The sequence below is a fragment of the Astyanax mexicanus genome, chromosome 21 (genome assembly GCF_023375975.1).
Source record: "Astyanax mexicanus isolate ESR-SI-001 chromosome 21, AstMex3_surface, whole genome shotgun sequence".
NCBI classification, from domain to species: Eukaryota; Metazoa; Chordata; class Actinopteri; order Characiformes; family Acestrorhamphidae; genus Astyanax; species Astyanax mexicanus.
In genome coordinates this window covers 29,856,687-30,410,576 of record NC_064428.1, presented here as the reverse complement: position 1 = coordinate 30,410,576, position 553,890 = coordinate 29,856,687, and the positions used below count along the sequence as shown (strand labels likewise).

Here is a 553,890-nt window from a genome sequence, read left to right as displayed (position 1 = left end):
TATTTAAATACATTTTATTTTACAAGTATTAGGTTATTTCTATACTTTTTAATACAACATATTATATCAAAATTATGTTTTTCAGGTACAAATGTCTGTTAAACAGCAGAATTCCTGGTTCCATCTTTTATAGCAAGTTGTCCAGATCCATCATACTACCACCATCATGGTCAGCAGTGTTTTTTTTTGCCTTGAAACTCCTCCATGGAAAGAAGTTTTAGCCAGTGTCAAACACTGACTTTAACTGAGGTGAGTGATGCCTGCAGTTGTTTAAATGATTAAATGTTGTTCTGGGTTATTTTGTGACCTCCTGGATGAGTGGTCCATGCCCTTTTGGAGTAATTTTGGCCAGCTGGCCGGTCACTCCTGGGAAGGTTCACCAGTGTTCCATGTTTTCTCCACTTGTGAATAATAATAGCTCTCTCACTGTGGTTCTCTGGAGTCCCAAAGCTTTAGAAATGACTCTTTAACCTTTTCCAGACTGATAGACGATCGATGACTTTGTTTTTTTTATCTGTTTTTGAATGTCTTAAGATTAAGGCATAAAGTGTTGCTTTTTGAGATCTTTTATCTGCTTCATGTTGTCAAACAGGTTCTATTTAAGTGATTTCTAGTAAAACTAGGTTAACACACCTTTCCAAAAAGTGTGATGAATCACAGTTAATTTATTGGGGGGGAGGGGCAAACACTTTTTCACACAGGGCTAGATTGATTTGGATAGTTTTATTCCCTTAATAAATAAGGTTTATGACTGTTCATGCTGTATGACTATGTTTATGTATGTATCTGTCTATCCATCTGTCCATCCTTTCGTCCATATCTAGCACTATGATAAATAATGCCGCTTTACCTATATTGGCCAAAATAAAGGAGCTACAGAGGGTTCTTTAAACGATGCCATTTTTTGGACAGGGTCATGGTTGGACCAGAAACTACAGGAGTTGGACAATGAAGCTGAAACACCTGGTTTTAGAGCACAATAATTCATTGTGGTTACGGACAGCACATTGAATTCTGCTTTGATTTTTTCAGCCGTGGTTTTATATTTTTTGGATACAATCCGGGTTAGCACCCGAACATCCCTTTCAGACAGCTTCCTCTTACAGCGTCCACAGTTAATCCTGTTGGATGTGGTTGGTCCTTCTTGGTGGTATGCTGACATTACCCTGGATACCGTGGCTCTTGATACATCACAAAGACTTGCTGTCTTGGTCACAGATGTGCCAGCAAGACATGCACCAACAATTTGTCCTCTTTTGAACTCTGGTATGTCACCCATAATGTTGTGTGCATTGCAATATTTTGAGCAAAACTGTGCTCTTACCCTGATAATTGAACCTTCACACTCTACTCTTACTGGTGCAATGTGCAATTAATGAAGATTGGCCACCAGGCTGCTCCAATCTCTTCTTTGTCCAACCCCTGTATCTGTAGGCAGTTGAGAATGGCCAGTTTATCTATACTGGTAAAACTGTATACTGGTGCTAAAAAGAGTTCTTTAAGTAAAGCCATAGAAGAAGAACCATGTCTTACTTTTTTTTTTTTTTTTACAAAAATGGTTATTCTCTATGGAACCAAAAATGGTTATTTTCTATGGCATCACTCTCTTTGTAGCACCTCTGTTTTGAAGAGTCTACCATGTGTGTTTTTGGAAGTTGGGAGGAAACCCGTGCAGAATTCCTCAAAGACAGTGACCGGAGCGAGGACTGAACCCACCACACCAGACCCCTGGAGCCCGGCAACACCTAATCAACACGTGAGGATGGAAAACAGAGAAAGGAGCTTCTGAAGAACCTTGAGTCAGAAGGTCAGTCTAGGAGCAGGATCTGCTCGGTGAGGATACAGAAATGTGACAGGGTTTATTTTCCATCAGTCAAACTGAACGGAGGGAGCTGATTGGACTGTTGATTTTGGCTGTGGCTCGTTCACTTCTCTGATTGGATTTCCAACAGCTTGTGTACACTATGCTCTGAGAAAACAGTGGAGAAATGAAAAAGACAAGTGTGGAGAAGACAGGAATGTATATTTATTGTCTTGGATTACTGGGTTTTCCTGGTAGGTTGGACAGCGACTTCTGAAAATCATTTCCAGCTACTTACAATTTTTCAGTGTTAATTGGAGGGCAACTCGATACAGGTGTCAGTCAAGCAGTTCTAAAGGAAATAATTGGAAATGTAATAGCTGAAGTGTACACGATAATCTGAAAACCATACCAGGCCTAGGCATGTGGTTTAATTTATTTTGCCTTCTTTCAGAATTTTTTATTTCTTAATTTTACCATAAAAAATAGTTTTAGTTTTTTATAATTAAGTTGATACAATGACACTGAGAAAGCTTTCTTTTTGTTATGCCAGTTTGGTCCGCCTAATTTTAAATTTTGGTCGCAGAAACTTTAAGTTTTCTTAATATTTTACAGAACATTTTGTAAGATTACCCAAAAATGTTTCTATTTCCAATTTTGTCTTAAACTAATTTGCAGCAAGAATTTCACGATCTACGAATGCTTCTATGAACCTTGCAGTATCATAAGTCCTTCCAGTTTTCTTAACATTGCTAAAATCACTTAAATTCCCAGAGTTTAGAATTTGAAATGTTCCCTCAACAGAAATTTCTTTGGTTTTCTTAATGTTTTTAGAAAGTTTTAAGTAAATGCTCACAGAACATCACCTCAACCTTATTTGCAACAACAATCTAATGTTGATCTCGGAACATTATTTAGGAAGATTCTGAAATTATTTGTTTGTATCCAATTATTATTCCCAAAAAAATTCCAGAATGTTTTTATTAAGTTACGTTTACATTTTTAGAATGTCAATATAAAAAACCTGATTTTCACATTCTCAGAATGTTTTCTTGGAATATAATCTGTCATAATCTTTCATATAACATTCCCCAAATGTCACCTCAGCATTAACATTCCCAGGACATTGTCTTGAAATGTACCCTCAACGTAAAACTGTCCTACTTTTCTAGTTCTTCTGATGTGTGAATGTTATATAAACATTTACAATACAGTTACAATACAATACATATTAAAATATTCCCTAATTGTACATCTGTCTAGTTCTTCTTAAGGCGGTACTTAACGTCATGTCAACCTGATTTGTCTTGAAATTTTACCCTCAAGATGATACCCACTTTTTTATGTTCTCAAAACATCTTCCTGAAATTCCCAGCATGAAACTAAAAAATTCTCAAATATTATGTTCTCAAAATGTTCTTTTAATATGTAGACCTACTTGTCTTATTTCAGTTGCTGTTGCAGCCTATTGTTTTCTTAGTGTGATTTATTATTTTATTTATTACAATTAACTACCATATTTGCTGGCGGATTTTGAAATAGTTCAAGCAGTATTTCTTTACTATTTGCTGTAACTAAACCACCTTGTAATTTAAAGAATTTGTTTATCCCTCATCAGTAGTGATGCCACAACACAAGGAGGGTAAAGAATAGCACATGCCTCCTCCAATACATGTGAAGTCAGACTCCGCCTCTTTTTGAACTGCTGCTGATGCAGCATTACCAAGTAGCATCACAGTGCTAACACTCGGAGGAAAGCGCAGCGACTTGGTTCTTATAGATCAGCTCACAGACGCAACCTTGTGCTGATCGACATCACCTTAAGAATGATGAATAGGGGCAAAGAGCACCATCTACCCATCCAGAGAGAGCAAGGCCAATTACGCTCTCTCAGGGCTCTGGCAGCTAATGGCAAGCTGCATGACCGGGATTCGAACAAACAATCTCCTGATCATAGTGGCAGCACTTTAGACCAGTGGACCCCTCGGTGCACCACCAACACCTCATAATTTATCAAGTGCAATGGAATTCAGGTTTATTCAGGTTATTTGACTTTGGATCATTTTTGTACCAAATGTAGTATTGAAATAGCAATGAAAACCAGCTTTAACAACAACTTAGCTGTTAATAATGGTGGTAATAATGGAAAACTACAACACAGCAACACATATTTCTGTGTTTTGATTCCTGTGTTTGACTAGCCAACTATCTTGTATGGATACAAGGCATTCTACCCTGTTTATCATGAGTCTGTATTCATATTTTAGCTATAGTATATAGCTTTTATTATTGTGGCTAAATCTTCAAAACTGAAAAATCCATTAAAGCAGCACAGCTAGCTCTGCTGTGGGAGTGCAGCCATAGCCAGGTTGCTAGCAGAGCTAGTGAAGTGTGATGCTAATGTAAAGCCTGAGGCTAGCTCACGCCTCACTGCTCTAACACCTGCCCTCAACCCTCAGACACAGCACTAATGAAGGGGAAAATACTACAACCCCACAGCTACGCTGGGTGTGTGAGTGTGCGAGTGTGTGTGAGCGAGTACCTGCGGCTAATCTGCTGCTGCGTTAGCGCTAGATTTAAGGGTAGGCACTCATTGATTTGATCTGAGAGAGAGTCTGCTTGGTCTTCATTGGTTTTGATGGTGTGTACACTCTGTGTGTGTGTATGTGGTGTGTAATAGGCCTCCAGATGGCTAGTACTGTAGAAGCTGAGTATGTGTAGCTGGCAACACTCGCTAACTCATTCACACACACACGCAGTTGCACACAGATATATGCACACGTCGCTGACCCATTTAAATCCTCATTTCAGCGAACAGACCACCTGCTTTCTCACTCTTTTTCACAGCAAAACCCACCTAAAATACAGGATTCAAAATAAAGGTTCCTGAATGGCTTTTGAGTCCTAAATTTGTATAAAAATCTTCATTACACATTTATATTAAGTCAGGGGTGTCCAAACTTTTTTTGTTGGGGGCCAGAAGGAGAAATATATTTGAAGTCACGGGCCACAGACTCTGTAATAAAACAAATAATGAAATATACCACTTTAAATAATACTTTTTCCTGATTATTTCATTTACACACCATTTTACTTGACTTACTATCTTTATCTATCTTTGACAGTGTTGTGTAAACTAAGATTTTTCAAATTGATGTTTAATTTCATGATGTCTCTTAATATTAAACTCCTTAATTACGGCAACTTTTAGACTCTTTGGCCCGTTTATCTGCACTAGAAATGCGCACTCTCTCCTCTTTTAGACTCTTTGGCCCGTCTTTCTGCGCTAGAAATGCACACCCTCTCTGCTTTTAGACTCTTTGGCCCGTTTTTCTACACTAGAAATGCGCACCCTCTCCGCTTTTAGACTCTTTGGCCCGTTTTTCTGCACTAAAACTTCAATCTCGCCGCTTGTAGACTCTTTGGCCTGTTTCTGACACCTAGCGTTCAAACTTTGAATCTCACATTATAAAAACCTGCTTAACAGCGGGCCAACTTTCATTCTATTTCTAAAATACCTCGCGGGCCGCTCCAAAAAAGGAAACGGGCCGCAAATGGCCCGCGGGCCGTAGTTTGGACACCCCTCTATTAAGTTCTTTAAACTTGTTCAAATAAGTATTTAGTATGCAGTTCCTATAGGGGATATAAAAGTGGTTCTTATGCCACTGATGTCAAAAATATAGCTGGAAAAAAGGTTCTAGTAAATTTTAAACTCCTATTATTAACTGAGACTAGATAATTGAGCCACTCTCAATAAATCAAACTGAGTAAAATTAATACAAAATAACAGGAAAACTCTGTAGACAGTCAAACTCTGTAGCAGAACCAATCAGAATCTGTATTTCAGCTAGAGGTGGGACAACAGCAAGTCAAACTCAAAAGTAGAACCAATTAAAATCTCAATTTAAAAGAAAATTCAGAAAGTACAGAATCAAACAAGAGGTAAAACCCATCAAAATCTTCATTTAAGAGAAATTTCAGGACAGTAGAGAGTCAAACAAAAAGTTAGAATCAATCAAAATCTTTATTTTAAAGGCAATTTGGGAAAGCAGAGAGTCAAACTAAGAGATAAAACCAATCAAAATCTTCATTTCAGAGAAAAATTGGGACAGTAGAGAGTCAAACAAAGAGGTAAAACCATCATAAACTTAATTTTAAAGAAAATTCAGGACAGCAGAAAGTCAAACTAATAGTTAGAATCAATCAAAATCTTAATTTCAAAGACAATTTGGAAAAGTAGTGAGTCACAAGGGGAGGTAAAACAAATCAAAATCTTCATTTCAGCAGAAATTTGGAAAAAAAAACAGAGAGTCAAACTCAGAGGCAGAATCAAAATTTTCATTGCAAGGAGGGATGGGACTTTTAAACAGTGAACTCAATGTTGAATCAATGTACCAGTTACATTTGGTCCTATTTTGTGTTTCAAATAGTTAAAATGTAATAAATGTCAGTGACGGCATTGTGTTTTTTTATCTGGACTGGCTGTAGAAACTTGTGACTGGGATTCCCGCCATCTTCTTTTCAATCCACTGAGTTGGCTGTAATGTTGTGTAAACTCGTTGGTACAGGTAGTGTCTTCATATGAGGCCAAATAATTACCATTTAAAAAAAATCAGTATCATGATGAAGAGAAACAGAAATGCAATGTTCCCATATGATACAATCTTTCCAAAGCCATCTTTCTCTCTCTTTCCTTTTTTCCACTAATGAGAGCTACACAGAAGATCATTAACTAGTGGAGGCCAAATGGCAACACACTCCGAGGACTTATTGGACACTTGAAAGAGAGATGACGAGAGACAAGAAGAAAAGATAATGTTTTTTAATAAATCTGTGGGTGAAACAGTCTGATCTACAGTGTCGCTGCCCCCTGGCTCGATATGAATAAAACATCACAGAACTGAGATGCTGGAATGCACTGTAACTGTGTACTATAATGCTTTTAGAACTCTATAATATATGAACCAATCTGATCTGATCTTAGATCAGCAGTTAAACCCAAAGAAGAGCTAGTCAAGGCTGTGTGTGTGTTGGTGTGTGTGTGTGTTGGTGTGTGTGTGTGTGTGTGTTGGTGTGTGTTAGTGTGTATGTGTGTGTAAGTGTGAGATTGATAAAGCTTCAACTGCACAAACATGGCAGCTGTCATTTCATATTTACTGTATGTAGCTGGTGGGGATAGGTTGGGGAGGGTTGTAGTGGTGGGTGAGGGATTTTACAGAATTTCAGCCAATCATTTGGTGCACAGTAAAGGTTGCCATGGTGATGTAGGAGGGATGTTTGTGTATGGGGCTGAAGCCCAACACCCCTCCCAAGTTCACATATGTGTTAAATACTGTATATAGTCAAGTCCATAAGTATATGGACAGTGATGCAATTTGTGCATGTTCGTGTTTTTTCTCCGTTCACCATATTAATGGATATAAAATATGGAATGTCATTTTTGAATCAATGAAATGCATGAAAAAGAACTGTTTTGTATCAACTGAATCAATTGAATGACTCTTACAAGCATCTGAATCAATTAAACAATTCAGACATTAATTTTGTATGAACTGATTCAAAGACTAATTTTGTAGAACCCATTTAAAGATCATTTCTGAATCAATAAAAATGCTACACAAAGATACCTTTTCTCAATCAGCTGATTCAGAAACCATTTCTAAATTAATTTGGTTCAGTGGCCGTTTCCATATCAACAGATGCCATTTCTGAATAAGTCTTGTTAGTCTAATTCAGTGAACAAATTAAGTGCTTCTAGTCAGTGATCATTTTTGTGTATCAACTGATTCATATACCATATCTGAATGAATCAAATGACTCTAATAAGAGATCAAATCTAAGTCTAAATCTATCAAGTGATTCCATTCAGTGAATCTCTCTGAATTAATCCTGTAACCCTTTCTAAATCTGTGACCTTTCCTATAGTAATTAATTTACTTTAATTCAGTGATCACATTTGAATTAATTTAGTGAGTTTTTTTAGAGAACAATTTTTTTCTTACTCAGATGACTTTGACCAACTATATACCAACATATTTGACACAATTTCTGAATCATTCAAATGCGTTTGACTCACTTTGTGTTAACTGATTCAGAGACTCTTTTTTGAATCAATCAATAGACTCTATTCAGAGACCCTTTCTGGGACTATATTCAGATATTCTGAATCAGTAAAGAGACTACATTTAAATTAATTAAGTAACTAAGTTCAGAGAACATTTCTGAATTCTTGAAGTGATTCTGATTTTGTGAATATTTCTGTATCACTTGATTCTAAGAACATTTTTGAATCAATCAAATGATTCTTGTTAGAGACCCTTACTAAATCAGTCAAGTGACTCTGATTCAGTGACAATTTCTGTATCAGTTGATTTAAGTAACATTTCCAAATCAATCAAGTGGCTCTATTTAGAGAGCCTTTTTTGAATCAATCAAGTGACTCTGATTCAGTGTCCATTTCTGTATCAGTTGATTCAAAGACTGTTTCTGAATCATTCAAGTGACTCTGATTCAGTGTCCATTTCTGTATAAGTTGAATTAGAGAACGATTTTTTATTTAATCAAGTGACTCTGTTTAGAGAGCCTTTTTTTGAATCAATCAAGTGACTCTGATTCAGTGTCTATTTCTGTCTCTGTTGATTCAAAGACTGTTTCTGAATCAATCCAGTGACTCTGATTTAGTGACCATTTCTGTATCAGTTGATTCATAGGACATTTCTGAATCAATCAAGTGATTCTACTCAGGGATTCTAAATTAGTAAAGAGACTACATTTTTTTCCAGCCATTCTGAAACAATTAAATAACTTTTACACAGACCATTTCTGAATAATTTCAGAAATACTTTCTGAATCAATTAAGTGACTCTCTTCAGAGAAACTTTCTGAATCAACTGACTCTGAGAGCAGTCCTTAATTAACCAATTTCAGTAAAGATTCTGCATAGATTTAATTAATAGAGCATTTTGAATCAATAAAGTGACTCTATTAATAGACCCTTTCTGAATCAATTAAGCGACTCTATTCAGATACCATTTTTGAATCATTCCAATGAATCTACTCAGTGTGAAACAGGCCGGATCCAAATCAATTAAGTGATTAGTTCAGTCAATTAAATCTGTCAGTACATGTTCAGCTCACACTGCATGAAGAGAACAATCCTGAAATCCTGTAAAGCAGTGAAATCAGGTAATCTGTTCAGAACTCAGACCTGTACTGAACCCCTGAGCTCTGTCTTCTATTTTGTCGGTTTGGCGTCTTGCGAATTCTCAGATAACGCATTTTTCTGTGTTGCGCTACTCCCCTGGCTTGGAACGGGCGTCTTCCTGCCAAACTGCTCTTTGAGATCACCCCCCGCACATACTCCCATACACACACACACACACACACACACACACACACATAGTCTGCAGGGGGTGAGGGTGTGTGTGTGTGTGAGGGAGTACTTCCTTGTTTGCAGTATTTCCCACAGCCTCCATTTTCCTGTTGTGCTTCACAATCAATAACAGTCTAGTTTCGCTTACACACACACACACACACACAAAACACACACACACACACACACACACACACACACACACACACACACACACACACACACACACACAGACAGGCTGTGTGAGTTTTTGTACATATGTGTACATATGTGTGTGAAAAAAGAATGTGTGTGTTTGTGAGAGAGTGTGTATCCTGATTATGGTTTTGGAAATTGACTGGTTGGTAGTTGAGAAAAATTCCTCCCACAGCCCGGTGAGGATTGATGAAGGACTGCCAGCATCCTCTGGTAATTCACTCCAGAAACCCGAGTGGACAGACATCATTTATTGGAAACGTATTTACCGAAACCCCGTCAGATTTATTTGACTTTAGCCGTAGGGTGTGCGGTTTACGCTGCTTTTGACTGGACCACACCGCACACACACATTCCCAAACACACACACACACACATACTTGTTTTAATTCAATGTCAGGACATGACGTCACACTGGGCTTGTAGGTACGTTAAGTATGTGAGGACGTACAGTATATATTATAGAAAATAATATATATTTAGACCAGAACTAAAGAAATCTTGAAAATCCCCCTTTTTAGAATGAAAAGAATGAATGTGTTCATGATAATAACGTCGCTGTCCAACATAAATACAATGTCCATTTTTTTTGTTTACTCCATCATTTGAATGCAGGAGCTGTCCTTTACATTCAAAATTGTGTCATCATGAATTGATTAATATAAATCTTTGTTTTTTTCTTATGGTACTTGTTATACTTTAATAATATAAAATAGTACAAAAGTCTTACTTAAATTGTGTTAAGTGCACTAAAATGTACTAAAATTGAACTTTTTAAATATTATATATTATATATTTTAAATATAATTAAGTAACATTTAAACATTTGAAACTACTTAATGTATGTAATTTTAAATATGCTTACAGTAAAATTATTAATAATACATTTAATGAGTATTACAACTGTATCAGTTTTATACATCAGGTATATTACAAATGTCAATGCTTTAATTAGAAATTGATGTTAAATATGTGATCTATTAACATTAGAGCACAAATATCTTTTGTGAGTAGCACACATAATATACTTCGTTGGGTATAAAAATATATTTTAATATACTGTATTACAATTTTTAGCATGTTACAAATTTACTTAAATTTGCTTTAATGAGTAGTAGTGATTTAATTCACATTCTAAAAAGTTACATGATACATTGTGCTTTAAGTGAACTACTGTAACAGTTGTTTTCAACACACTTTGCTAAAAATGTACAAAAATATATTTGTAAATAAGTATTTTAGAAGTATATTGAATTACATTAAACTAAAAGTGTACTTCATATTAGATTATTTATTTAAAATACACTATATTGTACTTTTTAAAAGTATGATTAAAGTTTACTTTCAAACATTTGATGCAAGCATAATATTAATGTACTTTTAATGTATTTTAGGTAAGTACATAAATCTGTTTTTTACAGCATACTTAGACTCAATTTCTTAATATGTTTTAAGTACAATTAAGTATATTTTTTTCACCAGGGTACAATGCATAAAATGTATACATTCCACTATTTTCTTTAATATTTTCATCGTAAACAATGGATTTATTAATCAGAACTAAAGAACCATTGAACATCCCCTTTAAGCTGCACGACTAATAATAATGTTCTCTTAAGCATCTAAAGGGTTTTAATAATGTTACAGGTCAAAAAATATTTTATATACGGTTCTATTAGTCTTGATATTGTATGTTAGCTGTGTTTTCCTTTTTTTGTCTGGAAAATGTACAAAAACAAGCACACACAAACACACACTGCCACGTCGTTTGGGGTCCGCTCCCCGGCCCCCTCGCAGCCCCCAGCACACAGCGGGAAAATGGGAGACAGCCCTCTCTCTGTGGCGGAGCGAATACTCGGACGATGAGAACATGTGGTGGAGAGAAATGAGGGAGGGAGGGAGAGTGCTGAGTGGCCTGTGGAAAAAGAGAGAGTAATCAAGAGAGAGAGAGAGAGAGAGAGAGAGAGAGAGAGAGAGAAACATGATTCAGAGGAAAAATAGTCCGTTTTACAACCTTGTTCACATTTAAAGTGCCTTCGTTCAGAGGGGAGGCATGTAAAAGTAGGCTAGACTTTAAATCTGGAACACTTTTGTGTGGTTACGTGTGTCAGGACCTCAGAAGTAGGTAAACTAACAACTGATAATAACGTATGAGCAAATAAAGCACTGTAGATATGCTGTTTTCTCTGAATTATCAGTAATAAACACATATATGTACAAATATATATATATGTATACAAGTGAACCAGATGGCTGTAGGCTTTATTGATGCCCATCTGCCAAGATCACAGGAAGTGAGCATACAGGAAGTGATAAATTGCGATAAAAGAGATCTCAAAAGAAGAGAATAGATTTCAAGAGAAGAGAAGAGACCTCAAATGAAGAGACATCAAAAGAAGAGACCTAAAGAGAAGAGCCCTCAAGAGAGCAGAAGAGGTCTCAAGAGATGAGAGGAGACCTCAAAAGAAGAGAAAGACACCTTCTGAGAAGAGACCTAAAGAAAAGAGACATCAAAAGAAGAGAACTAAAGAGAAGAGACCTCAAGAGACGGGAAGAGATCTCAAGAGATGAGAGGAGACCTCAAAAGAAGAGAAAGACACCTTCTGAGAAGAGACCTAAAGAAAAGAGACATCAAAAGAAGAGAACTAAAGAGAAGAGACCTCAAGAGACGGGAAGAGATCTCAAGAGATGAGAGGAGACCTCAAAAGAAGAGAAAGACACCTTCTGAGAAGAGACCTAAAGAAAATAGACATCAAAAGAAGAGAACTAAAGAGAAGAGACCTCAAGAGACGGGAAGAGATCTCAAGAGACGGGAAGAGATCTCAAGAGAAGAGAAGAAGACCTTGAGAGAAGAGACCTAAAGAAAAGGGACATTAAAAGAAGAGGCCTAAAGAGAAGGAAAGAGATCTCAAGAGAAGAGATCTCAAGAGAAGAGAAGATACCTCAAGAGAAGATACCTTAAAAGAAGAGACCTCAAGAGAAGAGAAGAGACCTCAAGAGAAGAGACGTCAAGAGAGGAGGCTAGTCCACAAGAGAAGAAAATTCCTCAAAAGAGGAAAATATGAAAAGTAAAGGTAAAAGTAAAGACCTCAAGAGAAGAGAAGATAAGTGAAGAAGAAAGTATACAACTCAAGAGGAGAGAAAAGAAGAGACTTGAAAAGAAGAGAAGAGAACCCAAAGGGAAAGGCACAGAAGAGATGTCTAGAGGAAAGAAAAGTAGAGACCTAAAAATAAGAAAAAAGGAGGGAAGAGACCTGAAGAAAAGAGAAAAGAAGGCGATGCCAGACTGGAGAAGCCGTCTGTGTGACAGAACGGATGGAGGAGCTGGAGTGTTAAAAGGAGGGGGAAGAGTGATAAATAAAGGGTTGGCTGGGAGTGTGAGTGTTATGTGGAGGAGAAGAGCGAGCGAGTGAAGGATAGAGAGAGAGAGAGAGAGAGAGAGCTTGGCGAGGGCTGGGGTTCCTGGCTCAGGTCTCGGCCCTGTCTCAGAGTGTCTCTGTTCGGATGGAGAGAGCGCGCTGTTTTTCATGGCGAGAGAGGAATATGAGCTCACTCTCGCTCCAACCTCAACATTCCGACACACACTCGCCACAGCTGAGCCCGTGGCCTGCCATGCTGCATTACTGCACTGCTGCATAACTGCACTGCATTACTACTGTATTACTGCACTGCTGCATTACTGCACTGCTACATTACTGCTGTATTACTGCACTGCTGCATTACTGCGCTTCTGTATTACTGCACTGCATTACTGCATTATTATAGCTCGGCATTTCTGCACTGCATTACTGCTGTGTTACTGTACTGTATTACTGCACTGTATTACTGCACTGCATTAATGATGTATTACTGCATTGTATTACTGCACTGCATTACTGCTGTATTACTGCATTTCTACATTACTGCACTGCTGCATTACTGAATTGCATTACTGTCATGCTGCATTACTGCACTTCTGTGTTACTGCACTGCATTACTGCATTATTACTGCTCTGCATTACTGCACTGCATTACTGCTTCGTTACTGCACTGCATTACTGATATATCACTGCATTGTATTACTGAACTGCATTACTGCTGTATTACTGCACTGCATTACTGCACTGTTGCACTACATTACTGCTGTATTACTGCACTGCTGCATTATTGCACTGCATTAATGCACTACTGCATTAATGCACTACTGCATTACTGCACTGCTGTATTATGGCACTGCTGCATTACTGTTGCATTACTGCACTGCATTACTCCACTGCTGCACTACATTACTGCATTACTGCGCTACATTACTGCTGTATTACTGCACTGCATTAGTGCACTATATTACTGTTGTACTACTGCACGGTTGTACTACTGCACTGCTGTATTACTGCACTACATTACTGTTGTATTACTGCACTGCATTACTGCTGTATTACTGCACTGTTGCACTATATTACTGCTGTATTACTGCACTGCTGCATTTGTGCACCGCATTAATGCACTACTGCATTGCTGCATTACTGCTGTATTACTGCACTGCATTTCCACACTGCTGCACTACATTACTGCTGTATTACTGCACTGCATTAGTGCACTATATTACTGTTGTACTACTGCACGGTTGTACTACTGCACTGCTGTATTACTGCACTACATTACTGTTGTATTACTGCACTGCATTACTGCTGTATTACTGCACTGTTGCACTATATTACTGCTGTATTACTGCACTGCTGCATTTGTGCACCGCATTAATGCACTACTGCATTGCTGCATTACTGCTGTATTACTGCACTGCATTTCCACACTGCTGCACTACATTACTGCTGTATTACTGCACTGCATTAGTGCACTATATTACTGTTGTACTACTGCACGGTTGTATTACTACACTGCTGTTTTACTATTTATCAGTTCTTTTTTAACATTTTGAAGATACATTTAAAAATAGAAAATTAGGTGTACAACCTATTTTTTTATGTGCTGTAGTAAAGAAGAAATGGGTTTTCATATATTTTCATATATTTTTTTACATTTTCTTGATGCCCCTCCCAATTAAACTTTTAGGGAATAAAAAACATCTTATTACCAAATTCTTGAATTTTTCTATTCTTGCACCAAGAGAAATAGATAATCAGGGTCAAACATTTTTTTAAGGTTTCAAGAAAATAAATTGTGAGAGAAAGTAAAGGAAAACCATAAAACTGGATTAACAAATAATAAAAATATATAATTACTTCTTTAGTACACCAAATAGAAAGAAATTAAATAAGATTTACATTCAGTTTTATGTTTTCTTTACTCTCATATGATCAGAAAATCTATCTGATAAATGTTAAAAAGTATTAGGACACCTGCTTATTCATTGTTTTCCAGAATCAACGGCATAAAAAAAATTTTCATTTTCTTTTTCTTTTTCTTTTTCTATTTTTTGAGACTTTCTCCTGGATTGTGGAAGAGCACTGCTGTGAGGAACATTTCCTCACCTCATTCCCAACTCATCACAAACTTCCAAACGAATTGTTTTAACAGCCATTAATGGTTCAAAGTAATGTAAGTAAAAAAAAATATATATATATATATATATATTTTTTTTTTTTTGGATGCAGTTGATTCAACCCAGAAAGTTAGTCTGGAGTTTTAAGTCTGAAGTTCTACTACTGAAGCTCTAACCAATAGAAAAGCTTGTTGTGACACTTAGTTTTTTATATAGCGATTAACAGATTTATTCCAATTGTTGCCAAATAGAACTTTAAGAAAGTAAATGAAACACAACATCTAAAAACAAGAATTTGAACAAGAATATGTTTTTTATTAAATACATTATACTGATTAATGTACTAAACTAAATGTACTCAAAAGTGATTAGACATTCTCTTAAGATGTAGAAGATACTGGTGACTCTCCACGATTACCGATGCACGACTTTGTTAAATAAAGATTATTCTTTGAGAAATTAATTACTTAATTACTTTCATCACCATGATCACTATAGTGCTTTTCATACTCTCCAAATACCATCCTTTTTTTTAAATTTTCTGAATTACAGTCAACTCAAACACGGCTCTGCGGTAAAGCACACGGTAAACTGGACTGTCCTCCAAAACTATGAGCTCATACTACGTCTCTGACAGACGTGATGAGGAAACTATTCTCCTGTAAATACAAATCATTCTCCTCTTTCACAGCTCAATAAATCACACGCTCTCTAAATACCGTTTAAAGCTGAAAAAGTCCACGGAGCCTCAGGATAGTCACAAAATAAAGTTCAAGGATTTATAACATAGAAGGACCATATCTGCTGTCAGGTCTTTTGTCTGTCTGGTTCTCATGTCTGTGTTATTCTCAGGTCTGTGTTTCATTCCCAGTGTTTTTCCACTCACCTGTGTTCATTTGTAGCTCCGCCCCTTCGTCCCAGGTGTTTCCTGTTTCCTGTGTGTGTGCACCTCTATTTAAGGTCCGTGTTCCATTTCCCCGGTGTCGATCCTTGTACGTTTATCGTCTGTCAGTGCTCCATGTTTTCCCCAGTTTCCTCAGTCCAGTTTTCAGTAAATCCCTGTGTATTTTGTATCTGTTTTCGTTAATAAATCCCTTTTTGTTTGCATTTGCGTCCGCCTCCGCGTCCTCCCTGCACCCACACCTGACATCTGCTGCTGTAACCATTCCTTAAATAAATATATATGGGTTTAAATATATTATTTAAACTATAATTATTTGAACCATAATTAATTACAGCTTCAGACTTTTCTTAAAAGTGTCAAATAAAAGCAACAACAGCATAGATAAGTCACAATATTAAAAGCTATTTTAAAACGTGTTTAAAATGTTTTTTTATGTAGTTTCATTATCAAGAGGTTCATTTTTTCCTGTTTGTTCTGTATTTCAAATTTAAGAAAAATAGAAAAAACAATATCTTTGCAATAATGTGATTTAAAATGTGATAACATCATGATAAATGGCTTACTTGGACTTTAAAAATGCCATTTCTGCTTTAACTATTTATATGGATACCTACTAGGGGTTCAGGGTCATTGTCATGCTGCATGACCCATGTACAATTCAGAATTTACAGGATCATCTATAACAGGGGTGTCCAAACTTTTTTTGTTGGGGGCCAGAAGGAGAAATATATTTGAAGTCACGGGCCACAGACTCTGTAATAAAACAAATAATGAAATCTACCACTTTAAATAATACATTTTCCTGATTACTTTCATTTACACACCATTTTACTTGACTTACTATCTTTATCTATCTTTTACAGTGTTGTGTAAACTAAGATTTTTCAAATTAATGTTTAATTTCATGTCTCTTAATGTTAAACTCCTTTATTACGACAACTTTTAGACACTTTTGCCCTTTTTCTGAGCTACAACTGAGCACTCTCTCCGCTTTTAGACTCTTTGGCCCTTTTTCTGTGCTACAACTGAACACTCTCACCACTTTTAAACTCTTTTGCCCTTTTTCTGAGCTACAACTGCGCACCCTCTCTACTTTTAGACTCTTTGGCCTGTTTTTCTGCGCTACAACTGAGCACTCTCTCCGCTTTTAGACTCTTTGGCCCGTTTTTCTGCACTACAACTGAGCACTCTCTCCGCTTTTAAATGATTTGGTCCGCTTTTCTGCGCTACAACTGAGCACTCTCTCCGCTTTTAGACTATTTGGCCCGATTTTCTGAGCTACAACTTAACCCTCTCCACTTTTAGACTCTTTGGCCCGATTTTCTGAGCTACAACTGAGCACTCTCTCCGCTTTTAGACTCTTTGGCCCGTTTTTCTGCGCTACAACTTCACTCTCGCCACTCTTTGGCACGTTTCTGACACCTAGCGTTCAAACTTAACAGCGGGGAAACTTTCAATATATTTCGTAGTTTAGACACCCCTAATCTATAAAGGCACCATAAACACAAAGTATATGGAAAACAGCCTTAAACTTAAATACTACCACCCCCATGCTTTACAGTTGGAGGTAGAATGTAGTGTTTGAGTTTTTTTTTTTTTTTACCAGATGTAACACTCAATTAAAAATTCTACTTGGAGACTCCAGAGGTGAGTATATGAAAGAAGGACTTTTAATGTTTGAATTAAATTTGATTGGAAACCATATCTGAAGTACACATCTTTAATTGAAGTAAAAATCTTTGTATCGAAGGTCTTGTCATCAGCCCAGGGCTTGTTTCATTGGGTGGGACCAATGTGGTGGTGGTGGGGTTAAAAAATGAATCAGCTGCTTTAAAAAGCAGGAAGAAAGGTGTTGTTGGAGTTATTTTAAAGACAGATGAAAGCTGGTGATTGGTCAAAGTAAGGTGATGTTGAATTAGAGTCTCCTGGCAGAACTTTACTGAGCTTATTTTATTTCTGTTTTAGACTAATTTATTTGGTCAAGAAACCTGATAAAATAGTCACTACAATTTTGGTAAATTGTATTTTTGACATAGTAGGCTTTTGGATGACTCATGTCTTAAGCTAACTTCAGAAGAAGAACATGGAAAGAAGGTTTTCTTTTTCCTCTGCTCACCTAATGGTGGGCTCATGAACACGATGTAAAAGGGGCCCAAAGGGTCCTCAAATTTTACCCTGGGGTTCTTTGTGACTTCTCGTAATATTATTCACCAAGCCCTTGAAGTGCAGGTTTTTACTGGATGACCACTCCCTCTGAGAGTAACTGTGGTGCTCAGTTTCCACGTGTGTACGTCATCAGCCTCACAGTAGCTCACAGAAGATTGCTGGAGGCCAAAATCTTCTGAGATGCTTAAAAAGCTCATGTAGTATTCGACAGGCTTTAGGTTACATGGCAAATGTTGTTTTCAACTATAACATTTATCAAGATAATCTCTTCTCTCTAGTCCTTAAGTGCGCCCCTAAATTGCATACTAGTAACTAATACTATTTTTTGGCTAAGTATGTACTAGGTAGTATAGACAAAAGATTCAAAGTTGAGTATATAAAAATATCCACTATATATACTCAGAACTGGTCAGATTTGAGGGTGGTAATGATGGACACTATTATGCCATAGTGCCATAAGAGCTACTTACGCCTGAAACAATATTAGAAACAAATTGCAGACGATGATGCAACAGTTTAGCAACATATACATTAATACACGTAATACATTATTCTCATCATATACAGCTATTTATAGGTATAACGTATATTTGCAGAAAATGAGAAATGTCTGAAATAACAAAAAAGATGCAGAACTGTCAAACCTTAAAAAATGCAAAGAAAACAAGTTTATATTAATGAAGTTTTAAGAAATCAACATTTGGTGGAAATATCTTTGATTTTTAATCACAGTTTTTATGCATCTTAGCATGTTCTCCTCCACCAGTCTTACACACTGCTTTTGGATAATTTTATGCCTGCACTCCTGGTGCAGAAATTCAAGCAGTTCAGTTTGGTTTAATGGCTTGTGGTCATCCATCTTCCTCTTGATTATATTCCAGAGGTTTTCAATTTGGTAAAATCAAAGAAACTCCTCATTTTTAAGTAGTCTCTTATTTATTTCCAGAGCTGTATATAAGAGAATATGATATATGGAGGAAAATAAACTAATTTTATGCTTCCTGTAAGTACAAAACTGTGGTGGGTTTCCCAAAAGGTTCTTAGCACTAAGAAGATTCTTAAATGGTCAAGCGAGCTTCACAATGACTACTTTTTTTAGTGTTTTTAGGAAACTGGGAGCAGCTTAGTATGATAATATTTTGGTTACTCACCTTCCAGACCTGCAATATGAAGGTTGTTTGTAGGCACGAGGCCGCAGGTTATAGCACGAACCTCGAGTGTATTATTATACCACAGTTCCATCATCACTGTTTATTAAAAGATTTTGAGTTAAAGAGGCTGAAAAACGATCTGTTTGGTTATAAACACTCCGCATGTTAAAATAGTTCCATTGCTGCTCTGTTTGTTGATGCGCTGTTTGGCTGGTAAGCCCTGCATTGTTGCTATGGTAACAGAGCATTACCGGCTGGTAATGGCACTCGTAGAATGCCTCTCAGCCAATCACTTTTCAGGGTCGGAACTAACTGTGGTATAATATATAGTATATACCTTGTAGTATCAGTGTGTAGTACAAAATTGGAAAACAGCCCTTGTCTTCCTCATCTCTCTTTTATCATTTCAAATTAAAAGTCCACTTTTATAATGTTCTATAAAATTATTAAAAATATATATTTTGCAAAACAATTATGTAGCAAAAACAGCTCCTGTAGAAGTTCTGACATGGAAAACATCACACACACACACACACACATATGCGCAAGGGAGGATACGCGGATACGCAAGCTGCTTCTTCTAACAGGCTGAGTTCCGGATCTCTCTCCCCTACAGATTCCACAACAGGGAATCACGATGGCAACGTCTGTCACTGTCTCTCCTGGGGTCTTTCTGAGGACACACTTACACACACCTACACACACACCTACACACACACACAAATGATCTAACATTGTTCCACTTTACATAAATCGGCGTGGGCTCCATTACTCATTAGACTAATATTTATATGACAAGGCTGTATTTGAGTCATTATTAGAATACTGTGCCTTTTGGCCCTCGTAACTTAAAAAAACATGACTTAAGATTTTTAATTCTTTAGACTATTCATCATATTGATAGTCAGTAGATACTGTTTTTTCAGATTACGCAGAATTCATATTTTCCCAATATTCCAGCTTAATCACTTTGTTTTTCTTATATTTTATTTCCTGTCTTGTATTCATAGCCCCCCTCCAGTCCCCCAGAACCCACCAGACAAAATGTGAAAAATGTGGTTTACCTTCATTGAAAAATTATAACTTCACAAAGTAAACTTAACATGTTTAGCAGGCAACTTGCTCTCATAGCCTACAACACTGAGGATTAGAAGCTACACAATATATAAAATACAAATGCCCACCCCAGGAGAAATCTGCTTTAGGGGACCGACTACACACTGACGTTAAGCAAGAACATATATATAAGGATAAATATAATTTGTATCACATTTTCTCCTAGTTTACACGACCAATTACCCAATTACCCATTCACTAGTGATGCTCTAACACAAGGAGGGTGAAGACTAGCATATGCCCCCTTCAATACATGTGAAGTAACACTCCGCCTCTTTTTTCGAACTGCCAAGTTGTCAGCACTCTCGAAGGAAAGCACAGCGACTCATTTTTGATACATCAGCTCACAGACGTCTCGTGCTGATCGACATCACCCTAGGAGTAATGAAGAAGAAAGGGCGCCATCTAACCACCCAGAGAGAACAAGGCCAATTGTGCTCTCTCAGGGCTCTGGTAGCTGGTGGCAAGCTACATGAACAGGATTCGAACCGGCGTATATGAGAAATATTAAGTGAACTGCAGACATGGTAAAAAAAAACCCACCCTGCCTAAAAAACTGTATGAAATATACAAAAGTTTTTTTTAAAGTGAAGGTTAACATTTGCCTATATTCGTAACCATGTGTTCTTTCAGAGTAAATCTTAAAAAATATATATTGTTACTCGACTATGCTACAGAAACAAAAGGTATGTTGTATTGATATTAAGCCAATCGAATAGTTTGTAAGTGAGTGGTTGTTACAGTAATACGTGATTAACGGTGAACAACAGACTCAACAGAATAGTTTTCGTTAAACGTTACTGCGTCTGAATCACGCACTTCTATACCCGTCCAGAGCTTTGCGCTTGTCATCGCATATTTCTCGGATTAGATTATGCCAAGCGCAGGGGTGGGTGTGGCCCCAGAGAGTGGTAATGGGGTGTGTATGCATGCGGATGTGTGTGTGTGTGTGTGTGAGTGTGCATGTTAAAGAGACCAGAGTTTGCCCTTGGCTAGAGTAACACAGCTGGCTTCCTCTCTCCTGCTGTTGTTCTCTGGTGCCAGGTCAGGACAAAGCTGCAGTGTTTCGGAACCCCGTTCCTGCTGTTCCTGCAGTACACACACACACACACCACTGCTTCTGCGGACACAGATGACACACATACACTCATGCACACTATAAACCCATACGTTGTTTGAACTCAAATGATTTAAGTCTGTTTTACATAAAATTGGATATTTCTAAACAATACTCAACTATTTTGAGTTAGTTAAACATTTGTGAGCACATAAACATTTAAACTGAGATCTTTGAGTTGAACCAACTTATAATAACTGAGTTTAGTCTGTTTTGCCATTAACAGCTTCTTTTCTATTGGCTTCTGTCACAATCTATTTGCATACTGGGTGTGTCCAACAGTTTCTGACTAACACTCAGCATCAGTGTGTAGTGATTCTCCCAGAGCTACCTTAGAAATAAATCAACTTCCCCTTTAGTTGTGATAACTTGATATTTTAATTTATGCTAACTCAAGTTTTCATTCCCCATTACTTTTAAGGTTCCTCCAATTTTTTAAGTAAATTCAACTCAAAAATTTGAGCAAACCGGCTGCCCTAAAAAGTTAAGTAAACTCAACTTATCCGGTCTTACAGTATAACAAAAATAAAATAAAAAAGTTAAATCAACTTCCCCTTTAGCTGTAATAACTTGGTGTTCTAAGTTATGCTAACTTAAATTTTCATTACCCATTACATTACAGTGCATATATACAAAAGGATATTCTGTATTGACTTTTTACACAAGTTCTATAGAAAGTTCTTTGGTTACATTTAGGCCCAATCCCATTTCTCTTTAGTACCCCTACCCCTTGATTTCAAGTGTAACCCTTCCCCTTGGAACAAAGTTAAGAGAAGTGGATTAAATCCTCCCCCTCAGAAGTGGGACAACCCTTCAAGGTCTCGATACAGATATAGCTATAGCAGTGAAGGGCTAAAGTTCAGCAACCTAGCTGCTGCTTAACTATTTAATAAATAGATGGATGGATAACTTTATTGATCCCAGAGGGAAATTCTAGACAATCAGTAGCAGATATACACAAAACATAAAGGTTACAAAAGAAGAATAAGATACAAGAATGATACAAGTAAAGATAATGATACAATCAAAAATAAAGTATAAAAAGTATAAAAGTAGAGTCCTCTTTGTTGGAGAGCTGAAATTAGCTTGTAATTTATTTTATTTTCCTGTTACACCTTAAATGCTACAGCCTTTTCCATCTGTTGTACCATTTAAGGTGCAATATTAAAGCTAGCTAGCTAACTAGCTAACGAGCAAGAGATAAAAGAAACACAAAAATGTATGTTTTTTTCCTTGTTAGAAATGATAAAAATCATTATATTACCATAGTTTAATCTATAGTTCCAATGTTTTATGGCCCTTGTCGTAATAACCAGCATTCATTAGTATTCGCTAGTAGTTATTATTAGCATTATAAGCATTATTAATGCTTGTTAGCTGTGACTTTGAAACTGTTCTGAATGTTGTTTTGTATCAGCCTTATATGACATTTTATGACAGCCAAGAAATGCAGCACACCTTGGCTGTAGCCTAGGTTTTAGGATGCAGCTACTGTTTTTTCAATTCTTCTTCTTCAAGTACGTGGCACACAGGTTGTGTGTATTTGGCCAAACAGCTCCACCAGTGGACATAAACTGTAGTGTAAAATATGTACAAAACAACGAAAATAATAGTTTTTTGATCCATACTTTTAGTACTTATATGTACGAATTGCAGCCACAGTTTTAACAATTTCTCTGCATTTCTAATAACTGAAAAACTACAAAAAAATAAAAAATAAAAAAAGGAAAGTAAAGTAAACTAAAAAAAAACCTTCATACTCCAAACGTTTCTTGACTGATTGAGTACATTTGGAGTAAAAGGGAAATGGTGTAAATTATCTTCTTGCTGAACCTCTCCTTACAATTCAAGTCAAGAGCAGACAGACGGAATAAAAATACTGGATGATAAATTGTGATAAAAACGATCCTCTGAGCTCCCTTAGCGTTATTGGCAGCAGTGAGGGAATGGAAATGGAAGAGTGAGATAGAGAGAGAGAGACAGAGGGAGAGAGAGAGAGAGAGATTGAGGGAAAGAGAGAGAGAGAGAGAAAGATTGAGAGAGAGATAGATACTGCTCCTGTAAATCTGTATACAGTATGCAGCTAGCCAGCAGTTCTGAGCAGATGTTTATTTTGTTGGCAGTGGCCTCAGACTTCATTGTTTACTGACCGAATGCTTCTGACGCAAGTCCACGGCGCTCATTCACGTAAACGCAGTGGTTTATTTATTCGGACATCGATATTCATTTTGTCACTGGACTCTTACATGCAACTGAATGCACGAATCCCTCTTTGCTAGAAAACCACAGGCCTGAAAACAATGTCGGGGATTGTTTTGTGTGACGAAGCTCCTAAACACCTTTAATAAATATGGCCGACTTCAAGACTCCAATACTCCAATACCTCAGTCATTTACAGTAACCAGTACTATGGATTCCTTTAGTCTGAGAACACAAGAACAATACCTCTATTGTCTTGTATTGTTTCTTAATCACACTATAAAGGTGTGAAGAAAGTTGTTGGAATGGAAGACTGGTTCATTTAAACCAGAGTGCTTCAGAGTTAATGAGCATGGCTAAACATACAATTCCCTTGCTGTACACTCTACGCTGCTCTACACAGATTATAGATCAGGGGTCAGCATTAGGCGATGATGAAATGAAACATCTGGCCTGTGAGTCTGTTTGAACTATAATGAATGAACAATAATGAAAAAAAATAATAATTAAATGCTTCTCTGTTGAGCTTTTATTTACATTCCTCCCCCTGTATCTCTCTGTCGAGCTCGGCATGACTTAGTTTCCACCCGTTCTCATTTTTCTGCCCATTCTTGGGCTCCCTATCTCCCTAGAAGGGATTTTTTTCTTGGCTGTTTCCCAATTCTCTAGCTGGGCAGCGGTAGTTTATTGGACCACGACCCCGACGACACAGGTTTGATCCTGCGTGAGGAGCAATGTGTTTATTTATTTATTTTTTCTATTTTTCTTGGTTTTATCTGCTTTGAGATCAACTGTTCCGCAACTGGGTTCAACAACCCTCTGGGCTGGAGAGCTACTAGTGTGTAGCACTCTATCCCATTACACTTCATTTTACAAAACAGAATTTTTTTTCCGGCCTGCAGCCAAACTTAATTAGAGACCCCTGTTATAAATGCTAGGTTGTTTACAGTAGCAGAGAAACACAATGGGCCCTGTTTTAGCAATCTCTATGTGTCAGTGTGTCTTTGCTATCATAACAACGAGAAACGTACACTTACTGCTGCTCTAAATGTGAAAAAGCAGGGCTGTCAAGCCAGTGATGGGAATAACGGCGTTGAAATACTAATGCTGTTTCGTATTTTTAGTAACGAGTTATCTAACTAGTTACTCATCTGGGGACGAGTAGCACAAAAGTAATGCAATAGTTACTTTTACTGGTAACTAGTTACTTTTATGGTGGAGTAACTCAGTTAGTAACTCAGTTACTTTTTTGGAGAAGTAACTAGTAACTATTTACTTTTTCAAAAGTAGCGTGCCCAACACTGGTCAACGTTGAAGCGGCAACCCAGGCAATTCATTTGGAATCAGGAACACGGTATTATTTTTTTAATGCAAGTTAATTACACCACCAAGTTTGACCCCAACTTCCGCTATAATATGCCCTGCCCCCACCCAGATTTTTTTTTCTGAAGTGGTTCGCTTGTGGTGAGAGCGTGATCCGGTCTTGATCCAACCCCGCTATCAAATATACTTCTTTTAATTGAGCTAAACTGCTGATAAAGTTGCAGTTTATTCTGATATATTGGCCAGATAATATACTGCTATGAACAAACGCTGTCTCTGCTGCTCCATGCTGTTTACATACTATGTGCAGTGTTCACTGCTCGCAGCTGCAACACTCTGTTTAATACATCTTTTCAGCGTTCTGTGTTAAAGCAGCTTTACACTGCATATAGATATACGTGCCAGAACTCATCTTCTTGCTATACTTCCTTGTTTGTCCCCTCAACAAGCAGGGTTTTTTTTGTACATTGGGCACCCTCGTCGTAATTGTGTTGCTAAGATAGCAATAAGTGTCAGCAATAGCAATGTTAGCGATAGCAATGTTGGCATCTCCAGTCTTGGTTATTTTCAGTCACTGGTGCACCTGTGTTTCCTGTTGCAAAGATAGCAATACGACAGAAATTTCCTGAACACACCTCACTCCCAGACCACCACTCCCATCAGCTTAGATATATTCATAAGCACTGTTGCTATTTAAACTATGCAGACATAAAAAATAGTGTGAGAATAGACTATTGGCAGAGTGTAAGGTAGCAATGAGCATCACAATGTGCCTTGTGTAGCGTAAATAGACATATGTACACATTGCTATAAAATAAAGTGCAGGGTGCAGAGTGCATAGGTGTTCTTAATATCTGAAATAGGGTTTTAATGGGGTTGGAAAAAGGTGTTTTACGTTAGCAAAGTTAGCATCACAGATGTTTAGGCTTTTTTAATGAAGAGAACAGAGAAGCTATGATCTTAGCCTCTGGCAGAAGCACTGGCAGAAACTAAACATACCTGAATACGAATGCTACATGGATATTTTTCCACATCGAGTGTTATTTTGCTGTGAGGGTGAGAGCGGCACCTGTTACAGCAATTAGCAAAAAGGCCAGGTCTCTCAAGTGTCTCCCCACAGTGCTGTGAGATGACAGCACACCTGAGAGAGAGAAAGAGAGAAAGAGAGAGAGAGAGAGAGAGAGATGGATGTTATTTTTGTGGTGAGAGATCTCTCTCAGAGCAGAAAAGCAGAGCTTTAAACCGCACTGCGTAAATAGCAGTTTGACCTCAGTCTGTATTCGTCTACACAGCCGTTGACCTTTTAATTTAAACATGTTTCTGTGTTTGAGCTCGAACGAAGCGTGCACATTTACAACCACATCAAATCAACACCCACCACTGAGCGCACGAGTATTCATATAAACTACTGATTACTTTGATGATTAAATGAGTAATAACTTGTAAATGTAAATATTTAAATAAAATTATAAAATGCAATGCTATACTATAGCATTTATTACTATTGTGTAATTGACATGTTACTACAATATTATTCGTTCTGTGCTATCATAATTATTATAATTGTAATGTTTTTCTACTATTACAATGTTATTACAAAAAAAAAATTCTTACATTACCATATTACAACCCTATTATACTTGGGTTACTGCCATGCTAGTATTACTGTGCCATGTTGTGACCACGTTTTTTCAATGTTAATATTATTGTGTTATTGTATTAATACTAATATTACGATATTATTGTATTGTTATCACATATTGAAATGTAGAATATTATTGCTATTACATTATTACAAAGTTATTACAACAGTGTTATTTTAATCGTTTTACTAAAGTGTTATTACACTTTATCATGTTAATGCTATTTGTTCATAATACTCCATGCTGCAACAGGAAAGGTGCTTTATTCACTCCTCTCATACTAAGATTCATGTTGCTGCTACTTTTTCTATTTTTGTTCCTCTCTATTCTATTTCTGCTTGAGATAAGACTTAAAAATTATGAGTTTCTTTGATTTTACCAAATTGAAAACCTCTGGAATATAATCAAGAGAAATATGAATGAACACAAGCCATCAAACCAAGCTGAACTGCTTGGATTTTTGCACCAGTGGCATAAAGCTATCCAAAAGCAGTGTGTAAGACTGGTGGAGGAGAACATGCCAAGATGCATGAAAACTGTGATAAAAAAACAGGGTTATTCCACCAAATATTGATTTCTTAAAACTTGTTTTCTTTGAATTATTTAAGGTCGGAAAGCTCTGCATCTTTATGTTATATAGCCATTTCTAATTTTCTTTAAATTAATGCTCTAAATGACAATATTATATTTGTTAATAATTTTTATATATTTGTAATTTGGGAGAAATGTTGTCTGTAGTTTATAGAATAAAACAACAATTTTATTTTTACTCAAACATATACCTATTAAATTGCAAAATCAGAGAAACTGAAGTGGTCTCTTAATTTTTTCCAGAACTGTATTTTATTCTTTATTTTACATTTTATTTTATTTTACTTTATTCTAAGTGAACCACATTTGATATGAATCATTGCATTGAATCCTTGAATGTTACTGCAGTGTTATTACTACTGTCATGTATTATTATTCCCATAATATTACCACATTAATTCAAAGGTATTTCTACTGTGTTGAGAATCTCTAAATCTTTTTCACTGATTAGTCGTAACACTCGTAACCCATACGCTACACTGCAAAATAGTAATGCATCTCTTTTTCTGGTATTGCTATCTTTATTTTAAAGGCTGTTTGAGTTAGCAACTAGTATGCAGCAGCAATGTGCTAAAAAAAACTGAAGGTGAAAGGTTCATGCAGTGTTCACTAGTCTAAGATCAGCTTCCCTATTTCAGTTTTAGTGAAGCCAGGACTCAGATCTGGTCTGAGATCAGTATTAAAGAGATCAGACAGACGCATGTCTGTCACCAGCAGACTGCAGCAGAAATGTTTGCATACAATGAGGAAATGGTTAGCACCTAGCGAGTCGAATATGGGACATGAGTTTGTGTTCACGCATCACTGTGTGTGTGTGTGTAGGTGTGTGCACGGGTGTACAAGTGTGTGTGTGTGTGTTTGTGATTATCAGACAGCGGGCTAGTCACACAGGAAACCAGTGGGCAGACAGTCTTGCGTTTCGCTCCAGCTCTGGTTACAGAACTTCCTGTCGCTGGGTGAAGCGCTTCCTGTTCTTGCTCCAGCTGCTGAAAACTGATCACAGACAAGTTAAGGCCTTGTTCACAGATTGCGTTTCATCTAGCCGTAGTTATCTAGGGTAACGATTCACCCAAAATACAGAATAATCCCAGAATAATTCAGAATAATTTTGACAATATACACAGAAAATAATTACAATATTAGAGCAAAAATTTTGATTTTCGTTAATTAAAACTGTACAATTTACTTTGTAGTTTGTAGTACTCCAATAAGTTCTTTGTAAAGGCATGTCTACCAGTCAGTGATCTCTCACCAGGAGGTACACTACCCAAAAGCATCCTCTGAAAGCCTTTTTATAGAGGAAAGGGGGAAGTATTTTTACACACTCTTGTGGCAAGACCCAGTGTTTGACATATATTACAGATTAACTAAAATAAAAGAGCCAGAAAGTAACATAGACATGAGGGCTCCCTAAAACTCTGGCATTCCTCTGCTTTCCGTTCCCAAACCAAAGTAATCAAGTGCAAGACAGAATATACAGCTCTGAAAAAATTAAATAAATAAGAGACCACTTAAAAATGATGAGTTTCTTTGCTTTTAACAAATTGAAAACCTCTGGAATATAATCAAGAGGAAGATGGATGATCACAAGCCATCAAACCAAACTGAACTGCTTGATTTTTTGCACCAGGAGTAGCATAAACACAATCAAGCTAGTTTAACCTTAAATGCTGTGCAAAATTAATGCAATTGCACTAGTTCCACCATAAATGCTCACACTACATTGCTGTAATCTCACTAGCTCCACCTTTAATGCTGCCACTATATTTACACAAGCACACTAGTTCCACCTTAAATGTTGCCTCCATATTTACGCATTCACCCTAGTTCCACCTTAAATTATGCCTCTAAATTAAAACAATTTCATTAGTTACAACTTAAATTCTGCTGCTATATTAACACAATCACGCTAGTTCCAAATAAAAACCTCTGGAATATAATCAAGAGGAAGATGGATGATCACAAACCATCAAACCAAACTGAACTGCTTGAATTTTTGCACCAGAAATGAGTAGCATAAAGTTATCCAAAAGCAGTGTGTAAGACTGGTGGAGGAGAACATGATGCCAAGATGCATGAAAACTGTGATTAAAAACCAGGGTTATTCCACCAAATATTGATTTCTGAACTCTTAAAACTTTATGAATATGAACTTGTTTTCTTTGCATTATTTGAGGTCTGAAAGCTCTGCAGCTTTTTTGTTATTTCAGCAAATAAATGCTCTAAATGACAATATTTTTATTTGGAATTTGGGAGAAATGTTGCCTGTAGTTATAGAATAAAACAATATTCAATTTACTCAAACACATACCTATAAATAGTAAAATCAGACAAACTGATTCAGAAACTGAAATGGTTTCTTAATTTTTTTCAGAGTTGTATGTATGTGATCACGATATTAGCTTTGTTGAGGCATGTCTAGCAGTCAATGATCTCTTACCAAGAGGAACACTACCCAAAAGCAATCTCTGAACGCTGTAAATATAATAGAAAAAGGGGAAGTATTTTTACACAACTTTGTGGCAAGATCTAGTGTCTTTTATTTATTACAGCTTAACTAAAAGAAAAAAGCCAGAATGTAACATAGACATGATGAAACCCTGAAACCCTGGGTGATCAAGGGCAAGTGGCAGGATGACAGCACCTTCACCGACAGTACCCTTCCCTGTATCTGAACCCAGTATTCAGTATTCTGATCATTTTATTCCTGTCTGGATATACATCTCTGTGATTTTCCAAGCAGATGTCACCTCAAGCTGCAGAAAATAAATGTTTTTGGCTGTATTAAGTCTCTGAGCGCACGTATCTGTCCGAGATCCTCTGCTAGATAGTAAACACTTTCCGAATCGCCAAACGCAAATGAAATTTAATTGCTCTTGGAACTTTACTTCACCCCAAACTAAAATTAGAGCCAATGTATCTTCCTAATCCAGTGACCGTCTGACTGTTTGAACCTCTAGTTGAGAACAGAGCAATTTCACTAGAAAACTAAATAATAGGTACCATTCAGTCATAAGATTAGTACCATCTGCCTAAAATATACCAATTAAGTCATTGACTTCGCAAGACCAAGACTAAGGTTAAATAAGTTTAAAATAAGCTGTATTTTTACTTTACCTGTTACTAATGTTATGGCAGGCTGGTGTAAATATTTACTAAACTAAACCGTAAGTCAATGGGTTTTTGCATGCTCATTACACACACTGCATTCTCATGCTCATTACACACACTGAGTTCCACAAATTAAAGTACCACCTTAAATATAACCCTATATTCAAACAATCACACTGGTTCCACCTTAAAAGCTGCCTCTACTCACGTGATCTCATTAGTTTAACCTTAAATTATGCAACTACATTCACTCAACAATGATTGTTCCACCTTAAATGCTGCCTCCATAGTAGCCCAATCACACCAGTTCCACCGTAAAAGCTGCAGCTACATTAACACAATCATGCTAGTTCCACATTAAATTCAGCGCAATGTTAATGCAATTGCACTAGTTCCACCTTAAATGCTCACACTACATTTACACAATCACATTAGATCCATCTTAAATTCTGCCGCTATTTTTTACACAATCTCACTAGCTCCACCTTAAAAGTTGCTTCCATATTTACACAATCACCCTAGTTTCTCCTTAAATTATGCCTCTATGTTCACACAACCTCACTAGTTCTACCCTAAATGCTGCTGCTATATTGACACAATCTCACTAGTTGCACCTTAAATGCTGCCGTATCATTAACGCAAGCACAATAGTTCCACCTTAAACGTTGCCTCTATGTTTACACAATCTCATTGGTTCCACCTTAAATTATGCCTCTAAATGTACACAATCTCACTAGTTCCACCTTAAATTATGCCTCTAAATTTACACAATCTCACTAGTTCCACCTTAAATTATGCATCTAAATGTAAACAATCTCACTAGTTCTACCTTAAATGCTGCCGCTATATTGACACAATCTCACTAGTTGCACCTTAAATGCTGCCGTATCATTAACGCAAGCACAATAGTTCCACCTTAAACGTTGCCTCTATGTTTACACAATCTCATTGGTTCCACCTTAAATTATGCCTCTAAATGTACACAATCTCACTAGTTCCACCTTAAATTATGCCTCTAAATTTACACAATCTCACTAGTTCCACCTTAAATTATGCATCTAAATGTAAACAATCTCACTAGTTCTACCTTAAATGCTGCCGCTATATTGACACAATCTCACTAGTTGCACCTTAAATGCTTCCGCTTTATTAACGCAAGCACACTAGTTCCACCTTAAACGTTGCCTCTATATTTACACTATCTCACTAGTTCTACCTTAAATGCTGCCGCTATATTGACACTAAACTGATTGCTAAACGTACACAATCTCACTATTTCCACTAGCTCCACCTTAAAAGTTGCCTCTATGTTCACGCAATTGCACAAGCTCAGATTAATTTCTTTTACTCAATCATGTTAGGACCACCTTAAATGCTGCCGCTATACTCACACAATCTCACTAGTTGCACCTTAAATGTTGCCACTTTATTTACGCAAGCAGGTGTGTCCGAAGTGGCTTCCTAATAACTAATTAGGGAACTAATGAGTATGTCAGACATTTTTTCTGAGTGTCTGAAATGTAAGGAGGAATTTAAACGTGATTTTGGGGGCACTATAAACTCCAATAATGCATCATCATTTATAGTAAACATAGCTGCTTACTACGCGAGCTGAATGTGTCCCATAATGCACTGCGAGTCTCACTACTAGGCAACAGACTAGCCACCAGGGTTGCCAGATTGTTACAGTGAACTTCAGATAACCCAAGTCACTCTGTGAAAAACTGTTTAAAATCAAAATGAAGAGAAAACTGCCCAAACACTAAACAGGTGATGATTAGCATATCAACAGTATTACAGGTTTATTCCAACATGATCTTAAATTTAAGATACCTTTAGTATTTTAAATAAAATACCTTACCTTAAATATCACTAAATTGAAAAAAAAAAACGACATTTAAAACGATTTTATCTCTGGTGCGTGTTATATTAAATAAATAAATAGTTTTTTAGATTAAAAATGTTTATACAGATTTATGTGTGTTTTGTGTCAAAATGTTTATATTTATGAGGAATAACAGTGTCCAGTGATCATTACTTTAATATTAATAAAATATTCATAATAAGCGGGGACCAGCAAATACTGTTCAATTAAATTAATTGATTACTGCACTTTATAAGAGAAATAAGTGTTCATTGCTAATAATGCATTTTATGCTTTAAGTATGACTAATTGATTTCTTGATTTTACTTGATTTTTCATTTTACTAAAAACACCAGCACAAAATAAAACTTACCACTGCTGCAGGTGTTGGGCCTGTGGTGGACATGGCCCAAGTGCCTTATTTTAATTTCTAAAATAATTACAGTACATAAAAACAAACTTTACAAGCAATTAAAGAAGTAAATACTTATAATATATATTTATTATATTATTTATATTACATATATCATATTATTTAAATTTACATCAGCAGGACTGAAAGACTTGATAAGGACGTGTCCGAATTCACTCGTGCTTCATCACTACTTAGTGAACTACATAGTGTCTCCCTATATAGTGCAACACTAATGAGGGAGTAGTGAGACAATTTGGTCACAGCCTTCATACATGGCTGAGCTTCAGTCCCCACTGAATAGAATGGATTTGTGCGCGAGCGTTTGGCTCCATCGTGTGTTTACCTGCAACACTACACCTGAAGTCCCCATATAGACCTTATCACTAGAGGGCGTGACCTGCGTCTTAAAACCTCTTCCTCGCGCTGGCGGCAGCATCAGACCTCACCTGCTGTCCTGTCCTAAACTTCCAGTTTAACTTAGTTACATAATATCCCTAAACTTTTCAGCAGCACTGTTTTTTTTTCTTAATCGCGTTTTTCGTGTTTTCGCGCACTTTTCTGGCACTTTGGAGAGCACAGGTGTGAAGCGCGTGAGGGCGCGTGGCGGCAAACTTAAGGTGTAACAGGAGGTTTGTAGGTGAGGACCGCTTCAGCCTGAGAGGTGAGCGCCTGAGGAAAACACTGAGAACACTGATAATAACATCTTAATTCATTGGTTTTGCAGACTAAATAAGTGCTTGAGTACTTAACTCCTGCAACATTTAAGGTGGAACTGGAGGTTTAAGGTAGCTTACAGTGTTTAAACTCTACAGAAACTACAGGAAAGAGGTGTTTTGGGGATGGAGTGGAGGGAGCAGTCAACGCTCAGCTGTGAGGAGGCCTTCACTGAGGCTCAACGTTGGGTGGAGGTAAGATTGCTGTTTGTTTAAGTGTATTTTTGGTAGTTTCTCAGGTCATTTAGCTCCTACAGAGCATTTAAAGTAACTGTATTTGGACTGAAAAGCATTAAAATAGTTCAGAACAGTTGCTTTCTTCATTGTTGACACTATGTTGTCAAATTTCTTTACATCTCTTGGCTAAACTAGCTACATTTTTGGTGGTTCCTTAGTCGGGTCAAGCCTAGTTTGAGGCCATTTATCTACCATGGTAATTAAGCTTTTCCAGAGCTAGTGTATTACATGTGCTGTGGCTAACAAAAGCTTTAAAATGGTTTACAACATTTGCTTTCTTCTTTGCTAACTCAAATGTTGTCAATTGTCTCAAGTTCTGTTGGCTAAACTAGCTACATTTCAGTGGTTCCTCAGTTCAGTCCAGTTTAGTCTGATCTGAGCCCATCTATCATGATAATTTATATCCTCAAGAGCTTTTAACTACCTTTGCTGTGGCTAAAAAAGCATTAAAATTGTTCAGAACAGTAAATCCCTCCGCTTCTTGACTCCAGTGTTGTCCACTTGTGTGTTTTTTGACCTTTTCTGTTGTTTTGTTAGCTAAACTAGTAGCTACGTTTTTTTGGTGGGTCCTCAGACCAGTCCAGTCTAGTATGAGACCATCTACCGTGCTTATTTAGCTCCTCTAATGCTTCTAAATGACCTGTACTGTGTCTAAAATAATTTTCTCCGTTGCTAACTTAATGATATCAAATTTTATGTGTTTTTACCTGGCGTGATAATGTTTCTCAAGTTCTGTTTGCTAAACTAGTAGCTACATTTTTGGTGGTTCCTTAGTCCGGTCCAGTCCAGTCTAGCCTGAGACCATATACCATGGTAATACAAGCTTCTATATTACCTGTGGTGTGGCTGAAATACACTGAAATGGTTAAGAACAGTAGCTTTCTTCGTTGTTGACTCCAACGTTCTCCAATTTCCTAAGTTTTGTTGGCTAAACTAGCTATATTTTTGGTGGTTCTTCAGTCCAGTCAAACCTAATCTCAGACCATCTATCTACCATGCTAATTGAGAGCTTTTATATGACCTGTCCTTTGACTAAAAAGCATTAAAATGGTTTAGAATAGTAGCTTCCTCCATTGCTGACATGTTTTCAAATTTGATGTGTTTTGACTTGGTGTGCTGTTGTTTCTTAAGTTCTAATTTAGCTCCTCCAGAGCTTCTATATTACCTGTATGTTGTTTTAAAAGAACACAAACAATGTTCCAAAACAGTTTTGAGAACAGTAAATTCTTGCACTGTTGAGTTAATATTGTCAAATTTGATGTATTTTGACCTGGAGTGGTGTTTTGTTAGGTAAACTAGTAGCTTTTGGTGGTTCCCTAGTCCAGTCTAGTCCAGTATGAGCCCATCTACCATGCTAATTTAGCTTCTTTTTTTAGCCACCTGTACTGTGGTAGAAGTTTTAGAACAGGAGATAATCTAGTAAGCTTGTTTAACTCTTCCAAAGCTTACTAAGCAGAAGACATTGCCTTTTTTCCCCAGAATAATGGGTTAATTTCACTTTTCCTATCAGATCTTGTGTTGTTACTTGGTGGTCGACAAATCAGATGTTCCACCAATTTTGATCCAGTCCAGACTAGTTTGAGACCATCAGTAATATTAAGTTAGCTTGATCCAGAGCTATAAACCTTGAAGTGAGCCTCTATAGTTCACTTGATGTAGTCAAATCTGATGCATGTGGCTCTGGTTTTCTGTTGATACCCATGTAGAACAGTATGAGCATACAGAGGAAGCAGAGGTAAAGCATGACGTCTTTTTCAAAGTGATGAATGTGGTCCTCTTTTGGTTACCAGTATCTCATAGAACGGTTTGCCTAGTGGTTTATAATTGTTATACCACAGCATTGCTGGGTAAATACATTCACTGAGGACTGCAGTGTTTTATGAATTTACAGCCGTGTGGTGTCTCTAATCGTTTTGAATAATGATGTGATGCATTGACTTAAGTAAAGTCTTCTGTTTCCTGTATAAACAGACGTCTGTTCTGTACTGTTTGAAGTGTTTTGTGGCTCGTTTAATCAGATTATCGTGGTCATATTTTAAATATGCTTCAATTTAAGGGAAATTTTGTACCAAATGGTCGCTTGTTTTCTAGATTAACTAGAACTACTTTGGTTGAAGTGTTGCTTCGACCTAAACCACCATTTCCTGTTGAAGTGATGCTGTTTCCTTTTTCTCTCTCCCTTCAGTTATTTTAGGCTTGTGTTGTAGCCTTAGTTTGTGGTGTAAACCTCAATGATCATTGCAACTTAAATTATTAATTTTAAGTGGACAGTTACGCAGATTGTAAATGATGGCAGTGATTCCATGTCTTCTTATACAATATATGGACAAGTGCATTGGAATACCTGTTTATTTGTTTTTTTGCTATCAGAGTATATTCTGCTTTTGTTGTAGTAACTGTCTCTAATCTCCAGCTTTCTATGTTTAAAAAGCATTGTTGCATTCAACAACAAAATAATTTGTTTGGTCAAGACGTTGAGTAATCCCCACCCCACCTCATAGGCCTGTCACGATTAGAATTTTTTGTGGACGATGTATTGTCCCAGAAATTATTGCGATAGACAGTATTTTTGTGATTTTAAGACTATTAAATACCACTGACATAAGTCCACATTGCTTTAGTCCACATTGTGTGTATGGAGTCAGTTATTGAAGAATAACTGGCTAAAACACTGTTCACTGTTATATGTGTGAACAAACATACAAATAAACACAATAGACATAGATATCATGATTACCAAAAATGATTGAGGTCATGTTTATTTATTGTACGATAAATCGATATTGCAATTATTGTGACAGGCCTACACCTCATTTTACCCAACTCATCCCCAGTGAATTGGATGAAGCTCCATCATTCCAGAAAACACAGCTCCACAGCTCAGTACTGCAGGGTTTTATATTCCTCTGTCCAATAGATGCATGTGTATCTCCTCCATAGTATACTATTTAAGCAAGACGTCTAACACTACATGTCTATAGTCTTTGCCAAGATTGAGCATCAGTAAAACCTGGGTGCCTGGAGATCACCTCCATGAATCCAGGCCTTGTAATCATGACCTTGCTTGTTCCAGTATCTAAAAATTAAAGCTTAAATGCAGCAGGTTATGAAGTATGAAAGGCACACCAGATTATAAGGTGCCTTAAGTGACACTAGTATCGATGCCTACATTGAAGTGAGCAAAGGTGTCTGCTTGTTTCCCTTCTAATGCAGAAGCTGGGGAAAACATCCTAGTAAACAAAACTGTAATTCCTTAAAAAATTAATAATTTTCAAAGTCAAACGAGCGCTGGATGTACTCTACACAGATTTCTTTTCTGAAAACTGTTTATTTTGGTGAGTAAATTGCTTCCGTTATTATACAGTGCTTATATTATTCAGTGAAGTTTCTCCAGCACTAAGGCTGGATGCAGCAACATTAGCATTAGCTGCTAACCACAGAGATAGCGGGACGTAAATGTCACCTGATGGCACTAGACTGAGGGACCTTAAGTGTTCTGGTAACCCAGTGTGCTATCAAACACGCAGACTACAGTCCAATATACTCACCTATATATACGCACCCAGCCTTAGTGCTTTCACCCTAGTCACCCTTATAACGCTGCATTTTAGCGGAGTGGCTTTACTGGTCTTTAATACCTGTCTGGTAAAATTCATACATAAGGCGCACTAAAAGATAAATAGATGTATAGTCCAAAAAATATGGTATCGTATCGGTATAATTTTTTTTAAAACTATACCCAGCCCTACACACTACCCTTGTAAACATGAGTGTCAGGCTCTTATTCTCTGATATAGTTCACTGTCCTTTCATTATTTTTCCCCCAATCTTTTGTTCTTGTTTACGTCATAACTCCTCTTTGAGCTTGACCACCTCCTGCTTGTGCAGAACTGGTTATTAACAGAGCTGCATTCCATGTGTTCAAACAGACTGACGAGAGGGGGCCCAGATTCTGGGCAAGAGCTGGGCATAAATGCTGCGGTGCCCCTCAATCTGCGAGTACAAAGGCCCCTCGAGCTCCTTGTATGTCCGGCTAATGCCCAGTCCAGCGTGTGACTGGAGGTCAGCTGCTCGTTTGCTTGGGTACCTCATTCTTCAGCCAGTTGCGGGGGAGGCTGGGGGGTTGTTTGCATGTTCTGGTGAATTGAGGGCATTCGTGGTCTTTATCTGGAGGTTCAGTATGAATTTCAACAGAGTTTGAATGGTGGGAGGAATAAAACGGTCTGTATTCAGTGCAGTGTGTAGCACTGGATCTCAGTGGGCATCGTCTTATTGTTGCTGCTTCCGTTCCAGATCAGTTAGAGAGGAATGAATGAGAGGCTGAGTGGATTTGAAGTCTCTGCTGCTGTTGTAAAAGTGTAGGGGTGCTATGATGCCGTGTCTGGAGCTGGTGAGGTTCTTATTGTACATAAAGTTCTCCAGATCTCCGAACTTAGAGTGAGATAACGAGGAGCTGTAGCGTTAAAATAAAAAACATCATTTGAGGAAAGGAGTGGAGAGTCAGACCTGGCAGTACTGGGACAGAACAGGAGGACTGAAGTATCTAAATACTGGTACATGAGAAGATTGAGAGAACAGAAAGGAATAAAAAACAAAGAGGTTAGGATAGTGCTCTCAAACACTGGTGAGTTCATACAGCTCAAACTTTCTTGAAGGGCCTGCTCTAGGGAAGGCAAGCACCGGCACCCAACCCTAAATGGACTTGCTAACTATCTATTGGTACATTTATCATGAAATTTGGACACTATGTTAAAAACCACTGCCTGATTTCAGTGTCATAACAATTATGTGTTATAAGTAACAAAAATACCTTGGAAGTCATATTTCCATCCAAATGTTTCACTAACATTATGCATAATTTCAAAGTTTCACCAGAAATTAAGAGAACATGTTATCTACTGCAGTTATGGGAGCAAATTTTAGAACATACTACTGTGAGTAGAGTTGGCATTTAAACAAGCAGAATGGAGAAATTTAACTTTTTTTTTTTTTAAATTTACTGTTACAGACAGTTTTTTTCCAAACCACACCAGACAGTTCTGGAAGAGCAGTGCAGTCATAGTCGAATCATCTGTAGGGCCAATCGTTTCCCCATCACCAGCCATGTATCAACTCCTTATTGCTGTACGAAAGCTGTACACATTTGTTAAGTAAAAGGGAAATGTCTGGCCTGGTTGTATGGATGTTTTATGCATAGCGATAAGAATAAAACAAATAATCTGGATTTAGTAATCATCTAAACTTTCCATCTTATAGCATAAAAAAATGCCAACAGTAACTGATTTTTTTTATTTTAAAAAAATAGTAAAACAGTTTTTTTGACTGTTCATTTTTTCCCCCGCTTGTGGTTCCTCTTATATCCTAATAAAAACACCTAAGAACACTGTTACAGATTTGCTTATTATTTGCAGTGTTGAAATATAGAAATGTATCTACATAACATGTTTTGTGTGTTTTTGGAACCTCACTGCAATAACTTTTTTTCTTGAATTCTTTCTTTTTAAAACAGGAAGTCACAAGGAAAAGATTTGGGAGTAGTAATTTCCGATCTGCTTTGGAGAATGGAGTCTTGTTATGCGAGTGAGTATATATTTAAGATAAATTTTAAATCTTTAGTATAGATGGGCAAATTATTTTATTGTTATTGTTAGGGGTGTAATGAGATGTGATAAGGCTTCTATGCAGACCTGGCAACCTATGACTAAATCTCTATGGTTTATACATCTGTGTTGTCAGGGCATTGCCTCCATGTGTGTGTGAGCAAATATTTTTTGCTTACCTGTTCATAAGTCTTGTGAGACACATTTTTAACATCTGGTGAGAAATATTGTTCCACCGTGGCATAAAATCTTGTCTCATCACACATAATGCCAGTAAACTGTTTTAATACATGTTGTGGATATGTGTATATGTTTTCATTAAAGGATTTGGATTTCCTGTAGCACACCATGTAATGTAATATTTAACCCAGTTTACTGTAGCTTTTGTGTCTGTTTCAGTGTTTCAAAACCTAGAAAAATCAAGTTCTATCGCACATGTTACTACTGTATTTGCTTTATGTGAATGTTAATATTTCTCTTCTGTTCATCATTTCTGTACAGTTTGCTCAACAAGCTCAAACCCGGGATTATCAAAAGGGTCAACCGGCTTTCCACACCCATCGCAGGCTTGGTGAGCATACTCTGTTTGTTTGTTTACTCATTCATTTATTTATTTATTTTTAATAAGTTGCTGTGTAAGATTATCCGGTCAAAGCAAACAAAACTGAGGTTTATCTGCTCTTATTTGACATCTAATCTGTAAAACTGGTATATTTATCATTTTTGCTGACCTCAAGCGTTTTTGATAAAAGTTTGTATAAGAATGAACTTCCCAGGGAGCTCAGAGTGGACCAGCAGTCTAGAGCACTGGCACTATGATCAGGAGATCGCTGTTTCGAATCCCGTTCCTGCAGCTTGCCATTATCTACCAGAGCCCTGAAAGAGCACAATTGGCCTTGCTCTCTGTCTGAGTGGGTAGATGGCACTCTTTCACCACATCAATCCCAGGGTGATGTTGATCAGCACAAGGCGTCTGTGAGCTGATGTATCAAAACAGAGTCGCTGCACTTTCCTCAAAGTGCACTGTGATGCTACTCGGAAATGCTGCATCACCAGCAGTTAGAAAAGAGGCTGAGTCTGGCTTCACGGAGGAGGCATGTGCTGGTCTTCACTCTCCTGGTGTTGGGGCATCACTAGTGATGGGAGGTGTCCTTATAAGTGGATTGGGTAATTGTCCTTGTAAATTGGTGAGAATATGGGATAAAATGAAAAAAAAAAAATGATTATATTTATTATTATATTTATTATTATTATTATTCAGCCTTCAGCCACATATATTTTATATTTTGTTTAATTTCTGTCAAAAATTAATTTTGCCACCTTTCCACCACACACTGTGTCTTCTTTCATATTCTCAGGCTGAACTGTGATCAGCTGTGTAACCTGATCTTTTGTGCTGTTGCTCTGAGTGAGTGAGGATCTGCTTTAACTGCTGCTGATTTTGTCTCTGCAGGATAACGTGAACGTGTTTCTGAAAGCTTGTGGGAAACTTGGACTGAATGACGCTCAGCTCTTCCATCCAGGAGACCTGCAGGACGTGTCCACTCGCGTCACAGTCAGGTAAGATGAAAACATGTACAGGAACACACTGAAATGAGTTGGAATTTCATGGGCCTTTTTTGTTGTTGTGTGCGTGTGAGTTTTTTTGTTTTGTTTGTGTCCTTATTTTTACCTTTTAATGATTATTTTCAAAAGCACAAAACAAGTTATTTGTGACAGACTGATTATAACACAAATATAATGTAACTGTTTGCTTTGTTGAGGTGTGGGAATACTTGTTTGACTGTTTTTTAAATGTTTTATCAGTCTACCTTTATTTTTGCTTGGGAATACATTGAGAGTAACCCTCATTTTCAATGTAACCAAGCATTTACAACCTACAGGGACTGGAAAAGTATTTAATCAGGTTAAGCTAAAATAAGGAACTCCATAAAAAAGCCAATACAATTAAATGGGAAAATCATTAAAAAAAACAAACTATTTCAGATTTATTTAAGAAAGAGTTTAATAATTTAAAGTAAAAGGAAAAGTGGACAGGCAAAATTTTAAATTTAAAGCAGTCAAATAAAGAAAAATAATTGAAATAATAATTTATAGAGGAATAAAAAATTAAGAAGCTAAAGCAACATTTAGATTATAAAGAAAGTAAATAGTAGAAATAAAATATAAAGGTAAAACAGAGAAATAGAATAAATAAGAGGATGATATAAATAAAATAAATACAAATATAAATCATACAAAAGCCTCTACAAACATGTATACAATTACAAGATCCTTAATTTTCAATGAAAGATAATGAAAGACTTTATTTCTTTAGTCATTTTGAAGCATTTCTTTTGGTCCATTCATTATGAAATGATAAAACACACACACACACATATTATATTAAATTATATTATAAGTAACAACTGCCAGGTTAATAATTGTCAGAAAGTGGAGATGCAAAGCTTTTTCGTGACACTGAAAATATATAATATAATATATATTATGTATATAATATATAATTTTGGTTGTAAGCAGGTGTTCAGATGTAAACAGCAAAGTTGATTATTATAAATTCCATCACAATCGTGGTTTTAAATGTGGCATAAACTTTAAAAACACCACAAGTAGCTCCATGCAAACCATTGTTCTTCAGCCAAACCCAAAGAACAATAAACCTACCGCTATACCTCTGTTTTAAAGAAGTGAACACAGAAAGTGTGGATCACTCCAGGACTGTTAGGATATTATGGATGTCAGTAAGTGTTATAGGTTGGCCGTGTGCCCTGTGACCTGCAGTTAAACTGCTCAGCATCTCTAACTCACTTCTAACAACTGTTCTGACCTCCGAAATACGATCCTGATTTAAACTGAAGAATTACTTTCAACTGCTTCTGGCTCCGCCCCCACAATGCTTTAGATGTGGACAGGTGGAGCTCTGAGGGTTTAAGCCCAGTCAGCAGGTCTTTAATTCAGCGCTACCAAAGAGGAGGACCAACTTTCTGAGAATGAATGAGGATGGGCTTTTCTAAGCATTTCTTTAAAAAAAAAACACTTATTCCTCTCAGCATCATAGTACTCAAGTGTGTAATGGTTCACCCAATTCACAGTTCAGTTTGGTGATTAAGTTCAAGGTGAAATGTTATTATTAACTTCTTTATTTATTGATATATATTTTTAACAGTAAGATATACAGCTCTAGGGAAATAAATAAGAGATTTTTAGCTTTTGAATCAGTTTGTCTGATTTTGCTATTTATAGGTTTATGTTTGAGTAAAATGAACATTGTTGTTTTATTCTATAAACTACGGACAACATTTCTCCCAAATTCCAAATAAAAATATTGCCATTTTTAGCATTTATTCGCAGAAAATGAGAAATGGCTGAAATAACAAAAAAGATGCAGAGCTTTCAGACCTCAAATAATGCAATGAAAACAAGTTCATATTCATAAAGTTTTAAGAGTTCAGAAATTAATATTTGGTGGAATAACCCTGGTTTTTAATCACAGTTTTTATGCATCTTGGCATCATGTTCTCCTCCACCAGTCTTACACACTGCTTTTAGATAACTTCATGCTACTCACTCCTGGTGCAAAAATTCAAGCAGTTCAGTTTGGTTTGATGGCTTGTGATCATCCATCGTCCTCTTGATAATATTATATATTATAATTTTTAATTGGTCTTTTATTTTTTTCCAGAGCTGTATAATATTTTTAATAAATTTCCTTTTTAACCTTATTTTTTATATTAAATGATTTTAAAAAATTGTACGTTTAATAATACTATGATTTGACTGCCAGACTCGTAGGATGCTAGGTTTTACTACTTTCTTATACATCCAGATAAATTAAAGATTCCTGGTTTGGTACCAGCATTGGAGGTCTTGAGTATTTTTTCAGCTCACAACTAGGGTTGCAGCGGTAACCGGTTTCACGGTATACCGTGGTATTAAAATGCACGGTTATCATACCGTGTGTGTTTGCTTATTACCGGTAAAACGCAAGCCAGCGGAGAAAGTCACCCGCGCATGCGCAACTCTGCTCCGCTTCAGCTACTCAGCACACAGTGGTGAGAACGGCAGAAAGTGCATCAGACTAGAGCTTAGATTCTCTGCCCGAACCAGACCTGACCCGAGGACCGACCCGAAATCGGGTCCGTTCGGGCCGAGATTTCCCACCACATTCCTCGGGCCGGGTCGGGTTGGGCTCCAGAAAATAGTCTGAGATGTAGGCATCTGTTTTTTAATTATATATTTTATTTTTAAATAAAGCTCTGGTGTGATAGTCACAATGTTAATGCTAAGTAACCAATTATTATTGTTAATGAAAACGAACCAAATAACGAAAACTGAAAGTGAAACTTAACTAACTTATTTATAAGCGCTGTTTTCACTCCCGCAGTTCTACAGCGGGAGGTGTTGTGCCGATTCTGTCCGCGAAGCGGGAGTCGGATTGAGCAGGGAGTCGGATTCGGCATAACAGCGGCAGCGCGGCTGCACCTCGCGGTCCGCGGTGTTAGTTGTAAGCGCTCGCGCTAGCCGCAAAACACGACAGAAAACACTGAGAAACTGCAGAATTATGAATTGGACTAAAATGAGCACGAGGAGATAAAAGAGAACCTTTACCTGTGAGTAGCTCACATCAGAACACGCAAATCTCTCTCTCTCTGTGTGTCTCTCTCTCTCGCACGTGAACTTCTCCGCACTGTGTTTAGCTGTTCTTAAAAATCATTTTTATTAAATAATAGTTCTATGCTTCTATGTTAGTGTTAATTAACATAATTCTGATCATATTTCGCTCATTCAAACAGCCTGAAAACAGACTTGTAATCTTGTAATCAACAAGCTTGTAATCAATGTGGCCGTAGTCACAGCTAAAGGAGGAAATACATCAAACCTGTTCTCCCATCTCCGAGAACACCACCCCGCTGTGCAGCGCAAAGTATGTGTTCAGTTTATAATTTTACCTAAATAACCTAAATAAAACTTCTTTGTAGTCGTGCACAACCCATGCGGTAAGCGCCCGCAAAAGCGCTGAGTTATCCGAAATTTGGGCACGCAGGTACAGGCGTGAAGTGCGTGCTACGATGGATTCACGTGTCCGTGTAAAGGTCCTGGCCGGACTGGATGTGAAAGACGCCATTCATTTACATGCGTTAATTTTCAAATTCTGACGTGCCTGTTTTTCATATGTTGAAGGTTTTAAGGTGTGAAAGCCTTAAAATAGAAATCTCTATTGTGAGGATCATGTCAGAAATAAATCCCCTCTTTCTGCAGTATCTGGTTATATACCAACTTTTTTTATATATATATACACTCTTAATGCCCTTAGGAGTAGTGGAAAAACATGGTTTCCTTCACCTGATGGTGTAGTTTCTACAATAAATAGTTAATTGAACAAAAAAACTTTGTTGTAATTTCTTTAAGGGTCAGTTTAATAATATATGTAACAAACTGTGATACCGTGATAACCGTGATACCGCGGTATTTTCCGAGACGGTTATCATACCGTGAAAATCTCATACCGTTGCAACCCTACTCACAACACAAAACTTACTAATGCCGATAATTTTTTTCAGTAACGAGTAATATAACTAATTACTCTCCATTTCCCACTCCCCGTTACTGCACGTTACTTTAGCCGGTCAATGAACTTTTTTTTTTTTTTACTTCGCGCATACAGACAAAGGTGCAAGTGTGTGTGAGTCACACGTGAGGGGAGGATGAGACCCATAGTTACTTTTACTGGTAACTAGTTACTTTTACTTTTAAACTCAGTTGAAGAAGTAACTAGTAACTATAACTAACTACTTTTTCAAAGTAACGTGCCCAACAAACCTGGAAATCAGGTCCTACTATTAAGTCTAAATTGTCTTCTGTGTGTTTGGCTGTATTGGACAGCTTGTGTACATATGTTAGTGTGTTTGTTAGACTGGGATGGAGGGGGATCAGCATGACTTCCAAATTTAGCCTGGATCGGTCACTCCTTAAGGCTGCATGCTATAGTTGATCCGTCTATGTGGACTGGCTATTTTTAACTCACTTTCACTTACAGCTTTATGACTGTATAACTCAACTGTATGCAGCTTGTGAGCTCGTGTTTCTGTTCAGTGTGTGACTGTGTTTGTGTGATAATAATTTCAGTAAAAATGAATGGGGTCCTCAGTATTGCTATTTTTTTACATGTTTATTTATTTTAATACTGAAAGAATGTAATCCTTTTTGCGCAATGTCTTCAGTGGGTTATTTACGATCGGCTGGTCCTCAGAAACAAACCTGTGGCTCGTGAGTGATGTGTCCAGTGCTGATGTTTGTGATAATATATTGTGTAATATAGTGTGTTTGTGTAGGATTTGTACCACTACCATTTACTAGTGCTGCTGCTGCTGCTGTTGGTATTGGTGTAATAGTGTGAGTGTAGTCCATTTAAAGTGATGACGGACAGCCTGTGGCATTGGGAGGGTTCAGTTACTGTAATCTGCAGTACAGTAAGCTGATTTGCCTGTGTGAGTAGACCTGGAGGACTGATCTCACTTCTTTCCTTACCTGCAGGCGTGAAGAGACGACACGAAGACTGAAAAATGTAAGTTTTTTTTTTTTTAAGCCTTAATAATAATAGGCTTATCATTTTGTTATTTTTCATGTTTTGACATAAGCTGTTCTTAACATCAGGGGTTCTCCACTGGTCTCAGCCCGGGACCCACATTTTCTCATGGTCATTAAGTCCTGATCCACTTTTGTCGAATACAAACCAAACAAATTACATTTTTAAAAAATTGTCTGCAAAAAATGCATGGAAAATTAATTTAAAAGCAGTTTATTTAATAAACTGAGGAGGAACATGACAACTACATGTATATAAGTTACTACAGTAAAATTAAATAACAAAACTGCACAAAATAAATGAGGCCACAAAATTAGATTAAATTTCACCTCTCTGCATAGTAAGAAACATTTATTTAGCATTATTTATTTTTCATATTTTAATTAAAAAAAAAATGTTTTTATCTTGCCCAGAACGTGTCTGCGACCCACTTTTGGGTCCCGACCCACCATTGAGAATTACGGCTTAACATCATTTAAATAATTTAATGAAGAATAGACCAATAGAAATGCTTAAAATGACTTTGAATCAGATCTTTTTACATTGACTTCCACTACATTTCATTTTTTTTTCTCCTTTTCTCTTTGTATAAAGTTGTCTTTAGAAAAGCTGAATGTTGTGTTACATTGAGTGCATTGTGGTGCATTCCATAAACTAGCTGATAATGTTTTGCAGAAATCTGATTATTGTCAGTAATCTGATCAACATATTTATGTAAGCTAATACTAAAGTAATCAGACAATAGGGAAACTATTTTTTTCTCATGTATAGATCAATAATCTATGCAACCAGCCAATAAACTCTTAGAATAAAAAAAAAAAACAAATTTCATTCTGCAGGTTTTTTTTTTTTTTTTTTTCATACCTCAAGCTGCAATTTGAACACACATCAGTAAACAGATGATTATTAAAATCCTTCGGTTCCAGCGTGACTCCTAAAGTGTTGTGGGTGCTGTGCTAATTACTGCTCGCTTATTTACTGCACTAGGGTCTGTTTTCACTGATGCACAGACTGAGACATCCCAAACCTTTTTGTTGAATAGCCCACCTCCCTTCATCCCCAGCATTCTCAAATGCAGCTCTTTTAGCTGATGCTCCCAACAGGCTTACAATACTAGTGATCGAGGCATTTTTACACCATTAACAAGCTCAAAGTAGCTCCACAGTATACTAAATAGTATCCCTATACTACAGGGGTGTCCAAACTTTTTTGTTGGGGGCCAGAAGGAGAAATATATGTGAAGTCACGGGCCACAGACTCTGTAATAAAACAAATAATGAAATCTACCACTTTAAATAATACTTAATAATTCTTGATTTCGTTTCACAATGTCTCTTACTATAATACTACTAATTAGGCAACTGATTCCTCACAAATTAAACATACACACTTCCCTCTGAACTCAGTTAAAAAATAGCAATTTTTTTCAACATGCCTGAAATTTTCTGCATTTCTTGTCCATTTTTCATTTCTTTGAAGTTGTTAGACTACTTGGCTCGTTTTCTGAGCCACAACTGAGCACTCTCTGCTTTTAGACTCTTTGGCTCGTTTTGTGTGCTACAACAGCGCATTCTCGTCGCTTTTAGACTCTATGGCCTGTTTTCTGCGCTACAACTGCGCACTCTCGCTACTTTTAGACTCTCTGGCTCGTTTTCTGCGCTACAACGGCGCATTCTCGTCACTTTTACACTCTTTGGCTCGTTTTCTGCGCTACAACGGCGCATTCTCGTCACTTTTACACTCTTTGGCCCATTTTTTGCCCTACAACTGCGCATTCTCGCCGCTTTTAGACTCTATGGACCGTTGTCTGCGCTACAACTGCGCATCCTCGCTGCTTTTAGACTCTTGGCACGTTTTCTGACACATAACCTTTAAACTTTGAATCTCACATTATAAAAACCTGCAGGCCAACTTTCATTTTATTATACGGGCCACTTCAAAAAAGGAAATGGGCCGTAACTGGCCCGCGGGCCGTAGTTTGGACACCCCTCCTATACTATGATGTACATATATCATATTGAGAAGGTGTTGCTAATGCATATTCCTAAACATCAGTTGATATATCATTATTATCAATATCGGTATTATTCTTATTCAATTCCGTTTTAATAATTATTCTATGTTTAAAGTGCTATTCATTAGTGGACAAGGCTTGTTCTTGTCTTTCTGCTTCTGCTCATCGTAACATAGCAGTTTCAGTAGCCTGAGTTTGAATGTTAGATTGATAAAATTCAAATGTTCGTCCAAATACAGCTGTGAGCAGCTCTTACACAGGCTGTAAAAGGAGATCATGTGCAAGCTGATGCTTTGCATGTGGGATTTCAATGGCTTTTAGTGGCTTAATCGCATAAGTGGTTGTTTTAGCAACAACACACATTGTTGCTATTTATTCTTTGTGTTTTGGCTTGCAGTATTTCTCCCAGTAATGTCTGCACTGCAAAAAAAATTTATATTAATATTAAAAAATTTTCCCAGTAAGATTTAGTCTTACTAAGAATTTAATTCCTTAATCAGTTTTTCAAGTCAAGTAGTTTGTCAGTACTGTATATGTACAGGACATACAGAGAATTGAAATTACATCACTCTCCTAAACAAAAATTACAGCAAGTACAGAAAAAGATTATAAATATAAAAGAATGGGAGACACTACATGTACAATACAACAAGGACACAATAGACATACGTGAGCCAGAAGACAAAAGTGCATTTTTTTCACCTCATTTTAAATACCGTATTTTTCGGACTATAAGGCGCACTTAAAAACTTTTAATTTTCACAAAAATTGACAGTGCGTCTTATAATACGGTGCGCCTTTTGTATGGATTTTACTCGTCAGGTTGTAAGGAGCAGTAAACACACACTCCGTGCAGCGTTATAGAGAGTTTCAGTGCTATACAGAGTCCAGAGCCGTGCAGCTCCGAGGCTGGAGCAGCAAATAGCATTAGCTAGCTTATTCACTGTTCAGAGATCAGTATTATCTAAATTTTACCCGTCAGGTGTAAGGAGCAGTAAACACACACTCCGTGCAGAGCAGCAATAGCATTAGCTAGATGCTAACCGCTTAGCTAGCTAGCTTTTTCACTGTTCAGAGATCAGTATTTTCTAAATTTAGCACTTTTAATACTGCTGGAGCAGTATTATTAGAGTTAGATGCTAATCGCTAAGCGTTCACCGTTCAGAGGTGAGTTGTCGGCCTGTAAGTCTGTGCTGCTTTGCCTGGCTAGCATTAGCTAGATGCTAAGCGCTAACTCTCTCAGAGGTGAGTTTTATCAGCCTGTAATCTGCATGTTTACAGTGTTAAAACAAGCTACGGGGGACGAATCGCTAGCTAATATCTCACTGTCTTACCAGAACACGCAGGATTACTCAGTGTAACGCTGTCGTTTAAGTTTGGGTTAACTTTACTAGTTTAGGTGACTAGCTAGCGTGCTAGTGGATAGCTATGCTAACGCTGGTGCAGCAAGCCTTAGTGGACATCTGGAAATCTAAGCTTACTGTAAATAAACTGAAGCACGTTACTCACCCAAATAAACAGTTTTCAGGAGAGGAATCTGTGTAGATTAATATCCAGCACTCGTTTGACTTTGAAAGAGCTAGATTTATATATACTGAGACGCTCCACCGGCAAGCGACCACCCCCGGTGGGGGAAGGGAAACATGGCGCCACCCCTGTTCACTTTGATATAGGCACCCTTTCTAGTGTCACTTAACGCGCCTTATAATGCGATGCGCCCTATGTATGGAAAAATAGCAGAAAATAGGCGTTCTTTGATAGTGCGTCTTATAATACGGTGCGCCTTATAGTCCGAAAAATACGGTAATTTGACTCAAAATAAGTCACCAGTCAAGTTATTCTGATACTTTCCATGTCTAAGCCACAAAAGCAATAATTTTTGTTTGATTTAAGTCTTCCTTGACTCATTTTCCCAAGCATATACATTTCAATGTACATATATTTTGTCTATTTTTTGCTTGTGCATCTGTGTGTGTGTGTTTGTGTGTATGCGTTGTTTGTGCTTGTGTGTGTGTGTGTGTGTGTGTGTGTGTGTTTGAGTGAGCTCAATAAGGGTCAGAGTTTTCTGGATGAGAGGACACAAAAGGGACAGTGGGACACAGAGCCATTCATACACTCACACACACTCTGCACTCACAAAGTGCTGCAGGAGAGCTAGAGATCGGGTTTAGCTGCAGATTTAAATCTGTGTATAAATGACTGCAGGGGTCGGGAAATTTATTAAAATTTTATATGAAAACTGATTGAATAGAAGAGTCAAATGTGGATTATATAAATGCGATTATTGATTATAGGTGAGTATATTTGATTTTATATCGGTCCATTTTTTAATTGATTTGCTAATATTGCGCAGCGACTTGGTGTGTGCAATAATATCGCTGACATTCTGACACTATAAACAAAACTTTTTTTTTAAGCTGTCTGTTTTGTTACTGTATTTGCTTTAAGTTGTTTGTTTGCAGTTTACTTGCACTAAATATGATGTACTTTAGTATTGTGGTAGATTTTTGTTGAATTGATTATTTTGTACAAAATAAGGATTTTTTTCTGAAAGTTACAGTTACTGTTTATGAAAAACAAATTTTTAGATTTTTTTTATTTTCTACTGAAAATACTAAAATACTAAAAACTCTTATATTTACACTACGTAAAAATGTATTTTATATTTAAAAAAAAAAGATGTAAAAATGTTTTGTCATCGCAAAGATTTTTTTTGTTACACTGATTCTTTTATACAAAATCAGGATTTTGGTTACTGTTTACGAAATAAACATACATTTTTAATTTTTTTTTATTTCCTACTGAATGTATAAATTCTTATATTTACACTATGTAAAATGTATTATTTATTATTTAAAATATATAAATAACAATGTTTTTTCACGTCATTGACAATACAGTCTTTACAAAAATACTCAAATATCATCATTATAATTTTGGGCCATATCGCCCACCCCTAGAAGTAACCGTTGATAATGTTTTTGTGCTTGCTTTGAACTGGACTAGGGCCGGCTGCTTTTTTTCACCCACTTGATTAATACTTTAAAACGTATTTTGATGGATTATTAAATGTAATAGATTTAATAGATAAAAGACATTTCTTTGTGTGTTTTAGGTTCTGATAACGATTTATTGGCTGGGAAGAAAAGCCCAGGCAGATTCCTCCTACAGTGGACCACAGCTCAACTTTAAAGCTTTCGAAGGTCTTCTGGGTGTCGCCTTATCTAAGGTAGAGTATTTGCACTATATGGAAAAGGTATTGGCATATTTACTTATTGATTAGTTGTTTTTCTGAAATGAAAAGGGTATTTTTTTCTGCTTTTGTTGGAGTAACTGTCTCTACTGTCCAGAAAAGAAGGCTTTCTGCTATATTTTGGAGAATTGCTTTAAGGGTTTGAACTCATTCAGCAACTAAAAGAGAGCTAGTGTGGATAGGATATTGAACAGGAAGATCATTGAATGGATGAGCACTGTGTAGAACAGCACTGGTATAGCTCGCTAGCTAACACTAGCCAGTTAGCACAACAAGCTAATACACTAAACTAATGAAAGTGCTTCTTTGTGGAGTCAATGCTATACTTCCTGGAGAAAAAAAAGAGAACAGCACTTTATCTAAGGAGCTCCTGTTGCTGTTCCTTGCAATATAATAGAATTGTTTTTATCAGAGAGAAATAAAAAAACAACAGCAAACAAAAGTTATTCGCTCAGAAAACAGACGAATGGAATTATTGAATCGATCTACATCTCAGAGAAAGTTTTTCTAATCCCTGAGGCTAGCCCAGAATTGGTCCTGTAGAGAGTTCTAGAGATTCTTATTCGTTAGGAGAATGCCTCTACAGTGATTAGACAAGGTGAAGCTTTGCAAACGTAGATGAAGGCCGATTTCATTAAAAGAGGTGTCCACAAATATATGGGCATATACTAATTTGGGGAAAAAAGGAAAGAAAAAAGCCATGCAGCTGATTAAAATGCTGTGTATACAATACCAGTCAAATGTTTGAACACCCCTTGAATTGGTTGGTATTTCATGATTTAATTTATTTTTTTGCATTGTAAATGAATACTAAACTCATCCTAACTATAAAGGAAAAACAGACGGAATTATTTAGTAAACAAGAAAATGGTAAACAAATCAATGTTTTATATTTTAGATTCTTAGATTATTATATTTTAAAAGGAAGAGCAAGAGTTTCCTTTGCAAAGGATAAGTTAATCGGAGTTACCAGCCTCAGAAACTGCTTAAAGTTAACAGATCCCCTTGATAATAGCATCTAAATGCTTCTTCACAGAGTATTTTGGTTTGAAAAACAATTTTGGTTTAACACTTGATTCACTTGTTACTACATGATTCGTTGTGTGTTCCTTCATAGTCTGGATCACTTCAGTATTTATTTACAATCTAGGAAAAGCCTGAATTTTGCCAAAAAATTTTTGCGAAAAATCTGAAATGATGACTATGCTAAAGATGGAAACGAGGGACAGAAAAAAGTGACGTTTTGGTTGGGTTTGCCATAAAAGCTGATGGATTAAGTAACATTTATTGGAATGTTTAACTTAAATTGCATTAACTCCAACTTTCATCTACTTGGCCTCTTAGTAGCCTCGTAATTTAGCATTAAGCGCTAAGCCAGTGTACTGCAATTACACACAACATGTGTAAGGAGATCATTGCAGTGCTGAATGAGGAGACACTGATAGCTGATCTGAAATTTGAGTGGTGTGACTCAGTGTCCAGATGTAGCACAGCTGTCTTCATGTACTCCTATATGAAATTCCTGTGTTAGCTTCCATGCCGCCAGAGCTTATGTTAGCAATGCTGTGCATGCCTGTTATTTGGCACCGTGGTGTTGCGCTGAATTGAGTGCCGCAGTGCTATGGATGACCTCTGTTAGGTGTCGTTGCTCGTGTGTTTGTCACTAATGCTGTCCTCCTGCTCTTGTTGTTTTTGTAGGCGCTGGAGGAGTCGGCGTGCCCGAAGCCCAGTGCGAGGGACAGCGGGTACGTGGAGAACTGGTACCCCGAGAGGGAGGAGGTGTTCAGCAACCAGCAGCTGAGCTACAGGAGGGAGGATTCAGTGGAGAGTGTCGACTCTGTGGAGTCGCGGACACTGAGCGTCGCGTCCGACTGTACGCTGATAGCGGGGAGTGAAGGTGAGTACAGAAGTACAGTGAAGGATATGTGTGTTTGTTTAGTTCACCTTGATTAGATAGATCATATTTAGTGTACATGTACCAGGAAGTTCATTTAGTCAATGGATCAACATTTAATGGTGTTAAGTGTTTGTTTTTCTCAGCACAGCTTGACCATACATGGGATCTGCCCTCTGGTGAGAAATTGTTTGAATTGCAGTTTGAGAACTTTAATTTATTTATTTAATTTATTGTTTTTCATTTAAGATGTGCAAGAAGTTTATTTTATTTTATAAAATACTTTTTTTAAGACTTCAAATATCATTTTGATCACTTAAACAAAAGAAAAACACAATTGAACACAAACAGGAAAAAAAAAGCTTTAAATACAGTCATCAGTTATCTCTATGAACTGTCTAGTAATCTGTATCTCATTGCAAATGTACACATTTAAAAGAAGGTCTGAATATTGTGTGGAAGGTTTGAGACTCTTTGACATAAACCTCCTAGCAACAACACAGCAACCACTGATCAGCACCTGTAGCATCCATCAAATAACCTGTTAACACCACAGCAACCACCTAGCAACACTGTAGCATCTATCAATTAACCTCTTAATGCCACTTAGTAACACCTGTAGCAACCACCTAGCAACCATTCATAAATTAACCTGTTAACACTGTAGCAACCACACAGCAACACTCTAGCATCCTCTTAATACCACAGCAACCCCCTAGCAACATTGTAGCAACCACCTAGCAACACTATAGCATCCATCAATTAACCTGTTAACACTGTAGCAACCACTTACGGACACTGTAGCAACCACACAGCAACTCAGCAAAAAAAATAAAATAAATAAAAGATTTCGGTGCCACAAAATCAAACAAAGTAATTAACAATTATACAAAAAAATCCATTATTTATATTAAAGTGATACAGATTTTTTTTAAGTCACTATTTTTACTGTATCGCAATATATTGTGTATGATACGATATGACACACCCCTATAATAAATGCATCACATCAGCTGCGATAATGCTGTAAATATCAATAGTGCAATTATAGCTGAAAAAAGTGTAGAAATAAAACTTAAAAAGGCTTAATTAAATTTACCGTGTTATCACAGGATGTCACACACACACACACACTGCTCTTTTTTTATTGTCCATATTTTGCCATATGTTGTTGTTGTTGTTCTTTGGTTTACGTTCCCTGTGTAATCCTTCAACCATCAAACACATGCTAATGAAAGTTCAGCACCACATGCCCATCTCGTCATTCTCACTGTTCACGTAAGTGTGACATTCTGTGCTCCATCATTCCAGAGTGTGTGGTAATGCACAGTCCAGCCAGTCAACAGAGGAGTGTGTGAGACTCTGGACTCTGGTTTCTGGGCCTCTTCTGGTGTTAACATCATCTTATTCAGGTGTTCTTTTCTCGGTTTCCTCCTCTCAGGGTTTGGAAGTGACGCGGAGGCGGAGCACTGCTTCAGGATGTCTGAGGGCAGCAGGAGCGAGACCCACGCTGGACCCGTTCGAGAGAAGACGAGCATCTCCATCTCTCTGAGGAGGAAACAAGGTGGACGGTACCAGGAGGGCGGCAGGAGTCATGTGAGCCAACTGCCCAGGTACTGCTGCTTTAGATATGCTAAAGGGGTTTAATGGGTTTTTTCCAGGTTTATAGTGATCTGAACTGCAGTTTTAGGTCATGAATTGCTTCGCATGAGATTTTTGTAGGGATGTAATGTAGGGATCTCTCGTTTTAAACGTGTAGCTCGTGATGTGACTAATATTAATTCATTGTCTTGTACGAGCTGTCTTGGTTTCGTCTCAGACTCGACCTTGTTTAGAATCAGTCTGGTCTCGGTCTCGGGATGAGGTAGACTCTGAGACTGTGGACGGGACCGGCCGAGTCCGAATCCTCTGTCAAAAGGTGAAGTTCATTAGAAACTGAACTTTCTGAACTTTACTGAACATCAACAATTCATTCAAACAAACCCAATCAGTCCTTTCTCTGTGTCTAAAATCTGCACAGAGATTGGCTAACAGCTCAAACACAAGCTGTTCCCGTTTTTATTCAGTATCCAATCAATATTACCGGCAAGAGAACTAAAGCTAGCGACAACTAGCTAACCTTAGCATTGAGCTAGCTAACCTTTGCGATGAGCTAGCTATAATACTAAAGTTACCAGGAAGAGAACTAAGGCTAGCGACAAGCTAGCTTACCTTAACAACAAGCTAGCTAACCTTAGCAAAGAGCTAGATAAAATATTAATGTTGCCAGGGAGAGAACTGTTGTTAGTGACAAGCTGGCTAACCTTAGCAGCCAGCTAGGTAACCTTAGCGATGAGCTAATATAAAACTATTTTCACGTTTTATATTAAAAAAGGAATAGAATTTGATTCAGTTGTATTCATATGGTGATTTCTGAATAAGTTTTAGAAGCGACATTAGCATTAATTTAATTAATTTAATAAATAGAGAAAGTCCTTTTTATTTTTAAATCTTAATCTGGTTTCGGTCTTGGACTTTCCACGGTCTCGCTGTTGACTGGGACTCTACTATTAAAAAGTTCTGTGTGTGGTGTGTGGTGTGTGTGGTGTGTGTGTGGTGTGTGTGTACTTAATGGCACAATTTTTCCCTTATATTACTTTTACTTTTATGCTTCAAGTAGTATTGAAACCAGTATTGTTACACTTAATAGAGTAAATAGTTTGAGTTGATACTTCAACTTTTACTGAAGTATTTTTAAGCCCTAGTATCTATACTTCCACCTGAGAAATGAATAGGAATATATTTGATACCTTTGTGTGTTTTTGATATCAGGTTTTATTGCCTAAATTTCCTTCGGGATAAATAAAGTATCTATCTATCTATCTATTGTGTGAAGTGTTAAAACATATCACAAAACTTCTATTTCTTAAGAGATGTTGTATTTGACTGCCGTCAGCATGCGCAAACGATCCTGAAATATCACTGTGGTGTTCTGACCTGCTTCCCATTTTGCTTTTGGCTGCTGGTAGTGAAAATGGGCGGGGCTTATTTGCACCCCACCTTGAACTCCCTCCAGCCTCTGCCTTCCACCAACGAGCGCATTCTTACCAGAGCGACTCTGATTCTGACTCTGACCGGCCAGAGCCTGACCTCGTGCAGGATGACCTCGCGAGTCGGCGGTTTCGCTCCACGACCTGCAGCGCTCCTACCAACTTTGCTGTTCCCCGGAACCCCAGGAGCCCAAGGCCGTTCCCCACTGTGACCCCGAGAGCTCAGAGGTCATGGGTGGACATGTCTGACGCCTCGCGGATTGCTGTAGTCCCTCACAGAAGTTCAGAGCAGAGGTCAGAGTTCGGAGTGACCTAACCTTCTGTGTGGCATCCTAACACTTGTGTTTCTGCACGTATGCAGACGTGTGGTGTTCCTTTTGGGGCATTAATACGTTCATTGCTTGATGTGTGAAGTGTTTTTGCTTTTTTACCCCTTGGTTTAAAGAGAGAATGTCCATCTTCTGGACTTGTTTTTGGAATCATTTTTGGCGACTGGCTTGGTTCTGGCTAACCTTTAAACGCAGTGGTTGATCACTAACCTGCATTTATCCTTTACCATATTTACCAGGAGTGGGAATCTCTAGGTACCTTATGATTCTGTTTGATTACGATATCTTCTTTGTTAAGTTCTGCAATGCGATTATACGATTTATCGATCTATCATCTTGAAGCATCACTTCTATACAGGATTTCTTTAATTTTTTTATTTTTTAATTCTGTAATTTTAAGGCAAGCTTCACTTACAATATTAAAACCAGCTACAAGTATGGTTTATATTGTGGTGGCTGAACCAGTGTAATGTATATTTAGAGCTGGTTTAATATGTGTCTGATCGGTGTTTAATCTGTGTAAGAAAAAAATATATTATGCAAAATATATAATAAATTTAGTTTATTTATTTTTTATTTGTATTTTATTTTTTTTATACTATATTAACTTGAGACCCTTCATCCTTATATAGGGACATTACATTCCTGCTTTTTTGCACCATGATGCTTTTAATCATTTTCATTTTTTTTTTTTTTTTAATGTTGACCCTTTGGTCTCATATGGACACACTATTCATACCATCTAGTCACATGATATGATATTACACTCAGTTGTTAAAAAACTAAATGGTGGGAATCCCATTTCTACAGCCAGTCCAAACAGAAGCATGTGCCAGGTAATTAAATTTTTATACTTGTTGGGTCCTGTTAGTCCTAAATAGCTAGGAGAAATAAAAAAAATGCACACAGAAGAAAAGTCTGGGTCTCAGAATGTTATAATATCTCAGGGTTGTTTTGATGCATGTTAAGTTAGAATGTGTTAACGTGCTGAGTTTAACGTCACGCAAGTGCGTGAGGGTCTTAAACACAGTGACCCAGTTGGCGACAGTTTGGAGGAAAATGAAGTGTGGATATTAGTAACTGATGGCTCAACAGGTAGCTTGCTAGATTAGCCTTTGTGCTAACCGGACATATATCAGCATCGATAAACAAAGGGAGCGGCTCAAGCACACTCGCAACAGACAAACCTGGCACATCGTGGTGAAACAAGAGATCAAACAATATGCATATTTTTAGTACATGGACTCGTCCTGTATCAGTTTCTGTGTATACTTTATTATTATCCTCCTTTACCTTGTTCTTCAATGATCAGGACCCTACAGTATAGACCACTCCAGAGCATTGATGGTATAAGTGGATGAGATGCAGCAGTGCTGCTGGAGTTTTTGAACGCCTAGGTTTGTTTCTACTGAACTGAGAATAGTCCACCAACAGTGTCCTGTGGGCAGCGTTCTGTGAGCACTAATGAAGGACTAGAGGATGATCAACACTGGAAACTGTGCAGCAAGAGATTCAGAACTTCTGTCTCTGGCTTTACTTTTTCTACAAGGTGGAGCAGCTGTAGGAAGTAGTGTCTCATAGAGTGATAGAAAGGTTTAAAAACTCCAGCAGCACTGCTGCAATGTCTGATCCACTCTCATACATATACAGCACAGCACACACTATCACGCTAACAAACATCTGGCATGTTGCATACCCCATACTGAACCCAAACCCCTTCGTCCGTTGCCCTGGTAACCCTTATCTTCCTTCCGAATAGCATGGCAATCTAACTCTTCCCTCCGATACTACTATTTGTTTTGAGCTGTTGCCGATTCTTCGTACAGTCTTTGAAATCTTTGCACCTCATGTCGGCAGCTCTATCCAGGAAAGCAGAACGCCCCTCCCACCTTGTAGCACAAACAGACAAGACGTCTACGACAGGGTTTCCTTAGAAGACGAGTTCCTGCTGCGAGCTTTGACCGAGGACTCGAGCGAATCGGACGAGGGCAGAGCCTACGCCGACCCCGTACAGGACGACCTCTACGCCCGCAGAGTGCTTCAGACTGCCCATCAGACCTCCTCCAATACAGACTCCGACAAATTCATGCCCAAATTCTGGACGCCGGAGGAGGACGCTCACGTGAGGAAGATCAGACAGGGATCCCAGAGAAGACCCTGGTATAAGAAGATGCAGGGCTTCAGGTTGGTCCACATGACAGGATGGTTGCGCCACTTGCGCCACAGCCTAATAACTTGAACTGTGGAGATTCCAGGAGCTTCTAATAATAATGGACCCATCCCATCTAACACAGTTATATCCCACTGTTCCACATCTCAATGCTAGAGGACTTCATATACATACTAATGCATCTCAAAACATTAGAATATCATTTTAAAAGTTTATTTCAGTTCAAAATGTGAAACTTATACTCTAATATTGCGATCAGAAAATTTCAATATTGGATAAGACCAGTTGGTACTTTTGGCAAAGTGGGCAGTGTGTGGGCACTGCCCACCCTGCCAAAAGTACCAGTTGGTCTTATATAATATTGATTTTTGGGTTTTTGTTGGCTGTAAGCCATAATCATCAACATTAAAATAAATAAACGCTTAAAATAGATCACTCTGTGTTTAATACATCTATATAATATATAGAGTTCACTTTTCTATAATATGACATTAGGTAGGCCTGGTGCCAATAGTTTTGTGTTTTTATGTGCTCCAGAGTGTCCTATTCTATTGGCAGCACATTTCTACAGGGAATAGACAAGCTGTATGTGTGCCTTTTGCCCATCTGTGTCAGCAATGGGTTAAACTGGCTGAATGTGTTTACATATGAATTGGTCTTAGGTCCACAATGGTTAATTTTCCTTGCTAAATCTGCCCATGTCAACCCACAGCAACAAACAATTTTGTATGTCAAATTTTCCTCTTCTTAACAAAATTCATAATCTAAACTGAACCAGACTGAGCTAAAAATTAAATAGACTTGATTTGATTCATAGACAAACTAAAGCTTGGGTAAACGTAAGCCAAAATCTTATTGGACAAGCTGTGAGAAATATGAACCTGAGCCGAACCCAGATGATTTATGAAATTACCTCCAAACCAGACATGAGTAATCCTCTCCCATTGGGTTCAGACCCGTATTTCAAGTTCTATTGCCGTATTCAGACCTTCCAGGATCAGATCTGGACCTGTGCACTGTAATCTACTGTTTCCCTGACCTTCTAAATTCTTCTCTTTTATTCCTTTTCCTCTCTTTTTCTCTTTTCCCCTTTCTCCCTCTCTTTCTCTCCTGGCTCTAGCCGAAAGACGCCTGGCTCGTCTGAGGAAGACTCTGACTATGACGTCACTCCCTGGCTCGGCCCACCTGCTCGCAATTTCTCACCCGCTTCCAAACCCCCCCACGCCCTCTGAGACTCGAGCACTCCTCCCGTCTCCTGCTTCCTTTCTTCCTTTTAGTGCCTTACACTAGACTTTCTGCTGGTGTAGTTCTGAACACACCTGAAATATATGGACTGGAATATATGGACTAGCTTGGAGACTTGGAATCTTTGCCTTGTAGGTGGATTATAAACCATATATATGTTAAAGCTAATATTTGCTTTAGTTTGTTGGTGAATAGGAACTCATCCAAAACTCAGATCAGATTTTAAAGATCTCATTCGATTGTTTTTTTCAATCATTTTGAAATGTCTAGTTCTGGTCTCTAGTATGAATGAATTCCATGTGAGCCGCAAAGGACAAAATGTTTTTTTTTTCAGAGATACAGCCTTAGTTATAAAGATATAGAAGTGAGTGCTAGATAAAGTTAACCCCTAAACTTTGCTTAATGTCAGACCCTGCAGCCGTGCGACTCCCTTTCCCTTGTGTACTAAGGTAAAAACGCAGAATCAACCGGAGATCCGATTTAAACCTACAGTAATTTACACAAGCTAGCTAACAGTAACTAGCTGGTGTACAAAGATCTGTAAGCTCTTTAGCTGACGAAACAGTGTCTGCTCTGCTACAGCCCTGGTTCAGCACTGTTTGTGGGCGATCCCAAGCCAAAGTGGGCGAGGCCATGAATCCTATTTTACTGGTTGACGTAGACATGGTGCTTTTTCTGATCGACTCCTTTTTCTGAGGCTTTCTTTTCTTAGCTTTTCTTAGGTCTAGTTATAGAGACCTATTATATTTCACAAAGAATAAGAAAAAGTGGATTTTGGCAGAAGGAGACCTTTTTTAGAAGCTAGATCCTGCATTTAAGGTAGCTAGACTGGAATGCCCTTGAATACCAACATGATTTGGAGTCTCTGTCCAATGGAAAACTCCATGGTCCTGCATGTGGAATAATCTAGATAGCTCCAGATACTAAAGGAGAAGATGGTGAGCAGGGCAGAGTGTGATCCATGGGATTTTTGACGAATCTTGTAATATTAGGGTGTAATAATTCACAAATTGGTTTACACTGCAGTTTCAACCTTATAGTTCATTGTGATTAAGGTGGAAAATACATTTCTTTTCATTTAGTTTGTACAAACATTTGTGCAAATTGTTTGTGTGTACCATCTAGTCATATAGCCCCCCTGATGTAGTTCATACCTCCTGTAGTGTGTTAATTAAGCGGGAAAGTGTAACCATCAACATTTTTAGTGTTCTAAAATACAAAAACACTGAAATACACTGACATGGGTTTGAGCCCATTTATGAAAATATACTAGTGCATCCCAAAAAAAATTAAATATCGAATATAAAGTTACTTTATTTCAGTATTTCAATTTAAAATGTGAAACTCATATATTCTATAGATGTATTTCATCTATTTAAGTGTTTCCAAATCAGTGAAGGTTTGGAGAGTCATGTCTGTCATCTGCTGGTGTTGATCCACTGTGTTTTATTATCAAGTCTAAAGTCAGTGCAGTTTTGTTTTCCCACAAAATCTTACAGCACTTCATGCTTCCCTCTGCTGCTGACAACTTTTATGGAGATATATACAGATTTCGTTTTCCAGCAGGACTTGGCACACTGCCCACACTGCCAAAAGTACCAGTTGGTCTTATATAATATTCTAATTTTCTGAGACACTGATTTTTGGGTTTTCATTGGCTGTAAGCCAAAATCATCAACAATAAAAGAAACAAACTCTTAAAATAGATCACTGTGTGTTTGATACATCTATATAATATGAGTTTCACTAGTATGATGTTACCCCTCTACATCTTAGGCCCCTCTAGACAGGCTTTTGGATCCCATGCTCTGGAGTATCTGAACATCATTCTCCCAGTTTGTGAAGCTTTGTTGAAATAGATGTAAGTGAGCTTTGCTCTTCATGTTCTTGGGAATAATAGCCATAATTGCTTGGTTCTATATTTTATATATTCTAAGTAAAATGTTCTGTTGCTCATGTAAAACGTGCTATAGTTCTACAGCAAATGTCCAAACCTAAATAAGTGTTCAATCATGTCAACAGGTATTCTACAGACTCTAAGGAATAAATAAATAAATAAATAAATAATAGTAATTTGATGTATGTGTTGGAGTTGCCTCTCTGATGGAAGCTTACTGACCTCTGCTGGTTGTTTCACACAGACATGAAATTAAATGGTGCTTTTTAAAGCCTTTTGAACTGTATATAATTTAATAAAATAACCTAAAACCATAAATTACTGGCCGATCTTCTGCTGATCTTCAGTGTTTCATTTCGTCTCAGTAAGGAATACATTGTTGGATATGACAAGATCATTCCTTTATCATAATCTCTGTACTGATGCTGGAAGCTGGTAGTATATCACAGTTTTGTGTGTGTTTTTTTGAAAAAGGCTAAAAATGGAAGGGGTAGTTTTGAAGGGGCACTGGGTGATGTATGGGTTTAGAAGCGGGGCAGAAGGGAGGGCTGAGTTGAACCTGAGCGGGCGCTGCAGAGACGGAAATTAAAACATGTAAAGATTAGGAATTGTTTAAAAATTCTAAGCAGGACTTGTTTGTTTCATTACTTGAAAGTAACACAATTTAGCTATTAATTTTAAAAATATGGTTTAGGGTTTAGTGGCTTTTTTAAGAAAATAAACCTTTCTGGGGGGAAAAAAAAGTATATTACTATTTTTGTTACTGTTTTTGGCAACACAGTGCTAAACATTTGTGCTGTTTCTTAAGTGGCTAAATTAAACCCCATTACATTTTGTTCTGTGCTATTAATGTTTTATACCACAATATTTTATTATTATATATATGTAGTATATAAGAAAACATGGTGTACCATGTGAAATGTCATACCATGTCAACATCCAGTGTTTTTTTTTTTTAATGCCAGCATATCAAAGTTATTAATATATCATGGATCCTACAAAGGCCTCTATTCTATCGTCACTAAAGTCTATTTATAATTATAAAATTGAGCATAACTTGGTTGGATTTGTCATTATCTTCCTCATCTCCTAGAGTGGCAGCGAGACGTTCTCGCCGTGGTGGGTAAGTTAGTGTGTACTGCTGTTGTTTTTTGCTTGCAATTCTGCTTTATGGGCTTTATCTACCTGTTAGTCCACCTGTCTTAGGTCATTTAATTTTGTGCTGCTTTTGCTATTATTGTTGCAGTTTTTTTATGTTTTTTATTTTTTATTTATCAAATATGGTGTTTTTGCAAACTCAAGTTGGGGAGATAAAAATTTGTTGACCTAGATATGGCTCTAAAATAATATCACAACATTTCTTGGCATTTTCGCGATAACCATACTCTTGGCAGCATGACAGAACACTGAAGAAAAAAATATATATTTCAGGAATACATTATTGCATCTAAATAAAAATGAAATTGTATTATTGCATACTATATGATATGGCACACCCCTAACTGAGATATTAAAAAATACAAGAATTTTATCAGATTTGTAACAGAAGTCAATGATCCAGAATATCATGATACTAATAATAATGCACTCCAAATATCTCCATATATCCAGGATTAAAGTAAAACAAATGATACTGGACAGATATAATCTGTCTCTAGTAGATATATAATGGGAAATGTAAACCGTGTAAATTTTTCTTTTGCTAAAAACAGCAAAAAAAAGAAAAGTAGGACCCTCATATGGGGTGGGTGATATGGCACAATATTTCAGGGTATAATATCATTCACGATGTTTAGAAATGTTGGTGATATTCATGTGCCATATCAAATCGTACGCAAAAACCCTTATTTACTTTGCGTTATTCTCCCTGAAGATGGCATTTGTTCAGCAGGATTAAAGGAAATCCTAAACCTGCTTGTTTTTGTTTGTGTGCGCTTTTCTGTGTACAGGTGCTGGTCAACGAATTAGAATAATTTGAAATAGTGCAATCATGAAATTCTTTGAATGCATTTTTTGTGCAGAAAGCAAATCAGGTGTTCACCGCACCTGTCCTACTCGTTAGACTAATCACAGAACTCGTTACCTGGAAAAAAATTTGCTCAGCTGAGCTTTCCAAAAGGCCCATTTAGGCCATTTAACTGTGACACTGTTGTTTTATTGAATTAGAATAATGGAGAAACCGTTTCATTGAATTAGAATAAATGCTCGAATTTTTGTTTTCTGTGAAGTGTTCACTGTGCAGTATAAAGTCAGGGTTGAGTAGAATTTCTAAGTTGTAAAATCAATCATGGGTAAGCAGCGCGACCTCTCAACCGGAATAGTGGCTCAAATTCAAGCCCTTCGCCAACAAGGCTTGACCCAAACTAAAATTGCTGAGCAGCTCGGCATCAGCCAGTCTTCCGTCTGCAAAGCTCTCAAGAAAAACTGCAGCAAGCGCACCAACTGTTCCGGCGTCCGAAAAACTTCTGCTCGCGACAACAAGCAGCTGAGAAAGATCGCAGTCAGCAACCGGTTCAAGTCCACTTCCGAGCTCACCGACTAGTGGAACAAGCAGACCGGCGCTGACGTCTCCAGATCAACCACTTACCGTCGTCTGCGCGAACTCGGCTTCAAATCTCGCGTTCCAGCAGTAAAACCGATGCTGAACAAGAAACAAATGGAGAAACGGCTGAAGTGGGCCAAAGAACACGGCGAGTGGACTGCTGAAGACTGGCAGAAAGTGGTCTTCAGTGACGAATCACGCTTCTGCATCTCCTTCGGTGAGCAAGGTCCTCGTGTCTGGCGTCGTGGTGGCGAAACCTACAACCACGAGTGCGTGAAAAGATCCGTCAAGTTTCCCTAGAGCGTTATGGTCTGGGGATGCATGTCCGCTCGAGGTGTAGGGAAACTCTGCTTTCTCAAGAAGACTGTCAATGCTGCCGTATATCAAGATGTTCTGGAAACGTTCCTGATTCCGACTGTTGAGGAACAGTTCGGCGAAGAAGACTTCATATTTCAACAGGATCTTGCACCAGCTCATGCGGCAAAGTCGACCAAAGATTGGTTCATTAAAAAATAGCTTGAAGTTTTGGCATGGCCGGCCAACCTCGCCTGACCTCAATGTCATTGAAAACCTTTGGGCCATCGTCAAGCGGAAAATTCGCGACAGAAAGCCTACTACGCTGGACCAACTGAAGCAGAACATCGCCACTGCCTGGGAAGCTGTGAGTGCGGAAACTTGCGACAAGCTGGTCAAATCGATGCCGCGGAGACTTCAGGCAGTCATACAAGCCAAGGGGGCAGCCACAAAATACTGAGAAAGTGATGATTGTAATTATAATAAAAATTATTCTAATTCAATGAAACGGTTTCTCCATTATTCTAATTCAATAAAACAACAGTGTCACAGTTAAATGGCCTAAATGGGCCTTTTGGAAAGCTCAGCTGAGCAAATTTTTTTCCAGGTAACGAGTTCTGTGATTAGTCTAACGAGTAGGACAGGTGCGGTGAACACCTGATTTGCTTTCTGCACAAAAAATGCATTCAAAGAATTTCATGATTGCACTATTTCAAATTATTCTAATTCGTTGACCAGCACCTGTACTTGCCCCTCTTTTGCCCTTTGCTTTAATTTATCAGACCTTTTACTTGACCTTTATTTACACATTTCCAGCCTAAAGGCTCGTGTGAATGCTTGGGAAAGGTGGGTATTATAAAGAAAAGCTGATGCAATAGAAGGAATTTGTGAGCTGCAAGCTTCAGGCTGTTAAAACGTTGCAATTCAAAGTAGGGCTGGATGTTTGTGGCCAAAATTGATCTCGATATACACATATGTTTGAAGAAATTGTTACAAAAAACACCCAGTTGCACCCAGAAGGAAGTGTCTGTCTGCAGTACTATTCAAAAGGAAGCTAAATGTTACCAGGAACAATAACTGATATTGAAAGACTTAGTGGTTCCTAATGGCGTCCTGTGATGTGATATTCAATATTATTCAGTCTTAATATTCACACAGTAGTTCCTGCAGATGTTGTGGTAGGAGTGTTGAGTGTTAATGGTGCATTTAATAGCATCTCAAAAATATACAATAGAAATATCATAAAAAAAAAAAAAAAACTTTATTTCAGTAATTCACATTTAGAATGTGAAACTCATATTATATACAGTAAAAAAAAGCATTTGAACACCCGTGACTTTGCATGTTAGAAATTATGGAGGTGTCTGAAATGTTAATCCTAGATGCATGTCCACTGTGAGAGATGTAATCTAAAAAAAAAAATCTGGAAATCAATTCCTCCAAAGATTTTCTATAGAGTTTAGGTCTGGAGACTGGCTCAGCCACTCCAGAACCTTGATATTCTTCTTAACCAAGGAGCCACTCCTTGGTTATCCTGGCTGTGTGCTTTGGGTCATTGTCATGTTGGAAGACCCAGCCACGACCCACCTTTAATGCTCTAACTGAGGGAAGTCTCACAATACATGACTTCTGTTATCCTCTCCTTAATATAGTGCAGTCGTCCTGTCCTATGTGCAGAACAAAAAAAAACTTAAAGCATGATGCTTCCACCCCTCCACTCCTCGTTCTTCGTCCTCTCGTCTGAACACAGAAATTTGTCCTATGACTCCTCTGGCTTTAATTTACAGGACTTGATAATTGTGAGCATTATAAGGGTTTTGCAAGCTGCAAGCTTTTGGCTTCTAAGTGTTGCAGATCAATGCATTGCTACACTAAACTGTTGACATTATCACTGTCGATTAATTTCATTAACAAATCAGTTTATTTCTGTTCCTTAACAGAAGCAAGTCCATGAGTGACCTCGCTCTGGAGTCCATCCCACAGGAGTCTGAGAGCGGCGTGGCCTTCGACTCCTCCAGATCGTGGCAGAGTCAGCAGAGAGAAGCTGGAGATCAGGAGCAGCTGGAGCAGATCCAGCTCATTCAGACCAGAGTGAAGGACAGCGAGGCCCGGTGGCAGGATGTGAGTACTGCAATACTACTCAAAACTTACTCTAACATACTCTTCTTATTCACTCCAACTGATTAGAGGAGGAACCCAATATAAATTGTACTGACTGAACAGCTGTGTTTCATGAGTCTTGCCCACAGAGGGCGTCAGTGAACTATACAGAGAAAACTGTACTTCTTATTCCATCTTGATCAATAGCAATCTAGTAGAAGCCTACTAAAGACATGTTATTAACATCTAGAGCTGCATGATCTGAGCAAAACCTTGGCATTACTGTTATAATGGTTAAAAATGATTATTTGCTGTAGGATCTGAACAAATGGAAGAGTCGCAGAATGACTGCCAACCTGGACCTGCGAAGGAAGAAAGAGGAGAGAGAGCAACTGGAGCTGTTCACCGGGAGGGGAGGGGCTGACGGCGTCAGGACTGCTGTCCTTACAGGGGTGCAGGAGGAGAGGTAACACTGATAATGGTTTTAAGTAAAAGGTTTAAACAAAACTCAGGTTAAAATTACTTTTGAGAATTTAGTATGTCCGTGCTTCACAAATTTTTTGGACAATGTTTCTCCAATGACCAACTAAAACTTCCAAGTACCTCCTTCAACCATTTCATAGGAATGCATGTACCAGACACATGCTTATTTCTGCACAGTAAGCTAGACATTTAATGCACACATATAGTTTTAGCAAATTTGTGCAGAAAAGTCAGTGCAGTGTTTTTCTGCAAAATCTTACAGCACTTAATGCATCGGTCTGCTGACATTTTATTTGGAGATGTGGATTTCATTTTCCAGCAGGACTTGTCACACTGCCCACACTGCCAATAGTATGATTTGGTCTAATATAATTTCCAAGTTTTTTAAGACACCGATTATTTTTTTTTTTATGAACTGAATTACTGAAATAAAGTAACTTTTAGCTCAATGGTATTCTAAAGTTTTGAGATGCACCTGTATCTGCTTAAGTTCGAAGCTGGTATACACATTTATAACTCACTGAGAGGCTAGACACCCGGCATAACTTTATAACTTTGAAATTTATAAGCCATTTTAATATTTTTCCCTACTAATTAGGAATACTTCTCCGTTCTGCAATTTAAAAGAAAAAAAATAGAAACTGCTGCTTTTAATTAGTTTAGTCTTTTAATTTAAATATTTTTAGGCTATTTAATGTATATAGTTTTTTTTTTTTAATTGGCAAATTATTGGAAGCCTTTTCTTAGTTCTTAAACTGAGAAAACTGGGCAATAAAATGTTTAAAATGTGCTGTACATTGGAGGAGTGCCCCAGGACTCGCATCAGGGATCTTGATCTGTTTCTTACCCAGTTCTGAAACTGTGACCTTGTTTTGTTTGGGTTGGGTTGTGTTGGTGTGATATTTGATAGTCCCATCTGTTCTCCTCTCTTTTTTGTTTTCCCCTCCTCCATCATAGTGATCAGTGTGTCCTGCAGTTTCCTCCACACAGCCAATCCCAGGCAACCAGACCCCTGGACCCGTCCTGTGCCCAGGAACCCTCTGCTAGACACCTTCCACCCTCCCAGCCTCCTCCTCTTCCTGCAGCCCTGAAGGAGAACCCCCAGCTGGCCTCACTGGCCTCAGACCAGCCCTTCCCAGCTTCTGAGGCTGAATCTCCACTAACCCCCAGCTGCAGCATGCCTGGAGCCCTGGACTCAACTCTAATGGACCCATTACCCACCCCTGGGGGACTGTCCAAAAACGGAGCATGTTCTCTCAGTGATGATGCTAATGGAGGTGATTCTCTAGTGACTGAACACAGCCAGGTGTCTACAAGTGTCTTCTTCAGCCCACCAGAGTCCACTTCTACAGGACCAGAGCGAAGCCGGCAGGACGCAGCACCCATCCAGCGAGCCAAGTCCCTGGAGGGTATTTTTTCTGGGGGAGCGCGGATGTCCGCCACCCTGCCCAGAGGCTTCCGCAGGTCAGAGGGAGGCTCCCGACTCTCCACAGGGGTCACGCCAAGACCTTTCGGTAGTAAGACCTCCAAGGTATCATCTTTGCCCAGGTTCTGTTCTGTGAGTACTCAGCAGCTGGTGACATTTTATGTTATTTTAACTTATTTTACTGTTTTTTGTGTTTGTGTGTTATCACTTATTAGGCCTTTCACCACAGCTATGTACTTTACATTTATTGTATTAGACATTGTCCCAGATATAACTGCAATAAATACTAATTAAAATTAGTTGTGAAGTTATCCAAAAGCAGTGTGTAAGACTGGTGGAGGAGAACATGCCAAGCTGCATGAAAACTGTGATTAAAAAACAGGGTAATTCCATCAAATATTGATTTCTGAACTCTTAAAACTTTATGAATATGAACTTGTTTTCTTTGCATTATTTGAGTTCTGAAAGCCCTGCATCTTTTTTTTTTTTTATTTCAGCCATTTCTCATTTTCTGCAAAAACTTTTTTCCCCATACTTACTGTTTTTTTTTTAAACCCACATTGTCATATTGGCTGATTCGTTATAAAAAAAAACGACCGGCAATGTTGAGTTCGGCAAAATTATTAAGGTCATTAATTTTAAGTCGATAATCATCAGTGCAGTAATTACAGTGACAGGCCTACCAATAATTAAGGGTGTAATTAATAGTTTAATTGCAGTTTTTAGGAAACAATTTACTACAACGTGAAATAAAAAAAAATACAGATTTTTTTTTACTATTAAAAAAAATAGCTTAAATTTTTGTTTTAAATTCTAAAAAAAATATTAAAACAAATCTTACCACAGTTAATAAATACAAACAATTCAGTTTGAAGGTTCAGACTTATTTTGTTTTTGATGTATCGCTAATAAAATAAAACAAAATAAAAATATACCAAAAAAAAGTGGACCAAAAAGAATACAGAAAAAAAACAGCAATATCAAAAAATAAAAGTAAAAAATTATGTATATTATAAAATGTGTAATTATAATATTATAAAATATGTTCAATATTAAATATGTTAATACACTCTTTGCTAGTTGCAATTTGATTGCATCATCAAAAAGGTCATTGTTCTGTATATATTATTTGGTCATTTTATTATTTTGGCCAAACACTTAAGGTTTTTTTTGTTTGTTTGTTTTGTTTGGTTTTTTTTTTCCCCTCCCCCGTCCTCTGGTTGCGGAATACTTGGTTCATCCTTAGTTTACATTTCTACCTGTGTCGGGTTCACATCCTCATTAAAGAGCATCACATGGGTGTTTCTTTCTTTCTTTACCCATCTCTGTTAACTGTGTACAAACTTATTATATAGTGCAGTTCTATAGGGAAGTTACTGCATCTCATTTTCTTTTTTTTTACCTCTGTTTTCTGTCTTTTGCTTCTTTTCTTTAATACATATCAATATTTAATATTTGATCTTCACAGTAAGAAGCTGCAGTTGCTTGATTCCTGACTCTACTGGTCAGTAAAGCACAGAATTGGTTGGTTTTGTTGTTGTAGCTTGTTCTCTCTTATGTCTGCTACTCTGCAACTTTTATCCCCCTGTTTTATTCACAAGGTGTGTGTGTCTGTGTGTGTGTGTGTGTGTGTGTGTGTGTGTGTGTCTGTGTCTGTGTGTGTGTGTGTGTGTGTGTGTGTGTGTCTGTGTGTGTGTGTGTGTCTGTCTGTGTGTGTGTGTGTGTGTGTGTGTGTGTGTGTGTGTTTGTGTGTGTGTGTGTGTGTGTGTGTGTGTGTGTGTGTGTGTGTGTGTGTGTGTGTGTGTGTGTGTGTGTGTGTGTGTGTGTGTGTGTGTGTGTGTGTGTGTGTGCTTTATCAGGATGTGTGCACAATGTTCTACCTGGGAAGTTTAGTGTTACTCCTCTCCGCCTGATCGTCTTGCGAATCACGTATAAATAATAGAGCACGGCTGCCATGCCACTTCATTCTCCTGGCACATAATGAAACCTGAGCTTCTGTCCTACTGCCCTTTATCTCTCTCCCCGTCTCTTCCTGTCACCAGTTTCTTTTTTTTTTTTTTTTTTTTTTTGGGTGTAAGAAAATATCGATGTGTCAAAGTATCACAATATTATGTTTTACAATATGTATTGATTTAAAAAAAAGTACATTATGAGTAATATTTAATTAATATTTGCATTAGTGGTGGGAATCAAAGGGCATCTCATGAGATCACAATACTTAACCCATGATAACGATCATATCACAATACTGTGATTCTATGAAATTCAATACAGGGTTCAAAAGGTCATGAAAGACCTGAAAAAGTCATGGAATTTAAAAGTAGCAATTTCCAGGCCTGGATAAGTTTTGGAAAAATAAAAATAGCCAGAAAGTTTTGGAAAAGTAATGGAAATGTGCTCTACAATTCTTTGTGTTTCTGTTTTATCAAGTTTTGGGTTAACAAATACGTCAGTTCAGGGTTAACTCAGTAATTTATCACTACATAATGTAGCTCTCAGGATCTGACACACATTTTATTATTAAAGATATTATATTTTGTGTCAACCTTTTATCAGATTTATTTTAGGCCTACTATGATAATTTTTTATCGTTTTAGTTAATTTTTGGTTTTATTTTCCATGTCTGCACTGATGTTTTAAAAATCGTTTAATCATGAAAAATTTCCTTAAAGGCATGGAAAAGTCATGAAAATATAATGGAAATGTGTTGGTTTAAAATGTATGAAACCTGTTAATTTATTACAAGATAATTCTCTACGATACTTTACAGCCCTTGTATTACTAAAAAATTAGTTAAGTTACTCCAAAATGAACAAATTACAGGAATTATGGATTTATTGGTGTCAGTTTCACAGAACCTCATTACCCTGTTCATTTGATTAGCACCACTATGTGCAGTAATGAAGCAGTAACTTTTAAGTTAGTAAATTGAGGGTGAATCTTTAGAGGGAGTTTAGAGAGCAAATGTTTCAATCTAAGTATTGATATTTTTTTACCCTAATTATTGATAATGTATTGCAAACAAAAACACTGATGTTTTGCGATATGCTAATTTTGGCTCACCTCTATTCAGAACTATAGAAAACAAGTACAGTTACATTTTTAGAATTTTGATATTGACTTTGTACCAAAGTATAAAATCTTATAGCTAGGGGTGGGACAAAATATCTAAATATATTGCGATATATTGTTTTAAATGTATTGTTTGTCATGTAATCAAATGAGTAGGGTAAACCTGCGGTGAAGAATATTGGTTGTAAAATTCTGTGAAGCTGACACCAATAAATGAATAATTTCTTGGTATTTGATTATTTAGTAAGATAAATATGTATTTTTGATTATGGATGCCTTAAGTAGACCTTGTGAATCACAATCCAACTCTGCGATAGTCGATACTGAAGAGGGTAAAATACTCCTAAATTGCACCCCTTTTATTATAATACATATTATTTCGCAGGGTTCTTGCATTTGATAAACAGCCTTAGCCTTAACATCTCATAAATAGTTGTAGTTTTTTTTAAAAACCTTGCACTGGATTCAGACAGACTTAAACTTCGTCCTACAGGCTTATAAAACAGGGTTATTAAACCTTTTTTGAACGTCTGCTTACCTTCCTGCAGATGGACGACTCCCATACCAGCCTCATTAAAGGTCAGAGAGAGCGACCCCAGCTCCCTGCATCCTTCACCTGCCCTCAACAAGAGGGGCAGAACGACTCCATCAAACCCAACGGCAGTCTCCTGAAGAGTGAGAATGAAGAGGGGGTTAGAGAGGAGGAGGAGAAGAACCACTCGGCTCCCAGAGTTCATTCCTTCATGTCTGCTAGCATGGTGGCTACCTCGCTAAAGCAGAGATCCGTATCTGAGAGCGAGCAGACCAAGGTAAGAGGCGTGTTCTTCAGTGTCTTGATGCAGCATCTCCTCCAGTAGATATAGTATGTAAAGGGTTACAGGCATGGTTTGATTAGAGGCAGGGTCTTGCCACTAGAGGGCATAAAAGTGCTTTCCCTGCTGCTTTTGGGTAGTGTACCTCTTGGTGAGAGACTCTTCACTGCTAGATTTGCCTTTATGGGTAATTGGCCTTCCGAATTGGGGTGAAAATGGAATTAAAATGATAAAAGCATTTATTGGACCTTCTGTAACATCTGTGGGTAAACCAGTTGCAGGATGCCAAACTGCCATGTATTCCCAACTGTATCTCATCTTGTATCCAGGCTAGACGTGGCGCAACAGGGTACTTGAGACTGCTCTGGATTATAAAGTGCACTTACAGTAAACATATATTTTCTGGTCTATTTTCATACATAAGGTGCATTGGGTAGTAAGGCACACTACAGTATGCGACACTAGTAAAGAAGGGGGGTGTCGCTGTGTTTCCCTTCTAATTTAGCAAAGCTAAGCCAAGTAAACAAAACTGTAATTCTTAAAGTCAAACATGCACTGGATGTTAATCTAGACAGATTTCTCTCCTGAAAACCGTTTATTTGGATGAATAAAGTGCTTTAATTTATTTATAGTAAGCGTAGATTCCCAGATTTTCACTAAGGCCGGGTGCAGCAATAATATCATAAGCGGCTAATGCTAATACTGCTCCAACACTGCTAACCGGAGTTAGCAGCAGGCTACAGCCTGATAATACTTATTACTGAACGGCAAAAAAGCTAGCGTTTAGCACAGGTAGTGGGTAATGCTTATACTGCTCCAGCAGTGCTTGCCGGAGTTAGCAGCAGTCTGCAGGTCGATAATACTCACCTCTGAACGGCGAAAAAGCTAGCACTTAGCATGGTTAGCGGCTAATGCTAATACTACTCCAGACTCTCAGTGCTAGAGAACTAAACTGAAACTCCTGTATAACTCTGTACTTCAGCAGAGTGGCTTTACTGCTCCTTACAACCTGACTGGTAAAATTCATACATAAGGTGCACCAGATTATAAGGCGCACTGATGATTTTTAGGTAAATGAAAGGATTTTAAGTGTGTTTTATAGTGCGAGAAGGATTAAGTGAGTGTGTTAATCTGGCTGTAATGATACACTGCTGCTCATGTCTCGTGAGCGTAGATTAAATGATGCGTGTTTGTGAGGTTCAGAGCAGAAAGCGCTGCATCAGTATGTCAAGGTACTCCGGTTTCTCAGCAGGATACAGGTGATACAGAAGACTCAGGTGACGTGTGTGTGTGTGTGTGTGTGTGTGTGTGTGTGTGTGTGTGTGTGTTTCAGGTGGCTCATGCTGATATGCGAGTCAGTCTAAATCAGAAGCCGGGTGGTAGAAGGGACTTTGGCTTTCAGGCTCATTGGGATTCTACTGGAGCTCGTATCAAGTCTGTCCAACCAGGTGAGAGACCCAATCTGTCCCTGTTATTCTGCCTAATTTTACCTTATTTTCAAACCCCTGAAAATATATCAGTGTACTTCTTTCAGTGTGTCTCATTTAACTTAAGGCCTGTTTGGTTGAAAATGTGTTTAAATACCCAATACATTAGTTTAGTGTGTGTTCATCATTATTGACATGTTCAATATATCGTATCATGATATGTGATGTTTTGTTTTCCTTCGCAAAATATCATCCAATGTTGATATTTGACCCCCCCATACCAAAAAAAAAAGACTTACTAAAGTCACTGCTTCATTACTCCACATTGTGGCGCTAATCAAACCTGTAGAGGAGAAATATTGAAATAGTGAAATTCTGTGAAACTCTTGACAAAAATTAATCCATAATTCCTGCTATTTAATTATTTATACATGTTTAATCCTCTTAAGTAACACAGATGCTGTGAATCTGCAGTATTGTAATATCATCGCTATCGTGGCAAATGTATCGTAATTATATTGTATCGAGAAATGCCATGAGATTCCCACCCCAAAAGAATATTTTGTATTTTCTACTGGTTCTGCATAGCAAGTCATAAAATAAAGGCTTTAAACTCTGCAATGATTTATTAATTGATTGATTTATTAATATGGAATTGTGTTGCATCAGAAAGTCTGTGTGAAATGGCTCTAAAGGAATATATATATATATATATATATATATATATATATTTTTTTTTTTTTTTTTTTTAGGTGTATTATTGAATTATTAATCCTAATGCAGAAACAGTTGTGAAGCATTTTGTTGACCATTTTTGGCTTAGCATCTCTTGTGGAGTCCCTCAGGGTTCTATTCTAGGGTCTATGAAGTTGATATAGTTTTTTTATAGTTATTTACAAATAGTACAGTTTCAAAAATTACTATGTAGAAGAAAAAAACCTGCATGTCTATTTTTGTCAATTTTCTTTTTTGACATAAAAATCTGGCAGTTTTTTAAATTTATGAGAATTGACCAACAGAAATGTCTTACAATTACTTTTGAAGAAAATATGAAAAGGCCTTTTTCATTCTTCTGTAAATTAGCTTTTGTAAGATGCTTTGTGATTTCTGTGATGCAGAGAGCTTGGACTAAATTGTGGAACCAAAACCAAAAGTCTGAATAGGGAACAAAAACTGGAAAGTAGGGCAAAAACAGATTTAGGACAAAATAAAGCTAATTTCCTACAGCAATACCTTTTTATTAAAATGTTTATTAAATGTTGTAAAAATTAAAAAGTATTTTTTTTTTTTAAGTTTCCAGATTGAAATGACCCGTTTGTGGCTGGATCTTCGTACAGAGACGAGCATGAATGATTGATGGTGAACAGTGAAGGTGTTGCTTACTGTGCATGGGGCTGATTAGTTATGCATGCTGGAGAGGTCAGGGTGGTTAGTGTGCTGTACACATGAATGAGCATGACTTTGGCTTTGTTCAGTGTTTGAATATGTGTACACACACATGAAGGCAGCCATACGTAGTGCAGAGCGTTAATAGGGTCTGTTTTCTTCCATCTGAGGTGTGGGATGTTTGTGTCATTATTTAGTGGATTTTTTTCAGTGCTTTTTAATCCATTTGTCTAAATTGTTTTGTTTACCCAATAGCATGTACCATGATCCCTTACTGTGAAGGGTTACAATCTGTAGACATACTGTTGCACTACAATGTTCACATTATCTGCAAGTGTTCTTTACACTCACTAATCTCATGTACAGAAATGTTCCAGCTAGAAATGGTTGTTTAGGAGATGGTAATCCTCTGACTTCATTCATACATGAACATTGATACTGGCATCGGGCCTGATACCTTGCTCACGTACTAGTACTTGTACTTGCTGTTGATGCTCCGATACCAGCATCCAAAACCTAGTGCACATTGCTGCGCTAACGAACAGACAACGTCATAGCTCGAATCTGAATTTGATCTGTTCAATCACAGATCCACAGCACGGTAGACGGCACGAGAGAGAGAGAGAGAGCGTGCAAGAGAGAGCGAGGCTGAGAGAGAGGGAGAGAAAGAGCGTGTGAGAGAGTCAGGGAGAGAGAGAGCGTGTGAGACAGAGAGAAAGAGCATGAGAGAGAGAGCATGCAAGAGACAGAGAGAATAAGCAAGTGAGAGAGAGAGTATGTGAGAGAGGGCAGAGAGCATGAGCGAGAGAGCGCATGTGAGAGACAGAGAAAGAAGCGTGCAAGAGATGGAGAAAGAGTGTGCGGGAGACGAAGAAAAAAAAGAGAAAAAGCGTGCAAGAGAGAGTGAAAGAAAGCATGAGAGAGACGGAGAGAGAGAGAGTGTGCAAGAGAGAGCAAAAGAGTGACGGAGAGAAAGAACATGCGAGAGATGAAAAAGAAAGGGCGTGCAAGAGAGCGCATGAGAGAGAGATCATGAGAAAGATGGAGAGAGAAGGAACGTTGGTAATGCCCTGGCTTAGTGGAACACTCAGGGTTTCTCAGTGTAGCGCTGTTGGGCAGCATTTACCTTCTGCTAGCGCTGCGGTTAGCGGCTAATGCTAATGCTGCTGCACCTAGCCTTAGTGCTGGGGAAACTTTACTGAAAACTCACCCTTAGAAAAAATATTGGAAATCTAAGCTTACTGCAAATAAAAAGAAATACTTTACTCACCCAAATAAACAGTTTTCAGTAAAGAGATCTGTGTAGATTAATATCTAGTACTCGTTTGACTTTAAAAGAAAAAGTTTTTTTAAGAATTATTTATTATTATTTTTTTTACTTAGGTGCTTCCCCAGTTTTACCCTTAGGCGACAGCCTTGCTCAATTTAATGTAGGCATCCCTACTAGTGTCGCTTAATGCGCCTTATAATAATAATAATTTTGGTAATGTTTACTGTAAATGTAACAATTACTGAGGGGAACAGTGAGCTATAGTAGAGTAGGTGTTAACAGTGTCTATGTGCTTGGCTCTGGTCCTCAGGCAGCCCGGCTCAGCTGTGCCACCTGCAGGCGGGAGATGAGATTGTGGCTGTGGGCGGGCAGCGCGTGGCCGAGATGAGCTACGAACAGTGGAAGGCCAATATGGACGCTGCGCTGAAGGAGGGCAGCCTGCTGATGGACATTCGCCGCCACGGCCAGAACGGTGAGGCAGAGAGGACTGAGCACGATCTGTTCTACTTTTATGCTGTTTTATGTAGGAAAACACTAAATAATAAGATTTAAAATATAAATGTTGCTTAAATCTTGTTGCTTTGCAAACAAAAAGTATTAAGGAAACTACGGTATTGAAATACAGTGTTGGGAAGGTTACTTTTAAAATGTAATCCCTTACAGATTACTGATTACATCACTCAAAATGTAATTTGTAACGTAATCAGTTACATTACTTCAAGTGAGTAACGTAATCTGATTACTTTGGATTACTTTAAATATTGTCATTTTTTTAAGCCTGAATGAATGTAACAAATAGATAAACAAATAAAACAGCCTTTTCAATCACTCTATAAAAATACTTATGAAACCATTTCATCAAACAATTTTATAAAACACTTCTATAAATTGATGATAAAACCATTTAAAACCAAACAATGTAACAACAACCGTAAGCTATCTATTTGCAGGTTTGCTTCCAGTGTTAATTTTGACAACAAATTGTGATTTAGTCTTAGTCATAGTCTTGTGACGAAAATAGTATTTAGTTTTAGTCACAATTTAGTCATCTGAAATGTTTTTAGTTTTAGTCTACTTAATGTCATAAGAATATAGTCGACTAAAATTACAGTAAATTTAGTCGACTAAAATGTAAAGGGTGTAAATGTAAATGCTTGTTCATCAGTTCCCTTGAATTATTAACTATACACTTATACGAAATGAAACGTTTAATAACCACTTGAGTAATATTGTTAATGTTTGAAAGTGAAATATATTTATATATGATTTAATGTATATTATTATTATTATTATTATTACTATTATTATTGTAGGTGTGTGACTATACATATTTTACATTTAAAATTTTGCTCTAGAAATCAGGTCATAAAACATCTGAATAGTTAAATTATAGTTTGAACAGAGCTGTAGATGCAAAAACTTTTAAAGGATCTAGTTTTATCTCCAGCACTAACAGCACACCTACTGTAGCTACAGTCTATAAATGAACACACATTCACACACTGTGCTGTAGAGATGCTCTCAGGATGTACTGAGAGACTTCATGAGTTAAAGTGAGAAACTTATGAGAAAGTGCTGTAAGGAACTTTACACAGACTTTTGGGTTCATAGATTCACTTATTTTATTGTTTTATTTTCGTTATATTATTGAGTTCCTTTCTGACCTGCTGCTGATTTATCACTAGCTATATCTTTCCCACTGTGAGACTAAACAGATGATCTGATCTTAATGAGTTAGGGTTCTGTATCAGTTCTGTGTTTTAGTGCACTGCCGAGTTAAACACATCAGCTCATGAAATAACATCAGTATTAAAACGCGGATCTCTGCATGGAGATCTGTGTGACTCTGGTCTGCAGAAGCTGAAAGATTAGTGGTGTTTTTACCGGTAATGGAGTCGCTCCACGCGGTTTACACGTTATCTTGTTTTTCGCGACGTCAAAAGAGAAATATATCGGCCCTCCCTCTCTCCCTGCTGAACACTGTGGAGTTAACTTCCAGTCGAGCTCCGTAACGACAGGTTAATTCCGCGCGGCGCTGCTGCAGGAGAGGCGGGTACTCCACCTTCGCTAAAGTAGCAGTGATTGGATCTCTTCCTAACTGGTCCCTACCTTTCACAGACCTAAATCAGTTCTGATTGGATTTCGTCCCTGCCAAACATTTTCGTCTCGTTTTTATTCGTTGACCAAAATGTCAGTTAATTTCGTCTCGTTGTGTGAGCGTGGAGCCGCTGTGAGCCGCTGCCCCTCCTTCCCTGTCATATCAGAGCGTATTCACCGCAAAATGTTATTTGCGTTTTGTCAGTGTTGGATTGGAAGAGCAAAAATAGGAAAGTACCGCAATGTAACCCTTTTATTTTAGCAGAGTAACTGTAATCTGATTACCACTTACTGAAGCAGTAACTGTAACGGATTACAGTTACTTATAATTTGTAATCTGATTACGTAACGCCGTTACATGTAATCCGTTACTTCCCAACACTGTTGAAATATTTATTGCAAACCTAAAAACTTTAAAACAAGCCTTGCTGCTGGGCTCTAAGTGGTCCAGCGGGATAAGTGCTGCCACTATTATTAGGAGATCACCGGTTCGAATCCTGTTTATGCAGCTTGCCATTAGCTACCGTAGCACAATTGGCCTTGCTCTCTCTGGGTGGGTAGATGGCACTCTCTCCCCTGATCTCATTCCTAAGGGTGATGTCGCTCAGCAAAGGGCATCTGTGAGCTGATTTATCAGAACCGAGTCGCTGCGCTTTCCTCCGAGCGTGCCGTGATGCTACTTGGCAATACTGCATCAGCAGCAGTTTAAAAAGAGGTGGTTCACCCTCCTGGTGTTGGTGCATCACTAGTGATAGGGGAAGTCCTAATGAGTGGGTTGGGTAATTGGCCTTGTAAATTGGGGAGAAAATGGGATAAAAAATAAAAATAAAATTATATGTATAAAAAAATCAATTATTGTAATCCAGTATGTTGAGTAAAACATACTGTTGTTTGGAAATACATGGAGAGAGTTATGATCCATGTGCTCATTGTCTGTGTCCATTGTCTGTAAACTGATGATGCTGTTGTCTTGTCTTTGTGTCATGGTGGGGAAGTTGGTGGTCTCTTTCGCTTGCTGCTCTGTGTCCACTGCTCTATTCAGTTTAATTCCACTTTACTGTCAGCTGGCCGTGCTACATTAAAGCTGTTTGTGCTGCTCATAAAGTCATCTAGAATCTGAACAGATAAAGAATCTGGGATTCTGGTTCTGTGGATGTCTCTGTCTGTCTCTGTCTCCACACTGGACTCAGCCTGGGACAGCGGCCACCCACCCCTACCATTTAAAAGCCATAAGACCATCAATCTGACCGGTATGGGTTCAACACTTGTAGGTCATCCTGAGCACTGTGTGACGGTCAGCAGCAGCTCCACCTCGCCTGTGGAGAAGGTGACTGAAGTGAAGGTTAACGGCCATGCTGGAAATGTAAGTTGCACATGAAGTTTGTATTTATCAGTAGGTGTTGATCTTTATCTACATTTTCAGTCAAATTTTGGACACACCTTCTAATTCAGTGTTTTTGGTCATTTGTCCTACATTGTAAATGAATACTGAAGTGATCCAGAATATGAAGAAACACGTAAGAAATCATGTAATAATGTAAAAGTGTTTAACAAATCAAAATACTTTAGGTGCTCTTATGTAGGGTAATGATAACTTGCTGATTCTGAGGCTAGTAACTCTGATGGACGTATCATGTGCAACAGAGAAAAGCCTTGATCTTTCTTGGTCGTTTCCTGGGGTGGTCATGATGAGAGCCAGTTTCGTAATCATGTCTTTGATGGTCTTTGCTAAGGCTGAATGATTAATCCGTTTTTTTGTTTTGTTTTGTTTTTTTTGTTTTTTATCGAAATCATGTTTTTTAATTTTTAAATGGACACTATTTTTCTGTGGAAAAATTGCAATTAGATATTTTGTCCAAATCATGCAGCCCTAGACTGTAGACTTTTTTTATATATTTTTTTTGTTTGACTGACCTTTATTTCTTAAAGATATGAAGTTTTATTAGTTAGTAGTTAAAGTAGTTAGTTAAGAAGTTCCTGCCATAATATGGATTAGAACATTACTCAAATAGAACTATTCACTGTATACCTGTAACTCTACCAAGAAATTCAGTTCAGCACAGCTGTTAACTGAAAGCCTGAATTCCAGGTGACTCTACCTCTTAAAGCTGACTGAGAAAATCCAGCCAAGATGTGCAAAACTGTCAATCAAGAGATGCTACTTAGAAGAATGTAACATATATGAAAAACATATTCAGATTTTTTTTAAAACACTTTTTGTTTACTAAGTAATTCGGCATGTGTTCCTGTTTAGCTTTAATGTCTTCAATATTAATATAGATCAAATTATAAAAAAGAAACCTATTGAATGAGAATTAGCGATGTATTCAAACTTTTGACTGGTACTGTATGTATGTAGTGTTGAGCTTTTTTGTATGTGTTTTAAATGTAATAATGCATTTTTGCAATATCTGTATTAACATTGGCTTAGGGTTTGCCAGCGAAAGCTGTGAACAGAAACTTCCGGGACGTTCCGGCTGCACAGAAAAACAACGGTAAGCATAGCGAAGCATGTTAGCTGTATTGTATTAACCTTGATTTAAATGTGACCTTTCTAATGTCAGTTGGACTCTTATAAGTAAAGCAAATGAAATTAGATTTTTGTGTGTATATTTACTTACACACAGTTTCCCACCTTTCTTACTGTGTAGAGTATGAGCGCATTATTGTGAACAATCGCAAACGGAGGTTAGAATTTTTCATGCAGAAAGGTAAAATGACACTCACGCCCTTTATTAGTGCTCCCAGCTCTGCTCCAAAGTCTGTATTAAGGTTAATTGTGCTGTGGGCTTCCAGGACCAGGGTGGAGGTCACCGTCATCCTATCAGCATCGAATTGCTTGTGCTTTGTGGGTTATTAACTGCTTCCGTGCTGAATGTGGTTTAATAGGGAAGTGTTTAATTCATGGGTTTCGATTTGAGTTTGTTTTGTATGTATGTATGTTTGTTGTATATTGTTCCTGTTTTGTGTAATACCCCCTATTGAAGCAGAGGAACTTCAATCAGTCAGGCACTAGGTGTAGACCAAATTTCCATTTCTCTGATTTTGCAATTTATAGGCATATGTTTGAGTAAAATGAAACAGATTCCAAACATAAATATTGTTATTTAGAGCATTTATTTGCAGAAAATGAGAAATGGCTGAAATAACAAAAAATATGCAGAGCTTTCAGACCTTAAATAATGCAAAGAAAACAAGTTCATATTTATAAGTTTTAAGAGTTCAGAAATCAATATTTGGTGGAATAACCCTGGTTTTAATCAGTTTTTATGTATCTTGGCATGTTCTTCTCCACCAGTCTTACACACTGCTTTTGGATAACTTTATGCCTTTACTCCTGGTGCAAAAACTCAAGCAGTTTAGTTTAATGGCTTCTGTTCATCCATCTTCCTCTTAATTATATTCCAGAGGTTTTTAATTTGGTAAAATCAAAGAAACTCATCTTTAGCCACCATAGCATGTGGCAAAAATCATGGGATTTTATTTTACAGTATCTTCTGCTCCATGACGTGGTCATGTTTAGTGTAGTCTGGGCCTGTAATCATTTTGAACAGGATAACTAATCTACATACAACATCAAATGATCTCAGTCAGTATGCGTTTCTTAGATATATATGTATATATACTCCTCCAGGTTCCTCTGGTTCCACAGTGGACTCTTGGGTCTACCTTTGTGGTAAATAATGAAAGCTCTGTGTGCTGTGCTGTTTATTTTCCTTTTCTTTTTTAATATATTTGTTCTGTTGATCGTTCCTAATGTGTGTGGCTTTCAGATTAATCAATATAAATGAATTAAATAGCAGATTAATGATGTGTGGATGCTGTGGTGTGTTCAGTACTGCTGGGTGCTGTGGTGTAAAATTATTGTAGTATTTCCAATATTAGTCTGATAACTTGGGATTCTGCTTTCTCTCTTCTATCAGGAGGCTCAGAATCTGCCATTTCAGATGTAAGTCAATAATGTTGATAATCTTTTTCCATATTTATTTTAAAAAGTTTTTAAAATCTTAACTTTTAACTCTACAATCTTCTGTTCTAATTTCATAGCTGCAGGTTCCCTCCATCAGTGCTTCATCTTCACGCTGGTCATGGGACACAGAGGAGGAAAGGAGGAGGCAGGAGAAATGGCAAATGGAGCAGGAGCGCCTCCTGCAGGTAGGCTGAAGCAGTGACAAACGTTTAAAATTTCATATTTTTACATTCATAAAAACTATAAGTATGTCTAAAAGACTCAATTTGAGGTTTGTTATAATGTATTTAATGTAGTTTTAGGTGTTTTAATGTGTTTGACTCATTATGATTAGTGTAAACTAACAGTCAAATCTGTACACAAACATTAAATTTAGTGTTTTTTCATTATTTTAAAATGTTCTGCATTGTATATTAATACTAAAGGCATCCAAACTATGAATAAAATATATGTATTTAAACACATGGAATTATTAAGTACAAAAAAGTGTTAAACAAGACAGAATATGTTTTATATTTTAGATTCTTCAAAGTAGACACCAATTGCTTAGATAGAGACAGTTTTGCACATCTCTGCTGGATTTTCTCTGTCAGCTTTATGAGGTAGAGTCACCTGGAAATTCAGGCTTTGAGTTAACAGCTTTGCAGAACTCGTCAAGAGTTAAGTACGTGAATTTCTTGCCTTTAATGTGTTTAAAGAGTATCAGTTGTACTTTGAAAGCATCTTTAAGTGCAGTCGCAATGACCATCAAAAACGTTATGATGAAACTGGCTCTCATCAGAACCACCCCAGGGAAGAAAGAGCAAAAGTTACCAGTCTCAGAAAGCTCTGAAAGTTAACAGCACCCCAGATAAAAGCACCTAAATGCTTATTTACAGAGTATTTTGGTTTAACACATTTTTAAGTTACTACATGATTCCTTATCTGTTTCTTCGTAGTCTGGATGACATAAATATTCATTTACAATGTAGGAAAAAATCTAAAACATTAAATGAGGAGGTGTGTCTAAACATTTAACTGGTAGTGTACATGTGAATGCAACTAGTGCTAGTTAATCATATTTTTATTATACAGTATATGCATTTTAGATCGTCCCTGTCATTTAAAAAACTTGGACTAGGGGTGTGCAATATTGCCCTAAAATAATATCACAATATTACATGGTATTTTCACAATAATGATACTCTTGGCGGTATGACAAAACACTGAATTAAAAAAAAAATCAATAATACACCACTGCAACAAAATGATAAACATTTTGTTATTACGTACGATATGGTATTGCACACCCCTAACCGAGATATAAAAAAAATACAAGAATTTTATCAGATTTGTAACAGAAGTTAATGATCCAGAATGTCATGATACTAATAATAATGCACTCCAAATATCTCCATATATCCAGGATTAAAGTAAAATAAATGATACTGGACAGATATACAACCCCTGGCAAAAAGTATGGAATCACCAGTCTTGGATGAGCACTCCTTCAGACATTTCATTCTGTAAAACAAACTCTGATCAAAAACATGATACAATAATAAGGTCATTCCAAAGTACAACTTGTTGGCTTTCAGGAACACTCAAAGAAATGAAGAAAAAACATTGTGGAAGTCAGTGAATGTTACTTTTATTGACCAACCACAGGGAAAAAAATATGGAATCACTCAATTCTGAGGAAAAAAGTATGGAATCACTCAAATTGAAGGTAGAAAATAAGGACACACCCAGTCAATTTCCTTTCCCTAAATGGACACCTGCCTCATATTAGATCTGCTCGTTAGTCTGCAGTTAAAAACACCTGCAGTCATGACACCTTGGAGGGCTGCTGGACGAATTAGAGTGGCAAGAACCATGGCTCCAACAAGAGCAATGTCTCTTGAAACAAAAGAGAGGATTGTGAAACTTCTTGAAGAAGGTAACTCTTCACGCATGGTTGCTAAAGATGTGGGCTGTTCACAGTCAGCTGTATCCAAGATATGGACCAAATACAAACAGCATGGAATGGTTGTTAAAGCCAAGCGTACTGGTAGACCGAGAAAGACATCAAAGCGTCAAGACAAACAACTTAAGGCCATTTGTCTTGAAAACCGAAAAAGTACAACTAAACAGATGAAGCATAAATGGGAAGAAGCTGGAGCCAATGTATGTGACCGAACCGTAAGAAATCGCCTAAAGGAAATGGGATTTCAATACAGGAAAGCTAAAAGAAAACCATCATTGACACCTAAACATAAAAGAACAAGACTGCAGTGGGCTAAGGAGAGGCAATCATGGACTGTGGATGACTGGATGAAAGTTATCTTCAGTGATGAGTCAAGAATCTGCATTGGACAAGGTGATGATGCTGGAACTTTTGTTTGGTGCCATTCCAGTGAGACTTATGAAGAGGCCTGCCTGAAGAAAACAACCAAATTTCCACAGTCCTTGATGATATGGGGCTGCATGTCAGGCAAAGGCACTGGGGAGATGACTGTGGTTAATTCTTCTATCAATGCACAAGTTTACATTGACATTTTGGACAGTTTTCTCATCCCTTCAATTGAACAGATGTTTGGAGATAATGAAATAATTTTCCAAGATGACAATGCATCGTGCCATAGGGCAAAAACAGTGAAGGCATTCCTTGGAGAAAGACACATTCAGTCGATGTCATGGCCTGCAGATAGTCCAGATCTCAACCCAATTGAAAACCTGTGGTGGAAATTGAAAAAAATGGTCCACAAGAAGGCTCCGACCTGCAAAGCTGATCTGGCAACTGCTATCAAAGAGAGTTGGCACCAAATTGATGCAGAATACTGTTTGTCACTCATCAAGTCCATGCCTCAGAGACTGAAAGCCGTTATAAAAGCCAAAGGTGGTGCAACTAAATACTAGTGATGTATTTTGAATCATCTTTTGTTTATCTGTTTTTCATGATTCCATACTTTTTTCCTCAGAATTGAGTGATTCTATAGTTTTTTCCCTGTGGTTGGTCAATAAAAGTAACATTCACTGACTTCCACAATGTTTTTTTCTTCATTTCTTTGAGTGGTCCTGAAAGCCAACAAGTTGCACTTTGGAATGACCTTATTATTGTATCATGTTTTTGATCAGAGTTTGTTTTACAGAATGAAATGTCTGAAGGAGTGCTCATCCAAGACTGGTGATTCCATACTTTTTGCCAGGGGTTGTAATCTGTCTCTAGTAGATATATAATTGGAAATAATAATTTTTTTTCTTTTTCTAAAAACAGTAAAAAAGTAGAACACTGATGTGATAATTAGGGGTGGTGATATGGCATGATATTTCAGGGTATAAATATCGTTTGGTTAGAGCTTGGCGATTTGGCCCAAAAAAAAAATCTTCGATTAAAAAAAAAAAATTCTGATTTTCGCACTGAAGACACTTTTATATTTATATTTCTGCTCTGTAAATACGGGGCGGGGTCAGTCAGCACGCACAGTGTGTTTGTGGAGCGGTGTGTGAGTGTGCTGAGTGTGTGAGATGCGGAGGTCAGTAACTGAAGAGCGTGTGTTCATCTCAGAGTCTGCCAAAAGTCTCCAATAACACCGCAAAAAATCCCTCGCTAGATTTGTCGCTAGTCGCTTTTTTTTTTGTCGCTAGAGGGTCTGAAAAGTAGCTAAATATAGCGACAAAGTTAGCAACACTGCTCCGCCGCCATGTTGTGTGTGTGTGTGGGGGGAGGGGGGGTTGAGAGGGGCGGGGCTAAAATCAGGGGAGCGTCGGTGGTGAAAATTAAAACGATTTTCATAAAAACACATCGTCCTTAACTGTAAATTCGACTTAATCTATAAAATCGATTAATCGCCCAGCTCTACGTTTGGTATATTTAAAAATGTTGGCGATATTATTGCATATGATAAGATACAATATGGCACACCCCTAGTTTGGACACAATTTAGGTAACTACTGTCAAAAAGTACAAATAAAAAATGGATTAACATTTTTTTTTGATCATGTATAATAGTACCAACAGCCAAATACATTACATTTTAAGTCCATATGTGTATATTTACTGTGTGTACTGCATCACATCCACATACCAGCCTGTATCATACAGACTACAAGTCTATCCTGCATTGTAAACAAGGAATTTGCTATAGGATTAATATAAAAATGCTGTGTGCGTGTCTGTCTGTGTGTGTGTTTCAGGAGAAGTACAGGCGTGATCAGGAGAGACTGGAGGAGGAATGGAGGAGAGCTCAGCTGGCAGCAGCAGGAGAGGAGTACTGTGGCCCTGAGGTCAGACAGCCACATCTCTCACTTGTCACACTGCAGTCTTACTATAGTGTGGGGTTCCTCACAAACAACCCAGTCTGAGTTTAAAACAATACACGCATGGCAACCTGTACAAACACTGATACACACTGCGGAATTATCTGAAGTGCTTTAGTTGCTCAGTGAAGAGCCCTTTATATTTTAGAAGTTCTCAGTAAAGTCTGTACTGACCAAAATCACCTGTTTCTACTGCATATAAAATGTACAAAATGTACAAAAGCGAATCTTGGGACCACCTTATTTGATTCTGTCTATTTTATATAAATATTTATATATCAAATGCTATCCAAATGGTAGCCGAAGGATAATCTGTTATTACTTTAATTTAATAAATTAATGAGTGAATGAATTAATAAATGTTGTTTATTACAGGGAGCTTTTAATTCTAAACCATTTATTCATTTAGTCACAAAAAAAAATGCTGTAAATACTGTATATCTCAACCATACTCTATTTTCATAGTTTTATGTGCCTTTATTAATTATTTGCTAATGTTTGATAACAGATGGACAACACTGTGCTGGTTAGATTAGTTAGATTCTGTGGTTTGATATGATATGTGGATTATGGCTATATTTTACTCAAAACTTTAGTTATTGACCTCAGAACATGAGAATGCAGCTAGCTAACAGCCAAACTTAGCAGTAAGCCCAGATGCTGACTGTATTTTGTATTCTGATTAGGGCTGGCCCGAATAGCGTTTTTTGAGCTCCGGATATTCGGCACTGATTCGAAGCGAATATTCGAATATTCGTTTTTAAAAAAAGAGGTAAAAAAAAAAAAAAGCAAATCACGGCCCCTTTAATCCACTGAAAAATGTTCAATTTGCTCTGACCGACGAGACATATTCACCCCGGATTTTTGGTGTTTTTATCCCCCATATTTTTGTGTTTTCACCCCATATTTTTTCTGTGTTTTTAGCCCAGATTTCTTTGTGTTTTCATCCCGGAATTTCTGCTGCCCCACACGCGGCTTATCCCCTGCGTAAGCAGGCTAGGAGGCTGCTGCACGGCTTCTCCGCTGCGCAAGCCAGCCCAGTAAATTGCTGTTTGTGTTTTCACACTTAGGCTATTTGCTTAAAAAAACAAACAAAAAAAAACGTTTGTTCAGGAAGTATTTTATATTCTTAAACATTGTTGATTATATTAGAGGACAGTCATTGTAAACTGTACTTGGTCTATTTCGGTTTAAGCATTGTGCAGGGCATAGCCGTATTACTGATTTTGTATTTTTGCACTTGGGCTATAAGCTCAATATTAAATATTTCGTTTGCTTAGAAATTATTTTATATTTTTAAACCATTTTAAATTATATTAGATAAGAGGAAATTCGTTCAGACATCATTTTTGTAGGCCAGGCTTTTGTAACCGATTTAGCCCCTACTGTTGCCACATTACCCCTTACGTTTTATTATATAAATCAGTTTCGAAGAGCCTGCATTTTTTTTTTATCATGTATAATAGAGGTCTGCGCGAGACAGATTTTTAAACCCACTCTTCCACGCTCCCGCGTTTCTGTCTCGTTACCGCTCCGCAAAAAAATTGCTTCTTTTAATCCCGCGCCCGCCCGCCACATACACATTTCTGCCGCTCCCGCCCCACGTTCCTAATATAAATTAAATAAACTACATTTAATGCTTCAAATTTACTTATATATTTATTAAAACAGCAGCGCTGAATAGTGCGGTCCCGTTCCTTACCCCAGTCCAAACACCATCGGTGTGTGCGTGTGTGTGTCGGTCCATCCTGCGCGTTGAGAGTTTTCTTTAGGTTTTTTTTTTTTTTTTTACAATTATTACAGTTTTCTTAACTATTTATTAATTTGCTCCTGCATCGTCTGGATTAAACTCCCGCTCCAGCCAATAACAGTTCAGTTCTGTCCCGCGCGCAAGATATTCTGACGGGACCCGCGAAAACAAAGGTCACCAAGCAAGGCAATTAATCAGTATTATTTTTCCTGTGATTAATTTATCAAAATGAATTTGACAAGGGTAATTTGTAATATAATTGATGGATGACCTTAAATTGGATTTAGTGATCTATTACACTGTATATGCTCCCTATTAACTGTAATCATCTCCCTTTAACTTCCATCTCCTTTTGCAACAGAGACCTCTTTCCATGTCGAATGGAAACACTATTCAGTACACTCAGCCCCACTTCCAGTACCAGCCAGCTTCCTCCACTCTTACCAGTCAGTGTGCTACAGATGCTGCACCACTGCAGAGCAGGCAGGTCACCATGCAAATATCACCAGACCATCAGACCAAGGAGGAGTGGGGGTCTTCCACAAAGACCAGCCAATGGTGAGAAGTGGAACCATTGGGTCACCTGCTTATTCATTAATAGCTTCTTCTAAAATCATAAAAAACAACAACTTTATTCTAGATTTAGGATCATTGCTGTTATGATTTAGTTGCATTCAGGGGTAACAGCAAGTGTATGCAGTCTGGCTGTTGGGTCATCACTGTCCAACCTTATTTAGGCTTGCTTTGAGTTGGGGTTGTTTTGGTGGGCTGGTTTATGGTTTGATGGTTTTAGGTTTGGTTGGTTGGGCTTGGTTTGAGTTAGGGTTTGGTTAGTGGGTTGGTTTGTGGTTTGTTGGATTTGGGTTGGATGGGCTTGGATTGAGTTGGGCTTGGTTTGATGGGTTGACTTGTGGTTTGTTGGGGTTTGGGTTGGTTAGGCTTGGAATGAGTTGGCTTTGGTTTGAGTTGGGGTTGTCTTGGTGAGTTGGGCTTGTTGAGGTTGGTTTGTTGGACTTAGGTTGGGTTTGGGTTGCTTAGGCTTGGATTGAGGTGGGTTTGTTTGGGGTTTGCTTGGTTTGAGTTGGGGTTGGTTTGGGTTGGGGTTGGTTGGTTGGGCTTGGTTTGACTTGGGGTTGTCTTGGTGAGTTGGGGTTAGTTTTTGGTTCGTTGGGTTTGTATTAACTTGGGCTCGGTTTAAGTTGGGGTTTGTTTGGGGTTGGTTGGACTTGAGTTGGGTTGGTTGGGCTTGGTTTGAGTTTTGGGTGTTTTGGTGGGTTGGTTTGGTGGGTTGGATTAAGTTAGGGTTTGTTTGTTGTGTTTGTATGAGTTGGGGTTGGTTTGGGGTTGGTTGGATTTGGGTTGGAGTGGTTTGTTGGGGTTGGGCTATTTGGACTTGGTTTGAGTTGGATGAGGTTGAGGTTTGGACTTGATCGGTTGGTCCTGTGTATTTGTTGTATAATTATAATAATACTTTTGCCATGTTTTAATATTCTGCACATATTGCTGTTTTGTTGTGTCTGCTTGCTGCTTGCTGTGGCTGCGCTGTATATCAGGCCTAGAGAATCGTGTGGATTTGCCAAGCTAACCTCCACAGACAGGTAAGTGAGCTTCTGCTTTGTGGCTGCATTGTTTACTGTTAGTGTCCATTGTGTTGCTAGGTGTTACTAAGGGTGACTGACTACCACATGCATCTTCCCTGATGATCATAACATCATTATATAGCAAAGGCAGGATTGAAGCACTTAATACATGGCCTCCATACTTGAACCTGATTGTCTTTAGATCCCAAACAGAACTACATTCATCTCAAATGATGATAGGGTTCCAGTCTCTAGCTGACCAGGTTTCTCATTTACGTCACCACTGCAAACAAAGGTAATTCTCAGTCCAATCATGTGAACCCCTCTCATAGTCTGGCAACTAGGAAAACTTCTAGTCTTCTAGTGCATGTCGGCACTCTCACCAAGAGGTACACTACCCAAAAGTGTAGCAGACCTCAGCTGTAGTCATTTACAAATCTTGTATGCATACAGCTCTTAATGCATACAGACCACATAAAAATGATGAGTTTTTTTAGATTTTACCTCTGGAATATGATCTAGAAGAAGGTGTTTAATCACAAGCCTTCAAACCAAGCTGAACTGCTTGAATTTTTGCACCAGGAGTAAAGCAGCATAAAGTTATCCAAAAGCAGTGTGTAAGACTGGTGGAGGAGAACATGATGCCAAGATGCAGGAAAACTGTGATTAAAAACCAGGGTTGATCCACCAAATATTGATTTCTAAATTCTTAAACCTTTATGAATATTATCTTGTTTTTGTTTTCTTTGCATTATTTGAGGTCTGAAAGCTCTGCATCTTTATTGTTATTTCAGACATTTCTTATTTTCTGCAAATAAAGGCTCTAAATGACAATATTTTTATTTGGAATTTGGGAGAAATGTTGTCTGTAGTTTATAGAATAAAGCAACAATGTTCATTTTATTCAAACATAAACCTACAAATAGCAAAATCAGCGAAACTGATTCAGAAACTGAAGTGGTTTTTAATTTTTTTTACAGAGCTATAGATATGTATTTTTATATATTATGTTTTTACACTTTAGATGTCATCCTCTCCCTTTCCCTAACTTTCCTAACTGCTTGTTTTTTTTGTTTTTTTTTTTTTACAGGCAAAAGTCAAAATCAACACCTGCCCTTGACAGCAGTCACAAGCAAGACTCAAGAGGTCTGACTTGTTCCTGACAGTTTACATTCATATATTTCCTATTGTCCTTAATAGTCCTCCTGTTCATTGACAGCATTGCCTTTATGCGTTCCCCGTAGTGAGCGTTAAAAGGAGAGGACGGCCGTCTCAGGCAGAGAAGGATCGTCAGCAGATCCTGGAGGAGATGAGGAAAAGAACTCCGCTCCACACTGACAGCAGCTGGATCCGACAGCGCAGTACCTGCACCATCTACAAGGAGCCCATCAACGTGGCACCAATGAGGAGGTCTGTCCTGACAGTCACGCAAAAACCTCTGACTCTGCTGCTGCTGCAAGGCATGAACTTGCAGTTCAAGCAGGAATTCAACAGATAAAAAAAGCTTGTTAGGGCTGTCTGATCTGTGTAGTTCCTTCTTATGAATATTGCTCATGTACAGCTGCATCTCAAAAAAATAGAACATCATTGAAACGTTACTTTATTTCAGTAATTAAGCTGAAAATGTGAAAACTCATATATTATATAGATGTATTACACACAGAGTGATCTATTTTAAGAGTTTATTATTGATGATCGTCTTAATAAAAACCCAAAAATCAGTGTCTCACAAAGTCAAATATTATATAGGATCAATTGGTACTTTTGGCAGTGTGGGCAGTGTGCCAAGTCCTGCTAGAAAATAAAATCTGTATCTCCATAAAAGCATGAAGTGCTGTAAGATTTTGTGGGAAAACAAAACTGAACTGACTTTAGACTTGATAATAAAACACAGTGGATCAACACCAGCAGATGACATGTCTCTCCAAACCATCACTGATTGGTGGAAACTTCACTCTAGACCTCAAGCAGATTGGACTGTGTGTCTCTCCACTCTTCCTCCAGTCTCTTCAGTAATGGTTTGGAGAGGATTTCATTTTCCAGCAGGACTTGGCACACACTTGCCCACACTGCAAAAAGTATCCATTGGTCATATATAATCTTATTTTCTGTCTGAACACTAATTCTTGGTTTTTTTGATTGGCTGTAAGCCAACAAAAAATAATAAATGCTTAAAATAGATCACTCTATATAATGATGAATTACTGAAATAAAGTAACTTTTTAATGAGTTTGTAAACCATGTTACTAATCATTGAACAGTCCTGCTTTCTCCACTTTTAATTACAGATATGAGTCTCTGGATAACCTCCACAGCAGCAGCAACTCTCTTTCCAGGCAGTTTTCCACCATGTCCAACCCAGCCCGCCCTCACTCCGCCCTGGACAACATCACACCTTACAGAGGTTACTCCGGTCGCTGCAGCCTCGGCCCTGGAGCCGCCATATTCTCCAACACTTCCAAACAGAGCTCCTGGTCTCGGCCTTCTTCCACCTCCTCCACGCCTCCAATCACACCTGGGGCTGAGGACATGCGACCCAGCTCACAGCAGCATACCGGGTATGACCAAATCTTAAGCTTGGATTGAATTTTTTCTGATATTTGTAGGTTAAAAGGAGTTACAAAGGAGTGTTAACATGGTTCAAATCTACATTTATTTATTTTGCTATTTATTTTACATATTTAATTAAAATAAAAAGTTCAAGTAACCAACATATCTACTACTCTTTGTTTTCAGCACCTACCATTTGTGAGCAATACAGCAGCAGCAGTAGTAGCAAAGCCTGTGCAAATGTTACAGTTAATCCCACCTATGTTGCAGGTTGTAACCATCCACTCCAACAGGGGTTGGAAAGTGAAGCTACTTTGTCTCTTATGCCCTCTGTTGGTTGGCTCCAGTAAAACTTTTAACCCCGCCTATTTCTATTTATTTGAATGGGAGAAGATGGATTTACAGATATACAGCTCTGGAAATTTTTTTTTTTAGTTATTTACATCTTTTATTTGCAGAAAATGAGAAATGGCTGAAATAACAAAATGATGCAGAGCTTTCAGATCTTAAATAATGCAAAGAAAACAAGTTCATATTCATAAAGTTTTAAGAGTCTATGTTTGGTGGAATAACCCTGATTTTTAATCACAGTTTTCATGCATCTTGGCATCATGATCTCCTCCACCAGTCTTGCACACTGCTTTTGGATAACTTTATGCTGCTTTACTCCTGGTGCAGAAATTCAAGCAGTTCAGTTTGGTTTGATGGCTTGTGATCATCTATCTTCCTCTTGATTATATTCTAGAGGTTTTTAATTTGATAAATAATTTTTAAGTGGTCTCTTATTGTTTTCCCAGAGCTGTACTTTAGGATTAGTTTAATCTTTTATAGTTTTGTAAAAGCCTTTTTTAAAGCAATACAGCAATACATTCAGGCTATTTTTAAATTATGTAGTGGTAAAAAAAGTTAAAACATTGATGTAAACCAATGAAAAACCATGGATGTATTTAATATTCTGCATTTGGACAAATGCTTTGACACATTTCACTGCATCACTAAAATGCACACAATCATAAAGCTTAAAGATTCAAGATTGAGCTTCACTAAACCAACCTACACTGGAACCTGTTCAGAACTACAGTCATTTTTCACATGGCCAGTCCAGATCAAGCGAACCTTGTTCAGCCTAACTGTGCCGTTGCCGTGTCCCGTAGGCTGGTGAGTGGCAGGCGGCTCTGCTCGCGCTGTGAGCAGCCGCTGGGTAAGGGAGCAGCCATGGTCATCGACACTCTGGACCTCTGCTTTCACATTGGGTGCTTTAAGGTGAGCCAGGAGGTCACCTGATACCAGAGACACCTGCTGACCTGCCACATGTCTCCTACAAAAGTGGGCTGGCTGATTAATCTAAACCCTCTAGGAGAAGAGCACGTAGTGGGCTGATACTAATACTAATAACAGCAGATCCCTGCTTTGTGTTGGGTTTGGCATCAGATCACATGCTGCTTTTTTATGGGCTACAACCTTCAAAACAGAAGATGTTGAGAAAGTGTGGAAAAACGCAATCAAGTGGGGAAAAACTGAGTGTTTCTTACATTCACTTTGACTTTGACTATTTGATTGCAGACAGTATGAACCTGAGATACATTTCATGTTTTATATGCTCAACTTTATTTCATTTATTAATATAGAGCAGATCCATTACTGCATCTTTCTAAATAAAGTTAGGATGTTGGAGCATTTAATACTTAAAAATAATGTAATATTGCCATTCCTTTTAACAACACTTAATACACTTTTAAATGCTGAGAAAACCAAGCGACAAAGTGTTTCAGGTGTTATTTTGACCTATTCTTCTTGCATACACCGCTTAAAGAAAATAGCTGTTGTAAAATGGACTTGTTTTGTAGTGAAACATAACAATTTTTTACAAGTACATAACAAGTACAATTTTTTGTTGAATATCCTAACTCTATTCTCCCCCAGCATTCTGAAAAACAGCGCTTTTAGCTGATTCTCTCAACAGGCTTCCAATGCTAGTGATAGGGGCATAAGTTTGCCATGGCAAAGAATGGCTATTTTTAGACTATTAAAAAGCTCAAAAAGTTACTTCACTTCCAATTGCTTGAATCCTGACATTTAAAACAAGGCACTGAGAACTTTGGAAGTGCACAGAGAGTTTATTAAAAACACTGTTTTTATACACACACACACACACACACACACACACACACACACACACACACACACAAGAAGTCAACTGACAAGTCACAGAGTAGGAAAACCAAATTTATCTGGCCAATCGTCCCACCCATTCTGCTGCTTCCCAGGCCAGCTTGGGGGCATAGGCAATTGATTGGTTTGCTTGCCTTGTTGCAACGGGGCTAAATTTCCACATAATTAATTTTGCCTGCTGTTCTTCTGTTCTACCTATTCGTTTGTGCTTCTCAGTCGAATTTCAAGATGGTGGCACCCAAAGAACTAACTGAAGGTCCTGTGTGTGTATAAACAGTGTTTTTAATTAACTATCTGTGCACTTTAATGTTAATATAAATGAAGTGTGGAGCTTTTTTTAAGTTTATTAATGGTGTAAAAATAGTTTTTAATTTCTTTGCATGGGTAACTCTATGCCTCTATCATTAGCATTATAAGCGGGTTGGGAGCATCAGCTAAAAACAGTGTTTCAGAATGCTGGAGGTGAACAGAGGTGGGCTATATATGGGTTGTCTTGATTCATTTCAAAATTCTCCACACAGTCTCTATTGGGTACAGATTCAGAATACAGCTAGACCGGTTCAATACCGTACCCTCCTTTTTAACAGCCATGCTTTTGTAAAGTTTGCAGCATTTTATTTTTTGTATTGTCTTGTTCAAATGGAACAAGGAATGAGAGTGGAACAACAAAAATGGAAATGGAATGAAAACTGAAATCCCTCTCAATTTCTTGAATCATTTATTCATTATCTGCACTGTACAGGGAGAGGTATGCCCTTTCCTTTCAGTGTTTTGATTTAATTAATATTGTTTTAAGTATTTCATACTGTCTACAATAAAATAAGTCATAAGTTTGTTCTTGTCCCCTGTTTTCCATACTGACCTGACTCTTTATGTTCATTTCAGCAGTTTCTAAGTAGTAAATCTTTTTAAACAGGCTATCATGCATAGCTAAACGCCCTGATTCCAAATATTCAGAATTCAGATGAAAATAAATGTTGTTATTAAGAGAAAATCTTCTTATTTTTGCTCAGTTTTAGCTCTGATATGCTGCATGTGATTTGGCTGCCTCTGTGACAGATCCCCTCCTCCCCTCCCCCCACCCACCCTTTATCTCTGTAGGTTTAGAACAGCAAATCAATGGCTCACCTTTCTATTCCTGGGAAAGTAAATTACAGATCATGCTGCTGTTCACTAAGCTGTATTTCCTCGGGTTGCCTAATCTTGTCTTCACGGTGGTTCTAATATTGCACAGAGCTTTTAGACTCTCATGGTAGCTTCTGTCTCTTGCTGGGATGTGTTCTCATAATCTTACTAAATAGCAGATATATGTTATTATTTTTTATTAATATTTTTAGTAATCTCTGACTGTATGTGTGCGGCTGCACCGGGCTTCATCACATCTCGCAGGCTCTCTCTGGGTCTGTGTGCTCATGAAGTGTTGGGTTGGGTCTTGGTGGAGGGTCTATTTCCTCTGACCTCGCATTAGCCGAGTTCACTTTGCTTATGGTTTCTAATCAATAACTGTTCTTCTCGACTGATTTTGGATCAGTATCAATCACTCAGTATTTATTAGGGCTGCTGTGTTAGATTAATATTGATGATTATTATGATTTAAGTTAACAAACCATTATCCTTCATTGATTATTGTAAATTGTTAGTTTCAGCAGTTATTTACACTCATTATCAAACATCAAAAGTTGTTAATTGCACCCAGAAGGAATCAACTGATAGGAGTGAAACTTGGTGGGTAGTCGTGCCAGACTGTCATAGAGTGATTCTGAATGGTAGCAGGTCATCTTCAGTGAAGAGTCTCGCTTTTGTCTTGGTGAAGACAACCAATGAATCTGTGTGTGGAGTAGGGGTGGGCGATATGGTTCTACAATAGTATCACAATAATGTTGGATATATTTGCGATAACGATATTCTTGGCAATATGACTTGGGCTGGGTAGCGCTCTGACTAACTCACTCTGTCTCTCCCTCTCTCTCACTCGTGCTGTCTCTTCTTCTTTCTCACTCGCTTTCTCTCACTAACTTATGCTGTCTTTCTCTCACTTGTGCTGTCTCTTCCTCTTTCTCACTCGCTCTGTCTCTTCCTCTCACTCTCTCACTAATTTGCACTGTCTCTCGCTAATTCGCTCTCTCTCTCCCCTCTCTCTCTCTCTCTCTCTCTCTCACACTTAATAACTCGCACTGTTTCTCCCTCTCTCTCACTCGTGCTCTCTCTCTCTCTCTCTCACACTCTTACTAACTCGCACTGTTTCTCCCTCTCTCTCACTCGTGCTGTCTCTCTTCCTCTCTCTCTCTCTCTCTCTCTCTCTCTCTCACACTCTTAATAACTCGCACTGTTTCTCCCTCTCTCTCACTCATGCTGTCTCTCTCCCTCTCTCTCCCTCTCTCTCTCACTCTTACTAACTCACGCTTTCTCTCTCTAATTCGCTCTGTCTCCCTCTCTCTCACTCGTGCTGTCTCTCTTCCTCTCTCTCTCTCTCACACTCTTAATAACTCTCACTGTTTCTCCCTCTCTCTCACTCATGCTGTCTCTCTTCCTCTCACTCTCTCTCTCACTCTTACTAACTCACGCTTTCTCTCTCTAATTCGCTCTGTCTCCCTCTCTCTCACTCGTGCTGTCTCTCTCCCTCTCTCTCACTCTTACTAACTCGCGCTTTCTCTCTCTAATTCGCTGTCTCACTCTCTCTCACTCGTGCTGTCTCTCTCCCACTCTCTCACTCTTACTAACTCGCGCTTTCTCTCCCTCTCTCTCACTCATGCTGTCTCTCTTTCTCTCACTCTCTCTCTCACTCTTACTAACTTGCGCTTTCTCTCTCTAATTCGCTCTGTCTCCCTCTCTCTCACTCAGGTTGTCTCTTTCTCTCCCTCTCTCTCACTCAATAACTCGCTCTGTCTCTCGCTAATTCGCTCTCTCCCTCTCTCTCTCACTCTTGCTGTCTTTCTTCTTTGCTCTGTCCCTTGCTAACTCATGCTGTCTGTCTCTCCCTCTTTTTCAGTCACTCAGTCTCTCGCTAACTCACGCTGACTTACTCTCACTCACTGTCTCCCTCTCTCTCCCTCTTTCTTCCTCGCTCTGTCTCTTTCTAACTCGTGCTGTCTCTCACTTGCTCGCTCGCCCTCCCTCCCTCTCTCTCACTCCTGCTGTCTTTCTCCTTTACTCTGTCTCTCGCTAACTCACGTTGTCTTACTTTTACTCACTCTGTCTCTCCCTTTCTTACTCGCTCTGTCTCTCCCTCTTCCTCAATCACTCTCTCTCTTGCTAACTTGTGCTTTCTTACTCTCACTCACTCTCTCTTCCTCTCTCTCCCTCTCTCTCACTCGCTGTCTCATTCATTCGCCCTCTCTCCTTCTCTCTCTCACTTACTGTTTCTCCCTCTCTTTCACTCATGCTTGCTCTCACTCCCTCTGTCTCTCCCTCTTTCTCACTTGTTCTTTCTCTCACTCAAAAAGATCCATCCTTTTATTACAATATAGAGAAATGTGTTGCTTGGGTATCGGTACTGAATTCAAAGTATCGTATTGTTACTGGTACCGAACATTTTAAAATGATACCCAGCCCTAGATGTGTCAAAACATTAAAATTGTAAAAACAATTTCAAGAATGTCCTACAGCATCAAAATAAATATTACATTTTATTTGGTGATACTATTGAATACGATATGATAATGGCACACATCAGTTTTGGTCTTTATTACAGTCCACTTCAAGGCCCTGCAATCAGTTACTGTACCTTTTCTATATGCACACTCCAGTGGCCTATTCCTACAGGACAGTGCTCGTCCACATACTGCTGCCATATCAAAAGCTTTCCATGGCCAGCCACATCAGCATACTGATCATTTACTGATTCTCTCTTTCAAACAGCTTTGCAATCCCACACTTCCTTCTGGGTGCAACTATGTTTTGCTGCTGTTTCTTTGATGATGAGTGTATGTATTTATTTATGCTTTATGTAAGAGGTTTAGTTTAGTGTTAAACTGATCCAGAATCGGTATGTCAGGCTTCCCTGGTTTCCCACTGTGTGTCTCACTGTGTTTCTCTGCTCTGCAGTGTGTTAGCTGCAGGAGTGACCTCGGCCGAGGCTCCCAGTCCAGAGCTCAGGTGCGAATCCGACACAGACAGCTCTTCTGTGACACTTGCTACAGCAGACTTAGAGGTAAGCCTGTAGTAAGCCTTAGTAATTCAGAATGTTAAACTCATGAAATTGAAATTCGCATCTCCATAAAAGTTGTCAACAGAGAGAAACAGATACTGAAATATACTGATTTTTGGGTTTTCATTGGCTGTAAGCCATAATTAAACCGTTTTAAACCACTGACCACAAGTGAGTAGTAACTAAGTAAGTAGTGAGTAAGTGAAATTGGCAAAATTGTGCCCAAAGTGTCAATATTTTGTGTGGCCGCCATTATTTTGGACATGAAATTCACTAGAGCTTCATAGTTTTCCACTGGAATACTCTGGAGTATGCTCTTCCATGATGACATCACAGAGCTGGTGGATGTTAGAAAGAACATGTGCTCCTCTAACTTTCATTTGAGGACGCCCCAAAGTAGTGCAGATTTTCACGATTAATTTGAATTACGGTTTTAATGCGATTTTCAAAAATGGTTATCGCCATTTTTCAACTTTGCATATAGACTGTTTTTTTTATCTAAAAAATGTGGAAATGCTACTCATTTCTTACGTGTTTGTCCGTTTTACCCTGGTTACCGGTGCCTCCCACAGACAAGCGTGCATATTTTCTACACAAAGAAACAAGCCAAACACTCCAAAAAACAGAGCCGAGGACTGAGCTTGTACTGATTAAATAGTATTTTCCCTCACTATTTAAAATGGTATGGTCTGCAATTGAATCTCAAAGGACAGATTTAAGTGAAACCAAAATAAAGGTAAACAAAGTTTTGAACCATTTCTTTGTCATCTGTAAAAGGAAAAAAATTTATCAAAATTGAAAATATTTTTAATAATCACGATTTTTTTTTTTTTGCCATAATTGCTCAGCTCTACCCCAAAGGTGCTCAATAGGATTAAGATAAGATACGGTAACTGATAACTAAGGTATATTTTTAGTGTACCAGTATGTAAAATGTTTGGAACAGCATTATTGTGAGTAATGTGATGTTCGTCACACTTGTGCATTGCTATGGTATCCGTGGTGGTTGCTAAGGCGTTGCTATGGTATCCATGGTAGTTGCTAAGGTGTTGCTAAGCAGTTGCTAGGTGGGCGCTAAGGTGTTTCTAGGCGGTTGCTAAGGCGTTGCTATGGTGTCCATGGTGGTTGCTATGGTGTTGCTAAGCAGTTGCTAGGTGATTGCTAAGGTGTTGCTAGGTGGTTTCTAAGGTGTTGCTATGATGTCTGTGGTGGTTGCTGTGATGTTGCTCAACAGTTGCTAATGTGGTTGCTATGGTGTTGCTCTGGTGTTAAGTGATTGCTAATGATTTGCATAAATCGGGTTATATAGTGTTTGCACGTTGCTGCTAAAGCAATGCGCAACAATAATAACAATAATAACAATAATAATAATAATAATAATAATAATAATAATTGACAAGTGTGTTTCTCTCTCTCTTTCTACAGTCCGCCCCGGGATCCCCAAGTGATTACTGCACATTCCAGGAGATCTCAGAAGACACTTCTGCTGAAGATGCTTCTGAAATGATGGAGGACAGTACAGCCTAATACACACTGATCCTTACAACAGCCACGGCCATCTGCTTCCTACCTTTAACTTTCCTCCTGAAATAAACCTTAATATTGATGTTTGTGTAGGTCATTCTCTTCTGTCAGCTTTCTCTGGGAATTTAGACCATATCTTTCCTTTGTATTTTTAATTTCTTTTGAGTTAACGGAGTTTAATTAGCAATCTATTATCTGGTTTTCTACACTTTAATACTCATTCTATTTCTCTCTGTCTGTAGTAACCGTTAGCTGACAGAACCATGACAGCTGATATTCAAGAAGTCTTTTATTATTAATATATGATGATTATGTTGTCTTTGTTATTTAGATAAATATATAAATATATATTCTGAATAGAGCATTGCTGCTTGGAACGTGGGCATCGTTTTGATTTTGATTTAGCTTTTCTTCTCACAGATTGATTTAAAATATTTATATTATTTGTATAGACTATTCATACAAGTAAACATAAGTAAGCACGGGATGTGTATGCACTTTTGATTTCTGTCCTAAAATGCACATGTAGGTTTATTATTTCGGGGTAAATTTAAGTGTGGGGGAGTAATTTAAGTCTTATTTTGTGTTGGGAGAAGTAGCAGTGTATCTATCTATCTATTAAATGAACTGCCTAATGTTTGTAAATAAAAGGATCCAATATGCATTTTATTAATTTATGGTTAGTTTTACTGATGTTTTACTGAGCTTCCACTAGCTGGCACTGTAGGTTGTGTTTCTGTCGTCTGTGATGTGTGTTAATTTAGGACTTTGGTCCATGGTCTAAAATGACAGTATTAATACTAATAAAAAAAATCAAGTCAGTAATATTAGAGGTACAGATCTATACATCCATTCTAACTAGTCATACTACAAAGAAGTATCCTTAATGTAATTCTTGCCCTGAAAATTAAAATTGTAATAATAATAATTTTAAAAAAATGATATATATATATATGATATATAAAACACACACATATATATATATATATATATATATATATATATATATATATATATATATATATATATATATATATATATATATATATATATATAATTTTATCTTCAAAGTTGTATACATCGTTGTATTGATTCACTGCATAACTAATTAATACAGTTTACTGTAGAACTACTCAAATGAGCAGCTAATTCCTCACTACTGAGCCACCAGTGTATAAAGCTTTAAGTTTATTGTTCACATTTTCCCTTCCACCTTAAAAAAGTGCTTATGTTACATTGAGCATGTAGTACATGTTCCACCTTAAAAGCTGAAGGTGATTTTTTTTTTTTTTTTTGTTGTTTTTTTACTTCAAGGGGAAAAGATGATTTAGCGTTTAGTTGCGCCTAAAACGCACCTTTAGCCTGAAGACTGTGTCTTAAAGTTAAGGTGGAATGGTAAATTAGCAGCATTTTAAGGTGGAATGGAAATTCAGAAGCATTTAAAGTGGAATGATATAGCAGCAATAATTAATGTGGAACGATAAATTTGCAGCCTTTAAGGAGGAACGGAACATTAGAAGCATTTAATGTGGAATAATAAATAAGCGGATTTTAGGGAGAAATGGCAAATTTGCAGCATTTAAGGTGGAATGGAAAATCGGCACCATTTAAGGTCAAATGGTAAATCAGCACGATTTAAGGTGGAATGAAAAATTAGAAGCATTTAAGATGAAATAGCAAATCAGCAGCATTTTAAGATGGAATGAAAAATTAGAAGCATTTATGGTGGAATAGAATATCAGCAACATTTAAGGTGGAATTGAAAATTGGAAGCATTTAGGGTGAAATGGAAAATCAACAGCATTTAATGTAGAATGGTAAATTGGAAGCATTTAAGGTGGAATGGAAAATTAGAAGAGTTTAAAGATGTAATGGTAAATCAGCAGCATATAAGGTGGAATGGTAAATCAGCAGCATTTAAGATGGAATTGAAATTTAGCAGCACTTATGGTGGAATGGTATATCAGTAGCATTTAAGGTGGAAGTAGATGCTAAACGTGCATACCATCTATACTAAGTAGTGATCAGTGCATCTTTAGCTGAACTATGTAATCTTATTGGGTATGCTACATATCTACAGTAACCATACTTTGGTTAGCTTTTTTTAATCAGAGAACGCTGAGGTTACTCCGACATTCAACATGGTTGAGATTTGTGGTTAATGGTCTTCAAGGAGGTTATTTTTTTATGCTTGAATTTTCTGTATTTTCCTTTTATTATAAACCTTTTATCATAAAATTTAATCAGAGATGAGCTCTGATAAGAACAACAAGCTATTCACTAGGCTGGAAAAATATATTGGACACCATTTTGGTGGCTGACCAGCAAAGATTGTGCCCAGAGCAAGGTGTATAATAGTCCTATGAGATCATAAATTAACCCGATGTGACTTCTAAGCAAATGAAGACCTTTTTCCCATTGGCTAATCTATGCCCAATCCTGCTAATACTCCTTACTCTTTAGATTGTGTGCATAAAACTCTCATTTTAATGTGCTTATCTGCTTCCAGTGAACAATATCCATGAATATCCTCCCCACAGACAGTCATCAGTTACATCAGTACACAGACATAAAAATGATATGTCACTCCTTATTATTCTCCCCCCTAAAAAATGCTTGTAATTTGATCTGCTGCTGATGTAACTTGTTTGCTCATCATTTGTGTTCCTACGCCCCTAAATCCTGTAGAATTCTTATGTAAGTAGACTGAAATGTAACTTCAGTGTAATGAGGATCAGCTGTGGGTGTAAGGCTATACAGCACAATACACTGAGTCTCTTTCTGTGTCTCGTCCCCTCAGCTTTTATCTTATTTAGCCTGTTAGCGTGTTCGGGTTTTTTAAGCTAATAAAGGGGAACCATAATGTCCTCTATCTTCATTTGTACAGTGAAGGAGTTGCTGCAGAGCTTAACGTGACATTTCGGACCTTGTGATGTTAATTCACGGAAACAATCATCTCTGTCTTGTCTTTTTTTTTTTTTTTTTTTTTTTTTATCTTTTTCTGGGTATAGCGCAGGCTGGTCAATGTACGTCTTTGTGGGCTGAGTCAGAGACTGCTGTAATGACTTTTACCTGCATCTTCATTTTCCTGTCTGGTTTCTGTCTTGCTTGTCTGAAGCAGTACTCTGCTTTTTTCCTAGATCCAGTCTGTCTTTCTCAGTTCCTCTCCTTAAAAGGTCCTGAAAAGGACGAGACGAGATTAAAGTAGACTGCTGGGTTTCCTCAGCTTGGTCCAGACAACTCGCAGATTGTTTTGTGTGAAATAACTGAAGATAAAGTAGGTTTCTGTAAGCGGTTAAATGGATAACAGTGCTCTGCTCATTCTTTCTCAATTCCTGCCATTCCCTGCTTCCTCCCCCTCCAGAGAATAACACTTCCGCTCTTCCCATAGTCTTCCCCAAGACTTCCCAGAATGACCTTTGGTGCTCCTTGACCAAGAGATTTAGAGAAAGAACATCCCAGCTGACAATTTGATTAGTAGAACATTCTCTAATCTCGTACTTAAAATATATTGAGAAATGTCTAAGTATGCTGTAAATATACAATAAATAGATTTATGTACTTACTTAAAATATATTAAAAAGTACATTAAAATTATGCTTTCATCAAATGTTTGAAAATGAACTTTGATAATACTTTTAAAAAAGTATAATATAGTGTATTTTAAATAAAAATAATAAAAACTACTTTTAGTGTTGATGCAACATTACTTGTGTCAATGTTCGAATTTTTAGTTTTAGGAGTGTTACCTGTGATGCCACCACACAAGGAGGGTAAAGACTAGCACATGCCTCCTCCGATACATGTGAAGTCAGACTCTTTTTCAACTGCTGCTGATGTAGCATCACAGTGCACTCACAGACGCCTTGGAGTGATGAGAGGAAAGAGCACAGTCTACCCACCCAGAGAGAGCGAGGCCAATTGTGCTCTCTCAGGGCTCCAACAGCTGATGGCAAGCTGCATGATCAGGATTCGATCCAAGAAACATTCTAATAACATTGTGATGAAAACCATTATTACGTCACACTTTTTACAGAACATTACAGGCTTACCTTCCTGGAACTTTTTTTTTTTTTTTTTAAACGTTATCAAACACTACAATTCAACTTTCAGACAGAAGTATTAATAGTATTAAAAGTCTTTAAGTATGTAAGTTTGTATGGCAGGACTCTGTTATTGCAGATCATAAGCAGCGCATAGTAAGTACTTAAAAGGGTTGGACAATGAAACTGAAACACCTGTCATTTTAGTGTGGGAGGTTTCATCATGGCTAAATTGGAGCAGCCTGGTGGCCAATCTTCATTAATTGCACATTGCACAAGTAAGAGCAGTAAGAGTGTGAAGGTTCAATTAGCAGGGTAAGAGCACAGTCTTACTCAAAATATTGCAATGCACACAAAATTATGGTTGACATAACAGAGTTCAAAAGAGGACAAATTGTTGGTGCATGTCTTGCTGATGCATCTGTGACCAAGACAGCATGTCTTTGTGATGCATCAAGAGCCACGGTATCCAGGGTAATATCAGCATACCACCAAGAAGGACCAACCACATCCAACAGGATTAACTGTGGACGCTGTAAGAGGAAGCTGTCTGAAAGGGATGTTCGGGTGCTAACCTGGATTGTATCCAAAAAACATAAAACCACGGCTGATCAAATCACGGCAGAATTCAATGTGCACCTTAACTCTCTTGTTTCCACCAGAACAATAAATTATTGTGGTCTAAAACCAGGTGTTTCAGTTTCATTGTCCAAACCCTGTACTTCATAAACACTTACTTTACATTTAATCAGAAACTCAAGACTACACCTTCAGCCTTTGCAGACAAACAAGGCCCAGCAGACCCAGACCGACCCAGAGCTCAGGAACAGAACAGTCCAAATATGGAATAATAATCCAGCATCTATGTTTAGTTTATGATTGCTCAGTATAAACGTAATCAGGGGTCAGCTGATGCTCAGACCGGAAAACCAGACCAATTAAATCAAGGCTTCTTGTCTGTGGATCCTGCCTGAGGCTGCAAGCTTCACGTTCCCCATCACTGCCAGGTGTCTTCAGACCGGTACCCTTTTCATCTTCGCTTTCTTTACGCTTTATCCGCTGGCATTTAATCTCCTCTTTTATCTACGACTCGCTCAGCTTTCCCTGCATTTTTATGTATTTTTTTGGGCCTAATTTGCTGCACATGGCCTTTCCTAAGGGCACATGTAGTACTGTTCTACCTCCTGCTGTACAGCATGAGCAACATGAAGGTCACATTTTCATTTATTTAACCTCTTCTACCCTTCCTAGCAGGAATCCAGGTCATTCCAGGTCCAGGCCTTAAAGATACACCAACTGGGTATGTTGTCTAGATTTTTTTTGCGCCTATTTATTTATTTTTTAATGTTTTTTTTTCTTTATTTTGAATCATATATCAACATGACATATATATATATATATATATATATATATATATATATATATATATATATATATATATATATATGTGTATACAGCATTTTGGATAACTGTACTATGTGATTTAGCCTTCTACATTGGTATACCAAGAAAGAAAATAAGAAATTACATAGAAAAAACCCTAAATAGAACATGTAGTGCAGTTGAAAGTTATACAAAGAAAGGGCTTTTCTGGGAAATATACTTTTTTCACTTTTTTTTCACCACATTCGGCTTATTTATTTTTGTTACAAACTTTTCGCTAACTTTTTCCTTTTTATTGCACATTAACCTTGATTGAAAAAAATGTTAAAAATCAACATTTTAACCATACTGTTTTGTTACAGGTCAAATTGACCCACTTTAAGATTTGAACATCTAGGAAATATATATATATATATATATATATATATATATATATATATATATATATATATATATATATATTTTTTTTTTTTTTTTTGTAGTATTTTTTTAAAAATGAAACTTTTTCTGCTTACCTTAAATAGTGTAAATTAAGAGACCACTTCAGTTTCTGAATCCGTTTCTCTGATTTTGCCATTTATATCTATATGTTTAATTAAAATGAATGTTGTTGTTTTATTCTATAAACTGCAGACAACATTTCTCCCACATTCCAAATAAAAATATTGTCATTTAGAGCATTAATTTGCAGAACAAAAGAAAACAAGTTCATATTCATAAGGTTTTAAGAGTTCAGAAATCAATATTTGGTGGAATAACCCTGTTTTTTTTTCATTACAGTTTTCATGCATCTTGGTATGTTCTCCTCCACCAGTCTTACACACTGCTTTGGATAAATTTATGCCTTTACTCCTGGTGCAAAACTTCAAGCAGTTCAGTTTGGTTTGATGGCTTGTGATCATCCATCTTCCTCTTGATTATATTCCAGAGGTTTTACATTTGGTAAAATCATTTTTAAGTGCTCTCTTTTTTTTCAGAGCTGTATATCATCCTGACAATCAACAGCTATTCCAGGTAAGCCTGGAAGCCTGGTGAACACTGTCTCATTTTCATTATCTGATATGTGTACGTTCTTATTTTCTATGTTTTTTTTTCTTTCTGAACATTTTGCAGCTATTTTGGGATTGGGGTTGTATCTTCTGCATTATTTTCTGCTCCGTTATTGTGGTTCGTTTATGAATTGTGAGAAAACTGAAGCTATGTGGATGTGGCGTGTACAGTGGGGAATATTACACAGCATGTAAACACTGGCTGGCCTTCAGAAACGCTGCTGTTCTGAGGTAGCTCAGCTCAGCTCGTATAAAAGTAATGGTTCTCAGGAGTGAATGAAATGTGGAGGCCTTATTTGTCAAGGGAGTTTCCCCTCCTTTCAGCCTTGAAGCGAAATAAAAATACGCCGGGAGTATTTTGGTAACTCTGTGTAAACTGTGCGTACATTGCACTGTCAAAACAAGCTCAAGTGCACATTGCTGGCTTTCCCATGGGGGAAACGGCGCTGTGGCAAAAGCCTTGGCTTGAGTCATGCAGACTGTTGGGCAGCTACTGTGAGACGGTGTCCAAAATACTTGTGGGAAAAAAAATAAAAAAAAAAAAAAAAAATTAACCTCAGGAAATTCATTCAAACTCATTGAATGTATAGGTTTATACACATATACTGTATATTTAGTTACGCATTGGGAAATATACTTTAAATGTACATTTATCTGGTGCTTTTATCCAGGTTGTACCAATGTAGTGTTAGAAGTCTTGCCCAAAGACTCTTATTGGTGTAGAGCAGCACAGTCACCCAGGTTGGGAATTGAACCCCAGTCTCCCACATGATGTGGTAGCTCCCTGGCACCACACTGGTGTTATCCACTGCACCACACCAACCACTACTGATACTTCTAGATGTAATCTAGATGATACTTAGCATTAGCAGCTAGATTACATTAGAATCTTTTTTTCGTTTAAATAAATAAATAAGAGACCACTACAGTTTCTGAATCCGTTTCTCTGATTTTGCTATTTATAGGTTTATGTTTGAGTAAAATTAACATTTTGTTTTATTCTATAAACTACAGACAGCATTTTCCCCAAATTCCAAATACAAATATTGTACAAGTTCATATTCATAAAGTTTCAAGAGTTCAGAAATCAATCAACGTTTAGTGGGATAATGCTGGTTATTAATCACAGTTTTCAAGCATCTCAGCATGTTCTCCTCCGCCAGTCTTATACACTGCTTTTTGGTAACTTTATGCCTTTACTCCTGGTGCAAAGATTCAAGCAGTTCATCTTGGTTTGATGGCTTGTCATCATCCATCTTTCTCTTGATTATATTCCAGAGGTTTTCAATTTGGTAAAATCAAAGAAATTCATCATTTTTAAGTGGTGTCTTTTTTTCACTATTTTAAAAATAGTGAGAGTAGTCTGATAGGACCCAGGATTCTTTCTAGCCCCCATCTTTCCAGTGATTCAGCAATAAAGTTTGGCCACGGGCCAGTTATTTTCTAAGCCATTATGTGGTGGGCCACAAAAAAAGAAATTTGTGTTTTGTAAAATTAAGTGTAATGGGATGGAGTGCTACAGACTAGTAGCTCTCCAGCCCAGAGGGTTGCTGAACCCAATTGCAGAACAGTTGATCTCAAAGCAGGTAAACCCAAGAAAAATGGAAAAATTAAATAAATAAACATGCTGCTCCTCACGCTGGATCGAACCCGTGTTTTCAGGGTCGTAGTGCAATATTCTACAGTTTCCCAGGCTAATGAATTGGGACACGGCTGGGAAACAACGCCCTTATAAAGAGATAGGGTGCCCAAGAATGAGCGGAAAATGAAAAGAGGCAGAAAGTACAGTGACGCCGAGCGCGACAGAGAGAGAGACAGGGGAGGAATGTAAACAAAAGCTCACCAGAGAAGCATTTTATTATATATATATATATATATATATATATATATATATATATATATATATATATATATATATATATATTTATTATTTTTTTTTTTTTTTCAATATTGAACTGAAGAACTAGTATTCTTGGTGGAAATGCGCTGAACCGGTTCAAGATTAGGTTTGCGAACCAGAATGGTGCCGGTTCCACTTTGGTGAAAAAAGACTCTACTTGAGCCAAAAACTTGCAGACTTTTGCTTTAAAAATATTCCTTTTGACTTATTTTTCTTTTTCCTGTGGGAGCAATGGGTGCAATCCGGACGCACTATAGTGCATAATGATTTTTGGCCTAGCTGTACAGCTCTTTTTCTCAGAACCGTCCATCCAGGCCAAGAAGCCTTTATGAATATTTGCTTTTCAGAGCGGCCATTGTTTGCGAAAGAAAGGCCCCGTAAGCTGGATCTCAATCAGTATTGATCCGGCTGGATCTCTTTGTGAATATTGGCCGGCGTGGTCTTCATGGGCATTGATTCTGGGGCGGATTAGCTCTAAACCAAATGATTTACAAGCCTCATCTCCACCATCAAAGAAAACAAGCAATCTCGTCTGCTCGGAGAAAAGTGTCAGAAGACACCAGAGCCAATAATAGCAGTCGTTTCTTTCGGCACCTACTCCCCCCCCCTCTGATCTACATTTAAAGACATCTTTGACAAGCCATCATCAGAACAACCAGTTATTACTGGCCTGTCTTGTCTGTGCGGACGTGTGAAAGAGAGAGAGTGTTTTTTTGTTTTTTCTTTCTTCGGATCACTGTGTTCTGATTATTCTCTCAACAGGTGGTTCACTGCCATTACCATTATTTCTCTCTTTTACTGTTTTTCCTCTCGAAAGCCCTTCACATTGTTAACCTTGAAAGCATCCAGTCTTTGAATGCTCTGCTGTTGATATGCAGATTGGGAAAAGCTAAATGTCAAGGAGAAGGTTTTCCGGAAATATATTCAAATATACGGTGTATTTTTATCATTTTTAGACTTATTATTATGCTTTCATTCAGGTTAATAGATGCACTTATTAATAATTCAGCATAACGTGATAATACTCTTTATCCAAAGACGTATTGCTTGACCTCTCTGGAGCTTAAAAGCTGGAATAAACGTTTGAATGTAATCTGAATGTATTATGTAATTTTTTTTTTAAATGTTACAGAACATGCCAATTTCATTTCTATGTTAAATAACCATGATTTGTAGTCATAAGGTACAATGACATGACCAAAACCAAATGTTAACATTTAAACACATGCTAAGAAGGAAAGATAAGTACAGATTTGTATCTAAGGTACAAAGCTTGTCGCTGGGGCTGTACCTTATATTGAGGTACAAAAAGTTTTTTGTACCCATGTTTTTTGTGCCAGTAAAGTTTATAAATATTATGAACATTATCATCAAATAAATATGGCTCAAAAACTTGATGATCCAAAATTGTCTGGCTTTTAAATGAAAAATGTGCAAATAAAGTATATATTGTTTATTAGTACAGTGATACAGAATACTGAATGTACCTTTTGGCTGCTAAAATGGTACAAATTTGTACTTATTGCTGTTAGGAAAGACTTTGTACTTCAAAGGGAACAAATCTGACCCTGTAAAGACCAATATTATACCTTTAAGGGTACAATTATGAAGAGTGTACCTTTGAGTACAAAAAAGTACTTATATCATACCTCTGTTTTTTAGAGTGCAACCTAATATTCTAACATCATTACCCTGCGTTCACACTGGAACGCGACGAGTCGCTTGTGTCACCCAGCGTTTGTCGCTTGTGGGCGTGTCAAGCTCAACGCCCGCGTTTATCATGGTCCAGCCTCCGACAAGAAAAAAGGCACAAAAAAGGAATCACTTGGCCACTTTATTCTCCAGCTATAACTCCCAAACTTGCTGGACTCTTGTGCGTTTCTGTGATTTAACTGCGCTGGAAACGCAGCCGTTCCCACAGACTGATGTGGGTCCACCCCGTTCAACAGAAAGAACCGGGAAAGAAACTAGAAATTCAGAGGACGTCGAACCTCCTTGTTTGTGATTGGTCCAAAGAAAAGCTAGGAGCCAATCGGGTTAGAATGTCGCTTCACCGCGTCATAACTCATTTGCATAGAGTTGAGAAAAATTCATCTCCGTGTCGCTCTGTCGCTTTGTCGCCTCTCGCGTGTCGCGGAGACAAATCGCGCCCTGCCATAGGAAATGAATGGTCGCCTGTCGCTTTGTCGCTTTCCAGTGTGAACGCAGGGTTAGATGTTGAAATATGGTTGGTTGAAGTTGTGATGCTAGTAGCCAGAATCCAGCATCTTCCAATCATCACATTCCAACATCATATGGACGTTAAGTAGGCGTGCTGACTTTTAGTCATGAGAAACCCAACATCTGGTAAAAAAAAAAAAAAAAAAAAAAATCCAACATCTTCCAAACATGTCATTTAAAAGTGACAATGATATAAAACATCAACATTCCCAAATGTTACAAATGTAAAATCGTATTGACACTGAAAAATGACCAAAATTATGTCTGGCCAGCATTGTAACTTATTTTTATTTATTTTTTTAATTTTTCCCATTTTTCTCCCCAATTTACATGGCCAATTACCCAACCCACTCATTAGGACTCCCCCTATCACTAGTGATGCCCCAACACACCAGGAGGGTGAAGACTAGCACATGTTTCCTCCGATACATGTGAAGCCAGCCACCGCTTCTTTCGAGCTGCTGCAGCATTACCGAGCAGCATCACAGCATGCTTGGAGGAAAGCACAGCGGCTCGGCTCCGGTACATCAGCTCACAGACGCCCTGTGCTGCAGACATTACCCTAGGAGTGATGTGGGAAGAGCGCCATCTACCTGCCCAGAGGGAGCAGCGCCAATTTTGCTCCCTCTGACACCGGCAGCTTGATGGCAAAGCTGCATGAGCGGGGGTTCGAACCTGCGACCTCCTGCTCATAGTGGCAGCGCCTTAGACCGCTGGACTACTCGGCATTGTAACTTTAACATAAATTTGGTGAGATATTCTAACATTCTTAGATGTTCCAACTAGGGGTGGGACTTGATTAAAATTTTTAATCGAATTAACTACAGGCTTTAAAATTAATTAATCGAAATTAATCGCATATAAATATTTGGCTTGAAAACAGTGAGAAGTAATTTTTTCCACATGGATTTTGAATGACAATACATAAGCTTAATCAACAAAATATTGTTTATTTATTTCAAAACCAAGATCAACAGGCCATTGCCTGTAAACTTCAGAAATTCAGGTAGCTTCATAGGCATAGGTAGACCTTTTTTGTTAAACACAATCCTTTCAAGTACATTCAGAACAATGTAACCCCTAACTATTAGAAAACATGTCTGTTGCTTCAGAGGCTATTACAGACTTTGTGGGTTTATCAACAGTTGAAATTATTTAAAAAAATAGACATAATCAATTTCAGTCCAACTCTTTTTATCATCGTTTTTCTGCATGGCAGCTCATACATAGTGTCAGACAACGCAATCTGAAGTACCCTTTCAGCCCCTTATCTTCTACCACTGCAATGGGTCTGCAGTCGAGAGCAGCCCAGTAGTAAGCCAGCGCGTCATTTTCTCCGTTGTGGTCTTGCTTACCCTGCCCAGCCGCACTAGCTGCTACATGTTTTGCATTGAGGTGATATTTGAGGCTTGATACGCTGCGGTGATACGCAAATTCTTTGTTGCATAATCTGCACACAACCACGCTCTTGTCGACACTCTGTTTTAAAACAAAACTTCCCCTGCACGGGGCCAACTAAAGCGTTCTCATCAGCTTCTTCGCCCATGTCGCTAATGTTTACTGTGGTTCTTCTTCTTCTGTTTCCCTCCGGCTGATTCTGCCAGGCATTAGTGCTGCCCCCACAGGTGAAATCCCTAATGACTTCTTCTGAGTTTCCAGCAGGCTGTGTACAACACCATCAGATGTAATGCCACTCTCCACTGCTCTAATCCAGAATTACGTATCTATTTTATAGTTTGCCGTTACAATGCGTTATTTTTTTTAACGCATGGGTATTTGCGTAGTTAATTAATCGAAATTAACGCACTAAAGTCCCAGCCCTAGTTCCAACATATACTAGTGCATTTAAAAAAATAGAATATAATTGAAAAGTTACTTTATTTCAGTAATTCAGTTCAAAACTTTTAACTCATATATTATATAGATATATTTCATACAGAGTGATCTATTTTAAGCATTTATCTCTTTTATTGTTGATTGTTGATTATGGCGTACAGCCAATGAAAACCCAACATTCAGTGTCTCAGAAAATTTGAATATTATATGACACCAAATGATACTTTTGTCAGTGTGGGCAGTGTGCCAAGTCCTGCTGGAAAATGAAATCCACATCTCCATAAATGTTGTCAGTAGCAGAGGGAAGCATGAAGTGCTGTAAGATTTTGTGGGAAAACAAAACTGCGCTGACTTTAGACTTGATAATAAAACACAGTGGATCAACACCAGCAGATGACAAGTCTCTCCAAACCATCACGGATTGGTGGAAACTTCACACTAGACCTCAAGCAGTTCGAACTGTGTGTCTCTTCACTCTTCCTCCAGACTCTGCTCCCTTGATTTACAAATAAAATGTAAAATTTACTGATGATCAGTGATGGTTCCCTCTGCTGACAACTTGAGGGTGTGGATTTCATTTTCCAGCAGGACTTGGCACACTGCCCACACTGCCCAAACTTTCTAAGATAATGATTTTTGGGTTTTCATTGGCTGTAAGCCATAATCATCAACAATAATAGAAATAAACGCTTAAAATAGATCACTCTGTGTTCACATATAAAAACGCTGAGTTCAAAAACAGGTAAACGAGTAGAAACTGTATCCCCAGATGATGGAAGAACACGGAAACATAAAAACGAAGCCATTTTTTGTCCATTTTATGGGATTGACTTGTCCACTGGCTGAACAGAGAACAGAACACTAGCTTCGTTTTTATGTCAGGAACATACAACAGGCTCTTTATTGAGACGCTTCATCAGTGGGAGAGCGCCGTTGGGACAGCTCAGGCCGAATGTCATTTAAGGGTTGTTAAATGGTCAGTGACCGCAGGGGGAGAGGAGCGAGAGAGAGAGAGAGAGATGGGGAGTGATTGCATTGAGAGAGAGAGAGAGAGAGAGAGAGAAGGTCAGATAGACCTGTGAAGTGCACCCAGGAAGACACTAGAAGAAAATCGAGGAGTGACTTTAATTACACTCATCATCCAAAAAGAAATAGTGTCAGACTGCACTTCTATTGGGAAGGAAGATAAAGGTTACCAGGAGCAATAAATGACTCAAATTTAGACTGATAACTGCAATACTTTTGGAGCTACACATACAGAAGTAAAGTGTAACGCATGCTGTGGTTGAGGTTCCTAATGTTTTGATGTGCTGTCCAGTCATATCCAGAGTTGCCAGGTTCGTAGTTTTCCCACCAAATTGGGCCTGTTTGAAAAATCGTGTTGCAGATAAAAATTCTAGGGTGGCGCGGTCGGTTTTTTGGGGCTTTTTTAAAAAATTACAGCAGCCGCCAAAAAAAAAGAGAAAAAAATGTGGGTGTTGCCTTGGATGTTAAATGATCATTGATAATTATGTTACTATTAAATGTTTATTTATTTATTTTTTATAACTATATTTCAGATTTTTCCCTATTTTCTCCCCATTTGGCTATCCAATTGTCCCAACCCTTTGTGCGTCCCCATCACCGGTGACGCCCGTGACCCTTGGAGGATGCGGACGAGCACACGCCTCCTCCGACACGTGTGAAGTCAATCACCCTTTTTTTCGAGCTGCTGCGGATGAATCATTGCCTGAGCAGCTAGCGCGCTCGGAGGAAAGCACAGCGGCTAGGTTCCGATTCATCCGCTCACAGACGCCTCGTGCCGCTCGACGCATGATGGGGAGAGAGCGCCATCTACCCACCCCAGAGGGAGCAGGGCCAATTTTGCTCCCTCTGAGCGCCGGCAGCTTGATGGCAAAGCAAAGCTGCATGAGCGGGGGTTCGAACCTGCGAGTTTTTGACTAGGATATAAAACTGTTATAAAATAACTAATAAAATGCTAGTGGTAAAATATTATTAATGATAAATCCATTATAAACAAAATACTAAGTGGTACACTCATAGTTGTTTTGTCAACTATGTTTCAAACGTGTGACTTTTATTAAGTTTAAGCTTCTGAAGGGCGAGATTTTGGCCCAATCCCATTTCACCCCTTGGCCCTGACACTTACCCTTTCCCCTCCGAACAGAGTTACAAGGGGAAGAGGTGAAATCCTCCACCCTAAGAATTAGGACAACCTTTCAAGCACCTATTATGTCATCAGGAGCGCTAAAGTTCAGTAACCTAACTGCTGCTGCTGGATAACTAGTTAACTTTAGCGCATTATTGTATGCCTTCAGAAAGGGGGCAGGTGGTGCAAAAATGAATTATTTTTGTCCATTCCTTAATTCCTCTGTGAAATTTCTGTGAAATTAGCTATAATTAGCTTTTATTTTATTTTCCATTTTTAAGGTGGAACGGCAAAGTTAGATAGCTAGCTAGCTACTGAGGTAAACTACTAGCGACCTTTTTTAATGTTTGTGTATTTCGTTTTCTTTATTTTTGCAGGTTCAGTTAGTTGTCTTTGTTTGTTAGTTGGTTTATTTGTTATTTTGGCCTATGCTCACTCCTGAAGTCATATTCCCTTATTTTTATCAATAAATTCATCCTGTTTTAATTCAGTTTTCAGTGTCTGGTGTTTGCTCTGGCAGAGGGTCTGGGGAGAGAGCCTGACCCTAGACTGGGTCGTAACACTTGTTATGAAGAATTCAACCATAAAATATTGAAACTACACATTACCAGTGATTCTCATACCCCTTAGTTTGAAGTGTGCCTCTGAAAAATCTCAGTTTGAGAGGCTAACAAGCCCTAACCCTTCCCCTAACCTACCCCTCCCGCCTAACAAGAATATGGACACCTCTACCCTTGTCATGCACACGCACAACAGAGGGGTAGGGCCAAGGGGTGAAATGGGATTGGGCCTTAGTCTCAGTAGCTAGCTAGCTAGCAAGCTAACTTTCCCGTTCCACCTTAAATGGTGCAACAGATTTTTTAATGCAACATGCATAAAAAAAGATCGCTAGTAGTTTACCTCAGTTGCTAGCTAGCTATCTAACTTTACCATTCCACCTTAAAAAATTGTGCAACAGACGTCAGAAGTTGCTGCATTTCAGGCGGAACAGAAAAATACAATAAAATTAAAGCTAATTAAAGCTAATTCCTGCTCTCTATCACAGAGAAATTAATTACTGAAAATAATAATTCATTTTTGCACCACTTTGCACTCTTTCTTTAGACCTACAATAAAGACCTAAAGTTAACTAGTTAACCAGCAGCAGCTAGGTTACTGAACTTTAGTACTCCTGATGATGTATTAGGTGCTAAAAGAGTTGTCCCAATACTCTCCTATTTCGAAAAGAAGGGCTAGCGGTAAGTGGTAGGGCAAAGGGGTGAAATGGGATTGGGCCTTAGACTGACTTTGGGCTGGATATTTTTGTTGGACCTGGCAACCCTGGTCATATATACTGGCCCAATACTCTCCTGTCCAAGGGGAAGGGGTACACTCGAAAAGAAGGCTAGGGGTAAGCGGTAGGGCCAAGGGGTGAAATGGGATTGGGCCTTAGTCTCAGTAGCTAGCTAGCTAACTAGCTTTCCTGTTCCACCTCAAATGGTGCAACAGATGGCAGAAGCTTCAGCATTTAAGATGGAATGGAAAAATAAAATAAAATTTAAGCTAATTAAAGCTAATTTCAGCTCCCCATCACAGAGGAATTAAGGAATGGACAGTAATAATTAATTTCTACCCATTTTCCTCCTTTCTGAAGACATACAGTAAACCCTTAAAGTTAACTAGTAAACCAGCAGCAGCAGTTAGGTTACTGAACTTTAGTACTCTTGATGACATATCGGGTGCTAAAAGGGTTGTCCCAATACTCTCCTATCCAAGGGGAAGGGGTACACTCGAAAAGGAGGGCTAGGGGTAAGTGGTAGGGCCAAGGGGTGAAATGGGATTGGGCCTTAGACTGACTTTGGGCTGGATATTTTTGTTGGACCTGGCAACCCTGGTCATATGTCAAACATTTTCAATCAGGGATAGTCCTGGTGATGCTGCTGGCCATGGTATAGTATCTTAAAGCATGTGGACGAGTATTGTCCTGCTGGAATAGCGTATCAGAGCGTGCATTCAGAAAAGGTTGGGTCACTTGTTGCAGGACCTCATTAACATATCATTGATCTGTCAAAGTGTGTGTAATGAAGAATAAAGGTAATGACCAATGATTATCCATATATTATATGAGCCACCACAGAGGCCCTGAACGTATGTTATGTAAATATCAAGAAATTGATTTAAAAAGGCATTTGCATCGCTGAACGTTTGTTAATGATCTGACCTTTCTTACTGACCCTTCAACATTTCAGCAGAATTGAGGTCAAGACTCTATTAAAGCCAACAATTGTTTGGTATTGATGTTTTGGCTTTGGGTACATATCCTCATATTCTCATATTCTGCTGTATAAAAAATTCCCCAATCTATTTAGGCTGTCCGGAGGCAATGCCACAGCCCCCCCGCCACCATGCTTTCCAGCTGAGACAGGGTTTTGATGTAGGTCTGTGGTATTTTAGATGATATTGCTTACATTTTTGCCTTATCTGTCTCTCTGAAGAACAGTGTTCCTAGTATTTGTTTATCAAACTTGAGAGAGGTCTGTTTTTGGTTTTGTTTTGTTTTGGAATGCTTGCTCATATGGAGGAGAGCAACAGTTTAGGGCAAAATGTCTAGTAATCTTAATAGGAACCTTTCTTCAGGAAATAATCTTCCTAAAACTTTAAATTCTTAAGTTAAAATATTCAGGTTATGCACGATTACAAACCTTTGGCAGGAAAAATAGGTAAAATACTGAAATAATAATTGCTGTTTCCATCCACTACACCCTCCACTACTATGCTCTCCAAACATCTGGGAGCACAAATGCACTAGACAGTTCTGGGAGAGCGGTGCAGAGCCATTTTTAAGATGATCTTTGGATTCAGCAGTTCAGAATGTTGAAAGCAACCTTTGAAAAACATTTGGACCTACAACTCTGAAAACAACCAAGAGATCACGTCAGTTTCTGAATCAGTTTCTCTGATTTTGCTATTTATAGGTTTATGTTTAAGTAACAGACAACATTTCTCCAAAATTCCTAATAAAAATACTGTAATTTAGAGCATATATTTGCATAAAATGAGAAATGGCTGAAATAACATGAGTTCAGTAATCAATATTTGGTTTTAATCACAGTTTTCATGCATCTTGGCATGTTCTCCTCCACCAGTCTTACACACTGCTTTTGGATAACTTTATGCCTGCACTCCTGGTGCATAAATTCAAGCAGTTCAGCTTGGTTTGATGGCTTGTGATCATCCATCTTCCTCTTGATTATATTCCAGAGGTTTTCAATTCGGTAAAATTAAAGAAACTCATCATTTTTAAGTGGTCTTATATATTTTTTTCCAGAGCTGTATGCTGCGAATTACGATTGCTATATACATTGGTTGCTAGATATGGTAGTAGTATATGGTAGTATAGGGTAATATATTGGAGCATAGTGTAATATACAGCATGATAAAATATTCACCAAAAACTCAGTCGCTCTCTTATCATCTTGTAAAACACAGAATAACATTCTACAGCTGTGCTTTCCTCTTCAGGGACGTCACAAATGGCTTATCCTGAAGTTAAACTTCTCCCTCTCAGCTTGATGGATAGGAGAGTCAAAAGTTGACCGCAACCATTAATATAGACAAGAGCTCTGTTTACATCCCAGTGGTCATATCAGTGATCCTTCAAAAAAAATCAGCTCAATGAAAAGGTCTAATTTTACAATAACTCTCCACGTAATGAAAACTCTGCCCGTGTTCTTATCCACACTATATGCCAGGATAAGTTGAATTTACTTAAAAAAAAATGAGGAAACCGGTTACCTTAGAAAAGTTAAGTAATGGGTAATGAAAACTCAAGTTAGAACAAATTAAAACATCAAGTTATTACAACTAAAGGGGAAGTTGATTTTTTTCTAAGGTAGCTCAGGGGGAATCACTATCATCACACTGATGGTGAGTGTTAGTCAGAAACTGTTGGACACACCCAGTATGCAAATAGATCGTGACAGAAGCCAATGGAAAAGAAGCTGTTAATGGCAAAACAGACTAAACTCTGTTATTATAAGTTGGTTCAACTCAAAAGATCTCAGTTTAAATAGTACAGTATATGTGCCCACAACTCAGTTCAACTAACTCAAAATAGTTGAGTATTGTTTAGAAATATCCAATCTTATGTAAATCAGACTTAAATCATTTGAGTTTAAACAACGTATGGGTTTATAGTGTAGACATCAAAGGATCCAGCTGTGGTTTAAAGGCCTCTTGCATGAGATGTTGAATAAAGTACACAAGGCCTCATGTGACTGAAAATAAAAGAAAAATAACATTTAAACTGGACTGGTTTGATTCCATGCTGAAAGCAGCTGATGCTGGAAGTTAGTTCTAGTGTGACTCAACACACTGCTGGATGAATGGCCTGGGAATAGCTGTTTCCGTCTTGCTATGTCGGTCATAAAGTCTGGGGCTTTCCTCTTTTCCCCCTCTTTGATGTTTTTTTTTTCTGAGTTGCATGCTTTGTGAGTTTGTCACGATGTATTAAATATATATTTGAGGCTGACCTTTTGACTGTTTTCTTAGAAGTCTTTGTTTTAGGAAAATGCTAACAGTGCTGATTCTGTTGATTAGATGGGTGGATGGATGGATGGATAGATAGATACTTTATTTATACCAAAAGAAAATTTAGGCATGTATTAAATATATGTTTGAGGCTGACCTTTTGACTGTTTTCCTAGAAGTATTTGTTTTAGGATAAATGCTAACAGTGCTGATTCTGTTGGATTGATGGATGGATGGATGGATGGGTGGGTGGATGGATGGGTGAGTGGATGGATGGATGAGTGGATTGATCGGTGGGTGGGTAGATGGGTGGGTGGGTGAGTGCCATGGATGGGTGGGTGTCGTGGGTGGGTGGGTGTCGTGGGTGGGTGGGTGGGTGTCGTGGGTGGGTGGGTGGGTGGGTGTCGTGGGTGGGTGGGTGGGTGGTTGTAATGGATTGGTGGGTGGGTGTAATGGGTGGGTGGATGCATGGATGGATGGATAGATACTGTATTTATCCCAAAGCCTAAATAGGCATCCAGCAGCAACAACACAATACAATAAGAAACATATTTAAACATAATTTAAAACAAAGAATAATAGAACATATATAAGGCTGTAAAAAACTTACTATACAAGGTAAAGATCTATCTTTGTATTAATTGAGAAAGTAGACTACTAGTGCATCTAAAAAAAAATTATATCTTTGAAAAGTTACTTTATTTCAGTAATTCAGTTGTGACAAAAATGTGAAACTTATGTACAGTATTATATAGATGTATTACACACAGAGTGATCTATTTTTTTTTCTTTTATTGTTGATGATTGTGGCTTACAGCCAATGAAAACCCAAAAATCAGTGTCTCAGAAAATATTAGAAGAATATTATATAAGACCAATTGGTACTTTTGTCAGTGTGGGCAGTGTGCCAAATCCTGCTGGAAAATAAAATCCACATCTCCATAAAAGTTGTCAGCAGAGTGAAGCATGTAAGAAGTGCTGTAAGACTTTTTTTAGACTTGACAGAACACAGTGGATCAACACCAGCAGATGACATGTCTCTCCAAACCATCACTTCCTTGATTGTGGAAACTTTACACTATACCTCAAGCAGATCAGTGATGGTTTCAGGTACAGACTTGAACCAAAGACTCGATCAGTGCAATTCAAACCACAATTCTATAACCATCAGTCCACTGTGCCACCTGTCTACTTTCCTGACCACATTCTTCTGGAGCTCAGGGACTTTTTCTTCACTGGAAATCGTTTTTTACGTCTCCAAATATCTTGATATTCAGAGCCAGATTGTGTTAAGCCTTCTTCTCACCCTCACATAACAGCCTCTCTAATTTCATGAACGGACTGTGTGGGTATTGTGCTCAGAAGGAGAATGGTACACAGTGTGAGGCCTTTTGTGAGGCGAAACGCAGCCAAGCCGTGTACCCCCCTCTCGCTGGCGCTAATAGCTTATTTCTTTTCTTCTCGTTGCTGTTTAACAGTGGTGACACTTCGGTGGGTCTTATTCAGAAATCCATCAACACGCAATCTGGTCTATTCATAGAGCGAGAGAAAGAGACGGAGATGGAGAAAGACTGGATGGGGGAGGGGAGAGCAATTGAAAGAGGTGGAGAATTGTGCATGTCTTCAAACCTGAACCACCCTGAACCACGACCCTCTTCAGTCAGGGCCATCACACTGCCTAAGCTTCTCCTTCAGCTTTGACACCTTTAGGTGGGAGAAAAGAAGAAGAAGAGAAGAAGGAGAAGAAGAAAGCTCGTTTAGAAGGTATTATGTCAAGTCTCTTAAGACTTAGGTTCAATCCCATTTCTCATTTGTAGCCCTAACCCTTGTTTTCAAGCGGTGGTTGAAATCATTCCCATGAGATATGGGACCAGTCCTTCAAGAAAGCAATATGTCATCTAAGTATATTAATAAAATTCCTTCTGTGATGGAGTGTCTTGTTTAATATTTCCCCGTTCCACCTTAAATGAAGTAGCAGCCTCAGGTGACAGAATGCAATTGCTGTACCATTTAAGGTGGAACAAGAACATTTTTTGAATATCATTGTAAAGTTATTTTATACATCTCGATAAATGTTGAGAGTGAGAGCAGATGGCACAGCGCTCTCCAAACCATCACTGATCATCAGTAAATTTTACATTTCATTTAGAAAAATCAAGTGACCAGAGTCTGGAGTCCAGAGTCCAAGCTGCTTGAGGTCTAGTGTGAAGTTTCCACCAATCATGGAAGTGATGGTTTGGAGAGACATGTCATCTGCTGGTGTTGATCCACTGTGTTCTATCACGTCCAAAGTCAGTGGAGTGTTTTCCCACAAAATCTTTTATGGAGATGCGGATTTCATTTTCCAGCAGGACTTGGCACACTGTCGAAACTGCTAAATGTACCAATTGGTCTAATTTTCTAAAACACTGACTTTTAGGTTTTCACTGGCTGTAAGCCATAATCATCAACAATAAAATAAATAAACGCTTAAAAGTACATAAACTAAGACTTTTAACATCCTTCAGTTGGAGTGTTCCTCAGAAAAATGTCCATTTTGAACACATCACCCTACACTTCTATCCCAACAAGAATTGGGACACCCTACTCTTAGGTGTGAACATGCAAAACTAAGGGATGGAGCTAAATGGTAGGGGCAAGGTTGTAAATGGGATTGGCCTTTGACTCCTTCACACATCCACAGATGCCTTGATTCCATTCAATGAACATGGCTGGATGGATAACAAAAAAAATAAAAAGAATAAATCCTTAGATCCGATGAACAAGCCGAGCAGATTCGCCTGGCTTTTGGAAGCATGTCCATTTGGATGGTTTTCCAGGAATAACACACAGTACTTGGCCCTCACTCCCTTGTTCTTCTTGGCATGCTGCCTAGAAGATGCCTTGGCAAGCGACGAGCAACTCTGATTTCCACCAATCAGAATGTGATTCATGAGTTTCGTGGGAATATACGTTTTTGCTGAAGTAAACAGAAGCTGCGTTCTGTGGTTTGACAGATTGACCCATAGAGTTCCATGTGTTCCATGTCTTTGAACATGCATTGTAGTTCTGGGTAGCATTATAGAGTTTAATGTTTAAACTCATGGTATAAATACTCAAAATGCCACTTTTACGTCTGATAGTCTGACAGTTGCATAACTATGGAGCCATAGTTATATTTTAAATGGCCCTAGAATGGAGAATTATGGAGAGTTTTTATCTTGGCATAGTTGGCTAATGAGAATTCAGTACTTGGAACCAACAAACTGTACCCTAAGTGTGGTTCGATTGACTTAGATGTGATCAAAACTTGCTAATTACCACAGCTATTAACAAACACTTTCTCTGCTGTTCCATGCTGTTTACACTCGCAGTCTGTGCTGCATTTAGCCCTTAATCAAAGCCCGGCTCTAAACGAGCCAGTATACTGAAAAGTCATGGAAAGTGGGTGCTATCTTGTGAGCATAGCTGAATACTGGGCAGAGTGCTCATGTCAAGGCAACATGAATTACAGTATATGAGTTAGAGTAAGGGCTGATAGTGGGAGCCAGATGGATGGGATATTCTATTTCTAAAGTTTACAGGAGAGAGAAAAAAAAAACTTATAAATTTTAATTGGAAGTCAATGTAAAAAGAGTTTATTTCAGGTCAGTTTTAGGAGTTTCTATTGGACAGTTTGTCTGTTCAAATTATGTAGTAAAATAAAAATTGACAAAATAGAGATACTTGTTTTTCATAGAACAGTAACAATATATCGTAGAAGAATCGTGACCGGTGGTGTCTGGCTTAAATTGTCCATACGAACAGATAAGCGACTCTGGCAGATAAGCGCCTCCCCCACACACACACACATCCCAAGTCAATTCAGTGTTCGTTAGCTTCCATTGGACATGGCAAAAGTCATGGGCCAAGATACCAGTCTCCATTATGACACAGTATGTAGCAGACCTTTCTCTGCAAGAATGTTACTTAACAATAAACTTTTTTTTTTATTGTTTCCATGTGTTTCCAGTATTTTACCAATGCATGAGGCAAAATCAGCAGTGGTTTCCGCAGGAGGTCAAAATAAGAGTATCAATTTTCTTTGACACCTAATCATTTTGGTTAAGAACCCATCCCTCATGGTCATGGCAATATCTTAGTTTGTAAATTTCGCTGCGGTTTGTTCTATAATTGTAGAGGCTGCTGGTGCTCTTTCAAACCACTTAATTACGAAACCTCAAACTGGGCCTATAGGCCGCTCTGGCATTCTGCAGGAACTCTTTGGGTTCAGGCTTGTAAATACATGTTATTTATGTTGGTTTACTCAAAAGAAAAGTGAAACAGCAGCAATTCAGCCCAGCAATCGACCTGGATCCCAGTTTCATGTTTATTTAAAAATATATTCTGTATATAAAGCTACAGACCCTCATCAGGTGACAGTGGTTAGTGGCTGGAAACAAGGCCGAATACCATACGCCAGGTCAGATTTTGGCCCAAAAGCTAGGCTTACATCTGTACCAAGTGCTGCATGTGCCAACTTCAAGTACCACAATACGATACGACGATCAGGCTAAGCCAACACTCAAGTTGCCAAGTATTACACTACATTACATTACATTTGGCAGATGCTTTTGTCCAAAGCGACTAACAATAATGATGTACATAGGGTAATAGAAGTTTAAGATAAAAAAAACAAAACATTTTAAACAGGGCCTAAAGGAGGTCAAATGGAAATAGTGGGATAGGGGAGGAATGGAGGTGAAGAAGGAAATAAGGTTAGAAGTAGTTAGTATGGCCTGATCCACATGTGTCAACACTCCAATTGCCGAGTATAATAAGTAGTTGGCCTGAGCCCCATGTGTCAACACTCCGGTTGCCAAGTATAATAGGTAATTGGCCTGAACCACATGCACCAGTACTCCTGTTGCCAAGTATAATAGGTATCTGGCCCGAGCCACATGCGCCAGTACTCCTGTTGCCAAGTATAATAGGTATCTGGCCCGAGCCACATGCGCCAGTACTCCTGTTGCCAAGTACAATAGGTATCTGACCCGAGCCGCATGTGCCAGTACTCCGGTTGCCAAGTATAATAGATAACTGGTGCAAGCTGCATGTGCCAACACTCTAGTTGCCAAGTATAATAGGCAATTGGCCTGAGCCGCATGTGTCAACATTCCGGTTGCCGAGTATAAGTAATTGGCCTGAGCCGCAGGTTCCAACACTCCAGTTGCCAGGTAAAAAAAAATAAAAAATTTTCTCGAGCCGCATGTTCCAACACTCCAGTTGCCAGGTATGATAAAAAAAAAGGCCTGAGCCACAGGTGTCAACACTCTGGTTGCCAGGTATAATAGGTAACTGGCCCAAGCCGCATGTGCCAACACTCTGGTTGCCAGGTATTATAGGTAATTGGCCCGAACCACATGTGCCAACACTCTGGTTGCCAGATATTATAGGTTATTGGCCTGAACCGCATATGCCAACACTCTGGTTGCCAGTACTCCACATGTGCCAGTACTCCAGTTGGCAAGTATAATAGGTAACTGGCCCAAGCCGCATGTGCCAACACTCCGGTTGCCGAGTATAATAAGTAATTGGTCCGAGCTGCATGTACCAACACTCTGGTTGCCAGGTTTAATAAGGAATTGCTCAAGACACATGTGCCAGTACTCCGGTTGCCAAGTATGAAAGGTAACTGGTACATGCTGCATGTCTCAACATTCCGGTTGCCAAGTATAATAAGTAATTGGCCCGAGCCGCATGTTCCAACACTCCAGTTGCCAGGTATAATTAAAAAAAATTGTCTTGAGCCACATGTGTCAACACCCCAGTTGCTGAGTATAATAGATAATTGGCCTGAGCCACATGTGCCAACACTCCGGTTGCCAGGTATAACAGATAACCAAACAAAAAACTCAAACTCAAAGCTTTCTCAGTCAAAATCAAAGAACAGAGGCTTGAATACAGTGTTAATCCAAGTTGTTAAATTGTGCTAGGCTAAAAGCTAATACTAGGGAACTGGCTTTTAGTATTTCTTCTCTTTAATGTTTCACTACTTTACAAACAAACTGATCTACCTCAGCTAAGTACAAAACTTCAGCCTGGGTCTTCAGGCCATGCTCCGATCTGCAGGCACTCCTCGGGTCCAGGCTTGTTCAGGCACAGTTCTCCTGCAGGGCTGCCAGGAATGAAAGGGAAGTGAAACAGCACCAGTTAGGCCTAGTAAATGACCCGGATCCTCTTTTCCACATTAGTGTTTAAGCGGTCCAGAGTGTGGCCAGTTGGGTTTGGGGTTGACTCTGGGTCAGTGCCCCGACTAACCACTGCCTCTTAGGCGGTCGCCATAGAAACAGCGGCTATGGCAGCAGATACGAGTCAGCGACAGGGAAGCTGATGTCAATGAGTACGGTATGTTGATGAGTCACCAGAATAGAGAGTGTGTGTGTGTGTGTTGGTCCATGTATACCTTTGGGATCTTTGTTATCGACCTTTCCACTGAAGATTACGCCATGTGTCCTTTTGCTGTTTGTCTAAGAAGGTAGAAGCTGGAGGCATCAGAAAATATGTGCCGTTCTCCATTAACCAAGACTTGCCGAATGTCCAGAAGAATAAAAGGAAACTATTTTTGTATTTAGTGCATTGACAGTTCTACCAAGACTCATTTACAGTGACCTGTTGCAGAGTAATATTCAATATGGAGGAAATTGCTTCAAGAAATGCTTTTCTTGAAGCTGATGAAATCTAATGCAATTCTGCACAAGGTGACTGTCCATTGTGCTGTAGTTGCACTGTCTGTTGGAAAACTTATCTCTTTTATTTTTACGCAATTTTCTCAACCAGAAATTAGGTCTACCCATATCATCTGCAATGCTCCCAACCCTAAAAAGGTCAGAACAGAACTAACTGCCGCCAATGCAGCATTTAAACCACTCTTGCCCAGGTCTAGCCTTTGCCATCAGCAGCCAGAGTCCGAGAGAGCATGGCAATCGTGCTCTCTCGGACTCTGGCTGCTGATGGCAAAGGCTAGACCTGGGCTAGAGTGGTATAAACTACAGAATTGAGCTGTAGAGAATTTGCCATCAGTGGCCAGAGTGCGAGAGAGAACAAATGCCATGCTCTCTCGGACTCTGGCTGCTGATGGCAAAGGCTAGACCTTTGCTAGAGCAGTATAAACTACAGAATTGAGCTGTAGAGCATTTGCCATCAGCAGCCAGAGTCTGAGAGGGCATGGCAATCGTGCTCTCTTGTACTCTGGCTGCTGATGGCAAAGGCTAGACCTGGGCTAAAGTGGTATAAACCCAGAAATTGAGCTGTGTAGAGCAGTCAACTGTGTTCACTGGAATGATGGTGCTCTTTACAATACTTTTGAGATGATTTGATTGATTTGGAAGTTATGGATCATCCAACATCCTAACCTCACTAGACCACTTGCCGTTGAGTGTGATCAAGAACTCATACAAAATCTAATAGAAAGCTTTCTCCCCTGGAACATAGAAATGGTTACTTCAACAAAAACATGAAAACCTTGATGTTAACCTTTGGAGGAAACCCCAATACTTTTCTTCATACAGTGAATCAGACTATGGTAAGAGTTGGATTACTGTACTCTATTATATGCAGTATGTTTTCTGTTCTGACAGTGTGGGCTGGACACTGTATACCCGTGGGTGGTGAGGGAGGAAAATCCCCTCTATTCTGGGAATTAAGTCACCATTGTAGGGAGTCTGTGACCTTCATGACCTCTTCCTCCTCTGAGACTAACTGGCCTAATTCCAGTTCCAGAGTCATGGTGACCATGACCACATTGGGCAAACCATCTGATTTAAACAATTTTACACTGATGACTGCCTACCAGGAGGAGTTAAACTTGAGGAGATAGGATTGAGTAATTTCATGCCAGCTTCATGAAAGGAAATGCTGACCTCAAAACCTCAATCTGTGAAAGACTTTAGGCACTTCCCAGAGCTGTGGGCGTTCCATGAGCCTTTCTTCTGTAAGAGGTTGATGATTGCTTTGGCTGAACTGATCTACCTGAGAGTGAGGTCTACTTTGGTTTCCAATAAACCCTAAACAGGTATTTTGCCCAAACATCGTCATTATGCAGTGGAAGAAGAATAATAAAGTACACATAGAAACAAAACAAATGGTCTACAGTCTGTACTTTTAGAACTACAGAACTATAGAAATAATCTATATGGTCAGTGATGCTGAACAAATGGACAGTTACTGCAGAAACAAGGAGGAGTTGGTGTTAATGAAGTGGCTGGAGCAGTTTTTAGCATTAGCCACTAACCATGCTAAGCGCTAGCTCTTTCGCTGTTCAGAGATTAGTATTTTAGGCATGTAGCCTGCTGCTAACCCCAGCTAGCACTGCTAGAGCAGCATTAGCAGTAGAAGGAAAACATTGCAACACTTACTAGTCCTTACTAGTGTCGCATAATGTGCATTATAATCCATACACTTAAAAGCTAGTACGCCTCATGTATGGAAATACACCAGAAAATTGATGTTTATTGATAGTGTGCCTTAGAATCTGGTGCACCTTATAGTGCAAACAATCTGGTATAACCACTGTATTGCCATAGTAAATTGTGTACTTCCAATGTTTTATGGCAATTGTCTTCATAACAAGCAACAGCATCACAGCATTTAAGGTGGAACAGAAAAAAAAATAAAATAAAAAAAGGTAATAAAAGCTGATTTCATCTCCTTATTACAGAGGAATTAAGGAATGGAGTCTTTGAGTCTTTAATGACTCAAAAAGAAGGGGTAGAGGTACACAAGAGAAATCGGATTGGCTTTAGATAACTATGGCATCAAACCAGGGATCAAAGCGATGATTTCTCACATTATGTAAGCATGACTTGGGCAAGACTCCTAACCATACATTGGCCTAACTCACCTGTAATACAAGTAAGCTTATAAATACCCTCTAGATAAGATAATCAGCTCAAACACCATAAGTGTAAATGTACTGACAATGTACTGACAATGTACAGTATGTAAGGCTTAATACAGTTTATTGTGTAAAGCAAAAACTAGCACAAATCTCTATAAGGCCATTTCTGTCTGTTCCATATCTGTCAGAGCATTTACAGTTGGCTGAAAGCTGTTAGCGGTTTCTGCTCGCTTGTCACTTTCAGCCGCTGATGTTCCTTTTTTTAAGAGGGAAGAAAATTGAGCGAGAGAGATTTTAGTTTAGATTACAGTTTGGTTGCCTTAGAAACTCTCCAGCAACACCGCAATAACTTCGAATGTGACTCTGAATAGATTCGGGGGTTTCAGACGAGCTCCGCTCTGGAAAGTCAAATCATTATAACCCTGCCAGCTTCCTGATTCCGCTACTCGCTGCTAGCACCTGTGCCAAGTCACATAGCAACCGAAAGGTGCTGAATATTTATGGACCGCTTCCTGTTCTGCATCCCAGCAGATTAGATTATTGTATGCAAACACATGGAGGGCAGAACAGAGGAAACTGGGGTAAAAGCTCAGCTCTGCTCTGCATGGAGGGATTCGGTAACAGTAAGTGAGAGAGAGAAGGGAAGTAATGGGCTGGATTTGCAATTTTATTCATTCATGAAAATTTAGACATATAAATGGGCAATAATGATTGAAATACACATAGGGAATATGGCTTGTCTAAGCCCTATCCAGATGGGATCAGTTTTCTTATTTAGGGGGAGCCCTCTGTGATTTTATTCCCGTCTAGAACACTGTATGTGTTTTTCTCAGACATCCTCCAGTCTGAATTACCTACTGTTTTTTTGCTGAACTCTGTAGTCCTCCGGTAATTTAGGCCTGTCCGGACGCACATCTCTGAGTTTCGTCACCTCGCAATTAATAAATAAAACACCATTTGTCCACTGCTATGCACCGTAATTACACTTTGGCGTGCATTTCCACTGAGATCCACGTAAAAAAACAGCAGCGAGTGGAAATAGAGAAGCTACTGAAAATGATGGTATGTAACTGAGAAAGCCTAAAAAAAAAACTTACTGGTCCTCCTGTTTTTTTTTTTTTTTTTTTTTTTTTTTTTTTGCAGTCCGGATGCGAGAGTTTTATCACTGATCAGAGTAAAAGTGTTAATTTTATTATTATTTTTTTTTTTTTCAGACAACCCCCTGAGAAACTAATCTTGTCCAGATAGGGCTCTAGGCATAGGGCCCTATCGTACACCCCAGTCTATTTTCACGCCATTAAAATAGTGTCCAACTTTTGGAATAAATATACACTGTCTGTCTGGTGTGGTGGTCTGAAAGTGAGGTGTATTCAGGTAAATTTCTGGCGTGTTGCTATTTTACATTTTAAACACAAGTGCACCACTGACTTATTAAAACCTAGACAACAGTCAGTCGTCAGAGTCCATTTTTATAGGTGGGCCCAGCGTGCAAACACCCCTGCTCGTTAAACACACACTTACTCACAGAAGCACTGCAGAGGGCGAACCAAACTTTAAATCAACAATAAACAGAATAAAGAATAACATTTTTAAACATTGCTGTTCCCTGAAATGAGCTGCTGGTGTATCTTCACAGCGTGAACGTGCAGGTCAGTATCCTCTGCTGAGACACACAAAAGCACCGCGCTGTTAAGATACGAATGTGCCAGAGCTCATCTGGCTCCTAAAGGAAATGGCAAGTGATACACTGATTTATTGGTTTATTTCACATTAAGCCCAAAACACACCCATGGTTAATTAAGAGAATTAGTACAAGCCCTTTGCGCATTTCGAGCTGCTTAGTATGAAACTGCACCCCACACCATAACACCCTGACACCAGACCTTCTGGATGTGTGGCCAAGAATCCAAGGCAGTATAACTGGCCTCACTCTCTGTGGGTGGGCAGGGCGGCCCTCCGTTTCCCCGCTCCATCACTCAGAATGATGCTAGCCAGTACAGGCCTTGGTTTGCTGACAGAGAATTGGACAGATAGCTGTCCAGTGATGTTGTGTTAGTGGCAGTTTGAAAAGATGCAGTTGGCTTTCTTCATGTGTATGAGAGGAAACATGTGCCTGCCTTTACCCTTTAAGCGCTGGTGGCATAGCGTGATTAGACTTAAAATTAAGTCACTAAACGTTTTCAGGATTAGTTCATTTGATAAGCTTAGACACTATTAAGCATTTATGAGATTGGTTAAAAAAAAGGTTAAAATAGTTAAAACTTTTTTTATCTTGTTTATTGTCACTATTATTATTAATATTACATCTGTTTCAACATATTTCCAGACACTGGTAGCATTCATACTCGAATAGAGGTTCTGGATAAGTGTAATAGTGAATGATCCAACCAACAATGGTGTTTCTAAAACACTCCTAAAACAGTGCTTCAAATATGTCTCTACAGGTCAGAGTTTTTGAGCTACAGCTTAAAAATTGTACATTTTCCCCAACCAATTTTTGCATTTATTTTGTTGATTATAGCAACACCTTATAAACCAATAGCAATGCAATAGCAAAACCTTAGCAGCCACCTAGCAATATCTTAACAGCCAACAACACTACCACAGCAGCACCTTAGCAACCACCAAGAAACACCTTATCAACAACACCAATACTATGGCAAAATCTTATCAACCAACAGCAATACTACAGCAAATCAAAGCAGCCACCAAGCAACACCTTATCAACCAACATCAATACTATAGCAAAACCTTAGCAACCACCAAGAAACCCCTTATTAACCAACAGCAATACTATGCCAAACCGTAGCAGCCACCAAGCAACACCTTTTTTAAACAACACCAATACTATTGAAAACTGTAGCAGCCCACATCAACACCTTTATCAAAGAATGCCAATACTCTAGCAAAACCATAGCAACCACCAAGAAACACCTTATTAACCACCAATACTATAGCAACATTTTAGCAACCACCAAGAAACACCTTATTAACCAACACCAATATTATAGCAATACCTTAACAGCCACCTAGCAATACCTTAACAGCCAACACCAATACTATAGCCAAACCCTAACAACTACCAAGAAACACCTTATCAACCAAAACAAAATTATAGCAAAATCTTATCAACCAACAACAATACTACAGCAAACAATAGCAGAGCACCAAGCAAGACCTTATCAACCAACAGCAATACTATATAGCAAAACCTTAGCAACCACCAAGAAACACCTTATTAACCAACAGCAATACTATGCCAAACCATAGCAGCCACCAAGCAACACCTTTTTTAAACAACACAAATACTATTGAAAACTGTAGCAGCCCACATCAACACCTTTATCAATGAATGCCAATACTCTAGCAAAACCATAGCAACCACCAAGAAACACCTTATTACCACCAATACTATAGCAACATTTTAGCACCCACCAAGAAACACCTTATCAACCAACACCAATACTATAGCAATACCTTAACAGCCACCTAGCAATACCTTAACAGCCAACACCAATACTATAGCCAAACCCTAACAACTACCAAGAAACACCTTATCAACCAAAACAAAATTATAGCAAAATCTTATCAACCAACAGCAATACTACAGCAAACCATAGCAGAGCACCAAGCAAGACCTTATCAACCAACAGCAATACTATATAGCAAAACCTTAGCAACCACCAAGAAACACCTTATTAACCAACAGCAATACTATGCCAAACCATAGCAGCCACCAAGCAACACCTTTTTTAAACAACACCAATACTATTGAAAACTGTAACAGCCCACATCAACATCTTTATCAAAGAATGCCAATACTCTAGCAAATTATTGTTTTGCCATTATTGTTTACATCCCGCCGGGCGCTCAGCCTACGTACGCGTGTGACGTCATTCAGGAGGCAGTGGCGAATGTACAGTCCGCCCACCCTGATTCCTGTATTATTATATCGGGTGATTTTAATCATGTGGACATGAGCACTCATTTAGGGGGATTCACACAGTATGTCATCTGCCCCACCAGATATAACAACACGTTAGATCTGTGTTTTATCAATGTTAAAGATGCCTATAAAGCACTGGCTATGCCACCTTTGGGTAAATCAGACCACAATATGATTTATCTTAAGCCACATTATAAACCTTGTGTAATGAGACTACCTCCCACCTGTCGATCTTTCCGTAAATGGACTCCTGAGGTCTTCGAAGCTCTACAGGATTGTTTTGAATCAACTGACTGGGACACACTTATTGTCTCACAAGAGGCTGATAATGACATAGATGGGATGGTGGACCGTGTTACTGATTATGTGAACTTCTGTACTGATGTGGTGGTACCCATGAGAACAGTCCACTCTTTTGCAAACAATAAGCCATGGATCACTAGCAACATTAAGAGCCTCCTGAATCTAAAAAAAGAGGCATTCAAATCTGGGGACCGTGAGAGGGTTAGGAGTGTGCAACATGAGTTGAGGAAGAGTTTAAGGGCGGCCAGAAGAGACTTTGGAAGGGGTCTGCAATGGAATATGCGGGGTAACAGTACAAGGGAGGTGTGGAAGGGTATGAAGACCATTACTGGCTACAAAAGTAAAGTTAGCGAGACAGTGGGCGATGTGGACAAGGCCAATGAATTTAACCACTTTTATAGTAGGTTCAGTTCAGCCAGTGGGCCCCTCACCTCCTCTGCTGGAACCACCTGCTCTGCTCCATCCAGCAGCTGTACCACCTCCTCTGCTGTGACCACCTGCTCTGCTCCACCCGGCAGCTGTACCACCTCCTCTGCCGCGACCACCTGCTCTGCTCCACCCGGCAGCTGTACCACCTCCTCTGCTGGGACCACCTGCTCTGCTCCACCCAGCAGCTGTACCACCTCCTCTGCTGGGACCACCTGCTCTGCTCCACCCGGCAGCTGTACCACCTCCTCTGCTGGGACCACCTGCTCTGCTGTGACCACCTGCGCTGCTCCACCCGGCAGCTGTACCACCTCCTCTGCTGTGACCACCTGCTCTGCTCCACCCGGCAGCTGTACCACCTCCTCTGCTGGGACCACCTGCTCTGCTCCACCCAGCAGCTGTACCACCTCCTCTGCTGGGACCACCTGCTCTGCTCCACTCGGCAGCTGTACCATCTCCTCTGCTGGGACCACCTGCTCTGCTCCACCCGGCAGCTGTACCATCTCCTCTGCTGGGACCACCTGCTCTGCTCCATCCGGCAGCTGTACCACCTCCTCTGCTGTGACCACCTGCTCTGCTCCACCCGGCAGCTGTACCATCTCCTCTGCTGGGACTACCTGCTCTGCTCCACCCGGCAAGTGTACCACCTCCTCTGCTCCACCCGGCAGCTGTACCACCTCCTCTGCTGGGACCACCTGCTCTGCTCCATCCGGCAGCTGTACCACCCCCTCTGCTGGGACCACCTGCTCTGCTCCACCCGGCAGCTGTACCACCTCCTCTGCTGGGATCACCTGCTCTGCTCCACCCGGCAGCTGTACCATCTCCTCTGCTGGGACCACCTGCTCTGCTCCATCCGGCAGCTGTACCACCTCCTCTGCTGTGACCACCTGCTCTGCTCCACCCGGCAGCTGTACCACCTCCTCTGCTGTGACCACCTGCTCTGCTCCACCCGGCAGCTGTACCACCTCCTCTGTGGGGACCACTTGCTCTACTCCATCCGGCAGTTGTACCACCCCCTCTGCTGTGACCACCTGCACTGCTCCACCCGGCAGCTGTTCCAGATGTACTGCTGTGACCCCACATAGCTTTTCCATAGATGAGGTTTATGCTGAACTACGTAGGCTGCGTCCAGGGAAAGCTGCGGGTCCTGATGGCGTATCGCCTCGGCTTCTAAGAGAATGTGCATCAGGACTGGCGATGCCTCTACAATCAATTTTCAACCTGAGTCTGCGCACAGGACAAGTGCCTGTCCAGTGGAAAACATCATGCCTCGTGCCGGTCCCTAAAGTAGGGAGGCCGGTAGGGGTGAAGGACCACAGACCAGTGGCCCTGACTTCAGTGATCATGAAGACATTGGAGAGGCTTTTGCTGCGGGTTCTCAAGCCTCAGGTGCAGCAGGCTGTGGACCCCTTACAGTTTGCATATCAGGAGAACATGGGTGTGGAGGATGCAGTAATATATATGACCCACAAGATACTTTCGTTTCTGGACGGGACAGGGGGATACACAAGGATCATGTTTTTTGATTTTACAAGTGCCTTTAACACTATCAGGCCGCAGTTTCTGAGGGAACAGCTGGAGATGATAGGTGTGGATGCTATGTTAGTCACATGGATTTACAGCTATCTCACAGAGCGTCCGCAGTATGTCAGTTTGGGTGGTTGCAGGTCTGAGACGGTGGTAACCAACATTGGGGCTCCTCAGGGTACAGTATTGTCACCATTTCTCTTCACTCTTTACACTGCTGATTTTAAACATATGTCTGAACTTTGCCACATTCAGAAATATTCAGACGACACAGCTGTGGTGGCATGTATAAGAGGTGGGGATGAAAGAGAGTACAGAGATCTTGTTGCTGCCTTTACAGCCTGGAGTAGAAGAAAAGGTCTTCTCCTCAATGCACTGAAGACCAAGGAGATGATCGTGGATTTCCGGAGACTGAAACATTCCCATCAGCCTGTTATCATCGATGGACAGATCATTGAGAATGTTCAGTCATATAAGTATCTCGGAGTCCACCTGGACAACAAACTGGACTGGTCAGTGCAGACGAGTGCAGCATATAAAAAAGGACAGAGCAGGCTTTACTTCCTCAGGAAGCTTAAATCATTTGATGTGTGTAAAGAGTTTCTGCACACATTCTATCATTCGGTTGTGTCGAGTGCTGTCTTCTTTGGTGTTGCCTGCTGGGGAAGCAGCATTACTGTTAGGGACAGGAACAGACTGGATAAGCTTGTAAGGAAGTGTGTGTCAGTTATGGGCGGGAAAGTGGACTCTGTGGGTCAGTTAGTGGAGAAGAGGATGAGGTGTTTAATGGAGGGTATCCTCAGTAATAGCAGTCACCCTCTGCATGGGATCCTGGCAGCTCAGAGGAGCAGGCGCAGTGATAGACTCCTCTCTCTCTGCTGTAGGACTGAGAGGTTCCGCAGGTCATTTGTTCCTGCTGGAATTAGACTACTTAACACCTGATGTGTGTACTTAATAAGCACCATTTAGCACTTTTTTTTTTTTTTTTTTGGTACCTGGGTGTGGACTCTGTCGTGTATGTTTTTTGTGTGTTTTTTTTTTTTTTGTGTGTGCTGTTGGACAAATGAATTTCCCCATTGGGGATTAATAAAGTATCTATCTATCTATCTATCTAAAACCATAGCAACCACCAAGAAACACCTTATTAACCACCAATACTATAGCAACATTTTAGCACCCACCAAGAAACACCTTATCAACCGATAGCAATACAATAGCAGCACCTTATTGACCAACCGCAATGCTACAGCAAACCTTAGCAGCCGGCCAGCAATACCTTAACAGCCAACACCAATACTACAGTAACACCTTAACAGGCCAACAGCAATACTACAGCAAACCATAGCAGCCACCAAGCAACACCTTATCAACCAACACCAATACTATAGCAAAACCTTAGCAACCACCAAGAAACACCTTATCAACCAACACCAATACTATAAAAAAACCCTTAGCAACCACCAAGAAACACCTTATTAACCCACACCAATACTATAGCAACCCCTTATCAACCAACAGCAATGCTATAGCAAAACCTTAGCAGCCACCTAGCAATACCTTAACAGCCAACAGCAATACAATAGCAAAATCTTAACAACCATCTAGAAACTGCTGAGCTGCAATTGCTACAATTTCCTACAAGAAATGCATTTTCTATTTTTATTTTAATCCTTTATTTCGAACCTTTGCTCCACCCACCAAACGAAATTAACCAAAATCTCTGAAATGAACTAACATTTTAAAACTCTCTTTCTCCACATCTCTCTGCTTCGTGGTCTTGCATCATTCTTGATGTGTGGTATCGGTGACTAAGTTGCCATTTCTGCTCCACTCCAGCAACTGGGGTGTCTGGGGATTGACGCTGTTGACAGATGGAGGGCCACAGCTGTCATTTACTCTTGCCCTGAGACACACACACATATTCTTACACACACACACACGCACACACACACACACACTGGCCAGAGGGCCTAAACTCTGAACCCTTATGTCTTGGACCCAAACATGTCATGTCTGATATGCCCACAGTGCTGTAAATACACTGATTAGTGTTCTGCTTCTTCCTGAACATCAGAAGCGATTCTCTTAAAGGGATAAATATAGTTGCAGCAGTACGGGGGTGGAGAGAGTCTCTTAAAGGAATAGTTTGGCACCTCTGAATCAAGACTGAATCAAGTTTGTGAGGCTTATATGGATTTTGATTGTATGGCACCTATCTATAAAAGTGGGATTTAGGGATGCATTGGGCTACAGTGCAACTGAAAGTTCGGTAGATCCTTCAGCTTGTAAAATGCACGTGAAAAGCATGTCCTTTGGTGTGTGTCCTCATTACACACATGGTTTGTTGTAAAGCATTTTGATGCATTTTAATTTTCCGAAATGAAACTAAAATGGGAAGCACTCCAAAGTTGGCCCTCTAGGGGCATTAGACCTTAGCCTTGTCTCAGTCTCGTGTCTTCCTTTTCTTTTTTTTTCTCCTGTCCTCTGTAAGCAGGTCGGCCAACTGTGTGTAAACCCTGGTCCTTAGTTGCCGTCTACCCACAACCATTTTCTCAGCCCCATTTCCACACCCCGGGCTGCCAGGTACAGACAACAGCATTTAAACAGTGTGCTGAAACCATGGAAACAGACGAGCTGGCTGTGTTTCTGCTGAACAGGTAATCACTGAACTTCAGTAAGGTTGCTAACTATAACTAAGTAACTAGCGTAGTAGAGGTGGGAATTTTTGACATGGGGTGTGATGACTTGATGATGACATGGGGTGTGATGACTTTAACGTCAGAGCGAGCGACAGAGAGAGCACGTCAGAGCGAGCAGCTAGCTTAGCCAAACTCAAGGCTGACTAGCCAAACTGTTTTAGTATTATTTATCTAATTTTATTGACCTTTAGTTTCACTTTATTTTACATATTTTATTTACGTTTTAGTTTTATTTATTTTTAACCTACCGGATTATTTTAAAGTCATGGCTCCGCTCAGCTCTCCCTCCGGATGCAATAGCTGCTTGTGGTTGAGTCAGAAGATTGCGGAACTCGAGGGGAGAATCTCTGTACTACACCAGATTAAAGACGATGAGGATCTCCTCGACTCCATGCTGGCGACTTCACAGGTGATCAGCGCGGGGTTAGACGGCAGTCTACCTCGAGCGGCTGCTCCAGCTGCCCAGGAAAAGGAGCATTTGGCCTCGGCTCAGAGCTAAGCCCAAGACCGCGAAGGTGTGTTCCTCCACGCCGCGTCAGGCTGAGCCGTGGTCCGTTGTAGGTGGAGGTTGGCGTGGTGGTAGGCGCTCCGCCCGCCACCCGGTGACTCGGAATATCGGTGTGAGCAACAAGTTCTCCGTGCTGGAGGATCTGGATGAAGCCACTCCAACAGAATCCATCAGAGTGAGCTCTCCAGACCTCTGCTTCACCCATGCTCCACCCGAAAACCCCACCGTGCAGCGGGCATGGCACGCCACCACACAGCTGACTGCGGCTGGGCAACCATCGCACGGCTTAGCTCCACGGGTCACCCCCGCCTCCAGAAGACCGGCAGGCCAAGCTCCCTCACATACCCAGAACGGTCAGCCTGGACGCCGCACCCAACCCCCCCCCCCCCCCCATGAGAATCTGCCCGTCGACCCCGCGGTTCTCCGCTGATCACCGAGCCGCGACCTCATCGTCTACCCCCGACGCAGACCTCAACCCACCACCCTCGTTATTGGGGACTCTATCGTCAGGAACATTCATCACCACACAACTACTGTTCACTCTGTTTCTGGCGCAAAGGTTTCGGACATTACCCTACAGCTACCCAGTCTTCTAAAGGAACACCAGTCTGTGGAGAGGATTATAATCCACGTTGGATGTAATGACATCAGAAACCAGAGCACAGAACTGTTAAAAAAGGACTTCACACGCCTGCTATCCTCCATTCAAGACTGCAGTAAATCTGTTTTTATTTCTGGACCAATCCCTTCACTAGGAAGAGGCTCAGGACATTTTAGCAGACTTTTAAATCTTCATACCTGGCTCCAAAATACTTGCCTCTCCTAAGATTTGCATTTTTTAGATAATTTTAACCTCTTCTGGAATCGTCCCTCTTTTTACAGATTTGATGGGATTCATCCCAGATTTTAGGACACAACATGTTTTACTCTGTTTTTAATTCTACATGACTAAATACCTCCAGTTTAGGAACAGATATCTCAGTAGTTATTGGCAGAAGACCTAGGACCAGCATTTCTGTAAAAAAGGTCAATAATGCACACAATTTTAATCCAGATAATGTAATATACATAAAGCCATCTCTATCTTCCCTAAACAGCCAAGTGAAATCTAATGATTATTTATTTACTGATTTTAAAAGTTTTAAAAAAAGAAAAGGTTTAGGAATTATACACTTAAATATTAGAAGCCTTCTACAAAAAGACAAAGTGGACCATCTTGAAGTCTTGATTACGAAGTCTGATCCTGATATATTAATTTTAACAGAGACTTGGCTTAGACATAGTGTAAAAGATGAAGAGGTGGCACAGAATAATTTTATTTTACATAGAAAAGACAGAGATTCTCGGGGAGGTGGAGTTGCTATTTATACTCGCTCAAACATCCAAACCACTCTTTTATCAGCGATATCAAAAGAAAATGTTTTGAGTTCCTAGCGCTTAAAATTACACTTGGGAAAAATAACTATTTTGTTTTAATTGGGATCTACAGGCCTCCCTCTTCCCCACCCTCTGCAATTGATGAAATAGGTGACCTTTTATCAAATTTTAGTAACTCTGAAATGCTGGTCCTAGGGGATTTTAATTTCAACTGGCTTTCTGATGCATCCGATTATTTTAAGGAAATATGTGGCAATCTTACCCTTACACAGATAATAAATGAACCAACACGCCCAAACTTGAAAGATTCAACCAAATCAACATTGATAGATTTAATTCTTTCTAATAAAATGGACAAAATTACTGCCTCAGGAGTTTTCGAACTTGGCATCAGTGATCACTGCCCAATCAGATGCATTAGAACCAGTTGTAAGAATAAAACGGGCTCTCGGATGGTGGTTAGAAGAAATTTAAAAAAATTTAATGATCAAGCTTTTCTTTCTGACTTGGCAATGAGTGACGTACACCTTACACTTGAAATCACAGATGTTGACCTAGCATTAAACCATTTTAAGAATTCTTTTTTAACAGCGGTAAACAAACATGCCCCCCACAAAAAGTCAAGAATTAAAGACAGGTCAAGTCCCTGGATTACTGGCGATGTTTCCTCAGCTGTTTTTATTGATTTAACGAAAGATTTTGATACAGTTGATCACACTCTTCTTTTAAGAAATTTAAAAAAGATTGGCTTTGATGCAAAAGCTCTTAAATGGTCCCAAAACTACCTCACAGACAGACAACAATGCACAGCATTCAATAATTATAAATCATTGTAAATCAATTTCCTAGCTATTTCTAAGGGCGTCCCCCAAGGTTCCATTCTGGGTCCAGTTTTATTTAATATATACATTAATGATATTGCTGCCTCTGTTTCTTCCTTAGATTGCAAAATACACCTTTATGCAGATGACACAATCTTATATTGCTCAGCTGATTCTATACATGCTGCAGTAATAAAACTACAGAACTCTTTTAATGCTCTACAGATTGCGCTAAATAATCACAAACTAGTTTTAAATGCTAAGAAAACTAAGTTAATGCTGTTTTCCAGATCTCTTAATAGTTATGTTAATTGTGTAAATGTTACTACCCTGGCAGGATCCACCATTGAAAGAGTTACAGAATATAAATATCTCGGCATATGGCTGGATGAGAAACTCACGTTTAAACCTCACATTAATAAACTAGTCAGTAAATGTAGACAGAAGCTGGGTTATTTATATAGAAATAAAGCTTGTTTCCCCATGCACGCTAGGAAAACAATTGTTGAGGCAACCCTCTTATCTGTTCTAGACTATGGTGATGTCATTTATAAATATGCCTCCGCCAGTTCCCTCAAATTATTGGATCCAGTATATCACTCTGCTCTAAGGTTCATCACTGGCGACCCTTATAGAACTCATCACTGTGATCTGTACAGAAAAGTTGGTTGCCCTCCAATTAATTTTAATTTTAATTTATAAAACACTCTCCGGTCATATGCCAGAATACATCACTTCATTGATACATTTTAATAACAGTAATTATCAGACTCGCTCCAGTGGTTGGATCAGCTGCCAGGTACCGAGAGTTTTTACTGAACTGGGAAAATCTGCTTTTAGCTACAGTGCACCGGCGAGCTGGAACTCACTACAGGAAACACTAAAACTCAGCTCACTGGTGTCACTCAATCATTTTAAACTTTTAATATTTAACCACCTTCAGACACCTTCAGACTTCATGTTTTAGTTCTCTTTTTTTAATATATATATATTTATATTCCTTTTATTTATTTTATATAATTTATTTATTTATATATTTATTTATTTTTATTTATTTTATTATTTTTGTTTTTGTATTTACTTTCTTATAATTATTTTATTTTAATATTTTATTTTATTTTTTATTTTTTTATTTTATGTTTTATCAGTAATACTGTTATTATATATTTTTTATTTTTTAATTTTTTTAATTTTATTCTTATTACTAAATAGTTTTATTTTTTAGTTTCAGGTTTATTCTTCTGTTTCATAAATATTAAATATTTGCTTTTATTTTGCTTTTTCAATCACTATTGTATTTGCTCGGCTACATTGAAAATGAGGGTCACCCTCAATGTACTTCCCAGTTTAAAATAAAGGTTGATTGATTGATTGATTGATTGACATTGCAAACGTGTATACACGTGTATATATATTCACTGATTAGCTACAAAGTGTTTAAGGGTAAACAAAAAAAAAAAGAGTGAATGATTTGCAATTTGTGCTCACGATTTCTTTAATTCATGCTTACGATTTCTTTAATTCGAGCCAATTATTTTTTTTGAGCACTAAGAAACAATGCCCAGAGGGAAAGGAGCATTTTCCGTTCTTGATCTGTTTCAGGGCTGCTGTGATCATAATCAGTTATTTACATTTATAACCTGCTGATTATTAAAGCGTTAGTGTTACAGTTAGATAATACAGTGTTCAGATCGTGTTGTAGTGGAGGCGTCTCCACAACGCATGGGGTACAGCTGGGGTGTCGGCTCCCCTGTTGCAAGACTCCTGCTGTATGGAAAGAATGTGAGCAGTCCTTCGTGGAGCTTATTGACCAACAATATAGACAAATACAGTCAATTACAGTCATGAATAAAGGAAATTCATGAAAATTTTACTGATGCAGGATGACTGTATGTGTGATTATATAAACCATATCAAGTCAAAGGTGACCTGTAACAGGTCAAGAGTGGAAAATGCTCCTTTCCCTCCGAGCTTCTGTTCTTAGTGCGCATAAAAATCGTTTGCTTGAATTAAAAAAATTGTTCGTTCAAATTAAATAAATCGTGAGCACACCTGGGGCATTCATTCACATGTTTTGGGAATGTCCAAATGTAGCGAATGTATGGATTCTTACGGTAGGTGTACTATCTAAATTACTTGATGTAAGCATACCACTCACCCCACAGTTATGATGATTCAGACCTTCAGTTATCTTTAATAAAAGATAAATCTTTAATAAAAAGAAACAGGTTTGATCAGGTTTAACAGCCACCAAGAAAACGATCCTGCAACTTTGGATTTCTCCTCAGCTTTCAGTTATGAATTTCTGGATCTCTAGCTTACAACATATAGTTAGAATGGAATATTTAACAGCTAAAATTAACAAAGCAAAATTCTCTACAGTTAGTAACTGGGAGAATTTTAACTGGGAGAGAGTCTATCCAGGATTGTGTAGCTCTTTGAGTTATTTGTTTCACATCTTCTTATTTGATGGCTCTTTAGTAGTACTTTCATCTTGGATTTTTATAGTGTCTGTGTTAAATTTACTGTATGTGGTTATCTGCTCCCCTTTCCCTCACCCTTTCCCCACCCCTTTTATTAAAAATGTTTGTATAACAAATAAAAAGTGGATCACAAAAAAAGAAAAAAAGAAAAGAAATTGTGAGCACAAATTGCAAATCGTTCACTCAAAAAAAAAAAAAAAAAAACGTGAGCAGGAACTGCTATATCATTCACTCAATTTAATAATTTTTTTTATCCTTGGTACCTCTTGGGCTCCATATAAGAGAGTTGGCCCCTGTGGGCGTCTTATTTGGCCCATTTTCCAGCGGAAATATCTCATGGCTAAAAATAGGACACTTTTTTACATTTACTTTTTAACTTATTTTACTGACTTATGGTTATAAAAATGTCTTCATTTTATTCAGAATGTATTTCTTTAAAATTGTCTCTATTGTCCTGGAAACAAGAATAAAAATGTCCTGTGGACTGTCAGGAAGCCAGTGTGAATGCAACATGCTAAATATGCTATGACAGCGTGCTAACATTAGCTTACAGTGTGCTCCAGGAATACCCAGCACTGGCTTTCGTCAACAGAGAATGATCACATCGGCTCTTGATGAGGGTGGGCAAGGCTGCTGCTCGTTATCGTCCACAAAATCGGATTTCGGCCTGCAGACAAACAGTCCCTCAACGCGGATCGGCGCTGGTGAGAGACTAGCGAACAAAAGCAGCTCGCGAGCCGCTAATTAACGCTGATATCAATCGATCTCGTGATTATGCAGACAGTCGCTGGGTTGAATCTCGCACCAGGTCGTAGGGCGGCGGCTTCCTCGCTTTCGTAGTGTCGGCCGTCCTCATCTGATGGAGGGACGCTTTCATCCGAGAAGCAAAAGGAGTCGTGTCACTTATCAGTTCCAGCTGGAGGATTCATCTCTGCTGTGACGAGCGTCTGCAGAATGTCTGGCAGAGCTGAGTCCAGAGCTGAGAGCAGGATAACACAGTCCAGAACCGGGGGACTGGAAAGAGACAGGCTGAATCCCAAATGACCCCCAATTTGACATGTAGTGTCACTGTTTAGTGCACTCATTCTTTGCCTTCTGTTAGAAGGCATTGGGTTCAGCCAAAGACTGTCAAAATATGATGACTTGAGGTACCACCAATGTTCTTTAATTGGTCATTATCAAAATACTGTGCCATTTGGCATCTTTTAACTTTCAAAAAAATCTAAATTTTCCGGCTTAATCACTTCTAATGTCGAATTTTATGTTCCTGTCATGCATGTGCCCACTCTGAAACAGCAAGCTGCATAACAGGGTGGAAAATTTTGGCTGTGTTTATACTGAACAGGTAATCACTGAGCTTCAGCAAGGCTTTCTAACCATAGGTAGCTTTTTTTTTTTTTATCACCACCACAAGCGTAGTTGAGACATGATTTTTTTGACACAGGAAACAAAAACGATGCAGAGCTTTCAGACCTCAAATAATGCAAAGAAAACAAATTCATATTCATAAAGTTTCAAGAGTTCAGAAATCAATATTTGGTGGAATAACCCTGTTTTTTAATCAAAGTTTTCTTTCATCTCGGCATGTTCTCCTCCACCAGTCTTACACACTGCTTTTGAATAACTTTTTGTCTTTACTCCTGGTGCAGAAATTCAAGCAGTTCAGCTTGGTTTGATGGCTTGTGATCATCCATCTTCCTCTTGATTATATTCCAGAGGTTTTTAATTTGGTAAAATCAAAGAAACTCATCATTTTTAGTTGTTCTCTTATTTTTTTTTTTTTTAGGGCTGTATATTCACTGATCAGCTACAGAGTAAGTCTCGTTGCTTGCCACTGTGTGTCAATCTGGCAACCTGTGTGTGCCTTGCTTCTGGGGAGGAGTGGATGTGGCAGAAAAATCTATCCAATCCCCATTTTACACTATCGCTCAGATTTATTACTGATTGTTCTTTTAAGCTTTAAGCTTTTTTTTAACCCTTTACTGACGTGACAGGATCAGAAAATATCTAAAGTCCCTCCTAAAGCATCTGAAATGATATTTTTACCCATAAATCCATTTGTCTGGCTCATGAGGCACTAATCCTCTAATCGCCTCTATCGTCTTTTCATGTTATCCCGGTACTCTGTACTGTGTGCGTGCTCTAAGTATGTATTAGCGATGTGCAGAAGCTCATATTATATATCGGCCCATTTTCTGCATGCATCTCTACGTTTCCTGCCGATGTGCTGGATAAGCATCTGTAGCCCTCGATTTCCCAGTGACTTTCCTGTGTGATGATCTGTGTGAACAGATAATGCATTTTGAAACAGATATTTAAATGCAGATACTATTAGCTGGCAATCTAATATTTTCTCTCTTTTTTTTTAGTTTAGCTTGTTTGTTTGTGGGTCTATAGAGGCACAGTCATTTTTTTGCTTGTAGGAAACAACTGCCAGCCCATTACATTGTATATGTTTTACATGGATGCTGCACATGAAACTATTCCTCAACCTCCATTGTCTGCAGTAGATAGTAAAAATATATTCAGAAAAATGAGTCGTTCAAGAAAAGCACCCGTGTAAACGTCAACCCGTGAATTAGAATTCATGGCCACACCCACCTCAGGTCTCGACCATCTTGTCAGATAGAAGCTAACAGTGTTAGGTACAATATGGCAGTTTGTTCCTGTGTTATTTGTGCAAATAACACACCAGTGTTATATGCTTTGCCCAGTAATTTAAAGACAAAGAACAAATGCTAGCTAGCTATCTTGTGTAAGCAGAGGTGGGTAGTCCAGATCCAGAAAGTAAATATCCACCCTGGCCCACAAAAACCCTGGTGTGGATTTTTACTTTCTGGACCTGAACTACCCACCTCTTTGTGTAAGTAACTATAGGTTTACATAGGATCTCCGGTGGATTTCATGTTTTACAGATACTCTAAGACTAGGTCAGTGGCTGAACTGAACTTAGCAGGGCATTATTACACATGTTGTAAAGTAACATATGACATTGCAAAGACTGTTATTAGTATAAAAAATGTCATTATTTTAAACCATTTCTAACTGTTGTCCATCTCACTGCCTGAAAGTGCTGTTAGCCAATCAGAGGCGATATGTCAGAGCCGAAATCCTATCATTTTTTTCCTGCTCACTCCTCCACTAGACTAAAGCAGCATTATACACGATCACCGGAGAACTCTTTTTCACAAAAAAAAAAAAAAACATGGCATTTATTCATACTAGAGACCAGAACTAGACATTTTAAAATGAATGAAAAAATGATGGTATGACATTTTTAAACTCTGCATGTCCCAACTAAGCTAAAGAATTTGAGACTAAACTATGGGATATGTTGGTGGATCCACCTACATTGAATTGTGGATATAATTTCTCAGTCGTTTATCTGTTCACATGGACAATTCTAGCCAGAAGCCGCCGGTCATGATCATTACCACCCATTACCACTGCACTGCCCACAAACAAAGCTCTAGCATAAAGACCCTGGACTGTCAAGATGATGCAGAAGATCTGAACTGTAAACAGGGTTTCCAGCACTGGGTTGAGTTAGGACAAGATGTTCTAAGGCAAGGCCTTCATTTTTACAGAGGTCAGGGCAATTCACTTCATCTTTTGGCCCTGAAATGTTATTTTGTGTTGGACTGGGATGAAAAATGCCTGTGAAAATTAGTGCTAGCTGATCACAGCAATGCTTTAGAGTGGACGGTGCAGCAAAACCTGGGCCTAGAGCTAGTCTGAAGTTTTTGTCTTCTCAAAAGCCTTGTGATGTCCACAAATCAGATTTTTTTGCTCAGGTCTGATTTTTTTCATTGCTGTGTGAACGTGCCAAATCAGATTGTTTCGATTCAGATTTGAGTCACTTTCATATGTGGTCCTTAATCGGATACGAATCCCATTAATGGACATGCAACATTAATGTCCATTAATGGTCAAATCGGCATCCATGCACCTTTTTGCTTTTAGCTTTAGCGCTATGTGCTTCTCTCTCGTACCCACACTCTATCTCATGGTGCAGCTATGCAGCTATAGCTGCAAAAACAGCAAAAGCAAACCACTTGTCCTTTTTTCACCTCCTCGACCTGATCATGAACTTCAGACCAGCTGTTTACTCTCCACTCCAGCAAAAGATGCTCCACATATGAGCTGCTAACTCATCCATTTCCCTTTATAAAGCTATGAGTCGTCTCTCTAATATGAGGTTTTTTGTTGTAGGTGAGGAAGGCGACTTTTACACAGGTATCAATGTGCACATGTGTGGCATTTCAGGAACAGATTCTTTCACATTACACACAGATACAGATCACTTACATTTGTAAATTGTAAATGTGAATCGGCAATATAGCGTAATCCAATCTGAGCAAAAAAAAATGTGGATTTGAGCAATGTGGCTTGTATTGTAAACGTAGCCTAAGTAGGCGGCAGAGGGAAAAGTGCAAGAATGGGCGAGGATGAAGAATAGAAGTTGTCCTTTGTACTGTCAAATCTAGCAGGAGAACCTATGTAGATCATTGGAGAGCTTGTGATCATCTAGAAGATACTGTACTTTCTGATTTAGGGTGTATTTTACTTGTGTTTACACCAGTTCTTTTTCTTCTTCTATTGTTTATTGGGTTACAGGTTTACAACAGCCTTCCTTGACTTCTTGTCATTGATCTTTGTCAAACAAGGTCAGTGTGAAAATACCCTTAATCCCTGAAACTACCTCCTTTGGACCATTGATAGTTGTTGCTGTAATTGACTCATGCCTCATTTGAAGTGCAATTGTCCTGACAGAAGGTGATGCATGACTTCACAATATCGGTGTAGTCATCCAGTCCTTTTGTTGCCTTTTCAAAAACAGTCCCATCTGTTTCTCCACTGGTTCACTGGGTCTTCACTCTTGTGGAAACAGGCTTGTTAGTTTTGAGAGATTGTGGTCTGAAGGCCCAAGACTTGACTGTGTGCCAGAGTGATAGTCATCTTTAATAGCAGTGTTGTGGTGGTCCAGAATGTTTCTTTCCCTTGTTTCTAGAGTCCTGATTCTCTCGTTCTACTTTTATTATCTGATCTGCCAGCAGTTTCAGTGCCTTGCACACTCTTGCATACTCCTGGGACAGGTTGTAAACTCCAGCCAGAATGAAAGAACAGAAATCCCTGGGGAAGAAGAACGTCTTGTGTGGAATACAAAGTGCTTCAACTTGTGTATTCCTTCTTTTTTGCTCTGGTGTACGTCACTTTTAGGTAAAGAATTCCATGTTCGGTTCCTTGGCAGTAGTTATTTAATATTGTTGTGTAGAGTTGGTAAGGAATTGAAATTGAAAAAGAAAGGAAAATGTAGATAATCTGAGGCGCACTTCAACCTATGCCTTCAAAACCAGGTTGAGGAGGGCCAAAGAGAAGTAGGAAGTTCTTATTGTAGGTGGTTTTACTGTTATTACTACTGTAAGAACTTTAAAATGAGGGATGGTTTTGCAGTTAGCAACATTAGCAAGCAAGTGCACACATTGAGGCAGCCACCATGGACGTTTTCCCCGCGAAAAAACACAAATATAAGTCTTTCTTTACATTATGACTTATGATAACCATTACATTAGTAGTACATCTCAATAGATAGTTAAATTAATTCCCTTTGCCACCTTAAATAGTGCATCAGTTACAATCTGCCACCATAGGCTGCTGTATCAGCTAAGGTGGAAGTAGGAAATAGCTAACTTCAACTTCTTGTCAACAAGGAATTACAGTAGGGGTGGACTGTTGTCCTGGCTTTTTTAATACAGTGGCACACCTGTGTTTTCCATTGCCAAGATAGCAATATGTTAGAAATTAGCTTGAACACATTTTGAACACATTTTATGATACCCATGCCCATTGGTCCATAGATATATTCACAAGCGCTGTTGCTGTTTAAACAATGCAGGTGGAAGGTGTAAACATAGACTGTCGGCAGGGTGTAAGATAGCAATGAGCATTGCAACTAACCTTGCACAGGGTGTAAGATAGAGCCCAGTGCCTTAAATGTAACTAGGTTGCTGAACTTGGACATGGTGGCCTACAGAGCACCACTAGTGGCTGCTAATAATGGGTTCTTGAAGTGTTGTCCCATTTCTTAGGGGAAATGGCACTCGAAACAAGGGTTAAGGCTACAAATAGGAAATTGGTTTGGGACTAAATGTTAGACCCAAGTGGATTCTGTGGAGGGCGTTTTTTTACACCTGTAGTTCATTTCTCTGGTCCGAATCACTTGATGAGTTCGTTTAGTTGGAGCGTTTTCTCATGCTGTTTGGTTTGGTATCACACAGACATAAATGTGAACGCACCAAAATGCACACCAATAAACCACGCGAGCACATTGTCTCCTTTGACTGGTCACAGCTTTCTGGCATGGGAGTAAATATAAATGTACGAAAAAAGTTAAAATAGCGAGAAGATTCTGTGTTTCCAGCGTGTATATCTGTGCTTTAACACTGAACGCTGAAATGTTGCCCTTTCAAACACAGTGTTTGGACTTGCAGTGCAGATATGCACGTAGTAAATCGAGTCACGCGACTGTGAGCTGTGAACGCAGCACAGACCATGTGTGCATGGACACAGCGTTTGTTCATAGCTGTGGTAATTAGCATTATCTGGCTAATATATCAGTTAAACTGCGTCTTATCAGCAGTTTAGCTCAAATAAATGGACTATATTTAATAGCTGGGTCAGATCGAGACCGGGTTACGTTCACACCACAAGTGAACCGCTCCAGAGTTCGTTTGGTGATCTAGGTGGTCTCGGTCCGGTTCTTTTGATTCGCACCAGAGTGCGATTACTATTTCCCACCTGCTCAATCGAATCTCACTAAACACTAAAGTTACAAACAGACCAGAGTTCATTTTAACAAGACCAAACAGTGCCGGTGTGAAAATGCCCACAACTCTGTCGCTTTCAACACTCAGCCAGCCCACTCAGCCAGAGCCTCTTACTTTAGGCCTGTAGTGTAGGTCATCGATGACTATTGATGACTGCATTTGTGTGTTCAACATCCTCATCTCCGAGACGATGGATTCCCCATGCTTCCTCACTCCTCGGTTCTTTCCTGGCCTTTTCTGTGCACAGCCGGAGCCGTTTTCCCTCTAAAAAGGCCCTGTTGTTGGGGCCGGCGGGGTGCCAGGATGCAGGAGGTGTGCTTCTGCACCCCAGCTTTTGTTCCCCGCCTCTGACTGGTGCTGGCAGCCTTTTGCACCCTCGGAACAAGCAGCGTGAGGCATGCCGGACCGCCGCTGTGCGGAAGCCCAGCTTGGCAAAGAGAGCAGCGAGAGGGAGAGCTGCCGCGACATTTACAGAGAACAACGGCTCGCAGCGGGAGAGCAGTCTGCCCTTTACCGCCGATCCCCGATCAGCTCTCCGCACCCATCGATTCAATTACCTTTATCAGCACGGGAGCCCAACTGGCCTTAGATCAGCGTAACCATGGCATCTCCACATCCAGCCAACATCTTGGCACTCTGTCAGACAGGTTTACACCCTACTGCGATCCCTGCAGGAGCAGAAGGGGAATTGGAGTAAGTAAAAAAGGAGCCTATAGGACAGATCTTTCTTCCTAGGGGGGTTTCGTAGGCTTATCAGTTTAATTTAATTAGTAGAACCACGATTACTAGAACGCCTTTTTGTCACACGTCCAAATGGCTTGGTGTCAATGTTGTGGGGTTCAGTTTGGTACACAATTTGTGCCAGATCACCTCTGGCTTTTTATTACAGGCACTTTGATAGCCCAATGTTATGTTCAACAGGTCCTGAAACCAGTGGCCCTACCGTTTCTGAATGCACCAGACCTATTGCCGATGCCAAAAATGTGAAGGATGCTGTGATTGGATGTGCTTTCAACACTCTTAACATCCCAATACTGCAGGACCTGCAGAAACTGTGTGAGAATACAGTATTTGAGCTACATACTCTTGCTAAGATGACAGTTTTGCACAACTTGGCTGGATTTTTTCAGACACTTTTTTATGAGGGAGAGTCACCTGGAATTCAGGCTTTCAGTTAACAGCTGTGTTGAACCAAGAGTTAAGAGTTAATTACTTAACTTTCTTGCTTCTTGATGTGTTTCAGAGCATCAGCTGCAAAGTTGTGAAGAGGTAGAGTTGGTATACTCAAGTGCAGTCGCAACAACAATCAAAAACGGTATGATGAAACTGGCTCTCATCAGGATCGCCCCTGGAAAGGAAGAGCAAGTGCTTCATCAGAGTTACCAGCCTCAGAAACCGCTAAAAGTTAACAGAACCCCAGATAAGGGTATTTTTAAGTTACTACATAATTCCGTATGTATTCCTTAACAGTGTGGATGACTTCAGCATTCATTTATAATGTAGGAAAAAAGAAAAACATAGAATGAGAATGTGTGTCCAAACTTTTGACTGATACTGTAGATAAAACTTTTGCTTCTACCATTTGACATTTTAGATGGGGGACATGAATCGACATGAATGACAAAAATGACAATTACGTTCTGTGACTATTGCTTAACTGATTTGGAGTAGTGTTGCCAACTCCTCAGTAAGGAAAGTAGCTATTGGCTGTCCTAAAAGTTGCTAGAAGTCGTTAAATGACATCATCATCTATAATTTATAAATAATCTATCATCATCTAATTTGCATAATGCATGTTTTTGAAGCTGTAACGGGTTAAGGTTGTGGGAGAAAAAAAAGAGTAAAAACAATCTAAATATGTTAGAAATGTTACAAATGAACAACTTCTATTGCTTTTTAAATGGGCCTTTTTTTTACAATAACTTCATTTTACATAAATGTTGTTAAATATTATTATAAGAGCATTACATAAATTAGTTTTTTGCCATGTTGTTAAATGTTATGATAAGAGCAGCAGTTAACTGGAACTGTTATTCTACGTTTTTTTAGTGTTTTTTTGTTTGTTTGTTTGTTTGTTTGTTTTATTTTTTTAATGTTTTCTTTATTTTTAAACCTATTATAGACAAATTGTTCAATGGTTTAATATATATTTAGCTTTTTATAAAGAGTCAGGCACTGTGGAGGAGGTGAGTGACAGGCTATGTGGTGAATGAGGTGAGTGACTGACTGAGACTGTGTGAGTTCAATTAAGTGATTTCTTTTCGTGTCACACTAAAGACACATTTATATTTACATCCTGCTCTGTAAATACGTGGGCGGGGTCAGTCAGTGGTGGCTTTGGTCATGCGCAATTTATTTACAGTGTGTTCGTGGAGTGGTGTGGGTGAGACTGCACTGTGAGTGTTGAGGGCGGGGCTCACCGCAGCACCCGCTGCGGACAGTGACTGAAGAGCAAGTGTGTTTTATCTCAGAGTCGCCAAAAGTCTCCAATAACACCACGAAAACTCGCTAGATTTGTCGCTAGTTGCTTTTTTACAAAAGAAGTCGCTAGAGGGTCTGAAAAGTCGCTAAATAAAGCGACAAAGTCGCCAGGTTAGCAACACTGATTTGGAGAGGCAGGTCCTCTGACTCTTGACCACGCCCACTTAACAAACTGTGACCCAAGCTCATTCTGTTAGGTTATGCTCTCATGTGCTTTAATCTCATGCACGTTTTTTATTCAGTGGCTTAGATATTTAAGCAATGACTAAGTCCATTGCTAGTCATCTATAGCATCTAATTGTAGCTAAGAGCTTTAAAACTAAACTCCTACAATTTTTGGTCTGAATCTTTGCATCATTCAGTTTGGTTGAAACCGAAATAGCAGGTGTGAAAAGTGCCTTGAACCACAGTCTGGACAAAAGGACCCAATTTGGTTAGACTAAAAGAGGTGGTCGTGGTTTGGCTTCATTTGCAGCGTGAAAATACATATTAGATGGCTTGGACTTTTAGACCACTAACAGGAAATTGCAGCAGATCACTCAGATCACAGATTTATTGCTTAAATAAGGCCAATATACAATATTCTTATTTAATGTACCGTAAATAACTTGTCGGAGAATCCTGGGAGTCACAGGAGAGGTGGGATGTCCGATTCACTTCTAGGCTCAAGAAGAGTTTCTTCTTCAGCCTTGGAATCTAACATTAGACTTGGTCTATTTTTTCTTTCCTTTTTTTAGTGGAGGATATACAGTATTTAATTGTAAATAATTGTGATAAAATTACTATGTCCACTATAATGATAAAATGTTTAATGTCCTTTAAAAGACCCACAAAACAAATTAACAAATAATATAAATAAAATCTACTGGACATACTGGCTCATTCATATCAATGGTCTTTTCTTACCAACTAAACATAAAAACATGATGGCCAATATTGGGGAAAAAACAAACAATGTAACATGCATATAGACCAGTTCACTCAAAATCTACTAAACAACCTCTAATTCTGGTCTTGGATCAGTCATCATAATTTTAATGAATCCTTTCCAATCTCAAGACAAGACCACCTCTGACACTGGTCTCAGCTGAGCTATATAAATACCCCCAGCCATCAAAATGAGACAGTGTGTTCACGAAATGAGCAAAGCTGCTGAAGCTGGGTTATTAAGCTCCTGGGAATGGAAGGTGATAACGGGAGGTTGATCTGACACATGGTTTCCTTGCGCTTGATCAGTGTGCAGAGGAACTTTATTAAAAAAGTAATTTTGCTGTGTTTCTGTGGGAAGGCTTTGGCCATGGTTTAGTCTGGACTTGCTGTAGCTCGTCCAAACTGTCTGGAGGGAAGGGTGAGTCTCAGGTCAGGTCAGGTTAAGGGAAGACTTTACCCCAAAAAAATCCAATTTTCAATTCTCCACAAAAATGTACATATTAGGTTGTTTACTGGACCTGAAGTCAATAAAACTGAAAGGTTATTCTTATAAAGGATATTCTGAATAATAGTGAATACATGGACTCATGATAGTCCATATACTCTGGGTAATATCAGAATATATGTTATATGTAATGGTATCACATATTTACAGTACATAAAAAACAAAATACAAATCTTCACAAGCCAGGGGCCCTAAGTGGTCCAGCAGTCTAAAGTGCTGCCACTATGATCAGGAGATCACTGGTTCGAATCCCAGTCATGCAGCTTGCCATCAGCTGCCGGAGCCCTGTGAGAGCACAATCGGCCTTGCTCTCTCTGGGTGGGTAGATGGCGCTCTTTCCCCTCATCATTTCTAGGGTGATATCGATCAGCACAAGGCTGCGTCTGTGAGCTGATGTATGGGAATCAAGTCGCTGCGCTTTCCTCCGAGTGCGCTGTGATGCTATTCGGCAATTCTGCATCAGCAGCAGTTAGAAAAGAGGCGGTGGCTGACTTCACATTGAAAATTGGGAGAAAAAAAAGGTGAAAATTTGAAATAAATCTTAAAAAAAAACCTTCACAGGCCAGATAAATTCACTCCGCTTTTCTCTGGATTCACGGTTGGTACAACAACAGCCAGGCTAACTGGATGGTTGTGTCCCAGAGTCTAGGCTTTAAGCAAATCTCAAAATGATCCATTTGTCCTTTGCTTTGTCAAGTATAGCTTTTAGATGTCTAAAAGCAGATAAGACGTAGGAGATATATATGTCTGATCTCTGTGCCAAAACACACACTTGTTTGCCTTGTGTAAAATGACTTTTTTAAGTTTTAAAGCTGCCATAAATGCATAGGATATTGAGAATATTGAGTCGTTTGATGTTTTAATAGAAGTACAAGACTTTGGTTTGGTAACAAAAGCTCAGATGTCATTTAAAAAGTCTAATTTACCACCCCACAATGATAAACTCTGCTTTTATTGGTTTGGTACGGCACAGCAATTGCTCACAGATGCCACATTTTAACATCGTAACAAGAAGTTGATCCTGTGGGAGTGAGTGAAGACTAAGCTAAAAGCTAATCTGGCTGCTGTCTGTTTAGCTTGTAATGAGAAAACAGAAACATTACCTTTTTTTTTTTTTTTTTTTTTGTTACAACTTTAAAATGAGGCATCTGTGAACAATCTCTGTGCCATAAACCAACCAATAAAAGCAGAGTGTATCATTGTTGAGTGGTAAATCTTACAATTAGTTACCAAACCAAGTCAAAGACAATAATAAAAAAACCACTGAATTTGAGATGTGTCTGAACTGTATATGTAGAATTATGAGGTCTTAACTTTGATTGGTTTGTACACAGTATTTCTACATTTATCGTATGCATATATGGGCAATAGTCATGTCAAAAATTAACCCTTTCGTGCGCTAGGTTAGACATAGAATAAGAAAAATACATTTGTTGTTCATGGAAGGCCTTGCCCACTTCTGTGCTGACTTATACTACATTCGCGTCTAACAACTAGCTGTTGTTTTGACGTTTATGTTAAAAGGGTCACTATCATTTTCATCCATTTCTCTCTGTGTACTGTATGTGCCTATGATTGAGTCTGTATGCATCTATATTTTTTATATGTCTAAGAGACACAGACAGAGAGAAATGGCTTGAGGGATCCTGTTGAGCCTCAACACCATTCATGGAACAGTCTGTTCCATTTCCTTTCACAGGGGTCATCAGAGTTATCAGTCCCTCTTCCATATCCTATATTCCATATTCCATAGTCCACATACTCCATCAGATCCAGAGATCATTCATGCCCCTTCTCCAGTTCCATTTCCTGTGAAGCCTAATCAGAGATCACCAGTCAAAGATTCAGTTCAATCTGCTGTTCATAACCACTGCTCTGGAATCCCCCTGTGAAACGATTACTTTGATGCTGAACAAAAAAAACATCCTAGCTAGCTTAAGCTTGTTACGTTGGTCAAGCTGGTTGACCTGTTGGTCCAGTTTAGGTACATGTTTGAGTTTGACTTGGATGGTTTAGCTGGTTTACAAGCAGAACCAAACTGACCAACCTTTGGTTTGGCAACAAGCAAAGCAACAAAGATAAGATTACTCAATAGGTACTAGTATAGATACTAGAGGGTTTAAAAACACTTCTGTAGAAGTTAAAGTTTCAACTCAAGCGTTTACTCTTTAAGTAAAAGTGTAAAAGTACTGGTTTCTAAACTAATTAAGGTATAAAAGTAAAACTAATGTAAAATAGGGGAAAAATGCCATTAAGGACAAAAGCTTAGGACATGCCACACATTTTTCTAAAAGCCAATAATGACTATAATGTTATATTAAATTGTTCATTGGGATGCACTAAACTCCCAGTTTCAGCCACAGATATACCTCTGGAAACAACTGCTCAGATATCAATTAACATGTCTATTTACAACCCTGTTATTTTGCCACAGAATAAAATAAGATATTTTTCTTACTCATGAATAAAGCAATGGTATTTAAGGACATCTTTGAACACATAAATCAACCTGTGTGGCACTAGGCAAGCAAGGTAAAATTACGTTTTGAAACGTACGGCCTGAAAGGGTTAATATCTGTGTGGTAACCCAAAAAAAAAAAAAAAAAACTGTTCTTATTTTTCATGAGGCCAATTAAAAAATCGACACAATATAATTCATTTTACTGCGATCTTGGATACATACCATTGACTGAATCTGGTCACTAACTTTTGATCTTTTTGAATTTGACGATATATATTGCAGAAGGACAATTTTTTTTTTTATCCAACTTCCATGTCTGGCCCATTGAACAAATCAATGGTACGATTTGTTTTTTCTTGACATTAGCATCAAGTGTATAATTTTATCAAAACGACAAAAATGTTGAAATACTTTGACTTGACTTAAAAATAATTACTATTTCATTTGGTGTGTCCCAATTCAGGGACAATTCAGATTTTGATTCTAGTTTTGCTTCAGATCACAAAATACCAAATTAATGAATTCCAGGTTGATTAACTGTGCAGTTACTTAAATGTTTTAAATGTGAATGGGTGGAACTGGACGTAAACAAATAAAAGGGCGTTTGCAATGAAGTTGGAAAAAAGAGAATAAATTAGAATAAAGTATTATTTATAATATCTATAAGTATTTATATATCTATATACTACATAATACAGCCGACTCCTCTGCTGGCACCGCCCATTTCGCGCTGAAATAAGCCGGCACGCAATGAATCTTGGGATACTGTAGGCTGTGAAGGATACACCTGGTGGATCCTTCGTTTCTGAGGAAAAGTAGGCTGCATTCGTCGGCCGCATTCGAAGGAGTCTTCTAAATGGGACAGTCTAGTCGCACCGCGGTGACGTAATCGGCCTTCAAATGAGTCCTTCGAAGGATGCAGCCCCTGAATTGGGACACAGACACATGAGTAGCCTGATTAAAAAATTAGCCCAGAAATTATTCCAATGGTAAAAAAGCAGAACCACAGACATGCAGAGAAATGAACAAGAACAACATCACCACAAGAATCCTAATGACTGCCACATGCTTTTTACGTTTTACAGCCCCTACTGCAGTTACAGATTATCAGTCTGTAAACACACTTATTAGATAGCCCTTCTGTTATCGTGTACATGACGTCAAGACTTGGCAACCTTCTGAAGAGCCTCAATCTGGACCTGGTCGTTTAGAACATGATGATAAACAGATTTAGGCCTGTTTTGTAAAAATATGGGGGGCCATTCTGGGGTTTTATACTGGGCAACCCAAGCGTGCGGCGTTTTAGCTGCCGCACGGCTGTGGTCAGAGTTCACTAATGTAAACCTCCAGAGCCTGAGGTCAGTCGTTTGATTGAATTGCTGGACTGGCGTAGCTATGGAGCTGGTTTACACAAGGGCAATGGCTTTATGACCATCACAAACAGAGGCAGAGTGTATTTGCTTCTGTTTTAATGACATGTCGGCCTGCTCGGCCCTCCCCGGCCCGTCTGCTGCTCCTCATACAAATATTATGTGCAAATACTTGTGACAGAGAAGCTTTGTCTTTTTCTACTAACAGGAATAAAGACGTTTTTTTCTTTCTTAACCACATGATTACAACTTTTCTGTGGCCTTATATGACACAATGAAGTGCCAGGCTTTTAAAATGCAGACAGACTTTCAAGACCTATTCACACCAAGCATGGTGTGATTATGATTTCTTTTGTATGGCAAAAACAGCTGTAATTTGGGTGAATTTAGTGGAACGTTAAAAAAAAAGTCTGACAAATGTGAGCCTACTATGACCTATACACTAAGATTAAAGGCCCTATTTTAGTGATCTATAGCCAAACTTTAAAACAACAAATACAAAACAGCTACATAAACACGCTGTAATTCTCCTGCTGTTTCCATCTCTCCACTATACAGCTCTGAGAAAAAAATCAGAGACCTACAAATGATGAGTTTCTTAGATTTTACCAAATTAAAAACATTTGGAATGTAATCAAGAGGAAGATGGATGATCACAAGCCATCAAACCAAACTGAACTGCTCGAATTTTTGCACCAGAAGTAACAGCATAAAGTTATCCAAAAGCAGTGAGTAAGACTGGTGGAGGAGAACATGCCAACAAGCTATGATTAAAAACCAGGGTTATTCCACCAAATATTGATTTCTGAACTCTTAAATCTTTATGAATATGAACTTGTTTTCTTTGCATTATTTGAGGTCTGAAAGCTCTTTTTTGTTATTTCAGCCATTTCTCATTTTTTTGCAAATAAATGCTCTAAATTACAATATTTTTATTTAGAATTTGGGAGAAATGTCTTTAGTTTATAGAATAAAACAACAATGTTAGTTCAACAATGTTAACATAAACCTATAAATAGCAAAATCAGAGAAACTGCTTCGGAAACTGAAGTGGTCTCTTATTTTTTCCAGAGCTGTGTATATATTTTTTTATATATTTATTTGCATGTGAGTGATAATAATCATGACCGGTGGCATCAGGCTCAAATTTTTTCATAGGAACAGATAAGCAACTCTAGCAGAAATCAAATTCACATTCAGAGGGCATCTCACAATATGATATAAATACATTGCCCATGATAATGATGATATCACGATATGTGATTCTGTGATAGTCAATATACTGTATATCACAAGACAATTCTCTATAATACTTCAAATATCAGTAATTGTGTATTTTTAGTGTCAGATTTATAGAATTTAACAACCAATATTCCTTGCCGCAAATTCATCCTATTCATCCTAATGAAGCAGTAACTTTAGTAAGCCAAACTGGGGGGGAAAAAGGGTCCTAGGGAGTTTAGATCACCTATATTTCAGTAAATATATCCATATTTGATGCCACATATTAATAAGGTAAAACGACGCAGTATATCACAATATCAATATTTTGACATTTCCAGTTTCTTGATCCCGGTTTGGGTCCTGTGTATATATTCTAATGGTGGGTGTATTCACAGTGCTTGACTATTTCCCCCCCATTTTTCCTCACAATGACGGAACTTCAGCACAGCTTTAATGAAATATTCATGCTCTTACCATTCATTACCATTCACCGTTTCACTTCCTCTTAAAAGCTTTCTCACACAGGAGCTCCATTATTATGCACATCTCATAAGAGCACCCTTGACCATACTGATAGCTTTAATAAGCACTGGAGCTATCTTTACATATGGCATATGTAGTGACTCAGCCAGGCATTTATGTTTTTTTATGCGTAATTACTTTTTAAATGTTGCAATTCGCTTTAACTTTGCTTTAGACTTCACTTTTCAGATACACATCCACTGGACAAACCTTTATTAATGTCTGCCCATTACTATTCCATGTGGGGCACGTATAGAAATGAACGTTTAAATAGTCTAATGCATGTCTGGCTCCATTACTTGCTTATACATAGGGGGACCCAACTCAGTTTGTTGCCAATAGATGATTGACACACATGAGAAAATGCATACAGGGCCCATATGGAACCAATGGACAAATTTTTAGTGGCCCTAACTGAGTTAGCCAAAGAGGGCCCAATTGGCAACTCATATTTATTTAATGTGGGCATATATACAAATTAATATTTAGCCCTTAAATGGGGGCCAGTAGATTATTGCACAAATGAGCCCCATTTGCAGCCCAGTTTGGCTCTATTAGTGGCTCACGTTGCCAAAGGCATACAGAATCCATATGGAGCTAATTTCAAAATCTATATTGGCAGCCCATCTTTAAAGGAGAACTCTGGTGTAAAATTTATTTTGCGGTAGTAAAATATGATAAAGAGTACTAACCTTTGTTGAATAGCTCACCTCCGCTCTCCAACAGCTTTCCGAGATCCAGTAATTTTGTGCTTTTTGCCCAGAACTCTTTACAACAGGCGTGGATTTTAATAAACTTTTTGTGCACTTTTAAAGTTATCAATTCCTCGATTTTAATGGCAGGGCTCTTCGAATTCCTCCAACGAAATGTGGGGCTACATTGAGCCTGGATAATGGTGTAAAAAGCAATATATCTGCAGGGGAAAATGGACACCCCGAAGTGGCCGTTGTAAAGATTGCTGGGCAAAATGCACAAATTTACTGGATCTCGGAATCCTGCAGGAGAGCGGAGGTGAGCTATTCAACAAAGGTTAGTACTCTTTATCATATTTTACTACCACAAAATAAATTTTACACCACAGTTCTCCTTTAACTTACATGGGGCCCACTTATAAAAGTGCTGACTGGTAAAAAAAAAAGACTGCATTTTCTGCATTTTATGTTAGAGCATAGTTTCGAAGATGTTTTATACTGTAATTATGTATACTGAATTACTCATTTTACTTTTTTCATAGCAATATCAAACTAATGCAAGCGGTTAATCTGTAAGCTTCAACACATTATTATTATTATTTTTACAACAAATTCACCTTTTTATCAAATTTGAGCCTAGTGACGTTTAAAATAAACACTGCGACACTACTGTCAAATTTATTCATTTTAAAATATGGATTAAATCTCATAACTTCTCACACCTTCTCATTGTTTTCTTAATACTTTTCAAGGGACTGAAGACACTTACTGCATGTTTAGCAATTCATTCATATTAATTTCACTTAAAATTTATCATATTGTCTTTATACATAGCTGAGGTAAAGCTTATGCTGTCCACCCTGTCATGGTAAAATCTAAAACTACTTCAAGCATCAGTCTTTAAGATTTTTTCTTTTTAATTAAAAGCAGTAGTGTTGCTGAGAGGGCAAAATATTATAATAAATGGCATCAGTGTGCTTTTGCTATCATTCCCCGAAGCCACATATACTCATTTTAAAATCAGAATGGTCTGGTAGGTCTCACACAAAAATTTATGGATTGTCACTTTAAATTAAAAATAAGTTTAGAAAATCCAAATGTATCTTTGAACCAGAACAAGTGGTCAACATAAAGAATGTTAAATGTTTGCAGCTCTATTCCATCCTGTCATGGCAAGCTGCACAACAAAAATGCCATGTATTGAAAACATGGTTGATCTAGAGTATATGATGGAAAAATAAGATTTCTGTGTAATCTCTGTGTCATTTGTTAAGTTTTGTGGGCCAAATGTCACAGTATTCTAATAATAAATTACAAAATTGAACGTATGAATGAAAATAATGGAGCCTTTTCTGAAGGTACAATAGAACCATTGGGCTTGTCTTCAGTGTTTCCTCCATTATGGTCAGAAGAGCAATTGATTGTGCTAGAAAAAGTGAAGAAGAAGAAGAAGATTCTGAGAGTCAGACGCTTCATTTTTCTGTCTGCAGATAAATCGCAGCTTTGTTTGGCTTCCTGGCAACAGAAACCCAACTTACAGTATCTGGACGTTGAGGACTGAGGAGGACTGAGAGGACAGTTCAGTCCTGCACATGTTTGAAGTCTGCTGACACTCTCCAGCGCAGCACATTCATGAAACGTCCTTTCTTTGCCGCCTGAATTCACCACTGGCTATTTTCTAAAGGGTGTCAAGATAGTCGCAGTGTTGCTCTGTATGCGGGCAGAAACTGCGGCCTGTAACTCTTGAGCCACACAATAAACTCTCAGAAACGAGCTGAACACAAAGTTTTCCTTTTATGCTGAAATGTAATCACTCAGCCTAGCCTGTATGGCGTCTTAACTTTTTCCAGATAAAATGATTTGCTACTCAGCAGGACAATAAATAGCTTAGATTCATTTCAGAAAGCAGAAAAACTCATTAAAAGAAAATATGGAATCACAAGGCTTCAGCTAATTAGTGTTCTTCTGAGTTTAACATTTAAAGTCCAAGAACTGAAGACATTGGGCCTTATTCACCAATAAAGTAGTTAGCACGTCCATCTCCCAGTGCCGGGGTCCTCGGTTCAAGTCCTTACCTGGGTGGAACTTCCATATTCTTCCACTATTCCTATCTGAACTATGGTTTCCCTCCCATAGTCCATAAACAGTAATATCAGGCAAACTGGATACACTAAGTCTACGTTCACATTACAAGCCACATTGCTCAAATTCGATTTTTTACTCAGATCAGATTTGGCACATCTTGACGGTTCACATTAACAAATGTAAGTGATCTGTATCTGTGTGTAATGTGAATGAATCTGTCCCTGAAAAGCCTCACATGCTGCACATTGATACCTGTATAAACATCTCCTTCTTCACCAACAGCAAAAAATGTCATATAGCTTCATAAAGAGAAATGGATGCATCAGCAGCTCATATGTGGAGCATCTTTTGCTGGAGTGGAGAGTAAACAGCTGGTCTGAAGTTCATGCTCAGGTCGAGGAGGAGAAAAAAGGCCAGGTGGTTTGCTTTTGCTGTTTTTGCAGCTATAGCTGCACAGCTGCACCAAGGGATGGGTGTGTGGGTACGAGAGAGAAGCACGTAGCGCTAATGCTAATGCGTAAAAGTAAAAAGACGCATGAATTCCAATTTGACTGTTCACATTCATGTCTCATGTCCATGGTTTAGATACGTATCTGATTAAGGACCACATATGAAAGTGACTCAAATCTGATTTGAAAAGAAATCTGATTTAAGTCACTTTAGCCTGGTAAGGTGAAAGTAGCCTAATTTGCCTTGGTCTGTATGAGTGTTTATGCAAGTATGGATTAGCAGTCCTTTAGTTGGACAGTTGTTTCTGGTTGAGAGTATGCTGTGCATGATTGGCTGCTGCTTCTCGATGTAGTGTAACATAATTATCAATCATCAACTTTCTTTTAAAAATTTAAAATGTTCTTGAATTAGGTCTTGAAAAAAGCCCTATTAAAAACTTTATATCAAATTTCTCTGTTTTTTTTTTTACTTCAGAATTATTGTCAGCTCTTCTTCCTAAACTGATGGATTCGATTGTCCACATAAACTTAAGAAATCCTAAAAAAAACAGGAAACATTTGTGAATATCAAAATACTTTGGATTTTACAAAGAACAATGATGGATGCATCACTTAAGTTATCCCTCCTCTTACCCTGATGCTCCATCACTCTGGAACAGGAAAAATCTGGACTCATCAGACTCATCACATGACCTTCTTCCATTGCTCCAGAGTCTAATCTTTATGCTCCCTTGCTAATTGAAGCCATTTTTGCAGATTAGCCTAATAACTGATAAGTGCTTTTCTTAAGGCTACACAGCTGTTTAGTCCCTTTAATCCCTTGAGTTTCCTTCCCACTGGCTTGTGGAAAAGCTCTTACTTTCACTATTAAACATATCCCTGAATTCTAATGTTGCTTTTCTACCATTTTAATTTCACAAAACATAATTTTTTTTTCAGACCACTTTCCTTCTTCAAAAATGATATTTCTCCACTCTCCTTTTACTTTTTAATAAAGCGTTGGACAGTTCTTAACCCGATTTCTGTAGTTTCAGTTAGAATCTCCGGTAACGCTTTCTTTTACAGTACCCTAAGTTCTAGGTATTAACCAGGTAATAGTGAGGTACAAACTCGGAAGTATTAAGTAATTATTTTTGGTAACGAGATGGTAAGTACCAGGAAAGTCTTGCCTAATTACACTGAAATATCTAGGTATTAACCAGGTAATAGTGAGGTACAAACTCGGAAGTACTAAGTAATTATTTTTGGTAACGAGACGGTAAGTACCAGGAAAGTCTTGCCTAATTACACTGAAATGTCTAGGTATTAACCAGGTAATAATGAGGTACAAACTCGGAAGTACTAAGTAATTATTTTTGGTAACGAGACGGTAAGTACCAGGAAAGTCTTGCCTAATTACACTGAAATATCTAGGTATTAACCAGGTAATAGTGAGGTACAAACTCGGAAGTACTAAGTAATTATTTTGGGTAACAAGATGGTAAGCACCAGGACAGTCTTGCCTAATTACACTGAAATGGAACTAGGTAATAAACAGGTACATGGGTGGTACAAACTCTAAAGTACTAGGTAATTATGTTGGTTAACAAGATGGTAAGAACAAGGACAGTTCAATTTAATTACACTGAAATGTCTCACAGGTTCTAGGTAATAACCAGGTAAGTGTGAGGTACTAACCCCAGTAACATGATGATAAGTACCAATACAGTTTCCTTACACTGAAATATCTCGCAGGTTCTAGGTAATAACCAGGTAAGTGTGAGGTACTAACCCCAGTAACATGATGATAAGTACCAATACAGTTTCCTTACACTGAAATATCTCGCAGGTTCTAGGTAATAACCAGGTAAGTGTGAGGTACTAACTCCAGTAACATGATGATAAGTACCAATACAGTTTCCTTACACTGAAATATCTCGCAGGTTCTAGGTAATAACCAGGTAAGTGTGAGGTACTAACCCCAGTAACATGATGATAAGTACCAATACTGTTCATTTTAATCAGTCTCTATTTATTTGATTTGAAAATAAAAGGTCAATACCTGATAACAGAGAAGAAATAGCTTATTTCTCTTTACTGAGTTCTTACCATTTAGTTCAACAAATAACCCTCTGTAGAACATCCTTCTGTAAGTACCATATAAAACACTGTGTAACTAACAGAACTTTCTGCTTAATAAAGGAGTAAATGGACTGTAAAAGAAAGCAGAGCTTATTTTTCTGGTTTTACTCAGTTCTTACCATTTAGTTCAACAAATAACCCTCTGTAGAACATCCTACTGTAAGTACCATATAAAACACTGTGTAACTAACAGAACTTTCTGCTTAATAAATGAGTAAAAGGACTGTAAAAGAAAGCAGAGCTTATTTCTCTGGTTTTACTCAGTTCTTACCGTGTAGTTCAACAAATAACCCTCTGTAGAACATCCTACTGTAAGTACCATGTAAAACACTGTGTAACTAACAGAACTTTCTGCTTAATAAAGGAGTAAAAGGACTGTAAAAGAAAGCAGAGCTTATTTCTCTGGTTTTACTCAGTTCTTACCATGTAGTTCAACAAATAACCCTCTGTAGAACATCCTACTGTAAGTACCATGTAAAAACACTAACTGTTACACTCCCCAGGCGTGGGTTAGGCTATAACAGTTTGCGACCCCGGGTGAGCAGGGCCTAGATCAGCTGAATACAGGATACAGAGAAGACACAGTGAGACGGTGTTTCCAGTGAGTTCTCAGCTTAATCTCTTTATTTAACAACATACACAAACTAAACCACTTTTACTTTGGTCTCTTTTCTCTTTCTTTTGCAGTTTCACATACACATTGCATCTCATCTGCATTTTACATACATTCACAGAGAATCCTTTTTTTACTTTTTTTCAGTTAACAAAACTCTGTATATCACAGTACATATTACCTTTACTTTTTAATCAGCAAACCCTCTTAATACTGTTTCTACAAAAAAATAAATAAATATATATATATATGAATATAAAAATACTACTCTATATTAATACATTTACATATGCATACATATACCAATACTCAAACTTCTTTCATATTAACACACTACATTACCAAAAACACCTTTAACTTTTACTGAGCACACTAACTACATCTTAGTGCTTTTAAATCTCATTTTAAGTAGAGTTTCTAATATTTGTATCTGCATAGAGTGTATAGAATTGACCAAAGTATAAAACTTGAACAAAGTGTATAAAAACATGATTACTTAGAGAAACCTTAAACTGTAGCTTATCTAGCTGTAATAACTCATTATTGTGGTTGGCAGATGCTCTATATTTACTTTAACAAGGCCAAACTGGCTCTTAAAAAGAGAATAAAATTGACTTGACTTTTAATAAACATGTATTTAACTAACAGCGACTGCTAATGCTAGCGTAAATGTATAGAGAAACAATAGGAATGAAGGCGCGAAATTAGCCCGAGCTACTTTGAGAAACAGCGACACACGGGCACAATTACCGAGCGAAAATAGCTAAAACTAGAGCGCGAACACACGAGAGATAATTACAGGCTTAAACACGGTTATAGAGCGAAGTTAGCGACCGAAAGAGCGAGAGGAATAACAGCGCGGAGCCGGTAAGGCGCGCGGTTAGCGGGGGCAGTGGCTAATGCTAGTGGCAAAGGCAAGAGCGCCGGCCAGGCGCGCGGCTAGCGGGCCGCGGGAGTGAATGCTCCCCGATGCTGAGCGTCCACCAACACACAAGACCATAGCGGCTCATATTACACAGCAAAACCTTTTAACGAACATATACACTCAAATATCCCTCTTATAGTGCTTTGGAAACATTTATACTTGCACAGTTCCACATATTTCCCCACCTGGATACAGAGAAGACACGGTGTTCCCAGTGTGAGTTCTCAGCTGAATCTGAGACCCATCTCCTGTTGCTCACCTAAGCCACAGCCTAGCGCCCGCCCCCTGGCACTGCTCCCCCTACAGGACTGGATGTTTCACGTTTCACATACAAAAACCCATTCAGAAACCCAAAAGAATATATATTACATGGTACTTACAGAAAGTTGTGTCACATTTAAGTAGTTATTTTATATATATATATATATATATATATATATATATATATATATATATATATATATATATATATATATTAAAATATATATAATAACTACTTAAATGTGACACAACTTTCTGTAAGTACCATGTAAAACACTGTGTAACTAACAGAACTTTCTGCTTAATAAAGGAGTAAAAGGACTGTAAAAGAGAGCAGAGCTTATTTCTCTGGTTTTACTCAGTTCTTACCATGTAGTTCAACAAATAAGCACTTCAAAAAGAACAACATACAACTTCAAAACAAAACAGAACTGTTTACTGTTTATTATTTATCTCTTTTTTGACACAACCAAGCATGCATTACTGAACTTATATATACAATGAAAGCTGAGGACAGCTTTTATTGGGGTAAGCAGCTTGCGGGCAGGAGCTTGCCTTCGCCCCATTGACCCTTCCAAGCCACTTCAAATTTTCTATTTCTCTGATCTTACTATGTATAGGTACATGTTTGAGTAAAATGAACACTGTTATTTTATTCTATAAACTACTGACAACATTTCTCCCAAATACTAAATAAAAATATTGTAATTTAGAGCAGAAAATGAGAAATGGTCAAAATAATGAAAAAGATGCTTTAGTGCTTTCAGATCTCAAATAATGCAAACAAAAGCAGTTAATATTAATTTAGAAACAACTATAATAATGTTTTAAGATTTCAGAAATCAATATTTGGTAGTTTTAATAACCCTGATTTTTAAGCAGTTTTAATATATATATATAAGTTAAATATATATATATATATATTTAACATGTAAGACCTTATTCTACAAATTATGTTTAAAAAGGGGGTAAATACACATATTCAACACTTTATTCTTATGGTATACTTTTTCACCCTTAAACCTTGTAACATGCTCTAATGTCTTTAAACATATGGCCAAGTATTCCATTCCTGTGCTGTCTTCCTAGTGAAGAATTCCACTCTATAAACCTTAAATTCATTTTTAGGGATTTCTCAGTCAAATAAATAGAGACTGATTAAAATGAACAGTATTGGTACTTATCATCATGTTACTGGGGTTAGTACCTCACACTTACCTGGTTATTACCTAGAACCTGCGAGATATTTCAGTGTAAGGAAACTGTATTGGTACTTATCATCATGTTACTGGGGTTAGTACCTCACACTTACCTGGTTATTAGCTAGAACCTGCGAGATATTTCAGGGTAAGGAGACTGTATTGGTACTTATCATCATGTTACTGGAGTTAGTACCTCACACTTACCTGGTTATTACCTAGAACCTGTGAGATATTTCAGTGTAATTAAATTGAACTGTCCTTGTTCTTACCATCTTGTTAACCAACATAATTACCTAGTACTTTGGACTTTGTACCACCCATGTACCTGTTTATTACCTAGTTCCATTTCAGTGTAATTAGGCAAGACTTTTCTGGTACTTACCATCTTGTTACCCAAAATAATTACTTAGTACTTCCGAGTTTGTACCTCACTATTACCTAGTTAATACCTAGAACTTAGGGTACTGTAAAAGAAAGCGTTACCGAATCTCCTTAGATTATTTCTATGATTGTTGTATGCCAATAGTTTGATCTTTTGAAACACATTAACATCTTTTATACGACCATAGGATGTCGTGTCCTTTCCAAATGGTTCTTTAACAACACATGAGAAGCTACTCACTGCATCAGTTAGGGTTAAATCATTTGTTGCCATCTAAAACATAGATGGTAACCTTTCTTTGGCCAGGAGGTATATATTAACCCTTTCTCTAGTTTATTTAGTTTATTTTTCTTTGTTATTAAAAAATAAACTAAATGTGCTTCATTTAGACTCATATTTATTAATTCATTGAAAACCTTTATTTAAATGAAATGAACTTACAGTAGTAACTACAAAGGGAGAAACGGTTTATATATTGTTATTTAATTTGTTAGAATCTTCTTGCCATGAGCACACTGACCAGTGCTCAACCTCATTCACAAGATAACACCTCACGATATACAGCTCTGGAATAAATTACCACTTCAGAGACTACTTCAGTTTCTCTGATTTTGCTATTTACAGGTTTATGTTTGAGTAAAATAAACATTTTTGTTTTATTCTATAAACTACAGACATTTCTCCCAAATTCTAAATAAAAATATTGTCATTTAGAGCATTTATTTACAAAAAATGAAAAATGGCTGAAATAATGCAAGGAAAACAAGTTCAGAAATTAATATTTGGTGGAATAACCCTGGATTTTAATCACAGTTTTCATGCATCTTGGCATGTTGTGCTCCACCAGTCTTACACACTGCTTTTGGATAACTTTTGGATATCATCCATCTTCCTCTTGATTATATTCCAGAGGTTTTCAATTTGGTAAAATCAAAGAAACTCATCATTTTTAAGTGATCTCTTATTTTTTTCCAGAGCTGTATACAGGTGTGGGCATTGCCATCATGATCAATGTACATACTGCTATCCTATGACTTTTGGCATGTTAGTATAGCACCAATAGTGTTCCACTGCTGCTACATGGCCTACATGGCCAACTAGCCTGCATTAGCCTCGTAGCTAATGTCAGCCAAAAGAAGCACATTGATTTCGGACACCTTGACATTTTGGAATAATGGGAAAATCCGTTTTTTCGTCTTTCCACCAAATTAGAGTCACAAGTGACAGTTTTATTTCAAGACTCTTTTTATGGAAGGTGGTGTTTGTGTTTGGAGAGACACAGGGACCAGTCATGGTGGCAGTTTGTGGGTGGACATTGAGACAATCAACACATTGAAGACTGCTGAAGCCTCATGCAAAAACTGCCCAGACACACCGCATGACTAAATGTCAAGCAGCATCAGCGCTTCCTAAAGTACGGCGCTCGATATAGCCGCGGCGTGATGCAATTTCCAATGTGTTGCAACGCTGTGAGTCTAAGGGATAAGATATAACAGCGGATGTGAGCATGTGTTAGTTTTGCGGACGACCGCTTTTCACTTTTTTAATTATTTTTTTTTTAGATGTGTTCCTTCTATGCATGTGACTGTGATAGACTTCCCTTTTTCTCTCACTGTGTCACTGAATATTAACAATGCTATGCAAATTAAAGGCACAAAATATTCAACCCGCCCACGTCCACAGCAGTCCAGTCAGTCAGCTAGCATTAAGACCGGAGTGCATGGGGGGTTGGTCGTCTGTTTCCTTTTCATGGAACTTCCTCTACACAGAGAGAGAGAGAGAGAGAGAGAGAGAGGAACACACACACAGAGAGAGTGAGGGCTTGTTTTCAACCACAAAACCATTGCTTCTTTGAATATGACATTTATTCAGAGTCATAGGTAAAATTAGGCTCCAGCAGACGGATGTTTTGGCCACTATCGTTTGCAAATGAATGTGTTAACAATGCACATACACACATACTGCCACAATTGTTCTATAATTTAGGCCACATGATTGGTAAATCAGTAAATGTTCCAATTTATATTATAAATAATGTATATTATACATTTCTATTAGAGAAATACTTATATTTTGAGGGCGTTTTCACACAAGCATTATTTGGTCCAGTTAAAACGGACACTGGTTTGTTTGTACATTTAATGCAGTTTGATCGAGCAGGTGTGAAAACAGTAATCACACTCTCTATTCGAGACTGAATCAGTATATTTTAAAGCTGGGTCAGATCGAGACCGGATCACATTCTCACCACAAGCGAAGTGATTCAGAGTTTGCTTGGGATCGGGCCAAGACCTGCTAGTGGAGGTGGCCTCGGTTTGGTCCCAAACGAACTCTGGAGCCCTTCGCTTGTGGTGAGAACGTGATCCGGTCTAAAATATAAAATTTTAAATATACTGGTTTTATTTGAGCTAAGCGGCTGACAAGGCACAGTTTACTATGATATATTAGTCAGAAGCAGAGACTGTAAAAAAAGATGGACGCCGTGTCTCCGTTCCCATTCATTCAATGAAAATCCAAAAGCCAAAATCTTCCACCATGTTGGCAATCCTGAAACCCGAGTCTGCGCAGTAGAGACCAGAGGAGGGAGAAAGACTGTGGAGAGCAGCCTGCTCATTTAAATAACCCCGCCCCTGAGGGCTGCCTCGCGGTCACAGACTGCAGAGCGGAGCGGAGCGGAGCTGACGGTCTGTTATTGGTCCCGCCCATAAGCAGCCCTTTTACAATAACCACACCTTTTTTGAATAGAGCTGAATAACGTTTTAAAAACCGAATTCTGTGACGATATAAAGCTGCTGCATTTAAATAAAGGAGGTAGAATTACAGTATATTGGAAAAAAATGTGATTGAAAGTTGTCTGTTTTGCCATTGAAACCTATGGGGATGGGTGGGGTTACACAGCTTTCTGAAACTGAACAGCAGGGGGCGCCCGACCTGTGGTGGCTTCACTTTTGAGAGACGATGCTCTGTCCAGCTATACACAGTCAATGGTCAGAAGACGCTAATTACCACAGCTATGAACAAACGCTGCCTATGCTGCTCCATGCTGTTTACACACACAGTCTGTGCAGCGTTCACTGCTCATAGCAACTCCACAACGCCAAATTTCCAGCGTTCTGTGTTCTGATATATACGCACTGGAACACAGAATCTTCTCATTATATTTACTTTCTTGCTCACGTGCCAGACAGTTCTGACCAATCAGAGATAACGTGCTTGTGTGGTTTATGTCTGTGTGAAACCAACGTATTGACTTACCATGTTTCTTAGATTAGCCATGTTTGGTGCACCTACTCCCTCATCTTATTGCTTAGCTTTCAGGTTACTGATTTAACTTGTTGCTTAAGTTATTAGCCACATTTTCACTGCTTTTACTCATGTAGAGGTTGTTGCTTAGCTTTATTAGACATGTTTTCACTGCTTTAAATCCCTTATCTTGTTACTATGTTTTCAGTGCTGTTACTCTATATCTGGTTGATTAGATTAACATGTTTCAGTGCTTCAGTGACTCAGTTTGTTACCTAGCCATGTTTCAGTGCTGTTGCTAGCTTGTTGCTTAGCCTAGCCATGTTTTCTGTGCTGTCACTGATTTAACTTGTTGCTTAGTTTATTAGCCACATTTCCACTGCTTTTATTCACTTAGAGGTTGTTACCTAGCTTAATTAGACATATTTTCACTGCTTTAAAAGCTTTATCTTGTGGCCATGTTTTCAGTACTATTATAATATCTTGTTGATTAGATTAGCGATGTTTCAGTGCTTTTAGAGACTGAGTTTGTTACTTAGCTTAGCCATGTTTCAGTGCTGTTGCTAGCTTGTTGCTTAGCTTAGCCATGTTTTCTGTGCTGTTGCTAGCTTGTTGCTTAGCTTAGCCATGTTTCAGTGCTGTTGCTAGCTTGCTGCTTAGCTTAGCCATGTTTCAGTGCTGTTGCTAGCTTGCTGCTTAGCTTAGCCATGTTTCAGTGCTGTTGCTAGCTTGTTGCTTAGCTTAGCCATGTTTCAGTGCTGTTGCTAGCTTGTTGCTTAGCTTAGCCATGTTTTAGTGCTGTTGCTAGCTTGTTGCTTAGCTTAGCCATGTTCTCTGTGCTGTTGCTAGCTTGTTGATTAGATTAGCAGTGTTTCAGTGCTGTTGCTAACTTGTTGCTTAGCTTAGCCATGTTTTCTGTGCTGTTGCTAGCTTGATGATTAGATTAGCAGTGTTTCAGTGCTGTTGCTAACTTGTTGCTTAGCTTAGCCATGTTTTCTGTGCTGTTGCTAGCTTGATGATTAGATTAGCAGTGTTTCAGTGCTGTTGCTAACTTGTTGCTTAGCTTAGCCTTGTTATTAACACTGTAAATGCCTTTAGGAAACTGGAAAATTCCATTTGTACAATCTGTAAAGGCAGAATTCTGGATGAAACACACGTTTACATGAGGGGGCGTATACCACAACCTTTTCAGACTGTTTTAAAATTAATTTCAGTCATTTTTGATAGTGTTCATATTATTTTATATAGTGTTCATATATTTGCTGTGTTGGTTTTAAAGTAGCACATGAACACATTCGGAAGTAGGATGTAAAAAATCAAAGATTAATGTGCTTTTTGTACATCAGTTCTAATAGTACACTATTTTTAGACACATATAAGCAACATTGCATTTTATATTTAAAATGTGGACCATGCAAATTTCTATGTACCACATATACCCACCTGATATATTTACAAAGAGCATTCAAGGAGCACTCAAACATCCCAGTAGCTTGTTTCTGAGCTTAGCCTTGGTTTCTGGTTAATACAGTTTATACAGAGAGCCCTTTAAGAGCTGGGTAAATCATCTTGAGGCAAAAATGCCTTTTTTAAATGAGTATCTGTATTCTAGTGGAGAGAGAAAAATGGAGCGAGACGGAGGGGCAGTGCTATTGACGCTCCACAGGCAGTCCTGTCTGCTCAGTCCGTGTATAAACCCAATATAATACATGATTATTATGACAAGTCCCATAGATACTGATGTGCTGCGGAGCACTGTCTGTTCTCTTCTCTATTTAAAGCCAGACAGAGCTGCTCAGTTCCCATGGTTTTCCATTCAGCTACATCATAACTCAAATAGCGTAACTGTGCATGTGTGTGCATGCTCGAGCGTGTGTGTGTGAGTGTGTGTGTGTGTGTGTATGTGTGTATCTGTAAGTGTGTATGTGAGCGACAGCCCACGTTCCTGTATTGAACATATGTGCTCATGTGTTAGTAGGCTGTAGATGACTGCATAATTATGTACAGTAAAAAATTCAGTTTCTGAATCAGTTTCTCAGATTTTGCTATTTATAGGTTTATGTTTGAGTAAAATGAATATTGTTGTTTTATTCTATAAACTACAGACAACATTTCTCCCAAATTACAATTTTTTTTTGTGTAATTTAGAGCATTTATTTGCTCTAACTGGTAAGAAGTGGCTGAAATTACAATCAAATAATGCAAAGAAAACAAGTTTATATTTGGTGGAATAACCCTGTTTTTTAATCACAGTTTTCATGCATGTTGGCATGTTCTCCTCCACCAGTCTTACACACTGCTTTTGGATAAGATTATGCCTTTACTCCTGGTGCAAAAATTCTAGCAGTTCAGCTTGGTTTGATGGCTTGTGATTATCCATCTTCCTCTTGATTATATTCCAGAGCTTTTTAATTTTTAAGTGGTCTCTCATTTTTTTTTTTCAGAGCTGTATATGCTCATGTGTTAGTAGCTGTAGATGACATATGTATGTATAGTATACATATGTTTGGCCATATGCTCATGCTTTTGTGTGTGTGTGTTTTTACAGACGCCATGGTCACAGGACCCTCCTGGCACATTCGGGCCTAGTTCCTGTTCCTCATGTCACAGCCCTCCATCTGTTTCCTAAGAGCAAAAAAGGTCTAATCGACTTTCACATCTGATTCCACATCGCCAGCACAATGTCATTTCAGCGAATGTTGTTTTTTTCTTTCCTTTTACGACACAATAGCGATGTGCGCTAACATCATCAGCTTTTATTCCCGACGTTATGCAGATTCAGCATGACTGCTCTCCGGCCTGTTTTCTCAGTCATGCCATTTGCTTATCTTAATCTTAAACTTTTGACCTTTCCGGAGTGGTACACTGAAGCATTTTAGCTTATGCTAACATTTAATTATGCCAGCTGCCATTTTATTAGAAGAGCTAATCTTTTATCTTTGCACTTGTTACTCTAAAAGCTGGCCGCTTTATCAGAAAAGCCTATCAAATAGATTTGCACTCTAAAAAAATGTGTCAAAAGTGTGACTCAAATGGTTCCACTTTTGGTTCTGTAAAGAACTATGTTGCAGCTGTAGTGGGGTTGGGTTGCACTAAAAATGTACATCTTTGGTTGACATTAAAACCAAACAAAATGGATAATTTGGCCAAATACAGAACAACAAACATGTTTTTGCCATTTTTCCACAATTGCATAAGTTAAATAGCCTTTAGGGCTGTTTCCCAGACATGAATTAATCCTAGTCTTGTACTTTTCACTAAAAGGAATCCTCTCCGTTCTCTTGGTCCTACTTTTTAGCACTTTGGTGTTTTTTATGGTGTTTTTTGGGGTATGGTGTTCCAAAAAACACTGTATTACCATACTTCAATATGTAGTTTCAATGTTTTATAGCCATATTGTTCATAACAAGCATTTAAGGTGGAACAAAAAAATAAAATAAAATAAACCGTGACTCCAGAATATTTTACATTTCAGTTGTAAATCAAGGGAGCAGAGTCTGGAGGAAGAGTGGAGAGACACACAGTCCAAACTGCTTGAGGTCTAGTGTGAAGTTTCCACCAATCAGTGATGGTTTGGAGAGTCATGTCTGTCATCTGCTGGTGTTGATCCACTGTGTTTTATTATCAAGTCTAAAGTCAGTGCAGTTTTGTTTTCCCAGAAAATAAATCTTACAGCACTTGCTTCCCTCTGCTGACAACTTCTATGAAGATGCAGATTTCATTTTCCAGCAGGATTTGGCACACTGCCCACACAGCCAAAAGTACCAATTGGTTTTATATATTATTCTAATTTTATATACTAATTTTTGTGTTTTCAAAACATTCCTCAATCCACAGTATCATGTCATGGCATGTCAGTGAAGTATTTATTAAAGACAAGTATTTATACTTGTACTTTACACTTGTACTTGTTGTTTGTTTGTTATCTTACATTACATTATATTACATTACATTACATTACATTTGGCAGACGCTTTTGTCCAAAGCGACTTACAAAAGTCAAGTACAAAAGTAATAGGAATTAAGATAAACCATTTAGATAGGGCTTAAAGGAGGTCGAAGGGAAATAAAAGGATAGAGAAGTGAAGGAGGGGAAGAAGGAAATGAGGTTAGAAGTAGTTAGTGTGTTAGAGGTGTTAGGAGAGTAAGTGCTCTTTGAAGAGCTCTGTCTTCAGGAGTTTCTTAAAGATAGCGAGAGATTCTCCTGATCTGGTAGTAGAAGGTAGTTAGTTAGAGGTGTTAGGAGAGTAAGTGCTCTTTGAAGAGCTCTGTCTTCAGGAGTTTATTAAAGATAGTGAGAGATTCTCCTGATCTGGTAGTGGAAGGTAGTTTAATTGTTCCACCATTGGGGAACTCTGTATGAGAACAGTCTGGATTGCTTTGTGTGAGTGTTTGTTTGGTAAAGCGAGGCGACGTTCATTGGAGGAGCGCAGCGGCCGGGAGGTAGCGTAAGCCTTCAGGAGCGAGTGCAGGTAGGAAGGAGCCTGTTCTGTCATCACCTTGTAGGCAATTGTAAGAGTTTTGAATTTGATGCGAGCATCAAATGGTAACCAATGGAGCTCAATGAGCAGCGGGGTGACATGTGCCCGTTTTGGCTGGTTGAAGACCAGACGTGCTGCTGCATTCTGGATCATTTGGAGAGGTTTTACTACGCAGGCCGGGAGGCCAGTTAGCAGGGCATTGCAGTAGTCGAGGCGTGAGATGACGACTGCTTGTACCAGGAGTTGGGTGGCCTGTTGCGTCAGAAACGGTCATAAACGTTATAAAGCACGAAGCGACAGGATCGAGCAACTGAGGCCACATGGTGCGTGAAGGAGAGCTGGTCATCATTATCTATGTGTACTTTTCCTCAGAATTAACTTCAAAACAGTTTATCCAATCCACGTTAATCTAATCTTAATAAAAAAATGATAACTTCCTCAAATGTTCAGCTGCTACAGCTAATGAGAAGCTGGCTGCCAGTCATAAAGTTTTTCCTTTAACTTGTTAAGATCTCTTTTGCTTGAACTACATTTGAATCATGTGATCTGAACAGCCACAGACAAGAGTCTCTATTCATTCATGACCATCTTTCATACAGAGTTTATTCCTTGGATCTCACAGACAAAAAACAGTTTGGGCAAAAGTTCAAGAAATCAAATATACAAGTGCAGAGAAAGAAATAAATCACGTTATTAACTTCAGATAACGTCCAAAAATAAACTCGGACACACAGGGTCCGGCCTAAGGGGCTAAAAAACTGCAAAAAAAAAAAAAAAAACAGTTTATTTCAAATGAGCCAATAGGTTATCTTACACCATCAACTAGAAAACAAAACTCAAGCTCATGTTGAAGTGTTGCCAGAAACGTCACTGTCAATAAGGAAGACCCTCATTCTTTTTCCTGTGTGGAAGAAAGATAATAATAAAACTCCAGTGAGATTAAACAACAAAAAAAGACAAACGCTAAAAAAAACAGAGTCTGTGAAACACTAAAATATGAAGTTCTGGAGAGCATTAGGAGAAACAGATGCCTCGCGTCTGAAGGGTCAGTCAGGATCCGGAACATGAAGGCCTTTTCTTTCTTTTTAGGAAGTTCAGAGACTTGAAGACTTGAAGTGAAGTGTTCCCGTCTGGAGAAGGCATTATGTAACATTACTCACTGTTGTAACAGAACCGGGAATGTTACCTGCATGTCTTTCCCATATCCAAATCTGTCCAGGCAGGCCCGTCTGTTTTTGGTTTCTAGGAATTTGCACACCAAGCTGAACGGAGTTCGCTGAACTGTTTAAGCTAAACACTGTGTATAGCCACCAGCTAGTCATTAAACTGCAGTCAAAACATACAGTCAGAACATACTTAACCCCTTACCTAAAACATATTACACTCTGTATGTAAGCTTTAGACTTTACTTCACTAGTGTACATTACTATCATAATGTATCTCAATTTTATAGGCCCTACAATAGAGCCCTGTGGGACCCTAACGAATCTATTGTACAGCTAAATGGTTTTCAGGATAAATAACTGAATCATTGACCTGTTTAATCATTTAAAAAAAAAGGGTTAAAACTGATTTGCAGAGATGGGTAGAAGCCTCTAATTTACTTCCATCAACTTAGTTCCAGGTTATTTTTAGCTCTAAAATGAAATTTGGATTAATTTAAAAAAGCCTCATCAAGTAGATTTGCTAGAAAGTTTGTATTTCAGTTATTCAACCTATGCTTTGGCACAATGTACATTACCATCATAATGTTTCTCATTTTATAGACCCTACTATAGAGCCTTGTGGGACCCCAAATAATCTACTGTGCAGCTAAATGCTTTTAGAATAGAATAACTGAATCATTGACCTGTTAAATCATTTAAAAAAGAAATAAAACTGATTTGCGGAGATGGGTAGTAGCCTCTGCTTTACTTCCATCAACTTAGTTTCCGGTCTCTTAGTTCTAAAGTGAATTTTGGATGAACTTAAAAAAGGCCTCATCAAGTAGATTTGCTAAAAAAAATGTTTGTAATCCCACACTTTACTTTACGAGTGTACATTACTATCATAATGTATCTCCATTTTATAGGCCCTACAATAGAGCCCTGTGGGACCACACATAATCCATTGTACAGCTAAATGGTTTCCAGTATGAATAACTAAATCATTGACCTGTTTAATCATTTAAAAAAGGGTTAAAACTGATTTGCATCAACTTAGTTCCAGGTGTCTTAGTTCTTAAGTGAAATTTGGTTGGTTTTAAAAAAGCCTAATCAAGTAGATTTGTAAAAAAGTTTGTATTTCAGTCATTCAAACTGCGTTCAAAGTCTTCCATTTCAGTTGCTTTGACACATGCACTGCATTACAGTTGCTTCTACTTCTCTGTTTGGATAAATGTAGAACGGTGTTTTAGATCACAGAGATTGAAAAAAAGAGAAGAAGAACAAGGTCAACAAACTTCCCTTCCTAATATAACAAATGCTGGGTTAACTACAGCAGTTCTGCAGCGTGTTTATCTGTAATTTAGTACCTAAAAACTGTTTTTGCTGACCAATTTTACTTCCTGATTTTTTATCATTGTTACTATTTCCTCTACTCCACTACTTATTACTACTCCATTTGATTGATGTTTTAGGCTTTTTTACATCTGTAATTTGGAAAAATCCATACATTTGCCCAATGTTTCCACTTCTTTAACTTTAATTACAGCTTCTATAGGCAGCTCTCTCCTCCTCTGCTGCTTCTCTGGACTAATAAACAACTCCCACAGCTGCGGTTTCTTCAGCCCAGGGAAAAGTCAGCCACAGGATTGAGTGTAGTTGTGTAGTTTTCTGACCTGATGCATTTTTTTAAACCCACGCTGGTTTTTGGTCACTGCTTTTGGACCCCTTCATAACTGGATGTGTATGTTTTGTAACAGAGAGGAGTAAACAACTTTTAACTGGAGATGGATTTAACGCAACTTTGGTCACATTTACTTTTCTGTGCAAAAAATTTTATTTTTATTTGTGTATAATCATGAATTGAGACACAGTTCTTAATCATTTGGATTCAGGTGTATTAACCCTGTCAGACACTGCATCCATTACAATGGACATAATGTATTTTCTTACTTTTTATTAAACACTAATTGAGACTATTTTTTTTATCAGAATAGACAAAAAAAAGGGCAAAGGAAAAAGTTTCTAAGCCAATAAAACAATAGCTTAGCCCCGCCCACTGCACTGAACAACAACAACAACACCAAAAAAAGCAGCACTAAAGCCAAAGACGCAAATTAAAAGAGCTCATTTTAACCAATTATATGTAATTTAGAACTACTAATTTTTTCCATGTTTATGTTTGTGTTTAGGGATGGCTTATGAACAAAAAGGTCAATATCAAATCTAAAGTAAAAATGTTGAGCACAGACTGCCAATCCAATAGATATTAAAATAAAACAGTTACTTATTTTAGTTAATTGGATTTAATGTTAATATAAATGTTATGTTCTAATATCAATAATATATAGAGTCTTCTTAGTGTGCACTGCAGGCAGAAAACTGCATTGTTATTATTAATAATTTTTCAACACTGGCACATAATTCAGGTCTGAAAGGGTTAAATCAAATCAAACCAAACAATAGTGAAAAAATGGCTGGTTGTAAAGAACTCAGTGTGGTTCTGTAATAGGATGTTACTACTGCAACAAGTCAGCTGTTGAAATTTCTTCACTCCTAGATGTATCATGATTTCACCATCATCTGTGAGTGGTAGTATTAAAAAGTGAAAGCATTTAGGAACCACAGAAACTCAAGCCACTAACCTTCTAACTACGTAAAGTTACAAAAAGTAAAAAACTAAAGAAGCTCCTGTGGTCACTTTAATACTTTTGCCCATATAATGAATGTATGTATTTATAATGTGGTGGTTTTGACAGGAAATAGTAATTTTAGTTGTTCTATAATATATATTAACAGTAACCCAGCATGTGTCTTCTGAGTTGTAAATCGCTGCTCTATTTTTATTTTTTTAAATCCATTCAAATTTCTCCATATAACATTTTTCATATAGAACGTAGATAATGAGAAAAATTTTGATAAATCTTTTGGGAATCAATTTATGTACTGCCTCACCTGCATTTATTTGTAAAAATCTAAACCTGGACTTGAAACTGTTATGAAATACTGTCTTAGCTGGCAGGCAGGATATTTATTTAAAAAACAAAAAACAAATCTGAAAACAAGACTAGCTCTGAATGCATTAAAAACTTCACAATTCTGAGACTAGGTACATTTCTCTAGAATTGAGGGTTTTTTACATCATAATTTAAGTTTGAGAAATTGGTAGCATTCCCCCTTTTAAAAATATTAACAGTAAAATGATATTATTTTTGGACCTGTTTTTTTTTTTGCTTTTACTTAGCTTGTTTAGCTGTATTTAAGATGGCTCTACCCACTTCTTGTTCTTCTTTGTGTATTTCCAGAACTGGTGCATGTTCACTTTCACAGTTTACAGTTTTTTTAAGAATCTACTTTTAATTAGTTCTTGTTTTTGTTTATTTTGCAGAAGTGAAAATTCAGTCTTTAGGGTTCTGTCTGGTTTTAGGCTGTTCTGTTCACCTCTGCTACTAGTTAGACTTATAAGTCTATATTACTGAGCTCTTAGTAAATGGAGTAAATGAAATACACAGGGGTTGTTTTTTATTATTATAAATGCTATAGAAGAACCACTTCTGTTTTTGAAGGTCTAAAATGATTGTTACTTCCATGTTTGCAAGAACCTACAATTACTGGACCAAAAAGTAGATATTCTACTTAAATCATCAAAGGATCCTTTGTAGCATCTTTGCTTTGAAGAGTATAGCTGGTGGCCACAATGCTCTAATTTTGGAGCACCACTTTCCTACATGTTTTAGCGAGTTCTCTTCTCCAACATTCCTGGTCCAACCCATCAGCTGCTGGCAACCAAGCCCAATCCCTTGAGCTGAAGCAGAAATGCTGGAACAGATGGACTACAGAAGATACAAGACAATAGTAGAGCAGAATGGAGTCGTGTATTTTTTTTTTTTATAGACCTGACACTGTTATGTTAACACCTTACTGTTCTTACTTGAGGGTGATCCCAACTGGCAGCTGTTATAATTAAATCAACATTGGATTTAGTGTTGATTTTGAAAAGTTTAACCTTTAATAAACCATAGCTTACTAAAACTAGTTAATTCTATGGTCAACAATAAGAATGTTAACAATAAACTTAAGTTACATCACTGTAGTAAAGCTGCAGAGTATAAAGAATGTTACCCACCTCTACCAATCTTATCTTTGAACATCTGATCTCAAAAACATATGAGTAAAACCAATAGAACATGAACACACTCCCAAATACAACAGGTATGGTAAAGCCAACATTTACTGCAAATGGAATAAAACCACTTTTTCATTCCTCCATCCAACCGTTTTTGTATGATGAAATTGTATGGTGATGAAATGTAAAATGCTAATTCAAAAGGCAAAAGGTTGAGGACAGTATGCTGATTCACGTTTCACCATTTAACATTGTTTCAATGTTGAAACAACAACAGACATTACTTCAATCAATCATATTTCAACCACATTTCAAGGTTCTTGCCCATCCTTCCCCTTGCCTCACCCCATCTTTTCTGACCACTCTGATGATAAAAACTACGGCAATTAAGATAACATTACTCTAAGTGTCCAGCCAAAAGTCCTTTACCAAAACAAGTGGTCACTTATAGTAGTCGTAGTAGTTGTTGCTGGGTTTTTTTTTCTTTACTTTTCTTTGATTTTCTTTTTCTTTTTGGTCACTCCCTGCAAAACACGTACTCAGTGTAGCTCGTCCAGATCTTGTCCTCATTGGGATCGTTGCTGGTGTAGGCGCACGTGCCCGTGGAGCTGCACGCCACCATCCGAAAGCCCATCTCGGCCAGCCGGTCGAAGGCTTGCTCCAGAAAGTTGTACTTGAGGTAGTAGCGCGAGGTGTAGCGCTCCGGGGGTCGGTCGGGGTCGCGGCTTTCGTTGAGCGTGTCCCCGAACACCTCCTTGGCCAGCGAGGTCTTGCCGCACACGGTGATGCGCGCGACTCTGCGGAACTTCGCGTCCGTCTGGATGTCGCGGCCGATCGTGTAGGAGCCCCGGTAGCCGATGGTGATGTAGCCGCACTTGAGTGACGGTGAGCGTGGCTCGGTTAGAGCGATCGTAGACGTCGTGGAGGTCGTCGGAAGCGCACTGCCGATGCTCCCGATGCTACCGACGCTTCCGCCGCCGCATACGTCGTCGTGGTCGTGCTCACCTTGCGCCTCGTCGCTGATCGAGTTCTCCTTGCTCACCTGAGGCGCGAGGCGGCGCGCCAGCTCGCGCAACTGGAAGAACTCGGCCTCGCGCCTCAGACCGGCGCGCTCGCGGAAATAATCGGGGAGCACGAGGTTCCCGTCGCGCAGGTAGTCCAGGATGTATCGGAATAGGAATCCGTCCCGGTCCAGAAAGAAGCGTCCCTTGGTGTCGGTGCTGAGCTCCGCCGGGCTCTGCTGACCGAACATGCGCCCGAGCAGCGAGTCGGGCACGGAGACCAGCGTGGAGCGCCGCGTCACGTACACCTGGCCGCCCACGTTCAGCTCCACCAGCTCGGGGAACGCGTCCTTGGCCGCGCTGCTTTTGCAGGGCTGCGCCATCCTACCTACAGTCCGGCTGGGCTGTGCGCCTGGTGCGTGCGTGTGCGCGCGCGTGTTTATGTCCGTGTGTGTGTGTATGTGTATGTATGTGCGTGCACGCACGCGCTTGACAAACGCGCGCACACCACTGAGAATAAAGTAAGAACCCCGCTTCTTAAACAAATAAAACAAATAATAGATAAACGCGCTCCAGAAGCCAGAGACTGTCTTTTGCTTTTTTTTCTCTTCAACTTGTGCGTAAATCGTCCTTTTTTATCCAGGCAGTATGTAGCGCGCGCACAAAGATTCCAAGAAAAAGAAGAAAGTAAGAAAGCAAGAAAAAAATCTCTGCTGGCTGTTTTTCTCCTCTTTTCCCCTCCTCCTTCTCTTCCTCAGTCTTCTCTTCTTCTGCTCAGATTTTGTTTATAGAGCTGGAAAGCAGAGTTGTGTGGGAGGAGGAAAGTGACGGGCTGAAGGAGGAGGACTTAACCCCTTATTAACACCGCGGACAGGCAGCTCAGAACTAAACTCAGAAATCAGTGGAAACACGTTGACTCACAAAAAAACTTTTGTTTTAGTTTGATTTATATTTTGGATTAATGTGAAAGTATAAAAAAAAAGATTTATTTAGATGTATAAAAAATATTAGAGAACCAGGTTTGAGAGGAGTGGGCAGGTTTAGTAAGGTTTTCCCATGAAAAAGTAAACTACAGATTTTTTTTTTACACATTTCAACCAAAAGTCAACCAAAAAAACAAAATTTCAAGCTCAGCTCAAGTGATTTGGCTTGGTTGCCAGCTGATGTGTTGGACCAGGCATGTTGGGAGAGTGTGCACTAAAACATGGAAGATAGTAGTTCTGTCCTTTTTGTTGATGTGCATATTGAAAAAAAAATGGTCAAATTTGGTTAATCAATTTTAGATTGTTTAGTTTCTGTGTTGCTGTGTAAACCCAACAGTGTCACATTTAAGTTTTAAAAGTTTGCAATTTCACCAGACAACCTTAAGTAGACCACACTGAAACCTGCTTACCCAACAGTGGGTTTTAATAAGTTTACATAATTACAAAAAACACCCACACAACAGATGTTACACATTTAAAAATTTGCATTTCTTGCTTTCAGTTTCAGCAGCTGCAGAAAAGATTCACTTCAACCTTTATTTTAACAAAGAAATTAAGAAATAAAACCCAACATTGACCTTAGATGTTTTTAACCTAAATAACTGCATAAACAAGTAAATGTACATGCAGGTGCAAAGCGAGGGCAGATATGGGTTTCTGGTTTGGGGGCAGTGTTTGGTGGCTCTTTAGAAGCACAGTGTGACTGCTTTTGGAATCTGTACTTTTAACAGAAAAGGTTTGACTAAAAAAAAAAATACAAATGAGTGGGCAAGATAAACATCCCATCACTTTGACAAAATCTCAAATGGAACAAAAAAAACAATAAGTAAAAAGTAACTTTACTTTCTGAAACGTGTAACTTAGAGCAATTTGAAGAAACAAGCCGTTTTAACCACAAGATCACAGTATAAGCTCCACGCCTGCATATAAACTCTAGGCCTTTGGGTGAATCAACTCTTATTCACTAAACAAGAGAATAATTTGTAAAAAAAAATAGTTACTATACTGTTAGTAACCTTTTTTTCTTTTACAACATTGTACATAGTTCACAACCAAAATAAACCAATATTTTAATCCCCTTATTAAAGAGTCAAGTTTATTAAAAGGCTTCCTTAAACCAGATCATCATAACTAGAACTGCCGTTCTCTAACCTAATTTAAGACACCCAAACCTAATTAACTTAATTTCACTCAAAACAATAACATAGAAAGTATAAAATCCCTACATTATATATTAAAAAAGCCTGTTAAGAAATACAAACGTGTTTCTTGACATATAAAAGCACAGCTACCAAGCAGATACCTTTTCATGAAACATTAACACCATTTCACAAAAAAATCTTGAATGCCCATGTTGTTCAGAAAGTCTGACCATTTGAAAGCAGCTCAAAAAAAAGTGCTACGTTTAAAAACTCAGAAACAAAATTAGCACACAGCAATGCATTTATTCCACAAAACACTCCTTCTGCCTTTCTATCTCCTCAGCCACACCAAACAACCTCCTTTTATTACCTTCAGGGGTCAAGATTACTAATGATCAACACCTGCTACCTTTCACCTGAGTGGGTCATGTGATCATTTGGAGAAACCCTCTTTTGTTGGCTTATCACTGGGTTGAACAGTACTCGTAAGTTTACATAAATACAAAAGAAAAAAAACACAAAACAGGTGTTAAACACATTTAGTTCCATCATCCACAGAAAACGTTCAAACTTTGATTTATTCAAGAAATAAAAAACGATTTAACAAAAAAAAGGGTCCATGAGCAGACACAAGGGGGCAGAAGCCATTTTAAAAAGCTCTGATTGGTCAGTACCGCTGTCAGTCATATTAAGAGTCCTATAGCAACTGAAAAACACAGACTAATGCTTTGAATTAGTTGCTGATTTTTATTTTAGTTAATTTATAAAATAAGTCCAGACACTTACAATAGCTATGATATATATTTCCTGATTAAAAAATATTTACATGCACTTATTGTCACCCCTTCTCTAAAGGGTTAGAAGGGCCTCACTGCACACCACTGGTGATTAAATCTTTATTGGTGGATGATAGTTTTAGATGGTAATTGTCAGGCTTGGTAAAAATGGTCAACCAGCTTGGTCTTGATAGTTTTTGCTAGTTCATTACCTCAGCCATTCTAGATGATTAGTTTGGTCTTACTGGTGATTCTAGTCGATAATATTGTTCATGCAGATCATGCTAAGTGATTAGCTTGGTCATGCTGGTCATGCTAAGTGATTAACTTGATCATTCTTGTGATGCTAGTCGATTAGCTTGGTCATGCTAGTTTATAATCTTAGTCATTCAGATCATGCTTGTCGATAATCTTGGTCATGCTGGTTATGCTAAGTAATTAGCTTGGTCTTGCTTGTGATGCTAGTCAATTAGCTTGGTCATGCTAGTCGATTAACTTGGTCTTGCTGGTTATGCTAGTTGATTAACTTGGTCTTGTTTGTGATGCTAATCAATTAGCTTGGTCATGCTTTTTAAATTATTTTGGTCTTGCTGGTTATGCTAGTTGATTATCTTGGTCATGCTTCTCATGCTAGTCAATTAGCTTGGTCATGCTAGTCAGTTAACTTTGTCTTGCTGGTTGTGCTAGTTGATTATCTTGGTCATGCTGCTCATGCTAGTCAATTAGCTTGGTCATGCTAGTCGATTAACTTGGTATTGTTGATTATGCTAGTTGATTATATTGGTCATGCTGGCCATGCCAGTTGATTAACTTGGTCTTGCTTGTGATGCTAGTCAATTATGTTGGCCATGCTAAGTGATTAGCTTGGTCATGCTGGTCATGCTAGTTGATAGTCTTGGTCATGCTGGTTATGCTAGCTGTTAGCTTGGTCTTGCAAGTCATGCTAGTGGATTAACATGGTCTTGCTTTGTGATGCTATTCGATTAGCTTGGTCATACTAGTGAACAAGCTTGATCTTGCTGGTGATCCTAGTCGAGTAGCTTGGTCATGTTGGGTCGTGATTTTCGACAAGCTTGCACATACCTTTTATCGAGCTTGGTCAGGATGATCATGCTTGTTCACCAGCTTGGGGAAGTCAGTTAGCTAGTCAGTTAGCTTGGTCATGTTGTTCATGCTGGGCAGCCAGATTAAAAATACTTAGTTCTTAATAATGTCAGACCTTCTAAACCATCAAATTCAAACAAAAACTTACTCTGGTCAAGAACTAAGACACTGAGAGTGTTCTCTTTCAGGACTATCTACAGTTTAATCATTAGCCATTCGTTCACATTAACACAGACTTAAGTGAGAGTCAAGTGTTTGGACTCTAAACAAGCACACTACCTACAAATGCCCAAACTTACACTTCCTCCTGGTAACAAAAGCCTTTTTGTGTGTGTTATTTATGCCTGTTTGTACAAATTGATTTTTGGTCACTAATCTGTGAACTTTCAGCCACACTGTTTCAGTTCCTCTATCCGGTCCACAAAGGACGATTGTGTGTTTTGAACAGTTTCCTCAAATTGAAAACCTCTGGAATATAATCAAGAGGAGGATGGATGATCACAAGCCATCAAACCAAGCCGAACTGCTTACATTTCTGCACCAGGAGTAAAGGCATAAAGTTATCCAAAAGCAGTGTGTAAGACTGGTGGAGGAGAACATGCCAAGACGCATGAAAATTGAGATTAAAAACCAGGGTTATTCCACCAACAGTGTTGGGAAGGTTACTTTTAAAATGTAATCCCTTACAGATTACTGATTACATCACTCAAAATGTAATTTGTAACGTAATCAGTTACATTACTTCAAGTGTGTAACGTAATCTGATTACTTTGGATTACTTTTTCGTTTTTTTAAGCCTGAATGAATGTAGCAAACACATATTGCATATTATTATTTTATTTTTCTTTCCAGTTAACAAATAGATAAACAAATAAAACAGCCTTTTCAATCACTCTATAAAAATACATATGAAACCATTTCATCAAACAATTTTATAAAACACTTCTATAAATTGATGATAAAACCATTAAAAACCAAACAATGTAACAACAACTGTAAGCTATCTATTTGCAGGTTTGCCACCAGTGTTAATTTTGACAACAAATTTTGATTTAGTCTTAGTCATAGTTTTGTGATGAAAATAGCATTTAGTTTTAGTCATAATTTAGTCATCTGAAATGTTTTTAGTTTTAGTCGACTTAATGTCATAAGAATATAGTCTACTAAAATTACAGTAAATTTATTCGACTAAAATGTAAAGGGTGTAAATGTAAATGCTTTTTCATCAGTTCCCTTGAATTATTAACTATACACTTATACGAAATTAAACGTTTAATAACCACTTAAGTAATATTGTTAATGTTTGAATGTGAAATATATTTATATATGATTTAATGTATATTATTATTATTATTATTGTAGGTGTGTGACTATATATATTTTACATTTAAAAATTTGTTTTAGAAATCAGGTCATAAAACATCTGAATAGTTAAATTATAGTTTGAACAGAGCTGTGGAAGCAAAAACAACTTTTAAATTATCTAGTTTAATCTCCAGCAGTAACCCAGCACACCTACTGGACCTACAGTCTATAAATGAGATCAAAAACACACCTTCACACACTGTCCTGTAGAGATGCTCTCAGGATGTACTGAGAGACTTCATGAGTTAAAGTGAGAAACTTATGAGAAAGTGCTGTAAGGAACTTTTGGGTTCATAGATTCACTTATTTTATTGTTTTATTTTGGATATATTATTGAGTTTCTTTCTGACCTGTTCCTGCTTTAACACTAGCTATATCTTTCCCACTGTGAGACTAAACAGATGATCTGATCTTAATGAGTTAGGGTTCTGTATCAGTTCTGTGTTTTAGTGCACTGCCGAGTTAAACACATCAGCTCATGAAATAACATCAGTATTAAAACGCGGATCTCTGCATGGAGATCTGTGGGACTCTGCTCTGCAGAAGATGAAAGATTAGTGGTGTTTTTACCGGAGATGGAGTCGCTCCACACGGTTTACACGTTATCTTGTTTTTCGCGACGTCAAAGGAGAAATATATCGCCCCTCTCTCTCTCTCTCTCTCTCTCTCTGTCTCTCTCTCTCTCCCTGCTGAACACTGTCGAGTTAACTTCCAGTCGAGCTCCGTAACGACAGGTTAATTCCCGGGTTTGTAACAGCGCGCGGCGCTACTGCAGTGATTGGATCTCTTCCTAACTGGTCCCTACCTTTCACAGAACTAACTCAGTTCTGATTGGATTTCGTCCCTGCCAAACATTTTCGTCTCGTTTTTTTATTCGTCTACGAAAATGTCAGTTAATTTCGTCTCGTTGTGTGTGCGGAGCCGCTGTCTGCCCCTCCTACCGTCTCGCTGCCTGCACGCACACAGACACCGCTGCACACACAAATAGGGAGGAGTGATGGCGTTTTGTCAGTGTTGGATTGGAAGACCAAAAATAGGAAAGTACCGCAATGTAATCCATTTATTTTAGCAGAGTAACTGTAATCTGATTACCATTTATTCAAGCAGTAACTGTAACGGATTACAGTTACTCATAAATTGTAATCTGATTACGTAACGCCGTTACATGTAATCCGTTACTTCCCAACACTGTCCACCAAACATTGATTTCTGAACTCTTAAAACTTTATGAATATGAACTTGTTTTCTTTGCATTATTTGAGGTCTGAAAGCTCTGCACCTTTTTTGTTATTTCAGCCATTTCTCATTTTCTGCAAATACTGATTCAGAAACAAAAATGGTCTCTTAATTGTAGAGCTGTATATATTTTCTACAATAGCTAATTTATTTATTGCATGACAATTGGGACATCTCATTTTATTCATTGTTTTTTTCCCAAGGGTGTTAAAAACTAGTCTATCCTGCTCTTGTTGGAGAAACTGCCTCTACTGTTGGTTCTGCTAGATTTTGGAGCATTGTTGTAAGGATTTGATTGTATTCAGTTGGATTGACATTTCTGACCCAGAACTGATCCTTCAACATCAGTACTTGACCAGACTGAAGGCAATTACAATAAAATCCTCTAATAAATATTTCATAATCTAGTGTAAATACTACCCGGGTATCAGTAGTGCAAGATATTAAAGAAACATTTTATAGGTATACCAACATATTGGGATATCAACCTCAAATATTCCTCATTCAATGTTTCTTCTAAAATGAAAAAAAAAGTTTACTCTGCTTTTGTTGGAGTAACTGTCTCAACTCTCCAGAGAAAGCAATCTACCAGATTGTGGAATATTAACATGAGGATTTGTTTGCCTTCAGCAGTAATAACATTACAGAGGTAATGATGTTAACTGAGCACCACCCAACCTTATTCCTAAAGTCATGGACGGAGCACCAAGGAATGGTAAGATGCTGACATCTAGTGGAAACTGAGATAATCACATGGAATGATCTCAATTCTAAAGCCTGATTCAACCTTTTTGAACCCAGTAACCCCCTGGCTACAGGCACATGTCAACCCACTGCTCATTGAGCTTTACTGGCTACCAGTTGCTGCTCGCATTTAATTCAAATCTCTTACAGTGGCCTACAAGGTGATGATAGAGCAAGCTTCCTTCTACTCCTGAAGACAGAGCTCTTCAAAACAACGCTCTTACCCTCCTAACACCTCCAACAAATAAACTACTTCTAAACTCTACTTCTACTTCTAACATTTCCTGCTCCCCCTTCTTTCCTCTTCTATCCTGCTATTCCTCTTCGATCTACTTAAGACCCTACCAAAATGTTTTTTTGTCCTAAACTTCTGAACTGCTTGAATTTTTGCACCAGAAGTAAAGGCATAAAGTTATCCAAAAGCAGGTTGTAAGACTGGTGGAGGAGAAGATGCCAAGATGCAGGAAAACTGTGATTAAAACTGATTTCTGAACTCTTAAAACTTTATGAATATGAACTTGTTTTCTTTGCATTATTTGTGGTCTGAAAGCTCTGCATTTTTTTTTTTGTTATTACAGCCCTTTCTCATTTTCTGCAAATAAATGCTCCAAAAGACAAAATATACGTTTTGAATTTGCGAGAAATGTTGTCCATAGTCTATAGAATAAAAAAAACATTGTTATTTTTTTTCCCAAAACATATCTACAAATAGCAAAATCAGAGAAACTGATTCAGAAACTGAAGTTGTCTCTGTTTTTGTATAAGCAAAATTACAGTTTTTTTGCCTAATAAACGTTCCAAAAGAAAAAATAAAAGCTTAAATGTGACATAAATATACACACTACATGTTTTGGGGGGGTTTGCATTATGTTAAAGTCAGAAAACATATTAGAAATGTGCTAAATTAATTTATTTACTTATTTTTGCTCAGGTGGTCCCTTTTGCAGCCCACTGGAAGGCCATGACCCACAGATTGAAAACCACTGTGATACTGGAAAGTTACAGATCTATCAGATGAGGGTGCTGAAATAAACATTATTGTTAAAAAAAACACCTCACAAATACAAATCATTTTAATTGATTTAGCCAGAAACTACTACATTTATTGTTACATTTTTATTGATAATAGGCATTCATCAGTAATGTAGATTTAGCCAGAAATTAATGTTTTTTATATTTTTTATTTAGATGTATGCATTTTTCAGTAATGTTATTTATGCATGCTTTCACCTTTTGGCATAATTTACCAATTATATATTTACTTTTTAAAAAGGTAGTTTCTTCCCCTTTTAAATTGCTTTTTTTTAATTAGCTTTTTGTACTTGATACAATCCGACAAAAACAGCAACAAAACAAAAACAGCAATAGGCCAATTACACGATTCATGTATCCAACAACATAAAAATATGATAAATTAAAATTAAAACAGTTTTAATATTTATGTCGCAGACTTTATTATATATATTTTTAATTGTAGCTTATTTCCCCCAGGGGGCAGCATTTTCAAATGAAACAATCTGACAATACTGACTTTCCTTCAAGCCCATGTTATTTAAACACAGTGATCGCCTGTGTGCTTGCTAGGTGCCACAGTTTGCTGTATTTAAAACACAGGACTTTTACACGTCCATGTACCTCAACATGCACCATCCCTATATAGTCTTTTCACTTTTACCATTTAGCTCCATCAGCAACACAAGTACCAATTAATAAACACTATGGAGCTGTTATAGCATTCCCACAGGAGCCTGAAGCCTGCTGCAGGTTCCCTCCATCATACCACATGCATTACACCCACAGATAAAATGACTCACAGTGCTGGGGCTGTAATTAAGTTAGTCTTAAGCCTTTTAGCAGCACTGTTGCAGTGAGCTAGCCTCGCAAATTGAAAAATCCATATTGAGCTTGAACAGGCAGGAGGGGGTGTGTGCATGTTGGGCACGGTCCATTTTTCCTGTGTTAGGCCTGGGGTTTCTCACTGTCCAGTTCTGGTACTAATCACAGCCTGATAATGTCTATAATAAGCATGCTACCTTACATATGACTGTTTAATATTATTTATTCATTCACAGTAGAGAGTAGAAGATCAGCTTGTAGCTTGTAGTTTGTCTTTAATTGTGAAACTGTTTGAAAATCTGGTTATTTTAGATTTAAAAAAACATACAGAATACTGCTAAGCAAGCTGGTTAACCCACTTTTGACCAGCATACCCAGACAGTAACAGTACATTGGCCAAACGTCAAGCAACGGTAGACACCCAACTGCAGGCCAACATGGATCCAACGTCAAGCAGCAGTAGACACCCGATTGCAAGCCAACATAGACCCAATGTCAAACAACAGTAGACACCCAACGTCAAACAACGGTAGACACCCAACGTCAAACAACGGTAGACACCCAACTGCAAGCAATGGTAGACACCCAACGGCAGGCCAAAGCAGACTCAACGTCAAGCAACAGTAGATACACATTGGTAGACCAACGTAGACCCAATGTCAAGCAGCGGTAGACACACAACTGTAGGCCAACGTAGACCCAACGTCAACGTAAACCCAACGTCAAGCAATGGTAGACACACAATGGTAGGCCAACGTAGACCCAACATCAAGCGATGGTAGACACCTAATGGTAGGTCAACGTAGACCCAACATCAAGCGATGGTAGACACCCAATGGTAGGTCAACGTAGACCCAATGTCAAGCAACGGTAGACACCCAACTGCAGGCCAACATGGATCCAACGTCAAGCAGCAGTAGACACCCGATTGCAAGCCAACATAGACCCAATGTCAAACAACAGTAGACACCCAACGTCAAACAACGGTAGACACCCAACGTCAAACAACGGTAGACACCCAACTGCAAGCAATGGTAGACACCCAACGGCAGGCCAAAGCAGACTCAACGTCAAGCAACAGTAGATACACATTGGTAGACCAACGTAGACCCAATGTCAAGCAGCGGTAGACACACAACTGTAGGCCAACGTAGACCCAACGTCAACGTAAACCCAACGTCAAGCAATGGTAGACACACAATGGTAGGCCAACGTAGACCCAACATCAAGCGATGGTAGACACCTAATGGTAGGTCAACATAGACCCAACATCAAGCGATGGTAGACACCCAATGGTAGGTCAACGTAGACCCAATGTCAAGCAACAGTAGACACCCAACGGAAGGCCACCTAGGCCCAATGTCAACCAATAGTTGACACCCAACAGCAAGCCAAATAGACCCAATGTCAAGCAATGGTAGACACACAATGGCAGGCCAACATAGGCTCAATGTCAAACAACAGTAGACACCCAACGGCATGCAATGGTAGGCCCAATGTCAAGAAATGGTACACACCAAATGGCAGGCCAATGTAGGCTCAATGTCAAACAACAGTAGACACCCAACGTCAAGCAACGGTAGACACCCAACGACAGGCCAACATAGACAAAATAACTCTAATTCCACCTTAAATTATGCTGCTATATTCACACAATCACACTAGTTCCACCTTAAATGCTGCCATTATTTTTACACACTCGCTCTATTTCCACCTTAAGTGATGCCGTTATTTGCACATGATCACTGGCTTATTTGACGTTTCCACCTTAAACAGTGAAGCAGTTACAGGTGCGCCTCGACTAAACTGATGTACCATTTATGGTGGCACAAAGCTGAAAGCTGCCTAAAAACAGCTGTTTTGGCTTCTTTTATCTATTCCACCTTAAGAGCTGTAGCTGTCTCATAATTATAATTATCATTAACCAAATTGACCAGTTGGATGAGCTGGTCAGGCTTTTCTTTCAGTAGGGATGTATCTGATTATACACTGAAACTAATGAACAGGAATATTTTAATGTCATACATACAATATCAGTACTTATGACCAGAGTTATATACTGGAGGATTCTGAAAAAAAATCAATAAATAATTAAATTAAAACACTGTAAAGAATGACTGTCAGACTCTCCTTATTTCAAAACATAAAAAATGACAAATACAGAATTTGCAATTATAAATATTTTTTGTGACAGCAATGTAATGTGACTATACTATACGGACAAAAGTCTTGGGACACCTTCTGAAACCAAATACTGATTTACTACAAACAGTAGGCCTAAATAACAGCACTAATGATGTGCTACTGTGCAAATTCTCATGCGAAAATTAAACATCTGTAAATGAACTCCTCTGTAAACAAAAAGCGGAATAATAACTTGAGGATAGTCTGCGGATCGTTGCCTTTTGAAAATACCCTCTTGAATTTTCCCAGAGGGATCTTCAGTGCACTGAGGCGTGGGAACCGTCTTTCATATGAAGACCAGCTTGACAATGTTATGACTGCAGGCAGATGGAGAAACCTTGGAGCTTGTTTTTATTTATAAACCATTTTCTTTACCGTGATGCCCCACAGTGTGAGGTATTACTGTACATAAAGCTGTATAAAACTCTCTATATTATTAATTATCTATGCACACAATGTGGACAAAAGTATTGGGATACCTGCTTGCTTATCATTTCTTCTGAAATCAAGGGTCTTAAAAGAAAGAGTTTTTCCTGCTAAAGCATTTGCAATCAAATCCAGCAAGGATTTGATTGCATTCAACTTCAGGAGTGTTAGTGAGGTCAGAATGTTGGATAATTACTGCCCCCTTGGTACAAAATTTTTTTAATACAAAATATTATGCTGGAAAGCTGACATAAGTATTTGAATCTGCATTTTGTTCAGATGTTAATTACATTTACCTATATAAACCTGACTTATCTACTGGTATAATTAATACATTAGAATTTTAACTTTCTTTTTGTTAAAAAAAAATCAGATCCATATATATTTTAATAAAAATAAAGATAGATTTAAATCTATTTGATTAAAATTTAGGCCAAAGACTGATGTATCAAACTGATGTATCTAAAAGGCATGCATCTATTTTTTATCTGAAAATGTGCATCTTTTAATCTAAAAAATTGTAAGTTACTTCAAATGTTTTTTGTCACCTAACAAATTCATTGTCAAAACTCAAATGTAGCTCATAAATTACGCCATTAAATAGCAATAAAAAGTCAAGTAAATTAAGTTCAAATATACAAAATGCAGATTTAAATATTCATATGTCAGCTTTTTAAATACGTATTAATGCTAGCACCAACTTAAAGCAACAGTCTGTATGTTTTGGAGATTTGGGGATTTAGAGACCTCTCTGGTGAGAATGTGTAATTGCACAGATAAATTGCTGTTTGAATTTTTTTGTTTTGTATTGTTTGGTGCATTTTGTTCATTTATGAAATACTGTCAAAATGTATAGATCACGATTACATCAAACAAACCTACCAGACCACTATGTCTTCAGAATAGATATATTAAACGTGACATGCGTGGTCCTGTCGATAAACTGATACTATTAATTAGAATATTTTGTTCCCTCCCAATTCAGGAATAATACTCTTTCAATGTAAAAGAAAAATCTAAGGAACCGATGTTAATTTGGCATTTAGCGAAGACTAATTATTTTGGGGGCCTTAAAAACTACACAAAGCAAACAACAATTGAGACGCCTCTCAGTTCTATCCATTTTTAAGTGTTGGTTCCTCTACTCCAGCAAAACCAAACCTGCTGTGAGAATGGATTGGATGGAATTATTGGACCAAGAGAGTGGAAACGGTTTCCCTGGGAAAAAATAAAAAAATAATACTAACACACACTATACCCAGGTCATCTAGAGGGTATTGGTGTTATTGCTTCATACAAGACACTAAGAACATTTCAGATTATATTTTTTTGGAAGAACAATACAGTGTACAGTCCTAAAAATAAAGCTGCCTGAAATGGTTTCTTGAGGGATGCCATAGAAGACCAATTTTTGGTTCCATAAAAATTTAGATTTTTATTTTAGTTTGAAGTGTGGATGTGAAGAACCTTCGAATAAGTATAAATCATCAAGAGACCACTGGTTAAAAAAAAAATATATATATACTTAATTGTACTTAAAACACATTGAAAAACGTATAGATTAATGTGCTTACTTAAAATATATTAAAAGTGCATTAATATTATGCTTTCATAAAATGTTTGAAAGTAAACTTTGATCATACTTTTTAAAAAGTAAAATATAGTGTATTAAAAAAAACTATGATGAATCACGCTTTTAGTTTAATGTAATTCAGTATACTTCTAAAATACTTATTTTCAAATATACTTTTGTACATTTTTAGCAAAGTGTGGTAAAAACAACTGTTGCAGTAGTTCACTTAAAATGTGATTTATAATGAAACTTTTTAGAAAGTAAATTAAATTACTACATTTATAAAAAAGAAAGTAAATTTATAACAGGCTAAAAATTGTAGTACAGTATATTAAAATATAGTTTTATACCAAACAACATATACTAGAAGTGTGCTACTTACAAAATACAGGAACAAGATGCATATTTGTACTGTAATGTATATATTTAATCTCAATTCTTAGTCTGGTGCATAATAGTGATACAGTTGTATCACTAAATGTATTTGAATTTTACTGTAAACATATTTAAAATATGGGGTTACATACATAAAGTAGTTTAAATGTTTAAATGTTATTTGAGTATATTTAATAAAGTTAATTTTAGTACAGTTAGGTATGCTTAGCACAATTTAAGTAAGACTTTTGTACTATTTTTATACAATTAAAGTATAAAAATAAGTACAAAAAAAAATGTGTTGATATTTTATCACTCTTTAAATATACTGATTAATAATGTGGCTACAAGAACACTTTAGTGCACGATAGCATAATAATGCTTTATATACTTTAATATACTTTTTTTCACTAGGGACATCATGAGAGGTTAGTCTTTAAACTACAAAGGGTTGACATTCCCATTTGTATTCATTAATGCATTTGCAAATACACTGGACATTAGGCTCACAAGGCACATTAGGCTAAGAAGTATACACTGTCATAAATCGGGAATTCCATGGAACAGTGTCCCATGACTTTTGCCACATCGCACACAAGCTACAGAATGCTGCACTCACCTATGTTATACCATGTAGAGACTTCTGCAGTAGATATGAAAGTGATTAATGCCTGAATCACTTATTATCAATAGAAAAATATTCACATGGTCAATTTTAGACAGGTGCCGCCAGTCAATTCAGATCGTTAGCACCCACTGTGCTGTCTACTCTGGGTAGTAATGCCTCCCTTTTATTTACTAATGACACCTCACTCCAACTATCCAACATAATTTACATCACCTTAGCTTGCCATGAGCACAGTGGCCAGTGTACAAGTCCTCTTGGGGTAACACTTCATGGTTGATTACACCATGCTAATCCCAGATTCATCATCCAACACCTATCAGATCTTCACACAATGTTCCAGCATCTAGAATGAAGCCTCTCCCAACACTACACCAACGATGCGTCAACACAGTCCTCCTCACACTTCAAGAATTTCTCCACTGAGAAAACCCACACCAGGAAGCCACATCTATATTAAACTGCTGTAATTTTTTTATAGAGAATATGGGCTTTCTCTGGGCATGAGCAAGACAGCTACACTATTGATCTCAGGCGGCCGCGTCCATTAGGAAAGGTCAGCTGCTGTTGGGAACGGGAGGTAATTGGGCATCTGCAGCGGTGAACATCATGTAAGTCCTACTGCCCACTGGTTCATGTTCAGACCAGAGGAACCAGCGGTCCATTCTTTAGCTCTTCAGTGTAATTTTAACTATTTTTCCCCAAATCTGAAGGATTCAAGGATTCAAGGAGATTTTATTGTCATTCGCATCACATGTGGTACATGAGGTGGAACGAAATTGTGATCTCACGATCCAGTTTATACCCAAGAGCTGTTATTAAAATAGATATATAGATAAAATAAAGAATACAATAAAATAGATAAAAAGAAAAAAGATAAATTCCCCCCCAAAAATAGAAAAAACATTATAGAGAGAGAGTAGACAGGTTGCAGCAACATGAAGTCCAGAGTGCAAGTTTTGCTTTAGCAGCATGATATGGAATTAGAGCAGTAGAAGATAAAGTGTCTCAGTGCTGTTTAAAGTGACAGTGTGTTTGTAAACAGTATTTTGTCCTTGTAAAGTGTCAGTGCAGTGTGTTGTTAGGTGGAGTTTAAGAGTCTTACAGCTTCTGGAATGAAGCTGTTTCTCAGTCTGGTTGTTTTGCACTTAATGCTCTGCAGCCTCCGGCCTGAGGGGGGCGGGACAAAAAGTGCATGTGCTGGGTGGGTGGGATCCTTCCTGATGCAGGTGGCCCTTTTCCAGGACAACTCAGCTTCAAATTCAATCAATTACTGTTTTTTTTTGCACTATAAAATGCACTTAAAATACTTAAAATCATCAACAATAAAATAAATAAACGATATAAATAGATCACTCTCATATAGTTCAATAGTTCACATTTTTAAATAAAATTCTGTAATAAAGTAACCTTTTAATTATTTTCTAATTAGTTGAAATTCAACTGTACCTTTCTTTCCTGGAGACCGGCCCTCTAGGGCTGAAGTTGTGCACCCCTGAACTACAACTAGCAATTAATGCTAAATATTTGGTCAAATATGACTAAAGTAGTGTGCTTTACCTCAGAATGTCTTGCTAGCTTGTTAGCTAACTTAACATAAGCTAGCTTATGTAACAGTGGCAAAAAGAGTAAAATAAAGACAATAACAATTTAAACAAATCTAAAAATAGTCGTATCCTCACTGATAATTCAATTGAAGAGGAATGAACCATTCAGGACACTGAAGAGGGGAGCTCAGGTAACAAAAAAAGATCCATTCATATGTATGTCTTAAATATATGTTTGAATACATACACAAACAGGAACTACAAGACGTTAGATCTATAAAAAAAAAAAAAAAGCAGATAATACAAGAACATTTTAAAAACTACATATGTAAATAAATAATTTTGTGTCCCCCTCTAAGCTGGAACAACCCACATGGTCTCCACTGGGCATGCCCCAACCTGTCCTGGGAATATAAAAGCAAGCTAATAGCATTAGCCAACCTTTGCTTCTCTTTAAGCTGAAATGCTGGAAGATGAGTAAGTACAAATCATTAGCTGTGTTATTTTTTTTTCCAGAAAATATCCTTTGATAAGGAATCTCTTTAGAGAACTGAGAATAAACTGGTATTGAGGCATTAGCTGACTAGCATGATCTAGCATGTAGCTGGCTAACTCAGATACAGGTTAATTAGCACCTGGGTTTACTTTAGCAGAAAGCAGTAGCAGAAGTATTTACATATTTAGTTAAAATGTGCCAAAATACTTGTTTTACTTAATCTGAAACAAGATCTAGTGCTTTTAAATTATTTGAGCAGTGACTTGATATTTTGAGTGGTTATTCAAATATATGTAAAAGGACTGATTTAAAGCAGTCATTTAAACATTTGGAGTTGGTTCCTCCCTTGAGTTGGATTTATTTAATTTTTTTTCTAGAAATGTTTAAAAAAAATATATATATATATATATATATATATATAATTTTTTTTTTTTTTCCCCCTCAATGTATTGATTCATTTGACACTTTAGCTGTTCATCTCTTTTTAAACTGGTTTGAGTTTTTGAAAAACAATCCCAATATTCTGTTTAAAAATTTTAAATTCTTGAACAGTTTTTAATGCTCTGACTTGCAACTTGTTTTTTATGAGAATGTGGTAGAAGTAAGTATAATTTAGTAGATAAAGTAGTAGACTAAGCATTGGTTATTATACTAGGTTTGCTATTGATGAATTCTGAATGATGTTGACTTGATGGGTCACAATAGCAACTATTTTTTGTTTGTTTGAAATGCTGTGTACACCTGATACAAACTGTTCGCTACAGTATGTAATGGATATCTCAATTATTAAGTGACTAATATTTTGACCATGTTTTCTTTCTTTTTCTCCCTCAGGGAAGACCTTTTAATGTTGGTGCTACTGAACTGCTACCCTCTCAGCCCTCTTTACCAGCCCTTTACTCCTACATGTACACTTACTCCTTCATACAGTTATAGAATCAGCCTTTAAAGTGATTACTGTAAAAAAAAAAAGTTTCATATCTCTACATCTTATCTCATGTAAATTCTCATGTGTGCTGTATTCTTTGTAGTCTTCTAGTTCTGTGTTTGCAATTTTGGTTTGTACATTTGTATTGTTTATATTGTATTTCATGTTGCGCCATGGTTCCAGAGCACTGTGCTTAGTATAATTGTACTTAAATGAAATTAATATTTAAAAACAAATGCCTTTTAACACTTCTAATCTGTCTTGAATGCAACAAATAAAAACCTGTTATCCTGTTCTTATTGTGTAACTTTTCTATTTTGAACCCTTTATATACTTTTAACTAGATTACATTTCTCAGCTGGATTTTAGTGAAAATGTTAAATTGGTTCAGTTAGACCTGTGGTTCTCAATGCTGGTCCTGGGCTCCCACTTTTCTGCTTGTTTTTTTTTTGTGTTTTCCTGCTCCAATGCACCCAGTTTTCAGCATTTTCATTAGGTTTCATTGGGTTAGACGTGTTGTAATTAGTATAAACTCTAAAACATGCAGGGCATTGACTCAAACACTTGAGCTCTGAAAAATGGCTAACCTCAAATTAGGTACCAGTTTGATTTTGAAGTTAATTTAAGAATTGTTTGAGAAGCTGATGGAAGTAGAGTGATGTACATAAACCAATTTTCTTTATTTTTACGTATGTTATGCTGCTTCTACATCAGCAGCTGGAGTCTGAGAGAGAGAGAAAGAACAGTATGCCCTGCAGTTTTAAGTTGCCAGAATTTGCTGATCTTGTTCCCTAAAAGAAATCTCTCCCATCCCTTTAATGGTTGTTACCAAATGTTATTGACTTTACAGGTCAGTGGTTGACATGTCATGGTCTATTGAATGAATAATTGATGTGGGGACTAGAGCTGGCATAAGGGAGGGAGGGGGGGGGGGGGTGTTAAGAGATTGATGTGATTGAAAAGAGGTGGTGTTTTCCCCCCCCCCACATAGAGTAAGTAAAGAGTTGCATGGTTAACATCAGTATTGGTCACCATATGAAGTGAATATGAGCTACAATTTGGTTCCACAGTTCTTTCTAGATGTATTTTACTGCCCATTGTACTGATCTACTCAATACTAAGGCAGTATCAGTGGTCCCCAATTTAAACCCCCTCTCTCCGACTCAGTCTAAGCCTTATTTACTGGTTATGAACTGTAAGAAAAAAAAAGTCTCCTGCTAGTTTCACACTCTGACACATAACCAATTACAGCTAAGCGATCTAATTCGCTACAAGGCTCCTTCACTGGCAGCTAATTGCCTTCATCTCTCATCAGTCCCAGCTCCTTCTTCACTGCATGACAACCTCGTTTGTAATCATAATGATAAGTCGATAAATCGTTCACCAACACCTTTAGCTCCCTCAGGAAGCTGTTATGGAACAAAAGATGGAAAAAGCAGATGTCTTGCCTGAGAGGAAAAGGCTACTGAGGACTGCTTAAGAGCTGCCGTGTGGAGTAATCTTCAGGATTGATCTTATTGATCTTATGATAAATAACCAATGTATTTTGGCGCTCAGGCCTTTATCGGGGTTAAAAAGCAAACGTTAATAACATTTCAGTTTTTTAAAACATGATTATACAAAACAACCAATGAGAACACTCCGACTATTGACGGTCACAAACAGCCAATGAGAGGCTGACAGCTCAGTTCCACAGGGGAATCACTTCCACTTAAAACTTTTTAAATTAAAAGTCCTTCTGAAATTTACAAACACAGTTAGTCATCAGTTTTATTAAAAAAAAAAAAAAAAGACTTTTGTTCAAAAATACACACAGACGAAAAAATCACAGCCAAACTAAGATAAAATACACATTGGTTATTTTTGTATTTATTTATTTATTTATTGTGTCTCTAATAATTGAATAAAAAAACAACGCACTTTGGTGTGCTTTGGACTGCTTAAGAGCTGCCGTGTGGAGTAATCTTCAGGATTGATCTTACAGTGAACACGGTTTTCACCAGATCAATTGTAAAGCTTATCCCAGCTCAAGCTGGTTAAACTGATTTTTTAAACCAATTTATTTAACTTAGAGATACTTAATTAAAATTTAATAGTGACCAGTTCAACCCCAAACTAAAAGAAGCAGCCAGATTAGCTCTTCACCAGTATTGGGTATATTTTTGAGCTTGATGTTTTCCGACCAAATAACACAACCAGCAAAACCAACTTTTTACTTACAGTTGCACGCAAATAATACGCAAATCTGATTGGCTAAATAGCATCATGTGTGGTAATTACATTGTTCATGATTGGTCTATGGCTTCCTGGGCTGTTAAACTTGTACAATTTTATATATTAGCTCTTCACCAGTATTGGGTATATTTTTGAGCTTGATGGTTTCTGACCAAATAACACAACCAGCAAAACCAAGCTTAACCATAATCAAATGTCTTAAGGTGTAAGTAGTGCAAAATTTTATAATTGCACTACTGAACCTTTTGCACTTTTTTCATATTCCACTGCTGTAGATAACATGTACTTACTTGTAAATAATATCCATAACACACAACTGTTTTCATGTATATATTTCCATCCTGGATGTAAATTTAACACCAATTTAATATTTATATTTAGTTAGTTTGTTTCTTTCTTTATTGTATATTTTCTATTTTTACCTTTATGCGGCATATTTGGCGAGGAGCAAAGAAAGAATTTCGTTGTACGAGGAAACTTGTTTCTTACTGTGCACATGACAATAAACTCTTTGAATCTTGAATCTAAGCTTGTTAAGAGCTGATGTTTTTGATAAATTATTTTCTTTTCGTATTTGACCATCAAACACCAGCTTGAACTATTTGATAACAAAGCTGGTTAACAAAAGCTGGTTATTTTAACATTTTGTTGTAGAAATCAGTTTCAGAACTGATTAAAGGGAATGTAAATCATTTACATAAAGCGTTTGAATGGATAAATGGTTGAAACAGAGCTGTAAAAAAATAACTCACTTTTATAAGGAGCTTCTTTTATCTCCAGCATGCCTATATTTAATATAGGAGGTCAGATGAACCATATATATATATATATATATATTTATTATCTGTTTTAACTTTGAACTAAATTACAAACATACTAGGTTAGAAGTTTAGTTTTGGTACATTTTTCTCCCTATGTGCATAACTTTTTACTTACAGTTGCACACAAATAATACACAAATCTGATTGGCCAAATAGCATCATGTGTGGTAATTACATTGCTCGCAATTGGTCTATGGCTTCCTGGGCTGCTAAACTTGTACTGTAACAATGAACAGCAGCAGCACGTGTTGACTGGAGATTTTTGTATTTATTAGAGATACAATAAATAAATAAATAAATAAATAAATAACCAACACATTTCAGCAGTCAGGCCTTTATCAGGGTTAAAAGACAAAAGTTAATAACATTCTAGTTTTAAAAATACACATGATAACAAAACAACCAATGAGAACACTCAAAGTACTAAAGGTCACATAAATCAGCCAATGAGAGGCTGACAGCTCAGTTCCACAGGGGAAACACTTCCACCTAAAACCTTCTGAAAGTAAAAGTCCTTCTGAAATTTACAAACACAGAGGAAAAACACAGCCAAACTGAGTGCCGATACGCGTTGGTTATTTTATTTATTTATTTATTTATTTATTGTGTCTCTAATAAATAAATAACCAATGTATTTTGGCGCTCAGGCCTTTATCGGGGTTAAAAAGCAAACGTTAATAACATTTCAGTTTTTTAAAACATGATTATACAAAACAACCAATGAGAACACTCCAACTATTGAAGGTCACAAACAGCCAATGAGAGGCTGACAGCTCAGTTCCACAGGGGAATCACTTCCACTTAAAACTTTTTAAATTAAAAGTCCTTCTGAAATTTACAAACACAGTTAGTCATCAGTTTTATTAAAAAAAAAAAAGACTTTTGTTCAAAAATACACACAGACGAAAAAATCACAGCCAAACTAAGAGAAAATACACATTGGTTATTTTTGTATTTATTTATTTATTTATTTATTTATTGTGTCTCTAATAATTGAATAAAAAAAACAACGCATTTTGGTGCTCAGGCCTTCATCAGGGTTAGAAGACAAAAGTTAATAACATTCCAGTTTTTAAAACACACATGATTATAAAAAAACAACCAATGAGCACACTCCAACTACTAAAGGTCACATAAACAGCCAATGAGAGGCTGACAGCTCAGTTCCACAGGGGAAACACTTCCACTTAAAACTGAAATTTACAACTACGGTTAGTCCTCAATTTTTCTGAAAAAAAAAAAAGACTTTTCTTTAAGAACACAGAGAAAAAACATAGCCAACCTGAGTGCGTATATATATATATTGTATCCTTAATAAATTGGAAAATCTCCAGTCAACAAATGCTGTGTTTTTTTTTTTTTTTTACTATTTTTGATCAGTGAATTTATTGCCAGGCACCTTGTTGTGCAGTGAAGTTGTACCAGATCCATCCACTTCTAGATACCACGCATCAATAAATTTGATTGCTTTCATAACAATATCCTCTCAATACATATTTTTAAAGTAAAAATCTCACCCACTTTCCATTAATATCTTGATCTGTTAAAGCAGCCAACTGGAGACGACACTCCAGAAACCCTCCAGAAACCCCAGGGCAGCTACTTTCTCTCCAAACCGTCCATCAGAGCTCACCGTCAGGTGACACGTTGGGCACTGGGCTGCATTTTAAACGCAACACTTTGCCCTGGCATGTCAGCACATCTGTCCTTCTCTCAGACTGTGTTTTCCACCGTCCTGCCCCTGTCATCTGATGGCACAGAGCCTGTAAATATGGTCGTGAGAGTCGGTGTTGCCCCATGTCACTCATAAGCTGTGACGTGGAAAATGGGTTCGGGTTTATATTCAGCAGCTGTGCAGCTGCCTGGTTTAAACTGTCCTTAAAGGAACTGAGGGAGGCGGGGGTTCTTGGTGCTTTAAATTTGGTGAATTCGTTTTTTAATGATGTACATTTAACCCTTTCAGAGCCTGCGGACAACATCTGTATTCTTCTTCCTTGTGTACTCTAGTAAAAAACAAAAACAAAAAAAAAGTAGATTAAAGTATATTAAGCATTATGATGCTATAGTGCACTAAAGTGTTCTTGTAGCCACATTATTATTAATCAGTTTATTTAAAGAGTGATAAAATAAAACGTTTTTGGTACTTATTATACTTTAATTATATAAAAATAGTACAAGCGTCCTTTTTTTTAATTGTGATAAGTGTACTAAACTGTACTAAAATCTAATTATTTTAAATATACTTAAGTAACATTTAAACATTTAAAACTACTTCATGTATGTAACCCCATATTTTAAATATGCTTACAGTAAAATAATTAATAATACCTTTAATGAGTATTACAACTGTATCACTATTAAACACCAGGTATATTAGAAATGTACTAAGAATTTATGTTAAATATATGTGATCTATTTACATCAGAGCACAAATATGCTTATTGTTCCTGTCTTTTGTAAGTAGCACACTTATAATATACTCTGTTGGGTATAAAAATATAATTTAATATACTGTACTACAATTTTTAGCATGTTACAAATTTACTTAATTTTATAAATGTAGTAATTCAATTTACTGTTTAAAAAGTTACATGATACATTGCACTTTAGGTGAACTACTGTAATAGTTGTTTTTGTCACACTTTTCTAAAAATGTACAAATTATATTTGCATATAAGTATTTTAGAAGTATATTGAATTACATTAAACTAAAAAAAGTGTACTTCATAGCAGTCTATTTTTAAAGGTCAATATGAAAAAATTACATAAGCTTCTAATGCAATGAAAAAAACCTTAGTTAATTGGTTTTATTGGCTGTATATATTTTATAGTAGAATATTAAAGCCTGTTTTTGAGTATTACTCCCTACTCCTATTGAGTATTTGAGTATTTCTCCCCCAAATCACTGGAGATAACTCCAGGGTCTTACATGGGTAAAATAGACACGGGGGGGAGACGAACAAATACATTTTATTAACAAAAGAGAACATATACACTTCACACATATAGAACATTTCCGCCTCGGTGCTTTCTGATACCACACTAGGAGAATAAAACAATGAAGCAAATACCAAGCCAAAAACCAAGAAAGCCTACCCAGAAAAGTAACCAAAACTACTTGGAACAACTGGGGCACACCTCTTACCTGTTTGAAACCCCAGGTGACACAACCAATCATAATGTGCATACTCCAATACAAAGCTAGAGAACATGCAGGTAAAAACACCTTAAATTAAATAATTATATATACTATTACCAAAAAAAAAAAAAAAAAAGACCCAGGCCAAACAAAGAATCCAATACAGGTACTGTTTCTCTGGCAGCCATCTTAGCTTATACCTTTAAAGGTTTGGTCCCACCCATAATAACTTTAGCCAGCTCTCTCATTGGTCAGCTAGACTCCCACATGATGAGGACTGGTGAGCAGGTATAGCTTACCTGTAGAGAACCAGAACTATCAAGTTTTTACACTGAATATTCTGATTTAGTTCTAGACTAAATGTTACATCATATTCTCTTCTTATATTCCATCAGTGGTGCTTTAAAACACAAATTAAAATTATTATTCTATTTTATGACAGGAAGTTCTATTGTGTCATATCTATCTGTGGTGTTTTAGAACAATGAAACCAACATTGTAAATAGACTATTCTGTTATTTTCTATGGTCAAATTAATGACCTAGACTGAGTTTTCTATTCTATTCTATTCTATTGTGTCTTTAATGTTACAGAACGCTCTAATCAGAGTCTATTCTATCTGTGGTGTAATAGAACATGTCAATTCAAGTTATGGATAGAATCTTCTATTCTATTCTATTCCATTCTATTCTATTATATATGTGATGTTCCAGAACGCTCAAATCAGAGTCTTAAACTGATTATTCTGTTCTATTCTATTCTAGCTGTGGTGTTTTAGGACACTTAAAATCAAATTCAATTCAATTCTATTCTATTCTATTCTATTATGTCTTGGATGTTCAATAACGGTCCGATCAGAGTCCTAAATTGAATATTGCATTGTGTTCTATTTTATCTGTGGTGTAACAGAACATGTCAATCCAAGTTTTGGACTGAATATTCTATTCTATTCTATTCTATTCTATTCTATTCTATTGTGTCTTAAATATTCCAGAACACTCAAATCAGAGTCCTACATTGAATAGTTCATTGTGTTCTATTCTATCTGTGGCATTTAAGGCCACTTAAAATAAAATTCTAGGCCGAATATTCTTTTCTATTTTATTCTATTCTGTTCTATTTTATTCTACTCTATTCTTTTCCATTTTATTTTGTTCTACTTTAATCTATTCTATTCTATTATAATTTTAGAACGTTTAAATCCTAAATTAAATATTTAATTATGTTCTATTTTACCTGTGGTGTAATAGAACACATCAACCCCAGTTTTGGACTAAATGTTCTATTCTATGCTATGCTATTCTATTCTATTCTATTCTATTCTATCTTGGATGTTCAAGAACACTCAAGTCCAAAATTGATTATTTCATTGTGTGCTATTCTATCTGTTATGTAATAAAACATGTCAATCCACCTTTGGGACTAAATATTCTATTCTATTCTATTCTATTATATATTATATTATATTCTAGTTTCAGAATCTATGTCCTAAATGGAATATTTAATTATGTTCTATTTTACCTGTGGTGTAATAGAACACATCAACCCAGTTTTGGACTAAATATTCTATTCTATTCCATTCTATTCTATTCTGCTCTGAGATGTTTTATATCACACTCATCTGTATCACTGGTGCTGAAAGGGCTCAGCTGGGCTTTGTTTGGGAACATTTGGCTGGGTTTTAATAACAACACCATAAACTCCGGCGCTTCCATTCTGCTGGTCTGAAGCAGAGGGCAGTATTGATCAGCTCTCTGACTGTCACATTAACACACACCGTTCCCGGTGAGGCCAGATGCCCACTGCTTATACGAACTGTGCGAAAAGTCTAAATTACTGAATGCTCCTGAATTACAGCCAATTTCTTCTTCAGGGGCATCTAGATATGCCACAGCGGGAGAGCGTGTTTTTGTTCTGAGAGTCTAAATTAAGCTGGAGGTCTGACCTCAGAGAAACACCAGGCTTTTCCCCTGATATCTGCCATTTCACACACTTGTTCATTTGAACTGAGAGGAGCTGGTCTGATGTGAGAGTGTAACCTAAGAGGCTTCTGTTTCTCTGTTTGTGGAGATCTGTGAATTTCTAATCAGTCCTGACATTTTCCAGTGTTTTATCTCTATTTCTTGCTCCAGATCTTCTCTGTCTGTCTTTCTGTCTGCTGTGGAAGTAGATCATTAAGAGGCTGGATGTGGATGGGAGGGGTTTGGGGGTGTGGGGGAAATAGCTGAGTGGAGTTACTTCAGTTTTGGAACCTGTTGATCTTTCAAAGTCTTACCATTGTCCTTAAAAATTGGTCAATTTTTATGAGGAGTTCTTTTAAAGAGTATATTAGGCTCATACACTCTCAATTACCCCTATAATAAACACTTCAAGTGTTCAGGAATCATATGCTTCTGTTTGTTTTGCTCCTTCACTGGTCAGCCCACACCAGAGAGCCCCATTAACCAGCAGACTTTTTCTGAAGGAGGGATCTGTACCTACAGTACTGTCTGTGGCAAGTCAGCAGATAAGGGAGATATAAGTACTTTTAAATAATCAGTTTTGTGCTTCTATTGAAGTTAAGCAAGAACTAGCTTTTTCCTGTTTTGCCATTTAGCACAAGCTAGCACTAGCAAAAATGGCAACCTTATTATTTGCATAAAAGTAACAGAGCCCTTAAATGGCGCATTCTAAAAGAGACTAAAACTGGCAAGAATACAGTGGGGAGATCTTTTAATTTGAGAGTGATTTTGCGCAAAGAACTTCATGAACATATTTTGTAGAGGCCATAGACCTATTTTAACTTGTGTAAAAAGAGGTATAATACTGTATGTCCCCTCTAACCTTTTTAGGTACAGTTTCACAGACAGGGTTGAAGCCTGTTCTTGGACTACACAGCATTTTGATTGGTGGTTTTTCATTTAAAGGAAAATTTTATTTACGACCATGCCCATAATATCCTCGCTAAGGAAAAAAACAATAGGATATCTTTATTTTTATTTTTTTGTATTTTTCTTTGTTTGTATGAGGAAATAATTAAAACAACTATTGTATTTTTTAAGACTTCACCATTGTTTATATTTTTATATTACTATAAAACCAGACGCAAATACAAAATAACCATAATAATAAAGAGTTCGATGTACAAAATCGCATAATTGCGTTTATCAAACCCTCTACAATAAAACCTTCTGACCATATTGCTTACCTTTTGAGTTTAAGTTTGATATTTTCACCAAAACAGTCAATATTTTGTGTGTTTTTATGGATGATTACTAAATAAGAACTGAAAAAGCATACTACTGAAAGACACATTAAGCTTTAATGAATTAGATTGGATTGGATTTAGCCTATTTAGCCTGACATACAGGACCTCTGCTGAATGGTAGAGATTGACCAGTGGGTGGTAATGAATGTGACTGGCAGTGTCTGGTTATAACTGCCCGTGCAAACAGACAAGACCAGCTTTTTCATGGGTCATGACAAACGTTGATAGTAGTGCCTGTCCTTTTTTTTTACCATGTCATTGTTAATGTACTTCTGTGTGAATATAAAATTGCATAGTGACATTTGAATAGTGTAGAGTAGTAAAATGAAGCAGTGTTATAATAGAAGCCTAATGAATATAAAACTGCATTAAAAATGACACGAGTCTTCAGGTGCAGTGTGTCTCCTGATGTGTCTGTTTATCTCTCTCCGGTATGATTTCGTCACACAACATTAATTCATATCACTTTCTTCAGCTTGCGCTCGCTGAAGTCACAGGGGTACCTGACAATCTCTCTCTCTTTCTCTCTCTCTCTCTCTCTTTCTTCTTCTCTTTCGCTTATTTACTCTCTCTCTCAATTAAGTATAAAGCTGTTTCTTAATACAGTCCTTTGGGAAAACTCAGGATGAAAGCTTGTGTTTAAATGTCTACTATACACTGTTTGGTAGAAGCATGATCCAGTACAGATCCAGAAACATTAAGTAAAAGGCCTGAATCGCATATTTGCAACAAAACGTCTGTTATGAAATATGGAAGCCTGCCTTGCAATTTGTAGGTCCCTAGAAAGTCAAGGAGTGATGGTAAATGACTTCTAAGAAGTCAAGGGACCCATCTAATGTTATGCCTTTCTCTTCTCTAGGGCCCCCTGGTAGGGGCTCTCATAACCAGGGCCCCTAAAAATATGCCCCCTCTTTCCTAGGATCCCTCATAGCCAGAAGTCAAAGTCAGAGCAGTGTTACAATGCCCCATCCATTTTCATAAGGGGCCTTGAAGCATGGCTTGGTCCGCCAAAAGCATGGCTTGTGCCCACAAAAGCATGGCTAGGTCCGCCAAAAGCATGGCTTGTGCCCACAAAAGCATGGCTAGGTCCGCCAAAAGCATGGCTAGGTCCGCCAAAAGCATGGCTAGGTCCGCCAAAAGCATGGCTTGTGCCCACAAAAGCATGGCTAGGTCCGCCAAAAGCATGGCTTGGGCCCCCAAAAGCATGGCTAGGGCCCCCAAAAGCATGGCTAGGGCCCCCAAAAGCATGGCTAGGGCACCCAAAAGCATGGCTAGGGCCCCCAAAAGCATGGCTAGGGCACCCAAAAGCATGGCTAGGGCACCCAAAAGCATGGCAAGTCTGTGGGCAAGTCTGTATGCTTCTGTTCACCGGTGCTCTTCAGTGCCCTCTGTTGATGATGTATGATATGACATTTTGACGGTTTCACTAAAACTGGTGGAAATGTGGGCTGGTTTCGCTGAAAAGCACCATGATAATTATAAGCCTGAACAGACCAGGTTCATAAACCAGAGTTCTTTTGGTAGAAAAGTGTTCAGGCAGCTTCTAATCCTTGTCGGAAGCCAGTCGCCCCTTTTCACACTTGACTCCATTGCCCAGACAGCACCTCACACTAAAATCACACTAACTGACTCCTCTCTATGACTGAGCACCATCACCCCTACCAGACCACAGCAGATCAGTTGTTTATTGACTTCGCCTGTTTCACATACTATATATACCCCTCCTCTTCACTCACTCCCTGCCGAGTATTTGATTGGTTCCGTCCATCAATACAAAACGTTTCTTTTGCCTGTGTTTTGTTTATTTCTGTATATGACCTTTTTTATATTTACGACTTTTATATATTCGCCATGCCTTCTGACACTGCTCTGCCTTGGGGTTACCCTTAGTATTCTGTTTTTGACTATGATTTTGATTATGATTACCCCTTTTCAATAAAGCTTTTGTTTGTATCTGCACTTGTCTCAGCTCAGCTCTGACACGGCAATGCTGCATAAGCAGCAGTTTGAAAAGAGGCGGAGTCTGACTTCACATGTATCAGAGGAGGCATGTGCTAGTCTTCACACTCCTGGTGATATGGCCATATGAATACAGGTCAACCCACTCTAGGACTTACATCCTTGTCATGTGACCATTCATTCATCAGTCTAATGCATCATATTTTATGGACACACACACACACACACACACTCTCTCTATATATGAATGAATATAGTAACATCTGCATCTGGTAACATACTGTCATAAACATATCTTGACGTCTTGATCAATACAGCACCAACTACACTCCATTCCTTCCATTGATGGTTTGAGTGACAATTGACCCAGTTTGAACAATAGGTGCCCACCTCCCTACAGCCCCTCCCATGACCACTCTCTCCACCTTCCTTGGACGATCTGATTGGTGGGCCTGTTCACCTTCTCCCAGGGTTATGGCTGCACCTCCACTTTCCAATCAGCTCTAATGGATCTGCTGGCTGGGCCTCAGCTCAGTAAAAAGCTGTCTTACACACACACACACACACACACACACAAACACTCACAAATGAGACTCCACGCCTACTCTCAAAGAGTGGTGCTGCATGCCAATGGAAATGTGACCCTCAAAAGCTGTGGTGATGGGCTTCCACTGCTGCTGATTAAGCGTGAAGACAGGGTATGGTCCTGCTCGCTGCAAACGCTAGAACATTCAGTCCAGTTCAATGAACAGTGATTCATTGGAAGGGTCCATGTCCAGTTCAGACAAATATGATCAAACCCATGCTCCCCTTTGCCTTCCTTTATTAGAAGTCTGTCTATTCACAGTCTCATCTTCTGTAAAATTATGCTGTTGTGATGGATGCAATGTGTGGTTTAGCATTTTCTTGCTGAAATTCGCAAAAAGCATAGGGACTTGAACTGAAAACCCCAAGGCAAACCCATGCAGACACTTGGAGAACATGGAAACTCCATCCAGGTAGAGACTTGAACAAAATACCCCAGAAAAAAACAATGCAGACTCTGGGAGAACATGGAAACTCCACCCAGGTAAGGACTGGAACTGAAGATAATAAAGGAAATTCATGCAGACACTGGAAGAACATGGAAACACCACCTAGGTAGGGACTTGAATCAAAGACAATAGAGGAAACCCATGCAGACACAGGGAGAACATGGAAACTCCACCTATGTAGGGACTTGAACCGAATACCCCAGAGGAAACCCATGCAGACACTGGATGAACATGGAAACTCCACTCAGGTAGGGACTTGAACTGAATACCCCAGAGGAAACCCATGTACATACACTTGGAGAACATGGAAACTCCACCCCGGTAGTGACTTGAACCAAATACCCCAAAGGAAACCCATACATACACTGGGAGAACATGGACATTTTACCCAGAGGAAATTGATGCAGACACTGAGAGAACATGGAAACTCCACCCAGGCAGGGACTTGAATCAAACACCATAGAGGAAACCCACCCATGCAGACACTAGAAAAACATGGACACTCCACCCAAATGAAATTGATGCAGACACAGGGAGAACATGGAAACTCCACCTAGGTAAGTAGGGACTTGAAACGAAGACCACAAAAGAAACTCTTGCAGACACTGGAAGAACATGAAAACCTGACCCAGAGGAAATTGATGCAGACACTGGAAGAACATGGAAACTCTACTCAGGTAGGGTTTCTTTTTTGCTCTCTACTTTCTATTTTGACAATATTTCTTAAATAAAGAAAATGAACAATATAAAGAAGAGTAATAAATGTTATTTACATAGTTCTGCATTTAAATTAGTCTTCTACATGTTCTGTGCAATTACACATTCTCACCAGAGAGGTCTCCAAATCCACAAATCTTTAAAATGTACAGACTGTCGCTTTAAACAGTGCACCTCTCTGTAGCCAGGGCATCTGAGGCTGATTCCAGAGCACCACTAAAAAAATGCTATCCATCACGTTTTGCTCGAGTGCAACCCTCTATCCCCCTCCACCCCTCCACCCCCACCTCCTCCAGCAGCAGTGTTTCATTTGAATAGCTGAACTCACTCACTGCTTGTCCCCCTCAGGGCTCGGCTTTGTGATCTTAATGCAGAGGTTCCATGAATGGAGAGCTATTGGCCTGGTGGCATGAGTGTGTATCAGTGTGTGTGTGTGTGTCTGTATATATATGTGTGTGTCACTTAGAGACCGGGAGAGAGACAGAGTGGTTAAGAGAGGTAAAGAGAGTGAGCTGGAGATTCCTGAAGCCTTTTATCTGATAATAAAGCAGCTCCATCTCGTAGATTTACGTCTATTCAGGCCGAGCTGTGAAGGAGAGCAGAACAAACAGATGGACACTCTGAACGGGAGTGACGGCAGCACAACATCAGTGCATCAAAAAGCATCCAGAACCAGCGCACACACCGTAACCGGACGTCAGATCTTTCAGTCGGTGTAAATCACAGGACAACAGTGTGGATACAGATAAAATGAGAGACTTAACAGATACGGTAGATTTACTATAAAGTCTAACCCATGCAGACTAATTAATTATTTTTTAAAATATATATATTTTAAAGTCAAACGAACACTGGATTTTAATCTACACAGATTCCTTTTCTCAAAACTGTTTATTTGGGTGAATAAAGCACTTCTGTTTATTTACAGTAAGATTAGAATTCCAGGTTTACACTAAGGCTGGGTGCAGCAGCATTAGAATTAACAGCTAACCATCAACCGATAGCCCTACACTGAGGAGAGGAACCCTGAGTGTTCTGGTATTGCAGGGCGATATTAGCAAGCGGTTCATCTCACATAGTTTGAAAGATCTAGCAGTTAGCGTGGTTAGCAGCTAATGCTAATCTGCTCGAGTCTTGGTGCTGGAGAACTAAACTGAAACTCCTGTGTAACACAGAGTGGCTTTACAAAAATGTTTTGGAAATGGGGTTGTACATAAAACTTTGCTCTAATTTAGCCCATGTTAAGTTGTGCCACATGAACAACTATTTTGTATGTAAAACGAGAGATTAGGGGTGGGCGATATGTCCCAAAAATAATATCACAATATTTCATGGTATTTTCATGATAATGATACTCTTAGCGATATGTGAAAACACTGAATTAAATATATATATATATATATATATATATATATATATATATATATATATATATATATATATATTTCAAGAATACACTACTGTAACAAAATAAAAATTACCTTTTATTATTGAATACGATATGATATGGCACACCCTTAACTGAGATAGTTTTGTAACAGAAGTCTATGATCCAGAATGTCATGATACTAATAATGCACCTCAAATATCTCCATATATCCAGGATTAAAGTAAAATAAATGATAATGGTTTGTCTCTAGTAGATATATAATGGCAAATGAAAACTATACAAGTGTGAATTTTTCTTTTGCTAAAAACAATAAAAAAGTAGTACCCTGATGTGATTATTAGGGGTGGGTGATATGGCACCATATTTATAATAGTATAATATCGTTTACGATATTAAAAAATGTTGCGTATGATACGATATGGCACACCCCTACAAGAGATTATATTAATTTTATGTCACAATACCAATTTTGATATTGATAAATCATCCAGCTTTAAAATATGACATCATCATATTCATTCCTTTGCTGTTCTGCTGAGGCTGTTCTCTGCACACTGCACTTATTGGCTTTACTTAAAGAGATCAGATAAAGACCCAGTCATCTCATCTACAACCACACAGACTCCTTATTGAGACAAATGGAGCGAGTGGACAAGAGTATGTGTGTGTGTGTGTGTGTGTTCTTAGAAACTGAAGGGGCTGGGCCTTATTTCTTTCGAGAGTACCATATCTCCCCCCATCATCCCATATCTTCCTTTTCTCCCCGTCTATCTTTATCTCTCTCTCTTCTTCCTCCTCCTTTTCTTTCCTGCTTTCCTTTCTGCTTTACCTCCAAACTCCAATCTCTCCCTTCCCTGCCTCCCAACCACCCCTCCTTTTCTCTCTCTCTCTGTCTCTCTCTCTCTCTCTCTCTCTCTCTCTCTACCTCTCTCCATTTTTCAATTAGATGTCTAGCAATTACATTATAGGGGACATCACTTAAGGAGCACATAAATAGTACTGAGAGAGAGAGAGTGAGAGGAGAGAGAGAGAGAGAGAGAGTGAAGAAGAGGAGAAGGAGGAGGGGTAGAGAAGGTAATGGGATGAGGTAATACAGTTTGACATCAGACAAAGAAAGAGAAGCAAGGTGCAGCCTTAGAAAAATCTGCTATATCATAAAAAATATTAGCTGATTCCATACACTGGCCCAGGCTTATCAAGGAAGGTATTTTAGATGTAAAATACTGATCTAGTCTGAGTAATTCGGTCCAGGAAGCATGAATGATATTGTCAATTTATCCAAAAGATTAGCAACTGTAGCGTTTTTACATTAAACAATGTTACTATGATAAATATTCAGTTATGGAGCACTACCAGCACTGGGCAAATGGGTTCAAGTCCATACCTGGGTGAAGTTTCCATGTTCTTCTTGTGTTCTGCATGGGTTTCCTCCCACAGTCCAAAAACGTAGAGATTCAGAAAATTGGATAGTCTGAATTGCCCAGAAAAAAGTGGATGCTTTAAATTGTCTTGATTTATAAGTGTGTATGCGTGTAAATGGGCCAATGCCTTAGTGCCCAATGCAATCCCAATGCTGGTGGACAGTTAATTCCGGTTGAGAGTACGCTGTGCGTTATTGGCTGCTGCTTCTAACTTTTGTGCATTTGTGTGTAAATGGTTGTATGTAAAGTGTGATTGTAAAGCATCCTTGGGTGTCTATAAAGGCATTATAAGCGTATCTTCATTCATTCATTTATTCATACAAATGAGCATCACATAGTCTTACCTCATAGGAAAACAATACATAGACGTATTAATACTTAATAAAGATGTTAAAAATACTTTGGTACCACTTTATAATAAGACTACCTTTATAAAGGATTTATAAGTGGTTTACAATTGGTTTATTAATGGTTACTAATTAGGTTGTAAATGCCTTAAAAATGATTAATAATCAATTATAACACATACGTAGAAAGGGCAACAATGACCTGTTGTTTGCCAAATAATAAACCCACAGCCATCTATATCATTGCCCTTTTTACGTATGTGTTATAACTGATTATTAATGATTTTTAAGGCATTTACAACCTAATTAGTAACCATTAATAAAGTAATTGTAAGGCATTTATAAACCCTTTATAAAGGTAGTCTTATTATAAAGTGGTACCAATACTTTTGCAGAGCATCAAGGGTCCAAATCCCAGTCATGCAGCTTGCCATCAGCTGCCAGAGCCCTGTGAGAGCACAATTGAACAATCTTGCTTTCTCTGGGTGGGTACAGTAAATGGCGTTCTTTTCCCTTATCACTCCTATAGGGTGATGTGGATCAGCACAAGGCGTCTGTGAGCTGAGGTATCAGAACCGAGTCGCTTCACTGCACAGACAAGGAAAATCAAACCAAGACAACTAAGACTAAGAATACAAAACTAAGAAGACTAAACAGATTTAACAATACTAAGAAAACAAAAAAGAAATAAAGAACAAACAAGAACAGGAAAGGAGAAGATAAAGAACCCCACAGACCTGTCAAAAGCACATAGAAGACCTAACAAGAAACACCTGGAGAAGGTAACAAGGGGGTGGGGCCACAAACAATACGAATAGAAACAGGCAGGGCTAGGACAGAGACAATTCAATAACAAAACAGGGCCATGTGCTTTAAGAACACATGGCTAGGAACACAAGACAGGAACAGAAAGGACCAAAAAAAGAATAAATACTACAAAAAAGGCTAAGATGTAACAAATACCATGTTCTGTTCTGAGAAAACAGACTTAATTAGTTGCCCCAAGTTACCTTCTATTCAGATATTTGTATTTTTTGTACATAAAAAAACTTTTATCATATTCTAAACCACATTCGATTGTCTGTGTTAAACAGATGAAGATCTGATCTTTGGTTAGATTATTTTGAGTCTGTATTTACATAGATTATATTGGTTGCAGACAGTTTTTTTGCTATATTATAGCCTAGCATCCCTGTTCTAATGCTGCATTCATGATCCAGTCAGAAGGTCCTGCTGCCCACTTGTGAAGTCAGAATTATGAGCATGTCATATTCAAGTGCTTTGTTGTCTGAGCAACATGAACAATAGGGTGGATGCACCATCAGCTAATGTAATACTAATAGCCTGTCTGAGCTTGCAGAGTACAGTAGATTTACTATGGAAAGAACTGTAACAAGCATTGTTCTATATTACGTTAAATGCATTATACATTTCTAAAGGTTACAGATTTAATTAATGCACACAAACAATCATTAAGAGCAGCTATACTTTTACAAGTTAAGATTTATTTACTGTCTAATTTGTACTCTAAATCATGAAAATACTATGTTATGTTCAAACAAAATGATAAAAATCATTATGATGATCTGTTGACCAGTAATAGGGAGACTGGCATCATTTTTCTTTCTTTCATTGACAATATTTTTTTTTTAAATAATTCAGGTAAAAATGTGTAACAGAGTGATCTATTTCAAGTGTTTATTCCTTTTATTGTTGATGAAAACCCAAAAGTAATTACCTCAAAAAAATTGAATATTATATAAGACCAATTGGTACTTTTGGCAGTGTGGGCAGTGTGCCAAGTCCTGCTGGAAAATGAAATCTTGTGAGCAGAGGGACGCATGAAGTGCTGTAAGATTTTGTGGGAAAACAAAACTGCACTGACTTTAGACTTGATAATAAAACACAGTGGATCAACACCAGCAGATGACATGTCTCTACAAAACCTTCACTGATTGGTGGAAACTTCACACTAGACCTCGAGCAGTTTGAACTGAGTCTCTCCACTCTTCCTCCAGACTCTGCTCCCCTGATTTAGAAAAGAAATATAAAATTTACTGATGTTCAGTGATGGTTTGGAGAGATATGTGATCTGCTGGTGTTGATCCACTGTGTTTTATTATCAAGTCTAAAGTCAGTGCAGTTTTGTTTTCCAACAAAATCTTACAGCACTTCATGTTTTCCTCTTCTGACAACTTTTATGGAGATGCGGATTTCATTTTCCAGCAGGACTTGGCACACTGCCCACACTGCCAACACTACAATTTTTTTATTAGAATATTTGACTGATTTTTTTGTGTTTTCATTGGCTGTAAGCCAAAGTTATCAGCCTTAAAAGAAATAAACACTTAAAATAGATCACTCTGTGTGTAATACATCTATATAATATATGTTTTACATAAAGTAACTTTTCAATTATATTCTTTTCAATGAGAATCTGCTGCTGCTAAGTGATAAATCAGGCTAATTTAACATGAAGATTAAAACACAGAGACGAAGAGGGAGAGGAAGGTAGTTGGTGAGATAAAATAAAACCTCTCCAGAGGAGAATAGAGCTGAATGTCTGTATTCCTCCCCAGAGTGCTCTGCATTCCCAGCCACTCCCACTGATATTGATCTCGCTTAAAACAGTACAAGCTGTTTCAGAGCTGAATCGACCTCAGTCATTCAATCATCATAACAGTACTTTACATTATTACAGTCACTCGCCTACTAAATGAAAAGCGTCTGCGGCCATAACCGCAGAGTTACATGTCTAATACGAGGAATACAGTGGATTTTAAACAAAAAACAGAGCCAGAGAATATGGAAAATAAATGTATGACATTTTGCTCTTACCCCAAATGTTTCTTTTATTATTTTTGTGAAACTGGCTTAACCAGCTTCTCTGCACCATGATACTGCCTCATATGGAGACACAGGATGTAACACCATAAAACTCTTAGCAAAGTCTTAGCAAGTGAAAAAATATATAATTTGAAGAAAATAAATCTTATGTTTTTCTCTGATATGAATTTTTGTCTTAAAAAGCTTTGTTTTGCTTATTTTAGGAACAAGGGCCTTAATCAGTCTCACTTAGAATTTTCCTCTTATTTTTTGTAATTTGATCTTAAAATCAAGGTCAAGTATCAAAGTCAAAAAGGATTTTTACTTGATTCAAGTCTAATTTCATTGCTTATTTTAAGAAATTTTACTAATACTTACCCTATTGGCAGTTTTTCTTTGCTTCATATAAGTCTCAATTCGTATATATATTGTCTAGTTTTTGTTTATTGATTTTTTTGCAGTGTAATGGTCATATGGCAACCTTACACTCAGTTGATTGAAAACAAGGTGGTGGGAATCTCAGTCAAAAGTTTTTACAGCCATTCCAGACCAATAAAAATTCACATCCAATTTTATGTTTGAATCTGTTAATATCTATTAAGTGTTGTTCTCCATCACTAAAGAGCAATGGGGTGAAGTATTAACATTCATTACTCTATAGTTAGAAGTATAGGTACTAGGGTTTAAAATACTTCTGTTTAAGCATCAACTCAAGCTTTTTACTCAAGAAAAAAATGGTTAAAGTACTGGTTTCAAAACTACCATATTTTTGCACACTTACAATCCTTTCATTTTCCCAAAAAATGTCAGTGCTCTTTATAATCCGGTGCACCTTATATATGAATTCTACCAGTCAGGTATTAAGGAGCAGTAAAGCCACTCTGCTGAAGATACAGCGTTACATTGGTGTTTCATTATCTATTAGCATTAGCCGCTAACCATGCTAAGCACTAGCTCTATTGCTGTTCGGAGGTTTCGGCCTGTAGCCTGCTTCTAACCCCGGCTAGCACTGTTGGAGCAGTATTAGCATTACCTACTAACTGTGCTAATCGCTAGCTCTTTCTTAATTCAGAGATGAGCATATCTGACTGTAGTCTGCATGTTTGCAGTGTTAAAACAAGCTACATGGGATAAACTGCTAGCTAATGTAGCTCTGTTATACCGGAACACAACGCACAAAAAATAAACAGTTTTTAGGAGAGAAATCTGTGTAGATGAACATCCAGCACTCGTTTGACTTTAAAAGAAAACTTAAAAAAGCTTTTTAGTGTTTACCTAACTTAGCTTAGCTTTACTGACTAGCTTCGCTTATCTGAATTAGAAGGAAAACATGGCGAAACCCCTGTTCCTTACTAGTGTCGCTTAAAATGTGCCTTATAATCCAGTGCGCCTTGTGTATGAAAATAGACCAGAAAATAGATGTTTATTGAAGGTGCGCCTTAAAACTCGGTGAGCCTTGTAGTGCAAAATATACAAAACTTTGACTTTAAAAGTAAAAGTATCGTAAGGGGGAAAATACAATTAAGAACAAAATATAGCCAAATAAAAATAAAAAATATAGTCAAATAAAAAATATAGCCAAATTTAATCTGACCAAAATTTTTTATTTAATTAAAGAGTATTGAATGTAGCCTTTCGCAGTGGTTGTTCGAGGATCTTAGTAGTATTTCCAGATCCTACTAGTAGTAATTATCTAATTTTCGAAGAGCTTATATGATGAAAAAAATTATCTCCACGTTTTCTGAAGACACAAAATGTAGAAATTTTTGAAAAATATGTTTAATTTATATGTATTCTGTAAAAGCAAAAGTCTGACTGACTTTATAGTATAAAATTACAGATTTAAATACACATCTAGTGAACATTTGGTGCCGTTGCCGTTACAGTGAGCCGACTGAACCCTGGTGAGGTGAATAGGCACAAGCAAACAATGGTGCATTCATGCGCCAATCTGCCATTGTATTGTGACCAGCCAAGCACCAAATCCCCCATCTTCCCCCTTTACCTGAGTGAGTGACTGCTCTTTTGAACGAGCTGCCACAGATCGGACGGACCCGTGGATCCATGACAGCTCCGGCCTGATGCTGATGGGATCTCTGGGTGAGACCCTCCGGCGTCAGGGGGAGAAAAAAAGGAAAAGAAAAATAAAAAAACAAAAAAATAAAAACGCGTCTCCGGGCCCTGGCTCCATGATGGCAGCCGTGACATGACCCTGCTGTCAGAGGCAAAAAGGGAAAGAGAGAGGGAGAGAAAAAAGAGGAGGATAGTGGGAGAGGAGGACCCCAAGGCTTTGAGATCTGGGGAGAGAAGAGAGAGGCCAACAGGGTTGACGGGATGAAGAAAAACCTTAAACAAAAAAAGCTTGTAGCTCAGACACTTAGCAGTGACCCTGCCAAAGAGAGAGACAGTACGCTTCATTACTGTAAGCTTGGGAAAAATGGTGGAATTATTCACACCCTTGGTGTAAGAACTAGGTGGATTTGTCCCCCCAAAAATGGTACCTCAGAAAAAACAGATTACACTACTATAGTGCCGAATTCAGCACCCCCGCCAGGAAAAGCACCTCCTCTCGGGAGAGGCTAAAACAGTAGGGTAATGTCCTTTTAGCTACATCTCAAGAACATAGTGAGAGATACAGATCTTTCACTGAAGGTGAAAAAGTACAGTATGTGGGCTGAGGCAGAAGAGTAATGTCCTTTTAACCTTTAACTTCTGAAAGGCACGCTTTACACATGCTTTTCTGGACAAGCTGAGAGTTACAGGTCCTTCACCTGAGGTAAAAAAAAATATGTGGGCTAAGGGCAGAAGGGTAATATCCTTTTAGCCACTTCTGAAGTACATGCTTTACACATGCTTTTCTGGACAAGCTGAGAGATACAGATCCTTCACTGAAGGTGAAAAAGTACAGTATGTGGGCTGAGGCATGAGAGTAATGTCTTTTAGCCTTTAACTTCAGAAAGGCATGCTTTAAACATGCTTTTCTGGACAAGCTGAGAGACACAGATCCTGCACTGAAGGTGAAAAAGTATGTGGGCTGAGGCAATAGGGTAATGTTTCAGACGATCAAGTAGATCATTAACATAATTTTTAAACTGTTTTTGTAAGGTACAAATTCTACATTATGCTGCTTTAATAAAAAGGTTAAGTAAAGTGTAAGAATATTGTCACTGTTGAGTCAGATTCAGTGAAATTCACTTTCTCCACAATTTAAAGCTCCACTAGGTAGGATTGAGATTTTGTGCTCGTGGGCTCCCCCTACAGTTGCAGGCGGTTTAGTTTCTCTTTCTCGTTTTTTTGGCTTTCACAGACATATTCGGTCTCTTTCCAGCTTCTGCCAGAGTGTCTGTATGTTATGCTAGTTTGTAAAGAATGAACCAGTAGTTCTTGTAGAACTGTTAGAACTAAAGGTCGGAAAGCAGGTCGCAGTTCTCGCGAGCGTTGGTCGCGGCCGCCTCAGAAAACTTACAGAGTCCGGTTTGAGCTCAGAGGACCCCCGGCACAGACACTAAAGGACTGCTATTCCTCCTATTACACCTCAATGCAGCGCTGCAGTGAGTTTCAAGCTGTAATTTTACTTCTTTAAAAAGATTAAAAATCAAGGAAATCCTACCCAGTGCTGCTTTAATTTTAATGGTTGTATGCTGAGCTATGTAACACACAGCTCCTCTCCTATACAAACCTTCCACTCCAGCTGTGGGTTTCTTATCGCTGTGATCACATTATACCTCATGTCTTCTGGAAAGACTCAGGACTACATTTCCCAGCATGCCCAATTACCAAATCAGGTTTAATGAGGGCCAATCTGATTAAGCTGCCTCCTTTGATGAGATTGATGACTTCCTTGACAGATGCACGAAAGCGCTACTATCTAATGCTAACATAGTGAAAGGGACGGTGCCACAGCTGGCCTTCCATTTTTGTCTTTTATAGCCCCCGGGGGAGTCGGCGGTTCTATAATTGAAATGGAGCATATTAAGAAAGTGCCATTTCATTTGTAGAGGCCATTTGAATGTAAAAATCAGCCAATGATTGTGTGCTTTAATGTCCAGGTTGAAAAAGCAACACTTTTTACAGGAAATGAATCATCTTAATGCTTAACCACATCTCTAAAATAGTAACTTTACAGGACAAAACCATCATTAACGTGCAAAGAAAATCAAAGTAAAACATTGGCAGGTTCAAATTATGCAAAAAATGAATGCTATTCCAAAGGAAGATGAATGCAACTCACACTTTTTAAAATCTGGGGATAGTTCTGGTGATGTGGCTGGCCATGGAATAGTATCTTTAATCTTCTACTGTCTTCAAGGCAAGTTCTTGAGACGGCAGCAGCAGTATGTGGTCGAGCATTGTCCTGTTGGAATAGTGCACTGGAGTGTGGGTTTAGAAGAGGTAGGGCAACTGGTTGCAGAACCATTTATCACTGTAATTTTGGACTGTTAAAGTGACTGAAATGACCTGGAAGCTTATAAAATTGTCCCCAAACCGGGACAAACCAAGACTTCTAGACGTGTAACTTGTCAATGACCATGGCGCCTCCACACAAGGATTCTTTGGGCGTCTCCACCAAGACAAAAGAAGGATGTTGCTCATGTTAATTCTGTTGATTCTTCCCACAGTATATGTATATATACTGTCCTCTTAAAACATACTGTAGAAAAATACAGTGTATGGTGTTCATTAAAATATTCATTAATCAAAATCGTGGAGAAATGTTCAGTTAGTTAATTTTTTAAGCAGTAACACATTATTTTTTAGTTTATTGCAATTAATTACACCACCAAGTTTGACCCCAACTTCTGCAGAAAGCTATCAAATATACTTCTTTTTAATTGAGCTAAACTGCTGATAAAGCACAGTTTATTCTGATATATTATCCAGATAATATACTGCTATGAACAAATGCTGTCTCTGCTGCTCCATGCTGTTTACACTAAGTGCAGCATGTGCTGCATTCACTGCTCATGACTGCACTGCAGAGAAAACACTGTGTTTTTTGTGTTCTGTGTTAAAGCAGCTTCACACTGCACATATATATGTGCTGAACACACAGAATCATATCACTATATTTACTTTCTTGCTCCCGAGCCAGAGAGCTCTGACCAATCAGAGGAGAGAACATGCTCACGTGATTTATTGGTGCGCATTTTGGTGCCTTCATTTGCCTTTAAGTATCCACTATAAAAACTTGCGTCTTAAGAAGAATAAGTGTGATTAATCGCATTTAATCACAGATTATTGTTGTGATTAATCTAATGAAAAATATATGAATCAATCACAATTTCTTTGATTTTACCAAATTAAAAACCTCTGGAATATATATCAAGAGGAAGATGGATGATCACAAGCCATCAAACCAAACTGAACTGCTTGAATTTTTGCACCAGGAGTAAAGCAGCATAAAGTTATCCAAAAGCAGTGTGTATGACTGGTGGAGGAGAAAATGATGCCAAGATGCATGAAATCTTTGATTAAAAATCAGGGTTATTCCACCAAATATTGATTTCTGAACTCTTAAAACTTTATGAATATGAACTTGTTTTCTTTGCATTATTTGAGGTCTGAAAGCTCTGCATCTTTTTTTTATTTCAGTCATTTCTCATTTTCTGCAAATAAATCTAAATGTTCTAAATGACAATATTTTTATTTGGAATTTGGGAGAAATGTTGTCTGTAGTTTATAGAATAAAGCAACAATGTTCATTTTATTCAAACATAAACCTATAAATAGCAAAATCAGAGAAACTGATTCAGAACTGAAGTGCTCTCTTCATTTTTTACAGAGCTGTATATATAATATCAGTAGGTTCAGCTGAGTATACAGGTATTGTATCAGCAGAAACAGGAGCAAAGCCTACTACCTCTCTCCACTGTTATAGAAAGAGTTGATTGATTAGACCATAAAACAGGACACATGTCCTCTCTCCGTCTCCGAGCTGATTGAATCGTAAGTTACATATTTCAGAAGAGAGTCTAGAACCGGCACCATTCCATTAATAGGCTGAGTCACTCGAGGGAGACGTGACAAGAAGCGCAAATTGAAATGTAAAATGCTGCATATATTTATATATATTTATTTATACACACACACAGAAAAGGTCACAGTTTAAACCACTGACAACCATTCAAACAGGTTCCTCGAAGGATTTAGCAGCGACTTCATTCTTAAAAATAAATACCGGGGACACACAGACTTCCTCTGACCCACAGAGCATCAACTAGTGGTTCCTTAAATAAGCTCCTCCAACAAATCCAACAAAACCCAATATCAACAGTGTAAACAGAATTTAGTGTAAACAGATTTAAAAGGTTGTTTAAATAAAAAATAACCAATCCCTCCCATCCATTTATTTATTCTAAATAAAATATTGCAAAAATACCTTGAAATATTGTAACACTGTTTTAGGGCCATATCACCCACCCCTAAGAACTATTAACCCTTGTGTGGTGTTCGGGTCTGTGGGACCTGTTTTCATTTTTCATCAAATGATACTAAAACTCAAACTCATTGGCATTGGCTCATTTTTTGTGAAAAACATATATCAAAACACATTTTCGATAAACACACACTGTACACCCCCCCCCCCCCCCCCCACACACACACACATTTATATTACATACAGTATGTTTGGCCAAGGGCTAATAAACATTGCTTCATTTGTAAATTTGAAACTAAACAAATGTTCTACTCATATCTTGAGTTTAATTCATTTTCTTTTACATTTTATTAAAAAACTAATAAAAAAAGAGTAGCACTTTTTGAAAGAAATGTAACATAAGAAAGGTAAAGGGCAAATATTAACCATGTAAGCTGTTTATATTGCTCGCAATTTAGGTGAAGCAAGCATGTGTAAAGCATTTTAATGTAAAATTGCTTAATTTTGCTGAATTAAATACAAGTAACAAAGTAAACGAGTAACAAAAATATGAACACCACACAAGGGTTAAAAACAACACTAAATTAAATTGTCAAGTGTACAGTGTTCATTAAAAATAATCATCCATATGTTCTTAAAATTGAGTATTTTATCATTTCGCCAAGAATACTGCTCCTGTAAAAAAAATCTGTAAACCTGCAATATTAAAACATTAATTTATCATATCATATCACCCACCCATACGTCTAAGTACCAAAATAATCATCCATTTATTTTTAGAAAATCAGTGTTTTATCATATTGGCAAGAATATCGCTATTGCAAAAATACCCTGAAATATTGTGATATTAATTTGGGGTCATATCACCTACCCCTTTGTCTAAATACCATAATAATGATCCATTTTTTCTTTCAAATTCAGTATTTTATCATCTCGCCATCAATATAGTTATTGAAAAAATGCACTAAAATATTAAAATATTATTTTAGGTTCATAAACTGCTTACAATATGAACATATCCATGTTAAACATCCATTTATTATGGACAGAATCATGAACCTCAGTCAGGTTACAGATGCTATTTTTGACGGTCATGAAGATCCCCTTATCTAGAGAGGACTGAATCTGTATGGACAAAATTCTATCCCTTTGTATAAGTACCAAAATAATCATCCATTTCTTCTTTGAAATTCCGTGTTTTTACCATATTGGCATGATTATTGTTATTTTAAAAATACCCTGAAATATTGTGATATTATTTTAGAGTAATACCAAACCACCTATATATCTAAGTACCACAATAATCATCCATTTCTTCTTTGAAATTCAATGTTTTTCATATCAGCATGTTTATCATTATTTTAAAAATACTCCGAAATATTGAGATATTATTTCAGGGTCATATCACTCACCCATTTGTCTAAGTACCATAATAATCATCCGTAACTCAGTGTTTTACCATATTGGCAAGAATATCACCATTGTAAAAAATACCCTGAAATATTAAGATATTATTTTACTGTCATATGCCTATAAACCAGTAGAAACTGCGGTACCACTTTAAAATAAGACTACCTTTATAAAGGGTTTATAAACTGTTTACAATTAGTTTATTAATGGTTACTAATTAGGTTGTAAATGCCTTAAAAACATGGTAACACTTTCTATGAATGTCATCTCTATTAGACTCTATAACCACATTCATAACATATTATAATGCATTCATAAGGGATTATAAACATAACATAACCCATTATAGCCATGTTTATTAAGCATTATTACTTGTGATCATAATACATTATAAGCTATGTTTATAATATATATATGTTAAAATAGTATATATCTATCATTAATAATATATTTCCACAATAAAAGTCTGTCACTTTATTTAGAGCGCACAAAGACCTGTTATAATACATTATAATTGACTATAACTAATATACTAATATACTAAGACAAGAATAATTAATGAGTATATAAAAAAATATTTATAGGATTATTGAGGGTGTGTTTATAAGTTGGAAGCTTTTTAGTCATAATACAGTCTGTAAACTGGGACTGAGTTTCTTGGTATTACATACATATTATAACATGTTATAAACACAGATATTACTGATTCATAATCACAGTTCATGATGCATAATAAACATGGATATGATGAATTATACATGTTTATACATATGCATAGCCATGTTTATAATGCCTTATGAATGCATTATAATGTGTTATTAGTATGTTTATAGAGTCTTATAGAGATGACATTCATAGAAAGTGTTACCAAAAACATTAATAATCATTTATAACACATACGTAGAAAGGGCAACAATATAAATGCCTGTGGGTTCACTATTTGGCAAACAACAGGTCATTGTTGCCCTTTCTACGTATGTGTTATAACTGATTATTAATGATTTTTACAACCTAATTAGTAACCATTAATAAACTAATTGTAAACCATTTATAAACGCTTTATAAAGGTAGTCTTATTTTAAAGTGGTACCGAAACTGCTTATAATTTGAACATATAGCTCATTTGTACAGAATCATTAACCTTTATCAGGTTTTAGATGCTTTAGGGTCATATCGCCCACCCCTTTGTCTGAGTTCCATAATAATCGGTCATTTATTCTTTGAAACTCAGTATTTTATCATTTCGCCAAAAAAATATTCATTGTAAAAATGCCCCTGAAATATTAAGATGATATTTTAGGGTCATATCCCCCACCCTCTGTGTCCATACACCAGTAGAAAGTGCTTATAATATGAATATATCCATGTTAAACATCCATTTTCTATGTAGAGCATTACGGACGCTTGTTCGGCTCTAAAAGCAGGATCCAGATGCTATTTTTGACGGCGATGAACGCCCCCTCAGCTGGACGGCACTAAATCGCCTGGACTTTTGGCTGAACTGAAGGTTTTTTTTTTATTTTGTGGTTATTAATCACAGCGAGTGCACTTTGTTGTTCTTAGCGAATGGATCTCTGGCATCTCCTGCCACAGAGACTTAATTGGATTAAACTTTCAGACGGCAAGGACATGATGGAGGACGAGCGAGGGACGCGGGAGAGGAGAGGGTGGGGCGGACTGGACTCGGACGTCATCAACGTCGCCATCTCCAACCACCTCCCCCAACCGTCTCCAGCCTCCCCCAGCCTCCACCAGCCTCGGGGAACTGACGCAGTGGAAGAAGAAAATGGGAGGCACAAAAGACCCAACCCAACCCGCCCACTCTTCACTCGTTCTTCTCCCTACTTCCCCTCCGCCCATTCCGCCCTACGCTCCACCCCTCCAGCACTGGAGGAGCACTTAGCGTGATGTAAATAACGTACAGGCTATTTTTAGAGCTTTTTCTTACCCTCCCCCTCCCCTCCTCTTACCCCACTGTACATCACTGTGACTTTGAAGGCGTAGGATGGAGGGGAAGTGAGTTAAACCATCAATTGTCGCAATTTTTCGTACACGAACACGTACGCGATTTTGAAGCTAGCTGCAGCACTGCGGCCAACGTGATGACGACATCGTCAGTATAAATCTAAAGGTGGATATCACTGTAACCTGCCTTTTGAGTTGCAGCATAGTTGTTTAAATTTCATAAAAATGAATTCATTTTTACTCAATACAAGATTTACTCTGAACGGACACATTCTTACACATGAAGGGAAATGTTAGCCTTCACTTTAAAGCACTTCTTGTAAAATGTATACTGTTTTCTTTTCATTAGTTTGGAGCTGGGTTTTTGCAGTGTTTAGTGCAAGTTTGAAGATCTCATTGATATATTTAGCTTTTTTCTTATTTTCTTTTTTATGCATGTACAATCATTCCTTGTGTTCTTTGGATATCTCTGCCCCTTTAAGAAAGTAAGCTTTGGCTTCAGTAAAATAACACATTTTATATTATTTTAAGGCATTTGGGGCCCCCAAGCAAAATGGACCAAAACCCAAAAGCCTACAGGAACCACAGCATAGACACACTGTTTAAAAAATGCTGCTTACATATGTTGCATATACTGCATAAATAGTAATGTTTACCGTTTCTTTTGTTCCTATTCCTTTCTCTTCTTTCTTTTCTAACTCCATCGCTTCATGATTGCTGAAGTTTCATATTTTGTTGACTGCAGGAATCATTAACCTGGCTGGCTGGCTACTGTCAGTAACTAGCAGAGCTAGTGGAGCCCCCTTGAGGTTCACAGATGTCACAGAATTTAATTCTGGGGGCCCCAGGCCAGCTCGGGGCCCTAAGCAATTTGATTGGTTTGCTTTCCTTGTTGCAATGGGCCTGTCAGCAACTAATAATATTAATTTCACTTAATATTTCTCATATTGTCTCCATATTCAGCTGAGATAAAGCTTAAGCTGTCCACCCTGTCATGGTAAAATATCATGGATATTAAATTTATTCTAGATAATGTAAATCTTTACCTGTGTGTCTGAAACAGAACAAGGGCATCATAAACAATTCAAAATGTTTGCAGGTCTAGATCAACCACGTTTCCATTAAATGCCAAATTCTGCTAAAATTGTCCAACAAAAATTGGGTAATCTTTACACTTTCTAGAAATAAAAAGGGAAACAAAAGTGATTGAGCTGAACAAATGTTATTTCTTTGTAGTCTAAAGTCTTAAAAATATAATAAAAAGTCAAATAAATTAATAAGAACTAATATAAGAGTTAATAAAGGTTGCATTAATACGTAATGCAAAGTTGCATTAAAACATATAAAACTGAAAAAAAAAAACAATAATCTGCCATGTCCCATAGCAAAAACACACAAACATTTACCTTTTAAATAATAGAATTTATTTACGTTAGTTTCTTCTACATTTATAATTCATTTTAGGCCATAATAAATAAATAAATATAGATTTATTGGCCCAAAGCTGCTGTTCACCAAAATGAATTACTCTACCAGCACATTAAAATGACGATATGCACTTTTACAGTACTCTTTTCTGAAAATATATAAATATAAATATACATATCACACCAAAAAAACCCCTTTAAGACAACGAATGAACACAGATACTGACTCGGCCTCGAACCAGGTACACGGTAGCTTTTTGCAACATTTACGTTTAAGTTTGCAGATCACAGAAAAACACAGCACAGACCCACTCACGAGTTTTACATCAGATACATCAGATCTTTTATAGCAGCTACATTCATTTGCCCACACTGTCCCCACACTGTGGCTGCTGAGCTGCTTGCATAATATTATCCTGCTGAGTTTGAAACGGTTACTCCTGTCTATGGAGCTTAAAAGCTGACTTCATTATTTAAATCTGCATTTTATATATTTTCATTTTATTCTCCTGACTTTTTAGAAATGCTCAAATATATTGAATGGCGTAATTCATACATGTGAATTTTAACTATTTATCTATTTTGTATGTGTTTAACTTCTGAGGTGGTGATATGGTCAGTGTAACGTCTATCAGTTAAATGTTCAGTTAAGGTTTCAGGCTAAATTTAAACAAAGATTGTGTATAATACTTCATTATTTAATTTTCCATTTACTCTGTTAAATAAGAAATTAATCTGTTTTTTTCCAATCTTTAGTTTTTCATTTCTGCCTTTTGCTAACAAAACTGAAAAATGATGGTATAGTGCTACTTGCTTTTGTTACAAGATTGAAAATTAAAAAAAATTGAGAGAAGTTTTTTTTTTTTCATTTTTCTTAAAATTCTAATTGTGAGGTGCAGAAATAGAAAAAACTAGAATATTGGAAAAATGTATGAAAACCCATTTCTTCTATACTACACCAAATCATAAAAGTTAAATAATAAAGGGGTTTAACCCTCATTTCTTATTTTAAATTTAGTCTTAAATTGACAGCCAATTTAATTGCTAACTGTTACACTGACCTGATATTTGCTGTTGAAAAAAAAATCATATTTTAAAAAATCAATAAACTTTCATATTTCAAGATTTAAGATGCATCAATTTAAATCTATTTTATTAAAACAAAAATAATGCCATGGAGGTAAAATATACATTTTTAAATTATTTCAACAGAATTCTTTTAAATTTCATAAGAAAAATTTAAATCTGTTGATTCCAACTGAGGAAAACAAAATTAGTCCAGAAAGAAAACATCTGGTAGATGGATTTAAATTATTTTTCATTATTTTTGATCATAAACTTTTTTTAGCATCTTAGTTGTTTTATTTTAAAATCTTTCTGCCTTGTTATTTTATTCTAATTAATGAATTACGTGACTTAATATTTTAATTTTCAAAAGTCAATATTTATTGGATTAAAATACTCATGTGAGCTTGTAAGCTCCATAGTCCACATAGCTCCATAGATAGATACTGTATGGCCAGTGCAGTACATCAGTACACATCAGTGACGGAGTGGAAGCAGGAACTAGGCCTGTCATGATAATGCCGCTGATAATATAAAAGTATATACAAAAATATTACAATTAAAGGAGCATTAAGGACTATTTTTGTAGTAACTCATAACATAATCAGGATGTATCATCAGATATCTAAAGATGGCTCTTCTCAGCAGAGCTTCAGCCAGTATTTTCTTATTTCAATTTTGTGTGGGTTTTAGCCTCCGAATCTGCCCATCGCATTTTCTGCTGAACAGGTAATCACTGGGCTTCAGTAATGTTTCTGAACCATAGCATACTAGAGACTGGCATTTTGAACACTGAAACATACAAATGCACTGATTAGCTACAGAGTAAGAAGAAAACGTTGCTTGCTACTGTACTGTCAATCTGGCAACCCGCATTAGCTTCATGCCTAGGGCAGAAACCTCTATCCAGTGTTTGTCAATAAGCCTCTGGTAGCTATATTTAGCATACCTGCACACATTTATTATGGATAGCTTCCTTTTTGTATGCAAGGTAAAACCCAATGGACAATATCAAAATCATCAAACATTTATGAGATCATGTCCATATATTGTATGATAAATAATTATAATAATGATATATCATCATGACAGATCTAGCAATATGCCTGCAATGATTCTTCATTTTCTAGACAATGTATTTTTATCAGAAATATTTGCAATAAACAATATTATTGTCATTTTAAAACCATTTTGTACAAATTATTATATTAATGATTATATAATAGAATAAAAATGCAATTGCACCCTTTTAAAGGGCAAAACATTTTTTTATTATTAAAATAAATCTCTATTTATACATAAAGTTGAAATATTAGCTTATTGATATTATTAGATGCTCCTTGCTAACTAAAATATAATGAGCAATATTGCGGTCAGCACAAATTATTGAGGTCATGTCAGTAAATCGTACGATAAACTATAAGATAATGCAGTTATCATGACAGGCCTAGCAGGAACCATTTCAGGGCGCGTTTCAGCAGCGAATCTTCCACACTTAATGCAGCTAGTTAAGGCGATTGCATTATAATAATATTATTAATATACCCCCACCCTGTTCTCTTTGTCTTTTTCATATTGCACAAAAAATAATGTAGATCTATCCTGCATGTGCAGTTATCTCACAGTTATGTATTTATGTATTTTAGCGATGACTAATGACAACATTTCTTATACACTTTAATCGTTATGACAGGACAATAAGAATAGGATGAACTGTACTACTATATCTAACGCGGGAGTCCGGCGTCAGTATATCATCAGTATATATTCCTTAAACCTCTAGACTCATACACAGTATATTTACACCGATCAAGCATAACATTATGAACGCCTCCTTGTGTATTTTATAAATTCCATTATCCACGCATATAAGGGCACACTCTAGTTATATAGACCACAGAGCAGTGGTGCCATGCCAAAACTTTTGCTCAAAAGCTAGGTGGTTGCTAAGGTGTTACTATGATATCTGTGGTAGTTGCTAAGGTTTTGCTATGCTATCTGTAGTTGTTGCTAAGTGGTTGCTAAGTGGTTGCTAGGGTGTTGCTATGGTATCCATGCAAACCAAATGCTGGTTTATCCAGCAGCTCCTCCATAATTATGCAGTTCTGGAGAGCAAAATGTGCAGATTCAGCTACTGTGTGTGGGATAAAATGTTGGGCCACCCAATTATTCCTATCCTAAAAGCTAGGTGGTTGCTAAGGTGTTGCTAGAGGGTTACTAAGGTGTTGCTATTGTGTCCGTGGTGGTTGCTAAGGTATTGCTATGGTATATGTAATTGTTGCTATAGTGTTGCTAAGTGGTTGCTAGGTGGTTGCTAAGGTGTTGCTATGGTATCCATGGTGGTTGCTATGGTGTTGCTAAGCTCCTCATTTATGGACACACAGTACTGAGTTAGCTGGCTGACATGCGGGGTGTCCAAACTTTTGACATAATGCTGGTTTATCCAGCAGCTCCTCCATAAACACGCAGTACTGGAGAGCAATGCAGAGAAGGAGTTCAGTGCGCAGATTCAGCTGGTGTGTGGGATGAAATGTTGGGCCGCCCAATTTATTCCTATCCTAAAAGCTAGGTGGTTGCTAAGGTGTTGCTAGGGGGTTAGTAAGGTGTTGCTATTATGTCCGTGGTGGTTGCTAGGGTATTGCTAAGGTATCTGTAGTTGTTGCTAAGTGGTTGCTAGGTGGTTGCTAGGGTGTTGCTATGGCACCCATGGTGGTTGATATGGTGTTGCTAAGCTCCTCCTTTATGCACACACAGTACTGGAGACATAATGCTGCTGACATGATGCTGGTTTATCCAGCAGCTCCTCCACAAACACACAGTACTGGAGAGCAGATTCAGCTGCTGTGTGTGGGATGAAATGTTGGGCCGCCCAATTTATTCCTATCCTAAAAGCTAGGTGGTTGCTAAGGTGTTGCTAGGGGATTACTAAGGTGTTGCTATTGTGGCTGTGGTGGTTGCTAAGGTATTGCTATATATTATTTCTAGGTGCTGTTATGGCATTTCTAAGTGGTTGCTAGGTGGTTGCTAGGGTGTTGCTGAGGTATCCATGGTGGTTGATATGGTGTTGCTAAGCTCCTCCTTTATGCACACACAGTACTGGAGACATAATGCTGCTAACATATTGCTGGTTTATCTAGCAGCTCCTCCATAAACACACAGTACTGGAGAGCAATGCAGAGAAGGAGTTCATTGCACAGATTCAGCTGGTGTTTGGGATTAAATGTTGGGCCACCCAATCATTCCTATCCCAAAAGCTAGGTGTTTGCTAAGGTGTTGCTAGGTGGTTACTAAGGTGCTGCTATGATGTATGTGGTGGTTGCTAAGGTATTGCTATGCTATCTGTAGTTGTTTCTAAGTGGTTGCTAGGTGGTTGCTAAGTGGTTGTTAGGTGGTTGCTAGGGTGTTGCTATGGTATCCCTGGTGGTTGCTATGGTGTTGCTTGGGCTCCTCCTTTATGCACACACAGTACTGGAGACATAATGCTGCTAACATATTGCTGGTTTATCTAGCAGCTCCTCCATAAACACACAGTACTGGAGAGCAATGCAGAGAAGGAGTTCAGTGCACAGATTTAGCTGGTGTGTGGGATTAAATGTTGGGCCACCCAATCATTCCTATCCCAAAAGTTAGGCGGTTGGTTGCTAAGGAGTTGCTAGGGGTTACTAAGGTGTTTCTATTGTGTCCGTGGTGGTTGCTAATGTATTGCTATGCTATCTGTAGTTGTTGCTAAGTGGTTGCTAGGTGGTTGCTAAGTGGTTGCTAGGTGGTTGCTAAGGTGTTGCTATGGTGTTGCTAAGCTCCTCCTCTATGCACACACAGTACTAGAGAGCTGGCTGACGTGTGTGGTGTCCAATCTTTTGACACAATGCTGGTTTATCCGGCAGCTTCTCCATAAACAGTCCCTATAGATCTACAAAGTGCTCCTATATGAATACTGGACGTAGAAACAAGGAGGTGGTCTTAATGTTATGCTTGATTGGTGTATTTTTTGTTTTTATAAATAAACCAGGACCTGGGATTAGGTTCAGATAAGCTAATATTGCTATTACCTCATCACATATAGAGTGTATAGTCACAGTATCTATGGCTCTTCATCCGAGCAACGCCAAGAGGAGCAAAACTGGTTGGTTGGTTGGTTTTGTTTCGTACATACCGTACCGAAGTGTCGCTATTCCAGAGCGGAGAACCTGCAGCAGCTTCAGTTTTCGTTGGTTACCATTGGCATGAAGGAAATGCTAACCATATATATTTATTTTTTCTCCACTTTTCTCTGCTGTTCTGCATGGAGAGCTTCACGCTCTTCTGGTAGCAGCGGCGTAAAATCCGACACGTATACGTTGAAAGAAAACTAAACATGTCCTTCAGTTGTCCTTCGCGTGAGGAAGATGTTCGGTGCATCTTAGGACAGGTACTGTCCTTTACTATCCAATGTCCTTCACGTTGTTCTTTTTTTTCACCTTATCCTCCACGAAAGTCTCAGTCTGAAGGAAAAGAGGCAGTGGTCGTTACTCGTTTTCGTGACTGGGCGACTCCGGACTGGACTCCTCCTCTTCGGTAAGAGTCTCCTTCCTGCTGAAAGTGCTGGCCAGCGTGACGCTGAGTCTCGGCCGCACCGGGGCCATCTCGTCCAAGCCAATGATGTTCCTGTTCACCAGGGTGGTCCTGTCCATGATCTCGGCGCTGTGCTTGGCCACCACCGCGTCAAGGAAGTCGTACTTGGCCGACAACTTTCCGCTCTCGAACAGGTACTTGAACAGGTAAGAGAAGGCCACGTTGCCCAGAAAGGATGCCAGCATGGACATCGTCTTGAATGGGAACTTCTGCACCACCAGGTACTCCACCTCCTGAGTGGTGTGGTGGACTTTCTTGTTGATGTACCACCCGGGGTAGTAGATGAAAGGGGGGAGTTTGAGGTAGGGCTCGCCGCCGCCGATGCGTAGGATCAAGCCAAAGACGTAGCCGGCCACAGAGCCGTAGGTGTTGGTGCCTCGGACGAACAAGACGCTGATCAGCTGGGGGAAGATGATCACGTAGACCAAGTCTGAGCTCAGGTACCAGAGCCCGTAGACTGTGCCCGTCAGGAGAGCCATGGCTGTGGCCAGAGCGCCGAACACAAAGATGGTAATCCGCATCACCCACACAATTTCACTGTCCGATGCCTGGAAAGCACAAAGACGGAAAGCAGCAAAAGTGTTACGAAATGTGAGTTGGAACATTTTAGCTTATGTGATCAGTGCTGATACACAGTGGTGACATCCACAGAGGTTGAAATCCACTGGTATATTTCATATTTAACTAACTTCATACACTTACAGTGGCTTGCAGAAGTAACCATACCCCTTTAACTTTTTCCACATTTTGTGATTTATGGAAGAGTGGCAAGAAGAAAACCCTTGTTGAAAGATAGACGCAAGCAGTGGAACATGTAGAAGAAGGTGCTGTGGTCAGATGAGACCAAAGTTGAACTTTTTGGCCTTAATGCAAAGCGCTATTTGAACACACTATGGCCACTATGAAACATGGTGGTGGCAGCATCATGCATTAGGGATGCTTTTCTTCAGCAGGGACAGAGAAGTTGGTCAGAGTTAATGGGTAGATGGATGGAGCTAAATTTAGGGCATTCCTGGAAAAAGAAAACCTGTTGGAATCTGCAAAAGACTTGAGACTGGGAAGGAGATTCACCTTCCAGCAAGACAATGACCATAAACCTAAACATACAGTCAGAACTACAGTGGAATGGCTTAAATCATAGAATATTTGTGTGTCCTGACCTAAATCCTACTGAGCTTCTGTGGAAAGACATGAAAATTGCTGTTTACAGACGCTCTCCATCCAACCTGGCTGAGCTTGAGCTTTTTTGTAAAGAAGAATGGGCAAAAATCTCAATCTCTAGATGTGCAAACTGGTAGAGACTTGGAACTGTAATTGCAGCAAAAGGTGGATCTACTAAGTATTAATATTGGATTGCTGAATATTTTTGCACATCACGTCTTATTCGATTTAATTATTGAAAACCATGTATCATTTTCATTCCACTTCACAATTATGAGCTACTTCGTGTTGGTCTATCACTAAAATCTCAATAAAAGACATTTAAATTTGTGCTCGTATGGGGACAAAATGTGAAAAAGTTCCAGGGGTGAATACTTTTGCAAGCCACTGTAAATAAAGTTAGATAAAGAAATATCTTTAAAACCTAAAGAACCAACCAAGGTTAACGATTTAAACTTTAAAATCTACACAATAAGGCACTTTCTCACCGACTGGCGGAAAGCCAACTGGTAGATATTCCTGGCGAACATGGAGCTGGCGGAAAGGATGGATGAGTCAGCAGATGACATCACTGCAGCAGACACGGCCCCCAATCCGAAGAAGGAGACGTACGGCGGACACAAGTGCTGCAACACGATTGGAAGGATCATTTCTGACTCGTCCTTCTGCATGGGCGGGACCGACCCGTAGCTGGTCTGATTCCAGTCTGCAACAAAAAGTGGAGGGATGATGACCTTGATAAAACCATAAGACCTTCGACTATGGACAGCTTTGGTACTGCGACGTAATGAATACGCAAAAATCGTACTTTTTATTTGGCTGCAAAAGGAAACTCTGCACTGTCCCATTTACATTTCATTACATCTATTAAACATCTATCAGAGGCAGATAAATGTATACCAATTTTTATTAATGTTTCTTCAACCTCGGATCATTGAAATCTGGTTATTTCTGCTCGTTTTGAATATCGCAATTTACAGGTGCATCTAAAAAAATGTGAATATCATTGAATATCAAGTTACTTTATATCAGTAATTTATTTCAAAATGGTAAACTCATATATTATATAGATGTATTACACACAGAGTGATCTATTTTAAGAGTTTATTTCTTTAATTGTTGATGATTATGGCTTACAGACATTGAAGTGTCTCAGAAAGATCAATTGGTACTTTTGGCAGTGTGGGCAGCGTGCCAAGTTCTGCTGGAAAATGAAATCCACATCTCCATAAAAGTTGTCGTCAGCAGAGGGAAGCATGAAGTGCTGTAAGATTTTCCAACTTTGGACTTGATAATAAAGCACAGTGGATCAACACCAGCAGATGACATGTCTCTCCAAACCATCACTGATCATCAGTAAATTTTACATTTCATTTGTAAATCAAGGAATCAGAGTCTGGAGGAAGAGTGGAGAGACACACAGTCCAAACTGCTTGAGGCCTAGTGTGAAGTTTACACCAATTAGTGATGAACAGCACTTCATGCTTCCCTCTGCTGACGACAACTTTTATGGAGATGTGGATTTCATTTTCCAGCAGGACTTGGCACGCTGCCTACACTGCCAAAAGTACCAATTGATCTTTCTGAGACACTTTTTTTATTTTTATGGAGATGCGATTAGATTTCATTTTCCAGCAGGATTTGGCACGCTGCCCACACTGCCAAAAGTAGCAATTGGTCTTAAATAATATTCTAATTTTCTGAGACACTGATTTTTGGGTTTTCATTTGCTGTAATACCATCATCAATAAAATAAATAAAAGAAATAAATGCTTAAAATAGATCACTTTGTGTCTAATACATCTATATTACATATGAGTTTCACATTTTGAACTGAATTACTGAAATAAAGTTATTTTTCAATTTTCTGATCTTTTGAGATGCACTACTAGTTTATATTGCAATGTCAGTTTTTCCCAATATCTCACAGTCCTAGATTAAACCTAGTTGTGGTCTAAATTGCAATGCCAGTGGCGTCTCACAGTTAAAATTCTGCTTCAGTCTGGGCTTCTGATGAATCTGAATACGGGAGAAGCACCGAAAAGCTAATATATAATAAAGCTGATTCCAAATGTAGTCCTAATTTAGTCCTGCCACGTGTCAGACTGGTGTAATTCAGACTCCGTTAGCGGCTCTGTTTCCTAATAGTTAAAGCATCTGTTCCGTGCTGCGTCTTTGATGCTGAAAAATCAGTAGATTAAATCTGATTTCTCGCCGCTCGCCTCAGATGTAATATTTACAGAGTTCCCATCGTTAAAGCCCTCAATAATGGATGAGGGAGACCAGCTGTTGTTATTTACACATTTCTTTCCAGATCTGACGGGAACATGGCCGCCACCCCTGGTCAAATACAGGCGGGGGAAAGACCTCCCTGTCGTCGCGGTGCATTTTAGAGAAGAGAAATCAGACAGGAGAAGTCAGACCTGCTCCCGCGTGAGCTTCAGCAGCTGGCTCATAATCATCAGCACACGCATGCTTCACTGCTGTTTCAGATATTAAGCAGGAAAGAGGGCGTGAGGAGGAATTACAGTGGAAATATAGCCTTCGCCTGATCGATTTCGTTTAATGATCGATTTGTAAGGAAAGGAAGAGAGCAAGCTTGCAGAAAAAGGGTTTCTATATCGAGTATAACGGGGTACAGGGCTCTATCTATTAAAACCAATGGCTGAGTGATGAAGATGTCCTCCTGAGAACCTCAGGTCCTCCTGAGAACAGTTTGTACAGCGGTGAATTGGGCTAATATATCAATATGAGCTGCCATATCTCCATTTGTACGATCATAAAAAAGCCTGTTTATGCGAGAAGGACCGTTTCAATGCTAAGTGGGGAAGTCTGCTCACATTATACCTTCAGATAAATACACACAGTGATTTAGGAGATTCACTGTAGCTGAGATTTTTTTTTATTGAGGACCGCACTGGAAACATCTGCACTGAATATGGATGTGATTGATTTCTGCTTGATTGAGTGATTGATGGATGTGATTGATTGAGTTGCTTGTCTGGTTCAATTCCAGGGCAATTCCAGCCAGATGTCACCGGTCACGATCATCACCACCCACTGCACTGTGCTGTCTACTGTTGGTGGTAATTTTAGACCTCTATTACATAGTTATATAGTTTATTTGTGACACTGTGGATGGAGAAATGTTATAAGCCCAATATTTTAATGCACATTAGAACTTCAGAAATGAAATTTTCTATTAAAACTAGACTAGACAAGGCAGGGGATGCCACTAAACCACTGCCACTATGATTGGGAGGTCGCTGGTTCGAATCCAGCTCATGCAGCTTGCCATCAGCTGCCAGAGCCCTGAGAGAGCACAACTGGCCTTGCTCTCTCTCTGGGTGGGTAGATGACGCTCTTTCCCCTCATTATTACTAGGGTGATGTCGCTCAGCACAAGGCTGCATCTGTGAGCTGATGTATCAGAACCGAGTCATTGCGCTTTCCTCCGAGTGCGCTGTGATGTTACTCGGTAATGCTACATCAGCCGCAGTTGTGAAAGAGGCAGTGGCTGACTTCACATGTATCGGAAGGAGGCCTGTGCTAGTCTACACCCTTCTTGTGTTGTAGCATTACTAGTGATGGGGGATATACAGCTGAGTTGCAGCTGAATGGTTGGGACAATCAGCCTAGCTAAATTTGGAGAAAAATGGCTGATTAATGACATCAACCGCACTGAAACAAAGCTCAAACTTTAGTTAAGGTCTCTGTTGAATCAATGTCTATTGCCAAACACTACTTGAAATCCAGTCCCAACCTGTCTAAGGATCGTAACAGAGGCCACGGTGTCTCAGCTCACCTGTGGAGGCCCCAATGGCTCCGATCAGGACGGAGGGCACGGCCATGACGATGCAGCCAAAGGCGGCGAGGAAGGAAAGGACTTGGGCGTAGGTAGCTGAAGAGGCAGAAAGAACCCGTTGAAAATAGACCTGCCATGGTATTCCCCCCAACATCTATAGGAACAAAAACGCCATAGTAAATAAAGACACCAAGCAGCAGCAGCACAGACCAACACATACAAGATTTAATCAAATGAGATCTAATTTATGTTTTATCTGGTGTGAAACAACATAAAAAAAGTCCAAAATAGCTTTGCCATTCATAAATAGGTTTTTGGAATGCAGTGGATAATGAAAAATAAAGGAAAATAAATCAAAGTTTCAACATCCAAACATGAAGACTTCAGAAATCTGACTATGAAGGACAACCAGAGTGTATTTCCTTGGTCAGAAAGCTATCCACCCTTCCTAGTCAGAGTTAACGAAGACCATACTGATCTACAGTAAGTGCTTTGAAGCTCTCCGCCAGCATATCTTAGCCTCCCCCAGTCTAAACTTCAGTCTGACCTGACCAATTCACACAGCTTGATTTACAGTATTTTTGGTATCGTAAGGACCCAAAAAATACACCTTGTGCGTCTCGAAATGCGCAAAAGGCATGTACTAATTCTCTTAATTAATCATATGTGTGTTTTGGGGGCGTAACATGAAATAAACCAAACAGTGTGCCAATCAGTCATGCCCTTTAAGAGCCAGATGAGGTCTGACTTTGGCATGTTCGAATCTTAACAGCGGTGGTTTTGCGCGTTTCAGCAGAGGATACTGACTAGCACGTTCACACTGTGAAGATACACCAGCAGCTCATTTAAGGGAACAGCAATGTTATTTTATTTTTTATTCTGTTAATTGTTGAGCTCATGCCTCGTGCACAGTGTACCTGTGTAGCAGGTAGTGATTATTGACTGTTGTCAGGGTTTTAATTGGTCAGTGGAGCTTTTGTGTTTTCCACAACCAAAATAGCAACACGGTAGAAATTTACCTGAACACTCTTCACTTCCACACCACAACACCCATCAGTGTAGATATATTTGTAAACCTCAATGCTATTTTAATGATGCGGGCACAAGGTGTGAAAATAGACTGTTGAGGGGATGTAAGATAGCAAAGAGCATCGTGACGTGTACCTCCTTGAGGTTAACCTGACCTCAACTTGTTCAATAAGACTGCTCTAATCTTAAAACAGGCACCATAGGCACCATAGGTTTCTGTCTGTTTTTAACATGCATATCATCGCTGTCCAATGAAAACCAAGTATCTCCATTTTTGTGGATTTTTGTCCCTTACACTGTGCCAAAATTTCTTGACGAATGGACCAATACAAATACTTCAAAATGACCTGAAATAAACTCTTTTTATATTGACTTCCATTGAAAGTTTAGAAGGTTTCATCTCTCCCTTTAAAGTTGCTGTCTGGGAGATACTTGTTTTTCATTGGACAGCGACCATATACTGTACAATGCTCTTGAAGCTCACATGTATCTTCTCAGATAGTGTACAGTGTACAGATAAATGTACAGTTTTCATACCATCTCTGAGAAAAGGCCTTAAAGCCAATTTCAGCCAAACTAAACACAGCATATCTGAAGTTTTACCCCTGATCTTTACCCCATCTCGGTACCACTTTAAAATAAGACTACCTTTATAAAGGGTTTTTAAATGGTTTACAATTAGTTTATTAATGGTTACTAAATAGGTTGTAAAATTTTCTTAAAAATCATTAATAATCAGTTATATCACATACGTAGAAAGGGCAACAATGACCTGTTGTTTGCCAAATATTGAACCCACAGCTGTCTATATTGTTGCACTTTCAACGTATGTGTTATAACTGATTATTAATGATTTTTAAGGCATTTACAACCTAATTAGTAAACATTAATAAACTAATTGTAAATTATTTATAAACCCTTTATAAAGGTAGTCTTATTTTAACGTGGTACCCCACATCTCATCCCAAACTTCTCAACTCATCTCAGATATACTGCATGGAGCTCCATCATTGCAGAGAACACAGTTCCACCACTGCTTCCCAGCTCATTCCTAATCATTTCTTGCAACATGCACACCACAGCACTGCCAGCTTTTCATTTTCTGTATCCTACTGTAGAAATCACTGTGTTCCATAACAAGCCCCTGACATTTAGAAATACATATCATTTTCTCTGTAGCAGAACAGGGTCATGCTTTAGGCTTTAGTTTTCCTTTAATCTGCACCTTTCATTTGGAACAGGTTACAGAAGTCAATTAAATTCCAGAGCTTAACACAATTCAACTAAAAAAAAAACATTTAGAATGCGCCACTCACTAACACCTATACAGATTTATTTAGGACCCTCATACAGCCTTAAAAATGAAGGGGCTTTGAATAGTCATTTGATGGATACCATTTTCTCTCAGTGCCAAGAAAGAATCTTATTTGTAAGACATGCAAGAGGTGGTAGGACAATAGATAAAACCACTACCAGACCAAGGTTCAATTCCTAATTTGTGTGAGTATGCTAAGCTACACCAATAAGAGAGCTTGGGCAGGACTTTTAACAATGTACTGGTCACATTGTATAAGAATGAAAGCTAAATGCATACACATACATGTCTGCAAAAACCTTAAAATTGGTAAAAAAAAAAAAAACACACACACACATTTCAATCAATTACCTGTAACCCCTTAAACTCTGTATAGATCAACCAACACATTTGTTCATATTTATTTTTACTATTTTTATATTTAACATCAGTTTCATAGGCCCTAACGTAGAACCATGTGGGACTCCACTAGACATGCTAAATGAAATGATTCACTGTAGTATTAGTAGTAGTAGGTTTAAATAGTAAGGAGTTTAAAGAATTTAAATAATCTAAAGGTTCACACATTAATACAGCTCTATAAGAGGATCCTTTTTCTTTAATACTGCATCTTTATTTTTTGTTAAAACTGTAAAAATTAAGAAAGGTTTTTATTCTAATCTATTAAAAATTGTAAATATCTTTATATATCTTTTGGTTTGTTTGATATGGTAACATTGTTTGACAAAAATCAACCCATCGTTTTTTTTACTATGAAGATATTCCACTTACCAGTAGGCAGAAGTTGTCGGCCCACATCCATTTATCTGAGCTGTCGATTTCCCCCAGCCACGGGTCCTGGTAGAGCTCTTTCACTGCTGTCACTCCGATGTCAGCCACAGCCGGGTTTGACAGTGCAAAAGGGACACTGATCCACTGCAGAGATGCAGAGAGAAGCCAAAGGTTTCCTGTTGTTTTATCTGGATTTTTTTGTTGCATATTTTGTTTTTTTGGTTAACATTTGCAATGAGAAAAATAAATAAAAGTGCTGAAAAACCTCAGAAATGTTCAATAAATGTTCCATAAAATCCTCATTCAACCAATCAAGCACTTCTGAAGACAGTAATGATAGGCAGATGAAGACTGCATAAAGGTAAGAAGGTTTCAGGGATGGTTTCAGTTGACAGCTCTTCTAAAACTCAACTGAAGTAACTCAACTAAAAGTTTCCAATTTTCTGAGTTTTCAGATAATATGAAGTTTTACTTTCTAAAGTGGATAATATAAATATATTCCACTCTAATTATTTCCACTGCTTATTAAAAGATATAGCTTTTGATCACTGTGTTCAACTAAGCAGAGTATTAGAATCATATACACGAATGTGCGCCATATAGGAGTTACTTCTTTATTTCCTATTATCAAGGACAAGCTTCCCCTACAGTAAACTTATAATTCACCTTAGCTACTTAGAAGCATACTAAGATAAAGGTTTAAATATAAGGCTGGAGAACATTTCAAACATTAATCAATATGGATCCATCCAATCAACTTGGAACCATCGAAATAACCATTATAAACTTGTTTAATTCTGTTAATACTTTCCCCATTGTGTGTTTTTTAGGTACTGTTCCTTTAAAAAAACACATTACCTAGCACACAGTTACCTAGTCACATGACTCCTCCATGTCCAGTCTATTAATTGTAAATATTGTAAATATTGAATTCATTGTGATACTCAATTCAATTCAATTCAATTTTATTTCTATAGCGCTTTTTAGAACAAAGGTTGTCACAAAGTAGCTTTACAGGATTTTAATATTTTGATATCATCCAGCACTTTTAAATTCCAGCAGTTACTACAGCTCTAAAAAAAAATAAAAAAAATTCAGTTTCTGAATCAGTTTCCCTAATTTTGCTATTTATAGGTTTATGTTTGAATAAAATGAACATTGTTGTTTTATTCTATAAACTACAGACAACATTTCTCCCAAATTCTAAATAAAAATATTGTCATTTAGAGCAGTTATTTAGAGCAGAAATAGAGAAACGGCTGAAATATCAACAAATATGCAGAGCTTTCAGACCTCAAATAATGCAAAGAAAACAAGTTCATATTCATAAAGTTTTAAGAGTTCAGAAATCAATATTTGTTGGAATAACCCTGGTTTTTAATCACAGTTTTCATGCAACTTGGCATCATGTTCTCCTCCTCCAGTCTTACACACTGCTTTTGGATAATTTTATGCCTTTACTCCTGGTGCAAAAAATCAAGCAGTTCAGCTTGTTGGTTTGATGGCTTGTGATCAATTTATCTTCCTCTTAATTATATTCCAGATGATTTCAATTTGGTAAAATCAAATATTTTATAACATATTTTTACAACATATTTTTTTAATGTAATTCTTCATAAATGAGATCACTGTTGATAAACTTCACAAGTCCCAACATAAAGAACTAATATGAAATGTACCAGTCCCACGAAGATGCAGAAGAGCTGAACCACGTCTGTGTAGGCCACTGAGTAAACTCCTCCCACCAGAGTGTAGAAAATGGCGATGAGGGCCGAGATGATCACGGACATGTTGATGTTAATATCCACGATCACACTCAGTGTAGCTCCTGATGAACAAAGAGACATCAACACCAAAATAATGAAATCTACAAGCTCTTATACACAATGTACTGAATTCAATTCAAAGGGTTACCGTTAAATATGTATTATATTACACTTCTAACTTCTATTATTAAATAAATAACTGTTTTAATTTAATATTAAGTAATTTATTAACCTATAACATCCTCTTGAATGAAAAAGCAATGGAATATTGTATGATATTAGACATTTTTTGGATGTTTTAGCCTAAAGCTCCTCTGCTGATGGTAGAGAGAGAACAATCAAATTGAGTTCAGTTCAACATTATTGACAGTCATCAATAATAATATTACTCTGGAAAAAGGCATACAGCTCTGGAAAAAAATAAGAGACCACTTCAGTTTCTGAATTACTTTCTCTGATTTTACTATTTATAGGTTTATGTTTGAGTAAAATTAACAAATAAAAATATTGTCATTTAGAGCATTTATTTGCAGAAAATAAGAAATGGCTGAAATAACAAAAAAGATGCAGAGCTTTCAGACCTCAAATAATGCAAATAAAGCATGTTCATATCCACAAAGTTTTAAGAGTTTAGAATTCAATATTTGTTGGAATAACCCTGTTTTTTAATCAAAAAGTTAATGCATCTTGGCATGTTCTTCTCCACCAGTCTTACACACTGCTTTTTGATAACTTTATGCCTTTACTCCTGGTGCAAAGATTCCGGCAGTCCAGCTTGGTTTAAAGGCTTATGATCATCCATCTTCCTCTTGATTATATTCCAGAGGTTTTCAATTTGGTAAAATCAAAGAAACTCATCATTTGTTTTTCAAGTGGTCTCTTATTTTTTTGCAGAGCTTTAAAATCGTTTTAAAAAAGTGCGTAATTGTGTGAAATCAGGTAAACTGTTGATGGAATTGAACACATCTGGAGAAACAAAATCTGAGAGAAAATTGAAATCAGTATTTCAGTCATCCTTGGTTCTTATTTCTTTCTGCAAAATGAAAACTACTTTACTACAGAATAAATAAATTATTGTACATTTAATTATGCCTGAAGCTTAAATATTTATATTTATTTATTTTTTTTAAACAGTGAAATTCTTTCCACTGCCTTTTTCTCTCTTCACTTGACTCCCTGTGTGTCTTTAATCCTTACCAAGAGCTGACAAGATGGCGGCCGACCAGAAGATCTCCCCCATGAGCGCCGGGATGAAGAGCAGACCCCCCATCCTCTTTCCATAAATCTGCTGGAAGGGGTCGAGCATGGTGACGTACCCCCGAGAGCGCATGGGCTTGGCGAAGAACAGCCCACCTGTACAGAGAGGGTGGAGGTGGGGGTAGAAGTGGAAGTGGTTGGGGGTTAGCTGTATGTGGGCAATGGGGGGCTGATCTGTAATAAAGGTCATTTTTTAATATTTCTTTATTAAGCGCTTATACTTACCCAGTACCAAACTCATCGCGTACCCGAACGGAGCCTGAGCCCAGGCCAGGCCGTACCCGGGCAGGTACACGTACTCCGCCGTGCCGTTAATGTATCCGCCTCCGACCCACGTAGCTTCAGACACAGTTCAGAGTCTAGAGTTAGCATCTGCAATGACTGTACACTGGTTTATAATTTTTATTCTGAAGTACACTCATTTAAAAACGTATTTGATCATTAAAACACTGGTTTATATCTATTTTTTTCCACTTTTTTACACACTTTTATACTTAATTAACACACGTACATATTTTACTATACGTATTTACACTGTTCTACACTCATTTACAGTCTTTAACACTGTTACAAAAATGTGCAACTTCTCAAATACGCTCTTAAGAAGGGATGAGGATACTTACAATTTTTTGTAGAAAATGTATACACTAAAAATAACTAAATACAAACTTAGGAATGATAAATATTTAAGATTTCCAAGTTCTTAAGAACGTCAACTCCTACCACAATAAAATAAAATAAAATAAATTAAATACAGTTTGAGAACCAATTGAAATGAGGGCAGTAGATTGATTAATGGACTTCCAAAAGCCGCCCATTGATCAACTGCTTCATGTAACAAAAATTAAAACTCTAAGATTGAAAAAAAAACATTACAATACAATCTAAAAATGAACTGAAAAGATGAAGAGATTCAAGCTTCAATTCTGTTTTAGACTAAACTTATTTCTAACAGGTCCATTTATGCATAAGTTAGAACATAAAGTTGATTGTATAAAAACATTAAAGCTCTTGATTTTTAGTTTGATATTTACAGACATTCCGATTAAAAATATGAGAAAATTCTGATTTTCAGAGCAGAGATTAAACCAGTGGTGATCAGTCAGTCAGTCCTACCAGTCATGGTGAAAGCCCCCACAAACAGTCCTATATCTCTCCCGCCGACCATGATGGTCTCGCTGCGGTCCGTTCCCTCCTCCACCCCGGAGTTCTTGTTCTTCCACGCGGCCCATATCCCCACGATCAGGATCAGCAGGTAGAAGATGACGATGGCCGCCACCCCCTCAATATGGATGGCCATCTTCTCTCCGCTAAAGTCGCTGAATTACCGAGGAGCTGGATGTCATTGAGACCTAAAGGTGGAAATGAAGCGATAGGCAAGACAGGACTGTTCAACAGATGTGCAAAAACTCAGGAAAACGTTTAGTCCATTGATTCTCATGGTACATCTTTTAAATAATGGACTAAATGCAGATTTAAGGTTTCTAAAACGACCTAACTCCATAATTAATCTATGGGGTTGCCAAATTTGAAACACTTAAGTAAAGCACAAAATAAGCCAATAAATCAGAGTATGCATAATCAAGTATGCCTAAAACAGTACAAAATGCTACAGAATGCAACCCTAGAAAAAGTGCAAAATGTACCTACCATACTGTAGAAAAAACTAAATATTTTTAAAATATCACACAAAATCCCCAAAACGTGATGAAAAACACAATATAAAAGTGGTAAATGTGTTTAAAATGCTGTCTAAACGCCCTGAAACAGGTGCAACACTTTCCATACTACACACATAACATACTACAAATCAGCACAAACTAGAAATAAATATTCCACAGAAGTGCAAAACATGCCTAAAACACAAGAAGAAAATAGTAAATGTGCTTACAAAATCCAACAGACAAACTTTAATAGTCATAAAACAATGCAAAATGTGCTTAAAATATGTCACATAAAAGACTAAAATGGGCTTAAATGTAGCAAAAACGCGTTAAATGTCCTTCAAATACTACAGAAACGTTCAGAATATAGGCCTAGACTATTTTACAAAAGTGCGGAATGAGGGTGAAACACAACAGAAATAGTTAAATGTGCTAAGCATACAACAGAAAAGCACAATCCAGCCGTAGAATATTGCAAATAGCACAACATGAAACAGAAAGATCCCAAATGTGCTTAAAATTATTCAGAAAAAAAACTAAATATGGCCATAAAACGATGCAAAAAGTACAACATATGCTTAAAATACTACTTAAAACGGTTAAAACGGGCTTAAATATAGCAGAAACACGTTAAATGTGCTTTAAATACTACTGAATAGGTCAGCGTAGGCCTAGACAATTTTACAAAAGTGAAAAATGTACTTAATATACAACAGAAAAGCACAATCTAGCCGCAAAAAAAAACAGAAAAACGTAAAATAACACAGAAAGATGCCAAATGTGCTTAAAATACTTCAGAAAAAACTAAAAATGGCCATAAAACGACGCAAAAAAGTAAAACATATGCCTAAAACACTACATAACAGTAAAATGGGATTAAATATAGCAAAAATATGTTAAATGTGTTAAACGTTCAGAGTAGGCCTAGACTGTTTTACAAAAGTGCAGAATATGCGTTGAACGCAACACAACAGAAAATGATAAAATTATAAAAAGTGTATAAAATGTTTCTAGAACAAAACTGGAAACCCTTCAAATGTGCGTAAAAGGCTACAGACAAGCACCAAATATACCTAAAATCGAAGGGAAAGTGATTAAAATGTGCACTTGTAAAGTCAAGGATGACTAAAAGAATGACGAAAATACTACAGAAAAAGCAGTGTGTGCCTAAATACCGTGTTAATATAGTGCGTAAAATAGTGTGGAACAACACGCATCGTGATTAAAAAGAAAAAGAAAAAAAAAACAGAAAAGCGCAATGTCTGCTTAAAGCACTATGGAAGGGTAGCGCGTGCACACAGTAGCGTGTAGCATAGAGCAAAGTTTGCGTAAAATATCACCCAAACTGTGCTAAACTGTATTTAATAAGAGGATGAATCCTGTCTAAATCAGTGCAGTAAATGTGGTAAATGATATAAAGTGCGCGTGAAATACTGTAGAAAAGCGTACCTTTCTGTATTCGCTCCAGAAAGACAGCGAGCAGCGGTGGAGGAGGAACCTGAAGCTGTCCAAACGCAGAGAAGCGCGCGGTGTGTCTGAGGAGGAGAGCGCGCGGTGTGTCTGTGGAGGAGAGCGCGCGGAGTGTCTGTGGAGGTCCGGCGCTGTCGGTTCGCAGAGCGCGTGATTGTGAATGTTTATATGAGAGCAGCTTTCGTCAGAGCTGTGATGAAGAGCGTCAGAGAGTTGTGAATGGAAGCTGTTTCTGAATTAAGATCAGTCACATCAGTGCGCGCGAGCCGCGCCTCGCTGGAACCCGGCCAACAGTCTCGCGCTCAGAATAACCCAGCGCGTAAAACCTACAGCAGCAACAGCAGAGCGCGTGAATCAGCGGGGGGTCATCCTCAGATCATCCTCATCCAGACCGTCCCCCAACAAAGTTCCCTGACTCACAGAGCGCGTGGGCTGAGATACTGCAGTAGCTGGTGGTCTGAGTCCAGTCTGAGATGGATCTGGGCAGTAGGAACTGGGCGGTTCTTCTCCAGGGTGCTGAAACCAGTCCCGAGTCCCTCATTACAGTCAGTAATGAACCAGGCGCGCTGCCCCAAAACCAGCAGAGCGCGAGCTGCAGCGCGAGCACTGCTGACCCTGCGCTTCCCCTCACAATCTGCTCAATTACATACACTAACAGACTGCAGATAATACATAATCTCCAATAATTCATACTGGATTCAGCTTAGAATAAACCTAATTAACCACCCCTTACTGAATAATTCATAGTGGATATTGAATAATTTACAGCAGATACTGAATAATTCATAGTGGATACTAAATAATTCATAGTGGATACTGAATAATTAATAGCAGTTTGCAAATAATTTATAGTGGATACTGAATCATTTATAGCAGTTTTTAAATAATTCATAGTGGGTACCGTAAAATTCATATCAGTTATTGAATAATTTATAGCAGTTACTGAATAATTCATACTGAATAATTTATAGCAGGTACTGAATAAATCATAGCAGTTTTAAAATAATTCATAGTGGATACTGAATATTTCATAGCAGTTACTGAATAATGCATAGCAGTTACTGAATAATGCATAGCAGATACTGAATATTTCTAGCAGTTACTGAATAATTCATAGAAGTTATTGAATAATTCATAGTGGATTCTGAATGTTTCATAGCAGATACTTTAGCAGATTATTACTAAATAATTTATAGAAGATACTAAAGAATTCATAGTGGTTTCTCAGTAATTCATAGAAGATACTTAATAATTCATAGTGGTTACTTAATAATTCATAGAAGATACTAAAGAATTCATAGTAGATATATATTTATCATTAATATTAAATAAGTAATAGGGCAGGTTTCCCACACAGAGATGTAATTATAAGCTATATTTTCCTTGTATTAATGTACATTACATTACATTGTATGGACATAAAAATCTAAGGCAAAGAGTAAAAAAAAACATTTAGCAGGATCTACAGGAGGATAGAAGGGTACTACTAGGATAGAGGGAGAAAGGAGAAGAGGGAGCAGGAAATCAGGATTAGAAGAAGTTAGTTTGTTAGAGATTTTAATGGAAAATCTCCATTCAAAATGCGGTGCAGTCTAAAACTAGGCTAGTCTGTATTGGGTAATATATAAAATATATTAAATTCCAAATAATGCATACATTAACTTCTGAACAATGTATTGTAAATACTGAATAATTTATAGTCATTATTAAATATTTACACTAATTACTAATTAAAGTGACAGTATAACAGGCCTGCAGTCTGCAGTCCTGCAAAGATTCAACATTTCCAAATCCAGCCAAAAACACACACTGATAACTAAGAGCACCTCTCCTCTCAGATGTGTGAAGCAGTATCTTCTCTAATTGCATCCCAGTGTCCTGCGACTGTATTCTGACAGCTCTAAACAGCTGTAAACAGCATATTTACATTTCAGAGCTATTATAGAGATGCTGGACAGAAGAGAAACAGAGAAAAGGCCAGGTGTTTAATAGCTGTTCGAATACCAGTCGAGGAAAATTCCGGAGGAAGCCAATTTAATGGTGATGGATCTTCTTCAACTCTGCCCAAACTCCACTAATTGAACTGGGAGAAAGGTTTGACAGCCTGCCATGAAGCTCCCAATTATCAGCAGCCAGGAGCTGCCTGCACACTGCCCATACAGATGTTGGGGGCTGTCTGTAGAGGAGCAGACCTGGTGAAGACCACTCTCCAGCGTTCAGCAGAAACTCAGACCACCTCTCCTTTAAGAGAAGGTCCAGATCAAACGCGGTTTAGTGCTGAAACGGGGAGTTTATGTAGATGTAGCTGTGGAGGGGAGTAAACTGCACCGGGGTAAACAGCAGCTGCTCCGGGGTGGGACAGCAGCCCTCTGGGTATCCTCCATGCTTTCTGCTTTACAGTGGCGCCTGTTGCGCCGCCGTCGCCGCGCGCGCCGAGAGGAGTTAATGAGCGCGAGAGCCACATCTGGTTCCGCGCCCTTTGAAGTGTGTCGAGGAGCGAGAGCGAGCAGGTCTGAAACCCAAATCCCCACAAAAACAAGCACACAACACTCAAATATATCCATATACAGGATGATATATGATTCTACCAAATCAATTTAATTAAGAGGAAAATGGATGATCAAAAGGAGTGGCATAAAGTTATCCAAAAGCAGTGTGTAAGACTGGTGGAGGAGAACATGATGCCAAGATGGTTGAAAACTGTGATTAAAAACCAGGGTTATTCCAACAAATATTGATTTCTGAACTCTTAAAACTTTATGAATATGAACTTGTTTTCTTTGCATTATGTGAGGTCTGAAAGCTCTGCATCTTTGTATTTGTTTTTTCAGCCATTTCTCATTTTCTGCTCTAAATAAATGCTCTAAATGACAATATTTTATATGGAATTTCGGAGAAATGTCTGTAGTTTAAATTTTTTTTATTTTAATGAAACATATACATATAAATAGCAAAATCAGAGAAACTGATTCAGACACTAAAGTGTCTCTTTTTTTCCAGAGCGATCACCAATATATTGCTTTATAATGTTCATCTATATATTTAAGAGCTATTAATTGCTAAATTAAACAGCTTTACATTGAAAAATAAATAAGATAAAACAAAAAATAAACAACCTACCAAAGTAAATGATGATTTAGAGTAAGCACATCATACACTGCTGCTACTACAAGCCAGATTTCAGCCTGTATTGTAAATGATGAGATTTCCATGCCCAAGACTGTATATATTATACTATATATGTTACTAAACCTGTGGTGTGTGAGATAAACACAAGGTGCTCTTGCTGCAAGTGCTGTACGGTGAGCTGATGCTGCCTAGTGGTTTCAGAGAAAAGTGCAGTCCACACAGAAACCCTATATATGAACAAGAAACTCACATTCAGACAAAACACAGCAACACATCACTGCACTGTAATATTAAAAAGAAGAAATGATGAAAAACTCACTTTTTGCATGCTTTTGTTTGTCCACTAAAGTCTCGACGGCTCCTATATACACTGCAAGTGCAAAACAATCCATCCACCCGTTTTCTGTCAGTCAGCTGAAAGAGTTTGGGAAAGTGTCAGGAATTATATAATTTGCTTCTATGAGCCGTTTTAGTGTCTTATCCCTAATTGTGACCCCAACCCTCACCTCTCAACCCCCAACAGAACCCCACCCACTAGATCAGTTAAATTACCTGCCATTTCAATATGCTGGTTGGGAATAAGATCAACTAGCAGACTTTGTCTGAAGGAGGGATCTGTACCTGCTGTTTACGGCAAGTCAGCAGATAACGAGTTAATGAGTTTTGTGCTTCTATCACAGTTAAGCATGAACGAGCTGGTTTGTGTTTTGTTGTTTAGCACAGGCTAACACTAGCATGTTGGTAAACACCCTGCATAAACATGGTGTGGCCAGCAACAGCTTATTTGCATAACGGTGTCAAAGCCCTTAAAGGGCTCATTCTGAAAAGGAATTGGCAAGATATGGGCTGGTTAGATGTCCTTTAATGTGAGACTGATGAAACATCTGGCCAGTGAGGTTGTTTGAAATGCTCTGGTGAGCTTTTGTTTATATTCCCCCCTGGTGTGACTTTACTGTCCGCCTAGTTTTTCACCCGTTCTTGGGCTCCATATCGCCTTATAAGGGTGTTTTTCCCACTTGTGTCCCAATTCACTAGCCGGGGCAGTGGTAATGTATTGGACCGCGACCTGGATGACACGGGTTCGACCCTGCGAGAGGAGCGGTGTGTTTATTTATTTTTTACTTTCTTCTTGGGTTTACCTGCTTTGAGATCAACTGTTCTGCAATTGGGTTCAACAAAACAGAATTTCTTTTTTTCATAATGGCTTTAAAAATATCTGGATTAATTGCAGACTCCTGATGTAGCGAATTTTTTTTGAGCCCACAGATTATTAACTTGTGTAAAAAGAGGTATAATATGCCCCTCTTTTACCACTATGTCCACTATGTCCAAATTTAAAACAGTATTTAAGTTTAATGATTTAGCTAGTCTACCTGTATGACCAAATTTATCAATCTGATCACACTAGTGGATTAGTGTGGTCATGTTGGTCTTGATGGTCATGCTATTGGTCGAACAATTCAACTAAACACATTTTGGTCTACTTCTTCACCAATTTGGACTACCTGATTGACCAGCTTCAGCTTAAGGTTATTATACTCTATACTGGCCATCTCTTAGACTACAGACTGTCTCAGACCACTGTCTCTAAATCCAGGTCTTCAGCTCAGGACGACATGATTTTATCAATAGAGAGGAAGCCCCCTGCTCCTGTATGTAATTCCATAAGCGACAGATGGGCTCCTGATTAGATGTCGCCATCTACTGCTGGTCTCGGTGCTCGTGCTGCACGGGGGTCTTAATGAGGGAGCATATCTGATTAGTCACGACCCAGGCTACAGGTCAGCCCCCCTCAGCAGCTGTTCTGGGAACAGTGTAGAGAGCCCCCCGGGAGCTGTTTTATCTCTCTCATTGATTACGCCACCACCGAGCCAGGGTAATACACACACACACACACACCTCTGCCTTCATCTAATGTATGACTGATCTGAATACAGTCTCCCAGAGAGCAGGACTCTTCATAAGGTTGTGTTTCATAAGGAAATATGAAAGAAAAAAAAAAACCCAAACATTTCAATATCTCTCTTTCACACACACAAAAGACACATCAAGACAGTCATTTTCATTTCTTTTTTGTTATTTGGATGCACCTATTTTTATGTATTTATGGAGATTTAAAGCAAATGTTATTTGAATGCAATGTATATTTGATTTATACTTTTAATAAACTGTCTTTTTGTGCCAAAGATAAACAGCATATTTTGTTTGTACTAGTGCATCTCAAAAACGTATTATAATTGAAAAGCTACTTTATTTCAGTTCAAAATGTGAAGCCAATGAAAACCCAAAAATCAGTCTCAGAAAATTAGAATATTATATAAGACCAATTGGTACTTTTGGCAGTGTGTGCAGTGTGCCAGGTCTGCTGAAAAATGAAATCTGCATCTCCATAAAAGTTGTCAGCAGCAGAGGGAAGCATGAAGTGCTGTAAGATTTTGTGGGAAAACAAAACTGCACTGACTTTAGACTTGATAATAAAACACAGTGGATCAACACCAGCAGATGACAGACATGACTCTCCAAACCATCACTGATCATCAGTAAATCCAAGCTGCTTGAGGTCTAGTGTGAAGTTTCCACCAATCAGTGATGGATTTTTTCCATTTTCTCAAATTTTTTCTCTAGATTTAGTACTGGCCCAATTTGATCAGAGAAAAAGCAAATCAATCAATGTTTCATAGAGACTTTATATTTTACTGATATACTTTTTACATATACATCCTAGCACAAGATACCTAAACAAGTCCAGATACAAACTGAATGGAAAACTTTACATTCTTTGAGCGCAAGAAACAAATTACAGCCGAGTCTAGAAGTTAAACATAAGAAAAACAAGAAAAGAAAAAAATAATCATCTCAGCATATTGTTGCTGTCATGCAAAATCAAATATATCTTCAATATGGCAACTTTAGAAATGAAGAGGGGGAAAAAACTCAATCTTAATGCAAATGTAAACACAATTTTAGAGCATTTCTATTGGCTCACTCATTATGAAAGCCAAATTATGTAACGAAAAAATGTAAACAGTTGCCAAAAATGGAGATCTAAGAATCTGCATGAAGGCAACACTGCTTTTGGAAAATAATAAAAAAAAAAATGGAATGTTAAATCAATATATTGTGTCAAATTGTCCATATTTTTCACCAGCATACATTCAGTACCCACATTCCTTGATAGCAAAGTGGCAAGCAACAAAGCTTTAGGTTTAAATGTGTTTCTTTCTAAGAAGTCTTGCTTTATTAAATATCCTGGATCTCAAGTCAATTTTTCTAAAAAACAAATCAGAACAAGTAAAAACCAACAATTAAACAGAAGGGAAATGCAGCAGACACGTCACTTGCCAACATAGACCACTGATGTTAACACTGAAGCATATACCTGGAAGAGGCCTTTTCCACTTAGCTGGATAACTTAAACTAATGGTATAGACCAAACCTTTTGAAAGGACAGTAAGCTTTTCTGTTTAAAAAAGGGTTTGTTTTTTTGGCTTAAAAAAAATCTGAAATTCACTAAAATGGTTTCCTTGATTAGCAACACAGATTTGGTTTATATGACCCTGTTTACACCTGTAAAATGCATGTAAAATTGATTTGCATGCATTTGGTATTAGAGATGGATTAAAATGAACAATTATGTCTAAATCCTATACAGAACAAAATTAAAAAGTTAAATACACACAGAGAATGGCAGTCAGATTCCTGTAAACAAACAAATGCGTTACACTATTTTTCCCACTATAAGGGGGACTTAAAATCCTTTAATTTTCCCAAAAATCGACAGTGCGTCTTTTAGTCTGGTGCACCTTATGTATGAATTTTACCAGTCAGGTTGTAATGAGCAGTAAAGTCACTCTGCTAAAGTACAGCGTTATACAGGAGTTTCAGTTTAGTTTGTGAACATGTGAACATACTAAAGTGGTTTGAATGATTCAAACCAGATTTGTATCTGTTTTAAATGAGTTTTGAGTGCATTTACACTTGATTTTATGTGGTTTGGCCTTATCCAAATATAATCCTGTTATTTGTGATAAATTAGATGATTAGGAGTAAACAGGGTCTAAATATTGCTCCCTTTGCTTTAATTGCATTTTAAGTAAATATTGCTAAAATACAATTAAAGCCTAATAATTATTCAATTTAAACCAGTCCAGATTAAACCAAACTCGTTTCAGACACCTGCTGACTATGCTGAGGTAAATGTAAGACTAAACAAGAGAAATGTGCAGGGATTGGTCTAATGTTATGTGGCTAACTAAAAAAAAAGAAAATACCTGCTTTATAAAGCTTAAAGAAACATTCAACTGCTTTGTGCTGTATCACTTAATGTTCTGCCAAATTATAGTAAAATTAGAGTAAAAACAATAAATTATAAAATATCTCTCTTCTCTTCAGCTGAGGTATAAAAGTGTTTGCAGTTGTTTCATTACTTTTTTTTCACATCTACTCTCATGAGCTCATGATGATACAGTACTATAAAAATCTAACTGCCTGTCTACAGTCGATGACTGATGATCTAAGAGTGGGAATAAAATATGAGATGCCACAAAATCAAAGCGAAACAGCTCATCTCACACTACCAGACTCTGAGCTTCCTAGTGTGGGGCTCCACAGACGACCCATCAGTCTCAGAAGCCGATGAAGGCGAGGCTTGATTTGATGTCTGTGGGTGGCGTTGGTTGCTATGGCGTGAGCAAGACGTGAAGGGCGTGAATTTTCTTTGTATTTTACGATGTTTTCACGTTCTCATCGTTCTGATCTGATCTGTTATAAAAAAGAAAGAAAACATACAACTTAAAGAGACGAGGGAACATTGACTAGATTTGAACGCTAGGCTTAGATTTAGACTAAAAATAGGGCATTTTGTTATCAATTGGGACACAAAGTAAAAACACAAAGGGTTGGATAATACAATAATGGATAATCAATTAACTCAAAACACGTTTTAAAATCATGGTAGAGATAATAGAGGAACATCCGGTTGCACAAGTTACACATACATCACAAAAATGATGGGATAGAAACAAGCATCATGTCCCATGACTTTTGCTATGTGTCAGGAAAGCTAAAGAACACTACACAGACTGAATTAAAGATTGAATGTGGATGTGAGTGAGTCGCTCATCTGTTCAAATGGACAATTCTAGCCAGATACCGCCGGTCATGATCATTATCAACCCCTGCACAGTGCTGTCCACTGTGGGTAGTAATTATTAGCCTTCTATGATGTAACTCCTCACAACTTATACAGGTGTGGGCATTCCCAAGCCGAGCCATGAAGTAATACTTTAAGACACTTCACTTGGCTTTTGGCACATCAGTGTGTATAAATACTCACTGTTCTGGGAAAAAAGAGACCAGTTAAAAATGATGAGTTTTTGATTTTACCAAATTGAAACCTCTGGAATATAATCAAGAGGAAGATGGATGATCACAAGCCATCAAACCAAACTGAACTGCTTGAATTTTTGCACCAGGAGTGGCATAAAGTTATCCAGCAATGTTCATTTTACTCAAACATATACCTATAAATTAGGTGGGTGGGTGTAAGTTGATACAGTCATAAATAACTGAATATTATCCAGGTTTATCTTCACAAAACACAGAAACTAGTCAAATTGCCCACAGTAGTTCACTACACCAACACGTTTCTGCTTATATAATACTTACAGTGCAATTTGTTCTTGGGTGAAAAAAAGAGAATAAAAACATATACAGCTGAATACATATATGTATATAGATTTATGGTGACAATACTATTTATTAATTTATTTATTGGAGTACGGTGGTAAATTTTCTGAAAAGAAAAAAAAACTGAAAAGAAATGCACTTGAATAAAATTCCCATGAATAAAACTGTTACATCAATACAAGTTTCGTTGTCAATATTTTGGATATAATATACATAGATCTAAAATTAAACAGAACTGATCAAAGGTGCATTTCATGATAACTATTCATCTTGGCAATTTATGAACAAAATAAGTTTAAGGTCAGGAATTTTAAAAGTGTTTCCTCAAAGGCGTTCTAAGTCTCTGAAATTTTGAACAAGTTTAAAGTAGGTCATTATTAATATAATAGATACTCCATATAAATTAGATTTTTGTTAGCATTTGATATAGTGTGTGTGATCCAATTACGTTTTCTAAACCAAATACTGAATTTCATAAAACTGTGGAATATTAGCGTCTGTAAAACGCTTGAGGTAGAACATGAGTAATGAAGGATTTTTTAAATCTTTGTACATTTGTTAACTTTTAAAACAAATTGTACATTTAAGAAGTAGAATGTTAAGAAATATTTAGCTGTACAAACATTGCTTGAAACCCAACCCTAATCCAACATTTAATACAGTAATATAACCCAGATAAAACTTGTAATGTGTACCTTGCAGCCAGTCGACTCCTTCCTGCAGACCCTCACCCTGAACAGCATTACTGGCACTGAAAAAAACACACAAACACATTCATACTGTTAGAGATATGAACAGGGCGAAGATTTAAAAATCTTCCTGTAAACTTAAAAGTCTAAACAACACAACTATTAATTACATATACATTCTTAAATGGCATTGGATGGAAAATCGCTTTCATTGTCCTACCAGATGTGCCAGGGCTTGTCCTTGATGTTCTCCAGACAGAGGAGCTGAGAGACCTTCACTGATGACAGTGCTTCCCTTAGATCCATCTTATTGGCAAAAAACAGGATGGGGATCCTCCTGTGCTTAATATCTACAAATATAAAGGGGGAGGAGATCAGCATAACCACAGATGGGTTTTAATCAACCAACATCCTGACCTCAATAACTAAGTATTTTTGTTGCTGAATACAGTCAAATCCTCAGACCAATGCTAGATCCAAAAGACTCAAAAATAAAGTAAAGACTCAAAACATGCAGGATAAACTCAGGATAAACTCTTTTTTTAAGAATAAGTATGTGTCCAAATATTTTGTCCATATCGTTGCTGTCCAATGAAAAACACTTATCTCCAAAACAGCAACTTTACATGAGAGAGAAAAAAACATGTAAACTTTCAATGGAAATTGATATAAAAAGAGTTTATTTCAGGTCATTTTGAAGGATTTCTTTTGGTCTATTTATCAAGAAATTTTGGCACAGTGTAAGGGACAGTTTGTCTGTTCAAATTATGTAGTAAACTTAAAATCGACAAAAATGGAGATAAGTGTTTTCCATTGGACAGTGACAATATAGTGTACATCAAATTGCATACTGGCTCTTTGATTTTATGCAATTTTAACAGACTCTCTATTCAAAGCTCACCGGGATGGTTCAGGAGGGTGTCTAACTCTTCTTTGGCCACCACCATTCTCAGCTTATCACTGCTGTCAATCACAAAGATGATGGCCTGACCCTCCCTGGACAAACAAGAGGCAAGTAATCAATAAGCACAATCACAATACTCATAATGTGATTCAATAACATGGTTAAAGCAGTAGTTATTTTAATACAGATCCTTATAATGTTTTAGGTATATTTTGACAGCTCTATACTATCCAAGCTATGTTCGCCTTGATAGCAAGGGCATTGCTATCTTAAACCCCGCAAACAGTTAATTTTTACGCCATCTGCCTGTGTTGTTTAAATAGAAACAGTGCTAGTATATATATATATATATATATATATATATATATATATATATATATACACTGATGGGTGTGGTGGTCTCGAAATTAGGTGTTTTCAGGTACGTTTGTGACATATTGCAATCTCAGCAATGAAAACACAGGTGTGCCACCGCTTAAGTAGACCCCAGCATATAATAATAATAGAAACAGGCTACAAAATCAGCCTTTAAACAATACAGAAGAAAAAGAACCGGGGCCGACTTTGTACACATCATACAGTAGTATGGAGACAAACACGTATGCTGCTGATTCCTGTATCTACTGTAACTGTAGAATATCCCCTATTGATAAACAGAGAGCCACTGTGTTATATCAAGTGCAGCGTCTACCATAAAATTTTTCAGCACTTCATGCTTCCCTCTGCTACTGACAACTTTTATTAAGTTGCAGATTTCATTTTGATTTTTGGGTTTTCATTGGCTGTAAGCCATAATCATAAACAATAAACAAAATAAACCTTTAAAATAGATCACACGGTGTGTAATACATCTTTATCATATATAGTTTCATATTTGTCAACTGAATTAATAAAATAATAAAAAAACTTTTAATTCTATTCTATTTTTTTTTGGTGCATCTGTAGGTGATGACAACAGGGTATAGTAGAGTTCTTAATCTCCAGGCCAGGCTTGGTTTGGACTATCAGGTGTGAAAACACCCTAGGAAAATCCTTAAAGATATTTTAAAATATGTTGTACTTACTTGTAGTAGTGCTCCCACAGGTTTCTGTACCTGCCCTGGCCCGACATGTCAAAGACTGTGAAAGACAAACTAAAAACAGAACAATGTGGTTAACCTTGAGAATTATTCCCAGACAATTATTGGAATATTAGTGTAGCACTGATTCTCACCTGGATGTCTTGAACTTCTCGATGCTAAAGCCGATGGTGGGTACAATGTCTTGCGCCTGAGCCTGTAAGCATTCAAAAACATTTAAAATGTTTCTCCATAAATATGATTGATATGAACTAAAGTGACTTCTGGCAATAGCCACCAGCTTCTGTGATAAATATTATTAGTAAGTATATAGGTATAAATGGGTAAACTTTTCTATTATACAAATTATGCAATTGTTTAAAATCAACTCAAATGACTGACAGCAGAACATGCTCTTAATTAATACAGTAATAAAAAGTAATGGCAGTATAAACTGAAGCAATTCATACAAGCACAAACACCTTCATATGCAATAAATGAAATTTATACACAGTGTAATAAAAGATGTCTGAGATGATCTACTGAAGTCATTTCTGGCTGACGTAAAGAGGTGACAGAATCGCTCACATTGGTGGGCTTCAGCTGGTTGATGATGGTGGTCTTCCCGCTGTTGTCCAGCCCCAGGCACAGCACATTCACTTCTTTCTTTTTCAAGCCCAGCCATCCGGCCAGCTTATCGAAGAGCCCCATTAGCCTTTATAAATGGGGCCGCTCTGTTCAAAGCAAACAGTTTAAAGCAGGACAGTCTGATGTAAGTTGAGGTAAATGTAGTCTTGTAGTCACATTCATTTTTTATACCCCTTCCCCTTTCGAGTGTAACCTGGCTTTCAGATAACAGCTGTGCTGAACTCGTCAAGAGTTAATTACTTTAATTTCTTTCCTCTCTTAATGTGTTTGAGAGCATCAGTTGTAAAGTTGCGAATATGTAGAGTTGGTATACAGTGAATAACTCTATTTGAGTAATGTTCTAATCCATATTATGGCAAGAACTACTCAACTAAATAAAGAAAAAAATTGACTTGGATTTAATCTGAAAAATTTCAAGAAATGTGCAGTCGCATTGACCATCATTGAAAAAACGGATGGAACTGGCACTCATCAGGAAAGAAACCCCAGGACAGAAAGAGCAAGAGTTACATCTGTTGTACAGGTCCAGACCTTGGTATAAACCCCAAGGTTCGGTAAGATTTCGGTATGGTTGGTGGAAAAAATAAAGAGGCTGTGCATTCTGCAAAGAGAAAGACAGACGCATGAGTGAGAGAAAAAGAGAGAGAGACAGACGGTGTGAGAGAGAGTCAGTGAGAGAGAGACAGGCGGCGTGAGAGATTGAGACCCGTGAGTGAGTGACAGAGAGAGAGACAGGAGGCATGAGTGAGAGAGAGAGAGCAGGCAAGACAGACAGCGAGAGAGAGAGAGAGAGAGAAGGCAGGCGGCATGGGTGTGTGAGAGAGAGAGAGCGATTGAGAGAGAGAGAGGGAGACAGATGGCGTAAGTGAGAGTGAGCGAGAGACAGGCGGCGTGAGTGAGAGAGAGACAGACAACGTAAGTGAGAGTGAGCGAGAGACAGGCGGCGTAAGTGAGAGAGAGAGAGAGAGTGAGAGAGAGAGTGAGAGAGAGAGAGAGAGAGAGAGAGAGACAGGCGGCGTGAGTGAGACAGAGAGAGCAAGCGAGCGAATTATCTGCGTTTCTGCGCGCGCTCTCGCTCTCTCTGCTTGTGTGCTCCAGTCTGCACCGTTTCCAGTCAGAGCTAAACTTCTCAGGGCAGACTATGGGCTACAAGAAAAGCCGAACAGTTGTTGTGCCGAAATCCGACTCCCCTTCGGCACAACACCGTTACACCACACTAGCTACTATTTTAAAACCATTGATTTCAGGAGAAACACTGAATGAACAGGAGTCCCAGTACCTTTGGACATTAGCGGAGTGATAAGTAATAAACTCAGGCAGGAGCAGCAGCTGTTAGCCGGCTATCAGTCTTTAATCCGATGAGCCACTTCAGTTAGCAGCTCGATGTATTATTAGCGTGTTAGCTAGGCCTGTTATCTTAGCTTAGCTATTTTACACGGTATTAATCAGTAAAGCTAGTTAGAGAGCTCTCTGTTGGTTAGATAAATAAATACGCAATACAGCTCTTTGTTACGTTACCTGGTTTAATACATACATAAATAGCTAACCAAGCTAGGCTAACTTACTTAGCATTATAGAGGTGGGAAACCCAGGTCCAGAAAGTAAAAATCCATCCCAGGGTTTTGTACCAACTGACAGGGCGGCTGAGCCGTCGGTACAAAACCCTGGGATGGATTTTTACTGTTTCCCACATCTATAATACTTTAATATATGTGGCTAACTAAGCTAGTTACGCTATCTAAAAGAAAGCCTAGCTCACCGCCGGGTCGTGTCTCGGTGCTCCGCAGCTCCACTCAGCGTCCAGACAGTCCTGAGCGCATATCACAGATATAATAACCGGTATTCATTCAGTTAAATCGCATATTTTTGCCGCAGCAGCGGCGGCTAATCTCTGCAGTTAACCACCACCAGCAGCAACAGCAGATACTATATTTACTGCTGTTGCTTAGAAACCAGCGCTGCAGCTGAACAGCGACCACCAGCGGCCAGACCCCGCGCTGCAGCTCCACTGATAAGAGGAGTTCTCCTGATTTATCCTATTTATTCCCTTCAGTTAATAATTTGTTGCCACATTTTAATTGTAAACAATTATCACTTATATTAACAAATTGTTCCCTTTTTTAAAATAAATAGTTATATTGATTTTATGTTCTTTAATTTATTTTTTTGATTTATTACATTTTCCCCATAATTTTAAATGATAATTTGTTCCTTTAATTGAATAATGAATTCCTTTGACGTATTAAAATATTCCCATAACTTATAATTTATTTATTGAGTTGTTACTCATTAATAAATTGTTCCCTTGATTTCTAAAATTGATCCTCTGATTGAATTTAATGTTTAATGTTTAATTTAATTTGACATTAATAATAATTTAATAGTCCCTTTATTTATCAAATAGTTTCTTTCATTTAATAAATAGTTCCCTTTATTTAATAAGTTGTCTTTGTGGATTAATTATTAGGTATCTTAATTTAATAAATAGTTTCTCTCATTTATAAAAGTTTGATTTAATTAATTATTCACATAATTTAAGAAATAGTTCCCTAGGTATAATACAATGTATGCCATGATTTACTGATGATCATTATTAAATGAACAGAATGGATTTTTAAGTTCAAGAGTGTAACAAGTAGTGCTATCATATGAAATATGCACTATGAGGACAAAAGTAATGGGAAGTGTGGAAAGTGTGAGGTGTGTCCAGCAGGGGGCGCTACTACCACACAGGTCTCACAGAGAACTGGCTTTATGCAGTTTAGTGGATGTAATAAATTCTCAGTAAGTTCCCACGATTTAAAAATCCATTCCTTCAATTTAATAACTAGTTTACTCATTTTAACAACGTGTTCCCTCAATTTAACAACCCATCCTGTCAGTTGAATAACTTTGTTCCTTAATTTAACAAACTGGTTAAGTTTAATAAACGTTTTCTCATTGCCTTATCCATCTGTTCCTTTAGTTAAATAAATCAGTCCTTCTCTTTGGGGAATACTAAAACATAATTTGAGAAAACAAATTATTAAATTAAGAGAGTTTGATTATTGGATCAAGTGTTCGTGGCTATAGATATTGTTTATGTATACATATAAAAAAAATATTGGACATGTTACAATTTATACACTGGATACATTTATACAGTGTATACATTTAACATATCCAATAAATGAGAAAAATGTTTATAATCAATATTGGACATGTTTATAAATTTATACATTTGCTTTTTTATGCAAGAAAATATCAAACCTATTAACTATTAATTAGAAACCCTTTGTGCTATTTAATCTTTTTTACCAGCAAAAAAAACAAAAAAACATATTTTTGTACAGAAATCTGTATAAAATGTACTAAAGTACTTTAAAGTGAAGATTATTTATGAATATATTATTCTTTATATGTGTAATAATGTGCTCATTCAGAGTAAATCTTGTATAGAGTAACAGTGTGTTGTTATACACAGTGTTTGTATGAAATTTAACCACATTTTTAAGATCATGCCACAACATCTCAATAGGATTCAGGTCAGGACTTTGAATATGACGCTCCACAGTGGTTGGCCGGCAACTCCTGGGAGGGTTCACCACTGTTTCATGTTTTCGCCATTTGTGGATAATACTTCTCACTGTGAGTCCCAAAACTTTAAAAAGGGCTTTTCTTTTTTTTTACCTTCTTGATAGACTGATAGATGTCAATTACATACTGTCTCATTTGTTCCTAAATTCCTTTGGATAGTAACAATTCAGTAATCAGGCCCGGGTGTGGTTAGAGAAATTCAACTCAGTTATGTTTTAACTGGGGCGGGGTGTGGGGGGCAAACACTTTTTTACACAGGGACATGTAGGTTTGCATTTCTTTCCCCCTTGATAAAAAAATCCTTTATATAAAAAAAATGTTTACTTATGAGTGACAAAAATGCAAAAAAAACCCCACTTTTTCACACCACTGTGTTTTCAATCAGAGATGTTTAAGTTGCCATTGACCACTTTTCTATTGGTTTCTGGCAAAGTCTATTTGCATATTGGATGCCCGCACATCAGTTTCTGCCACTCACCATCAGTGTGTAGTCAATCCCCTCTGGCCTTAATGCTATAGGCTTTTAGAACATTTCACTCTATAGTATTAAAAAATATATATATACTAAATAAATCTATTTTGATTCTCTCAATTTATGTGGTAGACTAAAGCCCAATATGGATAGGATTAGTTTCTCAGGGGTTTCTGGGGTAATTCATTGGGGTCCTCTGTGATTTTATTCCCGTCCGGAACAACCATGTATGTGTTTTTTTCTCAGACGTCCTCTGAAAAAAAATTACAGGCTGAATTACCTACAGTTTTTCTCTGAACTCTGTGGTCCTCAAGTAATTTTAGTCCTGTCCGGACGCACATCTCTGAGTTTCATCTCCTCGCGTTTAATAAAATAGCTATTTGTCCTTGTTTTTCCATGGTGTTTTTCCGTATAGGTCAATTCAGGCATAATAAGCTATTTAATTTACTTAAAACTATTTAACGCAACAAAATAAAGTAAATTCAACTCATCCAGGATAACAGTGTACAGGTTGGTGGTTTAAAAAGCACAGGAGACACAGGGCATCCATTATCTTTTATTTTTTACAAACACCCAGCCTAATCCACTTTACCTCTTTTTAAAGCCATTATAAATTATAAAAAATAATATACAATTAGATTACTATTCACTATACATTATAGTGTGTATTGACCTGATTAACCAGTTTTCCCTCTCGTCTGCTGGAGTTCCAACTGCTGCTGTCTGCTTCAGTCTGGCTGTGTGTGCAGCAGCCGTCTGCGCTGACTGCGCTCCCCGTCCTGAACACATGTTCAGCTACGCGGAGTCACCAGCCAGACGTCTGAGGAGTGCAGACTCTGCATGTGACAGGTTACTGTATATATATATCTATAGCTGTGTGTGTGTGTGTGTGTGTGTGTACAGTTACTGTGTGTGTGCTACATGTTAAAGGGCCCATATTCTATAAGTTTCTCTATTTTTTATGCTAAAAGCAGACAAACATTTTTTACATGATCACATTTCATTCTCTCTTTATTTCTGTGCCTTTAAGACAAATAGTGAAGAATATCATATAGTTGCACCCAGAAGGAATCAACTGACAGAAACGAAACTTGGTGGGTAGCTGTGCCAGACTGTCATGGACTGTAATTTATGATGCCAGATCACCTCTGATTTTCATTACAGGCAATTTTACAGGCCAACTTTACATTAACAAGGTCCTGAAATCAGCAGCCCTACCTTTTCTGAACGCATTCACTTGCTTTGAATGCACTTAAACTTTTTGATTAGTAGAACATTTAATGAATGTTAACGCTCTAAGAACGTTCAATCTGTCAAGTTTTCTTGATAATGTTCTAAGAACATTTTTCTTTAATGTTTTCAAATGTTCTGGTAACTTTGCTGCAACTCATGTCAAAGTTTTAATGTTTAGTTTTGGGATTGTAACCTGTAACGTTTCCACGATGTCTGTATGCATCTATTACTTCTACATTATATAAGAAACATTCTAATTATGTTGTGATGCAAACCATTATTATGTCACATTTTCAAAACGTTCCTGGAACATTATTTTAGACCGCTTAAGAGTTCACACAGTTTTAAGAGTTCAGAAATCAATATTTGGTGGAATAACCCTGGTTTTTAATCACAGTTTTCATACATCTTGGCATCATGTTCTCCTCCACCAGTCTTACACACTGCTTTTGGATAACTTTATGCTTTTACTCCTGGAGCAAAAATGCAAGCAGTTCAGCTTGGTTTGATGGCTTGTGATCATCTAACTTCCTCTTGATTATATGGTATTCCAGAGGTTTTCAATTTGGTAAAATCAAAGAAACTCATCATTTTTAAATGGTCTCTTTTTTTTTTTTCAGAGTTGTATATCTACATTTTTTTTATCACACTTTTTATCACCCCATTTTAGCTATACACTAGTTATGCACCAACACTAAGAGGTTAAAGACTGGCACAAGCCTCCTCCGATACATATGAAATCGGCCACCGCCTCTTTTTAATCGGCTGCTGATGAAGCGTCACTGGGTATCCAGCTCGTTTGGAGGAAAGCACAGCGACCCAGCTCTAACACATCAGCTAACAGACGTCTGTGCTGACCGACATCACCTTGGAAGTGATGAAGGGAGAGAGCACCATCTACTGTACTCACCCAGAGAGAACAGCATGGCCAATTGTGCTCTCGCTCAGACTCCGGCTGCTGATGCCAAGAAGCATGAACAGTCCATTGGACCACTCGGAGCCAACTTTTATTGATATTTCCAATAAATGGCATTGCAGTATCACACATCTTTCTGGGTGCAACTATAACAGTATTTTTGCAACCATTTTTTTTTTCGGACGACGATTGTATGTAGATGTAGACGAAATCTTGCTCTGATTGGAAGCATTTTAAAAACGGATGGAGCTAAACTGCTGTAGGCTGAGTAAACATTCACACACGACTTCATGTGAATATGTTTTTTTGGAAGCGGTCGTGACATCAAAATCCTAATTAACTCAAAAACAGGCTGTTTTTACAGCTTAATATGAATATACTGTATGTAAGGATGTACTAAATGGACTGGGGAGTGAACTGTAAGCTTCAGAACAGTACCAGTGTTTGCATATTATGATAAATAAATAAATAAATGATAATTAAATAAATTATAAAGAAAAGTAAGGTAAGGTTCAGTTTTAACGATATGGGCCCTTTAAGAAAGCAACGGAGAGCATCATACTGGTTTATTGTAATTAAGCACGCTAACCTGGAAGGTGTGTGTTTATGTACGTGAGATGAGAGAGGGATATCTAGGGTTTTTCTCTCTCTGCTACACAGCACCCTACATTCAACCAGGGCATTAGATTTAACCCATTCATGTCCAGAAACTACGCTCAGATCTGATTCTGATTTTAAATGAATGGACATGTGTATGATTATGTTTGAATATATGGATAAAGAGGTAAAATTACCCTTTGTTTAATAAATTACATGACATTTTACATTTTGAGCTATCATATGTGGTTGGATCAAATGAATTTTAGTTTTAGTCATTATTACAAGAGCTTATGTTGAAATGAGATATTGTAGCATAAAAATGATATTTTATGTTTTATTTAAAGTTATGAGAATGTATCTGCTTATTATAGGAGGTTCTGATAAAATTGCAACATAATATGATAACATTAAAGATATCTCATTATAAATACACACAGGTTATTAGGTTTTTGTCATAATTACAACAAATGTTGTCTCTATCAGATAATATGGCATTAAAACAAGATACTGTATCATAATTAAGAGCTGTATTCCATAATTACGACATAAGATCTCGTAATAATGACTTGTTAAATATTGTTTTTTTTTGTTGTTTGTTGTTTCTGTACTAAATAATGTATCGTCGCTGTCCAAATAAAAACAAGTATCTCAGTTTTTTTTTTTTTTTTTTTGTTAGTTTACTACATAGTTTGAACACACAACCCGTCCTGTACACATTTCTTAATGAATGGACCAATAGAAATTCTCCAAAATGACCTAAATGAAATAAACTCTTTTTACATTGTCAATATAACTAGTTTACTCATTTTATCAATGTGTTCCCTCAAATTAACAACCTGTTCCATTAGTTTAATAACTCATTTCTTTAATTTAAGTTAACATACTTACATTTAATTTTTTTTCCCATCTGTTACCTCATTTAAATAAATCAGTCCTTCCGTTTAGACAGTAGTTCCCCCAGTATAACCATCTATTCAATTTCATGGAACAAATTATTGAACTGAGAGAACGATTTAATAAATTAAATCTCTAAATATTTATTTCTAAAAATGTTATGATTTTAATGTACCATATTTTTCGGACTAGAAGGCAAAGTTAAAATCCTTTAACTTTGCTTTTATAATCCATTGCTCCTTATGTATAATTCTACCAGTCAGGTATTAAGGAGCAGTAAAACCACTCCGCTGAAGTACAGTGTTATAAGAGTGAATTTCAGTGAAGTTTCTCCAGCACTAAGGCTGGGTGCAGCAGTATTAGCATTAGCCGCGCTAGCTCTTTTGCCGTTCAGAGGTGAGTATATTGAACTGTAGTCTGCATGGTTGACGTGATAAAACCAGCTATGTGGGACGAACCGCTAGCTGATACCACCCTGGGTTACCGAAACACTCAGGGTTCCTTAGTCTAGTGCTATCGGACTGCATTTGCGTCCCGCTAGTGCTACAGTTAGCGCCTAATGCTAATGCTGCTGCCTCCAGCCTTAGTGCTGGAGAAACTTTACTGAAAACTCAACCTTGGACAAAAAATATTGGGAATCTAAGCTTACTGTAAATAAACGGAAGCACTTTACTTAACCAAATAAATGTTTTTTAGGAGAGAAATCTGTGTAGATTAATATCCAGGTGCCTCTCCCAGTTTCTCCATTAGAAGGGAAACATGGCGACACCCTTGGTCACTTCAGTGTAGGCATTCTTACTAGTGTTGCTTAATGCATAATAATTTTATTATTATGTTTTGCATTGGACAGCGACGATATAGACTAAGAAAAATGTAATTTTTTCCGTTTTTCAGGACATGAATGGGTTAAGAAGGAGTTAAGTTAAGAAGGTAACAATCTTCTGTGTCTCACACAAGCGACAAAATTCAGCAAACGACTCTAAAACTCTTGTGCATCCCAGCAGAACATGTCGGAGTCTGGAGAGTCGAAGTGTGTACAGCGTGTACAATTCTGGAGTATTGACGTGTCAGGCCTGACGCAGGAGCACGAGGCGAGGCGAGGCCATGGCTTTCAGTCTTCTAAAAGGTCAAAGATCGTTCTTGTATGGCATAGCTTGAGCTTGACTGCCTGAGGAGGTCTATGGTTTTTGATCTGAGTGTTTTTTTTTATCATCTTTTTTCCCCGTTTTTTTTTTCTCTCTAACAGAGTGAGATACTGCTTTCTGCTCCAGATCTCGGCTCGCTCTTTTCTCGACGCTCTGAAAAGACCGCACATATTGCTGAGGAGAAACGATAAATAAGTAAAAAAAATAATAATCTAAACAAACGAACGAACAAACGGAAAAAGAACCACGTACACCTACATAGAAATACCAGCATAAATATCTGATGTGATAAATAATGGGTTAATAGCCATAGAAATCCACTGACATTCAACAGTCTCTCTCGTTTCCCAGAGGCTCCGGGAAGTAGCATGATGAATAAACGAATAAATATCTCTTTAAGACACATACGCGTTACATTAAAATAGCAAATATAACTATTAAAAGTTCTCGTCTGACGGTGAATCCGGCCAGTCGCGGGAGGACTGGCGGACGTGACATCGCCGGGACACGACAGAGCCGTGCCGCGCTCTCGCTGTACCCTGATTGGCTGTCCATCTTCTGCTTGCTTCCCTTCAGCCTGGAGACGAACAACCAACGACATTCAGAGTCTCTCAGAGAGGCCCTTCTTCTTTTCTCTTTCAGCAGTTTATTGGAAGTTCTGAAAGGCCAGCTGAGGAGGAGTCTGGAGAGAAAGCCAAAGCATTGCAGTTCTCTGAGTGCGGTTGGTAAGACAGATCAGGCCTGACTACTGTGTGTGTGTAGATGTGTACATGTGTAGATTTATGAATGTCTGTGTGTGTGTGTGTGTGTGTGTGTATATATGTATATATGTATATAAATGTGCATGTATTGCAGAGTGTGTGTGTGTGTGTGTGAGTGTGTGTGTGTGAGTGTTCGCTGGTCCGTCTCATACATGGAAGCCACTCTGTTGAATGTGGAGGAGCTGCAGTCGTAGCGTCTGTATGCTGCTCACTATCCTCCTCTGGTGGCCAATCAGAGACACACCGATCCTCCTGACATCACTGAAGAGAAAACAGAGGGAATAAAAGCAGGTTAGGAAGAGTGTCACAAAAAACAGGGCCCAGGTTCCCAAAATCATCTTAGCATTATAAACAGTGTTCTCAAGTCTCACGCTTTGAGCATGTGACACACGCACCTCTGCGAGTTCACACGCCACACATGGTATTTCTCACGCTTGCCAATCCATCGGCTGTATATTATAATGTACTCTCGTTGAGCCAATCAGAATATAGATCGCTCTGTTGTTAGGCAGACCTAGTCAAAGAGGGTGGAGTTTCAGCCAGAACAGCTGCAAAAAACTGCGCACACCCACCACCATCAGCAACCCTTAACCCCATCTCACCCTCCCCCCCACCGGCTAGTCTTACTCCCACCAAACTTCAAAACTTGAGAGCCGTGATTATAAACTTTTTAGCCATTTTAGATCTCCAGTGATGGAAAAAAAAGTAAGAATGCTGTTTTCTGTCTGCAATGCACAAACAATTAGAGAAGACTAATATTATACTATAAAATCTATATAGCAAATAAATCAAATTAACTAAAATAATTAATCTTTTTTTATTATTGCCATTGCATTGGAATCTGCATTGGAAAATGTAATATATTTTAGATTTTATATTGACCTTTTTTATTTCATAAACCATCCCTAAACAATTTAAAAACATGATTAAAAAGCGTTTTAAATATCATCGTATTTTTCATTTTTCTCACTATAAGGCACACTATCAGTAAACGTATATTTTCTGGTCTATTTTCATACACAAGGTGCACTGGATTATAAGGCACATTTTTAATGCAACACCTGCGATGGATTGGCGGCCTGTCCAGGGTGTATCCTGCCTTCCGCCCGATGCCTGCTGGGATAGGCTCCAGCCCCCCCCCCCCCCGCGACCCTTCACGGATTAAGCGGTTGACAATGAGATGAGATTTTTAATGCAACACTAGTAAGGAACAGGGGTGTTGCCATGTTTCTCTTCTAATTCAGCAGGCCTCGCCACAAGGTGGTGGTGGTGGGGTAGTTAACTAAGTTAAGTAAAGCTAAGCTAAATAAACAAAACTGTAATTCTTTAAAAAAAAAAAAAAACACTTTCTTTTAATTTCTTTTAAACGAGCACCGGCTGTTAATCTACACAGATTTTTCTCCTGAAAACGATTTATTTAGATGAGTAAAGCGTATCTGTTTATGTACAGTAAGCTTAGATTCACAAATTTCTCAAGCACTAAGGCTGGAGCATTAGCATTAGCAGCTAACTGGATTTAGGTATGTCTTATAGTGCGAAAAAAGTAAAGAGAGTAAATAGCGAGAAGATTCTGTGTTTCAGCGTTTATATCTGTGCAGCTGAATCTGCTTTAGTACAGAACACTGACAATTTTGGTGCTGTGCTTTTAAACACACTGTTTTTAATGCGAGGGACGTGTGGAACAGATGTAGTAAACAGAGTATCGCTGCTGCGAGCAGTGAACGCTGCACGTACAGCGCTCAGTGTGTAAACAGCATGGAGCAGCAGCAGAGACAGCGTTTGTGTTACGGTTGGGGTAGGTGTGGGATCCAAGTGCAGAGCAGATATGAATATATAATGGATATATATATATTTATATATATTTATATACTTATAAGGATATAGTTTTATTATGTATTATTTAGTTCTAGTTATGGTTTTGGGATAGTAATTTTAAATGTGTTGTGCTTAAGAGACTGGAGAATGGGTGAGAAAAAAACCCACAAGAGATGTGGGAAAAAAGGCGGGAAACAGAAAAAGGAAATGCCACGAAATGGCTTGTACCAACAAAAGACAGCTTTAAACTTCAATTAAACCAAACTAAAACACAACCAAACTTAAAACTGGCTGAGCACTGCTCAGTCCTCTCTTTGTGCTCTCTTTAAATATATTTTCTTTTCTTTTCTTTTATTTTCTTTCTGTGTGGCTTTCTTTTCAGACCCATTCTTTCTTTTGAGACCACCTTTCGCTTTTCTTTTTTTTTCCTATTCTTTTTGTGTGGCTTTCTTTTGAGATCACCTTTTCTTTTATTTATTTATTTTTTTTATTTTATTTTCGTGTGGCTTACTTTTCAGATCACTTTCCTTTTTTGAGATCACCTTTTCTTTTATTTATTTATTTTTTTTATTTTATTTTCGTGTGGCTTACTTTTCAGATCACTTTCCTTTTTTGAGATCACCTTTTCTTTTCTTTTCTTTTCTTTTAATTTACTTTAGTTTCCCCTCTAGTACCGGTCACCCCTCTGTGAAGGTGCAACAGTGAGGTCTGGTTTCACTGAGGTTTATATAGGGTACTGCACAGGTGCAGCTGGTTGACACTAATCACCGCTGGGGATTCTGGGAGTTGGGGATTTGGGATCCCCCTCTACCATTTCCTCCCCTATGTCTACCAGGCCCCTCTACTGGCAGCCCGCGGCATCACTGCCCATCACAGTTTGTTCATACCAGTATATTGTCTGGCTAATATATGAGATTAAACTGCACCTTATCAGCAGTTTAGCTCAAACAAAAAGCAGTATATTTGGTAGCTGGGTCAAATCGAGACCAGATCATATTCTTACCACAAGAAAAAAAATCTGCACATTGGGAGGGGGATGGGCAGATTACAGCGGAAGTTGGGGTCAAACTTGGTGACATAAATAATTTTTCAAAATTATAATTAAATTAATAATTAAAATAATAATTAAAAGTAGCACATTAGTAGCTTTGAGGACATAACTTATGTAGAATTGAAGTTGTTAGTAGATAAAATGTAGATTTAAATCTTTCAGTGTGTCACTCACTCAATACTCATGCTGGAGATGGAGTCCAGGGTGGTGTACCCTGCTGCTATGAAGTTGTTCTTGTACTGACTCATTTTAATGGAGTCAAGCCAGTCACCGATGGAGATGAAGAGAGGGTAATCAGGCATGTCTTCTGGAGATTCTGGTAAACTGTGCGCACACGGAGAAGACAAATATCACAGCATTTCAATTAAGCAGCAGGGAAGAGATCAGAGAGAGCACAGTGAGGTACAAACCTCACACAAGACAAATATAACAACGTTTCAATTAATCATGATAGATAATAATAGTGGGTAGTTTTCTTCCCTACTAATCTTTTTGCTGTAGTACTTCATAATATTTGGTTTTACATTTCTTAGGATATTTTCACGCTTAAAAGTCCAGACCAGAGTCTGAACCAAGGTTCACGTGTTTAATAAGCTGTATATTAGGACTGGGAGGTACAGTAAATCAAATTAATTTGGTTAATTGTATTACTATTTTGATGCAGTTTTCAAAATGGGATAATTGAGATAGTACAGCTTTACATATAGAAGCTGTCAGAGTGAATCTCAGTAGACAGATATTTGATTCTGTCAGAAAAATGTAAAATAGCCTTTTATGTGCCATTGATTTTCATCTAAACAATAAGAGCAATGTATACAGCTCTGGAAATAATTAAGAGACCACTTCAGTTTCTGAATCAGTTTCTCTGATTTTGATATTTATAGGTTTATGTTTGAGTAAAATGAACATTGTTGTTTTATTCTATAAACTACAGACAACATCTCTCCCAAATTCATAAAGCAAAGAAAACAATTTATAAAGTTTTAAGAGTTCAGAAATCAATATTTGGTGGAATAACCCTGATTTTTAATCACAGTTTTCATGCATCTTGGCATCATGTTCTCCTCCACCAGTCATACACACTGCTTTTGGATAACTTTATGCTGCTCACTCCTGGTGCAAAGATTCAAGCAGTTCAGTTTGGTTTGATGGCTTGTGATCATCCATCTTCCTCTTGATTATATTCCAGAGGTTTTCAATTTGGTAAAATCAAAGAAACTCATCATTTTTAAGTGGTCTCTTCATACAGCAGTCATACACTTAAATGTCCTTCAAATGTCCTTCTATATCAACTTCTGTGAAATTACAAAACTCCTATATATACTGTAACTGTAGATTTACCCTTATAAACAGAAATAAAGGAATCTGAAGGGCAATTCAAGCTGTTTTTACAGTTCTATAGATTCATACTGTACACATTCAGTGCTGTAGGGCAGAATTATGGCTGGAATTCATGTAGAAGTTGTGCAATGTAATCTGTGCTTTATTTAAGGTAAGTATAAAGCAGGTCTAACGGCAGTGGGCGGAGCTCTACCTGTGCACGTCCTCCACCAGTGTCAGCAGGCTGCTGGGGTTGCGGATCAGCTTGTCCAGAAACGTGACCACGTCGTGAAAGCGTGGCCTCTGGCTGCGTTCCTTCTGCCAGCAGTGCAGCATCAGCTGGTGCAGAGCCACGGGGCAGCCCATTGGGGCGGGAAGCCGGTAGCCCTCCTCAATGGAGAGGATCACCTGAGGAGAGACATTAAAACATAGAGTATTAAAACAGTGAATTTAAAAAGCAGTTATTTTAATTGGTCTTTTTTTTTCCAATTAAGCTAGGGCCAATTGTCCCACCCATTCAGCTGCTACACAGCTGTGTTTCCCCTATCACTAGAGATGCCACAACACAAGGAGGGTGAAGACTAGCACATGCCTCCTCCAATACGTGTGAAATACAGACTCCACCTCTTTTCAAACTGCTGCTGATGCACCAGCACACTTGGAGGAAAGCGCAGCGACTCTGTTCTGATACATCAGCTCACAGACCCCTTGTGCTGATCGACATCACCCTAGGAGTGATAAGGAGGTAGAGCGCCATCTACCCACCCAGAGAGAGCAAGGCCAATTGTGCTCTCTCAGGGCTCCAACAGCTAATGGCAAGCTGCATGATCGGGATTCGAACCAGCATTTCGAATGGTGGCTTTTAAGAGCGTTTTAGACCGCTGGACCACTCAGCAGCAAAGCTTACTCCTAACAATTCATTATTTAGTTGAACATTAATTTAACGTGGCCTGACGGTACCTCCTCCAAATTCTAATACCATTCACTTCACTTGCGTGCAACCTGAAAAAATCTGGAGTGGACTTTATTTCAGTATGTGTATTCCCCTATCAATCAAGTGGAATGGATTCTTTCTCGACGCAATAGAAACAGTGCTAATAACTAATATTTGATGTATCCAAAACAATTATTATGGCACATTCCCTTCTGATTTAATGGCCTCCCAACTTTTTTTGTAAATAGGATAGTAAAATAATATAATAATAAAATAAATGTAAAAAAAAATCCCAAAACTAATAAAAGAGAAATGAAATCAGGAACAGGAATCAATTTCTTTCTTACACCAGGTGAAAAAATATATATATAATATATATAATAATGTAGGTAATAATAGCTAAATCAATAGGCATAAAAATGTGGCTCAGCTCACATCCTGATTGGACATTTCCCAGTAGGGGCGCTCCCCGTATGACATCACTTCCCACATGACGATGCCGTAACTCCAGACGTCGCTGGCTGAGGAGAACTTTCTGTACTGGATGGCCTCCGGAGCCGTCCAACGGATGGGGATCTTCCCTCCCTGAGAAAGAAATAAAAATAAAAAAAATAAAAACAGCTGCATGATTTTTTCCACATCACGACACAAATCCTGCCAAAAGTAAAAGTACAGTAAGAACAGTAAAAACAGTAAAAACTGCTGATAAAATAATATATTTTATTCATGAGATATATATTCAATGATGTACACATTCAGTGCATTGCTTTTTTGCTAAGAGAAAGGGCTGGAGTTAGCCCTAATGGTTTGCTATGCTTGACATCACATCCATGAAGACTTTAAAATTCAGCTTTTTCTCCAGCGTACCAGAGGCAGAAAGAGTGAGCGGTGAGTCAGAATGCAGGCAGAGGAACGTAGGTGTGTACTTTGCCTCCCCAGCAAAAGAAGAAAACAACAAAATCTGTCCAAGGAGGAGGAAAGAGATATTATTCCCCAGCCAGCTTTCACACATGGGGTTCATATGGGTGGAATGTGGGAAAGCTGGGTCCATGTGGGAACAGGTTCTGAGTGGGTTTGTACATGTGTTGTTTCTGGGACCCAGCAAAGCTTTCCAAATCTCAAACGAGTCCTATTTAGTGCCCATTTGCTGTGTGATGTGACGTATTCAACCCAGATGTTTAACTTCTCCTGGTTCAATCACTGTAGTTGGTTTCTATGTTCTGGTTCAGTTAATGAGTTTGTTCACTTGGAGTGTTTCTCCCTCTGTTTGGTTTGTTTTCACACAGGCATTAACCTAAACACACCCAAGCACAATGTCTCCTCTGATTGGTCAGAGCTGACTGGTATGGGAGCAAAAAAGTAAATATAGTGAGTAGATACTGTGTTCCAGTGTGTATATCTGTGCAGTGTGCAGCTGCTTTAACACAGAACGCTGAATCGCTTAAACGCAGAAACGGTGCATATTTTTAAACACAGTGTTTTCAATAAGACATGCAGCACAGATGTACAAGTAGTAAACAAAGTTGCATGGCTGTGAGTGTAACAAACGGGAGCAGACGGGGAAGCGGACTTATATGCGGGTAAGAACAAGACTTTAATAAATAACAAATAAACAAACAAAAAAACAGGGGAATAAAGAATATAGATAAGTACATAAACAAACAGGGAAAACCAACAAAGAGCTAAGCTAAACCGAAAGTGACTAAACAGGGCTAGGGAATATATACAAGGATAAATACGTGAATATGTACAAAACAAGGAATAGGAACAAACAAGAGATATAAACAAATAATAAAAACTAAGCAAACAACTAGAAACGTAGAGAAGAGCAATAACGAAACGTGGCAAAACAATAGCTATGACGTGGCGAGACAGACAACGTGGGAAGGTGCAAACACCGACAGCAAACATAGACTAAGGGAACCTATATATAGTAACATGAAACACTGAACACCTGGGGAAGGGGCGGAGCTACAAATTAGACACACGTGATAGAAAAAAACTGGGGAAACACTCTAGGAGACGGGAAAACACAGGGAAACATAGCGAGGGCGTGACAGTGAGCAGTAAACGCAGCACACACTGCATATGTAAACAGCATGGAGCAGCAGCAGAGACAGCGTTTGTTCGTAGCAGTATATTATCTGTTTAATATACAGTCTTAGACTAAACTGCTCCTTATACAGAAGTATATTTGATAGCTGGGTCAGATCGAGACCAGATTACCATCTCACTACAAGTGAACCGCTCCAGAGTTCGTTTGCGCAGTAAAACCACATAACTTCAAACTAACTTAAAAAAATCTGTTAACACTGATAATTCCAGATCAGTGACAGGAATCAACCCAAATTATGCATGTTTAAAAATAGATGTAAAACTAGACAAACATAATGAAACAAAAGGTTTGATGGACATAAACTGTTTGATTTGTATTCAGGATTTGTATTGATTTCAAATGAAGTTCAGGAAAGAGACAATTTTATGATTTTTTTTATTATATTTTGACAGTTGCAGTTTTACTTGACTCATTTTCTATACTTTCTATTACAATTATAATTATGATTTTCAGTAGTGTTCCTTATCAAACATAAAAGCTTTTTATGTAATGCTCAAATAGAAATCCTTAAGATTTAGGGGTGTAATGTCAAATTAATGTCAATAATTGACAAAAATCCTGGCCTGTTAAGAGGTTAAAAAAGTGCTGTGGAAAGTTTTGAAAATCCTGTATTTTGGTAGATAGACATGTAGGTAGGTAGGTAGATAAATCTGGATGTGTAACTGCATGTTAATGCAAACACTAAGAGAAGATCAGACCACTTTCCTTTCCTATGAGCTGTGATTCACAATTCCTTAATGTCATACATTTAATACATCATACTTTCATTATCGGGGGCAATCACGGCCATGTCTGCGGGTTCAGCCGCTCTGTAAGGAGCCTTATGAGGTTTCTCAGATGTATATTGAAATTCCGGAGCAGGAAAATGTGTGTGAGTGTGTGTGTGCGTGTGTGTGTGTGTGTGTGTGTGTGTGTCTCACCGTGGTGGTGTAGGCTGCCTCTGGGTCGTCCTCCAGCACCCTGGACAGGCCGAAGTCCGACACCTTACACACCAGGTTGTCATCCACCAGAATGTTCCGGGCTGCCAGGTCGCGGTGGACGTAGCCAATGTCGGACAGGTACATCATACCGGAGGCAATGCCGCGCAGCATTCCAACCAGCTGGATGACGGTGAAGTGCCCGTCGTGTTTCTGCGAGGAGAGAGAGAGAGAGCTCTATATTCAGTCAAGTGAGACCTTATCCTTTCACAGGTAGATTACAGATGCTCTACACTACACTGAATAAAGTAACGCACTGATAAATGTTGTGTTAAATGTGTTTATCACCGCCGTATAACACAGTCAGGACACTGTAAAACATAAATGAATGTATATAAATACAGAATTAATTGAGTTGCAGATATTATATACTTATATTTTATTCAGAATAGAGCACAAAACCCATATGAGATGTTGAAAAAGAGACATTTTATCATGTTATGAAAAAAATTAACTCATTTAGAATCTGATAGCAGCAAAACATAGGCATAAAATATATATTTTAGGAAGGCAGAGTCTCTCAGAAGCAAAGATGGGCTTCGAATTCTACAATCTTCTAAAAACTGTGCATAGAAACTGTGAATTAATTCTAGAAAAATGGTTACTCAACATAAAATGGTGAAAACTTTGCATCCCCCCATCCACAGTAAATAATACACAGCATATTTGACAGTGTTAAATGAACTCTTTAGATCCCACTCTCTATAGTGTTATAAAATGTGAGCTACACCACAGAATAAATTGCTTTTTCATCCTATAAAAGCTTTATTTAGAACAAAAGGGACCATAAAAAATTGTCAAAAAAAATGGTTCTTCCATAACACAATAGCTCTTGGGTGGAGACCCTTTACCACCATCCATCCCAACACCAAGAGGGTGAATAACGCTCCACCAGGGGAACCACCACAACTAAATCCTGTTTACATACAATCACACATAAGACACACACACACACACACACACACATAATAACCCCAAAGAAAAAGTAATGCAGAGAGTTAAGAGTGCTAAGAGTGAGAATCAAGAATCAAGCGGCTGAATTACTGAAATAAACAAACTTTTAAATTATATTCAAATGTTTTTAGATGCCCCTGTATGACCAAGATATTCCTCATCATATTCAATCATGTATTGTTCCTGGTATCTTTGTATTTAAAATTGTGTTTTATAAAAAAAATAAAAAATAAAAAATAAAACATTTAAAGCCTCTCTCTGCAGGAGACACTGTTTCTGATCTCCACCTCTTGGCAACAAATTAAAATGATGGCCCACTGTGTTGAAATGTCTAGCTACCAGGGATCTGTCCCCTTTTCTTCCTAATTGTCCATTTTTATGCACAAATTCTGGCCTCCAGTATAAATATGGTGGGTATCACAGCTCTGCTACTCCCTCATCATTAAAAGCCTCATCATAATCACAGCTTAGACACGTGGTTCAGGGCTGGCAGCTCTCATGATATAATAAAAAACAATTCTTCTTAAATGGGTTTGTGTGTATTTTGTCCTAAGCACACTGAGAAAAGCCTGTGGGGTTTTATACTGTATGTTTTAATAAGTACAATTCAGTAATTCTATTAGTGCTCTCCTACTTTTCTCTTTCTTTATTCTCCTTTTTTTCATATTCTGCTCTTAAAAAATCAATTCACAAGAAGTGAGGCAACTTATTCTCCATTTTCATAACTAATTAAAAATAACACTTTAGTAGTCAATTGTAGGTCTCATGTCTAGTGCTATTCCTTTTTTGTAACATAAAGCTCTGAAAAAAATAAGAGACCACTTAAAATTGATGCGTTTCTATGGTTTTGCCAAATTTAAAACCTCTGGAATATAATCAAGAGGAAGATGAATGATCATCAAGCCATCAAACCAAACTGAACTGCTTGAATTTTTGCACCAGGAGTAAAGGCATTAAGATATCCAAAAGCAGTGTGTAAGACTGGTGGAGGAGAACATGATGCCAAGATGCATGAAAACTGTGATTAAAACCCAGGGTTATTCCACCAAATACTGATTTCTGAACTCTTAAAACTTTATGAATAATAACTTGCTGTTGTCCGTAGTTTATAGCATTAAACTACAATATTATTTTTACTCAAACTTCATATACCTATAAATAGCAAAATCTGAAAAACTGATTTAAAAACTGAAGTGGTCTCTTAATTTTGTCCAGAGATGTATGTTGTGGTATAATAGAGTTTCCCAGTCACATTTGTCAGTCACTACATGAGTAGTTTACAATACAGAAGTGTCTTCTTAACTCAGTATAAATTTTATATATATAATTTTTTATTTTTGTGACATATGCCATGGGCGTAAAAGAATTAGGAGTGCTTGTATTGCTAACTACTAACAAACCAAACAGCTGTCGCGTTACTGTTCGCGTTCACAAAGTGTGTTAGTTACTGTTTAAAGAAGACCTCACCCTCAGAAACGAGTCCAAGGATCCGTTCTCCATGTACTCTACCACTATCATCACTGGACGACCTGCACACAAAAACAGGACAGCAGTCTTTATTAATACATACTGTAAAATACAGGTGTAAAACTGTGTGAAATGAAAAAGGCCACAAACATAAAAAACGGCAAAAGATACGGAAAGAGACATGCACCCCTTTTTTCCTCTTTGTTTTTCTCATTTCAGCTCTTTAGGTCCAGTCAATAATGGGGAATGGTAAAAAATCCAGTGTACACAATGTTGCAGTACACCCTTTAAAAAATCACAAATTAAATAAACTGGAAAAAATGTAAAAAAAAAAAAAAAAAAAAAAAAAATATATATATATATATATATATATATATATATATATATATATATATATATATATATATATATATATATTGTTGAAAAAAAAAAAGAGGGGGTAGTTAGAATCCCGCTCGCCATCAGTTGCCGGAGCCCTAAGAGAGCACAATTTGCCTTGCTCTCTCTGGGTGGGTAGATAGTTCTCTATTGCCTCATCACTCCTAGGGTGATGTTGATCAGCACAAGGCGTCTGTGAGCTGATGTATCAGAACCGAGTCGCTGCGCTTTCCTCCAAGAGCACTGTGATGCTACTTGGTAATGAAAAAAGGAGGCGGAGTCTGACTTCACATGTATCGGAGGAGGCATGTGCTAGGCATCACTAGTGATAGAGGAAGTGCAGCTGATCATTGGGGATTGGGAAGAAAAGCGTGATAAAAAAAGAAAAAAGTATGGGGGACTCCTAGCAAACAATTCATTGGTTAACAGTTTGCAGCTTGTAAGAAGCAATAGAAACAATATAGGTATTCTAACTTTGGTATGTATATGTGTATCTACAGCTCTGTAAAACGATGAGTTCCTTTGATTTTACCAAATTAAAAAAACTCTGGAATATAATCAAGAGGAAGATGGATGATCACAAGCCATCAAACCAAACTGAACTGCTTGAATTTCTGCACCAGGAGTAAAGCAGCATAAAGTTATCCAAAAGCAGTGTGTAAGACTGGTGGAGGAGAACATGATGCCAAGATGCATGAAAACTGTGATTATAAACCACCAGGGTTATTCCACCAAATATTGATTTCTGAATTCTTAAAACTTTATAAATATGAACTTGTTTTTTTTTTTGTTTGTTTTTTTTGCATTATTTGAGGTCTGAAAGCTCTGCATCTTTTTTGTTATTTCAGCCATTTCTCATTTTCTGCAATTAAATGCTCTTAATGACAATATTTTTATTTGGAATTTGGGAGAAATGTTGTCTGTAGTTTATAGAATAAAACAACAATGTTCATTTTACTCAAACATAATAAACCTATAAATATCTGTGTCTATACTGCACAAACTGATCACCGCAGACATAACAGAGTTATTTTGATGCAGCAAGCCAGCCTTGGCATTTTCCTATTGGTTTATAATGTAAGTGACTTTTCAGTCAATGGGTTTGTGCTTTTATTTATGAAAAGGTGGGCTTGCTGCTATTTTCTGTTCTGAACTGAAATCACTGTCTGTAGTTAAATCCATTTGTTCTCCACAGATGCAGCAGACAGATAACTCGCTCTAATCGTGTCTCTCCTTATCTCACCGACTGTAGCCCCGCCCTCTTTCTTGCACAGTGCACCTGAGTTCACCCTCACCTGCCCCAGCATCACATGCCCCTCACCCTGTATATTCACTGCTACAGCTCCTGCTACAGCTCCTCTCAGCCTCTCTTTCTGATGCACTCGTCTGATTCCTCTAATTACCTTCAAACTGCCTGAGCTATTAGACTGATTAGCCAAATCTCTGCTGAGGATGGGCTGCAGAGAGAGAGAGAGAGAATAAGAAAACAGAGATGACAGATATGAAAATGAAAAGATAAAGGACTCAGAGAGAGGTAGCTGTAGTCGGAACACAGTTTAGAGAGATGCTGGAGATGCTGGAGTGCATTTGAGGCTGCTGACTGTTTGCTGTGTTTGTGTTGATTGTGTGCATCACAAAACTTCAGAATAGCATCTGATCATGGCTTTGATTCTGCAGCAAAACAGGAAAAAACGCCGGGCTCGGCTTCATCAGAGATGATACAGATCATGTATGTGACTTATCCAATGTGATATATACTGTACAGGCACTATATTTCTATATATATTTCTATATTTAATGGATCTCTTGAATTAATGGTATTTTTTACCTTACATTATTTTTACTTTTATACTTTAAGTAGTTTAAAATCCAGTACTTTTACTCTTTTACTTAAAGAATAAAAAGCTTGAGTTCATATTTCAAAACATACTTCTACAGAAGTATTTTAACCCTAGTATCCATACTTCTACCTACAGAGTAATGGATGTCAATAAATAATCATTTTAATTTTCATAAATCCATGCAGTGGACGGAGATGCACTGGCTGATATAAGGTTTTGCTGTTGAGTTCTATAGGAGCAACATGACAAATAGTGTATGCAATAATAGAAATTCAGTTATACATATATGCAGCTCTGGGAAAATTTAAAAGACCACTTCAGTTTCTGAATCATATTCTCTTATTTTGCTATTTATAGTTATATGTTTAAGTAAAATAAACTTTGTTTTTTTTTTTATTCTATAAACTACAGACAACATTTCTCCCAAATTCCAAATAAAAATATCGTCATTTAGAGCATAACCCTGGATTTTAATCACAGTTTTCATGCATCTTGGCATCTTCTCCTCCACCAGTCTTATTCAAGCAGTTCAGTTTGGTTTGATAGATTGTGATCATCCATCTTCCTCTTGATTTTATTCCAGAGGTTTTTAATTTGGTAAAATCAAAGAAACCTATTTTTACTCATTTTAAGTGATCTCTTATTTTTTTCCAGAGCTGTATATTATATTCACAATGCCGGCGAGCATTTACAGTTTAAAAAGGATTGAAAACATTTAATAAGAAACTAGAAATAATATGGAACAAAATAGTAAAAATAATAAATAAATGAAAATCGACATTTAATAAAGAATAATAAAATATATATTAAAAAGAAAAAAAGGACATTTTAAAAAGACCATAAAAATTGACACAAAGAGTAAAAAAATTATAAAATATAAAATGAAGAAAAAGATAATAATAGTAAAATGATAAAAAATGAATAATAACGCACAAAGAACATAGAAATAAAAATAAATAAATAAAAAAACGAACTAGATACGTAAATAAATAAACATAAAACAATTAAAAATTTGAAATAATAAGAAAAATATAAACTCATTCAAATAACTCATTTATAAAAACTCATATTTAAAATCTTACTCTTAGTGACCACGCCCTCCAGTCTGATGATGTTGGGGTTGTCGAACTGCCCCATGATGCTCGCCTCCCGCAGGAAGTCCCGCCTCTGCCGCTCGGTGTAGCCGCCCTTCAGCGTCTTTATTGCTACGGGAATTTCCTTCTTTCCTGGAGTTCGGAGACGACCTCCACACACCTCCCCGAACTCACCTACACACACACCCACAGACAAAATGATTATAAAATAATCTGAGATGAAACTCACTTGCAAACATGAACTCTCGTCACTAGGTGGCAGTGGAATAATAACAGAACTAAAATATCACAGACCATAATGCCTATAGGTCTCCCTGAACCAAATTAAAACACACCAACATAAGAGAAGCCACCCTGTGCACCAGCCCACCATCTACAATGTTGATTATCAGTTTTGTGGCAGCCATAAATTATATACAGTACCAGTCTGTCAGTTTGGACACACCTCTCCTTCTCTTTTAATGTGTTTTCTTTCTTTTTTATATTTGTTATACTGTAAATTTAACACTGAAGACTATATTAAAGCTCTATAAGAATACATTCTGAATTATTTTGTATAGAAAAAGTGTTAAATAAACCAGAATATGATTCTAAAAGTAAGAAAAAGTAAGAAGTGGAATAGTTTTCTCAGGGTGAATCCCATTTCTCCCCTTGGCCCTACCCCTTACCCCTACCCCTCTGTTTTGCGCGTGCACGTCAAGGGGTAGGGGTGTCCCGATTCCTGTTAGGATGAAGTGGTAGGGGTAAGGGGTAGGGCTAGTTAGCCCTTCAAACGGAGATTTTCCAGACCCACACTTCGTACCGAGGGGTATGAGAATGACTGGCAAGATGGCGGAACAAGCGACCAAAGAAAGTATTTTCCATGTTCAAAATTACGATTAGCACTGTATTACCTTAGTTTATTGTGTAGTTTTGATGTTTTATGGCTGAATTCTTCGTAACAAGCATAAAAAGTTCGCTAGTAGTTCGTTTCGGTAGCTAGCTAGCTAGCTAACTTTCCCGTTCCACCTTAAATGGTGCAACAGACGGCAGGCGCTACCGCATTTAAGGCGGAACGGAAAAAATAAATCAAATAAAAAATAATCAGAGCTAATTTCAGCTCCCCATCACAGAGGAATTAAGGAATGGACAATATTAATTAATTTCTGCACCTCCTGCCCCCTTTCTGTACACATACAATGCCCTAAAGTTAACTAGTTAACCAGCAGCTAGGCTACTGAACTTTAGCGCTCCACTGCTATCATCACATCAGCCCAGCAGGGTCACCTACACACCACTGCTAGTAGCCTGGTCATAAATCAGTGCTATTTATTTATGTATTTATTGTTCATTGACAAACGTCATTGTGATATACCAGCGATTCCTCTGTCACTGAGGACCCATATTCTTGCACATTATATTGTTTTTGTAACACATTACCTGCTCCAGGACCAGTGTTGGGAACCAGTGTGATATACAATTTCTAGTATATTATGGAGGCTATTTTCAATAAGATTCACCTTTCACCGGGTGCTTGAAGGGTTGTCCCAATTCCTTGGGGTAGGATTTTACCCCTTCCCCTTGTAACTCCGTTCCAAGGGGAAGGATTACACTCGAAAAGAAGGGGTAGGGGTAAGGGGTAGGGCCAAGGGGAGAAATGGGATTCACCCTCAGCGTCTTGAAGGTGTTGAACAATTTGTTTCTGTTCCTTCATGCTGTGAAGCTCCAGCTCATCCCAATTAAATCACCTCAAATCACTTTTTTTTTACTGTTTACTACATGATTCCATATAATACTAATCTACTAAGCTAATGCAGGAAATACATTAAAGTAGCAGTCCATTTTATTTTGTTTCTAAACTGAAATCAAAAGCATTTCTGAGTAGATAAGAGATACAATATTGTGTTTAATGGTACCAGTATGCTGAAGCCATCCTCCCTGCTAAGCCTAATAATATATTAATCCTAAAAACTGGGGTGTTGGGTTGTTTTTTATGGGAGTTCTTCTGGCCACATCATGCGTCTTTACGTACTTACGTCACACGTACAGCCTCTAAAAGAGGATCCGGCTCAGTTTTACTGAACGCGAGCGGCTGGTGGAGCAATGGAGACTTCAGAAGAGGAAACTCAGAGCTCAGTAGCTCATTCACTCATAGTAAAACCAAAGAATGGAGTGAAATAGTTTCTGACTGAGCGCTCTCTCTCTCTCTCTCTCTGACTGAACATAACCTGGAATCGGATTCATTCACTCTGAAAGGAGACCACATCCCACTCGCCCAGTTTGAAATGATGCTTCCGCATGCTCGGTGCAATTACAATTACCCATTCTCACCAGAGAGGGCCCTAAATCCCCTATATCCCAAAACTTACAGACATCAGCTTTAAACAAAGAAATAAATAAAGAAAAACATTGAATGAGAAGTTGTGTCCAAACTTTTGACTGGTAGTGTAAAAAAAAAAAAGTTAAAAATGATTTTAAATGTATTGCTATAAATGTAAAATCAATCTAAACCCACATGATTTAAACCACACATGAAAATAAATATCACAATAAATAAAAAGAAAAGAAAAGATGTAATTACTTCATTAAAGATTTATTCAATAATATCCGCAGGAAAACTCCTACAGTGTTTATTTCTGTCCAATCTGACTAATTAATCACTGGCTGTGTATTAAAAACACACACACCAAAAACTAGACACTAGACAATAAAATTCTTTATTTATTTCTTGTTACAATGAGAAGTTGAGCAATGGCAACTTCATAGAAGATGTGTATAAAATATGTATACAGAGAATAGAATAGAATTGAACTTTAAACATATTTTTTCATTTAATACAATGTCTTTCAAAAGCAGATGACAAAAAAAATCTCTCCAAACCATCACTGATCATCAGTACATTTTACATTTTATTTGTAAATCAAGGAAGCAGAGTCTGGAGGAAGAGTGGAGAGACACACAGTCCAAACTGCTTGAGGTCTAGTGTGAAGTTTCCACCAATCAGTGATGGTTTGGAGAGACATGTCATCTGCTGGTGTTGATCCACTGTGTTCTATCAAGTCTAAAATCTTACAGCACTTACTGCTGGCAACTTTTAAGGAGATGCAGATTTCATTTTCTAGCAGGATTTGGCACACTGCCCACACTGCCAAAAGTACCAATTGGTCTTATATAAAATTCTACTTTTCCAATTTTGGCGGTTTTATTGGCTGTTATCCATAATCATCAACAATAAAATGAATAAACGCTTAAAATAGATCACTCTGTGTTTAATACATCTACACAGCTCTGGAAAAATAGGGAGACCACTTCAGTTTCTGAATCAGTTTCTTTGATTTTGCTATTTATAGGTTTATGTTTGAGTAAAATGAATATTGTTGTTTTATTCTATAAACTACAGACAACATTTCTCTCAAATTCCAAAGAATAATATTGTGATTTAGAGCATTTATCTGCAGAAAATTAGAAATGGCTGAAATAACAAAAAGAAGCAGAGCTTTCAGACCTCAAATAATACAAAGAAAACAAGTTCATATTCATAAAGTTTCATAGAGTTCAGAAATCAATATTTGGTGGAATAACCCTGTTTTTTAATCACAGTTTTAATGCATCTTGGCATCATGTTCTCCTCCACCAGTCTTACACACTGCTTTTGGATAACTTTATGCCTTTACTCCTGGTGCAAAAATTAAAGCAGTTCAGCTTGGTTTGGTTTGATGGCTTGTGATCATCCATCTTCCTCTTTTGGTAAAATCAAAGAAACTCATCATTTTTAAATGGTCTCTTAATTTTTTCCAGAGCTGTATAATATATGAGTTTTACAACCTTTCGATTTTTTTGATATTTTTTGAGATGCACTAATATATATATATTATATCATAGTGTATTATGTTCAAAGTAGGATTTCAGATTTTTTTTAAGACAGTGAAAAATACACATAGTGATTATTGTTAGATAAGCTAAAGCATTATTTAGACATTAGACAAGCTGCACAGCTCATACCGGCTCCGATGACCCTCTCTATCCGGATCCGGGAGGGGTCGATCTCTTTGGCGAAGTCGTGCACAGCCTGAGAGGGATCTTCATAAGTGTCTGGATCCACGTAGGTCTTTATTCCTGGGAATGGCACTGAAAAAAGAGAAGAAAATCAGACTGATTCAGAACTGATTTAGCCTGCTAGTGCTTGTAGCATAACTGTTTAGCATTAGCATTGTGTAGAAGGCACACCTGCTGCTCCTCCTGATGGGCTGGATAATTAGCTGATGAGATGAATCAGGTGTGTCAGAACTACAGTATGTAGAGCTGGAGCTCCACAGGACAAGGACAAACAAGCAGTGTGCAGCAGGCCTGTATATGAGTTTCTTATTCATATAAAGCAGCTCTGAACTCATACAGATAATGATGGCACCTGCGGGAGGTCTGTGTAGAGTTTTTATACTAGAGTGTACTTCAGAGCATTGCTGTGTTTACTTGATTGCATTTAGAGACAAGAGTGTTAGTTAGAGCAGGATGTTGGATGGTCACAGAACAGTTGGTGCCCAATAGGTTCATGTTTATCTGCTCCACAGTCTTATTCTATTGGCAATTCATTCTTCATTCTACATTTCAATGTTCATTAAAAAAGGTGTCCACAAACACTGGGACGTATAGCGTGTATACAGCTCTGGAAAAAAATCCGTTTCTGAATCGGTTTCTCTGATTTTGCTATTTATAGGTTTATGTTTGAGTAAAATTAACATTTGTTGTTTTATTCTTTAAACTACAGACATCTCTCCCAAATTCCAAATAAACATATTGTCATTTAGAGCATTTATTTGTAGAAAATGAGAAATGTCCAAAATAACAAAAAAGATGCAGAGCTTTCAGACCTTATAATCAATATTTGGTGGAATAACCCTGGTTTTTAATCACAGTTTTCATGCATCTTGGCATCTTGTTCTCCTCCACCAGTCTTACACACTGCTTTTGGATAACTTTATGCTGCTTTACTCCTGGTGCAAAAATTCAAGCAGTTCAGTTTGGTTTGATGGCTTGTGATCATCCATCTTCCTCTTGATTATATTCCAGAGGTTTTCAATTTGGTAAAATCAAAGAAACTCATCATTTTAAAGAGGTCTTTTTTCCAGAGCTGTATGGTGTACTGTACATACTCTTTACAGAATATTTTATAACATATCAGATTTGTGTGTTTGTGTGTGTATACCATGTCCATTCTGATACTGCGTCCTTCTCTTGTCTTCTGACTTCAGCTTGGATTTGATGTACCACTGACACCTGTTCCAAAATCAGAAAAAAATGCTGTATTAAGGGTGTTAAATAGCAATGAGCATTGCGACGCGCCTGGCACAGGGGATTGATAGGGCCCAGAGTGCACAATAAAATCTATAGTGTTAAAATCACAGTGTCAACATGTTTTAACAACCCTCAGTGATAAACAATCCACAGATTTTGTTAAAATTAAGTTAAAATTCAACTCTCTGCCTCCTGATTCTGCTTCACTATCGGGATGCTCTGCAGTCACCATTACACTTTCTTTGGGGTTATTATGTGAATTTGTAGGAAAATAGGATTTAATCATGGTGGTTCCCCTGGTGAAGCGTTATTCACCCTCTTAGTGTTGGGTTGAATGGTGGATAAGGGTGGTTATGGGAGAACCACTTTTTTTTGGCAGTTCTTGATGGTCTCTCTGAAAAAAAAAAGTAATTTATTCTGTGGTATGGCTTATAGTTACTATAGATATATAGTTTCAAGTGAAGTCCAGAATGTTTACAAAACTATATTCAAGCAAACGTAGATAAAAGGGTAAAATGTGTTAACACTGATGACGATGGTGTTCAATTATTTTAACACTATAGTGAGCGGGACCATATGTTATCAACTCTTAAAGAATTAATTTAACACTGTATATTAAATTTTATCAAGGTAACATTTATCTTCCTTTTAAATAGCACTGTTAGCAACTATTAGTTAAAGGTGCAATATGTAGTATTTTCCTACGTACATGTTTTCCTTTACTGGTGTGCTACAGACCTGATGGCTTGTTATGAAATGGAAAAGGAATTTTACATCTCATACATTTGCGTTTGACTTCACAATAATCTTATGTAGTGGCACTAAAATATCACTGTGATGTCAGATTCAGTAATTTATTGTTCTGTAATATGTATTTTGGCGGATATTCATTATACAGTTATTTAAGAGGGGAAAAAACACGTATTGTACCTTTAGAAACAAGTACACTTTTGAAAATGCAGCCCTAAAAGTTTATTTATATTGTTCTGTAATATGTATTTTGATTGCATTTATTATACATATATTGGTAACACTTTACACTAAGTGTTGACTAACTAACATAAATAAATATATGTGGCTGTTATAACACTTATGTAATTGTGGCCAGTTTTTTCTAATTTTTCTAATGTCCGTTAACTAAAATAATATTATATATTTTACATTTTTACTTCAATTGGAAATACATCTGTACATGCATTAGAATTGTTTCACTTTACATCAGGTATATTTATTTTACTGAACAGAGCTGTATAAGTGCTTAGTATTGTTTAACAGCTGTAAATAATAATTAAAAAAGGCAATATTGGTTAATCATGGTTTATATTTATAATTTCTACACGTAAGTTGAATTCCAACAAAAATATCTGCACACACTGACACATATATTCTGTATGATGAAATAAAGTATAAGCACCATCCAGACTAATATTTACATAATAAATATTTAGCGATTACCATAGGCAGAACTGCAGCACATAAGCAAATGACAAGAAAATGAATAAAGTATATGATAATAAAATATATGATTTATTGTTCATCTTGTTCAACAAATGATTGTAATGTGAAATGTAAAAGTAACATTAATTAATGCCGTTGTTCCGTTTTTAATTAACATTATCTAAGCATTGTTAATGTATTACCTCATGTTTTATTCATGGTAACTAATGCATTAAATCCTGTTAGTTAGTCAACACTGAATGTAAAGTGTTACCAATGTATTTTAGAGTAAAGGCTACTTATTGCACCTTTAACTCGTTAAACTTGTTAAATGGTGGGTGTCTGTCGCTGTCCGCGGTGCTGAAATCAGCCTCACTCAGTTATAAGCAGAGTAAACTATAAACACCACTGAGTGGCATGTCCACGACCCCGACTGTGACTTGCAGCGAGGCGCGCGAGCGCGGCGTACGATACCCAGATAGCCAGCGACTTTGGCCCGGAGTCGTTTCTAAGTCGGCACTGCTGGTTTAGAGTCGCAAGCAGAAAAATACTTCTGGCCCACAGCTGGCCCAGTGTCACTTTCTGAGTGTTCTACATCAGTGTCACTGAGCAGTCGTTTTTGTGCTGGTGAACGACTGTCGCACCTAACCTGTTGATTCTCTGAACACAGGTGTGTACTGGCTCAAATACGGCAGACGACCCTGTACCAGCACTGCACTAACAAAGTGGAAAACTGACTGTTCCCTACTGTTAGCACTTTTCTACCAAAGCTGACTTGTATATTTTCTTTTTATTTACAGTTATAGATGACTCCTGTCAGTAAGAATACTTACTCCCGCTGTTATGCTGCTCCTCACACACACACGCACGCACGCATGCACGCACACAAACACACACACACACACACACACACAGCCTGTTATAGTACACACACACACACACACACACACACACACACAGAGAGCCTGTTATAGTACACACACACACACACACACACACACACACACACACACACACACAGAGCCTGTTATAGTACACACACAAACACACACACACACACACACACACACACAGCCTGTTATAGTACACACACACACACACACAGCCTGTTATAGTACACACACAAACACACACACACACAGCCTGTTATAGTACACACACACACAGAGCCGGTTATAGTACACACACACACACACACACACACACACAGAGCCTGTTATAGTACTGCTACACGCACACACACGATCAGCATCCCTAGACCCCAAAACCAACCGTCGCGCACACCCCAAACGTGTGATCACGTTTAGAGTGTAAATGAATCTAGATGATATTTACCTTGGTGCCCCTGCGCATCAGCCCAGTTCAACCCGTGCGGTTTCTCGTAGCACTTGGCGCGCGGATTCCTCAAACATTACAACTTTCCATCCTGAAACCTTTGAAGTTTGTAGGTAGGTAGCAAACCTAACTAAGTATTACGTACCTTTTTTGAAATATAATTTATTTTGACTTAATAAATATTTTGGCCGTCAAATATGATTTATAACCCTATCTGTGTTGCCTCTTCAGTTAGCTAAGCTAGCTAACTTAGCAGCATATCAAGGTGATATTATCTGAGGCTAAATTATCTCAGAATGTAGCATTAAACACATTTCATGTTAATGTAAATGTTAATGTTGCTATAACAGTTACTAACAGACAACCAAAAAGTATGTTTTTCCTTGAAATTCAAATTGTTAACTAGTGTACAAGGCCAGAACAGAAGTACTGTTTCGGTATTTACGTTAGCTAAGCTATAAACAGTTAGCTAGCTAGGATAGAAACCAGCTAGTTTGCTAGCGTTAGCTTAAATGCTTTTACAAACATACATACTGTAAAAGCATTTAGGCTTGCTAGTTAACCAATTTGGTAGTTAGCTAGCGAATTGGTCTTTACTAGCTAACCTAAATGCTTCCACAGGACTTTTGTTTAGATGTTGTACATTAGCTAGCTAGTCAGCTAGGTTAACTTAGTGGTTGTGTGTCTCTACAAGTCACTGTGTAATGTTTGTTTTAGCTAGCTTTTTAGTTAAATAAAATGGTGCTGTGTCTGTGAGTTAATATAAAAAAATCTTTATTTGTATTGTTTATTCCAGAGTTCAGTAATACGTTCCTGCACACTCTGCTACTTCGTTAAAAGTGTATGTTATTAACTTAGCTAGCACATTTTTATATAAACACACTCACTACTACCAAATAAGCTTTAGTCAACATTTCTCTAATTTGTAAAATCACACTAGAAGTTGTTTGTGTATGCAGTATATTAGTGTATACTAGAGACAAAAATGTTTTACTTGAAAAAGTTTAAAATTAAATTACACACACACAGTTATCCTGTTAGACACAACAGGAGAATTTAACAACATTAAGTAAAATAGTGGAGCTTTTCAGAGCAATTAAATTATTCATGTTTTATATTGGCAAAAAAAGGAAATAGGAAAATCATAGATACATTTTATTATTGTCAGTAAATTAATATGTTTTAATGTTGCTGCCCCTACTTTCGCTTCTGCTGGTGCCCAATTTTCCAAGTACTTATTTCAAGAATGTGATGTTGAATTTAAAATGGTCATGTCATACAAAAGAAAAAACATAACAGCATTATATTTGTAAATATGACTGCAATAAACATATTTAACATTAAACTATTACTGTACTTTGATTCTATTAGTTGATAGTTGTATCTATAGAAACAAGTGTACAATTAAATATGTGTAGAGAAGGTATAACTTGCTTTTAGAGCCTACTCAGAAAATATAAATAAGAAAAACTATACTGGTGGGTGTGTAATGCTCTCAGGGAGTAAGATATAAATTTACTGAGGAGGAGACATCAATGAATTATTAAATTATCTTTATTTTAATTGTCTTTATATTATTTTAATCTTTATAATCAACACATTTTCCTTATAATTAATGGAGATGTATTTATATATTTAAGTATTACAGTATGGAGGACCAAAAATGACATATGTATAAATAAATAAATAAATGCACATATAAATGTAGAAATAAATAAATGTTGAAATAAATAAATGAATAAATAAATAAATGTTGAAATAAATAAATAAATATATAAATACACATAGAAATGAATAAATAAATAAATAAATATATAAAAAATAAATACACGCATTAATAATTGTATAGGTAAATAAATAAATTAATAAATACATTTCTAATTTTTTATATTTATTTTTATTTATTCATTTATATGTGCATTTATTTATTTTTTCATTTATTTATTCATTCATTTATTTCAACATTTTTACATTTATTTATTGATTTATTGCCACATTTATTAATTTATTTATTTCCACATTTATTAATTTATTTATTTCTGTATTTCTGCATTTGTATGATAGTTAGGTAGGCGGTCCTATCCTCGCTCTAAAGCAGGATTGGTTTTTGAGCTGCAAAAGTTTTGGCTCTACTGCTCCTGCCTTGGCCTGCAGCGGCGACATTTTTAAGCTGTTGACCCTCATTCATTTTCAGCAGTTGTTACTGCAGTAGGGGTTATAGCCGCGATGTTGCTGTGCCGTCCCTTTTGTTCCGTCTCACTGATACCGGAAGTACAGGACGGTGGAGATAAATAAATAAATGAAGAAATGTGGAAATAAATAAATAAATAAATGTAGAAATGTTGAAATAAATAAATGAATGAATAAATAAGTGTTGAAATAAATAAATGAATAAATGTTGAAATAAATAAATGAATGAATAAATAAATAAATGCACATATAAGTAAATATATAAATAAATATATAAATAAATAAGAAATGTATTAATTTATTTATTTACCTATGCAAATATTTATTCATTCATTCATTCATTTATATGTGCATTTATTTATATATTTATTTATTTATTTCAACATTTATTTATTTATTCATTTATTCATGTATATATTTATTATTTCTACATTTATATTTGCATTTATTAATTTATACTTATGTCATTTTTGGTCCTCCATAGTACAGCTCAAACACACACACACAAAAACCTATACAGTATGTGTGTATATGTACAGTACTGTGAAAATGTTTTAGGCCGATGCAAATTTCTTAAAACCAATTATCTCAATATTAAGTTGAGTTAATATTGAGTTTTACTTGGCAAAGGTACCACGTATTAAAACAGATACAAATAAAAATAAATACGGTAAAAAGTAACAAGAAGTCCACAGGTGCCAAACCTTTGTTTGGGCGAACCTATTAAACCAATGTTTTTCATAGTACAAAGTAGGGCTGTGAATCTTTGGGAATCCCAAAATTCGATTCAAAATTGATTCTTGGGGTCACAATTCAATTTTTTCTTGATTCTTTCAAATCAGTTGGATTTCTTTTTCTTCATCCTCCATACTTTAGCGGCGCAACAACAAACACTGTAACACAACACTACATGCCCCTCTGTAGCCTAATAGGGAGAGGCAGTAAGAGCACTGTCGTGGGGAGCTTTTTAACTGTACCGCGGAGCTCAGCTAGTTAAAGAAACAGTCCGGGGTCTCCGTTCTCGTATTTGGTCTTCATAATGCATGCATAATGTTGTTACCCCTGTCTTAACTTTTGGAACATGTTACAGGCATCAAATTCAAAATGAGTGAATATTTGCAACATTAAATTTCTTGTCTTTGTAGTGTATTCAATTGAATGAGTTAAAAAGAATTTGCAAATTGTAATCTGTTTCTGTTTTCTTTTTTTCCCTTTATTTTTTAAATATGTAAACTTTATGAATTAAACATACATTTAATATAAATCTTTAATATAAATTCTTTGAGCTTCCAGACAAAGTTTTTCTCTCATTAACACTAATTGAGTAAACAGAATACTCTATTTAAACCAATGGTGAATTCCTTATTAGTGTTTCCTATAATAATATATAATAATCATATTGATGTACTGATGTACAAAGTGGTTATTTACATAAGTTTTATGTACAAATAGCTTGTAGCTTGTAGTAGTAGGAATAACATTGTAGGTTCCTGAACCTCCTAGTTCTTAGAAAACAAATTCACCAACAGTAAAAGACAAAGTACCTTCAGTTACAAAAGTTTTGCTTAACTTGTGTTGGGCACTGGACCTAGTTCGGTGGCAGGATCTCAGCCAGCTTCAAGAACAGTCAGAAACCAGTGTAGGCCCAGTCCTGGTCCTACGTTCAAAAAGACACTGGGCCGAGTCCGGTGACCGAATCTCAGCCAGCTTTGAGGAGTCAGAAACCGAATAAGGCCCAGACTTGGTCCTACGTTCAAAAAGACACTGGGCCAAGTTCAGTGGCCGGATCTCAGCCAGCTTCCAGAACAGTCAGAAACCAGTGCAGGCCCAGACCTGGTCCTACATTCAAAAAGACACTGGGCCGAGTCCGGTGACCGACTCTCAGCCAGCTTCGAGGAGTCAGAAACCGAATAAGGCCCAGACTTGGTCCTACGTTCAAAAATACACTGGGCCGAGTCCGGTGGCCGGTTCTGGGCCACCTTTGAGGACAGTCAGAAACCAGCTAAGGCCCAATACTGGGCCAGCACTCGGTGGCTATCTGGGTATACATTACACCATGCGCGTTTCTACCGCTTTGATGTACAAGCGAGTCACTTCTGCTGTGTCGGACACGGGCCTAAAGGGCTGTAATCATTTATTCCGTGTCCAATTGAATCCTCTTGATTTATTTGCGAGCCGCTGACGAGGGTCTGCTATCTGTCTCGGGCCGCTTCTCCTCCACGCTCTGTCTGCACATCACACACGCGCAGCGGGGAGCCCATTAGCCCCGGAGCGCCGCGAGTGGACGTGAGGACACCGAGACCACGCCGGCCAAAACACTGCGACACGCCACCGCCTCCGCCGATACGACCTGACCAACAGCTCCCGCCGCCAGCCCCCACCCTCACCCCCGCCTCCGCTACAGGACCACCATGTGCAGTCCCACTAATTAGCCAGAACCACACTGAGCAGCCAATTGGAAAATAAGAAGGACGACTCAACAGCCAACGGACCTATTAAGAGATGCACGAGCGTGCGAGAGGAGCAGGCTTAGAGTTAACGAGAGAGTGAGAGAGAGAGAGATACAACTTATACAGCTTCAGTTTCTGAATCAGTTTCTCTGATTTTGCTATTCATAGGTTTATGTTTGAGTAAAATGAACATTGTTGTTTTATTCTATAAACTACAGACAACATTTCTCCCAAATTCCAAATAAAAATATTGTCATTTAGAGCATTTATTTAGAGCATTTTGGCTGAAATAACAAAAAAGATTCAGAGCTTTCAGACCTCAAATAATGCAAAGAAAACAAGTTCATATTCATAAAGTTTTAAGAGTTCAGAAATCAATATTTGGTGGAATAATCTTGTTTTTTAATCACAGTTTTCATGCATCTTGGTATGTTCTCCTCCAAAATTTATGCAGTTCAGTTTGGTTTGATGGTTTGTGATCATCCATCTTCCTCTTGATTATATTCCAGAGGTTTTCAATTTGTTTTTAAATGTGTTATTTATCACTGTATCCTATAATGTAATTATATTTATATATTCTAATAATATATATTTAAAAATGACTAATTTAGTAATTTAATTTACTTTCTAAAAAAAGTTACATAGTACTTAGTAAACCACTGTAACAGTTGTTTTTAACACACTTGGCCAAAAATGTACAAAAGTATATATGGAAATAAGTGTTTTATAGGTATACTGAATTACATTAAACTAAAGGAATATTTCATAGTAGTCTATTTATTTAAAATGCATTATATTGTACTTTTTAAAAAGTATGATAAAATTTTACTTCCAAATATTTGATTAAAGCATAATATAAATGTACTTTTAATATATTTTAAGTAAATATATAAATCACAAGACATTTTTTAACATATTTTAAGTACAATTAAGTATATATGTATATATATATATATATATATATATATATATATATATATATATATATATATATTTTTTTTTTTACCAGGTAACTGAAAAAACAAAAGAAATACCTACGAAATAAGTAATAGGACAAATTTACTGTGATTGTGTGAAGTGGCATCTGGTGCTCCTGCACTATGTAACTTTGTTGAAGCAGCTTCCCTACTATTATAACTTATTAACAACTCAGCTTCAGTTTGCATTGCTTTCCATGTAGTTGCTTACACCTTATAGTATAATAAAACTCAGGGAGCAAAAAGGGGTTAAAATGAGACCCATATAGTCAAAGAACCATTTTCTAGAACTTGTTAAATAGTATTTTTAGCTTGAAATGCAATCAAGGGAGTAAAAGAAAGAGGGTAAGTGATTGAGAACTGAAACAAAGAAGGGAAAAGAGAAAGAAAAGAGAAGAAAAATCAAAGACAAGTATCCTGGTATTCGTACCTGCCGGTGATAAGGAGGAAGAGAGTGAGGATGACGAGCAAAGAGAAGCCCCCCACTGCTGCTGTAACAATTACCAAGACCTGACCCTGATCAGACACCTCCTCTGAGTCTGAGACAGAGAGAGAGAGAGAGAGAGAGAGAGAGAGAGTTATATAGAGTAAGAGCAACAGAGAAAAATACATATATAAAGAAAGAGAGTGAGAGATACAAAGAGATAAAGAGATAAAAACAGAGATTAAAATTGTATTAATTAGACAGTATTAAGGAGCACTGCCTGAAATATAAAAAAAGAAAGAAAAAAAAAGCTTCAGGAAGGAAGAAGCAAGACGAAGCAAGTCACCAATTCATGAGTTAAAAAAGAAACCTAATGCCAGGTTCACACTACACGACGTTCTGGGTCGTCAGTTCTTGTACTGCTCACACTACACCACTGGTTGTGCTTAAATAGCGAGTCGTTGAGTTACTGAGACTTTCACACAGCATGACTAATCGGCAACACAGGGTGACGAATTACATGATTTTTCACAGTGGGAAATCATACACTCACCTGGCTGCTCTCCAGAAACACGTTTATCATCATAAGAACACGTCAGAACTAAATGCACATGAGAACTACAAATGCCATGCCAAATAATCTCTAAAGAGGAGAATACGCACTTAAAGTGAGTCCAACATGAATGGGTTGATATGGAGCAATTGAGTAAGAGTCTGATCAGTTTTATACTGAACTATGTACTTATGTTCTCAATTCAGAGCTATATCAAATGTTTTAGCACATCAGACATACTTTTTTAAGGTTTTAAACTCCAGTTCTAAGCATTTAAAAATCTAGCTCACCAGCCAATCAGCTTATAGCAGTAATGCAAGCGTCTTTACTGACTAAGCCCTATTTGACAAAAAAACACATGCTTCCTCTGATACATGTGAAGTCAGCCACCGCTTCTTTTCGAGCTGCTGATGCAGCATTGCTGAGTAGTCAGCACGCTCTGAGGAAAGCGCAGCGGCTCGGTTCCGGTACATCAGCTCACAGATGCCCTGTGCTGCAGACATCACCATAGGAGTGATGTGGAGAGAGAGCGCCATCTACCCACTCGAAGGGAGCAGGGCCAATTGTGCTCCCTTTGAGCGCCGGCAGCTTGTTGACAAAGCTGCATGAGCGGGGGTTTGAACCTGCGACCTCCTGCTTATAGTGGCAGCGCATTAGACTGCTGGACCACTCGCCGCCCTTAGCTAAAATATTTTTATTTAATATTTTAACTAAAAACATAAATTTGTTAGTATATTTACTGCATACCTAGACATTTCTCAATATGTGTTAGGTACAATTAGGTATATGTTCTTATTTTTTTACCAGAGAACTGAACAAACAAAAGAGATGCCTAAAAAATAAGTAATATTTTTTAGCTTAAAAATGCATTCAAGAGAGTACAAGGGAGAGGATAAGTGATTGAGAATTGAAACAAAGAAGGAAAAGAGAAAGAAAAGAGAAGAAAAATCAAGGACATGTTTGTTTTTCTTGTTTGGGAAGTGCGTCAACATATTTAATACAACACTTTAACAGCAACACTGTCCACAACTGTTCCAGTCGTTTCCTCTCACTTTCTCCAGGTTTATGTATCTTCATTTTATACACAGACAAAGTTTATCTTTCCATTAAATGGACATTGTTCTTCTGGGGGCTACTATCCCCATTTTTCCATCCGTAGTTTGATAGGAAAGAAATCTGCGTGATTCCACTCAGGCATGAGACAATTTAAAAACATCTGTGCCCTGCCCTTCACACAGCAATCTGAAAGACTTCCAAATCACTAGCTATACAGAGGGGGAGGGGTTACAGACAGACACAGAGTTACAGGGGAGTTTATGAGAGACGGTTAAAAAGAGAGAGAGAGAGAGAGAGAGAGAGAGAGAGAGAGAGATGTTATAGTATAGAGAGAGAGAGAGAGAGAGAGAGAGAGTTGTTATAGTATAGAGAGAGAGAGAGAGAGAGAGAGAGAGACATTACATCAAACACATTACCGTCCTGCTGCATTATTAGGAATTGTTTATGCTGATATAGGGCTTTGTTTACGGGAACAATAGAAGCTCTCTAACAAAAGAGGCTGTGAGAATGAAATGTGCTTACCCTCGTCTCCAGTGGAGAACTCAAACTTGGGGCTGTAGCTGCTGTATCCGGCCGCAGTGCGAGCACGCACGTGGAAAGCGTAGACGGTGGAGGGCTTTAGACCTGTTACGATCGCACTCGGCACCTTCGTACGAGTGGAGGAGTAACTCAGCTGCTCCTGCTCCTACAGGAGAAAGAGATAGAGAGCATACAGAGCAACGTTTCTGCATCACTTCTTAATTTTAACCCTCAAATTGGTTTCTTTTTGTACTATGGTGACCAGTGATGGCATAGTTACTTTAAGAAAGTAATCCAGTTACTGATCTGCATATCTGCCGTACTGTTGTGTGTTTATTGTCTGTTTAAACAAGCACTGTTTTGTTTGGGGTAAGACAAGCATGTGATTGGGGGAGAGCATAGGGGGAGCCAGATGAGAGAGTGCAGGGTCTGTGTGTGTGTGTGTGTGTGTGTGTGTGAGGTGGAGAGAGAGAGGGAGGCTCGCTGTGTGTGTGTTTGTGAGGTGGGGAGAGAGGGAGGCACACTGTGTGTGTGTGTGTGGTGGAGAGAGAGAAGAGCTTGCTGTGTGTGAGTGTGTGAGGTGGAGAAAGAAGGGAGGCTCGCTGTGTGTGTGTGTGTGTGTGGTGGAGAGAGAGTGCTCACTGTGCGTGCGTGTGTGTGTGTGTGTGTGTGTGGTGAAGAGAGAGGCAGGCTCGCTGTGTGTGTGTGTGTGTGGTGGAGAGAGAGTGCTCACTGTGCGTGCGTGTGTGTGTGTGTGTGTGTGTGTGGTGAAGAGAGAGGCAGGCTCGCTGTGTGTGTGTGTGTGTGTGTGATGTGGAGAGAGGGGGACTCGCTGTTTGTGGTTGAGGTGAAGAAAGCACAGGGTCTGTGTGTGTGTGTGTCTGTGTGTTTGTGTGTGACGTAGAGAGCACAGGGTCTGTGTGTGTTTGTGTGTGATGTAATGAGCACAGGGTCTGTGGGTGTGTGTGTGTGTGACGTAATGAGCACAGGGTCTGTATGTGAGTGTGTGTGTGTGTGTTTGTGTGTGACGTAGAGAGCACAGGGTCTGTGTGTGTGTGTGTGCGTGTTTGTGTGTGACGTAGAGAGCACAGGGTCTGTGTGTGCGTGTGTGTGTGTGCGTGTTTGTGTGTGACGTAGAGAGCACAGGGTCTGTGTGTGTGTATATGTGTGACGTAATGAGCACAGGGTCTGTGTGTGAGTGTGTGAGTGTGTGTGTTTGTGTGTGACGTAGAGAGCACAGGCTCTGTGTGTGTGTGTGACGTAATGAGCACAGGGTCTGTGTGTGAGTGTGTGTGTGTGTGACGTAATGAGCACAGGGTCTGTGTGTGAGTGTGTGTGATGTAATGAGCACAGGGTCTGTGTGTGTGTGGGTGTTTGTGTGTGACGTAGAGAGCACAGGGTCTGTGTGTGTGTGTGTGTGACGTAATGAGCACAGGGTCTGTGTGTGTGTGTGTTTGTGTGTGATGTAGAGAGCACAGGGTCTGTGTGTGTGTGTGTGCGTGTTTGTGTGTGATGTAGAGAGCACAGGGTCTGTGTGTGTGTGTGTGCGTGTTTGTGTGTGATGTAGAGAGCACAGGGTCTGTGTGTGTGTGTTTGTGTGTGATGTAGAGAGCACAGGGTCTGTGTGTGTGTGTGTTTGTGTGTGATGTAAAGAGCACAGGGTCTGTGTGTGTGTGTGTGTTTGTGTGTGATGTAATGAGCACAGGGTCTGTCTGTGTGTGTGTGTGTGTGTTTGTGTGTGATGTAGAGAGCACAGGGTCTGTGTGTGTGTGTTTGTGTGTGATGTAGAGAGCACAGGGTCTGTGTGTGTGTGTGTTTGTGTGTGTGTTTGTGTGTGATGTAGAGAGCACAGGGTCTGTGTGTGTGTGTGAGTGTGTGTGATGTAATGAGCACAGGGTCTGTGTGTGTGTGTGTGTTTGTGTGTGATGTAGAGAGCACAGGGTCTGTGTGTGTGTGTGTGTGTTTGTGTGTGATGTAGAGAGCACAGGGTCTGTGTGTGTGTGTTTGTGTGTGATGTAATGAGCACAGGGTCTGTGTGTGTGTGTGTTTGTGTGTGAGTAGAGAGCACAGGGTCTGTGTGTGTGTGTGTGTTTGTGTGTGATGTAGAGAGCACAGGGTCTGTGTGTGTGTGTGTGCGTGTTTGTGTGTGACGTAGAGAGCACAGGGTCTGTGTGTGTGTGTGCGTGTTTGTGTGTGATGTAGAGAGCACAGGGTCTGTGTGTGTGTGTGTTTGTGTGTGATGTAGAGAGCACAGGGTCTGTGTGTGTGTGTGTGCGTGTTTGTGTGTGATGTAGAGAGCACAGGGTCTGTGTGTGTGTGTGTGTTTGTGTGTGATGTAGAGAGCACAGGGTTTGTGTGTGTGTGTGTTTGTGTGTGACGTAGAGAGCACAGGGTCTGTCTGTGTGTGTGTGTGTGTTTGTGTGTGACGTAGAGAGCACAAGGTCTGTGTGTGTGTGTGTGTTTGTGTGTGATGTAGAGAGCACAGGGTCTGTGTGTGTGTGTGTGTGTTTGTGTGTGATGTAATGAGCACAGGGTCTGTGTGTGTGTGTGTTTGTGTGTGACGTAGAGAGCACAGGGTTTGTGTGTGTGTATGTTTGTGTGTGACGTAGAGAGCACAGGGTCTGTGTGTGTGTGTGTGTGTTTGTGTGTGATGTAGAGAGCACAGGGTCTGTGTGTGTGCGTGTTTGTGTGTGATGTAGAGAGCACAGGGTCTGTGTGTGTGTGTGTGTGTGTGCGTGTTTGTGTGTGATGTAGAGAGCACAGGGTCTGTGTGTGTGTGTGTGTGTGTTTGTGTGTGACGTAGAGAGCACAGGGTTTGTGTGTGTGCGTGTTTGTGTGTGATGTAGAGAGCACAGGGTCTGTGTGTGTGTGTGTGTGTTTGTGTGTGATGTAGAGAGCACAGGGTCTGTGTGTGTGTGTGTGTGTGTGTGCGTGTTTGTGTGTGATGTAGAGAGCACAGGGTCTGTGTGTGTGTGTGTGTTTGTGTGTGATGTAGAGAGCACAGGGTTTGTGTGTGTGTGTGTTTGTGTGTGATGTAGAGAGCACAGGGTCTGTCTGTGTGTGTGTGTGTGTTTGTGTGTGACGTAGAGAGCACAGGGTCTGTGTGTGTGTGTGTGTTTGTGTGTGATGTAGAGAGCACAGGGTCTGTGTGTGTGTGTTTGTGTGTGATGTAGAGAGCACAGGGTCTGTGTGTGTGTGTGTGCGTGTTTGTGTGTGATGTAGAGAGCACAGGGTCTGTGTGTGTGTGTGTGTTTGTGTGTGATGTAGAGAGCACAGGGTTTGTGTGTGTGTGTGTTTGTGTGTGATGTAGAGAGCACAGGGTCTGTCTGTGTGTGTGTGTGTGTGTGTTTGTGTGTGACGTAGAGAGCACAGGGTCTGTGTGTGTGTGTGTTTGTGTGTGATGTAGAGAGCACAGGGTCTGTGTGTGTGTGTGTGTTTGTGTGTGATGTAATGAGCACAGGGTCTGTGTGTGTGTGTGTGTGTGTGTGTTTGTGTGTGACGTAGAGAGCACAGGGTCTGTGTGTGTGTGTGTTTGTGTGTGATGTAGAGAGCACAGGGTCTGTGTGTGTGTGTGTGTTTGTGTGTGATGTAATGAGCACAGGGTCTGTGTGTGTGTCTGTTTGTGTGTGACGTAGAGAGCACAGGGTTTGTGTGTGTGTGTGTTTGTGTGTGACGTAGAGAGCACAGGGTCTGTGTGTGTTTGAGAGGTAGAGAGGGGGGCTTGCTGTGTGTGTGAGGTGAAGAGGCAGAGTGGGGGGCTCGCTGTGTGCGTCTAAAGTAAAGGTAACGCTTTCTTTTACAGTACCCTAAGTTCTAGGTATTAACTAGGTAATAGTGAGGTACAAACTCGGAAGTACTAAGTAATTATTTTGGGTAACAAGATGGTAAGCACCAGGAAAGTCTTGCCTAATTACACTGAAATGTCTAGGTATTAACCAGGTAATAGTGAGGTACAAACTCGGAAGTACTAAGTAATTATTTTGGGTAACAAGATGGTAAGCACCAGGACAGTCTTGCCTAATTACACTGAAATGGAACTAGGTAATAAACAGGTACATGGGTGGTACAAAGTCCATAGTACTAGGTAATTATGTTGGTTAACAAGATGGTAAGAACCAGACAGTTCAATTTAATTACACTGAAATATCTCACAGGTTCTAGGTAATAACCAGGTAAGTGTGAGGTACTAACCCCAGTAACATGATGATAAGTACCAATACTGTTCATTTTAATCAGTCTCTATTTATTTGACTGAGAAATCCCTAAAAATGAATTTAAGGTTTATAGAGTGGAATTCTTCACTAGGAAGACAGCACAGGAATGGAATACTTGGCCATATGTTTAAAGACATTAGAGCATGTTACAAGGTTTAAGGGTGAAAAAGTATACCATAAGAATAAAGTGTTGAATATGTGTATTTACCCCCTTTTTAAACATAATTTGTAGAATAAGGTCTTACATGTTAAATATATATATATATATATATATATATATATATATATATATATATATATATATATATATATATATATATATATATATATATATATTTAACTTATATATATATATATATATATATATATTTAACTTATATATATATATATAAATTAAAACTGCTTAAAAATCAGGGTTATTAAAACTACCAAATATTGATTTCTGAAATCTTAAAACATTATTATAGTTGTTTCTAAATTAATATTAACTGCTTTTGTTTGCATTATTTGAGATCTGAAAGCACTAAAGCATCTTTTTCATTATTTTGACCATTTCTCATTTTCTGCTCTAAATTACAATATTTTTATTGAGTATTTGGGAGAAATGTTGTCAGTAGTTTATAGAATAAAATAACAGTGTTCATTTTACTCAAACATGTACCTATACATAGTAAGATCAGAGAAATAGAAAATTTGAAGTGGCTTGGAAGGGTCAAGGGGGCGAAGGCAAGCTCCTGCCCGCAAGCTGCTTACCCCAATAAAAGCTGTCCTCAGCTTTCATTGTATATATAAGTTCAGTAATGCATGCTTGGTTGTGTCAAAAAAGAGATAAATAATAAACAGTAAACAGTTCTGTTTTGTTTTGAAGTTGTATGTTGTTCTTTTTGAAGTGCTTATTTGTTGAACTACATGGTAAGAACTGAGTAAAACCAGAGAAATAAGCTCTGCTCTCTTTTACAGTCCTTTTACTCCTTTATTAAGCAGAAAGTTCTGTTAGTTACACAGTGTTTTACATGGTACTTACAGAAGGATGTTCTACAGAGGGTTATTTGTTGAACTACATGGTAAGAACTGAGTAAAACCAGAGAAATAAGCTCTGCTCTCTTTTACAGTCCTTTTACTCCTTTATTAAGCAGAAAGTTCTGTTAGTTACACAGTGTTTTATATGGTACTTACAGAAAGTTGTGTCACATTTAAGTAGTTATTATATATATTTCAATATATATATATATATATATATATATATATATATATATATATATATATATATATATATATATATATATATATATATATATAATAACTACTTAAATGTGACACAACTTTCTGTAAGTACCATGTAATATATATTCTTTTGGATTTCTGAATGGGTTTTTGTATGTGAAACGTGAAACATCCAGTCCTGTAGGGGGAGCAGTGCCAGGGGGCGGGCGCTAGGCTGTGGCTTAGGTGAGCAACAGGAGATGGGTCTCAGATTCAGCTGAGAACTTACACCTCACACTGGGAACACCGTGACTTCTCTGTATCCAGGTGGGGAAATATGTGGAACTGTGCAAGTATAAATGTTTCCAAAGCACTATAAGAGGGATATTTGAGTGTATATGTTCGTTAAAAGGTTTTGCTGTGTAATATGAGCCGCTATGGTCTTGTGTGTTGGTGGACGCTCAGCATCGGGGAGCATTCACTCCCGCGCGCCTGGCCGGCGCTCTTGCCTCTGCCACTAGCATTAGCCACTGCCCCCGCTAACCGCGCGCCTTACCGGCTCCGCGCTGTTATTCCTCTCGCTCTTTCGGTCGCTAACTTCGCTCTATAACCGTGTTTAAGCCTGTAATTATCTCTCGTGTGTTCGCGCTCTAGTTTTAGCTATTTTCGCTCGGTAATTGTGCCCGTGTGTCGCTGTTTCTCAAAGTAGCTCGGGCTAATTTCGCGCCTTCATTCCTATTGTTTCTCTATACATTTACGCTAGCATTAGCAGTCGCTGTTAGTTAAATACATGTTTATTAAAATTCAAGTCAATTTTATTCTCTTTTTAAGAGCCAGTTTGGCCTTGTTAAAGTAAATATAGAGCCTCTGCCAACCACAATAATGAGTTATTACAGCTAGATAAGCTACAGTTTAAGGTTTCTCTAAGTAATCATGTTTTTATACACTTTGTTCAAGTTTTATACTTTGGTCAATTCTATACACTCTATGCAGATACAAATATTAGAAACTCTGCTTAAAATGAGATTTAAAAGCACTAAGATGTAGTTAGTGTGCTCAGTAAAAGTTAAAGGTGTTTTTGGTAATGTAGTGTGTTAATATGAAAGAAGTTTGAGTATTGGTTTATGTATGCATATGTAAATGTATTAATATAGAGTAGTATTTTTATATTCATATATATATATATATTTTTTTTTTTTGTGTGTGTGTAGAAACAGTATTAAGAGGGTTTGCTGATTAAAAAGTAAAGGTAATATGTACTGTGATATACAGAGTTTTGTTAACTGAAAAAAAGTAAAAAAAGGATTCTCTGTGAATGTATGTAAAATGCAGATGAGATGCAATGTGTATGTGAAACTGCAAAAGAAAGAGAAAAGAGACCAAAGTAAAAGTGGTTTAGTTTGTGTATGTTGTTAAATAAAGAGATTAAGCTGAGAACTCACTGGAAACACTGTCTCACTGTGTCTTCTCTGTATCCTGTATTCAGCTGATCTAGGCCCTGCTCACCCGGGGTCGCAAACTGTTATAGCCTAACCCACGCCTGGGGAGTGTAACAGTTAGTGTTTTTATATGGTACTTACAGTAGGATGTTCTACAGAGGGTTATTTGTTGAACTACACGGTAAGAACTGAGTAAAACCAGAAAAATAAGCTCTGCTTTCTTTTACAGTCCTTTTACTCCTTTATTAAGCAAAAAGTTCTGTTAGTTACACAGTGTTTTACATGGTACTTACAGAAGGATGTTCTACAGAGGGTTATTTGTTGAACTACACGGTAAGAACTGAGTAAAACCAGAGAAATAAGCTCTGCTTTCTTTTACAGTCCTTTTACTCCTTTATTAAGCAGAAAGTTCTGTTAGTTACACAGTGTTTTACATGGTACTTACAGTAGGATGTTCTACAGAGGGTTATTTGTTGAACTACATGGTAAGAACTGAGTAAAACCAGAGAAATAAGCTCTGCTTTCTTTTACAGTCCTTTTACTCCTTTATTAAGCAGAACGTTCTGTTAGTTACACAGTGTTTTATATGGTACTTACAGAAGGATGTTCTACAGAGGGTTATTTGTTGAACTACATGGTAAGAACTGAGTAAAACCAGAAAAATAAGCTCTGCTTTCTTTTACAGTCCATTTACTCCTTTATTAAGCAGAAAGTTCTGTTAGTTACACAGTGTTTTATATGGTACTTACAGTAGGATGTTCTACAGAGGGTTATTTGTTGAACTACACGGTAAGAACTGAGTAAAACCAGAGAAATAAGCTCTGCTTTCTTTTACAGTCCTTTTACCCCTTTATTAAGCAGAAAGTTCTGTTAGTTACACAGTGTTTTATATGGTACTTACAGTAGGATGTTCTACAGAGGGTTATTTGTTGAACTACACGGTAAGAACTGAGTAAAACCAGAGAAATAAGCTCTGCTTTCTTTTACAGTCCTTTTACTCATTTATTAAGCAGAAAGTTCTGTTAGTTACACAGTGTTTTATATGGTACTTACAGTAGGATGTTCTACAGAGGGTTATTTGTTGAACTACATGGTAAGAACTGAGTAAAACCAGAAAAATAAGCTCTGCTTTCTTTTACAGTCCATTTACTCCTTTATTAAGCAGAAAGTTCTGTTAGTTACACAGTGTTTTATATGGTACTTACAGAAGGATGTTCTACAGAGGGTTATTTGTTGAACTAAATGGTAAGAACTCAGTAAAGAGAAATAAGCTATTTCTTCTCTGTTATCAGGTATTGACCTTTTATTTTTAAATCAAATAAATAGAGACTGATTAAAATGAACAGTATTGGTACTTATCATGTTACTGGGGTTAGTACCTCACACTTACCTGGTTATTACCTAGAACCTGTGAGATATTTCAGTGTAAGGAAACTGTATTGGTACTTATCATCATGTTACTGGGGTTAGTACCTCACACCTCACACTTACCTGGTTATTACCTAGAACCTGTGAGACATTTCAGTGTAATTAAATTGAACTGTCCTTGTTCTTACCATCTTGTTAACCAACATAATTACCTAGTACTTTAGAGTTTGTACCACCCATGTACCTGTTTATTACCTAGTTCCATTTCAGTGTAATTAGGCAAGACTGTCCTGGTGCTTACCATCTTGTTACCCAAAATAATTACTTAGTACTTCCGAGTTTGTACCTCACTATTACCTGGTTAATACCTAGATATTTCAGTGTAATTAGGCAAGACTTTCCTGGTACTTACCATCTCGTTACCCAAAATAATTACTTAGTACTTCCGAGTTTGTACCTCACTATTACCTGGTTAATACCTAGAACTTAGGGTACTGTAAAAGAAAGCGTTACCAAAGTGGATAGACAGAGAGAGGGGGACTCATTGTGTGTGGGTGAGGTGGAGAAACAGAGTAGGGGGCTTGTTGTTGTGTGTGTGTGTGTGTGTGAGGTAAAGAGAAAATGTGGGGGGCTCACTGTGTCGGTGTGTGTGTGTGTTAATTTTGCACTACTGGCATGCTTGTGTGTACTTGGTGTGTACCTTCTCGTAGTACTTGATCTCGTAGTCGAGGATGGCAGCATGCGGTTGGTCGGCCTCCTGCCAGGACAGAGCGATGCTGCTCTGAGATGCCCAGTCCTTCCTCACCACGCCCACCAGAGATGGACCTGTGGGGCAGAGGTCAATACAGCATTTAGACTCAAACAGCTTTTTAGAAGCTGTGAACAATTCCACCTTTAATACTTTAAAATACATTTTAAACAAAAATCGTAAAAGAGGCATCCAACCACAGAGTGACCTGAGGTTTTAATGAATCATGTACAAATATTATCCAAAATAAATGAAAAAAAATAATAAAGGATTTAGTAATATATGACTGTTATTCAGATCCTGCAATGTGATTGGCTGAGAGACACTCTAGGAGTGCCAATATTGCATGATAACCGCACTCTGGCCAAAGCTCAAAGTAGTATTATTCACAAATGCACATCACCATGCGATGCCAGTACTTATAAAAGAGAACAGCAGCAATAACAAAGCAGCAGTGTTATTTATAAAAAATATAACGTTGCGTTGTTACTCTATGAGTTCACTATAGACTTATGTACCAGCTCTAATCAAATCATATGTACCTTACCCATGCTATTCTAATTACACATTTACCTCAGCAGTGCAATTTTAATCATAAATGTACCTCAGCAGTGCAAATGTAATCATAAATTTACTTCAGTAATGCTATTCTAATCATAAGTGCCCTCAAAAAGGATCTTAAAATTCTAAAACTTCCCATAGAGCGAAAAACTTTCTTTCTAATCTAAAAGGCTTTATTTTCTGTTGTTATTGCTGTTCCCGTCCCTATAGCCAGGGAGCAAAGTCAGATAAATGAAGTTGATAAGCCAGGGCTAGAAGGCAGCTGAGAAAATACAGTTACAGATTGGGGTGGTCTGGTCTGCATCACGTAACTCCTGATCCGGAACCAGTCCCGCTCCGGCCTTGGCGAGCGTAATACGTTTTTTTTTATCATGCTCTGGAGGCTCATGACCGAGCCATGCATTTTAATAGCTTAAAAGGCTTAAAACGAGTGGGTGTCTTAAAGCATTAAAGGTGTGGGTGCCATCATCTGGCACAGGTCATATCTCTTCTCTGTGAAGTCTGAGCTCTTAAATATAAAGGTGCTTTATAGCTGCACCAAGCAGGAGACAACCAACATCATAACGGTTCATCTTCAGAGGGTCATCTTCAGTGAAGTTAAGTCTTTTGTCACCTTAGGTCTACATTACAGACACTTTTTCCCAACAGAGCCCAACATTACAATAATAATGTCCTGCAACCAGCGACTCTTCCTTCTCGAAACACACTCTCTTGTGTGCTATTTCAGCAGGACAATGCAGGACAATGCTATTTCTTTGATGATAGATTGAAACAAATTCCAAATATGAAAACATATGTCTAAGTGTTTTTTTTTTAAGAAATTCGGGAAATTTCGAAAATCAAGTGTGTTTTTTACATTTTTTAATTATTTTTTTTCCCATTCTCTCCCCAATTTACATGGCCAATTACCCAACCCACTGACCCGTAGGGTGAAGACTAGCACATGCCTCCTCCGATACATATGAAGTTTAGGAGGCACCGCCTCTTTTCGATCTGCTGCTGATGCAGCATTGCCAAGTAGCATCACAGTGCTAATGCTCGGAGGAAAGTGCAACGGCTCCATTCGAATACACCAGCTCACAGACGCAACCTTTTGCAGAGCAACATCACCCTTTGGAGTGATGTGGGGAGAGAGAGCGCCATCTACCCTCCCAGAGAGAGCAAGGCCAAATCTGTGCTCTCTCATGGCTCCAGTAGCATGCAACAGGCAAGCCACATGAACAGGATTCGAACCAGCAACCTAATTCAAGTGGGTTTTTTGAGGGCATCACTCAAAAAGAAACTAGCGTTTCCCCACCACTCCCTCTTCAGTGACAATTCAACGCTCCACCTCCCCTGAGTACTGTACTGACACCTGGATCTCGTTCATTGCTCGTTAGCTCTGCCTATTTAAACCTCACTCCAGTTTAGCTCTCTTAAGCCCTGTTGTGCCCTGTTTTTTTGTCCATTTTTTAGTTTGGTAGTCTGTTTTTTTTTTATTACTGCTAGCTTCCTAGCTTCCTTAAGTTTATGTGGTTTGTTTTGTTGAAAATTGTTGACTGATTTGTGTTTCCTTGTGCCTTCAGAATTGTAACTTCCTGATTAAAACACGCAAAAATGTATTTCAGTGTCATCTGTGCTCATTGCTCACATAGAGGGGTTGGACAATGAAACTGAAACACTTGTCATTTTAGTGTGGGAGTTTTTTTAATGGCTAAATTGGAGCAGCCTGGTGGCCAATCTTCATTATTTGCACATTGCACCAGTAAGAGCAGAGTGTGAAGGTTCAATTATCAGGGTAAGAGCACAGTTCTGCTCTAAATATTGCAAATGCACACAACATTATGGGTGACATTCCAGAGTTGGTGCACGTCTTGCTGGCGCATCTGTGACCAAGACAGCAAGACTTTGTGATGTATCAAGAGCCACTGTATCGAGGGTAATGTCAGCATACCACCAAGAAGGACCAACCACATCCAACAGGATTAACTGTGGATGCTGTAAGAGGAAGCTGTCTGAAAGGGATGTTCGGGTGCTAACCCAGATTGTATCCAAAAAACATAAAACCACGGCTGATCAAATCACGGCAGAATTCAATGTGCACCTCAACTCTCCTGTTTCCACCAGAACTATAATAAATTATTGTGGTCTAAAACCAGGTGTTTCAGTTTGATTCTCCAACCCCTGTATTTATATTTTTATTTGTTTTTATTTGAGTTTGGGCTGTTCAGTGACACCTGATTTCACCAGTCTGAAGCCAGACATCAAACGAGAAAACTCTGACTCTTCTCAGCTCATCAGGAATGCAGTGTAAGGTCTGGCTCCAGCAAATAGCATGCAGTGCGTGAGCTACAGTGCAGGACTTCCAGAGAGCAGGCCTGCACCGCTGGCCTCCCGCCCACAGGCCGAGGCGGAGCACATCTCTAATTGAATCCTGCAGCAGATTAAACTGGCGGCTGAATGGCATTAGCAGGGCCTGATTGGATTTCTCTCAGGTAAATATTCACTCCGGAGGCTGCGGAGGCCGCCTGCAACGGTAATCACTACCTCTGTCATAGTAATCAATCTCTTACTGTTAAAACAGCCGGGAAAATATCAGGGCTGGACAGAAAGGGGCTGAGAGACAGAGAGAGAGAGAGAGAGAGAGAGAGAGACAGAGGAGGGGAGGAGGGGAGAGGATATGGAAAAGTGGGAAGCATAGCGCTTCTTTGGGGATAGAGGGAATGGGGGATAGAGGGGAGGTGAATTAAGAATAGGGATGATAAATGAGAGACGGGGGGAGGGAGGAGAGAGAGAAGACGAAAGAGAGAAAGAAAGAAAGACGAGAAGAAAGATGGTAAAGCTGGTAGAGCAGCTGCAGACACATCTGCCCCCGCTGTCTGCGCTCCCCTGAAGCATCGATGGAATTGATTTGGAGAAACGTGATTGAACGGACCTGCGAGAAAGTGAGACACCATAAAATACGACAAGCTGACTTTCTATTCGCACACACACACTTTACACACACACCTTACAAACACACACACACACAGGGGGGGTCTTCTGGTCTGTATCTATCTCTTCACAAACACACACACACACACACACATGCAACAGACTCCAGACACACATTCTTGCAGGGGATCCGAATGTATCTTTCTTCACTGAATGCAGAGGTCACCTCCCGTCAAACTGTCTTTTTTTACTCTAAACGAAAAAAAAAAAAAATGAAACATCTCCCAAACAGGTTTTTTTGTTAGTTTTCCACTTCTAATTCAAAATTTACCTCAGCAGTGCTATATTAAACAGACCTTTAGCTCAGCAGTGCTGTTCCGATCATGAATTTACCTCAGCAGTGCTATTCTAATCATAAATGTAAATAATCATTAGTGTACCTTAGCAGTGCTATTATAGTCATGAATTTACATCAGTATAGCTATTTTAATCGTAAGTGTACTTCAGCAGTGCTATTATAGTCATGGATGTACATCAGTATAGCTATTTCAATCATAAATGTACCTCAGCATTGCTGTCATAGTCATGAATTTACATCAGTATAGCTATTCTAATCATAAGTGTACCATAGCAGTGCTATTACAGTCATGAATTTACATCAGTATAGCTATTCTAATCATAAATGTACCTCAGTATAGCTATCCTAATCATAAATGTATCTCAGCATTGCTATGACAGTCATGCATTTACATCAGTATAGCTATTTCAATCATAAGTGTACCTTAGCAGTGCTATTACAGTCATGAATTTACATCAGTATAGCTATTCTAATCATAAATGTACCTCAGTATAGCTATTCTAATCATAAATGTACCTCAGCACTGTCTTGAACTTACATCAGTATAGATATTTTAATCATACATTTACCTCAGTAGTGCTATTCATGCTATTCAGATCATAAATGTTCCTCAGCCATGCTACTCCAATCATATATTTACCTCAGCGGTGATCTTATAATCATAAATGTACCGCAGCAGTGCAATTAAAATCATGGATTTACCTTAGCAGTGTTATTCTAATCATTAATGTACCTTAGCACTGCTATTATGGTCACAAGTGCACTTTTGTTCATAAAATTACCTCAGTGCTATTCTAATTATAAATGCAACTCTAAACATATTTTACCTCAGCAGTGCTATTCTAATCATACATGTACCTCGGCAATGCTATTCTAATCATACACCTACCTCAGCAGTGCTTTGAATGTCACATGTGAGTTTAATTTACAAATTAACAGATACTAAATACTAAGTATTTAGTAAGTTAATAAGTTACTTCAGCTAACATAACTATTCTAGCTCTATACAATGTGTGCCTTGTAGAGACAGTAACTTGATATCAAGCGTAATAACGTCCTATTGTCTTCTCTGGTCAGAATTAGCTTTTAGCATTTGATCAGATCCTCCAGCTGTGAGCAGTTTTAAACATGTGTTTAGCATATGGCAGATTATATGTGAGAGTCTAAAGAGTGTCTTCTTTTATCTCATTCCTTTTTAAACATTCTACAAAGTCCTGATAATATAATTTAAAGGAATCTCTCCAAAAATCAGTGTCCTTTTAGTCCAATCAGCAAACTCCTCAAAAGCTGAATTCCTCTAGACTGAGAAAATTACATATTGCAAAAGCCTCCTGTAAAGTAGCCTCTTATTCCAGCGTATTGATGTGGAAAATTCCAGTATTTTCTACACTAGATACAGTCATTACCATAAGGCATGCAGGTGGGCTTGTAAGTACACTTCAACATGTTATGTAAAAATCCTGTTATTTGTCATGTGAACAGATCTGCTGATGCAATTTCTCTATGATGTTTCCCATTTTATTTTAGCGCCAAGCTACTGGTTTTATGTTTGTATTTGACAGCATTTGACATTAAATCCTAGTATCAGCCGAGTCATATTTTCCTTTTTTATATTACAGTTTTACACTGAACTTTCAGTGAAGATTTAAATAAATCCTGATGAGCTTTCTGCAGTATTACTGGCCTTTTTTTCATTCATTTTGAATGTGAATAACACTGATCATTATTTCGATAATATGTAATATGATATATGACAATATGTTCTGCAATTCTATGCAAACTACTGTGGGATGTGAGTTAGAGATAATTCTTCAGTCTCTGGGTATGAGTCTGATTCAAGTCTTTACGGTCTCTAGGGTACTGAGTCTACATTGAATCCTAGTCCCTGGTATGTGAGGGTGAGCCAGGTCTCACGTCTCTAAGGTCTGAGTCTGAGGTGAATCTTAGTCCCTAGTATGCAAGTCTGAGCCAAGTGTCAAGTGTCTGGAATCTGAGTCTGAGTTGAATCTTAGTCACTAGTATGCGAGTCTGAGCCAAATCTCAAGCCTCTGGAATCTGAGTTTGAGTTGAATCTTAGTTCCTTGTATGCAAGTCTGAGCCAAGTCTCAAGTCTTTGAGTCTGAGTTGAATCTTAGTCCCTACTATGCGAGTCTGAGCCAAATCTCAAGTCTCTGGAATCTGAGTTTGAGTTGAATCTTAGTCCCTAGTATGCAAGTCTGAGCAAAGTCTCAAGTCTCTAAGGTCTGAGTCTGAGGTGAATCTTAGTCCCTAGTATGCAAGTCTGAGCCAAGTCTCAAGTGTCTGGAATCTGAGTCTGAGTTGAATCTTAGTCCCTAGTATGTGAGTCTGAGCAAAGTCTCTGAGATCTGAGTCTGAGTTGAATCTTAGTCCCTAGTATGTGAGTCTGAGTCAAGTCTCAAGTCTTTGATTCTGAGTTGAATCTTAGTCACTAGTATGCGAGTCTGAGCCAAGTCTCAAATCTATGAAGTCTGAGAATCTGAGTCAAGTCTCAAATTTCTAAAATATGAGTCTAATCCAAGCCTCAAGTCTCTGGAATCTGAGTCTGAGTTGAATCTTAGTCCCTAGTATGCAAGTCTGAGCCAAGTCTCAAGTGTCTGGAATCTGAGTCTGAGTTGAATCTTAGTCCCTAGTATGCAAGTCTGAGCCAAGTCTCTGAGGTCTGAGTCTGAGTTGAATCTTAGTCCCTAGTATGCAAGTCTGAGCCAAGTCTCAAGTCTCTGAGTCTGAGTTGAATCTTAGTCCCTAGTATGCGAGTCTGAGCCAGGTCTCAAGTCTCTGAGGTCTGAGAGTCTGAGCCAGGCCTCAAATCTCTGAGGTGTGAGTCTGAGTTGAATCTTAGTCCCTAGTATGCAAGTCTGAGCCAAGTGTCAAGTGTCTGGAATCTGAGTCTGAGTTGAATCTTAGTCACTAGTATGCGAGTCCGAGCCAAATCTCAAGTCTCTGGAATCTGAGTTTGAGTTGAATCTTAGTCCCTAGTATGCAAGTCTGAGCAAAGTCTCAAGTCTCTAAGGTCTGAGTCTGAGGTGAATCTTAGTCCCTAGTATGCAAGTCTGAGCCAAGTCTCAAGTGTCTGGAATCTGAGTCTGAGTTGAATCTTAGTCCCTAGTATGTGAGTCTGAGCCAAGTCTCTGAGATCTGAGTCTGAGTTGAATCTTAGTCCCTAGTATGTGAGTCTGAGCCAAGTCTCAAGTCTTTGATTCTGAGTTGAATCTTAGTCCCTAGTATGCGAGTCTGAGCCAAGTCTCAAATCTATGAAGTCTGAGAATCTGAGTCAAGTCTCAAATTTCTAAAATATGAGTCTAATCCAAGCCTCAAGTCTCTGGAATCTGAGTCTGAGTTGAATCTTAGTCCCTAGTATGCAAGTCTGAGCCAAGTCTCAAGTGTCTGGAATCTGAGTCTGAGTTGAATCTTAGTCCCTAGTATGCAAGTCTGAGCCAAGTCTCTGAGGTCTGAGTCTGAGTTGAATCTTAGTCCCTAGTATGTGAGTCTGAGCCAAGTCTCAAGTCTCTGAGTCTGAGTTGAATCTTAGTCCCTAGTATGCGAGTCTGAGCCAGGTCTCAAGTCTCTGAGGTCTGAGAGTCTGAGCCAGGCCTCAAATCTCTGAGGTGTGAGTCTGAGTTGAATCTTAGTCCCTAGTATGCAAGTCTGAGCCAAGTCTTAAGTCTCTGAGGTCTGAGTCTGAGTTGAATCTTCGTCCCTAGTATGCGAGTCTGAGTCAGGCCTCAAATCCCTGAGGTGTGAGTCTGAGTTGAGTCTTAAGTACCTGGGATGTGAGTCCAAGCTAAGTCTCAAGACTCTCAAGGTCTGAGAGTCTGAGACCAGTCTCTGGGATGTGATGCATTTGTATGGGCACCATTCACATTTTTTCTATAGTAAAAAAAAATCTCTTACATTACAAACAGAACAAATGGAAGAAACTCAAACCTGCCAATATAGAATATAAATCACTATATATTTATTATTACGTATGCTCCTCCACACTACATCTTCTCTGAGGCACGCAGCATGGGCTTGATGTATGGAATCACTGTTTGCCTAGGCCTCCATGTTGCCCTGTACTCTTTGCTTTCGCTCAGTAAACACACACACAGAGAAGTATTACTCTAAAACCTGTCACCGTCAAGGTGGCTAATAAGTTATTGAAGGCAGCGGGTAAATGCACTACATCACACCTCGACTCCAGGAAGCTTGCGTTTACACAGAAATATTTAACACACTCCGAGATGCTGCAGGCCAGGCTGCACCTTCATTAATAATGAACGCTGCTCAGGCCTCTGTTTGCCAAAGAACAGGCCGAGTAAGAACAGCAGAGCTGAGGGAAGGACACAGTTCAATAGAACTCAAAGTTTGCCTGCCCCTGAACTGTGACAGAAATGTTTGATCAGGTAGAGCGATATAGAATCGGCCTCTCTGTGTGTGTGTGTGTGTGTGTGTGTGTGTGTGTGAAGCTGCTGCGAGATAAATTTAGACTCTATATTGATACTGTCTGACTCACAGAGAAAGCTGCTAGCTTCTGAAGGACACCATGAACTCTGACCACTACCACCACCACGGAGAGTCTGAGGACAAACAAGCCAAATACAATCATTAAGTCCGTGCAGTGGCATGCAAAAGTTTGGGTACCTTAGTTTTTTTTTTTAGTTCTACTCTCTAGTCCTTGGGTTTTTGCTCTGAGCTCTTGAGTGTATAGTTTCTAGTGTATAGTTTAAGTAAAATCTACTGAACTGTGTCCATGCTGTATGCCATCAGCAGCCAGAGTCTGAGAGAGAGAGCACACTTGGCCATGCATTGAGCTATGGAGCAGTGGAACTTAATTTAGAAGAAAGTCTTTATCTTTTTACAGTAGATGGTCAATCCAAACCAATCCAACAAAAGTGGAACAAACATTGGTTTGTAACCATTGGTTTTAGAAGTGTCATGAACATTTTGTCCACTTGATGAGTGTAATATTGTCACACTGGCCAGACTTATAAAAATCACAAAATATATTTATTAATAAAAGGGCTAGGGTTACAAAGGAATTGAGGGGAAGACAGTGTCAATAACCAAATGACAGCAAATATAAACAACATACAAAAGAATAGTCAGGTAATCCAGGGTCATACACAACAAATCCAGCAATAAAAGGGAGCAGGCAAAAAAGGAGTCAAAAAATACAAAAGGGTCGGCAACATGGCAATTAATAGAATGGGCATGGCAAAAACATTAAGTCAGTACCAAAAAAGCGCTAGGATAACAAGATTCAAATACTCAGCAAAGACTAGGCCAAACTGAGGGGTATATATACAGGGTAGAACAGGTGAAAATAATTAATAGCTCAGAGAGCGGGAAAGCCGTAGCGTCAAGTGATGGGTAGTGTGAGAGAGATCCGGCATGAGTGTATGCTGGGAAATGGAGTTTTGAGTGACAAGTTCAGAGTCCGGGGGAAGCAGACTGATACAATGCTAATTCCTTTTTTTTAATTAAAGTACTATATCTTACTGTAAGCCTTGAAATGCCAAAGTAAACATAAATCAACACACGTTATGGGCACCAAACACCTTGTAACTATTCAATTCCATGTGTGATGGTTGGAAAAGCTATAGATCCATACAGAGATAACTTCAGTTTCTGAATCAGTTTCTCTTATTTAACTATTTATAGGTATATGTTTGAGTAAGATGAACATTATTGTTTTATTTTAATGAACTACAGATAACATTTCTCCCAAATTCCTAATAAAAATATGGGTATTTAGAGCATTTGTGTTATTTGTTGAAATAACAAAAACGATGCAGAGCTTTCAGACCTCAAATAATGCAAAAAAAACAAAAACAAATTAATATTCATAAAGTTTTAAGAGCTCAGAAATCAATACGTGGTGGAATAACCCTGGTTTTAATCACAGAATCACATGGATCTTGGCATGTTCTCCTCCACCAGTCTTGCACACTGCTTTTGGATAGCAAATTCAAGCAGTTCACGTTGGTAAAAGCAAATAAAGTCATCTTTTTAAGTGGTCTCTTTTTTCAAGAGCTGCATATGCACAGTATGTGACTTTGTGCTTAACTATAGCTTTAATTCCTGAGCTATTATAATGTTTTCTAGACCTTCGCTTGACTTTACACCTTCACAAAGTGTCAGTGGAGATCTAATGGGAAAGCATTTAGCACGACTTCCATAAACAGAGTTAGTATGCAGGAGACTGTTATGTGTACACTATATCAACACTGCATCAGAGTGCAACCAGCTGAACTGAACACTGCGCCCGCCGAAAAGTGAAGATCAAATCCGGTAAACAGGCGCGCTGGCCTAGCGGCTAAAAGCTGCTAGCGCTCGCGCGCACACACACACACACACACACACACACAGGAATGTGCTTGTGCACACACCTTCATCAAGGCGAAACAAGAACGAGGAGCTAATGGAAAGTCATTACGTGAGATCTGACCCGCATTTGAATTTTAATTAGCTAGCCCACTCCCCTAAAGGGCTCTTCCATTGACTCCTTCAAAGAAATCAATTCAGACTCTTTTACGGATGCTACACAGGGCCAGAACGATGGGCTTGCCCCATAATCAGCAATCATAGCGCACTGAGCAAAGCAATCAGCCAAGCCAGAGAGAGGATAATTGGGTGTTCCTTGTTTTTTGAAGAGTAAATTTACGTCGCACTTTCTTAAGACGGGGAGATGTTTGGAAAAATAATGGCTGTCGAGAGAGATGTAATCTCGACACTCGCACGGAGGTAGCAGCACACATACAGTACAAGCCAAGAGTTTGGAAATACTTCTCTTTTTCAATGCGTTTTCTTTATTATCATGACTATTAACATTGTAGATTCTCACTGAAGGCATCAAAACTATGAATGAACACATGTGGAGTTTTATGTACTTAACAAAAAATGAGCTGACCTCCACAGTCACCGGACCTGAACCCAATACAGATGGTTTGGGGTGAGCTGGAGCACAGAGTGAAGGAGGCAAAGGTGCAACAAGTGCTAATAAACACCTCTGTGAACTCCTTCCTTCAAGACTGCTGGAAAACTTTTCATTTCAGGTGACCACCTCTTGAAGCTCATTGAGAGAATGATGAGTCAAGAGTGTGCAAAGCAGTAATCAGAGCAAAGGGTGGCTATTTGAAAGAAACTAGAATATATGGTAACACTTTATAATAACTTTCATTCATATATTTTTAACTAATTATCAATCTGTAGATGTGTACAAAGCAGTAGTTTATCAGAATTTGAACATTAACAAATGCTGACACGTGATACTTATTTATCAGCATTGATATTCATATTAAAATGATAGCAAATCATTAGAAAATTAGAATTTAAATATTAATAAATTGCTAGTAAATACAAAGTGTATCAACTGCAGTTCATGTTGCCAACGTGTTCATTAGTATTTAGAAATGTGATACAAAACAGGTCGGTAACAAAAAAGCAAAGACAATAGTATGCTTAATGGAAGAGCTAGGATAACTAGATTCAAATACTCAGCAAAGACAAGGCCAAACTGAGGGGTACAGTATATATAAACAGGGAAGAACAGGTGAAAACAATCAGTAGCTCGGAGAGCGGGAATGAAGTAGAATTTAGAATTTTTAGAATATTTAGAAATGTGATAGCAACTTTAGCTTTTAAAGATGTGGAAAAATAACAGTTATTTATTATGAATTAATGGTATATTAATGAAGTTATTAAGTGTAAGCTTATATATAAATATATTTCTTTTTTAGTTATTTCACCTTTTTTTGGTTAAGTACATAAAACTCCATGTGTTCATTAATAGTTTTGAAGCCTTCAATGAGAATCTACAATGTAAATAGTCATGAAAAAAAAAGAGAAGGATGTGTCCAAACTTTTGGCCTGTACTGTATGTAGACGGGTGCCACGCGTAGCTATATACCCTCTCTTTCACCTCTGTAGCTATATAGGGGGCATGCATATGGAGCGTGTCCTCACATCTCTTTATACCCGGTGTTTTCAAAAGCAACACTTCATCTCCCTGTTCACTCCCCTCTGCTTCTGAGGCGACTTTCATCCCTCCCCTTTTCTGAACCGCAGACGCTCGTTTTCATCCCGGCGTCTGGGATAAATGCGCAGGGTCCCTCTGACTAGCTTTGTTTCAACTCTGGCTTGAGAATGAGACATCCTCCACTGAGCACTCCTTCAGTATGTGGCGAAACGTTCACGCCGGAGAGAGAGATGAACTCTGGGGTTCCCTGCTGGAAAGAAGCTGGAATCCTGAGGGGATGGATGTATGGATGTATGGATGGATGTACGATCATGCCTTTGTGTGGGTCTCAATGTCTGCTAGACTGTAAGCCTGGATATGCTGAATTGAATAAGTTGTGTTGATTCAATATTAAATCATGTTTAATATAAGGTATCATGCATAAATCGCAAATTAATAATAACTGATGCTTTTTTGTTATTCAAAAATTCATGTTCTCCTCCACCAGTCTTACACACTGCTTTTGGATAACTGTATGCCTTTACTCCTGGTGCATGTTTGTATCAGTTCCTTTGCACAATAATTCTTCTTCAAATGTTATGGTCAGGTGAATAAAATAGAAAAAAAAAAATAATAGTCTTAAATAAGTATTTATAGTGGTATAAAAAAAGTAGTTTGGGCACCCCTGATCATTTTCATGATTTTTCCTTTATAAATAATTGGTTGTTCAGATCAGCAATTTCTGCTAAATATATCATATAGAAGAAGAACACAGTGATATTTGAGGTTTATAGGATTTCCAGAAAGTGTGCAATAATATATTTTTAAACAAAATTAGTCAGGTGCATAAATTTGGGCTTCTGCCCTTTAGCACTAATTATTGGAACCCCATATTAGTTTGGTAAGCTCTTTGACCCTTGACCTACATTTACACAGGTGAATACAATTATGAGAAAGGGTTTATCTTCTTTTCCTCTAGCATACAATTTTGAGCATCTTGAATATGTGAGCTATGGTTTTATTAAAGGTTGAAGTAAGACGTTGAATCAACGTTGCCATATCAACATTGATACACTTTTTAAAATAAACACCAAATCCAACATTGATTCAACTAAACTATTGACGTTGATTCAACGTTGATTCAATGTTGAAATGCCAGTTGGGTTACAGTAACTAGGCTGGATGTGGAGCGAGGCAGAGTGAGGCAGAGTGAGGTAAAGGTACACAGAGAACCTCATACCAACCTCATACTTATTCTGAGGAAAAATGTGGAAAGAAGCTTAAACTAGTGCTGGGCGGTTATGGCATAAAAAAAAAAGAAAAATCTAATTTTCGGTTATAATTTATAATTTATAATTTTTATAATTTTTCCGCCCATACTAAAAATCTAACTACCGATGAGAAAGAAATGGTTCAAAAGTAAGTTTACCTGTAAAACAAAAAATATAAAACAATTATATACATAAAAATAATGGTAACACTTTCTATGAATGTCATCTCTATAATACTCTATAAACATACTCATAACACATTATAATGCATTCATAAGGCATTATAAACATGACTATACATATTTATAAAAATGTATAATTCATAAATCATAGCCATGTTTATTATGCATCATGAACTGTGATTATAATGCATTAATAGCTGTGTTTATAACATGTTATACATCAATAACAAGAAACTCAGTCCCTGCTTGCAGACTGTATCATGACTAAAAAGCTTACAACTTATAAACACACCCTCAATAATCCTATAAAAATATTTTTAACCACTCATAAATTATTCTTGCCTTGAATATAATATTATTTATAGTTAATTATAATGTATTATAACAGGTCTTTGTGCACTCTAAGTAATGTGCCAGACTTTCATTGTGGGACTACATTATTAACGATGTATATATATACACTATTTTAACATATGTATTATAAGCACAGCTTATAATGTATTATGATCATAAGTCATAATGCTTTATAAACATGGCTATTATGGGTTATATATTATAATATGTTAGGAATGTGGTTATAGCGTCTAATAAAGATGACATTTGTAGAAAGTGTTACCAAAATAATGATATATAATACCGCAGTAAATGAGTCATGGAAGAAACTTTGAAGGAGAGATTATTATGAGTTATTATTTTCCACAATTAATCACAAATCCTCCCTGGAGAGCGATGATTCTGCAGTTTTTAGAAGCGGTAGGATTTATTTTTAGCTAAATATATGCTTTATCCCACTGGCTGGTTGTTTCGAAAGTGCTGGAACAGTGCTGGAACTCAGACTGAGAGAAATTAAAATATGCGTGGGTTAGTCTGTGGGAGGCACCGGTAACCAGGGTAAGACGAATAAACACTTCAGAAATGAGTAGCATTTTTGGATATTTAAGATTCAAATATTTAATATAAAATCGAGATCACTCCATTTTGAAAATCGCATTAAAACTGCAAATAGAATTAATCAAATTAATGGTGAAAATCGCCCAGCGCTAGCTCAAACAAATTTCTAATTATTATTTATGGGGATTCACACCAATATCAGGATATCTAAAAGCACATATAAAATTTTTTTTTGATCATTTCGTAAACCCCAAGTACTAATGTGACAAGACCTGGGCTGACGATGGGGTCCTGAATCTTCTGACAAAAATATATAATATATTTCTCAGCCTGGAGAAAGATGGTCGCCAACAGTCTCGTACGTTTGTTATTTTGTTTAATGCCATCCATTTTTATTAAATTCAGAGGTTTTTATTGAGTTATACAACATGAATTACACATTCTTTTGTCGTAATCCTACTTCTAACTTCTAACTACAAACTACAGTGCCTGTAATGCTATAAAAACCTGAATGAACACGTTAAGTCATGAAGAGACAGCTTTTTTAAAAAATGAAGCCCCACGGAAGCACTCGGCAGCTTCGCTAATTCCATTTCATCTCTAAAAATACCATCTGAGAAACAACACAGACAACTGAAGGGGCAAATTACGAAAGTGATAATTGTCACACGGGGAGGTGTGTACGCAGTGCAAGCTCGAACTCAGAAACTTAAACGAGACAAAGCGCTAAGCAGGAACCAATCAAAGGAACAAAAGAGAACTGACATACAGTGCTGCAGAGTAATCAGCGCAGAGTGTAGGGAATACACGCTACACAAATCAGAGGGGAGAAGAACAATAGATTAGACAAGAAAACTAAAATAAAAAAGAAAAGGTGCAGGGACTAGAGGACAGGAAAAGTGGAGTAGGGTTGGGGAGACTTGGTTTTGAGAAGCAGAGAGAATTACAATAAGTCAAAATATATTCAAAAACAGTATGATCGGGAGGTTGTTGGTTTGAATCCTGGCCATGCAGCTTGCCATCAGCTGCTGGAGCCCCGAGAGAGCACAATTAAACAATTGACCATGAACTCTCCGGTGGGTAGATGGTGCTCTTTCCTCTCATGATAAAATTGCACTGTTTAAGTAAATGTATGATTAGATTAGCACTGCTGAGGTAAATGTATGATTAGATTAGCACTGCTGAGGTAAATGTATGCATTGTGTTTTGTTGGTGTCTGAAAGGAAATTTAAAAAAATGCAAGACAATAACACTACACAATTTGTCTTTTTGTGTGATTCGGTGAAAAAGAGACAACATTTAATCAAAGCATTTTTGAGTGTAAGAGCCTTAAAGAATCCTTAAGAATCTTGTGTGAAAGGTGGGGCGCCAAGAGATCCAGCAGTTTAAAGCACTGACAATATGATCAAGAGATTGCTGGGTTCGAATCCTGGTCATGCAGCTTGCCATCAGCTGCTGGAGCCCCGAGAGAGCACAATTGAACAATTGGCCATGATCTCTTGGGTGGGTAGATGGTGCTCTTTCCTCTTATCATAAAATTGCACTGTTTAATAAATGTATGACTGTGTTCTGTTGGTGTCTGGAAGGAAATGACAAAAAAATGCAATACACAAACGCTAAATACTTTGTCTATTTATTTGTTTCATTCAGTAAAAAAGTGACAATATTTAATTAAAAAAGTGTAAGAACCTTAAATAATCCTAAAGAATCTTGTTCGAAAGGTGGGGAGCCGAGTGGTCCAGAGGTTTAAGGCACTGACAATATGATCAAGAGATTGCTGGGTTCGAAACCTGGTCATGCAGCTTGCCATCAGCCATCAGAGTTCTGAGAAAGCATAGTTGGTGTTGCTCCCTCTGGGTGGGTAGATGATGCTGTTTCCCCTCATCACTCTAAAGGGTGATGTCGATCAGCACAAGCATCTGTGAGCTGGTGTATCAGAACTGAGTCACTGTGCTTTCCTCCGAATGAGCTGTGATGCTACTTGGGAATGTTATATAGATATATAGCTGACTAGCAGCTGAATGAGTTGGAACAATTGGCCTAAATAAATTGGTAGAAAAAAATTGGTCTTGATTTAGCAGCACAGCAAATTAATAAAAAAGAAGAAGCCGCTCCAGTAGAAAAGCAACCCTTAGCCGCTAACTGCTACTATTAAAAGTTTAGTCAATGTTTTAGAGCAGGCAGTCACTTCCCCACCCCTGATATAAGATGAATCTCCTCTCTTCCAGAAGCTCCAGAAGCTGTTATAAAGAAAGATGCTTTTCTGTAAATGAGGATGTCTGTCACCAACGAATGCTAATGTGGCTACTAACAAATGAAAGCTGAGGAGACCAACTGGCCCCGGCTAGCTGTTATTGATGGTTAGCGAGCTGTGTGATGATGTATTAGCGCAGGTGCAGAGCTGGAGCGCTACAGAGTAGGCCACACGTCTGGAAACATGCTTTTGTAAAGGAGCTCAGAACAGGAGAGCTGATTCTGGGTCAGCTGGGGTTAGTTGGGCACAATGCATTTCAACAACGTATTGTATTGTAAAGTATAGATAATTCTGTCAAAATCTCAGGAAAGGTTTGTAGTGTTTGGCTGAAAAAAGCAGAAAAAATGTTGATTTTCGGTTGGTAATTGCTACTACGCTTGTGCAGATCTCCACAATTACCCAATCTCCAAGTCTTCTTTATTTTCCATTTAGTAACTAACAAAGAACAAAACACTTTGGAGTAATATAAAGAAATGGTAACTAAAACAAAACACTATGAAACAGAGGATAAACTAAAATACTGAAACAAACAAGCAAAAATAAACAAAGAAACAAACTACATAAAGCAAACCTGGAACACTGAAGACATAAAAATACACAGCAGGTCTGAGGCTAAACAAAACACAGATAAACAAGATCCAGACAGAGTAACAGGATGAGGTCAAACAAAAAGCACGACAGGGAACAAAGGGAGCACATGGGGTATATATACTCAGGCAAACATAAGGGACACCTGTGGAAGTTATGCTTAATGCCATGTGCCCAAAAAAAGCACATGGCTAGGGACACAAGACAGGAAAACAGAGGGCAGGAGCAGGAAGGACCCAAAAAAGGGAAAGACACTAGACATACACCGGCTAAGGTGCGACAGAACTGTGTTCATGTGGAGAAAAGCCATTCAGCCCTGCATTAGAATTTCAGCCAAAGTGTGCTTGAGTTTCCCACTCCTGACTTACATAAATGAACACTTTGAGCAGAAATGCCTACGCTGCTAACAGTGCAGGGAAAAAAAGTGGAAAAGTAGCAGGACTGAAATGCGTGATGTCATTTGCATAATGCTAACTGGATTCTTTCACTCTTTGTTAGCCGCATTAGCATTTTTGATCGACCTCAATAAGCCTGTGCCAGATACACAGAGAGGAAAACATCCAGTCAATGCTTCAACTAGCCAGACTCCAGTCTGGGAAACGGGCAGCATTTGCATTTTATGCCGAGGAAAATGAAGAAAGGCGGTTAAATACTTAGGAACCCGAGAGAACGATGACTTGGCAATGTGGCTAATGCACAGTCAATAGCAATAAGCAGTACGTTAGCATCCAGTACATCCACATACCTCAGATATGTATATATCGATTGCTTGGCCGTGTGTAAAGGTGGTGTAAAGGACTGCATGTAGTGATGGATACGAACTGAAACCATTATTGAGATAACTGACAAAAAAATACCATTATCACAGCGTAACAAATGACGCGTAAACCTGATTAGTCAGTTACTCGCAATTAGTTTCCGATGGCTCCGTTCATTCTGCTTTGCGCGATAGAGTTAATTTTAACGGCGTATTGCTTTCATCAGCGAATTAATTCAAGGGTAAAAAAAAAATACAAAAATGCAGATTGCAAGTTGCAAAATAAATAAATAAATAAATAAATAAATAAATAAATAAATAAATAAATATAGCAGTTTCATAATAACAACAACACGCTGTAAGATGCAAGGCAGTCGCCCTCTTGAAACGCTGCAGTCCTCTGGGATTTAGGTGACAAACTAATTGAACACACCTGTGTTCCTCTTCTGCATAATAACTTCAGGTGAGAGGTGTAAAAAAAAAAAAAGACGGATGTAAAGAAACTGTCTACAGCTGCCAAGTAGAGAATAATGCAGCAATAAATGCATTAAAGCTTTAAATGCGCTTTTGCACGGATAATATTTAACCCTGTGCATGCTGAAAGGGTAGTGTGATGCATGGACATGAGTTACTTTTTTTGCTTTATTAAAACAGTGACAATATCCACAGATATTTCATTTTTGAAATAGCATATCTTTGCTGTCTAATGAAAAACAAATATCTCCATTTTTTTTAGTTTACTACATAACCTGAATGGAGAAACTGTCCCTTATAATGTGGCAAAATGTCTTGATGAACAGACAAATAGAAATACTTAAAAATGACCTGAAATAAACTCTTTTTACATTGACTTCCATTGGAAATTCAAAAGGTTTTTTCTGTCTTCTGTAAAGTTGCTGTTTTGGAGATACTTGTTTTTAATTAGAGAGCGACGATTTAAGATCTGTGACAAATCCGTTATAAATCCGTTATGAATCCGTTATAAAAATTGACAAAAATCTCATGAACAGTTTTGACCCTTTTGCAGAATTAAGCACAAAACAATGTTAATTTTCTGTTCATTATGGCAACTTCGCTTGCACAGATCTCCACATCAAAGGTCACTTGCAAGCCAACCCACTTCCACTCAGCATAGCACAACCAGGAAGCTGATTGGCTCTTTTTGCTGAAGGTTCCGGACTTAATCCATAAACAAAAAGGCACTGGGTTCAAACTCGAGAACTTATGAGAACTAAGAGTTTTAATCAGTTGCTACCAACAGAATGCTGTCCACAGGACACTGGCCACAGGAAACAGGAAGCTGTCAACAGGAAGCTGCCCACAGAAAGCTGCCCACAGCACAACCAGGAAACTGATTGGCTCCTTTTGCTGAAGGTTCCAGACTGGGTTCAAACTCGAGAACTTATGAGAACAAAGAATTTCAATCAGTTGCTATCCACAGAATGTTGCCCACAGGACACGGGAAGCTGTCAACAGGAAGCTGCCCATAGTACACAGGAAGCTGTCCACAGGAAGCTGCCCACAGAACACAGGAAGCTGTCCACAGTACACAGGAAGCTGTCCACAGGAAGCTGTCTACAGTACACAAGAAGCTGCCCACAGGACACAGGAAGCTGTCAACAGGAAGCTGCCCACAGTACACAGGAAGCTGTCCACAGGACAATGCCCACAGGTAGCTGCCCATAGGATGCTGCCCACAGGGAGTTGCCCACAGGTACCTTCCCACAAGATGCTGTCCACATATTTCTAGATGGTGGATTAGGTGTTTAGGAATTCCAGCATCACTGCTGCAGTGTCTGATCCACTCATACCAGCACAACACACACTCTATTAACACACTAATCATCACAGTGCTATTCTACAGTGTCACTTGACTACCATGTTGATCTATAGCCTGAGATACCATTGCATTATCACACACTCTCATGTTCATGGTAAGATATGTGTTCAGAATGGTTCACTTGTTCACTCGCTACAGTACCAGTGCTACAGTATTAATTCTTTCTTTCTCTGTGTGTGTGTGTGTGTGTGTGTGTTTACACACGGGGTCAGAGGGTCCTTATACGAGCCAGCAGGGCCTTGTTTCCACTATACGAGCATTTCGGGAAACGCAATGAGGCATAATAACACAACACTCGTTGCTTAAACAGGCGGAGTGCAGGGCCACGGCAATCAATACTAATTCACCCTTTAATAGGCAAAGGGTAATTAACAAGACACAGGAAATTAGTGAGTCATCGCCAGCTCTTCAGGCCAACGCTGGAGAGTGTTTACTGTACCGCCAACAGCCAACACTGTGAACAATGCAGTGAGCGGAGCATCTGCACTGATAAATTTTACACTTTTACATTTTTATATGGAACAAAATTGTAGAAAACCTCCAATGTTGCGTTTTTTTTTTTTTTTCAGGTTTGGGCGTAATTTAAGAATCCCTTTACGTTTCATGTTGTATGGACTAGTTAAAATGGTCCACACCCCTAAAACCCCCTTTTTAACTCAAATTAACCCTTTACTCAACTAATTTAAGTTGGGTGAAAGACTGTGGATAGCAACCTACTCATTTAAATAACCCCGCCCCTGAGGGCTGCCTCCACAGAGCTCACACAGTCTATGGTCCCACCCATACAGTCATTGGTCCCACCCCGGCTAGGTGTAACCCAGCCCTTTCACAATAACCACACCTTTTAGAATAGAGCTGAATAAAGTTTTAAAAAAAAATTATATTAGTATATTAGAAAAAAAAAACATGATTGAAAGTTGTTCTGTTTTGCCATTGAAACCTATCATGTTCTGTTGCTTAAATACAGCACACAGAAAGACCCTGTCGCCCAGCTGGGAATTGAACCAAGGTTCCAACCATAACATTTTGGACTACAAACCATTACAATTTGGACTTTATAGTAACTTAAAGGGTTTAACCAATTCAGTTTTTTGGTAAACATTACTCAAAAAAAAAGGCAACCTATTTCCACAAATGATGTAGAAGTAAATTCAACTTACACTGTAGGTGGTACGAAAACACAAATGTGTCCACATTTACAATGGACATAAATTACACGAAGTGAAATAGCTTCCTTACATTAATATGATCATGATATGATACACTAGGTAGCATTAAATGCAGTGTAGTTTTCCATCGTTTTTTCTTTTTTTTAAGTTGTCAGTGTCAACATCAACAGCGAATCGTAGCGGAGCCGAGTTGTGAGTTTTGCGGTTGCCAGCTCACACAGTTTTGGCCTGAATCTCAGCTCTCCTGCTGTGCAAACAAATCTCAAGCCAATGAATGGCAAACCAATTTACACTCTCAGAATAAACTTGCAAGTGACTGTTTTTGATCTTGATCTACTTCATGACATGTGATTAGGTTACATCGTAGCCTGTTGAGAAGACACCGCCTGTATCCCACGCAGCCTGGCATCCCCTCAGCTCTGCTGTTTTTATATAACCAGTGCAGGAGATTTATTTCAGAGAGAGCTGGGGAGCTCGGGTTGTGTCTCGCTCTAAAACTAGAGCTTAGATAGCGATTGCTGAATACCAATAACTCATGCTAAGTTCTACATCTCAGCTTGGTTACAAACATGCTGACATACTGACAAGTAAACATGTATATGTGGTTTACCTATGACCTACAGGCCTCCCATTTGCTAAAGTCTCCGCCTAGATTTAACGATTTAATTAAGGAAACGATTTAGGTTCAGCAACAGTATGTGCTGAAAGAATGAGGTCAGCTGACTACCTGAATATACTGAATATAGACCAGGTTATTCCATCAATGGATTTATTTTTTCTTCCCTGACGACACGAGAATGGGTCTGGAATTGTGAAAGAGTGCAGAGTTCAGAGAGCACGAGGTCATCATTTTCACACATGGATTGAGAGAGTTCACCACAGAGTCCAGATCTTAACCTCATTGAGAATCTTTGGGATGTGCTGGATGGAGAAGAGCTGCTTTGTGCAGCGGTTGGTCAGACTCTACCATCATCAATGCTGCTGCAAGATCTTGGTGAAAAATTATTGCAACACTGGATTGAAATAAATCTTGTGACATTGTAGAAGATTATTAAAACAATGCCGCAGTGAATGTGTGCTGCAATCAAAGCTAAAGGCAGTTTAATTAAATATTAGGAGTGTTAGGGTGTTAAGTGTGCAATTTGGAACTGTTCCCTTCTTTGGGTGTGTTTATGTCTCTTTTTATAAGGTCAAATCACCCTTTATAGGACTAGCAATCTCATAAAAGCATGTTTGTCTTTTTATGTGGACGAAAATATCATTTATTATTACATTTTTCTTATTCAGAAATGTGTGAACGTTAGGGCTGCAACTAATGATTATTTTGATAGTCGACTAATCTGACCATAATTTTTTCAATTAGTCGATTTGTCAACATCTGAACGTAGAATTTAAATGCAGTTCAAATGTCCAGAACATTGCCCTTTAAAAGTGAAAAGTGAAACTGTGCGAGTGAGTCCCTTACCCTTTACCCTTTTACTCCTTGTTTTCTGTCACCAGTACTTTGTGTAGTGCTACTAATTAGCGAATAGTCGACAGTGAACATTTGGAGTCGACAAATTTTTATAATTGACATTGTCGATTATATTGACTAATCGTTGCAGCCCTAGTGGACGTGGACTCAACTTAAACCTCAGCATCACCTCAAACTCCCCAGCTTTGCTGCCAAGCTAATCAGGTTGCAATTGTACGAATGTTTGTACGAACAGGTAGTGAATGTTGTCTGATGATAATTTTTTCAATTAGTCGTTTAGTCAACAATTATTTCTGCCATGTCATCCATCTTTAAAAACAATATAAAGAGCTGAACATGAGATGTATAAAGGCATTTAAATGTCTAGATTGTAGTTTTAGTTATAGTTGTTTAAATGTGGAGAGTACTGATATTTCGTGAGTAAATCTGTAAGCTGTTGTGTTTGGGCACTATTGGAGACAGACGAAATTAAGTGTAAACTGTGTAATTGAGCCATTTACCCATCTCCCATTGCACTTCTGTCCCCAGCACTTTGTGTAATGTGGTACTGCTACAAATTAACGATTAGTCGACAATGAAATTTGCAGTGGACAAATTTTAATAATCAACATTTTCGATTATTTTGACCAATCGATGCAGCCCTAGTTTCTAGGATGTGTGGAGTTACGTAAAGAATTAACCTGTGTTCCATATAGAGATAACAACTGTGTGTTAATACAATTCAACCATCACAGATCCTCACATGTGCTCAATACTTCTTCATAAACAGAGAGCAGGAATCAAAAATTGATTTGATTCAGCTTTCTGCCGATAAAAACAAAACAACAGGAGAAAAGAAGAGGCATGAGCGAGAGAAAAAAAAAAGAGAGAGAGAGGGTGAGTGAGCGAGCGAGCGAGCAAGCGAAATAAAGAGAGTGAGAGAGAGATAGTTAGACAGAGGGGAATAAGAAAGCGGATAAGTTATTTCCGAGACTAATTGTGTTCCTTGATATAATAAATTTGTCTTTCTGCTGAAAAAAAAAGAAAAAAAGAAAAGCAGACGCATCCCTCTCTGGGCCGCCCCGCCGAATCTTAATTACTGTATCTATATGGGCCATTATGTGCCAACGCTCGGCCTCGTGGGATCTATTTGTATAATCTATAATTTTTCTCTCTGAGTGCTACCTGCTGCCAGAGCGGTGTAAAAAAAAAATAAAAAAGAAAGAGAGACGAGGACGCAAAATAAAGAAACAGTAAAAAATAACAGTAACAGATTCGCACCTCCCTCCATCCCTCCCTCCCGCTAACCTGCGCTACGAGCTGCTACACGACGAGAACATCCAGCTTCCACCTTCCACTTTCTTTCCATTTTTCTTTTTTTTTCTAAAAGCCCACTTTAGTTCTGCGCAGCTATTTATTGTGCTGAAGCCCTGAGGAAGTGCAGTGCTTAGTCTGATCTGCTGTGAACTGCGAGCGCAGAGCTGTCGTTAATGAATTATAATGCAGCTTTAAAGGAGGCGAGGTGGGGGCGAGGCAGCACGGAAGTAAACAATCTATAAACGTTACACGGCGAAGGTAATCGTCTCCAGGCCTTTAGGTATGAACAGATATTGTTCTAATAGAATCACAGGAGACACACGCTTCAGCTCAGTGCTGTAGGTCACACGCAGTACTCAAAGACTCTTATTGACCAATTAGAGGAGTGGGAGTAGCTAACGAAACTGCTAACGTCGCTAAAAATTGAATTGAGAGCTAGCCGCCACCCAATGGCAAAACATGATAGAGGTTTTAGCTTTTTCCTACATTTTAAATGAATAGTGAAGTCATTTAGACTAGGAAGGAACACATAATGAATCATATAGTAACTTAAAAGTGTAAACAAATCAAAACCATATTCTGTGAAGAAGCATTTAGGTCAGGGGTGTCCAAACTTTTTTGTTGGGGGCCAGAAGGAGAAATATATTTGAAGTCACGGGACACACTCTGTAATAAAACAAATAATGAAATATGCCACTTTAAATAATACATTTTCCTGATTATTTCATTTACACACCATTTTACTGCACTTACTATCTTTATCTTTGACAGTGTTGTATAAACTAAGATTTTTCAAATTGATGTTTAATTTCATGATGTCTCTTAATATTAAACTCCTTAATTACGGCAACTTTTAGACTCTTTGACCTGTTTTTCTGCACTAGAAATGCGCACTCTCTCCGCTTTTAGACTCTTTGCCCCGTTTTTCTGCGCTAGAAATGCGCACTCTCTCCGCTTTTAGACTCTTTGCCCCGTTTTTCTGCGCTAGAAATGCGCACTCTCTCCACTTTTAGACTCTTTGGCACGTTTTTTCTGCGCTAGAAATGTGCACCCTCTCCGCTTTTAGACTCTTTGGTCCGTTTTTCTGCGCTAGAAATGCACACCCTCTCCGCTTTTAGACTCTTTGGTCCGTTTTTCTGCGCTAGAAATGCGCACTCTCTCCGCTTTTAGACTCTTTGGTCCGTTTTTCTGCGCTAGAAATGCACACCCTCTCCGCTTTTAGACTCTTTGACCCGTTTCTGACACCTAGCGTTCAAACTTTGAATCTCACATTATAAAAACCTGCTTAACAGTGGGCCAACTCTCATTCTATTTCTAAAATACCTCGCGGGCCGCTCCAAAAAAGGAAACGGGCCGCAAATGGCCCGCGGGCCATAGCTTGGACACCCCTGATTTAGGTGCTCTTACCTGTGGTTTCTAAGGCTGGTAACTCTAATGAACTCATCCTGTGCAACAGAGGGAACTCATGCTCTTCCTTTTCTGGGGCGGTTCTGATGAGTACCAGTTTAATCATAAAATTCATGATGGTCTTTTTGCAATTGCACTCAAGGATACTTTCAAATTTCTATCTTTCTTTACTTAGTTGAGTAGTTCTTGCTTCTCATAATGTGGATTAGAACATTACTCACATACACTGTAAAAAGTGAAGCATGGAGCTGTTCATTCACGCTAATAAATATGATTGAACACATAGTACAATTATTGACTTTATTGTGAAACTCAACCTTTTTGAATTTTGATGTGTCAATTTTGATTCAGACTAAATTAATTACAATTCTGAAGGAAACAAACCAAATGTTTTGGTTCCACTGAAATCATACTCGAAGAAAAGAGATAAGGATGTAATATTTTTAATTTGAATCAAACATGAATTGCGCATGCGCACTGTGGAGCACGGGAGAAGTTGTAGAGAAGTGCTTCAGAGCACTGAGGGAGAGAGGGAGAAAGTGCCTGAACGCGCTCGCGAGAGAGAGAATGAGAGAGGGAGAAAGTGCCTGAACGCGCTCGCGAGATAGCAACGCATGCTTATGGTATTGTGGCGTCGGGACTGGAGGGGGGGCGGAAGGAATTATGGGAGCTCACCCTGTTGGGGGAAGTGGGTGTTTTTCTGCGTGTTTATGTTACTGTTTATCCCAGAGTTTCATGTCATGTTTTATTATCACTGTTCTAGTATTATTCATGTAGTTATCAGTTATGTGGTTGTTTTGTGTAAGTGCCTCACCCTTTGTGTGTTTTCTGTGTGTGGGAGTGGGGTTAGCTGCGTTGGAGCTGTAGTTAGTTTTACTTTCAAAAGTGGAATCCCACGTAAATCCAGCTCTTAGTGTCCTCCTCAGAGCAAAATAAAAAGAGCAAGAGAGCACTGAAACGAATCTCGCTGGTAATCCGTCCTCTTCCACACCACAGTAACTTCTGGAACTTCTGAATATGCTGCCATGTTTTTTTTTTTTTAAGTTCGGTTCAATTTAAATGTATTAGTTTGGTTCCGAAACTGAAATGTAAAGAATTTAACTTGGGTCAAGGTGAATAATTAATATTGGGTCGAGTGAAGTAATATGTTTTATGTCAAAATAAAATAATCAGGTTGTAACAATTGACTTTATTTAGATTGAGTGAAGTCAAATAGTTTAGATGCAACAAATGGACATCATTTTTTTTAATTTGAGCAGGGCTACACTTTTTACAGTGTAGAGCTATTCACTGTATACCTGTAACTCTACCTCTTTACTACTTTACAACTGATGCTCTTAAACAAGTCACTACTTGAGTCACTACTTGAGCACATCCAGAATGCATGCGTTGATCACGGAAACCCAGACCTATCCAATAAGCACTCAGTCTTTTGTTCATCATCCCCAGATTTCTAACTGTTTACAGCTGTGGCTCAATATATGCAACCTATTGTCACTTTGTTACGTATTGTGACTTAGCGACTTAATAAAAATAAAATCCAGTGCAATCAATTGCCTTATGAAGTCTAACTGTGTGTAATTTAGTCTCAGTATAAATATAAACACCTGTTCTAAACACTATGAGTGGTGGAAAAGTAACACTGCTTATCACCCTAAAAAAAAAACACCATTCCCACTGTGAAACATGGTGGTGGCTGCATCATGCTCTACGGATGCTTTTCTTCAGCAGGGACAGAAGGGAAGCTGGTCAGAGTTGATGGGAAGACGGATATATTCCAGGAAGAAAACCTGTTGGAGGCTGCAAAAATTTAATACTGGGAACCTTCCAGCAAGACAATGACCCTAAACATACAGCCAGAGCTACAGTGGAATAATTTGCATCAATGCTTAGTTAATTTGCTACAGTGTAATGGTTTAAATCAAAGGTACAATACACATTAATGTGTTGTAATGTCCCAGTCAAAGTCCTGACCTGAAACCTATTGAGGTTCTAGCTATTTTGTAAAGAAGAATGGGCAAAAATCTCAATCTCTAGATGTGCAAAGCTGGTAGAGACATACTCCAAACGTGAAGCTGTAATTTCAGGTGGCTCTACTAACTATTGATGTGGGGGAGCTAAGTATTTTTACATGTCACACATTTTAGAGTTCTATTTGATTAAAACTTGTATCATTTTGTGTTGGACTATCACTTAAAATCTCTCTCTAAAAAAAAAAATCCAGAATATGATCCTTTAAAATCAAAATCTCCTCACGTCTCTTCTGTAGTCGTATCTAAAATGATGTCATGTGACTAAAATAATGATGTGAAGTTTGAGCGAGTCTTGGTGATAATAGCTCGGTAATTGATAACGTAAACCGAACAGGCGAAGAACACTTGACTTATCGGATTTCGACAGACTGGAATCACAAAGACAGAGTCATTAGCAGTTCTGACAGAGCCGATCAGGCCTCATTAACTCTATAATTACAGATTAATGTGTAATTTTGCAAACAATATTAGTGGACTTGCAAACAAATCTTCATTAGAGATTTCAGCAGGCGCTCGCTCGCCCTGCTTTTCTTCCTTTCTGACGGATTCATTCAGACAAGCGCCTTCTATCTCTGATGAGTCTTCACCGTGATGTACGGAATGTAAACACTCATACACGCATGTATAATGCATACTGACACATGCACACATGCACACAAAGGGGAAAAGAGAAAGAAAGTGAGAAAGAGAGACAAAGAGAGAGATGTGGGGTAGAGAGTGCGAAAAGAAAGAGAGAGACTGCATGAGGGAGAGAGAAAGAAAGAGAGTGAATACATGAGGGAGAGAAAGAGAGACAGAGATAAGAAGAGGTAAAGAGAGTAGGCAAAGAAAGCGAGAGAATGCATGAGAAAGAGAAAGATGAGAGACAGAAACAGGTAGAGAGAGTGGGCAAAGAAAGAGAGCATGCATGAGAGAGAGAAAGAGAGAGACAGAGAGAGGTAGAGTGTGAAAAGAAAGAGAGAGAATGAGGCATAGAGAAAAAGAGAGCGAGAAAGGGAGAAAAAGAGAGAGATCAGATGAGGTTAATGAAAGTAAAAGAGGGGATTCACCAATACTGACAAAACAGAGAGAGAGAGAGAGCAATAGAGAAAAAAGAAAGTGTACAAGACAGAGATCGCACTAAAGAAAGGAGAGATAGAGAATATGAGAAAGGGAAGAAAAAGAAAGAGAAAGAAATGACTGAGCATAAAAAAGGAGATTCACCAAGACAAAAAGAGAAAGGTGTGTGAGAGAGAATGCACTAGAAAAAAGAGATAGGAGGCAGAATGAGGAAAAAACACATGCGAGAAAGGGAGGAGACAGGAAGACTGTCTATGTGTGTGTGTGAGAGAGAGAAAGAGAGAGAGAAAGATAAGACAGAAAAAAGAGGAAAGAGTTAGAGGAAGAGGGGAAGGGACCGAGACAGACAGGAAAGGGAAAGTGAGAAAGTGTGAGAGAGAGAGAGAGAGATAGAGGTGTGAGGTAGAGAGAGTGGGGGAAAGAAAGAGAGAGAGAGAGAGAGAGAGAGAGAGAATGCTTGAGGGAGAGATAGAGAAAGAGGGAGCAGATGGGATGGCAAATGCTATTTTTACCTCGCTGCCTCCGTTCACTGAGAAAGGCCAGCTGAGCATTAGCATTCCATAACACACACAATATGTCTGCAATCAGCAGCAACCTGCAACCTGCCACTCACTGGCACAGCGGCAGCGGCACGGCTTCCCTGCGCATTACACCGTCTACAGCAGCACAACAAAGCGCTGGAGGAATCCTCCACCAACCCGGCACACAGCCCTGCCTGTCTGTCTGTCTGTCTGTCTGTCTGTCCCTGAACATTAACACAGCTGTCCTGCTGCTGCTGTCTTTAACCTGCTGTTCCTGACCCATTCCTCTCTGTTTTTGAGCTTTATTATTCTCCTTGTCACTATTGGTAGCATGATGTGATACCTGTAGCCCTTTCAGGAGGTTGCATACTTAGTCAAGCTTGTCCAAGATCCTACTGAATGTCCTAGTCTGATTTTTCTCTACTTTGGCATTTGCAATTGTCCTTGTCACTACAGGTAGCATGAGGTGGTACCTGTAGCCCTTTCAGGAGGTTGCATACTTAGTCAAGCTTGTCCAAGATCCTACTGAAAGTCCTAGTCTGATTTTTCTCTACTTTGGCATTTGCAATTGTCCTTGTCACTACAGGTAGCATGAGGTGGTACCTGTAGCCCTTTCAGGAGGTTGCAATGGTAGTGTAGCTCGTCCAGGATCCTTCTGAATGTCCTGGACTGATTCTTCTCGACTTCTGCAGTTTACTATTGTCTGTGACACTACTGGTACGATAAGGTGATACCTGTAGCCCTTTTTTAGAAGGTTGCATATGTAGTCAAGCTTGTCCAGTATCCTCCTGAATGTCCTGTACTGATTCTTCTCTGATTTTGCACTTTGCTATTGTCCTTGGCATTACTGGTAGCATTGGCTGGTACCTTTAGCCCTTTCAGGAGGTTGCAAAGGTAGTGTAGCTCCTCCAGGATCCTCCTCAATGTCCTGGACTGATTCTTTTCTGATTTTGCACTTTGCTATTGTCCTTGGCATTACTGGTAGCATGAGGTGAAACCCGTGGCACTTTCAGAAGGTTGAATAGATAGACAAGCTCGTCCAGGATCCCCCTGAATGTCCTGGACTGATTCGTCTCTACTTTTGTGCTTTACTATTGTCCTTGACACTACTGGTAGCATGAGGTGGTCCAGTAGCCCTTATAGGATGTTGCAAAGGTAGTCAAGCTCATCCAGGATCCTCCTGAAAATCCTGGACTGATTCTTCTCTAGTTTTGCAATTTCCATTGTCCTTGTCACCACTGGTAGCATGAGGTGGTGGCTGTAGCCCTTTCAAGTGGTTGCAAAGGTTATCAAGCTTGACCACGATCCTTCTCACTGTCCTGGACTGATTCATCTCTGCTTTTGCGCTTTACTATTGTCCTTCTCACTACTGGTAGCATGAGGTGGTACCTGTAACCCTTTCAGAAGGTTATATAGGTAGTCAAGCACGCCAAGGAACCTCTTTTCTACTTTGGAACTTTACTATTGCCCTGTTCACTACTGGTAACATGAGGTAGTACCTGTAGCCTTTTCAGGAGGTTGCAAAGGTAGTGTAGCTCGTCCAGTATCCTCCTGAATGTCCTGCACTGATTCTTCTCTACTTTTGTGCTTTACTACTGACCTTGTCACTACTGGTAGCATGAGGTGGTACCTGTAGCCCTTTTAAAAGGGTTGCAAAAGTAGTCAAGCTTGTCAGAATACTCCAAAATGTCCTGGACTGATTCTCTATTTTGGCATTTTACTATTGTCCTTGTCACTACTTGTAGCATGAGTTGGTACCTGCAGCCCTTTCAGGAGGTTGCGAAGTTAGTCAAGCTCATCCAGGAAACACTAAAAACTGAGCAAATTCCCAGGCATTTTGCACAATTCAGGATTCCCTGGTAGCACAAGATGGTACCTGTAGCTCCTTGAGGAGGTTTCAAACGTATTCAAGCTCATCCAGGATCCTCCTAAATGTCCTGGATTTATTATTTTTTTCCTTCTAAATTACACTGCTGCTGTGTCTTAAGCATGCTGTTTCTGTCCGATTCTTCTTTACATTTATAGTAGTAAGGTAGTATGAGGTGACCTCAGGTTGCATGGGTAGTGCAGCTCCTCCAGGATCCTCCTAAATGTCACTGACTACAAGATATTCTCCACAAAAAACGTAAAAACAGCCCATTGCAAGGCTTAATCCCTCTCTGGGAAACTTGCCTAAAGTGTTTAAAGCTTTAAAGACTGATACACCAAATATAAGCAAGACAAAACCTTTGCAAACACTCTAAACTGAGCAAATTCCCAGGCATTCTGCACAATTCAGAATTCGCAGGTGGACACATTTACTATCACAAACACTAGATCCCTAAAAGAGGGCATGTCCAGGAAAAAAGAGGACGTCTGCTCGCCCTACAAAACAGTTTTGATACAAGCTACATGTTGGCTTTGTGGGTGTATTTCATGCTTGAGATGAGCAGGAGAAAAAAAAGGCCTGCTGTGAAATGTGTGACTCTAGTATTTTGAGGCGTGACTGAGCTGAAAATGCTGTTAAACGACTGCGGCAATGTGTGCTAAACAGATGGAACGGAGCACTTTTCATGCTTGAGGGTTTGCTTGAGCAAAAACAGGCAATTTAAGAGCTGAAACAACAGGCGGAAATGCTCTAAAAAAAAAGAGATATGGACAGAAGTATTGTGTCCACAAAAATGTGGACATATAGTGTACGTGTATTCAACATGCAGAGCAACTATTTTTCGGGTGGTTGGTCAGTCTCAGCACTGCAGTGATTGAGTGTTGTACAAGTAGATCAGACACAGCAGTGCTGCTGGAGTTTTTAAACACCTCAGTGTCACTGCCGGACATTAGAATAGTCTATAAACAACATCCCGATGTTCTTAACTAATAAAGAACTAAAGGATGACCAACACAAACTGTGCAGCAACAGATTTAGAGCTTCCGTCTCTGACTTTACTTTATCAACAAGGTGGAGCAGCTGTAGGTAGGAGTGTGTAATAGAGTGGAGGAGGGTGAGTGTTTAAAACACAGTGTTTAAGAACTCCAGCAGCACTGCTGCAGTATCTGATCTATGAACAGCTGAGAATGCTGAGACCTACCATCCAAGCAAATAGCTGTTCTGTGGTGTTCCTGACCATTGTAGAACAGGGTGAAAGGAGGATAATAATAATGTATGCAGAGAATCTACCAGAAAGACTAGAAGGACTACAGTTGGTACATTTAGAACTACAGATCAACAAGTGGTATTAGAAAAATAAGAGACCACTTAAAAATGATGAGTTTCTTTGCTTTTAACAAATTGAAAACCTCTGGAATATAATCAAGAGGAAGATGGATGATCACAAGCCATCAAACCAAACTGAACTGCTTGAATTTTTGCACCAGGAGTGTAAAGCATAAAGTTATCCAAAAGCAGTGTGTAAGACTGGTGGAGGAGAACACGCCAAGATGCATAAAAAAAAACTACAAATAAAAAACAGGGTTATTCCACCAAATATTGATTTTTGAACTCTTAAAACTTTATGTATATGAACTTGTTTTTTTCCCCTTTGCATTATTTAAGGTTTAAAAGATCTGCATTGTTTTTGTTATTTCAGGCATTTCTCTTTTTCTGCAAAAAATGCTCTTAATGATGAAATGTTGTCTGTAGTTTATAGAATAAAACAAAAATTATAATTTTACTCAAACATAAACCTATAAATAGCAAAACTGATGTGGTCTCTTAATTTTTTTCCAGAGCCGAATGTATATATATATATATATATATATGACTGTATATCAGTGTTACTTCCATTACTAAGCCACATCAGTGCATCAGTTTCAGACAATTAATTTTATATCCTGGGAAAGACGTACATTTTTCGAATCCTTCCAACAGGTATAAGAGAGATATAGAATGATATCAACCGCACAGAGCGACGTGGTGTGAGGACAACCTTTAATTTGAATGGGAGATATAATTTAGTTCTGCCACATGCTGAGCTGAACATTCAATGGACTGAATAGAATGAATAACGCTGGAGATAAAGGTGACCCCTGGCGAGCTCCACGGAAAAAATGGAGAAAAGGAGTGAATGCGAGCCATTTGTAGTGACCACGGCTGAGGGATTACATACAATACATCCTATACAGAACCTGAATCGCCTGAATGAAGCTATGCTCTAAACTAAACTGCTCCACTTCCATCCACAATTATTCCTACTCACTTCTGTCACTGCTATTTTTAGTGGGCACTGACAAAACTGACGAAAAAACGAGGGATGTCTAGTTGATGCAACTCAAAAATGTGCAAAGTGTGTATTAAACATACATAAGGGTTTTATAACACATTTATAAGCATTGAATTATGCATTTATGACTAAGACTGTATTGACACAACACACACGGGTACCACTTTAAAATAAGACTACCTTTATAAAGGGTTTATAAATGGTTTACAATTAGTTTATTAATGGTTACTAATTAGGTTGTAAATGCCTTAAAAATCATTAATAATCAGTTATAACATACGTAGAAAGAGCAACGTGTTGTGTATGTGTAATAACTGATTATTAATGATTTTTTACGGCATTTACAACCTAATTAGTAACCATTAATAAACTAATTGAGAACCATTTATAAACCCTTTATAAAGGTAGTCTTATTTTAAAGTGGTACCCACACATTTAATATCATTACTATAAATATGGATTCAACACAGAAATGCTGCTGGATTTTTTAAACACCTGTTAACAATCGATAGATGTCCAGCATCTTGTGGAGCCCAGCTATTAAAAAATAAAAATCCACCCCTGGGTTTTGTTCCAAATGCCTGAGCGGCTTTGGGCAGTGCATTTTTACCTTCTAGACCTGAACTACCCACCTCTTTGTGTAAGTAACTATAGGTTTAAATAGGATCTCCGGTGAATTTGGCATAGTTTCACAGAGACTCTAAGACTAGGTCAGTGGCTGAACTGCACTTAGCAGGGCATTATTACACATGTTGTAAAGTAACATATGTCATTACAAAGACTGTTAATAGTGTAAAAATGTCTTTATTTTAAAATGTTTCTAACTGTTGTCCATCTCTCTGCCTCCTGGTGTCGCAGTGCTGTTAGCCAATAATAAGCGATATGAATGGCATGTATGAATATTCATGAGCAAGAGCCGAAATCCTATCATTCCACCGCACACTCCACTCCTCAACGGGACTAAAGCACGATTCATCGGAGCACTTTAAAAAATAAATAAAAAATACAGCTCACATTGCATTCATTCATTTTAGAGACCACAACTACACAGACCTTTAATAAAAGTGTTATAAATTAAAAAAAAATGTGTTACCTCTTTAGTTTGAGGCACTCAAAATCATTGGATCATTGGATCTGACACAGCAGTGCTGCTGGAGTTTTTAAACACCTGTTACTAATGGATTTAGATGTATTCACCAATAGTGTCTTATAAGCAGCATCCTTTAGTTTTTAGGACTCAAAATACAAGTTCATAGAACTGTATCTAGTGTATCATTTATAAATAGGCATCTGTCTTATAAACTCTTTATTTATAAGACAGGAATGATGCTTTATAACAGTGTTTTAACAGTATTGTGCAAAGGTTTTAGGCACCTGTGGGAATTTCAGTAAAAATAAGTGTCTTATCTGTGAAGTAAGTGTTTATTAGCTCAGTAAAACACCAGCATTATAATAAATACAAACAGCAATTTTACAAAAAGCAAAGCTTTTACAGCACGGGTTTCTTTAAAACATCAAATTTCTCCTCATATCATTGAGTTTAATTGAGTTATTTCTGAAAGAAATCTGGAACTTAAAAATTAGAATTCCTTGATACATTTTACTGTGTGTACTGTATGTTTATTTGCATCTGTTTAATTCATATGTGGTACTTTTTTCAGGTAAAACCCTTCGTATTGCTGAGATAAATCAATTAGTGTAATTTGCTTTGGTGCCTAAAACCTTTGCACAGTCCTCTATATCACTTTAGTTTACGACCATCTAATTCCTTCATCAATCTGAAAATCCTACTTCTTAACAGGCACTACCAACATTCTGTTGAATACTGTCCACCGCAAGCCGAACCCTAAATAGCACCCAGTCTGATTAGACTGTACAGGCCAGAATCTCCAAGTACAATTTCATATAAGAATGGAATAATAAACCCGGACCAAAGTTAGCACACAGTGAAGGATTTGTTCCTTTCGTAGACAACAAAGATATTACAAAGATATTATTCATGATACATTATTCATGTGGTCATGGAAAGAGCCCACCTCATCTGCAAATTTTATCACTTCATGCAGCAGGGGATCCAAAGTATCCCAAAAGTGCAACAACACCTCTGGCGCTGTACCATCTGCTCTGCACAAATCATCTTATTCTGTTTCATTTAACTTTGGAAGATCAAGGGCATCCAAAAACTGTAAAAACTGAGTTTTTTGGGGGGTCAAATCGGAGCCAGCAAAACCTTTCATGCAAACCTTTAATACTGTTTTAATTTCCTTTTATTTTTCAATTTGCTTGGTTGGTTCCATTAAATTCCAAAAAAAAAAAACCTCTTAGTCAAACCCTATGGGTCGGTTTCTCAGACACAGATAAAGCCTAAACTGTAATTAACAGTATTTTAAATGCATATTTTCCATTGAAATTAAAATATATGGCCATTTTTTAGCAATCTCTAGGCGCTGCGTCGACTGTGCACCATGCAGCATGATTAAGGGCGTGCCAGTGTGTCTTTGCTATCGTAACGTCGAGAAAAGTACACCTTGCGCAGCTCGAAGCGTGCAAAAGGCATGTACTAATTTTGTTTATTAATTATCGGAATGTTTTGGGAGTAACGTAAAATAAACCTATCAGTGTGTCTTTATATATTACTCTCAAGAGCCAGGTGTGCTCTGACTTTGGTGGATTGGTATTTTAACAATGCAGTACTTCTGCACTTCTCAGTAGAGGAGGCTGACCTGCTTGTACACACTGTGAATCTGCATGAGCAGATCATTTACAGGAACAGCAATGTCATTTTATTTAATATTCTGTTTACTGTCGACGTGCGACATACCTGCATCCCAAGATAGCAATGAACGTCTGACTGTAGTCAGGGTGCTAATCAGTCAGTGGCACATCTGTGTTTTTTTTTTTGTTTATTGCCAAAATAGCAATACGCCAGAAAATTTACCTGACCTCACTTCTCTTGCTGGTTCGAATCCCAGTTATGCAGTTTGCCATCAGCTACCGGAGCCCTAAGAGAGCACAATTGGCCTTGCTCTTTCTGAGTGGGTAGATGGTGCTCTTTCCCCACATCACTTCTAGGGTGATGTCAATCAGCACAAAGCATCTGTGAGCTGATGTATCGAAACCGGTTCGCTGCATTTCACATGGGTCGGAGGAGGCATATGCTAGTCTTTAACCTCCTTGTGTTGTGGCATCACTAGTGATGGGGGATATACAGCTGAGTAGTGGAAGAATTAAATAAGAAATATATTGAGAGAAAATTGGAAAAATATAAAAATTAATATTAAAAAAAAAAAAATTGGCTACATTAGAAATGTATCGGCTGATCTTCAATAGCATACTTTGGATAAAATTGGCAGATATTCATATGGAGCCCTATCTTATATCAACTCTTTCGTCTATAGCTAGAAGATGATCCAATACATTAATTTATCTAAGTTTTATTAGATGAAATAAGATGAATCAATGTCTGCCTGTATAAAAGTTGGGCACCACTTTAAAATAAGAGTACATTTGTAAAGAGTTTATAAATTATTTTCCAATTAATTTATTAATGGTTACTAATACATACATAGAAGTGTACATAGACCTGTTGTTTGCTGAATAGTGAACCCACAGCCATCTATATTGTTGCCCTTTGTACGTATGTGTTATAACTGATTATTAATGTTTTTTAAGGCATTTACAACCTAATTAGTAACCATTAATAAGCTAATTTTAAACCATTTATAAACCCTTTAGTTTATAAAGTGGTACCAAAGGTTGTATTACCTTCTCACAGCAAATTGAATTATATTTTTACATTTAGTTTGGTGTATGTTTTATAAAAGTACAATTCATTACAGATTCAAAAACAATATTAGAAAAATGCTAATTATTAAATATTTCTCATTATTTCACTGATACCGATTACATTTTGACATCAGATTTGACAGAAATTGACAGGAAACTAAATTCCACCCGATACTGTGGTCATGATGAACATGTCACAGAAACGCCTGCAGCAGAAAATGAAGAGGAGGCAGTGTATTATTATGTGTAGTGAAGATATAGTGGATAATATCTGAATTGAGATACAGGGTGTCAGATGGAGAATGTATCTGTCGTCTATCCCTCCATCCCTCCATCACTCTCACTGCATCTCTCTCTCTCTCTCTTATTCTCTCTCTCTCTTATTCTCTCTCTCTGTCTCTGGGTTGTCCCTCGAGGGCAATGAGGTGTCAGTCTGCCTCCAAGTGTCCTCATCTCACCACGTCTCTGCTCACATAGACTAACAGCACTTGACAGAGCTGCACACACACACACACACACACACACACACACATTTTGAGTCGCACACATGCACACATAAAGACTCAGTAAACAAATAATGGTTAAACACCTGCAGCGCTGTCCAAAAGTCAGAGACCACCCATCATTTTTTAATATCTTATATAGAAGTGTTTTTTTGGGGCATTTCAGCTTGATCAACCAATCGTTGACAGGCAAAGGTGTGGTAGCTAATACATAATTGCCTATGGCTTATTCTGAAATATTCTTTACTTTTTTGAATAAAACACATTTATAATGTTGTGGAAGTTTTGGGTTCCCTTACAATCATATTACTGTATCTGTGATCAACACAATAATAAAGGACTGGTTATGAAGTGCTAAAAACGCTTGGTACTTTTGGTTGGCGTTAAATGTGATCAACACTCTTTGCTGGTTTGTGTGGGTAGTGGTGTTAGTTAACTATGTTAACTAACTTTCAACCAACCATGCTGGTGTTCTAATAGCTACACTCACTGTATGGATTGAAATGTGTTGCTACTCTTGAGAGGGGTATCTAGTTAGTGATGTTAAAAGGTATTTTGTTTCTTTCCTCCACGAGATGTCTTAGTCTTACACATTCTACAAACATGAAGTTCGAGTCTGAGTGAAATGAGTGACTCAGAAATCAGTGTCAGCAAGCAGTGTGGCACCTCCATATTTTCCTATTTAGGAAATTCAAGCTTCGTGTGACCTGTGAGAAGCCTTGCACAGAGACGCTATACTCCTTAACTCATAATTATGGTCTTTTCAACTCTTACAATTGAATAAATTAGAGAAATATCTGAATGTCTGATCTCCAATCGCATACACTGGATAAAATTTGTCAGAAATAAAAGGCTATAAGATGACCCACTTTCTAAAAGAAGACAAGTACTGACAAATATTGCCGAACTGAATAAATGATACACTTTAAAACAGATATCTAACCAGACAGCCCACAAATCCCAGCAATCTAGGGCCCAGTTATCTTTAGACTCGAATAGACACAGTTTTTTTGTTTTTTTTTTCCAGGGAAATCAGAGGGGTAAAGGGGGCTGAATACTTTTGCACATCACACTTGTCAGATTTTTATTTAATTACATTTTTGAAAACCATGTATCATTTTGGTTCCACTTCACAATTATTTGCTAGTTTTCGATGGTCTACTTAAAATAAATAAATAATTAAATATAAAAAAATTATTAAGTTTGTGGTTGTAACGTGAAAAAAATGTAAAAAAAAAAAAGTTCAAGGGGTATGAATACTTTTGCAAACGCATATAAGAAAAATGAACATAACCTACACCACACAAAACAAAAAATGCATTCACACACACACACACAGACACACACTCAGATACTCAGAAGCCCCCTGTCACTTATCTCGGTTGCTCTGCAGCTCTGGCAGCAGGTCCCAGCCTCCCCGCTCTGTCTGAAACTCGGAGTGAAGGGGAGGAGTGTGTGGCTCCTCAGGGGCCGTTTTGGCTCACACGCTTACACGGCCACAGCGGAGGCGCCATGTTGAGTAAATGACAAAGCGCTGGAGGAAGAGGGTCAGCGCTCCACGCTCGGGGCCATGCTGGCTCCGAGACTTCTACAAGGACAGTGCAAATATCACACTCCTCTCCAGCTCACAGGCTTTTCTTTACTCCACAGACCAGACAGACTTTACAGCCAACAACGTTAAAGGAACAGCACAGCCAAAAATCTGATCCCCCCTTAAGCACAAATGTAGTGGACTTACAGAGCTACAAGAATAATGTAGCTTATTGTCAAAAAGAGTAGTCGGCAAATAAGTTGCTCTCATGGCGAGACAGGGCTCAGACACGAGCAGATACAAGTAAACTTGTTTATTGACAAAAATAGCAGTACAGGGAGTAGTCAAAATGTTCAGGGTCAATACCAGTATACAGCAGCAACGAAGAGTAAACATACCATAAACAGGAATCAGTCCAAAGGTCATAACTGAGTAGACAATATCAGAGGGGAGGCAGAATCCAAGTTGGAAAACTAAACAAGGTCGTAGACGAGAAGGTAAACACAAGCAATGGGATAAACACAGTGTATGTCTAAAAACTAGCAGTACTCAGCAAGGTGAGGGTGTATTTATATTGGTGTGGACAGGTGAATTCAATAATCTGGTTATTGTAAATTCCGGAAAAAGTAGTGTTTAATACGTGTCACACAACAAGCCAGGTATTTTAGAGTGGAGTCCCATCCCATGCAACTTAATTATTCTCACACAGTTTGTGCAGATTGGGTTGATGTGTGGGATGCTGTGATTGGACGTTTTCAACAAAAAACAGGATTGGTCTAGTGATTTGGCTGGCCAGAACATATAACAGGTATCTTCCAGTGTCTTCAAGGGAAGCTCTTGAGATCACAGCAGTGTGTACACGAACATAGTCCTTTTGGAACAGTGCACTGGAGTGTGGATTCTGAAATGTAGGACCACTGATTGGTTGACGGACCTCATAATTTAATGCTGGGCCACACCCCACACCATGAAACCACGCCTTCTGGACATGTGATGCGTGACAACAAACCCTGGATCTTGGCGCTGACCAGAGTGCTGACCGTCACACACAGATTTGTTGGTCGTATTTACCGATACAATAGAGAAACCCAGCTGCCATGCCTACTCTGAAGTTTGGTAGAGGGGGGATAATGCTGTAAAATTGATTTTAGGACGCTTATAGTTCCACTGTAGGAAAAGTCAGTCAGCTGTTAGTGAGCTGTTTTTCCCCTATCACAAGTGATGCCACAACATTCAGGCAGGGTGAAGACTAGCGCATGCCTCCTCCGATACATGTGAAGTCAGCCACCGCCTCTTTTCTAACTGCTCCAACAGCTGATGCAGTATTGCCGATTAGCATCACAGTGCACTCGGAGAAGAAAGCTCAGCGACTCCGTCCTGATACATCAGCTCACAGACGCAGCTTTGTGCTGATCCACATCACCCTTTGGAGTGATGAGGGGAAAAAAAACAATGAAGCTACCCACCCAGAGAGAGCAAGGCCAATTGTTCTCTCTCGGGTCTCTGGCAGCTGATGGCAAGCTGCATGACCAGGATTCGAATCATGACCAGCGATCTCCCGATCATAGTGGCATAGTGCTTTACACTGCTGGACTACTCGGCATCCCTGAAAAAAAAAATAAGTGAAGTTATAGCTATAAAAAGGGGACCGACTCCAAACTAATGGCTATAGATTTGGAATGGAACACCATTAAACCATTAAAGTTCCTGTGTGTGTTCAATATAGGTGTCCTTAAACATTTGTCCACTTACTGAGATTTTTTTTTTTTTTTGATTAATGCATTTCTTAACCCATAGGAGCTGTATTTATAACAGGGCATGCCCACGCCTCGGCGTCTCACAAAATATTACTGCTAATTTTCTACCCATTGTGTCAGATTCATATTCATAAGGCGGATCGCGGCTGACTCCTGTGTCATTCTTGCTCGTTCTTCGCTCCCTTAAAAAATTAGATTTGGCCGGCTCGTTTAATGTCAGGGATTGGCATTTTATTAGCGGCGCTCTCATTGCCAATGCACACGGCTTGAATAATTTAGGGATTTTACACATTTTCAGTTATGAGGAAGGGTTTTTTTTTATTGAATTCCCTCCATATTTCAGCGGGGCTAGAGATGTTTTACGCTGGCGGAGCTGGAAGCGAGGAAAGCACTTTCATCAAAATTACAGACGCCGGTCGGAATTGATTGGGTCTAAAACATTGGGGATGGCTGCAGTGAGATGGGAGGTAATAGGGCTTCTAAAGCATGCAGACTTACAGAACTACACAAAAAAGGCTGCAGAGGAATATAATTACACAGTAAGACTCTACTGTCTCTGAGCAACGAGAGATACCGTATCACACTGAGTCAGTGGCCTCCTCCTGCGTCTGTGCGCGCAGCTACCTGGAGGACTTGGCACAGACGGGCTTATGCTGTTCCATATGCAGCTATGGGTCTATAGATAAAACTGGCAGTGGTGGATATAGTGTGGGTTTGCGTTATGGAGAAATGAAGAACCTGTTTACACCTGTTTATCCACTTTATTCACTTTAAGTATCTAAGTTATACTGTACACTACAGCTCTTAAAAAAAACTTAAAAATGATGAGCCTCTTTGATTTTACCAAATTAAAATCCTCTAATATATAATCAAGAGGAAGATGGATGATCACAAGCCATCAAATCAAGCTGAACTGCTTGAATTTTTGCACCAGGAGTAAACAAAAAAAGCAGTGTGTAAGACTGGTGGAGGAGAACATGATGCCAAGATGCATGAAAAAACTATGATTAAAAACCAGGGTTATTCCACCAAATATTGATTTCTGAACTATTAAAACTTTATGAATATGAACTTGATTTCTTTGCATTATTTGAGGTCTGAAATCTCATTTTCAGCAAATAAATGCTCTAAATGACAATATTTTTATTTGAAATTTGGAAGAAATGTTGTCTGTAGTTTATAGATTAAAACAACAATGTTCATTTTCGGTTCTTAAAAGATTCGCAGGTTCGCAGGAACCGGCACTGGCTCTGGCACCAGCACTTTGTTGGTGTAAAAGAGGTAACAGACAGGGACTTGAACCCAAGACCCCAGCTCTGGGAGGTGAATGTGCTAACCACTAAGCCACTGTATGCCCAAAATATAAATCTGATTGCTCAAACAAAGCACTTCAGGAAGTGGTCAGAGATGCAGTCGAGCCGAATGCAATAGCAGTGTTAACCCATCCATCTCTACAAGACGTACTCAACAACCAATACTCCTCACAGTACCAAAATTCCAAAATTCCTTCCCGTGGAAAAAGAGTTAATTTTCATCAAACCAAATCTTCCTCACCTCACAGATTTGCTGCTGCCTCCCACTCTCGCTTTCTCACTTTCAGAGAGAGAGACAATAGCCTGTTTTTTGTGTTGTGTGTGGTTTAGAAACCTGGCTCTTCTCTTACATTTGCAGGCTTATGTTAATTATTATACAGTCATCGGTCGAACCAATAAGAGTGGCTCCCAGCAGGAATGGCATCGGGTCATCTTCAGTGATGAGTCTCACTTTTGTCTGAATGAATGGTCAGAACCAAGATAAATGGTGTCATGGTGTGCTGTAAAATTTTGTACAATGCCAGATCACCTTAATCTGATCTTTTTTACAGACACCTTAACAGTTGTTGACATTATGTTAGTAAGGTTCTTCTATCTTTACTGAATGAACACAATGTTAAGTGTATCCTAATCCTGTTAGGATTAAATCTACAATGATGGGCGTGGTTGTCTGAAAGAGAGGTGTGTTCAGATAAATATCTGGCGTGCTGCTGTTTTGTCAGCAGGAAGTACAGGTGCGCCACTGACTGATTAAAACCCTGACAACAGTCAGCCGTCCAATCCTATCTTAGCCAAGTAGGAGCATTTTGCACATTACGCATTTGTTAAACAAACCCATAGATATGCGGTAACGCACAAATCCAGCTTTTACCTCAACAATAATATTGTATACAATAAAGTATACAATAACATTGTGGTTCTCTTAAATGAGCTGCTGGTGTATCTTCACAGCGAGAACATGAGGTCAGTATCCTCTGATGAGCGTTGCGTTGTTAAGATACAAACGTGCCAAAGTCAGAGCTCGCCTGGCTCCTAAAGGGAATGACAACCGCCACACTGACTGGTTTATTTCACATTATGCCCAAAATACAACCATGATTAATTAAGAGAATTAGTTCATGCCTTTTGCACATTTAAAAGGTGTATTTTGCAAACCCTAAATCAAGCTGCACGATGTGCAATTGACTGTATGCTATAGATTGCTAAAACATGGCCCTAACACTTTACCCAAAATCTAAAGTACCTCTGTTAGGATATTCAGGCTGCATGGGATGGATTATTGCAGGACGTCATCAGGAACATCACATGCGGTACACACTACTTACTGTACATCTGTATGTGTAGTTCAACAACTACTAAATTTTAAATCATTTATTGTTCCTGCTTACTTTTTTATCTTTCTTTTGAATAGCATTGCAATCTTACACTTTTACAAATACAACTACTGTATTTTTCTGCAATCATTTCCTGACTTCTTGATGACAAGCATATAAAAAAAACACTATTGGCTGAAAAACGCTACTGGACGGAGAATCTATTCTAGTAATGTATTATAAAACGTTATAGCATTAAAGCTTAAATCCTGTTACATAATATGCCCTATAGCACTATATATTATATAACAGTCTATAGACTCAGGCAATAAAGTCCTAAAAACTGTGTGTGTATATATGTATGTGTGGGGTGTTTCCATGTGTCTCCAATACCTGTCTAAGACTGTGTTTGTCTGTGTGTGCGTCTGCAAGCTGTCTGCCAGTCTGTGCATGTGTATCTGCAGCCTGTGTGTGTGTGTCTCTGTGTGAGTGTGTGTGAGAGAGAGAGAGCGTGTGCACATCGGCTGCCTGTCTGCCACTGCATGTGTGTGTGTGCGTGTTCAGTAATGAGAGCTTTCCTGACATTATGCGCGCAGACGCAGGGTACATTTGACAGCTCCGGGTTTGACGAGTCTATCCGAAACCTAAAAATAAAAAGAGAAATAAATAAATAAGGCTGTGCAGGGAAAGTGCGCAGCTAGCTGCAGCTCGGCCTCCAGAGAGAATCTATTTACATTTGAAATGCCCCTCTCTCTCTCTCACACACACACACACACACACACTCTCACACAGTTTGTTTTATAGTCTGACAGGTTCCGGGGTCATACATATGTCCCATACATATTATATACTGTATATTTAAGTACCTAATGCATTATATATGACCAATTCATTTGACAAGACCGGAATAACAAACTCACTTCCGGACGGATTGCGCTCCCTGACATGCACTCTGAGAACGCACTGAGAATTCCTGACTAAGGAAAAAAATAATCAACAATGCTTTTCACAATCGAAATGGGAATGAAATATGGTTTTCCTCTGATAGCTCAATGCTATAATGTTAGATAAGCTACTAAGCTCTAGTTATAATGAGCTTTTAAACCTTTTAAACTGGTGTAGATATTAATATAAAACTGACAGGTGAAGTGAAGGACACTGATTATCTCATTACAGATGGCAGTACCTGTCAAGCAGTGTAATTTACATATTACACAGCAAGTGAACAGTCAGTTCTTGAAATTGATAGGCTGGAAGCAGGAAAAAAATATGGGCAAGCATTTGCATTAACACCCTGGTTATAGAGTATAATATTAGGAATCAGTCTGAGTCACTGGTGCCAACACCCCGGTTGCTGAGTATAATGTAGGAATTGGCCAGATTCGCTTGTGATCTGGCCCGAATCGCTTGGGCCAACACCCTGGTTACAGAGTATAATGTGGGAATCGGTCCAAGACGCTTGTGGCAACACCCTGGTGGCAGAGTATAATATTGGAACTGACCCGAATAGTTCGGGCCAACACCCTGGATACAGAGTAAAGTATGGGAATCAGCCTTCACGGTTGAGCGTCACAGATGTCAACACCCTGGTTACCGTGTATAATACAGAAAATAGGGGAATCGACCCAAGTCGCTTGTTCCAACACTGTCGCTGAGTATTATATGGCAGTCGGTCTGAATGGCATGTGCCAATACCTAGGTTGTTGGGTATAATTTGGGCATTGGCCCAAGTCACTTGAGCCAACACCATGGTTGCTGAATGTAAAAGTGGAATAGGCCAGAGTAGCATGTGCCAACATCCCCATTGTTGGGTATAATATGGGCATCAGTCCAAAAATGAAAACGAGAAGCCTTTGTCATGTGAAAAATCATGAATTTTCACTCTGCTATGTGTACATTAGAAGATATGTCAGAAAAAAAATCCTAAATATGTTGTTTCCAAGAAGAGTAGGAACCTTGTAGCTTCACAAAGTCAGGACCATTGTGTTGGTGCTGATACTGTAAGTAAGATAACACACTCACCCACACACTATTAGAGTCAGAGTGAATGCCTGCTCTCCATATCTGCTGCCATGCTGTTTCAGCTTACACTCTAGTCAGCATAAATATGCACACTGCTTTCTGCTCTTCCCCACTTTGCTAGACTGTTCACTTACTCTTCACCGCTCTGATTTAGCTCCTCTGTTTTGCAAAGCTTGGGTCAGTCGGGTGTACAGACAGTACAGATCCTGCCTGCTCTGACCACATAGAAAAAAAACTGTGGCTTGAGTCCAAATGATGACTGTGAACACACATACAGTAACACATGCACACTGTTGATTTATACAGTGGGAGGACATGGATATAAAATAGATGTATTACACACAGAGTGATCTATCTTAAGCGTTTATTTCTTTTATTGTTGATTGTGATTATGGCTTACAGCCAATGAAAACCCAACAATCAGTGTTTCAGAAAAGTATAATATCATATAAGACCAATTGTTACTTTTGGCATCGTGGGCAGTGTGCAAAATACTGCTGGAAAATGAAATCCACATCTCCATAAAAGTTGTCAGTAGCAGAGGGAAGCATGAAGTGTTGTAAGATTTTGTGGGAAAACAAAACTGCACTGACTTTAGACTTGATAATAAAACACAGTGGATCAACACCAGCAGATGACAGACATGACTCTCCAAACCATCACTGATCATCAGTAAATTTTCCATTTAATTTGTAAATCAGGGGAGCAGAGTCTGGAGGAAGAGTGGAGAGACACACAGTCCAAACTGCTTGAGGTCTAGTGTGAAGTTTCCACCAATCAGTGAGGGTTTGGTTGGAGAGACATGTGATCTATGTGATCATTGATCCACTGTGTTTTATTATCAAGTCTAAGGTAGCATTTGATCTTATATAATATTCTAATTTTCTAAGATACTGATTTATGTTTTTTATATTGGCTGTAAGCCATAATCATCAACAATAAAAGAATGTAATAATATTAAAAGATAGTAATTTTTCAATGATATTCTATTTTTTTTTTATTTTTTATTATTACTTATTGGATAATGTGGTCAGCACTAAATGGATGCTTTGGAGATGTTCAGATATTACATTTAATTAACCAAACCCTCAACTGCAAAATCTAATCGCATACAAATGAGAAATGAAATTGGGCCTTTAATGATAAGAATAAGACAAAGACAACATTTCTTAACGTGTTGCTGACCAATCATTATGTATAGTTCCTTTTACATACACATATGCAATATCACAATATTAGGCAACTGGATTTAATATTGTGACTTGTAGTAAAAAACAGGTGTTAAACAGAAAAACAAGAGAAACAAACCAATGGCAAACTAAGCTTGACTAAAGTATCACATGAAGATCAGAAAACAGGTTTAAAATCAAAACAGCAATCAGAACAGCAAGGCCACCAAAGCAGAGAGAAACAGTGAACAAGCAGAGATCACTAATAGGCACGTTAAACACTAGGAAGAATGCTCAGTATGTAACTGTGGTGAGTTGGCAATACTTTGCAAATTGCGCTACAACTGAAGATGTATTTATTCAAAGAACTCTGCATGGGTGTAACCATAGACTGTGTATAGCTGGACAGAACATCGTCTTTCAAAAGTGAAGCCACCACAGGTCGGGCGCCCCCTGCTGTTCGGTTTCAGAAAGCTGTGTAACCCCACCCATCCCCATAGGTTTCAATGGCAAAACAGACAACTTTCAATCACGATTTTTTCTAATATACTGTAATTCTACCTCCTTTATTTAAATTCAACAGCTAGTGTAACTTCTTATACTGCTTATATTGTTGAATGTTATATCCCCACAGAATTCATTTTTTAAAACGTTATTCATCTCTATTTAAAAAGGTGTGGTTATTGTAAAAGGGCTGGGTTACACCTAGCCGGGGTGGGACCAATGACTGTATGGGTGGGACCATTGAATGTGTATAGCTCTGTGGAGGCAGCTCTCAGGGGCGGGGTTATTTAAATGCGTAGGCTGTCTCTCCACAGTCTTTCTCCCTCCTCTGGTCTCTACTGCACAGACTCGGGTTTCAGGATCGCCAACATGGCGGAAGATTTTGGCTTCTTTTTTATTGAATGAATGGGAATGGCGACACGGCGTCCATCTTTTTTTACAGTCTCTGTGTGTAACAGATCTAAATGTGATGTTGTAACATTTCACATCATGAAAACAGCTGACTATGAGTTTTCGAATTAGTTTGTTCAAAACAACATAATAATTTGACCAGAACTAGATGCTGAATCAGGCATTAAATAGTTACAGTAGGGAAAAATGCGGCTAGTTTTTGTCAAACTGATTAAAAAAACCTAAGAAGCGTCACCCTGAAAACCCTGAACATAACCCCAGTCTTTAAAATAAATGATTTTGCTCTTTCATTTATAAGAAATGAACTGTGGAGTTTTGGAGTTTTGCAAAACACACACTCACACACACACACACACACACACACACATTTTTACACACATATTCGCACATATTCACAAGGTGCAGGTCTTCTATGAGGTTACAACACGGCGTCTCCAGACACCATGCATATTCAACGCCTGTGTTTATAATTAATATCCCTGACTTAATATGCTTTCAATTGTTCTATCACCTCCTGCACCGCTAATAGCTGTACATATGCATATTGCTGCTGTCGCAAGAAAGAGAAAAAAAAAACACTCCATTTCCAAAACAGAATAGGAGAAAACCATCTGGACTCTCTACTGTTTGTCCTAATTATCGCAAAATTTCAGCATATTTAGAGGAGCGCTTGTTGGCTTGTTTATTATTATTTTACTTATTTATTTAATTTTCTCTCTCTCTCTTTTTTTTATTACTCGCAGCGCTAATTTGCAGAGCGTTTTCTGGGATTTCTACCCCTCCAGGCAGTGCTGTGGCGTTGGACGCGGTGACCTCAGGCTCGTGTGCAGCTGCTCCTTAAATTCTACTGGCGGTGGGAATGCTCTCACAGCAGCGAGAGGGCAATCTGTATGAGGGATAATAAGAAGCAAAGCAAATAAAGGCACGATTCAATATTCAAGAACACCTTTCCTGCTTTCAATTACGCTGGACTCCAGTGCTCCAGCAGGTATTCTAACAGCTCTCGCGGCGTCCCACTGCTCGCAGGCTTCTGGGCGACTCTCGCGCTCTCATTAGAGCTGGACTGGAGTGGAGAGGAGGGCAGTGTGGGGCATCTCGACCCTTAAAACTCCCACTGTACCGCACTTGGATCTGTATCTACAGGGAGAATTTTGGTCCTGGGCAATTACCCTTAAGCCTAAAATTTAAACCTTCTCCTAAAACTAATTCTATCTATAACAAAGAACTAACTCTGCAAACCTTCTCCTTATACTTAATACTAACTGTACCCCAGGTTTGTGGACAGCAGAGCACATGTACTCTGTAGCTCATGTACTCTGCCTTCATGTCTATGCTACCTTCTGGCTCTCTCTTCTTCTTTTTGTTAAGGTGTACCGTATTTTTCGCAATATGGGGCGCACTTAAAATCCTTTAATTGTCCCAAAAAATCATCAATGTGCCTTATAATAGCCTTCTGTATGAATTTTACCAGTGTGGTTGTAAGGAGCAGTAAAGCCACTAAAGTATTAGCAGTATTAGTATTAGCCACTAACGATAAGCTGCTAAGCGCTAGCTCTTTTGGCCATTCAGAGGTGAGCATTATTATCAGCCTGTAGCCTACTGCCAACCCCGGCTAGCACTGCTTGAACAGCATTAGCATTATCTGCTAACTGCACTAAATGCTCACCATTCAGTGGCAAGTATATCAGACTGTAGTCTGCATGATTACTGTGTTGAAACAAGCTCCGTGGGACGCACCGCTAGCTAATATCACCCTGGCTTACCGAAACACTCAGCGTTCCTCAGTGTAGGGCTATAGGGCGGCATTTACGCCCCGCTAGCACTAGTGTTTAGCCACTAATGCTAATGTTAATGCAGTTGTGTTAGTGGAAGTCTACAAATCTAAGCTTACTGTAAATAAATAGAGGTGCTTTACTCACCCAAATAAACAGTTTTCAAAAGGGAAATCTGTGTAGGTTACAGTTCTGTTTACTTAGCTTAGCTTTACTTAATTTCTTCCTCTTTAGTTAAGGTGTCATTCCTTAGATTATCTCAGATCTGCCCAATTCTACCCCCCAATACTAATTCTAACCTAATTTTTTGGATGGTAGAACACATGGTTACCATTGTTTCGGGGGACCCTAATGTCTATGTCACCTTCTGGCTCTCTCTTCTTCTTTTAGTTAAGGTGTTATATTTCTCAGTTCTGCCTTTATTTAACTAAACTTAACATATTCAGGCTTACAGTGTACTCTAAACAGTCCGAACTGAACAAATTCCACCTTTTTTTTTTACCTTGTTTTAAAGTGAAAGGAGGAAAAAAAACTCAAAAAGAATGTCTAGGCAGTTTGTACACACTAAAAAAATTAGATGTTTTTTGTCAAATATGGTTCTTCAAACAAAATCCAACAAAATAATCTTTACAAACATGAAGGGCCTTTTTTTGTAGGCTACAAGTTTTATGAGAGCTACAGGACGAATGCCAAACCAAGCTGTTAGCTTCTGAACAGGACAGGCTAGTTTAACGGCCTTTAAGTAACTATGGGTTTGGAAGTAGCCTCTGGGGAGGATATTAAATTTTGTTCCTGAATAAAACATTTATCATGCTGCTGTATATGAATGTGTTACACAACGTCAAAGAGTATAAAAACGTTGCGTAACCTCATTCATTACGATAATGAGTACGGCGGGCCGGCGGCTGAGACGATCCGCTAATGCGTACTGCACACACTTCAGAAAGGCAAATATAGCTCCAGAGGCTGAACACTCCAGCCAATGAGATGAGTCGGATCAGCGGGAGTGCAGTTTTTTATTTCTGATTCCTATTAAAGTGACTAACTAAGCTTTAACAAGGTAAATTCAATTAATCAATTAAATGATACAACTAATAATATTAATAATCAGAGAAATATGCAACTACAGTTAGAGTTAGATCTTATCTATTATAATCTTGTTTAGATGATTCTGGCAACTCAATAAACTGATAAAAGCTACATACTACACATCTTTGGAAGAGCTTATGATTGTATAAATCATATCATAAACTAGGGCTCTGTGATTGAAAAATCCTGCTTTAAAGAACCTTCAAATAAAAGATTTCCTACTGATAAACAATCATTTATGACGTTTTTGGAACTTTAATTAATAGCAAATTGGCAGTAATACCTCTAGTTAAATGTTAGTATAAATTCTATGCTCAATTAAAACTTTCTATTCTTCTAAGGGTTTTTCTAAAGTTCTGTTTAAATAGTCTGCTTTTGGCAGCTAGATTTAAACAGTTGCATTGATTTTATTAAACATAAATATAGAGGTTTTATTGATATAATTACTGCCAGACCTGTAGAATAAAAAAAGCACTTAAATAGAACCTGTCTGACAACATGAAGCATCTTAAAGATCTCAAAAAGCAGCACATTATGCTGCAAACTGAAGAAATTCAAAAACAAATGAGAAAACAAAGTCATTAATCATCTATCAGTCTGGAAAAGGTTATACAGTCATTCCTAAAGCTTTGAAACTCAAGCAGACCACAATGAGAGCTATTATTTACATATGGGAAAAAAAATATGGAACACTGGTGAACCTTCCAAGGAGTACCTGGCCTACAGAAATTACTCCAAAAGGGCATGAACAACTCATCTAGGAGATCCCAAAATAACCCAGAACAACATTTAAAGATCTGAAGGTCTCACTTGCCTTAGTTAAGATCAGTGTTAATGATTCAATAATAAGAAAGAGACTGGGTGAAAAAGGTCTTCATGGGAGAGTTCCAAGATAAAAAACACTGCTGACCAAAAACAACACAACCACCCGTCTCACATTTACCAACAAACATCTTGATGATCTTCAGGACTTTGGGTAAATATTCTTTAGACTAGCGTGACAAAACTGGAACATCTGGCGTAAAACTAACACACAATTTCAGAAAAAGAGCATCATACTGGATGTAAAACATGGTGGTGGTAGTGTGATGGTTTTGGGCTGCTTTGCTGCTTGAGGACATGGAAAAATTGCTGTAATAGATGGAAGCAGGAATTCAGGAATTTCCGGCTATTTGTTTGTGACCTCAAGCTCAGGTGTACTTGGGTTCTGCAGCAGGAGAATGACCCAAAGCACACAAACACAAAGTCCTCCTCTGAATGACTTAAAATGAACAACAAATTTAAAGGTTTTGAAGTGGCCTAATCCAAGTCTGATTGAGATGCTGTGGATGATCTTAAACAGGTTGTTTATGCTGGAAAACCCTCTAATGTGGCTGAATTGAAGAATTGGGACAAAATTACTCCACAGAGATGTAAAAGACTTTAGGTTTAGGGGGCTAGATTGGATTGGAAAGTTTTTTTTTTTAATTGTCATTTAAAAAGTGCTTTTTTATATTTGTCTGATATAAAAAATTGTGGTACCACTTTTTATAATAAGACTACCTTTATAAAGGGTTTATAATTGGTTTACAATTAGTTTTTTCATTAATAATCAGTTATAACACATACATAGAAAGGGCAACAATATAGATGGCTGTGGGTTCACTATTTGGCAAACAACAGGTCATTGTTGCCCTTTCTATATGTGTTATAACTGATTATTAATGATTTTTAAGGCATTTGCAACCTAATTAGTAATCATTAATAAACTAATTGTAAACCATTTATAAACCCTTTATAAAGGTACTCTTACTTTAAAGTGGTACCAAATTGGTTTGTTAATCTGAAAAACATCAGTATGACAGAAAAGCAAAAACTTTTTTCACGCCACTGTAGATTCTAAATATGGACGCTACATATGGTTTCACCTTCATATACATAATATCTCCACCTGGAGATCTCCAATCGCTCCATGTTGCTCTCTCTCTCTCTCTCTCTCTCTCTCTGTAATGACGGTGTAGGTGTCAGCAGGTGGTAGATTGTGGGGTAGGTTGGGGGCTGTGTTACTGTGCTACTCTCTCTCTCAGCTGTGATTAGAGCTCACCAAGCACACACACACACACACACACACACACACCAGACACACACACACACACACACACACACAGCACAGCAATCACACCACCATCGTGACTGCCATCAATACTGATGAGCTGCTCTGTCACCGGCAAGAGCCGAATAACCACGCCGCCGGTGTTCAACACAACCTGGCCCCGTCACCACACCTGACATGTCATATATCACACTGATAATTAACAGAATACTTCATCCAGAAGTGCTAACGTCACTAACAATGAACGAAAGCCGCTGAGAGGTGAACCCATCCGTCCTGACTTTCACTTATTTCACTTCTTCTGCAGCTACTTACTTTTTTAAACCAAAAGAGAAGCCCCAGAAACCTAATATGACTAGATACAGGACCTGGATCTGATCTGGTCTGATATTGATGTCAACTAACATATCAGATATCAGTCAATCAATCCATCAATCAATCAACCTTTTTTTTTTTGACTCGGAAGTACATTGAGGGCAACCCTCATTTTCAATGTAGACGAGCATTTACAAATACAGGGATTGACATGATAAATAACTTAATTTAATCATTTTAAAATAACAGTAAATAAAATCTAAAAATAGATTAAAAAAAATTTAAATAGAGTTAGAATAAAAATAATAATAAAAATTATAATAAGACTTGGTTTAATTGATAAGAAATTAAGATCAAAAGAAGATAAGATAAAGACAACAACAGATTGTTAAAATTAAGCTAAAACTAACTTTTACATAATACAATAAAAATACAAATAAATAAATAAATAAAAATCAATAAAAAACAATAATAAATAAATAATAAAACAATAATAGTAATAATAATAAAAGAAAAAAGTTAAAAAGTAATAATATATATATTGAATAGTTTTCAAAATAATAATAATAATAATAATAATAATAATAATAATAAGAAAATAAATAAAAAGGAAATAAAAAACTAAGAGAAGAGAACTAAAATAAGAAATAAAAATTAGGAATAAATAAGATTAATTGAAACAGGTACTGGCTGTCTGAAAGTGGGTAGATATTAAATGTTTAAAATGTTTTTTTAGTGACATCAGTGAGCTGAGTTTTAGGGTTTCCTGTAGTGAATTCCAGCTCACTGGTGCTGCTGTGTAGCTAAAAGCTGATTTTCCCATTTCAGTAAAAACTTTTGGAGTCAGATATATGTATTCTGGCAAATGACTGGAGAGTGTCTTATCAAAAAAAATCAACCAGTGTGTTTCCCTTCATATCATTAAAGATGGCCAACCAACTTTTGAGTAGAGCTCGCAGTGATGAGTTCTGTACAAATGGACTGAGACTGATCCAGACTTTAACATAAGATTTATTGTTAATCCAGATTACAGTCTTTTAGTAAGCAAAAAGCATTGGATCTTTTGCCTAAAAAGTTGTTTGTTTGGAGATATTTTAGCGTTTAGAAATGCATATGACAAACAAAGCTACTTGTAATGTGAGTAAAGCCAGTGTGCCGATCAGTAAAAGTTATTCTATGTCAAACAGCCACAGAAATTAGCCAGTTTAACCAGTGTAGGCACCTGCAGAGGATTCACGTAAGGGTTCCAGAAGTTCACTCTTGTCATCCTGCGTGCTAGACTGTAAATGTGTAAGACAGATATGTTAGCTGATGATGATGACACCCAAGGAAAACATTTAACACTGAATCATTTACCCCCAGCACTCAACCACACACTGGTGAAAAACGGCAGTCCTATCACGCACAGCCTCTACCTATAGAACTGCAGAAATTGAGGAACTGAACTAGAACTGAGTGCAAAACCATATTTGGACATATAGTCTTACACCCACACTCACATACTAAGGCAAATTAGAGCAGGAGTCGGCAATTAAGTTTGGCTGTGAGCCAGATATTTTCCAAGCCATTAGGTGGTGGGCCACAAAATAAAATTCTGTTTTATAAAAAATGAAGTCTAATGGGATGTAGTGCTACAGACTAGTAGCTCTCCAGCCCAGAGGGTTGCTGAACCCAATTGCAGAACAGTTGATCTCAAAGCAGATAAACCCAAGAAAAAAGGAACAAATAAATAAATAGATAAACACACCGCTCCTCACGCGGGATTGAACCCGTGTCGTCAGGGTCGCGGTCCAATACACTACTGCTACCCCGGCAAGTGAATTGGGACACAGCCGGAAAAAAACGTCCTTATAATGAGATAGGACACACAAGAATGGGCAAAAAAACAAGAACGGGGAATATAAACAAAAGCTCACCAGAGAAGCATTTTAATATATATATATATATATATATATATATATATATATATATATATATATATATATATATATATATATTTATATATATATATATATATATATATATATATATATATATATATATATATATATATATATATATATATATATATATATACAGTGAGTCCAAGAAGTATTTGATCCCTTGCTGATTTTCTTCGTTGGCCCACTAATAAAGACATGATCATTCTATACTTTTAATGGTAGATGTATTCTTACATGGAGAGACAGAATATTAAAAAGAAAATCCAGAAAATAAATCTAAGGAATATATATTAATTGATTTGTATTTCATGGAGTGAAATAAGTATTTGATCCCTTAGTATTCATTAGCAGTTCTGGCTTTTACAGACCAGTTAGACACTCCCAATCAACTTGTTACCTGACCTGAAGCCACCTGTTCTCACTAATCACTTGTGTGAAAAACACCTGTCCACAGAATCAGACAGATCACACAGATTTCAAGTCTCCAACATGGGTAAAACCAAAGAGCTGTCACAGGACCTCAGAGTCAGAATTGTTGACCTTCACAAAGCTGGAATGGGCTACAAAAAGATTAGTAAGGTGTTGGATGTGAAAGTAACAACTATTGGTGCAATTATCAGAAAGTTTAAAGAGTATAACATGACAATCAACAGACCTCGGCCCGGTGCTCCAAAGAAGATTTCGCCTCGTGGGGTGGCAATGATGCTGAGAACGGTCAGAAATCGTCCTGCAACCACTCGGCAGGAGTTAGCAAATGACCTGAAGGCAGCTGGGACCACAGTTTGCAAGGAAACAATTGGCAACACTTTGCGCAACAATGGATTCACATCCTGCAGTGCCCGAAAGGTACCCCTGCTGAAGAGAGCACATGTGGAGGCGCGCCTCAAGTATGCCAATGATCATTTGAAAGATGAACCAAGTTATTGGGAGAAGGTTTTGTGGTCAGACGAGACCAAAATTGAACTTTTTGGCCTCAACTCCACCCGCCATGTGTGGAGGAAGAAAAATGCTGCCTATGACCCCAAGAACACTGTGCCCACCGTCAAGCATGGAGGTGGAAGCATAATGTTTTGGAGGTGTTTCTCTGCCAAGGGTACAGGGCTACTTCACCGCATCACTGGGAAGATGGATGGAGCCATGTACCGCACAATCCTGAGGGACAACCTCCTCCCCTCTGCCAGGGATCTGAAAATGGGCCGTGGTTGGGTCTTCCAACATGATAACGACCCTAAACATACAGCAAAGGCAACAAAGGATTGGCTCAAGAAAAATCACATTAAGGTCATGGAGTGGCCCAGCCAGTCGCCAGACCTCAATCCGATCGAAAATCTATGGAGGGAGCTGAAGGTCAGAGTTGCCAAGCGACAGCCCACTAACCTTCATGATTTAGAGAGGATCTGCAAAGAAGAGTGGGCCAAAATTCCCCCTGGTGTGTGTGCTAAACTTGTGGTTAACTACAACAAACGTCTCACCGCTGTGCTTGCAAACAAAGGCTTTGCCACTAAGTATTGAGTGTGTTTGGCAAGAGGGATCAAATACTTATTTTCCTCATTGAAATACAAATTAATTAAAATGTATTCTTTAAAATTATATTCTGGATTTTTGTCTTGATATTCTGTCTCTCCATGTTAGAATATATCTACCATTAAAAGTGCAGAAGGATAGTGTCTTTATTAGTGGGCAAACAAAGAAAATCAGCAAGGGATCAAATACTTCTTGGACTCACTGTATATATATATACATTTTAATTATCGTTCATTATAGTTCAAATAACCTCACAGGCCAGATGTTTCATGCTTGCGGGCCACATCTGCCGACCCCTGATTGAGAGTATCCAATTTACCTCTTCTCCATATTTATGGTCAGTGTGGGAAAACTAGAGACCCCGGAGACAAACCACATGAAGAGAAGGAAAGGAGAACATGGAAACTCCACCTAGGTAAGGACTTGAAGCAAAGACCCCAGCGCTGGGAGGCGAACGTTCTCTACACTTATCCAATGTGCTGATACTGGATTCACTAAAATGTCGTTTGTTTGGAGATATTTTACCCTGTTAAAGCTGAAAAGCAAGCTGTGGGGTGGAAATATGCTGCCATCATATATGATAATACAATAATATAATAATGCAATTACTGTCACGTCTGGTGCTGTAGGCACTTCCTGTCCTTCCACACTGGTCTCCAACGGAGGTTGTCAGCCCAACAACTACAATACCCAGAATGCACCACCCGCTGACAACACACACACTGCTGATCACGTGACACCTCACCTGCCCCGGCCTGTTAGCCCTGAGTATTAGCCACAGTATAAAAGTACTGCTCAGACGCCCTTCGGCGCCGCGTATTGCCTAGGTTTCGTCCGACATTACAAAGCGTTATTTTCTGTGATTATTTTCTGTGTATGACCTTGCTTTTGTTTTTTGACTACCGATTTTTGCCTTTGCCTTCGTTGTGGATTTTTTCGTGTATTACCCTGGACTGTTTATCGTTTATGTTTTTCGGATCATCTTTGATACTGCCTGCCTTGTGTATGACCATTGGACTGTTTATCGTTTCTGTTTTTGGGTTGCCTCTGATACTGCTTACTTCGTGTATGACCACTGGACTGCCTCACTATCCTGTTAAGCTCTCCGCTCCCAGGTATACCTTTACTGGTGTTTTGTTTATACTGCTAATCTCATTCTCTGTACCCTGTGGGTTTTTAATAAAATCCTTGACTGGTTCCGCGAGTGTCTGTATTCTGTGCCCCACCATGACAGAATACGCGGCCTCACGTGAACAGACAGCGATCTCTGACCAGTTAAAAACAGGGTTGATTAGCCAGGGACAACTTCTTGGTCAGCACCAACAAACCCTCGTTGGTGTGACTCACGCTGTTACAGAGCTAGCTAGCCAGCAAGCTAATCAGCAACAACAGCTGACTAGCATCCTCGAGCACCTACAGGGATTAGCTTCGGCTAACGCTAGCTCTACTGCTAACCCTAGCCCCATGGCTAACACCAGGCCTCATAACCCCAGCGCTTCTTCCTCCGGATTTTTTGTGTGCAAACCGGAGTTATATGACGGTGATCCGGTGAAGTGCAGCGGTTTTATTTTACAGTGCTCTGTTTACTTCAGTAACTCTCCAGTGACTACTGATCAAGCCAAGATAGGCTTTATTATCTCTCGTCTCTCCGGGAAAGCACTCGAGTGGGCCACTGCTGTATGGGATAGCATTTCGGTGGCTAGCTACACGGATTTTTTGGACACTTTCCGCTCTGTGTTTGATCACTCGCGTTACGGTCAATCTAATGGAGAGTTACTGCTCGCTCTGAAGCAAGGTCACAAGCCAGTCGCTACGTATGCTCTGGAGTTTCGGACACTAGCTGCTGGCAGTGGATGGAATGATGCAGCGCTTCTTTCAGTGTTTAAAAACGGACTCAACCCAGACATTTTAAGAGAGTTAGCTTGCCGAGATGAAGCACTCACTCTGGATCAACTCATTGCTCTCTCGATTCGCCTGGATCAGCTGCTATCTCGTCGTCCCAAGTCCAGCACCCACGTAGCTTCTGAACCCCATCCACACGTCTCTGCCAGCGGTTTCAGTGGTTCTACATCTGCTCCGGAGTCCACACCTGAACCCATGGACATCCAGAGGTCCAGACTGTCTGCTGCCGAACGCCAACGCCGCATTCGTCTCCATCTATGTCTCTACTGTGGAGAGAAGGGTCATCACAAAGCTGAGTGTGGTTTCCTGACCCGATCCATGAGGCCTCCTGCGACGGGAAAGCGTGTGGAAAGGGTTCCACGCGCCAACGTGGTACGTAACTTGACTCCTTGTCGTGATTCTAAGAATTTCCTTTTGCCTATGATTTTAAGTTCATCCACTGGTTCTTTTCCCGTTGCAGCACTCGTCGATTCCGGATCGGAGGGAAACTTCATAAGCCTGGAATTGGTGAAAGAACACAACATCCCCACGAAGGAGCTCCGTCGCCCCATCTCTATCCACGCCGTTGATGGGAAATCGGTGCGCTCCAGACCAGATTTAGAGTCCCACGTTCGTCATGTCCGCTCCGTACTTAAACGTTTGCTAGACAACAATTTGTATGCTAAAGCCGAGAAGTGTGAGTTCCATCTCCAACGGGTCACATTTCTCGGCTATGTCATTAGTCCCCAGGGCGTCCTCATGGACGACACTAAAGTTTCCGCAGTCACCAATTGGCCCGTTCCTCAGTCCATAAAGGACCTCCAACGTTTTTTGGGCTTCGCTAATTTCTATCGGAGGTTCATTCGCAATTTTAGCAGTATTGCCGCTCCGCTTACTGCATTGACTAAGGGGGCCACCAAGGTACTTAATTGGTCGCCTGCAGCTGAGGCTGCTTTTGCTAGGCTTAAGTCCGCGTTTGTTTCAGCCCCTATACTCGCTCATCCCAAACCCGATTTGCCCTTCGTGGTCGAGGTTGACGCTTCTGACTCTGGGGTGGGGGCCGTGTTATCACAGCGCAGTGGTTCTCCTCCTAAACTTCATCCCATAGCCTTCTTTTCTAGAAAGATGTCTCCTGCAGAACGCAATTATGGCATAGGGGATAGGGAACTGCTAGCTGTCAAACTAGCTCTCGAGGAGTGGCGTCACTGGTTGGAGGGGTCCGCTCATCCGTTTACTGTTCTCACGGATCATAAGAACCTGGAGTACTTACGCAATGCTAAACGCCTCAACCCCCGCCAAGCACGCTGGTCACTGTTTTTCTCCAGGTTTGATTTTTCTATTTCGTTCCGACCTGGTAACCGTAACACCAAGGCGGATGCGCTGTCACGAATCTTCTGCACTCCTGACAGCGCATCTCAGTCCTCTGAGTGTGAGCGTATTCTACCTCCAGACGTTAAAATAGCAGTTATTCACTGGGAGTTGGATGATCTTATTCAGCAGGCTGCTGAACGGTCACCTCCTCCTGAGGGTTGTCCACCTCAGAAAACTTTCGTTCCCTTACAATATCGTGATCGTCTCATTAGCTGGGCTCACTCTTCTCTCACGTCAGGCCATCCGGGTGTCACGCGCACCTTACAGTTAATTTCGGCTCGTTATTGGTGGGAAACCATGCGAGCTGACGTACACACTTTTGTAGTCTCTTGCTCGGTATGTGCTCAGTGCAAAACGCCTAAGACCCTTCCAGCCGGTAAGCTAGTTCCTCTACCCGTTCCAGAACGACCCTGGTCTCATATCGCGGTAGACTTTGTCACGGACTTACCTGAGTCCGAAGGGTACACTACTGTTCTCACGGTGGTAGACAGGTTTTCTAGGGGGGTTAAGTTTATTCCTTTCCCTGCTCTACCTACAGCTTTACAGACAGCTCAGGCCATCTACTCTCACATTTTTAGACACTTTGGTATCCCTGAAGATATCCTTTCGGATAGAGGCCCTCAGTTCACGTCTAGAGTATGGAAAGCCTTCTTTGAACATTTAGGGGTTCATGTGAGTCTTACCTCAGGGTTCCATCCCACTAGCAATGGGCAGTGTGAGCGTGTCAATCAGGAGCTTGGTAAATTCCTCAGACTTTACTGTCACAAACATCCCTCCGACTGGTCTCAATTTCTTATATGGGCAGAAATTGCACAAAACTCCCTCACTAACTCTACCTCTGGTCTCACTCCCTTCCAGTGCATTCTGGGGTTCCAACCTCCGTTAGCTCCGTGGACAGCCGTGGCTACTGAGGTTCCGGCAGTAGACGACTGGATGAAACGGAGTGAGCAGGTGTGGGAGGAAACTCATCAGCAGGTCTCGGATGCGTTACACCAGTACAAGGAGAGGTCTGACAGACACCGAGGCAGTACCCCCCAATACCAACCCGGGGATCGGGTTTGGTTGTCTACACGGGACTTGAGGTTTGAGGGAGAGTGCAGGAAGTTGGTACCTAAATACATCGGTCCCTTTAAGGTGTTGTCTCAGGTTAACGAGGTTACCTATAAGATTGAGCTGCCAGCTCAATACCGTGTACACAACTCATTCCATGTGTCTCTTCTCAAGCCTCTTGTCCCAGGTCCGCTCGCTGAGGGTACTCCAGATGACGTTCCGCCCGCGGCAGTGGAGGGGGAGGCCTCGTCTACGTATGCGGTGAGAGAGGTACTGGATTCTCGCAGGCGTGGTGGCGTACTCCAGTATCTGATCGACTGGGAGGGCTACGGCCCCGAGGAGCGTTGCTGGGTTGCTGCCGGCGACGTGCTGGACCCTGCTATACTGGCTGAGTTTCATGCCCGTTACCCGGGCAAGCCTGCTCCCAGACCCCGTGGGCGTCCCAAGCGCTCGCTTTCCTCGTCGGTTCCGGTGCGTCGGGGTTCCCGGTCTCTCAGCCCCCGCCTGTCCGGTACCTCTGTGGCGACTCCAGTTCCTCCCGCCGGTGCTCCCTGCTCGTCGGGTGGTCGTCGTCGTGGTCGTCCTCGTTCCCGTCCGACTCCTTCGGGGGAGGGTACTGTCACGTCTGGTGCTGTAGGCACTTCCTGTCCTTCCACACTGGTCTCCAACGGAGGTTGTCAGCCCAACAACTACAATACCCAGAATGCACCACCCGCTGACAACACACACACTGCTGATCACGTGACACCTCACCTGCCCCGGCCTGTTAGCCCTGAGTATTAGCCACAGTATAAAAGTACTGCTCAGACGCCCTTCGGCGCCGCGTATTGCCTAGGTTTCGTCCGACATTACAAAGCGTTATTTTCTGTGATTATTTTCTGTGTATGACCTTGCTTTTGTTTTTTGACTACCGATTTTTGCCTTTGCCTTCGTTGTGGATTTTTTCGTGTATTACCCTGGACTGTTTATCGTTTATGTTTTTCGGATCATCTTTGATACTGCCTGCCTTGTGTATGACCATTGGACTGTTTATCGTTTCTGTTTTTGGGTTGCCTCTGATACTGCTTACTTCGTGTATGACCACTGGACTGCCTCACTATCCTGTTAAGCTCTCCGCTCCCAGGTATACCTTTACTGGTGTTTTGTTTATACTGCTAATCTCATTCTCTGTACCCTGTGGGTTTTTAATAAAATCCTTGACTGGTTCCGCGAGTGTCTGTATTCTGTGCCCCACCATGACAATTACATTTTACTTTTAAATAGCAATGGATGGTAATAATGGTTGATATAATTATTATGGTTATGGAAACCATAATCAAACCATTATTATCATTACCAAATAATTATTTAGTAGTTTAATTCAGAGTTTTTGTTGATAAAATGATAAAATGATTGAGGTTGTGTCCATATGTTGTACAATAAATCAATAAATGGCCTATTTAAATAATATATTGTCCCAGAAATAATTATTTAATTTATTCAGTTTAATTAAGGGCTCTACTCAATAAGTAAAATAATTGGACTTGCGTCTATATATTGTCTGATAAATCGATAATATTATTATCATGACAGGCCTATTTAGATAATACATATATTTCCCCAAAATAATTCTATTATTTATTTCGTTTATTTCAGGGTTCTACTCAATAGGTAAAATGATTGAGTTTGTCCCCATATATTGTACAATAAACTGATAACATAGTTATTGTAATGTGCCTATTTAGATAATATATTCTCCCATAAATAATTATTTACTTTATTCAGTTTAATTCTGAAACCTACAAAGCAGGTTTTAGTTCTTTTCGATGAGTAAAATAATTGAGGTTGTGTCAATATATTGTATGATAAATTGATAATGTAATTATCGTGACAGGCCTATTCAGATAATATATTGTCCCAAAAATAATTATTGAGTATATTCATGTTAATTGTAAAACCTACGGAGCAGATTTTAGTTCTTTTTGATTAGTTAAATGATTGAAGTTGTGTCAATATATTGTATCATAAATCAAAAACATAGTTATTGTGACTTAATTATTCACTTCACTCAGTTTAATTCAGATTTTTTTCGATAAGTAAAATGATTTTCTGGGGCTATCCCTATGTATTATATGATATGAATATATGATTTTTTATATATATATTTTTTTATTTAGTTCCATCATTTACTTTTTTTTATAATTGTGGTTATTTTAGCCCTTATTTTATTTTATTTTATTTTATTTTTTTAACTGTGATTAAATTTTATTATTCTCCGTATTTATCTCTTTGTTTTTTTGCTCTACATTTTAGCCTGTTTGCATATCCCTTTATTTTTGAATTATTTTATTTTTTCTTAAATAAATCTTACATTGTTTGCTTGTTTTTATCATTTAAACTTAATTTTCAATCCCTGTAACTTTATGTAAGCTTGGCTACATTGAAAATGAGGGTTACCGTCACTGTATTTACCGAGTGGAAATAAAGGTTGATTGATTGATTGATTGATTAATTGATTGAAATCGATAATGTAATTATCATGACAAGCCTATATATCAGTACTGAAATTGGATCATAACTTTAAAAAAATCATCAAAAAAAGAGCAACCCATCTAAACTAAATATTGTATGACTTTATGAGAACAACAGTCAGTGGAGTCTGAAGAGCAAACCCAAATCAGCCAATAGAAAATGAGCACAGTAACTCATTTAAGAACAGGCCGGCGGTCCGCGGACCCCGAGTAAGAGAAGAGGCTGGAAAGTCCTACAAAGCAGGTTGGAGGTCAAGAGCTGGGCACTGGAGCCTACAGACTAATAGACCCAGGCAGGAGTCTGCTGACACGACCAGGAGCAGCGAGTGGAGGAGAAAAAGGAACACGTCGTCCTGAGCTACAGTAGTATATCTTTATTAGTGTAAAACTGAGTCCGGGCGAGGAGGAGCAGTAGCTCTTCCGATGACACGCTGAAAGAAAGACCCTTGTCTTGGAAATGGGTTTGCTCAGCACACTGAGAATAGCACTGGAGTGGACTGTTGTGCTATCATATTTCCCCCAGGAGCGCAGAGAGGTCCACAGTGGAACAGAGAAATCTCTCTTAAGAACGACTGTGGAGCACTGCACAATATTGCCTCGCCGACTCCAGGGCCCGCCGCCAAGTGGAGGAAGCATTTGCTGAAACAGTCGCACGCTTACATTCTGATATATGGAGATCTAATTCTGGAGTTGTACCTGTCAAACTGCTACAAATGAGATATCTAATATTACCAGGACAAGGTTTTCAGGGCTTTCTGTCTCATAATGAGCTTTACAACTTGAAAAGGTATGCATTATAGTATGCGAGTGCTCAAGGCTTATTTTAAGAATATCAGCTGTATATATATATATATATATCACTGTATATTTTACTTAAAACAGACTTTATTTGTTTAAGTTCAAAATAGTTGAGGGTTTACAGTGTAGAATAAAAAAAAGTGTAATATTAGTAAAAAAAAATATTGGCACAAAATTATGTTATAATCATAATAATAAAATAATAATCCGTTCAATTTTTATAGCACCTTTAAAAACACAAGGTCGCTTTACATTGTGAGGGGAAAAAAAGATGTTTAATTCGTTTCTGTATTTTTTATTATATGTTACATTAAAAAAAATAAAGTACTCCAGTAGGACTTGGGTACTCATCAGTAATACTTCTTAAAAAAATTAATGTTCCTAAGTGCCTAGCATTGGCTTTTGGGAATTTCACTCAGGATTGGTTAAATAATTTCCAAAATATTGAACACACAATGGATTTGGGTGCCTGTTATTTTTTTTTTAGTTTAAGAAATAAATAATTAAGAAATGACAAATATACAACTCTAAAAAAAAAGAGACCACTTTCTGAATCTGATTTTGCTATCAATATTTGGTGGAAATACCCTGTTTTTTAATCACAGTTTTAATGCATCTTGGCATCATGTTCTCCTCCACCAGTCTTACACACTGCTTTTGGATAACTTTATGCTACTCACTCCTGGTGCAAAAATTCAAGCAGTTCAGTTTGGTTTGATGGTTTGTGATCATCCATCTTCCGCTTGATTATATTCCAGAGGTTTTTAATTTGGTAAGTCAAATATATATATATATATATATATATATATATATATATATATATATATATATATATATATTTATATGAACATGCATCATTCTTTTTGCCTGTATACAAGAATTTGTTCTCTTATATACTGTATATTAAACTAAGCAGAAAACACCAACTAAGCATGGTGTTGGTAGCATCAAGCACTAAGCTGAAACTTAAAGCTGCACAAACTAAATGCCTTAACAGATTAACATTGATCCTTTGGAATGGTCTTCCTGAGACCTCCAGAACCACTAAAAACCTTCTGAACCTTCAACCCAATGGAGCATTCTAATTTCAAAGTCCATGGCAGTACAATATACAATTTTAACTCTACCAAATCTGCCAAAAAGATCCATCAAATATCCAACCAGCATCACCAATTTTGTATTCATGGATGGATGGTTGGTAGGTATGTAGGTAGATGGATTTGAAAGGTAGGTAGGGATGTAGGTAGGAAGGTACTTTCTTCATCCCAAAATAAATTAATCCATTCAGTGCTTTAATGCACAAATAAATGCAGTCAAAAGAGCCACAGCAAGAATAGATAGCAATAGTAAAGATCTCACGCTACAACAGTGCAAATACAACATATTTTTCGGACTGTAAGGCACACTTACAATCCTTTATTTTTCCCAAAACTCGACGGGTGCACCTCATAATTCGTTGCAGCTTATGTATGAAATCTACCAATCAGGTTGTAAGAAGCTTTAAAGCTGCTGGAGTTACTGTATAAGTGTGATTTTCCAGTGAAATTTCTCCAGCACTAAGGCTGGGTGCAGCAGCAATAGCATTAGCCGCTAACAGCAGTGCTAGCTCCTTCGCCGTTCAGAGGTGGTCTGCATGTTTATTGATTTACCACTAGCTGATAGCGCCCTAGCTTACCAGAACACTCAGGGTTCCTCAGCATAGCACTATTGGGCGGCATTTACTAGCACTAAGCGCTGCCGCTAATCATGTCTAGCTAGCTGGCTAACCACGCAACAATATTGGATATCTAAGCGCTTACTGTAAATTAATGGAAATGCTTTACTTACCCAAATAAACAGTTTTAAGAAGATAAATCTGTGTAGATTTACATCCAGCACTCATTTGACTTTGCTGAATTAAAAGAAAAACATGGCGACACCCTTGTTCCTTTCTATTGTCGCTTAAAATGCACCTTATAGACTATAAAATACAGTAATACAAATAAAATTTGTATTTCTTTCACTGTTCCAATTTTGTTTATTTGTAAAAAATAACACCTACTCTCCAGAAATTTGCTTCAGAATGTTTGTAAACCTCCATAATTCAGGACAAAACTTGGCGAGCCCTCATTATAATGTAGGCCACAACCAGCGAGTGGGATTACAAGCAATCAGCGGAAAGTAAACACGTCATTTACAACATTACCAACACAGCCGTCAGCAGCCATTAGCGCGCGGTACTCACCCGCCTGCTCCGTGCTGATGGTGATATTCGCCACCTGCCGCGCCGCCCGGCCCATCCCCGACACGCCGTTCAGAGCCTCGATCTGGAAGGTGTAGTTAGCGTTGGCCATGAAGTCCTGCACGGCCAGCGAGGGGCGGGTGAGGCCCACCGGCCGGGGGACGAAGCGCACGTCGCTGTCGCAGGGGTCGCACGGCTGCCCCGGACCACCGCAGCGCCGGCACACCACGTTATAGGTCATGTCCTTCCTCCCGCCTGTATCCGTGGGAGGATCCCACTCCAGCAAGAGGGTGGTCTCGTTGATGTTGTAGACCAGGTTACGAGGAGGCGAGGGTGGTCCTGTTGGAAACATTTAACCCTTAGATATAGTACTTATTATAATTATTTGACACAATAACATACATTTGAGTAAAATATGCAATTCATTAGATTTGTGTTATTATTCATTTCTAATATTGCTATTGTAAAGACTTTAAAAAGTCTAGATTTTTAACTTTTGAAGAAAAGGTTTGTGAACAAGTCTTTCTGTCTCATAATGATTGTGACAAATTAATGAATTATGCATTAATACACTCAAAAGTGCTCAAAGCTTATTTTAAGGATATCATCCAAACATGTTTTGCAATTTTTTAATATTAGATTTCAATGAAACACAACACCAACTGTTAAGCATGGTGGTGGTAGCATCAAGAACTGGAGCGTAAAACACTGCACCAACTGCTAAGCATGGTGGTGGTAGCATCAAGAACTGGAGCGTAAAACACTGCACCAACTGCTAAGCATGGTGGAGGTAGCATCAAGAACTGGAGCGCAAAACACTGCACCAACTGCTAAGCATGGTGGTGGTAGCAGATTTTTGTTTTTTGCCGTAATGTGTTTTTAACATTTTAACATGTGTAAACATTTCTGTTCTGAACTTTTCAAATCATATTTGTGTCAGTTAAATACAACATGAACGTGAATGGTCAGATCAGATTTCACATCTTTCTGCCTGTATGCATGCATTCAAAGCTACAGTCGTCATCAGTCAACCCCAGTGTTGTGCCGAATTTTGACTCCCTGCTAGAATCTGCTCTCCAAACCATCACTGATCATCAGTAAATTTTACATTTCATTTGTAAATCAAGGGAGCAGAGTCTGGAGGAAGAGTGGAGAGACACACAGTCCAAACTGCTTGAGGTCTACTGTGAAGTTTCCACCAATCAGTGATGGTTTGGAGAGACATGTCATCTGCTGGTGTTGATCCACTGTGTTTTATTATCAAGTGGAGATGCGGATTTCATTTTCCAGCAGGACTTGGCACACTGCCCACACTGCCAAAAGTACCAAATGGTCTCATATAATATTCTAATTTTCTGAAACACTGATTTTTGGATTTTAATCGTTTGTAAGCCATAATCGTAATCAACAATAAAAGAAATAAACGCTTAAAATAGATGAGTTTCACATTTTCAACTGAATTACTGAAATAAAGTACATTTTCAATGATATTCTATTTTTTGAGATGCACCTATAATATGTTCTATAGTATAACATGTTCTATAAATGCAAGATACACCACAGAGAACCAGAATGTATGTGTTCTAATGTCTTGAAATTCAAAGATCTGCACAGGAATGTTTGTCCACATCCCCTGAAGCATGTTCTTATTCATAGTACACTATATGGACTGATTCTGTCTCTCTATTTGTTCCTCTCCTTCTCTCTCTTTTATTTATATATATTAATCTCTTTTTTTTTCGATATGAATGTGTGAGTGTGAACTGTGGTGCAGACTCGTGCGCCGGTTCTGCAGCTCGAGAAATTCCGTCTGTTTATCACCTGCCTTCCAGTGTCGGCTCATAATGATAATGAGAATATGTCCTGGACATAATTATCATAGTTAATGATAATTGCGTGCGCTTGCGAATAACAAAGGAATGATTATTTCCTCTCCACGCTGATGCTAATGCCTGCTGCTGCAGATGCTGGCTGGCTGTTTTGGGCTTTTCTCAACATTTTTGAGTAAAAAGAGAAGAAAGAGAATAAGAAGATTTAAGAGAAGAACCTAAACTGAAACATAAAGAAGCGAGAAATATAATCACAATCTAGGTCTAACCAATAGAATTTAATGGCTAGTAACAGTACTGATATAAAGAATCGTAGAATCTGATAAGTAATGCCAGGCAATTTCATAAAATTAATCATTTAAAGATCTAAAACAGACTGCTTTGATCATCTTCTCTAGTGTTTAAAATACGGCTCTGTAAAAAAAAAAAAAAAAAAAATAGATCACTTAAAAATGATAAGTTTCTTTGATTTTGCCCATTTGAAGAGGAAGATGGATGATCACATGCCATCAAACCAAACTGAACTGCTTGAATTTTTGCAACAGGAGTAGCAAAAATTCAGTAGCATAAATTTATCCAAAAGCAGCGTGTAAGACTGGTGGAGGAGGAGAATATGCCAAGATGCATGACAATGATGACTTAAAACCAGGGTTATTACAACAAATATTAATTCCGGTACTCTTAAAACTTTATGAATATGAACTTGTTTTCTTTGCATTATTCAAGGTCTGAAAGCTCTGAATTTTTTTTTTTCGTTATTTCAGCCATTTCTCATTTGCACATAAATGCTCTAAATGACAACATTTTTATTTAGAATTTAGGAGGAATGTTGTCTGTAGTTTATAGAATAAAACAACAATGTTCATTTTACGCAAACATAAACCTATAAAGAGCAAAATCAGAGAAACTGATTAAAAAAAAAACTGAAGGGTTCTCTTAATTTTTTTCAGAGCTGTATATTTGTCACTTACTGATTTAACCAATCCTGGGTGAATTTCCCAAAATCTCCCAATGCTAAATAGTATTAGTATCAGTAAGTATTACTGATAAGTACCCAAGTCCTACTGGACTACTTTTATTTTCTGAATGTAACTTATAAAAAAAAAAAAACATTTTTTTCCTTTGCCCCGCACAATGTAAAGCAACATTTGGGTTTGTGAAAGGCGGTATAAAAATTAAAACTTATTATTATTTTATTATTATTATAACATATTTTTGTGCCAATACTTTCACTGATATTACATTATTTATTTTTTTCATTCTCCACTGTAAACCCTCAACTATTTTGAGCTTAAACAAAATAAATTCTGTTTTAAGTAAAATTTTATGTTTTAATCCACACCCGAGTGTGATTACTGTTTTTAACACTTTGAACCCTAGCCTGTTTTGGTTCCTCTTTTTTCATGTCTTATAACACAGTAATTATATCAGACAGTCACATGCCCTGATCTCTTTTACTCCAGAAGACATACGGCTGCTCAAAAATATAATTATTTAAAATGTAAAAGGAAGCAGAATTGTCATATTTTCCTGGAACTGATCATGTTTTGCTCAAAATTTACCAAGTGCCTTTTTTTTTGTTTGTTTTTTTTTTTTTACTTATTTTTGAATGTATAAACTTCAAATATATTCACACCTAAGATATATTTTTAAAAATGGTTGGAATAGAGTGTTTATGAGTTGAAAGCATAAGAATATTGATGATAATAGTTCATTACATGGCTTTTTAATTATTACTTTGATAAACTACATGGAGAGAGAGAGCATTTTTCTTGATAATAGATATTAAAAACGTGACACTCAGAGCAGCCTATACCTTTCAGTATTTTGAGTATCAGGACACACAAAGAAAACTATATATATACAAAAATGTAAACTTTTTAGTCTAAATAAATAAAAACTATATAAAGTAGTGCGCACACCATACCTAGCTTTAGTTTGAGTAAAGCAGGTAGTTTCACTTTTTTTCTGTGGACACTTTTGAGTCTTTATTTACTGATATTATTTGATTTGAAACATCATATAAATACGTTTGAAGCACTAAAGGTAAATAATATTGGTTGGGGAAGGAGATCTTGCTTTTTAGGTGTTCTTCTCAATGGGTTTCTTGTAGATGCTTTACTGCACTGGGATGTCAGTGCGGTAAAGCCCTTTCTAACCATATATGGATTATGTTTTTTTTGTGTGTGAAGGGATTCCTGAGTAATTAAGATGAGAACACAAGGTACGATTTTGGATGCAAAATCCGTCCGTAGGGTTCTAAGGGTTAAACATGCTCAATGGAACCTCATTAAGTGTACAAACCATTTTTTTTCTCCCCAATTTACACGGCCAATTACCCAACCCACTCATTAGGACTCCCCATATCACTAGAGATGCCCCAACACACCAGGAGGATGAAGACTAACACGTGCTTCCTCCGATACATGTGAAGCCAGCCACCGCTTCTTTTCGAGCTGCTGCTGATGCAGCATTGCCGAGCAGCTTCACAGCATGCTTGGAGGAAAGCGCAGCGGCTCGGTTCTGACACATCAGCTCACAGATGCCCTGTGCTGCGGACATCACCCTAGGAGTGATGTGGAGAGAGAGCGCCATCTACCCACCCAGAGGGAGCAGGGCCAATTTTGCTCACTCTGAGCGCCGGCAGCTTGATGGCAAAGCTGCATAAGTGGGGGTTGAAACCTGCGACCTCCCCCTCATAGTGGCAGCGCCTTAGACCGCTGGACCACTAGTCTATTTTAACCAAACCAAATAGTGCTGGTGTAAAAACACCCTCCACAAAGAAGCTCTCCAGACTGAAATAAAGAGAGAAAGAAAGATCTTTAAAAGAACTGACGTGTGCAGGCAGTGGTGGGCGGGTCTTTGCTGGCTCGGTAGAAGCCTTTCTCGCAGTGGCACAGGGCGGACGCCTCGGAGTGGCTGAAGCTGTGAGGGGGGCACTTGGAGCACTTGATGTTTCCAGCGAAGGCCTTGTAGAAGCCGGCTCTGCAGGCTGCAAACACACAGTGAACAAACACAGGGCAAGCGGTTAAGTGGACACGCTCCATTTACAAGTAGCAGAAAGTCTCTGTGCAGACGCAACGAGAAACCTTGAAGGTTGTTTAGGCAACTGCTTCTGAGACCTGAAATCAATGACTGTTTATCCAAACCACTGCTTTCCACCCAGGACCTTCAGTGACCTACAATTTATACCGTACCTAATGCACTGTACCTACACTGCTCCGATTAAATAAAGCTGTACAAACATCTCACACCTCTACACAATAAACATTATATCTGTTCATTCCTACAAGCATCAGTTCCACCAAGCATTTCTCAGCTCGTTTTAGTCAACAAGGTGTTAAGAAAGCTAAAGCTTGTGGAAATAAACTTATTTTTTTCTTTATGTATGTATGGTTTATGTATGTGTTGTTTAGCCTTATAAACACATCACCAGAGTAAACAGAACATGATAAGTGAGTTTAACAGTATCAAAGTTTCTACAAATGTGCATAAAAACCATTCCTGTATGATCTGCCCTTTCTTTAGAGGTGCAAATTAAAGCTAAAAACCTAAAAAAGTCATTTTTTAATGCATAAAAGTTTCTACACCTGCTCCATATGCTATTCCTTTATTTAACCGTTCTTTCTGTAGAGTGAAAATCAACTGCATTTTTTCTGAAGTAAAAATCAGCTGGCTTTTCTTTGGGAGTAAAAATCAACTGCATTTTCATTTGAAATGAACATTAACTCTATTTTCTTTGTAATTGAAAATCAACTGCATTTTTTCCGAAGTAAAAATCAACTGCCTTTTCTTTAGAAGTGACAATTAACTGCCTGTTCTAAAGAAAGTTGATTTACACTTCCAAAGAAAAGCCAGGTGATTTTGACTTATAAAAAAAGCCAGGTGATTTTGACTTCTGAAGAAAAGGCAGTTGATTTTGACTTCTAAAAAAAAGGCAGTTGATTTTGACTTAAAAAAAATGCAGTTGATTTTTACTTCTAAAAAAAATGCAGTTGATTTTCACTTCTAAAGAAAATGCAGTTGATTTTCACTTCCAAAGAAAAGGCAGTTGATTTTCACTTCCAACGAAAAGGCAGTTGATTTTTATTTCTAAAGAAAATGCAGTTGTTTTTCACTTCTAAAAAAAGCCAGTTGATTTTCACTTCTAAGGAAAATGCAGTTGATTTTGACTTCTAAAAAAGGCAGTTGATTTTGACTTCTAAAGAAAAGGCAGTTGATTTTCACTTTAAAAAAAGGCAGTTGATTTTGACTTCTAATGAAAATGCTGTTGATTTTGACTTCTAAAGAAAAGGCAGTTGATTTTCACTTTCAAAGAAAAGCCAGTTGATTTTTACTTATAAAAAAGCCAGTTGAATTTTACTTCTAAAAAAAGCCAGTTAATTTTTACTTCTAAAGAAAAGGCAGTTGATTTTGACTTCTAAAAAAAAAGTCAGTTGATTATAAATAAAGGAATAGCATATGGAGCAGGTGTAGAAACCTGTTTTTTTATGGTGGTTCATCTCTACTATAAACTAGTGTAGTGTATAATTTGAGACGATCACAATTTGAGTGCACAACAATGGTTATAATAATATGGTTATTACAAAAAGTAGCAACAAATCAGATGGAGACGCAGCTAGTGTATCTGCATAATTCAGCCGTAGACAAAATCAGCCACCGTTTATCATTAAGTCATGCTGACATGACAAGATACATAAATGCATCATCATGGTATACATATGGTGATCATGCTCATGATGATGCAGAGCTGCAGAAGAATAATAAAATAAATAAAAAGCCACTAGAAGTGGTATTCTTACTCTGTAAGCTGTGCACACGCTCACAGGTCAATTTTACGAGTTAAATTAAAATGTAATTGTAGTCCGTTGCTAATAGCGAATGAGGTTTTGCAGCATGTAAACAGTGTTTTGTTATTTTGTCCGGGTTGCTGTTGATGTGCGAAGAGGCTGTTACTCAGAAACGCCATATTAAACACCTGGAAATGTGTTTCAGCTGTTTAAACTCTAATAAGCACTCGGAGATATCAAACACAGCTTTTTATTTTACTTCCACAGCACACAGCCCGTCCGCTCCCTCATTACAGCACAGCCGCCCAAGGCACCAACGACAATCTGGCTCCAGACCAGAGTTACTCACAGCTAATCATTCTCAGAGAAAGCTGCAGCACAGACCAGTTTAAAACAAGCTAATATAAAACACTCCAGCCTATACACCACACCAGACATGCAGTTCTCTGCCAGTTCATTTGCATACTCAGCAAACAACCCCCCCAAAACCTCCCCAGCTCTATTCATTTTCATTAGAGCCGTAATTGTCCAGGTGATGTTCAAAGTCAGATTACTTAAGGTTTGTTCCATTAAGGTTATTTTGAAGTAAACATTTTCCTTTGCCTTTTTAAAAGAACTTTAATTACTGCAAACTACTGATGACCACCAAGGAGAAACGTCTGGAACATTTAGATTTCCTCTTTGAAGAAGAAAAGGGCAGAAAATAAAGCAAATATGTAACTTTTTCAGCCAACAATAACACTTTATTTACAAAACTGACCTCAAATTAGACAAAAGTATCATTTTTATTTCTGAAAAACAGAGTTTCAGTAGATTTTCAGTTCCAAAGAAAGCAATTTGTATCCACGTTTAAACAGAAAACAGTGGAGTTTCACTTCAAGAAGAAAAGAGAGCAAAGTTTCACTTAAAAATAAATGCAGTTGATTTTCACTTTTAAAGAAAGAAACATTAGATTTCTACTTCCAAAGTAGTAAAAGTTAACTGGCTCTTTCTTTAGAAGTGAAAATGAACTGCATTTTCTTTAGAAGTAAAAAAAAATCAGCTGCCTTTTCTTCGGAAGTGAAAATAAACTGCACTTTCTTTAGAAGTGAAAATCAACTGGCTTTTGTTTAGAAGTGAAAATTAACTGCCTTTTCTTTAGAAGTGAATATCAACTGCCTTTTCTTTAGAAGTGAAAATACACTGCATTTTCTTTAGAAGTAAAAATCAACTGCATTTTTCTTTGAAAGTGAAAATCAACTGCATTTTCTTTAGAAGTGAAAATAAACTTTCTTTTCTTTAGAAGTGAAAATCAACTTTCTTTTCTTTAGAAGTAAAAAAAATCAGCTGCCTTTTCTTTAGAAGTAAAAATTAACTGCCTTTTCTTTAGAAGTGAAAATCAACTGGCTTTTGTTTAGAAGTAAAAATCAACTGCCTTTTCTTTAAAAGCAAATATCAACTGCCTTTTCTGTGGAAGTAAAAATCAACTGCCTTTTCTTTGGAAGTGAAAATAAACTGCCTTTTCTTTGGAAGTGAAAATCTACTGCCTTTTCTTTGGAAGTGAAAATAAACTGCCTTTTCTTTAGAAGTAAAAATCAACTGCCTTTTCTTTAGAAGTAAAAATCAACTGCCTTTTCTTTAGAAGTGAAAATAAACTTCCTTTTCTTTGGAAGTGAAAATAAACTGCCTTTTCTTTAGAAGTAAACATCAACTGCCTTTTCTTTGCAAGTGAAAATGAACTGCCTTTTCTTTAAAAGTAAACATCAACTGCCTTTTCTTTAAAAGTAAAAATCAACTGCCTTTTCTTTAGAAGTAAAAATCGACTGCCTTTTCTTTAGAAGTAAAAATCAATTACCTTTTCTTTAGAAGTAAAAATCAACTGCCTTTTCTATGCAAGTGAAAATAAACTGCCTTTAAAATAAACACACCATAGGACCACCACTGACCCAACTTTCTAACTTTTTCTAACTTTCTATTTTTCAGCACAGCCGTGACATCAATAAAAAAGCAGAATATCGTTGCTGTCCTGTTAAACCATGTATCTCCAAAAACAGCAACTTTACAGGAGAGAGATAAAACCTTCTTAACTTTCAGTGGAAGTTAAAATAAAATAGTTTTATTTAGGTAATTTTGGAGAGTTTCTATTGGTTTATTTATGAAGAAAAATGAAGTAATAAACTAAAAAACACTAAAAAAGGAGAGGTTTTCCACTGGACAGAGAAAATGTACCCGGGTCCAGAAGTAAAACTAGTATGGAAATGCCCCTAAAAAATAATGCTTGTAATAAATACAGTTTATTAAATATATTGATAAATATAAGCTATTTTTTACATTTTTAATTTTTTAAAAATACTTTGAGTTGAAGTCATTTGTAATGCATGAGTTTATTTGATGAAGCACCCCGGCAGTGGCTGTATGTAAATGCTAGGTGTTTATGATAAATGGGCGGTGAGAGTAAGCACAGGGTAGGTGTTTGTAATAAACTGGCAACTCAGCGTATGAGAAAAAAGATGGCATTTAATATCATACTGAATGGCCAAGCACTTATAACCTATGGAGCCGGGTGCTGTGGGCACATTAGGAATACACTCATTCATTACAGCCATAAATCTTACAAAGCAGAGAGAGGCTTCCCCTCTTCCCCTCTTCTCCTCGCCCTGGAGAACAGCCAGCACACACACACACACACACACACACACACACACACACACACACACACACACACACACACACACACACACAGCGGAGTCTCTGGACAGTCTTATTTACATTCACCCCTACAGCGGCAGCACCGCACCGGGTGGCGGCCGGGCAGCACAGAATTGCATCAACACTACAGGTATCGATTCCACTCCCACCCTCTCTCTCTCTCTCTCTCTCTCTCTCTCTCTCTCTCTCTCTTTCTCTCTCTCCTTCTCTCTCTCTCTTTTCCATTATTTCTTTATCCCTTTAACTCCTATGATCTGTATCTTTCCTTCTATCTCTCTCACTCTGTCTCTCTCCTATATCTCTGCCTCTATCCTTCTATCTCTCTTTCTCTATATGTCTCCCCTTTTCTCTTTCTTTCTATCTCTCTCTACCTCTTTCTATCTCATTCTCTTGCTTTCTCCTTCTATCTCTATCCCTCTCTCTCCTTTTATCTCTATCTCTCCTGCTATCTCTCTCTCTCTTTTTTTATCCATGTCTCTCTCTCTCCTTCTCTCTCTCCTTCTATCTCTCTATCAATCTGTCACTCTCCTTCTTTCTCTCCCTCTCTCTCCTTCTGTCTCTCTATCAATCTGTCACTCTCCTTCTTTCTCTCCCTCTCTCTCTTTCTATATCTCTCTCTTTTCTTCTATCACTCTAGTCCTCTCTCTGGAGGATCCTAGGAGACTCTTTAGCATTATTTCTCTCTGCTTCTATCTCTCCCTTTTTCTCTCCTTCTCTCTCTCTCTCATTTTATATATCTCTCTCCCCTTTTCTCTATCTTTTTCTATCTCTATCTATCACTCTTTCCCTTTCTTTCTCTCCTTCTATCTCTCTCTACCTCTTTCTATCTCATTCTCTTGCTTTCTCCTTCTATCTTTATCCCTCTCTCTCCTTTTATCTGTATCTCTCCTGCTATCTCTCCCTCTCTCTTTTTTATCCATGTCTCTCTCTCCTTCTATCTCTCTATCAATCTGTCACTCTCCTTCTTTCTCTCCCTCTCTCTCCTTCTATATCTCTCTCTTTTCTTCTATCACTCTAGTCCTCTCTCTCTGGAGGATCCTAAGAGACTCTTTAGCATTAGCATTATTTCTCTCTTTGCTTCTATCTCTCCCTCTTTCTCTCCTTTTATCTCTCTCTCTCTCTTGTTTTATCCATCTCTCTCTCTCCTATCTCTCTCTCTCCCCTTTTCTCTATCTTTTTTCTATCTCTATCACTCTTTCCCCTTCTTTCTCTCTCTCTCTCTCTCTCTGCAGTAACGGAGTGATAACGGGACTGGTCTCTATGTGTATAAGGGATCAGGCGTTCTCCTCCTGGTTCTCCTGGACTCCGTTTCTCCTCCCACTTCACAGCAGGTCATTCTGCTTTATTCCTGCTCCCCTGTGAACGGACTGAACTTTCACTTTATAGAGCTGAGACATATATTTTTATACGAGAAACAGAGCGCATCAGAAAAGAGGGATAGAAAGAATGGTTGGGATACTTTTTTAATTAGGGGAATTTTTGCTTCCCTTGGTCATACATTTTTGTTCTGAATATTTGTATTAATAAATAAAGTTGAGTTTAGAAATTAAACATATTATTTATTGTACCAAATTACAAGTACAATTTTAGTACTTTGCTAATTTGGTGCCCTTGTTCTCCAAGGTTTAGAACTGTTTTGATTTAATGAAATAATAAAAAGTTATATATTCACAAAAGAGTGTGTGTAATTTACATATATATATATATATATATATATATACAACTTTTTCATATTTTTAAACCACAAAAGACTCCATCATTACCACAACACTACAGTTTTACTAATTTCATAATCCTAAACAGGAGAGCACATCAATATTAATACTTATTAATAAGCAAAGACTGACAACAGAGCAAAAGCCAGCCATGTGCCACAAAGAGTCAGCAATTATAAATTCCTCCTAATCATGGAGATTTATTTACTGCCATTACCATTCATACCATTCCAGAAATACCTAATTGATTCATATGCATTTGAAGCGCATCATACAATGCTTTAATAACACAACAGTAATGACAGACATTACCAGTAGTGAACTTTTCTGTTTAAAAAATAGCATTGTTTCAAGAGATCTGCATTGTAATGTTTACATAAATAAATATAAATATTTTAAATCTATGGTAACTCTTCATTTTAAAGCATACAAACATTGTCTTAACATAACTTTTATAATTTTGTATTTTTTTGCTAATTTTAGAGCCCCATTACTACTTATTATTTTATGTAGAAATTAGTGTATATATTATATGTAGAAATAACTTCCATATTTTATATCTATTTAATGAAACCGCAGCTTAGGCCCACCCACTGCATTACTGCGTTCGACAAAATAATAATAAAAAAAAAATCACGTTATGAGTTATTCTACTGTTTAGGGATGATTTGTGAAATAAAAAAGTTATATGTTAAACAATATATTACACTACAATTAAACAAAAATATAAATACTTTTTTTTCATCACTGAAACATAATTTATGTCAGTCACTTTCAATTAGTTAATTTTTAACAAAGCTTTCTTTCAGTAGAGGCAACATTTCTATGTATTTTTTAATTGTGTATTTTTTGACAAAAAGGTGAACAGTATAAAATGCAATGCAAAATGATGTATGATGAATGTGTTGATCATCAGTACGAGTGTGATAACAGTTAACCCTGCAATTTGTGATAAGGTATTCGTTGTTGTACTCATAATTACTTCTAAATAATAATAAATAATACAATTCTGAAATTCTAAATACTTTTTAAATAACTGAAAAATACATTACACCTATCATCTAGTGCTGTGTGATATTACTTACCTTCTATCGTCTCTATCATTTCTACAGTAATTTCATCAATTATTCATGCAAATATATAAAGTAGGCTAAGATGGAATGTATTGGCGTGGTCACTTTGTATAAACTCCGTTTATATAAGTGATAATAAAGTAATCTTCACAAAAAAGCTTCATAATGTGGTTTTGCGACATGCTTTATGTTATTAAACAACGCATTGTTCTTTTGAAAAAATTAGCTACTGCATTTACCTCATCTGTTTTCATTTGATACATATATATATATATATATATATATTGCTACACTAAAATATAGTAATTCTCATTTGTGAAAGTTGGGTTTAATGTCACTTTGAAATAAAGTTGGAAAAAAGTAAGCAATGATATTATTTTTAATCATATTTTTCGAAGAATCACTGAAAACATACTTAAATGTGATATATCACGATATATATCGTTATCGTGATATAAACAAATTCCATATCGTGATACATGATTTTTTCCCATATCGCCCAGCACTACTATCATCTGTATAGAAATGATGTAAAATGCATGTGCTACAGCAGAAGAGCATCAGTAACGAGCGTGATCTCCGGACGCGGTGTTGGGTGGGTGAGAGCAGGGGGAGGGCTGAAGAGCAGTGATCATCGAGAGCGGTACGATTCTGCAGCATTTGCCCAGCAGTCCTACAGGCACACACACTGCAGAATGGTCCCGCTCTCGACACCAGAGCGGGCAGGGGGGCAGCAGCGCGGGACCACTCCGCCGGAGCTCCACCGGACCTGATGAATGAGCTCATGTTTCACTCACACTCTGGATATAATGATATATTCAGTGGATATATACAGCAATGCATGCAACACATACACTATGTGGACAAAAAAAAAAACACTAAATACACTAAAAGGCATTGAGACACTATTCACTAAGAATCCAGATGTTTTTACTCAATGTATTCAAGTTGTCACAGGTGTATAAAATAAAGCACATAGCCATGCAGTCTGTCTTTACTAATATAAGACCTCACTGAACTCCAGCATGTTTCTGTAATAGAATGCACCAATAGAACAAGTCACTTCAGGAAATGTCTCAATTCTAACAAATGTAGAATAAACTGTAACAATAACAACTAAGACATTGCAATATTTTTGTCCATATAGTGTGTATATATATATATATATATATATATATATATATATATATATATATATATATATACAGTGAGTCCAAGAAGTATTTGATCCCTTGCTGATTTTCTTTGTTTGCCCACTAATAAAGACACTATCCTTCTGCACTCTTAATGGTAGATATATTCTAACATGGAGAGACAGAATATCAAGACAAAAATCCAGAATATAATTTTAAAGAATATCTTTTAATTAATTTGTATTTCAATGAGGAAAATAAGTATTTGATCCCTCTTGCCAAACACACTCAATACTTAGTGGCAAAGCCTTTGTTTGCAAGCACAGCGGTGAGACGTTTGTTGTAGTTAACCACAAGTTTAGCACACACACCAGGGGGAATTTTGGCCCACTCTTCTTTGCAGATCCTCTCTAAATCATGAAGGTTGGTGGGCTGTCGCTTGGCAACTCTGACCTTCAGCTCCCTCCATAGATTTTCGATCGGATTGAGGTCTGGCGACTGGCTGGGCCACTCCATGACCTTAATGTGATTTTTCTTGAGCCAATCCTTTGTTGCCTTTGCTGTATGTTTAGGGTCGTTATCATGTTGGAAGACCCAACCACGGCCCATTTTCAGATCCCTGGCAGAGGGGAGGAGGTTGTCCCTCAGGATTGTGCGGTACATGGCTCCATCCATCTTCCCAGTGATGCGGTGAAGTAGCCCTGTACCCTTGGCAGAGAAACACCCCCAAAACATTATGCTTCCACCTCCATGCTTGACGGTGGGCACAGTGTTCTTGGGATTAAAGGCAGCATTTTTCTTCCTCCACACATGGCGGGTGGAGTTGAGGCCAAAAAGTTCAATTTTGGTCTCGTCTGACCACAAAACCTTCTCCCAATAACTTGGTTCATCTTTCAAATGATCATTGGCATACTTGAGGCGCGCCTCCACATGTGCTCTCTTCAGCAGGGGTACCTTTCGGGCACTGCAGGATGTGAATCCATTGTTGCGCAAAGTGTTGCCAATTGTTTCCTTGCAAACTGTGGTCCCAGCTGCCTTCAGGTCATTTGCTAACTCCTGCCGAGTGGTTGCAGGACGATTTCTGACCGTTCTCAGCATCATTGCCACCCCACGAGGCGAAATCTTCTTTGGAGCACCGGGCCGAGGTCTGTTGATTGTCATGTTATACTCTTTAAACTTTCTGATAATTGCACCAATAGTTGTTACTTTCACATCCAACACCTTACTAATCTTTTTGTGGCCCATTCCAGCTTTGTGAAGGTCAACAATTCTGACTCTGAGGTCCTGTGACAGCTCTTTGGTTTTACCCATGTTGGAGACTTGAAATCTGTGTGATCTGTCTGATTCTGTGGACAGGTGTTTTTCACACAAGTGATTAGTGAGAACAGGTGGCTTCAGGTCAGGTAACAAGTTGATTGGGAGTGTCTAACTGGTCTGTAAAAGCCAGAACTGCTAATGAATACTAAGGGATCAAATACTTATTTCACTCCATGAAATACAAATCAATTAATATATATTCCTTAGATTTATTTTCTGGATTTTCTTTTTAATATTCTGTCTCTCCATGTAAGAATACATCTACCATTAAAAGTATAGAATGATCATGTCTTTATTAGTGGGCCAACGAAGAAAATCAGCAAGGGATCAAATACTTCTTGGACTCACTGTATATATATATATATATATATATATTAAGAGAGCACTTCAGTTTCTGAATCAGTTTCTCTGGTTTTGCTATTTATGGGTATATATTTAAGTAAAAGGAACATTGTTGTTTTGTTCTATAAACTACAGACAACATTTATCCAAATTTCTTCAAATAAAAATATTGTAATTTAGAGCATTTATTTGCAGAACATGAGAAAAGACTGAAATAATAAAAAAACAGATGCAGAGCTTTCAGACCTCAAATAATGCAAAGAAAACAAGTTCATATTCATAAAGTTTTAAGAGTTCAGAAATCAATATTTGGTGGAATAACCCTGCTTTTTTATCACAATTTTTTATGCATCTCCTCCACCAGTCTTACACACTACTTTTGGATAACTTTATGCTGCTCACTCCTGGTGCAAAGTTGTAGTTATTTTTGTAGTAAAATTAGTGGTGAGTAATATGCTAATAAATCTCATTAGGAATTACAAATTAGTTTACAGTGAAAAACTGCTTTAAATGCTTTTTTATGGCAATTTTATGGATAGAAATCATTATTTTAGTAAAGAAATGTAATATTTAATAAAAAAAATAACTGGGACTAATAGTAAAGTTTTCAGCTTTTTTTAATTTGCATTAAATTAATTATCGTGCATCATGTATCATGTCATTTATTATAAAATGTCTATTATTATTATTATTATTATTATTATTATTATTATTATGAATGTATTTTTTTATATTATGTGTGTTAACATTTGAAGGTTGGAGTAAACCGTTGTTTAACGTTTTACTCTTTTTTTTTTGTTCTAAATAAATGCAATCATGTTGTGTAGCAACTGGGAAAGGGGAAAAGAAGGTTGCAAAAACATTTAGTGAGTCAATTTCCTGCACAAAAATAGCTTAAAAAATAGCTTCCAAACCACAAAAAAAAAAATTAAATAGAGTATTTGTTTCTGTTTTTATATTTTTGTTACCTAAAAAAAATCACAGATGAACTAAAATGAACAGGCACAAAAGCACACACACACACAAATATCTGTATATGAAATGTATGGAATATAGTGTATGAATGTTTATGTAATGGTACATTAAAGATTAAATTAACATTAACATGTTTTAATTCAAAATAAATTTCTAATAATAATTAATATTTAGTCACTTTTAACAAACTAATGTGTATTTAACACAGTTGTAAGCACTTAGAACTTAATTGTAAATGTAGGATTAAAAAAAAAGGTTTTTAGAGGTTAAAAACAGCTTAAAATAACATCTTATTTTTAGGCAAAAATGGCAGTTCTTATTTTTATAAAAGCATTTGAAGATTTCTGAAGCTTTTCATGTGAAATTTCCTTTTTCAGTGCAGATATCACTTACACACACACACACACACACACATACTCAGACACACCCTATAATTCTTCAGAACTTTTTGTATGTGTGTGAGTGTGTATAAGTTGCTGTGAGTGCTGAGTGCTATAGTGAGCCTCTGCCCTGGAGGTCTTTAAAAGCCAATCAGAAGCCATGACCTAACTGCAGTTAATGGACCTGGTAATAGCTTAACTCAATAGAAGAACAAACTTCCTCTGTAGTCAGTCAGGTAATGGCTATCAGTCTGCAGAAAGTTTCAGAAGATGGTGTTTTTGTGGAAATGGATCCACTTCCTTCTGGCCATTAAAACATTTCCAAAAGTTTGAGTTGAGTTAAGAAGAGAAGAGGAGAAGAACGAGATCCAGCTGGATGAAGAATCACCACGCAGGTTCTCAGTTCTCACCTAAACATATTACTCTTATCCTTACACTGGCTTTAGTTACTTACATCACTAATGTGTGTGTGTGGGTGTGTGCGTGTGTGTGTGTCTGTGTGTGGGTGTGTGCGTGTGTGTGTGTGTGTGTGTGTGTGTACACAAAACCAGGCGGAAGCTTAGCCACTCCATCGGAGGGGTGAAAACTCCTCTGGCTGCATTGTTAAAGTGACAGACAGCAGAGATAGTGTCTCTCTCTCTCTCTCTCTCTCTCTCTCTCTCTTTCTCTCTCCTTCACCCTCTCTCTCTCTCTCTCTCTGCAATCAAACTATATTTCGACCGCACTCCGGCTGGCCCTGAGGACCGGACCCCTATGACAGGAGGACAGGAGAGGAAAGTAAAGTATGGGGAGCTTCCCTCTCTCTTCCTCTCTCTCTCTCTCTCTCTCTCTCTTCCTCTCTCTCCCTCTGTCTTCCTTTCTCTCCTCCTCCACTCTTTCTTCTCACAGACTGACAGTTTTGGGACAGTTTGCTGTACAGAGGAGTGGATATAGGCAGAGAGAAAAAGAGAGAGAGGCCATACAATAAATGAGAGGGAGAGAAAGAGAGAGAGAAAGTGAGAGAGAGTAATAGAGAGAGACAAAAAGTGAGAAAAGGTGAAACAGACTGGCAATGAAAACAGAATGAGAGAGAGAGAGCAAAAGAGAAAGACAAAAAGTGAGAAAAGGTGAAACAGACTGGCAATGAAAAAAGAACGAGAGAGAGAGAGAGAGAAAGAGAGTAATAAAAAAGAGAAAGAGAAACAGAAAAGTAAAAAATGTAGGAACAGAGTGAGAGAGACAGTATGAACTAATAAAACGAACATATAGCTCATGAACAAATATTGCTTGTAAGATCCCTTTTTTTTAAAAAAGCTATAAATTCTTCTTCTTCTTCTTCTTCTTCTTCTTATTATTATTATCAATCAATCAATCAATTAGTAGCATAAAGTGCTAAAGGTCATGAAATATCAATAATACCGTTTATCGTAATAATTCCTGCGACAATATACACTAACGGTCAAAGTTTTAGAGCACCATTATTTTTTAGTTGTACATCTTCTGTTCATTGCTGATTTTCATGAATCTGAGCTAAAGGCTGGTGTTGCCATGTGGGTCAGCCAGACCAGTTTTCTCCCATGTTCAAGTCTTTTAAAGGTGTAAAAAATGTGCTAATTTCGCTCTGGATTTAAACCTAAGGAGCTTAAATAACAAAATTAAAGGGATAAAATGTGATTATTTTACTTTTTTATCTTGTCCCATCTTTCACTGATTAAGGGTTGTATTTTTTCTTTTTATTAATTTGACAAAAACTGTATTTTGTTTATTAGAATATTTATGTTCTACCACTACTGTTGTTACTGTTCAGTTTGGTTTGATGGCTTGTGATCATCCATCTTCCTCTTGATTATATTCCAGAGGTTTTTCATTTTGGTAAAATCAAAGAAACTCATCATTTCTAGGTGGTCTTATTTCTTTTGAGCTGTATGTGTATGTGTGTGTGTGTGTGTGTTTGTATGAATTGTAGTTCTTAGTTGTAAAATTAGTGCTAATAGAGTAATATGCTAATAAATCTCATTAGGAATTACAATTTAGTTTACAGTGAAAAACTGCTTTAAATGCTTTTTTATGACAATTTTATGGAGAGAAATCATTATTTATATATTACACCAGTAATAATTACTAGAATTAGTCCCATTTAATTAAACACAGTTTACTAAAGAAATGTAATAATTAATAATAATAAAAAAAATGTGCTAATTTCGCTCTGGATTTCAGTTCATTTGTATTCTTTAAAGGCACTGGCAGTTTACTGCAAAAAAAAAAATGTTCACTGAATTTTGTACTAATTCATTGTATTAATTCTAAACCTAAGGAGCTTAAATAACAAAATTAAAGGGATAAAATGTGATTATTTTACTTTTTTCATCTTGTCCCATCAGTTTCACTGATTTAGGGTTGTATTTTTTCTTTTTATTAATTTGACAAAAACTGTATTTTGTTTATTAGGATATTTACGTTCTACCACTACTGTTGTTACTGTTGTTTTTGTAACTGCTTTCCTATAATGCTTTGGGAATATTGTACTCAATACAGGCATGCATCTGAATCTGAGAATCTGAGAGAAAGAGAGAGTACCACAGAAAGAGAGAGAGAGAGAGAGAGAGAGAGAGAGAGAGAGAGAGAGAGAGAGAGAGAGTAAGAAAGGGTTGAGCAATCTTTGCAGGTAAACAATTTTATCATTAAAACTCGCTGGACTTGCTGGTAGAAAATGTCATTATGATTCTGCCTGCAGTTTAAATTCCTTATTCACCTTTAATGGAGCGACTCTGAGCCCAGTGACCTGACAGAGTTAATGCAGCTGGGCCTCATCATCTCTCTTTCTCTCGTTCCTCTCTCTTTCTCTCTCTCTCTCTCTCTTCATCTGTCTATCTCTCTTCCTTCTCCTCTCTCTCCCCCTCTCTCTCTGAATATGGAAATAAGCATTGCAGATTGCCTCCTGCAGGATGTCGCTTGCCGGCAGGGGAAATAGACCTATGATAGCACAATTACTTAATACGCTAAAAAGCTGGAAATAAATGCTTTAGCGTTTAGGGGGGGAAACAAGGCCGAGAGCTTTGATAGAGAAAAAAAATTATATATTTATATATGAGCAAGAAAATTCAATCAGGGCTCGGGTTTGGCCAGCCTCGGGTCCTGCCTGCTGATTCCACTAATTTATCCCCCCCCAAAAAAAAGAAAAAAAAAAAGGAATCAAATCCTATTGAAACGCCTCTATCCTGAATGCTAATAATGCTGTGTGTCAGTTAGCATTTAGCAGCTGGGTGATAGACTGAAGGAAGAGGAAGAGGGAGACAGTGACAAATTGCTGGGAAATTATATGCTGCGCCATATTGCCAAAAATATTTGTTTGCCTTGCATTGTGTTTGTGGGTGTGAGGCTTGGATGGAGCTGATTCCTCTATGCTCTTCTTTTCTAGAGCTAATCTGAAGCTACGGGAAGTTTGGAGGTCTGTAGTGATTGAATCTACTGCAGAAAGTTATTTTTATAACTATCAAAAATATAATTTTAGACTCATAGAGTGAGTTTATGTCGTTCCCAGTCGTTTCCACTTTGCTATAATATCACTGACAGTTGACTGTGGAATATTTATTAGGGGTGTAACAATCTACTCTGCTCATGATTCAGTTTGATTCGATTCACAATCCTGGATTCACGATTCAATTTTTTCCACAATATTTAGAACAAATTTTGAATGTCAAAAAATAATTCGATACTTTTTTCTGTTAATTTCTTAAGTGTATAAACATTTTTTTTTAAATGCACCTTGTACAAATGCTATCTATACTGTTCTATTCTAATATACTGTAAACAAACTACTGTGCTACTGTTTTATTTCACAATTAAACACTTATCACGTTAACTTAGGCAATCTAGAGCGTAAATATTGTAAAAATTGTATAAGCATATAACAAAGGAAATATAATTAATTACTCTACTTTTTTGTTTTTGTGAATCTTTACTCAAGAATTTCTGTTTTTTTGGTGATTTTTCACTTTAAAACATCTTTTCACCTTTTCACTTCACTACATTATCAGAAATCTGTTGTTTCCTTTTGGTTCGTGAGGCCTGGGTAAGGATGTTTCCTGTCTCCCAGCCCACGAGAGTCAAAGCCTGGAGATCTAAAACTTCTACAATGACCACAGTAAACACCCCACCTCCTCACATAGTGGAAAAAAGCTCTTGTCTGATTGGCTTCAGCCAAAAATGACTGGCATATCCTCTTGCCTTTGCTTACGCCCACTGGTTCTTTGGTCTGCACTGGTGGGATTGAGACCTCAAACAATGGGACTTTTGCATAACATTTCGTAAACAAAAAATGGAATCTTCATTTTTTTTCCATTTTTCCATCATGCAACAATGATTTATTACCTTGTTACCCCTAATATTTAGCAGTGAGGAAATATCACAACTGGACTTTGCGCAGGTGGTAATATTCTATCATGGTACCATGTTGGAATTCTCTGAGCTCCTGTGAGAGAGAGAGACTCATTCTTTTACTAATGTTTGTAGAAGAAGTCTGCAGCATGTCTAGGTGCTTGGATTTATTTATACAGATTGGAACCTGAGTTCATTGATTTGGCAATATAGCGCATGTTCTAAAATGTGCTATGGGTATATAAATCAAGCACAAGTGAATATGCTGTTTTTTGGAGCTAGAAATCTAAGCCTCAGGACTGGGCTTTATCCAGTGTGGTCAGTGTGTTTTAGCACATTATTCAATTTCAAGGCAAGTCTATACAAAAATCTATAATAGAGAAAGAAGTACAGGAATACGAGAGTACACAGTGTCCCCCCAGAGAAGCTCTGGCCAAACTTGTGTTCCACCTCCGCCGTGTAGCCTGAGGTGATTATCGGAGAACGCATTGGAAGACTTTTTTGGGAAGGATAATGTGTTTTATCTCTAGTTAAAACCTTAAGAGGATGTTTCCTACAAGCCGCTGCTGGCAGGATACAGGAAGCTGGCTATTCTGTACAGTAATACAGTCGATAAAGCATTGAAGACAAAAACTGAAGACTAAAACTGTTAACTGTTAACTGTTATTTAGGTGATCTGATTACTAATGACTGCTAAAACACATTTAGTTGTAGTTGTCCATGCCTTTAGAATAGATTTCTCGCTTCAATTTCAATCAAGGAAGGGTCGGTTGTAGTAAAAGTCTGTTTTCTTACATATTGATGGAAAATCAATTAGAACCATTGCACAAAAATTGTCCATAGCCAGAACAACAGTTTGGAATGACCTGAATAAGAAAGTCGTCACTGGTGTACTAAGTAACAGATGTAAAACAGGTGGTAGACCAAGGAAAAGTGCAGCAGATGATGACAGAAACATTGTGAGTGATGTAAAGACCCTAAAGACTCTAAAACAACTGTTAATGACTGTCAGCAACGACATCCAGTATGCAGGAGTGAAGATATCACAGTCTACTGTACACAGGCTTCAGCAGACGACGGCTACAGTTTGGAGAAAGAAAGGATCTGCTCATGATCCCAAATACCATGATACCAGCTCATCTGTGAAACACAGTGGAGGTAGTGTCATGATTTGGGCTCACATGGCTTATTATGGGATGTGTTCATTAATCTTAATTGATATTTACTGAACTCAGAAGTCTACAGACTATTTTGTCTGTGAATTTAAAGAAAGATGAAACCAAACTGATTGGAAGATCCTTCATCATACAGCAAGATATTGATTCAGAATACAGTGGAGCCTGGAAAAGCATTACAGAAGAAGAAAGTAGAAGTTTAGTGATGTCAGTGGGTCACATATGTGATACAGTTACTGCAATTGAAGAATTTGCAACTAAATATTAAGTCTTATTCACTAATTCAATTTACTTTACGTTTATTTGTTCCAATACTTTTCACTCTAAAAAAAGTGATTTTGTGTTTTAGTCAGAAGTACTAATATTATCAAGTTGAGTGAACTGACCGGCCAGTACAACTCAATAAAACAAGTTCAGAGATAATATGGGTGGGTTCGGACAAAAGGTGCTATCGTCTTCTGAACTGTTTAAAAAAAGCCATGGTAGAATGTGGCGCTACATTGTTGTAGTAAAATCTACTTAGATACACTGAGTAAAATCTAATTGAGTAAAAATTGTAGTTAAATACACTTTATTTCTTTGTTTTGTATGCAGCTGCCTTGTGTGAAGTGTGAAAGTCTAGAAACTTTTTTTTTTTCTAGAAATTTTACTCAAAAAAATACTCTAATAGAATGTAATATTGATCAGTTTTTATTTCTATATTTTTATAAAAAATGTCTAGTTTAGAAGTGTTTTTCTGTTGAAATGTACAACAAACATTTCAGAGTTTGTTAATCTAACTAAAAATTAAACTCATTTCAACACATTTTTAGTCTACAAGTCTAGCATCCATTTTTCGATTACCTCTACTAAATATATTAAGTTCAGCCAGCTTAAAATATTAGATAATGATAAAAGAACTATGATAAATTCTATGTTGAAGTGATTCAATAATTTAAGTTCAGCTAACATTTAAGGCTTAATTTTAATTTTGTTAGTGTAGAGAACAAACGAGCCATAAAGTTGTACTAACTTAACCCTCCTACTGTCCTCAAATGTATTAACACCCCTTATTCTCTGGATCAATATGATCCCAGCAATTTAACTCTCCAGAAAATTATTATAATTACATTTAAATAAACATGTTAGCGAAGTTTTTTCGCCAGTTCCTTTATGTTTACTTGATGAATTATGGATTATCAGTGGTTCTGACATTATTATAATGTTATATTAGTATTATATGAGTATTATTAGTATTGTGGCGTGAAGATAGAGCCTAAAGAAAAGGGACATTTAGAGAAAGATTACACAACTGACTGTAGCAGTGACTTTATATATACCATACATAATTACCATACAAATGCATGTAAAATATGTACAGTTCTTATGTTTTATGCATACAAAACAGCCTTAATAAAACCAACATTAAAATTAAAACACTGTAAATATTTTATTTTTTACATACTGTCTTCATCAAATTGAGAAAAGACAATAAATATGAATTACAAAACTAATGTCAACTATTTTTTTCAGAGACTTTAAACACTGAATGGGGTCAAATTGACCCCAAAGATAATATGAGGGTTAAAAAGGGCAGGAAATTAGTTGCTCAATTATTTTAAGTTGAAGTAACTTAATAAAAATATTTTTTTTACAGTGTTGGAGTAGACTGTATATACTAACAAACTCTTATTTTTTTTACACTCGATTGACAGCCCTCAAGTGAACCTTGGGCTACGGGCCCTTTAAGTATCGCAAGCTCTGAACCATCAATGTGATTGTTTTATTGATAAACTGTGAGGGTGTAAATGAGGTTGTCCGGTGTGTTTGTTCACGGCCTGCGCCTGACACTTCACACTCCTCACCTGGAATAAAAGCTGCACTGTGTGAACATGCTGATTACTGGCCTGGCCTGGCCTGCGTTTTCCTCTGAAAGCGTCCACGCAGCGCCGTCCTTCACCTGCCCTTCCTCACGCAAACTTTCCATAGGTAGTGTTTATCCTCCAATGCCCATTTACCATTCATCACTCTCTCTCGCTCTCTCTCTCTACCTTTCTCTCTCTCTTCCTCTCTACCTTTCACCCTCCCTCACCCTCCTCCTCCTCCTCCTTTCCCCTCATCCAGCCATTAAACTTAAAGCTGTCACTGTCAGCTCTCCCCTGGTCGACCGCTGCTCTTCCGTGCTCGGCGGAATTATAGAAAGGCAAAACAAAGTTAATGAATTCTTAATGAGGAGCGGAGAGAGGCTGCAGGGCGAGAGAGACAGAGAGAGAGAGAGAGAGAGAGAGAGAGAGAGAGAGAGAGAGAGACAGAGACGGAGACAAAAAGCGCTAGAAAAAAAAAAAAAAGAAAAACCCTGCCTGCCACTTGATTGATGATCGTCAGAGCACTTTTCAAATAAGCCAGGCCTGGGGACTTCTCCGCTATCTTCTTTAAGCACTTCGCTCTCCTCAGGTACTGCCTCTGCTCAGCACCGTGTGAACAGCTACACACTGGCACACGGGCAGTTTAACCAAGACAGGTCAGCAAACGCTTTAAAACAACTGAGTTGGACTGAGTTTTCCTGTAGCGATTTACTGTTTATTTAAAGCAGAATTTACAGTATGTGGGAATTGGCATTTAGTACTCTTAGGCTCCCCCTACAGTTGTAACGTGGAATTCCTGCTTTGAGACTCCTCTCAGAAAGGACATGCTTTACACATGCCTTTCAGGACAAGCAGAACAGCACTTCTTATGCATTTCTTTCAACTGTGGCCAGATTTGTGGAGTGCATGGCTTATAGTAGTCCTGTGGACAGATTCTCCCAACTGAGCTGTGGATCTCTGCAGCTCCTCCAGAGTGACCATGGTCCTCTTGGCTGTTTCTCTGACCAGTGCTCTCTTTGCTCCTTGATCTGTCAGTTTGGGTGGACCATGGCCATGTCTTTTTAGGTTTGTAGAAACAGTTGTTGTCACACCTTAGCCTGTGTCTGTCCTGTGTTTTTCCTCCTTTTGGTTTTCTGTGGTCCTGCCTTCTGTTTTCCTGTCTTGTGTTCGTAGCCATGTGCTTTTTTGAGCACATGGCATTGTTTTGTTATTGTTCTGTCTATTATTCTACTCAAGTAAAAGTACCCATCTAAAAATTGACTCGAGTAAAAGTAAAAAGTACTCAATTTAAAATGTACTTTGAGTAAAAGTTACATAGTTACTTTTAATTGTTTTATATAAAAAAGTAAAAACAAATCATAAATTAAATTGTTTTTAATAAACTATTATTCCACATAATAATTTGCACCTTTCAGGCAGTATTTGTTCAGAACACCCCATAAAACAAGAGGCACAGGTTTCCATGTTTTCTATCCATTTTTTTTCTTTACTATTAAAAGGTTATGGTCATATAGGTGACTATAAACTGTATTTTTATAGTTTTACAGGTCATTATTATTTTTTAACTTGCCATTGATGTGCTTTAACTGCTATTTACATGTTTTTTTAACATTAAAGCAGATTGTTTAATGATAAAAGTACTTACATCACATGCTTTCGCAGGTTTGATGTGGAAGTTTTGAAGGCTGACAGCTCTGTCCGGCAAGGCGGGGCACATTTTGCATTGCATGTTGCCATTTTTTTTCTTTTTAATTCAGGCAATTGTTTTTTTTTCCCCCAGCATTTTATTTTTTACTCAGTAATTGGGAGTTTTCCAATGTAGCAAAGTAAATTACTTGTGTCAAAATGTAGTTGAGTAAAATTAAAATTACCTATTGTAAAAACTACTTAAAAAATGACAAATTACTCATTAAATCTACTCAATTACAGTAATTTGAGTAAATGTAATTCATTACTTTCCACCTCTGCTCATCATATCATGTGATTGTGGGGGATTCCTAGCAAATAGAAGGGGTTAAAAATTGTGTTTTTTTTTTTATCTTGATCTAAAATAAAAACGCAACTGTGTGCACTCAAAATGTAGTCCCAGATCAGACACATTCAGCTCAGCCTCCAGCAGTTTGGCACTGGCACTCTCAGCAGGGTGACCAGTAAAAGTGCTGCTTAGCAGGCCGAGCCGCAGGTCCTGTCAGAGGGATTGGGATTTGAATCCTGACCACGTCGGTGTTAGACCACAAACCCCAAAGCTTACAACAATCCGCCACATGCCGCCTCGCCGTAGTGACCACGCTGAGCCATGCTAATAGCAGACTTCTGCATGGAGCTTAGCAGTCACCTCCAATTAGCCCATTTCTCTCAGCAGCTAACCCCTGGCCCCTCGCTAACAGCACTAGCCCCGCAGAGAGACGGCGCTCTACAGCGCGGAGTTCGCCGGCCTGACGCCCTTAATGAACATCTAACGGGCTTAACGAGCCCCTCCACACACACTGGCCTTCAGTCGATTTGGATTTAATTAGTATTCGTGGCGTAATCAAATCAGGTTCCACTTATGGAGTGGAACAGGCCGGTAATTGTGAATGATGGCACCGCGCTCTGGGCCGGCCCCTGAACTTTGCGCTCTGCACAGAACTTTAAATGGACCATTAGGCTAGCTCATATTAGCGTAATATTACCCAAGACAAACACCGTGGAGCTTTGAATTATGTTCATTACACCACATTCTTTATTATAATGGCCTGAACTTTAGGATAACTTTTTTTTGTTGTTCCTAGTTTAAAGAGGCCTTATTTCAGTGTGTTCTAAAAAAAAAAAATATGCGCCTGGACCCTCAGTGTAGGTCAATAAATTATACTGCGAAACTATGGAACTGAGAAACAGAATGCTAATACATTAAAGCAAAGGGAAAGTTCTCTGGAACGAGAAAAGCTAAGCCAAAGCATTTACTGATTTACTCTTAAAGAAAAAAAAAATAGGTGGCCTTTTTTTTTGTCTTCTTCTTCTTCTTTCTTCACACATCTATCCATCTATAAAGAAGGCGCAAGTTGAAGGCTAGTCTAGTCTAGAAGGACAGTCTGGCGACGGACTCATCTCATGTTTATACGTCTCTTTATTCATCTTTTCACCGTGCCGTTAATTAAAAGATCTAGAGGCTGTTGGAGGTAGATTGAAAGCAGGAATAAGGACCGTAGCAGGCATCTGAAGTTGGGCCCCGAGGGCCGAAAATCAAAAGTGGCCTCTTACTCTTGCTCTCTTAACCTCGCTGGATGGCCCCTTCTCTTTTTCCCTTTTGAAGTGCGTTTACTTCGCCGGCGTCCTTCAGATTAAAAAAGTTAAAAAAAAGAAAAGTACGGAGCAAAGGATTGGAGCGAGGCTGAGGAAAGAGCAGTGCTTGAAACAATCTACAACAAATATCTCTACCGGATGGATCTGTGAGATTCTCTGGGGGAAAAAAGCATTGAAAAAATTGGAAGAACAAAACACGCTATTTACTACCTTTCCATAGTACGAATTGGGGTAGATTCTTTCGATATTAAACCTTGGATATAGATGTATTGTGATTCAATTCAATTTACAGCTCTGCAAAGGGAAAAGAAGAACAGGAGGAGAGAGAACAGGGTGATGGAAAGAAGAATAAAAGAGGAAATGCAGCAAAAATCTCCAGAGAGAACATACAGATCAAACATAACACTGCGGCAGTGCTGCTGGAGTTCTTAAACACACCCCTACCTATAGGTAGCTGCTCCACTTTTTAAGAAAAGTCAGAGATAGAAGCTCTGAATCTGTTCCTGAACAGTTTATCTTGGTCATCCTCTAGTTCTTCATGAATGAATGACCCACCTTTCAAATAGTTGATGCTCTGTGGTGGTTCTTTAGGGTCCTGACCATTAAAGAATAGGGTGAAAGGAGGATAAGAAAGTATACAGAGCAACAGATACATGACTACAGTCTATACTTATAGAACTACAAAGTGGAGTAGTGTTGAAAAAATGGATAATGGCTGTAGAATCAAGGGGACGGCCACAACTATTACTATGCTTGATCAATGGAATTTAATAAAGAGATCCAGGAGCAAGAAAAAAAGAGACCCTCCCTGAAAAGACCATAAAAAAGACATAAACTGCTTTCCAACGCGTCGTTTCTTGGGGAAGGAACTTCAGTGCTTATAGTATTTTGTTTTTCTGCAAAGGTAAAGTTTAATGAAGCGCATTTCTAAGTGAAAGGCTGTGTTCTCAATCTCCAGCAATGCCAGAGCTATCTGTGGCTGCGATTTCAAGACAGAGTGGCCTCACACTCTCTGGGTGGACAGAATGGCTCTCAATCTCCTCCTATCACTCCGCACAGTGCTGGTCAGAGTGGGAGTCTGTTAGCTTACATAACAGAATTGGCAGTTAGTGTTCTCCTCCAAGCGTGTTGAGCTGTCCAATAATGTTGTGTTAGTGGCAGTCTGAAAGGACGCAGTTGGCTGGCTTCGCATGTCTCGGAGGAAGTGTGGGCTTGGATTTTCCCTCCTAGTGTTGGTAGCATTGTGTGAAAGAGGGGGAATCCTGGCTTGGGGGTGGGAATGGACACCAATTTGGAAAGAAATTTGGGGAAAATAATACTGAATGGCTGTTGCTTCCAACTTCTGAGTTCCTGTCTTATCCACATGCTAGAAGGCATGTGCAGAAGTGAAACAAAAGTCGCTGTAAGTGTATGCATCCTCGGTTCATACCCCACCCACCTAGAAAGTGCTAGACCAACTGTGCTCTCTCTGACTCTGATGGCAGGATGACCCAATATTCAAACCATAACCAGTCGAATAAGGAACGTTATGGCCTGTCCCAATTAACCATGTCACCCTGAGATGAAATATAACCCTAGTCTCGAAGCTGAACATTGGCTAAACAATCTTTATACTTAAGCTTCACTGTTCCTTGTCATATGTGAATGGTCCTAAGCCCTTGACCATTGCTACCACTACTGCAGTGCAGTCATTTGTTAAGTGTTCTTGGCACTATCTTCACCTTGACCATCACTCTTCTTTGAAGGTCTTTATCGCAATGCGGTTCACTGCAGTTGTCTGTTGTGAGGAGTTTCGGGTCACAACCTTCACCACTATCACTTTCACTATCATTTGTATCATGGTACAGTATGGTATGGTATTGTATGGTATGTAATGTAGTCAGACAAATCAGTATTACAGATCTTTTTTGGAAGATATAGATGTCATGAGCTTTCAACCACAAGTTAAAAAAACAAGGTTTAGCATGGTACAAGAATATGTTATTACATAAAAGTATAAAAGTATGCTTTTAACATGGACACTTTTCATGGGAGAGGGACATGCATGCATTTATCAACAAGACAATGCAAAACAACATGCTGCACACATTGCCTGATTGCAAAGGCGTGACTGCATAAAAAGGGTGTGGGTATGGGTATGGATACTAGACTGGGTTGCCTGTTGTTCTTACAGATATCTTTAATGTGTCTTTTATATGTATTTTACATGATGTGATTGGTTTCTCTGGTATCATCAGACCTTCTTAAAGGATCATAGTTTTCCTGATGCAGGAATCTGATGTTGGTTTCTTTACGCAAGCAAGAAATGCTGAATTGGTCTTTTACCGTTAATTAATCCCTTAAACTTGTAAGGGTATAGCAATAACACATCTAAGTGACATTAGGCTAATATATGGGTGTGTGGCATAACCAAAAGATTCGATGTGTGATTATGTGTGATGGACGGACGGCTGGTTGACTCGATATCGATGTGAAATGCGATAAATTAAGATACTAAATAGGTTAATTCTAAATGGTTACAATGTTTTTTGTACTTGACTGTACTCATTTTTCCTATGCTAAAAAGTAGCTTGGGAGTAGCTACCTCACTTTACCTCACTCTACTACACCATATCTTACTCTACCTCACTCTATCATATCCTACCTCATACTACCACCTTCTACCTCATTTACCTCAACCTACCTCACTTTCGCTCACTGTACATCAATCTAATTCACTTTACCTCACTCTTCCTCACCCTGCCTCACTTTACCACACCATATCTTACTCTACCTCACTTTACCTCACTCTACTACACCATATCTTACTCTACCTCACTCTATCATATCCTACCTCATACTACCACCTTCTACCTCATTTTCCTCAACCTACCTCACTTTCGCTCACTGTACATCAATCTAATTCACTTTACCTCACTCTTCCTCACCCTGCCTCACTTTACCACACCATATCTTACTCTACCTCACTTTACCTCACTCTACTACACCATATCTTACTCTACCTCACTCTATCATATCCTACCTCATACTACCACCTTCTACCTCATTTTCCTCAACCTACCTCACTTTCGCTCACTGTACATCAATCTAATTCACTTTACCTCACTCTTCCTCACCCTGCCTCACTTTACCACACCATATCTTACTCTACCTCACTTTACCTCACTCTACTACACCATATCTTACTCTACCTCACTCTATCATATCCTACCTCATACTACCACCTTCTACCTCATTTTCCTCAACCTACCTCACTTTCGCTCACTGTACATCAATCTAATTCACTTTACCTCACTCTTCCTCACCCTGCCTCACTTTACCACACCATATCTTACTCTACCTCACTTTACCTCACTCTGTCACACCCTACATCATATTATCTCCCTCTACTTCACTTTACCTAGCTCTACCTCAATTTACCTCAACCCACTTTCACTTTAACTCTCCCTGCCTTATTCTATTTTACTTTACCTCATTCTACTTCATTCTGCCACACCCGATCTTACTCTACCTCACTCTATCACACCCTGCCTCATCTTACTCACTTTACCTCATTCTAACTCACTGTACTTTACTCTGTTTCGCTCTACCTCACTCTACCTCTAATGCCGTTTCAGTTAGCTGTTATTCACAGCTCTTACAATGTGTCTATTGTGACCACTCACACCACAACAATGCTAAACATATAATTTATCTTACAGCTCTAGATTAAGTGTATGGTAAATACTGTATGCACTCCTGGCCACTTTATTAGAATCTCTCACCCTGTAGATCAACCTTGCTGGTTGGCAGTTAGAGCCTGCAGTTTGTATAGCAATAGTCCTATAGATCGTTTCTGCAATGCAATTTGTGTTATTGATCTTCTAGCCCTTCACAAATGGTCAGTTTTTCATGACAGGGATCATTCTGGAAGTAAATCTTACCAGAGCGACACACATTACCATGCCACTACCATGCTGGTGTCAGGGCTGTGTTGGGAAACGATCCATCACTCACACAATATCTGATCAGTGGTGGCCTTACATGCTTCTTTTCCACTGTAATGATAAATTTTGCAGCAACAAATGGGCTACGGTCAATAGCTGTACACCTACAAACTGCACCTACATGATATACAGTTTCACTTCTCTGCAGCTCGGTTCTGAGGGAAGGCTTTATACTCCTGCAGCACTGGATAAGGTGAGGCTAGGCTTATGTGCTGCTGCTCCACAGCGTCCTATTTTACTGGCGATACTTTTCTAGGAGATTATACAAGCTGCGTGGGTGCAATTGGATGCTTGTGCCAGCGATGGGTGCACATTACAGCCGCCGAATGCTAAAGTAGAAAGAAGCAAGCTGAACCTGTGTGCTTCTAACCAATATAATAATAGCTTTTTTTAATAACCAAAAATGCTCTAACCAGACTACTGACATGTCAAATGTCACGTGTCAGTAGTATGTACATTTATGATGAAGTGACATTTCCTTAGAAAAATGGTCAAAGCTGTTCAGCTGTATAGGTTGTGAGGTGTTATCTTGTGAGTTTGTGAGGTTGAATACTGGCCAGCATGCTCATGGCAAGGCTTGCATTCCTCCAATACTTCATTAGCAGCAGTTCAAAAAGAGGCAGTGTGCTAGTTTTAACCCTCCTTAAGCTGTGGCATTACTAGTAATAGGGACATACAGGTATACAGGGATTGGACAATGAAACTGAAACACCTGGTTTTAGACCACAATTATTTTTATTGTCCGGACAGTTCTGGTAGAAACAGGAGAGTTGAGGTGCACGCTGAATTCTGCATGATTTGAGCAGCTGTGGTTTTATGTTTTTTTGGATACAATCTGGGTTAGCACCCGAACATCCCTTTCAGACAGCTTCCTCTTACAGTGTCCACAGTTAATCCTGTTGGATGTGGTTGGTCCCTGGATTACCCTGGATACGTGGCTCTTGATGTATCACAGAGACTTGCTGTCTTGGTCACAGATGCGCCAGCAAGACGTGCACCAACAATTTGTCCTCTTTTGAACTTTTGTATGTCACCCATAATGTCGTGTGTATTGCAATATTTAGAGCAGAACTGTGCTCTTACCCTGATAATTGAACCTTCACACTCTGCTTTTACTGGTGCAATGTGCAATTAATGAAGATTGGACACCAGGCTGCTCCAATTTAGCCATGAAACCTCCCACATTAAAATGACAGTTTCAGTTTCATTGTACTAGGAGTTGTACAACTCCTGTATATTAAGCTAAGTAGCAGGTAAATTGGGAGAAAATAAGAAAAAAAATTAACTACATTTTTAAAACAAAACAAAACCCTTTAATGAAAGCACAGGCTCACATAAGGTGAAGAAGAGAGGGATATCGAAAGAAGAAGTAAAAGAAAGAGAGAAGGCAGCTGGGAGAGAGAGATGCGGGACTGACAATGGGGATGGGGATAGACAATGTGTGACGAAGCTGATCAATATGCATTCTGAATGGGTGACTGAACGATGACTGTGTTTTTTTGCCTGCACAGCCGTGATGAGAAAGTACAGCAAGTGATTCCTCTTCAGTCTGCGCAATTTCCAGCCAAGCCCCGGCCACATTTCCTAAACACACACACACACACACACACACACAAATATTCTCTGGCACTAGCTCTTTTACACACATACACACCCCCATACACACACACACACACCTACACAGACAGCAGCAAATCTAAAGTCATCCTTTCAATCTTCTGTCCAGGGAATTACTGTCCTACCTTCTCAAAGTAAAAAAAAAAAGAAATAAAAGTTCCATCACGCCAAATATTACCCACGGGACCGCCAGGTCTAAGGCAGTGAGAAAGCGAGCAACAGAGAGAGAGAGAGAGAGAGAGGAAGAGAGAGAGAGGAAAAGAGGATGCAAGAAATGAATATTTATACTGATTTCCTCGGGGGAGGTTTTGTAACTTAAAGATATCACAGCCATCAAAGAAGCATAATTGAATGTGGAATTACTGCCAAACTGAAAACTTCCTACATTAAAAAGACACCTACAGGAGCTTCTACTGAGGGGTTACTACCCATTCAATAAAGTATAAATGATGCAATCTTTAATTAAGTATAGTACAGTATTTAATAGTGATGTAAGGAAGCATCGTTGCATGATTTATCGTGATGGAAGCATTTGATGATGTGCTTTTGGTCGTTGGAATGGACGCTTCTATGTTATGTTTATTTTGAAGCCTAAGGCACTTACATTGTCCTACTAGTGCAGGCTGGAGAACCAGTGGGCGTAAGCAAAGTTAATATTTAAGGCTAAAGCCAAAGAAGAAAATCACCTTTTCATGTCAGTTATGTTAATTTTGACCAATCAGTAGCCAGAGTTAGCTGTTCATCATGTCGTTCTACAGCCTCCTAAAGGGATTTCTAAGTTTGTGAGGGGGAGAAGAGAGTTTGACTGTGGTTCTCAAGTGTGTCCAAGGTAACAGCCTATGTTCAGAGACAAATCTGGGGAATGGATGGATGGATGGATGGATGGATGGATGATAGATAGAAAGATAATTGACCAGTGCGCACTAGATTGCTAAAATAGGGCCCCTTGTCTTCAAAGGCTCAGTGCTCTTACCCCTTAGCTACCACACCAGAAGCGTTGGCACAATTTTGCATACTATAACTCCAACCAATCTAAATCACATTTACATTTACAACTAAATCACATGCCTGATTAAAAAATAACAATTTGCAGAGTAGCAAATGTATTAGAATGTAATACGTAGTGTGCTGCATCAAAACGAATAAAGGCTCCTAGTCTTTTTGATGAGAAACATTTGAGTTCATACTGAGACTCCTGTCTTTAGTAACTAAGTAATTTCTCAGTTCAAACACTCAGTAAGCTCTGACACAGCCCCGCTCCCTCGACTCTACCCGATAGAGTCCTGGGTAATAGATCAGCTGTGGTGTTATACGAGAATTGCTGCTTTACAACACTATTGATTTCTGGCATTACTGGTATTGATAGATGGCATAAACCTTTCTGTCAGGTTATGATTTGGTCTTAAAGCATTGTGTGTTGTTTCAAAGCGCAGAGAGAACAGTTCATAAAACCACATTAAATCTTTTCTTTCTGGAAAAAAGAAAGACATTCCTGATTGGCTACTGTTTACAGTGCAGTTGACAATGGGGACATTTCTGTTTGGTGTGGAAACACAACAACAGCAATACTTTTTCTTGATTTAAATGTATACGTTCATTATCGTTTAACTTAAGTGTTACCTAAAAAGTTTTTTAGCAGGCCAATTTTAAAATCTGACACATATGAAGTCAGCCACTTTCTCTTCTCAAACTGCTGATGATCACAGCGCAATTGGAGGAAATGCAGCGACTCGGATCCGATACATCAGCTCACAGATGCAGCCTTGTGCTGATCAACATCACTCTTTGGAGTGATGAGCAGAAAGAGCGCCATCTTCCCACTCAGAGAGAGCAACGCCAATTGTGCTCTCTCAGGGCTCCGGCAGCTGATAGCAAGCTGCATGACCTGGATTTGAACAAGCAACCTCCTCATCATAGTGGCAGTGCTTTAGACCTCTAATATATATATACATACCAATCAAGCATCACATCCTCGTTTCTAGACCCATTATCAATGCAGAAGTGAGCTCTCTCTTTGTAGTTCTATAATTACAGACTGCATTCCTTCTGTTTCTCTGCATACTTTACCATCCATTTATTATTTATTCATTCCTACCAATTAGGTAGAAATGTCTAAAAGACACACCACCAACATAAAACACACCTCCACCATGTTGTTCAATGTCGATGCAGTGCTGTAAATGCTGAGACCCATCACGCAATTAATAATAGCTGCTCTGAGGTGGTTCTGAAGGGTCTTGACTATTGTAGAACAGGGTGAAAAGAGGAGAATAATGAAAAGGTATGAAAAGAAAGAGATACAGGACTACAGTCTGTACAGCTAATTATTATAGAACTACAACATGCTTCTATTAAATCAGTGGAGCTGAAAAAATAATGGATAATAGGTGTAGAAACAAGGTGGAGAATGTAATGTTACGCTTGATCAGTGTACATGGCTAACTGTGTATATGGTAATACAATTGAACATCGAGATTTAGATATTGATAAAAGTGATCTAGTTCTTAGGAGTATTTTTAGTAAAAACCTTTCTAAAAAATTAAGAGACATAACTTGGCTAATTTCAGTGAGAAGGCTGCCAGCAAGGTCGGTGGAAAGGTGGAGTTGTTTTGTTAAAACAGTAAAATGACCAATGCCACAATATCAAGAGGATAAAACACTAGAACACTTCCTCTTGGAGTGCTATCGAGCCAAAGAAGTGTGGGATAAATTAAAATCAATTAAACTTACTCTCTATTAATTTTAAAACTGTAGCCTCTCTCAAAAACTGAAAAGGACATCACATTTTTGGCCATCTATATTACAAAAAGTAAATGATGGAAAACCTGTTGTAGAATGACAATTGACCAACAATTTGTATCCAGTGATTATGTTTTTAAACAGAATATTAAAACCAGTTCTTCATGAATCATGCTTGACCATTCGCCAGTCTGATGGATGGATGGATAGATGGATGGATGGATGGATGGATGGATGGATGGATGGACATCCTATAACTCCAACCAATCTGAATTACATTTACATTTACTCTCGCAACCACGGAAAAGAACATCACATGGTTAGTCATCTGTATTACAAAAAGCAAATTATGGAAAACTCAATGTAGAATGACAATTGACCTGCAATTTGTATCCAGTGATTGTGTTTTTCAACAGATTATTACAGAATTAAAAAGGAGAAGGATATTGTACTATCAAAATAATAAAGGTAATGCATTGGACAATTTTAGAAAGTAAGTATACTTAGATTTTTTTTTATGATTGTGTGATTTATGTACATTTGTATTATACTATAATGTATTGGAATATATATATATATATATATATATATATGTTTTTTCTATGTATGTGATGAATATTATTTATCAATAAAGTTTCTCTTTAAAAGAAACTCAGCAAATTATTGTACACACTGTACACTGCTGACAGGTGCATCAATTAAAAAGTTCATACATCAACACTGTTGAAATTATAAGATGCCAAAAGGCAAGTATGTCGGTTGTACCTGTTGCTAGAGCTGCCCCAGTCATAAGTAAGTGTAAGTAGTTTAAAGCAGAGACATGGAAAACAATCTAAAGTGCTTAACGCATGAAAATCCGCCTGTCCTTGATTACGACACTCGCGATCGACTTCCAAACTGCTTCTGGAACAGCACAAGCATGAATTGGGTTTCCATGATGGATCAGCTCCACACCAGTCTAAGAATACAATGTGCAAACCCAAGCATCAGCAGAAGCGTAATAAAGCACACTACCAATGGAATCTAGAGCAGTGGAAACCAGTTCTCCATAAATCACGCTTGACCATTCGCCAGTCTGATGTTCTAGCTGTAGAGTTTGGTGAATGGAGAAGTTGTGGAAGTTTGTGCCTCTTAGGTCCTGTGTATGTACAGTACAGGCCAAAAGTTTGGACACACCTTCTCTTTTTTTCAATGCGTTTTCTTTATTTTTTTTCATGACTATCTACAATGTAGATTCTCACTGAAGGCATCAAAACTATGAATGAACACATGTGCAGTTTTATGTACTAAATAAAAAAAATGAGCTGGCCTCCACAGCCACCAGACCTGAACCCAATCCAGATGGTTTGGGGTGAGCTGGAGCATAGAGTGAAGAAAGCAAAGGAGCAACAAGTGCTAATAAACACCTCTGGGAACTCCTTCTTTCAAGACTGTTGGAAAACTTTTCATTTCAGGTGACCACCTCTTGAAGCTCATTGAGAGGATGATGCCAAGAGTGTGCAAAGCAGTAATCAGAGCAAAGGGTGGCTATTTAGAAGAAACTAGAATATACATTTATTTTTTTCAGTTATTTCACCTTTTTTTTGTTAAGTACATAAAACTTCACATGTGTTCATTCATAGTTCTGATGCCTTCAGTGAGAATCTACAATGTTAATAGTCATGAAAATACAGAAAACGCATTGAAAAAGAGAAGGCGTGTCCAAACTTTTGGCCTGTACTGTACTTGTACCCATATGGCAACAGTTCAGGGTTAGGCCATTCCTGTTCCAGCCTGCCTGAACAAAGCCATTTCCACTTTCGAAAAAAAAAAAAAAAAAAAAAAAAAACTTGACTGGTCTGCCCTGAGCCTTGACCCCAAACCCATCAAACATCTCTGGGATGAACTGGATCACGGACTGTGAGCCAGGCCTCATCACTGAACATCAGTGCCTGACCTCACTAATGCTCCTGGGGCTGAATGGCAGCAAAATCCCCACAGCCGCGCTCCAAAATCTAGCAGTAGAAAGCCTTTCCAGAACAGTGGAGGAGGTTATGACTGAAAATGCCACCAGTTCCACAGTAATACCGTTAATGGGAACATACAGTATACAGTAGAGCCAGTATTCAAAAAGCCACAATGCTCATCGCTATCTCCCACCCCATTAACAGTGTGCATCATTTAAATAGCAACATTGCTTGTAAATATATATCTTATATAAGTTGATGTTCATGGTGGTCTGGAAATCAGTTGTGTTCTGTGAATTTCTGGTGTATTGCTATCTTGACAGTGGAAATCACAGGTGCACCACTGACTGATTAGAACCCTGACAACAGTCAATAGTCAGTGGTGCATTGCTATCTTGGCAACGCAGGCATTTTTAGGTTGTTTAGTTAAGCCACTTAGCCTAGCCACTTAGTCATCATTCCAGCTTTATTTATAACTAATATTACACAAATTCAGCTAGATCTAGTTGCACTCTTTGCTGACACAGATGTGCAAATGTACACACACATCTTTACTAGTTCCAATAGAGAAGAAGTCTTGCCAAAAGAATAAGACTCTTTATAGCAGAAAAAACACACAAGAACCCAATGGTCCAGACATCCAGACCTCACTAATGCTCATGTTGACAGAAGCAGTAATTGTTCAAAGTGTAGTAGAAAGGTTTCATTAGACATGCAGTTAGTTATACACTTTTTAAATTTTATTTCACTTTTTTTTAAAAGAAGCAATCAATGAGGTTTTCCAAGCAGGTTTAAAGAAAGGTTACAAATAATGGATTGGCTATGAGTCAGCCAAATTTCAGCCAAAGTACACCATCATTAGTGGCTAAAATAAGGTAATTAATTAAATTAAGTAATTAATACTAGCCACTGCCCGAACAAGTTAAACGACGACTGGCATTTGGTGAAACAATGAGCCATCTCTACCAAGAACCATAATATATTTTACTGTATTTTACAGACTATAAGGCACACTATATAATAAGTGCCACTATCAATGAACCTCTATTTTCTGGTCTATTTTCATACATAAGGTGCACCTTATGTATGCATTATAAGGCACCTAAGTAAACAAAGCTGTAATTCTTTAAAACAAATTCTTTCAAAGTCAAACAAGCACTGGATTTTACAGATTTCTCTCCTAAAAATGCTTTATTTGGGTGAGCAAAGCACTTCCATTTATTTACAGTAATTGTAGAATTACAATATTTTAACCTGGTTAGCAGCAGCACTAGCTGCTTAGATTTAGCAACGTTTAGCGCTAATAAAAAATGCTGCCAGACAGCGCTACACTGAGGAACCCTGAGTGTTCTGGTAACCCATGGTGCTATCAGCTAACCGTTCATCCCACCTAGCTTGTTTTAACACAGCAAACACACAAACTATATTCCAATACACTCACCTCTGAACAGCAAAAGAGCTAGGGCTGCAGTTAGCGGCTAATGCTAATACTAATACTGCTCCAGCATCAGTGCTGGAGAAACTTCCCTGAAACTCCTGTATAACGCTGTACTTCAGTGGCATCCTGTTGATTTTTTGGAATTATTTTTTGGAGAATTTTAAGTGCACCTTATAGTGCGAAAAAACATCATTTGTAAGATAAAAATAAGAAATAAGCTCCTACAGACCATCACATATTTCACATCTGTCCAAACTTCACTCTGACTAGACAGTCTACCAGCTAGCCTGGTAGAGCAGGTACGAGCAGGCTCTGAAACGGACATGACAATAACACACCAGAGTGAGAGGATTTTTCGAGGGGCTCTCTTTGAGGCCATCCATAATGTAGACGCTATTACAGTAATATGGCCTCTCTCGGTGATATTCATGCCTTGAATGCAGAAGGGAGCGAGAGCCTGGCTGTAAAAAAAAAAAGAAAAAAAAAGAAAAAAAGAGAGAGAGAGGGCACTGGCGAATGTGCATAAATAAGGCAGTGCTAAAGGAAGTGAGCCCTTAGCGGCCTGTTTAAAAGGTGTGTGAGGGAAAAAGATGGATAGTTCGGGGAGGAGTGGAGGAGAGAGAGACGGATAGGAACGCCTCTAGGCGTAATCATACAAGATGATGAAATGCCACTTGAACAAGAAAGAGAGAGATGCTGAGAGAGAGTGAGAAGTGTGGAGAGAGATAGAAAGAGAGGGAAAAGCAAGAAATGTAGAAATATGGAGGGAGAGAGGAGTGGAGTTTTAATTTGCAAGTAATTAAGTGGATATAAATGTGTGATTTCGAATGCATACAGATTCTCTCATTAATATCTGTCTTAAGAAGCGAGAGCGATGCCGCCTGAATCAGCTGAAAGTGTGTGTACGTGTGTGTGTGTATCTGAGTGTGTAAGTGCATGTGTGTGTGTGTGTGTGTGTGTGTGTGTGTGTGTCTGTTTAATGTTCAGCAAAGCGCAGTGGAAGAGCCCTCAGCCATGCTACAGAACAGTGAGGAAAATAATAAAGTATTCCCCCTCGCCTTCTCCGCGGCGCCGAGCTCCGCTAACCAGCCCGAGTCTCAGACTCACTCGTGGAACGGTTTCAATTATACATGGAGCTCTTCAGGCTAAGCAGCAGCACACTATTAATTTAAAGACTATGGTGGGGACCGGGGGTCTCTGCATAGCATGTAGCTGCCGAGTCTATTAAGAAGGATGAAGTGGCCCGAGACGAACACTGAAACAACACAGGCAAATGACGTGGATAGATGGATTGACTGACTGACTGACGGATGGAAAGAAGGACTGACAGATTGATTTAAAAGCAATAGTTGGAATCGTTGGAAAGGACATACTACATACATACATGTATGAATACATTTTAATGCATTGAATCTGAATGTATTCAAAATTTAAAAAAAAAAATGTCCAAGAATGACAGCTTAACCAATAATAAATAATATGGATACAGTAAAGAGGTGGGTGAGAAGTTTTTGAGATGAACCGTACTTGTGAGACAATGTTTTTTGGCAATGGTTTTCAAGACAGCAAGAACAAAAGTGGGAAAATCGGAAATCAAAGAAAAAAAAATAAAATAAAGACGAGCCAAAGTCAAAAAAAAGAAGTGGGAAATACATAACTGGAAAAAAAACTGAAAAAACTAAAGACGAGCCAAAGTCAAAAAACAGAAGTGGAAAAAATACAAAATCGAGTAAAAAAAATAAATAAACTAAAGACGAGCCAAAGTAAAAAAAAAAAAAAAAATCTGAAAGCTAAACACAATCAGGCTAAAGAAACCAACTAAAGAGCAAACTAAGGAAACCAATCACACCAAATGGGTTAACTAATCAATAGAACCAAGTCAGCAATGAGGTGAACAAAGACCGGAACTAGCAGCAAGTATGCAACAGGGAAAGTTGGCAATACTTTGCAAAGACGGTACTGAACAAACAGATTTACATACAGAGTTACAACTCTAGATGATGGTCTACAAAGTTTATTACTACAAGTTTGTAATTGTTGGGAAGTGCTTTAGTGACCGTGATGTCATAATGCTAAGGATCCTGAAAAAAACGATGAGTGGAATCAATAGAGGCAGAGGGAGAACCTGGAAATGTCAAAGAATGGATATATGGATGTAAAAATGAATAAATGAAAGGATAGTTGGATCAAATCGAAGATTTAAATGGGTGAATGAATGTAGGGACAAATAGGGAAAACAGTTGGATGGATGCTAGGACATCCTAAATTTGATTGATGGAGAGGTGGATGAATAAACAAATAAATGAATGAATGAATAAACACGGATAAATAGATTGACAAATGGATACACAGATAGGGGGCAGATTGATGGACAGATCAGATCATATTCAGTCAAATGAGGCTGCGATTCCTTGGTCAATTGATTGATGGAACTATAGAGCTTGAGCACTGCTGCAGAAACCCATTAAATCCAGTGTTAAAGCCTCTGTGTACTGAATCACAGTAAATCTGGCAATTTTACTGTATTTAACTTAAGCTTATATACTTTTCTAATGTGTAAAACTCTCAGTCAGTTTTGGCGCCAGAACGATCTTACTAAAAAGTACTAGAAGTATTTTTTTGTGATTATCTTTGGATACAGATGGCTGTATTGTTGAGAGAGGCAAATTAATGCAATAGATAGACTGATGGACAGATGGAGGGTTGGACAGACAGAGAGACAGACAGACAGTCAGACAGAAAGATAGGTCAATAAATGGTTGGATATATCTGGACACAAAGTCTGCTAGGAAGAATGAAGTTACAATGGTTCCGATGGCAGTTCCCACTGTCAAATATAAGTGAATGGAGGGATATAGGGATGGAGGAATGAATGAACAGATGGAAGGGCGGATGAATAAATGGACAGATGGACAAATGGATGAATCGATGCATGAACGGATCAGTGGCCGGAAGGGACGGAAGGACAGTGACAGGGGAGAGCCTTGAACAGCTACAATATGAGATTATAATATAAAGTGTAACAAGTGGCAAAAAGCCCCAAATAAAATAATGTATTTTTGCACTATAAAGCGCACCATTTATAAGGCGTTATAAGCATTATAAGCCATTATAAGCGACACTAGTAAGGATGCCTACATCGAAGTGAGCAAGATGTCACCATGTTTCCCTTCAAATGAGGAAGCTGGGGGAGCGTCTAAATAATAATAATAATAATAATAATTTTTTCATAGAAAAAAAAAAACATTTTGATTTAAAGTGAAAGTCATACGAGCACTGGATGTTAATCTACATAAATTTCTCTCCTGAAAACTGTTTATTTGGGTTAGTAAAGCACTTCTGTTCATTTACAGTAAGCTTAGATTTCCAATCTAAAGGTGGATTTCAGTGAAGTTTCCCCAGCACTAAGGCTGGGAGCAGCAGCATTAGCATTAGTCGGACGTAGTAAATGCTGCCCGATAGCACTAGACTTAGGAACAACAGGAAATACTTAGCGCTAGACTCCTAGTGTTCCGGAAACCCAAAGAGATATTAGCGGTAAGCTAGCAGTTTGTCCAACGTAACTTGTTTTAACATAGCAAACATGCAAAGTACAGTCCAATATATTCACCTATGAGCGGTGAAAATGCTAGCACTGTGTTTAGCAGCTAATGCTAATGCTGCTGAACCCAGCCTTAGTGCTGAAGAAACTTCACTAAAAACTCACCCTTATTACGCTGTACTTCAGCAGAGTGGCTTTACTGCTCCTTAATACCTGACTGGTAGAACTCATAATACATAAGGTGCACCGGATTATAAGGCGTACTGTCAAATTTTGGGAAAATTAAAGTATTTTAAGTGTGAAAAATACGGTAAAGATAACTGTACCACACCTCCCTCAACACCCACGCTATAAAGCACATCTCCAGAGCAGTGAGTAATCACACAGTACAGCCTGCACTGAGCTAGCGTTAGCGCTGAGAGTGATAATTTTAACACCGCTGATTTGGGTTGGGTGTGTGAATCTTCCTTTGGCACTCTTCCCCCTGTCTCCCTGAGTCCATATGCAGGCACTCATCACTGTCCCAACTACATTTAACACTGCCATCTGCATACTGAGCACGCTCTGCGCAGGAGCCCTCGGAGGAGGGAGGAACTGGCATTAGCCGGTAGCATGGCCAATCATGTTTACCTAGCTGCTGAAAGCAAGGCAATCATCTCTTCTTGTCCAAGACTGGAGGAGAAGAAAATACAAACTCAAATCAAATCCGAACCCTTCCTCGCGGCTCGTCCACTGCCGAGAACACAGCGGCTAATGAGCGCCCTTCCGTGTGATTTTAAAGGTATTAAAAAGCAATTACGCTCTTCAGCTCCACGCCAGCAACTCTTCACCAGCGCCTTTGCGCACTCGCAGCCAGACGGCGAAGGTTGAAGCGACGCCAAAACTTCCAACCAGAAAACAAAGGGAGCATATGGGACAGCAGTGCAGAGTGGGTAATTTATCAAAGAATCCAGATGTATTCAGCTGAATATCTATCAAAAGCTCGGAGGCTGGAGCTCGATCTCGCCGAGGAGGGCGGCTATTTCATTTTCCCCTTCGCTTTGTAGACGGAAACTCGCAAGGGCACGAACTGAGCTTTAAATTAAATCTCTCTTAAATTCTATTCTACACTTGTGGACGAGATAAAGGAAGGGGCCCTCCGGAAGGCACAAGTATCACAGGGATCCCATTCACCGCTAAAATACAACTGTCTGAAGGTGGAGATTCAATATTGAACGATAAAAAAAGGGTTTCAATAGCTTACGATGAGAACATTTGGGACAAATGATTGAATGGGTGTGTGAGAGGGAAATATTTCAGTGAAATGTTTAACAATCTAAAGTGAAAAAAGGCTTATTTCCAAAAGGATTGTCTGGCTAGACAAGCTTTACACAACACCAAGTCATATAAATCCTGTGATTTAGTGTATGAGTAGAGTATTAAGAATGTGATTTGTGAGGTCCGAGTGGTCCAGCCAGCTAAGCTCTGCCACAATGATCAGGAAATCGCCAGTTTAAATCCTGTTTATGTAGCTTGCCATTGACTACCAGAGCCCTGAGAGAGCACAATTGGCCTTGCTCTCTCTGGGTGGGTAGAAGACACTCTTTCCCCTCATCACTCCCAGGGTGATGTGGATCAGCACAAGGCTGCATCTGTGAGCTGATGTATCGGAACTGAGTTGCCGAACCGTGTTACTTTTTGTGGTATAAAAAGCCCAGATGCAGTTTCACAAACACAGTGGCTTAATGGTTTGAACTTTTGCCTCCTAGCACTGAAGTCTTGGGTTCAAGTCCCTATCTGGGTGGAGTTTCCATGTTCTCCCATTGTCTCTGTGGGTTTCTTTTGGGGACTTTGGTTTACTCCCACAGTCCAAAAACATGGAGATCAGGGAAATTGGAAAATCTAAATTGCCTAGAAAAATGTAATACTCTAAATTGTCTAAATTGTATGTGTGCGGTGCAAGTTTGATTTTGTGTGTGTGTATCTGTATGACTATGTGCCTAGATCTGGACTGGCACTCGGTTCAGGGTCGGCTCCTCAATATTTTATGTCCTCCAGGTACAGTCTTTCTAAATTGTTAGAAAATTTTACTTAGAGGTGTGCCTGTACGTAATTTGTGAAGGTTTAGATATGTGTTTTGTAACAGTTTGGGGGATTTTGCCAATTTTACAGCTCTGTTTTGGTTATGATTAACTTTCTTTTAAAGAACAACACAATTTTTAAGGTTCATGTCGCCATAACCCATAAGTACCGAACCCTAAAATACAGAATTTAATACAGGATTTGCTTTTATTAGAATGTACAATTTTGCAAATAAGCATTAAAGCTGATGTCTGTAAGTTTTGTGATTTGGGGGATTTAGGGCCCTCTCTGGTGAGAATGGGTAATTGCACCGAGCATGCAGAAGAATCATTTTAAACTGGGCGGGTGTGATGCGGTCTCCTTTCAGAGCGGGTGAATCCGATTCCAGGTTATGTTCAGTCAAAAAGAGAGAGAGAGAGAAAGAGAGAGGGAGAGAGCGACTCAGTCAGAAACTTCCCTCCTTTGTTTCTTTGGTTTTACTATGAGTGAATGAGCTACTGAGCTCTGAGTTTCCCCTTCTGAAGTTTAGAGGCTGTACGTGTGACGTAAGTACATAAAGATGCATGACGTGGCCAGAAGAATTCCCGCAAAAACACCCCAGTTTTTACAATGAATATATTAGGCTTAGCAGGGATGGTTGTTTCAGCTAACTGGCACCATTAAACACAATATTTTATCTCTTATCCACTCAGAAATGCTTCTGCTTTCAGTTAAAATAACAAATAAATACAGAATTCTACTTTAAAGTAATTGCGCAGAAAGGTTTAGTTTCACTATAATGTCTTTCACCAGTGGATGGCCAAAATAGTAGAATCTGTTTGTTTACATCTCTCTGAAGTGAACAGACAATATTTGAGCGAGAGAGGCATGACACTTTCACCACAAGTCTACATCCATCTGCTGGTTTGGGTCACACTTCTGCAGAGAAAGATCTGTTGGTTGGTAAATGACACACTTGTTATGGAGCACACTCCAACTTCTGTTTATTCTGAGAGAATGTGACTCGTTAGATTTTCCTAGAAACATCCACATATTTGCATCCGCATGCATTTATTACACAATTACTACACTAATGATGTTCTAAAGCTCTAAAATCTGCGACTATGTCATGATTTCTGTCATTTGTCTTTTCTGTATTTGCTGATTCCTTGATTATGGGAACTCCAATTCCCATAATGCACCTTCACCTGTCAAGTTCCCACATTTTCAGTCACTTTACTATTGATGAACATGTTTACCTGTTCACCTGTAACCCATTATAAGCCTTTGCATAACGTAAATATAAATATATTTGTTTCAGTGTAACTTTGCTAAGTATTGCCAACACACAGAGTGTTATCTTGTGAATGATCTCTGTTTGTTTACAGGTTTACTCTCTCTTTGTTTGTGCCTTCTGGTAAAAAAGTTCACACTAGTGTTGGGCAGTATGACCAAAAATGTATTTCACTGCATTTTTAATATTTAAATTAATTGTATTTATTTATTTATTTATTTTGCATGACTGGGCTTTAATATAGGTTTGTAACTTTACTGTTAGGAGTACATATAATATAAAACAGCTTTAAAAAGTTTTTATATTAAGGCTTTGATTACTATTGGGTTTACTTTACTTCACATTAATTTACTTACAAAATTACACAATATATAAAGAAATCATACTTCATTAACAGAAAAAACAGCTGAAGATAGTAAACAATAGACCTGGAAAAAAGAGATATGCCAACAACTTTAACAGGGCTTCCTTTACAAAACAAAATATTTTACATAGTTCTATAAATATTTTAAACAGACATACAATGCTTAAAATATTAGTATTCAAAGAAGATATTTCTTAAAAGCTTTATCGCACAAGTAAGAGTAAATTTAATATAAATAAATATATAAATCAGCCACAGTTCCCTTCTTTCTCCAGTTAACAAATAAATTCAGTACAGTGTGCATTTTTATCATCCTTCAAGCTACAGTATTAATACATTTACAAGGGCCCTTGAAGTTTATTTTCACCTTGTATCCAGTGTTTTAGGCAGTTTTATCACTTGTGCTGATTATGGGCTTGTCTTGGGGAGGACAGTAACTTTTTTTAAGCTGTGGATCGATTGTGCAATTCCATTTTTTTTTTTTTTTTTTTCTAAGTGAATAATTGCTGTTTGCTGTTGTTTTTCTATTTTACTCATACAGTGAGGAACAGCAGCAGGAGCCCCTCAGATAAAGTGCTGTTCTCATTTCCCTCCAGACATTTGACTCAACAGAGCTGAGCTCCATTACTCCAGTGTATTAGCTTGTTATGCTAACTGCCTAGTGTTCGCTAGCGAGCTGTATCTTCTTCTTTGGTGGTGCTGTTCTACACAACGCTTCACAGCGCCTCTAGTGGTATGGTGATATAAGAAAAATGCCCCTATACCAGATGAACCAGTATACCGCCTAGCATTACTTCACACAGTACAAATGTGCTGAACTCCTGCCACAGTACAGCATCTGGCATACAGAGTTAAAGTTACATTTTAACTGTATAATAAGACGTGTTCTTTTATTCTATTGTTCCTGGATTCCAAAGGATCAGCTTAATGTTTAATTCTTGACTCTACGGTCAGAGTGAACCTGCTTAAAAGCAGGCTTAAGCATTGCCTGGAGCATTAAAAGGAACCCAGCAGTAGGCTGTGTTTCCTCCAGACCTTTGTTCTCATACAAATCACACTGTACTGTCTCATACATGTGAGGTGCTGCACCTCCAGTGAAGTTCATAACAAGTACAAACTCATCACTTAGACATGCTGTTCCTGAGAACTGAGATGAATGTGAAAGTTTCATTAGGATTTAAGATGAGATTTGAGATTTTCCTCTCATCTCTAACCTTGTTTCAAGACCCCTTTGAGGGAAAAACATTTCTGTGAATTCTTAGCAAAAAGGGATCTGTATGAATCTCACAAAGGTCCTATTGTGTTTCAAGGATGAGCATTTCCATGTATTTACAACATTCTTTAGCGAACTACATGCAACCAAACCCACATTAATTTCCATTAGGTCTGTCATGATCTAACATGTTTTTCAAATTATTCATTTGACTTTTGACAGTTTAGAGTATTTTGGTATCTTCCTATTCATAGAGATATAAAGCCTTACCATACACCCTGATTTAGGGCCCTATCGTACACTCTGTGCAATGCTCATTGCTATCTTACACCCTGTCAACAGGTGTGTAAGAGGTGAGGTGAGGTGTGTTTAGGTAAATTTCTAGCGTGTTTCTATCTTGGCAGCAGAAAACAGGTGCGCCACTGACTGATTAAAACCCTGACAACAGTCAACAGCCAGCCGCCCAATCCCCCACTTGTTACAAAAACACAGAGCATAAATCCAGCTCAATAATACCTCAACAATAAACAGAATAAAGAGAAACAAAATTGTTGTTCCCTTAAGATATTAACATGCCAAAGTCAGAGCGCACCTGGCTATTAAAGGAATTGGGATTTGGCACACTGATTGTTTTATTTCTCGTAACGCCCAAAACACACCCAAGATTAATTAAGAGAATTACACAGTACATGCCTTTTGCGTGTTTTGAGTCACACAAGGTGGATTTTTTTGTGCCCTCACGATTCCAAAGAAACACTGATATGCACTAAATCAAGCTGCATGATACGCAATTGACTGTTGTGCTATAGATTGCTAAAAAGGGCCTCTTGACTGGTGTGACTAGAAATAACTACACTGTAAGCCTGGATAAGTTGAATTTACTTTTAAAAAATTTGGAAATCGGTTGCCTTAAAAAAGTTAAGTAATGGGGAATGACAACTTTAAAAGTTAGCATAACTTAGAACTTCAAGTTATAACAACTAAAGGGGAAGTTGATTTAACTTTTTTTATTTTTATTATACTGTAAGTTGAGTTAATTAGCTTTTTTATGGCAGCCGGTTTGCTTAAATATCTTAAGAAATGGGAAATAGAAAAATTGAGTTAGCAAAAATTTAAAACATCAAGTTATTACAACTAAAGGGGAAGTTGATTTATTTTTTTTATTTTTGTTATACTGTAAGTTGTGTTTACTTAACTTTTTTAAGTTAGTTAAAGTTACTTTACTTTTACCCTTTTTTAAGTAATGGGGAATGAAAACTTGAGTTAGAAAAAATTTAAAACATCAAGTTATTACAACTAAAGGGGAAGTTAATTTAACTTAATGTTAATGTTACACTGTAAGTTGTGTTTACTTAACTTTTTTAAGTTACTTTAAGTTTCTTTACTTTTATATATTTTTTTAAATAACGGGGAATAAAAAATTTGAGTTAGCATAAATTAAAACATCAAGGTATTACAACTAAAGGTGAAATTGATTTATTTGTAAGGTAGCCCAGGGGGAATCACTACACACTGATGGTGAGTGTTAGTCAGAAACTGTTGGACACACCCAGTATGCAAATCGATTGTGACAGAAGCCAATGGAAAAGAAGCTGCTAATGACAACAGACTAAACTCTAAAATTATAAGTTGGTTCAACTCAAAGGTCTCAGTTTGAATGTGTAATATGTGCTCATACATGTTTAACTAGCTCAAAATAGTTGAGTAATGTTTAGAAATATTTAATTTTATTTAAAACAGACTTAAATCTTAAATCATTTGAGTTGTAGTGTGTGAACAGAGAACAGACCCAGCTCTTTATCAATTTGTTTAATCAATGTGTAAAGAATTAATTTAAATTCAAATTCATTTTTCTTTCCTAAAATGCTAATTTAAAAGTTTGTCAATGTAAAAAAAAAACACATTTTTTTTGCTTTAAAATTCAGTTTGCAGAAATGAGCAGAATACAGACACAGAATGATCTCCTTGTTCGAGCTGCAACCCTGGTGTACTCAATCTGTATCACCTCGATTTACTTCTTTCCCGTGAGAAGCAAAAAACGAAGACAGACAGCTGCTAATTATTAGCTGCTAACAATCCATTCAAATCTGAAGGCCCACGGAGGCGTTCGGTTTCAGGAGGAATATGGCGGCACAAGCAAATGAAGCGGCAGAGGAGCAAATTAGCGGCGCTTGTGATGTCCCCGTCTCTCCTTCGTTGTGATCTCCTTTCCTTTGTCGTCTTCACAGTCGCTCCTTCCCATTTTATTCGTTATTTGAAAGGCGACGCTTGGTAGCTGGGGAGATGACAAAGTGGGACAGGAATAGTTTAAAGGCACGTATGAAAGCGAAGCTGCATGTTTTATTTCTCACTCGGGTGGCAAGCCAAACGCTGGAGAGAGCGAGTGTGAGTGGAATTCGCTCGTGTCCTCGCCGCCGCTTCCGCAGGTTTAATATCTGCTACATCTTTCATTCGTATGGGCAGATAGGAATCCGTGTATGCAAACACTGCTCAGGTAAGTGTGTAGAATCCAGATACTGTACGATAACGTGAGGCACAGCTGCCGTTTGTTAGGGTTCATGAGCTTGAGATGGATCTGAGGTGACAATAGCATTCGGCAGCACTGATAAGGTGCACGACGGCACTCTATACACTGTACGCTATGTATATATTAGGATGTGAGCACAACAACAGCACTGTGATCAATATCTCCAGACATGATGCCGACTTTAATCTGGAGAAGTTGCATTGCGTAATTCAATATTTATCTGTAATTCTCACAACAAGAACAAGAACAGAAGAAAGAAAAAGAGTGCAGATTCTAACTTCCAACAACCAATGCCAAACGTGGGCTGAATTTGCTGAAATTTTTTTGGTGGGTGCACATACAAAACATCAAGGGTTGTTCAAGGATAGATTAGCACCTGAACATCCCTTTCAGACAGCTTCCTCTTACAGCGTCCACAGTTAATCCTGTTGGATGTGGTTGGTCCTTCTTGGTGGTATCTCGCTGACATTACCCTGGATACCGTGGCTCTTGATGCATCACAAAGACTTGTTGTCTTGGTCACAGATGCTCCAGCAAGACGTGCACCAACAATTTGTCCTCTTTTGAACTCTGGTATGTCACCCATAATGTTGTGTGCATTGCAATATTTTGAGCAGAACTGTGCTCTTACCCTGCTAATTGAACCTTCACACTCTTACTGCTCTTACTGGTGCAATAATGTGCAATTAATGAAGATTGGCCACCAGGCTGCTCCAATTTAGCCATGAAACCTCCCACACTAAAATGACAGGTGTTTCAGTTTCATTCTCTCTCATGCTGACAACTTTTATGGAGATGTGGATTTCATTTTCCAGCAGGACTTGGCACACTACCCACACTGCCAAAGGTACCAATTGGTCTTATATAATACTCTAATTTTCTGTAAGTCCTATAAGCCTAAAATAGATCACTCTGTGTCTAACACATCTATATAATATATGCGTTTCACATTTTGAATTGAATTACTGAAATAAAGTAACATTTCAATGATATTCTAATTTAATTTAAGATGCACTAATATGTTCACATAAGTCACTCCGCCCTCCAGTGTCTGCCAAATGCAATAAATGCCGTTGTCAGGTCTGGTGCTAAAAGCACTGCTGTCTCTCCCACATTCAGCGCTGCAGACGATCTCCAGTCTCCCAACTACACTTCCCAGAACACACCACACTCTGACATCACGCACTCACCTGTTCACCTGCCACCACCCGCAAGCCCTGAATATTGATTACCCACACTATAAAAACCCCCTTCACTTACACTCTGTGCCGAGTAATCGATTGGTTAGCCCTTATTACAAAGCGTATTCTTGTTATCTGTATTTTTGATCTCCTGGTTTTGACTCTCTGGTTTGTTATTCTCGATTCTGATTTTTGCCTTCTCCCTATTGTTGGAACTCTGTGTATTACCTGGACTGTTACCGTTTCTGATTGTTTGGATTATCCTCTCTTGTTTGCCTTCCTGTGTATGAACTTTGGACTGTCCCTCACTCTGGTTAGTGCTTTTCCTCTCTGGTTGTTGTTTGCTCCCGCTGACCATATATTTCAGTCTGACTACCCTGTTGTTATTATTGATATCTGCTCTATTTAATAAAATATTCTTTATACTGCATCTGCGCTTGTCTGAGTATATCTGATCATTACAGCCTTATATGTAAATGTTATAAATGGTTATTACAGTTCCTGGAATGAATATGAGATTTGAGTACAGATAAGAACAGGGGCCGCACTGTTTAATTTGTATGTAGAGTGTGTTATAGTTTGGTTATATTGTCTGAACAGATAATTAATTAGTGTCTCGATTTTAATGCATAGTTAATGTACTGAAGATTAATGTATAATGCACAGATTAATGAATTGGAATTTAAATGCTCCCCATATCTGGATGTTGACCATATATGCATTCAAAAGACCACCACAGCCGCAGTCCTGAGCCGGAGGTAGTTGAGTTGAGAGATGCATAATGTGTGTTTATATCTAGATTTAAAGTCAATGTGTGTACATGTTTTTTAAACATTTAATAAGTGAACCCAACAAAAAAAGTAAATAAAATTCAGAGTCAATAATTAGTAGTTACTGCACCTTTCAAACATTTTTTTATACATTGGTTTCTAATTTATTCCCATTTTCTTCTAGTTTAGCTAATGGTTCCACCGCCTCTTTTTGAACTGCTGTTGACACAGTATTTCCGAGTAGCATCAAAGCTCTAATGTTTGGAGGAAAGCGCAGCAACTTGGTTCCGATACATCAGCTCACAGACGTCTTGTGCTGATCGACATCACCCAATGAAAGAGCCCCATCTACCCACCCAGAGAGAGCAAGGCCAATTGTTGTGCTCTCTCAGGGCTCCGGCATCTGATGACAAGCTGCATAACTGGGATTCGAACCAGCATTCTCCTGATCATAGTGGCAGCGCTTTAGACCGCTGGACTACTCTGTGCCAAGGTTCCTAGGAATTCATTTTAAAAAGCTTTAATTTCATTTCATTTTTTCACCAATAAATGTAATAGACAATTTATTAGTATTTTTGTCTTGCATTTTTAATTTCCTTGCAGACACACCAACAAAACACAATACATTTACCTCAGCAGAGCTGATTTAATCATAGATTTACGTAAACAGTGCAATTTTAGTCAGAAACTTACCTCAGCAGTGCTAATCACATGCAAGCCACATGCGAGAAGAAACCTAATAATAATTATACTATCCTAGCCCTCCACAGCTCATATATTTTAGCAGCTGGAAAACATCCACTTTGTGAAGGCGTAGTAAAATAAATAAACCGATATAAAACATGACTAGTAATACTGAATACTTCATTAAATTTATTTTATGCAAGCAAAGCATAAAAATTAACCTTAAACCAAATATTAAAGTGAACAGCTCTCCCTAACAGCTCTCTCCCTCACTCCCTGCCTTACAGAGCACAGCTGTGGGGAAGAAAGAAAGGAGTGTGGGTCTCTTGATATTGCTTAAAAAATCCTAACATTACAGGAAACACTCCAAAATGCCATAAAAAATAGTCACTATTCTGATGCATTATTAGAACTCTATTCGATATGGTAGGCAGACTGAGAAATCTTGTCATTTGAGAAGTTGATTTGCTGAATCTCTGAGCTGATTCTGTATTTTCTGTGCTGCTAAATTCAGCTATAAGACCACTTTGCGCTGTGCTGCTACACAGAGGGGGTTCTAATAGCCTGATGGGAGCTGAGAGGAGAAGGTATGTGTGCTGAAGCCTAAAAGTAGGCCGTCATTTTGCCCCCGGACGCTTTGCTTTCAGCGGGGGTGGGTGCTATATTGGACTATTGCAACATTTGCATGGTATGACATGAGTAGTGTCAGGTAATCCAACAATTTAAAAGATATTTCCGCAATCATTACTGCTGCAGCTACTTCCTCTTCGCTCGTGTTTACAGTGTCATACAGTCAAATATTTTCTTACTGTAAATAGATAAATGAGTAGAAGGGGAACGGTTCTCCTAAATGCATTACGTTAAATAAGAAAAATGCGCAAATATGTACATGTAGAAGAAAAGATTCACTATGTTCCCTAACTATGCATATAAAATAATAATAAAAGAATAAAAAGTAGAAATAAGTCTTGTAAAAGTAATTTTGCCCCCAATTTTTGATTGCCACTAAGCTTGAGTTTTATTTTAGCCAGTCCTGCAATGACTAATGCATCTACTATGCCTTTTTTTTACATATAAATTAAAAAAAAAAAAAAAAAAAAAAAAAAAACATGTCCTCCTGTTATGTGACTCATCAACAGGGCTTACAGGCATGCTTTCTAAAACCAAAATCCATGTGACAATGTTAAGCTTCCGATTCCTGTATTTCTTTTGCTGACACTCTTGACTACATTGCCCAGAATACCACTCCCTTGTTCCCAAGATCATTATCACCTGAGTTCTGATTCTCTGCAGCTGTAACTAATTACTGATTCCCTTTAATTGTTTCTTTGTTTCTGATTTCCTTTGTATGTATTTGCTTTTTGCAAAGTGTTGCCAACATGTCTGTAAGCATGTCTGTAATTTTGACTACACTCTTGTTTTTGCCCTATGTGTTTAATTTTGCTGCTCACAATTTTTACTTTAATATCCTGAAATATTGTGATATTATTTTAGGGCCATCAGAGTACAACTACACTGTTTCCATTGTCCATTAAATATTATCTACTAGAGACTATATCTAAGAAACTAAATCTGTGCAGTTGATTTTACTTCTTTTATTTTACATCAATCCTGGATATATGGAGTGTATTATCTGTATGATGACATGTTAGATCTCAATTAGGAGTGTAACATATCATATTGTATAATTGTATAATATCGCCAAATAAAGTTTAATATTAATTTTGTTCCAGTAGTGCGTTCTTGAGATCTGCAGTATATAGTGTTTTGTCATATTGTCAAAAATATTGTTATCACAAAAATATCCTGAAATAATGGGATATTATTTTACGGCTATATTACCCACCCCTAGTTTCAAGTAAAATTGAAAAAATATCTATAGACTATTTGAGCTTATTTTAAACTTGAATAAATGCGTACTGTCCGTCTCATTATTCCACAAATCCATACTATGGCTCAATATTATATGTCACGCATCACTCCTGTCTCTGTCACACTCAGCTCTACCTACGATCTCCAGTCTCCTGACTACGATACCCAGGATGCACCACACTATAATGTCACTCCCTCACACAATCACATGACATTGCACACGGCACCTTAAGGAAGCAAATCACCTGAATTCTAAACACCTGCTCACTGGCTTATATAAACCCCTCACTCCACTTTACTTATTGCTGAGTATTTTCGGCTTATCCACTTTACAACCTCTTTTTTTTCTTTTTTTTTGCCTGTTGTTTCCATTTTGTGTATGACCTTGTTTTCTTTTTCAACCCCGATTACCCTTTCCTGCCCTCTGAAACCTCCTTGTCTGTGTTTGATGCTCTGACTGTTACTAGTTTATGGTATGTTCTCTCTCTCTTGCTGCTGTTTGCTGGTTTTTGTCTGAGACTTGCCTCTTCATGCCATCAGTAATTAAATTAGGTTGCAATCTTGATCAATAATCATATGCCAGGTCTATTTTATTGAATTGTTTTGCTCAAGAAATGCTTAAAAATATGTTTCTGTGGTTGTGCTGACTGTTAAATCATGGAAAAACGGTCGTTGAATAGTCAAATATTCATATTCACAGGTTTAATAAACTCAAAACTAACTTTCAGGTGTTGGGGAAGAGCAAATCTGCATCGCAGCTGTCCAGAAGCCTCCACTGAATGACTGGGGGTCTTTTGTTATTGCTCATAGCCTTCTGTTATTCCAGCTGCTCCCAGAAGCCCACCGGATCTTTTCTAGTCGCACGGCGAGGAAAGGATGCGGTTAGCGAGCGAGGGACAGAAATGAACAGAGTAATGAAGGAAAGGAGGGAGATGGAGGGAGATGAAGGCAGGTGAGCGGTCGCTCCAGGCTGTCGCCCCCCCCCTCCTCCTCCGCCTCCGCCAACCCCTCTCTGTGCACCTTCACCCACGCTGCATTGTGGGTAATCCTCCGACACCATGCGCGAGCACACAGCCAATTTCACTCCTTCCCCTCCGTTCGTCTGCCTCAGCTGTTTTTACGCCACAATCACTCACAAGCTCATTCAGCTAAGGCTCGCCGAGCGCGAGGGGAAGAAAATACAATCCCCAAATATCAATTACTGCTTAGTGTATTACGCAGACGGAGCGCGAGAGAGAAAGACAGAGCGAGAGAGAGCGAGAGAGAAAAAGAGCCGGAATGAGATGGGAGCTGCATTAAAGGTCTCTTCCCATATGATGATAAAGATGAACATTTATTGAGGTCTAATCCCAGCTCGAGGAAAGAAGGATTTAGTTGAATAATTTCAACATTAGCACTAATGAAACAAGTGACTGAGGAGGGCTTGAATTGAAGGCTGGAGAAAAAAAAAAAGAAATAACACAGCGTTTTTATACAGCGACTAGAGTCTGACCAGCAAACTGCTTCACTCCAAACTTATTAAAGTTCAGTCTAATGCTTTATGGAGGACGGAAAACTATTAGAACCTCATGCATTCCTATGCAATTTAATCAATTTAAACCTGATGAACCCTCACTATAAACTGCTGCATTTATAGACATATATAGAACATTTTAATACAATTAACACATTTCCAACTAACACAACTTTTAATAAAGGAGTCCTAGATGTGCTTTGAATGTCTTAACTTTTTTCAGTCTAAGGGCAATATATTACCAAGCTATGGTGCATCGCTCAATGATGATTTAGGGCGTGTCGGTGTGTCTTTGGTATCGCTCAAGAAAATACACCTTGCGCATTCATTTCAAAACACGCAAAAGGCATAAACTTATTATCTTAATTAATCATAGGTGTGAAATAAATCAGTCAGTGAGCAAGCTGTCTTTCCCTTTAAGAGGCAGGTGAGCTCTGACTTTGGTGTGTTCGTATCTTAACAGTGCACCACTTTTGCGCATCTCAGCAGAGGATACTGACCTGTGCATTCACGCTGTGAAGGTCCGTCAGCAGCTCATTTAAGGAAACAGCAATTTTTATTCTATTTTATATTTTCCTTTATTCTGTTTATTTTTGAGCATTGCACATGGTGCACCTATAGGAAAGGACTCTGGCGATTGACTGTTGTCTAGGTTCATTTCGGTCAGTGGAGCACCTGTGTACTGTTTTCCACCACCAAAATAGAAACACACAAGAAATTAACCTGAACAAAAATCACTTCCAGACCACCACTCCAGACCATCAGTGTAGATTTATTCCTAATATCTGACGCTTTAGTAACAGCGTGGCAAAGAGCATTGAGACGTGCCTTGTGTGATAACTTTCTAACCCTATGTATTTAACCCTTAGAATTCTGAAGTTTTATTAACAGTGTGTTTAAATGCTCACAGCTCTTAGATTAAATCTAACTAATGGTACAGTGTTTTTAACCCCTTATACATCCATGTAAATCCCATTAACCATTTAATTTAAAAAAGTCTAGAATATTTCAATAAAGTTAGAAGAATAGATGCTATTTTTAACTCAGAAAGGTTCAGAGACTAAATAAATTTAGGCACAATAGTCTAAGTTAAAAAAAAAATACGTCTCAAATGTAACTCTTAGAAATCCTTAGAAGTCATGATGTTGCAATCAGATCAATCTTGCAATGTATTTGAAAGTAAGAAGCTCATAGTATTAGATTAAGTCAAACTGACTTACAACACGTTTATACTCTTTAAAGGCCAGGTTAATCTCAGAACCCATTTTAACCCTTTCAACTTTCTAGAGTTTCTAGAGTAGAGTCAAACAAATTGTGCAGTGCATCAAAGTTCTTAGAAAAAGACAGATGTAGCAATCAGTTTACAATATAGGTAACGTAGACCTTGCAATGTGCGAGAATCTTGTTTAACCCTTTAGACTAACTAAAGTTAGAAAAAACATACAATTGTTTAACTCATTCAGAGAAAACAGACAAAGTCAGGTCTGTTTAACCCTGTTTAAAGAATTTAAACTTTACACCGTATTATTCCATATTGTTCTATTAGATAAAGTCAAACACAATTACAGTTATTTAACCTTTACATTTAAAAGGAGTGGTTTCCCAGAGAGGTATTAAGCCTAGTCTTGGACTTTATATATTGCATTTTTTTTTGAATGGAGTATTTTATTGAAAGAAAAATATAGTCTACTAATAACTGACAATACAATGTCATCTAGGGCAGATTTTCCATTTTAACTGTTGTGTGTGTGTGTGTTTAACCCTTATACAGCTAGAGTTATTAGTTATGTTAGTCAAGTTAGATCAGCTTTACAGTCTAATTAAATAAATAAATAATATACTGTATATGGTCTATATTTATTAGGATAAGTCAGATTTTAATTACACTGTATTTAACATGGATACTAGGTACAGGTCTACTCATGAATATTACACTACATATAATCAAGTTAAGCTATCTAGTTTGTTTGTTTTTTAGGCTAAATTACAACTTTACAATCCATAGAGATGTGGATATCAGGTTAATCAGATTAAATAGTTTATAGTATAGTTTATTTAGATGTTAGGTTATTAGCTATTAGGCTAAAACCCTCAGGGGAATGGTCACATGTCTACAGTGAAATGTCTAGAGATGATGAGCTATCTACAGTTATTAGACTCAGATTAACCTTTATTTTCATGTATTTATGTCTAGTTGGTTATGTTGCCATGTCAGATCATTTTAAACCTTAGAAACAAGTCATCTGAATTATTAGGGCTGAATCAGATGAGTCAGAGTTGCTGTTGTTCCATGAACCACTGGACTGGACTTGAACCCGAGTACCTGTTAGGTCAAGCGATTTCTGTGGTCACCCTCAGTCTATTTTCGTGTGACAGTATATACTTTATCTGTCCTTCTTTCCTTAGCCTTATCTCTTGGCATCCTGCATTTGATTCAATATATATATATATATATATATATTTTTTTTTCCCCAGATAGGGAGATAACGGAGCAGAAAATAAAGCAGTGAAGTGAAAGAAACCATCCCTTCCTCCCCTACACTTTCGTGCTCTTTGGCTCTCCTGCAAATTGTCCACAATAACTGCTCTCATTATAAAGCTCTCGGCTTTATTGGTCCCTCTCAGTCTCTGTATAGCGAGGAGCCGGCGAGCATAATGGGTGAGACGGAGTGAGACGGACGAATAGATGGACAGTTATAGAAACAGAGGGAGAGCAAAAGAGACAGAGTGACAGAGGGAGAGGTGTAGAGTGAGACGGAGAGTGAGCGAGAGTGATCGAGACTAAGAGAGATGGCGAGAGAGAAGAAGAGAGAAAGAGAAATTAGAGAGACAGACTCTGCTCCACTCCAGCGAAGGATCAATACCATAACAGATGTGTTCTCTGTAGAGGAGCCAGGTCCATGACAGGCCAATCAGGAGCAGCATGCCGGCCGGGTCTGAGTGAGTGACCCGTGCTTCTTGCCGTAACTCCGCTGGGACCGGTCATCTCTTTATTTTTTTCACCAGAAAACCCATAACTCTGAGCTGTACAGCACCAGTATAGCACCAGGCAAAGGTCTTGACTCACCTGACAGACTGTGTGCACGTTTTTCAGAATTCTACAGTCTACAGAAGTATTTACACCTTTTGTGAGGTTTGTTTGAGCAAATCAACCACAAAAAGATCCTCAAAAGGGAGTCATCTCGGCCCAGTTCCAAACCAAATTAGTGTGGAGCAGTGTGTGTTTGTGGTAAAAATGTGATCTGACCTCCATTCCAACCTAAATATCAATAATACTTCTCATATTTGAGCTAAACGGCTGTTCAGGTGCAGATTCACTTGATTTATTACCCAGATACGTACTACAGCTATGAACTAATGACATCTCTGATGTTCTTCCATGTTTAACTATTCTGAAATCTACACTAATCCAGAAAACAGGAGCTTCTTCCTGTATTTACTTTCTTGTTCTTCCCCAAAAAGCACAGAGACCCACAAGTGGAGGTTATCTCGGACCAGAGCAGTGTATTTGTGGTGAACGTTTGAGCTAAATGGCTGTTCAGGTGCAGATTAACTTGATTTATTACTCACAGAATTACTACAGCTATGAACTAATGATATCTGTGCTGTTCCTTCAAGTTAAACTGTTCTGAAAACTGCACTAATCCAGAAAATAGGACCTTCTTCCTGTATTTACTTTCTTGTTCTGCCCCACACAGCACAGAGACCCACAAGAAAAGGTTGTCTGGGTCCAGTCCCAAACAAACTCCAGAACAGTGTGTTTGTATGTGGTGAAAATGTGACCCAACCTGGTCTTGATCCGAACCAACTATCAAATATACTTCTCATATTTGAGCTAAACAGCTGTTCAGCTGCAGTTTATTCAGATTTAATATTCAGATAATTACTACAGCTATGAACTAATGACATCTGTGCTGTACATATCTCCATGTTAAACTATTCTGAAATCTGCTATAATACCAAACGCAAGAGCATCTTCCTGTATTTACTTTCTTGTTCTGCCCCACACAATACAGAGACCCGCAAGAGGAGGTTATCTCGGTCCAGAGCAGTGTATTTGTGGTGAAAGTTTGAGCTAAATGGCTATTCGCAGCAGTTTAACTTGATTTATTTCAAAGATAAATACTACAGCTATGAACTATGTGCTGTTCCTTCATGTTAAACTGTTCTGAAATCTGCCCACAGAAGAAGGTTTTCTCGGTCCAGTCCCAAACCAACTCCAAATCAGTGTGCTCGTGGTGAAAATGTGACCCGACCTCGATCTGACCCAACCTAAAAAAGCTAAAGGGCTGTTCAGGTGCAGATTAATTTGATTTATTACCCAGATATCTATTACAGCTATGAACTAATGACATCTGTGCTGTTCCTTCATGTTAAATTGTACTGAAATCTGCACTAATCCAGAAAACAGGACCTTCTTCCTGTATTTACTTTCTTGTTCTGTCGCACACAGAACAGAGACCCACAATAGGAGGTTGTCTGGGTCCAGTCCCAAACCAACTCCAAATACATGTGTTTGTGGTAAAAATGTGACCCAATGTGACTCAACCCAACCCAACTTTCAAATATACTACTCATGTTTGAGCTTCAGGTGCAGATTAAACTGATTTATAACCAAGAGAATTACTATAGCTATGAATTAATGACATATCTGCTGTTAAACTTCCTCTATGTTAAACTGTACAGAAATTGGGACTAATCCAGAAAACAGGAGCTTCTTCCTGTATTTACTTTCTTGTTCTGTCCCAGACAGCTGTGACCAATAAGAGGAAGAGAATGTTCTCACATAGTCTGTTGTTCTGCATTTTGTTGCACTTGCAGTATTAATTAGGTACAAGTGAACCAAGACTAGGAAACTAAACCAAATTCTTTACAGCAGAAGTTGGGATCACACTTAAAAAAATAATACGCTTTAACATTGACAGCCCTTCTTAAAAATATTATTTTACTCCTTAGCTGATTCCTATGTATGAAATAATTTCCCAAAATATTCTATTTAAAAAAGGTGTTCATCAGGCAACACTTGCCAGCACCTGCAAAGCATAACGCTGTGCTGAAAATCCCCACAAATTATTATTTTTCAAGAGCTACAGTATGCTGTCATTTCTCCAGTCAGACCCTCCAATCAGCACTCCGCTTCTCCAGAGTTCTGATCAGCCCCCGTCCCACCTGTCTCCCATTCACACTCATTAGCTCACTCTATTTATACCTGCTCTCTTAGCTATTTATATTACTGCCTCTTTGCAGGATACTGCTACTCTCTACCCATTCTGAGCCAGTGGTTATATGACTTCATGACTTCTGCTTATCTGGGTATGTTTGGACTTCTGTGACTTTTGGACTTTAAAAATTAGATGGACTTGTTTTGTAGGGATCTTATGGAGTGAATTTTGTGCCAAAAGTTTTATGTAAAAATAAAATCAAAAGGAAAAATTGTATCTTGCAAATTCAAAAGAGAAAGCAAAAACATATTTATATATAGCAAAAACATATTTATAAATATACTTAGTTACTTTATTATCTGTTTCAGTTACTTAGTAAATTATTTAAGTTTGTATTTTGTCAATCATTGCTTTTCATGAGTTTTTTTTTATTTTTCTGTCAAAGACTTTTGCTTTTGGATTCTCTCGCTTGTTTCTGCTTTAGTTTTTTGCTTCTGAGTTTTGGCACAGTTTTCATGGGTGGGCGGGGCTTAGAAGAAGGCGTTCTCCATGAATCTTCATTGGTCAGCTGGCTTTGGACTGACTGCTGGATCCCCTTAGAGCCATATGGCCTTCCTCTAAGCCACACTCACTCGTGAAAACTGTACCGAAACTCAGAAGCAAAAAACTGAAGCAGAAGCAAACAAGAGATTTTAGAAGCAAAAGTCTTTAGCAAAAAAATCCCAAAACATTCACAAAAAATCCGCAAAAACATAAAAATAAAAGCAATGACTGCCAAAATCCAAAGTGAAATAATTTTCAAGTTACTGCAAAAGATAATAAAGTAGCCAAGTATATTAAAAAATATGTATTTGCTAAATGTTTTTCTCTTTGGAATTTGCAACATACAATTTTTCCTTTTGATTTTTTACAATTTTGATTGCAGATTTTATTTTTTTTACGTAAAAAACTTTTGGTACAAATTTCACTCCATAGGATCAACTCCGAACATTTTTACAACCGAAGAAGCCCCACAGCAGTGTGTATACAATGCAGAGAGTGAGGGAGAGAGCTGTTTTATTGGACAAAAATCCAATAATAGTCAATAGAGTCCAGGCAAAAAAAAACAGGCAAGGTTAATCCAAAAATCAGAGTCAAAATCAAGAGCTAAACTTAGTAAACCAGGCAAACAAACAATCAAACAAAACACTTCGAAATGCAAGGATAAACCAGACAAGACGTCATACCAGAGACTAGCTATTCCTGTTTAGTTTAAGTTTACAAATCTTTCACACACTGGCTGTTTTTTTTTTTTCATCCCAGCTGAACGATACAAGCTGTACAGGACTAGCTAAGCCAACATACAGTAGTTTGTTCACCAAAAAACTGACTGCCTTTCTTTCTTTCGGTTAATTTAACTTCCATGTGACTTAAAGAGCACTGACAAAGTACACTTCTGATTAAAACAGCACTACTGAGGTAAATGTATTGTAAATCTCTACTGTTATTTCATTGAAACAAAGGGGGATGGGCAGAGCCACGTACATATCATACTGCAACCAGCCAGCAGAGGTGCTAGACCTGTTATAGCTTCAGTCAGAGTTTGTCATGAGACCAGTTCTTTTTCTTCTTCTATTGTTTAACGGGTGATGCAAACGAACTAGAGAATTATTAATTGGACCAAAATTTTTACCTTTCACACCTGCAGTTTCTGTTGGCTTGAATCTACTGAGAGTTCTGCAGCACCATGATACTACTGCTAAGAGTACTCAGAGAGTGGTTAGAGTCATGTGTGTACTCTTGGCTTTTTACCCACTTAGGTGAAACCCAAACCTGAACTGTTCACCCAGAACGAGAACTGTGAGCCGCCTCTACGCTGCGGTCGGTATATTAGATGTATAGGGTTGCTTATGTGGGAGTTGCTGCCATGTATAGATGACTCTCAGCCAAGGTTTTGCCTCCTGCACTGTCAGTGCACACGAAAACACTCCCATTTCATCTCACAACATGCCAGGAAATAAAAATAGAAGGAAAGTCAACTTTGTGAGTCACAGAGAAGCTTTGGTGGAAAAGCGTGGAAAACTCACAGTGCTGCGCTGCTGCCTTAAAACCCCCACGCCACTTGAGTGTGGAACGTTCTCCTGATTGCTGCCTCGTGCCTCTCTTAAAGAGGACACAGCTGGGAGAAGCGCGAAGGCACGCGTCTTGGACGCGTCGTTAATTTGCGGCGATCACTCTCTGGTGTTTTTTTTGGTGCACGTGCGATACTCGCGCTGTTAGTGTTTGCAGCTGGCACCGGCTCCTCTCGTTTTCCGCTCGGTGAGTGTGAAAATGAAAGACTTCCTGATGTCTCGCAACGTGCAGGACACATTAGCAAGGCTTGAAATAGCCAAGTGCTATTAATCAAAGCTAGCACAATTCTAACGCACTGTGAGTAAAGTTCCTTGAGGAACTTTTAGAGGCTCTTCAGGTTTGAAGTGTGGAGGAATCTCTTAAAGCTCCACTAGGTAGGATGGAGATTTTGTGCTCGTGGGCTCCCCCTACAGTTGTAGAGTGTAATAAATGTTTCAGGCAGATTTTAGTTTCTCTTTCTCGTTTTTTGGCTTTCACAGACATATTCGGTCTCTTTCCAGCTTCTGCCAGAGTGTCTGTATGTTAGTTTGTAAAGAATGAACCAGTAGTCCTTGTAGAACTGTTAGAACTAAAGGTCGGAAAGCAGGTTGCAGTTCTCGCGAGCGTTGGTCGCGGCCGCCTCGGAAAACTTACAGAGTCTGATTTGAGCTCAGAGGAGCTCTGGCACAGATACGAGAGCACCGCTAGTCCTCCTATTACACCTCAACGCAGCGCTGCAGTGAGTTTCAAGCTGTAATTTCACTTCTTTAAAAAGATCAGAAATCAAGAAAATCCTACCCAGTGCTGCTTTAAGGAGCTTTGAGGAACGTTCAGAAAAATAACATTGTTGTCTAAAAATAAACGTTTCTTAAAAGTTACTCCTTAAATGGGTTCTAAGAAAGTTAATTTTAGCAATGTGGGGAAAAAAATCTACAAAAAAAAGCTTAGTGTTTCAAGGAACATTTTCTTCTCCTATAAGGCTCCTCCACTGTTTCAAACTGGAGAGCTCCAAAAATGTCCTTAACCCTCCTGTTATGTTACGGGTCAAAATGACCCGTTTAAAAGTTTGAAGATATAGTTACAAGTATTTTTTCGGTATAAAACTTATTTTGCTTGCCTTAATTAGTGTAATCAACATATAACCCCTGCAATAAACAAAAACTAAAAAAAAATTCAGTGACATGTTTTAAGGTTATGTAAAACTACTGTTTTATATGTTGGTCTTTCAAAAGTAATAAATTAGTGAAACATTTAAAAAAAAGTTTGAACATGTCTTTTTTATTTTTTTAAAACAAGTAAATTATCCTGCTTGAACCATTAGAGGTAAGGAACACTAAATAGCGATAGGATAATTAGCAATGTAGTTAGTAATAAAATATTCACACTGCTTGTTTGGATTTTTTTAAATAATTATAATTTTGGATATTAATTGGATAATTAAACATGCACTGGATCAAACTCACCCAGGAACACCATTGCTGTTGTTAATAAACTAAGTTTTAACGATTTAATTTACTTTAAATGGAAAAAAAAAACTATTGATATGCTTAGTGATTTTTTCTTTAAAACCTGAGATCAAGAGTTTAATTCTAGTTCTATTAAGAGGCAGACTCAGCTCCTCCCACACACCTGTGGGACATCACCTAATTAACAGGACTATTTATACTGAGACTCTTAACTTCTGTTTTGTAACAGGCTTCCTTCATATTATAATCCTTTACCAGATACATCTATTTAAAGAACAGCTACAAATACATACATCTAAACCTAGCTGTATGCTTTATTAAAAAAACCTATACTAGTAGTTTACTGAGAGTATATATAAAAGTGTATTTGAATAAGCTAAAAACATATGGAATAGAAGTTTATAAGTAGTAAACTAACAGTTCACTAATAAGTTTACTTTTAGTATAGTTTAAAGTATACCGGATACCTGAATTACAACATTAAATTAAGAATTTACTTAAATTAAATTTAGTAGTTTACTTAGATGTAAACTACTTACCTGTGTACTCAAAGTTTACTAAATGCCCACCTTAAGTACACTTAAAAGTATACTTTTAGTGAAAAAGTAGTAAACTTAGAGTACATTACTAGTTTACTTGTTTGCCCATATTAGTAAACTAGTTTGTGTACTCAAAGTGTATTATTTGTACACCCAAAGCATGCTTAAAACATACTTTTATATACTACAATTGGGCCAATTTAGTCCCAAAAAGTATTAAAATAGTGCACTTTTATGTCTACTACAAGTTCATTGATCCTAGTATACTTATGTGAACATGTTGTGTTCAATAAAACCATGCAAATATATATACTTTTTTTCGTGTGGTATTAGTTTAAGCAGACTGTGTTTGTCTATTGTTGTGTCTTTATGCAGAAATTCCCAAAGTAATTCCCAAGTAATGTCAAAGGGTTCCCATTTTTTTTTTCTTGCAATTGTATACTTGGAAAATATGCTTCAACTTTACTTAAGTTTACTTATTAAAATAAACTGTAAGTATACTTTTTTTTTCTCGAAAGCACTAAAGCTCCCATGTAAAACAACAAAAAAAAAAAAACTCAACTAAGTAAAGAAAAGAAAGTTTTACTTAAAGAAATGAAGGCCAGTCAATCCGTAACATTTCAAAACAACATTGAACGTATCCTCATGTGTAGTTTCAAAGGCCATCGAAATATTATGATGGAACTGGCTCTCATCAGTAACTTAATCTGCCAATTAAATAGGGGTAAAACAGTACTCTCAAGTGCGCAAAGCTGGGATGAGGTTGGTACCTGCCTCCTTTAACTGCTACAATTTCTCCATCTGCTCTGATTCGAAACATGACCACCTCAAAGACCTCTCAACAGCGGCGAAGCTGTCACGACACCTTATGATGCCGTGATGTCTTATTTAGGTCATGATAGAAGTGTTCCATTATGCAGCTGCCGCTCAGGGGCTGGAACTGAAAACCGACAGAGAAAAAGAGCTTCAATTGAGATGTTGAATCTGTCTGACAGGAATTTTCGCTGCTAAGTGAGAAAGAGAGAGAACGATAGAGAGGGAGAGGTAGAGAGATGGATAGAGAGAGATAGAGAAAGAGAGAGAGAGAGAGAGGGAGCTGTGCTGCTTTTGTTTGGGAAGGCAGTGATGGCGTAGACAGCGCTGTTTGCGCATTTCTCTGTTCGTCTGGGAGTTTCGTTATTTATTTTTTTCTCTCTCTCCCTCTCTATCTCTCTCTCTCTTCGTCTCTCTCTCTCTCGCTCTCTCAGACGGCTTTGATCACTCCGGCCTTTGAAGCAGCGCTCGGGAAAAAAAAAAAAAAAAAACAGAAAAAGAGGAGGAAGCAGAAGTCATCGCAAGTTCATGTCTCAACTTGGCGCGACGCAACTGCTGGCAAACTGCAAATCTGCATAAGCGGAATATTTTTGCATACTTTATCCAGAGAGGGGGGGGGAGAAACGCAACACATCTGTTCCTGGGTCGCAAATAAACACGTTATACAACCTTTTGTCATTTTAAGTCAGCAGCTTGTCAATAGCAAGCGCACTTCAATGGGTCACAACAGCTCCCAGTGCTTCCAGTGTTGTTCTTACCTGCTTTATATGCGAACCTGACCCCAGATCTGCTGCACTTACTCCTCTTCTGCAGAAGTACTCAAACCTCTATAAACTGCAGCTCAGAAAAAAACAGCACACTACACAATGCACTATATCACTCACAGCTGGAATGCACTGTTATGGGCTCACGCAGGTTTCCAGAGAACTAAGGGTGTGAATCCTGGGTCATGCCATCAGCAGCCGGAGTCCGAGAGAGCACAATGAGCCTTGCTTTCTCTGGGTGGGTAGAGTAGGTGGCACTCTCTACCCTTATCACTTACGGTGTAATATTCAGGGTTCATACACTTTTTAACCAATAAATTTCCATGTTTTTTGTCATGGCTTTTCCATGCCATCAAGACAAAATTTCATGACAATTTGATTTTTAAATCATCAGTGCAGACATAAACAATAAAATCAAAAATTGACTAAAACTTAATGAATGAAATGAATCTGATAATGTTGACACACAATCTTTAATAATAAAACGTGTGTCAGATCCTGAGAGTTTCATCGTGTAGGGCTAAATTACTGAATTAACTGATGTATTTATTACGTAAATTACATTTGCTCCATCGATAAATGGAAACACCAAGATTTGTATACCAAATTGTAATGACTTTTCTAAAACTTTCTGTTATCCAAGCCTGGGAATTGCAATTTTTAAATTCCAGGACTTTTCCAGGGTTTTCTTGACTGTATGAACCCTGAATATTGGTCAGGCATCTGTTAGCTGATGTATCAGAGCTGGGGATCTGGCATTTTTACTCTAAAAGCAGAGACTACCCAGTAGGACTGTAACGATGCCCTTTGCTCACGATTCAATTCTGGAATCACGATTGTCTCACAATATTTTAGTCTACACACATTTTGAATGACAAGAAATAAGGAAACTTTTTCTTCTTTTTATTATTTATTAAATGTATGAACAATGCTGAATGCACCTTTGTCACTTATTTATGCAATCTAGTGTGAAAATTGGAATTTTCGATAGGAGTAGGGCTAGACAATATGATATGGCCAAAATCTGTATCACAATATACTTCTTAAAATCGGTTGATATGATATAATTCCAATATTGATATGTATATATTAAAGCTAGAAATAAACTTGACAACGGACTGACTGAGAACACTTTTCTGTACTTTAGCTCCCAAGATGCACCAGTTACCCATGTGAATCCACATCAAAATCAGCACTTACTGTAGATCAGTTAGATCAGCTTCACCTGAGTTCTAATTTACTTCAGCTGTGGACTCCTGTTTACAAACCTGTTCGCTTGTCAAGCTTGTGGTGAAGTATTGCAAACATAAACTTCAGCCTTGCATTCTGAGCACTATTGTCTGTGTGGTTTATTTATGCAAGAGATGTGTGGGGGGTGTGGGGGTCCAAAAATAAAGAATTTACTTAGTTCACTTAGTTTCTTGTAAGGCTGTGCAAAATAACATTAGTGCTCTTTTTTATCTTATAATAAAAGCCAATAAGCAAATGCCCTTTTTACTAAGTACAAGGAAATTACAGTACATGGTAATAAATCATATGCCGCAGATGTGGCATGCGGGGATAAAGGCGTATGCTGGAGAATTATGCTGGAGTATTTGCTTGAAATGAACAACTACTTCAACAATTTAATTTACCACTTCTACTTGCATTGCCGAACCAAAAGCGTCCGGATGATGCGGTTGGTAAGTGGTTCTGCACCGCTCCGAGGCAGCAGGTGCGTGGCAAACTGGGAGATTACTTCAGTAGCGACGGCTTCATCTTACAGATGGCCAGCTGGGTGGTTGGAAAAAGCACCGCAGCGTCCGCAGGGGGCAAAGCACTGGGAAAGCTCAGTCACTCAAAGGCTGAAAGTGAAAGCTCTGCAGGGGCAGCGCTGGGGGCCTTTGTGTGCAGTGCAGTGCTGCCTATGATGGATCACTCTAAAGTAAAGAGTCCGGCACAAACACGGCCTCTGCAGTGGAGCTGGCTGATGTTAAGCCTCCGCTATAGAGCCAGACTGCGCAAAGTTCTACTAGGAGACTCTTTAGTATATGTGCTTCTCTAAAAAAATTAAGCAGGAGAAGGTTTTAAGAAGATAGCAGAGCTATTACAGATGGAAAGTTCTTAGGCTGACCTCACGTCTTAAAAAGTCTGAATCAAAGTCTGAACCAACAATGTATATCATGGTATTTTTTTATTTTTATTTATTTTATTTTATTTTATTTTTTGGCATGACTTGGCTTTATATACAGGGGTTGGACAATGAAACTGAAACACCTGGTTTTGGACCACAATAATTTATTGTCTCGACGGACAGTTCTGGTGGAAACAGGAGAGTTGAGGTGCACATTGAATTCTGCCGTGATTTGATCAGCCGTGGTCTTATGTTTTTTGGATACAATTCGGGTTAGCACCCGAACATCCCTTTCAGACAGCTTCCTCTTACAGCGTCCACAGTTAATCCTGTTGGATGTGGTTGGTCCTTCTTGGTGGTATGCTGACATTACCCTGGATACCGTGGCTCTTGATACATCACAAAGACTTGCTGTCTTGGTCACAGATGCGCCAGCAAGACGTGCACCAACAATTTGTCCTCTGGTTTTGAACTCTGGTATGTCACCCATAATGTTGTGACCAACTGTGTTTTGAGTAAATATAATATAAAACACTAAGGCATTAAATTAAGGCTTTGATTACTATAGGGTTTATTTTGTCCCACAAAAAAAATAAACAATATTTGAAGAAATCAGACTTTCAAACTCAATGTTTAGGTATTCAAAAGTGATATTTCTCAAAAGCTCTATTGCACAAGACATTCAGTTCAGTGTGCATTAAAATTATCCTACAGAAAGCAAAAGTATTAATGTATTTAACAGGGCTATAGTTACTGCTCTTGAAGCTTTTTTTCACCTCATATCCATATTTTATGGTTTTATCACTTGTGCTAAATAAATAAATGATTCTGCATCCAGGGCCGATTCTTGGCTCATCTGTGGGACAAGATCAACTTTTTTCCAAGCTTTGGATCGATTAAGCAATTCCATTCCTCTCTTTCTGAGTAAATGTATTAGTTTTTTTTTTACTGTAGTTTAGTGACTAAGCAAACTAAAGAAAGTTTCTACATCAGTAGTTTAGATCAAACTATAAATGCACAAGGCGCAAACCAAACCAAAGTAGAAGAGTAGGTAGCAACCTTAATGTAAGTAAAAACATCAGTTAACAGGAAAAGTGAATGGCTGGGAAAGGTCTGGAGGACTAGAAAGCTAATTTTATCATCTAGAGAAGACAGCGCAATAGATGATAGTAATGATCATGACCGGCAGCTTCTGGCTAGATTTGACTGGTAATCCCAAATTCAGCTGTGGTGTTCTGTAGTATGTATGAACATACCACTCTATGTATTCCACTGCTTGTACAGCACAGGTTCCTACACTCACTCTGCACAGAAATGTGATATGGAAATATATAAACTTTAACTTAACAAATGCTTCTATTTACACTACACAGTGTAAGCATCTCAAGCACATAAACTTGTAACCCGCGATAAGAGCGTTTGTAGTGCAGACAGTCTAGCAGGTCTACTGAGCAGCAGTGGTGGATGTTTTACTGTCACTGACTAGCGTTGTAAAGAAAATAATATGAAAAAATAGTCTGTCACCTGCCTTCACCCTACAGAAGCTTTTATATTCTCTCTCTCTCTTTCCCTCTCTTTCTCTCTCTTTCTGCCTTGCTGTCGGTAAATCTGTAAACACCAAAGCCTGCATTTAGCCATCAGATGAGAGTGATCAATGTTAGCATGGCTGACAGCACCATAATAAATATAGGATATATGGGCAGTAATGCAGCTGGTTATTTGTCACTCTTGGAGTCAAATCATCAAGTCAAATATATTTTTTTTGTATAACGCTTTTTACAACTGATGTTGCCACAAAGCATCTTTACAGAAATGTGATCGCAGGACAGAGAATCAGGCAAAACATTAAACTTATACTGTATTTTTTGCACTATAAGGTGCACTTCAAATTCTTTAATTTTCCCAAAAATTTTGAATGCACCTTATAATCAAGTACAGCGTTTTAAGGGAGTTTTAGTGAAGTTTCTCCAGCACTAAGGCTGAAGCAATATTATCATTAGCCACTAAGCACAGCGCTAGCTCTTTCACCGTTCAGAGATAAGTATATTGGTCTGTAGTCTGCGTGTTTACCGGATTAAAGCAAGCTACATGGGACGAACCGCTAGCAGATAGCGTCCTGGCATACCGAAACTTCCGTTAAGCACTGCTAACCATAGCTAGCACTGCTACTAACCTCTCTGTTGAACATATTATAAATCTAAGCTTACTGTAAATAAACAGAAGCGCTTAACTCACCCAAGTAAACCGTTTTCAGGAGGAAAATCTGTGTAGATAAACACCCAGCACTCTTTAACTATTTTTTTTTTTTTCTTTTGGAAGAATTATGTTTTGTTAGCTCTGTTTGTCGTTAGAAGGGAAACATGGTGACACCCTTGTTCCTTACTATTGTCGCTTAAAATGCACCTTAAAATCCACTGGAATGTGCTTTATGTTTGAAAATAGACGTTCTTTAATAGTGCACCTTTTAGCCCACCTTATAGCCCATAAAATATTGTAATACCTGTAATAACCCCTGTTGAGCATCAGGAAAAAACTACTTCAGAGCTGGAGGAGGAAAAAACCTTGGCAGGAGCCAAGACTCACATATGGGGGACCATCCTACCACAGGTTAGACAGTTTTTAAACGAATGTTAAAAAGTCATTATACATTCATATAGGCCTCATATATTTAGGTGAATAGCCACACCAGCAGTGGAGGCAGTTAGAAAATTCCTATGTAGAGTTCATATAAACTTGAATGTAATCTGTAGCAGAGAGTGAGCAACTAGTCTGAGGCAGGTGGCAAAAACTGTGAGAGCGAGAGGCAGCTCTCCGTGTTTATGGGCGTTCTATTCAAAGTATCAAAAATAGGCATCCATTTTGTTTAGGCCTTTCAGTACTTGCTTTAACCTCTGGAGACATTTCGATTGGTACCTTTTTGGCGTTGAATTTCGATACCCAGGCCAACTAGAAGGATGTTAATGTTTGCATGGTAGTGTTGGAAGCTGGTGATGATATTCTTTACAAACCTGTGCTGTTTGGGGACAAGCATTGTCCTGCTGAAAAATGCCAATGGTTGAGCTGTTAGAGTCCCTACTATCACTACTAGAGGACAGTTGGACCATTGTATTTACTCAGCAAAGGTAGGATTCCAAACAGAACCTGGGTTTATTCATGACACCACTGAAAATATGTAAAATAAAATAGTTTTTTTACCTGCATTGCATTCATTTCACTCCTTTTTACTCTGTGAAACGTTTTCTCTCTCTCTCTCTCTTTCTCTCTTTCTTGCTGTTGGTAAATCTGTAAACACTGTAAACAATGCCTGCATTTAGCCATCAGATGAGCGTGATCAATGTTAGCATGGCTGACAGCACCATAATGAATCCAGGAGATATGGGCAGTAATGCAGCTGGTCATTTGTCACTCTCTGGGTCCTGGCTGAGTGTTATGGATATCAGGTGAGCAGCCCAGTAATGGAGTTGATATGCTCTACACTGCATGTCAGGAGAAAAGTGATGGATGCGTACAGGAGGACGGCAACTTCACCTGGTTTTTACAAGAGATTCAAACACAAGGGGCCTGGAGGCTAACTGTGTGTGTTTGTGTGTGTTGAAGGTGAGAAAAGTTCAAAAGCAAGATTACTGCTGATGCACAGTAGATGATGAAATCATCTACTTAACTCAACTCAACCTTTATTTATAGAGCACATTTAAAACAACCGAGGTTGACCAAAGTGCTGTACAACATAAAAAGCTACATTGAAGGTAAGAGTGACTCAGATAATGTCACCATTCCAAACAGTCAAATCAATAAATACAATACACAGTGCAATGAAATAAATTCAAATGAAATACATTAAAATAAATAAAAATAAAACAAATCAATGTTATCAACGCCAGGGAGAAAAAGTGTATTTTAAAAACCTCAAGAGAACCTGCAGATCGAATGTGCCAAGGAAGGTTATTCCAGAGCCTAGGGGCTGCCGCCACAAAGGCTCAATCACCTTTGGTTTTGAGTTTTGTTTTGTGGGGGACCAGTAAGAGCTGATTGGAGGATCTCAATGATCTGGTGGGGAGTAAACATGAAGTAGCTCGGTCAGATATTGAGGGGCTAAGCCATTAAGAGCTTTAAAAACAAACAATAAAATTTTTAAATCTATTCCAGGGGTGTCCAAACTACGGCCCGCGGGCCATTTGCGGCCCATTTCCTTTTTTGGAGCGGCCCGCGAGGTATTTTAGAAATAGAATGAAAGTTGGCCCGCTGTTAAGCAGGTTTTTATAATGTGAGATTCAAACTTTGAACGCTAGGTGTCAGAAAGGAGTCTAAAAGCGGAGAGGGTGCACAGTTTTAGTGCAGAAAAAACATGGCCAAAAAGTCTAAAAGCGGAGAGGATGCGCAGTTTTAGTGCAGAAAAACGGGCCAAAGAGTCTAAAAGCGGAGAGGGTGCTCAGTTTTAGTGCAGAAAAACAGGCCAAAGAGTCTAAAAGCGGAGAGGGTGCTCAGTTGTAGTGCAGAAAAACGGGCCAAAGAGTCTAAAAGCAGAGAGGGTGCGCTTTTCTAGCGCAGAAAAACGGGCCAAAGAGTCTAAAAGTTGCCGTAATTAAGGAGTTTAATATTAAGAGACATCATGAAATTAAACATCAATTTGAAAAATCTTAGTTTACACAACACTGTCAAAGATAAAGATAGTAAGTCAAGTAAAATGGTGTGTAAATGAAAGTAATCAGGAAAATGTATTATTTAAAGTGGTATATTTCATTATTTGTTTTATTACAGAGTGTGGCCCGTGACTTCAAATATATTTCTCCTTCTGGGCCCCAACAAAAAAAGTTTGGACACCCCTGATCTATTCTAAAAGCATGGATTACCGTTTCCAAATTTCTATGTGGAAGATATCCTTCTACTTTAGATAAAACCCTCAAATGATAAAAACTGTTTTTCATGACCGAGCTAACCTGGCAATCAAATTCAAGCCTGTCGTCAAAAATTACCCCAAGATTTTTTACAGAAGCCTGAGATTCTGTTTGGAGCACTGATGTACATACTTTATTATCATCTTCTTCCACCCTGTTCTTCAGTAGGATAGACCACCACAGAGCAGCTCTTATTATTACTTGAGTTGTGGATCATTCTCAGCACTGCAGTGAGCTAACACTGGATACAAGATGAGATATATGGCATGAGCACGTTGGGCAAGATAGCATCCTGCCATATGGCATCCTGCTGCATGACATTTGCTGCACACCCGTAGGTTTCAGAGGCTGGCATCCCAGCTGCTCCCATAAATGCCTGACTGGCAATAAATCTGTTGACAGGTTAGACTACAGAAGTGCTGCAAACTGCTGGAGACATTCCCGGGAACCCCTTTCTGAGTGTGGATGAGCGTTATCCTGCTGAAAAGAACGCAAGACGGAAGTCCTGCCATCAGAGGAAACACATATGTCTGCAGGAAAAATGTGAGATCTCTTAAAAATGATGAGTTTCTTTGATTTTATTGAATTGAAAAGCTCTGGAATATAATCAAGAGGAAGATGGATGATTACAAGTCATCAAACCAAACTGAACTGCTTGAATTTTTGTACCAGGAGTGAGTAGCATAAAGTTATCCAAAAGCAGTGTGTAAGACTGGTGGAGGAGAACATGATGCCAAGATGCATGAAAACTGTGATTAAAAAACAGGGTTATTCCACCAAATATTGATTAAAAACTTTATGAATATGAACTTGTTTTCTTTGCACCTTCTTTGTAATTTCAGCCATTTCTCATTTTCTGCAAATAAATGCTTTAAATGACAATATTTTTATTTGGAATTTGGGAGAAATGTTGTCCATAGTTTATAGAATAAAATAACAATGTTCACTTTACTTAAACATGTACTTATACATAGCAAAATCAGATTGGTCTCTTAATTTTTTTACATAGCTGTATCTGAGATGATAGTTTACCTTGTATCACTACTACGGTTGATACAAGCAAATAAGGATTTTCCTTGTTTAAAATACGATAACCATGGTCCACTGGTCTAAATTGCTGCAGATGCAGATTGTCTGTGAGCTGATGTATCAGAACCGAGTCGCTGTGCTTTCCTTCACGCTCGCTGTGATGCTACTCTGCAATGCTGCATCAGAGGCGGTGGCTGACTTCACATGTATCGGAGGAGACATGTGCTAGTCCTCACCTTCCTTGTGTTGTGACATCACAAGTGATGGGGGGATATGATGGGGTGATTTACAGCTGAGTAGCAGTTGAATGGGTAGAAAAAAGGAAATTAGAAATGATAAACAATTCCGATAACCACATTATTACCATTGTTTAATGTGTTTTTCAATGTTTTATGGCCTTTTTCTTCTTTTTAAAAAGCATAATAAAGCAGTTTGTCTCCATAGTTAGCTAGCTAGCTAACTTTCCTGTTCCACCTTAAAAGGTGCAACATACAGAAGAGGCTGAAGCATAGAAAAAAAAATGCTAATAAAAGCTAATTTTAGCTTTTAGGAAGTAATTTTAGGAGTAATTAAGGAATGGGCAACAATAATTAATTTCTGAACCACCTGCCTCCTTTTTGAAGACATACAATAAAGTCCTTAAGTTAACTACCAGCAACATCTAGGTTAGTGAACTTTAGCGTTCCACTGCTATAGCTAATTATATCTGTATCAGGTGCTTAAAGGCTTATTCCAATTCTAATGGGGGAGGGATTACACTCAAAAACAAGGGGTAGGGTACCAAAGAGAAATGGGACTGGGCAACAGAATCGAAGTGATATTTAAGTGATAAAATTTTAGTCTATGCATCTAAATCTTGAAAACTATGTAATTTACCTTTAATCCATGTTTGTTTCAGTCATCTTTCTGAGTTTTCTCACTTCTTTTTCCCGTTGACATGCACTGTTGACTTTCCTCTCCTCTCTCTCTCTCTCTCTCTCTTTCTCAGCAAGTTGTGAACTCTTTCTACTTCACTTTCTGATCTAACTCAGTTGCACTAACTCAGGTGCACTCTCCATGCTGTAAGTATGAAGACTGGAGAGCAGCCATAGTCCCATCGGTGTATACGTTATCCTCCTGGAGTGGACGTTCTGTCTACAGCTGGATATAGAAAATCGATTCCTTTACATTAGCTCATCGCCTGCCGCCCGCGAGCAGAGCAGTGAAAGGTCTGCAGCCGCTCTCGGCCTCAGCAACAGTTGCTCCGATCGGGTTTTCTCACAATTAAACACAAATTCGATCCGCCGAGGAGAGCGCAGCTATCAGAGCGCTAATGAAATCACGGCGCATTTCGACTTCCAACACTTTTCTCAGCTACTAACTCTGCTTGTTGGAGCGCTCTCTCGCGTAATATAACCTCCTAAGAGTTCCCGCATTCTTTACATCAGCTACGCTACTTAAAGCTACTTAAAACTACTTAAAAGAAAGACCAGAAACACGTCAGCTCCCTCAAACTTAGTTTGAAGCCTCCGGCAAATGATGACTCAGCAGAAAGCAGACGAACAAAGCACAGATACCTGGATACAAGACAAGATACGATTGGGCATGGAACCCAAGAAGCGTAACTGCTCCACTGGCGGCAAGTCTAGAGACCAATAAGCTAAAGCTAATGAAGTGCTATAACTAGGGCTGTCAACTTTTTAAGCAGTAATGCATGCGACTAATTTAAAATCAGTAACATGTTTTTTTTTTTACGCAACAAGTTTGAGCCCAACTTCTGCCATAATCTGCCCAAGTGTTAGATTATTTTGCTTATTTTAGGGATAATTATCTTAATCATTCTTACTTAGAATTTGTACCTTATTTTAACTAATTTGAACTCAAGATAAGCACAATCAAGCAGCAATCAAGTTATTCTGATTCTTTATGTCCAAAAACTGAGTGTTACTTCACTCATTTTGAGACTTTGCCATTGCAAATTTTGTAAGAAATCTTACTAAGAAAATTTTGCTTACCCCGTTGGCAGATTTTTTTTGGTTAATATACATATATTTGTCTTAATTTGCATATATTTTGTCTAGTTTTTACCAATGTATTTTTTGCAGTGAGAGTGCAGTCTGTGCAGCGTTCACTGCTCGTCGCCGCCGCAAATTTGCACTGTACGTACAATTATAAACCCTGTGTTGCAAAGCGCAGTGGCACATTTGCACCGTTCTGTGTTAAAGCAGCTTCACACTGCACAGATAAATGCTCTGGAACAAAGAATCTCCTCCCTATATTTGCTCCTGTGCCAGTCAGCTCTGACCAATCAGAGGAGACAATGTGCTTGCGTGGTTTATTGGTGCACATTTTGTTTTTTAGGTGTTTAGGTTTATGCCTGTGTGAAACCAAACCAAACCAGGGACAAACGCTCCAAATAAACAAACTCATCAACTGATCCAGACCATAAAAAAACAACTACAGGTGTGAAAACACCCTTTAAAACAAAGCAAATTAAGTTCTAATTCAGAAGTCCTTATAAACAACCTTAGAATTTTACAATAAAGTAAAAACAAAAGTTTTCTCTATTCAATTCATCATGCATTCTTTATTCAAGCTCTCCACGTTGGCACTAATATTAATATAATTGCATTTTACATTTCTCACATTCATTATTTTATTTTACTTTTTTATTTAACAACACACAGCAGAGTTTGCCAGGAATGTCTCCACTAGCTTGAATAAGTCCTTTACATGCCTTACTAAGCACATTTTTCGCTAGTCTAAGAACTGTATCTGAAGTCAAAAACAACCATGGTAACACACATGTCCACAGGATGTCCTGTAAATAATAAGAGTTGTTAATGTCCCTGCATGCATTGCTAATTAAATCATAGCACATTTCAAGTTCTAACACTTTTCTTTAGCTACAATCTCAATTTCTTTAAGCTCTCTCTCACATAAAATAACCTCCTAAGAGTTCCCTGCCTTCTTTACATCAGCTACGCTACTAAAACTACTTAAAACTACATAAAAAAAATAGAAGCAGAAACATGTCAGCACCCTCAAACTAAGTTGGAAGCCTCCAGCAAATGATGACTCAGCAGGACAAAAAGGAACAAAAAACTGTCACATCTCCTGCCGAGCTGGACTCGACTCAACTGCTCAACTGCAGCTTCAGCCTCGGCGAGGAAGGAGCGCCGAGCAGCAGACGGGCGGCGACGGAGAACAAAAAAATAGAGGAAAAAAAAACGAGACAGAAAAATAAACTTTTTCCTTTTTTTTTTTCTCCAGTATTTTCTTTGTAATTGGGATGAAATAGTGAGATGAAACTTTGCTGAGTGCTTTGACTTCTGGTGCTGTTTTTCACTGCAATGATAAACACACTTCACAGGAAGGAGTGCACATGCTTCAGAAAGGGAGAGAGAGAGAGAGAGAGAGAGAGAGGAAAGCGAGACAGGGATAAAACCAGGTGTCGAGTTGCAGTGCATCTTCATCTCAACGCTATGCGGCCCAATTGTTTAAAAGTCTATTGTGGTCTTTTTTTTACAGCTTTTCTGTAATGAACAATTACAGATCACAGTGTGCAAATACATTCTGCTCACTACAGTTTGTTCTGTCCTCGTGTTACACCAATTAAACCATAAGAAAGCTGTTGTTTGTTCACTGCGTTTATTCCTCAGTGGGCTAATCCGAGCATAAAGCAGATGAAGATGCATATCTAATAGCGCTAAATCAGAATGTTTGTACACATACAGGTTGGTGTTACTTCCGGATGGATAACTCACGCTTGATTAGCACGTGAGCAGCTTACGTTATGTAGGTGTAAATATGATGTAAATTATGTCTTTATATAGTGGTGGGATGTGTACAGATTGGATGTGTTGTTTGGAATTTTATAAACGCAGTATGAGCATTAACGTGCAGCTCTGTGAATAAAAAGCTCCACTGGCATAGAGCAGCCTGATCTCTTGTAATTGGACACCAGGATATAGCTATAGGAAGCTATAGTGCCTAGAACTTTCTAGAACCTGTCATTTTAGTGTGAGAGGTTTCATCATGGCTAAATTGGAGCAGCCTGGTGTTCAATCTTCATTAATTGCACATTATTGCAACAGTAAGAGCAGTAAGAGTGTGAAGGTTCAATAAGCAGGGTAAGAGCACAGTTCTGCTCAAAATATTGCAATGCACACAACATTATGAGTGACATACCAGAGTTCAAAAGAGGACAAATTGTTGGTGCACGTCTTGCTGGAACATCTGTGACCAAGACAGCAAGTCTTTGTGATGTATCAAGAGCCACGATATCCAGGGTAATGTCAGCACACCACCAAGAAAAAGCAACCACATCCAACAGGATTAACTGTGGACGCTGTAAGAGGAAGCTGTCTGAAAGGGATGTTCGGGTGTTAACCCGGATTGTATCCTAAAAACATAAAACCACAGCTGATCAAATCACGGCAGAATAAAACTGCAAATCACAAAAGACTGGGATGCCTGTGGGCCCAAAATCACCAGCATCTAAAACCAACTGGGAATGACAGATAGGGCTATACAGAAGTGAGAGAAGCTTGAGGAACAAAACCTTGCAGAAAGAGAGAGAGTAGGCCAAGAAAAAAATGGATAAGATACAGATTACGTGAGTGAGAGTAAGAACCAAGTGGAGAAAATGGAGTGAGAGAGATAAAGCTGAAGAGGAAATAGGATTGAAAGACATAGGAAGAAATAGATAGAGTGAATGTGATAGAGATATTATAGAGGGAAAAAAGGAGCTAGAGAGAGCGAAACCTTGAGATAGTAAGAGAAAGAGAAAGTAAGACAGATAAGGAAAAGGATGAGATGGAGATAAAGTGACAAATATAAAGCTACAGATGGGTGGGAGAGTTAGAAAGAGCAAGAAAGAGAGAGATAAAGAAAGGCAGAGAGAGAAAAGGTGAAGAAAGCGTGAGAGATATAATGGGATAGGTAGATAAAAAGAGGTTGATAAAGAGAAAGACAAAAAGTGGATGAGATAAAGCTGAGAGAGAGAAAATGAGATGGAAAAGATAAAAAGAGTGTAAACTAGAGAAAGAGAGAGAGAGCAGGAAAAAGATAGAGTGAGAGAGCTAGAAAGATAGTGACGGAGCTATAGAGTGTAATGGAGAGAGAGATACAGCTAAAGAGAGAGTGAGAGGAAGAAAGGAATAAGACAGCAAGAGAAAAAAGAGAGATTAAGAGAGAGAGAGCGCTAAAGGGCCAAATTGATGCAGTTAAAGCTGCAGATAGTGATAGAGAGATAGAGGGAGATAGAGAGAGCAACATAGGTAAATTAATGGCAGAGTTAAAAAAAAGGAGAAAGAAAGAAAAGAATAGTGAGGGAAAGAAAAGAATAAGAAAGCTAGAGAAAAGATATATATATATATATATATATATATATATATATATATATATATATGAGCTAGAGAGTGCTAGAGAGAGAGAGAGATGGAGTTAAAGCTACAGAGAGTGATGGAGACAGATAGAGGGCGATAGAGAGTGATATAGAGATAAATCTACAGAGAAGGAGAGGAAAAAGTGAGAAAACAGGAAGAGATATAACTGAAGAGAGAGTGAGAGTAACAAAAAATAAGAAAAACGAGAGATAAATAGAGAGAGAGAGGGAGAGTGATGGAGAGGGATGGAGATAGAGAGTAAAATAGAGATAAATCTAAAGAAGAAGTGAGAGAAAAGAGAAAGACACAGGAAGAGATACAACTGAAGTGAGAGAACGAGAAAGAGAGCGATGGAGAGTGATGGAGAGAGAGAAAACAGGAAGAGATACAAATGAAAAAAGAGTGAGAGAAAGAAAAGAATAAGAAAGCTAGTGGAAAAAGAGAAATACAGAAAAAGCGAGAGAGAGTGATTGAGCTAAAGCTACATAGAGTTATGGAGATAAATAGAGAAAGATAGAGAGTGAACTACATTACATTACATTACATTACATTACATTACATTACATTACATTTGGCAGACGCTTTTGTCCAAAGCGACTTACAAAAGTCAAGTACAAAAGTAATAGGAATTAAGATAAACCATTTAGATAGGGCTTAAAGGAGGTCGAAGGGAAATAAAAGGATAGAGAAGTGAAGGAGGGGAAGAAGGAAATGAGGTTAGAAGTAGTTAGTGTGTTAGAGGTGTTAGGAGAGTAAGTGCTCTTTGAAGAGCTCTGTCTTCAGGAGTGTATTAAAGATAGCGAGAGATTCTCCTGATCTGGTAGTAGAAGGTAGTTAGTTAGAGGTGTTAGGAGAGTAAGTGCTCTTTGAAGAGCTCTGTCTTCAGGAGTTTATTAAAGATAGCGAGAGATTCTCCTGATCTGGTAGTGGAAGGTAGTTTGTTCCACCATTGGGGAACTCTGTATGAGAACAGTCTGGATTGCTTTGTGTGAATGTTTGGCAAAGCGAGGCGACGTTCATTGGAGGAGCGCAGCGGCCGGGAGGTAGCGTAAGCCTTCAGAAGTGATCAGTGTAGGTAGGAAGGAGCTGTTCTGTTCTGTCATCACCTTGTAGGGGATTGTAAGAGTTTTGAATTTGATGCGAGCATCAAATGTGTGACATGTGCCCGTTTTGGTTGGTTGAAGACCAGACGTGCTGCTGCGTTCTGGATCATTTGGAGTGGTTTTACTACGCAGACCGGGAGGCCAGTTAGCAGGGCATTGCAGTAGTCGAGGCGTGAGATGACGACTGCTTGTACCAGGAGTTGGGTGGCCTGTTGCGTCAGAAACGGTCTAATTTTTCTGATGTTGTAAAGCGCAAAGCGGCAGGATCGAGCGACTGAGGCCACATGGTGCGTGAAGGAGAGCTGGTCATCAACCAGAACACCCAGGTTCCTAGCAACCTTTGTCGGTGAGAGAGAGAGAGAGTCGATACTTATAGAGAGGTTGTGTTGAAAAGATGGTTTTGCTGGTATGACCAGAACTAGAGCTACATCTACAGAGAAAGAGAGTATAAAAGCGAGAAAAACAGAAAAACACATGAAAAGAGAGTAAAGAGAAAAGCTAGAGAAAAGAGAAAGATAAACAGAGAGAGAAAGAAAGAGTGATATAGATAGAGAGTGAAATAGAGATAAATCTGCAGAAGAAGAGAGAGAAAAAAGAGAAAATGAGAGAGATAAATAGAGAGAGAGAGAGATAGAGAAAGAGAGCAATGGAGATTGAGAGAAAAGAGAAAGAGATACAAATGAAAAGAGAGTGAGAGGAAGAAAAGAATAAGAAAGCTAGTAAAAAAAGAGAGATACAGAGAGAGCGAGAGAGAGTGATGGAGTTAGATTAGATAGATAGAGGGCGATAGAGAGTGTACAAGAGATAAATCTACAGAGAAAGAGAGTAAAAAAAGAGAAAAAACAGGAAGAGAGAGTGAGAGTAACAAAAGTATAAAAAAGCTAGTGAAAAAGAGAGAGAGAGAGAGAAATAGAGATAAATCTATAGAGAAAGAAAGAGAAAAAACGAAGAGATACAAATAAAAAAGAGTTAGAGAAATTAAAGAATAATAAAGTTAGCAAAAAAAAGAGATACATAGAGAGACAGAGAGAAAGAGAGTGATGGAGAGTGATGAAGATTGATGGAGATAGAGAGTGAAATAGAGATTAATCTACAGAGAAAAAGTAAAAAAGAGAGAAAAACAGGAAGACACACGAAAAGAGAGTAAGATTAACAAAAGAAAAAGAAAGCTAGAGAAAAGAGAGAGATAAACAGAGAGAGAAATAAAGAGAATGATGAAGATAGATGGAGATAGAGAGTGAACTAGAGATAAATCTACAGAAGAAGAGAGAGAAAAGAGAGAAAAAACGGAAGAGATACAAGTGAAGAGAGAGTGAGAGTAACAAAAAAATAATAAAAGGTAAAAAAACAAGAGATAAATAGAGAGAGAGAGAGAGAGAGAGAGAAAGAAAGAGAACGGAAGACAAACAGACATGAGAATGAACACACGGTTCGCTATTGATTTGAGTATACTCTTGGTTTAATGACTGAGCCTTTATCTTTCTATAGAGAGGAAGAAGAGCAAGAGGGAGGGAGGGATGGAGAGAGAGAGGGAAAAGGAGGGAGAGAAATAGAGTACATCTGTTGCTCAGGAGCTACAATAGTGAAGACAGTAGATATCGTCAGAGAAAGGTAGAGAGCGAGAGGCTGGAGGAGGCTAGCCTTGACTTCACACAGCCTGGAAACACAATACTTCAGGTCAGGAGAGTCTGATAAAGACGACTTAATTTAGCAGACTGTTTAATTAAAAGGCCCAGTGTGTGTGTGTGTGTGTGTGTGTGTGGAAAGAGAAAGAAAAAGTTGGGGGGAGGGAGGGAAGAGTGGAGGAAACAATCCGAAGTAAATTAGCTGTGAATCTAACAAATGACAGTAATTAGAGGGGTAGCCTGCGTTGGGAACGGCGGAAACGAGGCCAAATGCAGCTGCAACTTTAAACTGGAACACAACGCGGATCTTACGCCTCCGATAGAAGATAATAAAACCTCTCCTCAGCTCCTTCCTTCCCTCACCTGGGTTCTTCATCATCTGGTATGTGCAATCAGTACATATCCGCTTCAACTTTGACCCCATATATGCCAACTGGCTGCTCCGACTACGACACAAAGGGCACTGCTGCAGCTCTAGCCTGGATAAACGCTCCGGTCCAGATGGGAAATTTACATTCTCTGCTGAACTATCAGATCAGAGGTTGCACCCATGGTATGTACAAGTTTTTCCAACTAGCTTACACATGTTGCATTCAACTCCACTCCAAATATATGCCACATATATGAACCAGGGAGTTACTGGAAAAGTTGGGAATAGGAATATATTTGTGTCTTCTTTCAGACCTTGACAAAACGTGTCTATACCTTCCTAATAAGCTTTAATCAGCCATACTGTAAACAGTTAATAGAATACAATCACAAACCGCTACTAAGCATGATCAAGTGAAAAAAGTAAAATGTAAAAATGAACTTTGAAGCATTGAAGTTTTGCAGTTCTGGAAAAAAATAAGAGACAATTTAAAAATAAGTTTATTTGATTTTACCTAATTAAAAACCTCTGGAATATAATCAAGAGGAAGATGGATGATCACAAGCCATCAAACCAAACTGAACTGCTTGAACTTTTGCCCCAGGAGTAAAGGCATAAAGTTATCCAAAAGCAGTGTGTAAGACTGGTGGAGGAGAACATAAAGGTGCATGAAAACTGTGATTAAAAAGCAGGTTTATTCCACCAAATATTGATTTCTGAACTCTTAAAACTTTATGAATATGAACTTGTTTTCTTTGCATTATTTGAGGTCTGAAAGTGAAATGACAATATTTGATATGGAATTTGGGAGAAATGTTGTCTGTAGTTTATAGAATAAAACAACAATGTTCATTTTACTTAAACATATACGTGTAAATAGCACAATCGGCTCATGCAGCTTTGCTTGGCCTGCTCCCTCCAGGTGGGTAGATGGCGCTCTCTCCCCACATCACTCCTAGGGTGATGTCTGCAGCACAGGGCGTCTGTGAGCTGATGTATCGGAGCCGAGCCGCTGCGCTTTCCTCCAAGCGCGCTGTGATGCTGCTCGGTAATGCTGCATCAGCAGCAGCTCAAAAAGAACATAACTCTGAATGGATTTCGCTCATTTAAACAGCCCGAAAAATGGTTTTAAAAAGCTCAGGTTTAACGCTTTACTTGCTTCAAAAATGTCAGGTTTAAATCAGGCTCAGGCTTGGGTTGGGCTCGGGCAGAACGTGCACGGCTTTGGGCCGGGTCAGACTGGGTTTTTTGGGACTGTGGCTAGCAGAGGAAGCATGTGACTGGGTGGATCCCGTTCACATGGGCCGTGCCCGCACTAGCATTGGGACTTGCCAATGCGTGGTGCAGGGTTGAGCGTGCGTTCCAACTCCACACCTGCGACTCATTGGTCGGTACATCCTGCTGCCCGCGTGGTGTGCGTGCTTGAAATTCAGAAATCCTTACAACCAAGGTGAGATGTTTAAAAAAAGGTAAAAAAATATATATATATATTTTATCCAAATAATCATGCATTCTTTATTCCAGCACCCCACGTCGGCTTTAATAGCTGCTACTAGTGCAACTACTACATGCAATACATCCTTTTTCACTAGGACTGTATAAAATATGGACAAAAAAAATTACAGCCATATTTCACACATTATTGCAGCTGCTACTGCTCTATTTAGCTGTGTTATGTACTTTTGTCACTTCTTGTAGATAACAGTATGCCAACACGTTTAGCGCAGTTTGTGGTTAGCGTGATGATTTTAGCCTTGAGTTTTCACAGTGCTAATTGATGGCATATTAGCTTCCATTACTCGTCGGCCGCGTTCGTCTCGTAACGGCTGTAGTGCAAGACTGAAGAAGTAAAGCTCACACATAAAGCAGGCACAACTGAGTGAAGATATATATGTAAATGGTGTGAGGAATCCTGTCATCATTATTATTGTTCGAAAGCCATGAGAAAAGGGTGTTTAAAGGAGGAGAAAACGAGGCCAATAAACGACTAAACGAATACATAAATGAGTAGATGAATAAATAAACAAACAAACAAACAAACAAACAAACAAACAGCAGACTGGAGATTCTTATGCTTCTTATGCTTCTGCCTTTGTTTGTCTGGCGTCTGAGCGCGACAGGGCAGCACAGTAAAAATACAATACGCTTAAAACAATATTTGCTCTGTCTGTCCGAGCTGATACGAGATTAGAGCCAGAAGTCAGAAGCAAGACGGTGGTGAAAGCTGCACCAGAATCCAGTAAATAACCGGCTTTCCTCTCCATACGGCCGGACATGTTGCTCACATTCCGCCGGATTAGTGTGATACTCTCTCATCCATATTAATGTATAGAAATCCCAAAATCATACGACTGAGCCTCATGGATGTATAAATAGAGATTTGATATATACGGAATATGGAAGGTGATTTCGCAGCAGAGACGGCTGGGTCTGGTGTTAGTAATTTTTAAAAAAAGTTTTATTTGACAAGTAAAACTGCTTAGAGTAAAACTGGGGTAAAAAGTGGTAAAACGATAGCGTCTTTAAAAAAAAAAAAAGCTGTAAACCAAGGAGTTATAACAGTTATAGCTTCAGTTAAAGTGCCTAAAATGACAGATACTGGTCCCATGAACAAGTGGACAAGTTTCAAGGAGGTCTAAGTGGGCCTACTAAGGGATGCACAGAATATATGGAAGGGAAGAGATAAAACTGCTAGAATGTCTAGCCTCTTTTTTGTTCAATAAATGCATAGTGATGAATGCATTTCTATTTTTATTTGATAAATGAATCGCGATTAATCACACTTCTTATAATAAACAATTAAGCCTTACATAGTGTATATTTAAAAATATACAAAATAATAGATGCATTTATTGTGTATATTCATTAGTGGTGTCAGTCGCTTTAGAAAATAACATTTAAAAGCTGGTACATTCCTGTATGTTTGGAAGGAAGAGTGTGTGGAGTGTGTTTGTTTTTGTTTTCCTTTTTTTTTTATCTCAGGGTAGTTTTGTGCTGGGTAAATGTTTAACAGAGAGCTTTTGCATTAAGCAGGAGCAGCTGAATGTGAGTGTTTGTGTGTGTGTGTGTGTTTGTATTTGGTGGGTTGTCAGATTTAATTCTTTAGCAAAAAAAAAAAAAGTTTTTTTGAACTCAAAAGTAGCTGCACTATGATTATATTGCTAAATCAAACCGATAATGTGTCCCCAGGCTTTGTAAAAAGAAACATGGATTATGGAAGACAGTTGGAAACAAATGAAAAAAATTACTTAATTGTTGACATAAATGCAGTTCTTAGGTTTTCTTAATCTACCAGATATTGCATTGACTTCCACAGTTCCCCTGAACTGCAAGTTCTAGCAGTTTAAATTGTAAACTTGAAGCTTCTGCTGCTTATGGACACTGATTATTTTCATTATTAGATACACAATTAGTCACAATTTTAAAAAGTGATTTGAAAAATAAAAGCTTAGGTAATGTATTTTAAGCTAAACCATGGAAGTAAGGTGGTTGATATTAGCACTTACTGTAACCAAAACTGTAATTGATTTTGAATGTTGAATGTCAGTTGAGCATCAACAAGGTCATAAAATGGACCATCCAAGTAAAATGTTACCAAGTTTCCAGATTAACTAAATGCTTTGAGCACTAAACTAAAGTATATAATGCTAAAGACTAAATTTTAAAAACATCAAAACCGAGTAGGGCTGCGCAATATGGCCCTAAAATAATCTCACGATATTTCATGGTATTTTTTTATGATGACGATACTCATGGCGATATGACAAAACATTGAATTAAAAAAAATCAAGAATACACTACTGTAAAAAAAAAAAGAAAATAAAATTTTATTACTGCATAGAATATAATATGGCGCACCCCTTACTGGGATAATTAAAAAATACAAAAAAAAAAAAGAATACCAGATTTGTCAGGAACAGAAATTAAGGATCCAGAATTTCATGATAGTAAAAATAGTGCACTCCATATATCTCCATATATCCAGGACTGAAGTAAGATAAATGATACTGGACAGATATAATCTGTCTCTAGAAGATTTATAAATTTATAATAGGAAATGAGAACAGTGTGATTTTTTTTGTTTTTTTTTTATAAAAACAGTAAAAAAGTAGTACCCTGATGTGATAATTAGGGGTGGGTGATATTGCACGATATTTCAGGGTATAATCAATAGGACACACCCCTATATCAGAGCAACCAAAATCAAATGAACAAAGGCTTTTGCGGTGGCAGCTGTGTAGAATCCGTGGTAATCTGAAGAAGTGGATCTGTTTTTGGAAGGCTGGTCTATTGCTAGCTGTAGGACATGACTGATTTAGCTCAGGAGTTGAGCGGCGAGAAACACGCTCTCACTAAAAGCTAGCACGAGTGACAGTCACAGAAAGATGACACGGCCATTTCGGCCAGGCTTGTAAGCAGACACGGCGATAAAGAACGGTGACAGCTTCATCTATCGCGCCTTTTCAGCCGAACAACTCCAAAACAGGTCCAACCAAAGGGAAAAAAGCCTGATTGACAAAAAAAAAAAAAAAACTCTGTGCCCTTAAGGCCTTTAAATGTTCCTCATGGAGCTCCAGCAGAGCTTCATTGGCAGTATGAAACACAGGCTGGCCACAGCATGAGAGATGTGAAGTGCAGCATAAAGGAGTCGGCTCCCCTCAGCAGAATGGCAGCAGGGGGCAGGGTGGGTGAGAGAAAGAGAGAGAGAGAGAGAGAGAGAGAGAGAGAGAGAGAGAGAGAGAGTGAGAGAAAAAGAGAAAGAGAGAGAGAGAGAGAGAGAGAGAGAATATGTGAAATGCCATATCATCTAGACCCATACGTATAGAATATTATGTAAGATCATTTGGTCTTTTTGGCAGTGTAGGCAGTGTGCTTAGTCCTGCTGGAAAATGAAATCCGCAGAGGGTAGCATGAAGTGCTGTAAGATTTTGTGGGAAAACAAAACAGCACTGACTTTAGACTTGATAATAAAACACAGTGGATCAACACCAGCAGATGACATGTCTCTCCAAACCATCACGTCTATGATTGGTGGAAACTTCACACTAGACCTCAATCAGTTTGAACTGTGTCTCTCTCCACTCTTCCTCCAGACTCTGATCTCTTGATTTACAAATAAAATGTAAAATTTACTGATGATCAGTGAAGGTTAGGAGAGCCAAACTCAACAACTTCCCTCCTGTATGATCTCACATGAGTCTTAGAACTATTGTCACAACCACCCCCCCCCCCATTTAGAGGGTTCTGTATTCGACTGGCAACCCCCTGCATTCTATACCATACAAAATGAATCAATGAATGAAGTTCAACTTATAAAGTGCCTTTCTAGAAACCCAAGGACGCTTTACAATTTACACATTTTACACACAACCATTTATACTCAGCACTTATCCCCACACCGGTAAGAAGCGGCAGCCAATAGTGGACAGCATACTCTCAACCGGAAACAACCGTCCACCGGGAGGACAGTATTGGGCTCTACTGTATTTACCCAGGACTGAGTACTAGTCAAACATATATTAACAAACACACACAAACTTACTTACTTACCACACACTTTACACATACACACCAGACTCTATCAATTTTAGAGTATTTTTTCTGGGCAATTTAGAATATCCAATTTATCTGATCGCCATGTTTTTGGACTGAGGGAGGAAACGCACCGGAGTAACCGGAGGAAACCCATGCAGACACTGGGAGAAAATGGAAACTCCACTCAGATAGGGACTTGAAAATAAGAGTACCTTTATAAAGAGTTTATAACTGGTTTACAATTAGTTCATTAATGGTTACTAATTAGGCTGTAAATGCCTTAAAATCATGAATAATCAGTTATAACACATACATAGAAAGGGCAACAATATAGATAGCTGTGGGTTCACTATTTGGCAAAGAACAGGTCATTGTTGCCCTCTTCTACGTATGTGTTATAACTGATTATTAATGATTTTTAAGGCATTTACAACCTAATTAGTGACTATTAATAAACTAACTAATTGTAAACCAATTATAAACCCTTTATAAAGGTACTCTTATTTTAAAGTGGTACCGACAAAAGTCTCTGAGACACATTTAACACCTGATGAGAAATAATGTGTTGTTTTATTCTCTGAAAAAAGATGTGAGATCCTGTAACTTTTTTCCGCTGTTACTGAACTCGTATTAGCTCGGTCCAAACCATCGAAATGTAACTATTCTAAACCGTTGCACCACTGGCATGTCCAATGATATATAGTCACAGAGAAAAGAACAGTAGAGATAGATAGCAAAAGGGAGAAAGGCTGAGTGCACGGCTGGTCTCTAAAGGGCCAGCGGAGAGCTGCTTAAGCATTCACTTTGCAGCAGGAGCCCTCCCCGATGCCAGGGCTTCTTTTTGACGAGGGCTTTGACAGGTGGGGCGCGATTGCAGTCCTAATCGCTGGAGTGATCTGCGCTGCAGATACCAGTGCAGTGGAAGCAGAGGAAAAGAAGGGGATGGGGAGAAAAAGAAAGAAACAAGAAAAGAAAAGCAGGAAAGAAAAGGAAAATAGATAGATAGACACTGTAGCGTTATACAGTCCTATCTACAACTGTGAAACATATCAGAGATAAATCTGCTTTTAGAATAAAGAGAAAGTGTGAATAGCTCACACCACAACACAATATTTGTTAAAAAGAGAAAGGAGTTATATATGAATACACATCAGGGACTGACCTACCAGACAATTCTGGGAAGAAACTGTAATAAAATACCTTTTTATTGTTCGAATCCCGGTCATGCAGCTTGCCTCAGCTGCCGGAGCCCTTAGAGAGAGCACAGTTGGTCTTGCTCTCTCTGGGTGGGTAGATGGTGATCTTTCCCCTCATCACTCTAAAGGGTGATGTCAATCAGCACAAGGCTGCGTCTGTGAGCTGATGTATCGGAACCGAGTCGCTGCACTTTGCTCCGAGCGTGCTGTGATTCTACTCGGTAATGCTACATCAGCTGTAGTTCAAAAAGAGATGGCAGCTGACTTCACACGTGTCAGAGGAGGCCTCTGCTAGTCTCCACCCACTCAACTAGTGATGAGGGATATACAGCTGAGTAGCAGCTGAGGGTTTACCAACTACAGTACCACAACCAAGACTTAACGCACTTAAACCTTAAAGCAGCAGTATGCCAGAATAAATATGTTTTGCCCCTGGGCTCCCCCCCCCTACAGTCAGAAAGCGTATTTCTTACTTTTAGCCACCACTAAAATGTGTTGTTAAGATTAGGGTTGCAGATATTTTAATGAAGTATTCTACTGAAAATGTCTCAGATTATTCGAGTAATCAGATAAAACATTTTTATTTTTTCAGTTAAAGAGTAGTTATAAATACACAAGAGAAAATGTAAGGTTTCACTTAATAATGAACACGATTGGTTGACTGTAGAGTCAACTCACTGAGTGAATTGGTCCACGAATAGAGTGCAAATTTGAATCAATGATTCAAACAGGTTGTTTAAAAAGCCCATGCATTGATATCGGGCTCTGCGGGGAAACTTAGAGATAACATAGAGCTCGCCTCAGACACTTGTTTATTGTATGTGATCTTTGTTATAAACGTTCAAAAGCTTTATACTTTATCCATCTTGAATTGTTGATATTTCTGTCATGATTGTGCATTTTTAATTCAGATGAACCAGTTTAGTCTGTCTGCTCAGCTGTGTTTAAGAAAAAAAAAACTGCTAATTTCTTCGGCACCTTTCTGCCAGTTTTTCCATCATATCAGCAAGTTTCATTGGTCTTAGACAAACCTCTAATTAACGGCACATCAGTGTAGCAAATTCTGCTGACACTGCTCTCACAACTCTTTCAACACCTATCTACATATCGTACACACTGCGCAAGACGCATTGCGATGCTCTTTGCTACCTTACAACAGACTGTCAACAGCCTGTTTTCACGTCTTGCACCCTCGCCTTTAAAGTAGCGTCACAGTTTAGGAATATATCTACTCTGATGGGTGTGGTGGTCTGGAAGTGAGGTGTGTTTAGGTAAATTTCTGGTGTGTTTCTATCTTGGTGGCCAGAAACACAAATGCGCCACTGACCGGTTAAAATCCTGACAACAGTCTACAGTCAGCCACCCAATCGTATCTTAGCCAAGCAGGAGCGCCATGCGTGTTGCGCGCACTCATTGTATGTACACCTCAAAATAAACGAGCTGCAGGGGCAAATCCAGCCTTTACCTTAACAATAAACAGAATAAAGAATAAAATAACATTACTGTTCACTTAAATCACCTGCTGGTGTACCTTCACAGCGTGAACGAACAGTGTAGTATCCTCTGCTGATGTGCAAAAGATCAGTGATGTCAAGATTTGAACATGCCAAAGTCAGAGCACATCTGGCTCTTAAAAGAAATGACAACTGGAACACTGATATACGTAACACCGCCATATTTGCGCTCTCACAGTACCAAAGACAAACTGACACGCCCTAAATCTAGCTGCGGGATGCAGAATTGACCAGTTCACTATAGATTGCTAAAACAGGTCCCTGGATCTTTATATCACCCAGTGTTCATTATGGTCAGTTGATACAGAGGTCTGTCCTCAGTCTTCTGTAGAAATAAGGAAGCCGAGCAGGGATTGTGTGAAAGCTGTGGAAGGCGAGGGGAGCGAGACAGGACGAGAAGAGACGAGACAGCCAGAGTGGCAGCGAGAAAGAGAAAAAGCCTCTCTCATGCTGCGGATTCTCTGAAGCCCTTTCATAATCACAGAAATGCTCTGTTATGATGATGAGGAAGCCGTAATGATGCCTGGTTATTCCCAGTGCCATCTCGTATTCTGTCACATGTACAGAGAGGCTTCCCCACGGGCTGAGGCGGCATGAAACCAGGCCACAGCCACTGATGTCTTAATAACTGCTGTCCTTATCCGTACAGAGGAACTGGGCTGTAGCACCGAATTGCAGCATAATTCTCAAGTCTCCTTTGATCTACTGTCAAGTCGCCCGAGACAGCGACTTTGGCTTTCTCCGCTTAATAGAGCCCTTCCTCCGTTATGCAAAAAGCAAGTGGGAAAAGAAAGAGGAAAGGAGGAATAGTGAGTGACAAAGAGAGGGCAAGAGAGGAAAGGTAAAGGGTCAACACAAACACCAGCGACAGGAAAAGAGCAAATTTTGATTAAAGTTTCACACCAAAACCAGGAACACAACTGCTGGACATTCCCAGTTTAGGCTGATTTAAATGTTGCCCAAAATACCAGTCTAAAAAAGGCTGATCCATAATTTTAGCAACAGTACAGACTGTAGAAAAGATGATTTCATGAGTTTCTGTTGTCAAAAAGGTCAAAAACAAAGTCAAAATAAATAAAAAAGAAATTTCAGATAATCAAAATGAAGTTTATAAAAGTATTAAAAGTAAACAATTATGTAAATCAGGACTGAGGCAGTTCAAATAAATAAAAAAGGCCTAAATAAATAAAAAAGTATAATGCTTCTTGAAATACAGCATATGTACATCAATAGTATGTGGCATGTTTAACATGTTGGTGCATCAAGGTACCACCCTTGGCCCTATTTCATTTCACTCTAATTAGGTGAATTAGATGTGTTAACATTAAATACATTAAAGCATTTTTTTATTTTACTCAAAAAAAAAAAACTGTAAAATTGTCTGTTATTGTAAATTACATGAAGAAATATTTAACAAACTAAAACACAGTATAGTGCTACTTGATTTTGGATGTGGAGTACCTCAAGGTTCTATCTTTGGAATAAAACTTTTCTCTAGATTAAATATTGCACATTTAAAAAAAACAAAAACAACTCATGACAAGACATTTCATGTGGCGTACATCAAGGTACCATCCTTGACTCTGAGTCTTTGTTAAAATTACAGCATCATTTATCATAGTTAGTGAATCATTTGTAGCACTGAATCATTTGTAACACATACTGAAACCTTTGGGATCATGGGATAGCAAAATGTAAACGTCTTGATTTTAGCTTGGAAATGTCAAATATATTATTGCCACATAAATTCTATGCCTGATTTTACATGTAGGGTACCTCAAGGTTCAATCCTTAGCCCTATTTCATGTTCACTCATGCTCTTTATGGGAGTTTAATATGAAAAAATGTCAAATGTATCAAATTTCATCAAAAGTAAATTGAACAAAATCACGTAAAGCATTTAAAGCATGTATTAAAGCAGTCACACACTCACCCAGACACAGGCCGTCGTTCTCCTCGTGGCCGATGCTGCAGACGCACCTTCCCAGAGGTACCAGCCAGTCTCCGTCAGCACCGCAGTACAGCTTGGGCGTGTCCCTTTCCTCTGCGTTCTCCACGCAAGCCCCTCTCACCTCCACCAGAGAAGACGAGTCCACGCGGGGCACCGTGTCCGGGAATGCCGCCAGGTTCCTCAGAGTGGACGGGCACTTCTTGTAATAGACTCGAACGGACACCAGAGCGATGCACGCGCCCACGTCCTGGAAGGCCAGGTAGAAGCCCTTCCGTGCCATCGGCCCCACCTCTCGGATCTCGGTGTTGAGCCGTAAGACTCGGTCGCCGAGGTCCGTCTGCGTAAAGCTCTCGTCTGCCGCGATGGTGTCGATCTTGGCGTAGTCGGCGGGATGGAATCGGGCGTCGGGTCCGTGCGGCTCTTCCGCCTCCAGGTACAGCAGGTTGAAGGTCTCCTTGCACGTGCCCGACACCCAGGGGATGCTGTTGCAGTCACGCAAAGTGAAGCGCAGCTCCACGTAGACCTTCTGCGCCGCCTGCCGAGATATCCAGTTGGAGCGCAGCCAGTTGTTCTGGTTCGGCTCCATAACGTGGCACACCTGGAAGGTGTGGATGGGCCGGTTCTGCTCGTCCATCTCCGTGATTGCGTCCCACTGCGTGCACAGAGAACAGAGAGAGAGAGAGTGGGATGAGGAAGAAGATAAACATCATAGATAAAAAGAGGGAGAGTAGAGAGATGCGGAAAGAAGATTGCAAGACAGAGGAAAGTGGAGATAAAGGGAAGACAGATGAAGACAATGTTGAGAGAATATAAGATAAGAGAAAAGAGAGGGAGAGAGAGAGAGAGAGAGAGAGAGAGAGAGCTAGAGAAAATAGTTAGAGGGAGATTGAGCCTGGAAAACGAAGAACACAGTGTGGTAGGGGATTCCTCTATGACCCTCAAAGTAGTTTGACTTTGAGTTTGAAAAATGTAGAACTACTTTTCTACTCTTCAATAGAAATCTGATGGCTGTTTTTAGAACCTAAAACCCATTTATCACTCAGTTCTGTCTGAATTGATTGGTTCTCTGGTTTCAGCATGATTGTTACAAGTTAGAACAAACATTGCACATACACTGCAGGCCATTTTAATGCTCAGCTTTAACAATAATGTCATATTAGTTTTAAAAAGTCAAATAATTTGGAATATATGAAGAGTTTGGTTCCAAAACGCTATAAAAATTCATTTTTATCAATTTGAGTAAAAATCTGTTTTCTTTAGCAAGAAAGTGGTATGCTGACACCACCGTTTTCTGTTTCAAACTATCAAATACCATACTAAGGTTAAAATAACACAAAAAAATTAAATCAAGATTTTAATATTAAAAGATTTATTTTTAAAAATAATTTGTTTTTTCGCAAAACGCAATAAATCCATGCCATGTTTTTTTTTTTTTCAAAATGTCTTATATATCCTTTGGCATCAATAGATTTTTTTTTTTTTACTAATAATGTGCAAAATACAATAATACATAACAGTAAATTGTACATCTGAATATAATAGTTTGACCATTGGGCCTAAAAACACAAATTTCAAAACATTTCTTTTCCAAAAAGTGCAAAATTTTATTAACGAACAAGTCATTAACACTATAAAATCCCCAAAATCACGTTAGATTCATGTGCTGTAGTGTAATGTAGTGTAGTGTGGTGTAGTATAGTGTGTGTGAACTGCAGGTGACAGCCGGCATTTCCCCCCTCCTGAATGCCTCATTTTCTTTACCTTTTTACGTCCACGAGACTCTTTTGATGGCTTTCTCCTTTTTTTTAATAACTGCTTCCCGAACAGGCTCCTCTATACCATCAAACCCGCTCATTTTCGCGGACTTTGAGAGTGAAAAACGAAAGTGAAAGTAGGCTACACGAAATACCGGCACGCTCAACAGGGCGCGTGTTACATTAGATGGCTCGTGGAATGCTGCCCTGCGATTGGATGAGTGGAGATGTGGCGTTCTGCGGGAAAACAAGACTGGCGTTTGTTGCGTTTTGGAAAGAAAGAGAGAAAGCAGGGCAGTATTACACGGCGGGTGTGGCATTTTGATGAAAATTGAATATTGGCTTTTCAAGAGTGGTCACATAACATTCTGATTCTGGCTCTAACTCATTTTTTTTTTTAAATTGCGTTTATCGCGTTTTGGAATCAAACTCTTCATATCATAATTGTTGCCAAAGAAATAGAGACATAGAGAGAGAGAGAGAGAGAATGAGAGAGAGGTAGTAAGTTTTTTGACCCAGGGTTGCTCTAGTATTACCCAACATATTTTATCTGGTGCAAACATTAGGAATTTTAAACCTTGTTTGTAGGAGACAGTTTGGCCCAATCTCATTTCCCGATTTTTGTTAGGCTGGAGGGGTAGGTTAGGGGAAGGGATAGGGCTTGTTAGTCCTTTATATGGAGATTTTTCAGATGCACACTTCAAACCGAGGTTTATGAGAATAACTCATGTAAGATGGGAGAATAAGCGACCAAAGAAACCCACAAATGTAAGTATTTTCCTTGTTAAAAGTGATGATTAGCGCTATATTACCACAGTTTAATAAATTCCTCATAACAACCATTAAAATAGCTAGACAGAAGATTGCCAGTAGTTTGTCTAAGTCGCTAGATAGCAAACTAAATCCCTGTTCCATTTTAAAAGGTGCACAAGACAGCAGGGGCTGAAGCATTTAAGGTGGAATGGAAAAATAAAATAAAAGCTAATTTCAGCTCCTCCCCTTAGGAATTGGGGGAGAAGCTATAGGTACTAGCATTGTTTAAGCCACAGATTTCAATATATGTGGGAAGTTTTATAAGGGGTGACTTGTTAATTATTTTATGGGTATTAGTTACAAAATGAGTGTGGTGGAAAAAGCACTTTACATTTCTTTTTTTCTTTGCAGTTTTAGTAAATAACTCTTATAGTAGTTATTTTTCTATTGAATGTTATTTATGTTATAGTGTCTGACATTTAAAAAGAAAAAAAACAATAAATGTGTTCTTAAGCATCAGCCTCATTTTGTTTCTGTGTGATTTATTAAGTTAAATTGTTTATTATGTTTATTATTGGCTGCATGTATTTATTTTGAATAGTTTATTGCTAGTTTATTAGAAATGGGGTTTATGCATTATTATGCTATAAAATGTTTAGATCAGTGATATAAAATGGTCTTAATCATAATACTACTGTTTATCGCCTTAATTCCTGGAAGTTTTCACCGTTCTACCTTAAATGCCACCTTAAATATGGCAACTTAACCAGCAGTCTCAAAACAAGCTGTAGTTGTAAAACTAGTTTTAGTGACAAGTCCTATTTCTTCTCTCATTCTATGTTACTAGAGCCTGCTAGAGTAGTAAAACAAGATGTGTCTCGTCCCACTCACATTTAGTTTAACTCAAGTTTTCTGTTCCACCTTAAATGTGGTGGCAGTATCCAATCCAAACATTTTAATCTTACATTTAAAGCCTTTTTCAAGGTCTTTTCTGACTTTGTTGTTGTGTGGAAGTGTTTGAGAATCCAAGGGTACAAGCCAAGTGTTACATACACTGTTCTTGTGTTATTAATAATATAATAATAATTCAATGAATTATCAGGTCAATTCTTCATGTAAACACTAATATTTTTAATAATGCTAGGTTTTCTGTTCCTTATACAATTACAACAAGGACAGTTTGGTTTATTAAATAAAATTCTATATATTTATTGTAAAAGATTTATGTGTAATGATAGTGATTCCATATGGAACCATAAGTGTTCTATGGTATAGCTCACAGTACCAATTATAGCACATTCATTCTGGAGTCTATGGACTGCTTGCGTATTTCTTGTGGGAGAAACACTGGCTGATATTTCATAACTCTCTTTGAACGACATCAGTTATCATAATAAAGCTGCAATATCGTGACACATTCATAATATTAAACAGTGCCACATACATTATATCAGGCTGTGCAGTAGCTGGCACTTACCCAGGTCTAATGTATTGTTCTCTGAAATAAGATCTCGATTTCCACCGTCCCGTTCTGACACCTTGGGACTGCTTACTATCATTTTCACAGGCCTTACATCATACGCTCGCTTTACCGCGGCGCTCCGGGCGCTTCACTTACGCTGGGTGAGTGTGGCTTGGCGAACATGCTGCGGAACATCTAGCTAATAGATTTACACAAGCTGCTGACTTTAGCGGGGGTTAAGGAGTTTTAAGGGACAGGCCACGACACTGTGACTTCCCCGTGACTACCAATTTTTGTGGTTTCTTGCTTTATTTCTATCTTTGTTTTAGACACCCTTTTTCTTCAGCTACTGTAAACTACAAGGAAATAAATATAGTAATATATTCTTCTGGCTGTGAGGATCAGACTGCATGCCTGGGAAGCCAAGCTGTTGTGACCGACTCAGTAGTTTGTGGTTTAGAAACACAACTCTCAAATAACCTGAAAACAAAGATTGTTCAAAGATTGTTGTTGGTTTAGGGGAAGGATACAAAAAGAGATTTCAGCTGTCAGTGTCCACTGTGAGGAACAGAGTGAGGAAATGGAAGATCACAGACACAGTTCTAGTTAAGAATCGAAGTGGCAGACGAAGAAAAATCTCAGATAGGCAGAGGAGAAGGATGGTTATACAGTCATAGTCAACCCACAGACCTCCAGAGCTCCAAAGACCCACATCATCATCTTGCTGCAGATCACTGTGTCACTGTGCATCATTGAACTATTCAGCGCACTTTGCACAAGGAGAGTCAAGCTTTTTCTGAGCTGTGGACTGATGAAATTAAAATTAAAGTTATTTGCAAGGTGCTTTGCATGATAAAAAAAAAATTCTCCAGATTATCTGAATCTTTTGATAAAATTGTCTACTGTAGATGGTGGGATAGCCAAAGTGTTTACAATGTTTAATTTGAGGATTTTTATTTTTATTTTTTATTTTTATTTGTTGAACCTCTGCCCATATTTGACTCTTTAAAGATGTTCTTTTCATACCCAGTTATTTAAATTATTTGCAAATTGCTCCTTTTACATGTGATTCCCCTTTAGTCCCACTTTCAACAGAGTCACTTTCAACATGCAGTGCCAGTAAAAAGTTTGGACACACCTTTTCATTCAGTGTTTTTCTTTATGTCTTTTTTTATATTATCAACCTTGTATATTAATATTAAACACACAACACAATTAAGGTACACATGGTATTAGGTAGTAAACAGTAAAAAAAAGTGTTAGTCCTCCACATTAATCCCTTGATCAACTGAGATGGTGATTTGGGATGGCTTGGGATGAGCTGGAGCTTCACAGCTTGAAGGAAAAAGCAGCAACTATTGTTCAGCACCTCCAGGAACTCCTTTAAGACGCTGAGAAAACCTTTGCTTAACACTTTTTCTGTTTACAAAATAATTCTACATGTGTTATAGATACATAGTTACACGTATAGCTTTAATATAGTCTTTAATATTAAATTTACAATGCAAAAAAAAAAGAAATATATATATAAAAGAAGAGGTGAGGCCAATTTTATTGACTGGTTGTTTATGCTTTGTGTTTTACAGAATGTATCTATAAGATTTGTGTATGTATTTACATGTATTAACATTTGGCACAGTGTCTTTGCACTTTTTAGAATTGGGGTCGAAGTTCCATTTTACAAAATAAAAGTTTTGGCATATGTTGGTTGATTTTGTGGCTGTTCCAGGCAGATTTTCTACATACATTGCTATTGTTATCTAAATGTAAATCTACACAGAAGAGTATGGTAAGGTAGGATATGTTTTCCTTGTACTACAGAGTATGTTTGTATGAGAGCCAGCAATGGTTCCACCAAACAATAACGTATTATATGTTCTGGATGTGCAGAAGAACATGAGTTCACGAGTTGGACTCCATCTTGTTCTCAGCACAAGCTTCAAACCTGCATGAAATACTGTTCTGGACATTTTGAACAATATCTTGTGGGAAACAGAAGGACTTCAAGAGGAACAGACCAGCTGTCACAGCTGGACAACTGGGAAAAGGCAATGTGGCACTTGAGGTTTCCGTCAATCCTTTCAGACGAAAAAAAAGAAGAAAATGAAATGAAAGACTACCGCTCAGAACATGTTCTTTTCTTTCACTGCTCTGAGACTGATACACTATGTTCAAGACTTCAGATTATACAGTGGCTTGCAAAAGTATTCATACCCATTGAACTCCTAGACATTTTATGCAAATTATGCAATCATAAATTTAATTTAGTTTCAGTATAAATATAAGCAACTGTTCTGTGAAGAAAGTTGTGGAGAAATCTAAAGTAGGGTTAGGCTATAAAAAACACATTCCAAGCTTTCAGCATCTAAAGGAGCACTGTTCAATCCATTAACTGTTTCTACAAACTTACCAAGACCCTACCAAGACATGGCCATGGTCCACCAAGGGGTATGAATACTTTCCAAAGTAAAGTACTGCGTCACATGGCCTTCAAACTGTAACATCTACACTTTACACTAAGACGCCACACTGGTGTAGTGTCCCGTGACATTTGGAATGCTCCATGCAAGAAACAAAGGCTCTATATCCTGACTAGAGGGATATACCGTGGCAGGAAAAAGTATTTGCCCCGGTCATGCAGCTCGCCACAAGTTTGAGTGTAAGATAACCACCACCCCACCTAATCCTAAACTCCACAACTTCACAATTCACAATTCACAATGTGAACGTCAACTAAATGTCTACAGCTGTTTTTGTTTGTTTAATTAGATTTATTAAGCTGAAAATATGAGATTTAGTCATCTCAAAATAGAAATTCACATCTGTATAATTTCGTCTGCACTCTGTCTCTCTCTCTCTCTCTCTCTCTCTCTCTCTCTCTCTCTCTTTTCTCTCTCACACACTTTTTATTTCTCTCTCCTCCTCTCCCCCTGTAATTAATTAGCAGGGATGCACTTCATTAGCACAAGAGCTTCTACTCATTCACTTCTATTACCGCAATAATAAGCTATGGCCTGTCTAATAGCCTCTCCATCAAAAAGTTCTGTATCATACTCTTCACGGACCTTGACGGCTCTGAAAAAGAAGAATAACTTCACGTTCAAACTCACACTGAGTCTGAGAGAACACACGAGTAATTACATTTTATTTAAAAAAATAATTAGAAAAAATCATACTCTAGGTATATTAGGGCTGTACTCGACCTGACTTGGCTGTTCAATGTAGTTCCAAAATAATTTCCAACATATACAGTATGATCAAGCCGTTATATGGTATTGTGGAATAAGGAGACGGACAGCATGTATGTATTTATGTTTAAAATCAGCCTTTATAGCCTATTTTATCATTTTTATTTTACTTTAAACAAAACACATTTCTTTCCCCCTAAAGAAGAATCTTTGTCACGCCTGGTGCCGGAAGCGTATCTGTCTCTACCACAATCAGCTCTGACTGCCATCTCCAGTCACCTCTGGACTACAATACCCAGAATACATCACACGCAGACTTCATTCCCTCACACAATCACGTCACCACATGTCCTTACACACAGCACCTCCAGGAAGACAATCACCGGAATATTGATTTCACCTGTTCACACTCACCAAAATACACCCTTGCTCCACACACACCTTGCTGTGTATTGCTGATTTTCTATGTACGAAGCATTTATCCCATTGCCTGTGTTTACCCTCTTGTGTACGACCTTGTTTAGTTTTGCAAACTCGATTTTGCCTACCCTGTGATAGTGTTTGCTAGTGTGTATGACCTTTTTTTGTTTTTCTCGACCTCGATTCTGCCTTCCCTCTGATATTGCCTGCTCATATATGACTTTTGGACTTTTTCCATTTATGGTATGTTTGCTCTTCATTGATGCTGTATACTGTTTTTGACTCTGAACATTCTGACTATTCCCTGTCCTGCCATTTTTGTAAATAAACCAATTTATTTGTGTCTGCCTGTATCTGTGAGTCCTGTACAGCCATGACAATCGTCCTCAACAGAATGAGCGGTTAGTTAGACAAAATCATTTTAAATATATACATCTGTGATTACGGTTCTAAGATATTGGAGACGATAAAGCTAACAAAGTTTGTCTGCATCAAAGGAAAGTACAAGTGTAAAGAAACTTAAACGCAAAATAAAAGTTTTAATTTTCCATGAAACAGAAACTTCATGTGAAGCACTGCTCCTTTGCGTGAGCAAATCAAATGTGTGCAAATTAAAGACACAGTGTGAAAACCAAAAAAAAAAAAAAAAATCTGGGCCAATTTACCTAGTATGTGAACATAGCTTAGTTTAACTAACTCAAGTTTGTTACTTATCTTGTCCTGCAAACAAAAATTCATGTTCAAATCCCGGTCATGCTTGCCATCAGCTGCCAGAGCCCTGAGAGAGCACAACTGTCCTCGCTCTCTCTGACAGATTTAAAAGAGGTGATGTATCGAAGGAGGCATTTACTAGTCTTTACTCTCCTGGTGTTGGCGCCTCACTAGTGATAGGGGGAGTCCTAATGAATGGGTTGGGTAATTGGCTTTGTAAATTGGGAAGAATATGGGATAAAAATTAGAAATAAATAAAAAAAAAACTTGAAAATGCTGAAAAAATTTTACTGAACTGCTATATTTCATACACCAAATTGTCTTGCATCCCCATTGTGAACACACTACTTACTTTTTTGTTCACAGCAGCATGTGGACGAGCATCATCCTGTTGAAATACCTCAATGGAGTGTGCGTTCAGAAAAGGTTGCAGGACTTTTTTTTAACTTAGTGTTGGGCTGTTAGAGTGCTTGTATGAAGACCAAAAAAAGATCTGACATGCTAGTAAATTGCACCCTTCACCATGATACCCAGCATACTGTACATGTGGTGCAAATCATCAACAAATCATCACCAGTTATGCATTACTGTTGCATTTCCTGCTGTAAACACACTACTGAAATTTTCTAAAATCTACAGAAATTCTCAATTTTATCTGACCCACGTCTCTGTATTCCTAAATCAACACATCTTCATTTATAGGGGAGCCCACACATCTGACCTAATGCCAAATGCAGAACCTGTTCACACAGCTTCATTCAAACCGAGCTGAACCGCTGGATCATATTCTCGCTCCCCAACCAGAATCTCCACACCACTGAAAGAAATAAAAAAAGAGGGAGCAAGGAGAGGGGCATGTAAGCGGCGGCTCTGCTCTAAATCTCATCCTGGAGGGCTAGAGGATGTATCGGTGAGCTTTGCGGTAGGGATAAGATATCAGAGAGCAGCTTAAGATGGGACACCCACTGATAAAAGTGGCTGAGATGGATGAACCCGAAATCACTCGCTACACATCACATTATGTTGGCTGGAGTCCAGAGAATGAGCGAGAGAAATGCGCTAGAGATCAGTGATAAAGGACCTGCCGATGCAATGCATCTCTCCGCTTGGGCGCAGATGCATTCAGGACTTTTCAAAATAGGTTTCTGAGCGAGGAACGGCAGACGTATCATTCGCTTTTTTTGATGCCTGTCATTATTTCTTCTGGGGAGAGAAAATGCAGTAGACACACGGACGTGTTTTTCATTTTTGCCTTCGTTTTAACACAAAGAATTCACAAGGAATAATCTGTATTAATAACCATATCAAAAACCAGTTACTAACATTGATTATCAAGCTACAAAAGCCCTTGCTTAGACTTGAGATATAAAGGTGTATACATTAGGCAGCAATTAAACAGTAGATTCAAGAAAAAGGGCAAGCCTAAGAATCAAGAGTCTACATGTGATGTATAGACGACTTGGTCAGCAACAAGATTTCATAAATCTTAAAACATATGCATGAAGATATCTCTATGTATTTGACAATTTACATGATGATCTCTTTTCCACTAATGGCAAATAAGCCTGGCTGCCATGTACTTGAAGAAGAATTGACAAAACAGTGTTGCTACAGCTCCATTCATCCTTTTCTCCATAAGGAGCTTCTAAAATGGTCATGGTACCATCATGGTACCTCAACCAGCTGGTCAACAAGCCTATCAGGACAAAGCTTCTCAAATTATTTACAACAAATTGTGTTTTATTCTGAGGTCAAATAACAATAAGGCTAGTAAATAGGTTTGTAAATCTACTCTTCGATATTTTGTGTCCCAACCAAAATCAAATACTTTTTGACTTTTTATTGGTGGTGAATATGCCTGGCTGGCATGTACTTGAAGAAGAATTGAAAAAACAGTGTTGCTGCAGCTACATTCATCCTTTTCTCCATAAGTAGCTTCTAAAATGGTCATGGTACCGTCATGGTACCTTAACCAGCTGGTCAACAAGCCTATCAGGACAAAGCTTCTCAAATTGTTCACAAAAAATGTTTTATTCTGAGGCCAAAAAACAATAAGGCTCGTAAATAGGTTTGTAAATCTGCGCTTCAATATTTTGTGTCCCAACCAAAATCAAATACTTTTTGAAATTTTCTATTAATATTACAATAACGTACATCAAAGAACAACTTCAAATACTGAATAAATTCACTCTCTGGATTCTGGTAACTAGAACGCATGTGTATAGAGCTCTCTTTGAACATGAAATTAACATGAAATATACAGTAAACTGTCTTAAACACTAAGTTCCACACTCTCTTCATGGCCTCTGAATACACTGGCCGTTTGTTTGAACATGTTTTTGACCCATTTGGCCCCCAATGAGTCCAGTGAATGGGCACTTCTGGTTCCGAACACTGTGTCAACACAATCGCTCAATACTGTTATCTATTTTTCCACTATAGATTTGTGTTTGCCAGGCTTGGCCGAGGGCGCTAATCTTCAAAGCTGTGATATTTTTTTTTTTTTTCCTCTCAAAGAGCACAAGTACACCTCTTTCTCTGCTGGGAGCGGCATAATAGAACCGACTCTGCGGAAAGAAAAGATCTGCTGTCAGGGGAAGGAGGGCACATCAATTGCAAATTAGCCCAGGGCAAATGAAAATACAATTAAGGTTGAGTGCGAATTTAATTATTGTTTAATTATTAAATACACATTAACCTTGGGTAATGAAAGTGCTCCACGAAAGAGATACTCTGCCACTGTCCTTCTGACTCCATAATTGATTAATTGACTTTTATCTTCTTCAGGTGACACCTATGAAATGCATTAGTTGCAATACATTAAGACACTGACAGTTAACACAGGGTGGACCATGTTTATTAAGTGCTAATAAGCAGACTTAAGGATTTTATTAGACAGAACGTGTACACTATATACAGTTAATATTGGATCCAAAGCTCTCTAAACTCTGAGCACAGTTTTGCTCTAAATATTGCAATGCACACAACATTATGTGTGACGTACCAGAGTTCAAAAGAGGACAAATTGTTGGTGCACGTCTGGCTGGCGCATCTGTGACCAAGACAGCAAGTCTTTGTGATGTATCAAGAGCCACGGTATCCAGGGTAATGTCAGCATACCACCAAGAAGGACCAACCACATCCAACAGGATTAACTGTGGACGCTGTAAGAGGAAGCTTTCTGAAAGGGATGTTTGGGTGCTAACCCGGATTGTATCCAAAAAAAAACATAAAACCACGGCTGATCAAATCACCTCAACTCTCCTGTTTCAACCAGAACTGTCCGTTACCACAATAAATTATTGTGGTCTAAAACCAGGTGTAATGCCTTATAATATATGTTCATAAGAACATTGTACAATGTATTGTTGTAATGCACTATAACACAGATTTGGTATGTTTTGGTATAATGCATTATAATATGCAGCTATGATTTCTCAAATTAGGCTTTTATATAAGTGCGTAACACATTATACAGCCTTATAATATACAGTCATTACTGACTATAAGGCGAAGTGAGTTTTCATATGCTTAATTTGAGAAAGCATAGCTGCAAGTTATTATGCATTATACCAAAACATACAAATCTATGTTATAGTGCATTACAACACTACATTGTACAATGTTCTTATGAACAGATATTATGAGGCATTATAAGCCCTTTCTTTATAAACCCTTACACTTGTAGTTTATAATATGTTATGATTGTTGCTGTAAGTATTTATGAGTTATTATACAGGTTTATTACAGTCATTATAAGGTATTATGCCTGTTATATAATGCATTATGAATACAGGGTTCATAGGAAGTGTTACCAAACTGTTTTTTTACAATATCAGTAACCGGGACTGACATCAAAACTACTTTTAATGCAAAAACTTCAGCCTAAAATCTGTTATCGTATAATTTTCTTGTGAAAACACACTGTAATTTGTATGCCTGCAAAAGTTCATTAATGAGAGCGCCATCCCAGCTCCAACAAAGCACTGCAGAATCCATTTCCCAGTGATATAAAGTCTCATTTTGATTATTTTTTCCAGATTAGAGCAAAGAATATGAAAAGAACGTCCAAATTAGCTGTGGGTAAAGTCAAGACATATCCTTTCAGGTCATCTCTCGCTTAATCTCCTCTTTGTCTTATTCCTTTTTCATTAACTTTCAAGGTTTTACATCCTACACTATGATACAGACTGTTCGTGTACTGTGGCTTAATGTTCACAGAAAAAATATAAAACCAGTAAATCTGATGTTCTGGTCTTTAAAAAAGAGTGTGGGAGCAAGAGAGAGAGAGAGAGAGAGGGAGAGAGAGAGAGACTCCAGCTGACTCATTCAGTGTTTCTTTCTGAAATTAAGGCTATTATGGGGAATGATAATCTGCCAATTGCACTGAATTAAAATTTATATGATATCATTTATATAAATTGATTATACAAAGACGACCAAATGTTCTCTATAAACTTTATATGAAATATCTTGCAAACATATATGAAATCACTGTTGTGGAGTTGTTCTGTCATTCATTTTCACACTCATCACATTCCTGGTTCCTGTCACCACTATTGTCATACAGGGCGTGGCTTGTTCACTGGGTCAGTCATTGGTTCTTCAGTGTTGTTCCTCGCAGGCTTTGTTCTCTTAGATACTCAGGTATGGTTTATGTATTGGTTGACTGCCTAACAGAGCAAGTTTCTATTTTCTAAATCACTAAGTGTGATGTTTTGGTGGCACTTTTGGTGTTCACTCTTGCATTACCACACAATTATACTGTCACTGTGCAGTCATTTGAAAAAAAAAATCTAATTGAATGCTTTATTTAGTTTGGCGATATTCAAAGGGCAGCACGATATATCGTTGAAGCATCGCCATCGCGATGTGCACATGTGTAATGGTCACATCGTAGGATGTGCAATGTCACCTAAGGCAATTAATCAAACACAACAAGAAGTAGATACACAGTGTTGTAGTTTTCTGAGTGAGCAGCGCTGTCTCTGTGTCTGTGTGAGTGACAGCCTGGTGCTGCCTGAGAAGTTCGCAGTAAAGCAAGAGTAAATGCAAGTTAAACACGTGGCCTCCACATGGTTGGACACATGCTTGTAAACACGCGTGTCCAAAGCTGTGCATCTCTGTCCAATTAAATGCCTGATTAAAGGGTCAATTACTGTTGTTTTGCTGTTTTCCTCAGGTTTTGAAGGATCGGCTGTCCCTGACTCCCGGTCTGTATTTCTGACACAAGATAGTGCATGGGTGGGGGCGGGGATGGTGATGTCATTGGTTCTGCCTTGTTTAAAATCGCGATATATATATTTACCAATATCATGCTGCCCTAGATTCAATTATTGTATTAAGTCTCTTTATAAGTTATTAAAACCTAATTCTGTCTGAGTTTCTGTCTTAGACTTATGAATAAAAAAAATATATATAAGGACATAATGCTAACGATGTATTTGTATTTTAGTTTAAATCAGAGAATGATGGTTGATTTTATTAAAAAAAAAGTAATAAAAAAAACTTTACTCAGGTGTCACAGAAAATATTATTTTTTTCTAAAAAAAAAAAACACAACAAATTGTTTTTTTTTTTATAATATATAACATTTTTGCTTAGTTTGTCTTTAACGAAATTCTAAAAATAAGTTAGGATAAACTAATACAATACCAATCAAACGTTTGGACACCTCATTCAGAGTTTTAGTTACTTTTTCTCTAAATTAATTTATTGTCTACATTGTAGATTAATATTATAGACATTAAAACAATTCATTATTAAGGTACCAAAAATAATAAAAAAAAAGTCTTTGTCTTCCACATTAATCTCCTGATCTAAACCTAATCAACTGAGATGGTGATTTGAGGTGATTTAATTGGGATGAGCTGGAGCATAAAGCATAAAAAAAAGCAGCAACTATTGTTCAGCACCTCCAGCAACTCCTTTCTTTAAGACGCTGAGAAAACTATTCCAGGTGATTCTCCCTCATGAAGAACTGAGATTAAAATCTCATCAAGAGTGTGCAGATCTGTCCTCAAAGATATGTGAAATGTGCTACTTAAAAGAATCTAAAGTATAAAACATGGTTTTGGTTTATTTAACACTTAATAATTCAGCATTATATCCTGTTTAGCTTTAATATAGACTTAAGTATCAAATTTACAATGTAACAAAATTATAAAAAGAAAGAAAACACATTGAATGAGAAGAAGAGGTGTGCCTAAACTGTCTAAACGGACTGACTGATTCTGTAACAAATTAGAGTAATTTTTTAGGTAGATCAAAAGTGTATATATTTTTTTTGTGTATTAAATTTGCATGCAAGAATTAGGCCGAACACATCCAACGTCCAGGTCCTGATTAAGCAATGCAGCAAATGGAAAAAGAAAATATAACTGATGTAATGGATCCACAGGGGCACGGAATAGCATGGCACTTTCTCCTGCAGTGGAAAAAAAAATGGTCACAGGTGGAAAAGGTTGGGGATTTGAGGGGATAACAGAAGCTGAGGTCACTATTACTGTATCTCTTGTAGTCTTCTGGATGACCCACTGATCTCTGAGCTCTTTTTGTCATGTGTCCGTGACACTCATACGAAGATCTCCGGCTGAAGAGAGCCGATCGTTCAGGAGAAAGACTGAGAAAAGTCGCAGAAGCCTCCTACGTACGTCTCTTTTCTCAACTTGGCAAGAGAAGTCATTACTTCCAAATCCAGCCATCAGAGAAGACAGATGGGGAACGGAGGTTTTGGTGTTTGAGTAAAACACAATAGGTTGCGCAAATGTTGCATTATCGCGGGCATCTATCATTGCGGCCAATTTGATTGGTGTAGTTTGCGAGAGCAAGCCAATGAATCATTCAACATTCAGCACCCTGCACGCGAAAGCTTCCCCGGCTGTTATTCCAGCAAGGTGGAGGAGAAAGAAGAAAAAAAAAATCACACAACAGGAGTCAAGGACGATTGGGCATGCAAATGAGAAGCAACAGCGATTTGTCACTTGCTGTGTTCCATGAGCTGATGGTGATGTATTGAGCTCAGACTGTGTTCTCAAGCTCAGCTCCAGTTTGAGAACTTTCACAAGCAATATCGGTGTTTGTCCTACTAAAAAAAGAACACCGCTCACACCGCACAGATAATGATTAAGTACAGAGGGCAGACTGCGACAGACGGGTGTCGGTATCGGGATGATGTTAGAGAGATAAGATAGATCTGGATCAGAAATCAAAGAGTAAAAATAACTAAATATGCATTTCCTCAAGAAAATACAAGAGCTTACATATAAAGTCGAATAAGAGATAAAAAGGAAGGAAAGAAAGAAGGAAATTTAATACTGACTCCAGAGTTTTTTTTTTTTTTTTTTTTTACTATAAGGCAACAATAATGAATTAATGTTTTAATAATTATTAATAATTAATAATTAATGAATGGGTTTATTTTCATACATAAGGTGCACCGGATTATAAGGCACATTAAGCGACACTAGTTGTGGCCTCTATTTTTTAGCCATTTCAGTCAAAATTGTGGAAATCTAAGCTTACTGTAAATAAACAAAAGAGCTTTACTCACACAAATAAACGGTTTTCAGGAGATAAATCTGTGTGGATTAAAGTCCAGCAATAGTCCAGTAATAATGCATATTTTCAAATTGCTGGGCTTTTTTTTTATTTGTGTGGACCGTATCTTTTTTCTTTGCCGCCATTGTCTTTGAGACATGGCGTTTCTGCACTGTGCCTATGGGATCCAGCGGCTCCCAGAGGTGTCTAATAATAATGATATCACATTTGTAGGGCTGGGCGATATGGCTCTAAAATAATATTGTGAATTATTATTCTGCTAAAAACAGTAAAAAAAGTAGTTCCCTTATGTGATAATTAGGGGTGGGTGATATGGCACGATATTTCAGGGTGGAGCTGGGCGATTAATCGATTTTATCGATTAATTCGAATTTACAGTTAAGATGTGTTTTTATAAAAAAACTATTTTCTCTGAGTTTTAATTTTTCCCACCACCGACGCTCCAGGCGTAGCCCCGCCCCTCTCTCCCATTTCTTTATCATCTTTAATTAGATTTTTAGTAGGGAAAAAAAAAATCGATTTAAATCGAAAATCGGATTAAAAAAAAAAAAATGAAGATTTTTTTTGGGCCATATCACCCAGCTCTATTTCAGGGTATAATATCATTCACGATTTTTTTAAATGTTGGCGATATTATTGTGTACGATACGATATGGCACACCCCTAGTGGGCATCCATACTCTGATTACGTCAGTAAAACATGGTGACACCATTGTTTACTTAGAATTAGGCTCCCTAAGTAGTGTGAAAAATGAGAAAAATAGCCGTCCACATGTGTTTTTAGGCGCAGATTTACAACATTGTTAGCGAACATTACTAAAGTAATGTTTTATGATGGGATGTTGTGTAAGAATAGAGTTCAAGTGTTCGTCCAAGGCGGTGGTGACGTGTTTTGAGTTTTCTTAACGTGATTGGCAGACAGGGAAAGGAAAGGAAAATAAGGGGCGGCCGAAAATAGGGGACCACACGTTAAGTACACTACAAAGGATGTCTACATCGTGTCGCCATTTTTTCCCCAAAGTACAGATGTTGAAATGTTACAATACCATTGCATTTGTATTTTTACTATGTTAAGTCAGAGTTATTACAACACTAATACTGTGTTATTTCAACGTCATTACAATGTTATGTTATGCTTCTCCAGAATCTAGTGGAAAGTATATAGAAAAAGTATATAGCCTTCTCTTCTGAACAATACAGACAGATAGTACTCAACGAAAGCAGCATACACCATTTTTAATACTCTTGTTAGTAGAAGAAACAGTGAATGAGCAGGTGTCCCAACACTTTTCTCCTCATTTCACAGTAGATTTGAAAGAAAATCAGTTTTTAGATCAGTGCCAGCCTAAAAACGCAAGACTTTAACAAAAGAAAAAGTGGTGCATGCTTCAGAGGTCATTGAGTGTTTCGTTAAGGAACAATTTGCCGCCAGCTGCAGTGATGGAGTAAGCCAGATGTTCATTTTTCTGGAAACAAGGATGCTGAGGGCTCGAAGTTCAGACATGTACGTTTATGTGAAACAAAAGGTTAGACAAGATTAAAATGTATATTGAGGAAAAATGCACTAGAGCAGAGACAACTGAGAGCACCAGCAACTAAGATGCACATATAGCAAAGTTTACACGTCTTTAGATTAAAACCTAAACAATGTCATTTTAACTGCTCATACCTTGATCAAAAATAACATTCAACACCCATTATCCTTTTTTTAAGCTCTACTAAACATAAATGAGCACTCTGTATTCCTCTATTTTCCATGTTCTTTAATGGTCAGGACCCCACAGGATAAACCACAGAGCAGATGTTGTATTTGGGTGGTAGATCATTCACACTCTCAGCATTGCATTGAATAACACTGGCATGGTGGTGATTAGTGTGTTTAATATGTGTTGTGCTGGTACAAGTAGATCAGATACAGCAGCAGTGCTGCTGGAGTTTTTAAACACTATAGTCTGTAATGATAGAGTTATATAGCACTATACATATAGTATATACACCCCAGTCAACGGCGCAGTTGCTTAGTATAATATGGAAATCGGCCCAAGCCGCTTGTGCCAATACTCCAGTTGCCAAGTATACTTTAGGAATTGGCCCATACCACTTGTGCAACACCCTGTTTGCACACTATACAGCTCTGGAAAAAAAATAATAAAAGACCACTTAATGATGATGTTTCTCCTTGATTTTACCTAATTGATCACATCCATTAAACCAAGCTGAACTGCTTGATTTTTTTTTTTTTTTTTGCATCAGGAGTAAAGGCATTAAGTTATCCAAAAGCAGCGTGTAAAACTGGTGGAGGACAATATGATACCAAGATGCATGAAAACTGTGTGTAAAAACCAGGGTTATTACAGCAAATGCTGATTTCTGAACTCTTAAAACGTTTATGAATATGAACTTGTTTTTTTTTTTTTGCATTATTTCAGCCATTTCTCATTTTCTGCTAATAAATGCTTTAAATTACAACATTTCTATTTGGAATTTGGCAGAAATGTTGTTTATAATTTATAGAATAAAACAACAACAGTGTTCATTTTACTTAAACATATAACTATAAATAGCAAAATCAGAGAAACTGATTCAGAAATTAAAGTGCTCTCTTAATTATTTTTTTTTCCAGAGCTGTATACCCCATTACATATATAGTGTATCTATATGCTCAGTGGAGCTGAAAAAAGGGATAATGGATGTAGAAACAAGGAGGTGGTCAACCTTGTGTGTCAGTAAATTGTCAGATAATGTAGTTGTATTCGGTTGCACTGTTTAGAAGAGAGAGTGTGTGTGTGTGTGTGTGTGTTTGTGATGAGGCAGAAACTGTGTATAAGCCAGAGGGTGAGTGTTAGTAATTTGATGTTGTGTGTGGTGCTTCCCCTTCAGCGAAGTAAGAAAACGATAAAATGGCTAAAAGTGGCTTAAGAGGCTGGAAAATGGTTTTTCAGCTCATTTAGGATCCAGCCTTGGTGCATTTTTTCACCAATTTAGCATTCTGTCTATAGAACACTCCTCCTCAGACTTTCTATTGTCTTAAATGCTATCTTAGCATCACACAAACAACCTTGTGGAAACAAACACTGCAGCCAGATAGTAGCTGGCATGTTGTTTTAAAAGTGTCTCACCATGACAGAGAGAAATGTAAAATATATAGAGCAGTTTAACATTACTTGCTAAAATGCGCTTTCAGAAACACATCTGAGGAAAATGCTCCCAACTCAGGCCGACAAGAAAGCAGCAGATTACAAAATCAATCGAGCCGAGCATACGAAGCATCACTCACTTTTATACTCGCAGTTCTGCGAGTGCGTAAACGCAGGCAGCTCAGACAAGTCCAGGGCTATTTACGATGGGAAGAAGATTCATTCCAATATAACTGAGGCTTTTTGCCTCTTATTGATAGGGCTTTTGCTGGCCTGTGTATTGAGGCAGAGCAATTAATTCAACTTGTATTTTTAATTGCCAGAGCGACAGGCCCTGCTCTGTAAAATACAACGGCTGCAATGAAAGCTTTCCATTTAGAGGTGCGCCCACTGCATCAAAACCTTACGTGGCTAGTTGTAAACAGCAAATGTAAATTGTGCTGAAGCAATTAAAGGAATTAAAGGAGCTGAACTGCCTTTCTTTTACAATGTTTCTTGTATAAAATGCATAAAATGTGCATACAATGTGTGGTTTTAAAGAAAGACAGTCAAATCTCAAAATCATGGGCAATTTTTAGGTACTCAATTGTTTAACTAACAGATACAGGGGTTGGACAATGAAACTGAAACACCTGGTTTTAGACCACAATAATTTATTGTGGTGACGGACAGTTCTGGTGGAAACAGGAGAGTTGAGGTGCACATTAAATTCTGCAGCCATGGTTTTATGTTTATTGGATACAATCCGGGTTAGCACCCGAACATCCCTTTCAGACAGCTTCCTCTTACAGCGTCCACAGTTAATCCTGTTGGATGTGGTTGGTCCTTCTTGGTGGTATGCTGATATTACCCTGGATACCGTGGCTCTTGATGCATCACAAAGACTTGCTGTCTTGGTTACAGATGCGCCAGCAAGACGTGCACCAACAATTTGTCCTCTTTTGAACTCGGGTATGTCACCCATAATGATTTTGAGTAAAACTGTGCTCTTACCCTGCCAACTGAACCTTCACACTCTGCTCTTACTGGTGCAATGTGCAATTAATGAAGATTGGCCACCAGGCTGCTCCAATTTAGCCATGAAACCTCCCACACTAAAATGACAAGTGTTTCAGTTTCATTGTCTCTGGTTGGAAATGCTTGTGGCCATTGGTTTATGCTGCATGTGCCAACACCCCAGTATATTATGACAATCAGCCTGAGCTGCATGTGGCAGAATATCATGTGTATTACAATAAGTATCCTGATATATAATGTTTAACACTATAATGTGTAGTTTATTAGCTGATCAGTTGGATCCGGTGCAAAGCATACAATTTTAGGGCAGAGACCAGGGTTAAGGAACTCATTTAAACTAAGTATAGTACTAACTTCTGGCTATTCACAACGTCCAACGTCGTTATTTAATTTGTATACAGTGAGTCCTGCAATCCTAAATTAATAAAAACAATTTGAAAATGAAATAGTTATTGGCAGATCAGGTACATCAGGGCAAGTTAAACATATATATATATATATATATATATATATATATATATATATATTTTTTTTTTTTTCTAAAACCTTGACTGTCTATCTAAGCTAGCTAATTCTTAAGTTAAGCTAACTGACTGTCACAGGCTGTAATTTATTAAGCACACAGTGGGTTTCATCTGTGTTTTGAACTTTATCCTTGAACTGGCTCCATGATTAGCTTTAAGAGATTTTCCATTCACACAGCAGTCAGCGGCCTGTCTCCTCATTAAAAATACAGCTGAGCTGAGCGAAACGATTTGGGGCTACTGGAAAATAACTCGGGGCTAAACCCCCGGAAGCCCAGGACAGGCAAGGCCCCTGCCTTGTTTGCAACACCTTGTTTGCAGAGTATATACCTCTTCAGCCCAATTCTGAGCAATTTCTAGTGGATAAACATATAGCATTGTTATGAAATAACAAACCTTTGGGAGAAGGAACATGCCTGAAAACCCTCCTCGCAATCTTGACAAAGTTGCTTATATGTTCTTTAACTCTAACAAGTTATCTCTCCTCCATGACTCTACTTGTTAGAGAGAGGGGGACAAGCTTCGTACTGTAAATAGAAGCTACTTGAACTCCAGCCCAAAGTTCTCCAAAGTCTTAATTCTTTGATTTCATGTTGCAAACAAACACATTTACTTCTTCTTTGGTTTTCTTCTTTCCCCATGAATTTGCTCTTTATGAAAATGCTGCAAACTGCAACATATAATTGGCACTATTTCATAGAATGGTGTAAAATGACTCAATCACAGTGTAGTGAAACCTATTTTTATCCCTTATGATCGTCCTTGTAATAATCATGCAGCTTTACAATATGTGCTGTATGCGTGAACTAAAGGCTAAGCTATTCTTTCTGAGCTATCTGAGAACGTAAATGTAAATGCTCTTTGATACAACGGGACTGTGGGGTTGCTGCGTGAATTAGAAGTGGCGCTCTCTGATGAAAATCAATAAAGATCAAGTTAACATTACAAAGATCCAGCTGGCATTAGGGGAGAATTCCATCACAGTCAGGGTGACGGACACGAGGGCCGGCGGGAGCGCTTATTAGAAGCACTGGACCTTGTGACTGCCATTCTTCGCCTGTATTGACCGAGAGTATCGTATCACGTTCAACCGTTTCAACCATTTCAACCGTGATTCCATATACCATCTACAATGTGAAAAAGCGCACCGGGGATTGCTTCCTCCGTGCTGTGAAGTGCATCTTTAGAGCGGCGTAGCGCCAGGCGGTGAAAGCAGGAGCGGCCCATGCAGTCGGTGATCCAGAGGAGATGGTGCAGGCAATAGAGGAAGTGATTTACTGCATTGCGATGATGGAAAGCGGCCTTTTGAGAAAATGGGGGTCCACTAGACCAAGGTTACATTACCTGTCTGCCTGTCGAAGTCCTGAAACACCTCACCTCATCAAGTGAATAGTGCTGCTATAGCTGCTACAGCCACCGCTAGTGAAGGGTATTCCGCTTGTGTGCAGATAAAAGTCTACGGTCTACAGCCAGGCAAACCTGTCACATCTAAATATGACTGCTCTTGAAACAGCACATATAAATCATTCACGTCCCACCACACTGCACCCTTCGAAAGATTAAGAGAGAGAAAGAGAAAGAGAAAGAGAGAGAGAATGAGAGAGTTGCTGCAAGAGAGAGAGAGAGACGGACAGGCCTTTCAAAAAAAAAAAGGTCAAACTTTCAAACGGTCAGTGGAGAGCAAGAGATCATTAATCACTGTTTGATGGACACCGACTCTGCGGCAGCGGTTCTGCTAACCTTCTGAATCTGAATCTGCTGGGTTATTTTTTAAAACGCTGCTAATTTAGAGCGAGTCAGCCTTGCCGGGTCGTCAGTGCAGGTTGTCTCACATTGTCTGTGGACTGATGGGAATTACCGAACGGCATGTGAGTGGACAGATGTCCTTCACTACATGAAAGGAAGGGAAATTTGACACAGCCACAATAGGTTAACTGATTCACTGAGGCAGTAAAGTCAGAGTGATTAATTTAACTCACGGTGACTGCAGCTAAGCCCACCTGCTACTCAGCAGTACCAGTAATGGTCTGAATCCAAGGGATAGATTCACAAAATGACAATTAGTGGTGTCAAGAAAAATTATGATTCTGCTACCGATACCGCTACAAAATTTTTAATTCGATACCAATATCCAAACAATACTACCATCTTTTTTGGATCTTGTTGGAACAAACAAAAAAGTAAGCATTTTGTTTGTGATGCTTTATTAAAAACAAAACAGCATGACTTTACTAAATACTGATTAAACTGCAAATACTGAGTTATTTTTAAGAAATATCAGCATTAGATTTGCTCAATTTATTTATATTTATATTTGTGGTGTCAATCACTTACAAATGAATTATAATCATTATTTATTTTGTTTTAAATGATAGTATTTTCCTGTTTTTTTGAGAAGTGGACAGTAATAATAGTAGTGTAATATTGTTGTCTGTCTGGCAGACTAGGTCATTTATTTACTTCATTATATTATCTCAGGGTAGAGCGAGAGAGCGTGTGAAAGAGCGAGTGCATGAGAGAGAGAGAGAGAGAGAGAGTCGGAGAATCTTCAGCAGAGCAACACTGTGTTGATTGTGGAGGAGTTTGGAGGAAAATGAAGCGTGGAAGAAAGTAGCGGATGGCTCCATAGGTATATTGCTGAATTAGGGTCTTTGCTAAGGACCAAGCAAGTGACCACAAACACACAGAAAACAACAGACAAACTTGGGACGATGGAATAAAGGAAATGTGAGATATGCACAATGAATGAATCAATTACTGTATACAAGCGTACTAGACAGATATACAGGGTACAGGATCTAAGGGGTTAAAGCAAGGTGTAAGCAATTGTAAACATCCACGTCTAAAGAGACTGGTATAAACTGCAGAGGCGGAGCTCACACACACACGTCTTGTCTTTGTTATTGCTACACAGACGCTGTATGAAGTTGCGTAACACCTTCCTAATTGCATTTTTTATTGCGTTTTCATTGCAACTTCCTCTCTCGGCTTCAGTGCTCAGCGAAGTTTACGGCTCCTGATTTAGCTGCTCGGGAGGTTCATTTAACATGCGACGTATGGTCTCGGCTCGCACGGGTCGCGCCGGGGAGGATGTTCGCCTCTGCGTTAAAAACGCAGGAATCCCGGATACGGCGCGTGAGAAATCACCGAGGCTCCGTGACACATTTAGTAATTACAGAGCCGCCTCTGAGGGACGCACAGAGGAGGAGAGCCGGGAGAATAGTCAACAGAACAGCACAAACAAACCTGCTGTAGAACGGAGAGACACAGAGAGAGAGAGAAAGAGAGGGAGGAAGAGAAGGAGAGAGAGGGAGATAGAGAAATATACCCGAAGGACAGGTCTGTGTCAGTGTAAACAAAACACACTCTCGTCCTCCTTTACTAGAAAACAAATTAAATGGCAGGAGAAGTCTCCCAAGGCTAGAGAAGGTGTGTGTGTGTTCCATCTGGTAAAAAAAAAAAAAAAGAACAGAGGCTTTGATTAACATGACATAGCCTGACCTGAGAGAAGAAGAGAGAGAGAGAGTGAGCACTGGAGAAAGAGAGAGAGACATAGACATAAAGAACAAATAGATAAAGAGAGAGAGACAGACACTACGTATTGAGAGCAGGTAACATTACATGCAGGATATTATGGCATGAATTATTGATTGGACGGGAGAGGTGTGCGCCGGCTTGTTATTGCAGCACAAACGAAAACTCATGTGGTGTTACTGTGGAAAATCCTCCCCGCCTTCACAACATGGGTTCCAGAGCAGGAGCTGAACCAATAAGAAGATGTGCACGCCGGCTCCGGTGGGAAATCACCCCCACTAGTGCATAGTAGGTCATTTTACACGCGCTCTAATACAAAAACTCCCTCAGCTACAGTCTTTCCATCCCGACCGCCTTTTAGTGCGAGGCCGGGCTGGACGCCAGCAGTTTACAGCAGTGCTTTTTTTTTTTTTTTTCCACACCACACACTCAAAAGAATAAGTAGTGTCTTAACAAGGAGCTAAACAGGAGCTTTAAACCTTTATACACACACTTATACACTGATAAACTCGTTTAAGTTGGTTTAAGTCAGGGGTGTCCAAACTTTTTTGTTGGGGGCCAGAAGGAGAAATATATTTGAAGTCACGGGACACACTCTGTAATAAAACAAATAATGAAATATACCACTTTAAATAATACACTTTCCTGATTATTTCATTTACACACCATTTTACTTGATTAAATATCTTTATCTTTGATAGTATTGTGTAAACTAAGATTTTTCAAATTGATGTTTAATTTCATGATGTCTCTTAATATTAAACTCCTTAATTACGGCAACCTTTAGACTCTTTTGCCCCGTTTTTCTGCACTAGAAATGCGCACTCTCTCCGCTTTTATACTCTTATTATAAAAAAGACTCTTACTATTAAATAGCAGGATTAATTATGCATCATTACAGAAAATTTACTTTAAAAGTACTAAGTAGTCATGCAGTGAGGAACAATTAGAAAATCCTGTATAGAAGAGAAAGATACATCATGAGGCTTGATTGATAATCGTTTTGAATCATAATCTAATCCAATCAAACAAGGTGCCTAGAGATTCTCACCCTTAATATCATATAATTATTTATACGGCTTTAATATCTTAATTCTGCTGACAGAAGTTTCAGGTCTGATTTGCTAATCAAGATATTAACATCTGAGACCCGAGGAATTCCAAAGGTCAAAGTTTAACAGAGGCCACATAGACCATTAATTTTTCCTCTATTTTTTTAATGAAAGATGAAAGACTAACTGAGTATTAGATTCTGATTTGCTGAAAATATTCACTGTTTGATGTTTGATTAGCTGCGGCTACAGAGAATATGTTTACCAATTTTCAATTAAAAAAAACACAAAATGTGTCGTTCGGCCAAGGACTCGTCAGGCCAGATGCGCCAAATGAAGAAAATGGTTTTAAACTGTTAAAGAGTGTCTTTAACTAATGCACTGAATGAAGTGTATTTGAAGACGGAAATTGGGGTCCAGGAAACGGGCCTGGCAGAGTCATCCTCAATAAACACCCTCAAAAAAATCAGAACGAAGGAATTACACAACAAAATCGTCTGCAAACTTTTCGGAGCGAGTCGCTCCATTCAGACGAAGTTTTGGTCAAAGGTCTTCACAGGTCCAGAGTTCAAAATGGCTTTAGATGCTGGGGCTGCTCAGGCCAAACCTGTAGAGATTTCTTTTACAGCGTTCAAGGCTTGACGGAAATGATTGTATTCTTTTTTTTTAAGACGGAGGCTCGGTGAAATGATAGGAAAGCGCAGATGAAACATTTCCTTTCAGAATGGAGAGAAAAGCGAGTGCGGAGATGGCCTGAGCACTGTGGTATTAATTACCCCTTAAAAAGCCCTCTGCATACATCTTGAATTATGAATAGTGTTAACTCAGTCTGATTAAATTTCATTCTAACACGCTTCACTGTTACAGAGATTAATGCTGCGCGGATCAAGCCGAAATATAATGTTTGACAATGAGCGCAAACGGCTATAAATTTATACAGAGGAGTGAATTAATTTTCGGATTAATTATGAAGGAACATATATTCAATGTAAAGAAATTGAAGGGTTAGTCTTTGAATGAAGATCAGCTCAGCTTTAATGTAGGTTCAGTTGGATCTCATGACTGAATGGTCAGAAAGTTCTTCAGCTACGTTGTGTGTATGGTTTATGTCGTGTTTACGTCAGCGCTGGGGTTTTTGGGTTCAAGTCCCTATCTGGGTGGAGTCTTCCTTTTTCTTCTTATCTCTGCATAGGTTTCCTCCCACAGTCCAAAAAAACATAGAGAGGAGGTTAATTGGATACTCTAAAATTGTCCTGGTGGGTTTGTGTCTAGATACCATATCTATGGATTGTCTAATGCAGTCCTCCACAGTAGGGGTGGGCGATATGGCGCTAAAATAATATCACGATATCTCATGGTATTTTCGCAATAACGATATTCTTGGCGATATGACCAAAATTAATTGAGAAAATATTTTAAGAATACTCTACTGCAACAAAATTAAAAAATATAATTAATATTTTTACTATTGCATATGATATTATATGACACGCCCCTAACTGAGATATTTAAAAATACAATAATTTGATCAGATTTTGTGTTCAACTGCGCTACCTCCATTACACACACACACACACTAAAGGCTGTACTTTTATACTTTTCATTTAATTATTTATTTTATTGTATTTATATGTATCGATATATTTTTATATTTTTGTAACTTTGTGTACTTTACATACCTGCTGCTGGATGTCTAGAATTTCCCCTCGGGGATGACTAAAGTCTGTCTGTCTGTCTGTCTATCTATCTATCTATCTATCTATCTATCTATCTATCTATCTATCTATCTATCTATCTATCTATCTATCTATCTATCTATCTATCTATCTATCTATCAGAATGTCATGATACTAGTAATGCACTCCAAATATCTCCATATATTCAGGATTATATTAAAATAAATGATACTGGACACATATAATATGTCTCTAGTAGATATATAATGTGAAAAAGAATAGTATGAATGTTTCTTTTGCTAAAAACCGCAAAAAAGTAGTACCCTGATGTTATAATTAGGGGTGGGTGATATCCCCCCCACAATTTATGACAGTCTCCATCATTGTGTTGTAATTCTACACACTGGATACATTATGTAAACTTGTAGATCATATATTATAATTAACTGCTTGGCTTATGTGTTGTAAGCTGTAAGAACAAACATACTTTTCTGAGCTGCAGTAATATAAAAAAACAAGTAATTAAAAAAATACTTGAATGAAATCTAAGATAAAACTAAATACAAATTTACACATTTTATTCACCTGACCATCACATTCAAGAATTATTATGCAAAGTAGTTGGTATAACAAAAAAGAATATATATAATAGGTATAATATGTATTTTGTGTTCTGGTTAAGCTGGTGGAAATTATACTAATTATGTAATTCTTCTTAAAACTAATGTAGTATATAATAATTGAGAAAAATTATTTTGTAAATCAAATATATAAGTTTTGGAAAATCCTCATATATATGTATATATATTTGTTAAGTTCACTGTACTTAAAGATTATATTACATGAACTTAAAATTTATTAGGTAATCTGTTAAAACAAAAGTTTTGAGTTTAGTGAACTTTTAGTAGAGTTTTACAGTGCAGGTAGACGGTGGTTTCCGGTTGAGAGTAAGCTGTGCGTGATTGGCTGCAGCTTCTCATCAGTGTGTGTTGGTTGGTTAAATACTAAGTGTAAGTGATTGTATGTTAAATTGTATTGTAAGCATAATATGGTGCCTAGAAAGGCAAAAACTGCTATATAAGTGTAATTTTAAGCAAGTAAGTTCCACCAATAGCGCTAGAGCTACTGCTAATACTACGGGAGGCGCGGGTAATAACTGCAGCACAGCAGCACAGCATCAGTCTGGCTTCCTTGACTCCTCACAGATAATCTATCCAGAACTTAGCATGCCATGCTTTCTGTCTTCTCACAAAAGACGCTTTGATGTTTTATGATGAAGCAAATTTGCTAAATAGCTGAGCATTAATGCTCTACAGAAAATGCAGTGCAGCTCTGAAGAACTGAGCTAAATTCCACTTTAAAGGACGGCTAAGTATCAGAACTCAATGTGCCTCAGCTTTCCTGCAAACAGATTACACCTGCAGTCAGGCTAAATGCATCGTTCTGCAGAGAATTACCGCTCACCCTGTGCTTCAAACTCACAGCGTGGCTCGAACACCCCAAAAGGTCTAATCCTGGGTTGTCAAGGGCTCACTCCTGTTCAGTGTGGACTAAAACATAGTAATTGTGCTGCTTTACTGTTTTTTGTGTGAAACAAACCAGAATCAGTTTTATACATTTATCTTTGAGGACAGATCTTCATGAGATTGAGTAACCTGAAACAGTTTTCTCAGCGTTTTGAGTTCCTGGAGGTGCTGAACAATAGTTCGAGGCATCTCAAATCACCCATTTCAGTTGGATTTAGGTCAGACGATTGTGAAGGATAATTGTTTTCATGTTTTTATTAATATGGGAAGATATTATGCCCATTATTTTGACTACAGGGGTTGGGCAATCAAAACAGAAACACCTGTTTTTAGAGCACAATAATTTATTGTGGCGACGGACAGTTCTGGTGGAAACAGGAGAGTTGAGGTGCACATTGGATTCTGCCGTGATTTCATCAGCCGTGGTTTTATGTTTTTTGGATACAATCCGGGTTAGCACCCGAACATCCCTTTCAGACAGCTTCCTCTTACAGCGTCCACAGTTAATCCTGTTGGATAGGGTTGGTGCTTCTTGGTGGTATCTCGCTGACATTACCCTGGATACCGTGGCTCTTGATGCATCACAAAGACTTGCTGTCTTGGTCACAGATGCGCCAGCAAGACGTGCACCAACAATTTGTCCTCTTTTGAACTCTGGTATGTCCCCCATAATGTTGTGTGCATTGCAATATTTTGAGCAGAACTGTTCTCTTACCCTGCTAATTGAACCTTCACACTCTGCTCTTACTGGTGCAATGTGCAATTAATGAAGATTGGCCACCAGGCTGCTCCAATTTAGCCATGAAACCTCCCACACTAAAATAACAGGTGTTTCAGTTTCATTGTCCATCATTTAGTATATAACACTTGCCTGCAGTTTGTATTAATTAACACTGTGATATTTACAAATTTAACACTGGCAACTTTGCTATATATGATTTTTCTTTTTTACTTCGGACTTCATAACCACCTTGCATACTACACCAGGCACCTAGCAACACTATAGCAACCACTATAGGATGCCACAGGAACACTGTAACAGCCACCTCACAACCATTAAAACTATACCAAGCAACCAAATAGCTAATATGCAAGTGTTAAATCAGCACTAAATGCATATTATAATCTGATTATTGAGTTTAGATATGTAGATCTGGTTAATCAGATAACGGGAAAACTCAATTTACATCAGTCAGGCTGTAATCTGATTTTTGATTTGCAACCAGACAATAAACTCAAAGAATAAGGTGGGATGTACATAAATTGATATGTTTTTAACACATCAAGCTGCAATATATGTATATACATCAGGTAAAAAAAAGGTGTGTTCGAGTAAATTTCTGGTGTATTGCTATCTTGGCGGCAGAAAACACATGTTCCCCATTGTCTGATTAAAACCTTGACAACAGTCACCTGCCCGACATTTATTACTATCTTCACAATCCAGGCGCACTGTGCTCTACACCCCTGCTCTTCGGAGCATTAACACGCAGGTCAGTTTCCTCTGCTAAGAAGTGCAGAAGCGATGCACCATTAAAATAGCAATCTGGCTCTTAAAGGGAACGTGAGGCAAGTGACACACTGATTGGTTTATTTTACATTTTTGCTCAAAATACACCCATTATGAATTGAGAGAATTAGTATTGACTTTTGTGTGTTTTTAGTCGCACTTGGTGTACTTTTCCTGACGTTATGATAGCAAAGACTAACACGCCTTAATCAGGCTGCATGGTGCATGACTGACGTATTTCGTATTTCTGTACTATGAGTGAATATGGCTGTTGTAGTGAATATACAATCTCATTACTTACCCCATTTACTGGATAGGTCGTCCAGCCCAGTTCACCCAATACAGCTGTGGTGTCCAAAAGAACCACTGTGGAAAAAAAGACAGAGAAAATAGCATTAGAACTACAGAATTTCAGTTCTAAACTGACTTAATATCCTTAGAATTCTCTTACACTTTCAGATAAGAACATTATTTAATAGTCCCACACTAAGAATAATTTATAATTCCCCAAATTTCCCTCACATTCTCAAAAAAAAAAAAAATACAGAACTCCAGTGTCACGTTCAGTTAGCCAAAATGCTAACTGCATACAAAACTCTCCGCTACAAAGCTACCTCCCAGCAGCAGATCAGTGATGTGGCTGCTCTTGCTGTTTTAAAGCCTGGCCTGCAGTGACAGCAGGGGCGAGAACAGAGTCATTAGGCCGCCCTCAGAGAGCCCACATACGCTAATTTGATATGATAAATGTGCAATTTCCCTCGTCTCCATCCCTGCACTTAATTACAGCGCCTATCAATAAAACGTGGCCTGAGGCTTTGTCTTTCTCCTACCCCATGAGGTGTTAATTCTGCATTTAAAAATCATAAAATACCATAAAAAATAATACAATTATTAAACTGGAAGAGAGAGAGATCAGTGCACATTATGAGTTTTTAGTTTCAGAGAATTTATAATGCTTAACATTCCATTTCTGTCTCCTGAGGCCCCTTTTTATGCTTTTGTAGCCAATTCAAAATGTATTTATCTAATACAAATAAGCAGTCCAGGATTAACCCCTTAACAGACATTGGCTCATATTTGGGACACAAGTGTAGAGGATTAAAAAACACTTTTTCTTTGCAGTAAATTTTATGTTTTTTGTATGTTTTATATGTATTATATTTTGACAGTTGCAGATTTACTTCATTGTTTTAAATCTCCTCTAATACAATTACATTACAATATTTTACAGTAAGTTTCTTATCAAACATGAAATCTTTTTATGTATTGCTTTTATAGAAATTCACAAGATATAGGGTTGCAATATCAGGTATTAAAGGGGTTAAACACCTGTTATATCTTTGGCGTGTTGGGCTGTTCATTATTGTGTTCGAGAGAGAGGTCAGAGGTCAGGAACAGGGATGTTAGTTTCATATGTCTTGATAACATTATTAGACCAATTAATGCTACTGATATAATAATAATATAAAAGCATAATAAAGCAATTACACCTTTTAAAGAGCAGTTACTTCAACTTAATCATTATTTATAATTAGGAATTGGAACATGAACAAAAAAATCTAAATCTAAATATATATTATATAAGATATATTATATAATATAATAATGTTTTTTTTTTTAACAAAATCGACATACAGGCTAATTTATGTCATACAGGCTCTATCTGCATGGACAATACTGAGGTCAGCAAAAATGACCATTTATTGTACAATAAATTGATAAAAAAAACAGGCCTATCTTTATGAATATAATATATATTTATATTACCATAATTACCAAACAACAACATTATACAACTGTGTACAGAATAAATGCCATACAATAATGGCTTTTATTTATTATGAAAATAGTGGATGTTTTTGTTAATTGAAATCATTTAGAGTAAAAATCACTGTGCACTCTAGTCTTATTTTATCAACAGAGAACTAAAGCATAAAACATTCCAATTTCAGACATTGTCATGTCCTTAAACTTTTATAATCTACCATTTTTTATGAACTTTAAAACTGTAATTCTTAAAAAAAAACTTCTCTTTTAAAGTCAAACAAGCTCTGGATGTAAATCTACACAGATTTCTCGCCTAAAAACTGTTTTTTAGGGTGAGTAAAGCTTATTAGATTAGATTTCCAATATTTTAAAGCAGTTAGCAGCAGTGCTAGCGGCGGTTAGCGCTAGTAAATGCTGCCCATCAGCGCTACTCTGAGGAACCCTGAAAATGAAAGGATTTTAAGTGCTGCTTATTGTGCGAAAAATAATAATATTTAATACAAATCATAAGGCATTCTAATCTTCAGTAGAAACTCTGCAGACAAAAAAAGATTAAAAGTAAGGTCAGACTGGGGTGTATTTTGGGATCACGGTGTTATGATACGTGTCATAATGTTGCACAAACAGTACGCCTATCTGTAATACATATGAGCCTGTGTGTTAAATGGGCCAGACAGCTACACTAATAGCTACACTGAGTGTCTGTAAAGGGCCTGGCCAGTCGCTCTAAACATCTGCAGACAGCTTGAGCACTACTGTACGCCCTAATCAAATCTGCCTGCCAATGCCGGATCGCCGTGACTGGAAGTGATGGATCCGCGCGACGTGGCGCACCCAAACACTGCGAGGTGAATTAGAGCGCAGGGCACTTTGGCTGCACGGCCCAAATCTCATTACACCCCGTCTAGACCCCGTGTCTCTGTCTGAGGTCATAATTATCCCCAAATTTCCGCACAGAATGTTTTTCCCCTCCTGCCCCGCAGTGAAAGGGAGATTAAACATGTCTGCAAGTACACTTAGATGGGGTGATAGATTTGGACTTACTTCATTAAGGGATATATATGAGGGAGGCAGTTTCTCAGAACCAGATTAGGCCTCACCCTTGGTCCAAACACAGCTCTCCATGGAGCGTTTACACGTGCAGCTACAGCAAGCACCATCGACGTAATAGATTCCCTTTCTTTTGTTTTCTCTGTGTTGTTTTTTTTAGGTGATTAAAAACTGAATAAGGTGCATTCTAGGTGGTTAAGTTAATGAGTACTTTGTGATTTGAGCAGATTTCTAGATCTTGTTTATACATTAATCTGCCAATACAACTAAACAGTTGCAAAAATGGAGTTTGAAAAACTTCAATCTGAAAACTTGTAAAAAAAAATGTTTATTGAGCCAAAAAAAGGGGTTATATATGGGTTTGTATACCATGCAGCATGTGCTGAGGCTCTGCAATCAGAGTTTAAACAGACTATTTAAACAGGACAATAATTACTACCATATTTTTCGCACTATAACATAAAAAATATTTTAATTAAAAAATAAAATCTTATTTTTATCAGTCAGGTTGTAAGCAGCATTATAGTTTAGTTCTATAGTTTAGTGTGTCCAGCATCGAGACTCGAGACTGGAGCAGTATTAGCATTACCCGCTAACCGCGCTAAGTGCTAGCTCTTTTGCCGTTCAGAGGTGAGTATTATCAGACTGTAATCTGCGCTAAACCCCGGCTAGCAATGCTGGAGCAGCATTAGCATTACCCACTAACCGCGTTAAGCGCTATTCAGCTCTTTTGCCATTCAGAGGCAAATACGTTAGACTATAGCCTGCTGCTAACCCTGGCTAGCACTTCTGGAGCAGCATTAGCATTACCCGCTAACCACACTAAGTGCTAGTTAGCCCTTTTGCCATTTAGAGGCGAGCATGTTGGACTATAGCTTGCTGCTAACCCTGGCTAGCACTGCTGGAGCAGCATTTCAATTAGCCACTAACTGAGCTAAGCGCTAGTTAGCTCTTTTAACATTCAGAGGCAAGCATGTCAGGCTGTAGCTTGCTGCTAACCCTGCCTAGCACTGCTGGAGCAGCATTAAAATTAGCTAGCTTATACCGTCTTGAGTTACCGGAACACTCAGGGTTCCTCAGTGTCACACTATTGGGCTAGCGTAAATGGAAATCTGGAAGATATCTTATCACTTTACTCATATAGTTTCATATTAAAATATGCTGTAAAATATATGGATATTTTAATTGAAACATAGGTGCTCTAAACTGCTACAGTTGCTGCTTCATTTCTCCATATGGTGGTGCTGTAATCAAAAAGATAGGGTAAACCCGCGGTAAAAAAAAAAAATATTGGTTGTTAAATTCTGTAAAACTGACACAAATAATCCATAATTCCTGGAATTTGCTTATTTAGGAGTATTTTATTGTATTGTAGAGAATTCTGATGCTTTATATGGAGTATCACAGGATCACATTATTATCATGATATCATCGCTATCATGGCCAATGTACCATGCTAATACCATATTGTGCGATGCCCTGTAATACCCTACGGGTCTTTTTCTAGTTTAAGGCTGTAGCTGAGCTGAATCACTGTCTCTAAATCTGCCGCTGACATTTTTACATTATTATATTACGTAAACGTTTAGTGCTGCTAAGAAATCCAGGTCGAAAATGTCAAAAGTTTATCTCTGAATAATAAAGATGGCCCTGTCAGGAAGAATTGAGTACACTGCCTGGCTTTTCACGTCTCTTTAACTGATGCTGACAAGATCTGCAAGCTTTGTTTCTACCTAAACCAAGTGTTGAATATTTGTTACCCGCCCTCTACACCACCCCCAGAACAGAGACATCAAGAAAGAGTCATCAGAAGTGGCAGAAGCCGTCTGTGTCTGTCTGTCTGTGGAATCCAGTCCCTAAAGTAGGCCAAACGGAGTCGGGTGGGGGGGGGAGACGCGAGAAAAAAAAAAAAAGAAAAGAAAAGAAAAGAGAAAGAAGCCGAAGTACAAAAGGTCTGAGAATCCTCCTGCTGTCTCGGTATCACAGAGGCTTCGTTTGAAGTGCTGTAACCTGCTGAGAGGTCCAGGATCCTGCTTTAACCTGATGTTTGATACTGTGAGAAGCCAAGGCCGATTTTGATGCAACATGCCATTTCCAGCTCAGCTCTGGATCTAGATCTAATCTAAACATGATGGGGGTTTAGAGCAAGATAAGTTCTTCAGCCTGAGGTGATTTATAACCCTTGCTTGGGTAGAACTATACAAATAATACTACAACAAAAACGGATATATACAGCATAGGGGTGGGCAATATTATATCCTATACAATATATTGTGACACAGAAATATCATGATATTAAAAATCCATATCGTGATAATAGGGCTGTTCTGTCTTAAAAGTAGTCTATTATTTACTGTGAAGCTTTAAGTGTATTTATTGTATAATTGTTTTAGTTTGCATTTTATATTCATGCACTAAATATTCTGCAATATTTTTTGCTGCATTATATTATTTTATGCTATATTATTTATTTAGCCACATTATGATTATACTGTTATACTTTTATACTATATTCCCGCAATTAATTAATTATTTTTCTGTTTTCCTATATCAGCAAGTATATCGTTATCGCAAAAATACCCCGAAATATCGTGATATTATTTAAAAGCCATATCGCCCACCCCTAATACAGCAAATAAGTCTTTAAGACATATATTATGACATTATAAATGGCAAAAAAATTTCAATTAAGAAGAATTTTGGAGGAGCCTGTCTTTTTTGAGGCTGTATACCAAAGGTTAATCGTAGCAGTCTACATTTTATTTTTATTGTGCCTGTTAACCTTCATATTTACCTTTATGTGTAGTGCTATCTAATACTAATTTCTGGGTAAAACTATGATGAGTGTATACCATATTTTTTGCACTATAAGGCGCACTATCAATGAACGTCTATTTTTCATACTGGATTATAAAGTGCATTTTAGGAGACACTATATAGAACTAATTCAGTAGGTCTTGCCACTGGGTGGTGTTGGAGGGTAGCTAACTAATTTAAGTAAAGCTAAGCTAAGCAAACAAAACTGTCTTCGCTAAACAAAAAAAATCCTTTTTTTCAAAGTCAAATGAGCTCGGGATGTGTAATCTACACAGATTTCTCTCCTGAAAACTGTTTGTTTGGGTGAGTTAAGTGCTTCTGTTTATTTACAGTAAGCTTAGATTCCCAAGTTTCTCCAGCACTAAGGTTGAAGCATTAGCATTAGCATTAGTGAATAACTGCTAGCGGTTAGTGGCTAATGCAGCCGACAGCGCTACAATGAGGAAACTGGGAAACTGAGTGTTCTGGTAAGCCAGGGTGATATTAGCTAGCGGTTCGTCCCACGTAGCTTGACTGAGCCAATGCTAATGATGTTCCAGCAGTGCTAGCCGGTGTAAGCAGCAGACTACAGGCCATTAATAATACTCACCACTGATAGAGGTTAATAGAAATAGAGGTTAGCAGCTAATGCTAATGCTACTCCAGCCCCGGTGCTAAAGAACTAAACTGAAACTTCTTTGTAACTTTGTACTTCAGTGGAGTGGCTTTACTGCTACTTACAACCTGACGGCAAATTTTTGGGAAAATTAAAGGATTTTAAGTGCAAAAATATGGTATTTGTAATACAGATGTATTCATGTTTATTTAGATGTTTAATTTGACTGTAGTTTTAGGCATAACCTAGTTTAATATATAGGGTGTAAAGAAGGATTTGGCATTATCAGTTTATTTTTATTTAGCTATATTCTTCATTGTTTGAGTGAATGTTTTTTTTAATAAATATTTTATATAATCCCTCTCACCCTCACATAGACAAACTGCTATGGTCCTACAAATTAGGCTTACTTAAATCCTGCCACCCATATCCCATAATATCCTAACTATGGCAAACATCTGCATGCCCCCTGTGTCTTCTTTTCTGAAAATCCAAACTATGGTCACTCTAAGCTAATGCTAATGCTGCTCTGCTAGTCACGGGTAATTCATGCATGTGTCTATGTGTGTGTGTGAAGTGTAAAATCCACATGATGTATGTTAGCTGAAATTGTGTCTCAGTGGTGTGTCTGGGCAGAGCTGACCTCCCGTTGATAAAAACCTGGTGTTCTCTATTTCCTGTGGCGCTGACGAGAAGTACAATCCGGGGGTATAAATAGACTGGCCTGCTTGTTAGATCCTACTCTTTTGGCCCATCGTTTCACGGCTCCACTGACTACGGTATCGATCTTCAATCAGCGAAGTTATGGCATCACATGACACAATGAGCAAGGCAGGCCTGAAGCCAGGGGTGCCTGACCCGGCTCACGCAGACCCCCGACCCTGTCCGGTTTAGCTCCAGATCTTATCGAACACACCTGCTGCAGCTAATCAGCTTCTTCAGAAACTGAATCTCACAGCCAGGTGCGCTAGATTAGTGCTGCAAGTAAACACTGCAGGAAAACCGAGCCCCGGGAGTGAAGTTCTGAACAATCGGAGCTTTAAACTAAATCAATGCTCTTATTAGCATTCTTAAATTAGCATTTAAGGATTACAGCGGCTATGTGTGAAAAGCTGTTTTTAAAATCTATTCGGTCACTTGCAGTTTTGCAAGATGCTTCTTTTTGCCCCTTTTGCCCCTATATATATTTGTAGAATGTGTAAGACTACCACGTAACACATTGTGGATGAAGAAAGAAAGAACATTTTTGAGTAAGACCACTAACTGGATATCCCTCTCAAAAGTGCGGCTTTCAGCCCCTGCAGTGAGTAAATATGAGCACCGCAACACAGCAGAACTAATAAACACCACTATGCACACAAACCAGCAAACAGTTTCAGACCATATTTAACCACCATCAAAAGTACAGCAACATCAGCCAGAAAGCTAAAGGAAAAACAAACTTCGGAAAAATAAAGATTATAGCATTGGATAGGCAAGCATTTTTCAGCATTTTTCACAGTTTCACTGTGTTTTTAATGTGGTTGATTAAAAACACAGTGAAGTAAAGTACATTAGTATAGACCAAAACACTGATCAGTGCATCTATAACTATTACAATGTTTTTGTACTAGGGTTGTGTATTGGCAAGAACTCAGCAATATGATGTTGCATGAGCAAGGTGATATATTCCAATGTTCAGAAAACTATTGTCATAGATAATATAAAAACACTGTCATATTTATCATTTCAAAGTTTGCTTTTTATCCAATCAAAACAGTTGCATCTAATGACAGAGTACCACCCTGTTATTTAGAGGCGGGACCTAAACACAACACTAAATTAATCACTGTCTGACACAAATCTTTACAATAAACAAATATTAAATATCAGTTCTGTGTTTTTTTTGTAAATCAATTCTTACAAAACAAAATGAACATCAATTTTTAAGGGAGCACATTAAATGGATTTCAGTGATTATGAACAGTTCAATAGTAAAGCAAACGAAGGGCTGGGTGATATATACAACAAAAAATAAAACCAAAAAAAAAAATGTTATTCAAATATAGCAATTTTCGATTACATGACTAAATTAGATTTTTAATTCTTACATTACAACTTCAGTGTTTTTATTTCTTTTTTTTAGTTTGCTTTCTTAGAATCACTGTCTGACACACATCTTTACAATAAACAAATAATTAAAAATTAGTTCTGTTTTTTTTTTTGGAAATCAATACTTACAAAACAAAATGTTGTGATACTCTGATATTATCAATATTTTATTATATTAATTCTTTGTTCTGCACTTATACTTGTTCTGTTTTGCTCCAAATCAGTTAAAAAGTTTGTATATAAAAATAATGGCATTTCAATGTCTCACCACAATTTTAATTATCCAATTATTATTTTTTGTAATTATTTTTTTTATCTGTTTTCTACCCAACGTCAAGCTCTTGATTACAGAAATTTTGTGAAAGCTTAGTTTGATTTGGTGTTTTCTCAGTTTTTCACAACTTTAACTAAATAATGGATAACAAAAAATGAGGTTATGGGTTAGGGTGAGCTGTAAAATTCAGAATATGAGTCAATTATATAAGTCTTATAAATTGCTTTTATACGAATACCACAAACAAAAAGTGTAAAAAAATATATATATTCTAAAAATAAAATGGTCTTTTAGAATGTCCTTGCTTTCTTTGAGATCTAAATTATAGAACATTATTATATACTTCTTAGTGTTTTAACTTAAGAGCCCTTAGAAAACTTTTCTTGTGGATCTTCAGTGAATCTGGCCCCTAGTGATCTACTGCGCTGCAGAGGTTAGCTCCAGCCCTGATCTAACACACCTGATCCAGGTAATAAAGGCCTTGGAGAGCCAGGTGTGTTGGATCTGCACTCTCCAGGGTGGTAGAGCTTCAGCAACAAGATTGAGCAGCCCTACTTTCACAATGATTTACATTTATATTTCAGTTCCAGGCTGGATCAGCAGGTTTGAGCCGGAATGTCTGAGCTTTTAGAATAAAGTTTACTGTAGAAAGTATTGGAGACCGGCTCATTTAGTGACTTTATTGTTTTGTATAAGTGATATATCTCTATATATGTTCACTGCAAGATAAAAGCTACAAGATCAATGGAAAAAAGAGGTTTGACTGTTTTCCTTGATGAAATTTTTAAGACACCTTAGATCTTCTATAGCTTTCTGTGGTGTTTTTCTGGAGTTAAAAATGTGCAGTAATGGTAACACTCTGAGCGGCTTGGAGAGAAATTGAACAGTGCTGGAACTCGCTGAGCGCTGCAGGGCGTTAATGCTGAAAACTGTGGTGGTGTGTACTCCTATATTAAAAACAATTTAAAATGTTTGTCTTTGTAAGATGTGGTGTGTCCAGTTGTGGTGGTGTAAAACTTCGATGTCTGTGCTGTTATGAAGCCAGCAAAGCTGTAAAAGTGAAAAATTATTAAATTTTTCATTTTTATGGTCTTTATTTTTAAGAAAGCACATTAAATGGATTCCAGTGATTATGAATAGTTAGAAAGTATAAAAAAAGAGGGGCTGGGTGATATTTTTGAAAAACAATTATCGATGGTATATTATCGAATACAAAATTAGATTACATTTTTAATTCTTTCATCACAAGAGTTTTTTTTTTGTTTGTAAACAAACAGCATAATGTGATGCACAAGCTACTGTTTTTAACAAATAGGAAGCAGTCCCCTTCAAATTTACATGCAGCTTTTTATATTAAATACAAAATTGTGTTTTATTTATGCTGAAATTGATTCTTTCACTCTCGCTCTCATTCTTTCACTCTTTTTCTCTCTCTTTCTCTCAGTCACACACACACACACAGCTGAAGGCACATTTCCTCATTCTGGGTGGTTGGATGTGGAATATGGAGCTACTATATAGTGTTTATTTCCTCAGAATTCTGTTGTTGTGATTAATCTACACACTAAAAAACAGAGGTATGATATGAGTACTTTCTTGTACTCAAAGGTACACTTTTCATAATTGTTCCCTCAAAGTAGAGCTGGGCGATATGGCCCAAAAAAAAAATCAACGATTTTTTTATTTTTTATCTGATTTTCTATTTAAATCGATTTTTTTCCCCTACTAAAAATCTAATTAAATATGATAAAGAAATGGTTAAATACTAGTTTTTATTTATTTAGTAGTCACTTAAATGTCTTCTTTGTGGTTAAAGTGCAACCAGAAACAAGCCAAATAAAAAACTATTGTAAACAGTGAGAACATCCAGTAACTTTTAGAAAGCTTTCTCCAACATAGTTTAGGTACTGACACAATGCACCCTCACGCTAAGCCTGTAGTCTGAAGTACAGGAGCCCACAGGGGAGCGTCGGTGGTGAAAATTAAAACTCAGAGAAAATCGATTTTCATAAAAACACATCGTCCTTAACTGTAAATTCGAATTAATCGATAAAATCGTTTAATCGCCCAGCTCTACCTCAAAGGTATAAAATTGTTTTTTAGAGGGTCCTCTGAAGTACAAAGTCATTCCTAACAGCAGGAAGTACAGATTTGTGCCACGTAACCAGCATAAGCCAAGATAGATTCTGTATTCTGTATCACTGTACTTATAAATAATATATATTTAATTTTACATAATTTTTAATTTTTCATGTGTCATTTAACATTCTTGACACATATTCAGTTGATCAAATCAAATCAAATCAAATTTATTTGTATAGCGCTTTTTACAACTGGTGTTGGCACAAAGCAGCTTTTTGAACTAGCTGAAGTTTATTTAAGTTACTGCCGGAACATCCAGACAGTAGCGCATTACAATAATCTAGCCTTGAGGTAATAAAGGCATGTACTAATTTTTCTGCGTCATGCAGTGATAGGGCATTTCTTAGCTTGGCGATGTTACGGAGGTGTAGAAAAGCTGTTCTAGTAACATTAGATATGTGTTTATCGAATGCTAGATCTGAATCTATGATAACTCCAAGGTTTTTAGCTGCTGAACCAGGTGTGGCTGAGAAGTCAGCCAGATTTAGCATTAAGTCTGATAATTTATTTCTAGCAGCTTTGGGGCCTAATAGGAGAACTTCTGTTTTATCACTATTTAATAGGAGGAAGTTGTGCGACATCCATGATTTTACATCTTTTACACAATCCTCGATTTTCTTTAATCTCACTCTGTCGTCAGGTTTGGCTGATATGAAGAGCTGCGTGTCATCCGCATAACAATGAAAATTCACATCATGTTTTCTAATAACTTTGCCCAGTGGGAGCATATATAATGTAAATAATAACGGTCCTAATATAGAGCCTTGTGGAATTCCATATCTTACCTTGGTATAACTGGAAGACATATCATTTAACCTCACAAACTGATAGCGATCGGTTAAGTACGATTTAAACCATGCTAAGGCAGTTCCGGTTACACCGACCATGTTCTCTAGTCTTTCTAAAAGGATAGTATGATCTATTGTATCAAAGGCTGCGCTCAGATGGAGAAGTACGAGTAGGGAAACACAGCCTTGGTCGGCGGCTATAAGTAGATCGTTTGTTATTCTAACTAAAGCTGTCTCAGTGCTATGATAAGGCCTAAATCCAGATTGAAATTTTTCATAGATCTGGTTTCTTTGCAGGTAAGAGCAAAGTTGTTGGGCTACAGCTTTTTCTAAAATCTTAGAAATAAAGGGTACGTTTGAAATAGGTCTATATTTAGACAGTACACTAGGATCAAGATTTGGTTTCTTGATCAGAGGTTTAATTACAGCTGTTTTAAAGGCTTTGGGTACATGGCCCAGGGTGAGCGATGAGTTTACTATCATTAACAGAGGTTTAATTATATCTGGCAGTACCTGTTTTAGTAATTTTGTGGGAACAGCATCAAGTGTGCAGGTTGTGCTGTTTGAAGAGGAGATAATTTTCTCTAGTTCTAGCTGTGGAAGTGGGTTAAAGACTTCCAACCTAACTTCAGTAACAGGGTTTTGTTCTAGATCAGCCAGACCAGATGCCAGAGAGGATGTAATATTTATCTGTTTAATTTTATCCCGAATGTTTTCAATTTTACTATTGAAGAAGTCCATAAAATCGTTGCTGGTGTGAATGGCTGGAATCTGAGGTTCAGTACCTGCCTGGTTTTTAGTTAATTTGGAAATAACACTAAAGAGAACTCTAGGATTATTTTTATTTATCTCGATCTGTGAGGCCAGATACGCTGAGCGGGCTTTATTAAGTTCTTTTCTATATTTAACAAGACTGTCTTTCCACGCAGAGTGAAACACTTCCAGTTTAGTTGATCGATATTTACGCTCTAAATTTCGTACTAACTGCTTTAAGGTACGAGTTTGATCATTGTACCACGGTGCGAGCTTTTTCTGTCTCTCTATTTTGTGTTTAAGGGGTGCTACAACATCTAAGGTAGAGCGAAAGGTATTTTCTAAACCTTCGGTTAGTTTGTCTAGTTCTACTGGGTCTACAGGAGAATATATTAGAGTTGATAAGTCTGGAAGCTTATCTGTAAATTGTTGGGCTGTAAAAGGCGTAATTGAACATTTTACAGAGTAGCTAGGGGATGTACGTATATTATGACTGAGATGTAATTTAAATGAAATAAGGTAATGATCTGAAATTGCGGAGGTTTGAGAACGAATATTCGGGTTATCTATGCTCACACCCAGGGTCAAAACTAAATCCAGAGTATGATTACAGTAATGAGTAGGTCCTGTTATATTTTGAATAATACCAACTGAGTCTAAAATCGATGTGAATGCCTTTTTTAATGGATCATCCAATTTTTCGAAATGAATGTTGAAGTCTCCTACTATAATCACTTTATCATTACTTACTGCTAAGTCTGTGACAAAATCACTAAATTCTTTTAAAAATTCTAAATAGGGCCCTGGTGGTCTGTAGAAGTTAATTAAAGAAAATGCATTCTTTTTTGTAACTGGATTAATTATACTGGTGTAAAGAAGCTCAAAAGAAGTAAAATTTTCATAGTGTTTCTGATTGCTAACTAAGGTACTTTGGAAAAATATGCAGACCCCACCTGCTAACGTTTGGGGGGGAGAGATACGTTTTAAAATCGTCAGCGTCCTGTCATTACTTCCCCACCGTGCTCCGCAAACCAGCAAGCTGATTGGCTGTTTCTACGGAGAGGAAATTTATTTGGGGCTTTGATTTGGCGCCCCCTCTAGTGCAGCGCCCCTATGCATCGCATAGGCGGCATGCACCGCATTTGCACCACTGTCCTGGGATGTCGTTCACTGCCTACCCCGGTTTCCACTACTGCGCATGTGCATCAAGGACAGAAAGGCAGCCGCAGCAGTTTGGAGAGAAAAACAAAGTCAAAAAAAAAAAAAAAAAAAAACACGATGCATCGACTATTAAATTAGTCGTCGATTATTTTAATAGTCAACATAATCGTGACTAGTCGACTAATTTCAATCACTCTAAATCACAGTCCATTCACAGATCTAAACTGTTATCTATCACCACAGACTATCTGCCACACTCCAGCTATGAGCTGTGGCAGAAGAACGAAGGACTTATGCTATGTTAAAGCTTGAACCCAGTTTCACTGTACACAGCCCGCGGGCCTCTGTGCATAATTCATAAACTAATCATTGTTGACTTTCAAACACGGGCTGAAAGAGGAGAAAATAATTATGAAAAAGTGTATGCATTTCCAACAGAATCCATTAGATCTATTATTCCATTGTTCCCAGTTCTCTTTCAGTAGGCCTCCATATATAGCAGCGTTACAGAAGTGACATTTAACAATACCAACTAAACAAATTCCTTTGAATCTGGAGTCTGGGTGATAAGCAAATAATCATGGAGGCTAGCGAGCGTGTGTATTGGTGTGTGTGTGTATTGGTGTGTGTGTGTGTGTGTGTGTGTGTATGGGTGGGGGCATGTGACACGAAACCTAAAAAAGCATGAAAAGCATTTCCCCTCTCATTTTTCATCCAGATCAGAGAAGACAGCGCAGAAAAAAGGTGACATTTGGAATTTGAATGTCACAAACTGAGGAGAATGGCTCCTTTGTTGAATACTTGAGATAAATTGACCCGATAGTGGCAGATCTTTAGCGGGGTTGTAAAGTCAGAGCGGTGCAGGAAGGAGAGGAGGAAGCTGAAGAGTCGGAGGTGCTGAGAGTTACGCTCAAGATCACCGCGCGAGGGACCGGGCTCGGAAATGTCAAGGTGCAATTTACAAATTGATTCTCATTACAATAGCGAGGCAATGGAGGGTGAGGGTGAGAGTGCGTGTGTGTGTGTGTGTGTGTGTGTGTGCTGGAGTGGGAAGGCAAGAGACTGGCCTAACCGATTAGGTTCCTTGTGATCAGAAAGGGTAGCTTTTGATAAATGTAATAAATCTCAGTCACAGTCAAAGGTTATGCAAAGACCAGGTTAAAAAATACAGTTTCTGAATCAGTTTCTCTGATTTTGCTATTTATAGGTTTATGTTTGAGTGAAATGAACATTGTTGTTTTATTCTATAAACTACAGACAACAATTCTCACAAATTTTCCCCCAAAAATACTGTCATTTAGAGCATTTATTTGCAGAATAAATAATGCAAAGAAAACAAGTTCATACTCATAAAGTCTTAAGAGTTCAGAAATCAATATTTGGTGGAATAACCCTGTTTTTTAATCACACTTTTCATGCATCATGGCATGTTCTCCTCCACCAGTCTTACACACTGCTTTTGGATAACTTTATGCTGCTTTACTCCTGGTGCAAAAATTCAAGCAGTTCAGCTTGGTTTAATAATTTGTGATCATCCATCTTTCTCATTTTTAAGTGGTCTTATATATTTTTTTTTTCCAGAGCTGTATATATATTCAGTTATTTCATGCAAATAGACGAGGGTCACACTATACTTAGTACACACTGAAAGCTAAAATGGTGTTTTAATGCATTTTGACATTTGAAGTTTATTTTTCTGGTCTGAATTAGTTAAAGAGTTTGTTCACTTGGAACGTTTAACGTTTTCCCCTTGGGTTTGGTTTGTTTTCACACAGGCACAAACCTAACACACCAAAAAATGCCCCAACAAACTATGAAAGCACCTTGTCTTCTCTGGTTGGTCAGAATTGTCTGTAACAGGAGAAAGAAGGTAAAATAACTTACAGGTTTTGTTTTCCAAACCAATGTGAATAATTGTGCACTGTGAAGCTGCTTTTCCACCGAATGCATAAAAAGTTGAGTCGCGGAATCGTGAGTGGCGAGAGCGGAGCATATGCAGTCAGTGAGAAAACAATTTGGCTTGGTGCAGCAGCCGAGACAGTGTTTGTTTATAGATGTAATAACTGTCTGGGTAATTAAATCAGGATAATCAGGTTAAACTGCAACTGAACAGCAGTGTATTTGATAGTTGGGACGGATCAAGACCACAAACAAACTGCTCCAGAATTTGCTTGAAACCGGACCAAGACCACCTCGCCAAATAATGTTGGTGTGAAAACGCTTTATTGACCCAAAACAAGTGAAAGAACTTATGACAAAAGAAATCAGGAATTAAAATCAATCTTAACATTAGTGGACTGAGCAATGTTTAACTGAGGATATTTTAATAGAAATTAACTTTATTTTATTTATTTTATTTTGTATATATTAGCATATAAGTCAGACACACATTTAACCCCAACTATTCACCCACCACTTTTTAAAGGACCATTAAGGATTATAATTTCTTTACTAACTCATAACATGATCAGGATGTATTATCAGATATTAAGGAAAAATGTTCAAAAGTTTAAAGTTTTAAGCACTGGCAGCTCTAGTCAGCAAAGCTCCAACCAGTATTTTCTCACTTGAACTGCCATAGAATCTGCCTACCGCCATTCCCCTCAGTCCCATTTCCACACTCAGGGTTGCCAGGTATACACAGATACACACAAACAGTGTGCTGCAGCCATGGACATGGGCAAGCCGGCTATTTTTCTGCTGAACAGGTAATCACTGAGCTTCAGTAAGGTTTACTAACTACGGCTGGGTAATTTACCAAAACCAATAGTGTAGTAAGGACACTGAAACAAACATATCCACTGATTAGCTACAGAGTAAGTGTGCCAATTTGGCAAACTGCGTAAGCTTCACATAAGCTCTTATCCAGAGCGACTTACAAGGTTATTCCTATTACAGATTTGGGTTTATTACAGATGTAATGTTAGGAGTCTTACCCAAAGACCCAAATACTGGTGACAGCACAGTCACCCAGACCAGGAATTGAACCCCAGTCTCCCACATGATGTGGCAGCTTACTGGCAAAAGTAGGTGGTAGTAGTGGTGGTGTTATCCACTGCGCCACATCAACCACGATAACCACTACGTTGTACACTACAGAAGAAGTAAAGCTGAAAGTCTACACTCCTCTTGCACTTACTGCTTCATTTCAACTCCAACTGAGGCATTGCACAGAGGTAGAATTATAAGAATTATATCACTGTCCAAATACATGTAATCCTGAGTCTGTAAATGTCAGTCAGATTGAGCTCAACATAATGAAGCGAATAAAGATTTTTTTTTTTTCCAAGAACTATGCATTTGCATCAAAAGCTATTCGACATGCCTTATTTAAGTAGAGGAGTGTAGAATAGGAAAGACTATAGAATAGATTTCATAGACTCCATACATCTAAACTATTGAAACCAAGCTTTGGACTTAAAGGCAGTTTTGTTGAAGATATTATTGGAAAACCACTGTGGTGACCTTGGTTTAACACAAAGACACACACACACACACACACACAGGCACGTACACACACACACAAAGCAGCTGGCAGTACAAAGCGCTACAAAACCCCCTAACTCCCTCTTTGAAGAGCTATTGAAGTGTTGGAGGTATAAAGTGGAAACCCCAGAGATCGGGCTTCTGTGTGTCGGCGAAATCAATACGAGCGCCGCACGCAGCAATGATAGCAGCCGCAAACAGAGTGCTAAGCTTTAACTGGCCCTCACGACAGGCCAATACCATTGTTTACAAAGCGCTTTACTGAAAGACACCTGGGTAGCCTTCAAAGAGTCATGCGGCTACGCAGGAGAGAGCGAGCGGAGGAATTAAAGCCCTTCGGCCGCGGCACACAGCGAACGCGGTGAGGACTAGAATGAAGAGTATATAGCGTTATGACAAATTAGCTGCCGGAATGGAGGAGGAACAATGGAACGCGCTGTTTTCTCTGCCTCTTCGTCTCAAACGCGTCAAACAGATGCAAGCGTGTGCTGCCAACTGGCAGATGCAGAGTGGGAGAGCATGAAATATATATATATATATATATATATATATATATATTCTGTTGCATCATCTGATCACCAGCCTAGTAATCATCGCCGTCCGTGGAGAGTCGCAATTTCTACAGGTATTTGTTCCAGCCTGCTACAACAGCACCTGAACTCCCTAACACCACAGGGAGCATGATTACATCAGATCAGGTAATGGAGCATGTAGGGAAACTAACACTCAGCCTGCTCTTAAACCTAATGGTGACTTAGCAGCATGTACTGTCACATTAATATTGTTTCATGTACAAAAAACATGCACACAGTAAAGCTGAACATCACTTATGCTTTCAGGACTTTAGCAATACAGCACTGTAGTGTTTCTGCTACATAAACACCAAACAAGCTGTTTAAAGGGCAATTAAGGATTATCATTTATTTAATAACTCATAACATTATCAGGATGTATTATCATATATAAAAGAACATGCTGAGTTTATAAGCACTGCCAGCTCTTGTCAGCAGAGCTCCAGCCAGTATTTTCTCACTTGATATGCCTCCAAATCTGCCCACCACCATTCCTTCACTCCCATTTCCACACTCAGGGTTGCCAGGTGTAAGCAGCAGCATGCAATGCAGCCATGGACACGGGCGAGCTGGCTATTTTTCTGCTGAACAGGTAATCAGTGAGCTTCAGTATCACTGCTAACCATAGCAGCGATAACTGTATTTTAACCGTATTTGGCTACATGTACACCAAACAAGCATAACATTATGACCAGGGCTGTTTTAGGCTATTGAAACATTGTGCAGTTTTCTTAATCCTGTTAATATAACATATTACAGTGTGTTCCCCATTATCAGCCCATTTGAAAAAAAATAAATAGTTGCACTACCTGTTCTAAACTGCACAGTTTGAACAAGTAGACCTAATTTATCCAATCTTCTTTTTTTTTTTTTTTTTTTTTGCTTTTTCTTCCGTTTCTAGCGTCCTGATGGATAACTCCAACGCTTCATGATTGTTAAAGTTTCATATTTTGCAGACTGCAGGAATCACAAACCTGGCTGTTTGGCTACGGTCATCAATTAGTGGGAGGATTCCCCTTGAGGAGGATTCTGATAACAGTGTTGTTGGACTTTCCTAAATTGACCACCACAGATTTAAGGGGGCACTTACACAGTTTGGCGTTGCATTCTATTCATAACTGGTCCTTTTCTAGGGGCCCTAGGCCAGCTTGGGGTCCTAGGCAATTTTTTTGGTTTGCTTGACTTGTTGCAACGACCCTGATTATGACCATCTCTTTGTTTCTACACCTATTACCCATATATTGTTTAGCCCCACTGATCATATAGAACACTTAGCAGTTCTCTATAATTACAGTCTGTAGTCCTGTATCTATTTTTATGCATGCTTTTACATTGTATCCTCCTTTTACCCTCGTCTTTAATGCTCATGACCCCACAGGAGAGAAAACCACCAAAGAGCAGCTTTTATTTACTGAGTGATGGGTCATTTTCAGCAGAGAGTGTTAGCATGTGTTGTGATGGAACGAGTGAATCAGGCTTTCAAGCAGTATTTTTTCAGACCACATCATAAAACATTTTCAAGAACAAGTGGCATATGTTTCTATGATCCATTTTTTTTCTTTACTGTTAAAAAGTTTGGTCACTTAGGTGACTTTAAACAGTATTTTTATAGTTTTACAGTATTTTTTAACTTGCCATTGCTATGCTTTAACTGCTATTTACATGTTTGTTTTTACATTTAAGCAGATTGTTTAATGTTCCCAATAAAAACTTAAGGATTATCATTAAAAACATGAAAACATACAAAAAAACTGTTGGTTGGCGCATGCGCAGTGTCGTAAAGAAGCACATATCGATGGGTAGCATAACTCGACAGAGCACACAGACCCAAGCTGATTCACACAGCGTCTCTCCCACTAATCAATATAAACACTGCATGGAAAAGTTCAGCTGCGCTGCCATGGAGAACAAACCTCTTTTTTTTTATTATTCAGACAATTCGTCCCCCCCCCCAGCATTTTATTTTTTACTTAGTAATTGGGAGTTTCCAATATAGCGGAGTAAATTACTTGTGTCAAAATGTAAAAATTACAAATTACCCTAAAATCTACTCAATTACAGTAACGTGAGTAAATGTAATTCATTACTTTCCACCTCTGACTATAGCTAATGTAACAGGTACTAATTTATGACACAGCCGGCAATGGAGAGCCAGGCTGGGTAACATCAGGAACAGGGCATCTCGATACATGTAGAAGAAAACACAGAAAAGCAGAGAGATGATAAAAGTAAGTGTTTAAAAAGTGAGTGTTTAAAACACCGTGTTTAAAAACTCCAGCAGCACTGCTGTATCTGATCTGACCCTGATCTGGAAGAAGGGTAATAATAAAGCAAGCAGAGAAGCAGAGTATCCTATATGCTTTTGGAGCAGAAAGAAATGGCTCAATCATAAGTAAACATATAGTGAATATATCGAGCCATGTGTCAGATATCCACATGGGTAGCACTGAGGTCAATGTTTTTTTGTTCAGTCTACATTCTGTGTATAAATAAACACGCACTGTTGTGCTGCCGCTGCTGCTGCTGGCTGAGAGTTTGGTCCAGAGCCCAGGACCTGAGCTCAAATCCCCTCAGTGCCACAGCCACCCGTGGTCAGGAGTCCAAGAGAGCGCACTTAGTCGTTTTGTCTCCGGGGTGGAATAATGGCTTAGTTCCTCTCTGTCTGCGTCTGTCAAACTACAGCCGCGCCAGCCGACTGTAGACATCTGCCAGCTCGCATACACACCATTCTAGCGCGATCGGCGAGTGTTTAAAAAGATGTGGTAGCTGGACTCCTGCGTCTTGGATGAGGAACACGCTTGCCTTCACGCTCCCAGATTGGTTGGCGGCGAATAATGGCGGAGAGATTCAGACAGGCAGGTGGGAATACAACAATGACTAACACTGGGGAGATAATTGAGGGAAAAAAAAGAATCCCCTTATGGTAACAAACCAACTGTCCTCACGGCGTAAAAGTGGGGCTTTTTAAGTAAAAAAAAAAAAAACGTACACACACAGTGTATTTTTCTCCACTACTTTAAGTTTTACTAGTCTAGTTCTCCTAACTGCAGCTACAGTGTTCTCTCCATCCTGCACATTGTGTAGCCACAGTGGGTAATCTTTTAACACTGGTTATTTTACCATGTGGAATCACTAGTCTATTCTCTCTCTCTTTATTCCACTTTTTTCTGTTCTGTTTAACTAAGCCAACTGTTCCACCCATTCAGCTGCTACTCAGCTGTTTATCCCCCATCACAACTGATTCCACAACACAAGGAGGGTGAAGACTAGCACATGCCTCCTCTGCCTCTTTTCAAACTGCTGCTGATGTAGCATTACCGAGTAGCATCACAGTGTGCTCGGAGGAAAGCGCAGTGATTCGGTTCTGATACATCAGCTCACAGATGCAGCCTTGTGCTGATCGACATCATCCTAGGAGTGATGAAGGGAAAGAACATAGCACTATCTACCCACCCAGAGAGAGCAAGGCCAATTGTGCTCTCTCTTGGCTCCAGCTGATGGCAAGCTGCACGACCGGGATTCAGACCAGTGATCTCCCAGTCATAGTGGCATAGTGCTTTAGACTGCTGGACCACTTGGCACTCTTTTCTGTTCCCTTATTCTCTCTCTATTAGGACTAAGTTTGGTTTTTTTCCATTCTTAAATGCATCTCAATTCAGATGTGGACGATTCAGATGTGGACGATTCTGAATCAATTCCCAAATGACAAAAAAATCTATTCAGATACTCGTTAAAAATGGTCCAATACCCCATTTATCCAGTGCTAAACAAATGAGCGAGTTTTAAAACAAGAGCGGTATTTCCAAAGAGCAGCACTCCAGCACTGGCCTCCTCTCTCAGTCAGAAGAGAATGCGTAGCATGGTTGCTAATACAAGCAATTTTGAGGACCGTCCTTAGCTTGTAGAAAAACTACACACACGAAACAAAGTATCAAATTATTTTGCATACACATCTGACAGTCAGGGAACTGTCCAGAAAATAAGTCAGTGAGAAAAAAGAGGACATTTTTGTGCAGATATGTTCAATAACTCAGAAGCATTGAAATAAAATATAATGCAATTTATTTATTGTAATTCATTAAGTTAAATAATTAAAAAACGAATAATTTTAAGTTCAATTATGTGTTATTCCATTACTTTTCCTGATGTTCTATTTTTTGTTGAGGTATCGTTTCAGTATCGGTATTGAGATATTTTGGCAGGTATTGTATCGAGAGTTGTAAATTTGGTATCAGGACAACACAAGTAGCTATGCATTTTATGTTATAGTCAGGCATTTTAATCTCCTAGTACGCTTATACGATTCAGCATTTCCCTCATGTTCCCCAAAATCTGTGTGCTGTCGTGCTACATGTGTTTAGCACATATGCTAATCCAGCAAGCTAGCTATCGTGCCATCCATTACTTTTATCCACAGTTAATTTTCCTACAAACTACAACAGAGTGACATCCACCCTAATTTGGGACACGGATTTCTTGAGGAATGTTGGGGTCATCATTATCACAAAGAACTTTGATATTCAAAGACCCTCACACCAAAAGTACCCAATGGCTGACCTTGGGGCGTGAACCTGTTGGTAAACACACCTGAATCTCCACGGCCATCTTGGAAAGAACACCACACCAGGAATAAACTTTATTCCGTAAGTTTATGGAAACTGGTTTGGTGAACTGTTCTTTCTACTAGTTTTAAAATAATACATCAATACAGAACATATCGCAAAACAATCAAATATCGCAATGTTTTTTTTTCAATATCGTAAAGCTCTATTCTCTATCTATTCCATCTCTTCAACTTTTCCTCTATCCTCTGTTCTCTACCTCTCTCCTCTCCCCCCTCCTCTCTTCTCTCTTTATCCTCCCACGGCAGAACGGATGCAGGGCCAGCGAGTGCACCCTCATTTATGCGCTCATTTATTGGCATCGTTCTGTCTCAAAGTGGATTAGCCGGCTTTTATCCACTCTCAATACCGCCGGTGACAAGCAGTGGCGTAGCAGCGCACCAGCCTAATGCCTGAGGAAGAGGAGCAAAAAAAAAATAAATAAATAAAGTGTGCCAGACTGATTAGAGCTGAGCTGGGGAGAAAATCAGCCTTTTAAACTGTTCTGAGATCAGTTAGGAGTTTGAGCAGAATTATCTTTTTTCAAAGTATGGGGTCAGTGTGGACTCAATTTTACCATAGAGATGGAAATTAGGAACAATAATGTGTTTAAACTGTTCAGTAATGTGTTCACACTAGTTTTTTTTCTAGTGTAAAAACACAAAATCTGTGTAAAAGCACAGATCAGTTAGTTCTGATATAGGGAATATGTCATTTAAACTGTTCTAAGATCAGTTTTGACTTCTGTCTTTGAGTGAACCAAAGTGTGAGGTCAGTGTGGATGCTCAAATTAACTTATAAATTTGGATTCAATTTGAAAACTGAGCTCTAAATTAGAAACAATAATGAGTTTAACCTGTTTTGAGGTCAGAAAAAAGAGTTTTTTTTTCTAGTGTAAAAACTAAATCTGCAATGGTAAGGTGGAAGTCAGAGAGAGAGGCCAAATCGCCATTTAAAACTGTTCAGATATTAATTTGGACTTTTTTCTTTGAGTGAACCAAAGTCTGGGGTCAGTGTGGATGCCCAAATGCAATTAAAAAAAGGATTCAATTTAACAACTAAGCTGTAAATTAGGAACAAATATGTGTTTAGACTGGTCTGTGGTCACTATCAGTAGGTTCTGATGTAGACAAAAGAAGGTCAAATCATCATTCAAAACTGTTCTGAGATCAGTTTTGACTTTTGTCTTTGAGTGAACCAAAGTCTGAGGTCATTGTGGATGACCAAGTAAACTTTAAACTGAATTAATTTTTATAACATCTGTTAATTACAACTAATAATATTTTCTGAGGTCAATATAGAAATTGTTTTCAGAATAAAAACCCAAAATCTGTTTAAAAAAATCACCCTTTAAAACTTTTCCGAAATTAGTTTTGATTTTGGATGAAGAGTCTAAAGAGAGTGCAGATGCCCTAATACACTGTAAAAAGCTGTAAATATGGACAAATAATCCATCTAAAATTCTTCTGTTCAGTGTAAAAACATAAAAACAGTTTTAAAGCACTGGTCAGTTGGTTCTGATATAGGGAGTATGTCAAATCGCATTTTAAAACTGTTTTGAGATAAGTTTTGACTTTTGTCTTTGAGTGAACCAAAGTCTGTGGTCAGTGTGAATGCCCAAATGGATAAATGAGCAGTCAATTATAACCAGTAATCCATTTAACCTGGTCTAAGGTCGGTATAGAGATTGTTTTTAGAGTAAAAACACAAAATCTGTGTAAAAAGACAGATCAGTTGGTTCTGTTTTAGCAGAAGGAGGTAAAATCACCACTTAAAACTGTTCTGAGATCAGCTTTGACCTTTTACTCAGAGTGTACAAAGTCTGGGGTCAGTGTAAGATACCCTACTACACTTATATTTGGGTTAAATAATCCATCTAAACTCTTGAGGTAAATCAAGAGATTTTTGTCAGTGTAGAAACACAAACTCTGTGTAAAAGCACAGATCTGTTGGTTCTGATGTAGAGAAGATGTCAAATCCCCACTTTAAACTGTTTTAAGATCAGCTCTGACCCTTTTCTTAGCGTGTTTAAAGTCTGGGGTCAGTGTAAGATACCCTACTACACTTTTATTTGGGTTAAATAATCCATTTAAAGTCTTGAGGTAAGTCGAGAGATTTTGTCAGTGTAGAAACACAAACTCTGTGTAAAAGCACAGATCAGTTGGTCGTGAGGGAGGCAGAGAGAGGCCAAACCACTCTTTTTTAAAGCAGTTCTGAGATCAGATTTGGTCTCGCAGCTCTGCAGAAGTTGATATCAAGTTGTTAGCTAAAGAGCAACAAACTCTCTGGGGGGATCTTGCCAAGCTTCTGTTTAGGAATAAGAGATAAGTCACTGCAACTGTCAGACCACCCTTTCATACTGAAACACAACCCCACAACAAGACTGAACCCACTGAAGAAACTGAGTAATACGTCAGCCTGAGCATGTTACTAAACTATCTACTAATCATATATGCTGTTTTAAGTGGTTTCTGGTTACAGCAGGGCTGTGTTTGTATTAAGAGGCTAAGGGACCGTGTTTTCTGTGGGTATTATATAATAGTATTCTCTTTTAGTTGTGCTTCACATTAGGGGTGGGCGATATAGCCCTAAAATAATATAATATTTCATGGTATTTTCACGATAACGATACTTTTTTGAATTAAATAATTATTTCAAGAATACACTACTGCAACAAAATAAAAATTACATTTTATTATTGTGTACGCTATGATATGGCACACCCCTAACTGAGATATTAAAAAACACCATAATTTTATCAGATTTGTAACAAAAGCCATTGATCCAGAATGTCATGATACTAATAATAATAATGCACTCCAGATATCTCCATATATCCAGGATTAAAGTAAAATAAATGATACTGAACAGATATAATCTGCCTCTAGTAGATATATAATGGGAAATGAGAACAGTGTGAATTTTTCTTTTGCTAAAAACAGCAAAAAAAAGTAGTGCACAGATGTGATAATCAGAAATGGCACGATATTTCAGGGTATAATATCGTTCACGATATTCAAAAATGTTGGAGATATTACTGCGTACGATATGATATGGCACACCCCTACTTTACATGTAACTAAGAAGTATTTAGGATTTATTTAGATTTTTTAAAGATGTACTGTAACATTAAATGGCTTTTTGCTACTTAAAGAAATACTATTTTAAAGGTAAAAAATAAGCCATTACGTAATAATAACATGATCACACTTTATAATCAATTTACATACTGCTATCCCATGACTTTTGGCATGTCAGTGTAATATGTATACTGAAACAAAATGAATAACGTAGTTATATTATAGCTATTTTATATCGTATGCAATAATACCGCAAACATTTTGACATTATAAAAAAAAACTCCATATCTTGATTCTAACAATATTTTGAAAGTAACCTATTTTGTTTTTGTTTTGCTATTTACTTTATTTGCTTTATATTGTTTATGTTTACAGTTTACTATTGCATTACATAATGTTTGTTACACTATAAATATTGTCTACAACATGTGGGTTGTTTCTACTGATAAATTTAAATATCACCAAAAGGTGATATCTATCTATCTGTCTGTCTGTCTGTCTGTCTGTCTGTCCGATGATGCTGATTGATGTGCAGATGTAACCGCAGGCTGCCTTCCAGTACATCTGTTTATAACACAAGCCCAACTTTTCATGTCGGGATATGTTTGCCTCCCGTCTCAGCTGGAGCCCAATCATAATCAGCTTCATGCCGCGACGTGCTGGACAAGAGCCTGTAGGTGTGTGTTTGTGTGCCAAGTGGGCGTCTTTTTTTCCTCCGTGTACAATAGGAAAGAAATTGGACACAATTATAAGAGTGCTGGTGACAAATAAGAGTGAGTGTCTCTCACTTAAGGATAATAACTGGTGTATTATTGATTCCTTTATTATAGCCTACCGACACACAAGCCTCCTACAAACTGTAATAACATTTATTAGTGCTGAGACATGTGAGTGGGCTGATGACTGGATTGCGACTGAAAGGGGGCGAAAGTGAGGCCAAAGCGGCGATGGCGAGGGTCACAGTTTGTAGAAAACATGGACGAGAAACGACTTACAAGGACGAGAGGATTTGGCTGGAGTGCTGCATTACAGAAAAGAGGTGATTTTTAATCTCCTACTGCTATCTATAGCTCATCCTACACAAATGCTGTCTGCCTCTTTCTCTCTCTCTCTTTCTTTCTCTCTTTTTCTCCTCTCTTGGTTTAATACCAACACTTAATCTTTTTTTTTACATTCACACAGGGTGACTTACAACATTATAACTGTGTTACAGAGGTGGGCCAATATAGCAGAGGGAATCTTGCCCAAGGACTCTTATTGGTGTAACACAGCATAATCAACCAGAATGAGAACTGAACCCCAGTCAGCACATTGTGTGGTAGCTCTCTGGCTTGTGTAGGGTATCTGCAGATATGGAAAAATTACATTTAAAACTTTTTAAAGCTTTTTAAAGACTTGAATACCACACTCACAACAACAAAAATAAGCAAGAACCTGACAAAATACACTACATATCACAATACAGAAGTTGAAATTCAATATATTGCAATAAATTGCAATACTGTAAGCAAGATGAAACGCTCCAATTTTTTCATCATATTTTTGAAAATCTTAAATGAACTGATTTGCATGTCCATAAATGAACTTTCTTTTTTTGGGTACGCAGTTTCTACACTAAAACTAGTGTCCAATGCAAAACTAGAGTTATCTAACACCAATTGCCTTCAGTAGCATCTAGCTATGCTAGCTAAAAAGCAAGTACTGAACTCACCTGAAAATAGCAACCCTCAGAAACTACAAAAATTGTGCAATTGGTTTCTCAAAAACTTTCACTCTACTAATAAATCATATAGCCAAGTTGCACATGCAAATTATTTGAAATTGCGAAATGCAGTAAAACCAAAATTGTACTGTTACTGTCTGTGGCACAACCCTCTACACAACCACACACACACATTAAGCAATCAACCAATAAAAACACACATCACTCACCGGCACGTTGGGAAAATTAAGTGTGTATGTTTAATGTTCAATGTCAGGAATCAGCTGCCGTCATAAAGAAGGCTTATAATATTAAGAGACATTATGAAAATGAAGTATCAATTTGAAAAATCTTAGTTTAGATAACACGGTCAAAGACAGATAAAGATAATAACTCAAGTAAAGTAAAATGGTGTGTAAATGATAGTAATCAGGAAAATGTATTATTATAAGTATTATAAGTATTTCATTATTTAAGGCCTTTATTAGAAGAAGAACTAATTTAGAGATAAAAACGCTCTCCAGACAATACATTGTCTCCTATTTATATCTAGTCTCATCTATGTCTTGTGCGCCTGAATTTCTTAGTTTTGCTGTTTTTTTGTGTGTTTTTAACACAGTGAAGAGTGAAGAACTTGCCGGCCACTCTTAGGCTGGTCTACGTGAACACGGCACAAAGACGATGACCTTGAAATGTTTTTTCAGAAGCCTGATGAAATCCCCGGCCACATAACTGTACTGCCGCCAGACGGCAGCTGATCAATGTGTTCCTAGAAATGAACACATTACTGGCCTCAGTGTGTGCCTGCGGCCCAGAGACGGGGAGGCTAGACTTGCTTACTGCAGGGGAAGGACGGACACAGTCCGAGTGTGTGTGTGTGTGATGTGAATGTGTGTGTGTTTGTGTGTTTTTTGTAAATGTGAAACAGTGAACCAGAGAAAGAGGAAAACATGGAGAGAGTGATGGAGAGAGAGAGATGAAGAAAAGATAGAAAGATAAGATAAATGGGCAGAAAAAGGAAGACAGTCTGAGAGTGCTGAAAGGGAGAGAGAATGGAGAGACAAGTAGGGTGACAGAGAGATAAAGAGAAAGACTTAGAGAGAGGACAAGTCGATAGAAACAGAAAGACAGAGACAAAAAAATTAACAGACAGAGAGAGAGAGAGAGAGAGTCAGTCAGAGAATGGAAAGATAACTAAGAGAAACAGAAAGACAGAATCAGAGAGTGATGAAAAGAAAGAAAGAGAGAATGGAAAGACAAGTGAAGAGACAGAAAGATAAAGGGAAAGAGTTAGAGAGAGGATAAGTCGATAGAAACAGAAAGACAGGGACAAAGAGAAAAAAAATTACAGACAAAGAGAGAAAGAGAGAGAGAGTCAGTCAGAGAATGGAAAGACAACTAAGAGAAAAAGAAAAACAGAATCAGAGAGTGATGAAAAGAAAGAAAGAGAGAATGGAAAGACAAGTGAAGAGACAAAAAGATAAAGGGAAAGAGTTAGAGAGGCAATAAGTCGATATAAACAGAAAGACAGAATCAGAGAGTGATGAAAAGAGAGAAAGAGAGAATGGAAAGACAAGTGAAGAGACAAAGATAAAGGGAAAGAGTTAGAGAGGCAATAAGTCGATAGAAACAGAAAGACAGAATCAGAGAGTGATGAAAAGAGAGAAAGAGAGAATGGAAAGACAAGTGAAGAGACAAAAAGATAAAGGGAAAGAGTTAGAGAGGCAATAAGTCGATAGAAACAGAAAGACAGAATCAGAGAGTGATGAAAAGAGAGAAAGAGAGAATGGAAAGACAAGTGAAGAGACAGAAAGATAAAGGGAAAGAGTTAGAGAGGCGATAAGTCGATAGAAACAGAAAGACAGAATGAAAGTGTGATGGGAAGAAAGAAAAAGAGAATGGAAAGACAAGTGAAGAGACAAAAAGATAAGGGGAAAGAGTTAGAGAGGCGATAAGTCGATAGAAACAGAAAGACAGAATGAAAGTGTGATGGGAAGAGAGAAAGAGAGAATGGAAAGACAAGTGAAGAGACAGAAAGATAAAGGGAAAGAGTTAGAGAGGAGATAAGTCGATAGAAACAGAAAGACAGAATGAAAGTGTGATGGGAAGAAAGAAAAAGAGAATGGAAAGACAAGTGAAGAGACAAAAAGATAAGGGGAAAGAGTTAGAGAGGTGACAAGTCGATAGAAATAGAAAGACAGAGACAAAGAGAAAAAAAATACAGACAAAGAGAGAAAGAGAGAGAGAGAAAGTCAGTCAGAGGATGGAAAGACAACTAAGACAAACAGAAAAACAGAATCAGAGTGTGATGAAAAGAAAGAAAGAGAGAATGGAAAGACAAGTGAAGGGACAAAAGGATAAAGAAAAAGAGTTAGAGAGGCTATAAGTCAATAGAAACAAAAAGACAGAATGAAAGTGTGATGAAAAGAAAGAAAGAGAGAATGGAAAGACAAGTGAAAAGACAGAAAGATAAAGGGAAAGAGTTAGAGAGGGGATAAGTCGATAGCAACCATAGACTGTATATAGATGGACAGAACATCGTCTCTCAAAAGTGAAGCCAATTATATTGTCAATTTTTTTATATTCCCACAGAATTCGTTTTTTAAAGCGTTATTCAGCTCTGACTAAAAAGGTGTGGTTATTGTAAAAAGGGCTGGGTTACACCTAGCCGGGGTGGGACCAATGACTGTATGGGCGGGACCAATAACAGACCGTCAGCAGAACCTGCATCATGTTCTTTTTTCCCCTTACGTCAAGCAGTAGACTAGTACTAGTAGTTAGTCAAACGTTTAGCTAGCTAACTGTACTACCATTATTATTTTTTATTAGCTAAACTGAATTTAAATAGCTGTATTATTAATGTCGTGTTCTGCTGTTAATTGCTCTAACAGACATTCTGGACAAAGTTCTTTGCAGTTTTTTCGGTAAGTTTGCTGGTTCTTCCCTCCACTCCTTTGTCTGTGTGCATTTTATTTTATTAGTTATCATCTTAGACGAACCATTTAATCTCAGTTGGATTTTATAGCTAGCTTAATTTGTTAGCTAACATTAGTGTAGTTATCTAACTAACTATATTCGCTAGACTCACCGGTGCGTGCGGCAAGCTGACCCAGATAGCATGAAGGCTCTGCCCGAGATCCGCTGATGTACGGCAGCACTGGCTTAGACTCTGCATAATCCGTGCAGAATTTAGCCAAATGTGCTCAGTTTGTCTCAGCAGCAAAATTACCTGAGCTTCAGTACGGGATTCGTCTCGTTGTTTAAAGCAATAACTAGTCCTGGCATTCACTGCCGTTTGGTGATGTTTTTTTTTCGCTGTATTTAATTCACTTCCACTTGCTACATACAGAACTATCATGTGGTTATCATGTGGTTAATATCCATAACGTGCACGAACTGCACTGTTACTATGAAAATATTAACCTTATTGTGCTGCAGATAAGTTCTCCGCTCGGCTCGGTTTGTCAGACTGTGTGAGCTCTGTTGAGGCAGCCCTCAGGGGCGGGGTTATTTAAATGAGTAGGCTGTCTCTCCACAGTCTTTCTCCCTCCTCTGGTCTCTACTGCGCAGACTCTGGTCTCTGAATCGCCAAAATGGCGGAAGATTTTGGCTTCATTTTCATTGAATGAATGGGAACGGCGACACGGCGTCCATCTTTATATACAGTCTATGATAGAAACAGAAAGACAGAATCAGAGAGTGATGGGAAAAGAGAAAGAGAGAATGGAAAGACAAAGACAAAGAGATAAATAAAAAGGTACAGAGAGAGAATATAAATCAATAGAAAGAGAATGGTAATGGAAAAAGCGATAGAAAGACCTAGGGAAAAAGGTATGAATAGACAAAATGTAAGAGGGGAAAGACAGAAAAATGGAAACAATGACAGAGGTGGTAAGAAGATGCTGAGAGCATGGGAAAAGGATAGAATAATAGAGTGATAGGTGGAGGGAGAGAATGAGAACAAGATACATATAAAGAGATTAAAATGACAGAAGGAAAGAGAGAATGACATAGACAGAGTTGGGGAAAGAGATACAGCAAGACGAATACATGTTAATAAAAATGCTAAACAAAGAAGAAAATAATACACGCATGGGAAAGAAAGAGAGAGAGAGATACAGAAAGACAGTCAGCAAAGAGAGAAGAAAGATGAAAGTATGACAGAGAGAGAGAGAGAGAGAAAGGTACAAAAAGGGAAATAAAAGAACAGTGTGTAGAGAGAAGAACAGACAAAAAGAATGAGAGAGAAGTACATGAAGAAAGTTTGTGAGGGAAAGACAAGATATTAGAGTGTAGGAAAAAGAAAAATGAAGACAGAAAAAACAGTGATAGTGATAAGATGACAGTAAAAAATAGAGAAGTAAAGGGTAAAATTCTGTAAATTTAAGAAAGATGGAGAAAAGAACAGAAATAGAAAGACTGAGAAATAGGTGGCAGAAAGAGGGGGTGAAAGATTGAAAGATGAGGGTCCAGTTTATACTAAAATAAAGGAATGAAGAGATAGAAGAATGTACATAAAAAGAGTATTGAAAGAAAGAGACAGAAAGCTGCATGTAAGTGAGAAAAAGAGATTGAAATTTAAAAGATAGAGGAAGAGAAAAGTAGGATGGAAGTACAGTATAAAGAGAGAATAATAGAAAGAGTCAGAAAACAAAAAAGAAGTGGCAGGAGAGAAAGATGGAAACAATAAATATATGGAAAGTGAAAGAGATGCAGAGACAGCCAGAAATATGGACAGAACAACAGAATACATAAATATGATGAGAGCAGGGAAAGAGATGTGGGATAAAAAGATGCAGGAAAAGGTACAAAGATTAAATATGTATTAGGAAATAAATATGTCGAGAACATCTGAAATATAAAGGGAGGAACTGTGGAAGACAGTGAGGATGACAGAAAGAGTACCATAAAAGTATAAACTGAGGGAAAGATAAAGATGGAAGGAAGAGATTAGAGCAATAAAGAGATAAAGAGATAGAATAACATAAAGACAGAAGAATAGAGTGGCGGGAAAACATGCAAGATAGGGAACATGAGAGAGAGATGGGGTGGAACTGAAAAGTAGTGATGTTAGAAAAGTGCTAAGAAGTGGTCAGTGTCTAAAGGAGAGCAAAAGAGAGTTATAAAGAGATAGAATGACAGAGAAATAAAAAACAGTGAAGGGAAAGGAAATAAAGTATGACAGAAAAAAAATAACAAGATTAAGAAAGGGGAGGAGATAAAATAGAAATAGAGAAATAAGGAGCAAATAAAAGAGTAAAAGAGAGACAAGTAAACAAAACAGGTAATTTAAGGAGAGTACAATATGAGAGCGAGAGAGAGAGAGAGAGAGAGAGAGAGATTCAGATGTTAATAACTTTTATTCTACCACGTTTTTTTAAGATAGTTAATTTATTAAATTAATAAATGTAATGGTTTTTATGGCGTAATGTGAAGTTGTAATGATGCTTAGACAATTAACTTACTGAATAGATAGATAGATAGATAGATAGATAGATAGATAGATAGATAGATAGATAGATAGATAGATAGATAGATAGATAGATAGATAGATAGATAGAATGATGGGAAAAGAGTCATGCAAAGTAAATAAGAGCAATAAAGAGAGTCATATAGAGAGAGATGTGATATAGAGAAATGAAGTGATAAAAAGGATTAAAACACAGACAGAGAGAAAATGCGGATGACATGAGGGAGGGGTACAAAAAGGGTGATGAAGGGATGAAAGTACATGTAAACAGAGAGGGTGAGAGAGAAATAGAGGGATAGGGAGAGAGACAGCGTTTAAAACCTTAAAAATAGAGATGAGAGAAGTGCAGAAGTACAGTAAAAAGTGAAGGAGATGATAAAAGATACATATATATTTTATATATATATATATATATATATATATAGACAGAGAGAGAGAGAGATGGGATATAGAGATGCAGAAAGAGTCAGGACAACTAAATATATGTTGGAAGAGGAATATAAGAATATAACAGAGAAGACGTTGGAAGACGTTGTTGGAGGATGTTATGAGAGAGGGGCATCAAAAGGGGGATAAAAGGAAAAATAAGTAGTTGAAGTACAGTAGAAAGAACGTTGAAGATGAAGGAAAAGAGCAAAGTAAGAGAGAGAAACAAAGAGAAAATGACAGAGTGATAGCAAGAGAGATAAAGAGAGATGAAGAGACAGAAAAGTATAGATGAAGGAAATGGCAGAAAGAAAGTCGTACAAAGTGAGAGCAATAAAAAGACAGTGATAGACATAGAGAGGGGGAGACAAGGAGAGAGAAAGTGTGAGAAAGAGAGAGAGATATATATATGCAAGCAGCAATATAAGGAATATAAAATATATGTTGAAAAAGGAACATAAAAGGTGCAAACAAAGGGGGATGAAAGTACAGTAGAATAAAAAGATGTAAGATGAGGGAAAATAGCCATGCAAAGAAAGAGAGGGCAATAAAGAGAGAGAAAAAGACAGGGTAATATAGAGAAAAAGACGGAGAGAAAGAGAGATGAAGAGACAGAGAGAGAGAGAGAGCTGGGTTATATGTTGAAAAAGACAGAAATACAAGTCAGAGTGATGAAAAGAAATTGGGGAGAATTATGGAGGAGTGTGAGAATGACATAAGAGAGGGGTAGAAAAAGGGGGATGAAGGGATGAAAGTACAGTATAAACAGAAATACAGAGAGAGTAACCGGTACAGTGTGTGGTAGGCTGTAGTCTCAGTTAGTCTGTTCTCTGATGTTTTTATGGATGAGTAGAACCGCTACAGTCACCAACCAGCTCCACAGAAAACACTGCAACCAACCCGGTCCACAACAACAACCAGCACCAGCAGCAGCGTTTACACACACAGCTAACCAGCTAACTTCACTTAGCCGCATGCTCTCCTGCGTTTAGCGTTACATAACCGCTAATAAACAGTGTAATAAAGGAGCTAGTTAGACTAACTCACCCTGATTGGGGTGTCCGGGGTCCGTCAGCGCCACAGTTCCCACCAGCGCCAGGGCGATACAGGCTCTGAGTTGGAAAGAAGTCATTTTCAGACCCAAACCCACATCCAAACGGAGCGCACGACGGGAATAATAACAAATAAACCTCCGGGAAAAGAGGTTAAAACCGGCTAACGTCCTACAAACGTTCCCCCGCACTCACAGTTAGCGCTAACATAACTTTAAACGGCTTCATGCGGCGGATTAAACGCCAATCCATCTCCGTTCTCCTTCTTTCTGAGGTAAAAGAGCTGAAAAATCAACTAAAACACATATAAAACTTGCCCGCCGATCAGTCCGAGTCGCTTCTGGTCCATAAAACTCGCTAAAACCGCCTTATTTCAAGCGTCGTGTTCAGAAATTCCGTCAAAAAATTAAAACTCGACCGTTTCTTTCTCTCTCCAGTAACGGCCGCCGCGCGCGGAGCTCCTGTCAAACCGCGGCGCGAGACAATTCTCCTTCTTTTGGCGCCAAAATAAAAAAAACGCACGAGACACTGAACTCCCGCCACGCGCAAGAGGACCGACCACGACTGCGGCTCGAGCTCGAGTCCTCGCGGTTCAGCGGTTCAGTAAAGTGTGTGTGTGTGTGTGAGAGAGAGAGAGAGAGAGAGAGAGAGAGAGAGAGAGAGAGAGAGAGAGGTGGGAAGGGTGTGTGTGTGTTTGAGAGAGAGAGGTAGATAGATAGTGTGTGTGTGTGTGTGTGTGTGAGAGAGAGAGAGAGAGAGAGAGAGAGAGAGAGAGAGAGGTAGATATATAGAGTGTGAGAGAGATGTGAAGAAAGTATTAGAGAGAGACAGATATGGGAAGAGAGAGGAAAAGGGATAGAGTTAGAGAGAGATAGAGTGAGGTCGAGAGAGGTAGAGAGAGATAGAGTGAGGTCGAGAGAGAGGTAGAGAGAGATAGAGAGGTAGAGAGAGACAGGAAAACCGATAGAGAGAGACCCAGAGGAAGGCAGGCGCACGTGCCGCTCTCCGCTCTGAGCAGTCGCGCTCGCGCGGCACCGCTCCGGGTTGTGTTAGTGCGTTAGAGCTCCGAGAGCAGGTTAGGGACTCTAATGTGAGCGTCAGGGACCACGCGCACTGTATCAGCTCAGGTGTTATGCAACGTCATGATCAGGTCATAGAGTGTGAGTTAGGTGATGTGGGACACTGTTTATATATCACCATGGTCGTCTCAGAGAAATGGTTGCAAAAAAAATGTCAGATTGCAATGCAGTTTAAATGCTATTTATATGTGGACTAATGTGTGAAACCCTTGGTCATGTTTATTGAACTGCACAGAGTTAGTGTGTCACATGTAAATGCATTTTGTAGTGTTTTTTTAATGGTTTTTAATGATAATCCTGTGCATTTATTTTTTGGTCGGTGGTGTTGGGAGGTTGGGGGTGTTGATGCCACTTCCAAGAACATGCAACACATTTTAATCAGGGATTGAATTCGGTCTGGCAATGCAGCTGGCCATGGTGTAGCATCAAAGCTCTTCAGATGGCAGCAGCATGTGGATGAGCATTGTGCTGCTGAAAAAGTGCACCTAATTGTGTGCATTTAAAAGAGGTATGGTCACTGGTTGCAGGGTCTCATTAATATATCACTGGGTTGTCAAAGCACAAAGGTGATTTTGCAACATATTAAATTGCAACTGTCAGGTTTTCATATGTGACATCCAGCCTTCATATCAGCATCAGAAGGCATATAAGAGTTTTTAATGCATCCCATTCTAAAAACAACTAAGAACAAAGGTGTTTAGATGGAGTTGTGCTAAATATATTGTTTACTAACTCAATTGTATTAAAATGTGGGAAATAAAATACATAAAATTTTATATATATTTTTTCAAAATGTTAAATTCATCTTTTGGGTTCTTCAATTCAATTCAAACTCAAATTGTGCTTGTTCTCTTGGAATTTACCAAGAAAATCAACAAAACTTTTTTTTTTTTTTTCATGGGTGCCCATACTTTTGCATATACAGTCATGTCCATAAGTATTTGTACAGTGACACGGTTTTCCCTCTGTAAATTTTAGTATGTTGGAATGACAATAAACAATCAAGAGTTTCAGGGTTTTAACAAAAACATCGCATTTAACTTAGGAATAATCAACATTTTGTGCTTAGTTTTACATTTTTACAAATTAAATTTAGTAATTGGACATACTAAAATATTTTGACTTATGCTAGAAACACTTTGATTCTGCTTGCTTTCATTTAAAACATGCATTTTAAGACTTTTTAAAAAGAAAATCCATTAAATATGGTTCTTCAAGGAATAATTGAGTAGCCTGAAGTGTCCATTCATATAATACCTGATGGGCCTTAATGGCACTTGAGTCCAGCCCACATTCAGCATGTTTGTCTCTTCAGCGTGTTAACTGTTGTTTGATGAGTCATCTGTTCCGTCTGTTATCTTGTCTCTGTAGGCCGTTTAGTGCTTAAAAATGTCATCCTTCACTCAGTTCATTTGGTTCAGAAGACAGACACCAAAAGAAACCTGACTTCAAGTGTTTGTTGATTTGTTGTGGTGGTCTTTGATTAGCCTCATGCAGAAAATAAGCCTCCAGCAATATGCTTACGGTTTGATAAGCAGACCTTAACCTTTCACAAAAAAACCTCCATAGCTGCACATAAACCATATCGACAAAAGTATTGGGACACCTGTTTATTTATTGTTTAATTAAAAAAATATTCACTAAAAATTAAATTACACAAACACAACTTTAATCTAACATAAATTAACACTTAAACCAAATCCTAACATAATCTTAATCTAAATTTTAATCTAGTCAAACTCTGTACTTTAATCTACAACTAAACCTGATCTGAACATACACCATAATCTACACCTAAACCTAATCTTAACCTATACCTTAATCTACATAAAAACATAATCTTAATCTACACTTTAACCTACACTTTAATGTACATTATCCTTATCCTAATCTACATATATTCTTGATTTACACCTCATTTCATACCTAAACTTAGTATTCAATTTACACCTAAACCTCATCTTTTCCAGCCACTTAACCTAAACTCTGTCTACACCTAAAGCTAATCTTAAATTAGTATACACCTATCCCTAATCCTAATCTACACCTTAATCTACACTTTATACTGAACCCTAATCCTAATATACAACTTAATCTACACTTTATACCTAACCCTAATCCTAATGTACATCTTAATCTACAATTTATACCTAACCCTAATCCTAATCTACACCTCAATCTACACTTTATACCTAACCCTTATCATAATTTACACCTTAATCTACACTTTATACCCAAACCTAACCCTAATCTACATCTTAATCTACTCTTTATACCTAACTGTAATCCTAATATACACCTTAATCTACATTGTTTTACCTAACCCTAATCATAATTTACACCTTAATCTACACTTTATACCTTAACCTAACCCTAATCTACATCTTAATCCACTCTTTATACCTAACCCTAATCCTAATATACACCTTAATCTACATTTTTTTACCTAACCCTAATCATAATCTACACTTTATACCTAAACCTAACCCTAATCTACATCTTAATCTACTCTGTATATCTAACTATAATCTTAATCTACACCTTAATCTGCATCTAAACCAAAATTTAACCTAACCTTAATCTACACGTAAACCTAATCCTAACCTAACCTTAATCTACACCTGATTCTCACACATTTAAACTGGAAGAAATGTATTATTTATATCTTTTTAAACCAATTTTCAAGCATTTTTCCAGGAACCGAAGGTATATCTATTTCTTTTACTGAATATAACATTTTTGGACACCTTTGTTAAGGTTATTTAGTCAAAATGAGTAAAGAGTATTTGACAAAGTCCACACTACTGCTTATGCCACAATCGCACCTCTTACTTCCACAGTCAGTATGGCCTTTTAAATGCCATCTAGAGATATTAAGGTATAAAAATGCAGTCCTATACACACATTTTCCCTCCTCCAATCTGAGGCTAATTCATGCAGGATAGAGTATTTATATGCAAGCCATCTGAAAGGTCATTTGATGCTATCATGCATACGGGATCCACTGTATGTAATTTATTGATTGACTGGGAGCCGGGGGTTTGGAAGGAAAACAAGTCTTTAATGCGGCGGGGTGTGTGGAGGTGGGGAAGTGGGGAAGTGGGGGGGCTTGCTACCAGCCTGTGCCGTTCTTTGAATCGGGTTATGCTGGCTAAGCAGTCGTAATGCGTCTGCATACAGCATTAGAGGACATTGGATATGCAGGGAGGTAAACGGAGACAGCAAGGGAGAATCAAAATTATTCTCCCAATATCTTTTCTATTCATAATCTCATCTGCTGGCGAATTTGATCTGTACGGCCCCCGGTGCACTGTAAGCCTCAGCTGTGCGACTGTGTGGTCATCAGAAGGGCTGGTGTTAAATGAAAATTTCTATTCATTACCAGACTCTTTTATTCCCTTCTTTTTTAAAGCGGTATGGAAGTGGCCTGTATATCTGTAGAGACATTAACTTCTTAGGTTCAGGTTGAATCTAACTAACCTCTATGTTGCATGACTGTACTGTACTGTTGATTACCCTTGGTTAACTCCTTATGGCACCCTAAGGATTGCTAAGGAAGTGGTGACTACATGCAATGCAACTTTTTTTTTTTGGTTATAAGTACAGGCACTATGATCATCCAATGTTACATTGATAAGGTCCTGCAACCAGTGGCTGTACCTTTTCTTGAAGACACAGATGTTGTGCCATGGCCAGCTGCATTGCCAGACCCATTTCAATAGCAGCTTATATATTTTTATTTAATTTATTTTATAATTTGTTGTTCCTGGTAGCCTTTCTCTTTCTTCTGAACATCATTGCATTCTGACGCTTCCTTTCTGGGTGCAACTATTTTTGCAACCGTTTCTTTGACATCAATTCTATGTGGACTGACATAAAGATCACGTAAGGTATGGGAAAGCTTGTGCTTACAGTTTATATATACTATACACAAACAGACATAACATTAAAATCAGTTATATTGCCTAATATTGTGTGGGTTCCTTCTTGTGTCAAAGCATGGACTCTACAACACCTCTAATGGTGTCCTGTGGTATCTGGCAACAATATATTAGCAGCAGAACCTGTAAGTCCTGTGAGTTGTGAGGTTCACCTTTGCCTTTTATGATGTATCTGTGGATCTTCAGAGATGGAATTTTCCATATAACTTGCACACACTATCAGGCATTGCATAAATCACATTGCCTTGAAATAAGCACACTGGCAAGTGATCATTCCCATTCACAAGATAGCACCTCACAAGAAATAGAGGTGGGCATTCTCAAACTGTCCCCAGAAGTAGCATTGTGTCTTGTGTGTAGTGGGAATATGTCATAAAATCCACTGTAAACCCACAATTAGATTCAATTAGATAGAAAACTTAAATTAAGTCTGTTTTACGTACAATTGGATACTCCCTAACATTACTCAACTACAGTACTTAAAGTTAAGTATTGGAGTTAAAACAGCTTATAATAACTGAGTTTAGTCTAACTGCTTCTTTTCTTTTCCCCCGGAGTTTCTGACAGTCACCATCAGTGTGTAGACAATACCCACAGAATACCCCCAGTATATATTTTGAATAACTGCTTGGCTTTTGTGTTGTAGGCTGTAAGAGCAAGCATCATTTTCTGAGCTGCTGGCTGTGCGTTGGCTGTGTGTTATACTGTTCACTTTGTAAAATTTTCTTTCTCTATATCATTTTCTATGAGTATTTCAAATCTATACATGATTTAGGCATAATGACTACATGTTTTAAGTCTAATTAACTCAAGTTTTTGGTAAAACAGATTATAGAGTAAATTCAAGTCAGTGCAATGGGTGGTAGGGATCATGATCAGCGTTGTCCATGCAAACAGACATGCATCTAATACTAGTTGCTGTCTCATTTCCTTTGGCTTATCAGTGGGTTTGAATCCTTATATATCTGTCCAGGTTATCCATCAAAACAACATACTTTCCTTTTTTCTTTCTAAATCACTCTTTTTCTCTCTAAATCACTCTTTTTCTCTCTAAATCTAACATCACTGATCTATTTATGCAGAGCAAAAGCACTAAACAATGTAGGCATTTTATACAGCGCTTAACTGGTCTCTGTTCTACACTGTAGGCGTTTGTTTAATTGGGTGGCTTTGCAGTGAGTAACTGATATGCTTTTTTATTATTACTTCACCATAAAATCAACAAAGCAGCCTCTGTTCTTTTCAGTCTGACAATGAAAACCTGATCTTCACATATCTTACCGCTAGCGCTCGGTTGTTTCCAAGGCTGTTTTGTCATTTATTGTTTGCCAACAAACACATTACACACACACTCATACACACACCGAGACAAACACAAAATCCATATTTTTGGACTCACTGAACAGGAACCATTAAAGATCACAGCGAAATAAAGCAATTTCTGCCAGTCCTCATTAGAAAGTGTGTTTATGAGTGTGTATGAGTGTGTGTTGCCTTTGAAAAGCCTGTCTATATCTTTCTGATTCCGTTGGAAGCACATACTGTACGCATCAGAACGAGAAGAAAACAAGGCACTCTAACTAGATGATAAAAATGGACCTTTGAAAAATGGAATGGGAGGAAAAAAGCAAACAGCTAAATGTTAAAAGAAAGCTAACTGGTTTTCACTTCACTGTGGGAGCCTGTCTCTCATCTACAAGGCTGTCAGTCTCAGTGCCTGATAATGTGCTTGTACTGGCAGCCTCTTAAAACCTGCCAGCGTTTTCATCCACAGACAAAAGATCAAAGCCCTCCGACCTGTCTGCCTGCTGCCTTCCAATCTAGAGCCACTGTAGCCTCCATTACGGGAGTCTGGACACGGCGCGAGAGAAAAATATGTACATATATTTATGTTGGTAAACATACAGTACATCAAATACAGAAAGAGAAGTGGTGTTCTGCAGGGCTGTGTGTGAGGTCCTTTTAAGATCCATTCAAATTACAGCCATGGACTGACATAGACACAGACTAAACATAGTGTCAGAGTTTAGGAATAAATCTACAATGGTGGGTTGGTGTGGTGGTCTGGAAGTGAGGAAGTGTTTAGGTAAATTTCTGGCATGTTTCTATCTTAGCAGTGAGAGATACAGGTGCACCATTGACTGATTAAAACCCTGACAACAGTCAGCAGTGAGCTGCCCAATTCTGTCTTAGCCATGCATTAGGAATAGTAGTTTAAAAAGGTAGAAAACACATTGAATGTAAAGATGTCTAAAAAAAAAAGTAACTTTACGGGGAAGGCGTGTCAAAAAGTTTTTATAGCATTTTAACATATCATTATTTGAATTAACTATTTTTGTGTAAAATTACAGAAAATACTATTAATAATTGTTTCAAGGCAGTTAAAAAAATCATTGAAAAATCCTTTATTCTATTTATAATAAAAAAATAAAAATAAAAATCACCTGATGGATTTAAATAAACTGTGTATTCTTGTCATTTTAAGTTTATTTTAAATATAAAGGAAAAATAAGTTATTGGAGTAAAATATTGTAAGTGTACTGACTAACAAAACAAGTAAATACTATAACAAAAAAAATATAACGCAAATATACACAAATTAAATATATCATACTATATTACTTTATAACAGTTGTTTACAGTGTACTGTATTGTGTGCGCGTGCACATAGGTGTGAACACCTGCGCCGCACCGAGGGTCAGTCGGTTCTGCCGGCCGCGCACGTGCTCCGCGGGCCTCAGCGCGAGCTCTAATTACGTCTGATTACCTTTTATGAGTCTTGGGGTGCGCGAGCGGGCGCGTGCCTCTCCCTTCCGTAATGAAGCGGCGTGAAATCGTTCTAAAGTAATTGCGCGCTCGAGCCGAAGATAAGCCGCCGCGGCGGGACAAAGCGATCCTGACACAAAGAAGATTCCTGAACCCCGCGAGCCCGTCCGTGACTAATGGCGCGTGAACTTTAATCTGCCGCCTCACGAGAGCAAAGAGGAGGAGGAAAAGGAGGAGTAAGGAGGAAGGTAGGGAGAAGGAAGGATGATGAGGAAGAAGAGAAAAGTGGGGAAAAGAAGGAAGATGAGAAGGTGGACAAGGAAGTGGAGGAGGAAGATGGGGAAGAAGAAGGGGAGAAAGAGGAATGAGGAGGAAAACGAACTGGGAGGAAGAAGTGGAGCAAGAATAGGAGGAACAGGAAGAAAAGAAGGAATAAAAAAGGATGAGGGATGGAGGAAGAGTAAGAGGAAAAGGTGGATGAGGGAGTACAAGATATAAAAAGAGGAATATAGAGATGGAAGAGGAGGAGGAGAATAGAGAAAAGGATGGAGGAGAAAACGGAGAAGAAGGAGAGGAGGGGGAAGAGGAATTAAAAGAAAGAGGTGAAAAAATAAGTTAGAGGAAGAGAAAAAAGGTAGGAAGGAGGAGGAGAAGAATAAGAAAAGTGGTGTAGAATGAGGAAGAGGAGGAGAAGGAGGAAAGAGCAAGAATAGGAGGAATATAAAGGAATTTAAAGGAAGAGGAATAGTAGATAAAGTGGGAGGAAAAGGTGGATGGTGGAGTAAAAGAAGTACCAAGACGCGGATGGAGGGGGAGAGAAGAAGATGGAGGAGAAAGAGAAAAGGGAATAAGGAGAATGGGAGAAACAGGAGGAAGAGGAGAAGGAATGAAAAGAAAGAGGAGAAAAATAAGTTAGAGGAAGAAAACAAAAGTAGGAAGTAGGAGGAGGAGTAGGATAAGGAAAGATGAATAGAATGAGCAAGAGGAGGAGGAGGAGTAGTAGGAAGTGGAAGTGAAAGGTAAGAAGGATTGTGCAGGCTTAAGATCATTAATATTCCAGTTACGAGAGCGATCATCTATTACCGATCAATAATGAAGGAGTAAATACAGTCATTATGATATGGTAAAATAGTTTTATCGATATGGAATAGGACTCTTTGTGGCGCATCAGGATCAATAATTCATCACAACACTTTCCACTGCTCCATTCACTCTCAAACACTGAGGCTCTGGCAGCGGGAACTTTTCAAAAACATTCACTGAGGTTTAGGATGAGGATGCTTTTACATCTACTTTGCTTGGTCTGGAATTGTATACTTTTCCGTTTGGCCTGAAATATAACAAACCTTGGTCTGAACCAAAGGATTAAAATTTGGTCTGCCAAGAAGAGGTGGTCTCAGTCCAGATAAAATGAAACCTGGTTCAGTTTGTTTGCAGTGTGAAAGCACTGTTCTAGATGGTATAGACTTCTGGACTTCTGGACAGGAAAAAGACGAAAAAGAGCTGGTGTTGTGCCAAAAATCAACTACCTTTCACATTACCACTCGACATGCAGCATTTTGGGGCTAATTATGTTCAATTGTGACTGCTATATCTACTGTAACTGTAGATTAATCCTTATGTATGAGCAGAAATAAAACAAATCTGAGGGGAAATTGTTTATGCATGCGAAGGGGAGTCGGATTCAGGCAAGGAGACAGAATTTGACACAACACCTTGAACAGCAACTTGCTGAAATGTGTCAAGTGCCAAGTACATGAAGATGAAGGCCATGCAGGTGATGAGAAAAAGGATTTTCGTTTGTGTACTTCCAGTTTCAGTTTGAAAGCAGAACTAACACAACTGTATTTTCTCACTTTCCAATGAAAAAAAAGTATCTCCATTTTTGGATTACCACAGAATTTAAACAAACAAACAAGTCACAATGTGAGGGAATTTTTGGGTCAAAAAATGAAAAGTGCTTTTTGTTGCATTTTTAGGCAAAATTTGGTCCATGCCCATGCATTTCCCCACTCTTTTGAGTCATTTTTCTTGGAAAAAATAAGGTTTCATGAATGGTTGAAATTTTCACCAAAACGACATACCACCGCCTTACGTTTTTTCTGATTTGGGTCAAAAATTGAAAAGTGCTTTTTGTCGCATTTCTAAGCATAATTTGGTCCAATTTACCATGCCCATGCATTTCCCCACTCTTTTGAGTCATCACAGTCCCTCACATTGTGTCAAAATGTCTTGATGAACGGACCAATGGAAATTCTCCAATATAATCTGAAATATAATCTTTTTACATTAACTTCCATTGAACATTAAGAAGCTTTTCCCTCTCTCCTATAAACTTGCTATTTTAGACATACATGTTTTTTTATCAGACAACAACAACATATATGAATACAGTGTAACAAATCACATGAACTTTGGTTTGATTCAGACTTTCAGATGTAAAAAAAAACTCTGAGTATTTGTGCAACCTTATGAAATTTACCCATGATATCAAACCCTTGCTGCAAACCCATCACTGGCTTCCAGTAGAAAACCACATTAAAAATACAACTGTGATCTCTTTCTACAAAACCAAACACTGTCCAGTTCCTCACTGCCTCATGGCAATTGTCCAAAACCAAGTCATACCTGGAGCCAGGCCTTCATGCTTCAAGTACAGCTTGGTTTGACCCTCAGGACTTGTAGAAGAGAAGCATCCAGACTCTTTTCAGCCCTGGCGCCAAGCTGGTGAAAGGAACTCCATCTTACTGTACGAACAGAAAATTCACTTGCTCTTAATAGAGCACTGATATCACATCTATTAAAGCTTTTAATGCACTTAAACCACTTAAACCACTGCATGAATTTTGTATTGTTCCTGTGCTTTTTCCATACGTTTATGAATAGTTTAGTAATCTCAGCATTCTAGGAATTGGAGATTGCCTGTAAATTGTTTGTGTTGGGTGAAAAAATGACCTGCATTATAGGTCTATTAACAAACAGCTTTGGACAACTTTGGGTAACAAAATTCCTTGATTTTAGCTGACTCCACCCTCAGCTTAAAGTTGCAAAGTACTAAAAAGGGGAGGAGTAGTTTGGAAGGGGCACTGGGTGATGTATGGGTTTAGGGGTGGGTTGAGATGAACAATATACCTATGATAGAGGTGAGACACAAATGACTTGACGTCACCAAGAGACGATATAATGGATTAACTGATTTGCATATTGTGTACGTCCATGCACCAAAGTTAAATCTGTGGGGGCATTGCAAAGGTGTAAATGACAGCAAAAAAAGCATTTTTAAAGCTTTGGAAAGGCTTAACACAATGTATGTTTCATTATTTCAAAGGAACACGTTTCAGCTATTAATGAAAAACATATGGTTTAGGGTTTATTGCCTCTTTAACTAAAGAAGGTGGCAATCAGACTACTGTGGGAGCTAGTGCAAACCTGGACAACTCTTTGGCTATACCATTGCCTTTGTAAACCAAAGACATACATTATTATTGGCAGAGCAGAAGTTGGTCCAACAACAGATTTAGTTTTCAGTTTAAATGTATTTATTTCTTCTCTAGATGCCTTTGCTTTTCCTTTATCTAGTTAATGTATCATTCATTATCAGTCTACAGTCTCAAAACACTACTGGGTACTCAGAACCATGGACAGTAACTAACACTGGACCTCCAGTGATCTACTGTTTGGTTTAAAGAGGACTATAATTCATGCATAAGTGGATAAGAAAAGTATTGAGTATTCAGAACCATGGACAGCAACACACTGTGGTTTGGTTTAAAGAGGACGTGCCAAAGTCCTGGGTATTCAGAACCATGGACAGCAACCTAAACTGGGCCTCCATTGATCTATTGTTTTGTTTTACATTGGACTGTAGCATTCCTGCATCTAGAAAACTCTAGACAGCAACTTATAATGGGCCTCCAATTGCCTATTGTTTGGTTTACAGAGGACTTTGGCAGATGGAAACCCTCTATGTATTCAGAACCATGGAGAGCAGCCTCTGCTTGGCCTACTGGTTGGTCTACTAGTTGGTCCACATATGACTAGGCATTTAAAAAACCCTGGGAATTTAGAACCATGGACAGAGAGGGTGGCACCCAGACAATGTAGTCCCACCCTGATAATCTCCAGTGAATTTTATGGATCCATAGACACAAGCTACTTTACTATGGACCTAGCATTAGTAGCTACCCCAGATTTTGTTTTGTGTTTCTGGATCAAAATTGCTTGGACAGTGACCATTTGCTCTTAAGAAGACTATACAGGCTTCCCCATATTTACACCAATATTGAGGGACCCAGCATGAATAGATAGCTCTAGTTTTCTATACAGATCAGTACCATGGACAGAGGTCTTCCCCATATTGACTGTAAAAGTATATGATCTCTATCCATGGTACTGAAGGACACTGTTAAAACTCTCTTATGTAGAGTTCTAATCAAGTCCCTGTAGTGAGGTTCTGCCAATATAATAGGTCTGTCTAACGCAAGAGAATGAGCTAAAAAAAGAGTTTTAGTTCCATTGTCAGATTGTCAGGAGAATCCCTGGTGCTATCTTCAGTTCCTTTCCATTATTTGATTAGCTGAAGTAAAGTTAGTTATGTGAGTCAGAACAAAACTTATGGGTATTCAGAACCATGGATAGCAACGCATGCTTGGTCTCCAATGATCTGCTGTTTTGCCAGGAATTTTAAAACATCTAGGCATTCAGAACCAAGGACAGCTGCTTATGATGGGTCTCAAATGATCTACTATTTGCTCAACAGAGGACTAGTAATTTGAAACACTTGGATTTCAGAACCATGAACAGCAACGTATGGACAGCAACTTATGCTGGGTCCCCAATGATCTGCTGTTAGCTCTACAGAGGACCCGAAATGTGAAAACTGGGTATTCGGACGATGGACAGCAGCTTATGCTGGGTCTCCAATGATCTACAGTTAGAGCTGCAGAGGACCAGAAATGTGAAAATTAGGTATTCAGAACCAAGGACAGCAACTTATTCTGGGTCTCCAATTATCTACTATTTGTTCTACAGAGAAAAAGGCATTAAAAAAAAAAAACAGGTTTTCCTGTACCATGGACAGCAGCTTATGGTGGGTCTCCAATGATGTACTGTTTGGGTTATAGAGGACTAGGCAGTTAAAGAGTCCCTATGAAGAGTATTATGAAGTGGTTTATTTAGCAAAGATAAGCTAGTGCCACCCTGATAATACCCAGTGTCTGTTCTACCGTTTGTTCTACAGAGGACTAGGCAGATGAAAATTTTATGTTTTTTCAGAACGATGGACAGCAGTTTATGCTGGGTCTCAAATGATCTACAGTTGGCTTTGCAGAGGACTAGAAATTTGAAAAGTCCTGTGTATTCAGAACCATGGAGAGCAATTTATGGTGGGTCTCCAATAAAGTACTACTCGGGTTAAAGAGGACTAGGCATTTGAAAACACTTGGGTTTTCAGAACCATGGACAGCAACTTATGCTGGGTCTCCAATAATCTACCTTTTGCTCTATAAAGAGGACTAGACAGTATATACATTATATAAACAATTTATTATATAACTGAGCATGAGTAGGTGCTACCCCAAACTTCGTGTTGTGTTTCTGGGAAAAAATAATGGGTTTTTAGAACCAGGGACAGCAGCTTATATTAGGTCTCCATTGATGTACAGTTTGGGTTACAGAGGACTAGTCAATCAAAAACTTCTGGGTATTCAGGATCATGGACAGCAGCTTATGTTGGGTCTCCAATGCTCTAACATTTGCCCTAAAGAGGATTGACTGTGGCTTAATCAGCAAATATAGCACCCAGTGTGGCCAGTTAGGTTAGTTAGTGCCATCCTGATAATCACCAGTGTCTGTTTATAGACAAAAAAATATATTTTTATATAACCGAGCATGAGTAGGTGCTACACCAAACTTTGAATTGTGTTGCTGGAAAAAAATACAGGGTTTTTTTCCGAACCATAGACAGCAGCTTATATTGGGTCTTCAATGATTCACAGTTAGCTCTGCAGAGAACTAGAAATTTGAAAACTTCTGTGTAATCTACTGCTTGCTCTACAGAAGACTAGGTTGTTGAAAAACTCATGGATTTTCAGAACCATGGACAGCAAATTATGCCGGATCTCAAATTGTCTTCTGTTTGCTCTACAGAGGACTAGGCTGTTAAAAACTCATGGATTGTCAGAACCATGGATAGCAGCTTACACTGGTTCTCCAATAAAGTACTGTTTGGTTTAAAGAGGACGAGGCAGTTGAAAAACTCATGGATTTTCAGAACCATGGACAGCAACTTATGCTAGGTCCCAAATGATCTACAGTTAGCTCTGCAGAAAACTATAAATTTGAAAACTCATGGGTTTTTAGAACCATGATTAGCAGCTTATTTTGAGTCTCCAATAAAGTACTATATGGGTTAAATAGGACTAGGCAGTTTATACAACTCATGGGTATTCAGAACCATGGACAGAAACTCATGCTGGGTCTCCAATGATGTACTGATTGCTCCAAAAAGGGCTAGGAATTTTAAACTTGATGGGTTTTCAGAACCATGGACAGCAACGTATGCTGGGTCCCAATGATCTACCGTTTGTTCTACAGTGGACTAGGCAGATGAAAAACTCATGGTTTTTCAGAACCATGGACAGCATATCATAATGGGTCTCCAGTAATGTATATATTTCTCTACACAGGTCTCCAATAATCTACCCTTTGTTCTGCAAAGGAAAAGACATTTAAAAACTCAAGCGTCTTCATCTTCTCTTGGATCCATACTAGAGACGGCCCAACAGGGTACTACATCCACCTTTCAAAAGTGCAGTTTTCCCCAGTAAACTTTTTGTTCTCTAATATTGTTACAGTCTTTGTTTCTACAAAGAATGACAGTTTTGAAGACAAGTTTCCCGAGCTTGTTATGGAAGTTTAAGGACTGGCATCCCTGCACTGCGCGAGAGGTATCTGAATGTGCGAGTGATGGCAGCAGACAGCGGGCAGGAGAGTTAGCGTAGCAGCGGGCAGCGGAGACACACAGAGCTCGGCCAGCAGAATGCATGAATGGAGCCGCTAATGTGGGAACAGCTAACAGACACAAGCAGTGGGTGCATGCTGGAGCTAAACTCAAATGCAACGCCCCCTGTAGTTCTGTTGTCTCGTCTTTCACTCCTGCTAGGACAGAGTGTTGAGCTAATGCTAATGCTAAAGCTATCACTGCTGCTCAGAGACCTCAGAGCAAAGATAAGAACAAAGTATTTTTAGTTATGTACTTTATTTTGTACTTTATTGAGATTTCCAAAGTTCAGATCATGGTTTAACAGTTTGTACTGTTGCAATGTTTTATTGCCTTAGGAAATCCATATCTGTATAAGTTGTGAGGTGCTATCTTGTGAGTGAGATGGAAGACTCACTCACTGAGTGCCAGATGAATTGGAAATCACAGCATTACATTTCAGAAGTTATCTGTGTTTAGCATTTAACATTCTTCAACAACTCCACAGTGTCAATTTTGTAATGGTAATACATAAATAAACATTACCACCCACAGTGGACAGCTTACTAGTAGGTGGTTATGATCGTGACTGGTGGCACCTGGCTAGAATTGTCCATGCAAGCAGACCAAGGTAAGCTAAGTTATTTTTTTCCCTGGACGTCTTCATTGTGACTAATAGCAGTTCACGGTAGCTTGTTTAGAATGAAAATAGACATAGCCAGCACTAGTCTGGATGACTTTACCAACCTTAAATACTAGAACATTTCGTCACTGTCCCTTTTTTGTCGATTTTTTGTTTACTGCATAATTTGAACAGACAAACGGTCCCTTACACTGTGCCAGAATTTCTCGATGAACGGACCAATAGAAACTCTTTTTACATTGACTTCAATTGAAAGTTAAAAGGTTGTTTCTCTCTCCTGTAAAGTTGCTGTTTTGGAGATAATTGTTTTTCATTGGACAGCTACAATTTGTTGCCATACATGGAAGGGCTTGCAATTGCTATGTTTCAACAGGATAATGCTCACCCAACACAGCAGGGTAGATATATACTTTATTTGCCAGGGATGTCCCAGCCTTTTTGCATCACTTTTTTCACCGTTCACCAGATGTATCACCAATCAAGCATTTCTGGAACTGTCTGGATGCAAGCAGACAAAGCTAAATCTATTTTTCTCCACTTCTATATGTGTCCATTGTGACTGATAGCAGTTCACATTGGCATGTTGTAGAATAAAATCGATAGCCAGCACTTGTCTGAATCACTTTACCTACCTCAAACCTCAAATACTAGAATTGTCCATGCAATCAGAAATACCTTCAACCTTCAAAGCATTCAATGCAATGTTGCAATCAGTGCTATGTTCTTTAGCTTCCCTTACATGGCAAAAGTAACTGGACATAATTCCAATTCCTGCCCCCAATTTTTTGGCATGTCAGTGTATCCATAAGCCACTGAATTCATGGTTAAGATACTCCAGTTTAGAGCTTTATATTAATGAGGCAGTTTTTAATTGATACCGTGAGTCATCCCAACCACATGTCAACCACATGTGGTGAGTCAACCACATGCAGTCACAACTTTTTAAAGAATGTGCTTCACTTTAGAGCATCAAACTAATCTCAGACAGTAAAGACCTCCCTTATCTCAGCTCATCTCAGCTGCTTTCCCTAACTCATTAAAATAGTAGTGAAGCCTCTCGTAAAGAAGACACACTTGGATGCAGCTCTAAGTAAGTAGGTAATTACAGGCCTATTTCAAATCTACCTTTCATTGGAAAAGTGATTGATATAACCGTCTTCAAGCAAACTACTGGCTTTCTATCCTTAAACAGCTCTCAGTAGTAAATGTTGCAGGTTGAAATGCTCGTTTTTAGCCATGATTAACAATGAAAAGCATATGTTTTCTCCATAAACCTTATCTTTAGATCAATTAATAAACACATCATCAAAAAAAGTAGCCAAACTTGTTTCACCTAGAAGGAACATAAATTTTACCAGGATGTCTTGAGACGGCAACAGTATGTGCATGAGCATTGTCCTGTTAGAGTAGTGCACCAGTCTGGATCATTTTACCTATCTCAAATACTCTGCTGGCAACTTTTTATATAGATGCAGATTTCATTTTCCAGCAGGACTTGGCACACTGCCCACATTGACAAAAGTACCATTTGGTCTTATATTATATTCTACTTTTCTGAAACATTGATTTTTGCTGTAAACCATAATCATAAACCATAATCAATAAAATAAATAAACACTTTAAAGTAGATCACTCTGTTTGTAATACATCTAAATAATACAGGGGTTGGACAATGAATTTGAAACACCTGGTTTTATACCACAATAATTTATTGTGGTGACGGACAGTTCTGGTGGAAACAGGAGAGTTGAGGTGCACATTGAATTCTGCCGTGATTTGATCAGCCGTGGTTTTATGTTTTTTTGGATACAATCCGGGTCAGCACCCGAACATCCCTTTCAGACAGCTTCCTCTTACAGCGTCCACAGTTAATCCTGTTGGATGTGGTTGCTTTTTCTTGGTGGTATGCTGACATTACCCTGGATACCGTGGCTCTTGATGCATCACAAAGACTTGCTGTCTTGGTCACAGATGCGCCAGCAAGACGTGCACCAACAATTTGTCCTCTTTTGAACTCTGGTATGTCACCCATAATGTTGTGTGCATTGCAATCTTTAGAGCAGAACTGTGCTCTTACCCTGCTAATTGAACCTTCACACTCTGCTCTTACTGGTGCAATAATGTGCAATTAATGAAGATTGGCCACCAGGCTGCTTCAACTTAGCCATGATGAAACCTCCCACACTAAAATGACAGGTGTTTCAGTTTCATTGTCCAACCCCTGTATATGTGTTTCTCATTTTGAACTAAATTACTGAAATAAAGTTAAATTTTTAATGATATTCTCGTTTTTTTGAGATGCACTATTATTTAACTAGGTAAAGTTGATTAACCTTAATTGAAGGGCAGTGTTTACCTGTCCATCATAAAATGAATCAGCTCAGTATCCGTCTTGTAGTCCTTCTGGGCTCTAAGCGTCTTTTAATCATATTGCTGTATTTACTGAGGTTTAACTCAAGTCTTTTTTTAAAAAAACTGACTAAACCAAACATGGAGAAACTCTTTTATGTCTTCATTTTTATCAGGATTGATTACAGTCAAACAGCTCAAGGTGATTCAAAATGCAGTTGCCAGACTTTTCAACAGGAAAAAAACAAAGAAAAAAAAAAACACAAAATCACTCAATTCTGAAATCTGTACACAGGCCTGCACTAGAGTCTATTGCTGTTGCTGCTCTATAGATCACTTAATGGCGTAGCACCAGTGTATTTATCTGATGTACTGCAGCAATATGAACTGAGCAGAACTCTCAGATAATTAGAGACTAGCCAGTTAGTCCTGCCTAAGATTAAGACTAAGATTTGAATCTCAATTCAAAATGCTTTGACTAGGCTTAATCCCTGTCTAGAAAACTGTCCCACAGAGTTTAGCTAATATGCATGTTTTTACCCTCCAGTTATCTTCTAAGAAAAACTGTCCTCTTTCAAAGTTAAAAAGCGCAGAGTTTACCTGTCCATCAGAAAATTACCCAGCTTGCTATTTGTCTTGTAGTCCTTCTGGGCTCTAAGCATCTATCAAACACATTGCTGATATTTACTGTCTTTGATTTAAACCAAGTCTCTGAATCAGTCCTTTCTTTTAGTAACCTTTACCTAATTTCTGCATACAATATTACCTAATTAAAATTACTTAATTTATACTATATTACTCAAATAATTTTATGACACAATGTTTTAGTTAAAACACACATATTACACAGAGTTTAGGTAATATGCAGTTTTTTACCCTCCTGTTATCTTGTAAGAAAAACTGACCTGTTTCAAAGTTAAAAAACACAGAGTTTACTTGTCCATCAGAAAATTACCCAGCTTGCTATTTGTCTTGTAGTCCTTCTGGGCTCTAAGCATCTATCAAACACATTGCTGATATTTACTGTCTTTGATTTAAACCAAGTCTCTGAATCAGTCCTTTCTTTTAGTAACCTTTACCTAATTTCTGCATACAATATTACCTAATTAAAATTACTTAATTTATACTATATTATTCAAATAATTTTATGACACAATGTTTTAGTTAAAACACACATATTACACAGAGTTTAGGTAATATGTTGTTTTTTACCCTCCTGTTATCTTGTAAGAAAAACCTACCTGTTCAAAGTGTTTAAACTGTCCATCAGAAAATTAGCCAGCTTGCTATTTGTCTTGTAGTCCTTCTGGGCTCTAAGCATCTATCAAACACATTGCTTATATTTACTGTACTTGAGTTAAACCAAGTCTCTGGTCATGAATCCGTGATTTAGACCTAAACTGATTAGTTTTCTTTTCAAAATTCAAAAGAGACAATACTATAATTAAGCAATAATACACGAGAGGGAGTGATATTATGTGTAATATTGGCACTGCTTTGCTGTGTCGTAGCATAAACCAGTATAGCACAAACCTCAAGAGTATTATTGCAATTATACCACAGTTCCATTATCGCTGTTCATTGAAAGATTTTGAGTTAAAGAGGATGAGAAAATACAATCTGTTTGGTTATAAACACTCCACCAGATAAAATAGTTCCATCGCTGCTCTGTTTGTAGCTGCACTGTTTGGCTTGTAAGCGCTGCATCGTTGCTAAGTTACCTGTAAGAGAAAGAGTAATACATGGAGAGCTTCAGTTACAGTGCATTACCAGCTGATAATGGCACTCAAAGATCGCCTCTCAGCCAATCACATTGCAGGGTCAGAACTAACTGTGGTATAATGTAGCATAATACCTAAGAGTAAATAAAACAAAGCTGCTAAATTTCTAATTTTAGCCCATGGAAAAATAAGCAATTACTATAAAATAAGTGAATTATTACAAGTAAATCATGATCTGTCAGATGTAAAAAAAGAAAAAATGTCAAGTACACTACATATTAAATAATTAAATATGAATTCTAGCTAAAAAACAAGAGATAATAATAATTATTATTATGTTTCCTTACCTTACAGAAGAGGTTTAACACAACCCTCATTGGACACAGAGCATTAGCAGAGCTACGCTATTTTAAATCTAGGCTGAAATGTTTATTTGAGCAGCTTTCAGCTCAGTTTACACCTGTTCTTCTGGATTTACCACAGGTTTACACTACAACTTCACTTTAATGCAGTTTAAAGCCATTGTTTTAATCACATATTTGCATTTTCTATATTTTCTACAGCATCGTTCTCTTTTATTTCCATTTTCGATAGATGTTTGTATTTGTTTCTATTAATGTAAAGCACTTTGGATGACCTTTGCGCGTGAAATGCATTTGACATACATTATAAACTTGTCTTTTCTGGCTCTAATAGCTTTTTCCCATTTTCCTGTCAGAAACTGGACAGTGTCCACGCCCACATACGACAAACCGAGCTGCCTCAGATGCAGACATGAGGGATACAGTTGGCGTGACATTAACAACTTGTGAAAGTAGAGTTAGGCTGCTTCCCACACCAAGAAAACGTATACAGAAGTCAATAAGAGTCCAAATTTTAGAGTTTGTAGGGGCGTTAAAGGTTTTACAGACAGTTGAATAATATATAAAATAACTAAGCAGGGCCAAATTTTGGTATTTTGATCTTGAGTGTGGTTTACCCCACCTTTCAAACGTGATAAACTCTTCCAATTAAAAACATAACTCACCACAGATTGCTTTTATTATATGGTATTTATGTGACAGTTATGTTTCAGGCAGATATATAAATTATTACAGTTGTACAGTCAAATTAGGCACTGGGTCTTGCCACAAGAGGGCATAAAGTGCTTCCTTATATTCCCTCTGCCCTATAAAAAGACTTTTTAGATGCTATTTTAAGGTAGTGCACCTCTTGGTGAAATATTCCTGACTGCTAGACGCGCTTCAACAATGGACTGAAAGTCATTTTGACTAGTTACCACACTGTAAAAGGGCACTAGAGGAGCAGCATGGCTGTTTTTTGATGAATTGCCCACCATAGGCTGTTCATCCGCCAATCACCATTGCCTTTCAGTGGTGCTGTGAACGAGAAACCTGGACTACTATGGACTGGAACTGTAACATCTATAGCAGGGGTGTCCAAACTTTTTTTGTTGGGGGCCAGAAGGAGAAATATATGATGCATTCACGGGCCACAGACTCTGTAATAAAACAAACAATGAAATATGCCACTTATAATAATACAAGTTCTTGATTACTATCATTTACACACCATTTTACTTGAGTTACTATCTTTTTCTATCTTTGACAGTGTTGTTTAAACTAAGATTTTCAAATTGATGTTTCGTTTCATAATGTCTCTTAATATTATACTTCTATCCTCTAATTAGGCAACTGATTCCTGACAAATTAAGCATACACTCTTCATTCTGAAATAATGAAGAGTAGTATAGTAATTTTCCCAACATGCCTGAAATTTTCTGCATTTGCTGTCCATTTGTCCCATTTTCTGAGCTACAACTGAGCACTCTCGACGCTTTTAGACTCTTTGGTCCATTTTCTGCCCTACAACTGCACATTCTCACCGCTTTTAGACTCTTTGGTCTGTTTTTCTGCACTACAACTGCGCATTCTCTCCGCTTTTAGACTCTTTGGCCCGTTTTCTGCGCTATAACTAAGCACTCTCTCCGCTTTTAGACTCTTTGGCCCGTTTTCTGCACCACAACTGCGCATGCTTGCCGCTTTTAGACTCTTTGGCCTTTGGACTCTTTGGCACTACAACTGCGCATTCTCTCCGCTTTTAGACTCTTTGGCCCGTTTTCTGCGCTACAACTGCGCACTCTCGCCGCTTTTAGACTCTTTGGCCCGTTTTCTGCACCACAACTGCGCATGCTTGCCGCTTTTAGACTC

General features: G+C 38.2%; 5 protein-coding genes across 11 annotated transcripts; 1 reads left to right on the top strand and 4 right to left on the bottom strand.

Annotated features, from left to right (window-relative positions):
- Positions 1-32,836: 32,836 nt before the first annotated feature.
- On the top strand, positions 32,837-100,963 carry lmo7b (LIM domain 7b). 5 transcript variants are annotated; one of them, XM_022674651.2, is made up of 30 exons: positions 32,837-33,108; positions 33,260-33,355; positions 38,907-38,977; positions 39,499-39,568; positions 40,451-40,557; positions 45,532-45,562; positions 50,713-50,826; positions 52,549-52,747; positions 54,186-54,357; positions 62,508-62,537; positions 66,191-66,371; positions 66,668-66,816; positions 67,791-68,391; positions 71,880-72,140; positions 73,477-73,591; positions 76,537-76,698; positions 79,595-79,686; positions 80,755-80,818; positions 81,958-81,999; positions 82,247-82,272; positions 82,371-82,478; positions 86,449-86,538; positions 88,683-88,879; positions 89,875-89,919; positions 90,992-91,047; positions 91,146-91,311; positions 92,190-92,459; positions 93,606-93,714; positions 98,668-98,773; positions 100,196-100,376. In XM_022674651.2, exons 2-30 carry the CDS (start codon positions 33,287-33,289, stop codon positions 100,216-100,218), a joined length of 3,726 nt encoding a protein of 1,241 aa, XP_022530372.1. In that variant the 5' UTR covers positions 32,837-33,108; positions 33,260-33,286; the 3' UTR covers positions 100,219-100,376. The 5 variants fall into 5 exon arrangements, with proteins under 5 accessions (XP_022530372.1, XP_049325628.1, XP_022530373.1 ...); XM_049469671.1 differs by lacking the exon at positions 93,606-93,714 and having other exon boundaries at positions 100,196-100,963; XM_022674652.2 differs by lacking the exon at positions 81,958-81,999.
- A 74,726-nt stretch (positions 100,964-175,689) lies between these two features.
- kctd12.2 (potassium channel tetramerisation domain containing 12.2) lies at positions 175,690-182,171 on the bottom strand. The gene has a single exon (XM_049469673.1). The coding sequence runs from the start codon at positions 181,754-181,756 to the stop codon at positions 180,890-180,892; it is 867 nt and encodes a 288-aa protein (XP_049325630.1). The 5' UTR covers positions 181,757-182,171; the 3' UTR covers positions 175,690-180,889.
- Positions 182,172-231,392: 49,221 nt separating this feature from the next.
- Positions 231,393-249,538, bottom strand: slc5a7a (solute carrier family 5 member 7a). Its single transcript, XM_022674653.2, has 9 exons — positions 248,920-249,538; positions 246,923-247,158; positions 246,032-246,145; positions 245,747-245,902; positions 244,463-244,611; positions 242,784-242,927; positions 239,669-239,822; positions 236,353-236,570; positions 231,393-235,251 (listed from the first exon to the last, which is right to left on the bottom strand). The coding sequence occupies exons 2-9, from the start codon at positions 247,104-247,106 to the stop codon at positions 234,598-234,600; spliced, it is 1,773 nt and encodes a 590-aa protein (XP_022530374.1). The 5' UTR covers positions 247,107-247,158; positions 248,920-249,538; the 3' UTR covers positions 231,393-234,597.
- A 5,198-nt stretch (positions 249,539-254,736) lies between these two features.
- arl6 (ADP-ribosylation factor-like 6) lies at positions 254,737-263,006 on the bottom strand. Of its 2 annotated transcripts, XM_007246681.4 has the most exons (9): positions 262,816-263,006; positions 260,997-261,142; positions 260,564-260,625; positions 260,415-260,483; positions 259,348-259,442; positions 258,667-258,796; positions 258,453-258,508; positions 257,737-257,749; positions 254,737-256,830 (listed from the first exon to the last, which is right to left on the bottom strand). In XM_007246681.4, the coding sequence occupies exons 2-9, from the start codon at positions 261,117-261,119 to the stop codon at positions 256,794-256,796; spliced, it is 585 nt and encodes a 194-aa protein (XP_007246743.1). In that variant the 5' UTR covers positions 261,120-261,142; positions 262,816-263,006; the 3' UTR covers positions 254,737-256,793. The 2 variants fall into 2 exon arrangements, with proteins under 2 accessions (XP_007246743.1, XP_007246744.1); XM_007246682.4 differs by lacking the exon at positions 257,737-257,749 and having other exon boundaries at positions 262,816-263,005.
- Positions 263,007-268,505: 5,499 nt separating this feature from the next.
- epha6 (eph receptor A6) lies at positions 268,506-533,096 on the bottom strand. 2 transcript variants are annotated; one of them, XM_022674654.2, is made up of 18 exons: positions 532,198-533,066; positions 498,677-498,741; positions 468,534-469,203; positions 380,058-380,213; positions 375,396-375,731; positions 309,737-309,861; positions 300,816-300,978; positions 298,691-298,799; positions 289,783-289,853; positions 288,582-288,707; positions 284,589-284,774; positions 281,288-281,349; positions 278,810-279,019; positions 276,209-276,358; positions 275,054-275,247; positions 273,694-273,843; positions 270,806-270,914; positions 268,506-270,574 (listed from the first exon to the last, which is right to left on the bottom strand). In XM_022674654.2, exons 1-18 carry the CDS (start codon positions 532,280-532,282, stop codon positions 270,539-270,541), a joined length of 3,003 nt encoding a protein of 1,000 aa, XP_022530375.1. In that variant the 5' UTR covers positions 532,283-533,066; the 3' UTR covers positions 268,506-270,538. The 2 variants fall into 2 exon arrangements, with proteins under 2 accessions (XP_022530375.1, XP_049325621.1); XM_049469664.1 differs by lacking the exons at positions 268,506-270,574; positions 270,806-270,914; positions 273,694-273,843; ... (6 more) ...; positions 289,783-289,853; positions 298,691-298,799 and adding an exon at positions 299,580-300,502 and having other exon boundaries at positions 532,198-533,096.
- Between the last annotated feature and the right edge of the window lie 20,794 nt (positions 533,097-553,890).

Bases quoted from the DNA above. Each gene is read 5' to 3' on its own strand.
- kctd12.2 (XM_049469673.1), bottom strand. From the start codon at position 181,756: ATGGCGCAGCCCTGCAAAAGCAGCGCGGCCAAGGACGCGTTCCCCGAG.
- epha6 (XM_022674654.2), bottom strand. From the start codon at position 532,282: ATGACTTCTTTCCAACTCAGAGCCTGTATCGCCCTGGCGCTGGTGGGA. The intron at 284,775-288,581 runs GTATGAGCTGTG...GTGTGTGTGTAG, and splicing joins AGAGAGGGTCATCGGAGCCG to GTGAGTTCGGGGAGGTGTGT. The intron at 270,575-270,805 runs GTATGAGACGGA...CTTTCTCTCCAG, and splicing joins TTCAACAGAGTGGCTTCCAT to ACTCCTCCTCAGCTGGCCTT.
- arl6 (XM_007246681.4), bottom strand. From the start codon at position 261,119: ATGGGGCTCTTCGATAAGCTGGCCGGATGGCTGGGCTTGAAAAAGAAA. The intron at 260,484-260,563 runs GTGAGAATCAGT...TTCTGTTTTTAG, and splicing joins GAGAAGTTCAAGACATCCAG to TTTGTCTTTCACAGTCTTTG. The intron at 258,797-259,347 runs GTGAGCTTTGAA...TTATATTTGTAG, and splicing joins CACCCTCCTGAACCATCCCG to ATATTAAGCACAGGAGGATC.
- lmo7b (XM_022674651.2), top strand. From the start codon at position 33,287: ATGGAGTGGAGGGAGCAGTCAACGCTCAGCTGTGAGGAGGCCTTCACT. The intron at 76,699-79,594 runs GTGAGGCAGAGA...CAACACTTGTAG, and splicing joins TCGCCGCCACGGCCAGAACG to GTCATCCTGAGCACTGTGTG. The intron at 80,819-81,957 runs GTAAGCATAGCG...ATACTCCTCCAG, and splicing joins GGCTGCACAGAAAAACAACG to GTTCCTCTGGTTCCACAGTG.
- slc5a7a (XM_022674653.2), bottom strand. From the start codon at position 247,106: ATGGCCATCCATATTGAGGGGGTGGCGGCCATCGTCATCTTCTACCTG. The intron at 246,146-246,922 runs GTAGGACTGACT...CTGTGTCTGAAG, and splicing joins GGGGGCTTTCACCATGACTG to CTACGTGGGTCGGAGGCGGA. The intron at 236,571-239,668 runs GTGAGCTGAGAC...TTTTTGTTGCAG, and splicing joins AGCCATTGGGGCCTCCACAG to ACTGGAATCAGACCAGCTAC.